The following is a 505799-nucleotide window of genomic DNA, read 5'->3' as shown; positions in this document are numbered from 1 at the left end:
AGCTTTATTGGTTAATAAGCTGCAAACAATATAAACATCAGCCAAGCAGCTACGTTAGTTGCAGGACTATACTTGCAGTGCTCTAAAATTAATGACACAACTGTTCTGTTGAATTAACTGAATAAAATAATTGAGGATGTACAAGCATCAGGTGGTAAAAAACAAATTTACACAATATCCTAATAGTGCATATATGGACATTTACATTTTATTTTTAAGTAGATTGCTTGTTTGCCGTTTAGAGGTGATTCCTGTGCAACATACATCGTATAACCAACATAGTTTAACCACATGTCAGCTTTGACCTATCATGCAGCTGTGGTAGCTGCATGCCACTGAGACTGCAGTTAAATATACAGTACATCATTAACACAACAGGTAGAGAAAATGGCCTGTGTGTATGTGAGAACTTCAAATAATGCATAAAAAATTATTGTTATGCTGTTTGTCATGCACAAATTCAATGCTCTACTGCTAAATTGTGGTTCCCCTACAGGAAATGAAAACAAATATGTTTATTTTAAAAGTACTAATACATCACACCAACAAAACAATAGTCATTGCAGAAAATTTCCCCTGCACACATAGTATGTTTTGGGAATTAGATTTAACTTTTTCACCAATGTAAAAGCAGCATGTTATTATTGCAACTGCTTTATTTTTACTGCACATCCTAATAATTTTTATTATTATATTTAATTAATCTGTATAAGTACAGATTCATTATGCATTAACAAAAGGATTGTTTGGTTTGTAGAAATTCTAAATACAAAAAATAAATGTTGAGTTTAAATTGCTGGATTTTTAAACATCCCCACCTTTTGTCATTAGGGGTATAAAGTTGTAAACAGGACACATACTTTGATCTTCACAGAGTAATGATTTTCTTGAAGATGGTCAACACACTTTCAATATATTTCCACCTTTGGCAGCCGCTTTGCCTTAACTTTAACTGAACTAGATATCCATCCTTCGGGACAACCCGATTTGGCGTATCCAAAGTAATCTCACGCTGCTGATTTTAATTTATCTTTTGGGGGATAAAGCTTAGTGCACACGGCTCCAGTTGTCTGACAGGCGTCACAGGTTAATTTAATTGAACTGAAGTAAAATAAGCATTGTTCATGAGTCCCAGATCTCAAGTCTGAGTTAAGACTCCAGTCTTTTCGGGATGAGTCTTACAGTAAGACAAATCTGTGTGCAACTTAAGTGTGACCAAGTGTGAGCCCACGTTGCAAACTCAAGCCCCCAACTTTACTATTAACACATGGTGACCACATGCTCTATGGCACAAACAAATAAGCTAAATCAGGTTCTAGCTTGACAGATGTTACTAGACACAATTCATGTTAATCTATGCCTCTATATGGACTTAAATAATGTCCAGAAGTGGGATAGTACCTGTGTGTACTACTGACAGAGTACAGAAAAACTGCCAGTGACTGACAAAATGAAGTGTATTCACATAAGATCCTGAAACAATAGGCAAGCTTTCATCAGGTTTACACCACCTAGCTTTGTTGACCCATATGTAAATTGTGTATACTATTGCTCCGAACCAACCCACTCTCTGTTTCCAACTAGCTCATATTATGTAGACATTATATTACATGAAATCACATGTGATAAGAAAAATGTTTATCAGTGACATCCACAGGGAACTGATTTGGCAGCCTGCTGCGAGCTCAGGTTAAAAACAACAGTATGCTGATACAGATGGTGTTGGTTTCTTGTGTATTTCTTGTTCCATGAGAGAAAATTACTGTATAATACTCTACACATGTACTACCATTGGTACAATGAACCTTTGTTCATTGGGTAAGTGTTTACATCTTGCTGTGGGGTGCTGCACTAGATCAGCTCTGAGATCATTATCATGCAGTGATCACAGAGTGAAGTTGGTTTGCTGCGCTGGGTGGTTCTAGCACATCATGCATTGCAACATGTAGTCTTAGGCCTTCTTTTGATCTACAGCTGACAACATTCAGATGGTCTGTGGCACAATAATGCTGTATTTTTTTAAACATTTGCATACATTTACATTTAGTAATTTGGTAAATGCTTTTATCTAAAGCGACTTACAAGTAAGGAACATACAGTGATGGGGCAACTTACAACTCAATGTCTTGTCCAAAAAGGGTTTGTCACATTGCCAGGAGAAACCGGGGATCGAACCACAAACCCTGCGGTTTATGGATGACTGCCCCTATGTGGTTTCAAGCTACCAAAGAACATGGAAAAAGTAAACCACAATGGTTACACATGACCACAGATGAAGGCATACATTCAGCTTATGGCTGCTGTCGTCATCTTTGCACAGTCACACTGCAGTGGACATCATCACAGATTGATAGATAAAAAGTGTCCTGGCACAGTAGGAACATCATTCTTTTAATGGCCTGTGGTATCACCAACACACACAGGCACGCTGGCCTAACTCCAAAGTGTGATACACACATCCAGACCCCTCTCCAGATGTGGTTTCTCTGCAGTTAACATTGCTCTGTATGTGAAGCAGGTTCAAGGGAATATCAGATCCAAACCCAGACACCCAGGGGAAACTGATGAGTTCTGGTAAGGACCGCAGCAGGCAGAAGGCTGACTCACATTTGGCATTAAACTCTTGAAGACGAGAACTTTAAGAGAGCTTTGCATGCACTCAAGTAAAGCATCCAATTCACTATCCGATCTGGTTCAAACTTTGCTGTGATAAACAGTTTCACTGTGTGGGTTTCAGTTGCAAATATAAAGCCTGGATAAGGGTTTGGTTACATGCAGTACATGCAGAGTGTTAAAGAAAGCACAGATTAGGAATGCAGGCTTTGCTATCAGCTGCTTTATTACTCCGTTAATCTTATATGGGTAACATCTCTGTTTCACAATATGCTTTATGAAAGAATATAAATATTGAGATAAAAAATAAACTATAATTTATCATACAGTCCTTTTAGCATGACCAAAGCAGTAAGACAGTCGTTTCCATTATTAGTTGTTTGGGTGGAGCACCACTATAAAAGCATATGTTTTCATTACTGGTTTATGTGCAAAGCTTTTGGCTGTGCACAGTGCTTAGGATGTTATGGACAGTTTAGACTGCAATGAGGCATTAGATGTCAAATATTATGTCAACAATCCCAATAGTTTCAAAAGTAGCAATGACAAATTAAAGCAACTTTATGTCACTGTAGCACTTACTATTGATAATATGATAAAAACAAGGAAAAATAAGCTGAAAACAAACAACAGCCTTACATATTTTAGTAAGTTATTGTTATTTTTGTGTTGAATTATTTCATTATAATAAGTCTTACCTGTGACATAAACTTCTAGTAACTTATCATTTTGGGCAGGGTGGTGGCACATCCGCAGCGGTGGGTCACACAAAAGAGAATAGAGAACTGGGGAAATTGTTGAGTTTGGCACAAAACAGGTTTTGACTGTATAGTATAATAAGAAAAGACAGATGGAAAAGTTCACATTTCATGTCTGATGCTAATAAAGCTGCTCTGATCGACTCATCTTTGAAGCCGTAAGTCTGTGGAACGTTCTTTAAGTAGTGAAATACGAGTCAAAACGTTTTGTTTCGGATTTGGTTTTGATAAGAATAAACGCCTAAATAAGCAGTTACAATTACAATTAGTGATTTAGCAGAGGCCTTTATCCAAAGCAACTTACAACTAAGCTGCAGAGACTATGGACAGCTTGGAGGTTCAGTGTCTTGCCCAGGGACATTTTGACTTGTAGCCAGGAGAAAGTCAAACCACTGACCCTGTGGTTCCTGGACGACTGCTTCTCCACCTGTCCTTTGTCGTCTTAAGACATCCCTTGAACTGAACCTATCTTAACAGTTAGTGGAAAAAAATCTGTAGCTTGAGCAGAGTTTTGAGTGGCAGCTTAATTAATAACTACAGCCTGCAGCTATAATCTGACAATTGCATCATTTGCAGTTCAGAAAAAGTGTAAGTCAGCTCACAGAATGAAAAATAAGTTAGTATATATAGTAAACATTAACATGTACAGTATATACAGCTGCAAGTTTCTCTTATGTAATGTTTGCTTACGGATTAGGTGAGGTTATGGTGCCACTGGAAATGTGTTAATAACACGCACTCGACATGAACTCTTCATACCTCCAAAAAACGTAGTTTTGCAGATTAACATGGTGGGAAGTGCTGCAAGACATGCATTTATAATGCTTAGAATTTAGACTGTTGTACGAGCAATAATTCTAAAAGAAAAAAATTACAATGAGTACAATTATTTCAACATGTCAAAATTTCATACTCTTTTCTATCACAGTAAAGTTGCATAGAGGTGATTTGGAATCAACCTGGTCTGTTATTCTGTATTAACAGTGTTAACATGTTTGCTTTCCTGTTGAGATTATTATTGTTAGGTAAACATTAGAACCCCCTCTTAATATAGTGCACTGTAGTACGACTCCACTCCCCACTATGAGTTTAGTAACAAACAAATTTTAGAATCATCACTTATCTGACAGTATCATCTTACAAACTCAACAATGATAATCTTCTAAAAGTAGAATTTAGGCAGAGCTTGTTGGATTACATGAGATTCTGCAGGTGTGTCTAATGTTGTGGCTGATTAGTGCATTGTCTGCTAAAAGCAATGATGTTCAGGTTTGGAAAGTCTGTAAGAGCTGTACGATTGTCCATCCCTCCATTATCTGTCACCACTTATCCTATGTGGGTTGTGCGGGGGCTGGAGCCTATCCCAGCTGTCATTGGGTGAGAGGTGGGGTACACCCTGGACAGATCTCCAGTCTTTTGCAAGCAGAGAAACATACACTATTCATCCAGGGAACTGCTACTGAAGTAGGCAGACATGCTTTTAGGTCCCAAAACATGGAAAAAAGTAAAAAAATAAATAAATGCCTAAATATTAGCAGAGTACTTTATTTCCAACTAACAGAATCTCAGGCATCTTTGGGACTCAGGGGGAAGAAAGTTTGGGCAAAAATCATTTCTGATGAAAGTACTTTTCATCATATTCACTGGTATCCAGCAACAAACAGACTTAGTATGTCATAAATATTATAGGAGAAGTAAACAACATATTACTGCGGCTGTAACTAAGACATGGGAACACCAATTAATAAAGGCAAAATTATCAGCATTCCCATACATTTCATCAACTTCTCTCCACCTAAAAAGCCAGCCCTGACATCATCAAGGAAAAAAAACTGTGAAATTTCCTGTTTCTACTGATCAAAGTTGCAAATATGCAAAATACCTTTATGTGAAATTCAGTTGCAGTTAGTTCAACCCCATTTCTCAAAACCTAATTAAGTGCAGTGACATTTATTTCCGATAGACACTAACACACTTCCTTGACATTGTTTTAACTTCCTTATGCCCCCATAACAGGACCAAGGCAGGGAGTTCATAATGTATGATTAGTACTAAGTACCATGCTTTACTTTATGTGTGCTATTACTGTGTGAACATGAATTAATAGATTTCTATACGTATCCCAGGGGGAAAGCTCAATCCACAGATAAGCCACCAAGTTCTCACACAAAGTTAAAATGGCCCACAGTCTCAAAACAGACACTTTCCAAAAACAGAGTTTATCAAACAATGGAATGACAACATCCACTTTGGGAACATACTGAGACATAAATCATTCAAGAAATTTACTTTTGCAACCAAATGCAGCTCTCTCTCCACTTCTGTCTCTCACTTTCTGCCCACTTCCCAGCTTAAATTACTTGGAGTGCTTAGAGAAACATAGAGTAGAAATATTGTTCAGTTTTTACAGGATCTCACTGTACAATGTACTGCCAAAATTCACCAAAAAAAGCTTTAAAAACATTACGTTTCTGCGTTTGACTCTTAATGAAGATGTTTTAGTGAACCTTTTTACTGGCATATCCAGCAGAAACAACAATACAGTACGTAGACATCCCACTAAACATTTTTACCTTCTGTCCAGTGTAAATCCAGTATTTATTAGAGCTATGTATTCATTTTACTAGTCCAGCTATAGATGCTATTCCTGACAAAGAATTTAGATGTGTTTGTATTACTTATACACTTAAGTAAGTTTAGCTCACAAACATTTAATGCTGGATAGTAATCTATGACCATCTTGTCATGTTTGAACTCATAGCGTGAGAGCTGCATTGTTTGAGCCTATTGAGACAGTTCTGACTAAAAGATCAGTCGACATTCTCAATCATCTAGGCAAAGACATATAATAACTTACAGTACACTTTAACTTAGGAAGAACACATTTTCAACTCATGACCAATACCTTTAACCCTGAACTCCACGGTAAAAAGCCACAGAGTGGAAAAGATATTAAAGAAAGCCCAGTACCAGATTCTCGCCAAATAACTGAGCTTCACTGCACAATTGATCGACTGATGGATTGAAAGAAACAGTGCACCACGTGTTTAAGAAACTATAAGTGCATTCCTGGAAAAGGTTTTAAAACATTAAAAGGGGTCATCTATCCCCACACTCCAATGAGGAGGAACAATAGACACACTGGTTTCTAACATTACAGTCATGCTTCAGCAACTCACACCAAACACAAGAATTAACCTGAAAAGAAAAAAGGATAAGACAACACAGCTGCATGAAAAGTGCACAAACGACCTGTCAGACAGACATCTTACACAACTGGAAAGGAACGTCTTGGCCAAGGACGAACCTGTATCATAACACCAGTGGACCTACCAGTGGTAGACATCATCGTGGCCACGGAGTCAGCAATCAGGAAAAAGAAATTAGCAGGAGCAAAACCCAGAGTTAAGGTATCCGTCATACCTGCTAGTGCCAAAACAACTGTTCATCTCTTCAGGTTGGAAGGGGGTTCCAACCTCACTATCCAAAAAAGGCAGTAAAAACACCAGAATATCACCATCTTACTGGGTGATACATGAAGATGAACAGTTGTCCTTAACACAGAGGGAAGGTTACCTACAGCGTATGAGACCCTGAAGCAAGATCCAACTCCAGCAACAGAAAAATATTAAAAACAGCCAAAAACAATTAGAGAAGAACAAAGTAATCAACCAACCACTATGGTGCTTCTTTGGACTTCCCAGAAAAAACAAGGACCCCACTCACAGATCAACATTTGATCAGACGGTGACACCTCTCATAAGAAGTCATCTTTAAAAACTTCAAGAGGTCCTCTGAAGGCCTCTGGGATCAGACTAAACAATGAGCTGAAGCAGCTGTGCAATGCAGAAAGCAATTTCATGTACTGATAAGCTTAAAAATATTGAATAATTAAGCTTAATTTACTGTAAGAATTATAGAATATGGTGGATATTATAGGAAAGTTATAGGATGAAGATGCAATGCAGTGCACTGTCAGTGAACCACTATATTTTGCAAATGATGATTAATAATTATCATGAAAACAAAAGAAACATTCTTCAGTACAAAATCCCAAGACACTTACAGTAATGAGAGATAACCGCACACTGCACCAGCTGGATTCCCGTCCACACAAGAAACAATCAATGTTAAATAAGTTTTAAAGACATGAAAACCAACATAATTACACAAAAGAGTACTTCCACTTATGGTGTATAAAAAAACGAAAGAGGTCTACCCTTGATTTCAAATAAATGAGCACTGTTTTTTGTATTTCACCATAATCCCATTTGTTTGTATACCGTAGTGAATTCTGCCAGTGTTGAGGTTTAGTGGTTTTTATATAATGCTGATAAAAACTTTGACAAATGACATTAATGTGGATGGCATTTACAGTATACAGTATAATAAAACAAATGTTTGTAGTGAAGAGAATGGAAATACACAAAACATTGTGCTGGTGGTGCTTCTGTAAGACGTCATTGCATGAACCCTTGAATGTTTTCAGCTGAACAAAAAGCCACTGTTTGCAACACTGAGTGGGTAAGTTGTTATTCACTTATGAGATGAAAAAAAAAACCAAGAGATTTAAAAATCAGGATGATGGAGTCATGTGAAAGAGAACACAAGGTTTAGAGCAAAACTCTTCTGTGATGGACACAAATAAAAGTATTTTAGACATTCTAAGATAGAACAAGAATACAGTGTGTATTAACTATTGAAACGGTCCTTTATTTGTATTATTTCCTGCATACTGTATGCCATGATGCTGTTGTAATGATAAAGATAATATGCTAAAGATTATCACAAAATCACACTACTGTGTTTTTTTGTAAAAATCTGACTAATAGTTGTACAGTTAACCCTTGAAACTGGTTATATTAGCACAAAGCCTGGTCTATACACAGAGTCTGCTTTGTTGAAAAGTGACTCAATTCACTGTACAGCTATTACATGCCAGGTTGGATCTTTACCTATATTGAGATTATATCAGATAAACCATAGCCATAGGGTTTGGTACCAGCGCCATGGAGGCCCTGGTGGCTGGACAGCGCCACACCTGGTGGGATGGGATTTGCCTTCTGTATCCCAACTCTTTTACCTACCTATAGTTTTACCTATTGAACCACCAGGTCCCCTCGCAGAGTATCACTCCAATAACAAAGTTATTTAATGTACAGGTGAGCTGAAATGCAAACTTAGACGTAGACATAATTTTAACGACAATTCTTTAGCCTCAGACTGATTATCCTCTACATTTGAGGCATTCCTGTCTTCTAAAGATTCAAACTAGAGCTCACTTGGGTCCCTCTCATTCACAAACATGTATTCTGTCTTGCTGCCACTAACCTTTATTGCTCTAGTTTCCAGAGCAGACCTCCACTTTTCTAGATTTTCCTCCACCTGCTCCCTGCTCTCACTACAAATCACAGTGTTATCTGCAAAAATCCTAGTCCACGGAGATTCCTGTCTAACCTCATCTCTCAGCCTGTCCATCACCAGAGCAAACAAGAAGGGGCTCAGAGCCGATCCGTGATTTAGACCCTCTCTTGCCACCCTGTCCTACTCTCAATAAAAGTCCAACCTTATCTTCAATCTCCCTAACCTGCTGCACATCCTTTATATCTAGCATACAAGTCCTCTTTGTTTGGCCTTTGCCCCCTTTACCTTCACCTTTTGCTGCATCTCCCTGTACTCCTGTCTACTCTCTTCAGTCCTCTCAGTGTCCCACTTCTTCTTAGCTGACCTCTTTCTCTGTATACACTCATGAACTTCCTCCTTCCACCACTAAGTCTTCTTGTCCACTTTCCTCTTTCACCATGAAATACCGAGTACCCTCCTACCTGTCTCCCTGATCACATTAGCTGTAGTGGTCCAGTCATCTGGAAGCACTTCCTGACCACACAAAGCCTGTCTCATCTTCTCCCTCAAAACGACAAAACATTCTTCATTTTTCAACTCCCACCAATTCATCCTCTGCTCTGCCTTTGTCCTCTTCATCTTCCTCACCACCAGAGCCATTTGGCCCTAATATAGACTGGCAGTGCAGATCTACAACTGAGACAGGCCCCAGCCTCCTGCCACCCTGAACAGGATAAGCATTTAAGATAATGGATGGATGGATAATACTGTCTCTACCTGTAGACACTTTACTAAGAGCAGCCTTAGATCATCGTCATTGTGCTAATTTTAGCACAAAATAACTTTAGCAGCTGCAACTGGAAGTTCTTTATGTCAACATGAAGAACTAATCTTTACAAAATGTAAAAAGAAAGAAAAAATATTTTTTTTAATGATTATGTGATAGACCATGTACCTAAATAGCTGAGAAAAAGTAATAACTTGCGTTAAGTGAATTTGTTTCTCAAGTTGAGTTAACTTGACTGAGTTAGTTTTACTCATACACAAAATTCAAACTGACATTGAACTAACCCTTAACCTTAAAGGTCAAGACCTTAAAGAACTTTAAAGAAACCCAACAAATCCCCCTTGAGCAAGTACTAGGTGATGGTGGAGAGGAAACACTTCTACAATACCATAATAACTCCTCTCGTTGGAAATTGATTGAGAATGGTCAAGTCAGGAAAGAGTTTGTAAATTATCATCTGCCATAATCTTCAAAGGCACCACAAATTTAATTCCAGCCTTGTAATAATTCCAATACAGCTAAGCATTGAAAAATATGTGGCCTAAAAGTGATTCTGCAGCCCTGTTGTTAATTACGACCCCTCTCCCCAAATTTCCCCAGGAGATGCTATACATAATTTCTACCATATTCAAGAACAACAGTGTGCTGTACATCATCTAATGTGCTCGGTGTCTGACTTAGTATGGACTCCAAACACAATCAGCTGAGTTGTACAGGAAAGTCTCCAGGAAAACATTTAAGTGATGGATTATTCACTTTATAAGAAGACAGCAAGGCTTAAATCTATCTGTGCTATTCAGTTTCATTCATGAAGGAATTATTTCAATTTAGTTCCCAGAGAGATTCGATTCACTAAATAATTAGTGAACAGAATACCATGTTGCTACCAGATTCACATTAACAATGGTGTGACTCCCACTCTTCAGTTTAAATGTACGTTTAATTATGAATTATGAATTATGAATTATTATGAATGAATCTGTTTCTTTTGTTTGAACGAGACTTAAATTATGCTTTTATAGTTATATAAAAGCAAAATGTTTTTATAAAGCATAGTTATTTAAAAACAATATTGCATCAGTCACTGAATCCTTTATATTTAAGTGAAATAAGGACAAGCAAATGTGCAATATTCCTCCCTACTGGAATCTAGAAAAGATTCGGTGGAGGAGTCAATCATTTCTTAGGTTGCCCAAAATGGTAAACAGACAAGTAAGTAAATACGGTAAAAAAGAAAAACAAATATAAAACAAAAGAAAACAAAGATGGTCGAGGAAAGGGATGGTCATATCCCATGCACAGAGGGGTGCAACAGGTCAGCAACTATACAGATCCGCTCTATGTTGCTTTTCATTTTATTAAAATGAATCATTCAGATTAAATGCTAAATTGTGTGCTTCAATCTTTTTTTGATGCACCTTATTTTACATCTACTTTGATTAATTTAAAGCTAGTCAATACTTATAAGACTATTATACTATAAAATGTTCAATAACAGGGTCATAATATAAATGTAAGTAACACTAAGTCTATTTAGTTTATCATAGCAACTACTGTTTTTCTTACCTTTTGTGAATAAGTCATTGATTTGTGAAGCCCCCAAGAGACTAGACTTTTATGTTTGACACAGAAGAATCTTCATTAGATAAAACCTGATGTGTAGCACTTTACATTTAATATAGTAATTTGACTGGAGCACTACGCTATTGGGCCACATTAGCAAATCTTAGCAAAAGTAATTTGCTAAAAGCACAGTTCAGCCGACATTTAAATTGTTGTCTTTATATACATTGGTTCGGTTCACTAGCGGTGGTAGCGAAAGAAAGGCATATGAGTGATCATTTCCTCATGAAACAGATGCACCATTCAACAGTGGAGGCCTTTTCCTGACAATCCCTTCAGCGCATTGTTACTGTCCCACTTTCATAGCTACGATATGTGCCGGGTCGTTCGTTTCTGAATGTGGTTCTTGGCATGAAAATATGGATGCATAATGCAGTAAAACCACTGCTTAAAGTCTGTGATATGTCTATGTAACATGGTCAGGAAGGGTTTGGCATTTTATTCTCCATCAGAGTTAATTAGGCACTGCCAGCTTGGTCAGACTAGGGAAACAAAAACACCCCCTCGTGCTCTGTTAGACCAGTTCTCCTGAAGTGCCTCTTGTTCTCTTGTTTTGCTGCAGCTGTGCTCGCCTGGAAGGGAATGACGAAAGGAAAATGTGAACTAAGATGTACCCAGGATGTGCCAGTTTTTTTTTTTTTTTTTTTTTTTTTTTGGGGGGGGGGGGGTTGTGGTTTTGTTTTGTTTTCTGTAGTAAGGAACTGATGACTTCAGATGTTCGAAGACCTTGTCATGTTTTCTGATCACATCCATAGACTGATGTAACGAGTGGCCACATTATAATACCAGCATCTATTTTATCAGGGTGACTGTGTAGCTGACAACAGGCTACAACCAGCTTCAGTTGCAAACAAACAATACATTTCAGATTTTTACGGAATGCGTACATATTACTACTACATTTCTCCTCTGAAGAAAGAATTTAGTTTCCCCAACACTCTTCATTTTGCAAGAAGAAAAAGTGTATTTTTTCTAATATTTCTTTCATAAACTGTGATTCCCAGTAACTAGGTCAAATCCCATCAGACGCCTCAGTATGTCCAGAAATATTAACAGCTTCCCAGCTGCTTGTACCTTGTGGCCTCTTGAGTGTATTTTATTGGTAGGCCTGGAGAAATGTCATATCATCATGCAGCATGGCCAAACAGCAAGTATTTTTGCTGCTCATGCAGCGCAGCAGTCTGTATCTGCTGTAAGCTCTCTAATAACAGAGCTGGTGAATCCGAAGATAAAAATATACGTATTAATGTAATCACCAATAAGTTGGTGATTAGTTAAAAATCTTGATATTATTGATGTTTAGTGTGGATATTTATGTATTGAGAATTTTCAGAATGTGGTGTTCTATAATTTGGCTCCAAACTTTGATAGGACTTATTCGAATACAGTTATTCAACAAGTTACAAATTTTAAGATGTGACTCACCTACCAGACCTATATCAACCTTCACTAATATTTTTCAAATAAAGATTAGATATCATGTTCAGCTGTATGATTGTCTGTAGCTAAGCAGCTGCATTTATTTAAATTCTGGGGCAACAACTTGCTACTGTGTAGGCACAGCACCCCATGTGTGCAGCACCCAGTGGAAAGAAGGAAAACTGTTTTTTTGCCTTGTAAATCTGTTACACTTGACATCAGATCTTTAGGCAGATTTGAAAAGTAACTACCCTTGTTGAATAAATGTAATGGTGTAAAAAGTACAATATGTCGAGTAAAAGTTTAAAACGGTACATAATCTAAATACTCAATACACAAATTGTAACTATACTCATCGATAATATCAATAATTTTAACTGATCATCCACCAGACATATGGACTGATGCACTGCAAGCGTGGCAAAAAGTTATTGCTGCTTGGTTATGTGACATGAGGTCATGAGGTCAGTACTCCCAATTGTTAGGAACTACCGTCTGCCTTATTTTATTGGGAATGCGTTTGCATTTATAAGTGAACGAGTGAATGATTTAGAGAACAGCCGACGACTTCATAGAACTCAAATGGAGTTTTTAGTTCTAAAATTGGAATAAATCTACAACATGTTTTGGCTAATTCTGCATCAGGAACTAATTTCTTGCCTCAAGAAAAAAACTTTATGCTACCCTAGACGGGTGTGAATCAAGATGTGGCAGACTCAATAGATCCGGACTGCCACATCAGATGAGAAGAATTCTCCTATTTCAAAAGTAAAAACATATTTAGATACTCTCTTACTTTGCAATTCCTGCCCAGCTTACGTCGAAATAAACACCGACAGTTAAATTACCGGAATGCAAATCACTGCTAGACAGTACAACAATGACTCCAAAACTAAACTTCCATGGCAGTAAGGCAGATGATGCACAAGACATGCCATTAAACAAGGCCTTGTTCAAAATGCTGCAGTAGCATCACGCTAACTTAAGTCATTTCCAAAATCATATCCAGGAAGGCAGATGGAAGGTTTTCAGTGTAGATATGATTGTTCTTGTCATCAGTGTCTTTTCCAGCTGGATACTATTTCTGTCTGTGATTTTTGACAACTGGCAGTGGTCCTGTTTGACATCACCGTAAACCAATCAGGAGCAAGCCGAGAAGACAGTAAGAATGCAACGTTAATGGACACCAGCTTTTGAATCATCAATTATCAGTAGGTACATGACTTGACCACAACTATCAGTACTTGTACTGCAGGAGCCCGACCAGTACAGCACTTCTGCAGTGGTTGTTTCTACAGATTTTTTTCAATCTTATCTCATGTTTGCTGGGTGGCCTGGACCAGTGCTGAGCCTGAACTTGTGTCTGGCTATTCTCATAGATTCTGAACATGCAAAGAGTCAATGCTAACAAAGAAGTGGCACCCACTACAGTACACAAAAATGATGCCTTGCTATGATTTCATTGTTTAAAACAAGCAACAGCTGGGTCTATGTAAGTTAATACATGCGTTGTTTAGTCACTTTATCAATAACTTATGCTCAAATGCACGTTTGAAAATTATGTCAGTTAAAAAAGGGAGGTTTAGCCTAAAAGGACAACACTGGTATTCGGAAACAGCAAGCCACTTCTTTTGATTGTCTGATACAAAATTCTAGCAGCTTCTATAGATTGTAGAACCATGCGAATTTAATGTTTTGTCATGTTTTTTGTTTTTTGTTTTTACATACATTTGCACTGGATATTTTACTTTTGTCACCAAGAGGGTTGGGCCTTAAACAGCCTGGCACTGATATTTGTTCAGAGGTAAAAGGAGTACTACTCAGTCCGTCCAGGCTTTTGCAAACTTTAGTGTGATGTTTACGGCCTAAAAGGCTGATTTCATGACAGCTTCTTTAAAAACTTCTGAGTCATGTGTAGATGCTATTCTGATGTTTTATGCAACTTTGTGGAGACTTTTGATTGGTTGAATTCATTGTTCGATTCATGGTGGGACTGAATAATAGAATTAAGATCTAACTCCTATTTCATAAACCTTTAAAGCTCTGACATTATTTGACAAGCGGCACACACCCTCCTAACTGTGCAAAGCCGACAGCAACTATTTTTTAAAAGCACTAACCTTTCAGATTAAGGCAAATATGACCATGACAAAGACTTTTTTTATTTTGTTAGGAAGACCTATTTTGCTCAAACCATGAATAGTATCTCTTAGTTATAATAATCCACTCAGCTTTGTTGATAATTTGCATCTAAGGGTGACAATTCCATGGGAATCTTGTATGATATTCTTCCTGCCTGTACAGTGCCATATTTTGAAATAAGAACATAGGGATTTTGTGTTGGCTTAACATCTAACAGAGGGTCATAAAACCACTTAATAACTTATTTAGTGGAACTCAACTGTCCCATATCCTGGCAATGCCTCCTTCAATAAAAACTGTCAACATGCATATTATTGATGAAATAAAATCTTCTTTGACATGCTGTGAAATAAACCATCAAGAAAATTCAAAAGACTCTCATTACATGAAATAAAAGGATGTAAGTGAATAAGTATTCAGGAAAACAATTAACTATCAAGGAATCAGCAATCCCAGACAAAATGTGAAGGTATGTTTGTACAATGTAAGTTGAATCACATGAAAAGAAAAGTCCCTAATTTAAATATGAACTTGGTACATAAGGAAAATCTATACTTAAAAATTAAATTGAACGTGTATTTAGTGGACAGTTAGTTTTTTGTGGACAGAAGATTTGACAATTCCTTGAACTGATCATAAAATACACCATAGTTATAGCTGAGGATGATGGAAAAACACACAACAATACCTTTGGGTGATTATGAATTACCTGTCTACCTTATATTTATATCTCTGCACTGCAGCAGAAAACCAGAGCACCTGGAACTTCAATTGAAAATAAATTCCACTTTACAGTTGTTGAGACATTATACTTCATTTTAAGAAAAGCCCGTGGAAAAAATAGAAAATGGCTAATTACAGATGAAACTTATCATTTGGCCAAAACATGAAGCAATTAAAGAAAAGTCCTCATGTATATTCCACATAATTTTGGCTGACAATCACAAACACTTTCGCAGGTGTTTGTGATTCTCAGCCAAAATCTAAACCAGTATCTGAGGCAGTTCACAAGCATCTAATGGCTTTCAGTGAACAGGTTCACATTATAGTCTAAACACGGGTCATTGTTATTTTGTTTTTTTGCTTGCTTTGCTGCTTCTGCCATGCTTTATCCCACACTCACTGGTGTAGTTCAACTGCTTTTCATCTGTTTTAATCACTGCCCTCAGCTTCTGCAACTTGAGCTGTCAGGACTGCTCAGCTCTGAGAGGCAGTGGAAGCTTGAAACAGAGTGAAGGACTGTTGGCTGACAGACGAGTGACATGGTGCATGATCAGTACGAACCCTTTTAACGGCCTGTTTGCTCAAGTGCCAGTGTTTAGAGCGAAATTTTAAAAAAAGAACATTCTGGCTAACATAAACTGTTTAGTTTTGTTTGTCATACACTCATAAGAAATCAATTCAAATCTCATAAATGTTAAAAAATGAACAGCTGACTGGGTTTCATGATATACTGTGTGCATATGTCATAAAAGGCAATAATTGATAATTACTTTTGGTAAGGTACTGAATTAGCCAGAAAATATAAAACATAAGTGGAAATTCCAAGTCACTCTACATCATGTCTGCCACAGGGTGACTCCATTTTAAACTCATTAATCACCAAGTAAGGCACGCTACGGCTGGCCATTATAACCTGGGGGTTAGGGGTGTGATATTAAATATCAATGTGATATCAAACTCAGTAACACCTTCTGTCCAAATGGAGACCAAATACAAGCAAAATACGAACTAATTTGTCAAGAATTCGGGTCCCTGGCTCATAAATCGTACGAGTAGAATGAGTGTCTTGTCAAGAATTTTGACAGGCATGACAAACTGTGTTACTGAAAGAGAGCAGTAAAATCCTTGACATTTTCCACAGACCTTTCCAGGAAAATAACACAGAAATGCTTTTGGTGAAACTGTGGCATGGCATGCACCTAATGGATCAAACTACTGGCATGCAGGAGAAAGGTCTGATGAAACCTGGCAAACCTGAAAACTTCTGATTCACTATCAAGTGTCTGCTTACATCTGTAAGAATGCAGATACTTCACCAGCAGACACTGGATCTGAGAGTGAATGGATGTATTACTTAAATTTTAGATTCCTGTATGCATCTGTAATTACATAGAACCACAGTGAACACATGTAAAAACTCCACTGCCAAAAACACTGTGATGTATATATATATATATATATATATATATATATATATATATATATATATATATATATATATATATATATATATATATATATATATATATATATATATATAATTATTATTATTATTATAAAATAATAAAAGCAAAATGCAATGATTTACAAATGAAACCAATGATTGGGAACCTAGTTTTGATTGTAAAATCATTAAGACAACATAAAAAAGTTAAAACTGAGAAATTTGTTCAAAAACATGATAATTTTGGATTTGATTCCTGCAACACATTTTAAAACCTTAGGACAGGGGGAAAAAGGCTGAAAAAGTTGTTTAATACTAAAAACAAATACCTGAACATCTTTCAACTGATGAGGTCGATTGGCAACAAGCCAAACACTTACTATTACATGTTTCAAATACAACCACTCTGTCTCAGAACAGAATTTTAGGAAAGAGAGTACAAGGTTGCAGGCTGCAAATAATTTCACATGACCTCTGCATTAAGAGTTAGTTAATCATTCTCAATAGAATTAAGAATCATGGGAAAGTTAAACAAAGTAAAATCAGTAAGTGATAAGAATTTAGCTTTGCTGCAGTGTATCCTATCTGTCACCACGCTGGCAGAGGGGCTCATGCCTGGAATTTGTAAAATCGCACTAATGCAAAAACATTAGACTGTAAGCCTAGACAGATGTCTTCAATATGAAAACATAAATTGACAAACATTTGAAACAACTTTCAAAGAGGATAAGATATTGCACTATTTGGAAAGTATGTTGAGAACCATATTTTGAGGAAGTGCATGGAATATTTTCACATGCTTTACTGTGCTTTCCTTCCTTTGGAGGTTTTCTGGGCACATCCAACTGGCAGGAGATCCTGGGCAGACCTAAAACATGCTGGAGAGATTACATATCTCATCTGGCCTGGGAACGCCTCAGGATCCCCCAAGCAGGGCACAAGTGTGGCTGGGGTACCTTATGGAACCTGCTGTCACCGTGACCCAACATTAAAAACAGAACAGAGGGACTTCTCACATGTAACCAAGGTGAAGCCAAGACTAGAGCAGCAAACGTTGTGGGGCTGGATTAAAAAAAATCAAAGTGTCAGAGCAGATACCAACATGAAATTTGCATTTGTAGTTACAACCAATGACACAGAGGAGATGTAAAGAGTCTAAAACTATTCTACCTGATTATAATACAACAACTGACAAGTATCATTCTGATGCCCACTGAGATTATAATGAAGACCTAATTTCTGTCCTTACCCCATCAGATGGATATCTTTTTGTTCATGCCTCGGCTCTTTAGTCCCACTTAAACCATGAGACACCCAGCACGAGTGGCACACAGCCAATAGCCTTAAGTTAGTTACACTATGTTTAAAAGGTTGTCTCCAAATACTACTTAAAAAGTATCATTTAAATCAGGACCAGGACCAAGTTCTGTTTCACTGACACTGTATTGTAAAGATCAAAAAGTTGCTTATTTAATATGCAGGGTGACTGCTTTCAGATGCAGAACAGAACAGATGCAATTATCTAATCCTAAAGCCACGTATCTGATGTTTCAAAAGTATTACGTTGAATCGAAACAAATAAAGTAATCTTAACGGACACCATCAAGCCTATGTCAAGTTCAGTTCATTTTGTCTACATGGCTTTTGTACTGTTAGTTTTATCCCTCAATTGTCAAGGTAAAGCTTCACTTTTATATCACTGCAGACAATTATTTGAATATACTCAGTGTGTGTATATACTATGATATTTGCTATGCATTTTAATTACTAAAACTAGCTTCATGGCAACCAGGCACCTTCATGAATTAATAGAAAGAACATGGAGGAAGGAACTACACAGCCAAACATATTATTTAAATAAACTTCCTATTCTATATGTCACTGTCACTAATGTACAGTTTAATTCCACCAGCTACTGCTTTGATATTTATAAAGTGAGGTGAAAAATCTTTTCTGCTAAATAAACCGAGGATCCTCCCTACAGTCTGTGGAGGCCTCCAGTTGTGGGTTTAGTTGTAACAGTTATGCGGGAAGACTTGTGGGAGATTTTGCTCTATGGTAAATGTTAAGTGTTAAATGTTAAGTGTTAACAGCTGTTGCCCTAAATTTTCTATAGACCATATACAGTAGATTTAAATAGCCTATTAAAAGCAATATTTGAAAATGAGACTAAACTATCGCAGAGAGAAATAGACACGTGTCAACTAAAACCAACAGAAACATGGAACACAACATGGCATTTGCTATATTTGGACTTTGCTTTGACTACAACTCAATAATGAAAGGAGTGTTTAATGCCATTTAAATACATGTAAAGCCATAAATAAATCTAATCATAAAAAACATAAATGTTTACAGAACAATGGATTCATCAGTTGAGTGAAAATCAGCTTTTGTCTACTGGAAAAAACTGGATGTGCTGAGAATAAATACTGATACCAATAACTGGATCTAACCGTAATGACACCTCATAAACACACAAAAAACACTAATCATGTTTATGACAAAGCAGACAAACACGCTCATGTCAAACTGGGTTTTCTAGTTAATACTAAGACACTGTTAACATCAAAATGATTCCCATCTGGGTAGAATCAAAATTCAAAAGACCAAATCAAGCCTCCTTAATTTCAAGGTTATGTTGGCACAACCTGCACAAAATGATTACATCTGTTTGAGTGTTTGGCCTTTCATATGCTGAACTTGTATTGGAGACATCAAAAAAGGGGTTGGCAGTGTTGAATGCCCAATACATGGTCAAATAACATCCAGCAACAGTATTGCTAAAGAATGTTGTTGACAAACTGGACTGCAACATTGTGAAATACTTGGTAGGATTAGCAGAAGATACTGTTACATCCCATCATGAGCGCATTGCCACACTACACATACCCTGTGAGATGTTTTTGGCTTTTTTACACCAGCTTGGGAATGTATGTTAGCACAATAGTTCAACATTTTTGGCTGTTTTGAGTTTCCAAAGAAGCCCCAGGTGGGTCATTTATAATCAAATCTGGTTTCAGAAAATATACGAATTATATCATTTTTATCTACAGTATAAGAGAAGTTCTTCATGCTATCTTATTCATAAAGTTTTCATAACATGGAGCCGCAGGTCAAATGAAACTTCAGTAGGAAACTCCGCCATGGTTAAAGTCACAATTCATGTCTTAGAAATATGTACAATCCATAAAAGCAAAACAGGGCCGCGAACCTTTGTTCTCTAGTAAATTTTAATTTTGGAAACAAACATCATAAACTGGATAGGTGCAGCTTTAAGACTAAGATCTGGAGTTATCATTTCCCTTATGTCGGTCATAAAAAACTTGCATCCAACATCATTCACATTTTCCAAGTATTGTCTTTGTTGACTTATCGTGCAGGCCAAATGGTCGAACAGTTTCACACATGCTGCACATCATCATCAATGTTTTAGTTTTCCCAGGATACAGTACGATGGAAGTACTGTGTGAAAAATGCTGCCATAAGAATACCTCTTGAACCATAAGTTGATTTAAGGTGTTACAGAAATTCAACATGGCGACTGTGGCTCAGGAGATAGGGCGAGTTGTCTGGCAATCGCAGGGTCGACCATTTGATAACAAGCTCTGGTCGACATATTGAAAGCCTCCTTGGGCAAGAAACTAAACCGCAAGCTGCTTCTAGTGTGTGTAAGTTGCTTTGGACAAAAGCATCTGCCAAATGACTAGTGTAAATGTAAAATAAGCTGAAACAAAGATTCAATTGTTGCCAACTGTAAACTCTAGCTTTACAATTACAAACATGTGTTTAGGACGTAGGCCCTTGGACATGTCATTCACATCACATTTTATCGATTATTCTGTGGTAACAATGAGAAAAAATGTAAGCACAGACTACAGCAGTTCCAAACAATGTAGTCATTCTAGACACTATTTGTCACAAGTATGACTCCAACAAAATTAGTACATTCATTAAAGAAAAAGTCATGTTTCTTCTGGAGGTTTGTGTCACTTGCTTGAAATCACAGGCTGGTACAGGGTAGGTTGACATGTATCCATCATTCAAGTACCACCAAAACAAAACCAAGCAATGCTTTCAGGATTTTTTTTTTTCTTTCTGATGCTGTCAACTTTGAACATAAGCAGGAAATTACTCTCATATGGAGACAATGTTTCCTACACTCTGTCAGAATTTCTTTTCATTATATTGACAGCATCATCTCTTTTAAAGTAACTACCTCAAACTCTTACTGGAATAGCCTGCCAGTTTGCGGATGCGTGTATCTGCATGATAAACACTAAACACCCTGAGAATTGAACAAGCAAAAGCCATAGAATAATAAACCCTTCAGGATTTCCCCTTTAAGTAAAACCATCTGTTATTACCTTTCACAATGAATGGGACCTCTGACCGCATGCTTACATCTCGTACATTAGTGACATGTTTTGCACACTGCGTCATTGCCAAATGCATTTACTAGTATGAAAGCTAACCTTTGACATCTTTTGAAAACAGCATTTCATCTGTTGGACCAAAGAAATGAAATAGCAACACATAATTGTGGTATTCCTGTAATTTGTATTGTGCGAATCAAATTTGCTCTACCAGCGAAACAGCCAGGTTACAAATGTCACTTAACATAGCCAGGTTACTTAACATACCACTCTGTTCCTATACATCCAATTTCATTCATGGAAACAATGTTTTGTAATAATAAAATTCAGATGTTCAGTCTGGCCCCATGATTTTGAACAGCCTACTGCATGTGACCTAATACTGCAAACATTTGGCAGAATGGAAGGGAATATGGTGTCTTATAAAATACTAAGAAATGATGGTACCCACATCAATTAGCCTCAAACTTAGTGATGTCAACACCTTTCAAGAACCTCAACTATAAATGATCTCTACTGGACATACATATTGCATAAATCACCACTTAAACATTATGAATGACATGTAGATAAACTGACACATATATTCCCAGTTTATTACAGCTGTAAATCCCAAGGACAGATCCTAAAGACTAGTGTATTACATTTATTTATCTCATTTTTACAACACCTAATATAAAGTAGTAGTTCTCATTGAATGAAATCACATTTGATCGAAATAATATTTTCATGATTTTCAACATTAAAGTGACGCAGAGTTACATATTCTGCTATATAAACCTAGTTTTGCAGTTTTTACTGAGGGTTCGGTCACAACTGCAGGTGACTATTTTTATCGTTGTTTACAGATCACAGGGTCAGTGGTTTGAATCGCAGTCCCTCCTGGATACATGTCAAGTGGTCTTGGGTACGACACTGGACCACAAGTTGCTCCTGGTGGGTCAGGTGAGCACTTTGCGTGGCAGCCGGCGTTATTGGAGTGTGAGTGTGTGTGAATGGGTGAATGAAAAGCAACATCGATAAAAGTAGAACATTTATTATTTCTACTAGTAGTACTAGTAGTATACTACTAGTTTTATACCTATCATTTATTCATTTAGTTGTTGATGCAGTCCTAGACACTTGGAGCTCTCAGAAGGTCAGTTACAACAACCATTTTGCAGCTGAATTGTTACTTGTACATCAACCCTATTTTGACTTCTTTTTGAACAGTATTTTTATTTTTTTCATCAACGTAGTGTTTGATGCACATTGAACCAGTATAAGTTCATAGGGGATGCACAGTTTTAATAAAAATAATGTTTTGGATCATTTTGTTACCACTGATGACAGAAGATTTGTTCTAGCTAAATGTGCAATATATATTGTGTTTATGATTTTGTGTTTGTTTGTTTGATTGTTTTAGTCTTTTACTATGACATTTCAAAATAAGGAAATGCACCTTTGCACCCAAGAGTATTTGCCTTATTTTTTGCCAGCACATTATTATGACTGTTTGAAAGACAGGCCATGTTTCCTAATACTCCAACTACACTTCTACAATTTAGTCAATCTAGTGTTCACAGATTTTCCACTGCATTTGAGAAATGAAATTGCAAGTAAACAGAGATCAGAAACTTGTTTGATCAAATTAGATTGTTTAAATCAAATGAATGAAGCTTTGAGTACATCTGATTTCATTTTATAAATCTTGCCCATTGTGAAACAAGATGCAGGTGTCCAGCCATATTTCCACTTCTAACTTGAGCCATATAACTTTTGCCACTTGTGTCCCATGATCTATTATTATTGCTGTGATTTCTTTGTTACCGGTATTGAATACGATAATTGAATTGATTTACATTGCTTCTTTTAAAACAGACTTTAAAACACAGACCAATTAACCGTTGATGATTCCCAGTAAAGTTACAGATGAGCCTTTGTGCTGAAAAAAACTGGGAAACCCAAACGAAAACATCTTGTTGTAAAGTTATAACTCTTTTTCTTATAGGTAATTTTCTGCTTATCATTTTACCCACACCTCCCTCTAGAAAATTTCTTGAGGGAGCTGTATTTCTGGCAACGTGTTAATCGCTACAGGTTTTACATGATACAGAGGGAAAAAATAACAGCAGTTTAGTAACTAACAACACGATAAGCTTTTTGTATAACATTTATAATACCGTGCATTTGCAAAGATAAATAGCAGCCTTTTAGAAATTGTTAGGCACTTATGGATCAGCATGTTTGTCCTGGTTTTAGAGAAATGTTGCACAATGGTAATAAAATAAGAAATTCCTTGCTTCCATTTTCCATGAGTGTGTAGGATGTAGCATGAGATTTCATACCTCAAAAGTAGCTCCCAAAATCAAATACACAGTCAGCTCTATAGATGTGAACTCTTTGTTGGAGGACAATGTCTCTTGTAGCTCCAGTTTGTTCCTGTAACAACTGTTGCTTTTACACAGAAAGTTCATTAATTGACAAAGCATATAGGCTACAAAACAAATGTACCTCTGTTTTGAAGCCATGACCAAACTCCTTAGACTCTTATACAGGCACATATACTGTAACACACTATATTATGGTGTACATTTAGTCATATATCAATATTAATGTCCACTATTCCATATAGTGGCAAATAAATGTAATACAAAATAGGCTACAGTAACACATTTACAATTCTCTTATATTAAACTAACCCCCTTTTTTTTGAAGCAGCTTAAAAGATTCTTAACTTGCACGATGACATGAGTAAGGAATGTTGAATTTTGTCGAATAAAGAAGGAATCTGGGCATGTCTTCAAAAGTCCAGGCCTTGTGGACAGAGTTTTATCTTTCAGACCTCGGCTTTATTTATTAATTTGTTCAAAAAGAAAATAAAGCTTTCTGTAATATTATTTTTCATTTTAGACTGCAGCTAATACAGCCCATATCAAATGTATTTATCCAGGGCTATTTATATGCACACAAGATGGTTTTGGCCACAAAGGCTGTAACCCCTGTGAAGAAAGGAAATACAAATCTGCATAAATATGACTTTGTCCATCATATTAAAAGGTTGAAAGAACTGGAATTATATAACTGAAACTGCATGTGGTGAACTATCCACATGCATAACTAACCTTTTTCGAACAGATTAACAACTGTGCAACTGTGGAGCAGAAGGGAGAGCGGTCATCCACCAGTCCTACAGTTGTTGGTTCGATCCCCGGCTCCTCCAGTCCCACGTCAAAGTGTCCTTGAGCAAGACACTGAACTCCTGTTTAGTTGCTCCTGGTGAGTGTGGGCTGTATAGCAGCTCTTCCATTGGTGTGTGTCAGTGTAAAGCGCTTTGAGTACCAATAGGTAGAAAGGTAGGTAGGTGGAATTGTGGTAAATAAACAAATAACTACACAGGTGTGAAAGCAGATGAAGCTGCAGAACAGTGGTGCATTTTTCTGTGATTAAAAAAATACATGATGCTCAACTGGGATAAGTATTTAACTTGTCACTGCATTTTATTGTGATATGGTCCACTTATAATGGTTTAAGAAAGCATAAAAACCCTTTGCATGTCTTTGTGTTGGCAAGAAACGTTAAAATATGCTTAAACAGATACTGGTTTAGTTGTTCCAATAGCAATGGGCTGGAAGATATAATGATTGATTTAATTATAGCAAGCTGTCAACCTCTCCCAAGAAAATCACCACAAAATATGCGATCTGAAATACTGCATCAAGACAAAGAAAAAAATATTTAGGCCTACCATTCATCCATCAAATCTCAAAAGCATGTTTTCATACAAATGCCCATTGTTCAGCAGTGGAAGACAGCCCATTCTGTTCATCATTTCATTTAAAAAATGTAAATCATTGAATTGACCTTGTTGCCTAATGTAAAAAAAAGTGCTGTAATCTGTGCATACCTTTCTGTGTATTTCAGGACATGATGTTAAGGCTAAATTGCTTCCAGGCAATCATCACTGGTGAAAGAAGACCTGGCTGAAGAAGGCTGTTCTCGCCCTCTCAGAAGTCTTGTTTTTGGCTTTGAGTACTGGCCACTTAATTTTCATTAACACTTCTGACCCTATGTCTGAGTATTACTACACAGAGAAAGACTGCAATGCTGCAGCAGGTGAGACAAAGTCTGATGTCATAAAACAGCACAGTAAGGGGACAGGCTTTCTTAATTTCTCAGGACCCCCTTCTGTCCATTCTTAAAGGCTGGTCAAGGGTTCATTTCGGAAAAACACACAGACCAGAGACTGTGTTCAAACGTACACATTTGCTAATAGAGGACACACAACTGCATTCAGTATGTTAAACCTCTGATATTTCCTTCTATAAGGGTTATAATTAATTTAGAGGAAATAAATCTTATGACAATTGACATTTTAAACTGCAGAAGTGACTTTAAACAGCTCTGACTATTTATATTGCTTTTGGATGATTTAAACAGTTTCAATTCTGCTTTGGTGTTGTGTCTGTTTGCTTAAACTAAGTTCCATTTTCAGCTACTCTACTTTCATAAATGATGTCTTATTTCCCCAGTTGTTAGATTATATGTCATTGATCTATTAACAAGGCTATGAAAACATGACTATTGTAAAAATGGGAATATGTAAAGTGGCCTGTGCATGGCAGCTGTCATTTGTTTTATATTTGAATCAAGGCACAAACGGGTGAGACACAGAAGAAGAAGGCAATATATTATTTTGTCACAGGTCAAGTTTTAGTGCAAGGTGAATACAATTTTTAAACATCTTTCACTGTCCAGAGTTATTTTGAATTACAGCAATAATCAGACACTTACAAGACATAATATTGAATCAACAAAAACTAAATTAAGTTGGTTTAAACATTTTATTTGGAATAAAATGGCAGCATGGTGGTGGAGTGGTACTTGCTGGGACCTCACAGCTAGAGGGTCCCCAGTTCAAATCAGGACCTGCTGCGGCCTTCCTAAGTGTAGTTTACATGTTCTCCCTGTGCTTGTGTGGGTTTCCTCTTAGTTTTGTGGTTTTCTCCCACAGTCCAGAGACATATGTGTTAGGTGAACTGACGACTATAAATTGTCCGTAGGTGTGAATGTCTCTCTGTTTTGGCCCTGAGATAGACTGGCGACCTATCCAGGATGTGCCCCACCTCTCGTCAAATGACAGGTGGGATAGGCTCCAGCCCCCTGCAAACCCTTAATGGGATAAGTGGTTAAAGATAATGGATTTTTTTTTACCTCTAAGGCAAAATAGTCTGTCGATGATCAATGTATTTAAGACTGAGTGTAATTCTTGGCCGTAGTCATTTTTGTTATCTATATTATTTTATCTAAAAATAAACACAGACTAATTCCTGGATATTGCTGTAGTTACATTGGACATGAACCGTTTTAGTGCCACTGTGTGCAGTAGTGCTGCATTTACTCACTGCAGTACTCAGATAAGGAGTGAAAACTATAAACAATATCTCCAAAGCATTTTCTCACAAGTCTGACAGCATTTCTTGGCAAGCTTTTAACAGCAAGCATGGCCCTAATAAAGCCAAATTTAATAAGAGGAGGGAGATGGAAACTACAAACTCATAAACACAGCAAGTTGGATCATTTGTCTTAATGATGTTCAATTTGCTGAAGATCCGCCCCAGAGATATTGTACTAGAAGCTAGGGTGGAGGATTTAGCCATGTGGGTTCAAGAGATTTAAGCGAAGACCATTTTTTAAATATTTCTTAAGTCCCTGATAAATGGAATCCATGGTTTTCTGGGCATTAGCAAAGGATTCATATCAGCTGTTTTTACAGCTGTTCTTCTTGAAGCCTTGGTTTAGAGAATTCATTGTATCCAAAAGAGAAATTGGAGTATAGTGTAAGTGATTTTAAAGCTTCAGTGACCTTTCATTATAGAAGTGAGAAAAAAAGAAAGTGAAAATATATACCGTATAGACAGCAGCTGTTCAATGGTAGACTTTACACTGTGCTACCACATAAATTCTTTTTTTAAAAACTCAGGTCTTTGAAACCCAAACTTAGTTGATTTAGAATATTATGAGACATATCTTGATTTGGTATGATGCTATATGATGTTTTTCCAACTTTCATATTCCAAGGGCTTGGTGGCCAAATCCGGTCAGTGGGATTCAAAAGAGAGCTGAGAAATACTTTACAAAATGTGAATGAAACATTAAAGTTAGCAAAGGCCTTGGAATATGCTGGGTGTTTGCTCAATTATTAGGGAGATGGAAACATTTTTGTTAATACATTTGGACGCCTCCTAAAAGGTGAGTAGTCCAGCTATAGTTGGGTTTGCTTTGGCAAACAACTCTTTCCACATTCAGGAATGAACTTTCAAGCTTCACTTTTAGGCCAACTTGGACAAGACATCCTAAAGGTGCTGTAGATTAGGAAATAATAGCTCAATTTGTTGATGAAGAAAAGCTCTGCAATAAGCCAGTAGATGGACACTGTTTCAGATTTGCTTTCAAAGGAAACACATCATGATTGTCACAAGAGTGGAAGCCTTTAAGGAGTGTTTAAGATATATAGCTATATTGCCAAGGTGGAAAACATAAAGAAAAAAAAGGTTTGGCTCTAGAGATGAGCCCTGTGGGATGCCTACACAGTGTCCACTGATGAAGGTAATGAACAAAACCAACAAACTGGTCCTGCTGGTCCTACTAACACTACTCTCTCTGGGAGTGAACAAGAGTTTCCCTGCTACAAAAAGCCCCCCAAAAGAATTTTGCTCCACCAGTAATGAGGTATGATATGCATACGAGTAGAGTGGTGAAAAAAGAGTAAAAAGCTGATGTTACTTCTTTCATCAATATAATGTCCTCTTTGTGAAAGTATTGCACATCCAACTAAATCTATTAAAAATATAGATCAAGCTATTCAGATGAATGTTGCCATTATAGAAACTGTACTGTGCTGATATCCAAAGGGGACACACACTCATGGTAATAGCTGTTGGTGAGGTATGATTTTAAGAAATACACAATCAAAAAAAAACACACACAAAAAAGGAGCAACATCTGAAACCAACTGGTGTGAATGTCTCTCACCTCAAATCAAAGATTTTCATAAGTTCCTTTATATAAGAGCAACATTTTAGTTGATACTATCATTATTTGAATTCCCAGACATATTCACATTTTGCCTTTCGCTATTCAAAAATGCTTCACTCTCTTATGATTCATGTCTTTGAACTTAAAACAAATCCCTCCATAGTTTCTGAATTCCAAAATCGACAGCCTGTGCTTGCATGGGTTTCCTCCAGGTACTCCGGTTTCCTCCCACAGTCCAAAGGTTAATTGGTGACTGTAAGTTAATTGTAGGTGTGAATGGTTGTCTGTCTGTGTATGTCTTTCTGTGTTGACCCTGAGATGGACTGGAGACCTGTCCAGGGTATACCCTGCCTCAATGACAGCTGGGATAGGCACCAGCCCCCAGCCAACCAGAACAGGATAAATAGTTACAGATGATGGATGGATGTGTTTCTTGTGGCGGTGGTGAGAGAAGTATTCCTATCTTTTAGAAGAAGAAAATATACAAGGCAAAGCACATAAGTAGCCCTAAAACTACACACGTACTAGCAGTTAAATCAATTCCTCTGTATCATAAGCAAAATTAGAAGACAGAAAATGGCCCATGCTACAAATCATGTACTGATTCATTTACTATTTGAGGTTGAGCTAGTTTAAGCAACTGTATATAAAAATAATGTCAATAACAATAGACACTTTATTGACAGGAATACGGTTAAACAGCTGTGGCAAGGATGACCCAGAAACTAAACCACCAACCCTCAGATACTGGGTGGTTTCTCAACCCACTGCCTCACAGTCACAACTGTGCGACAGGTCACATGTCAAAGTTTCCTTGAGCAAGACACTGAAGCCCAACTTAGTTGCTTTGGCCAGCTGCATAGCAGCTCCCACATTGGTGTTTGATTGTCAATGAGAAGCAGTTTAAAGTGATTTGAGTTCCAATAGTTAGAAAACTGCTATATAACAGCAGACCATTAAGGGAGATAATTTAGTCCAGTAGTTCCTAGTCTAAGTCAAAATATAAATTGGAGGAGATGAATTTTGGGAAAAGAAGAAAAAACACAATTTTGATGCACAAATCTGTTTACAGGTTTTGGACCTTTCTCAATATTCTGCAGATGTATGACATTTTAATTTTAATCCCTGATATGTTAGTATGCACTATAAAAGATCTATCGTGCCAAGCTGAATGTGGACTAATGCGTCTAATATAACATTAAAGACAGGATTAAAGTAAGCATTGGTTAGTTGAGGGATAAAGTACCTGAAGAAGTAAACTGAAGGGTCATTATTTTCTGTTGATTGCAACAGAAAGTAGAGTTTCTTTCAGGTTTGTGTCTTGTCATGTTTATTAGTGGATTTGACCATGTTGTTAATTTAACTGGACAGTAGTTTTAGCAGTGCACTGAACTTGCTGTTGATAATCTGTGGATTGAAGCTCCCCCACCTGTTCAACAACCATATTTCCATTTTAGTATTTGAACATCATGCACAAGTAAAAGGCTAAGTTATTTAATAAGATCCTATTGTATTTCATTCGTCCATATTTGACTCATTACTGATACAGTTACTACTTTTGAATAACTGTTGAAATTTCTTGGTGTGTATAGTTTTTTTACCTGTTGTCACACACATTGTAGTTTAAGTTTCTGTTGATTATTTACCTTTTCTTAATGTTGCAGTATTGTATAGTGCTGTGGTATTATGGTATGTTTCTGTATTTTCTTTATCTCTAGGGTGTCCAGAGACCCCAATTTTTGTCTTTGCATGGTATCTGAGGATAACTCCATTGCTGGATAGGATGGACTGTAGGTATAGTTAGAAAAAAGCAGGACATTAGTCCTTGAGCACCAGGATTGAGAACCACTGAATTAAAGTATTTCTTCAACCACTGCTGTACTATAACCACATAACATACTTTGGCCTAGACCCTGGATTTATTAAACATTTAAAAGTGGCACTTAAGAGCTCATATATTTGTGTGTCAAACATCAAAACCACTGTTGTTCCCTTGAGCAAGGCCGTTAAAGCAAACTGTTCGAGTGGTTAAAGATCATACTGTGGTCTTACTGGGCAGCTTATAGATTTGAATAAATGTATATATTTATATTTTTATATATGTGAAATGATGACATTTACAGGGGAGCTTCAGATTTTATATAATATTGGCAAGGTGGGCCGTTTGACTTTAAAATAAATCGGACGTGGTCCTCTGATATGTGCGCTGTGGCCTTGCAGCGCCACGCGGTGGACGGGCGTGGTAACAGCAGGTGCTCTGTGCGGAAGATGGCGACAGGGCTCCTTACGAGAGTCGGGGGTTTGGCTCGGGCCAAAAGCAGGGCCCGCTCGGTCGGACAGCTCGTCGTGTGGAGCAGGTGGGGCGGCGATTAGTGTTAAGGTGTCTCGTTTATCTGTGCGGACTTTGATTTGCGTTGTCAGTAGGTTTGTGTTGTGGCCCTGGACAAGTTAGCCGTCAGCTGCTAGCCAATCCTCAGTGGCCTTCAGCTTTAACTTAGACAGGTGCTGAAGGTGGCTAATGAAAGTCAAAGATTTTACTGCGTTTACCTACGGATACTGTGTTTATAAGCCAGTACTTTTAACTCCTGCACACATCAGTTTGACACTGTGGAGGAGCCACAGAGATGCACAGAGATTTTAAGCTCTAAGCATATATTGGGCTTTCACGTCTGTAAATTGAGGCGAAGGGTCGTTATGTGTCTGAAAAACACACATACACTGATAAAGATGATGGACTCGGGTAACAAGATAAGATGTTGGCCACAGCTTGAATAGATCACGGTACCTTCACTCATTAGTGCAGTTGTCCACGATGACATGATGTCTGTGTTTTTCAGGTGTTTGGCAACATCCTACAACAGAAACCGAGAGGACAGCTGGTTTAAATCACTGTTTGTGAGGAAAGTTGATCCCAGGAAAGATGCACACTCCAACCTACTGACCAAAAATGAGGAAAGTAACCTCTACAAAATTCAGTGTAAGTACCTTTTGCAGTATAATTCCTTTAAAAGAAAATTCACCATTCTAAAATTATAATAAGTTTTTTTTTTCCAGTTCACAATGTCAAGCCAGAGTGCCTGGATGCATACAACAAACTATGGCAAGTGTCATTCCATACTTTTGTTTGGGCAAAAGTATAAATACTATTTTAAATTGTACTTAGCCAAAAGTAGAAACAGCATTTGTAGTATGAGACCATAAGCACCTGTTGTAGAGTTGTTGTGAGTAAAAATCATCCTGAACAGTCTATATTCCTGTGAGGTGATTGACAAGCTAACCTGACTTCAGGCCTTCATAGATCATCCTTGCTTATACCTAAGATGACTAGAGGCCTGTCAGATTATCTTTGTGTCAGAGACCTGGTAGTAGACATAAAGATTTGCATACATTTAACAAGTATCCACTGCATACTGGATGTCACTGTTTTTACATAAATCACAGTGAGGATGTTTTGCCCTCCATCCATGCTGATAAGTACTACCCCTGTGAGCTGGTTGGGACCTGGAATACCTGGTATGGAGAACAAGACCAGGCTGGTAGGATTGCTAATATCAACACACAAATATCTGCAGTATAGCAGGCCTTACAGGCTCAAAACTAATTGTAAAACAATTATTTGGAGAAAATAAAGTAGTGATAATTCCACATACAGTTCTTGAAAACGTAAACTACAGTCCTACTTCCTGTTTTCCAGGCTCACTGTTTCTCATTCTTCTCATTTAACAAAGACATTATGCTACATACATTGTGCCATTCTTTCTTGTCCAGGATTACAATACATTATTGTTCAGGACAATAGTGTCTGAACAAACAGACGTATCCCTGAAGACAAACGTTATATCTAACTTAATCTGTACAGATTAAGAAACACTACTTGCAAATATCTTGTTCTCTTACCAGCTTAGGCTTTTCAGTTATGAAGAACTCACCATTATGTAGATTATTAATTTTGTAACATTTAGATTAAATATCAAATCCTCTCACAAAGTTAGAACAGTTATTTCAGAGATCATACATTTTCATATTAATATGATCCTGCTTGGAATCAGGGGGTCTTGCTGTAGTCTGTCTGATTTTTACATGCACTATATGTTTTTCCACAGTTCACCTGTGGCGTTACCGAGGTGGTTATCCAGCTCTAACAGAGGTGATGAACAAGCTGAAGCAGAACAAGGTAAAGACACCTCCACAAGCATCTTGTTAGTATTACACACCTGTATAATGCTGTGTTTTTCAGGTGTTTATCCTACAACAGAAACTGAGAGTGATTCTATGCTTAAGCTCTCAGTTGAAATAAAGCTTATAGATTGGTGTCTTTCCGTTGGCAGGAGTTCACGGCCTACAGGAAGGAGCGAGGTAAGATGCTGTTATCTCGCAGGAATCAGCTTCTTTTGGAGTTCAGCTTCTGGAATGAGCCCATTCCTCGAGAGGGCCCCAACATCTATGAGCTCAGGTCTTATCAGCTCAGGGTGAGAAGCAGAACGAGGGCCTGTCTTGTCATATGTGGTGCTGTAGATATACTAATCCAGTGCAATAGACTGGTACATCCCTAGTTTGATATAGAGGTGTAACAGCTTGCATTGACTTGATGTTGAGAATATGCAACCAAGGAATTTATGAAACAGTATAAGCAGTTGTAATCCAAATCTTCAGGGTAATGTTAAATGTATAACATGCAGTAAAGGGCAAAGATCTGTATGCTTTATACATTTTTATTTGGGCAAATTGGACTTTGCTTATCACAACTTAATAAAGTTAAAAGCTACCCAGTATTTAAAATGTTAACTTTTGAGCACCTTCACTGCAGCAGCTGAGGATTCATAGCTACTAAAGGTCACCTTCACAGTAGTTGTTGCCAAATGGATAAATGCAAGTGTTTCATTTTACACAGGTAACAATGTCCTATGTTAAACAGATGCTTTGCTTCTGTGAGCTCCAAATAGTGGTGTGATGATGCTGTTTTAGGAAGTTGCAGTAAGAGTTGCTCTTAAACAGGAACTATTTGTGCTATTTTTCCACTCTGTAAATAATTTCGGGACTCATAAATGAAAATGGCAATCGAGTGCCACCTGATTTTTGCCCACACCCACTGTTAAATTGAGAGCCGTCGTTGTCCAATATAATGCTCAGTATTCACTCCGCCAGCTGCAGATTTAAGTCATTCCCTCTGATCTGAAGGTCAAAACTGTCTCTAGGCCAGTGCTCCCAGTGACACATGATGAATGCAAGCTGTTATCTCTCATCACAGGGTGAGATTACATCTTAGAAACATCACAGTGTTTGTTATCTTAAGCACCAGAGGATGATTAAAGAAGCCTTTAGGTGTAATTATTAGTGCAACTTTATCTTCACTATGACAAAATCCCTGTGCTACATCTTTACCATTTATCTGTGTTAATATGTTAACTCTGGATTGAGGAATAAAGTGTGATATCCATCTCAGGTTTGAAAAGCTTAGAATTGTGTTCTATGGTAATAAAGAATATTATGTTTTCTTTCCCGCAGCCAGGAACCATGATCGAGTGGGGTAATTACTGGTAAGGCAGCCTGAATTAATTTGATTCACAGAGCTGTAGTTACAGAACAGTTGCATTTCATGTAACCTTCCTCATCATGCTGTCGTTAATCAGAGCTATTCCACAGAAATGACCTATTTTAAAGCTGTACTGTCATCCTCTTAAGCCAAGATTCAAATTCAAGTGGTATATTATGTTTATTACAAAGGGGTGTGCATGGAAATATGCACTGCATGGGTTCACTGAGTCGACAGGTCACTATCAGTTTCTTCAACACAATTGATTGTTTGATTACAACAGAAATGTGCATTTTTTTCTGATTCCTGTGTTGGTTTTTGACTCTTTGTTTGTTTTTCTTTTTTTCATTTCTTACAAATCCACTTGATGACATATTAGATCATCTTTCAGCTATAAAGGTCCCTAAAATGTGCATTTTTTCTTCCAGCTAAGAAATTGGTGGTTACTTCTAGTAATCATGTGCATGTACATTTATATGTAAAAATAAAAAATGCTCTGAGGTTTCATGTTTCCCACCTAAACATGTGATTTTAAATAATTAGAAGAAAACACTTAATATGTTATGTTTAGTCAGTTATTCCCTTTTCTCATGTTTCTCTTTGTTTACTTTAACTGCTTTTATTTGTATAAACGTTTAAAGTCTTGCAGATTATGCGGATAAAGCAATTTAAAGCAATTCAATAGAACAGGGAATCGGTAAACCTTTACTTCAAGTAAAGTCAAGAACTGAGGCTTTTAAGTTTTTATCCAGACAGTGATTGTGATTTGAATAAGTGTACTATGTTTACTTTGGGTGGAAAATGTAATGGACCCCTCAGCCCAGTCCACTCATTTCAGATATACTTGGCCAGTGTTAAGATTCATAAACATACATACAGTTACGCCCCCACTTCTTCTTGTTGGACATGACGTTGCAATGGATAATCATAGCTATGGAAGAAAGCTGTTGCACTTACATTAGGTTATGTTAAAAAAACAAACTAAGTCCTTTTGTGTAAATTCAAAACAGTCCAAAGTAAATTCAGAGATAATGTTGATGATATGCTCGTTTGAAGACTGGTCAAATATGTGAACGGGCTGGGTCTTGTTATGTCAGATGAAGCCATGGTGTTTTTGGCCGGTGTTGTGAGTAAAACTGTTCTTGTCTGCAGGGCCAGGGCCATTAGATACCGGCAGCAGAACAGAGAAGCTGTGGGAGGGTTTTTCTCACAGATCGGCAGCCTCTATATGGTTCACCACCTCTGGGGTACGAACAAATACCAACTTTTTGTTAATTTACATACTGATAGTGTCAGCATGTACTTTAGATTACTATTCTAGTGCTGATGTTGCCAGGTGCTCGACAGAAAATCAACTAAATGTAGCAGCCAAGGAGATTAATAAATAAAACCAAAATAGAACCAAACCAATTTGTTAGATGGCCACTAACATGACTCCAGATAATGTTTGATGTTGCTCTATGTCTGTTTGAATTGCTTTAACATGTCTTTAACATGTTTGTTCACATAAAATGTCACAATTTGTTTGCAGCTGAACTTTCCAGAAAATGTAGTAGTAATACTAAAGGCAAATGTTTAATGTTTCTGTCATGAAACAGGTTTTAAATACAGCAAGTGTGCTTACTGTAAACCGTATTAAATTAGTTTTATTTGTCGATTTCAGCGTACAGAGACCTTCAGTCCCGAGAAGACACGAGGAACGCTGTCTGGCAGCAAGAAGGCTGGCACGAGGTGGTGTATTACACAGGTGAGCAAGGAAAATCCTGTGGAACTTGTTCTGGGCTTACATATGCACTCTAGTCAACATAGCAAAATTTTAATGCTGAAAATGATGAACGGGTCAGAACACGTTGTATCGTAGCTTCATGTGTACAGGGCCATGTAGCTGCACACCGGTCACAATGCATATTCTGATTCCCGTCCACTGCTGATTGATAACTGGTGATTGCATGATGATTGAAGCTTTAGTTGCTTTTTAGACCCTGTTGAACTTATAATATCAAACAATATCAAACTATGATGACACGTTTATTATACTCTAAGTCTTTGATGTTCTACATTTCTCCAGTTCCTCTCATTCAGCATATGGATTCCAGGATTATGATCCCGACAAAGGCTTCACCGCTGCAGTGAAATTAGAAGTGAGCTGAAGCTGAAATCAAGTGGCACCATTTTCCAAGTTACATTGATCCGGGGCTTCATTTTTAGTGTTGACCTTCTGTCAGTGCTGCCAAACAACATCACTTCTCATGTTTTGTTTTTGCATCATTTCAAAGATGTTGGTAAAATAGAGAAGCCCATAATGCCTGTCATGTACAGTATCTGCAATTAAAATAGTCTAAGCCAATAACAGCCCTTGATGACACACAACTTTTTTTTTTTTTCGGGGTTCAGGACCAGAAAGAGTAAATTTGGCCAATTTAAACCTCCTGAATTTTGTTAAGTCCAAAGTTTGGTGCCACATTAAAACTGGTCCATGAGGAGAGCTCAAGTATAGAACCAACCAAAGTTACTTGAAAATACGGGCAGCTGTATTGTATGTGTAAGAACAGATAGTACAGATAAATTGTGTTGAAGCTCACTGCACAAAGCAGTAGCAATATATTTATTAAATGTACAATTAAAATACTTTGTCCATTTTACAGTGAGTGTGCTTACAAAGTGACACTTTGATGAGCCACATTGAGAAAAGTGAAAGAATATCTGTATTCTTTAAAAACTGCATTTTTGGGGGTTGTTTTTTTTTTCTTTTGTTTGGTATGTGACCAGGTGTAAAATTTAAATCTCAATTTTACATTCGAGGTCTGTTATAAGTCTAAAGTTTGTGTTTTGCAAACTTCTCATTTCATTAGCATTTTCTGGATATTCCGAGGTTCCTTTGTCACAGTGATGTTTCATGGTACTGTGTAAGTATGGCTTCTACTTTTACCTTGTGAAGACAGCATGCTCGATTTAAACAGTTTTTATCTTGCGTGTTTTAATGGACCATATCCTGTATAATAACTTCTTTAAAAAGAAAAAGCACCATCTGTCATTTGGCTGAGTTACTCTGGGACAGTTGTGCTACTGCTTACTGAAACATCAGATTTTATCGTTAAAGGATGTTAATCTTGTCTTTTTGTTTATCAGTTCATAACAAACAATGTACAGGGAAGAACAGCAACACACATTAAAGAAGTTCATACCTCTGACAGAATACTCTCATGTTTAATTTACAGGACTGAATTTCCGATGCCATTTGAAATGTTTGGGTTACAGATCTTATCACACGTACAGAATTAAAACATTTCTAATGGTAATTGCACATACAGTAATTTGAGGAGCTTGTATTAGCTTACCTAAAAGGTTATAAGCAAGAAAGTGCAAAAACACTAAATTTTCTTAGCCTTCACATAGGCTGTGTTTGGTTATTTCAAGTTCTAGTATAAAAATCAACAGGGTAACGTCCCCACAAAAGGTAAAATTGGTTTTGTTAGTGTAAACTCATTAATTATAAAAATCTATTGATAGTCTAAGGAAAAAGTTAAACTGGATAAAACCAGCGATAGCATCCTTAGGTGCAAATATACTGTAAAACATTAAAATTAGTAACAGTACTCTTAGCTTATTTAGATCTTCTCCAGTTCTTTTAACAGCTCCTCAAAGCTTGTCACATACCACGATGACCTCTCCTTAACCTGCGGCCTGATGACGTTGCCACCAAATCCAATGAAAGCGCTCTGAGGACAAAAGACAAGGCTGTAATTAAATTTGTGATCCAGTATTTTTATATGCTTAACTGTGTATTTAGGGTAACAATCAACTGACTATAAGATTTAAAACTGTGCACAAGTGAAACTAAGCTGTGGAGATTTGGTGTAAGACAAGCTTACGGCAGGAGGGCAGGCCTCTAGGTCAGTGGCTCCATCTCCAATCATTACCACAGTCTTGAAGCCATATTGTTCTTTCAGCATGCTGATCACCTTTCCTTTTCCACCACTCTCAGCTGTGGGCTGACTCTCGTCAAAACCAGCATACTCTCCTGGAAAACATGCCAGTCGTAAAATTTAAAATGCCCAAGACTAATTCACGTGAAGTAAGTTTTTTTTTTTTTTCTTTTTTTTTTTTTAAATCATCTTAAAGCTTGAAATAAATGATTTATTTTACATTATTAAGCAGAGGATTCAAATGATTTACAGGGCTAATACCAAATAATTTTGCTCATTTATTTTAGACAAACACACAATTATCCTTAAACACTCTCTCTTACCATTGAAGTAGAACTTGAGCCGGTTGGCATAGACATGATGCAGAGGTATGTTAAGCTGAGTGGCCACATGTTCGACAATGCAGCGGAAGCCGCCTGAAATGAGGAACACCTTTATGTTGCGCTGGTGTAGACGGTCCACAAGCTCCCTAAACAGATGCAAATGGACAACAACACATTAGGAGGATGCACTTAACACACACACACTCACACACACAAACTACTTAAAAAAGTTAGGGATATTCAACTTTCAGGTGAAATTTCAGAATGCACCTAAAATGCACCATAACCTTTATAGGTGAACTTAATTTGACCTTCACTAAACTTCTGAATGCAGGGTTCTCTAATAAGGCGGTTAACTGCAGAAATCACAGTGTGATTAATAGATCATGTCATGGATTATGTCTGATCCATGAACCGACCACTAAATGTCCTGGTTCAATGACAGTTTGTATTTAAACAGTGTTCTTCATCGTGCTGTTCACATTTTGACATCATGAGACCAAGACAACAACTAACAATTGACATGATATTGAGACGGTGACATTATTTGTTGTGGCGTACCCACAACTGTTGTTAGCTTTTGTTTCAATGAATAGTTTGAGATGAAGAGATTACCATTGCATGATATAATGTCACTGTTGTATGAACTTTTTACATTTTCCATAAATTTCACCCGAAAGTCAAATATCCCTGAATTTTTGTGAGTAGTAGATAGAAAGACATATACAAACTGGTGAAACTGTATATTGTAAAATTACAGATATTACATTAGCTTTTCTTGTGCAAGGTTAAAAGTCATTATGCTTTGTATTTGACATTTTCCCTCTCGTGTTTTTCTGTTTTCATAAATGGCCAAAACAGTTAAAATTGCTATGGCCAGATGCTTATTTACCACAAAGTCAGTGGTCAGTTCAGTTTGGACATTGAATCTCTGTGCACACCAGTATATCAGTATTGCATGTTGTAAAAGGGCCAGTGAATGATGAAACATACTGAAATGTCTACTCATTTACCTGATACCTGGAGTCAGCTGAGGTGGGTGGTCGGTTATTAGTTTGTTTACTTGTTCTCTTGAACATCGGATAATGGAGAGACGCTCAGTCAGGGCTGTTTTAAAGGTCATTGATCCGCCCATAGCTCTGCGAGTCCTAAAATGTGAAAGAAACACTTAGATTATTGTTAAGAACAAATCCAATAATATCAAAATGACGATGCACAATATAAGACCAGCACACATACATCTCGGTGACTGCATCTCCCACACCACAAAATTTGGCAAGTTCATCTATGCCTTCCTCTTTAATGACTGTGCTGTCCACATCAAAACAGACGGCTTCTGCTCTCCAGAAGAGTTCCTTTGTCTCTGAAAGAGATATCATCATGCTGGGGAAAGAAAGGCACAGTATGAGAAAAAAATGTACAACTAATGGCCTGGTAAATATTAGCAGCTTTTTCTTTGAAATCTATGGCTGCCCTTGGAGACGGTTTTAAAATCAGAATAAGGAAGAAAAAAAAACTCCTTTATCAGTGTATCTTTACTGACTCTTTACTGTATCTTATTAATCAGGAAACGTATCAATTGTCATTAAGGAATAAAAAGAAAAAGACACTGTGTTTTAGTTAAAGCAGTTTTGAAGAAGCCATTGAATACGGGCCATGTGGGTTTGTTTTTTTATCTGAAGCCTAAAATACAGCTATATAATCGAAAAAATATCAAAACAATTCAAGTGATGTTCAGGCAATGTACATTAAAAACGGATGATTTTTAAACTCAGATAGTTTAGTGCAACACTTTCGTTAGTACAGATGACAGGTTTCTGTTTTCATAACAACTGTGCAGCACACGATGAGCTTGTCGGTGGGTCAAGAAAAACTGCAGCCAAAGATGGCAAAAGAATCCCTGTATGCTTGGATCCCTTCGATCCAGCGGAGCACAGAAAAACATCCATCGGTTTAAATATCTATGTAAAAGCGTTTCTGCATCGGCGGGAATCAAATAAACACGTGTCCCGACTGTAGTGAGACAAAATGTGTTACATAAAGCAGCTTTCCTACCCAAACCATAGGAGACATCCTCGGCTCGTATTGCGTCACCCTCGGTAACTTGCACTACGGAGAAACGGGGCTGGCAGGGGGAGACCCCAAACAAATGGAAAGACAACGAAACTCGGTCAAACGAGCTCATTGTGTGTAATTGTAGCTCACTGCTGCAGGCGACCTGCACTAACGATTTCACGTTAGAACCGTTCGCCGGGTGTGAGCGGTTCTACCTGTCTGCTTCATTTGAGCGCTATGTAAAGGCTCTGAGCAAGAATGAGGAAGCAAAACCAGACTAATGTCTATGGGAAAAAAACACTAAATATGCATTTTAGTGTAAGGGGTTACTTACCGGTAGAAGCAGCGTTTATAAGGCACAAACAAGAGCTGCAGCATAGAATAAGCCCACTCCTTCAATGGGCTCACCGATGAGGAAGAGAAGTGCTGAGCGCAGACCAATCAGAGGGAAGCCGGTGAGAGACCACCCTCCACCCGGTGTTGACAGAGGCAGCGGTCACCTTCGGACTGCAGGAGCTGTCTTCGTATGGCAGGAAACCCTGCGCCATATCCTCGTCCCAGGAAGCTCAAGTTTATGACAGCTTACATACACGATGGCAGCTCGAGGTGGCTCAAACCAGCAACAATCACCGATGTTTAACATAGAACGGCCCAACACACAGATGAACATAAAAAAGAACTGTGTTAGAATTAATAATTGTTCATCTATCTGATCGGTCGGTTGGCTGGTCTGTCTGTCTGTTTAGTTAACTGATTGATTTGGGGGCACATTGATTTGGATGTTGTTTTAGACAAGATTATAGCATATGAAACAAATCCTAAAATTGATTGATGAGCCTCTAAAAATGAGCCTGTATGCTGTAACGTCTACAGCGCAATCAGACCAGAAGGTGGCAGCAATGAGTGCGAAGCTGTTTGAAAATGTCATAATAAACTAAAAGAAGAAGAAAGGGAACCCGACGAAGAAGACATTTTGTAGCCCGGGGTTGCAGCCTTGCTTGGTGGGAGTTGTAGACGTATGGAGCCAATAAATGTCGCTTTATATTTTTCAGCTTTACCTCATGTCGGTTGGAATGGGACGAGCAGTGGAAATGTGAGTTTATTTGACAGTTCACATGGTGTTTGATTAGCTTGTAGATATGAACGAAGATAACGTCGTTATATTTCCCCTGGGCCCGGAAGCATGTGGTTTAACACATGCAGTGATAACTCTGATTATTAAAAGTGCTCCTATAGAACTATTATTTACGGCACATCATTTGGTTGCTTGATGGCAAAGTGTTTTTATGTTGCTAATTAAACTGCATGACCCAGACCAGGTTGATTTCAAGAATGGCTCAAGTCCCCAATGTGCCAAGACTTTTTTGATCAGTTTTTAAGAATTCTGTTATTAGGTTATAATACTTCAAATGTAATGAAAACTGCGATTTGCTGGAAATGTGAGGGAATCATTCCTAATGTGTCGAAATTAATTATGTAAAATAATTGTACACCTCTGTTCTGTTACTAAAGCACATCATGACTTTGGACCACATGGCAGGATCACCAGCCTCATCAACATGAGGGATCTTCCATCTTGAATTACACGGATCATGTGGCAAAGGTGAGGAGGAGCAGATATTCATTCTGTCATTAGCCAAGCCACAAACGCATTTTCATCGAAATGTCAGGCAAATATTGCTATGAGAACACTGCAGGAACACATAATGGTTCTTATACTACATATTTACCCCTCTCTGGTCCGTATCTTAATAATTAATTGCTTAATTTTTTATGTGTTTTTATGGGCATTAGCTCGTATTTGGAGTTGCAGGTATTTATCAGCCACTTTGTCCAGCTCAACTACAACTTATTCAATGTCTCTCTCTCTGAGCTGCTTTGTTTTTTTTTTTGCAGACCACTGAATGATGTTTCAGACTGAAGATGATCTAATCAGAGCCAAGATGGGGATCGTTTATAGGTACCTCATACTTTAAAAGCAATCACAACATGTGTATTTTAATGCATGGCTGAATTCTGTTTTACTCTTGAAATAGTAAATGCAGTCAGACACCATGCTAAATGATTGTTTTCACATTCTGACCTAAAACCAGGAGAAGGGTGCTCCTTACATGCGTCATTCTTATGTCAGAGTGAATACAGAATTGTAATATCCTACAGGGGTGCAAATTGCAGCCTGTTAATAAGACCATTGTTTAAAGATTTGGATTACTTTATTTACTTAGCAATTAACCACAGTTGTATTCCTTTAGAAAGTAACTCTTAATTTCTTGTTTTTGTGGAACTGTACTAGATCACTAACATATTATTTGAGCAGACAAATTAATCTCATAGCTTCTTGTGGAATTCTTTTCTTCTAGCATGTGCTGAAATAAATATTTATGAAGAAGTGCAGTAATGCATACTTGCTGATCATCACAAACGGATCCAATGATACATGGCTTTTACAAATGATCCCCAGATGGTGGAGAATGGCCTGAGGGGGGTATGTTTGTACACTCAAATGACACACTACATAATTATTATTCCTATCACTGGGAAAACATCTGACTAAGGCATGGCTGAATTCTGTTCCAGCTGGTCTGTGGTGGAGACAGTCAGACACCATGCTAAAGCCTTCTTTCATTTCTAATGATGACTGGATGTGAGCCCTGATCCTCATCCAACTTTATAGAAATGAGTACAGTGATAACATTTGAATAATCAAAGATGCCTAAAGAAGATGATAACAATATGCAGTCAATTTAACTTGCAATGATTTTCTCTTTGCTTTTTTACCCATAGCTCCAAGAAGTAAAGGGACATTTGTTACAGAAACAAGCACTCCCATGTCCCTGGAGGACTTAATGTTAAAGATGTTGTGAATGTGAGTTTTACACACACTGTGGAAATAAATGCTTATAGACAATGGATTGTTACATTTCTACATTGCAGTTTAAGCAGAAAGACAAAAAGGCAAAGCAACACAAAATTGACCTGCTTTCCAATAAAAAAGACATCACTTTTAAATTAAGCACACTTTTTAATAAATAAATAAATAGCATACATTTTACAATGCTGTTATTGTTAAAACTGGAAGCTGTTACCAGCACAGTGACTTAGTTCAGTTACCGCCACCTTTTCACAGTTCTGATTTAAAAAAATAATAATGTTTGTTTCTCCAGGTCCTAATTTATACAACCAAAAGTTTTCAAGTTTGTTTGAGCACAGTCATTAAACTAATGATTGTTTCATTCAATATTACAATAATAACGTAATTAAAAGATCAAATGTCCACTTTGTTATATTGCATAGACTTAAAATGTCCCTTTGATAACGGATTGGCTGCTGGCTACATTTTCCATCACCTGAAGAGAAGCTCATTGCCACAAATTTAGTGTATATTTTAAACTTTTAACCTTTGACAGCATTAACAAAAAGTGACATCTCATTTGTAGGATGTTGCAGATTTCTTGTTGGCCACAGTTCTCGAGGTAAAACAATAGCACTGTAGTAATGAAAACGTCTTTTACTTAATGAGCAACATATGTTACCCACATGAAAGACATACTGTACATGCATCTTGTCTGATAGTTTACATCTTTTATAAGACATGGAAACTTATAAAACGCCACACAGCATACAACACTCATCTCTTTGAGCTCCAACAGACCTGCCCTAAGGTAAAAGTGCTTGTTACCAGATGTGGCGGATCGGCTCATCTGCTTCAGCAACTAAAGACAGCAGTATGGCCTTGGGAGTGTTCTCAAAAAGTGCTGCTCTGTTCTGGGTTTGGCCCTTCTTAACCCAGTGGCCGTAAATTTTAAATGCACATGCATCAATGAGTTTACGGATGGGCTTGACGGCGTACGGGTCACTCTTGATCACCTCCTTGGTGACAGGCTTAGCACGGCGGTAGCTGCAGTAGATCCTCATTGTGGCAAGCACAGTCATGCAAATGACCTGATTGAGAAAGTTTAGTGGAGGACACTGGTTAGTTTATACTGTGAAGTTCAAAAGAAATGAAACAGGCTAATCCATTTGTTTTTACTATACAATGAAAGCATTCAGGTTTAAAAAAAAAAGAGTTGAAACTTCAGCCTATTTGACGGTATTTATACCTCCATAGTCCACCTATTGCATTAAATTACCCATATTTAAATTCTTCCAAAAGTCGTGGTACATGTGCCTAACAAGTGTTGAGTCCTGTGAGATTGATTTTAAATAATAAATAGCTCTGACTTTAGGATTTTGCCTCGAGTTTGTCCTCTGAAGACTATTTGGTATTTCAAAAGAAAAGTCAACATACGGAAGAAAAGACTCATTTTCTTAAGTGAGAAAATTGAAAATCAATAAAAGGTATTTTGCAACCATTGGGTCAAAACAACAATTAGGAATGTCCTAATATATATATATAAACACCACTGGTGTACTGAGCAATAAACAAAGAACGGGTCGGTGAAGGAAAGCAACATAAACTGAAGGAGTCTGCTGTAAGAAGCCTGGAAAATGCGTCAAGAAACCCAACACTTTGGAGATGTCAGTGTCAGCTGAGTGATCTGAATCAAAGGTGGTGCGTTCTATCTATGTTTAAAGCATCAACATGTAGATACCATCAACAGACAGGTAATTCCAGTGAAACCAGAAAAACCTAATGTGTTTCCAAAGACTTAGTGGGAATTTTTGCAGACCATTTGACACATGACTTGCATTTAGTTAGTTGTTGACTGAAACTAAGGAAACAAGATAAACAGGTTTCCTTAAGTGTTCCTTAAGCTTAATCTCACCTTGAACCGCCTGTAAGGACTGAACTGCCGTACTTCATCCACCACATATTGGGAAAAGAACGAGTGGCTGAGAGCTTCTGTAGCTGTGTAGCGATGCTTTGGATCCACCACCAGCATCCGAGAGATCTGAGGAAACACGTTTTAGATGTGTTGCGGCCATCAAATTCTAAGTGATCTAATATTTTCCATAAAATGGTAGAATTTCTCAGTTTCACCATCTGCATCATTTTATTGTGAATAAAATATGGGTTGATGAGATTTGCAAATCGTTGCATTCTGTTTTTATATAGGTTTTACACATCGTCCCAACTTCTTTGGAATTGGGGTCGTAGAATTATTGTTTAAAGCTTCAGATTTGAGAGGTTTTGAGGTCCCAACAACCAGTAAAAGCTGACGTAACAAACAAAAGCCTACCAAATCCTTCACGGTGTCTGACTGGTCATCCCATTCTGGAGAGGAGAAGTCGTAGGTCCCAGCCAAAATCATACGAAGCATTAGCATCTGCTTTCTGTGCCAGAAAGGTGGAGATCCTGCAAGCAACGTGTACATGATCACCCCTGCACTCCATCTGCAAACATGAGCCAGAAGACAATTGGGCTTAAAGGGTTTGTTTACAGTGTGTTGTAACCTAAAGATCAAATCAGACTGATCACATGAAAGAAGACATTAGTCAAGATAACAAACAACGGGCAGTGGAAGTGTGAGTTTGTGCACTGTAAATACAATATAACTCACACTGTAGGAATGAGCCATTATTGTTCAAAAATATTTGCAAAACATTTTATTATTGCCTGTTGGAAATTCTATTTATATATGATGTGTGATTTTAGGCTCTGGACACTCACATGTCCACAGCCGTATCATATCCTGCATGTCCAGCGTCCATGGAGCACTCAATGATCTCAGGAGCAAGGTAACCAGGGGTCCCACACACCTCTGCATTACAGACAGACATGTCAAAATAATATCTGCCATTTACAATAAAAACACTTTTTTGGGGAGGAGTTGGCTTTGTTCCACATTTTAAGTGTTTTAAATATGTTTTACACTTTATGATTTGTTGCTCTGGTACTGTGGATATGGAAGTAATCCACCATGTTCATGCACAGCTCCATTAGACATTGGAGTCTCCAGTTCCTACTGCTAATGATCTGATGCTTTTTGAAAGGTCGGTGTACTCCGAGTGTCTGGGAGTACAGTAAATAAATCTCAGTGTCCTGTTGCATCTTAACCTTTGTAAATAGAAGGGAGCATGTTGTGCAACGAGACCCAGATTCTCTGTCGACCACCAGCAGCTGGTGTCCTGAAAGTTGGGCTGAGAGTTTTAAGCCACTTTTGGACCATGTAGAAACAAACTTGTCTTTGTTGCATTTACTTTAAATGTAGTAAGCATTCAAATGTAAAATTGAAATAATATTTGCTTGTGGTTTTCTGCGCAACCTTTGAGCTTCTGGCCTGAGTTGATTTGCACAGCGAAGCCAAAGTCTGTGAGTTTGATGTTCATCTGGTCGTCTAAAAGGATGTTCTCGGGTTTCAGGTCCCGGTGGACAATGTTCTGGGAGTGGAGAAACTGGACCACCTCCAACAGAGCACGCATGATCTTCCTAAAGCCAACATGCAAAAACTCTTATATGAGTGATTTCTTTTTTTCTTTTTGCCCATGTTAGATCGTTAAATTTTGCAACAATACACTCACTGACCTGGTTTCCTTCTCACTCAGAGTCACTTTTTCTGTGAGGTAGTCAAAAAGTTCTCCTCTCTTCATCCTGGGAAAAGGCAAAAAAGTTTTTGAACAGTTCCTGCTTTCTTAAACAAGTAGGAGGTTCAAGCAAGTGAAAATTTCTTTTTTACTGAGGAACACCTACAGGTCAAACACCAGGAAGAAGAAGGCATTGGATTCAAAGCTGTCTTTAAGCTGTACTGGACGAGAGAGATAAATAGATCATTTGTAGATCATTTGCAAAGGCTTCACAACTGGCCTCTTCAGCAGCGCAAAGGCCAACTCTCATTTTTTGTGAGAAGCTGTTAGTTTTGTAAGACTAGTGTTGTTTCAAAAAAAATAAGTGAATTGTTTTATTAAAGTTCCACAGTCGTAATCTGTCAGCGCAATATACTTACTGATGTTTTCCTGTCCGCAGACTTTTTTGAGGATGTCGATCTCCTTCACCGTGGCCTCTCTGATCTCCTTAATCTCCTGCGGGCTCATCTTGTCTGAGGGCGTGATGTCTATGATCTTCACAGCATACTCCTGAGATGTCCGCTTGTCAATGCAGCGGCGCACCACACTGCTCACACCCCTGAGGAGTAGAGGGACACATCGGCCTTTATCTCTACAGCTTCATTAGTTTGGTTATTTTTTTAAACGTTGTGTTTGACCAGTTGGACTCGAAGAAAACACATTTGTGGGTTTGAGTCAGCAGCGTTTCTTTCTTCACGAATCCCATTTTATCTCTTTTTATTCTGTTTCATCTACACTCAAACATGTCCTATTTAAAATGGAAGAATGTGTCCTTTAGAGTTACAATCATTTATTCATACACCACTGGCTCAGCCAAACGGCCTTTCACCTCCCTGGTTAGTGAAGCTGACTGTGACATGCAAACAATATTAGCAGCTGAACACAATGTCCACATCCTGTGACCTTATTACCTACATGTGAGAAAGGGAGTGAAATTGCGTAACTTTGCCAGCCAGTCCTGGGCAACTCGCAACACTAAACCCTTTGTCCAAAAAGATGCTGCAGTTAATGAACACTGCTGCTTATGTAAAAGCACCACCGTCTGACAGATGGTGAGGAATGACAATGAGCAGGCTCTGGCACTGCTGACAGTCTCGGGGACTTCTGGGAAACCATTTTGCACTGTCCACACTGACAGTGATAGGTGTTCAAACTGAAATCTGCATCAAATAGCATCACACGTGTTGAGCTGTATCATTAAGCACTTTGCATCTTGGAAACCAAAATAGAAGTGGTTTTTAAACCAACAAATATAACATAGGCCAGTAGTACACAACTTTTTTGCCCTATGGATCCTTAAAGAAACATTGCAATTCACATTCTTAGGAAAATGTGCTTCGGACTTACTAGAAGGTGGTATTTTTCTTGTTGTATTAGAGCGGTTTTAGTAAAGCTGTCCAGTAAATTACAAAAACAAAAAAGCAAAGAATGAAGGAATCTCATAACTCCTCATATTGATAGCCCCGGGTGGCAGACTCCTGTTGCAGGCTGTGTTATAATGTCTGTTGAGCAACGTACCTTCCCAGAATCTCCTTGGGCTCATACTTGTCATAGAACTCCTGGGCTCCCACCCAGTCAGGGATCTCCTCTTCTTTGGTCATGATGGAGTGATGCTGGATCACCACCAACAGTACAGAGCTGATCTCCTCTTCAAGCTCACAACAGGCTGCTGACAGAAAACATTACTTACACAAGATGGGTTTTGCTATGACAAGTTGGTCAGAGTTGCCAAGGTACTGCTACAAAATCCATCCAATGCCATTTTAATGACATACCTTCAATAAATGAGTATAACATCCTTTATGCAGAGAAGCCAAGAAGTTGCAGCTCCTCCAATGAAAAAAATTGCTGCTTCTCTTGTAAATAAAATATTTTGGGTGACTTCAAGATTTCACCTTTAGCTCCAACAAATTTTATTACTTTTTAAACTATTTTTGACCTTTTAAACACTCAGTAATTCAATAAACAAATTTCAGGCTAACTGATAATAAAATTAAACTGCAGCCCCAACTACCCATTTATTTAAGTAAGCTTTACAACAACAAATATGGTTTGTGTGTATTTTTGTTTTACATTTTTAAACTCTAACATTTTAAAGTTTGTATTAGCTCTAACATATGACCCTATTTATTGGAGTTTAAAAAAGTCTCTGCAATGCAGCGTAATACACACGTGAAGGAGAATACATGAAAATACTCATATTTCAGAATTGGAACCATTGCTAAAAACAGAGCAGTCTCCTCTTAGCTCACACTGTCACACTACAGTATATTAACTTATTTTCAAATATCAGAAGGCAGATTTCTCCCAGCTAAAGTCTGACTGACACAAAAACAAACTTCATTGCTTCTAGATGTAGTGTACAGATTAAAACCACTCTGAGATGGTTTCTACTAAAATAGAGATGCATTAAGGGCAGGTTTACTACAGACTGAACCTATTACAACACATTAACTTTTAGTTTTTTGTTAATGTCATACTCTACATTTCCCATGGTGTGTACTAATAACGCAATAGTCCAGTGTGTGAACTGGATCTCCCCCATCCTCTGTCACCATTTGACCTTTTGTCGTCTCCAAATAACTGATCTAAAAAAGAAAAATACTCGGTACTCACCGTATCTGGTACCAGTCAGTGGCTGTTGTGAAGGCTATTCGTCATTATTGTTCGTTTAGAAACTGTGAAAGGAAGAACAAAGCGATCCAGTGAAACGCCGGTGCTGTCGCAGCTTTGTGGGGCCACTCCTGCCTTGCAAAGGGTGCGATCTAATGTCAGACGCCAAAAATAAATGTTTGCTTCTGCAGCAGCAGCCCAGTCTGAGCCCGTTTCCGCACGAGACACCAGATCCAAGGAACATCCCTGCAGCTCCGGCTCCCAGTAAGACTCAGAGATTGTCCCATATTGTTTCACATAAAGCGTTTAGTTTGTGGATATGCTATGAGGTTAGAATGACATGACAGGTGCTGGTCCCATTTGTTGTCTCTGCTTCTTGGCTCCTTAAGTCTAACTGAAGAAACCCCTTGTAAAAATAGAAATGTTTCTTTGGGACAACTGGGAATGCAGTCAAATAAAACAACTGTGTGTTCACGATCAGGGTACTTTATTGTTTTCAAACCTAAACATGTTACAAGCAAAATGTGGAAATCTATCATCCAGAATATGGAAACGTGTCAAAGTTTACAAATTATTATAATCTATGAATGCAGTTCACTTTGAAATATATGGGAGAAATTTTAAATAAACTACAGGAAAACAACTAAAATCAACTCAAACACCAAAATATATAAACATTATTTATAAGACTAGTTTTACAAGCTCTGGACGACTCTCCTGAGAAATTAATATAGTTACACTATCTCATGATGATTTACTGTCAGATTAAAGCAAGGTTTTTGATCTTTTGAGAGTCACACCCTTAAATTATTCAGCATGACTGATTCCCAGGTGTTTGTCTCTGTCTCATTACAGACCTGTGGGGAAAAGAAAAGTTTAATTAGACATGATACATACTGTACACAAAATAAAGCTTTTTATGTTAAGCATTCAGGGAACCTTTAAAGCTACTGCCCCTTATGCTCACACTGGACATTGCAGCACCTTTTGGCAATAATTTCTCAACAACGAACCCCCTACGCAAATTCTCGTTTGTCCATTTTAACCAGATTGAAAAATCAAAAACTAAAACTGCACAAGTGATATTATTGCATGTGGTCAAAGATTATACAGTTGGACTGCCAGACATATTAATATTTTATAAATCCTTTTATACAAATAGCCAGTTTTCACTCACCATTAGCAAACTTGCACTGTTTGAGCACCTCACTGAAGCCCTCACAGAGTTTCAGGTCGCTCTGGTTTTGGGCACACTCGATGAACTGTTTGAGCTCATAAGAGCAGGCCTGCTGCTGCTGAGGGGCCCCCTGCTGGTACATGGGCTGAGTCTGGTATGGTTCCTGACAGACAAGGCAGATGACATGATTATTCACACAACAACATATGTTCACAGCTTATTTCACGTGTGCGGACATTACCACCAGTAACAGTCTGAAAGAAAGCAAGCTGACCTACTTAAACAGTGAACACAATAGTTGCAATTATTTTGACTTTGACTAGTTATTATTATTTGATTTGATTATTATTATTATTGACTGTTATTTATTCAGTTATTACAGTGTATTTAATTCCATGCCCCGATCTATGGGTGACAGCACAAGTCTTATTTCATCATTGCTTTGCCAAACACACAAACTTTTTGGTACTCACAGCCTACCTACTGTTCCATGTACCAGACACTAATCTGCCCTGGTGCTATTCCAGTTTGTATGAGTGGCTAAATCTTCATTTACCTGGTACGTGACGTCAGCCCTGGCAGGCTCTGAGCGATCGCCGCTGAAGCCTCCAGTCATGGCGTGTCCGATGGTGTGTCCCACTGCAGACCCCACTGCCACTCCAGCAGCTGTAGTCGCCATTTGAGCAAACATACCTGGCTGCCTAGGTGCTGGGGCTGGAGCACCCACAGCAGATGGAGGGGCCTGCATTGGAACTGGAGCATGGGAGGGAGGGGGTGCAGCCCTGGCCATAGGTGGTGGGGATGGTGGTGCCCGCCTGTCAAAACAATATAAGCACTATGTAAACAATAAAACCACTTCGACATATAGCCAGGACTGGGGATCGAACCACTGACCCTGTGGTCCGTTGATGACTGCCTTACCAACAATTTTCTGTTGTTCGTAAATAAACATTTGAGACAAGTGAGGCATTTAAGCTACATAACGTTAGCTGTTTTAAACTGAGTAAACTGCCTATTGCTGTTGGCCTGAGGGCTTAGCAAAACAAAAAATAAGCTTCCTTGTAGCTGTATGTTAAAGTAAAACAGTCCCAAGTTAGTTGCTTGTAGTTTTCTGGAACCTCACACTCTATAACATTGCATTTTGGCATAACCACAACACTGCAGATTAAACACTGCCACGTTTATCGCTATTATTGCATTATTACACCACTTCGCTAGTAAAAGCGAAACATTTATAAAAAAATAAACGTTATAAGTTTTTTTTTAAGGTGATAATCGTTGGTAATTTATTTTAAACCTCTGGCTAACACGCAGTGCTCTAACGTTACCTGAAGCTGCTAGCATGTAGGCTAACACACCACCATCACTGCGTTTTAACTTTAAAAATGTAATTAAACGTTACATATTAAATGTCACCTGGCTGGAGGAGCCATCCTGGATGTTCGGCTTCTGCTTCCTCGCGGCATGTTTAACAATATATTAATGCGTTTATTATAAAAACAAAAGACAAACACTTAAGTTGGTGTCACGCTTGCAGTTACTCGCCGACCTTTGCTTCGTCCGGAACGTTCTGTGTTACATCATTTGTCTCCCGGGTGACTTCCGGTGTGACAAAAACAACGGGCGGTCTTACATCATCTTCAGGCGTTTCACATATATAACTACGTGTCTGGACTTTTATTTCATACTAAACGTCATTGTCCACTTCTCTCAAGCGTTTTCCTAAAATTACACTGAAACTATTTTTAAAAAGTCACATTTGTTTCTGCTGCTTCAAAAGAAAAAAATTTTGCTTAATTATGCAAGAGCTCTTTTTATATTTGTTTGATTTCTTAATAATTGTATTTGGTCTGTATGTATGATTACTCTAGATATTTGCATAAAAACTCTTGTCTCAAAGAAGGGTTCATAATTCTGTATGTGCTGTCAAACCCCATGTGAGAATAAGAACAAAAATGAATTGTCTTAACTCACTGTAATCTATGTGAATCCAGTTTTTTCACCTTTATTGCTAAAAAACTACTAAAACATACGAGTCAGTCACACTGCTAACATTCTGTTAACAACAGACAGTTGCTAAAATCTTTCTTCAAGAAAATTATGTTGGAAAAGGATGAAAACTACTTTTTGGATTCTGAAATTGAGGTCTGCAAGAAAAAAAAGGGATGCTTGTTTTTAAAGGATTTATTAACAATATACAGAACTTCAATGGCCTCGTAATTTATTTAGACAATTTTATTTTTAGTTATTTGTTTAGTTTTCTCCAGTTGTATTCTATAGAAACTGGGCTGTACCATGGGCACCTGGGGGTTTTGGGTTGGACCATTATAAACCAGGGAGGGCCTGTGTATTACTCTTCTTATTTTTTTTAAACAACTAGGGGAAGAGAACAGCAGTTCACTTCTGGATAAAACATTTTATAAAATCGAAACAAATATATAATTTTGGCTGTGTACATTCTCAAGGTGAATTATGATGTTATTTTAAGTGTAATTCAAGTTTGATTTCGAGTCATTTTTCAGTGGGCAAAGAGCAAAACTGTGCACATAATGTGGTTCGCTAAAAATTCATTGTAATTAAATGACCATTGATACATATTTAATCATAACAGAATTGCCAACATTAAGCATGAAATTATAATCAATTTATATGTTTAGAAGATAATCTTTACTTAACAAGCCTCCCAAAAGTTTGCCATATGTAAAACATAAGTATTCTTTTTCTATTCAGTTGTTATTGTATGCACAAAAATCTGGCTACGTACCAGTACATCGTAGCAAGGACAAGCCGTTTTAGAAATGTACACACCAGGTACAATAACTAAGAATTATACAAACACAATTAACTTTAAAATTATATGATGTGTAGAATTTAGCAACTACAAAATAAGGATTTAAATAAAAGAAAATTATAACTCATTTCTTACATCAAACAGTAAAGACAATGAGAAAGAATGTTTACTGCATTTTCCCTTTTTTCTTATGTGAAAATTTACGTCTTTCATGGGCTCTGTTTCCTTTCGATCTTTGATTATCCCACATTGGCATAGGAGGCTCAATTTCACCAGGTCGTCCTCCTCTGTCTGGTACGCTGCCCATCAGCATCTGGTTTGACCAAAAAGGCCAAAATAATTATCAAATTACAAACAACTTCCATTTTGACCTACAGATGACTTCCCTCAGAAATAATTCCCAGGCTTGGTGTATTTTACACTGTACCTTGTAGACGGGGGTGCTTTTTCCAGCTTTAATTGCCTTAACGAATGACAGGTCTTCTCTGGCAGCGAGCAGAAGAGACAAGGACACACTGGAGGCCTTCGCCAGGGAAGCTAGAGGAGGCACTGAGGCGAGCACGTCGCTGCATTCCTGTAAATACAGGACTAATTGAAATGGGACGTTTTATTGTATCATGATGTACAGTGATACCACTTCCTGTAGGTCTACTGATAACCTGCGATAGATAGATAGATTCTTTTTTATATGCATGTGTCATATTTTCTTCTTATTATTATAATTTTTTGCTGTTGGTGACCACATCGATGAGCTTGCTTTCCATGCACTGAGTTACACCTGCAATAACAATATAAATTAATGTGGGTGTAACTACATTAACATAAAATACCTTTTTTGTTTCTTTAAGGATGGAGACATTTGGTTTGAATGCCTCTCCTGATGCTACATCTAAATAAATGCCAAGCTATGATGGCAAGCATGGTCAAATTGTGTTTGTTCAACCATCGTGTGTTAACATAGTCATTGCGAGCATGGAAGTATTTCAATGTTGTATTTATGTACAGCAGATCCAGAGAGCTGCCAGCTTGGTTATGGATCTCAAAAAAATCCACAAACCTCAAAGGGGAATCCAGTTTTTGTGTTACTATATGCAGAGCCACATTTATTTTTACAGTCCCTTATATTTATTATGACATTTTCCATGAACAACCGCTATCGCCTGCTTTTTACTCATGAACTGCTTTGCACCTACTACAATCCACTGAGTGAAACTCAAGTAACAACTGGAATTTCCAAATTTAAACTATTTTTAAAGCTTTAAGAGATGCAATGATTTGACATGCCTACCTTTTGTTTTTCTCCCCATGCAAATGACTCAAGTGTAACCTGAAAGCGTTTTATCATCATTTGCCGCCGACACAGATAGTCCTTTGACAGAAGTTGGTTAATGTTTGTGACCTGCATCTGAGAAACAGACAAGAAAAGAACGGTTGAAATGTGGATTTTGGAGTTACATACAATGTACAGTGACGTGGTAACAACTTGCCCACTGCTCTGAGCTAAGGTTGGTGTGGAGAAGAGAATCCATCGTGTCAGTGCTTTGTACACGATCAAGCCTTGACTTCACCTGCAATGCAATTATATTAAAATAAGTCTCAGTGTTTATCTGTTTGTAGTGGTGACTTATACATAGTTCAGTTTGTTTTTTTAATCAGCCTTACTTCACTTAACACATCTTTAAATTCAGCTGTGGCATCCATGTCAAGAGCACGCAGCACTAATATCCATTCAGCCTGTATCTCTGCCTTCCTTCTGTCATTTTCTTCACAATCCTCACAGAGCTTAGTGAACACTCGCTGCTGTTTTTCAGACTCCTCTTCTGTCTTCGCTTCCTCCTCAGGATGTGTTTCTTTATATCTGATCATGTGAGCTGCTTCTAGCTCTGATACAAGGAACTCTGAAAAGATTCAAAGTAAATGTACAGACACAGAGGCACTACGATAATGCGATATTATCTTAAACATGCAGCTTTATAACAGCACCCACGAAAATCCTATTATTTCTCACCAGTGACTTTGTTAAGGACATCTGGCCCCAACACTTCTGAGGTCAGCACAGCAAGGGGAGAGTTCAGATTTGACAGTAGATTTCTCAAGTCTCCCACCAGAAAGGCATCACTCTTTCCTTGCCTGCCTAAGTCTAAACAATGAAAAAAGATTATGTGATTAATAGAGTGGTCAATTTGGAGGAAACTCCAATTGCAAGCAAGAAATACTTTTTCAATCCAGCTCCAAATATGTTGAGTGGCTTCTTTTCTGTCCATTGAATATATTTCAGTTTTGGACATTTCTTTTTTATGTAATGGAATTAATAATGTAATGGGCATTTTTAAATTAAAACAAGTAATAGTTTAGGAAAACCAGCAGATTTTCTAAAAACTACTGGTTGCTCCCCTGTCAAATTCATTGCAAGTGAACCAAAGATGCTTTATCATAAAGTCCTTACAGTTGTCATGAATACTTAGAGAGGCAAACAAAGTAAAATCTAAAAAAAACAGCTGAACCTTATGGTCATTTTTATTACTAATTTAACTGTCCAATAATTTCTCCATAACTTGCTAGTTTTGTCTAAGCAAACAAAGCGGAGATGCACAGTTATTTTAAAAGAAGAGTAAGAAAACCATAAATCCTCACATATGAGAAGCTAAAACAAGGGAATGTGTGATTTTGGCCTCATAACAAATAATTAGATGGTTCATTATTTGTCACAATTGTTGCAGGTGTTTTGTGATTTAAACTTTCACACTAGAAAAACACAATATGTGTGTGGGAACCAGCAACCTGGTTCCCACACACAAAAATAATCATAAAGCTATAAAATAAACAATACAGTTCATTTTGCTTCAATATGTGGACACAGCTGTAACAAACTTCAGGTCAACCTGTGATACTGTATATTTCAGTGAGAAGGCTCAAAGTAACCCTATCAAAACTAAAGGTCATTTGTTTCCAGGTCAAAACAAAAAAACACCTCCAGCTCCTGTCTGACTGCATTATAGTTTAGATTCGGATTTTCAGAAGAGTGTAATAAAACCTGGGCCTCAGTCTCACCCTGCAGCTCTGGACACAGAGTCGTCAGCTGTGTAGACAGCCAGGTGAGCAGGGGGCAGGGGAGTTCATCGCATGTACACAGAGTGAGGCAGGAATCTCCAGGATACCTGATCAAAAAAGGCACAACAAGTGGGATTACCTGGCAGGTTGGTGTCCTGACAAGGCGTCAATGAATAATTGAATAATAAAGTGAAGGTACAATGCTGGGATGCACACAAACAAACAAAAAGCAATTTAGGTAACTTAACGTTTCTCACCCCAAAGCTTTAATGGCTGAAATTGCCCCTCGGCTCCTCTCCATTGTTACTATAAGGGAGATAATAATTTCACATCTGGTACTGTAGCTCAACTCTGGTCAAACGTGTTTACAGCTGGTGCTTCCTCATTCTGAAGCGGTGCTTAGTCTCGACGGGTCGCAAAGCTCCACCTGCTGGCCGGAGGTGTGCGCTGACAGGCCGACTGTCCATGGCTTTTATATAGGAAATAATTCAATCAGCAGCGAGAGAGAAATTGAATTAAAACATTTTTTGATAATCATATAATAGTGCAAAGTATGGCAGGGTGTAATTGTATTGTGGGAATGAAAAAAAATTAAAATCAGCTTTATTCGATAGAGCCTACTGCCAACCCTTAAAAAAACTTAAATTTAAAGGCCAGTTTTTGCTACCAGATGCCACTAGAAGTCTGTGATGGAGTGACAGACCTTTCAAGACAGTGACAGACCATTCAAGACATAAACACAGAGAAAACTCCTATTGGCTCACACATCACTGATTACTTAACACATACTTAAATATCAGTTTTAATTGTGTAAAAATAGGGACCCAGGACAAAAAAACAACTTCATCCTCTCCCCTTTCACTCTGTCTTATCTAATCAGAGCTCTAATAAGCTTTTAAGTCCAATGACTAAGCATGAACTGTGGAGTTGATCGTTCCTAAACAAGAAGAGGATGATGTATTGTGTCATCACCATGTTTTGGCTCAACTTCAGTATTCTCGGCGTAAGTCCTAATATTTATGTGCCTTGTCGAGCCCACTCAGCACCGTCAGCAACATCAGCGGTTTTGCTGATGCATGCTGTGACCTTAGTAGAGCTGACTGAGCATACATAAAGTGTTAAAAGCTATGTTAATGTCATCAAGAAGCACTGGTTGCTAGATCTGCCTGGGTGTCTTCAAGGCACCATCACTCTGACAGCAAAAAGGAACAGACGTAAAGCTGTTGACATTTGTCTTTTGTGAATCTCTTGGTCAGTCCTCTGCTTTTGTCTAACGCCTGATAAGAGCCACATCTTCATCCTTGTATGCACAGTTGGACACAAACGCACAAGCTTCAGGAGCTCTATTTGTATGTGCTGTTGTGGCTGACTGTAAAAGGTCTCCCCTTATCTGTGTGTAAAGCTTGACCACATCTGGACTACAGGTGGTGAGTCAGACACCTCATTACACTTGCGGCACAAGCTCCTCCAGCAGCATCCTGTAAACTGAGCTCAAACAATGGACACAATAGCAATAAGGGTACTGAACCTTGATGTACAGTGTTTCTATGTTTGCTTGGTCCCTGCTGCCATATGCACAGAAGACGGGGCCTCTTTGACAACAAAGCCTTGCTATGCGTCAGGATGCGTTCTCTTTTATTCCCCTGACACTTCCCCTTGCTTTATAAAACCTTGTGGGGGCTGACCTTTGACCCCTGGCGAGTGCCCAAACAAAGCAGGCAGACATCCCCCTTTTGTTTGATGTATGAATGAGTTGTTGAGTTCTTGAAGGATGAAGGTGAAAGAGTAAAACACTGACACCCTGCAATGAAAACTGAAATGGATGCCAAACACAGACATGATTGAACATCAACATCCGATTCAGCTTTATGTGTTAACTCTTACATTTTAAAGTAACTTTTTCTGTCGATGACTCTCAAAAAATTTGATTTTAGATTTATTGTGATTTAATGCTTTAAGACAACCTAGGTATTTGTAAAAAGGCTGAAGCCTCTTCAGCCTCTTTACCTTGATTCTACATGATACAAACTCCTCAGTGTTCAAAATATACTGCAAATGTCAAGATGGGAGCTCTAAGGAAACAATATACAAGCATTCAGGACAAATACACATAATAATGAAATTTAAGTAAGAACAAAAATATGTAACCTTAAAATGACTGAGGTCTATTGCATATAATAATGAGGAAATGACGCAACAGATAATGAGAAAATAATCATGGGGACCTGTGCATACCTGTGTACAAAGTGGTAAAAAAGAACAAAATAGACACGTGGATATTAATATATGAACAATAACAAGAGGGATCAGTAAAAAAAAACAAAAAAACAGTAATGTGTAGCTAAGATTTAGTGAGAGAGCTGTAGGACAGGTGTCTGTGGCTGCTCAGGCGACCGCCCTCCACCTTTCTCCCCGGAGGCAAACACTCCTCTGCTGGTAGTAGAGGGAGCACTTTGACTGCAGAGCTCAAACACAGAGACACTCAGCGGGAGACACAGCAGCAATATTCACGTGTTACTGATGGACAACTTATGGACGCGTCCGTGCGTCCTCAGCATGTTTTTGTGTCTATTCTTTGAAATCACCATGTCTCCATGAGCTGACTTTGAATGAACTCCCCCATTAAACTATGGATCGACTAGATGACTGGATCCTCAAGTCCAAGAAAATGGACCTGGACGAGGATTTCTACTTCGACTACGGAGCGGAGGAAATAGCATATCATCAAGACCCCAGTGAACTCCTGGCTGCTTTGAAACAAAAGGAGGAAGAGGTTATTTTGGCGGCTCAGCTGGGAAACGCATTACTCCTGGAAAACCGTCAGCTAAAAGAGCAGAGCGAAAAACTTCACCAACAATACGCAGACAACCTGGAGGTAAGATCAGTCTCTTTATCTGGGTGGTAAAGTGTAGTTAGACCGCAGAGAAATAAGGTTTAATAGAAGCCCCTCAGTGCAAATGTGCTTTGAGTAGTTTGGAAGAGGGCGAGATGAAAATGTTGAGATAAGTTTGTTGGTGAAAAGAAACCTATTTGAGCGACGAAACACAAAATTAATGGAAGAAAATATCAGCTCACATCTATGGATCTGGTATCAAACTGTACAGCAGCTTGGGCACTTTGCTTTGAAAGAAAGTATCATAAATCGTACTGAACATAGATCCGACGAGTATTTGTAATGTGATACAGTATATCAAAGTGTATGGAAGAGTCAAATATTATTACTATTCACATGTTGGATTTTAAACAGGTAGAAATCTTTCTGATACCTTTTTGTGTTTTTCTAGCTTATGAGACATTAGGAAATATTTCCCAGGCAGGCTATCTCCACACGTTTTGAGATAAATTGGCCACCTGCTGCTGCAGAATCCAACCTCCTCCAATGGAACATCCTCTGTTAGTGTTTGTGGCTAGTACGAGAGGAAGGCCCACAGACTTGCTGGGATCGCAACAACATTTGTTAACCACCTCAACATACTTTAGTGATTAATCTCTAGGTTTATTAAATGTATAGGAAACGACAGATAAACACAGCTTCAGTGAATCCAGCAAAGAAGTAAAAAACAGCAGGTGAAACAAAGCTGTCTGCAAACATTAACTGTGCTTGACCTTGTTGTGAGGCTGATGCACAGCATCACACACCTGAGTGGATTTGACAGACTAAATTATGGCCTTGTTGGTTTTCTCAGGGTGAACACTGATGTCTCCACCAGGTGTGTAATCGTAAATCTTATGAGGTGCGACTACAACTTAAATTACAGCAATGATAAAACCGACAGGTGGTAATAGGACAAAGTACATCACAAAGTCACACAAAGATGGAGCAAAAGCTTCGATAAAATCTGCAAGAAAGGTGCACATTTGAAGCATCACTGAGTATAACCATGAAACTAATGATTGTTTTCATTATCACGTCATATAGCAATTATTTACTCAAGGAATAATTGAATCACTATCTGTTTCAGCTGTAATAGAAAATATGAAAGCTGATATTTTTCTCTAGTAATACAGATCACATTTTGTGAATTTTCTTTGTAATAATTATAGTTAAAGCTGTTACACACTTTTAATGATTCTTTGCAGAATTATTGAGATTCACTAATGGCTTTTGTCACATGCAACATTTAAAACATTCGACACAGTAACACCCAGTAGCCAACAAGGATTATTATTAACATTATAGTTTCAGACTAACACATAATATAAACAGGTTGAATTAATTGTATTTTGGCTTGACTAGACTTTTATTGTATCTCACCTATGTGTCCACTACCACCCACTATAATGTTTCTCCCCACCTTCTCAGGAGCTGGAACAGGGCAGGCATGAACTGCGGCTGAAACTGGATTCCTGCCAGTCCCAGTGGGAGAGCCAGGTGGGGGACCTGGAGAAGGATGTGAGGGACCTGAATGCTCAGGTGGAGCGGCTCAGACTGGCGCTCAGCGAGGCAGAGAGGGACAAGAGTAGAACCCAGCTGGAGCACGGCGAGGAGACGCAACGGCTAAGGGAGAAGCTTAACACAGTGAGTCCAGTGGCAGTGCTTTTAGCTTTTTAAATTTAATGTGATTCTGGCTGGGTCACAAGAACTAAGGATGAGCCCCCACGTCAGCTGTGACAAATAACTGAGCTGCAGTGAAACAAACACCTGCTGTGGATCCCTCTGAGTCAACCTAGATAAGACCGGCTGTCACCCAATCAACACACCGAAACTCTGTGTTCCCTGTAAAGCACTCGGGTATCAGTCTAATCTGTTCTAGAGTGACGACAGACTCTTAGGCTATTTACAGAAACAGAGCAAGGCCAAGAAAAAAATGCCTGCTGTATTAATACAGGTTTAATAAAGAAGAAAGTTAATGTGGTTATTCAGGAGCTCTGAAATTAATTGTCTGAACTGTTAGTTTGAGACAAATGATCTGTGCCAGTGAGGAACAGGAGGAAAACGATATGTAAACAAGAGAAGTAGTGAAAGTTAATGCCGTCATGAGTTCATTTTAGATTAGGAACAGAGGCAGGAAGACTTAGAAAAGTACTGGAAGATGTTAGTTTTACTTTATTTGGTCCCAATTATGTGTGTTTGGTAATGTGGTGTAAAAGAATTACACATATGAAAACATTGCTAATAATAGAAAAACAAAATCGTACTGCTTCCAATATTGTCTTCTTATCCCAAATGGGAATCCTTAGTCTTTAATATTAGTAAAATGAAATATCCTTGGATTTTGGTCCTTGAGTACTGGTGGTTTAACAAGACATGGTATTCGAAGACTTCACCCTTGACTTTAATAACTTTTTGAAAATATGTAGACCTTCAATTTCTAGACTTTAATTGGGGAAAAATAAACATAAATCATTAGCAGAAAACAATCAATTATTTGCAGCCCTACATGAAAGCATTCTAATCCATCAAACCAGAATCAGTTCATTAAGTAGTTGCTCTTTAACATGGCACATAGCTAACCTGAATCATCATCATAATATGTTTGTGAGGGGGGCTTCAGAGTTTGATTATACAGGGAAAAGTGAACACCGAGAGGAAAATTTAACATATTTCCAGAAATACATATTTTACAGCTTTACTGATAAGTTAACACGGAGCTGCTGATTGTGTCACACAGTTGGAAGACTTGCGTATGTTTACAACCTGAGAAAATAGAGACTGTTTTGCTGAGCATTAAAGTTACGGCATGTAGAGCAACGCCTTGGTGTTGTTTCAAAGTAAACAGCAGGCCTGTGTTCATAAAGCTAAAGATGATCTAAGCAACAAGTGTACACCCTCCCACATACCAAGGTCCGCAGAATAGTTCATAGTTCCTATGAATGTCTCTGCCAGCCTGAAGGACATTTGCCCAGACCCCCTTGAAGTTCAGGAAAAACTTAATTTAGATAAAAGGTGTTATCTTGGGTTGGACAGTTCAAGGGGGAGGAAGTGGAGAAAATGTTTGGCTGCCAGGCACCAGACACGGGTAACTCTGGACTCTGTGTGGCAGCAACAGCCAGAGAAGAAAGTATTGGAGAAAGAGACAGTGGAAAACAGCTCCATGTCTGATACTGCCGCTTTTGCAGGGCGTATAACATTGCCTGTTGCGGTGAGTTGAGTTTGTATTTCTGCAGGTGTGTGAGTGTGTGTTTGTACAGACACTCCCATAGCTATACCTGGAAGTGTGTATTTTGTTCTATGTGTCCTGATCCAGCTTCAGTACAGTTGATTATTTTTATTATCAGTGAGTCTGTTGATTATTTACTCGATTTATCATTTGTTCGGCAAAATGTAGCAATAGTCTTGATAGTCCAACATGAAAAAAAATGTAGTAAGTGTCTCAATAGCCCAATGATCTTTTAGCTACAAGATCATGTTAAACACTACACACTTGTACTGTGTACACTTGTGTTTCTTATGGATTGTCAGTGTGCATTTAGTGAAGCTGTAGCAGCTGGCAGAGAGATTGAGCCCTGGATCCTAATTGTGAGACCATAATCAGAGTATGACAGGAATCTGGAGGAGGATGTTGCAGAACAGAAACCTGAGAGAAAGAATTTCCACGTGTTTACCAGCAAAGCAGCTACTTCGACATGAGAGGAAAGATTAGTTGGGACTCTCCGTGCTGGTGCATTCACGAAAGCTGCTTCATAAAAACAGTATTGATGTGTGCCAGGTCTGTCACATGGTAACTGTTTGAACAATAGCTAGAGTTCAGGAAAGCATGTGACCAAAGAAATCAGGGAGTGTCGAGTGATGTCAGCCTGTTTTCTTCTGATTACATTACCAAGTTGGCATTCCTTTTATTTATTAAGTACTTAACCCAGTACTTAACTTTAATTAGTTTATTTCCAGGTACTCGTTCAACAATTAACAAGGAAACCCAAAAAATAAGATTCTGAGGAACCAAATGGTTAGAATGTAAAAGATTAAGACATTTTTTTGATAAAGTTGGAGTTTTGTGTGTGTTTCACGTTCTAAGACTATCAGTGTTTTATAAATACACACAGATCTGCTGAGAAGAAAGGGAGGATCTGGATACAGGACGATAAGCTGGAAATTCTGATGAAATTACATTTGTTTCCTGGATAGACCTTTTTACTCACTTCTGAAAAAGTCCATGAGCCATCACTACAGATCAGTTCAGGATGTGGGTTTGGAGCTGTGTTGAATGTAACCATTAGTCACTAATGGCTTTTCTTAACATGCTTCATGGTTTAGGATGATTTAGCTACAATAGGCTCAGCCACAGGCACAAAGAAATCTAAATGATCAAAGTGTGATATAAGAGCCACCTCACCCAATAGGTAATCAAAAACGCTTTTGATAATCTATTTATAATCTATTTTATCTAATCTAATTATGTCAATTGCCATTTTTCAAACAAAACTTTTTTATTTTAAATTGAGCATCTGATGCTTGCTTGGTGGTGAATGATACCAAAAAACTAATGATAAAAATGTCAGATATCCCTGGGTAAGGTTTTCAGACCCATCTGAATATTCTGCATATAGTTTTCTATATTATTTATTTTGACTATGCAGAAAAAAGGTTGTTTTAATTCCACAGCTCCACAGTAATGTACACAGTAAATAGGTGTCTTACCTAAAAATATGAATCCTCATAGCTTAAAAAAGGAAATATTATTCAACTTTGCTTTGTTACTAATGTATCAACTGACAAACTTATGAAGATCAACTTCATTTTTATCAAATCTAAATATTTAGTCATTTAGCAGTTAATGTTTTTGCATCATGTTAATACATAAAAAAACCTTTTTTACCTTTTTACCTCCTGCTTCCCACCTGTGTTACATGATCACTTTTCCTGGCCGTGGATCAAAATGTGTTATTGGACAACTGGATTTCCGTTACTGTAAAAGAAGACGCTCAAATTGAGGCAAGGCCCCATGACCTCTGCTCTTTCTGCCAGCTCATAGATAAAAGGAAAAGGCAACGTACAATGCAGAGAGATATAAATCTTTCATTTACTGCTTTGATGTTGACTCTTATACCCCAATAGCCCATCATCCCAGGGGAGAACAGTCTTTTCTGTGTGCTCCCTCAGGGGCTCGGCTGTGGCTGGGGTAGTCAGCTATTAGGTACTTTATTGTTTGGTCTGGTGAAGGCCTGAGGCTTGGGGGCCATGTCAGGGATCTCATCTTTGTGTCTCTACTAAATGGAGCGTCCTTCCACTCCTGGTTTGGTGATTCTCAGTGGGTTGCTGCCACTGTTATAGATGAGGCCCGTGTTCCCCCTTGTCCTCCTCTGTGCGTCTACATGCAATGTTTTGTTTTTGTCCACCAGTGCATGCTTCTCTCTCAGACAAACACACTTCCCACTAGTTTTAGCCCACATGCTTCCAGTGCACACTACAAACACACACACAAGCTGTCCCCTCCTGATTCCTTGTTCTAACACATTGCTGTCCGTTGTCGCCTGATAACGTCACCAATAAGACCAAGATACCCGCTGCTCCATCTGCTGCCGGCACCGGCCTTTCATCTTGTATTATGAGGCGGTGATGGGACCTGACAGGGGCCCGCCAAACTGCTGAGTAAGAGGAACTGAGTTTCCAAGACCAGGACAGGAGGGTGGGGGGTCTAGTTACACAGCAGCACTGCAAAGACCTCTTGTTTTTTTTTTGTTGTTGTTGTTCTTACCCCTTTAATCTACTGGTGATTGCCCAGATTTAGTCCTTGCACCCAAAAAGCTACGTCTTTTTTCTATTACTCTACTTGTGAATCTTGTTTGTGTTTTCTGACGTTTACATTTGTGTTAAGGCAATGGAGGTGGAGAGGGCCATGTCCAGTGAGCTGCAGGCTCTAAAACAGTCGCTCCAACAAAAAGGAAGCAACAACAGGCCACAGGATGAGGAGCTGATCAGTGCCATGAAGGAGCAGGTAATGGCCAAGCACTAACATGCTATTCTTGTTACATAACAAAGCAAACCAAAGCCACTCTTTAAAGGATGAGCTGATAAAATGTTTTATGTCTTAAATTTACACAGGTACAAATCCTGTTTTCATATTCAATTCTTTGGTTTTCCTGCCATATGTTGGTGATTGTATTGCTGTCTACTGCTTCATCTTGCCTTACCTTGCTTGATTTTACATTGTTTTAATGTCATTTACCTAGAAAAAGTCTGGCTCAGGTTTTGTGATTCACGTTTCTTGAATAAATGTTTCTTGAGGATGAAAAACATAATGTAACCCATGAAAGAAGCAGATTTTATTTTACTATTTTACTTTATTTCCAAGCTGCAATAAAACCTGACAGGTTGTGGGGGTGGTAGAGACCTGTCTCCACAAACCTACAAAGATTCTAGCAGTGGATCTTACAATCATTCCTCAAAATCTCTGCTTATTCATTTCCATAAAATATAAACGGAAGAATATTCCCATATTAAATGACATCATTCAACTGTTTTCAAGTTTTTGGCTAGAGTCAGAAAATAAACTGAAAATAATTATTAATTTTGGCATCATAATCACAAAAGGTGGATTGATGGGGTGTGATGAGAGGGAACAGTGGAACAGTGGGAGTGATAGTTTTCCTTTCAGGGAAGAAATAATTGCATTTGTGACATATTTTTAATGTCTGTGGTTTCCTAGGTGTTGAGACTCACCCAGAAAGAGCAGGTGCTAGAGGAGCGTTTGGCAAGTGTGTGTGAAGAAAATGCAGGGCTGAAGGCAAGTTTGGCCTCCTTAAATCGAAGTCTGGCTCTGCAAGAGGAACTCAACCAGCAGCACAGCCAGCAGGTACACAAATTAATACATCATATGTGATTAAAACACAGATGCACCAACAGCGTCACTCTGTCTTTAAAGTAAACAGACACTGATAAGTGTTCATTGTAGCAGCAGGCAGCACAAAACTGCGTGTGTGAGTTGGTGAATGAAACACCCTCGACAAAATTTTTCTGCTCCGTGTTTGGGTTTCAGGAGGATTATATAAACCATCGCTGAACAATTACCTCATCCCTGTCACTGTGGGTTTCATCGGCAATTCTGGATTCCACTCATGTTTGAATTTCATGTTGGGCTAGAATCTGGCATGTCAAGTGTTCTCTCACGCTGTGCATTGACACACTGAGCACATGTATCTCATGACAGCTGTTTAAAAAGCGCACATGTTAGACCTCAGAAGGAGCTAAAACTGCTGGAATTACCTAATAAATATAGGTTTTGAAAAAGAAACAGATGAAACATTAAAGGAATGAGATCAGACAATTATTGTAAATTTAAATAATTATTTACAATAAAAAACGCTATGACACAGGTAGTAAGTGTGCAAGTGTAATTTTCTTGTTTTAAACTACTTATGTTATCTTAATTTGTTTCATTTATTGTTGAGAAACTCAGCAGGTTTTGTATCTACATACATTCATGTGTGTGTCGGTGTTTGTTTTTAAAAAAAATTTAAGCTATCCGAGGCGTGGCAGGAGGTGGAGGCAGCACGGGGTCGCTCGCAGCAGCTGCAGGCCCAAGTGGAGGAACTTGAGGAGGAGGTGTCTCTGCAGGAAGGCAGGAGCCACGGGGACACCTCCCTACTGTCAGAACTGGAGAGCAGCCTGGAGACAGTAGGACTTGGCATCAGCAAAGAAGAGGTACTGAAACAGCAGGGATTGAGTAGAATACTCTTTAACACAGTGAGGCCACAGTTTGGTGAAAGATTAGGATAAAAGAGCAAAAGGATTTGACTAAAATCACTTGTCTGTCAAAATGACAAATGACTATTTCACAAAAAGGCTGGTTATACTAAATGAATCCTACAATTTCTGTCTTTAAAAACTACTTCCTCTAGCTGTAGATTATCTTAATGTGCTGCCTTAAGGTTTTTATTAATATTTGATTATTTTTGGTAGGTGTAGGCTATTATTTTGTTTGCAATGAGCAGAATTTTCCTTCAGTGTGATGAACACAGACAGCCTGGTAAAGCATAGAAGCTACAAATTCAACAGTAACTGTGACAGAAACAACACAATAGTTTAGTATGAGACTGGCTGCGCTGACTTTTGGCCACACTGTGGTTGCTAAGAGTATGGTTCTATTAAAGACTGGCCCCACAATGTTTTTTTTTTGTTTGTTTTGTTTTTTTGTAGGGAAATTGTTGTCTCACGATGAGTGAAAAAGATAATATAGAAGTGTACAGGAAGATCACCCAGTGATCGTCTATGTCTGTGCCAACAAGAACAAACTGACTGAACATTTTGTGGCAAGCTCTCTGCGACAGTGTGACCTCACACTAAACGCACTGTGCATGGAGGGTGTGAAGGTCCTGATTTTCATAGTGAGGACACCACTAAAGAAATATTAGATAAGGCCTGTTGCAAAAGATACAAGTTTAAATGATGTCCAGGAGAGAAAAGGAGAATAGACTGACAATGAAGGAAGCCTTTATTTCTCACTAACCGGACGTCTAATGCTGTTATTTTGTTTCTGGCAGGAAAATGTGACGTATAACTGTACCCATGAGTCATTCACACAGTTCCTGTTTGTCGTGGCCACACTGTAGAAGAGTTTTCTTGTTTTACAGTTAACAGCATGTCTGTCTGAAACCTTATCACTATTATATAATGATCTGTTCTACCAAAATGAACCCGTGCAGGTGTCGTTGTTATGTGTTCCTGAGATCACTATCACCTTGTGATATTTTTGACTCAAGGAAGCTTTATAAACCTCTTAGGTAATGCTTACACCTCCCATCATGTAAATACTTGATGTCACTCAGTGACTGTGGCAGATAATATGTGGTGTAATTAAAGTCATTATTAATATAAATCAATGTGCTTCCTCTTCTGTCTGCTGATTAGATAAGACGAGAAATGGGCTCGATCCTTCAGTTACTGCTCCCACTTACGCAAGAACCAAACAGCTCAGGGACATCAGAGGTCGTTGATCAACCGGAGGACCTGCAGGCCATACTGCAGCGGCTAAAGGGAGTGGCCCAAACCCTGGTACAGACATCTAGGCCTCAGGTGAGCTGCAGTCACACAAAGCGAGTGCAGGTGCACTATTTTTTTCCTATTCAGTACTACGGCAATAAAGAGATACAAAGTGTACAGACAAAAAGTTCAGCTCTGAAGATTTTAACAAAGTCCTTTGTGCAGTGTGTTTCAATGTTGAAAAAGTCAGTTAAATATACACAAGACACAAAAAGATAACTGAATGATTGTATGAGTATGAAAACGTGAATTGGATGCTATGGTCTGTAAAGGCACCAGATTAACACATATGGGAGATTTTGGACCATTAGACAACGTTCTCCACCACCATCAACAAAACACCAAATAACTTTTTCCTTAATGTGTTACCCAGTTTAGATACTTCTGTTATTGTACTGTATTGTATTGCAAAAAAGGTACGTTATGATCCAGAAATGGATATCAGTACTCAAACAGGACAAACTACAGCACATATGTTTGCATTATTAATGCCAATACCCATGCAGAAAAAGACATATATCATAGATACAGTAAACCTACTCACATACATAATCCTTGACTTTATTGCATTAGTCTACCTGCCCCCTTGTGGGTGTTAGTAGATCCTCGGTGTCATCACACTGCACCACACTGAGGAACTGTGTGACCTTGTTCAGGCCAATGACGGGTGCCAATGAATTGTTGCTGTTGTTAGCTTATATGCTCTGCTGAGCCTGTATTTGCCATGAGTGACCACATACAATTGTCCACTTGTGTGTTATGGTGTTTGTTTTCCATTCAGACCAGTAACAAGCATTTACCACTGCAACTGAATATTTCAGCCTGAACTCTTTCTCCCTCAGAACACAACCCAAATAGGCCAACACCACAGAAGCTCTTTTTAGTGCACAATTCAGTGAAATGCACCTGACACCTGATCTCCTTGTTAATGTTTCAGTCCCAGGAGCTGAATAGCGCTTGTGTCAACAGAATGAGTGATCTGTGTGGGAAGCCAAGTGTAGTACAGGAGCTGAGAGATCAGATAACCAAGTGATGAACACAAATGTCTGTCAGGCAGGGATAGCTTCTGTGGCAGGCCATTATTTGGGGATTTCGCTGTGCCAGCACTAACCTTGTTGTTGTCACTGTGATCTATATTAGCATCATATACAGAATGATCTTTAAGTGCATTTTGCTGGACTTTACTCTCAATAGCCATAAACTTAAATTATCCACTACAAGCTTTAATTGGCATAAATAAATAATATAGTGAAATACTTACCTAGGTAAAAATAAGATCGAATTATTCTAGTTTTAGTTTGCCTCTTTGTAAGTCAAGGAAGAATTAAGAGTAGCAATGTTGCAATTTCAAAGTAAACTTTGTTGTCCTTGGACACCAGAAACGCTTTTAATGTGTTTCAAAGAAGCGAACATATCTAAATGTACGTTTTTAGTAGCATAAACAAAGCTCTTGCTTTCCTCCGTCAGAATATCCAGCTACGACAAGAAAACGCTCAAGTGAAGAAGAACCTGCAGAGTGTACAGGAACGAGCCGAAACTGTCCAACAAGCCATAAGAGACAGAGATAATGCCATAGCCAAGTGAGTGAGATTATATTTCAATATTGTCAATGCAAACATCATGTATATTGAAGTTTTCTTTTTTCCTGACTAACTGTAAAAAATAAATAAATATTGTGGAAGTGTTGCTTTACTACATTCCTAAACAAAACAGGAGTAATTCATAGTTCCCATTGAAAGCAATTGTTTCAGCTATAAAAATTAGCTTGTGGTTTTTACAGACATTTTTGTAAATAATTGTGATGTGACTGTAGAGGTTTTATCATGTTTCTGCAGAAAAAACCAAATGGAGGCCGAGTTAGTAAGAAGTAAAAATGACATGATGTCTCTGAACAACCAGTTATTAGAAGCCATTCAACGTAAACTGGAGCTGTCACAGGAACTGGAGGCCTGGCAGGTGGGTTACATGAGAGCTGTTTTCATTACGTTCAGTCATGACACTTCATTTACATCTTCAGGTTCTAAAACATTTCAGATTAATATCACCTTTTGAGCTATGCTGTCGGCGGGTTTAGTGATCATTCCACAAGAAAAGAGATTGATGTTTCTCAGTGCAGTGTCCTCAGTGGGCTAACAGGGACAGACGCCACCATAGCTCTCTCAGCCCCCTCACTTTGCAGAGATATGAACCACAGGTGCCTGTGTCTGTGAGACCTTCTGTTTTTGAATCACTTTGCCAAGCACAAACATCTGCCAGATAATCTGACCTCTTGTGCTTTGATGAAGATAATTGAGAAAATATTTTCATCAAAATGCTGATTCATTTTTTTGGCAAAATCATATTTTCTTATCTGAAATAGAAAGTGTGCTTGTCCTGCCTCAAAGGTTAAAATTATTCACTAAAAGGTTGTGAGTATACCTTTAAATAACGAATTGCCCTCAATTATAATTAAAAAACAATCAGTTAAAATATTTAGACAAACTGGTATCACAGGTGTGATACTGTCACACCAGCAGTTAACAAACACAATTCCTTAGAAATGCATGCACAGAAATAAATGAGACCTGACCAGATACACTGAACAATAGAAAAAACAAAAGTAGATTATGAAGTCAGTTGAAACACAACCTCCATGGCAATTAAAGGTTATATAGATTCTGTATTTTCCTAATGTCAACAGATCCAATAAATGTAGGCACGTCACGCACGTCTACATGACAAAAACAGATCACTGAAACAAATTGGTAACATTGTTAGTGTTAGTGTTTAAATCTGAAAAAATCAGATGACTGGGTATACGTAGAATTATATTAGGGCCCTTCTCCTAAGACTTCGTGCTCATTTGCTCTTCCTCCCCGCCTTTCCTCAGGATGATATCCAGATCATCATCAACCAGCAGCTCAGATCCCAGCAGCAGTCGGAGTATCCTCAAAAGAAGCCCATCTCCAATGGCACATCATTCTTTGGCAGGCCCAGCAGGACAGCCTCCACCTGGACCAGCCAGTCCTCCTCCTCCTCCTCTTCCTCCTCCACTTGGAGTTCAGAAACTAATCAGGACAAAAGCCAGTCCCCCTGGAGGGACTGGTTAAGACGGGGCAAAGGGGCACAGTATGGCAAATAATGGACACTGAGCAGTGCAACTGCCTCCTGACTGCTGAGGAGGGCATGCATCAGGTGGAAACCACAGAGGGAAGTCACAGAAAAAGCTTGTACATCACATGTACATGACAGAGTCATAAAAACATGTTTAATCCAGTGATGAACAACAGAGCCACAATGAACACAGATTTGTTAAACAGGCACTTCCTGAAACAGATTTCACTAAGAGGCTGTGTCCTCTGAGAATCTAAACTGTGACAACTTGAAACATTTAAACTGTATGACAGAAGACTTGCTTGAGCCTAAAAATATTGTAGCTTATTTTGTAATATTGGTATTATTGTAAATGTCTTTATATCTGACACTTTAAACAGTATACATGACACAGTATGTGTAGATTAGCTGAGAGTATTTGTACAGATTATTTAACATTACAGATCAAATAGAAGTATGTTCTGAAATCTTGCATACCAAGGTGGGTTTGAGAAGTTACAGCTTTTACTCTATTTTGCTCGAAAGCTAATTATGTAATAATGTTGATTGTATAAGAAGGACTGTATGTCTCATGTAGACAGAAAAAGCTGTTATTTGTGTCATTTTTGTTTGGTTTTTAGTTAGAAAAAAAAAGTGACTGTTCTCTGAATGATGAATGGTGCAGTATGTGTTTGTTTATGGTAGTTTTGTATGTTCCGTGACTCAGTATTCATTGTAAATTAATATTAGTTCACATTAGTTTTGTTTTCTCACATGTCCGATTAATCACATCAGACTGCTGCAACACTTTATATTCATAAAATATCTGTTAAGGTTTGTTTTTTTTTTGGCTGTTATGTGATTAAAATCTTAACATTAAAAACTAAAAGGGGAAATTCATGCAGCTGCATGACCCGTAGCAAGAAACATCTGTCTATCCATCCATTATCTGTAACAGCTTACCCTGTTTAGGATCCCGGGGGGGGTCGCTGTCAATGGGCGAGAGGTGGGGCTACACCCTGGACAGGTCAGAAGTTTGTCTCAGGGTCAACGCAGAGAGACATACAGAGACAGACAAACATTTACACTCATACACGTCTACGGGCAATTTAGAGTTATCAATTAACTTGACATGCATGTCTTTGGACTGTGGTATGAAAACCAGAATACCCGGAGGAAACCCATGCCAACACGGGGAGAACATGCATACAAAAAGGCTGAAGCTCGCTGAGGATTTGGGGACCTTTTCACGCAGTAAATTCACCAGTGTAAAATATCCAGTGACAAAGTCTATTGACTAGAGTTATGCTAACATCAAGAAGAGTAAGATCACTTCCAGTGTGCACCATCATTCTTTCATCATCAGAACTAAAAAGAAAAATGGTCAAGGACATACTAAAAGTGTTATAAGTACTGGAAGGTTGAAGGTTTGCATACTTGATAAATTAATAAAAAAAAAATAATAATGAAATGAACATACCAATGAACATACTAGCTCCATGTACATCCAGGTGTGGTGACAGATAACGCACTGTGGATGTTACCTTGGTGAGCTGGCCAACTGGCCCAGGAAAGATCTCCTCTGCAGGTGCTGTGTGTCTCCAAATTGCCTCCTGGATGTTGCTGTCTTTCTCATTTGATGGAGCCTCTTCACAGATACACTCTGCCACAGTATCTGTTGCTCACCTGGACTTTAGGAGCTTATAATAACAATCTTTCAAGTAATGTGCATTGTTTTGAAGTGCCACACTGTCTTCAGTCGCGACCAAGTTGGAGTCTCCAGTGCGGTGGCAAAATACTTGTTAAATGGCTGACAACCTCCAGTAAGGGTGGGTGTCCTGAAGAAGGGACAAAGAAGCAGCACATTAAATAACGTGATATGTAAAAAGAACTACCACATTAAGGTTTTGAAGCCTTAATTTCATGACATAAGCACTTAAAATATGTCTGGACAGATGTCACTGTCATAAACTAGATTAATTGTCATCAAATGCTGACAATAGCACTTGATCAGAATGCAGACATATTTTACAAGCCAATTTATCAAATTACAAAATGTTTATTTTTATTTTTTTTATTGGTAAAAGCAAAGTGAAGAGTACAGGCCATCAAAACATTATACACAGCCCCTGACGTCACACAAACTGTCTGCTATTGCCCTCTGCTGACGAGAAGCAAACACTGCAGAAACCAAGAACAGCACTTTTTTTTGACTTATCAATCCCTTACACATTTTAGATAAATAAAAAAAAAAAAAAAGGGGGGGGGGGGGGGGGGGGTCTTGTCCAGTTTCCAACAGCATATTGATAAAGACACATTTTTTATTTTTAATAAAGTTAATTTTGGTACATCTAACGTTGGCTGTTTTACAATATCAAGGTCCAGGAATAACTGAAGAAGTTATTAATCTATCTCAAATCTGGTATAATGTTTATCTTCTTCATGGCCATTATTTAGAGACATAAAAGTTTTCTGTCTATTATACTATTATATTTAACTGATCATGGTTTCATGTTTTTGAAAAAACTTACTTTCGCTCCGTCTCATTTTGATGACGTCGGTAATTTCTATTTACTGAAGAACTGCTATTGGTGTCACAGAAGCTACATTTTTAAGACAAAAAACATATATTCCTTCCCGTCAAACAGGTACGACAGTATTCTTTATTGTTTGTATACATTATTTAGACTCATATCACATAAGGTCCGTTCAACATTTTGAGCAGTCTATGCTGAAATAGAGTCGTGGTGACCCCATGACAGCTCATCTTGCCACACGCAAGCCTACTAGCTAAGTAGCTAGCCCTGATACATAGAACACGGCAAGAACTACTAGCCACTTTGCTGGCTAGTTAGCTAACTAACTAGCATCAAGTAGGTAAAGCTGGTTCTGCCTATTAAATTGCGTAACATATGACATAGCACTCCCAAACGTAAAATGGCCATTTGGAAAGCTAGCCGTATAAAGTATCACAAGTTGTAGTTGCAAGGTGATGAAGTATGACAACACAGTGTTAAACTGAACAGGTGATCTAGCGCACAGTGGACGGTAACGTTGAGTTAGCTGATCCTTGGTAAACTGTAAGCAAATTTGTTTGATCAATTCCTAGTTATCTAACATGCCAAAAAGTTTTTATCTATGTCTTGTGCTGTCTATGCTCTGAAGGTGGACTGACTATTGCAGGTTTGACACATCTGTCCCACAGATCTTTAGTTACAGCATAGGTATGTAATCTTGTTGGTGTCGGCAGAAGGGTTAAGCAGAAAGGACCAAGTAAAGTCGTAATGATTGTGTGTAAGCTGGCCTAAGAAATATATCAGTAATTGAAAGGAAGAAATGGGAAAGTCCTAAATCAACAGTACAAAGACTGGTTCTTACAACATGCAATATTTTGTGTTGAATATATCAGTAATTGAAAGGAAGAAATGGGAAATTCCTAAATCAACAGTACAAAGACTGGTTATTACAACATGCAATATTTTGTGTTGATTTTATCTAAGGTAAGACAATCAAAAGTTACATGGCATTAACAATTGAAAAAAACACTAATTTTCATATCCGCAAAAGGAAAGTTATCAGGTTAAACATTCACATTCTTAAATGAAGTGGAATTGTGTAGAAGCAAATGTAGTGCCTATGTAAAATATTCACCCCCTATACGAGTTTGATATTTGAATAATGGTAAATTTAATTTGGCTTTTCAACACTGATCAACAGACAAAGAGTCTTTCATGCCAAAGATAAAACAGACACATCAAGTATCTCAGTTAATAAAAAATATAAGAGAAAAAAAAAAGATTGCATAAGTAAAGTCGTCTCCATTAGTGTGTCAAATTAATTGTCAGGGTTGCAGCTGTGTTGCTGAGATTCTTTACCACTCTAAGGTTGATGAGAGACTGGCAGCAGGAAAGCCATTGTTGAAAAGAGCTTATATTAAATCTCACCTCAAGTTCAAATGGGAGGCTGAAGACAGTTCTGTGGTCTCATGATACCATAACTGATATTTTTGCCCCTCAAACTAAATAAAATGTTTCATGTAAACCATGGTGTTTGTTTTGGCCATGGTGTTTGATGGTAACAGCATCATCTTGTATGGATGCTTAATTGCAGCAGCCCCTGGATAGATTGTAAAAATAATGCAGCAACCAAGAGAAACTTGATGCAATCTGCAAAAAATCTGTGACTTGGGAGAAGTTTTCTTTTTCAGCAATACAATTACCCCAAAGATTCAGTCAAATATGCACACAAGACAATAAGCTTAATGTTCTGGTGTGGCTGAGTCAGAGCCTATACCTCAATCCAATTGAGAATTTGTGGATAAACTTGAAATCTTAATTATGATCCCTGTGCCACCTTAAAAAGCTGTTTTGCAAAGAAAAATGGGGATGAATTGCAGTGTCTACACTGATCAGGCATATCATTATGAACATCTGTGTACAATTCAGTGCAATCCATTATAGTGGCTCTGGCATGAATTTTATTTTTACAATGTTCTAACTTCTCAGTTTTTAGGTTGAAACTGTCAACGATTTATTATTGAGATCAAAGTGGGTAGTAGGTAGTCGAGTTGTACTGGAGTGCATTATAAGAAGAAGTATTTCTAATGTTTTGGCCACCCAATTTAAAATGAATTAAATGGCCAAAACATCAACACCTCTTTTTAAATATTCTTCTATAGTTAATTCAAAGCAGGCTTGTTATGAGAAGTAACAGTAAAGAGGATGTAATAACAAGTAGAGTGAAATTGAGACAAGGTAATCTGAACACTTTGCATGAATGTAAAACATCAGTTTAATGTAAAGAGATAAAACAGTGGAGAATGTCCTTAGAACATGCAGAAAATGGAGGTAGACTATAGATCAGAAAATGCGATCTAAGCTTTTGAGGACAAGCTGGACAATGATTTATAAGTATTCATAAATCCATAGGGATGCAATAATGTGGTAGCAGGAATAACGACTACTGTTTAAACCACTAAGTAGGAGGTGCTCAAATGTCAGTGTGCTTTACAGTTTGATTGTGACTTTAAACAGGTCTCCAACAGAAAGAGAGGGAAAATATCAGATATAGCACATTGGGCTGAATGATGATTAAAAGAGGATCCTTCCAAGTCATTTTAATAAAGTAAAGATTACATCTTACCTTTTGTTATTGACCAGGTGCAGAATTTAGGCAACTCTTCATTTGAGGGTGAAGTGGTAGTGATAATACTATAATAAATAATAGACATGGAAATTAGTTTCGTTGTGTCATGGTACATGTTCAGCTTGCTTGCCTATGGTTCCACCATGTTCCATGGACACATGCTTTTCTTTATATTGCTCCTTTAGGCAAGGATCTTCAATGGAGTGAGTGTTGAGCCTCAGTGAGATGACTGACCAGGGCAACAACAACCAGAATATCTCCTGCAACCCCTTTGCTGCCCTCTTCAGCTCCCTGGCTGATGCCAAGCAGTTTGCATCAGGCCAAACAGCACAACAAACGTCTGCTGAACCACCATGTGAGTAGAGTTTTCAGACCCTCTGCAAACCTCCCCATCTAAATGCATATTTAACTTTATTACAGTGTCAAAGAAGTATCAGCATATTCCATCATAGTGTAGGTCAGACTGACATCTGTAATACGTATGTCGACATGGGTCTCACATTTGCCCTCTGTATCTGTTATCACAGTGGAGGATTCAGGAGAGAGCCAATCAGAGTCGGAAAATTCTGTGTCAGACAGCATAGATGATAATGACGACTCTGTGGCAGAGATCAGCCGCTCCTTCCGATCTCGACAGGAGTTGTGTGAACAACTCAATGTCAATCACATGATCCAGAGAATATTTCTCATCACACTGGATAACAGTAAGTCAAAAGACATTCTGCAATCTGTCAATCTGCCAAGGTATTAAATCATTCATGTTAAAGTAGAATACAAGCTGCCTTTTACTTTAAAATGACTTTTTTTTTTTTGGTGTTTTTTGGAGTGTCTTAAAAAAAAGAACAAACATTGTAACCTTTATGAAGTAGAATTTATTACAGGGCTATTATATTAGACAGTATTCGTTTTAAATGTACCACAGAGCCTACCAGCTGAGTGTGTAGTGGTTATGTTTGTGCATTAACCACCCACTTCATTAGGTACACCCTGCTATTCTAATGTTGGACCCCCTTTTGCCTTCAGAACTGCATTAACTTTCACAATATATATTCAACAAGGTGTTGCAAACATTTTCTACCTATTTTGGTCCATATTTACCAGATAGCATCACAGAGTTGCTGCAGATTTGTTGTACATCTACTGTACATCAGTGATGTGAATTTCTATCCTGCTGGAAGTAGCCATCCGGAGATACACTGTGGTCATAAAGGGATAGATATGTTCAGGAAAATGTTGGCAAGCCTTTGCAAATTGTAGTCTCAAGTTCCTGCTCTTAGCCGATAGGAGTGGCACCAGTAGTAGGCCATCCGCTTCAAGCTTTGAGGTTTTTTGTGTTCAGAGTTCAGAGCTCTTCTGCATACCTTAGTTGTTACAAGTGATTATTTAAGTTACTGTTGCCTTTATTTTACCTTGAACTACCCTGGCTATTCTTTTCTGACCTTTGGCATCAACAAGATATTTCCACCTTGAGAACCTTTACTTACTCGATATTTTCTCTTTTTTAGAGCATTCTCTGTAAACTCTACAGGTGGTTGTATGTGAATTTGTGATTGGATGTGTGTTATAAATATGTGTTAATTAGCAGTTGAACAAGTGCACCTAATAAAGTGGCTGGTAAGTGGTGTCCCTAATGACTTAGGCACACCTGTACAATCTAATGAAATTTAGTACAGCAGCTCTGTTATGAATTTTACTTTTATAAGGTTATACTATCTAAGTTTTTAAGTTGCAACTGTCAGAAAGATGATAATCCTACGCAGTGTTTATTATTGCAGTGGTGAAGTTGTACTGGAGGGCATTATATTAAGAGAACAAAGGAACAAATAGTTAAATACTGTTATTAAGTGTGGCAGCTGTGAAGCCAAGTCAGATAATCCATACTGAACTTTCTAGAAGATTGGTAAGATGTTATTTTTTTATCACAAGCTTTTTGCTCTTATCTGAAAGGACTATTAGACAAGTGGACAGATGGCTGATGATATAAATGTATTGGTCATAAATAGTAGAACCATCTGTTCTGAGTGATGTTGGTGGATGGTGTTAGACATCTTTAAAGTCCAATTTTACGTTTTCAGTAAGTAACAAATGACTCTCAACCCTTTAACAATACAAGACATCGCAAGTCTGACTGTGAGGTGTCTGAGTCTCTGCACCACTGAGACTGCTTAAAGATCAGTCATGATGTTCAGGGAATGCTGGCCAAAAGCCCCCCTGTTTTTCATAAAGCCTAATGAATTCTTCTGCCACCCCAGTTTGTAATAACCCAGAGTAAATACACCATGTGCATGAAATTCTCCTATGTCTTGTTTATATTAATGCTGGGTTGTTGAGTTATGTTTCAATGAATCAGTGCAGCATTGATGCTTGATTTGTTGTTGTGCTTAACATAATTTGAATAGACTTTATCTTATGGACCCGGGTTTAATTTTAACTTCTAGGTGATCCAAGCCTGAGGGGAGGTAATGGGATTCCTCATCGCTGTGTGTACCTGGAGGAGATGGCTGCAGATCTGGATGGACAGGACTGGCTGGACATGGACAACATAGAGCAGGTCATATGTCAGCAACACATTATTATGTCACCACTCTTTGGATACCATGTCTTTTTTCTCTTCAGCCTTGAAGCTTTGACTATTTAGGCAAAAAGTAGTACAAAATCTGACCACCTAGATTTAAGAAATGTACACATTTGGATGTTGGATGAATTATGTAAGAAATTGATACAGACATTAAATGTATCGCGTGCTGCTATGTGATGGTTTAATTTTTTTTTAAGTAAATAAGCAACAGTAAAGAATGCTTTATATAAATTGATTGGCATCTATAATGTGTCTCTCTGTCCACCAGGCTTTGTTTAACCGTCTGCTGCTGCCTGAGCCAGGAAATCACCTCATCTACATGACATCATGCAGCACTGTTAACTTGTCTGCTGACCGTGATGCTGGAGAGAAATGTGCCATCCCTTATCTTTTTGCTTGTTACCAGAGAGCCAAGGAAGAGGTGTGAATCTTGGTATATCACTGTAGTTGTAGCATTTTAATGGTATTACTTTAGAGATAACCAGCTTTATATAGATTATTCCTGGTAATTATAATATAAAAATAACCCATGCTCTTTCATAATTTAGTGACTTTCTTTATTTTCTGTGTGCACCAGGTTACTAAGGTACCAGAGAAGTTACTGTCATTTGCTCTTCGCTGTAAGAACTTGACAGTTTCCAATACACGGACAGTTCTGCTAACCCCAGAGATCTACATCAGCCAGAATGTGTATGAACAGCTTCTGGACCTGCTGCTGGAAGGTTTCAGTAGTACACGTAGGTTCAGGACTGGACCTGTTTAAGACTATGTTTCTCTTTTTTTCCTCCAACATCCTCTTCCTTTTATTTTTGTCACAGTATTTTCTCTAGTTTTCTCTGCTTATAAAGTCACTGTATTTCAGACCCAGAGGAAGTGATTGAGTTTGTCGAGGAGGTCATTATTGGCCTGCTCTCTGACCAGGAGGTGCGTACCTTTGAGGAGGTGATAGTACCAGTGTTTGATATCTTCCAGGGGCGCGTCAAAGACTTGGACCTCTGTCAACCTATTTTTTACTCCTACCTGGATGTTCTCCTTTATTTCAGCCACAATAAAGATACTGCTAAGGTTAGAAGTCACATAGATAAACCAAATGTTGCAAAAAAATAATTACTAATCCCAATGCACATTACTACACAAACAATATGCAAAAAGCAATATTTAAAATCTTTCCAGTAGTTTATTGTTTCGGTTTTTCTAGGTATTGGTGGAACACATTCAGCCCAAAGACCCAGCTAATGGTTTGCACTATCAGAAGACTCTGCTAGGTGCAGTATTGAGTATATCCTGCTTGTTAAAAACCCCAGGTGTTGTGGAAGGACATGGATACTTCCTGAACCCCTCTCGTTCCAGTGCCCAGGAAACAAAAATGCAGGAGGCCAGTATCCACCAGGTAAAGAGATTTTATTTTGGCTGGCCTTTTTGCATAAAGCCATACAGTGGTTTGGTCTAATTTCATCAGAGCTAATGAGCTTTACAAACTTTGTGTTATAGTTTATGGGCCAGTTTCATGACAAGCTGCACCAAATCTTGAAAAACTTGCTGCAGCGATCGGGTGAGACGCGCCACCTGCTGCTCTCTTGGTTGGGCAACTGTTTGCAGGCTAATGCTGGCCGAGCCAAGATATGGGCAAATCAGATGCCAGAGATCTTCTTCCAGATGTATGCCTCAGATGCGTTCTTCTTAAATCTGGGTGCAGCTCTGCTGAAGCTGTGTCAGCCCTTTTGCAAGCCACGTTCGCCCAAGCTGCTTTCCTTCAACCCCACTTACTGCACCCTTAAAGAGCTGAGTGAAGAAGAGAGACGTAATCGAAATGTGCATGCACGAGGTAAAAAGACCTTTTGTTAAAAAATATAGCATTTTGAATTCTTAATTTTTTTCATTTTGATATCAGCATTCATGCAAAAGGAGTATTTTTTTTGTTTTGCTTTTACTAATTGTTTTTTTTGTTGTTGTTGTTCTATGGCAGTAGTATTTTTCATAGAATTTTATGACTAAATGATCCCATCTCCTATTCCAGGTCTCGACAAAGAAACCTGTCTTATCCCAGTTCCCCCTCAGCAGCCGGTGGAGTCTGCTCAGTCCTACAGCCTCTTGACTGAAAACCTAATCCTCACACAACTTAGCCTGCATCTTGGATTTCACAGGTACATATCTGTAAATATAATCTCTAAAAAAAGCTAAAGCATGTACCACAACTTATCTCATATTTTTTTCACAGTGAAACCCACTATACAGTATTTCCCCTCCAGAATTCATCGTTAACTCATATTTTTTGCCCTGCTTATATCTGTGCACTTATGCATTTGCAGACTCCATGAGCAGATGGTAAAGATGAACCAGTCTCTCCATCGGCTTCAGGTGACTTGGCAGGAGGCCCAGCGGACAGGCAACCCAATGTCGGAGCAGCTCCTGGAGCAGTTTGAGCGTCTGATGATTGTTTATCTGTCAATCAAAGCTGCCACTACGCAGCCTGCTGTGCTGCAATGCTGCCTTAACCTACAAGCTTCCACTGCTGCTCTGCTGGTTCAGCTTGGTATGGGAAACCAGGGGCCTGAACATGTAGCACTCAGTTTCCCCCTGCCCTCCCTACAGAATACAATGCTCTGCTATATACCAGGTAGGTTAGACCAACTTCCGCAACTGTGAATCGAAAGCCCCAATTTGACTTTGATTATCAGACTGACCCAACAGGCCCAGGTATATGATAACTTATATCTATTCATATTCTCAAGTTTGTTTACGCTTTATGTAAAACAGCCCAAACTTTCTTTTGACATGACTGTAGCTGTACATACAAGTTTGCAGAAGTTAGTCACTCATTCATTCATTATTGCTGGGCATTCTTTTGTATTATAGATGAGTAAAGTCTGGTTCTTCTGTGCTTGTCAGAGTTTTTGGCAGAGAACTTGGGAGATTTTTTCATCTTTCTGCGGCGATTTGCAGACAGTGTTTTAGAGTCTTCTGCAGAAAGTTTGGAGCAGATCCTTAACTTTATCACTGTCTTCATGGGCAATGTAGAGAGGTATGTTATTATGTAATGTGAAAAGTTGTCTTCTCAATTGTAGATATGTGGTGTAGTTGCTAACAAAAATCGATCCCTTGTAACCTGTATCTCCAACAGAATGAGGAACCCACACTTAAGAGCAAAGCTTGCAGAAGTCTTAGAGGCAGTGATGCCCCATATGGAGCCAGTGGCTCCTGGTGTACCTCAGCCAATCGTGTTCCAGCGAGAGTTAGCCTTCTGCTCTTACAGACATGCAGCTCAGCTGGCTGAAGCCCTCATTACTGTGTTTGTAGACATCGAATTCACAGGTGAAGCAGTTTTGACATGCTTGTACTACAACCACAATTCCAAAAATGTTGGGAAGATGTGTAAAATGTAAACAAAACAGAATGCAATGATTTGCAAATCTCATTAACCCACATTTTATTCATAATAAAACACAAACAATATATCAGTTGTTGAAACTGAGACATTTTATGATTTCATGGAAAATATTAGCTCTTTTTGAATTTGATGGCTGTAACACATCTCAAAGAAGTTATAAGTGGGTGATGTTTACTATTCTGTAGCATCCTCTCTTCTTTTAACAACTGTCTGTCAATGTCTGGGAAGTGAGGAGAGCAGTTGCTGGAGTTTAGGATAGGATTGTTGTCACATTCTTGTCTGATGCAGGATTCTACCTGCTCAACAGTCCTGGGTTTTAGTTGTTGGGTTTTTTGTTTTATAATGCGCCAAATTTTTTTTATTAGTGAAAGGTCTGGACTGCAGGCAGGCTATTTCAGCGCCCAGAGTATTCTCCTGTGAAGACATGCTGTTGTGATGGATGCAGCCTGTGATTAAGCATTATCGTGGTGAAATATGCAAGGCCTTCCCTAAAAGATGACATTGTCAGTATGGGAGTATATATGCTGCTCTAAAACATCTATGTACATTTTAGAAGTGATGCTACTTTCCAGATGTGTAAGCTGCCCACGCCATAGACACTAATGCACCCCCATACCATCAGAGATGCAGACTTTTGAACTGTCTGCTTATAACAAGCTGGATGGTAATTGATACAAATTTAACTTACATTTGGGGATAGCAAAGCGAACCGTGTTCACAGACAGTAATTTCTGGAAGTGTTCCTGATAGAGAATCCTGCCTGTTTTTAATGCAGTGCTGCCTGAGGGCCCAAAGATCATGTCCATCTGGAATTGACCTTTCCCCTTGTACATTGTGCACAGAGATTCCTCCTGATTCTCTGAATCTTTTGATGATAATATATTCTGTAGATAGTGGGATCTTCAAAGTATTTGCAATTTTATGTTGAGGACGTTTTTTGATGTAGTTTGTCACAAATTGGTGAACCTCTGCCCATCTTTACATTCGAGAGGCTCTGCCTCTCTAAAATACTCCTTTTTATACCCAGTCATTTTGCTGACCTGTTGCCAATTAACCTAATTAGTTGTCAAATTCTCCTCTAATGCGAATCATGACCACACCGAATCTGACTTCCATACCATATCGGTCCACTGGTAACGACCAGCAATATGGTTTCATGCCTAGAAAGAGTACAACAGATGCAGTATTTTCTTTGAGGATGCTGATGGAGAAGTACAGAGATCATAGGGAGTTGCCTTGTGTCTTTGTAGATTTAAAGAAAGTGCATGACAGGGTGGTGAGAGAGGACCTATGGTGCTGTATGAGGAAGTAAGTTAGAGAGGTGCAGGACCTTTATGAGAGCATAGTGAAGTGTACTGTAGGTGTAACGGGAATTCAAGGTGGAGGTGGGTCTGCATTAAGGATCGGCTCTGAGCCCCTTCTTGTTTTCTCTGGTGATGGACAGGCTGACAGATGAGATTAGACAGGAATCTTTGTGGACTATGATCTTTGCAGATGACATTGTGATTTGTAGTGAGAGCAGGGAGCAGGTGGAGGAAAATCTAGAGAGGTGGAGGTCTGCTCTGGAAAGCAAAGGACTGAAGGTTAGCTGCAACAAGACAGAATACATGTGTGTCAATGAGAGGGACCCAGGTGGACTGGTGAGGTTACAGGGAGCAGAGGTGGAGAAGGTGCAGGACTTTAAGTACTTAGAGTCAACGGTTCAGAGCAACGGAGAGTGTGAAAAAGAGGTGAAGAGGCGAGTGCAAGCAGGTTGGAACGGGTGGAGAAAAGTGTCAGGTGTGTTGCGGGATAAAGGAGTATCAGCAAGAATGAAAGGAAAGGTGTTCAAGACGGTGGTGAGACAAGCGATGTTTGTACAGCTTAGAGACTGTTGCAGTGTCTTTGTTTTGATTTGTGCCAGTTACCTTTTCAGCCTTTAGTTGCCCCTCTTCAAACTTTAAACTTGTGTTGCTGCAATCAAATTCAAAATTAGCTAATATTTTCCATGAAACGTTAAAATATCTCAGTTACAACATCTGATATGTTGCTTATGATGATTGTGAATAAAATATGGGTTGATGAGATTTGCAAATCATTGCATTCTGTTTTTATTTACGTTTTCACATCTTCCCAACTTTTTGAAATTGGGGTTGTAGATGTAAACAGACAAAAACATAAAAAATAATCTGAATAAGAAGGTAGCAGTCTACCATGTTTGATTTTATGTATTTTATGTTTTAGGTGATCCTCATCAGTTTGAACAGAAATTCAACTACAGAAGGCCCATGTATCCTATCCTCAAGTATATGTGGAGCAAAGATAACTATAGAGAAAGTGTCAAGGTAATGGGACTCTTTATTCAAGTAAACTTTGTTTTCATAATTTAAGCTTGTGTTATGAGTTTTTTTTTCTTTCTAAAAGTTTAGTTTGTTTTCTTTGTTTTCATGTGGTTACTCTGAGCCTCTATAGATGCATTTTATAATTCTCACAAGTCCTGTCCCTAACATGTAGCTTGCTATATACAGAATATTAAAATTACATACAAATTTCTTTTCTAGAATTTTCTCACCTAAAAATTAATTCTAAATTGAAGGCCTAATTAAGTCCAGATCAAATATTCTATGTAAAAGTATACAGTGCATTCAGAGAGTATTCAGACCTCTCCTGAATTAATTTTTTCTCTCATTAATATGCACCCAGTACCCCAGTACAAGAATTATACAAATGTTTTTAAGTGAATGAAAAGTGAAAAACTGAAGTATCACATTGGCACAAGTATTCACACCCTTTACAGCAACACAGCTCAGGTGCCTCTTGATAGTAGCTTAGATGTTTCTACAATCTGATTGGAATCCACCTGTGATACAGTAACTGAAATTGATTGGACATGATTTGAAAAGGCATACACCTCTCTAGAGAAGACCTCACACAGACAACGCATACTGTCTCATAGAAAAAGCCATGAATTAAAAAATTTCTGCTGCACTGCAAGTTCTCAAGAGCACAGTGGCCTCCATCATTCTCAAATGGAGAAGTTTGACACAACCAGCCATTTCAAGAGCTGGTCGCCCAGCCAAACTGAGCATTTGGCATAAGGACACTCTGGTCTGGTCTGATGAAAGTTCTAAATATGTGGAGGAAACTAGGCACAACTCATCACCTGCCAAATACCATCCCAACAGTAAAGCATGATAGGGGTTGAGGGAAAGCTGAATGAAGTTATGTGCAGAGATATCCTCAATAAAAACCTATTCCACAGTGCTCAGAACCTCAGAATGGGCCAAAGGTTCACCTTCCAACATAACAACAATCCTGAGCATATACCAACCACAGGAGTGGCTTAGAGACAACTCTGCATGTAAATGTCCTAGAATGACCCAGTCAGAGCCTTGACTTGAACTCTATTAAACATCCCTGGAGGGACCTGAAAATTGCTGTGCACTGACGTTCCCCATTCTACCTAACTGAATCCAGGTGTGCAAAGCTTGTAATGTCATACCCAAAAAGACCGGAGACTATAATTGCTGCAAAAGGTGCTTCAACAAAGTAATGGGTACTGAATACTTAGGCCAATGTAATATTTCTTTACTCTTTTTAATAAATGTATAGACATTTCTAAAATTATGTTTTCGATTTGTCATTATGGTGTACTGAGTGCAGATTAATGAGGATTGTAGTATTAGGCCGCAACAAAACAAAACTGAAAAAGTGAAGGCGGTCCGATTATTTTTTGAACACACTGTGGATGTTAGATGGTAATAAATTAAACTTGCAGGATGGAAATATAGAATAAGTAGCATTTCGTAGTGGGCATTTATCTACTCTAACTTGTGTTATGAAGTTTTGATGAGACACCTTTTTCAGTAGATAGACATTAATTTTTGGTGACAAAGCAGCAAATAAACTCCCACACTCTAACCACCGATCGATTTTGTAGTAGAATTAAAAAGACAAAAAGTGAAAAAGCGTACCGCCGTAGCTCTGTCAAAAACAGCTGACTGTCCAGACTTTCTTTTAGTTTATTTTACCAACACATATGCTGGTATAAGCTTTTACCCCCTGAACCAATATGAAGTATGAGGGGAAAGGAAAATATGGTTTATATACTGAGATAGTATATTAACCTAGATTAATCCTGGTGTGCTTTTTATTTTATGTGACATTTTTTGTTTCAGCATTTGGCAAACTATGCATCTGAGAACCTGGAGGCCATGAATCCCCCTCTGTTCCTCAGGTTTCTCAACTTACTGATGAATGATGCCATATTTTTACTGGATGAAGCTATTCAGGTAAGACTGTGCTGTATAAAGTCACTCAACTATCAGGTTTTCATATTTCTCTATTTGTGTATCATGTTTGTATTAAGTGCTAGTTTTCTATTAGCATAAAACCTATACTACGCATAAAACAAATTGTTGCACAATGTTTGACATATATAATACTAAGGTATTCAAACAATAAAAAATACTCCGTTATTTAAATCCTAATTAATTCTCTTAGAAGACTTTGACTCAGATGTTTTCAGTCTCTGTCAGTTTTTCATGACCAAAATAAAGTAAAGTTTATATATAAACATTTTGTAGTACTTGAGCAAAATTAAGATTCTGCAACTGGAGCGGGATAGAGGAGAGTGGGAGGCCCTGGCACCCGATGCTCGAAGAGAGAAGGAGTCAAGCCTTCAGATGTTTGGACAGCTGGGTCGCTTCCACAACATCATGTCCAATGAGACCATTGGAACACTGGCCTTCCTCACCTCAGGTCAGGCAGAAAAGAGTTTTACACATGTAGCCCTGTTTATTAAGGAATCACTGTATCCATCCCATTATTTCTCCTCCTTTTACCATTTCTCTTGCCAGAAATCAAGGGAATCTTTGTGCACCCTTTCTTGGCTGAAAGGATCATCTCCATGCTGAACTACTTCCTGCAGCACCTGGTGGGTCCTAAAATGGGTGCCCTTAAAGTCAAGGACTTCAGTGAGTTCGACTTTAAGCCCCAGCAGCTCGTTTCTGATATCTGCACCATCTACCTGAACCTGGGGTATGTTGTAACACTCTTTTTTTACAAAGTGAATATGTGAGAGACTGTAAGACTATAAACTGTAAGAAAATTAGCAGTCTGTGTTGATGGTGTTTCCTTGTAATCTTTGTTTATTTTGCTTTTTTATTGGTGTCATTGTCTCTAGAAGGAGAAAACACACATACACACAAACCCACACACACACTCAGTGGCACATTGCTGACTGCATGCTGAGTACAGTCAATTTTGGGGTTTTCAAATGTAATTTTTATATTTTTTTCTGGCAAATTGTCTTTTGGCAGTGATGCGGAGAATTTCTGTGCCACAGTACCAAAAGATGGGAGATCGTACTCCCCCACCCTCTTCTCCCAGACAGTTAGGGTACTAAAGAAGATTAACAAACCTGGGGAGATGATTGTGGCTTTTGGACTCCTTGCCGATAAAATAAAGGTAATTTTACTTGTAAAATGTGCAACCCTAATTTCAAAGAAGTTGGGATGATGTGTAAAATGTAAATTAAAACAGAATGTAATGATTTGCAAATCTCATCAACCCCATTTTATTCTCAATAGAACATAAACAACAAATCACATGTTGAAACTGAGGCCTTTTACCATTTCATGGAAAATACGGTGCATCCAAAAAGTACTCATTCAGTATTCATTATTTTCCTCAAAATTCTCCAAACAATACCCCATAATGACAAGTTGAAAGAGGTTTGTATGAAATCCTTCCAATTTTATTAAAAATAAAAAACGGAACAAAATTACTTGTACATAAGTGTCCCCCACCTTTGCTTAATACTATACTTATAGCACCTTTAGCACCATTTACAGCCACAAGTCTTTTTGAGTATGAATCTACAAGCTTGGCACACCAATTTTTGGGAAGTTCCTTCCATTCTTCTTTGCCGTAACTCTCAAGCTCCATCAGGTTGGATGGGGAGCGTCAGTGCACAGCCACTTCCAGACCTCTTCAGAGATGTTCATTCGGGTTCAAGTCTGTGCTCTGGCTGGGCCACTCAACGCTGTCACAGGGTTGGTCCTGTAGCCACTCCTGTTCTGTAGGTATCTTGTGTGCTTAGTGTTGTTGTCCTGTTGAAAGATTTCTGAGGTCCAGAGCGCTCTGTAATAGGATTTTCATCAAAGATGTCTCTGTACATTGCTGCATTCATCTTTCCCTCGATCTTGACGAGTCTCCCAGTTCCTGCCGCTGAAAAACATCCCCGCACCATGCTTTACTGTAGGGATGGTATTGGCCAGGTGGTGATCGGTGCCTGGTTTCCTCCAGACATGACACTTGGCATTCAGGCCAAAGAGTTAAATCTTTTGTTTCTCATGGTTTGAGAGTCCTTCAGGCGGGCTGTTATGTGCCTTTCACTGAGGAGTGGTTTCCGTCTGGCCACTGTACCATACAGGCCTAATGCTCATTGGGACCTTTAATAATGCAAAAAATCTTCTGTACACTTCCCAAGATCTGTGCCTCGATACAATCCTGTCTTAGACGTCTACTGACAATTCCTTGGGCTTCATGGCTTCATGGTTTGTGCTCTCTCATGCACTGTTAACTGTGGGACCTTATATAGACAGGTGTATGCTTTTCAAAATAATTTCCAATCATCCACAGGTAGATCAAGTTGTAGAAACATCTCAAGGATGATCAGTGGAAACAGTATGCAGCAGAGATTAATTTTGAGTGTCATAGCAAACACCATGAATACTTATGTACATGTGATATTTTTATTTTTTTATTTTTATTAAATTTGCAAAGATTTCAAACAAACTTCTATCATTATGGGATATTGTTTGTAGAAATTTGAGGAAAATAATGAATTGGATCCATTTTGGAATAAGGCTGTAACATAACAAGATGTGGAAAAAGTTAAGTGCTGTGAATACTTTCCGGGTGCACAGTATTAGTTTACTGTATTTTGAATTTGATGGTAGCAACACATGTTGAAAACGTTGGAACAAGGCAATGTTTACCATTGTGTAGCATCCCCTCTTTGTTTATCTTCTATTGTGAATAAAATATGGGTTGATGAAATTTGCAAATTATTGCATTCTGTTTTATGTATTTCCAGCTTTTTTGGAATTGGGGTTGTAGAAACGTTTTTACATTTGTAGCGGTAAAAACATGTCACTGTTGTGTTTCTGTTTTAGTCTCATGCAGACAGACAGCAACAGGAAGAGGAGACCTATTCAGATGCTCCTGATGAATTTTTGGACCCCATCATGTCCACTCTGATGCTGGATCCCGTTCTTCTCCCTTCTTCTAATGTAACAGTAGACCGCTCAACTATAGCAAGACATCTCCTTAGGTAATTTTTTTTTTCCTGTAATGCCCTACAGTTCACTCTAGGTAGAATAATATCCAGTGGTAAACACTGATTTCTTTTTAGTGATTATAAGTTCAGCAAACAAATTACATTACCTGTGTCTTTGTTATAACATCTGAATAACTGCTATGACTAAGATTCAAAAATTAAACTTTGGAGTTGTAGTCATCAATTAAGTAATCATTTATTAATTACATCCTCCTTGCAGTGACCAGACAGACCCTTTCAACCGCAGCCCTCTAACCATGGATCAGATCAGGCCCAACGAGGAACTCAAACAGCAGATTTTACAGTGGCTGGATAGACACAAACAGGAGGGGCTGCAGCTGGGACCGAGTGGGTAGCCTTGATCTCTCACTGTGACAAACAAAACTGCATCTTATCTTTTTTTTTTTTCCTGCCAAACATCTTGTGTGATCTGCATCTTGGCTAACCCATGGTATGCTTGCATCTGTGGATTTTGTCAGACTCCTCTGGTCTCATTAACACTGCCTTAGATTTTTCATGCAGCGTTCATATCCAGTGGATTCTCTCTACAAGAACAGCCTAGACATACTGTAGCTCATTTAGTAGTGATTGCTTCCAAATCTATATTCAGAAACTGTTTGACTCCCACAATGCTCCATGGTAAACATTGATTGGGTGCTACAACCTCGGGTTCCCCTTACCTGAATACTTTGTATGCATTAGTCATTATTACAGTCAGAGCTGTGGCCAGACGTATCAGTTTTAACAGTACTTGAGGATTGTCCAAACACCTGACTGCACAGCTGACAAAAACAAACTTTTATACTGTAAATTAAGCTTTTGGGGGAACTCATTAGGTAGGACACAGATAGAGTTGTTATGATTTAACCTTGATTTCACCTTCATGAATAATATGTCATGCATTTGCTTTCAAGTCTTTTAACACCTTACGTTTTAACACTTTGGGTTAAGTCTCAAGCAGCATTGTAAATAAAATAATCAATTAAAGGTTAGTCATAACTAAAACTAAATTCAAATGTGTGTGTGACTTTTATTTAATACAAATAATTTGCATTTACTTAGGAGACATTAATTATCTTGTTTACTATAAAAGCATAATCTTAATTTCTTTTTTCTGTGTTTTAATGTAGGTAACAGTTTACAAATCAAGGACTTCTTACTCCAAGCAAACACTAGTGAAAAACATTGTTAGAATTACAACTTGCAGATTAATTCGTTGTAGGATACTTACAATAATGGTACTAAAATCAGCCGCAGACACTCTTAAGCACAGTTTGCCAGAACAGAACATCACGAGTGTTTCTTTAAATACATAACTGCTTTTTAAATATGAAATAAAGAAGTTGTGAAGTTTCTGTTGCCTTATTTTGCTTTAATGCAAAAAAGTAAAATGCAAAACATTAATTTTACTGATTTTAACTTGTCAAATTGGCTCCCAGTAAACATTTGGGCATTTATAAATAAATGTATAAATAAAATAACATTTATAAATTTTATTGAGGCAAAGTGTTTTGGTGAAACACATATTGACATACTATATCAAAGTAAATGAGACAATATAAAAAAGTAAAGGCTAGTTAGTAGCTTTTGTTGAACCAATCAGGCAGAACATTATGATCAACTGTGCTATCAAATGCAATCCAATACAGCAGCTCAGCCATGAAGGGTACTTATACAAGGTTATAATTTCTCAGTTTATAGGTTGAAACTGTCAGAAAGGTGATATTTCAACTATGTGTTTTATTATTTAGGTCAAAGTGGCTAGTGGAGTCGTACTGGCGTGCATTATAAGAAAAGGTGGTTCTAATGTTTTGGTCACCCTATTTAAATGTATCAAATAATAATTGTCACCCTTTAAAATAACATTTACCACAATATAACTGATGTATACTTATCAAAATTTAAAACAGATTTTGTTGTGTGCAAACGTAGTGTAAACAGGCAGGGACAGTTGATCATTAGAATCTGTGCCTAAAACCAACAGCCTTGCAGTTAATGTTATTGAATGAGGATCTGTGGTGTTTCATATTCTTAAGAGACATAATTGGGTTTGTTTCTTTGTGGCAAATGGTAAGTTGTATGGTGGAAAAAAATGTTTCAGGAAAGAGTTTTATTTGAAAATAAAACATGGTTGTGTAAAATGGCAAAGTGTGGAAAAATGTGTTGGCATGCCCTCATACTGTACTCTGTTAAATATTTACCACCTGAATGAATACATTAAATTATAATTATTATAATTAAAAATGTTCTTTTGTTATTATAATATGTTTTATTTTGGATGCACAGTATGATTAAAAAATAAAACCAATATGCATTACATAAGACTTGCATTTCATAAGTTTTGTTTTCATTTAGAGTATAAAGAAGGACCAGAAATCTAGATTATTTACCAGTACTCACATAATGATATAGATCAAGGTTAAGATAAATCCCAAGGACAATATATTATCATTATATTTTATGGTCAAATGTGTGTTGGTCCACAGAATAGCATTCACAAAAATATGCAATTCATTTTGTTTTAGTCACTGTTAACACTGTTTTGTAATGAACCTTAAAAATTTTAAAGCAATAAGTTTGGCATATTAGTGAACGTCCAGTCCATACTGCTTGTTAGAGCTGTCAACCTAAATATAATGTATAACTGAAAGAGGTATATTACTAACTCACTTAGGTGTTATAGCTGATGATGATCACTAATGGTGTCCAATAAGGTTTAAAAGTGAAATATCTTTGAATAAAACATTTGATTTTACAGAATGCTATATGGCTCCAACACTCCTGCATTCCTTAATTCTAAGAGGTTAAGATAATGAATGGATGAATCTTACATTGCAGTTTAGATCCATCTCACCATTTTGAACAAAGTCTTATTTAACAGACTTATTTAGGTGTACATTTTATTTTAAAATGTAATGTCATTGTAGTACATAAATACAGTTACACAACATCCAAAAGATTTCAGAAGTATTTATTTTTTATAAATGTCTGATGATTATTTTATAATGTAAAATAATCCCAAATTAGAATCATCCTCTAATACAGGAAATTAAAAATAATTGTCCTGCCCCGCTACTTGTAATAATTACTAATCAAATAGTCAGAAAGACCAACTTTCTCCCCTTGATGAGTGTTAAACTGACTCCAAAATCTTCTGACTGAGAGATATTGCTATTCTGAAGGATGAGTTTTACTGTGTTTTTTGAAAAACTGTCTATAGTAGTGGTACAGATTGTGTCCATACCGTGTATAAACATGTCGCTGTGAACTGAACAGGTTTTTACTAGGCTGTTGGTCAGAAGAGCTCACACTGTCTGAAGCTAATAACTTTGTGTCCTGGCAATCAACCAACCAATCAATCAATCAATTTGTATTGTCCCCAAGAAGGGGATATTTGATTTGCAGACAGGTAAATATGTAGAAAACTAATTACAATACAGTCACTGAATATCCAACATGCACCTGCTATTTAGTTACTACTGAACACAAAGAAAAAGTAAAGTGTTTCATTGTTTTCACAAAATAATTATATATACAGACTACGTCAAGTGTGTGCATTTTTTCTTGAAAGTTACAACTACCCTTTGCACAGAATGTAGATAAATCCACTCCCCCAAAAAAGTTTGAGAGAATATTTCAAAGTAGTAAGGATACAGATCTCTGTCAGCTGTCATGAGAACTGTAAAAAGGAATGAGGTTGTATGTACTTTTCCATTTTTTTAATTGTTTAAAAAAGTGGTTGGTATAAGTGCTACCCCTGCCTAAGGTAACTCTAAATCAGGTAACTCTAAATCAGGTAACCCCTCCAGTATGTGGCTTGCTTTCTCAGATGAGTTTGGCCTTTGTTACATTAGAGTTTGACTAGTTTACAAAACGTCTCTCACTTTTCTTGTTTAAGAAGAAACACTGCGAGCTAACGGGCCTTCTCCTTCTTAGTGATTCAAGTGCGAAGCTCCTTTCCCGGGCAAAGCCCCTGAACCTGATTTGGGTTCAGCCATGCAGAGTCTGAATAGGGCCGCTGAGAAAATGCACTGTCGGGGTTTCTTCGGTGCCGCCCCGCAACATGCATAACGACGTGTCGGCCAGTGAGAGCGGAGCGCTGTGGTAGAGGTTGTTTATGTGGAGTGCTGGGTTAGGGTTCCGCCCACCGAGGTATCGCTGATCGCAGGGCAGACAGGCAGAGTGTAAAATGGCGCACAGCTGTCGGTGGCGATTCCCCGCTCGGCCCGGAGGGAGCAGTAACTCCGGTACCGGGAGGAGAGCGGGCCGAATCAGGGTAACTGCCTCTCTGCGGAGTGTCTCGGGAGCCCAACCCAACGCAGCTGGGCTCGGACCCGGGTTTGACGCTGCACTACAGGTCTCTTCGGTTATCGGGAGCAACCTGCAGAAATTTCGGGATGTTTTGGGGGAATCGAGCGATTCGAGCAGCGGGGAGGTAAGCACAAGACCGTACAGAAGCAGCCTGACGGTAAACTGAGGAGCGCTGGTTACACGGGGGGCTGCGGGGCTCTGTTAACGTGGAAAGCCGTTAACTAACATCTCAGATGAAGAGCTAACGGTTATTCTGCCCAGACGTTACCCGTCTTTCCCCCCTAGTGTGGCTGTCAGCAAACTTGTCATTGCCAGGATGCTCAGTTAACTTTGAGTTAGCCGAGTAACGAGTTATAACGTGAACTTTAGTTAAGAAACAACACAAGCGCCAAATGGTGATCGGATTTACGGTCGAATCATTGTCTCTGTTGGAAAGAAAGTTTTCTGCGCCTCAGTGAAGTGTGGAGACAAGCTACATCCTCACAGTTTGGATGAACGGGTGCTAACATTAGTGTGCTAGCCGGACCAAAACACTGTAACGATAGATGAATCTGTGTGTTACCTATTAACTAACTACAACATAAAGTACAGTTAACACACATCGCAATTTCTGTTTCATTTAGTGACTAACATACACTGTGCAACTAAGCTGTTACTACTGGCTTACTAATTAGCCACTTGATATTAGCTTGATGTGAAGCCTCAAGGCTGGACGTGTTGCCTTCAAATTCATGTTATTTCATCGTACAGTAAAAGTTGTCGTCCCGTATTAGGGTTAGTATTCATTTCCAGTAGTATCATAATGTTAGTATTTAAACATGTGCTAATAGGGATGTCACCTTGTTGTGTTGTAACAATGGACCTTTGAGATAGCGTGGAATGTGTTTAAAAACAAGACATGTCAACTTGAAGGGAGCGAGAGTACACTGTTGGGGTTTGTAACTAGCTAGCTTGAACTTAGCGTCCGTCTGCAACATCTCTGATAAATGGGCTGTTTATTAGTCACTGTATTTCCTTTTAGATTTCTTTTGGGCAAGCGTTGTCAGCTGATTAGCTTAGTATTTACAATATAAGCTCAATTGTTAGCTGGTTGCAGTGAAGTGTCAACCTTTCAGCGGAGCCATGGCTAACATAGCTGAGAGGTTAGCTCGCATGCTAACCGTCTGCATCTCACAGCTAAAACTACACCATCAACCCTCTGTCGTAAGCGATCTTAAAGTTGCAGGTTTGCTCCGGAGGCTGCCGTGTTTACCTCCGGTCAGCTTAATGTTAGGTGATTGGTTAAAACGTTATAGCTTAAGTTGGCGGAGTTCATAGAGAAAACTGTATAATTCCCACTGATGTTCGGCGTTAAGCTAGTAAAGCTACCATGCTACGCACTACGCCACGCTAGCCATCGCGGCTATTGCTGATGCATAGGAAAATGGGAGGTGGACATGTTTTCCCCTTCTCTACACAGCCACTGCGTAGCTAGTACCAGAATAATACCGTGTTTATAATGCTAGGTAAAGGTATCTGATATGCGCCTACATACATGAAACCACTCTCTTTACTGTTGCAAATAAGAGTATACCGACAGAGATTTCTGTCTGTATTAGCTTCGATTTTTTTTCCCTGAGAAACGAGACTCGCTAGTGACAGTGCGCATGCAGGGCTGACTACAATAACAACGAGCCTCTAGTAGACGGACCGTGTGATGTGGGGGTGTGTTCGCCTTAGCGAACTACCATCTTCCTTCTTCATGATGAGCAGCATGCGTTCAATGCAGTGGGAGTACACTGTGTGGGGATGTTTACCACCAGCCCCAGCGCTTCTAGTCTTAGCACACACGGATACTTATTAGGTTTAAGCACAGCAGTATTTGCATAAATATGAGTTAGACATTAACCTTTTTTTTTGTTTTAATTCTAAACTTCAAGTACGCTTAGATGTTCTAAAATATTATATAGTGAGGTGAGACTGTAATAGCACTTACCGTGTAGTAGTCAGGTTTTGTAGAACATTGGAATTATATTTTGATGGATTTAAAATCTTGACTTTATGAAGTAGAGAAACTTTAATTTAATTTGAAATAACATCTCAATGAGCGGATAACTTTTTAGGGAATTAGGTGTACCTCTAATCCTGTTCTCTTATAGGCTGACAATAATTGCCAGCAAAACAGCATGTTGGATTTGTGGAGACAAAGAGTACATTTAAATTCATGTGAAACTATGAAAATTGCAGACTTTTATTTGAAACATCAGTTTTTTTGTTGAAATTGCAAAACAGTAATTTTATGTCCAACATCATCCTCATAAGGTATAATGGTATAATAATGGTATTTGAAATTACCAAAAACCCCTCCTTCCACTAGTTTAGTGAATAGTAGTATTTGTAATGTGTGGAGAAAGACTGGACCATTAAATCCCCATGGAACCTGAACCCTATCGAACTTGCGAACACAGCATGGTGATTTTATTGAGAAGCAGTTTAGTGCCTGTCTGACCAGACTGGGGCAGGATTGTTCAGGCTCAATGCAGCCTGCTGAGCTCACAGGGCGACCCTGAACAGAGCGCCAGCCGGACACTTGGCCACCCCTCCTTCCTCCTTCTAGGCAAAAAAACCCAAATCCTCTTCAGACACACACAGCCCTGTCTGAGAGGCAGAGGAACTTTTCTTCTGACAGCTGCCACTTTGGAATGGATTACTAAGCCTATTGGGGTGGCTCAAAAGGGTGCTTGTCGGCTGTTGCTGTCCAAATGAAGGCATTTGTTAGCTTTCTTGATCCAACCAAATTGCCTTTGCTTGTTTTGGTGCTGAGTGCAGCCCAAATTGACTTTTTTTTTTGTAAATGTATGACCTTATCACTTCCTTTCCTAAAATGTCAACCTTAACCTCAGTGTCCACCTAATAAGTCTTAGCATCATTTTCTCTTTTTGTTAGTTGTCCAATAGATCAAGCCTTTTGCTGCATTAATTCCACTCACATATTATAACCAGTGTTTAATCTTTCATACAAAAATGGAGCTGAATAGATGCATCAACCAGAATGTCTCTTTGCCTCACTGGTTTGAGAGAAATGCTGTGTTTGAGCGGAAGGGGCTTCAGTCCAGCAGGTGTTTGCCCTATTTAAATGGCAGACCCCCTTCCCCCCTCACTTACCCATCCCTGAGACAGCGTGTGAATTGGAGCAGGAAGCTTTGTGTCTGCTTTTATTCTAGCTCTCACAAAGTACGGGCGGCTGAAAGAGCGCAGGCAGGGATATCAAAGGGTGTGGGGCAACCCCCCTCCTCCAAACGGGACAACGCTCGGAGGAAAATTAGTCACAGACCCTCCCATCCATGGCTTTATTCTGGTACAGCAGGCGGGCAAGAAGCTTTCACCTCTGCTTTAGGAGTTGCCTGACTAAGGGAGAAAGGCGGCAATTGTGTCATCTTTCTTACTCTTTGTATGTGTGTGATGGTAGCAGTAGGGGTGCCCCTCAGACTTTATGTCCCTTATTGCACTCAGGAGTAGGCGTGTCTTCTTTGTCTTTATTTTGATTAGAACCTCAGTTCACACTGGCTGCAGGGGTGGGTGGGACAAGTGTGTATTTGTGGCTTCTTGGCAGCCTGTATGAGTGTTTATGAACGTGTGTGTCTGTGTGTGAGGGAGTGAGACACCACGCACACGTGCCAATCTATCTGTTTGTCTTTGTCCATTTAATTTTTTTTATCTCCTTATGTGCAGTATGTAGGAAGAGGAGAGTTGGGTTTGGTCTGTGTGCTTCAGAGCAAAAGTGAAATAGTCACACTTAGTGTGTGTACACACTTAAAAAAAACATTTGTCCACCTTTTGCTTTGGGCTGTCAGGGGTCACAAGTCATCACCACCATGTAATCCACTCTGGTGGAGGAAACACAATATTTGTATCAGTTACCCAGAATAGATCTTTAACTTATGTCGTTTGACATTACTTGTAGCTGCTTCTTTGCACAGTTCATAATACTTGTTGTAGTGATCTTTGGAAATCCTTTGTAGATCTTGTGAATAAATTTGTCATCGGAGGGGCATAGGAGTAAGACCTCAGTACTACTTTTTTCTCAGTGGCAGGAAAAATGACTTCTTATGAGCATCATAGCAACTGACAAGGTCCTAACCCAGTCAAACTCAAAACATTTGTCTCATTATTAATCTTTTTGTAGCTAACTTTTTTCTAATTATTACATTAGTAACAAAAGATCTATAAAACTGTTACTGTTGTGTTTGTGTGCATTTTACTTGCTTAAGCAGTGTTTTTCTTGATCGTGGCGGTAATTGGTAATTTCTACTAGCTGCACTTTATGTTAACTGATTTATCATCTCTTTGCAATGTCAAAGAGTTGTTTTAAATGACAATAAATGTGTGTGTTTAAATTTGTGTTTGTTGTAAGACATTCACTACAGTCCAGGTATATTTAACAACACAGCCAATTGTGGTATTAAAAGTGAAGACATAGGAAGACTTTCACTTTGAACCTTCTGAGGAAGTGTTGACAGTGCCATCAACATAAGCTTATGTTACCATAACATATATAGTTAGAATAATAATGGGGACAGTTTTTGCAAATTTCTGTGTTAGTTGGTCAGAAAGATGGTGGGAACTATCACAGTTATGACAGTTATTGTTAGATTTCTTGCACAACAAAATAACAGGAAGGTAGATAAACAAATATAGATGACTGAGATCACATCGTTGTAACTATTGAGTAACTTGCTCTGGGTAACTAATGAAGACTAATAATGGGTTAAAAGTAAACTTGTTTCAAGTAGTCTAGGATTTAAAAAACATAATGATGTAAATCAGTATATATACTGACTAAGAAACTAGTCCCTAATCTGCTGCCTTGTAGCATTGTAATCTGTTTGAATTCTCCTAAATGCTGTCTTGAAAGACAGTAAAAGTCCTACAATATTAGCTTTCTCATATTGCAAAAGTGCTGTCAGAACAATACATCTAAAAACACCTCAAACCAAACTCACATCCGTCTCATACCTGTTAGGGACAGTCCCTTGCACCTCCTTAACATTAATAACGTTATTTCCACGGTGAATCACTTTGGGTTTCTTTTTCAATTTTTGCTTTACATTATATATGACAGACCAGGAGGAATTAGCACTCTTCAGGATTTTACGGTGAAAGAAACGACAGAAGTCAAAGAAGATAAAGAACTTGAACAATTGTGCTCAAAAACAGTCTTGTACATTCTTCAGTTGAAGAGATAAAATGGGTGTTTCTGGTTAGCCTTTTATCACTTAAGGTAGTGTGAAATGTACCTCACCATTCTACTACAGTGTTTGTTTACTTCTTGAAGTTACCTCCCTGTGTCTGCCCTAGTATTGAGTTCATGGGGAGCGTTGTGTTTCACTTGCCACTTTTCAGTGCTCATCAGCCAGTGGGTGGGAAGCCAAAAAGCGAGAGATGAGATAGTGACTGAATACGTGTTTGGGAGCATGACAGAGAGCAGGAATAAGGCAGAGGAGAGGGGAGCCTTGTCATGTGTGGGAGGCCTGTTTAGATTGGGATTTGGCAAGCTTCTGCATGAGCATGTTGAAACCCCAAACCCCTTTCATCCTCAGTGCTCCCAGGAGACAAACTGTTGTTGATGGTACATGTGGTCAAGATGCTGCTTCCTTGTTGCTTTTTTCTCTACGCCTCTCCTTCTTTCCTCGCTTTCGTTTGCTTGGTTGCCTCGCCTGTGTTCCCCTCCCCCGCATCCTCACTCCTATGTTCTGCTTGTTTACATCTTACCCTGCTGTTCATACGATTTTTTTTTCCTTCGAGATATTTGTGTGAGCGAGAAGAACATGTGCATGTGTGTGTGTGTGTATATGTACATGATGCTTTGCAGTACCCTTATAAGCACTTGCTGCGTGATGTCATTGACTACTTCTCACACTATCACAGCAAGTCAGAGCCGTCCATTGGTACTCCGCCCCCCTCTGCTCTGTAACACCAACCAACAGCAGCAGCTTAATCAGAGAGGAGGATGCTGGTTTGACTGTGAGGAGAGAGACAAAAAGTGGAGAGAGAAGATGCACTATGAGGAGCAGAGGATGCTCAGATTAGCATTGCCTGCCAGTATTACAGTATTGACTGTTAGAATTTGTTTATGTTGAGCAGATGAAAGAAAACACAACTTGTTTTTGTATATTTGTATATTTTAATATAATCCATTTAGGAGCCAGTGATTAACATTGTGATTTGTGTAACCCTTAAATGGGCAAATGAGTTTGCTTGTAGTTTGGTAAACACACATGTGTGGACTAAGCCTGTATAGCAGCTGCTCTACAAACTGGGCCAATGAGACCTTAACTGCATCCCTACATGCTGCTATAAATAAACATGATGAAATGACATACTCACCTCCACTCTTTAACACACATGCTGATTGCAAGAAGTAGTAACACACATAAGATCATGAAGATATAGATTTCACCCTGTTAAGGCATGAAAGGAAAGATTGATGTACGATTTGTACATGGAACATCTTACATTTATCTTGCATTTCTTTAAAAAACTCAAATAAACTTACAGAGAACATTAAAACATGTTCATTACAGCCTGTTTAAACTTTCAGGTTTGGTTCTCAGATGCTTTCTAACACATCATAACAAACAGCCGATGGTTTATTTTTGCACTTTTAACATAAATTATTGTAATGTAATAACACTTTAAATGCCCCTTCCCAAAGCATTCATGATCAGAGCCAGGAAAACTAAGAAGTTTCACTGGTAACTTTAAGTTCAAAAAAGCTTTAAATGATTATCTTTTGTTAAAATTGGAGTAAACTACCTTATCAGATATTTAATAATTTGACTGGAATAAATATTTTTGCTCACTTCCTTTCATTCAGCATGACTAGGGCTGCAAAATCTAATAGCTCAGCTGTCTTTACACCTGATACTGACTGTAAGAAATTAACACTAATATAAGTTTTAAAAAGGCTGATTATGTAGAGCTGACTTTAATATGCTTCAGTCTGAGATGTTCTGAAATTGCCAAAAAGGATAAACCACTTCCTTTTAAACACAACCTTATCTTTGAGCCAGACGTGATACACTTCCAATGTAAGGGACATATGATACACATATGATGTGTAATTAGCATTGTAACCTCATAGGGCTGCTTACATGATTGCTTAACATAGGCCTCACTGTCTTTTGTGTGTCTCACCCTGGCTGTCTTTGGTTGGTTGTCTATGTATGAGCAACCACCTTAACATTTTACAGTTCCTTTTGGGAGCAGGAATGTTAGTCAGCCAGAAAGATTTGGGTGTTTGCAATTCAAACTGTCTGTTGTGGTTTGAGTCCCCTCCAAATGTCATTCCAAAAGCCAGAGAAACACGAGAACACCAGTGTAAGCCAGCAGTTAAAATTGAGATTGAGCACATCATTATAGCCTTGAATCCTTGGTCTTCATTTAAATCTCACTTGGAGAACAACTAAAGTGTTGCACACATCTAGGGCAGCTGATAATTATGTAACATAATGGATGCTGTAAATTTTATCTATTAACCAAACTTTCTTCTTACCTGTATTTTAGCCATATAACAAAAATTGTATGGTCATAAAAGACTGATTCTTTCTTTTTCTTTTTTTTTTTGTAGGAAGAAGCATTTAGAGGGTTTGGCACAGTTGCCGAACAGAAAAGAGTACAGAGCCCTTCAACAACATCTCCAGGTAAAGTTACTGACTGGGTACTTGGAGAAATCAGCTTTCTCAGGTAATCGGGGAAAGGTCTTTAAATGCGCTTAAGAAACCTGTTTATTGGAAATATGCATAAACGTGCAGCAGAAGAGTAACCTGATTTCTCCTCCACCTTGGACTTATTTTGGAAGCATGGCACATATATTGTAACTGTATAGTGACAGAAAACACAGCGGAGTGACAGCACAGGGGGAGATCACATGTAGCTGATTCACAACAGGAACTGTATGAATTTTTTAAAAATCAACAGGGATAAGTGATTTATTTAGACTTATTTAGAAGAGGCACTTTGTGTTAGTTGGATGTCTTGTTGGCCCTTAAGCAGACTTTGTTTAAAAATAAGGCGGCATCGTCCTGTAAATGATCTCTACTTTCATTCATTCTTTCACTCAGCTGTGTGTTCCTGTCTCAAGCCTTTTGTTACACACATGCATGCCCTAATCCCCCAACCTGATCTTAGAAACCAGCTTTAACCTTTATATGACACCTGGTTACAAAGTACTGTTTATTACTTTTGATCTTCTGGTGATTGTGTGCTCTATATTTGACGTTCCCATCTATTTACATGTCTGTTTTGTTCTCTGTTTTTATCAGTGGGCCCACCCATACAGGAGAAGAAGCCCAGAGGTCGACCCCCAAGGGCCATGACTGCCCAAAAAGCTGCTGCAAGTCTACCTTCCCCCACCTCCCTTCCCTGTCCTACGCAAGCTCAACTTGAGGGCTGTGACAGGCCAGCAGAGAAGGTAAAAAGACTGCCTGGGAGGCCACCTGGCACTGGGGAGAAGAGAAGAGGTCGACCCCCATCTTCAGGTAGCAAGAAAGCATGGAGTACAGGCAGCCATGCAGCAGGGCAGGACAGTAGCCAAGCTGGGACTGAGTTGGGTGTTGACACAGAGGAGGACAAAGACAGAAAGGCCATCAAAAGGATGCCACTGCCCTCTGCCCAGCCACGTGACACTGACGCAAAGCTTCCCAAAGGTGGGCGGACTGAATCCAAAGTTACAAATCTGAAGAGGCTAAAAGTGACTAAACTTGCTCCTCTGAAGTCACGGCTCAAAACTTTGCCTGGTGTACCCCGCCGCAGACGTGGCAGACCACCCTCAGCTGAGCGTCTTAAAGCTGAGGCAGCAGCTGCTGCTGCTGCACAGCTGTCTACCTCCATTGATTGTGAAGAAGGGAAACACAAAGCTTTTAGGGTCAGAGGTGGTGATAGGGGCACAGAACTACAAACTCCCCAGCAGCCAATGATGAGGAATGTGGATGGAGATGAGGACAAGGACTCTTCCAATCCACCCACCTCCCCATCTCCTTCCAAGCCGGGTAGGACAGTGGGCCTCAGAAAAAGCCCTCGCCATAGAAAGCCTGTCAGAATTGTCCCATCCTCTAAGCGCACTGATGCCACCATTGCTAAACAGCTGCTGCAGCGTGCTAAGAAAGGAGCACAGAAGCGATTAGAGAAAGAAGCCAGCGGAGGTAGTGGGACAGGAGCTACTGAAGCTGGCACAAGGAAGACCCAGCTCAAGAACATCAGACAGTTTATTATGCCTGTGGTCAGCACAGTCTCCCTTCGCATCATCAAAACCCCCAAACGCTTTATTGAAGATGAGGGCAGCTTTGGAACTCCAACACCACATATGAAGATTCCACGGTTAGAAACGACCCCTTCATCTGTCTCTACATCTGCCCAAGCCACCTCCACTACTTCCTCTTCACCCTCTCCTGTGTTGGCATCCTCTACGCCTGCTGTTACGAGCACTTGTACCACTGCTCCCACTGACTCCCTTCCGCCTCCTCCGCCTCCTGCCTCCATCCCTACCGTTCCATCAGCAGCTGCCAGTCTGCTCGCTAGTAGCACCAACAATGCAGCTAATGGGCGTTTTAGCAGTAGTGCAGCATCTTGTGGCTCAAGTGCTGTGTCACAGCATTCCTCCCAACTCTCCTCAGCAGAGTCTTCCAGGTCCAGCAGTCCAAGCTTGGATGACTCATCGTGTGACTCACAGGCTTCTGAGGCCACACAGGCTTTGTCAGAGGCAGAGGATCATTCACCGTCCTCGCAGGGAGAGGGCGGTGCCACCTTGATGCACAGCTCACGACCTCCCTCCCCACCCTCTGAGCCGGAACCAGAGCATGTCTTGGCAGAGAGGAGTCGAAGAGGCCGGAGAGGACAAGGAGTTGGTCGGGGAAGTCAGAGGGGAAGAGAGAGACTCACCACTGGGGGCAAAAAGCCTATCATCAGCCCACCAACAGGTGTTCTGATGCCCTCCTCAACACTAAATTCTCAGCAAGCTTCATCAACAGCTTCTTCTCCTTCTTCACCTCCACCTCCTCCTCTTCTTGCCCCTCCACAGCCTCCCCAGTCTGTTTCCTCCAATACAGCTGCTGTCAGTGAACACCACTCACAGTCATCTTGGATGTCTCACTCCATGCCTCAATTTCTTTCCAGAACTACAGTGCTGGCCAGCTTGCAAGAAAAACGAATTGGCTCTATTTTGAAAGAGCCCACCTTTCGCTGGACATCCCCTTCCCACCCTGAACAGCAGTACTTTTCGTCTGCCAAATATGCCAAGGAGGGCCTCATACGTAAGCCCATATTTGACAACTTCCGCCCTCCCCCTCTCACAGCTGAAGATGTGGGTCTGTTGCCCCAAAGCGGAGCTGGAGGAGCTTCTCCAGTTGTATTCCCTGCACCAGGCAGTGGAACTGGTACAGGGACTCGTTTATTTGCCCCTCTACATCCCCACAGCCACCACCAACATCCCTCTTCATCTCGCTTTGATACTCCAGTCCAAAAGCGAAGCCCGTTGCTCCGTGCTCCCCGCTTCACACCCAGTGAGGCCCATTCTCGGATATTTGAGTCTGTTACCCTGCAGTCCTCTTCTGGCAGAAGTCCTGGCTCCCTCTCCCCACACCAGACATCCTCTAGCTCTTGCAGAACTTCGCGGCGCAGAAAACGACTGGACTCTGGTACACTACGTGGCCATCCACGTTCTCCTTCCCACTCAATGACCAGGCGCAGCAGCCAGATTGGAGGCCAGATGTCTGTAGGGAAAGGCTCCTGTGAGATGTCTATGCTGATTGGCCCAGTCTCCTGTAGTAACACAAGCTCTTTGCCAGGGGGCTCTGCAAGTCCACTAGCCACTTGTGCCTTAACTCCTGCTTCATTCAGCACCTTCTCCACTGCATCTCTGGGTCTGGCCTCACAAGGGACACCTGATAGCAGGAGAGGGGCTGTTGGAAACCCCCCACCTTTGTCAGCTACATCATCTGCTTCATCATCTCTTTTCCCACTCTTTCCTACCTGCGCTCAGGAAAAGTGCCGAAGTAGTGGGAAAGGAGGTAAAGACAAAAGCTTTACAGCTTCCCAGGAACCTGCTTCAAAAGAAAAAGAAAAAAGTTCTGAGAAAAACCGTGAGAAAGAGAAGGAAAATAAAAAAGAAGGGAGGAAGGATCAGGAGAAAAGAAGTAAGTTTTCTACACCGGATGGCTCCCCCAATGCACCTTCTAACATGTTTACTGGAGATGGTAGGGACTCAGAAGATGCTGTTTTATTAGCTCAAAAAAAGGCTCCAGGGAGAAAAAAATCAACGTTAGTTGACATGAGTTCTGACATTGCTTCCTCAGAGGTGCGTGTGCTCCATTCCACTGTTTCCATGTCTACTGTTAAAGAACGTGTACCTAAAAAAGGCAGACCCTCTGAGAAAGGAGTGGAGATAGAAGATGGTGAAAAGGAAAAGGAGAAACAAAGTGCTCCAAGCCAGCAGACAGCAAACCTTCCAGGGCAGCCAGGAAGACATCCACTCCCTGTATCCTCACTTAGATCAATGTTGGCACAAGCGGAGAAACAGCCTGTGACTGATAAGCGGGTAGTTGGACTACTGAAGAAGGCCAAAGCCCAGCTCTTTGAGATAAAAAAGAGTAAGCTGAAGCCTGCAGATCAGACCAAGGTCCAGGTGAGTTTCTGTTCAAGTCTCATCTTTATACAATGGCAACATATATCTTGTCTTTTGCTTTCATTCTCATCCCCCCCCCAAAAAAATTATATATATATATATATATATATATATATATATATATATATATATATATATATATATATATATATATATATATATATATATATATATATAAATGATTTTTACATGATGCTATGAATATTTGCTATAAATAGAAACCTGCTTTTATTCAAACTGAAACTTTATAATAGGAAAGTCCCACAGAGGGTGTTACTTAAGGGAAATTCTGGTAACTTCATATATTATTCATAAAGCAGCACTGACTGTGCTTCTCAAGTATTGTCCTCTAAATATACTTCTCTGTTCTTCTACTATTAAAATAAAGATTAGATGGTTACATGTATTTGTTGCACAGTTTAAAGATAAAGTTTTATTGTCCTACCTGATCTTGTCAGTGGCTTGACCCAAATTTCCTCCTCTTCATGATCATCATATTCATCACTATAACACATTGTTTATAATGTTCTATTACAAATTAAACTATTGTCTGAGGGACATAAGCAACATATATCCTTTTTGGATTGTTAATTTGTTTACATTTACATTCACATTAAGTCATTTAGCAGACGCTTTTATCCAAAGCGACTTACAAGTGTACTTACAAGCGACTTTTCCTTTTCACCATATTGTATTGGTGTATTACTGTCTGGGTATATGTTATTATTAAGAAGCTCTTTAATTATCTTTTTTTGTATGTGTGTGTTTGATGTGTGCTCATGAGCAGGGTCAAGAAAGTGACTCGTCAGAGACCTCAGTACGTGGACCACGCATCAAGCATGTTTGTCGTCGTGCAGCTGTGGCTCTTGGACGCAATCGGGCAGTGTTTCCTGATGACATGCCCACACTTAGTGCCTTGCCTTGGGAGGAGAGAGAGAAGATCCTATCTTCCATGGGGAATGATGGTAAGGCACACATATTCAACCCCTCATTTAATTTTGTGGACTTGCCAGTGTGGTGATAATAATATAACGATTAATAAACCACAGCCCGAGCATGATAATAGGCTTCAGTACACATTTACCAAAACTATTTTGGTTATAGTTCAATGACTTATCAGGTCACACCTATTTGTGCAAATTCAATGATAAGAGTAGAGAAAAACACTAAGTTAAAGAGAAAAGTGATACACGTGATCAGAATTATCACGCTACTCTGCACAAAACTTGCCATATCTGAATAGAAGCCTGAGTTAAAAGTTATTTATGACACAACATCTGTGTAAAGGTCTGAAATAGCTGTGCCCCATGCAGTAATGATATACTAATGAGAAGAGCCAAGGATTTCAGTCATCAATGAGAGCACAAGTATACAGTGAATTGGTGATAAAGTGAGAGGAGTTTGGTCACTCATGTTCCTGTTATTTGGACTGGTTTTATGTCATGTGGCAACATGAGATTTTTTGTGAGCCAGGAGGATCTGATGTTAGTGCCATATCAACAGTTAGCAGTATAATTCCCTGTAATACTGTATTCGAGAAAAAGTTAGAAATACAGTGCCTTGCAAAAGTATTCATACCCCTTGAAATTTTCCACATTCGGTCATGTTATAACCACAAATTTAAATATATAAAGAAACTAACACGGGGGGTGGCTGTAGCTCGGTTGGTAAAGGCAGTCGTCCACAGGGTCAGTGATTCAATCCCCGGTCCCAGACATATGTCGAGGTGTCTCTGGGCAAGACACTGAACCCCTAACAGCCCATTCCTAGCTGTGCAGTGCTTGTCCAAGCCTGGTAGAAATTGGGGAGGGTTGCATCCGGTGTAAAAACTGTGCCAAATCAACATGTTGACAATGATTCGCTTTGGCGACCCTGAACTCATGGGATAAGACAAAAGGAAAAAAAGTGATAGACCAACACAAAGTGGGACATAATTGTAGTGGAAGTGGAAGGAACATGAAAAATGCTTTTCAAAATGTTTTTACAAATAAATATCTGAGAAATGTGGTGTGGATTTGTATTCACCCCCGAGTCAAAACTTTGTAAAACCACCTTTCGCTGCAATTACACCTGCAAGTCTTTTGGGGTATGTATCTACCAGCTTTGCAGATTGAATTTTAAACCATTCCATTGGCTGTATGTTAAGGGGGGTTGTCCGGCAGGAATGTGAACCTTAGAACCTGCCCTGTATTCTAGCTCCATCCATACTCCCGTCAACTCTGACCAGCTTCCCTGTCCTTGTTGTAACAAAAAAGCATCTCCACAACATGATGCTGTCACCACCATGGTTTGTTCAGGGTGATATCAGGGCAGTGTTAGGTTTCTACCGAACATTACATTTATGCCAAAAAATTCATTTTGGTTTTGGTATCATCTAACCAGAGCACCTTCTTACACATGTTTATTGTGTCCCCATCCTGGCTTTTTGCAAATTGCAAATGGGACTTCTTTACACAATGGTTCTTGCCACTCTTCCATAAAGACTTACGTATATAGGGCTTTTCTACCTATTGATACCTATTGGTAGTGCTTTACACTGCTTCTTATTCACCCATTCACACTCATACTCATACTCATACACCGATAAGTGTGTGTGTGTGTGTTGCTCCTGGTAGGCAATTGGTTCCACTGGATTTTAATTAGGGGTATCAGAGTAAAGGGGGCTGAATACAAATGCATGCCACACTTTTAAGATATTTATTTGCAAAATATTTTAAAAACCATTTATCATTTTCCTTTCACTTCATAAATATGTGCCACTTTGTGTTGGTCTATCTTATAAATCCTCAATACATTTATGTTTTTAGTTGTAATGTGACAAAAGTAAAACAGGTATGAATGCTTTTGCAAGGCTCTGTATATATGTATAGACACTGAAGTGCTGCCTTTTTTGTTTTATTTTTGTTTTTGCATTTTGTGATGCTTTGTGTACTTAAGTTTGCGTGTTCTATGCAAAAGACTTTTCCTGTGCTATTTTCTTGCCAGGCCCAACATTTTTGTCTTAAATGGTGGGTACTACTCAAGTACCAAAGTAAACGAGTACTACTGTTTGTCTGTAATGATAGCATCTAATGATGTGTCTCCTCTTACAGACAAGTCATCAGTTGCAGGCTCCGAGGAGGCAGAACCTCAGTCCCCTCCCATAAAGCCACGAGAGACAAGGCAAAAAGCTGTTCAAGAAGCTCCTCTCAAGAAAGGGCGTCGATCTCGACGCTGTGGCCAATGCTCCGGCTGCCAGGTTCCAGAAGATTGTGGTGTCTGTACGAACTGTCTCGACAAGCCAAAGTTTGGAGGACGAAACATTAAAAAGCAATGCTGCAAGTAAGTCCCAGCTGACATATTATGTTTGCCTATTGCTGCCTATTACTTGCTATTGTTGTGAATAACATTACAAAACATTTGTTTTAAATAGAATTTTAAGGAATTTGTGTAATTATCCGCAGGATGAGGAAGTGTCAGAACTTGCAGTGGATGCCCTCAAAAGTGTTTCTTCAGAAGCAAGGCAAAGGCAAGAAGGATAAGAAAAAGAACAAGCTGTCTGAGAAAAAGGAGGGTCCAAGTCTAGTTAAAGGACCAAACTCAGAGACTGGCCCTAAAACTACTCCTGCACTACCAAAGGAGGAGCTCCACCGCAAAAAGAGTGAAACTCCTCCTTTAAAGCTGGCAGAGGAGAAGTCCAGACAACAGCCTTCATCAAAGCAGTCATCGCCAGCCCTTGCACCCTCCCCTGCCCCAGTTGAACCTCCCCAGACCCAGAGCACTGTCCAAGCCCAGGCTCAATTTCCAGATGCCAAACAGCTCTCAGTCATGAGCGCTGTTGGTGGCAAGAAGGGACACAAACCACAGCAGCATGTACCAACCTCATCCTCCTCATCCTCTTCCTCCACCTCATCATCTTCTTCATCCTCATCTTCTTCTTCCTCAACATCTTCAGCTCAGAATTCACCTTCCCAGTCTACACAGTCTCACCAAGCCTCACAGCAGCTGCAGCAGCAACGGCCGCTTAGTAGTCAAGCACCTTCAAAAAAGGATGCTTCACTCAAGATTCCTCTGAGCGAACCCAAGAAGAAGTCTCAGGAGCAGTCGTCACAACAGCAGAGCTTAGCAACAACAATTTTAGATACAGGTAAAAAACTGAATGCACTTTAAAAAAAAAAACTTTTTAAAACATGTAATACACATTTTTAAATACGCATTTTACTCAGCTGCATTGTTACTTGTCCTGTCCCTTTTTCATAGTTGAATCAAAACCATCGAAGAAGCTAACTTCTCGCAGTATTCCTCCATCTGCTAAACAGAGACCAAAGGACAAGGTAAGAAGTAGTTACAGTGTTTCTCTACATTCATTCTGACAACAAGTTTGAATAATGGCTGTATAGACTACATATCATTTCTACTATTCATCCTCTTCTCTTTGTTCTCTTATGTAATAACATGAGAAGCCACTGACCACTAAACCCCCCAGCAGCAGTACTTTAAACTGGCTGAGCACTCCCTCGACTAGGGGCCAGGTGAAGTCCAGAGCGCCCTGCGACGGAGTGCATCGTATCAGAGTGGATTTCAAGAGGGACCATGATGTGGAGAAGGTGTGGGAGGCTGGCGGCCTTAGCCTGCTCACCTCTGTGCCTGTTGCACCCAGGGTGCTCTGCTTCTTATGTGCAAGTAGTGGAAATGTTGAGGTAAAAGCTTCTATCTGAAAAATTTACATTTATATTTCTCTTTATTATGAGATTATTTAAACTTAACAATTACTGTGTTTTCACCTGACCTTCTCTGTCTTCTGTTTTCATATCTTTCTCAGTTTGTCTACTGTCAGGTATGCTGTGAACCCTTTCATCTCTTTTGCCTGGGGGAATCAGAGCGCCCTCTTCAGGAACAGTTTGAGAACTGGTGTTGTCGACGTTGTCGATATTGCCAGGTCTGTGGACGCCAGCATCAGAAAACTAAAGTAAGCTATTCAGCAATTCTGTTCATTTTAAAGCTTACACAAAAAAGCTTAGTTTAGCATGCCAGTGTTCAAAGGCGAATCTTACTTACTTACTTACTTACTTACTTACTTACTTACTTACTTACTTGTATGGTTGTCATTTTAAGATTATGTATATTTGGCCCATGCAACCAAGTGCCTGTTGGGTTGTTTGTCATGAATACTGGTTATTGGTTATTGGTCAATCAGTAACCTGTGAAAGCAAATTTGAATGTTAAGGAAACAGAATCATTGCAGCTAGTTTTTTTTTTTAAACAGACTGCCAAAAGAGCACTAGATAATTTGTTCATTTAACTGGCTTTTATCTCTTAGTGAAGATTTGCAATAAGAGCAGCAGGTCTCTGCCACCCAACACAGCATGTAGCTCAAAAGTTGAGAAATCTCAGCTCTTGGCAAGACTGCTGTGATGTCAAATGGTGGAGATATGTCATATCAAAGACACGGTGCTGCATAATCATAAACCTTCATGATGCACCTCTAACATTGAAATGTTTTTCATCACTGTTTAAATATAAAATTTAACAGACACAAAAAATGTGCTGCACTATATACATTGTATGTTGTAAACACTTTGCCTGGGCAATTTGCTGCAGAAATGAAAAAAAGTTGCAAGTAGTGGGTGTTTAAGTGACCGCCAAGCTCAGTTGTATACAGCTCACACTATAGCTGTTGTTATAATACCTTTGATATGGATGTATATCCATCCATTAATACCATTATTAATGGCCCCCTCAGTAAACTAAGGTGAATACTGCCATTATCCGGTGGATATATTTGTTACGAATTTGCTGTGGGCACTGTTTGTCTCTTTCTTGTTTGATATTAATAATCTTATCTCAATTTTGACCTCTCTCACTGTAGCAGCAGCTGCTAGAGTGTGATAAGTGCCGTAACAGCTATCACCCGGAGTGCCTGGGTCCTAACCACCCCACCAGACCCACCAAAAAGAAGAGAGTCTGGGTAGGATCACTCTTTCTTTAGACATCCTTTCCACACTTTCACTATTATGTACAGTAACTGTCACAGTTGCACCACTTGTCTAATCAAACCTTAGCATTATGCTGACACATTATCCTCTTACCTCTTGTTTTGTTCATACATTTTCCAACTTCTTGTTATTGTTCTAATTACATTCATGTGGCCCTCTAACAAACAGTGGCTATGAAAATATTTTGTTTCTCTTGCTTTTGGACAGTTTAAACTCTAACCAACTCCCCACAAGTTTCTTCTATGTTTTCACTGTTAATGTGTTTCTTCTCATCAGGTTTGCACCAAGTGTGTGCGCTGTAAGAGTTGTGGAGCCACTAAACCTGGGAAGTCGTGGGATGCCCAGTGGTCACATGACTTCTCCATGTGTCATGACTGTGCCAAACTCTTTGCTAAAGGTGAGTGACAAGCATTCTGAGTCTAGCACTGGTGCTTCTTCTGAACAACGAACACAGATTTCATAATGTGACTGGTTTGGACTTAGACAGAAATAACATCTGGTACTTTTCACTGTCTTCTCTCTCAGGGAACTTCTGCCCACTGTGTGATAAGTGCTATGATGATGATGACTATGACAGCAAGATGATGGAGTGTGTCCGTTGCAACCACTGGGTTCATGCCAAGTGTGAGAATCTGACAGGTTAGTAGAACCAAATCAGCCTTAACTAAAATCATGTTAAAACACAAGTTTATTTTACACTACTCACAAGTACAAAACAACAGATACTGTGACGTCATTTCCGTAGTTTCGAAATGGCGGTCTGTTCAAACTGTGTACACGTTTTCACGCAGTTGCAAGAAACCATCACACTTTTGGAAAACGAACTAAGAAAAAAAAATGAACTTATCTTGGGGTTTTCCAACGTTGCCGCCACACAAGCGAAGCACCTCGCAGCTCTTAATACCTCGAGCTACATGGAACAAACAGTTTCTATCCACCCAGCTGTTTGTTCAGTGACCCAGGACACCGATGACACGCTGCCGTGGTCTGGCCCTGTTGCTACTGCTGGAATAGCGATGCCAACCCGCGGCCTTCTGGCCCTGTCGGATGACCAACGGCCTGTCCCGACACGGGCCTGCTCCTCGCCGCTGACACAGGAGGCCTGGATTACGGCTAAAAGGAGACATCGGACGACACCTGCTGCAGCTAATCTTGTCAACCAATCCATTGGACCACCTTCCCCGGTCCAGATGGAGAACCGTTACACTGTTCTTGAAGAGCTGGAAAGTCCGACTTCCCCGGCGGCGGTTCCCTGTGACTCCCTGCCTCGTGAGATACCACACTGCTCCACCTCCCGCGGGCAGCGCGGTCGGGGCCTGCTGCCGGGGCCTCGCCAGACCAGACGTGCCACCGCCACCAACACCATGCCTCCAGAGAGGAATCCACATGCTCCTCCTCGGCGCACCTCTCCACCGCACCGTCCTCCCGGTCCGACCATGCTAATTATTGGCGACTCCATCGTTAGAGACGTCCGCTTAAAATCAGCTAAAACGTTTTGCTTTCCTGGAGCCACAGTCACTGACATAGCGGAGAAAATTCCAAACCTGATTGAAAGACATCCTACAGCAACAAAAGTAGTGATACACGTTGGCACAAATGACACCAAACGCTAATGCAAGACTAATGCTCATACTGAACCAAAACCCAAAACTATTAAATGTGGATTATTAAATATTAGATCTCTCTCTTCTAAATCTCTGTTAGTAAATGACTTAATAAATGATCATCAAATTGATTTACTTTGTCTCACTGAAACCTGGTTGCAGCAGGAAGAATATGTCAGTTTAAATGAGTCAACCCCCCCAAGTCATATTAATTATCATGTTCCTAGATGCACAGGCCGAGGTGGAGGAGTAGCAGCAATATTTCACTCTAGCTTATCAATAATTCCTAGACCTAAACATAGTTATAACTCATTTGAGAGTCTTACTCTTAGCCTTTCACACGCAAACTGGAAAACTCAAAAACCACTATTATTTGTTATCGTGTACCGTCCTCCAGTCCCTTATTCAGAGTTTTTGATTGAATTTTCTGATTTTCTATCTGATTTAGTGCTTAGTACAGATAAAGTCATTATAGTGGGTGACTTTAACATTCATGTAGATGCTGACAGTAACTGCCTGAGCACTGCGTTTAATTCATTACTAGATTCAATTGGTTTTTCCCAAAATGTAAATAAACCCACTCACTGTTTTAGTCACACATTAGACCTTGTACTTACATATGGCATTGAAACTGATAATTTAATAGTATTTCCTCATAACTCTCTTTTGTCTGACCATTTTCTAATAACATTTGAATTTACAATAACGGACTATACAGCAGTTAGGAAAAAATTCCACTACAGCAGATGTTTATCTGAAAATGCTGTGAATACATTTAAAGAAATTATTTCTTCATCTTTTTCACCACCATGTGTCAATGCTATGGTGAGTAGCCATCTTACTCCTGTACAAATTGATTACTTAGTTGACGATTCTGCAGCCTCATTGCGTATGATACTAGATACAGTTGCCCCTCTGAAAAAGAAGGCAGTGAATCAGAGGAGGCGACCTCCATGGTACAATTCACAAATGCACAGCTTAAAGCAGGCGTCACGAAAATTAGAGAGGAAGTGGCGTTCCACTAATTTAGAAGAATCCCGGTTAGCCTGGAAAAACAGTTTAAAAGTGTACAAAAAAGCTCTCCGTGATGCCAGAACAGCATATTATTCCGCACTAATAGAGGAAAACAAGAACAACCCCCGGTTTCTGTTCAGCACTGTAGCCAGGCTGACTAAGAGCCATAGTTCTGTTGAGCCTAGTATACCCTTAACTTTGAGCAGCAATGACTTTATGACTTTCTTTACTGATAAAATTGCAGCCATTAGGGAAAAGGTTCACCAGATCCTCCCTACAAATATTACAGATAGATCTTCATGTACAACAGCTCTAGAATCCTCAATAAGGCCCCAATCCATCTTAGACTGTTTTTCACCCATAGATCTCACTGAGCTAAGTTCAACTATCGCCTCCTCAAAACTAACAACATGTCTTTTAGACCCTGTTCCAACCAAATTGCTTAAAGATGTTCTACCTTTAATAGACACATTCATATTAGATTTGATTAACTTATCTTTAGAAACTGGCTATGTACCAAAGGCTTATAAAGTTGCTGTAATCAAACCATTACTTAAAAAACCCTGTCTTGATCCAGGTGATTTAGCCAACTATAGACCAATATCAAATCTCCCGTTTATTTCTAAAATCCTGGAAAAAGTAGTTGCAAAAAAATTATGTGATCACCTTTACAGGAATAATTTGTATGAAGACTTTCAGTCAGGATTTAGAGTTCATCACAGTACAGAAACAGCACTAGTAAAAGTCTCCAATGATCTTCTCCTCGCTTCAGATAATGGACTTGTGTCCGTACTCGTCTTACTAGACCTTAGTGCCGCATTTGACACCATTGACCACAACATTTTATTACAGAGACTAGAACATAGATTTGGGATTAAAGGAACCACATTACATTGGTTTAAATCTTATCTGTCAGACAGATTCCAACTTGTTCATGTTAATGATGACTCTTCTTTATGCACCAAAGTTAGCTATGGAGTTCCACAGGGCTCTGTGTTAGGACCAATACTTTTTAATCTGTACATGTCACCTTTAGGCAAAATTATTAGGAAACATTCCATAAACTTCCACTGCTATGCAGATGATACCCAGCTCTATTTATCTGTGAAACCAGAAGATACTAACCAATTAGTCAAACTTGAAGCATGTCTAAAAGACATAAAGACCTGGATGTCCTACAATTTCCTACTTCTAAATTCAGACAAAACTGAAATCATCCTCTTTGGGCCTAAAAACATGAGAAATATGCTGTCTAACAATATAGTTACTTTAGATGACATAACTTTGGCCTCCAGTACTGCGGTGAGGAACCTTGGAGTTATTTTTGACCAGGATTTGGCATTTACGTCACATATAAGACAAATCTCTAGAACAGCCTTCTTCCACCTACGGAACATTGCTAAAATTAGAAGCATCCTGTCTCAAAGTGATGCCGAAAAACTGGTCCATGCATTTGTTACTTCTAGGTTGGACTACTGTAATTCCCTACTTCTGGGGTGTCCTAATAACTCTCTAAAAAGCCTTCAATTAATCCAAAATGCTGCAGCAAGAGTGCTGACTGGATTAGGAAAGAGAGATCATATTTCACCTTCACTAGCTTCTCTTCATTGGCTTCCCATAAAATCTAGAATAGAGTTCAAAACCCTCCTCCTTACATACAAAGCTCTTAATGGTCAAGCTCCATCATATTTAAAAGATCTCATAGTTCTGTATCGCCCGATTAGACCACTTCGATCCCAAAATACAGGCCTACTTGTGGTTCCCAGAGTTTGCAAAAGTAGAATGGGAGGCAGAGCCTTTAGCTATCAAGCTCCTCTCCTGTGGAACCAGCTTCCAATCCAAATTCGGGGAGCAGACACCCTCTCTACTTTTAAGACTAGGCTTAAAACCTTCCTTTTTGATAAAGCTTATAGTTAAACTGCTCACTCAACCTGAACTAGCTTTTCTCTATACATTTACTTGTCACTACTGTATACCATTAATTCTATATCCTACAACCTGCACGATGCTTTGTTGTTGCTTTTTTGTTGTTTTGTTGTTGCTTTTCTTGTTGTTTTGTTGTTGCTTTTTGTTGTTGCTTTTTGTTGTTTTGTTGTTGCTTTTTTGTTGTTTTGTTGTTGCTTTTCGTTGTTGCTTTTCGTTGCTCTTTTCTTTTCTTTCTCCACTTTCCACTCACCCCAACCGGTCAAGGCAGATGGCCGCCCACCCTGAGCCTGGTTCTGCTGGAGGTTTCTCCCATTAAAGGGAGTTTTTCCTCTCCACTGTTGCCTAGGGCTTGCTCAAGGGGGATTTGTTGGGTTGCTTCTACATACTTGTGTAGTCTGGACTTTATTCTGTAAAGTGCCTTGAGATGACTTTGTTGTAAATTGGCGCTATATAAATAAAGTTGAATTGAATTGAATACATTACTGTTTTTAGTATTTAGCACACAATTGTCAGTGTCTGTGCAGCTGTCCTCTGAGTACGGTCATGTTGATGAGATACAGGAAGGAGATAAACTTAATGACCTGCTGTTTTTCTCTGTTTCTCAGATGAGATGTATGAGCTGTTGTCAAAGCTTCCAGAGAGTGTTGCCTACACTTGTACCAAATGTACTGAACGTCATCCGGCCGAGTGGAGGACAGCTTTGGAGAAGGACCTTCAGGGCTGTATTCGCCATGTCCTTACTGCGCTGCTCAACTCACGCACATCCACACACCTGTTACGTTATAGACAGGTTAGACACAAATACTCTGGCATCTCCTTTGGTGGTTTTGCTACAAACTTCTGTGATTTGGTTTGCCACTGTTACCATGTTGTATTTTTTTTTTGTATTTTGAAATTATGGCATTTTTAAAAAATGTAGAGTAATGTATTGTATTATGATGCTGCACTCAAGAATACTGAGCAATTATTGATGGAAAATATAAAACAGCTGAAGCTTCAACCACAGCTAAATGAGCAAATCAAGTAAGCTTTTCTTGGTGTGTAACTTTCTGACTTTATGGCAGGCGGTAAAGCCTCCAGAGCTGAACCCAGAGACAGAGGAGAGTCTTCCATCCCGTCGTTCCCCAGAGGGCCCAGATCCTCCTGTGCTGACTGAAGTCACTCCCACACCTCCTAGTGACTCTCCTGCAGACCTAGAGTCTGTTGAGAAAAAGATGGATCAAGGCCACTATAATTCAGTGGTAAATATGTTAATTTTCAGCAGGATCACTGCTGTTCTGAAATACAAGAGGCAATATAGGAAGTATGATGTCTACTAGGTTTTAGTTTAAATGTGCGCCAATCAGGTTCATGATTAACATTATATAACATTAAGACCTGTGCAATTTAATGCAATCCAATCCAGGTACATAATCCTATGCCTATGTGTATATTAATCTACTGGGGCATCGGGGGTTTTGTGTAAGCTACCCCCTGGAAGCAGTCAGTTCAGTTAAGCTTTAAACTGAACTGAAAGACAACTGTAGCATGCACAAACATTTTTTTTCTGTGTGTGTGTGCGTGCTTCACTTCTCTCCTAGTTGGAGTTTAGTGACGACATTGTGCGAATCATTCAGACGGCCATCAACAATGACGGTGGTCAGCCAGAGAGCAGAAAAGCCAACAGCATGGTCAAGTCTTTCTTTATTCGGGTAAGAATCTGAATTTATGCCAGTCGTCTCAGCACCACTGAAACACAATGTTAAATTGCAGTCCAGTTCACAAGTATTCAGACTTTGCAATTTATTGGTCATATCAAACAGGTTTTCTGTTTTCTTTGTGAAGTTATCTTAGGTTATGGTGGCTAAAGCTAAAGTATGACAATCTTGCATAAAATGCAAGTTATGCAACTGCTTTAGCAAGTTTATATGCAAAATTAATGAAATGTTTAAATGAAATCTTTGTTGCAGCAAATGGACCGAATCTTCCCATGGTTCAAAGTGAAGGAGTCCATCCTCTGGGAAAGGCAAAAAGTCTCTGCCAAGTGAGTGTCAGTCCAACCATAGTCAGTACAAAAGTATCAATTGCACAATGTTAACTGTGCAAGATCCAGCTGTTCTGAGAAATTCATTACAGATATTTACCATTGTGTGATAGGTTGTATAACCTTTTTTTTTTGGTATTAAATTTAGTTAATAATATATAAGATGTTAGGATAAAAATATTCAAACTATTGTTAATGAAGCAGTCCACTTCTGCCACCAGGCTCACCTTCACTTCACGTAACCCTTCAATTATCAGTAATTGTGAATTTACAATTTAAAAAAAACTATTTAACAAACAAGATCTGTCAGCCATCAATAATTGGACTTCTCTGAGGCTCACTTTAAACCTTAAGAAGCAAATATTACTGTCCATCGACTGGCCATTCAAGTCTGGGTTACAGAAGCTGTTGGAAGATACTCACTATGTTAGGATACATTTTGGAACATGTTTCTGGCAAAGAAATCACATATCCTACCTTTAATCAATATCCCCCCTGCAGGCCGCACTCTCAGTTTTATTATTGTGAGGTGCCATACTTAAAATATACTTAAACTTAAAGTATAAGCTGTGTTTGGCATACTCCTGTAATTTGAAATCATCCAAAAAGAGCATACATTTTCAAGAACCGGGGTCTGTAATTATTGAAATGAAGAATAAATTGTTGTTTCTGTAAATAAGAAGGAATCAGAAAACAGTTAACTAATATTTCTACAGTGTGTGGGCTTGACCACCATCGTACAAACAACCTCTGAAATAGCAGCCTAGCGGCAAAATCACAATGTCACGATGATGTATAGTAGTTCGGTATCTTTTTAAATCTACAATGTTCTGTGAGGGTTTTCAGTTGTAGGAAATGCAGCTAAAATGCTTTATTAGCCATAACAGTAAAAATGTGTTTTAACAGAAAAGACTGTTTTAACAGAAATTAGTGGCAATTTAAACTCAATGGAGTAGATCTACAAAGTGCTTTTCTTCCAGCATACCCCACCTCAAGACAGTGACTGTGATTAAAGGTCAGTAGAGATTTAAAGCTGCAGTAATAAAATTGATTCCACAGTTTGCCTGATTTAATAAGGCCACTGGGCAACTTAGTGTTTTGTAGTTCAGTTCTTCTAAGCACATCTTACCTCAGACTTATGTATGGAACAGCAGATTGTTGATCAGTGTTTTATAATAATGATTACTAATGAAATGATGTATATGTAAATATAAATGCTTTTTAAAGAGATGAGTTATAATATTGGTTTATTACATGGACTTTCACAGTAGGGGGCCTGGTGGCCCTTGAGGGCTCAGGTAGGGCATGGGATGCAGAAGGCCGTGGGTTCAAATCCCACCCCACCAGGTGTGGCCCAACTCAGCCAATAAGCGCCACCGTGGTGCCGGTACCCAGCCTGGATAAAAGGGGAGGGTTGCGGGAAGAAGGAAATCCAAGATAAAAACTTATGCCAAATCAACGTGTGGAACACATTCCACTGTTGCGACCCCTGAAGGGACAAGCCAAAAGCCATTGGTCTTTGACATGGACTATCACAATGTTTATAGCTACTTTCAACTTTGTTAATAAGTGACATGGTATTACTGCTCTGCATGTGAAGAATTTCTTTCTATACACACAGTAATTCACTTGCTCACTGATATTTAGCTTTTACAGACTGTTGATTCTATAGTGTCTCAAGGTAAACTCTACCAGTGTAAAATTTCGCTTCAAGGCTCTCAGATACATATTTGTGGCCTAATTGTGGTTTACTTGTCAGTTTGGTCTACTGCATTGTATTAGTGCTCTGTTCTAGGAAACAAATTCCACCCTGTGGATTTAATTTGATCGATGCCTGTTTAGATGCTTGCAATGTCTTATTAAATATCACACTAGATACCAAGTGCTTGCTAAACTTGGTAAAACCTAAGCTTGACTTACTACTCAGGACATTTTCTGACATTTTATAATTCACAAAGTAGGACAAACTTCTAAATGGAAAACCACCAGTGAAGCTGCCTTGAAAGTGCATATTATTACCTACAGTATTAATCTGAGGTTTGACATATGCTGATATACAGTATGCTGTGGAAACAATCCCCACCAGAGAGATGTAACTCTGAACTTGGTTCTGAGCCTGTCTTCACTAAAGTTATAAATCCAGATAATGACTCACAAGGTTTTTGTATTAAGTAATTCAGGATTGTCCTGTTTAACTTTTTATAATACAACAACCACAATTTCACATTTAACAAGTGTCGTTTCACTTGAGTGTCGTTTCAAGAATTTTATTAAATAGTGTGTATATCTGTATGCTGTTGTTCACCAGCAGTGGGCTCCTTCCGAATGCTGTGCTGCCCCCATCCCTGGACCACAATTACGCCCAGTGGCAGGAGAGACAGGAACTTTCCCATGCTGAGCACCCCCATTTTATGAAAAAGATCATCCCAGCTCCTCGGCCAAAGACACCTGGTGAACCAGATTCTCCAACCTCCCCTCCTCCACTCCCTCCCTCTCTACCCCCACCACCCCCATTCCTACCTGGTAAACAATAGATATGTATACAAATACACACTCTTCAACACATTGTTTCATTTGCTGTTTTTCTTTTAAACTCATATAAACTTTGCTTTTGGACTTTCGTTCAGATTGTGAAGACAGTCCAGAACTGCCGCCTCCTCCTCCTCCTCCGGGCGTTAGCGACAACAGGCAATGTGTTCTGTGTCTGAAGTTTGGAGATGAGAATACTAATGTAAGAAATCTACTTGAAATCAATGTCAAGACCAAGAAATACTTTTCATTTGCACTTGCACAACAAACACGGACCTACTTCTGTTCATACAACAACTGAGGATGTGTACATGGATATGTTCTACACTACAAAATATAATGTCAACTCTAAACAGGGTTAGCGCTGATGCCTCACAACTTGAAGGTTGCAGGTACAGTACACTGGCACTGTGGACAATCTCCGTTGACATACAATTTTGTCTGGAATATCCCGGACTTGGGTGCTGATAAAATTTACAGAGTCAAACTAGAAAAGGCAATTTCCAAGGAAATTACGTGGGAGAGCTGTTAAGTCGCCCGGTAGAGGCCGACCGCTCAGAAGCTGCTGAGAGCAGAGGCGTTTGCACGTTCAAAGCCGCAAACGCTGAAGAGAGATAAATACGAACAAAAAGAGAAAGAAAGAAGATGACAATAAAAGGAAAAAATCCAAAATCCCAAGAAAAGTTGAATTCAGAAAAGAAAAAAAAAGTAGAAAGTAACAATGGAGGAAGTAAATAAGTAAAAAGTTGATATTTAAAGTGTAACGAAACAGAAAAAGAAGCAAAGTAAAAAGTTGCTATTGAAAGTGTAAAGAAAAAAGTAAGAAGTGAAAAAGCAACAACTTGATTAACAAAAGTTGAAAGAAGTAGTAAGAAACAAAGGAAAAGGTAAATATTCCCAAAGTTAAAAGAAACAAAGAAAGAAGCAAAGTAAAAAAGTTGCTATTAAAAGTGTAAAGGAAGAAGTGAAAAAGCAACAACTTGATTAACAAAAGTGGAAAGAAGTAGTAAGAAACAAAGGAAAAGGTAAATATTCCCAAAGTTAAAAGAAACAAAAAAAGAAGCAAAGTAAAAAAGTTGCTATTAAAGTGTAAAGAAAAAAGCTAGAAGTAACTACTTAGAAATGAAGGAACCATTTTAATGCTGAAAAACTGTTGAGAAAAAAAAGTTGAAAAGAGCTTTTAATTTGAAAGTGTGTTTCCTGTCTGTGTCTGTGTGGTAGTTTGTGTGTCCACTGTAGGGAGACTTCAAAACAAACTCATTTTAGCATTTAAATGCTAAATAATTAAAATAAGAATGATAAAAGGCTTTTATTTTGAAAGTGTGTTTCCTGTCTGTGAGGGTGTGTGTGTGTAGGGAAACTTCACCACAAAGTCATTTTAGCATTTAAATGCTAAAAAGTGGATAAAATATTATGAAAGGCTTTTATTTTGAAAGTGTGTTTCCTATCTGTGAGGGTGTGTGTGTAGGGAAACTTCACCACAAAGTCATTTTAGCATTGAAATGCTAAAAAGTGGATAAAATATTATGAAAGGCTTTTATTTTGAAAGGGTATTTCCTGTCTGTGAGGGTGTGTGTCTGTGTGTGTCTCCACTGTGTATGTTGAGGGAGAAAAACTCAGGTAAAGTGTGTGGACACAGCTCTGAGGCTGATTACATGACGTCATGCAGCTGTGTCCGTTACCATGACAATGACTGCTGCCTGCCTGCTGAGTCATGTGAGCCAAATGCAAAGGCAGGCTGGAAAAGTACTGAGACTATGCCTCGCAAAATGCTCAAAATATGAAAAAGTATTAGTCCTATCGAAACAATTCAAAAACTGTGAGTGACAAAAGGCTTCAATGAACACACTGATGTACTTTATTTGAATATACTCCATAAAATGAAGGCGTGGTGGCAATTTGAAAACAGCCCCCCGTTTGTGATTTGAGGAGAATTTAAGAACCTCTGTTATAATGGGCTCCAATGGGAGTTTCAGACGGCACTCTCTCCGCTTCTGGACTCTTGGAGAAAGAACCGTCAGTCCTGTCACTATGAGAGTTATATTTACTGAAAGAAGACAAAAATACCTACATTCTGATGTATAGTTTGTTTATGTAAGATTAAAGTTGATTGAAGGAAAGAAGGAAAAGAAGGAAAAAAGTTGCTAAAAGTGGAAGCTGAAAAGTTAGAGTGCGTGTGATGTCACCCACTCTAGCTGCTCCAACATTCCGCAATACACACTAATGGAAAAGTTGAAAAAGCTCCAAAAGTTGCCTAAAACTAAAACTGCGATTATTCAAAAAGTATAAAAGATACAAAGAAGCTGATCCACCCAGAAAAAGTTGAAAGGATCTAGACCCGTATAAAGTTTAAATGAAGTTTCTACTCCAAAGTATGATGACACAAGAGGCAGATGAAAAGTGGCAAGTTGAAGGGAAGTTTTAAGTGGCTTCCATTCATTTTCAATGGGAAAAAAAGTTGATAAAAAGTGAAATATAATAAAAAGTATAAAAGTTATTAATAAGAAAAGTAATAGCATAGATCTCCTAAAAGAGACCTACGTTTAGGAAGTGGAACGAAGTTTCTACGACAAACCGTCTAGGAGGAGATAGTGACCGAAAAACGGCGAAATAATAATAATAACTAGAAAAGGCAATTTCCAAGGAAATTACGTGGGAGAGCTGTTAAGTCGCCCGGTAGAGGCCGACCGCTCAGAAGCTGCTGAGAGCAGAGGCGTTTGCACGTTCAAAGCCGCAAACGCTGAAGAGAGATAAATACGAACAAAAAGAGAAAGAAAGAAGATGACAATAAAAGGAAAAAATCCAAAATCCCAAGAAAAGTTGAATTCAGAAAAGAAAAAAAAAGTAGAAAGTAACAATGGAGGAAGTAAATAAGTAAAAAGTTGATATTTAAAGTGTAACGAAACAGAAAAAGAAGCAAAGTAAAAAGTTGCTATTGAAAGTGTAAAGAAAAAAGTAAGAAGTGAAAAAGCAACAACTTGATTAACAAAAGTTGAAAGAAGTAGTAAGAAACAAAGGAAAAGGTAAATATTCCCAAAGTTAAAAGAAACAAAGAAAGAAGCAAAGTAAAAAAGTTGCTATTAAAAGTGTAAAGGAAGAAGTGAAAAAGCAACAACTTGATTAACAAAAGTGGAAAGAAGTAGTAAGAAACAAAGGAAAAGGTAAATATTCCCAAAGTTAAAAGAAACAAAAAAAGAAGCAAAGTAAAAAAGTTGCTATTAAAGTGTAAAGAAAAAAGCTAGAAGTAACTACTTAGAAATGAAGGAACCATTTTAATGCTGAAAAACTGTTGAGAAAAAAAAGTTGAAAAGAGCTTTTAATTTGAAAGTGTGTTTCCTGTCTGTGTCTGTGTGGTAGTTTGTGTGTCCACTGTAGGGAGACTTCAAAACAAACTCATTTTAGCATTTAAATGCTAAATAATTAAAATAAGAATGATAAAAGGCTTTTATTTTGAAAGTGTGTTTCCTGTCTGTGAGGGTGTGTGTGTGTAGGGAAACTTCACCACAAAGTCATTTTAGCATTTAAATGCTAAAAAGTGGATAAAATATTATGAAAGGCTTTTATTTTGAAAGTGTGTTTCCTATCTGTGAGGGTGTGTGTGTAGGGAAACTTCACCACAAAGTCTTTTTAGCATTGAAATGCTAAAAAGTGGATAAAATATTATGAAAGGCTTTTATTTTGAAAGGGTATTTCCTGTCTGTGAGGGTGTGTGTCTGTGTGTGTCTCCACTGTGTATGTTGAGGGAGAAAAACTCAGGTAAAGTGTGTGGACACAGCTCTGAGGCTGATTACATGACGTCATGCAGCTGTGTCCGTTACCATGACAATGACTGCTGCCTGCCTGCTGAGTCATGTGAGCCAAATGCAAAGGCAGGCTGGAAAAGTACTGAGACTATGCCTCGCAAAATGCTCAAAATATGAAAAAGTATTAGTCCTATCGAAACAATTCAAAAACTGTGAGTGACAAAAGGCTTCAATGAACACACTGATGTACTTTATTTGAATATACTCCATAAAATGAAGGCGTGGTGGCAATTTGAAAACAGCCCCCCGTTTGTGATTTGAGGAGAATTTAAGAACCTCTGTTATAATGGGCTCCAATGGGAGTTTCAGACGGCACTCTCTCCGCTTCTGGACTCTTGGAGAAAGAACCGTCAGTCCTGTCACTATGAGAGTTATATTTACTGAGAGAAGACAAAAATACCTACATTCTGATGTATAGTTTGTTTATGTAAGATTAAAGTTGATTGAAGGAAAGAAGGAAAAGAAGGAAAAAAGTTGCTAAAAGTGGAAGCTGAAAAGTTAGAGTGCGTGTGATGTCACCCACTCTAGCTGCTCCAACATTCCGCAATACACACTAATGGAAAAGTTGAAAAAGCTCCAAAAGTTGCCTAAAACTAAAACTGCGATTATTCAAAAAGTATAAAAGATACAAAGAAGCTGATCCACCCAGAAAAAGTTGAAAGGATCTAGACCCGTATAAAGTTTAAATGAAGTTTCTACTCCAAAGTATGATGACACAAGAGGCAGATGAAAAGTGGCAAGTTGAAGGGAAGTTTTAAGTGGCTTCCATTCATTTTCAATGGGAAAAAAAGTTGATAAAAAGTGAAATATAATAAAAAGTATAAAAGTTATTAATAAGAAAAGTAATAGCATAGATCTCCTAAAAGAGACCTACGTTTAGGAAGTGGAACGAAGTTTCTACGACAAACCGTCTAGGAGGAGATAGTGACCGAAAAACGGCGAAATAATAATAATAATAAAGAAAAGGATCTCATAAGTGTGAGAGCTGTGCTTACAGCTCTCCCACTAATAAAGAAAAGGATCTCATAAGTGTGAGAGCTGTGCTTACAGCTCTCCCACTAATAAAGAAAAGGATCTCATAAGTGTGAGAGCTGTGCTTACAGCTCTCCCACTAATTAACACAAAAAAAAATATGAATTGGGCTTAACACACATCTGACTGAGTCTGTGTTATTTAAACATTGCTGTCTGTTTTAGGAGGGTGGCAGGCTGTTGTACATTGGCCAGAATGAGTGGACCCATGTAAACTGTGCCTTGTGGTCTGCCGAGGTGTTTGAGGATGATGACGGCTCACTGAAAAATGTTCATATGGCTGTTCTGAGGGGAAAACAGCTAGTAAGTATGGATAGCTTGTCTGTGACAAGTCCCTATTTTATTTTAACATGTATTTATGGGACAGACATTTATAACCTGTTCTATTTTCTAATCAGTGCTGCGAAAAGTGTCAAAAGCCAGGGGCCACAGTTGGCTGCTGCCTCACTTCTTGCACCAGTAATTACCACTTCATGTGCGCCCGCCAGTGTCACTGTGTCTTCCTAGAGGACAAGAAAGTGTATTGTCCAAAGCATCGAGACCTCATCAAGGGAGAGGTTAGGAGATCCTATTTACTAAACGGCATTAATACATTTAGATTGCTTTAGATCCACCTTTTAAAACTTAGAAAATAAATCTTGTGTCAGGCTTAAACTTTAGCTTAATGTTTGTAATTTTCTGTTGGTGTATTTATTTCTTTAGGTCGTGTCTGGTTTTGAGGTGACCCGCAGGATCCTGGTGGACCTGGATGGGATTAGTCTCAGGAGGAAGTGGCTGGCAGGGCTGGAGCCTGAAAATGTCCACATGATGATTGGTAGGCGCATTGTTGGTGGATAAACATCCGTCTATTTATTTTACTTACTCATAAAATCTACATATACTTAAACATCATCGTTGCAGGTTCCATGACGATTGATTGTTTGGGGATACTGACTGAACTCTCAGACTGCAAACGGAAACTCTTCCCTGTAGGATACCAGTGAGTTTGTTTTACCTCATTATTTAGGCTGATATTCTTGTCTTGCTATTGAGTGCTATTAAGTACCACAATTACTATTCTTTAAATACTATTCTAAACAAATCAATTCTCTGGTTTTAGGTGTTCAAGGGTGTACTGGAGCACTTTAGATGCTCGAAAGCGCTGCGTGTATACCTGTAGAATTTTAGTTTGTCACCCTCCAGTTGAGGAGTCCGACCTGAAGAGCATGATGGCTAAAGAGGAGAATCGCACAATAGCACACAGCCCACCTCCCATAGCAGGTAATATTATTTATGTAGTCCATCTTTATTGTTATGAGTTACTGTATGCATCATACATGTACTATATGTTTTGTTCAACTTCTTTTGTGTTTTCTGTTTAGATTTTCCAGATCCATTTGAATCCCCAAGGCGCTCTGACACGCTTTCTCCTACTAACACCCCCAAGCTCAGGGTTTACACCAGGAACCGACACCCCAGTTACCCTCCTTGTCAGCGCCCACTGGGCCCAAGGCCCATGCCCTCCCCAGGTAAAAATATGCATTAAATTTCCTATTTTGAAGATTTTTTAAAACAATGTGTTTATAGTTTTTAAAAATGATTTCAATTTCCATTTATTTGATTTTGTAGGAGATACCTCTCAGCCCCAAAGCCATGAGATTGTGACGGTAGGAGACTCCCTAGTAAACCCGGGCATGCGGAATATTGACTCACGTCGCCACAGCTCCCCTTCTCTTTCTCCTCCTCCTCCTCACCAGATAAACAGACAGAGAGGTGTTACTGCATTTCCTCAAATTATGTCTCGACCGCTTTCCTCACCCCCACCCCTTATTCCTTCCCCTGCCAGAGACCCAGAAAAGTCCAAACACCTCAGCAAAGACTTGGCAAAGAGCCCACATCACAGAGATGATGAAAGAGGTAGGCTGTTCTCCACAGACAGGAACCGACAGGAACCATCTAAAGACCAGTGTTTGAGAGATGCTGTTAAGGAAAGAATATCAAGTCGAGATCAAGCTTTTAAGGACTGTGAAAAGAATAGGTCATGCAGAGATCTTGGGCAGAAAGACTCTGACAAGGGTGAACAAGCTGCCAGAGAGCCAGAAAAGAGGAGATCACTTAGTAGAGACCCAGGTCTGAAAGAATCTGATAGGGGAAGACCTTTAAGTAGAGATCCCTTGAGAGGCTCAGAAAAGGGGAGACAAGTAAACAGAGACTCTGAGAAGGGGAGACAAGCAAGCAGAGAAACGAGCAATAGAGAAACAGACAAGAGCAAATCATCCTCTAGAGAAGCCAGTTATAGGGACGTAGAAAAAGCTAGGTCACACAGTAGAGATATGGGGCTCATGGACTCCGAGAAGCATAGACAGTATAGCAGGGAGACAGGAAAGGACAGACCATCTAGCAGGGACTCTGACAAGGGTAGACCTCCCCCCAGAGATTCCAGTTATAGAAGCACAGAGAGAAACAAAGATTCTGGCTCAGGGAAAGATATTAACCCTGGCAGTCAATCCAAACATGCTGGAGCTGAGTGTAAGAGCCCCAGACTGGCACCTGCAGGCTCAGGCCAGTCCTCCCCTCCTGTGGGCACTGCTATTCTCACAAGTCAGCAGCTAGGTGGTAGCGCCAAGCAGACAGGCAAGCAAGGTAAACACGGAGGCAAAGACCAGGATGTTTCTGCAAGCCTTAGTATGTTGCCTCGACCCCGGTCCACCCCCACTTCAAACATCATTCAGCCTAAAGACAAGCCCAACTCAGGGAAGGAGAGTAGTAGTGGCACTGGAAATTTAATGCCAGCTTCACACCACAAGGAATCTATTGTTGGGAAATCCAGCTCCCCACAACCTTCATTTCAGAAATCCAATGCACGGAAATCAAATGATTACTCATCAGCTACAGCAGCAGCTGTAAAGCCTCTGTGGCCCTCAAGGACATCATTAGAAGACGATGCTGTCAAGCGAGGCTCAATGCACCTGGCCTCCTCAGCTGCAGCCTCGGCTGCCAAAGACAAACACCCAAAAGTTAAGACGGCAGGAAGCAGAGAGATGTCTAAAGACCGTGAAAGAGAGAAGACTCTCCAAAACAGCAACAGCAGCAACAAAATCCTCCTTCACAACAATACCACTAAAGCTTCTGGCAGTTCCAACATGCATGCTATAAACCCCAGCTCTCACAACACTAGCAACAGCAAAGCTCCAGTGCTTGGAAACAGCACCAAAGCACACGGGAAGGGTCCAGGGGACAAACATGAGAACCAGGGAGGAGACAAGTCCTCATCAAAGAGCAGAGAAAGCTACTCCTGTCCTGAGAGAAAGAACAGCTCCAGTCTGGACAACTTAACACAAAAGCAGCAGACTGGTTTAGCTCCAGAGAAAGGAGGAAAGTCTTCTTCCCAGTCTCACACCAAGCAAACAACTAACCAGCTGTCATTGTCGTCCAGAGAGAAAAAGCGGTCTGTTAAACCCCTCATTGTAACACCACTAAAGACTGATATAAAAACTGACCCTAATCGAACCAGCACCATTAGTGGCATTTCTTCTTCCTCCTGTCCAACAACCACTACCTCCACTGTTGCTCCTGCCGGCCAGGGGACCCATCACTCTGCCTGCTCCGCTCTTCTCTCCTCACCATCTGCTAGCAGTAGTGACAGCTCTGAATCTGACACCCAGACTCAGACAGAGGATGATGATCTCCACAAGGAGCGCTCAAACAGCGAGCTTAGAGACCACCTTGGCCTCCTATCTCAAGGCACTGAGGATGAGGGCGATGGCCCAGAAGATGGCCATGAAAGAAGTATGGATGATAAACATCACGAGGATGACAGTGACGGGTCAGGGTCAGCCAAGCGTCGTTACCCTAGACGCAGTGCCCGTGCTCGCTCGAACATGTTTTTTGGCCTTACTCCTTTCTATGGGGTTCGCTCATATGGTGAGGAGGACCTCGCTTTCTACAGCAGCGGAGATGGTGCCGGGGCCTTGGTTAAAAGGAGGCATGGTGGCCGAAAGAAGTCAGCGGAGGGGCAGGTAGATGGAGCGGATGATATAAGCACCTCCTCTTCTTCGGGAGACAGTGGAGAGGATGAAGACAGCAGATTGAAACATAGGGGTAAAGATCCTTACTATTACAACTTCACTCGAACAATAATTAACCCAGGTGAAGGCCTTCCGTCTATAGAAGGAATAGACCAGTGTCTTGGACGGGGCTCCCAGCTCCAGCGCTTTCTAAAAGATGAGGAGCAGCAGCAACAGAGGGCTCAAGGAAAGGCTGAAGAAGACATGCTATGTGCTTTGTAAGTACACAGAATTATATTGACGATATCATTTCATTTTGTGGTTATTTCTGTGGTCTCTGATAACAATTTTACATTTTGTCTTTGCTGTTCAACAGGACCTTAGGGAGGCAGAGTATTGGCCAGCTCGATGGCGTTGATGATGGCTCAGAGAGCGACACCAGCATCTGTACCACCAGCACCACAACCACTACAGCCACTTCCTCTTCCACCCCACATAAGAGCACCCCTAAGAGAAGGGGCAGAGAAAGGCACATTGAGAAACCTGACTCACTTGACACAAGCAAAGAGGCTGACAGCAGCGGCGGATCAGTGAGCAGCAACACACGAGAAAGCAGAAAAAACCAGAAAGAAAACTGTCTTCCTCTGGGAGGCGGCGGGGTCAAGACGCAGCCGCAGAATCAGGGTCAAGATCCTCTCGAGGCCCAGCTGTCCCTTAGCACAGACCTGCTTAAATCAGACTCTGACAACAACAACAGTGATGACTGTGGAAACATTTTACCGTCAGACATCATGGAGTTTGTTTTGAACACACCTTCCATGTCAATGCAGGCACTAGGTCAGCAGTCTGAGCCTTCTTCCTCACAGCTGCTTCTGGATGAGAGTTATGTTGGAGTGGATGTCAACCGGCGCAAAGACATTCTCTTTAATGACTTTCCTCAACCACTGCCCAGTGCGGAGAGTGGAAGTGTAGTGGAGAGTAGTGTGAATAGCTCCATATCTGTAGAGGAGCCATATCTTCCACTGGAGTTGCCCTCTGACCTCTCTGTTCTGACCACACGTAGCCCTGCTGTCAGCACTAGTCAGAACCACGCTGCTGGAAGTCTCATCTCTGATAACTCAGACCGCACCATGCTGGGCTTGACCTCTGACCCTGACACCATAGGTGGGGAAAAGAGTAGGGACAAGAAGAGAAGGGGATCAGGTGTCTCACCATCAGAGAATCAGCATGATGCTACAACACTGGGAAACAGGGACGGACACGTCACAGAAGGTCACATGACTCCTGAGCAGTTTATTCCCAGCCCTGCTATCAGTCAAGTAGCTGAACCCCTAGGTAACCAGGATGTTCCCAGGAGTTCCAGCACCCCTGGGTTGCCAGGTTCTCCCTCTCTGCCCCTTCAGGGCCAGAAATACCTCCCAGCAACAGCTGCAACTACAGGGAGTCCTAGTCCAGTTCCTGGACCAGGCCCATCCCAGGCACAGGTGTCCAGCCCAGCAGTCATCAAACCAGGCCCTGATAAGCTTATTGTGGTCAATCAGCAGTTCCAGCCCCTCTATGTCCTTCAAACTGTCCCTAATGGTGTCACCCAAAAAATGGGTGCCACAGGAGTGATGGACACTAGCTCTCCTGCAGTGCTAAGCTCTATGACGCTTACGACTGGGCTGAATACAGGGTTGTCCCCAGCCCAGCCGATATTTCCTGCTGGTGGCAAAGTCCTAGGCATGCCTCACCCCTCTCAGATCCATACCTTTACAGGAGCAGCACAGACAGGCTTCCAGACAGGAATCCCCAGCACCACCTCGGGGCTTCTCATTGGGTTGCCTTCTCAGCCCCATGACCAGTCCCAGATTCTGGTCTCTGAGGCTGGTCGACCGCACGAGTTGGGGCACAGTGTTGCCATAGTGTCCAGCCCCTCCTCTCTCACTTCTTCCCCAGCTGTACTAGCCTCTGCCCCTGTTAGAAAGAGGCCTATCTCTCGTCTTCAGCCAAGAAGAAACAAAAAGTTGTCTCGTTCTCGTAGTCAGCCTACTCTAGCGCCATCTGAAGTGGGCCCTCCTAATATGACCCTCATCAACCTGTCTTCCCCTCAGATCACTGCTAATATCCCTGGCCAACCAGGTAACTTGGTAGAGTTAAGCAGCATCCCGACTTCTCAGCGCAAGGTCCCGAATATTATTAAGAGGCAAAAATCCGGTGGGGTTATGTACTTCCCTGGTCCTGCTCAGCCCAGTATTCTGGGTCATGATTCCACTACTCATCTTTTGCCGTGCACAGTTTCTGGTCTCAATCCCAGTCAGTCTTTATTGAATGTTGTGTCTATGCCCCCTAGTGGTGCTACTGGTATTCTTGCACCAGGATCAGTCTCCCTCTCTACCCCTGTCCTCAGCTCTACCGAGATCACAGGGCCAATTAGCAACCTTTTGTTCAAGGCAGGTCCACCTGGCTTGGGCCTGTCAGATCAGCCAATGGTCCTTCAGTCAGCAGGAGGAGCCCCTCTGATGTCACAGCTTAGCTCCCCTGTGCAGACATCTATAGCCAGCAGCATCTGTGTCCTACCATCCCAACAGACTATAGGCATGGCTGTCACCCAGCAAGTAGAGACAGATGGCAGTAATGTCCACTTACAGCATCAATCTCACCCTCTTAACAGAGCCCAGACTGTGGACTCCAGTTCAAACACCACTGTTACTTTAGCCCCTGGGCCACCTACACCTCTAAGCCCAGGTAAGGGACGTGTTGTTGGCGTGTTCACACAAACACAAAGCTCTGCACAATGCCAAAGCAGCAGAACAACTCCTATTTCCAGATCATCAGAACAACGGCTGCTAAACTCCACCACAGCAATGACAGCAGCAGTCACAATTTCAGGAGCAGAAAAAGGCAAACAGAAAATCAAGAGGAGCAGACAGAGTCTGGACATAACCAGTGTGAAGAAGCTCAAGGCTTCTCAGACAGATGAGCTTCGCAGCAACCCTGCAGGACAACTCCCATTAAACCCAAGGTGAGGTAGCGCTGTTTTACAGGATCCTTGAGATGTCTCAATATTGTTTGCTCTTTTTATTCCTGTGTTTAAGAATACTAAGAGGAAATTTGCAATAACTTCATCAAGCATGCTCTCTGACGTCATTCACACACATTTAGATCATTAAAAAAATTAACAAGTTTTATTTTTTTAATGACTTTCTTACTATCAACTTTCATTAAGATTTTTCCTAGTCCTTGGTCACAGACTAAATGTTGTTTTCTGTGTAGTGTTCTACAACATGGTAAAGTTAACCTCTCCTACTAAATCTCTTAATAACCAAAATGTTTTGATTGCATTATGTTAAAAATTGTTCATAAGATAAGCAACAACAGTCTAGTGTCTTGTATTGTAACTACTAACAACGAGTTGTAGTAAGGTAAAAAAGTGCATAAAATATATTCCCAGTTTGAATCTTTCCCTTCTTTTTTTGCATGCAGGTCCAAAGAGCTGAGCTGCCCTGAACCCATGGACACCGGCAAGCCACCAGATAAGGCAACCAACAAGAGGTAGAGTATCAAAATGAGTCCTTAGTTTTTAAATCAACTGTATAACAGAGTTCTAATTCACATTCTATGTTTTTCTAGTGTGCTTGGTAAGAAGAAGATACAGGAAGGTTCTAATTTACTGGGGAAAGTGATGGGAAAAGACAAACCCTCTGTAGCTGTAGGAGCAGAGTCTCTGCCTGTCACCTCTCCACGCAACCAGGACGGCATTGATAGTGGCTTGGATAGCAAACCCAAGAAAGGCATCATTTTTGAAATCTGCAGTGAGGACGGCTTCCACATTCGCTGTGAAAGTATTGAAGGTAAGAGAACATAACTTAAAATGGCAACTGTTCATTTAACTGTATGTATTGCTTTACATAATGTATTCAGTACACGAGTGTCTGACAAAGTAATAGTTTTTTTGAAAAACGTGAACTTGACTTGACTATATTGTTTGACCAAACGGTGTATAAAATATTGTGCATGAATACTGGGCTGTCCTCTCCTAATAGCCTATCCTTTTACAGAAGCTTGGAAGTCCCTGACTGACAAAGTCAGGGAAGCTCGCTCCAATGCACGACTCAAAGAGGTCTCTTTTGAAGGTGAGGCATTATTCTAAATCAAACAAACACAGAAAAATCAATATGTTGTTCTCATTTTCATTATTGGTCTTAACTTCTGAATAAAGATAATAATTTCTTATTGAGGTTTGTCTCCTTTCTTCCCAGGTGTGAATGGACTGAAGATGCTGGGAGTTGTTCACGAGGCAGTGGTCTTCCTTCTAGAACAGCTGTATGGCTCTAGACATTGTCGAAGCTATCGTTTTCGTTTCCACAAACCAGAAGAAACAGATGAACCTCCTATCAATCCCCACGGTTCAGCTCGTGCAGAAGTCCACCTAAGGTTAGGAAGGGACTGAGCTGGCCATCATACCTGTCTGTTATCATGATTTCTGTAGGTCTGTGAAGTAATAATCTTCTGTCTTTGGGTTTCTGACTTTTGTCTATTCCACCTGTCTACCTTCCAGGAGGTCTGTGTTTGATATGTTTAATTTCTTGGCCTCAAAACACCGACAACCTCCTGAGTATAGGCCGCATGAAGACGATGATGAGGATGGGCAGCTGAGGACTGCCAGGTCTGTTACAGCACACCTTAGTCCTTTTTTCATTTTTGCTGTAGATAGATCCTTTTTTGTTGCATTGATCCCTCACAAGAAGTGCCACAAAGACAGACAGAGTATAAACAATTCTAAAATGACTTCATAAACAATAAAGTTGCATAATAAAATTGGTCTTCAATACTGTTGCTGCAGGCGTGCCTCCATGGAGCTGCCACTGGCTGTAAGGTTCAGGCACCTCAAGGCCACCTCCAAGGAAACTGTGGGAGTCTACAGGTTATATCAATTGTTCAATAATCATATACTTTGATGCAATTAGCTGTTTGAACAAAAGCAAATATGTTCGTCAATTTTGTGTGTCTTTTTTTCCTATTTATTTTTAATTTACAAGTAGTCATTTTAATTAAGTGCTGATAAATGTGAAGATTCAAAAATAGAGAGTGGCAAAACAAAGGATTTAAAAATTATATGTACGTCTGTATAAACTCTTGACATTGCTGCAACTCACTATATCTCTGTGCAGATCTCCTATTCATGGCAGAGGTCTGTTCTGCAAGAAAACCATTGAAGCAGGGGAGATGGTCATTGAATACTCTGGAAATGTTATTCGGTCTGTGCTCACTGACAAACGGGAGAAATATTATGATGGAAAGGTGAGCTCTTGTGAATGAACAGGGAGTTTACTGTTTATTTGTTCTTTTCATTAACTGGACCTAAAAACTATTGAAAGCATCAAACTTATAACCCCTGTGTCTTGTCTCCTCAAAGGGGATTGGCTGTTACATGTTTCGCATTGATGACTATGAGGTGGTAGATGCCACGTTGCATGGCAATGCTGCCCGCTTCATCAACCACTCTTGCGAGCCTAACTGCTACTCTCGGGTCATCACTGTGGACGGCCAGAAGCACATCGTCATTCTTGCCTCTCGGCGCATCTGCTGTGGAGAGGAGCTCACCTATGACTACAAGTTCCCTATTGAGGATGCCAGCAACAAGCTGCCCTGCAACTGTGGTGCAAAGAAGTGTCGCAAGTTCCTCAACTGATTCTTGTATCTGAACAATCTAAAAAGAACTGCCGATCTGTTGAGCAGCAGTGCCACAACGTTCTGAGGACACCCCAGCTAGCAGTTTGTCATGGCGTTATGCCAATTTCTTTTCCACGTAAGAGCTGCCAAACAGGAAACAAGCTCTCTGTGTTTCTGTTGCTGCTGTTATCAGAACACAGTAAAAGACAGTGGCTGTGAGTTGTACTGATTATGCAGGAAAGGCCATTTTTGAGGAGAGGCCATTTGTAGAAATTCCAACATTTTGTGCCTCTTTTTGTCTTCTTTACATTTGGCATGGGAATTTTCACCTTAACAGGTGAGTTACGAAACGGTTTAAGCCTTCAGAGCATTGCAATATTAACTTTTACTTACATTTGGATGATAAAGTAATCCCTTCATATTTTTTTACATTGGCCCATCCTCCTTAATCTTTTAGAAACATGTTATGGTCCACTAAGTCTGAGATATGAAAAATAGAGGGAAAAAATGTAAAGATCTTGGTTCCATTTTACACCAAAGTGCAATTTGTTGAAGGGACTAGGAACGTTAATTTTACCTGATGAAAAAAATATATTTCTTTTTTAATCTCTGTGTCAGTTGTTGATGCACCCTGTCTGAATGTGCCCTGATGCCTTCAGAGCCATTGTGATTTATTGAAACCTTCCCCTAACCTGGCTTTTTGAAAAGCCTGTAGGTGTGTACATTCAACACTGTAAATAGGAGCTGTTTGTGTGTAGCAGCCTGATGAGAGCTGTACAGATGGAAACACTGGGGGAGCAGTGGCCACAGAAAGGAAGAGACATTTAAAAAAAGAGACAAGGGGATAGAAATGTAGAATTGTTAATAAAAAAAAGGGTTATTTTTGATTGTTCATGTAAAGGATGATATCTAGGTTGATACCATCCATTGTACACAAATTGATTTTGTCTTATAGCTTGGTAGCTATGTTCAATTGTTGATGGGATTTAGCCTCTGGCCTAAGACAATGAGGCAGCTAGAGATTCTGGTGGACTGAAAGCCAAGGGACTGGAGAACCCTACTGATGTGCTTTAGTAGACATATTTATAATTAATTTTTTGGAGCTGTAATCCAGAAACAGCTGTGGATCTTACATAAAGTTGCATACATGTTGCAAGATTGTGCATGCTGTTGTTCTCAGACTTGTATTTGGTGATTATATAAGCTCTGACTTTTTGAGTCACGTTCCAAATTAGAGCAGCAAAGAGAACCAAACATCTCGCCCTTGTATTAAGTTTTCACACAGCTTGTTTTCTTTATAGCCTGTTGTGATAACCATTACTATGGATAACGTTTTTTATTTGTATTAAGTCTTCTCTGTTAACTGTCATTTATTAGGGACAGGGATATCATGCTTGCTTTTTAAAAAAACAAATGTAAATAATGTATATTTTTCTACAAAATGACTTAAAAAGCACTCACTAGTGGATAGCACTTAATAATGTATTTATATTTTTTTAAAAAAGCTTATTTATTTTATTGCATTTTTTAGGAAATAGAGGTTTACAAACACTAATGCTTGGTCTCAAAGTTTTGTAATCCGCTTTTTAAAGTTGTTTTTGTCATAATATTATTTTTTATTTGTAGCCTGAATGTTTTCTTTAAATCCAAAGACTGATGCTGGTCTGTGGCTTGGTCCCCTTTTAGTTCAGTCCACCAGTAGCTCTTTATCTATCCTGGACCGTTTGGTCAGAGCTGACGTTTTTCATTGTTCCAGTTTCTAGCTGGCAGCATGGCAGTCATGTGATCTATTATTATGCACTTGAGAGAGTTTAGCCTTATTGTCTACACACCACATCACACTGAGAATCAAGTCCACTTACAGGCATCTATCAAGGCAGTTTTACCAAAATATTTCTTTCTTTCATCACTGATCAGCCGTGGGTCGACAGGCTTACAGCCTTTTTGCAAAATTTAAACCATTCACTTGAGTAGAATCCAGTGGAATGAAAGGGTGTTTCCCTCTGCAGTCTAAAACAAAGAGGTGCCTTTATTTCAATGCCACCAACATTTTTCTCATATCTCCGTTGAGCCATTCATCCCTGCTCACCGCCATTTGAACATAGTCTTTTGTTCTTCGATTCAGTCTCCTTGTGGTTTGCCTTCGCTGTTGATGAGCATGCCTCTTATGAGCCTTCACACCTTCAGCCATTTTTTTTATCAGACTGTTGAGACTGACGATGCACTTGAGGTTACTTGGCTATTGTCCATTTTGGATAATTTGTTGTGCGCCATTTATGTTGACTTTATTAGCACCTAAAAGCTGTCATCAGTTACTCCCGCACTGCCCCTTGTTGTCCCACACGTGTTTTGCACTTTAGCTGTGACAAAGGCACTGAATAGAAATAAGAAAACTCCGCTCTTTCTCCAGACAGACAATATAACTCCATTGCTAAAACCACAAGCCCATAGACTGTGAGTTTGTGCATTAGGCTCTGAGTTTAGTCAACCTACAATTGGTCTTGATGACTCCTGAAAGTGGTGTTTGAGGCTCTAGCAAAGTGCACTTGACTCTTTTTCTGCAACATAGTGAAGGCAGGGACCACACCAGCAGCCCTTTCCTTCCTGAAGGTGCAGTGTGAGCAAACCTTGGCTGCGCTTTTCCATTGAGGGCCCAAGATCCAGCTCTTGTCGGGTCATGAGGCCCCTCCATCTTGACTGACAGGCCAGCCTCGTGGTCGTACAGCTGCACCTGCACTGGGCTCGCTTGGTTCTGCTGCTAAGGTCAGCAATGAATGTATATTCCTCCTCTCCATCACCAGAATTGATGTGATGATGTTGATATTTTGTCAGCTACATTTGTTTTCAGTTATGTTTCAATATCCCGGTAGATAAAGAACATTTGTAGACACAACCTCAAACTGGGCAACGGCAGTTTAATTTCAACACCGAATAATACTGATGTGTGAACAGCAGTGGCATTTCTGTATGTAGGACAACAGGTTTTTACTGGATTAGCTCCAACAGTTCACGCTAGCATCAGTGATAACACAATTACTGATGCCAAGGGCTCTGTCTATGACTCAATTCTCCAGATCCACTTCTGCATTTTCAGGATCAGAAGGTTCAGTCAACAATAAGTCATTTACTTCACTCTTTGAAACAGCATATATACAATAAGAAAATGGTCTCTGTTGTTTCTTTGGACTTTGTTCTACCATGCCACACCAGTGGCCCTTCTCTGTCATTATCTGTAATTATAGTATAAATACATAACAATATTACGGAAACATGCATAGTAATTTCTTGTACTTTAGTATCTATACAATATATGGAATGGACAGACAAACTTAGTTACAGTAGCAAAACAGCAGATTTATAATGGTTAATAGCAATGTTTCGATGTACTCTATAATGGTTTTGTGTTACAGTACTATCAGATGAAACTAACGTGCATCTTTCTTTTGTATATTGATATCCAGTACCAATTTTGCTGTGCCTGTGAGTGTTCCTTCAACCAGTAAGGAGCATTGCAGTTCTTATTTCTCTTTTCTTTCTGGGAAGGAGTGATTTTTATGTGATGAGAAATGTAACTGTATTAATGTGGTTGTGAACTTCTTGAGGTCAGCCCTTTGTTTTGTTTTGTTTTTTAAATTTTGTTTTTTTTAATTTGTTGTTTGTTTTTTCCTGGTTGTTGTAGTGATTGTTTTTAATTTGTAAGTTTTAACAGGGACTTTTTTAGATGGCCTACTTGATGTGGTATAAATTAAGAGTTTGGTTTGTGGAGACTGATTGAGACTTTTTAAGATCACACCAAAATGTTTTTTTTGTGTGTGTGCGTGTTTGTGTCTTGGTTTTTGTTTGTTTGTTTGTTTTGTTTTGTTTTTGGAAACCTCTTATGTCTCCCTTATTACCAATCTCTCCTCCGAAGCTTTGGTTGTACTTATCATGTACTGTTTTTATAGAAAGTCATAATGCTGATGTTGAAAACGTTTAATTTATTTATTTTGTGCAACATCCACCCTGAATTCTTATTGTACAAGGCAAAGTTTGGGAGCAGTTGGATGAGTACTTAACATGTATTTGTAAGTTTCTAATTGTTTCTTGTGTATAGAAGTTGTCAACCTATAATTGGATGCGATGTCACAGAGGGAGCGGACATAGGTCACGCTAATAGAGATTGTGGATCAATAACAGGCTTGTTTTCTTATGCCTTGATTATACCTTTGTCTTATCAATATTCCTCCTGCTCTCTGTAATAATGGTATTAATGAGAACAGTCATATTTTCTCCTGTTTTGACAGTGTTCTTTCAACACACATCAACAAAATGAAGGAAAACTACCACAGTAAAAAAAAAAACACAAACTACTTGGTTGAATGTATAATTAGGAAACAAAGTTGTACATAAATGTAAAAACAAAAGTTTCTAATCATGTTTATTTTCTATGCACTTTTTTTATTTAAGTAATAGTTTAAATAATAAACGTGTCTCCTTTAATCTGTTTTTTCTCTCGACTGGTTTACTGTGAGAGTTATGAGGCTTTTTTTATTTCACATGATGTTTATCAGTAAATGGCAGTTTGCTCTAAAGCCAACTTGTAAGAAATGGAAACTTAAATATCTACAATCCCAGAAAACTGGACCTGTGATTCTGTATTGTGTGATCAGAATCTCAAGAACAGCAACTGCATGATTCTTGATATGAGATTGATTTCTTAGTTGCTATTAAGTCGGATCCTGTATGTAAGTAATAATCATAGTAAATTTGGCCTGCGGCTCCTCCAATATTTGTTTTCTTCAAGAAGCACAATTGTAGTCCCAGCTTTGAGAGTTAAAGACACTCCTTTCAGATCTTCTGTTTGTTAGTTCAAACCTAACCTGAAACTGCCTCCTCCAACCAACCAAATTATACCAAATAACCAAATGAGCAGCCTGCTCCAACCATACCACCATCCATTAAACTGTACATTTTCCAAGTGATTCAAATTAACTCCAAGCAACAGCATGGGTTTCTACAGGAACTCAGTGTAGAATTAGCTGATTCTGGTGCTGCTAATTAAAAACATGTCTTAACTCTGCTGCATCTCTCTTCAGTTACAGCTCACTGCCTCCACAGGAGCCTGCTGGAAACACTCCTCAGTACAGCCTGATGACTCAGATTCAAAAGAAGTCTGCTCTTGTTTCAAAGAGCTGCTGACTTCCATCCTCCCTAGTCATTACATTCCCATAAAACCAGTGTTTTAGTGTGTTTCAACACTAAGCAGACACATGTGTATAGTCAAAGCAGTTTCACTCTTTATCAGCCACTGCACATGTCACAATAAAAGCCTTCGCTTAAAAAGGAAAGGCTGTGTGCTTGCTTTCACAATCTATTGTTTAATATTAATTGCCTTAGTATGTGACTATAACAACATTGAATTAATTTTCAATTACTGATTATTGATTTAGCATGTAGTAGTTAAACTATGATAATGGTGGCTTGATAATTGTCGGTGGGTGATAGCAGACGTTTTCACTTTTATAGCTTTGCTTACGCTTTTTCACAAATTTATCAGACAGCAATGTGCTCATTAAAACCCTAAAAGAGTACACCCTGTCCAACATGTAATGAACACGTTCTACATGATTAGACACATTCAAAGTTCAGCTAATGTTGGTTGTTCTACATCATGACATGGTGCTGAATTTATTTTTTCTTGACTTATAACCCAGTTTGAATTCCAAGGCTGCCAGAACGGATGTGCATACCCCAAACATAAACATATGGCAGGCTAATCAGTCTAGTGAAATGACATTTTAATCTAAAAACATCAACAATATCAACACTTTTCATTCAACCAGACAACATACCCTGAAGTACCAGGGTTTACAAACAGGTTTCCTACATCTCTAGTCTCAAAGTGTTACATCAGACATACATATGTATATATATGAGTCATATAAGAACAATAATAAGCTGGTTGAACACTGTTTATTCTGAACAGAATGTATTCTATTAGCAGATCTGTGAGGTAGTATTTAGGCATGGTGGTGCTTTGAGCTAAGTGCTAACAGCATGCCAATATGGTACTGTTTTCTTGCATGTATAAGATTTATTATGTGAATCTTCCTAGTTTAGCATGTAAGCCAACCCTAACCCAAATGTTCTAATGTGCGTGACCACAAATTGCAAAGCACTGAACTAATTTGAAATGTGACCCACTGAAGGCTCTAGAAGAAAAAATTGTAACACAAGTCATTGCAGATAACATAGATAACAATACAGAGTAAAATATGGAGGTCTGTAAAATAATTTTCTGGTTTCTATTAATAGTTTTTGAGACATTTCAGTTTGAAAGCCGCTAGCATAAAATACAATATGACCTTTTGTTTTGTTTTTTTTTAGGTTCAGCACAGCTGATTATTGTCCACATGTTGGTTTGGCACAGTATTTTTGCCGGATGCCCTTCCTGACACAACCCTCGCCAATTTTTACCAGTCTTGGACCAGCACTGTGCAGCTAGGGATGGGAAAGGGCTATTGGGGGTTCAGTGTCTTGCCCAGAGACACTTCAACATGTAGATGGGACTGGGGATTGAACCTCTGACTCTGTGGTCTGTGGATGACTGCCTTACCAATTGAGCTACAGTCGCCTCCAATGGTATGACCTAAAAAGAGTAAAATACTTTTATTCATCAATTTATTTTAAAATAAAAGGAACAAACATCCCTGTGTTTTAGCTGCACTGGTAAAACAAGGCAATTCTCAAAAACTAGTCTAAAGCTGAACCTAATTTGCTATTATACTAAACACTGCCGATTTTCTGTTTTCTCTAACTCAGTAGACCGTGGTCTCACTCCAATCCCCTCTCTAGTTTGGCCCCAGGTCACTGCTGCATGATAACAGTAAAAATTTGTTTTACTTGGCCCAAACTCTAAAGAGCTGCAAAATGTACCCAGATTAAGTTTAGCTTCCTTGCCAAAAACCATATTGAGAACTCTTTCTTTATCAACTTAATGCTGAAGGATTACAGAGAAATGGGGATTACTGTAAGAGAGAGTCTCGCCTGAGTGGAGGACTCAGATATTAATAGGAAGATACTATCAGTACGGAGCAAATTGCTTCATTATGGAGGCAGATAATGAAACTCACTGATTAAAAAGAAGAAAATGTGAATGTGATTACCTTCATGTCAGCTGACGTCTGCATTAGCCTCACTTCACCTTTCATTTTCAGCAGAGGTGTTTCTTTTGCACCACAAAAGGATAGTTCGTGTTCAGCTGCAGCTGACCACAACCTTCTGAACTCTCCGTGGTTGTGTCTTGGAGAGTTTCCCCAAACACTATTATGCAATTTGCCAAACATTCCTCCATTTATTATCCTCCCCCTAACTTTTATTATCTCCTAAATCCCTTCTTTCATACCGATTTAGTCACACTTTTTGTTTTTGTCATATTTCTTTTTTATTTGTGCTGGACTAACATCAAATATTTCCCTCTGTATCCTCCCTGCTCTCTCTACTCCACCCGCTGTTCCTTCTCTCCCACCCTCCCGAAGCTCTAATTGGATTTCATTACCAGCTCCTTTCAGTTTTTTCCCAGCCACATTCTCTGGTTGGAAGGAAGAGCTTTTAGTGGATTCTCCACAACACTCAGAGACATAAGCAGCGGCCGAACTCCAAGACTTCACTACATCTTCTGGTAAGCTGCTCGTCAGTATTTTATTATCAGACAGCACATGTCAGGGTTCAGGGCTGAGGTGTGTTTGCTTTAGTTTTGAAAACAGACAGTGAAATCTTTTCTTCAGGCTACAACATGAAACTTTTTTGAAGCTAAATAGTTGTACCAGTTCAGTCCACTCTGTGCTGCCCCCCACCCTGCTCTGCTACCTTCTGCTATGTCTGCACCCCTACAGGTATTATTCACTATGCAACTACATTAAATAAGAGTGTTTCAAAAGTTACCAGTCAAGCAGAAATAACTGAGCTCTCATTGGTTAGAAGAATGAACCTTTCTCAAAACCTTTAGGAGGGAATATCTCTGACCTGCTGCCACCATAAACACTACAGTAAGTAACGTTTATTCTTTCTAAATCACCTTGATGTGGTGCTGTCTTCTGTCACCCTCAATGAACAGTCTGGCATATTTGCTTGTGAAGATTTTTGAGAGTCTTACTAACTAATACGAGAGAAGGCCAATTATTTCTGTTTCAATTTTTGCAGCTTCTTCTTTATTGTAAGTTTATATGACTAATACCTAAAGGGCTGTGCAGAGTGTAATTCTACTACTCCACTAATTCAACAACATGAATCATCTCTTTACATAATAAAGTCAAGACTTACAGAGTCTTATAGGTTAGGTCTTATAGCTTATAGGTTACTTATAGGTTTATAGAGAAAACCCAACAAATCCCCTATTTAAGCAAATACTAAGGCAATGGTGATGAGAAAAAAACTCTTTTAAACGGGTGAAACCTCCAGTAGAACAAGGCATAGGGGGGCAGCCATCAGCCTTAACCGGTTAGGGTGAGTGGAGAGGGAAAAGAGAAGAGGAGCAACAAGGACCAACAACAAAACACTGGGCAGGTTATTATGGCAAGTAACCACAAATTGGAAACACACAACTCTGACTCGACCTGCACTCTTAAAGTGAAATGGTCTATCGTAATAATAAGTTACTTTGACCGTTAACAGCTTTGTATGTAAAGAAGAAGGGTTTAAATTCTATTCTAGATTCAGTGGGTCAGTAGAGAGAAGTTAATGAAGGAGAAAGATGATAGTTGTTAATTCCAGTCAGTAAACTCCTGGCAGCATTTTGATTTAATTAATGAATTAATTAGGACATTTAAATAGTGAGGAGTAATACCAAAATTACTGTATATTAATATTGTGTAACAAGTCCTGTTTTCAAAATGTCAAGTATCAAGTACAAAACTATTATGAGCAAAATGTTTAGCAAAAGTAAAAATACTTTGTTTTCAGCAGAATAGCCCCTGGCAAGGTTATGCAGCATTTTAATGTTGCTGCTTTTTGATGTGGAGCTAATTTTCATTTCAATATTATGTTTGGTAGTTGCTTTTATTGCAGTACATTAAATATGAGCTCTCTGGAGTAGAAAGCACAACACCCCCCTCTAAAACATAGTGGAGCTGTACAGAGTTGAATAGGCTGCCTCTAACAGTCTGTAACAGGCTACAATAACAGGCTGTGTGGGTGTGTGGGTGTGTGTGTGTGTAAAATGCCATGCAATTGGTCTTAAAGCAATCTGACAAACCTTTCCAAATGGCCAGTGGGCCTCACGGATTATTGTCTTACAGAGAAATCTGAGTTTTAAAATCTAACTCAGGTGATAAAGTTAATTCTAAATCACTGAGCTGCAGTTTGATTTAAACTGAAAACTCAAATTTCAATGAAAACTCCTGTCTATTGATCTCTGCTGAATAGTTAACTTCAGAAAGAAATGGTTCTGAAAGCATTTTTCAAAATGAGCCGACAGCATTTCCTTGAAATGTTTTTTGCATAGCATGTCCCTAAATGAGAAAGTCAAGAAGTTGTTCTAACAGTATGATCTGTAGTTATACAATAAAACTGTAGTTAGTACTTTAGCAACAGTGACTACTTTTTTGCTGATGTTTCTAATTGTCTGATGCCTAGTAAGTAGTGGTAGCAGACATCTGTTCAGACTCTTCAAGATTTGTCTGCTCCACTTTTCTGCCGGGAATGCTGACAAGCAGTTTTCTCCCTCTCCCCCTCTTTTTCTCTCAGTATTTTGTTTCTGTTTGCAGCCCCCCACCCCCCATCCCTCTGTGCGTCTCTTTCCCATTGCAGCTGTTGCACATGTAAGCTCTCAATTAGACAACAGATGACAAAGCCCTCACCTTTTACCCCAAATGCAAAGTTTTTATTACGTGATGTTGGAGTCCCTAAGCTCTCAGTACCATGACCCGGCAGTATGTCTTCCTGTTCACTTCATCATTTCAGTTAATGATCTTGTGAGTCTTGTCCTGCTCTCAGACAGTCTTCCCAACAGGGAGATGCTGGAGACAAGCTGGTGTCTCTTTACCAAAAACCCTGGAGGAAAGGACCAAAAAAAAAAAAAAAGAGCCAGACTGTAAGCAACATACAAAGTAATACAAACATAACCACGTTCCATTAAGCATTTTGGTAATGCTCCAACTGTCCAACTGGCCGTGCAGAGTTGTCTGAGATGTAAGGTTCACACACACACAGAGACAGGAGACAGAAGAGAGAAAGAGAATTTGAGGGTAAACTTTTAACTTTTAGGTGTGACTGTGATTAGTTTCTGAGTAGGCTGTCTGGTATTTAGCAATCATCAACCCTTTAAGCAAATGTTTTTACAGGAAACATCTGCTTGGGAAAGAGATGGATATTTTAAGTGTGTGCTTCATCAGTAGCCAGGGGAATTTTCTTATTTCCTCCTGATGACCTTCAAATTCAAGAGAATTTAAATACAGTAGCTGGATATTTAAACATTGTTTTAGAAATACGCATTTACTTACTTACTTACTTACGTTAACTTGACTTTTTTTTACTTTTGTTGAGCATTTACATCAAGTAAACATTGACATGATCAACGTGGATGATGGTTATAAAGGTTGTATAACCTTCTTTCATTTCTGGTCCTTTTTCCTATTATCTACTTCCACGTACCTTTCCTGAAACAGAGCATACTGTTCTTAGTATCAAGTCTCTCAGAAGGTTATTTGAGGAGGATGATTCACTCATTGGCACCAAAAACTGCACCTGTGTTCATAAAAGCAAGTCCTCCATGTGTATGTTGTTTAGGTAAAAATTAGGACTGTTATTTGAATCTACTGGATTTTACTCTTCACAGTTCAGCCATTTCATTAAGTCTGATATGGTTATTTCAGTTTTTAAACATTAGCTGAAAGGCTAGTCAGTGTTCGGGTGTTCTTGAAAGACAAAAGTCCTTAATTTGAATTGATTGATTTGCTGTAAGTGTAACATTTTATCCTGTTTCACAGTATGTTAGACAAGTTCTGTTGTACTGTTGTTTTAAATTAAAGTTGGACGGTTGTTCAACAGTCTCTCTTGTGTGTTTACATACTGTGCTGCAATTGTAAATGTATATGTGGTCTCCCTGCTTCTGTAATCTGATGATGTTTGATCTAAACTGGTGTTTAGAGTTGCATTTGTGGGGAACCTTGGTTTGATCTGATCACGGGTATTCCATTGTCTGTTGCTTCTCCTTCACAGACTTAATTTTTTCCACTCATATGTTCCTTTGTCTGAGATCTTTATGTTTTTCTTACTTCTCTTTCAGCCGTGACACTGCAATGACCTCACTCAGGCTGCTGCCGCTATTGCACTCCCTCCTCATCCTACAAGTCCATATTTCCAACCAGTTAGAAGACAACAAGATCCCTCCAAGTCTGTGTACTGGTCACCCTGGTACCCCGGGCACTCCTGGAGCTCATGGCAGCCCTGGTCAGCCAGGAAGAGATGGGAGGGATGGTAGGGATGCCGCTCCGGGAGAGAAGGGACAGAAGGGGGACAGGGGAGACACAGGTACTTTATTTTATTTACTTATGTGTTTGTGACAAGTGTCAGTGCTGGATGTTAATGTCTGGCCTTCTCCTTTCTTCTAGGTGAGACAGGGATGCGAGGTCTGATTGGAGACACGGGTCACCCAGGAGAAAAAGGGGAGAGGGGCCAGCCTGGAGAGTGCGCTGTGGCACCAAAATCAGCCTTCAGCGTTAAACTATCTGAGAGCCGCACTTTGCCCCTCACTGTGGGCAATGCAGTCGGCTTCGACAAGATATTGCTGAATGAGCAAGGCGACTACAACACAGAGACTGGACGCTTCACCTGCAAAGTCCCTGGCGTCTACTACTTTGCCGTCCACGCCACAGTTTACCGTGCCAGTCTGCAGTTTGACCTGATGAAGAACGGGCACGTGGTGGCATCATATTTTCAGTTTTATGGAAACTGGCCCAAACCAGCATCTCTGTCAGGTGGGTCCCTGCTCCACCTCATCCCTGGTGACCAGGTGTGGGTCCAGATGGCTCTGTCAGAGTACAATGGTTTTTACTCCAGCACCAAGACAGACAGCACCTTCACTGGCTTCCTGGTGTACTCAGACTGGAAAAACTCTGCTGTGTTTGCATGACCTGTGCTTATGAACAAAACAAAGTCACAACCTTTTTTGTTGCCTATTATAGTTGAGAAGTTCTGGACAAAGCCAAGTGAATCGGCTGTGACATGGTACAGCTTATTTGAATAATGAGAAAAAACATACCGCATACTCTACTGGCAAAGTGTGAGGTACATAGAGCAGTAGTTTTGATTCAATGTCTGTTCTTCAGTCACAGACATTAAACTAGTGTGACAGTTTATTCTTGCTTTCAGCCAACCCCAGGCCACAAATTCAAAAAGCTTTTATACTATAACGGCACTTTTCCACAGTTATTTCTGTGCAGCAACCACAAAACACGAATAAATATTTGTAGTTTAACACAAAATACAAATGGCTGATATTCTTTGGGTCCAATAAACCCTAATCATGTTACTAGGAAGGGACAAATTTAAAGAGATAAGCTTCTCCTGGTGTTGCACTAAGACATCAGCAAAATATAAATGTACTAAAGGTACTCATTCTGCAGAAAACGTATCTGTACACGTTGTATTTTTCATAAACAGATCACAGTGTTAATAGTGAGGCATTAATGTGGTTAAGAAGCATTTTATTGTTTTAAATACTTAATGCACACATAGGTGTTTTTAAAGTGGTGCCCAGTTTAGGAGTCAGGCTCCTCCAAAGGGTCACAAGTGACATCTAAGAGGTTTGTAGGTAATTTTTGAAGTAAAAAAAAAAACAAAAAACAAAGCAAAATTTAATTCAATTGTTTTTGTTGTTGGTTTTTGCGTATATAATTTTACCTGATTGGCCCTCTAATCATTGTTTAAATGAAACCATCTGAGATGTTTATAGGGAAAGTCAAACATGTCAAGAAGTTGCAACCACACATTGCTTTGTTGTGAAGGATCACAAGCCAAAAATATTGGGAATTACTGGTTTAACCTCCGACAATGCTTTGTACCTTTTAAGATTATTATAAGCTTATGTAAAAGTTTTCTAACTAGCTACTACAGTCGTCAGAATAATAGTATTGCAGTAAAAAGTTTACCATTTGCCTCTGAAATGCAGTAGAGCAGAAGTAGAATGTATCATGATTGACTAACTTTCCGTGACACTTTTATTGATAAAACCCAACACCCATTACTCTGGTTTTTATTCCCAAAGGCAATAGCAGAGCACTACCAAATTAAATACCATGGTGACAAGGGGCTGGAAAATATTCCTTTTCCACTGGATACACTGTTTACCTCTGCCTAACGAGTTCACCAAATGCTGCTAGTATCTCGACAGACTCACAAGCTGCATTTCAACACTGTGAGCTGCTTGATGTACTGCAAGTTGTCTCTTTCTTCCTGTCTCTGATGATAGATTAAGACATAAAAAGCAAGTTTACTGCGCTGAGTCTCTACCAATTGTTTATTTTGGAGGGTAAACACTGACCAGAACTGAAGACAGGCTTCATGTGACTGTCAGATACACTAGCTCACACATGAGGAAACATTATTTTCCCTTCACCCTCTTATACTCCTACACATAATAAAGCTCTAAATATATCCTCATAAATTTCCCCTGTAGGGTAGCAGGGAGTTATTCATCCTCCCCTGGCATCAATGAGTTATTTCCATTAGTCCACAGCTTGTAAAATAATTCTCTGACTCCTCGAAGCCGATGGCCAAACACACAATGACATCATTGGTTGAAATCCAGAGGTGGGTGGAGGTCTGTTTGGGTGAAGCAAAGCGGACAACAGTGTGATACAAATATAATATAATAAAAAATAATTAACATAAAAAAACAAAACAGAGAGAGATATTTGACTGCCACCAAAAATGCCAGGTTGTATTAAATTGTTTAGTTAGATTATAGCTTTTGTACATTTTATTGTCATTCATGATAGTCAGATGTTTGTGTTAGCTAATTAGGCATTTCTACAATTTTGTTGCTGCTCTTGAGGTTGCCAGGCCACCAGCAGAGAACCAGTGGGAGGCAAAGTTTGATTCCTAAGGACAGAGGCAGCTGTGCCCAGTGTTTCCAGTCTTTATGCTAAACTAACTGGCTACTAGTGGTCGTTAACGATTGTCATACTGAGAGGGATTTCAATCAAAAACTTCATCCCAGTTATGATATGTCAAGGCTTTATCTGAATCATGGATCCATGTAAACAAATTATTTTTTGTCCTTTGGGCTTATCCTTTGAGTTCAGGGTCGTCACAGCGGATCATTTGTTGATTTGGCACAGTTTTTCTGCTGGATGCCCTTCCTCAGTCAACCCTACCCAGTTTCCACCAGGTTTGGGACCTGCACGGCTAGGTATGGGGGTTGACTGCTGGGGGTTCAGTGTCTTGCCCAAGGACACATGACATGTGGTCTAGAGAAGTCACTGTCTCCCCCTATATGTAAACAAATACATGATGCAAACACAAAACCATAATGTCTCGGATTATTAAAGGCATTCATACATCTACTCGACTATCCTGAGGTGTGTCAAATAAGTAATAGTAATTAAGTACATTTAGTCAAGTGTTGCGCTTAATGCTTCAAGAATTATTTTTTTACATTTAAAAAAAATATAATTACACTCCATAAGTTACGTGATGTACCATGCACTAAGTACTTCAACTTGGGTAAAAAATTTAAAGAGGTACTTCGACTTCTAGTGGAGTTTTATTTTAAGTACTCGGACTTTACTTGACCATTAATTGTATGTATGTGTACCACCTCAATGGCTCTGTTTTACAGATGGTTGAGTATTGCTTGATGAAACAGTGGGGGGCAGTGTTGTATCAGTGTTCTGCAGCTGAAACATTTGCAGAAGTGAGAGTCAAGTATCATCAGTTCAAATTATCTTTGCAGGATTTCAACCATCTCTATCAACAGTATCCAGCAATAGTAGCTTGATGTTAGAATTCAGACATGAATGTAAAGTACATTGGGATTTTATTAGTTCAAAAGCTGCTCACATAGCTCCAGTATTAATCAATCAGTCATAACCCAGACAACTATGGCTTAATAATGACTTTTCCTTGCAAAGAGGGAAATATATGTATTCTTATGCATTTGTTCCTTTTATTGAGACATAAATGGAATAAAAATGGAATAAAATTTTTTATATATAACTAATCACACAATGTACTAGTCTTCTAATCTACCAAAACTAAGGTTTTTGCTTATGTTTGGACTAAGACTTAAGATCATTAACTGTGTTTCAAAGAGATTCTTAATTGCACTTAACAAAAAAGAAGAAAGACAGAAATTCAACTTGGAAATGGTGACAGGCAGAAGGCTACAATATCTTTTTTTATTGACCAGAGTCCCTGAACTCAACCAAACACTGCATTTATTTAGAGTTATCATGATTATGGTTTTCATGAAATAAGTACCAGCATCTTAAATACAGTAGAGTCAGGGTTACTTGGAAGCTGAGGCCAATACAGAAACATAAATATCAAACATTTATTTTTCATTTTAATTCAGTGACAGTTTACAACTTGCCCTTTGTCTTCTCTTGCAGTTTGTTGATTTCCCGATTTTTGCTTGTTCATATAAATTTTTGGACCCTGTTGAACTGCTGGACGTGTTTTGCATCACGATTGATGGCTATTGCATATCATGTCAGGCTTTGCACTAAAACCCTCCCACAGTTTGCCTTAATGGGGACATGCTCTTACTATTTCTGAGTCCCCCACGAGGAGGTCAGAGGCCTGAGTCAACTGCAGAGTAGTGCTTATTAGTAGCTGGTAGAGATTCATACTTGAGGAAACTCACTGTTGTGATGGTTTAAAGAATTCAGGTTTTTCCCACTCATTAAGACTCAAAGATAAAAGCACATAAAGTGGAGAAGACAGAGAAAATAAAGAGTCAGTTGTTGATGGAGACAGTGATCATAAACAGATAAAACAGAGCGTGAGCAAAGCAGGAAAAAGTGCAGTAGAGTTTGACATTTTCCCACACTGCTCACGACCAGGACTGCTGGGGCCAAAAACAAGAGGTCGAACCCCCTGAGTATAAAGCTTTCCTCAGTTTACTCCCTCCTGCTCGTCCCCTGACATTAAACTTCCTCTCCTCTGTTAGCACCGTCCTCAATTACAACTAACACATAAACATGACAGCAGCCGAGCTTGCAGGTCAAGACCCAATCCGATCATAACAATAGGGAAGATTGCATGTCTCCCATTTAAGCTGGGATGACCTCAGGCTCAGTATATGTATGGATCATATGTAAAATACAAACACACCCAGGTGGACAGGGGTCAGCATGGGCACTCTCAGCCTTCAGTTTGTCGCATTGTGAGCCCTGTCCACCAAAACATGTCAAAGCACCAGGTGGTATTAATGTTGTGGCTGATTGGTGTGTATTGCAGACTGATGTCACTGAGTGCATTCTTGGATCTCAGCACATGTCTAGTGTGGAACTAGCAATATTTTTAGAGAGAACATTGGGAACAGGAACAAAGCCTCTGAATATGTAAACCACAAAGCTCTGATGAATTGTGGAAAACTCTTCCGCATCTTCCTGTGCACTTAAATATATAAATTCTCACACTTGCATCTCGTGAAATGTTAACACTTTTCTGATAGGACTTTGCTTTGATGTTTTCTCCTTGACTTTGGTTCTTGCTGCACCTCACGTGTAAGTCGGAGAAAAGCATCTGCTAATTGACTAAATGTAAATGTAAATACCAGTCATGAAAGCTCAAGTACAGTATGTTTGGACCAGTTTTAATATGAGCACATGATTGCAGTTCAGTCCTTTTCATTTACGGGGTCCTGGGGGTTCAGTGGTAGAGCATTAGTTTGGGATGCAGAAGGCCGTGAGTTTGAATCCCACTCCACCAGGTGTGGCCCTGCCCAGCCACCAAAGGCCAACTTGGTGCTGGTCCTGAGACCAGATTTAGAAAATAAATGGGAGGGTTGTGGCAGGAAGGGCATCCGGCATAAAAACTCATGCTAACCCAACATGCATTCTGGTGTGTCGACCCCTAAAGGGACAAGTAAAAAGCATATGATGTTTTTGATTTCAGTGGAGTCTTTTGATTGAAATTGAACAGAATAAGTTTTGGATGAGTTTCAATTCTTGTTAAATTTCATATCATTTAATTTCATAAAATAAATTAAAAAAGGTATTTTACTCAAGTTTCCATCAGCATTTTGACAGCTTTGTTGTGTGCAGTTGCCAGGTGTTCTCTGGACCTGGTCCATTTATGGTGCATAAAATGCTTTTTGTATCCTTGTACACGTGAACTCCATAAACCAATTACTCCCAACCCCTTTAATCTCCTTTACCCCCACAGTTGCATCACCAACACCACCTTTCATGCTCCAAATGTGTTACACTGAATGTTTTTTAACACAATGAACCTGACACACTTTGTGTTTAGTCTTTTATGTTTGTTCAAATTTGAAGTCATATTAATATATCTCGAAGCAACAGTAAATTTAGTGCTACAATATGTTTTAGAAATATACATTTTTGACTAACCATTTTCCCCACACTCCTGATTGTATCCAAAGGTTTTGATGTGTTACTTATATTATTGGAACTGTGTCCTTTCCATTTGGCTTATTGTAGCTGTTTAACTATTGGTTATTTTGGCAATAGACTACTCAAATCTGACCCACATAAAATTTTTTTTAGTGAATTCCGCTAACTCATTGATTAGTTGGCAAGTCAGTAAGATAAACAGATAAACCTGTAGCCTCAATAAACTGACTTCAGTCTTTGATATACCAGTGTCCCAATCTAAGATCCTGCTTGCAACATTTGAAAGGATTATATGTTGACCTGATACAAATAGTCACAAGAGCGAGTTTCATTGACTTTTGTTTTATTATGAACACAAGATTTGCCAGTGATATGGCAACCATGGAAATAAAAAACAGTTATATTCACATCTTCAAATCACATTGTCCCCCACTGTTCACACACACACACACACACTGCAGGCAGCAACAGTCAAGTCATGACCACTGCAACCTTTAGATAGGAATGCTGTACATTAGTGTTTTGGGAATTCCTGAGAGAAGTAGTCTATAATGGCAACACTCTGACCTCTACAAATAATTTACAACCTCACCAAACACCGACATTTAAACCACTTTCATTAAAATCTGCATAAAGTAGCAGTGAAGGTGGCAATGCCAGTAACTGGTATTACATGAATCAGTCAAAAAATAAAAAAGCAAAAATCTAATTTCTTTAAACAATAAAACAACAGCAAAAAAAAGCAAATGATGGAATATGACAAATGGCACTTCTCCCTCATGTCTGACTCCAAAACACTGCAATGGATAATAATGTGCTGTTGCAATTGTGACCTTTAAACATTGATCAATATCAGCACTTCAGCTTTAACAGAAAAGCTGAAAAAGAAAAGCAAATGAAATTGTGAAGCCTTATTAGTTTATGGTCCTTTTATACAACCTTTTATAGATCAAGTATTGGTGGTGACTGTAATATGGCTCTAATGGAAGACTGGAAGAAGCCCTATTAATAGAAAAAAAATAAATGGATATAAACCTGTATTTTATCATCACTGACAGGAAAAATATTAATTGCTTTCCTCAAATACAGAAAACCCTTTTTTCTTTAAACAGTACTGTGAACGCAGCACAAATGGTCCAAAGCTTCCACTGAAACAAAAGGTTGTTTTACACTGTAATACATCCAGCAAGTGTGGATATGTGTGTTTTATCATTTACACAGCCTTAGTTTTCTTTCTTCATACTGGCCTGCTCAAAGCACAAAAAAGAGGGGCAACAAGACCCGAGACCCGATGTGACAACAGTGGAGCATCTTAGTAACATAACTGAGATGGCAGCTTTGTCCTATTGCCACTCAATATCATACTTTAAACTCTGAACAGCACTTAAGCCATGTTTAAATTTTTGCCAAAATCATTTTTGCTGTCTCTTATAGAGTCGAGAATTGATTGCTGAGTAAATTGAACTAAAGTTACTCACCTATTTTCACACAGAAATAGTGGTTTCTGGTCCCAGATTGGCAAATATGAGGAGATAAGATGATGGTAAACTACATTTTTAAGATTTGGATTGTTGATGGCTTACAACAAAGTTTAGGAAATTTAAAGGAAATAACTTTAGGTCCTGGGATGTTACTATGGGTGTTTTCATTACTTTAATGGCAGGTCATTTATTTGCCTAATTAAACTGTTAAATACTAGACTCTTTTAATGGGATTTTTATATTGCAGTTTGACTTACATCCAACATCAAAAGTTTTTTACATTTCCCCATAGGTTCCAACTGTACAAACAGTGAGTCTGGACTATAGTTTGGAATCTAGACAAAACAAGCGTTTACTTTGCTATCTTTCTTTTATACTGCTTAAAGAGCACAAAGATTTGATACCAAGTTTTATAAGCTAAGTCTGGTGATACTATCTCTTTTAATTGTCAGTAAATTCCATAAATTCAGAACCAACAATAAATTGGTCGTGTTAGGTAAACTTTCTTCATAATTAATAGCACATTTACAGCTGTTTTACAGAGATTACTACTGGTTATTTTTTAATAACTTCAGACCCCAGTCGTTTTAGAAAAGTAGCCATTAAAAAAAAAAAAAAACAAGAAGGAATGAATATGCTTGAGTAACTCAGTCATGGAGAAAAGGAGGAGAATACCAAGAAACAGATCTTCAATGCTTTGTTGTTTTCGGTCTTATAGTGGAATTTGTTGAAAAGCAAAAAATATATATATATAAATATCTCAAAACCTATCCTTCAGCATAACTAAGTAAACCAGTTAAACAATGTTTCTGTGGTGGTAAAACTTTGAGTCTACATTCTAGCTGTTAGGCTCTTCGATGTCAGAGAGCCTACAGAGCTCACAGAGTAACATTGGTCTCTCATATATACACATCCATAGTGTTGAGGATCATGTGCCGACAGAGCGGGCAGTTCTGTTGGTAGATAGGCTGCCTCAATAGGATGTTTGTACAGTCTCTACACAAACAGAGGTGTCTGCATGGCAACAGCACCACCGTCTTGGTACAGTCTTGGCAGATCACACACTTCTTCCTCTCCTCCTGCTCCTTCAGTAGTGTGAGCAGATTCTCGGCAGGCAGAAGACTACTGTCACTGTCTTTGCCTGACAACTTTTTTAGAGGTCTCTTTGTACTGGTGGAGGGGAAAACTAAATCCATGAGCTCCTGGTGCTCTCCATCTCCTGCTCTTCCATCTGGTGGGTCCCGTAGCCCCTCTCCAGGGTCACCATCGTCTCTCATTCCGTTGTTGTCGTCCCTATGGAGGTGTGTCCGCAGTGCCAGGCCTAGCTGACTGCTGTGTTGAGACAGCTGCTGCCAAAGTCCTCTCTCCAGAAGATAGAGGTGATAGAGTAACCTTTGCAGGTGTCGCATGTTACTATGAGCAAAATTTGGAGCGCTTCGCAAAACTGAGGCGAGCTGATGTAGAGCCCGATAGATTCTACACAGAACAGGAGAAGAGTTCATGTAATCCACAATTCGCACAGCAGCCTGTTGGGTCATTTCTGGGTTTAAGTAGGCAGTAGTGGTTAGAGTGATAGCAACAGTGAGCAGAAGGCCATAGATGTTCAATATGAAGATGCTGAAAAACATTTGCACAAGGGAAACCAGGAAGTCCAAAATCAGCTTACAGGGTGCCCACAGTAACGCTGATGTCCCAGCCAGGCTGCTGTACAGAAAGGTGAAGAAGGTCAACGTGAGCTCCAGCACCTTCTGCAGTGGACCGGACACTGTCTGCATCACGCTGACCACTGCCAAGTACACGTTCTGAATCGCAATTAGGGCAAAGTTGACCACTGTGTTGGTAAAATAGACCACAAGGCTTACAGCGATACTGCAGCCCTCCAGAAGTGAGAGCATACCTCGACACAGCTGCTCCTTCCCACGAAGCAGGACGTGTATGGATAGGTAACCCACCATCTTCAGGCTCTCCAGCAGCCCCTCCAAAGCCAACAACAAGCTCCCCGCCATGGCCATGGTACTGTGGGCTACATTTGTACTGGCCTCACCCAGGGACATCAGGCAAACCATGGTGAAGTTTCCCAGCTCCAGCACTGAATTAAGGAGGAGGGTGGGCAGGTTTGTTATGAAGGAAGTAACCACCAAGAGGGTCCGCACCACGCTGTGGACGATGAGAAAGTTTAGGTCCAGCAATAAGCCCACAGCATCCAGGCATTTTCCAACAGTGGACAATACGAAGTTCACCAAACCCATTGTAATCTGTCTTCAATATGTCGATATTTACTGTCGGGCTGTTTCCAAGGCAAAGTCCATGTCGTCTTTCTTCCTTCAGGCTGATTTACTCAGACTTTACATCTTGTTCAAAACGTCATTTGTCTCAGGTGAGAATGTGCATCATTCCTCATTTATATGGGGAAAAAACTGTTTATTTTACCAGTTTTATCCACATTCGTGGAGCTGAAACAACGAACTACCATGTTAAACACACGCGTTAATAAAGCGGATGTTTGGGTTCAAACGATGAGCGACACTTCCGTTTACTTTCCAGCTTTCGTTTTTCCGTCTAGAAACATAAACCTAATTTAGTGAAAAAGCCCGGTTAAAAAGCAGGAACCGGTAAAAGAGACAGGTGAAATGCAGAGAAACAACAAAATTACACAATTATTATTTTCTACTTCGACTATAATTAGTACGTTTACATGTACTTACTCTCGATGCCATATTTTTCAGCCCATTAGGTGCACTCCAAAATCCGACCGGCACAGTGCCTGTATTTTTTTTTTCCGGTTTTTCAAAATTCTGGTTTAAAACTCGGGAATTCTAACTCATGCATGGAATATTGGGCGTGCAAAATAGACACGATGATCAGAAAGTAAACATTGTTATTTTTGTGGCAGTAGTTTATGAATCCAAAGAGAATTTTCTCAAATTTAAATGAAATCACTCATGGACATGATGGACATTTGTGAGAAACATCTTTAAACGTCCAAGAGAACCTGGCTGTAGTAAAGATTATGAATTTACATCCTCGGCATCCTATTTCTTTCATTTAAGAATGTGAAAAACAAACCTGTTTTTCTTTCCTTTTTTTCTAAACTTTATTTAAATAGAGGACTTACAATAAATGGCATTTCCACCATCAACCCTCTTTTTTAAACCTTTATTATGAGTTATTTGAGACATATTTAAAAGTCCAACTTACAAGTTTTCATTAGCATAATTACCCTTTTTCCAATTTGAAACATTTGCTACAATTATTATTATCAAACAGTGCTAATAAAATTGTGCTTCCTAATTAATAATAATTATAATAATAAATAAATAATAATAATTTGTTAGGCATATATATATATATATATATATATATATATATATATATATATATATTTTTTTTAAATTCCCCTTCTTTTCTGGGGCGGTCTTAATTCTTCCTTCAAGCTCAAATCCTGAGACCTGGAAATCTGAGGGTCCTACACAGTATCTTAGCTGTTCCTAGGACTGCAATCTTTGGACAGACATCTCAGATGCTGTTTCTGGAATCTACTTGAGCCACTCTCCCAGTTTGGGGGTCACAGCCCCCAGTGTTCCTCTTACCATTACCACTTGTACCTTCACCTCCACATCTTTTCTAACTCCTCTTTCAGCCCTTGGTATTTCTCAAATTTCTCATGTTCCTTCTTCCTGATATTGATATCGCTTGGGATTACTACATCTACATCATTGCTACATCACATCCTTGTTTTTTTTTTTCTCCACAACTACTTTGTCGGGTCGGTTGGCCATTACCAGTTCGTCAGTCTGTATCTGGAAATCCCACAGAATCTTAGTTCTCTCATTCTCAACCACCTTTGCAGGTGTGTCCCAGGTGTGCCCTATACTCGCAGATGTTTCGGTACACTATGCCTGCCACTTGGTTGGTGTTCCATGTATGCCCTGGCTGCCAGCATCTTGCACACAGCTGTTATTTGCTGGATTGTCTCAGGGGCATCTTTGCGCAGCCTGCACCTGCACTCTATTGATCTTGTGCATAGAGCCTGCTCCTGTGCCTCTGTGCTGTCTTTCAGTCCAGCTTTGTCCAGCCATAAGCACATGCTTATTGTTCTAATCTATACTTCATTATCAACATTTTGTTCTGGCAATTTAACAGATTACTAAAAAAATGAACAACTTCTGGCTAAAGTTGACAGATGCCATATTGTCTTCAGCCAGGTCCTACAAGTACTAGGGCAGCGTAATACCGAGCTCTATTCATTCCTAGCACATGCCGATGTGCCGTGGTTTCTTTTGATTTAAAAAAGAACATGATATGGCATATGCTTCTGGTGACCTGAATCAAAGGCAAATTCGCAAGTAAAAAAAACAACAGTTGGAGTCTGGCCGAACGGCAGACAGGCAATGATACACATAACATTTGGGGGAAGTATCTTTAGTCATTTAAAAATTAAGACTAAAGTTCTCCCAACAGAACTCTAGACGCCCACACTATACCACTATTAAAATGCCTAAAGTTAGATGTTAGATTGTAAAACAATTTTTAAAACCAGTTAAATTAACAAAACTTGCCTGACATCCTATTTTTATGGCCATAGGATATTGATTTTAGCATTAAAACGCTGTGCAAACTTAAAAATAGACGTTAATTTGAGACATCAGTGCAAAAATATTGAGATATCTGCTGAATCAACATTGTTTTTATTAACTAACTCATAATCTTCAGGAGTCAAGTAGTTCTATACTGGCTGACCCTGTGAATTAGAAGTAAACTTACACAGTAATTAAATTGATTAAAGCCAGAGTGGTGTTGAACAATCAGAGAAGACAAGGCTCTGCTTATATTGTAGCTATCCTTGAATTCTGGATTTGCATTGTTTTCATCTTTTACACATCCTGTAATCATCTGTCATCTATGGATAGCCTATAATGTTTTCCTTCTTAACTCTGTTCAGCTATCTTTAGGTTTATAATGTCTCTCTAGTGATGAATCATAAACGTTTGTCTCTGTTATATGTAATATTTAATATGTAATTGTCTCTTTCTGTCTATTCTCTTTCTGACACTTAATCATGGCTGAAATGAAAAGTCTGTGAGCTGTGAGCTAACACTGTTTGCTCAATAAATTAAACTTATTTAGTTATCAAAGTCATTAGTAATCAACTTTAATCATCATTTTAGTTTAAAACCTGGTATGTCCTGGCCTAAGGGAAACTTTGACACAGCATAAATTGAGATTCTTCTCTTGCAGGAACTACCAGCAAACAGATTTTGGCCCTGATGGTGTTTATTTCTAACAGTTCTTTTCAAACAGGAAATAAAGCCTTCAGAATGGTCGTGCAAAAAACAAACAAACAAACAAACAAACAAACAAACAAACAAACAAACAAACAAAACAAAGCTAAACAGAAAATCCAAATTTTACATGTCCAAACAACACAAACAGAAATGCAGAAGACTCCTAAATAAATAAAAAAAGGAAAATCATTAAAAAAGAAAAAAATGATGTAGAAAAAAGGCCGTACACTGTACAAATAATTTGGCAAACCTTCTTTCTGCCTCTTTGCAGGAGTAACATTCATTAGCTAGGTGTTTATTACTGTATGTATAGTTTTAGTTTATGATGTGGTCACTAACATCCTATTTTGTTAAGCCCTGGAAGTCAGTGCTTAACATGCAAGCTGCAGTGACGTAAAAACATGGTATTAGGATATTTATCATCCAAGAATAATCCAAGCATTATAGATGACACTGGACATAATCTGAGTAGGATCATTATTAACCGCATGACAATGTTACACTTTACAAAGTTACAAGATTTTTTTTATCAATGGTAATATTTTGTTCTGTTTAGTGAAAACCTTACAGATACTTGGCAGTACAACATTAGTTTTCCTTGATTAATTTTAGTTTCAGTATAACTATTATGCCTGAAGCCAAATTCTCAAACAAGTTATTATCTTCTGGAAATGTGTGTATCCAAATTTATATCTGCTAATAATCTAAATTAATCAGAATCAGACAACACAATGATATTATCAAGTCATGTAACAGAGGTTTTAAAACTCTTTAGGCTCTTTTTCAGACATTCCCTGACCTCTGTTAATATTAACAACAGCAACATAACAACAACAACAACAGCAATAATAATAATAATAATGATATATTCAAATATCGTAAAAAAAAAGTCACAGATTTTCTAAAGAAATAATATGATTTGTGTTCTTAGAAAATCTATCTGTTTGTGTCTATATGTGAATTGGAAAAATGGAAATAATTGTTGTAGAAATCTCAGTATTGTGACCTTTATTGCCATTACCAGTGTTTCCCAGTCTATCCCATTCTATTTGGATTAACACAATCTCAATTGTTGAGCTATACCCTCCCATTACCTCAGCCACTTCAGTGACAATGAAAATACAAAAACTATACAGCCTTGAACAACAATGTCAGCAGTATTTCCTTCCTTGCCTTCTGCTCCATCCACCCATGAACCGTTCCGCATTGAGATTCTTTTTTCTTTTTTTTTTTTTTTGAGTGTAAAGGGAAACACTGTCTGATACTATCATGGGAAATCCTGTAACAAACCCTTGGACACTTGTCAAACTGCATTTGTTTGTTTAAGTATATAATGATACAACAGGGAAATGCAGCCCTTACTTTGTTCCTGATAGTGAGCTTCTAAACCTGCTCCTTTTAAGGTAGGCCTTACCTTCCCTCTGGACATTTAGCAAGCCAGTATGCAGCTTCCTTCGTTTGTTTTCTGGTCAACCAAATCTTCCCGCTAAATGTTGAGTCGCTACAAAAGATAACAAATTGAAGGCATCTTTCAGACTTATTGCCCTTAAAATTTATGAAATAAACAGGATCACAACATAATCACACACGTGTATGAATGTGGCTTCTGGCAACAATGAGGAATAAAGATAAGGATTTCTGTTTAACTTTTTGTTGTCACACAACATCAACAACTGCAACTTTTTATCTGCAATCTTAATGTTGCTCATTCAGCATTCTGTGTTCATTGACCTCAGTGCCCTTGCAGCCAAGACAAAAGTTTGCTTCAATTCGTCTATGATGACTACTCCTGAAGTCTTTCTAAAACCAAATCTGGAAGCTGTCCTTTGGAAATGGGAAACGGGAGAAACAATGGAAAACAGGAGAAGCGTGCGAAGGATCACTTGGAGACAATGGCAAACCAACCATTTGACGCGTTTCCTATGAAGAGGTGAAAGCCCACAGATGACTACTTTGCAGCAATTGATCTTCTTACTCACTGGATCATTTCTACACTTCAATAGTGACTCACCCATTGGCTGCTTCCCTGGTCCTCAGTAACAACTCTTTACTTCTCTGTGCCACACTATGACCAGATGTTGCCCATCTGAAATCCTTTATTAACATAGAATGGGGGAAGAAAAGTTTAGTTTTCAAAATAAATCTTAATCAAAACTAGTTTGTTTGTAGTTGTAGTTAGAAATATTTATTTATTATGGTTTATTAAAAAAGATTGAAACACACTGACAGTCTGGGAAACCCTGCAAATGCCAACAATTATTTGTCCTGTGCCAATGTTTTTAAATTTCTTCTTAAATAAGCTGCCCAGTAAAAGGATATTTAACATTTTGTTGCTGTTGACAAGTACCCAGACTCCAATTACTGGTCCCTGCTAAGAAATAATGGGACACATACTCTCCCACAAAACAGTAAATAGACATAGAGGGTACACAGTGCTTCTTACTGTTCCGTGTGCTACCTGCAATCTTTAACTGTGAGTTTCAAAGTTGTCCAACAAAGATGTAATTTCTTGGGATCCTGCACTAGAAATATTTTTTCTGTGTTGTATTAAGACTATAGGATTAATAAAATATTTTTTTAATAGAACAAGGTGATTTCAAATGGTCTAAGCTTAAATCCAAGTTAGAACTAACCATGTTTGCACAAACCAGTCTCACCACAATCTTGGAATCCTGTCATCAAGGCAAAGCGGGGGGACTTTAGGTTTTGCACTGTGTTCCCATATTTTGAGGTTTATTTTTGGGATTTAGAGTTGAGATGATGACTTTGGCTGGCAGCCAGTTTACTAGACTCACATACATTTACAGAATACATCTGTGTGTACTCGCAATTGTGTGCTAGTGTGTTTTAGAAAGAGGACAGAGGGTAGGCGGCAGACCAGGAGCTTCTCTGGGAAAACACATTTCCAAACAGTGGAAATCACTGGAGTGCAGACTGGTCAGGACCCTGCATTCCACAGAAACCATCTGCCTCAGACCCGTTGCCTTTCCTGCACGCTGAGAGTGCACGAGAGGGCCTGAAGGCAAACTGAGGGAAAAGGTGAGATAATAAGAACCAAGATAAAAGACCAGATGCAGAAAAAGAGGCAGTGATGATGATTTTATTGATGTGACTACAATATGAATAAGACAGTAGATGCATGACATTCCCGTTGTTTGACTCATCTTCTCAGGACCTTGTCTGTGCATCTGCAGGATGTCCACAAGTGTGCAGGCAGTAGCAGCTTCCTGCTTCCCTCATGACTCATTACTCTGCATCTTCCCCCCACCCCCCAAAATTAAAACTTCAGGATGCATTGTTTAATTCTTACTAGGGGTGCAATTGTTGTAAGCCTTTACGTGACAGTAAAAAAATGACCGAAACAAAGGAAACTAATAGTCTCTTACGGGTTTCAGTCCTTTAATTTCTTTTTCCCTGAATAATCTCAATCCCACATATCAAAGAAAAGTTACAAAATGTATCATGTTAGCAGCTGGAACCATCACACATTTGCCATTTCAGCTACAACAATGAGCAAAACGTCAAAAAAGATGAGTTTTATGCCTTCTCTAATTCAATGAAGCATTCCCTTCAGTTTTACATGTGCCATAATATAAAATTGAGAAAAAACTCGTCATGCTGTCAGAATGAAATGCTGAAGAAACATGTCAGTGGGTGGATTTATTTTAATTAATGCCCCTTTAAATACAATCACCATGGAGAGGCAATGGTTACTTCTTGGCCAGTGTAGTTATCAAAGTGTCTCTTTGTCACAACTCCTGCTGTTGTGATGAAGTTTAGCAGAAATTCAAATTTCTCTCCCACTCTTTCCCAGAGCCCCCTCACTATACCATTGAACGAAGCCCCTCGTCCTCTTGAACACATTGGACAATAGCTTTCTCTCATGCCGAGAAGATTACCCCCCAAAACAACTCTGTCTCGGTTCTGGCTTCTGCAGCTTGGAAAGAATGACTTGTCTTCCTCTCTATCCTTCCTTTAGGCTTTCCTTAGCCCAATAGCACAGCGCTGTGAGAATTTGTGAGATAAACATAAGTTTCATGTGATCCATCAAAGAGGAATGGCACACCGAAGGGCACAGTGAGGACACTTGTGGCAGTGCATCAGGATTGGATATCTTAACTGAGCCAAGTTTAAGAATAAAACTACAATAAATTATGTTTTGACGGGACAGATACTTGTACTGGAATTAATTCCTCGTTTATAAGTTACACGCGTGTGTGCAACTACTAATTCTGTTTAAAGAATTAGTGCAACATTTACAGAAATATGCTTATTCACCATTTCTGTAAATATTTAGATGAAAAAAGCAAGACAATACCACTCTTATATAGGATGAATAGGTCAGAACCTCTTGCTGGTTAGCTAAGATTAGTGTAATGCAGGAAATGGGGAAACAGCTACCTTCACTACCAAAAATAACTAAATCCACCTGACACACATTTTTAACATATCATTTGTTATGTTTTTGTGCATGAGCTTTTGTATGATAGTTAAGTAGTAAGCCATGCCCCTCATGTCCCACAGTGGAACAAGAAAGCATTGTGTCTCACATTTTAACCTTTTAACAATGAGCTTTGTGTTTTGAATTCACTTTATTAAATTAAATGTACGGTTTAGTGAGTAAAAAAAAGGACGATGTTAGGAGGTCAGTGCCTTTAGCCAAGAAATTGTCTTTTGATTTCTGTTTTTGTAAAAGACAGATAATTTATAAATTAGTGATTATCTCATACTGTTGAATGATACCTGATCTAAATTTAGGGGTTAAAGACATGTATGTTATATTGGCCCAGAAGCTTCAGTTGAATACACGCCCATCAATTTTCACTTCATGTATTTTATGGGATTTGAAAGCTGCGGTTTTCCCCTGTTAATAGGATGTGAAAATGCACTTAGAACATATTTCAGAGGTTTGCAGTCCCTGGGAACTTTGTGGGGGTGGGGTACAATGCTTTTTCCTGCCTCTACTGTCCTCATTTAGTCTCAGTTCCAAATTTCTCCCTGATATTCCCAAGTGTCCTGTCCAGGATGTATCATATATAATACAGGGTTAAAAGGGGACATTCTTGCAATTTGTCCTTAAGGAAATTAAAGGCTGTTGAAAAAGCCCAAATCATTTTTTTTCCCGAATCACATGGCACCAGCGCAGTCAGTCAGAATTTTCTGACCCTGAGTGCAGGAACAATGCAGTTGTTTTGAGATCTGCTAGTTTTCTGCTATCAGTGTGAGCCATATGGACGGTGCTTCACTCTAGAGGAAATGAATGCATCAACACTGTGGTTTACACCCACCTTTACACTGATATACAGTGTTGGGTTTCTCGTTCCTTTCTTTAAGTTGCTTTGTTTTAGATAAGTACTTTAAACTACACAAACTTTGAATAACATACAACAACAATACAGGAACTTTACTGAACACAGTGAAATGTGAAGCATATTGTGAAATTATTTCAATTGTTTTCCTGTCTCTGGCAGTGATACATCAATCTGGCAACACAAGAGCCATTTAACGCACAGCAGACTTAGAGGGGTAGAGAGACAATGAGATGTTAGGATGTGTTATCAATATTGGCCTCATATTTCCAACAAAACACAACCATGGGACTTGTATCTTCAACAATGTCTGCTCTGATTGCTTTAGGAAGGAAACAAAAACAGAACATAAGTGATATTAGGTGAACATTAGCGGAACTTTGAGCTAAAAGCACAGATTTCAGATTCAGATTTCTCATGTTAGTTGCCAGAGGCTGTTAAGGTCAGTTTAGCATAAAAACTGAAAATAAGAGGAAACAACTAATGTGGCTGTGTTGAAGGATAATGCGGCAGTATGTTCGTTTTCATTATTTTAGCAATACCATAACAAACCACATTGGCATGGCTCCATAGTTAAAGAGTCAAGTGGTTGCTAAACTGAGCTGTCTGCAGTCCAGACTAGTCAGCCAGGGTGAAAGTATTTGGTGCATTATGAAGTTAGAAATATGAAAAAGGAGGACGTGAAGTGTTGGACTGCCTTTAGCTTTGATTACAGCACCCATTCCCTGTGGCATCATTTTGATTAAGTTATGCGGTGAAACAACATTTATTCCTGTCCAGAATCGCATAAAGTTTTCACCAAGATATTTTATTGATGGGGGGTGAGTCGGACCACTGAGTCTTCTCCTGCACATCCCAGAGATTCTCAATGGGGTTCAGGTCTGGACTCATTGGGTTTCGTTTTTCAATGGACTTGGTTGTTTTCTTTGCTTGATGCGGGCCAATAATTTCTGATACAGATTTACACCTTTTCTACAGCCAAGTTATATCACTTGACACACAATTGATTAAGACATGAGAAGCCACTTATTGCATGATTTAGGGTTTAATTAGCAGAAACACAATATTGTTACACAATATTCCAACCAGGTGTTGCTGGCATCAAATTTAAAATGAGTGCACATAGTAGATTCAAGATATGTTGTCTTTGTACCATTTACAATCAAAATAGCTTTCAGATAATCTTATGGAATTGAATAAATTTACTGTTGTGAAATCAAGCAAACAAATGTATCTGAAATTGTTTTTAATTGTGTTTTTTTTTTCGGTAGTAGGAACAATCTCAATGGTCTCTATGTTTTAACCATATAATAATGTTTTCTACAGTCTTGAATCTTGTTTGCAAACTTCCAGCTTTTTCCATGTCGCAATGCTTTTTTATTCACTATATAAGTCTGACAGACAAGTAAAAAGAATGATGTTTTTCTGAAGCTCTCTCACGGCCTCTTTATTTGGTTGGCAAAAATGGCAACAAATAAAAACAAACAAAAAACATATCTAACGATCATAACTTTAAATACAGAGTGAAGCTACTGAAACCACAGCAAAACAAATCCCATTTTTTAATAACCCTTAAACAAATATTCTTGAAACATAATGACCTTGACCATATGTCCTGATCTAAGCAGAATTAAACACACATGAAGTAAATTAGTCACTCTGTGTTGCCAGTGTCCTCAATTTCTATTTTCCAGTCCACAGTTGACTCAGTATCATTGGCGGCTCCTTCCTATGTGGCCCTGACCTGCATTCAGAGGCAATTTAGAGAGGTGGTAGATCTGAGTGTTTTCCAGCAGTGAAGGTTAAAAAAAACATGAGTGTGCGTAAAACATTGGACCATTCTTTTCATCTGTGCCGAACTCCACAGACTGATTGTTCTCATGGGACCAAATTAAATTAAATCAACTCTTATAAGTTCACTATGAGCTTTATCATTTTCTGTGCAGTCTTTGAGGAAACACTGTATTGTTTGTAACAAGCTCCAAAGTGTCTAACAATGGCAGCCAGAGAAAGTGGTAAAAACAATAGGCTTAAACATTGCAGTTACCTTCTATCACAAACAATTTACAGTAGTTATCTGATGAGAGTGCCCAGTTTTTTTCCTCTCTTCTACTGCAGAGTGGAGTCTTGCTCCCACTCAGAGTAAATGGCATGATGTCCTCTGGTAGGTGTCATGTTTTTACATAGCTTGTTTAGGGAGTTAGTCTGATTCATCTCCCTCATTATGTCCATATAAAGCTTGGCCTCTAGTGCAGAGAAGGAGTCATAGTAAGGTCATTTTATCAGGGCCCGAATGTTGATGATTATTATCTTTCTAACATTTATTGGATGGTTCATTTGATGTGGTGTCTTCAGCTTAAACTTTATTAAACAAAAACTCCCACAGGAAGTATCTGGACACTTGACAGCACACAAATAATTATTCCGTCTGCACTATGCAGGTGCATTTGTGCAGGTTCATAACATGTCAGTGTCATGCAACGGTGCATGTATGCACATTTTGTTGATTATATGCTTATTTATGATTATATGTCCCTTTTCTTTCATAAGGTTTTCCAGACCTCGTTCTCCCCAGCAACAATTTCCACCTTCTTCAGTGGGATTCCATTGTCTTCCTAAGTTAGTTGAGATATATAATCTTTCCAGCTTGCTCTTGGTCTACCCTGGGGCCCAGTAGAGTGTTAACTCAACAGGGCTCATTTGTCATTGTCATGCAGAATTAGAAACATTTGCATTGCTATTTATTCTGTCTCACATCATTGAGTTTAAGTGATTTTAAACTGATTTATTCTCTAACCCAAACAAAAGAACATAACCATTGCAACACGGTGATGTTATATAGTACTTGTATGTGTGTTTTGTAAATGGAGTATTTGGAGAAGTATTATAAGTTGTAAGTCATAGTCATGTGTCATTTTGCCAATGTTACAGTTTTGGCAACAACGCTAATCTATAAATTATATCTTCACAATGTAAGTCGCCCCAGACCTCCGCCCTCCTGTTGCCCTAAAGTTCCTCCCTCTGCACGCTGCAAAAATTATCCACCTCCAAAGTCAATTTGAATTTGGGGCTTTGAACCCTGTGCATCTAAATAAACACGTCATTATAGAGCTGAGACCAAACTGTTGAGAGCACATCGTGTGAGACAACATATTTAGCATTTTAAATAGACTAACCTGAGCGACTTGGAGAGGCTGACATTTTTTACAGTGGAGGACCTCCGGTCTCTGCCCTCTACTGCATCATTTGCCTCCCCGCGCAGCACCGCCGCTCCTCTTTCTGTCTCTGTGTCTCGCACAGGTTTCCAAGAGGACCAGTCCCTGTCAGCCATGGGTGGACGGAACACTAGCTACCTGCTCGTCGGACTCGTGGTCCTCTTTCACACCTGGAAAGGTGAGTGGCCGAGTTCTAGAAATTCTAGAAATGTTTACGCGCATTGATTTGTGAACAAACATTATATGTGTGAGTAATAATGCACAACACGGTGTGGGTGGGATATCATGTTTGTTTTGCAAACTTTAACCTCAAGAAATATCACATATAAATGTGCGTAAACATCACTAGAAAGTAAACCATGTTTATGTTGACAGTAGTCTATCGGGAACAGAATCAGTCTGTGTTTCCTTGCAGTCTGAACAGTTTTCAGACTTTTGCTGGGACTTAGAGATAATTTTAGAGATTTTTGGGTCCTTAACATACTTTTACCTTCATGCTTCATCTTCCACCCTGCGGCTTGTGTGGAAACTTCAACGATTTGATACTGAACAGTCCCCTCTTGCTTACTCTGTCACCAAAAACCATCCTGTCACTGCTGCCAGACTGTATTTAAAATGGCTTCAATGACTTTCTTTTGAAAGGAAGACATTTTCATAAATAACATGAAGACTGAAAGGCTAACCTACAATGTTTGCTAGGATAAACAATATTTGTTTGGCTGTAAAATGAATGTGCACTGTTCATCCCCTCTTTCTTGTGCCTTGCCAATGCATTGTAGCTATGGTGTCTGTAGGTTGTTTGACCCTGAACTTGAAGGAAAGTAAACTCCTAACAATGCAATGTTTTACATGTTGTGAACGGACATGCCATGGTTGTTATCACCATAATAAGAATGACGTATATCTTGAATAGTTTGCTGGATGTATTTTTAACTCCTGGCATCCACAGCAGTACAGTTGTAGTGAGGGAGCTCTCCTGCTTTCTGTCAGCCCCTGTCTGTTCCCAGTAGTGGTCAAGTGGTTAGGTGCTACCTGGGCAGCGGGGAAGAGCGTGCCTTGTCAGACACATTCCCAAAGTGAGATATTGCATATGTGTGATATTTGCATATGTGTTTTTTGGGGGAAGCCAAAGAAGTGAAAAATAAAATGTTCCCCTGTGCAGTTTAAAATCTCGGTTATTGTTAGTTTGTAGGGCAAATTAGTCAATCAACTAAGAGCCTATAATAAAGAAGTTAGATGGCAGCCTGTGAGGTGCAGATGTTCATTTTTAGAAGAAAGTGGGTGAGTTGCGTTGTTGTGTTAGGTGTGTGTAGGGACACACACCTAACATCCTACTTCAGCTTTCCATGTTGCAACTTAATTGTTAAGAGCTTTTCATTTGTTTGTTAAAGAATGCACAGGTCAAGGTGTGTGGATGTTTTCACCCCCAGGGTTTCCTCTCTGGGAGCTAAACTTCCCTCCTATCTTGCCCTCCACCTTTGCCCACAACTTTACCTGTCTTTATGGCTGGGGGTCATCACATTCTTTTTATACCTCTGCCCCATATTGTGCTGATCTCCTGTTTATGTTCAGAGTGTCCATTGTCTATGATCTCCTCTAAGTCTGTTCTCCACTTCCTTTCCTTCAGTGGCTTTCTTAAGCTCTAAAATCCTGCCTGTGCTAGTTCCTTATACAGTGCAATAAAGTTATTGATAAATCAAAAATATGACATTAAAGAAAGATTCCGCAGCCTGAAAGTTGTCACATTCTGTCTTGTAAAAATGTATTTTAAAGTTTTCACGGCTTTTTCCGCATGAACATACCACATTTTCACTCCTGGTATTTGACCCGTTGACTGATTTGACCAGTGCAGGCGTCACTCATTACAGTCATTAGTAGTGAGTTATACCAGCTAGAGACACCACAGAGCAAGAGAAAATTAAATCAATGAAACAAACTATACATTAAAGCAACACTTGGCAAAAAAAATCAAACACTAATCCTAAATAATCCTGTTCACATAAATTAATTTCAACATTTTAACTGCAAACATCAAGCTGTAAGTCTTCATACACAATCCAACACATTGAAGATTTCTATAACAAAGGCATGAAAATCAGTTCTTCTTTTATACTGTTTGGTAATAAACAGCTTAACATATAAATCTGCTTTGCCTCAAGTGGATTTATAGATTAACAATGCATTATCTGTATTCCACTAAACCTTTTCCATGCGTTTTCTCAATTAAATGCCATGTTAGTGCTGTATTCGATGTCAAACCTCTGTAAATGATGTTTTCGGAGTGACAGGAGTCCTGTTCGTGTGCACGCAAATCAGTTCTGTAGTTTGGATTATTATTTAACCACAAGCTATATAATTTCTACGTGGCTAACAACCTGGAATAAAAATGAATAATCATGCAAGGACAAATGGAGCCATAGCCCTGTCTCTAGCCCCTAATGACATCAGAGGAAAGGCGGACATGCTTTAGTGTCGTGGTGATGATCCTCGATAAGGATGCTGTTCACTTCCGGTGAAATCACCTAATCAAGCAGGGCCAAAGAGCAGCCACAGAAGACCCCGCTCATTTAAAGGTCATCACTCTGGGCTGCGGCTGAGGCACTGAGCCCTGGTTTCATGTGCTCAAAACAACTGCTACTCTTCAGAACATGGGAGCTGGTCACAGACAATAAATGTCCTTGTTGTGTCTCGACCGCAGCATAAAAAATTGAGGCTGAGCAGTCTGGCAGGGATCAGCAGGGCAGTGCGGCTCTGAAATGGAAGTCCTTAAATTCACATTATACTTCTGCTCAAATTTCCACAGTGTGAAGAGAGTGTTGGAATTTTAGCCATTAGTTGTGCAGTTTGGACACTGGTCGATCAACTTTAATGTACAAACCTTTTTTCTTCGGTCATTAAAAGTCATTTTTCTTTTGTCTATTGAAAGAGACATTCATTTTTGGCTTAAAAATTATATATTCTTTAATATGGAAATAAAAAGATTCACATTGCCCCCAACCAGCTCTTTGTCTGGAGAATGTTTGTAATAATCTCCTCTAATAATGTTTTGAGCTGTTAAAACACTCTTTTTATATGTTCCCACGTAAGAGACTCTTCAGGACACCAAACAGAAAAGGAGCAGTCCACCGCTGTTTTTGTTCAGGATCGTGACAGTGCAGCATCAATCTGGAGATGTCTAAAATTGTTTTGGTGAATTTAAGCTTGTTAGGATTAATGAAACATAATCCAGATCCCCAGTGAAGCCTGGAGAGGAAACTGTACTGAGGCTTGTGAATATTCCAACTGTGCTACTGACAGTCAAAGTGGAACATCGCGGAAAAGACAATGCCCAAAAGAGATTTAAAAGCCTGATTATGCTAAATAACCGCAATTGTTCTGAACATGGCACAGTAATTGTGCGAGTATCTATGTTTGGAAGGAGTCTAAGATTAGATACAGTTAATTGATAGATATCCCTGTTGCCTTCTCCTTCACTACTGTTACACTTGGGTTCACAATAAATGTTTGAGTTGTTTTAAACTGTACTTAAAGACTTTCTTTTTTTTTTTCAGTTCATGTTTGGTTTTGACCTTCTCCAGGTTATGATATCAATTTAGTGAGGCTTATCGTCTAACATGCACAGTGATCACCACTTGTGGCCACAGCTGTTGCTTTTCATTGGCTGGCTTTAAAAGAGATAACACTGTGAAATTCTGTACTAATGCAATATCCATAGTACCAGTGATGTCTAACCCTCACAAAGTCACAGAAAGTTTGTTGTTTATCACATATCAAAGGAAATCCTTATGCTATTTGTGATTAGTGACCAGATAAAAAGAAGCCGATATTCTCTACAATTCAAAATTGAACATCGATTGCAAATCGGCATATTGTAAACTACATAAAGAGGCCTCCTCACCAGAGCAAGTGAGATGATGCTCTTATAATACATGAGGTGCCCTCAATATTATTTCTTTCTATTTCCCCATACTCCTCAGACAGCCTGAATCCACCACTGGTCGTACTGGAAAGCGTCTATGTCATCAATAGGCTGGTGTATGGGTGTAATAGATATGTTAGTGTTGTTTTCAAACTCTCATAAAAACAACGTATCTACTCAGTCAGACTGAAGACAGTTGGAGATGGTTTCATACAGGTTACTAATTCGTCAGTAGAAGAAGAAACATTGCTGTTTATATGTTTTGTGGAAACCATGTTTTGCTGTAGCATGACATGGTGGAAGCTTTGCACTTGGGAGTATGCACTGTAGAAACAACAAGGTTTCCTTTTACTGTTTGATTTTCCTATTGAGTGAATAACATCCATTATCACACTTACCTGGGTCAATATAGCAAACCAGTGATGGAGAGGGTGGGGGCTGTTACTGGTGGAGAAAGCTCCTAGGACTTTGTGTTGTTGTCAACAGGACAATTTTGTGTGTGTGTTCACTGATTCCCAGCAAATGAGTGTTTGTAGAGTGTGGCTCAAGCATGCAAAACCGTTGGCAGCCAAGACTTGTTGAATGATATCAACATGAATTGTCACTTTTCTTTTCTGTGTAAAAGGGAAGAAAGAATTTTCTGTATTGTTTTCTCCCAAATATTTTTTAGGACATGTTGGCTTAAAATGGGCAAACATCTGCTATGAAAGTGATTTCTCAATTCATGACTATTCATCACCATTTTCCTTCCAAAAAAATCCAAATTTGTTCAGTTGCAAAGCTTCTTGCACCATTTTACAACACAGAATCACAGAATCATGCCACCCAGCAGAAAGGTTGAGCCTGGTCTGCAGATGTGCAATGAAGCATTTCATCTCTAAATCCTATTGGAGGTTCTTAACACATGCTGGATAGCAGAGATATATTGCTCTGTATTTGGCTGCAGGGCAAATCCATTTGGGCAGGACAGTTTGGAGATCACCTTTAGCTAGTGCAGCATCCAGCCAGCTCTTCTCTGACTGTTACAACTTACAGCTGTTCTGTCTTTGAAGTTCTTGATCAGACGGACAGCTGCCTACACCTGGCACCCCCACAGCCCTGACAGCACACACCCAGGAAGCCCTCAAAGACTCACACATGCAGTTCAGCTACTATGTAATAACTTTTTTGTCTTTGTTTGTTAATTAAAGTGGGGTTACTGTTTCAAACTGTCTGAATTCAGTTTTCCTTCACTTTAGTTCAGTGTATCTGTTAGAAGTATGTTAAGGTGTAATTCTCTGTAGGGTACATAGGGGCTGCAGGACACAAAGTGGTTGTATATATACTGTATCTGGCTCTATATGTACACACACACACATATTGACACGGGGCTTATTACTACACAATATAAAATAATTGGGATAAAGGAAGACAAGCTCACTATTTAAATTCTGCAGGAAAATACCTGGTGACAGATGTTCGGAAGTCAGCGTGGTGCTTCCCACCTCACTTGAGTCAAAAACAATGAAAACAAACAGGATGGAGTTTTTTTTTTGTCTGGGCTCACTTGGATGTTTTTGCAGTTTATAAAACATATTAAACTGTAAACTCAGGAAGAAATCAGGATATAGTCCAGACCTCAGCTGGACATGTTTTATTTAAAGCACATTCACTGAAGAAGAGGTTAGTTTTAGGCCATGCTTTCATGTGCATTTACAGTATAAATAACAGAGAACCTGTCCTGGGAAGCTGGTAAGTGGAAGGAAGCTGATGATCAGTTTGAGTCTTTCTAGTCCTGTCTATACTCTCAATGTGGCCATATTGTGCAACACTCTCAAGCTGTTTTACTGAATATATTTAATTAATCAGCATTTCTTTGTCGAGATGCAGTAGTTGTTTTTTCTTTAACCTTTGTGTTAGACTTGTGTTAGATTGCACAGTGGGAACAGTGAGGTTACGGTAATAAATACGACTCTGCTCTGTGGAATCACTTGTTAAGTTAAACTTGGGTCGCGGTTGAAACAACAAACTGTGCTGGGTTGTATTAGTCCTGAAATAAACTCCAAATATCTTGTGTTATTTTGTGTTTAAACAAACAATAAAACTCTCAGCAGCCAAAAATATACTGTAAATATGACTTTGGAGATCATTGCGTATAAGTCTGTTGCGGTAAAGAGGTGCAGAAAATTAATGTTATAGTATTATCGACCGACCAACAGACCAAATTAAAGACCAAGACCATCAATTACAGACCATCAGAGACTAATATGCTTTCAACCTTGTGTTTGTCCTCCTCACACGGATGTCATTTGGACTGCGGGTATGCGTTTCTGGCTGGCTGGGTGTTACTGTGTGCATGTAATAATTGGCTTGTCTTGTTCACAGAGGTTTGAGTCACTTCTTAATGCCTCTATAAGGGGACAGATCAGCCGTTCAAGAATAAATGAGCAGCTTATATCAGAAAGGAAGGGCTACTCCCTTCTGTTCTATTAGATCTAAAGTTAGTTACTGTCTCCATCATCCATAAGCAACAGTAAGAACAGATTGCTCCCTGCAATCTGCTTGTTGTCTAATATGATCATACAGTCAATGCTAGGGACACTGAGCTTCCTAAATCATATAATATACAGATCATTTTTTGTGACTGTGTATATAGGTACGTGGATAAACAGGCAACTGAAAGATTTGGGTCTTCTAAAAGCTGCAGTTATGTTTTTTGCCTGTTTACCACAACAACCCAGAGTACACAGCAAATAAATAAATGAATTAACTTTGTCCTGTCTGAATATCCAATGCCACATGTGGATTTCTGCAGTGCGTGAATCTATGTACAGTTACAGTGTTCAGTTTCAATATTCTGAGACAGCACAGGAGGTAGATCTGCTGTGTACGACTTCTAGGGTTGTTGGTTGAATTTCTGCTCTCCTGTTGTCACATTAGAAAAGTGCAGACCATTTACAGTATTTCATGATAAATGTTTTGGTTAGTATAACCAAATGGCAAACATGTTCCAGTTTCAATCCATAGAGGACAAACATTTGAGACCTTTTTTTTCCTGGGAAAGTATCTTTTTTTTTTTCTCACCCTGGTCTAAAGGTTGTTCGCTGGTCCCCAGATGAGCCAGTTGTTCCATGTTGTCAGTCACACCGACTCCAGTGTCAAAAAGATGGCTGTCTGGCTGTAAGAAATTGTCAACATTCTTCGGCGTTGCAGGGGTGTGGAGTTTTACCAAAATGTTGAAATCGACACCATTCATTCTGTCAGATGGGATATGGGTGTGTAATATATGGACCATATGTGTTTTATAAAATGTTTCCCGGCCAAAATTCATTAACTTCAGTGACATTGCAAGACTCTCAATTGGCAGAATTTGTAAGAAAATCAAGTAATTTATGTCCCACAATACCACAAGACATTTCCATTGAAATGACAGCAAAGATGGCTCTGTTGTTGTAAGTCTATAGGATCTATTGTTCTCTTCTTCAGATCTGTTTTCATAGATGAGGATAATAAGAGGTGACACTATTTTCCACAGACTGTTTAGGAATAAAATGTGGTGAGATTATATGAACCTAATTAAATTCTGCTATAATAATACCATCCTGACCATCACACTCTGATTCAGACTACCTGTACAGACAGAAGTCTATACACACACACACACACACACACACACACACACACACACACACACACACACACACACACACACATTTAAATTAATTCCATAATTCCATGATGATAGTGTCACTTAGTCAGAGTAGCAGCTCTTAAGGTGAGTATTGGCAGAGGTACAGGACACAGGCAGCAAATCTGTGATGCTGGAAAACATCAACAAGACATTAATGCAGTAGAATATAAAATAAAGCCAAGCTACAGGACACCCAGGCAGGAAAATCTGAGGAAGCCTGAGGAAATGGCATATGATATTAAAAGAATGACAGAAAGGTGGGACAAAGCTAACTTGGTGTCAAGACTACACATTGAGGAACATCTGCAAAGCTGTTGCAACATACGTGGCGTTAAGTATTGAACATCGGGAGATAGTCCATGTGTACGGCCCCTCCAGATAAAGTGTGGAAAATGTCTGAATTCCAGTGCATGTCTGAAAGGGGCTTAAGTTCATTTCAAACCAGATTAAGGCAACTTCAGACTCTTCATCTCTGAGGGTTGTTTCTATGCCAACACATTGTATAGAGAATCAAAGGATCATAGAATAGCTGTAAACGAATTGTTAAATGAATTTCTTTGTGTCAGTTAAGACAAGTGCAGAATCATCTCATCCATTGACATCTACTCCATCACAGGCTGCTGCACTTTAATTTCTGGTGGAAAAGTTGTCTTTTTTTTAATTTTAACACTGTGGTTTATATGTGCTCCTACCTCTTGTCTCTGGTATGAGGTCAACTACACACAGAGGCGTCTCTGTCCATCTGTATTGCCATTTTTAAGGGAAAATACTCATCAATCGACAGAGGGGCCTCTCATTTTGCACTCTGGTCTCTTTAGTTCTTTACTGTGATAAAGATGGGACTCTATTGCTGCTTACAGGGGTTGTGGCTAATGTTAGCTGATGGGCTACTATGAAGAGAAATGTGTATATTACTAATAAATCCACCCCAACTCCAACTGTGCCTTTCAATGTAAGGTGACCGTATATAAATCTGTTTTGAACATGTGAAGTTGACTTAGTGGACATCTGCAGTGGACAATGGCAGCAGGTGTTGAAGTGGTGAGATAGACCTGTCCCCAGTGACAGCTGGGATAGACTCCAGGCCCCCCGCTACTCAGAACAGGATAAGTGTTTACAGATAATGGTTGAATGTATGCAAGGGTCAACTTTTCATACTAGGATCTCAAGCTTCAGGCCTTACAGTTCCCTTTGTAACACATACATTTATCTACATCAGCCCCGAGAGCTCAACCCACTGCATCTTAAAAAAATTCAACCCATTTCAACACAGGCAGCAGACAAATCCACAGCCTCTATGCCGCATGTGTGTGGATTTTATTTTTATGCAGTATGTTTTCTAAATGCTGTTCATTCATCACTAAAATGGTGGGTCTCCAGTTCCTGGTTGATCCATGGATCTGAAGTCATCCTCTGGGAGCTGTGCTAGCAGTGGAGACTAGAGGTGTGTCAGGATCTCTCTCTATTCTCCAATAGTTCAACACCCTGCTTAATAATGGATGTTGTTTTCCTGAAATAATGCTCTGTGCTGATCTAATGCCCATTAAGATCCTTTTAACCTAATGCAACCCAAGCCATAACACTGTCCCGCTGACTCCACAAAGCTGTTGTATGATTGTGTTTAGTCACAGAACATCATTGTTGTTAGTAGTTAACTTTCATTCTTTGCTCTTCCCTCTGGAGATTAATAAGCAATGTTCTCTAATATTGCTGTACATATTTAGTAGTTATACACCAGTTAAAGTTTTCCAGATAATTTTTTTGCTTCAAGTTCTTTCTTTCCTGACGGTACTATAATAACTGAAATTCTTTCTTAATCTAGGTCAGCAGGCATTCAGTAGAAAGTGGTCTGATATATGATTGGATTCACTTTCATTCCTTTTATTATGATCAGCCTTCTCCAAGCAGAAACAGCTGATGCAGTAAAAAGAGATCATTGTTTCCACTGCTCTGTTGCTTCATCATGCCACACAAACAACCAGGACCTTAGATCACAGATCACAAAATAAAAAGATCAATCTTTTTATTTTTCCCCCCTGATAAAGTAAAGCCTATGGGACAGAGATCACCAACACTGCTCCTATTTTGTTTATGTTTTCCCTAAGCACATTGAATAAGAACACATTTCTTTGGGAAGTTAGCACAAATGAAATGCCCATGAATCCTGTCATACAGTCCTAGGGAAGACTCTAAAGAGGTCCTAAATAAAACCTTTGTCTCCATTATGTGATGCAGTAAACATTGAAAATGGACAAAATAAACAAGTAGTAATTCAGTCACTCAAATTTAAACTAACTGGATCTCTGCTAGACAGAATAGTATGTAATGGAGATACACATCCAAAAATATGATGGTTTTAGGGGTGGGCAATCTGGTTTGAAGATCATGTCAAAATCTTTCTTTAAGCAGAATCACGATCCATGATCCTTCAGTCTTACAGAAGCTTACTGTAGAGAAGAGCCAGACAACAAAAAGCCAGTGGAGTAAGTGATTTGTCCATTCAGCACGTCGTATATAAGGGTATATATTTCTGTTACAGCCGTATAAACTGGTGATGGTCCCAAAAGCGAGGACAGCAGTGTTTTTCAACCTATTCGTGACTACAATTTGATCAGGATTTATAGATATGACGTAAAAAAAATAAAAAATTCAACAGGGAGATTCTGATTCTTAAATGTGATCAATTGATGGTTTTAGTAAAAAAGACGACTTGCTCTATAAGAGTTTGTGGAACTACAGAGACGCCTCAGTGCGCTGTGATTAGTCAGCAGTGTTACAGTGTGATGCCTCTTGTGTCGGTCTTTGCTTGTACATTCATACAAAGTAAATAGATCTCAAATGACGAGTCTTGTTAGAAAGGAGCAAAAAACAATTTAGCCATTCATTATTCCTTCTTTGGTAAATGCTTCCAGGTTCCATTGCTTTCAGCATCCACCAAAGAAGGAGAAAGCTGCTCCTGCTGAGAACCTTTTCCTATGAGTCAGTGACTAGAAAGGCTTCTGTGTGTGTGTCTGCAATCTATATTTAGCCATAATATGCCAGCAGCAAGCAATGCACATCTCATACTTGTGTAGCCATGTCATGGGACCTCTCTCACACATTCTCTATTTGCCTCTCTCTACCGTTCAGCATCATATAAAAAACGGTGCCGTTGGCCTTTCCCATATTTCCAAGCAGCTTGTGTTGTTTTATTTTGCAGAGTGGCTGATTTGGAGACCATTTTTTAGTCTGGGACGTGGGAAAGAGGATGGAGGGGGCGTTTGTACCATCATGTGAGCATGCAAGAGTAAACGGCCCTCTGAGATTCATTTAAACACACACACACACACACACACACACACACACACACACACACACACACACACACACACACACACACACACACACACACGTAGACACAGATTAGTAGAATAATTGAAACATTATGGTAGTCTTAAAGGTGGACCTGGGAAGATGACCTTATCACTCATGAAGTACGAACTCATATAGTTATCATGTATTGTGTGTGTGTGTGTGTGTGTGTGTGGGTGGGGGGGCTATATCAAAATAGCTGAGTGTGGAAACTTTGAGCAGAGGGCAGCGCGTCTCGTTGCCAAGTAGTTATCAAAGGCTGTAGGACAGAGGGAACTCTTTTAGGAGTGTAACTGCTGAGGGGAGACCAAAGAGCTAGTTATCAAAGAGGGATTAGACTCAGGTCAGTGGATCTGTCAGTGATCTTCACAGCCATGATCTTAGGCTGCTTGGACTTTATTTTCATTCTACTCCAACACTCCCGCAGTTCAAATATCTTCATTTTCTTATGTCTTTACTGAAAGATTGATGTTTGCTTTTGCACAAACCACTGCTGCTGAAAATGTTGTGTGAAAAGACTTTTTAGATAGGTTGTTATTATTTACACAGGTATAATTAATATTTAATAATAATAATTACTGCTGCAACAGCGCAACATTAGTGGCCTCAGCAATCTGAAATTTGGTTGAGCTCGTACATCAACAGTTTACAACCACTTTGGGCTGCAGTTTTTGGGCATTATTTCCTTGCTTAATATTGCCTTTGATGCTCGTTGTTGAGGGTAAATTAAACCTGCTTGTTTTACCTTAAATGTACCACCACCAGCATGCTGTAAGTAGAGATCAGTGATTACGTTTTATTATCATACTGTTGTAACAGTTGTGAATCAGCAAAGCCCACCTGAGGGATGGAGTTTAGTGTGCGGAGAACCGAGCCACCCCCACCCTGAGCTGATCTTTGCAACAGGTGGTCTGCAATGGAATAATGCATCACATCACCAGGAGAAATCAGAGAGCGACGTGACTCCCTCCCTGCCTCCCCTGTTGTGTGGTCCACTCTGATCCTCTCCACTGTTTACATTCTTTGTATCCTTTGCCTCCGTTGCCTTTTGGAAATCATTACTACTGACGGCATGTAGAGAGAGTACTGCAGGCATTCGGCTCCAGCCCCCTGGAGATTAGGAAATGTGCGTGTGTTAGGATAAGTGTCTGCCATGTCAGTGTGACAGTGTTTCTCAGACACTGTGGGAATATTTGGTTGCTGCAGCTGCCACTGTCCATCACGTTGTCTCTGCTCACAGGATTTAAAACATCACCTGAACCCCACACAGCCTCCCTGCGAAGACCTTTCTGTTTTTTGTTACCTTATTTATCTAATAAATATTTGTAATGTCAATTAAATGCTAATTTTTCTCTTTTATTGACTCTTCGTCACTTTAGACATCTGCATTACTGTTTATGATAAAGATAAAGTAGTTGCGGCCATTTTCATTTCTGTACAATCCTGTGCTGCACAATAATTTGAAGCCATATTCAAGCATTTAATTAACTTGTTAATTGACTTCCTGGAACTTTAACACCACATTTGCTGCCCAGTCCTCTTGATTTCAGGAGAGTTACTGTGTGCAGCCAACTTTGTGGGTACAGAGCCATGCACCCAGTCCAAGGTTCCAGCAACAAAACAAGTTAAAGAAAAGTCTCTTTTTGATGTAGTATCTAAATGACGTCACTGGAGGCCTCATTAACAAATCAAAGACATGATAAATGGCAACAGCTAATGAAAACTACCGGGAGAAAAAGAAGGAATGCATGTATAAAACCTCTGCAGGACTGGAGGATTGTTAGCCGAATAATAAAAATGACGTAACTAAATCTTTAGTGTTGTAAAATACTACACGCACCATGTATATTTATTAGTCTTAGCTGTATAGCAAAATATGCCATTCTTTTATTTTAGTGGCTTATTCATAGTATTATAAGCGGAATGTTGAGTTTATTGAGAAATGCGGTTTGGGGAGAGGGGATTTATGAATCAGTAAGAATCCTTTTTGTTTGTGGACTTGTGTATTGTGTGTCTTTGTGTGTTTAAATGCATTTGGGTGCGTCACAGGAATAATGAGATAGAAGGACATGTGACAAAGAATTTAGTGTCTATGTTTTCAAGAGTGTCTCATTCTTTTGGATGATTTAGTTGAGTACACCCAAGCTAAGTGGGGCTACTGTTCTGGCAGTGGAGCAAAGACATGAAGTTGGTAGCATCTGTCCAATACTCAAATATATTCCTTCCTGCAGAAGATTTTAGAAAGTATAGAGTTTCTACAGAGTTTGTAGCAGGATTTGCTGTATTTACATTTTATGAGCAAATCGGTTTGTTCTTTTTAACTAAACCCAAATATTCCCCTTCAAATTTCCACAGAGTAGCTTTACATTTTGGAATAAAATAAAATAAATAAATACATTTAAAGAAGAAAAATAATAAATAAATTCCCTGAATGAATGCAAACTTTAAAGTAGAGGGTGTTACTTTGCAATTTAAGTGACTAAATAAACTCTATCCAACACATCCTGCATCATGTCAGGGGAAGGTTGATAGTGGAATGTTGGGGAATTGTGCGATTTTCCTCTTGTCACTCTAATTGACATTTGTTATCTTCAGCTGGATGTCTTTTCCTTCTCGCTGCACGATGCCCTAAGTGTCCCATTTAAGGATAAGTTTGATTAATGTCAGAGGCAATGAGTCTTTCAGAGAACCAAATATCTCTGTCTGCCACTTTGAATTCCCCTCCTGTCTTACCTATATGGTTTTGTCCTTCTACCTTCTCTTTCTTTTATCAGTTTTCTCACATTAATGGTAAACTTTGTTCGCTCTGCTTAGACCTATTCACATCCATTCAAAGAGCAGCCCTGACCGAGGCACCATTTTTTTCATGCTCTCTCTCCATATCTCAGCCTGCCATGAAGTAGGGCTGCTATTTCTGGTGCCAGTCAGCTCAGTGCATTGGGATTCCACTGTACTGTGTAAGCAAACAAGCTTGATAGGCCATTGTTATTCTTAGAAGTGACACGGCTGGAAACATGTACCCGAGCTGTCACTGGCATGTTTTTATATACACTGTACCAAACTGCCTGGAAGGGGTTTTGTAATGAAATGAAATTTAACTGCAATTCAGTGCAGTTCTCTGTATTTGTAAGATTATTCCAATTACGTTTCCATGTGTTGTCTGCTGCCCTTACGTCTTTACCTGACTGGATAAACTAGTGGCTCGTGGCAAACACTTTAACCTGATTCATGACTGCACACACACATAGAGAAGCTCTGTGATGTTGATATCTGTCCTTAATATTCATACTCATTCTTTCTTGTCTCTGTGGAGTCTCAGCCTTTTCTTTGGAGTATATGCCAGAAGTAAATTAAACATGAATTGGAATCTGAGCCGTGGTATGTAAATATTAATATAATAACTCACAATCTAACCTTGCGACAGAAGAAACTGATTATATAGTGACTCTGTAATGCAAACATACTGTGCATGCTCTCTTTTTGATTAATGGATTCTGGACTACAGGGCTACCTTTAGGTAAAGCACAAAGTCTCCTAAACAATCACTAGAAAAAGTGGTTGGAAACTAATGAATGAAACACAGCAGAGTACAGCTGTGTGTCATCATGTGGATATCAGTCTCACCTCCAGGTAGTTAGACACATCTTTGTGTGTGTCCAACACCTTTCCTGTGGGAATCAACCTCTGATTTCAAGAAACAATCAGCGAGATTTTCATGGCATGGAAACCTACCATTAAACTCAAATACTCACTCCTGCTAATTGATTAAATTCAACAGAATCACACGTCTTCACTCATGACTGATGATGAACATCCATATCATCTTCCTCATCTTGTGCTCTGCTTCAGCCTCTGACAGATTTCCTCGCACCAACTCCTACTGATAAGGATGAGTCACGTCACAGTAATTTTTATTATCCTGCTAGATTAGTATTGACGTAACTCTTTCAAAGTAAGTAGGTGAAAACTACTGTATGTAACAGTCTCCACCAATCAAGCAATTTAACAATTTATCACCGATTTGTTTGTGTGTTGCCGACCAGATCCTGTTGCATAACTTGTACTTGTCCCACCACACATCTTCCAGACAGGATGAACAATGTCAGGTTTTCTGTGTGTTACCCTTAATCCTAGTGTTTTCTCCCAGGTTTGAGATATTGCTTTCTCTGTGATTTTGACCCACTGGCACCATGATCTAAGAAATAATAAACAAATGCTGGTTACCAAACTACCTCAAATTTGGTGTTGATATTTCTGACCTCCTGGCATTTCCTCTGGTACCACTGTTAGGACACTTTTACATACGGAACATGTAATAACTCATAAAAATTTCTAGTTAAGTTGATGATATTAAGTAAACTCACAGTCCATGAAGATGAAATCAATTTGCACAGACCAGACCAATTTACACAAAAGAGCTTTCTTTTCTATTCAGAATTTTATTTATGCTTACACTGTGACACAGAGAATAGTAGACATTATTAACGCATCTGTGTGTTATAATTTTAAAAATCTAAATGTTTTTGTCTTTCAGTTAGTTGTAGTTAGTGTAGAACACCTGTATGTGAAGGGGGAAAAAAGAAACAAAACTATGGTGGTTGTATGCTTTGAATGCCAGCTCACATGCCCTCTCCTCTTCCTCACTGGTGACCATCTGTGCTCCCGGGCTGGTTGCCAGAGCAGACAGAGGGAGATCAGGTCGACTGCAGCCTGTCAATGAAAATGTCACGGTCAGAAAGTTAAAACAGATTCCAGCCTTTGAACAAACATATGCCACAGTTCATGTTGTACCTGTCAGAGTGATGCACTGAGGCATCTGTATACAGTCACAAACGTTTAAAAATACATTGTGCCTATTTAAGATGATAAAGACATCCACAACTCTCTCTGCTCATCACATGAGAGTTTTCTCTTCTAATTCTGTAGCAGGTTCCTTGGCATTTGCTCTTATAGAAAGAGGTATGAATGAAGACATTATACTGGTGTGAATGAGCAGCCACGAAGGCTCCGATCTTGGCAGGAAGATTTGTTATCATCTCTCTCCGCAGACAGAAACTGATTGTTATGTCGACAGTGTAATCAAATCCTTTTGTCAGCATACACACTGTTTTTGATATGACTTCCCCTTTGCGATGATCTTATCCTCTGCTTTCCTGCATAAAGGGTTTTTCTTTTGTCTTATCTGCCTTTGAATACAACCCACCCTCTCTGTGGGATCAACTGTGTTTTAGTCTGTACTCAGGTGTTTAATTCACCTGCAGCCTTGACTGGAGCTGCCTCTTTGATTCTAGAGCAAGATGAGTCTGCACATCTGTGTTTGAGCTGTACTCAAGTAGCCTCATAAGTCAGTGAATACCATCACTTCAATGTGTTTCTCTGTTGTGTTTCATGTCTTTCTGTAGCAAAATAATCAGTGCTGTTGTTGAAATAAGAGGTTCTTTTTTCTATGTGCTGTGAGAAACATTTTATTATTATTTATACATTGTATTACATATGTTCTAAAAAAAGCCTAAAAAAGTACTTCACCACAATGAGAATTATCACTTCATGTACTTTATTAATGTTAACGTTGAAGTAAAAAAAACCTACTACTTTAAATATACGTTAAGTTGTTTTGGTTTGATCTCACCTCTCCTCTCCTCTTCAGTAGATATTTATCTAAGTATTTAAAGCATTTACTTGTGGAAACTGCACTCAGCATGTGAAGGTTTCTCAGGGTCAAACACACTTCATTTGAAAGAATATTGTTTACTGAGACCAAGCCTCCCCAGGATGCTGCTGTCAGAGAGGATGCTCAGCTTTTTTTCTTTCACACTGAGTTACAGCTATTATCCAATGTGCATGGGCTTCAATATGTGCGCTCTCATCATCAGATCGATCTAAGGCCTTGGAAGGCCAGCGTCTCTGACTGACGCACTGTGCAGATGAATACTGGTCATATTACTAATGAAATTTGATGGAGATTCCCATGAGCAAACAGACTCAAGCTGTCAGACAGTATAAGGTAAAGCGTTTTTGGTTCAGTCTGAACTGCAATGTAGAGTCTGGCTTCCCATACCTCTTTCTTCTGAATTCTTCTTCATCTTACTCTACTGTAGGTAAATCCTCAGGTAGGGATGGGATGCTGTGAGTCAGCGATGTCCCTTATTTGCTAATGGTCAGGAAATGTCTGTTTTCGACAGGCTAATTGGATTTCTTAGCAGGAACGCACGCGTCTAACTCCATTAGCCAGCGGTAAACAGCAACACACAGCAGAGGGGGAGAATAATGTGGGGAGAGATGCAGGCACTGAGTTAAGATGCGGGGAGAGTCAGAAGATGACTGCGCCTTTTTTTGTTGTTGATGCAGGTCAGTGAGCAGTAAGATGGTGTTTTGGGGTAAATGTTTGCAGCAAATATTTTCATACTATAGGTTTACAGTGGGCTGATTCTGTCAAGATTTTAAAATATAATTCATATAATGTAATTGTTGGATATGTAAGAGAAAGAATCTGCTATTATTTTTAAAATCCAGCTTCAATTCACTGTATTCTGAGCTTTCTACTAAATATTAAAGTCTTCTTCATTAGATAGAGTGGCGCTAGTATGAACGTTTGGTTTCGATGAGCTTTTCTGTGAACAATGTGCCATATGTGGCTCACATCAAGACAAGTGAGCTGTCACCATGACCACTAAGGAAGACCATGAGATTGGATGGACAATAGATTTGTGGTGCTTTCCGGTGTCCTGTATCACTCCAACCTGAATCGGTCTGGGTTTTTGAGGAGAAGGGAAGACATGACCTTTGACTGTGCAAAGTTGACGTGCAATATTTTTAATGAGTAAAGCAGTTTAATGAATATGGATAAAAATAATAATATGAATGGGTAAAAGAGGTTTATGCAAGATGCAAATGAACCATATTTATCGACAAACTCTGATGTTTCCCACTATCTCTATTGTGTGAAGAGCTACATTCACCAACACAATGAACAGACACTCAGAAAGGTCTAAATCAAACCTGGCAGCCTCATTAGCTCCAGGCTACAACTCTCAGAATCTAGTACATTTAATGAAACACTGCGATGTAAAGAGTAACTGGGGGTCCCTCCTATAGAGTAGTAGGATGAGTCACTGTGAGAGACCCTGGAAGGGGAAAATAGCTCGTTCCTCAGAAACAGATCATGAAGGAACAGTGGGGCTACTATGCTGCCTGTAAATTGAGCCTTTCTTCCTGTGAGAGGGTGACATGGTGGAATGCAGCACATTAATGTGGACATGGGTGGGCTTCTCATTCCTGTCATAGCATCTCTCTCTTCCAATTCACTATAACATTCTTCTTTTTATTTTTTTATTTTTTGCCTCCATGCCTCTGAGTTTGTGCCAACGGGATGTAGATGCAAAAGGGGCGTGTTGCTTTAACAGAATTCATGCTTATCCAAAGTAATAATCATCATTAACAGGTATGATCTCACTGTTTATGCTGTGTCACCACCTCAGTCATTTCAGGTTCAGTATAAAGAAGAAGCTTTATTGGCATTTGAGCTTATCACAGATACTGGGTATTGCTATAGGTGATTGTATTATACACCTAAATAGTCATGAGAGGTTTATTTTTGTAACTGTAAAAAGTCCTGCTCGGTGCATATTGTGTCAGAAAAAGGAAAACAAAAATCATCTTTAGACATATTCAGTTTAATAATGTCATTGTTAAAGTTATATTGGCAAGTATGTTATTTTTTTTAGCGGTGTGTGTATAGAATACACACTCTATATAGCGATTACATAGTCTCCTTAGCTACAAACAGTCTTGTGGTCCATCTTCACTTGCTGAACAAGTTGCTAAAAATCTGTTCTCATTGGAGGAAAAGCACCTGTCAGTTTGGACCTTCTATTTGTCATTTACTTGTGGCTCTGTAAACAGCCTAAAAACTTGCCTGCACAGCTTTTAATCTGTGCATAAAAATTTCAACCAAGTGTGGGGGGAAAAACATGACATATCACAAAAATGTTTTTATAGCTGGTGCACAGATAAAAGATCACAAACACTTGAAATAGCTTAAGCTCCTTCCTCAAATTATAACAGTACATGTGATATTTACACTATGATTGCTGCATTGTTTCCATTTGCTTGGGGTTTGGTGGGTAATATTTCGTCAATTTGTTTGGTTGTGGGAATTCGGAAAAAAACTATTGACAGTTGAGCCATAAACCATTTCCACTCTCTCTTCCAGTATGGGCCTACATGCAAGTAAACACGAAGGACAGAGTGGAAGTGTTACGAGATACAGTGGCTCTGATCTCCTGCATGTTCGCATCGGACAAGGGCACAGACGGCTTGGAGATAAAGTGGTTTTTTGTGAGTTTCTCCAAGCCTGATGAGCATGACATACATAGATCAGCCAGATAGTTCTTTCTATGCCCATGATGTTTAATTTTCCTAAACTCTGAACTGTAGGTGCAACGCTCGAATGAAGTCCTGGAAATCTACCACCAGAACGCCACCACAAAGGAAGTAAAGCAAAATACGCAGTTTTCAGACCGGATTACTTTTAAAGATTTGGGAGTCAATGAGGGGATTGTGTTAATTATCGACAAAGTGAAACTGGAAGACCAAGTGGAGTTTATCTGTGTGGTCAAAGGCCTGACAGCTGGTTCCGGAGAGGGACGCACAAAGCTGAAGGTGTTCGGTGAGATTAAGCTGTGTTTGGGTTTCATACAGTGGCCTGCATTCAGCTTGTGTTTGGCACATGTAGTTCCTTTCTTTCTAACTTCATTTAAATGTTAAAAGTGTGAGCCTCTTTAGCTCCTTACATTTATACATTTACCTTGGCTTCTGTTACTGACCTTTCTGGTCATAGTTTGAACTTTTCAACTCTACGCTTAATAATCATTCAAAACTTTGAGCTTAATTCAGCAAACATCAGCCAATTTACTACCCCTTGTTCTTCATCATATTCGTTTTATTTTATACCTTTTGTTATTTTTTTAAGCAATTGTAGTTTAATTACACAAATGTAAACTCTTTTCAGACTTAAATTATTGTGTTATACATGGGCTTTTCTAATCTTTAAGTTTCTTAAAATACATGCTTCAAACATAAGTAACATAACTCAAAATTTCAAATTGTGAGCTGCCAGAAGAAAGAACACACAAATCTGTTATTTTTCTAGCTTTGATTCTGTCCTTAATTTCTTTGCAGAAACACCAGATGCACCCACTATTGAGGGTGTTGACTCTGGTTTTTTACCCAGTGAAGATAGTCCTTCCAAGGTAATCAAGCTTAAGAAAACTATACAACAAAACTGTCAGGCTGGATTCAGTTCTTGGAATTGGTTTTTCTCTCATTCTCTCTCCTCTGCTTCCTCACAGATTGGGGTTTGTGAGGTCAAAAATGGCTTCCCAAAGCCAAACATCACTTGGTACAAGAATCATGTGCCACTACAAGCTGCTCAGGATGGTGAGACAAACTGACATCAACATCTCATATGTGTCCACTGTTTCACTCTTTGCTTAATGTGGATTGGTGTGTTTTCTTCTACTCTTTCCTAACCCAATCTTTTGTGTTTACAAATGCTTTTTGTCTATTCCAGGGGTGGAAATATCGCCTAGCTCCACTGTCGAGTCCAGTGGTCTGTTCTCAGTTAAGAGTGAGCTAAGAATGAAGGTAATGAAGGAGGACAACAACGCTTTGTTCTACTGTGAAGTCAACTTCTTTGTTCCTTGGGGAACCAGGATGACAGAGACAAAGCGTATCAACATCACAGTATTATGTGAGTTTAGGGTATTTCATATATGAATTTTCTGTTCATTGGTACATTTAATTATTTAAACAATTTGTAGTGTGACACTGTTATTATACAGCACTATGAGACCAAATATGTTTCCTTTTGAAAGGAGATAATACCATTCAGAAAAGGTTCAGCAAGTGTCAAGCATTGGTCTTAGCGGTCAGCTAAGTCCAGCTAGTCTTTTTAGCACTAAATCTTTTTTGGCCTGGCTTAGTGAATGTGGGGTCGTGAAGAAAGGGGCCTATAAACACAGCAAAAATGCTGGCAGATTCTTCACAAACTCGCAAGTTGTACCACACAAATGTTTCTTACTTTGAGCTAATGGTCTGGTGTGGTGCCAAGTGATAGCTGTTTCCCCAAGTTGAAGAAACAATCAGTCAGTCAGAGCTTTGTAAACAGGACATCACGGCCTTTTCAAAAAACTTTCACACAAATAGATCCGTACATGGCATGAACAAGTGATTTAGGAGACTTTCTGTCAGTTGCCAGTTCTCTTTCCCATTGTATTTTCTCTTGTAGAAACAAAGTCTTAAGTTACCAAGACCTGTCATATGGGTCATAAGCAGAATAAATGATAAAGATAAAGATAAAAGTATATGTTAGGGTTTGTTAATTGTTTCCAACATTAAATGTGAAAAAATAAAATATAAGACAAACATAATGTTCTGTTCCACAGATTGCTGTGTTGTTTTTCTTTTTTAGATTTCTATTTGCACATTTTGGCACAACAGGTTTTTCAGTAGTTGTTCTATTATCCTCTTTTGTCACATCTCCATTATAGTCCTAATTTGTTGACAGGCTCTCATATTATTCGTGGACCACCTCTAGGGGGAAGAAAGGTATCTTATTTCATACCAAACTCTTAGATGTTTATGTCAGTCTCGCTTTCTGGAATAATAATATTTTCTAATCATTGTGGGTCTTCTACACAATGAAATTTGTATTAATCTCTCAAATGCACACCAACAGCAGGTGGTATATACAAGGTTCAATCAACATGACGTGTTTGTGTAGTTAAGACTTCTATTGGGACAGGGTGATGTTCCCTGAGGTCCAGGCTGTCCAATCCAGATTCTACGTAGTTGCCAACAGCCCATCACTAATCCAGTCCAGAAAGAGTCACTGAGCTTTAGTCTAATTAATTGTAGAGACCGTTGTGGCCCTCATTGCCAAACCATTTTTAGCTTTCTTACAAAGGTGAGATTTGTGTTGAGACTTTGGATTCCTCTCTTTGCTTCAGACCCTACCACAGCTGTAAATATGTGGGTGGAGTCACCAAAAGGCATCATTAAGGAAGGGGACACCATTGAGCTTCGCTGCCAGGGCAATGGGAATAAACCTTCAGTCTTAACAATCTCCCACAAGGTAGTGAGAATTTTTGTTGAAAGTCCATTTTTAACTCTTCTGGAATTTCTTTTGTGTGCAAAAAGCAATGATTGGATTATTTGGGTTTTTGTCTAAGAACCAGAGTGTGGATGGTGATGGTACTTCAGTAATGGTGCTGAATAATGTGACCCGTCTATCCAGTGGTGAATACAATTGTACCTCTTGGGACTTAGAGAACTACGATGAGATCTTTGTAAACACCAAAGTGTTCGTCAACTGTGAGGAACCTTCACATTTATGATAACAAATATATTATACCAGCAGTGAGAGTGTATGTAGACGCTAAGGATTCTCTACCCCTGCTGTGTTAGATCTTGATCCTGCTGTGATCTTACCCAAAGACCCTATTGTGGTGGACCTAGGGAAGGTGCTGAAAGCCACCTGTAATGCCCTCTCTTCTCTCAATACATCCACAACCTGGTTTAAGGTAACTTACACTTAATTGTTATTTTATTTTTGCAAGAGAAGTCAAAGTATTTGTGAATATTGCTTTAAGTTTGGGTTCATTGTTTCAGGAAATTTGTTTATGAAATTTACCACTCCAACTGTAGTATACTGCAAGTTCCCTCTGCAGGCAGAGCAGTAACCTTACTCAGGCAAGAGATGCCAAAACCAAATATGATTTTTCTTGGGATTTTGTTAGAGGTCACTGTGTCAACTGGCTTCAAACTTAAAAAGTAACTTAAATACATGTATTTGTGTATTTAGATAATAATTTGTAACTTTACTTACACCACATTTTCAACTGAGTATTTTAACTTATAGCAGACTATTTCTACATTGTGGTATTGCTACTTTTGCTAAGTTAAAGGTCTGAGTACATCTTCCACTATGACACACAAGACCCAGGATTAAATAATTGATTGTCACTGATGTTTCACATCTGTTCAGGACCAAGACACAGTGTTTTCCTATGGCCACACTTTGATGGTGGAGGAGGCTTCGTTTGACACAGCCGGGACATACACGTGTGTAGTGACTGTTCCTGAGATGGAGAAAATGGAAACCAGTGGGACTCTTCATGTTAGTGTCAGGGGTGAGTCTAATCACAGATGCTCTAAACCAAATACGACATTGTTGACATGTGGCTTAACAACAGGTGCTGCAAGTATTTATAGAATTTATGTCCATGGGAAACTTGTTAAAGTTTATATTCTTCTATTCCCTCTGTGCAGGCGCACCAGAGATCTTGAGGGAATACTCATCGGTAAATCAGAGTTTTGAAGAGTCTGATGAACTGACCTGCTTTGTCAGAGGCTTCCCTGCTCCCAGCATAACCTGGACAACCTCGGATGGAAAGGTACATCAAAGGGAAGCTTCACGTGGATGGAAAAGCTAAAGCCGCACGAGAAATACAGTTTTTCCGAATGCATGCACGGTAGATTAAATCACAAGCTCTTTATTCCTGAGTATCCCTTTGTGACATCTGTGCCAGGTCTTCAAGACAGCATCCCAAACAGAGACTGACAAGGGTATTAGGAGCATTGTCAATATCAAGGCAACCTCTGACAGCACGGTCTTCTGCAACGCCTCCAATGAGCATGGTACAGTCTCGATGGCGTTCAACGTCAAAGCCAGTGAGTCCCGACTGCTAGCCTTTCCTGACCCTGCTCTTTGTTACTATATGTGTGAATATCGTTATCTGTTCATCCAAACCAACCCTGCTCGCTCTCGACTGTGCAGTGTTTCAAGTAATTCAGAAAATGTTCAATTAGTGTTGTTGTTGTTGTTGTTGTTGTTTTTGTTGTTTTGGACAAGATGCTGTCGAGCTGTGAGGCTGTTAAATGTTCACCCTTCCTCCCCTAGTGTGTTAACAGGGAATGTCCTCCCTTTTGTGCCTCTACCTGTTTTCAGCTAAAAACACCACCATCACCACTACTTCTACTATTACTACTACTACTACTACTACTACTACTACCACTACTAGTAGTAGTAGTGGTAGTAGAAGCACTACCAGTCCAGCCACCACTACAATTTCCGCTCCCACAGGTAAGACTATAGTCACTCTTTGCAAGTTAAGTAATGGGTCATATCAGCTACCATCACTTTAGAAAACGTCTGTGTCAAAGAAAATCTGTTCAAGGATCCTCATGTTGTCAGAAAAGCTCATTATCTGCATGTTCAATGTAAGACTTCACAGATCTTCTTTCATTCACACGCTGGCTTTTTTTTCTGTGAGTCATAGAGAAAGAATGAGAGCAACAAAGGAAAACTAGAAAGCGCCTGAAGGTTGCAGTGATCGTTGTTCTGGAATTAGTGGCTGTTTAAGTAATGATTGCTCTAATTTGAACTAATGTAGTTTTAAGGTATTATTCTTTGAAAACTGTAAATATTACTGAGGCCTATCATTGCTGTAGGTTATTAATGAGTCACAGCACAGTGACAGCCCCTTTACTTATTTTTTGCCTTTTCTTCTTACATGTGGTCTTTTAATGAGTTTTACAAATTACGTGAAAAGGAAAACAGAATAAAGTGATCATTTAAATCCGATGAGAATAAAAATTACTGGCATAGTTTACTCTGTAGTATTGTGTAATGAGAAACATAAACATTACACCGTCACAAACACACCCGTCAATGTGACTCTAGAAAGCAGCTGATGCTTTGAAAGCACTCAGAGTCAGTCTCCTGACTCCCATTATGTTTGCTGCTTTGTGTTTTCTCACTCCCTCTGCCTGCCATCTCTGTTGTACCCAATGCCAGGAAATTTCCAGCCCCTCAGAGGAAAACTGTTCTTGGTTGATGTTTTTCGAAAAGTGTGGGTTAAGTGAGATTCAACAGGGCTGATTTGTCCTGCTGCCCTGGGAAATGTTATACCGACCGCAGTCAGAATAGATGTTTAGCTTTAAATCACAGATAAGATCCTTTCAAATTAAACATTTATTGTTGTCAGTTCAGGCCTCTGGTGAAGATCTGAACTCTGTGTGTGTGTGTGTGTGTGTCAGGCCTGCTAATGACTTCTTTAATACACCCAGTCACTCACTGATAATTGTGCTCATGTGGTTTTTCTTAGTTAAACCAGAAACAGCTATCCCACCAAAGAACCTCACGAAAGGTTTGTATCGTTACGCTGCTGCAAATTCTCCCTCATCTCTCCATCTCCAAGGCAAAAACCTTCTTTCCATTTCTCCTCTACAGCACCTCTTACCGTCTCTTACCTCCCAGCATTCACCAGACCCTCCTCTCTCAGAACATCAAACTGTCATTGAATTGTTCATTGTCACCTCTTCCTGTGCATGTTGTCATGCTGTTCTACAAGCACATTTCTCCTCCTACTCGCCTGGATGACTTTGCACCTTCCTTTCTTAAGGTTGGCAGATTTAGATCACTTGAATGATGCTAGCGCTGCACTCCTGTTAGACACAATGCAAACTGCCTGGAGAACCTTCACCTGGTGGAATGATGCACTCACTGCCTGCCCAGTGCTAAATTGTATTCGACACTCCTACCTCACGCTGTCATTTCGTTCATAATCCAGTTAGTTATGAATCCCGTGGTTGTTCTTGTGCTTCTTTTCCACCAGAGAGCAGTGGTGTCGTAATTGCAATCATCATTATCTGCATCCTGCTGCTGGCCATCTTGGGGAGTGTGCTCTACTTCCTCTACAAAACAGGCAAGATCTGTGGCCGATCCGGCAAGCAAGACCTGTAAGTGCAAGAGCAACTTTTAACAGATGATGTGTGTTAAATAAGAGGAGCTATCATTTTATGATAACTCGGGTATGATGTTTAGGCTAACTTGCTGAGTTTGAATATAAAAGTCTGTCCTAGTTGCAAAATTGCAGATGCCGCCTCAGATCATCTTATTGCTAAATTCCCAGCACATTGGTTTGTTGTATCATGTGTTTGCAAGCTTTTGTCTTTATTTATATAACAAATAAAATTTCGGCCTCTCATATGTATGTTTCTTATTTGAGGAGTAGATATTGTTTGACAGCATTTTAGTTTAAAATATAACAGTACATGTACACAATGTGGTAATGCTTCGTCTGTATTTGTCATGTTTTAAAATTAGCCCTGTAGGTAGTGCTTTGTGTTGTACAACAATATCCAATACTATATGAAGAAGAAGTTTTAATTAGTGCTGATAATTTTGTTAAAGGTATAACCTAAAACGATTCCAATAAAAAGTTAATGATGTTGCAGCACCAAAGAGAAGTCAAGCAAAGATAACATCGTGGTGGAGATGAAGAGCGACAACACAGAGGAAGCCATTCTCCTCGGGGTTAACGGAGAGAAACAACTGTCCAGTGACCAGGTAGATGTCTAGTATCAAATGGAGCTGGCTCAGGCCAAAGATTTTGCTGTTTTTCTGCTAAGTAGGTTACACTGACATATTTCCACACGCTTCATCCCTCCTCTGACGCTCGCCCTCTCTTTTGTTTTCTGTGTTTTTCCCTCTGGAGTAAAGGGCGGTGAGTACATGGACGTGCAGAACTGAAGAGGTGATTGCAGACACAACAACAGCCGCTCCTGTTCTTCGCTCTCAGGCTCCTACCCGCTCAATGCCTTTAACCGTCCACCAGAGCTTCTTATCCTAGAATCAAGTCAATTATGAAAAGCTCAGTTTTTTGTCTGTAATGTGATGATGGATGACTGAGACTCACATTATCTCACGCTGCAGCTTACGCTTGCTGTCCTTTACAAACCAGCGCATTTCTTCTGGAATGTAACCCAAGCTTTACAAAGAAGAGATGGCTTCATGACAGTTCTCTCATAATTATAACTCACTCATTCAAACCTAGGACAAGACTGTAACTCTCCTTACAGTCAGCCTTGTATACTGCTGATCTTGACCAGAACAATAATTGGAGCACTAAATTGACCAGGGACTGTTTTTACACCCAGCTGACACATCACTGCACAGCAGCATGAACAGCTCTTTTCAAGTGTACATATTATATTCTGTGTATATATTTCTTTATTTAAGATAACACAATAGAAAAAAAAAAAACAAAAATAAATGATAGTTTTTTATTTTCTTTTGCTCTTTATGAAGAGCAAGATAAGCTTAGGTAGTTTTAGCTGTCATCTTTTTTCTGTTTTTCTAAGTCTGTACACTGAATATTTTGGGTTGCAAAACATCCCCTTTGCAGCCAGTTCCAGCCCAAAGTCTTTCCTTTTAGCTCTGGAAAGAAACTTGTTTAACATTTAATCACATTATAATTCACGCTAGTTGTTTCCTTCTCTTCTGCTAATGCTTCTGCCTTAACACACTCTAGTTTGTGTCTATCAAATGACATTTTTTGCAGGATCAGTGAATAAATCCAGTCAGGCTTTCACCTAGAAGGGTTATTTGTAGTTCTCTTTTGGCTTTTTCGACATTTTATATGTTTGAGTCTAAGCATTGTCAGCAATCAGGCTAAATTAGTTGCCTTAAAAGTCATGTAGAAACTCCACATTTTGTACTTGGGGTTATGGTAATATTTAATGTTCAGTGCACTGATTCCTTTATGGTTTTTCTTTATTGTGCTGTCTAATGTGATAATATTTGAATGAAATATTTCTTAGTAGCAGTTTTTATTTTCTTTCAGAGGGTAGAAAAGACGGCTCGTTCATGGTCAATGTGGTTCACGGCATGAAGTCACCCTCCTTATAAGGAAAAGACATTTCTGTCGAATGAATGAATGAATGAATGAATGAATGAATGAGTTAACAAGAACTTGAAGTAATCTGTTGTATCATAGAGAGAGAATTCCCAATCAGACACAATGCCTTAAATTGACACTCCACATATTAAATGTTTATGCCAACACACTAGTGACAATGTAAAATGTGACAACATGAGGAGGGGGAAATGACTGTGACTTCACATATATGCAAATTAAGTTTAAAGTCAGTCAACGATCATTGCAGCTGTCATACTCACTCTACCTATCCTCCACTGGTCTGTTTATTTGCTGCTGTTTTTGGGAACTACGCCAGTTAAATCATTTTGGATGAAATTTTTCTGCCTTGGAGTTGTAAAATGTCACTAATGTCAATCAATTTACCAACAAACTCGTTGTAGTTTTTGAAAACTATTCCAAATAAAGACTGTTCAAACTTAAATGTGTCTAAATTAGGCAATGAGATTCAGCAATTCCCAGTTTGTTTTCTTAATTCAACTTAAATTAAAGTTTCCTTACAAAGAGCTACTGTGTGCAATTTTTAATTATAGAATAAATGGAAAATGTGGTCAATTATTTTAACAAATTGTTAGTATCCATACTAATATTTTGTCAGTGCACATCAGGTCCCTTCAACATTAAAATTGTGACATTTAGAACCAAACTTGGGCTTAAAGAATATGTGATAAGTATTTGTGCTGAAATTTTTGTTTTTGTTTTTTAAAGAAAACACCAGTTCGTCCAGGTTTATTATGTAAGGGTCTGAAAATGGCTCAGATGATTTAATAGACAGGCAGTCAAATCAGATTTTTGTCTTTTTAATGCAATTACCTAATGCATTACCAGACCTTTGAGAATTTCACCTAGAAGATGCAAGCACAAATAGGAGTAAAGCACTGAACTTGTCTGCAGGTTTGTCCACATTCTTAACATGCTAACTTAGAATATATAGCACTGTATCGTTAATCGTTTTTTGCTTCATCTTCAAGACGGTCATCAAACTGTGCCTTTGTACATTTCTTCTGCTTTACATCATTCTCTTACAACCTGGTTCCTTCTCACATTTTAGCTTGTCAAAGTAGTAAACACGGGTGTAAATAGTAATATTAATATGGTTGTACTAGTCCTACAGCTGCTGCCCCCTAAACTGAATGCGTTGCTGCTTGACAAGTTAAACAGATCAAATGAAAAACGAAAATGTGCACACGTAGGAAATTTAGTTTTTACAGTCATGTCTTGCCCTTTCCAATAAGTTTACATTTTTTTCCCTTAAAACCTTCTTGCAAATGAAAATAAGGGACACATGTTGGGGCTTCTGCTTACTTTATTAACAGCACTGTGCATACTTCCAAAATGATATGAGCTTTTAAAAACCATCAAAAAGTTAATGAATGCCTTATACTGATGTGAAGCAAAACGGCTACATGGAACAACGGCTCCCTCTCCTGGCAGGAAGTTGAGGTACCCCAACACAGTGACTGAGGGTAATAGAGCCTGGTACACATTGAGCATCATGGAGGCTGAGCACTGATCTGGGACCTGAATTCAGGTAGAAAACAAGCCGAGACCTTTTCATGGATCAGCACCTATATTCATAGAAGAGGCATGATGCAGCAGAGAGGACAAATTAACACGAGCAATACTGCACAATCTTAGCTTTGCTGATACACTGGTACAGATCAATACCTACTGTACAAACTTTCCTCCACAACAAGGCCTTATTCTAAGCATGGTGAAAATCTCTAAACATATGGCACTGCTCACAGAATGATTCACATAAGTAAACAAAAGCTTTGGAACAAAATACATGTACAGGAATGCAAAAAGAAATAAAACAGCCATTTGTCATATTACTAACTTTGTACAATTTGCTTTTCTTTAGAGTGACAGTATCAGAGCACAAACTGGTATACTGTGATAAAATAAAAAGGTACTGTAAATCATACACAACAATGACATGCTGTCGTGGAAAACATTGGTACAGTATTGAGGATTGGGGACCTCCCCGTTCATTAACCATCATTCAAGAAGTTTCTCAAGGCAACTAGGAACAGAAAAAACAACAAAAAAACAAAACAAACAAAAAAAAACTAGATAATGGCCAGACAGCACAGAAACAGCTTCCAGTCAACACAGAGCATTACTCAGAATAACCTTGGGCTGAGTAGTTATTGACACGATCAACACCATCCCCCTCCCAAAAAACAAACAAAAACAAAACATTCTTCATATCCTGGGAGAGGTTCAAGTGAATGTACCTCCTTGCATTAATATTCTTACTCATTCGTAGTACCTGGAAATGAAGCTGCTGCCTCTAGTCCTGCAAACATTGGAAATAATACAAAAACATGTGCAAGTTAAGATGTATTAGGCTACTTGTGTAACTTCATTAAGCGGATGCTTTTGGCTACATATCACCTGGATGACAGGTGAGCCGCTGTCTATGCCAATGAGTCTCCTCCGATGTTTGACAGCCAGGGTGAACGCCATTTGTTTAGATAAACAATATTCCTGAGTTAGTTCTTACAGTTGGCCCAAATACTGATTTCTCTGTAGACTTGGGGGTGGGCCAGCAAACCCATGAGCCTACCTTTTAAAAAAGCTTCAGACATTACTCCCTCTTGGTGGGGAGAGTACTCACAAAGAAAGAAAACTGATGTAAAAAGAACCTTAAATGTATTTTGTAAAACGGCTGGATTTTTTTTATATGTAAACCAGATCGTTTGCTTCATGACTGAATCTAACTGAAACAGAATCATAGAGAATATACAAAAACAAAAAAGAAACACTGAAGAGTCAACAGCTTAAGTGGCCTGCAGGCTCACAAGCCGTTGGTACTTTCAAGTATGCTACATTATGGACTGGAGAAATACAGATGATACTGTCACTTCAAAGAAACAAGATGACGGTTAAACACAGTATTCACAAATGTACATTTAAGGCTTAATTGTTTAGCACTAACAATAGTAGCAGCAGTGAAGCACTTCTGAATTAATTATAATAACAATATTTATGATCATATTACAATAATATATTACCAAAGTAAATCAATGACAAATTTTTGTTTGTTTCATATCACTGGACTGAGCTAGAAGCAGAGACCTGAAACAGTCAGCCAGTGAAGTTCAAACAAAGACAAAGAAAACCTTTCAGTCGCCACGGATCACACAGCACTTGCCCGTCTGGTACTGCAGGTTCGTCAAAAATAGCACATCCTCTAATAATCTCACTGCCAGGCTCTACAGCTACACTAAGCCCTGCCATGAGTTAGAGCAGTAGTATGTTTACAGAGGATGAGTCTGAGCATACTCACTGTAAGTCCACATTCATGTTGTACAGGAACAGGGGGTTCAATTAAGAGCAGGTCATGAGGAGTAGGTCTGGCAGACACACAAACACACACACACTCACATATACACAAACATATACAATCACACGGACACACACGCATTGCCAAACAACAGTCTAGACCTAAAACCATCGTCATGCTTCTAAAAAAAACAAAACAAGCATGTTTTGAAGAAAACCAAAAAGTACCAAAGCAACATTGTTAATCAAAGGCCATGACTGACTGAATTTGTAATGTCAAAGCTCTGCTGCACATCTTAAATGCTGCCGCTCTCCAACAAACCCTGGTGATGAAGCCATCGTTCTTCTGCCTTCATTTACTCCTTCACACATGCACGCATGGCTCAGTCCGACAAAAAGGGCTAAACCTCTCTGGTCCCTGTCTACCCTCACCGTGTTGTACCAACAGTGACCCTCAAAGCTGAAATCATTTTCACATACTGTATATGCACGTACTGTATATATTACACACATTTAACATATATATTTACTCATATATTAAATTCTCAAATAGACATACATTTTTAGTTTTATTTGTGAGGTGTTGGTTACATTTTCAGCAAGAGGCTTCAACATGAAAGATAAGAATGTCTTTCCAGGGTTCCTATGAAAGTCTTACGACATGTGGCGTCCCCTGATTTTCCACACGTGCTCACTCAATCCAATGGAGATGTTCTTGAAAAATGAGGAGCCCTGCTGTAGCAGTTTAAAGAAGGCCAGAAACTGCTAAAATGCACATAGAGTGCAGGGCTCAGAGTCCCAGAGGTACTGTGAGCTTGGCGGAGCAACAGCCAGGTAAAAATCTACAGGGGCAAAGGGCATCAGCCAGCACTGGAGGTAGTGCTGCAGGCAATGGGCTTTAGGGCTTCGGGCTGACCTGTGCCAACCTAAAGCCAACCAGGCTTGATCAAGCTAGGGGAACAGAGCAAACATGACAGAGAGGCACAAGGAGTGTGCTATGTAAGAATATGTGCAGTGGAGGGAATGGAGACAAACTCGCGGAGGATATTCTTGGCCATTTCAATATTGTTCTGTGCAATCATCAGTGCTTTCTGGATGTCCTGGTAAGAGTATCCCTGACTAATGAGGTGCTCGATCTCGCTACTGATTTGTGGGTTGGCTTCTCCTCCTGTTGCCCCACCACTAGGTAGAGCAGGGATAGGTGGGACAGGGCTGGGCCGGCGCTCTGAGTTGATTCTTCTGGGCAAAGGCTTTGGAGGTCTCTCTGGAGCTTCCACCGGCTCTGAGAGCGCTGAACAAACAGGAAGAGAGAATGCATGTGTCCTCAAACACAAAAGGTCCTAAACGCTTTTGTTTCCCATCAGATACCACAAATGTCAATAAAGTGAGTTATTATTTACTGCTTCATTTTTGTTTTCAAATTATATATAGAGCTAATTTTAAAAAGCTCATCATCTTTGTAATTAGGCAACTGTAGCAACAGGTTTCTAATCTTACTATGTAATATTACTATATATGCAGAACTGGTGGACCTTTCTATGGAAGTGACCTTTAATAAAGTGCTTATAAAGAGTCCAATTATGATCTGAGAGTTTGTCAGTGTGTCTATGAGCCAACTAACTTTTGATGCACCAGATACAAAGATTCAGATCTTTGGAACAATGAGACACCTGGCAGTCAGTCATCAGTAAATGTCAGCTCACAGCAGAGACAAGGAGATTATTTAGAGAATTAAAAAGGTTGTATCACGAAAGAAAAAAGAAAAAATTTAAAACTCTGAGCACTGTTTTCACAGCTAAAAGGCACAGCTGCACCATCAACCAGGTAATTTCTTCATTAAGCTCATCAGTATCTTCACCAAAATCCAGCCATTAACTGAGAGGTTCTGTTAAGTCTGGCCCTATACCAGGTAGCACACAAAACCCTTGAGTCTTCTATTTATCCCGCTTTATCATTCATGAAGCTATCATTTTATTTTATATCCAAGTGGTTTTATGAAACAGAAAGTATGTACGTACTACGTAAAGAAAAATTCCATCTTTTATATATGTCGAGACTTTCAATAAAAGCCCATGTTTTTAAGGATCAGTTCACCCTAATTGTGTCTAACCAAACTGTAATATTATTTAATGCAGATATGGTGCTTTTCTAACAATGATGCAGTAATATGGAAATAGGAATGTATTACTTGTTTGTCTGTTTTTGACATGACAATTTGAGGCTTTTTTAACAGTTCATGTACAGTTACTTTTAAAAGCTTCACACATAAATGTTACACCCCCTACTGGCTGTCAATTGTTTGATGACGTTTCCTTAAAATCACCTCTGACTCAACAAAGCCCAAGAGTACTTACATGCTGCAGCTCCAGCATCTGACTCTAAAGAAAGGCGGCTAAATGCAGCTGTGGAAGAGGAGCATGATGAGGAGGATGAAGATGAAGAAGATGACCCCCCCAGCTCTGAAAGAGTCCGCCTGGCGGGGGGCTGAGGAAGCCGGGGTTTGGGGAAATCATAGCCGTTTTCTTCTTCTTCCCTGTTCTCAGCAGTGTAGTCTCTGGGACCATTGGTAATTGCCAGAGGGGGCAACTCTGAATAGTCTGGAGAGTAGAAAACAAAGCACTTAAATACAACAGAACGTTACTAAGCATATGCCTAGTTTCAGTTATTTACAGATCATTATATCATCTTTGGTTGACTCAACTGAACCAGAAATATAATTCACATGCCTCAGAGGAGGAGCAGTACTTTGTCCAGAAGGTTGAGATATGTCCATGAAACTAACATCATTGCTGGCTCTACCAGCAGGTAAAATTAAAGTACATTTATTAAAGAAGAACAATGGTTTAAAATGGTATACACCAAGCTGATTTGTAAATCTATGCTGTCCCCATTCGCCTGATTTGAGTACATACAAAATGCGGTGAATCAAACAAAATACCTGAATCTCTGCTTTGTTGTGACCTGGCCTGGACATTGTACATTGCTTCATACATCTGGGGTCCATCTTCTAGTTCTGCAAGTGTCAGCCTACAACAACAAAACCAAAAGCCACCATATTGCAATCACCAAAGTAATGTTACCTTTATAATCCATTTACAGTGCACACAAAGTGTTTTTAATACCGTGAGCTCAGTGTGGAAACTTGGGGCTGTGTCTGGAGCGCTGAAATAGACTGAGGCTGTGGAGGTCTCGGCACTGGTGGCATCTCTATAGTTGATGCTGTAATGGGGGGCAGGACGGGGCGAGAGGAGGGGATCATGTACTCGGAGTCCTCCTCACTGTCACGTGCTTCTTCTCCTGTCACTGGCCTCAGACCTGGAGAGGGTCTGGGAACAAATAACAGTATTTATGGTGGAATTGTAAATATAGATTTATAAAACCTAAACACTGAAAACAAGCATTTGGTAAGTTTGTGTTTTTATTTTATTTTTTAAACAATTATTAATGTGCTAAAACAGCATACCTGATTGCCAGTGAATAGATGGCATTGGCTGAGACTGAAGGTTTGACTTTGGGGTTGTCATGTTCTTGACTGACTGCTGTGGCAAAGTTCTGAAAGAAAAGCAGAAAGTCAGAAAACTAAAAGAAAAAACATTACTGAAAGAAATACCAACCAAGTTAAAAGATTAAGTCAAGATCATTTTGGAAGTTATGATTAATCAGGTTCTTGTCAACTGTCAAAAAGGTTATTGCCACTCACATAGACTAATGTTAATGACTAATGTTAGTACCATCGATGATCTATCAAACTCTATAATATCTATAACAATTATTTTAACACCTTACCAAAAATGATAACATATGAATTTGGATAGAAACTACTAAAAGGCAATATGCTTGTAATTGTAGCTTTAGTGTTATTGTGTGGGGTGTTTTGGGTCTCCTCTGACCAGTTGGTGGTCCAGACTGAGGGAGCTGGTGTTCTTCTGTGAGTCCGAGCGGGCGTCCAGAGCAGAGGGCAGTGCCAAGGGGAGGGAGTGTCGGTTGGAGAGTTCTCTGACACCTGCTCGAATGTCCCCTCCCAGACTAGAGACTTGGGTGGACGAGGAAGATGAGGAGGAGGAAGATGAAGAGGAGGTGGGGGCCTTGGGAACAGGCCTGGAGTTCCATTCAGTCAGGGGCCGATTTGGAGGTGTAGGAGGGAGCTTATCTCGAGGAGGGGGCTCCCCGGGAGTGCAGGGTAAAGGCCGTCTCTGCAGCCGTCCATCTGAGGATGGACCAGACGTGATCGGGCGGTCTGGTGGAGGAGGAGGGGGTAGATCCCTCAGTGCAGGGGGAAGTGGAAGAGGTTTGTCTTTGTGGTGTGATGCTGCCTGTAGTGGAGAAGAAGAATAAGAGGGAGCTTATTTAAAATACATACAATAATGATGTGAAATCAAAGAAAACTGTGGTAGAAATAATCAATTTCGAGTATGCATTTGTCATCACAATAAACAATACGCATAATGCACTTATACATACATATTACATAAACAACACCAAAGAAGAATATTGTTTCTCATCTGCAGACAATTCCAGCATCCCGTCTACAGTTTTGATTTATGTACGTTTAAGAAGAAATGTGTAGAAACAATAACGTGTGAACAAGTGGAAATCCAAATTACAAGCACAATATAAAATAGGCTGATCATTGTGACTTGTGTCAAGGAAGTAATGGGGTAAACATCATTGAATTAACCATGTTTAAGTCTGGCTTTGCTCTCTGCTTCATATCTGTGGATGCACCATAATGTCAAAAAGATATTGGATGAACATGGAAATTACTTTTATATTGCTACAATAAACTTCCATCTACCCCAAAAACGGGTGTGTATGTACCTTAGTGGTGACCCCTGGGCTGGAGGCGCCAGGGGGGTTGGGAGGTCTGTGTGGTATCAGGTCTAATCTAGGTGGCACTGGGGGAAGAGAGGACTGAGGAGCCATAGACATGGGTGACGGCGGACGTTCCACCTAGATCAGATTCACAATAGCAGAGCACAACGCAGGTGATCAAATTCTGCTCTATAGGAAATATTTTTGCACAATAAGCATTTACCATGGACATAACTTCTGCTGCCAATCTAAGCTGACGCTAATGTTACCTAAGGCCAGTGATATGTGTTTGTGTGTGGATAAAGAGGAAAGCACAAGACTTCAGTTCAGTTTATTGCTCTTTCAATGGTCAAGATTCTCACTATCTAGAGCTGGATAACAGCACTGCAAAAGTTTTCATAAACAACATTTCTTATGTTATGTGGTATTCTGTTAAATTACATTTTAAATAAAGAAAAGAAACCATAGTCCAAGGGCTTTTGTATTTCCTAAATGGTACAATTAATTTGCCACAATTTCGAGTTTGACACTTCCAGAGAAGCTAATTCAAATGTACGTTTATTTCCAAAGCCGTGGAGATGTAGGGTTGGGGAATGTGGTCAAACAATTACAAACATCTCATACAACATCTCAATCCAACAAAGTGTAGTTTTACACAACAGCAAAAATCTTTATTTTTTAGTTTTTACAACCACCCAAAAAACCCGCAACCAAATTTAGTTTTAACAAGAAGCAGTTCAACCTAATATTATATCAGCACTTAGCATTTATAAAGTACAGCCAAGTACTTCATAGTGTACATTTAGAGAAATGGTTAAGGATGAGATAGTTGCTGGACTCGTAATACAAGGCAAAGAAATTCCAGGGACCACATCAAAGTGTGTGTGATCTTTCTCAGAGGTATTTTTTAAGGGGAAAAAAAGAATCTAGGATAGGAGAGTGCCCAACATAGCAAAACACCAAGAGGCACGAAAAAAGCTCCTGTCTTGGCACCATGAAAGATGGAGATGAAAGACTTTAGCTACAAGCTGTGAGCTTGAAACCCACAAAAACTGAAAGGGGCAAGGCAGGGAACGTTTCATCTGTACAGAGATAAGTCTCAGAAAAAAGAATCAGACAGTGAGAACCCATGAGGTGTCACCAGGGTGTCAAAGCCAAGTGCCTTGATGTTTTATCAATGTCCAAAATTTGTCCAGAAACTTTGAGAAAATGGTTTTATTGGTTGTCAATTAAGTCAAGATCTTTCCTCAAACCTACCTTTGAACAGGCAAGTTTACTCATCATGAGGTGGGGATCTTCAAGTCTGTCATCATCGTCATCATCATAACTGGGTGATGGTGCACCCTCCGCACCAGAAGCGCTCCTGCAGGAGCCCCCACTGTTGTCCTTGGGGTCAAAAGGGTCCACGACGATTGGCTCTGTACCCTTAATCTCACATCGACAGAAGGGACATCCCGTACCCTGACCCTCTGACTCCTGCAGACGTAACAATACAGAGATGAAAGGTTAGGTGCTTTTAAAGGTCTGTTACATTTGTAGAAAAAGAGCACTTTAAACAGAATGAGTTAAGTATGACTTATGAAGCTTATTTCTGAGCTACCAACCCACAAAAACCCCTTCTATCTATCCACACTCATACCTGCCAGGCAGTGAGGCAGGAGGTGCACATGAGATGACCACAGGGCTCAATCTTCACATCCTTGTCATTCTCAGCACAGATCTTGCACAGCTGGAAAGTGGATCCCATCTCACAGTACAGCTCATATTGCTCCTGAGGGGGGGAAAAATGCCTTAATAGAGTAAGATCATACTACAAACAGAAACTGTGCTTCTTTCTAAACAGCCTTGAAAAATTTGGAGCAAGGTTAATATGTAGGGGCGTATTTTTAGTTTAAGCAAAATTACTGTTCATATAAACCTCTACCAAACAAACAAAAGACTTAAGAGCCCAGCAATTTCACAGTTTACACGCTGTTCATTTCGTTTTTCAATGTGACTACAGTATGAAGTATAGCAGGACAGATGGATTTTCTGGAGTGCTTGATAGTTGTGAAAGCTCACACTGACAAATGAACAATTTGCTTTAAAATATCCTTTTAAAATTTTACTTCACAATACGGTTGCAGGATATTGGGAAAAAACAACAACAAAAACTTAAAATTGCTGTAATTTTCTGTATGTGATATATTTTGTGATTTGAAAAGCACAGAAAATGTCACTAGGTGACTTGAATAGCTTACTTCTGAAAGATCTAATTATACTAGAATGACTGGGGAGATGTTTGTAGTGGAAACACAGATGACCTACGCTCTTTATGGTATTTGAATGCCTCACAAATGAAGTAGGATGAGGGCGAGCATAGGGACACACATGCAACTGACTTGAGCACACCAAACACATGAGCAGGTGTCCTGTGACTACTCTTATTAGGAGATTTTGAAGGGAGAAATAATACAATAGTTTAACACATTCGAATATGAATATAGTTTGAATGTGAATATAGCGTATGCACACATCATAGCGGCGATGCCAGAACTATATATTGCGCAGCCCTACTCAACTGAACAAAGAAAATGTGTTTTCAACTACTAGAGTCATGTATGAAAGATTCTTACTGCAGAAAATTTGTAATGTATTTATGTATTTTATAACTGTTTAAAATTAATAACAAATAATATAAATTAATACTGTGCTATGCATTTACATTTTCTGCTTAGTCAGGTAGTTAACCTTGACTAAAGTTGTGGCTACTATATATATATATATATATATATATATATATATATATATATATATATATATATATATATATATATATATATATATATATATATATATATATATATATATATATATATATATATATATATATATATATATATATATATATATATATATATATATATATATGTGTGTGTGTGTGTGTGTGTGTGTGTGTGTGTGTGTGTGTGTGTGTGTGTGTGTGTGTGTGTGTGTGTGTGTGTGTGCTTTCTTTTAGTCATGCCACAAAGTTGCTTCCTTTGACCTTTACAACAATCAACAGCAATATATAGAATAATAAAGACAGAGGACAAAGTCTGAGAAACACACTGCTCTGACCTGTGTGACTTTGATGTGGTCTTGAGGTGAAGGTTCACACAGTCCTGTTAGGTCAGGGTTTTGGGTCCGGCCATCAGGGAATAAATAGCTTAAGAAGCAGAGGCACATAAAATTAGAAGGGAAGCACAGAAGTTCCCTTAAAAGGTATTTTCATTTCAAAGTTATTTATTAGTAGTTACTAGCGTAATACTGCACAAACAGCTAACAGGCTGTGGAACCAAAAAACATCTGTGCTATCCATTAATTCAATCTGCAATGTAGTTTAATATCATCACGAAATAAATGCATATTCCGAACATGACTATTTTACAAATAGGTCAGATGTTGCAATTACCATTTGATAACTGTTTTGGAGATGCAGGCGATACACTTTCCCAGTTTGAATCAGGATTTGATTACAGGTTGAGACTGGCCAACCATAGCTTTCATCAAACAAAAGGAATCAACGTTGGCAAAAAGAGATGAGTTTTAAGCCAGCCAGCTACACCACAGAGTGAACAGCGCATTAGAAACTAGCAATTCCCTTCTTGTTATGATAACACTAGAGTGATGAGAACAAGCAATATGATATGGCTGGATTGGTTTAAAGCTGAAAAGGCAGATTCAATTGTGGTATACAAAACAGATTTCAAACGAGGGGGGGTGGGTAGAAAAAGCGAAGCCCTGTGTTTGGCAGGAAGTCTGACTTACACATCTTTATTAAAATTGCAACAAATGTGGAGCAAAAATTAACCACAGAGGCAAAAAGGTCAAGATGAAAATGAAAATGCCAGTGGACTTACAATCCTTCTCTGAAGCCATCTATGAGTGCCTGGAAGAGGGGTTTATTGTGGGGAATGGTCTGGAGTATGTTTCCATCTGCCGTCACGTAGCCAATGGCCCACTGGCCCAGCCGTGTACAGCTCAGTCGAAAAATGTAACTGGGGAGGAAGACATGAGAAAACATTTTGTGTGTGTTGGACCAACTGATACAAGGATTAAATATTGTAGCAGAGACTGTAACAGCTCCTGCAAACTGCGCTTGAGGAAATGTATTCTTTTAGCATAGACCTCTTTAATACAAATTATGCCAAATGTGAATATGTTGACTAAATGATGCATAGCAATAGCCTCCAAACAAAAACATAAAAGCAAATATTATCTACTACTATACAGTGAGTTGCAAAAGTATTCAATGCCCTTGAACTTTGTTTTGTCACATTACAACCACAAATGTGAATGTATTTTATGTGATAGACCAACACAAAGTGGCACATAATTGTGAAGTGAAAGGATAATGATAATGGTTTAATGGTTTTTTACAAATAAATATCTTAAAAATGTGGCGTGCATTTGTATTCAGCCCCCTTTACTGCGATATACTTAACTAAAATCCAGGAGTCTACCTGTTTGTAATTTAATCTCAGTATACATACATCTTTTCTGTGAAGCCCTCAGAGGGCTTTGTTAGATAACAATGGTGACCAAACAGTTTCATGAAGTCCAAGGAAGATACCAGACAGGTCAGGGATAAAGTTGTGGAGAAATTTAAAGCAGGGTATGGTTATAAAAAAAAATCTCAGACTTTTATGATCTAATGGAGAACTGTATAATTCATAATCTGAAAATGGAAAGAGTGTGGCACAACTGCAAACCTAGACATGGCCTTCTACCTAAACTGACAGGCCAGGCGAGGAGAGCATTATTCAGGGAAGCAACCAAGAGGCCCATGTTAACGCTGGAGGAGCTGCAGAGATTCACAGCTCAGGTGGGAGAATCTGTCCACAGGACAACTATTAGTCGTGCACTCCACAAATCTGGCCTTGAAGTGGTAAGAACAAAGTGATTGTTGGAACAAAGCCATAAGAAGTCCCCAGAAGCTATGTGGAGGACACAGCAAACATGTCGAAGAAGGTGCTCTGATCAAATGAGACCAAAATTGAACTTTTTGGCCTGAATGGAAAACCTAACACTGCCCATCACCCTGAACACACCTTTCCTATTGTGAAACATGATGGTGGGTTCAACATATTGTTTCTTCAGCAGGGACAGGGAAGCTGGTCAGAGTTGACGGGAAGATGGAGGGAGCCAAATAAAAGGCAAACTTAGAAGAAAACCTGTTGGAGTCTGCAAAAGACTTTAGACTAGGGATGAGGGCACCTTCCAGCAGGACAATGAACCTTAACATACAGCCAGAGATACAATGGAACGGTTTAGATTAAAGGATTTTTATGTGTTAGAATGACCAAGTCAAAGTCCAGACCTAAATCCAATTGAGAATCTGTGCAAGACTTGAAAATTGCTGTTCAGAGATGCTCTCCATCCAAACTGACTGAGATTGAGTTATTTTGCAAAGAAGAAGGAGCAAAAATTTCCCCCACTAGATGTGCAAAGCTGGTAGAGACATACCCCAAAAGACTTAATTGCAGCAAAAGGTCTGAATACAAATGCACACCACACTGTTCAGAACATTTTGAAAACCATTTATCATTTTGTTATACTTCACAATCCTTTACCAATTTGTGTAAACAAAATCCCAATAATAATAATAATAAAACATTGACATTTGTGGTTGTAACATGACAAAATGGGGAACATTTCAAGGGTTATGAATACTTTTGCAGGCACTGTATACATAATATACATTACCTAAATTAAGCATTCCTCATACATTAAATTGAGGTAGTGCTGACAGTTGTAACATCGCAAGTCTATCACTGATCCTGCCCAAAGACTTAACAATTGTTTTAAATTTATAAGGTCAACAAATTGGAACTTACCATGGATAGTCTGAAAGATCAGATTCATACTTAAACATCCCATCATTATAATCTATTTTTGCATATGCCTGGTTTAACAGCCCCCAAATTATATTGCTAGATCAAATATCACTGCTCTGCACTGTAAACATTACATGCATCTAGTTTCATGTCTGTCTGATTGCAGGCCCCTCCACACACACCCTCCCCTGTAGAGCAAAGACGTCACAGAGGAGAAGACTGGAGAAAGAGAAACACATTTCAGTTGCATTCACACAAAATCCTTCCTGCAGGGTTGTGTGGTGGTGTGACTGCCTTTTTGTCTCTTAGATCATATCCGCTATGAAACAATTAGAAAATAATATTTTCTCTCATTTCTTGATTTTTTTTTCTCACCAACATCGCCCCCTATTTTCTTTCAATTACAATCTCACTCCCTCTTGTTCTTCTCTTATCAATATTAATATAAAAAATTCAATTCATGGTGTGGTGTATATTTAAATATCGATTCTGTTGAAGTATGACAGTGCTACTGCGTGGTTGGGATGCTTTCGTCAGTAGCTAAAATGAAGAGGGGGCGCTGTTGCTCCCTGCAATACCTAGCTGCTGAATCTGTTACATAAACTGTTTTGGAATATGTTAAAGCACAGTTTCTTGTGCCCAAACTGTAAGACAAACACAGTGGAAACGCAGAGTGTATGCGAGAGGTCCTATAAATCTGAAAGAAGATGGGCTAGTGTCCATTACATCTAATATTTTCTGTCTGGTTGTTTCTGTTTAAAAGATGACAAATCTGCATCAGGAAACTACTGATTTAATAATCAATTGAAGGTCTAGAGAACTATATAACATAACATTCAATAAATTTTAAATAAAACAAATTAATTTTTTTGGATATCGTCATCAGTCAGTGACAGAATATGAATAAGTCTGGCAATATTGCATGGAATCAAAAGAGTTAATTTTGCCTTAATGTTAAGCTTAGAGGTATAATTACTGCTGTATCCTTAATGCAAACAGACTCCTAATTATAGTAAGCTGTATTCTAAAGGCTACACTCATTTTTTTTAAACCAACAACTGCTTGAACATCAACGTGGCTCTAAACGGCCCAAGCCTAAACAGTGACATCAGCGTCCTGCTTACAATCGGGCTATTGATGCTAGGTACCAGTGCCACGCTGCCCTGAATCCTTTGCTTCCCCCCCCCCACCACACACACACAAATGCTATGTGAAACTGCCAACAAGACCATACATGTGCCCTGTCTGTCATTGCATTAATGCAAAGTCAAACTCTAAAAATTTGCATTCACAGTATGTGCAAGTTTGCATGCAAAATGAAAGCACTAACCACTTCTGTCATAAAGATAATTTGACTATGAGTATTACATGCCCTCTGACACACATAAAAACAGATGCAGACATGTTCTTAACGTTTTCTTTGCCTTTTTTGGAACCAAGCTGTACTGGAAACACACGAACATGTCTTAAGTTCCAAAAATGATCTAAATATCACAGAGAGATCTAAAGCAATCACAGACACAAAAAATAAACGTTATTTGTAATGGAATTTTAGAGGATTATAATGGTAGAGCCAATTCAGGCAGTGTTCAAAAATGTGCAGTTGTTCCTGCGTCACTGTGGTCAGATGAAGGAGGACATGTAACAAATGATATAGCATCTTGTGTTTAGACAGCGGGTTGGTTTAGGTTGTATTACATGGTTACCTGCCAGGCTTGTGAATGAACTTCTGCAGCCGTGCTTTGACCTCATCGTAGGTGAGGAAGGCCATGTACCCTGGGTGAGTAACTGCCAAGCTGTTCCAGTTTCGAAGCAGAGATGACCAAGGCTACAATCACACAGGGGGGAGAAAGAAGAGACTCGTGTGATGTGTGAGTGAACTGATACATAGCAATAACCATATGAGCAGAGTAATAATGAAATCATTGGTTGATGCTGAAACAACTTTAGTTTCATGAACATTAGTGTGATTTGCCATTTCCACCGCGTCCACAATGTGAAAAACGTCCTTAAAGCAGCACTTTGCAATGCACTGTAACAGCATGCAACTCCTTTAATACCACAGAGCCACAGACTGAGAAGGTTGAACAGACACTAGCAGGATGCTTTCCATGTTGTGTATAAAAAACAGATAAGAGTTCAACTTTACAAGTGTTTCTTTACCGATTGGTTGACCCAAATCAGGTCAAGGCAATCCAATAACAAAGAGTGAAGACTTAATAAAATAATCCATAATACTCCATAACATGTCGACTGCGGTAGTGAGTAGGTGGTTCCGCAATTGCTCTAACTAGTCTGTCTGGTGTGTGAAAAGGAAGAAGAGCTAACACACTTCTGCAACACTGAAAATGTGTTGCAGAAGTTGTGGCACGGTTAAAACTGCATAACAATTTGTATGTACAAATACCTTTTTTTTTTTTTTTTTTGCATTAAGCTAAAAACAAGGAGGGACTGCCCTGACTGTAACTTCCCTATATTTACATTAAAATCTGTTCTTACTTTTTATACTTTGTCATAACTGTGTGATCTTACCTGTACTGTTTAGTGTAATGTGATCATGGACTAGCTGGGTTAGTAAACAAAAGTGTGCTGAGTAATGTAGTGTCCACTACCTACATGCATTACTTGAGTTACCACAAATACCACCATGTAAAGGGCTCTTGCAATAAAAAAAAAAACAACAACAAAAAAATGTCACCCTTAGTCTATTGCATATCAAGGACAGTGCTTAAAATGGCCACAGGCTCACTTCCTTTTCTCAGTTTGAGGACATTTAGAGGAGGACTTTTCTGTATGAGGGAGTGTCATAGGAAATGTCTATAATCTGTTTAGACTTTAATAAGCCTGTCAGTGCCCTGTACACCAGTAGACAGGCTAAAAGTCAATGAAGGAAATTAACAACACACACTACGGCATATAAAAAGAAAAAAAGATACAAGAAGTTTCAGTTAATGTGAAATAAAATGCACTGAGGTAATTTTACATATAAGATGGCATAAAATGTAGAATGGTTATCATCTACTGCTGTTATTTAAAATGTTGATACATTATGCTTGCATTATAGATAAGATCTAAAGATAATGCACGATACACATGCTCTCCCATTCTCTAGTATATCTTTTTTATTTAAATTTGCCCTCCTTTCTCCCGCTGCTTCATTATAAAGCCAAGGAGCACCTGCACCACATTAAATATAGACTAAAATACTCCAAAACAAACGGGCTGTTTCCAGCTGCCTTGTGTATAGATTTGCAAAATATAAATTGTTGGCTGCTTTTAGCCATTTACCTCACTACAGCGCATGAACAGTGTGCTGCTAATGTAGTCTATCAATTACCAATTTGAGCCAGAGTTTGGCAAAGTAAACTAACTCAAACTGACATGGTACCATTGCTCAAAAATGCAGGCTTGCTTAAATTCATGGCTTATTCTTTATTTCCCAAACTTTTGTCCTCATTGTGTGTTATCCATCTAAGAGTAAGAAAGTGCAACTTTAGGGAATCTTATAGCATGATACCAGATCTTCTAATGGATCTTGTAAGAAAGGCCCGTCTTGGCCTTATGAGGCAACCCCGTGAAAAAGACAAAATCATTGCCAGGGATGTCAAAATGCCAATACAAGTATTTGGCATAAGAGCTGACACTGCCCTTGTGTACTCTTATTACAGAAAACTAACGATGACAAAAGGTAAAGCTAAATGAAAGCTCTGCTCAAATTTTACAACAAGGCTAAGGGACTGCCATAAATTATTCATTCCTATATGTCCCTCTCATTGACTCAAAAACAAAGGACAATACTAGTAGAAAGGTGCAGGGAGTGGTTGAGTGTGTGTGTTTCTACCTGGAATAGCCTGGTGAAGATGTCAAACTCAAAGACAGATATGTAGTCATTGCAGGTGAGGTCTATAGTTGACTTGAGAGCCATGGCCTCTAGTCCAGAGCTGATGGGATGAAATTCGTGGAGAGACTGACGGAACACCTTCCACGGCACGATAGTCCTGTCACACACAAAACAAAACAGCAACAACATTTCCTTGTAAATACTGATAACAAATATCAAAACATCAGAAATACATACTCCTGAATGTACATCTTGCCTTGTGGCATTCTGCACGTGAATGAAGGGGCAGTCTTAACTTTACTTGAATTAACTGGCGTGTTATATGATTCTTTAATAGATTATTAGCAGTAAAGTCAGTAGTACCTTCTTTTAAATGCAGATATTAACTGCATTTCTTTTCAAGGTAAATTCTAATGATGCATATGTGATGAAAAGGAAATGCTATTCTTAAACTTACTTACAAATAGAGTTTTGATGAGCATGGGTGAGGAAGCCTAATCTGATGTCATCACTTAAAGAATTCAAAAAGATACGATAAAAGCTCAATTTCAAAGCAACCAGGCCAACATTTGGAAGATGCTGAACTTTAGTTAAATATACTGTGTAAACCTCACATTTACTTGAAAAATACTAGGCATTAATTTATTATTAAAAGGTACTAGGAACTCAAGGTGGTAAATTGTGGGATTAGCTGTTGAATAGCTCTGTTCAATCATTGCTGTGTAAACTTGGGGACAGATTAACTAACAGGTAATAATACATGAGGGTAATCAGTTCCTGGGTACCAGTTTGCTACCACAAAATAAACAAAGTGCATAAAGAAACTGATTGGACTCACTTGTCTCCAAAGGCACGCCTCCAGAACTCTGCAGCATCTGCCTTGGTGATGCGGAAGTTGTCCCCCTGAAACAGGCCATTGGGGAAAATGGCCTTTAGTTCAGCAAGCATGTGGCTAAAGATCAACGACAGCTTGGTGAGGTTCCGCCTGTACAAGTCAAGAATAGAGAGGAGGGTGTGAGATTTCACACATTTGCCATTTCTCAGTAGTCATGGTGTATAGTTCATTGCTTGCAAGAGATTTCTTCTTTTTACACATCGAGTCAAGTCAACTAAATAACACTGGTTAGTTGCATAAAAAGCTGACAGAAAAATGTTAATATTTTAACACTGAAATGTGCATCAGGTACACCGATGTCTGAGTAAACTATAAATAGAAAAGTAATTTTTGAGCATCTTGACAGCTTAGCCATCTGTGGCAATGTAAGAAACACAGTGATGTGAATGATATAATAATGAACTACCTGAAAGTTCAGGCGTGTAAATGTGTATTATGTTACTACATGTCTTTACATTTCTTTTACATTTCCACTTGCTGTTTCAAAACATAAAGCACGGGTGAGCCAGAAACTGTCAAATAACTACATTGGTGATGAAGACAGAAGAATGAGCCGAAAATCAAGTAAAATAAGCCTTACTATGCATCGCTCTACATTTGTATATCATTTCTTTTTCAGCTTGTTTTTTCTTACCATCAGTAGGGAATAAGTTTTGACACTACCAACATTTAACTGTCACGGTTGATGATCACTGAGATATCACTTTTCTTATTTTCCGCTAGCAGTTTTAGAAAGACCTTCAAGCTGTGCCCGTATGTAAAAATGGGTTCAAATTTTCATCTACTCCATCAACTACTTGTCATAAGTTATCTGTATGAACCTATTCAACATGATGAAAGAATCAATATGTAAGGTATCGTGCCATCAGAACAAATGACCAAACTTATCTCTTGGCAGTCAATGATCATAAACATGCCACATCACATACTCTGAGCTATAAAAATACCTAGAAACAGTCCTGTATGAAATGCAGAATATGCTGGGAACTTGCCTCAACTTGACTCACTTTCTCTTCTCATTTGTCTCCCTAATATGCACATTACTAATGTACAACACAGAAATTTGCTTAATGACATGACATGACATATGTAAAGAAAGTAAATTATCTGGATATGTTGCTAGACAGACAAAACCTCTGGTTGGTATATGATAACAATATATTCTATTATATTATTCTAGGATTAGCACATAAGATGTTTTCACCACAAAAGTGGTGGCTGTGCAATGTTTGGCAGACGTACAGATGTCATAAAAACATGAGATCTGAATGTAGACTATGCAGTTACTGCATATTTATAACAATCAATGTGTAAGTTGGATAACACAAGAAGTGCAAGGATGAAAATAAGGACATTTTACTTAAGGCCAGGGTTCAGCTTAGCGTTTTCTCCCACTGAGAATTGTCCTTAGCTGCTTCCACAGTACGGAAATAGTCACAGGTCCAGGGAGACAACACAGCAGTGTTAGGAGAGACACACAAACATTCACAGAGTGACTGAGATGTACAGAATAGTAGCATAATGCCTATTAGCAAAATGCTCGTCAACAAGCACAGAGGACAGAAAGGACTAGAGTACGAGAGGAAAAAAAATAACTTCTTAATAAACCCCTTTTAACAAGAATTTTGTTGACATGACACTCTGAATAGAAAGGTAGAAACCTGGCATTGTGGGGCCACTGATGACCTTGTGGTATACTGACAGTGAAAGTAGTAAGATTGCCTGTGCCACCCCAACATCTGTGTAAAATGAGAGAGATGTCTTGGGGTGAAGGCGAGTGACGATTTACTCTCCCATGTATGTTGAAGGAAAACAGGGAGATCCGCAATGCATCACATGTATCTAAGGTGGGAGGTATAGGTGGTCAACAATTTTTTCCTAGCGCAGCTCAGTAATGCCTGTATTATATTCCTTAAACCGATCCCCAAAGCAGATCATGGACAAACTCATCATTTTGGCATTATACCAGAAATGTTGTGTAAAACGGGTTTAAAGGAGAAGGAAAGTATAATTGAGTAAGACAAATGTGGTTACTCAAAAAAAAAAAAAAAAAACAACTACAGACAAACAATTACAGAATTAAGCTGCAGAATGTCACCATACCACCATCACAGTATTAGAGTATCATGCTGAGAAAGACATGATTTACAAGGCAACACAGAGGGAGATTGTGCTTGGCCATTGGTCAGGGTGAATTGACATGCACGGGAGAGACAGCAATGAAAGCATGCCTACACTGCAGCTGGCCCACACTACACTACTCTATATGAGTGGATAAAGAGGAGGACGGGTGGACCAAGTGAATGAGGAGGGAGGACAGTGAGTGAAGTTGGATGAATAAGATTAGTGATCAAGACCCAACCAAAAAAATAAATGAAAAACTAAAATAAACTTGTGCTTTTAAAGATTACTTACTCCAGAGGCAGCAGACAAGAACCCAAAGGAGAAATAGCAACATTTGAAATCTGAAATAACATGCTATGTTTGTACTCTCAGCAGGAAATGATCGTCAGACAATGAACACTCTTGTAGATGAATGTCTAATCTTATGAGCTGCTCTGCCCACTTAAAATCTACAGCACAGACTTGAAACCAGATGCAGTCAGTGTATGCCTTTGAAGTAAGGGCTACCTTCATCAGTGAGTCAGAGAGCAAAATCAGATTTTCATCTACTGTGCATTTCCCTGAGGAGCTCATGCATTAGTAGCTGTGAACCCCTTTTCAGTGTCATCCCAGGAAAAGGTGTTTGTGACACTGCTTTTCAGTGTGTCTTCTCCAGCAGCTATCAACTCAGTAGGGGGTCCTCCTCTGTTTCTTCTGCTTTCTGGCCCTACTGACCTACTGAGCTTTAAAGCTACAGCCTCATCCATTCTCCTGTCAACCTCCTCTACAGTGTGCTTTTATCTAAGTCACAACAGCCTCCTCCTGCTCTTTCATCTTCAGCATAATCGTATGAAGACAGTTATCCTCTCCTTCAAGTTTATGTGTGCAATAACACTCTCCTCACTCAAAGCTTTTATTTCCACATCTAGCATAAGTTACTTATGAATCTTCATCTTATGAATGCACTTTCCCATGCTGCTGATTTCTAAGGTAGAAATATTTATAGAGGTTACTTTTGACTTAAGCTTTTAAACGCCTCTCTTTAAATGCACCATTTGATTTCAATGCTAATTCCCCAGCAAATGTTACCGATATGTTTAAAGATTTGCAATTAGAGCCAAAATTTCTATTAGTGTGATATGTTCTGATATTTGGTGATATGAAGAGGTTCATACTTGGATAGATTTTACATGTATTTAAAGGACAATGGATTTAAATTTTGCTTTTTGATCCAAAATTTCTATGGGCAATCATGCGGTGCCTTCATCATCAAGCTCTGTGAGTTCGAGCTTCATATAACCAATTTCAACCAGTTCCGCCAAACTGCTTGTGATCTAAAGATCAGTACATTTTGCCAAAAATAGCAAATGTACAACTTGTCTATAACAAATATAAATGTGTAAAATACCAACTTTAAATGTTAATGTTAAAGACAAACAGATTTCAAGCTTTCAAAAACTAAATTACTCTACTAGAGGATGGGGGTCACCTTTACAGTCACATTTTAATTCAAGTATAGCCTAACATCACTGCAGGGGAATGTATGACATTACCTTTTTAAAATGGAACCCTGCCTGCTCAAAAAGTATGAAAATAAAGGACAACTGTTTCCAGCTTCATGTGTTTCATATAATGTAGGCCCCCCTGTCTCATTCTCTAAATGATGAAGAAAAATAAGGTTTTAAGCATTTAGCAAGAATAAAAAAAAAGATAACCACAGTGCAAACCCTGTGGATTGACACAAACAGAAAAAAGCTGTTAAGGCAAGAAAAGACTCAAGCTACCATACCTGCAAAAGCAAAGGAAGTCTCATTTGAAATGACATACGCATTTAGTTCTGTCGAAAAATCCCCCAACACGTGGCTGTGTTGTAGGTGTTTGCTGTTAAAATGACCATGTCTGGGGATAACAAAGCGGTTTTGTTTTTTTTAAATGTATGTGTTTAATGTAATGCAATGTATGTGTATGTGTGTTCATACAGAACAGTAGCTAGTGCTCAACAATCTACCACTAGAATGGTTACCACTTTTTTAGCTGCTAAGTCAATAGGAACAAAGCAGTCAATGGGCCACATACATTGTTTGCATACCTACTCTGGATTGTCACATAGCTATACCCCCCTTTTTTTTACTGTTATTCTTAGCAACAACCGTGCAAAAAGCCAGACCTTTATTCTTAACACTAGGTTTTTGTCCACCATCCCCCTCATGCTATAGATTGACCTATGACCCTGCAGCTGGCTGCTCCCTTCCTGTTTCCTGATGGCTGTGATAAAGTAGCACAGCTAGCCAGCCAGCCAGCACCGCACTGCGCTAATACACTGCAGCACAGCCAGCAAGGGTCAGCCTTACTGAATGAGAGTCTGTCTGAATTGGCAGAGTTACAAGTAGCTGTAATATCATCATGCAGCTGTATTATCTTTTCTGTTCAATGCTAAACGGGAAATACAGATCACACACAAACATACGCCTAAAACTAAGCTACTACTTTTTTTTTTTTACCATACTTTATAAGATAAATTGAGACTGGGGGCCACAATGAGAGAACACGGACGCTAACAATCTCTTATTTTCGTATCGCATCACACACACCCAATGACTCACAGTGATGTCTTTAAATGGACATCACCATATTTATCCCTAGAATGGTTTTAAATATTGCACAGAGAAATTACAAGAGACAAAACAGCACCCATTGGATCAAGTGGTGCAAGTGAATCAGTACTTAAATACATAATTTTGGTAAGATAATATATGCTGTACATAGTAAGCACAGTGTTGGAATGGTTAGCACTGCTCCCTCATAGCTAGAAGGTCCCTGATTCAAAAATACACCTGCCAACTGTGGCCTTTCTGTGTTGAGTTTGCATGAAAGGCCTTGTGCTCTGGTTTTCTACAGTTACCTCCTACAGTCCAATCCAGTTAGGTTAATTGATCATTCAGGTGTAAATGGTTGTCTGCCCCTCTATACTGTATATATGGCCCTGAGACAGACTGGTGACCTGTCCAGGGTGTAGCCTGTTCTTCACCTCAGCTCCAGTACCCAGATAATCTCAAAATAGCTTGCAGCAGCTTGTAAAATGGACGGATGGATAGAAGCAGCATATTAGCAAAAGTTATTGTTTTGTGTTTAATGCAAACACAAAAAGTCAATGTACACACACACAAAAAAAAATCTTGCTCTAGTCACCACTATATAAATCTAACTGTCCGGAACTGACTTAATTCTGGCTCTCTGCCAGGAAACAGCCATGACAGACACTCTCACACACTTCTAAACTATGACTTACCTACAATATCAGAATTTAAAAACACCTCAAGAAACAGATGTGCAGCTGGAAAAAACCAAGAACAACACAACATTTTCAATTTTCATTTGTGCAGTTTGTTTTATCAAACCTAAACTCAGACCATCTTAGGGAAATAAAAGGTTGCAGCAAAAAAAAAAATAAAAAAATGAACAAGAAATGGTTCTATTTTCACTAAATCCTCTCTCAAGAAAGTTGAGCAGTCAGATCTTGGTGCCTATCTAGGCTCATTCATTATTGTGTGCATAAATAACAAATGCGTGCTGTATTCTTTAGGGCAGAGAAAATAGGGTGCATCTTGCTATTCATCATAATTTAATAGTGTGAGGACTACCTGACTCGGCTGCTCACTGATATTTCAACAACATAAGTAACTCTGATGATGTGCTATTTAGGTTTGTTGAATTGTTTGTGTGCGCATGCTTGTGCATGTGAACATGTATCTGCACACAGAGCCCCAGGCTACAAGTGTAGGCAAATGTCACTGAAGCTGAAACACCCACAGCCTTTGGAGTGTGAACTGAGTTCTCCATTCTCAGCAATGATAACCACTAAAAGCTTCCCGTGCTTTACTCCCAACTTGATAACAATCAACTAGCTAACCTCTAAGACTCCCTGATGTTGCAGTACAGAGAGACCAAAGCAGTGTTTTTTTCCTTAACTCATCTTTGTTTGAGAGATGAGCCAAAAGGAAGCACATTCAGTTTGATTTATATCTAATACAGCTGAGAACAGCAGTATGAAACAGCAAGGTGGCTCTCATAACTCTCTCATAACACAGTGGATGGGAGATGAGAGCTGCACCACAATAATTCATCATGAGAATCCAATACTTAAAAGTAATTTTTAGAGATTTTAATGTTGATTTGGCTTCAGAAACCCAAATCGTAGACCAGCTGGCAAACTGATGCACCAGGGGCGGCACCAAGATGCAATTTTATCTTAGGGCTTTCTGGCTTCGCTGAGCCTATTGGGTGTTCTAGGCAACAGGCACCATGAACCAAGGTATCAACTGGCTCTGTGGGGCACGGGCTCTCCTGTCAGGCTATCAGCATGTTCATATCAAAGAACCAGAGTTGTTAATTAGATGCAACAGAGGCAGTCCCATGACTGGTACATTGTGAAGTAGAAGAGTAACCTGTGATACCAGCATGGAATTTTGGTTAATGTAAAGAATAAAGTGATTTTCAGCTGGTTAAGCTATAAACAATATTATCACAGAAAACAAACAGTAAAACAATGCAAATATTATTCAAATATGTATGAAACACAAATTATACTGTATAATACTCCCTGATTATGAGATTGCTTTAATGAAAATGATTCCCTTGTATTTTATTTAGTATTTGATGCACATAAAATTAAAAAACTGCTAATGTCTCCTGCCAGAGTGGGAAGGAAACTCTTAAAACCAGTCTGACTACTATATTCATTTGAATAATCATGGGAAGTATTTAACAGTGTGTGGATTATTTTTCTAATAATTTTACTAAGAATCATCATAGTGTCTTTTGATGTAGCCTGGATAAAAGTGAGCCAGCTTTGCAATAATGGAAAACCTGAACTAAACACAAAGATAGCCAGATAACCTGCTAATCCCACATTGGGGTACAGCCCTCAGACCTCTGGGCAGAATCTTAAAACTTCTATCCTTCGAGCTCAAGTTGGCATAACTCCCATTGAGCACATGACCCACAACTGTCCATATTTTGCAACACGTTTCATCTTAATATTAAAGAGCCAATGACTATATCTGAAAACAATTACCTTTACGTGACTTAGTTATTAGCGATGATATAACGTGACAACAATTAGTAAGTGTCCACAATTTCAAATGACTGCTCACTATAGACTGAACTATTTAGTGTAAATTATATAAGGAATAGGAAATCAATGAGTAGGGTGTGATTTCAGACACGACTTATATTTTTCTATGTTGGATGGGTAGTTACTAAATTATTAAACATGGCAGAGCAACTACAGATAAAACAGAAGTGAATAGCATTGATGCAAACTTTCTCATATAATCAATTTGATCTGACATTTTAATGCAACACTGCATTTCCCTATGGCTCTATCCAATATTAAAAACATCATCTTTCATACAGTATTACAGCTGCAGTGATAAGATGGGTTTTCAGATAGTCAAAGTTAAGACAAGTGCTCTGAGGGAGACCTTTGTTTCACATGGATATCACGTACATTTACAATAAAATAGGAAATCATTTTAGGATGGGGCTGCCTTGGTAAGGCAAAATAGGAATGTGTACAAATGACATTTGCAAATACCAAAGATACTGTCCTAAACAATGACCTGTTTTTCTCTGTCATTAAAGGCTTGACATAATCAATCACTGCCATCCCTGACAACCTATTTTATTGTAAGAAGCTGCAGAATTACTTTTCTAGGGTGATGTTTTTCCATTTAGCATTAGTGACCCAGCTAAACAACTAAAATTATCTTTAAAACTGTCAATTATGTTAAAAACACAAATGTATAGATAGACAGTTGCGGAAGCAAGTAACAACAGCAGCCAGGAAGAATGCAGGGAAATTAGACAACAATGCCAAGCACCAGCTCCAACTCACTGAAAATACAGGCTTGTGCAAAGTGTGTTTCACCACCACTATGCTTCAGATAAAGATGCTAAAACAGTTCTTGGTCTGGCCGTTTCAAAAGTAGCAAAAAAGTCAAGTGTAATTTAAAAAAAAGAAAAAAGAAAAAAAAAAGAATAGTAGAGCTAAATGTTTGCAGGTGGTAAACATTTCGATGAGAATTAAGACTACACTTCGTGTTCTTAGCAGTTTTTGTTGTGGACTCACACCTCAACATCTTCGCAAGATGCAGAATAAAGAGAAACTCAGTGTTGAATGAAAGCCTCATCATTGCACCTGCAACCAAAGCCTAAACAGTAGTTTAACTGCAGGAAAGGCTGCATGAGTAGAAGCTTAAGGAAGCGGTTTATAGCAACCATTGTAATAATATCACTTAAGTATGTCTGGAATGTATTTCTCTATTGTGCAAAGGACTGCAGCAATTTGCCATCAGTAAAGGAATGTACTGTATGGATGTGGCAAGCAAGTAAAGCATAAGGGGGATCAGTGCAGGACTAAAAGATGTGTGGATTAAACATGATTCAGTTTGTCTAGTGCTGCGACTGATTCCTCACCAATCACTGGCTTTATTTACTGAATAATCACTTCATTGTCTGATCAACACTCAAAATCCAAAGCAAAAAAGATATGTAAAACAAGAAAAAAGTAGATATTTTCATGTTTCTTTATTTGGCTATTCCAAAATCCAGAGAAAAACCTTACTCATGAAAAAAAAAAAAAAAAAAAAAAAAAAAAAAAAAAAGATGTCTGTAAGTGCAATATTAAATGTTAAGGAACTATAAAAGCAGATGTATCAAAAACAAAAAAATATTAGGGTGTGAAAATGGAGGGCCTGGTTGGTCAGTGGTAGAGCATTGGGTTTGGATACAGAAGGTTCAAATCCCACCCCATCAGGTGTGGCCCCGTACAGCCACCAGAGGCCACCTTGGTGCTGGTCCCAAGGCCAGGTTAAAAAAATAAAAAATGAATAAAAAGGGAGGGTTGCGACAGAAAGGCCATCCGGCGTAAAAACTTATGCCAAAACACGTTCCGCTGTGGCGACCCCTGAAGGGACAAGCTGAAAGCCATTGATCTATTAGGGTGTGAAAAACTTTACAGCAGGCAGTGAAGTGCATTTACAGGGCTTTAAAAAAAAGACAACATCCAAAATGCCTTTTAGCATCAACAGTTAGCTGTGTAAAGATGAGATATGAAAAGAAATTAGACCGTAAATGATAAAAATAATATTTACGGCATTCGCCTCTGGGTCCATCTCTTTTTGCAGTTACATCACCCTGCAGTCTTTACGCCCACTACTTCCTGAGAACAAACTAAGCATGCTGATGGTGGTCAGGATGCAGTAGAAACTTAGCCCAGGAAGACCATCACAGTCACAGAGGCCAAAGCAGTATCCGGCAAGACCATGGAGAGAGGTTAAGGGGCTTTTCTTAAGGCACAGAGATCAACCCATCTACTGTTGTGTTCTGCTGAATGTGTCAATAAAACACACAAGTTACCTCTAAAAGTACTTTAAAATACTGGCAACAGACATAGCAGCTGTGCTAAAAATTTAAAAAGTAATTTCTTATTGAAATTGTTTAATTGATCAATCATCAATAGTTGACTCAATTTGTGTTGATGATTCAAATGGCTAGTTTTTTCAGATCCACTACTGGCCCAACAGAGTTTAAACATCCTGCAGGGTAATCTGGTTTGGATTCCGTGTAACATTCTTCTAGTCACCCATAACAGGCACAAAAAAGACAGTTGTAAGATTTGAGTAAAATGTTTCTGTCAGAAAATGTCTTCAGTTCACTGTGTAAAGACAGAAGAGGAAGTAAGCGACGCAAGCAAGGAGGAAGTGCTGACTGTGTTGCGTTGATGCTGACTGAATATGGGCTGCCATTGTTAATAATTAAGTCTCACTCACAGTAGACTCAATTTCATCCTTACTTTTTTTTTAAGAACAACACTAAACCCTCTTTCACTCCTTCTGCCAGTATTTAAAAGCAGAAAATATCACTCATCTTGCCCACACAGCTCAACTGACACTAATGTGAAGAACAGGCTTATTACACTTACCCAACAAAAACTAACCTAGGCTTATTTTGTGCCACTTCAAATTTTCTTCATTTCTAAAGCCAAACAGTCCGTGTGGTTCATAAAAATAAAAAAAAGAAAGAGAGAGACAGCGAGAGAGAGAGAGAGAGAGAGAGAGAGACAGTGAGAGAAAGAGAGACAGAGCGAGCGAGAGAGAGAGCGAGTGAGCGAGCGAGCGAGCGTGTGTGTAAGGGGGGTAAATAGAGGATCTAAATCTCTGGGGAACAAGGTGCGAATAAGTCAACATCATAGCGTAGCATATCCACCCACACTGCACCGTTTTTAAAATTAGGGAAATCAGTGTTATCAGTATATTCTTTCTGCATTCAGGCAGTGGCACAACATAATCACCTTTGTCAACTGCTATAACCTTATTAGCGTTCTTTTTCTAGCTTTACCCAAGTGCTGAACACAACTGTAGCCTAACCACATACTACTCTTTGTAAAGGCTCTATGTCACTGGTTGATTCTATAGGATTCTTAAGTGGGCTTTCCCATTGGTGAATGTTACTGCCACTGCCTTCTGACCACAGACAAAAACAGTCTTTGTGTGTAATTCCTGGCTTGTGTGTGTTCCCCCAGCTTTACTAGGAATTTCTTTTTGCACGGCCTCTTGGTACAGTGACGATGAAAGTTAATTTCACAGAGAAATGGCTAAAAATGTCTTCATTATATCTTAGTAAATACAGGGGCAACTGAGATAGAAGTTCCCTCTTCCTTCTGGTTAACCTGGTGGAGTTTCTCTATCCGCAAGATTAACATTACGGTATCTGAAAAAGAACAATCCCACCGAGGAACTGATCAACAACATGAGGATGTATCACATACTTTATTAGCTAACCAGTAACACCTTTTTCTAATACCTTAAAAAAATAAAAAATAAAACATGAAACAGCAGGCACACAAAGAAAAAAGAAAGTTCTAGAGTCCGATTAATGTCATTTTAACAATTATAATATATAATAATAACAACAGGTAAGGTACAATAATAATTAAAGGGATGACTTCCACTTTTATTAGCATTCAATTGCCAATGAGCTCCTCTCTTCAGTTTTCAGACAACATCTCTTCTACCCACTTCAGGGTTACACTTTCCTCACTTGAATTTCATTAAAAATCAAAATTTGAAAAAAATGAAACAAAAAATAAAACTCTCATACCAGGTTTGCAGCTACCTGAATTACCTCCTGATACTTTTACCCTCCCTTTATTGTTCCATGTTTTCTTAAGAGCAATTTTAATGTCATGACACAGCAGTGATCCCAAGAACAATTTTGGTAGCCAATCGCTAGCGCCACTCTAGAGTTTAGTTTGTTCTAAATATTTAATATAAACTAAAGTGACAAGGCAGGCAAAAAATGGCTCCAACCTGCTGTCAGTCTGTAGCTTTACAGTTAGCTCATGACCACTTAACTGCTCTGTTGCTCTAAAGTGAATCAAACTGTGTTTTCTTCACTGTAATGTATATTAAGAGTTGAACAAAATAAAGAATTGCACTATGACATGATTTTGCTGTCATATTATGATAAATGGAAATAAAAGACTGCCGGCATCAATGCAGTATGTTAAGATCTGCATCAGCAAATGTAGGCTACACAGAAAATACATACAGTAGAGAGCAAGTAGAGTTGCAGAGGAAAAAAAAAAGAAAAGTAGAGTAAATTGTTTCTGATCTTTTGTTAAGAGTGACAACTATTTAAAATAGACAATTAATTACACATAACGACCCCAGTTTTAGGCACAGTTCCTACTTCAGGACCCATTTCCACACAAGCTCAGTGACATTGTCAGACAGACTACTCAAAAGGCTCCTGCAGACAACAGCAACTTGTCACACAAAAGCTGCCTGGACAACACAAAAGTTGTTTTTGTTTTTTTAAATCTTCTGCAAGTTGTAATCTTTACTGCCAGAAAGACAGGCAACCAACCCAGAGACAGTTTTGGAGAAAGCCTGAAATGGGATAAAATCTGATAATTGTATAAAACACTCGCTAGAGAAACCTAATGAAGCTCCTCACACACTTATTACCTACTGTACATGATGCCTCCCGTATGTCTGACAGTATCTGCCCCAAGCGTACAGTGAACCAGGAGGCATCTCTAACAAGATGTTTTTTTTTTTTTTTTTGTCCTTTCGGCTTATCCCGTGAGTTCGGGGTCGCCACAGCGGAACATGGTCCGCATGTTGATTTGGCACAGTTTTTACGCCGGGGACCCTTCCTGACGCAACCCTCCCCAATTTCTACCGGGCTTGGACCGGCACTGCACAGCTGGGGAGGGGAATGGGCTGTTAGGGGTTCAGTGTGTTGCCCAGGGACACTTCGACATATAGCCAGGGCTGGGGATTGAACCACTCACCCGTGGACGACTGCCTTTACCAACTGAGCTACAGCCGTCCCCATCTGTAACAAGATGTATTGAAGACAATTTTTTGTAACTTCCCATGCAGTTGATCTAATATTTTCTACCAAATCCTTGAATATAAAAGCCAACAGCTTACCCTTCTATAGTGGTCACAGTCAAAATGATAACATTTTTATAGAAATATACCTGACTGTATAAAGAGGTAGAACAGCACCATCCAGCAGCTACAATGTACATAGACTAAAAACACTCAAATTTCTTGTGGCCTTGTGTGGCATCATTATTTGGAATTTTTGAATCTGCCTTAATTTGGTACTTTTTAAACAAGGGAAATGGTGAATATCTTATGAATTTCACTTCCACAAGCCTTGCCACATATGAAAACAAGTTCTTATTTTTTTTTAAACAGACTGTACAATTGTGTGATTGGGGGAAGAGGAAAAAAATTACAGAATTTTAAAAAGGAAGAAATAAATAAAAAGGCACTGTGCAAAAAGAAAACAGTACAGTAAGATAGCTACATGAAAGGAAAATGTTTATGTAGATGATAGAGATAGAGAGGCACAAATACAAAGTGACAGGCAGGCAGCTGTAGATGAGGCGCCATTCTGACCGCAGATGCTCACATGCATACACAACAAACCACGAACACCTCTCTCCTTTTGTTTTCTTACATCTTGAGCTACAACCACCCGGGGGGTTGGGAATGGGTGCAACCGTTCACTCTCTGCTTCTGTCATCGTAATCATTTAGAATGAACTGCCATGTGATCAAGATTTCACAACTCACATTCACCCATTTTGAAGGAGTCATTAAAAAAAATAAACAACACCACCACCACCACATAACTCAGCCATAATATTTGAAGAAAGCACAGAATAAATGCAGCGAATATCAGTATCCTATCAATATTACACTAGGTGCTAGATTTCTATCGCCTTTACTCACCTGGGTTGTGAGTTCTCCTCATACATGCGTTCCTTGCCCTCCTTGAATAAGCTGATGGTCTGTTTAGTCTTCTTGGTTAAGTTCTCCATGAAGACCCGGAAGTACTCGTTGTCCCCCAAAGTTTCCATTTTGCCCTCATAGCGAGACAAGATAGTGCGCAGGTGCTGGTAGGTGTCAGGGAGTAGATCCAGGATGTAAGGGGGGCTGTTCTTCAGAGCCAATTTGGGGTTTTGGCACAGACGCACCACCTGCAGTAAGTGGGTAAGTGAGGGGAATGACAAGATTGTTAGAGACAAGAGGTGGATGTGGTAGTGAAGGCAGATGAGAAACACAAGACAGAAGAGGTAAAAGAGAGGTTAAAGAAAAGTAACAGAAAGAATATCTAAAAATGTCTCAAATGTTACTCTGCATTTCAGTATACCAGAGTTAGATAGTGCATAATATATCTCTTTCCATTTTTAAAGCAATTTCCTTTAGCGCAAAATTTTGTCAGCAAGCCCATACAGGTGAATGCAGTCATAAAAAAGCCTACAAAACTGAAAGAAAGGCCCTTGAAAGCCTTTGTCAGATGGGAAGTATGGTCTACACAACATGAAATGGAACAAATTAATTACACATTTAATCCCTTATGGTATCATAAGGTATTTCATGACCGTTACACTAACTATCTAAGCAAAAAACTGATGCAGGTGGAACAGGACAAGGTATGCCCATTGTGTGGATTTAGTTTGCTTAGTTCTCATCGTGAAAGAAATAATCTCAATTTGTTGCTCATTTCCCATACAGATGTCTTTTCATAAACATACACAGGAACATTTGTATCTTATTATATGACTACCATGTCAATAATCATGGGTCACCACAGTCTGATTCTCGCCTTCTTCTCTATGTTTAGAGAAGCGGTTGATATGTATACTTCCCCTTTTCAATTTGCACACCCTACACCACTTCTGCCTTAAAAAAACAAATTCTGCTCAACATTTGAGTAGGATTGTCTGGCAAATGTGAACCAAAGTGCTGACTACAATATTGTCAAACAGTCAAACAAATAAAAGGTTTCCAGTACAAAAGGCAAAAAAAAAAATTATTATTATTATTTATTTATTTATTTTTTTTTTTTTAACTTAAGCCACCCTCACTAATGTTCAGATCACAGCAAATCATCTACAGGCCTGGCCAAAAAAAAAAAAAAAAAAAAAAGGGACTCAGACTGTACAAATGCATGTTTCATCCTCAATAATGTTCAACTTTTCATCACCCATGTCACTGTACTACTGTACAAGTTTCCAAATCACGTTGTTGACTATTACAAAAGATACTGGCGGGCAGCCTAGAACACTCTGTAATTATGTTCCATATGGTCATGGTTGCTGTCATATTACCACTGGACTCAAGTCTAATTTGAGTGAGACTAGCAAATCTTCACTTCTATTGAAAAATTCAGCATCTTGTGTACTGTTTTAAAACTAGTGCCAATATAAAGCTAGGGTGTCAGCTTCAACAGCAACCCAACAGTTCCATGTCAACAACAGGACATTGTTCAATCTTTTGTAAACTAAGCCAAAGTATTGTTTACTAATCATGTGTGAGTGTTAGAAAGAAATATGGCAGGAACAGCATAACAATGTCGCCTTGAAATTCCTTGCTTCGTCATTTTGAAAGCTATTGGTTTGTCACGATGGGAAAAAAGGTCTTAATTGGCCAAAATAATAAACTCAAATCAGCTTAAACTAGATAGATGGATAGATTTGCAAGTTGAGGGTTAAAATGTTGACCATATGAACATGTAAAGCTATGCAGTAAGCCCATAAGATAACAAAAGCCAATAATTACAATTATTTATAGTTGTAGTTATACATGTAAATACTGCTCATTGTCGTTATTATTTAGTATTCACTTCCTATCCACATATAAGCAGTCCCTCCAGGAATTTGCAATGTTGCAAAGAAATGCTGGAGGGACTGTCTAAGGTATCTGATTTAAAGTGCAATATCTTGAATCCAAAAGCAATACAAGCTAGGCTTCTTCTACTGTGTAACATATTAGGAATATTTGATCCCAGTTTATAAATGGGACAGTGTGCTGAGACCAGTCACTTTATCATCACTGTATCAAATGCCTCTCAAAAAGAATGAGGTCACATTTGACCAGTAGGATATTTTAAGCAGTACTGATTTCACAACATGCAAAATGTTTTTAGTGTGGGGGCTTTGCACCGTCTCTGAGCATTAAAAGGCCAACTTCATGCTGACGAGTATAAATAGATTAGTAGAAATGGATTAGAATTCCATAGTTTTCTATCACCATCAAGGATGATCCGGGTACATAACACTTTACTGGGCTGGCTACCATAAGATCTAACAGATGTTTTAAGAAGCAGGAAATGCAACTGATGCAACTAGTCATGAGAGCTAATCTACAACACATTCAGCATCACACTGACCAGATGACACCAGCAATGCTGTGATGATTTAATCAGTTTCCCACTTAACTAGATCATACTGAAGGAGAAAGAAGAGCTTGTAGAAGTGCTAGAACAACAACTGCATTGTGAATTATACCATGAGAAACAGCCTCCTGTATATTTTGTATCTTTAGTGTAGTTTAGATAAATTTCTGCTGGTTAATATATGGATGAAAGCCTTGCATTCGTTCATGACTCCAAGCACAGAAGGTCTACCATGGTTATGTCTGAGACTAGATAAGACCACTGCAATCTACCACGCTTAACACCTGTACCCATAACTGAGCAACACATGTGCATGAATGCACATATAGAAGGCGAAAACAAGTCAATACTCTTACACCAGTGTATATCAAGGCTAGTCTTGAAACAAAATGTTGACCGCTCCAAGCTAAACTGCATTCCATAGAGCTACTCAATGGTTATTAGTCTCTTTTCTCTTCATCTCAGTGTCTCCTAGCTGATTCTACACCTTGCATAAACTTGGAAGTAGTTATGCATCAAATTCAAGTTGTTCAAATGGTGACTAACTTAAAGAAAAGTTGGCCCTTGTTGAATTTGTTTTACACTTTAGCTGTAAACTGGCAATGTTGTGCTTCCTTGTTTCTGCAGAGGTCAGAGACCTTTCCTGGAAAACAAATTTCTCTTGTTCTAGAAAATAAAAAAAAATAAAAAAACTGGGAATCAACACAGTATGGATAATATTGTTTTACAAAGAAATCTGGTTTAAAACTGTTGTGCAACTTAATTTTCTATTTACCTTTCAAAAAAGTTATAATCACATAAAGCAAGTTGGGAAGCACCATTAAAGTTGAGACCAATGTCTTATTAGATGCGTTTAGCAAAAAAGGAATAAAACATAAAATTAAATTGAAATGTTGAGTGTTTTATTTGCTACAAGAGTAACAGGATAAAACAGGATACTTTCAACAATACACCCCCATAGTGACATGAATATAAAGTGATATTGGGGAATTTCATCAATTCGAACTTTAACATTTCCTAAGGAATTTAGATAATAAAAAATTATATTATATAATTATATTATGTGAAAAATGAAATGATTTTACGCAAATATTAAACTTTAACACGAATGTGTGTCATTTAGCTGTACGACACAAAATTGCTATTATGATATCCAGATCATCTGAAGTAGTAAAGAAACAGAAATCCAGGGGTAGTTGTCTGTCAATGTGACTATTTGAGTGTGTAAACTAATCTTCGCAATCATTGGTCTTGTACAATTTAACAGCAGAGACAGTAATGCAAAACCTAATGGTTACTATTCATTGCAATTTCTAAACTGTAATTTTAAGTTTCCACAAGATGCTGAAAGGTAAAATAAGAATACAACTATGGTCAGGGCATCAGAGATTATCTTAGAAGCTTATGCACATGGACTCAATATTAGCATTTGTTAAACTGTAATTAGCCTCATGTTTTTGACTAAATGTAACCAGGTCCTATACAAGGGGGTGTTTTCAAAGAGACACTGCATTATTTTTCTGCAGCTGTCGGTCCACGGCATATGCTGTGGGTTTCCTTTAGGCAGCACTGAACAATATTTCCGCTGCTATTTTAAACAAACTAGCGGATTAAAAATACTTTGGGCCGTAAAGCAGCCTCAAAAGGTAAGATACTCTTTTTTTCACTTTGGTGGTGGTGATGTGCCTCCGGTGGTCAGATTATTGGCATACTGTAAACTACAAAAGCTAACCACTATGGGAGGTTTGTGTTTGCAGTCCAGTTGTCTTTCAAAGCCCTTCAGGGTTTACAGACTGACAAACTAATAGTAGCATGCTGAACAATGACAAAGAAGAAAAAAATAACTAAAAAAGAAAAAAACTGCTGTTGTGTGTGTCATGGAGGATAAACAGAGGTGAACATGAGACCAGCTTGACAATCCATCATTGATATTAAAAGAGGAAAATAAAGTTTGGATGGTTTCTCAATACAGGCTTTGTAAAAGGATTTGGTCTCTTAACATCAGAGCTCTAAACTAAGGCATTAAAGAGGAAGAGGAGACACTCTTCCTATTCACTCTAATATTACTTTGTGAATCTCACAGGAAACTGGGGGTCACAGTCTTTTTTCCGAGAAGTGAAGCTGTGAAATAAGTCTTCACTTTGAAAGAGCAGAATTGGCGTAGTGAAATGGACGTATCTCTTTTATTTTTTCACAATGCTTTGTTGCAGTACTAAACGTGTGTGGACACTTGAGCAACAACAAACAGGAGAAACTATTATTGTGCTATCCGCCCCTATAAATTCAGGACATTAAATTCAGTTCATATATGTCATGTCTTTAGGCAAACTATCATATTTGTTAATACTAATATTTAAGACACACCTTAGTATTTAAACGTGGTCAAACAAGTTAGATGTACTACGTACTTAGCAGTATGGAAACAGCACTAGCAAACAGATCTGTTAAAGAAATTCCTGCTCTATCCGTGAGCTGACGTTAATGTAAAAGTTTTTGTTTTAAAGTGTTGTAAGGCAACCTGGCACATGAAGAATAACAAAAGACTCATGTTTAACAAATCGGCTAAGGTTGTCTAACCATAACTTCTACCAGCTAACTAGCTGAATGAATGTTAGCAACGCTAGACGTACAGCAGGCAGAGATTAGCTAGCTTATAGCTAGTTAGCTGCGGTTAGCTAGCAGTTCCTTTTGGCATCCAAATGACTAGCTAACGTCAGCTGCTTAATAATGTTGGACATCACAAACCTTGTCCATCAGTTTCCAACATTTCTCCACAGTCTTTTTGTCCACGGCCCCGGGCTGGTGATGGGAGTGGAGGTGGTGATGGTGTGGCTGGAAGGCATCCTTCATCATTCCGATGAGCCCCCCGCCTTTCTTCAGGTTCCCTGCCATGTTTGGGCTCGGCTAGGGTCGGCCAGAGCGGCAGACAGGCGAGTCAAGGGCAGGGGTCAGGGGGACAGAACCGCCGCCTGGAGTTAGCTAGTCCGGGCGATGGTGACCCGGCACCCCCCGGCGAGGACAGCGCCCGAGCGGCGAATCCCAGCCAGGGTCCGACGGGGGGCAGCGGGTGGGAGGGAGGGAGGTAGGGAGGGATGACTATCGGATAAAGGCTCCCATCAGTAAACCTAACATCAGCTTGCCGGATAAATACCCCTATTGTTGCTAAAACAAGTCCCTCAGTCTCTCCCGCTCCGTGCTGCAGCTAGCTGCGCTGCTCGGTCTCGCTCTGCCAGGACCCACGCAGGCTAATTAGCAGGGCTCCAGACCTGTCTGTACTCGCCCTCAGCTGGGGGACAATGGCACCGTCACAACCTCCAGAAGCCTTGTGGACTGGAGTGTGTCCTCTTCTCTTGACAACCCCCAATGTCGTTCCCCTTTCTGTCAGCAGCAGCAGCTCTTTTCGCCTGTGCTGTGTCTTGACGGGAAGTTCAGTGGCTGCGTGACAGTGTCAGCCTTCCTCTGGTGTCTGCCAAGGCACAGCCGACAGCTGCACCCACCGACCACTTAAGAGAGGAAGTTACGCTTAAAACTGCGAAAGCTTCGCGGATATCCACGGGAACAGCGGTGAATAAATAATTGTGTGAATTAAACATTGCCTATTTCTTTTTTCCGTTTCCCCCGTGACGTGTATGTGTGGCCCTTTCCTTTCCTGTACGTCCCCTTCCGCTGGCGCCCCCCCCATTACCAACCCAAGATCCACGCCTTCACCGTGCGCGTTCACGGTTCCTGAATGTAGTCGGGTGTGCGCCTCTGCCTGTGCAGCATTCACAAACGTTCAGGAGATGTTGAATGCAGCTCTGCATACTTACATAGAAGGCCTTGATCACCCCTGACAACACAAGACGCTAGACATGTCTCACTAAAAGTGAGCATCCAATTACATGTCCCGTGTACATAAATTAAAGGGTAGCAGTTCCCTAGACAAGCTGTGATTGGCTGTTATTAAAGTAAGTCAATGAAGCTGGACAGTCAGTGCCATGGCAACCCACGCAGCGACCAGTGCCCAGCAACAAAGACTCATCCCTATATGTAGCTGGAGTGGAGCCAGTGTGTGTATAGTTTGTGTATTCAAAGGATTGAACAGGCAGCCTCGCAGCAAGCAAACATGCCTCCAAAGAAAAAGACAAAAAAGACCACAAAGAAGACTCCTGAAAAAAGTAACTTTGCTCATGAGATCATTTGCTTTTTAGCTTTTTATGATGAAACATTTCATTTTACACATACTACTGTCTTGTTAACAAATGGTTGTTGCTTGGTGGGTTGCAGGTGAAAATGACTTGGAAGCTAAATATAGGCGCAACATTCTGGACATAGCCATCCTACAGGATCACATAGGTGAGCACCAATTTTAAACTGAGGTCTTTCATAGGTAGTAATGTAAGTAGTTTATTTTGTAAATAAGGCAGATGACTGTACTAGGGTTGAGGATGTGTTTAGATCTTTCACTTAAAAAAGTAAAACTGAAACAAACTACAGCACTTAATTTCGAGTAAATATTCCTGCAATTTGAATAAAAGTGTTGAAAGCAAAACGTAAAATTACCAGTTTTGCAGAAACAGAGTCCTTGTGATTGCTGTTGATAAATTACTTACACATTATTACAAAAGCCTTAATGAAGTACTTTGCAGTTGTAGCTTGTTTTTCATTTTTCATGTAAAATCTGAAACTCATAATTGTAACTGTAAGTAAGTACAGCATTTTCTGTAGACTGTAGAGTAGTATGAGTTGTTGTGTGCCATGTAATGTAAATAAATACCATGTAATTGTTATTGAAATACTGTGTACAATAGTTTTTTTGAAAATGTATTCAAATTTATTCAAGCTTAAGAACTAAAATGATTCACACAAAAAAAAACCTGACCTTGTGGTGTAGCACTCCAAATTGTGGCCAAGTGCATCCTGTTTGCTTGAATCTTTCTTCAGATGGGTCTAGATGGGAGTTCACCTGTGGCAAATTTAACTGAATGGACATTGTTTAGAAACCACACACCTGTGCATACACACATGCTCCCACAATTCATACTGCGCGTCACAACATAAACCAAGCCAAGTCCCAGGAACTCTCTGTAGACCTCTACAATAACATTATGTTGTAAGGTGTAGCTTAGGACAAGGGGATAAAATAATTCAAAATCTCTGAGTGTTCCCAGGAGCAAAATGACCTCCTTAAGTTGACTGTGCATTCAAAATGCAGTGGGCCTTGGTCAATCTAACAAAGCGGGGAAGAAATAAACAGTCAATCTAACAGAGCTTTAGAAGTCCTCTGCAAATCTAAAACACGATCAAACATGACCAAAAATCTACAGGATGTGAAATGCTTTGAATGGAATATAAAGTGACTGAACATGCAGTTAATTCACCTGCTGTCTTGAAAATGCTGCTCTCAGTGTCTTTCTGGTAGTGTTTGTGTGTCTTCTGGTAGGGACTGAATTCACCACTAACCTTTATCATCGTTATTATCTTTTTTTATGACTATGGAAATAAACTAAATAAACATAGAACGTTACCATCATGCATGTTTTCTTTAAACAATGAAAATTAAGAGCCTCTGAGGAGTTTCTACACTCAAACAATGCATGCTGGGAAGTCAGGTTTTGTTGCTGTAAAACCTAATTTACTAAGGTGACTGAACTCTGTTCAGCTCATTCATTTAATTTATCATTTCAAGTTAAAAGACTTTAAAACAGAACAATTCATATTTAAAAGTTGTTTCAAAATTAAAAGTAAATATTCATTAAGTTATCTAGAAAAGGTTATTTAATACACTAAATTCCTGTATGGTGTATTACAGTGTACTGCTTAAGTACTTTTATAAAGAATTATTGCCATTTCTTTTTAGGAAGAAATAATTGTACCACTGGTCTTCACATTTGCATTTATGTGTTTGTGTTTTTGTCCCACAGCCATACAGCGTGAGTCTTTAATAAAGGTCCATTCTGAGAGAAGTGACCTGAGGAGACGCATGAGAGACATGGAGCAGAAGCTGCAACACGAGAAACAAGGCCACAGGGACGTCAACTCTGGTACAGTAGAGACAGGGCATGTATCAACAATTAGTCTGTCTTTTAATAACTTGAGATAAATCGTTGAACCCTTTGGGAGTAAGGACAAGGGGCGTGTTTGCCAAGGTTAGAGTAATTTTTGAGGAACAAAAACTCTAATTAGCTGGGTGCCTAAGCTGATTGCTGCATTAGTCTTACAAAGTGAATCAGCAAAAGAGGCTAAGTTTGACACAAATGTCATTCTAGACTTAAGCCGCCAGTATAAAACCATGCAGACAGCGTTGAGCAACAAGGTGAAGAGACTGGAGGTGGAAGTCAGCCAGCTGAAGGAAGAACTTGGTATGAATACATCTAATTTAAAAGTCTGTACTCAAATGAATACAGCCATAGCAGTGGCAGTTAGTCTGCAAATTAAAAGTGATGGCATGCCTGTATGCATGTGTCTGCCCAGCCCTGTGTCAGGAGGAACTCAGGAAGGAGAAAAGAGAGCGTGAGCAGATGGAACAGGAAAAGGATGCTACCATATCTGACCTCCAACACAAGCTGGACAACATGGAAACAGATTATGAGAAGGTCCTGCATGTGAGTCACAATGCTAATGCAAACAGAGTTAAAAGGTTGGAAGAAGAAGAAGCCCCTCACAGAAAGCTGTAGGTTTGACTTGACATTGGTGAGGCTCCATGCACTGTAAACCTGCATGTACCGGCATGCACCAAGGATGAACCTCATTCTCTCAGTCCCCATTCCTCATCTAATTTCCTGTGATGAATCTTGGTCTTGGTATGTCCCAGTTTATGTGCAGTTTCTGTGAGCTTTGTTAATAATGAGACAACCAGGATGAAACCTGTCTATTTTGATACTATCTAAAGTCTCCAAAGAAATTCTATAATCCTACGTATGCTTGCTTTGCCGGAACAGCAGGGAGTAATCGGAGTTTGGCTCTTAAGTAAAGTGTGTGTCAAACAGACAGGGAACTACACATGAATGAACACAGATGCAGAGCTGTAATCAGCTTTCCTGCTGATCCTCTGCATACATGAAACCTATGTTTACTGTTATAGGTTTGTCCAATAAACTATCACTCACCACCATCACTTTAGAGATGATACACTGCACTTTGCTGGAAACAGCTTTACAAAAGCCTCAGACAGTATTCAAACACACCAGCTTTCATGTCTAAGCAAAGGTGAACATTAAATACTTCAACGTTGTGTTTAGACTTTCTAACATTGAACTGAATGCACACTTTTGTAGTGAGATGATAGAAGTTACCTTGCCAGCACAACTGAGAAATCAACAAAATAAGAATCATGTTTCTTTGGTCTTAAGGACTCTGTTGTAGAGTTGATTCAAGTTTACAGTATATGCACTGTAGCAATGTACTAAATGTCATGCTAACCTGTGGGTTCAGCGTGTTACTTTAATCAGGACCATAAGTCTCAGTCTAAAGCAGCAGATTTTTCATTGGGACATAATGGGTGACAGGGTGAGTACTGACCTTTTATAGGTACATCACAAACAGTTCAGCACAAACACAGCATGAAACATTTCAGTGCAAAGATCTTCAAAGATAAGTGATCACACCTAGAGCTCTGTTAGATGGCCCAGTCTGTGATTATACAACTAGGATTTTAATGTGTAATTATCATAATCTCCCTGTCCTAGTATGACACAAAATCTAATTATGCCTCTTATCCATCAGCTCAGTTCTGAAAACTCATCGGAATTAAAGGTTCCTAAGGAGGGAGTAATACCAGGTTAGACGCATGGGTGATTTAAAAAGAACACTTTTGCTTATATCTCATTTTTTCTAATCGTTTGTGCAGGAGACTCTAGACTGCCTCACTTCACAGCTGTCTGTGGCTCAACAACGATGGGAAGACAAGAGCACAACCCTGCATGAAAATTATAAGGAACTGCTTTCTGAGTTTGGCCTGAATCCACTGGACATGTAAAAGACAGAGTTCTTATAAATGAAAACAGCTGCTCATCCCAGTGGGACACACTTGTTTAAAGTTGTTATCTACAGCTTGGTTTGCCTGTTTGATTCCACCATTGCTTGTTTGTTTTATTCAACTAAAACTGACAGCATCACTTCGCAACTCACAATGTTGTGTTCCTAACACATGGATGGATGTTGTATACAATATTTTATGACCAGAGTGCCAAACAGAGTAGGTTTTCAGTAGGCCATGACGTGTCTGTAATGTTGCGTAATGCCCACTAGATGTAGCAAATGACTGTTTATGCCTTGGGAAATAGAGGCCATAATATACCCAGGTACCCAGATGTTTTTATAGTGTGTAGTGTGCAATAGATTGTGTAATTACATGGTTTGCTTTGTTGATATGAGATGTTATTTTAAATTGAATACATGTATACGGATTACAATTATATGGTGCAAAACTGATGAAGCTGTACACAAACAGCAGTAAAGGATATCATGATTTTACAATAGGTGGGTAAACTGTAGTATAGCACAAAATAGCAATATAGACACAATTTGTCATGCTGTGTGTGATACTGAGTCAGTGGATCAAAGGCCCAATATTGTAATTGGGAAAAAAAAAGCTAAAACTATTCACATGAACCACAAAAATATACTGTGTAAGACCATCATGGTTAGGATGCAGTGTCAACAGACCGCTTTTCACCCCCATCTACAAGTAAACAAAAATCAAGACAAAGCAAAATATAAAAAGTAATGTTCAATGTGAGGTAGACTAACAATGGACAATAACAACAGAAAGGCAAAAATAATGGTTAATGATGCAGGAAATATGATTTTGCTGCCCAGCATCGATAAAACCCAACTTCCCCTGCAGGGAGCCAGATAAACAGATTTCACTTTCAAGACTGTCATTTGTGTGTCTTTTTCATGGCCCAGTGCAATTTATTTGAGCCTCTCATCTGTGAGGTAATGAATCATTTACCCGGGGATTAAGATAATTCTGTGCTGTAACGACCAATTAACATAGAAACTCAAGAGGCCTTTATCTGAAATCCAATATTTTCTTCTCAAACCACAAGATGTTGCTGCCTTCAGAGCACATGTGTTTCTATTTATTTAGGCCATAATAGGGTTGACTGCAGTCATCCCTGCACTCAAAATTAGATAGGCATCATGTAACCTTAAGGGGGGAACACAGAAAAGAATACTTATTAACAGTGTGCCTTTTTGCAACTGCCCTCAGAAAGTTGTTATAAAAATACTCTATTCTAAGTATCAATACAGCAATGTAAAAATTCTCTGCAATGAACATCTAATTCTTATCAACTCATAGTACAGGTAAAGATATAGGCATTCATTCACAAATATGTCCCTCTTTATAAATTATCATGTACTTTATTACATAATTTACTGTTTCCTAATGTTGATTGAAATGTTTGTCGTGTTCCTCGAGTCTTGAAGCCATAGCTGTCATAAAAGTAAAGATGTAGTAAGAGTCAGTTTTAATTAGTAACAAAGCAACATAAAATATAACTTGGGTAAATGTATATAGAGTAAATCGTTCTACATGTTTACCTTTTTCAGACATAAAAAGGATTTAGACACTGCTCTGTCCATAGTGCACATGATTCATGAACACATTCTAATTTGAATGTTTTTCTGCTGTCATTGAGGCATTTGCTCAGAGAGAGATGACGCTCATAAAAAGTAAAGGTATTATAGAAAGTGACTTATGTGTACTTTAATCTGTGGAATTTGAATCCAAGGTCAGCAAAGATGTTTTGTGCCAACATTCAACACAATCGACTTTTGTGACTGTTCTATATGTAAAAATATAATGAACCCTTGTGGCTTTGTTATGCAACACCTGATTTCCTCAATAAATGCTGCTTTCTATTATATATTATATATGTCTAGCGAATATGTCAATGAGCTGTTGCTGTTGTACCTCCACTGGAATTTGACTTGGCTGTCTACTGCCTCTTTGCAGCTTAGGGGTAATGATGCAACAAGATGGCCTCCAGCTGATGAATCAAGATGCCCACACTGTGATTTCCCATGGAGGCAAGTGGATGAGAGCGATTGCATACAAATACACCCATGCACACCAACAAACACACACACACACCTAAACACGCACGCCCACACACGCACACACACAGACAAAAACAACTAGGTAATCAATGCTTCCCCATCTGTTGGCCATCGATCAACGGAGCACTGAATAGTCAGGGAACAAAACTCAAAGTAAATGAAGCTCCATTTTATTTCTCTGAAAGACAAACAATGCCAAGATGCTTTGGTCAATATGTTCAACAACTGTCAGTGCACAAAAGGCTGTATAACAGCGTTGACAGTATCTCACCTTGGAGAGAATTCTTGCACTCTGAACATCTTTGCTTTGACCACACAACAACAACAACAACGATCAAACCTTTTGCAATTAATTACCAACAAATCAATATGAAAGCTCTCACACCAGTCACTGTAAATTAAGTAGTTTCTACTAATAGTTTCTCAATTGGTGTTCTTGGATCCAGCATTTGTTAGTTTCCATAATGAGGCAGATGTGTACAGGCATGCTGTTAACCTTGCTAAATCTGCTGTCAGAGAAGGGAGAGCAGTTGTTTGACAAAGGAATGTAAGCTTGTCAGTAGAAATGGGATAAATAGATTTAATAATTTGTTTTTAAAAAGCAATAAAACCATACTGTATGCAGCGTTATATAACCATTATGTTCTAAAAAAGTCTGAAGTACACACGTGACAGGGCTTGTGATGTTAGAATAATGAATTTGATGTGTTTATTTACATATAATGAGCTGATAAAAAGTGGCATGACATGGCAAAACTATAATTCCTAACTCTTTGCAGAATGACAATCAACTACCGGGAAATAGGCATTTCTATGTGCTACAACTTAGTAAACTTGAGGAGTGATGCTGAATTTCACACACCTCTGCAGGCACTCAATGTTCATCATGGAGCTCCATAAATCCAACAGCAGCTAGGCAGTGGTGGGTTAAAATGCATCTAATTTATGGACCTGGAGCACCAGAGGCAGAAAGACAAGCATGAGTACGGTGAAATAAACTTGACACAGCAGTGACATACAGGTGGCGGTGAGTGTATGTGTCTGTGTGTCACTCGATTATGTGGGCGTGCGTGCCCAGTATATCCACTATGACATCCAGGTTGTAGTGAGAGAAAAAAAAAATAAAAAAACGGTGTCATCTATAATGCTCCAGTGGAAAGATTGTGAGACAGGCACTCAGAGAGCGACAGTCTGATTTAAACCTTAAATGAGATGCAGGGTGTTGTGTGGTGTTCGCTCACTATCCTGAAGAGAGAGAAATATCCACTGAAAATCACAGTGATAGATGGACTCTGGGTGAGCTGATGCATACATAGCACGAGTGAGTTGTTAAACTCATTAGCCTCCATTACACTTCCCACCCACACAAGTTCTCAGCTGTTCAACTGATTCACAAGTGTGCAGACGTTAGTTTGGTTATGGGAAAGTAACGAGAGGTAGCTGTATCAGTTCCATCTGGTTCATTCAACAGTTGTGTGTTATAAACTCATACGTCCTGATAGTGCTTCTCTGGGTGCATGTATGACAACGAAACAGGTGCAGTGTCTGAATATTTCTGCAAGTAGAATAATGAAACCTCGAAGCTATTTAGCATAGCAGATATAAACAGCTCAGAAGATGAAATACATCGTAGCAAAACAAAGACAAAACCAGAACCCCATAGAATGCAAGTTGATTTAAGACATGTATTTATAATGGAATAAAAATGTCAACATAAGAAAACGAAGCATAAAAACATATAGCAGACAAAACTCTGGCATCTCTCTCAGTGGTCTCCCAGTGAAGGTCGGCCCATGTTTCAGTGGGATTTATTTTAATTCTTACTCTACTGCTCTTCATGCCTTCAAGGTAATTGGCAATCTCATTCCAACTACGCTTGATTTAGCACCCCTGCAAATATTTTTAGTGTTTAAGAAGTTAGCATCGGGTGCAGCAGGAGCCTTCTTACTCTCATGAGTTTCTTAGTGACATTCAGCAAATGAATAGAAACTTCTTTTATAAACAGGATAATGAAATGTGGAACTTTTTTATCTTTGGCAATTTGACTATAACAAGCTGTTATACAAAAACATATAGAAATTTTACATTAACTGTCTGTGAAGAGATTTTTTAATCATTATTCTCACAATCTGTGGGTGTGTAAATTGTTGTGTGTATAAATGGCATGATGCCTCCATATGAACATTATCAACGTGAAGACCTGTGTCTCTCTGGTCTTCAAATGACTCCAGTAATAAAAAAAACAAGAACACTGTGGACCAGAACTGGGACCGTTGATCACCATATTTTCACTCCCCTTCTGTGACTTCTGTGAGACAATAATAGTGTAGTTCCTGAATTGTGGATGCACTAGCCCAATTGATTCTTCACTTGATTAAAACCTAATGTCTCTGCAATTTCAATTAATTGCAATGCAAGCCAAATCAAGCAGATTCGGGGCTGTTTCGTTCATGTGTCCTTGTGGTGAGTTCAGACACACTACAGACTTGAGTTGAAAGTCATCTTAAGTCGTGACAAACACTTGTTAGTAACTTATTGACCTAACACTGAAAGGTGAGGGAAAAGGAGAAATTCTACTCAGCCAAGATGTTCAGAACCACCAGTTTAGTGAAAACTCTGTATTACTACAATTGTGCTAAACTACACTTTACTCAAGATCTCTGTGGTTGATCCACCACATAATCAATTTTCACCAGCTTATGAAAAAGCATTCCAGCATTAACAGGTGCTTGAAAAATGTAGAGGCATTCTACATAAAATCTGGTATTTTCATATGATTTCATATGATTCATTACTATGCACCTGAAACAAGTGACAAAGTTTTAACAAGATCAGGTCTGACCAGTGACAAGACAACACATCTCAGAATCTCACGTCATAATTTTTTCCCCCACTGGAATCTTGCATAAGAATTCCCCAGCTTGCCACTTTAAAAGAGGATATGCAGAGTTTTAAGGGAAAAAAAAAACGGAAAAAAAAAGATTAGAAAGTGAATGTGGCTGATAAAAATCCAAGATACCACAGTGGCCTGATAAGCTTGAGTTGGTGGTCTGGTTCTGTGAAGTGGTGATTAACAGAATCTGATGGGCAAAAACGACAAAAAAATGAACACATCAGGGATAAACAAGAAGCCGCGAAGACAGGTGGATGACCATTGATTCTCACTCTGCAACAGTCAGGCTGTCATACAGAAACACCTTCAAACTAGTTGCTGCAGTGAGAAACATGAAGCCATGTGTCACAGTATATGCAGAAAGTAACTGGATCCTAAGAATCCTGTCGCTGGTGGTTTGTTCTCAAAGTTTCACTCGTGAATGTATGATTGACTTTCCTGTTATTTAACAAACTGAACTTTTTAATCAGTGACTGAAAGTTACAATCACCAAATTGTTCAGTCTGTTCTTGAATTTGATTTTACTCATTTGAAACGCTCTAATGATTCAAAGTGAACTGATAAACAACCAACTGAATCATCATTCAGGTTTTCTCTGCACTTGCTTTCACATTAGTCTGTTTCTTAAGGACACGATTAATATATTCCAAGTTTGGTTTGGGCTTTTGCAAAAATAAAATGTCATAGAGCATCTAGGCTGATCTGAACTGAAATACTCCTCGAAGCAGTGTGTAAACATCACATTCAATAAGAGTTTAACTGCCTTGACATTTAAAAGAACTCAAGTCAACGGCTGATATAAAAAAGCTTTTTACCAGGAACGTCATGTTTTTGGTTGGTTCTGATAGATATGCTGTGTTTCATTCACACTCATGAGAGCTGAATCATACTTCAGTAAGATGGATAAAAATGGCCTCTAATCTCTTACAGAGGGTGTATAATGAGCATTTGTGAAAGAGTGGAAAGAGGACTGGTGTCAAAGATGTAGGACAGATGGAGGAGAAATTATATGAATTGGAAGGACATAGTGGAGGAAGAAATAAATTCATGTTTTAGTGAATTAGTCACATTTTTAAGCACGTATTTAAAAAGCAGGAACGCATTCTTTCAGCGCCTCACCCACCACTTTAGCAATAATCATTCAATGCACCTGCCAACACCTCTTGACATGCAATTGCTGTCTTTCAGAGATACCAACAGTTAAAACATTTTTTTTTATAGAATATCACTACTATTAAAAAAAAGTCTGTGTGTCTGTATGTCTCTGTTTGTTTTCTAGGTTCAGTTGAGTTGGTTGTCTTCTCAGAGCTGTGGTGCTTTCTTCAGCCACAAGATAATACTTATGGTTTTGGGCACTTTCAAAATAAAAGGATTTGAAAGATGACCTTGCATTACTCTGTTCATCTTCTCCGCTCTTCAGAGGCAATATGCGTTCATACAGTAAATTGTCAGATAAAAAAGGGAACTTGTTTAAAGTTTTTTTTTTTAAGAACAATAGAATAACAATATTCTGTGATAATCATAACAGAGGACAGAAATAATTTAAAAAGGAAAAAAAGGAAACAGCACAATGATAAATGACTGAAAATACTGCATAGCACAAATGCCCCCTAGCTTTTTTTGTCCGTCCTGTTTTACACAGAGGGCCAACGGGGACAGACCACAACGAGACAGACTCATCAGTTTTTCCTATGACCAAGGAAAAAAAAAAGATCACCCAAGGAGATTTCAAAAACTGACTGCTGGCTGTTGCCTCCAGGGCAAAACAGAGTTCACAGCATTGTCCTGCCCTTTAAGGCAAATATCCAAATGGCTGTATAAAAACACCACATGATCTCTGATCCCTGGAAAGTAGAGAGGGTGGCAGCAAGGAAAGCCAGTCCTGTTGGAATCGCTAGGCGTTATTCAGGTTCACTGCTATTTGTGGTCTTGTCCCATTCTATGCTCTCCTCGCTGTGTGTCGGAGACGGCAGGGCGCCGGTGGCCCCAGCAGGACGCATCCTCAGTCCTTGGAAACGTCGGCACTCAGGGCAAATGCGAATGTGGCTGCATCCCCTTGCAACTAAGGCAGCCTCCTGTGCCAGTCTGTGAGAGAGAGGTTCAGGTAGTCCAGTTCCCCCGCACAGCTTGCCGTTGCTGAGGCTGACGGCAGCCGCCCGTGCCTGACGCTCCTCCAGAGGCAAGGGTCGTGGTCGCAGCATCGAAGCCGTCCGCCGACGCCTCACCTGCAGGCTGTCGCGACACAGGACGATTCCCTGGAGCTCCCGCAGCATCTCCTCACACACCGATTGCTGCAAACACACACACAGAGAGAAAGAGAGAGGGGAGAGGGGTATAAGAGAGGGAGAGAGAGGGAGAGAGGCCAGACAACTGACTGATTCACTGACGGACTTGATCAGGACAGCCTGATGGAAAATGGGAACAACAGAGAGATGGTTGGAGACCAAACAACCAACAATAAAAACAACAACACATATAGTACACATGGAATTTTAAACTTTTCAGACACATACGGACCTACAACACACACGTTTTATCTCCTGGACTGATGATGGAGTACTCCACTGGCTATGTACCATACGTAACCTAAAATAATTACAATGTTAGCCATTATACTGCAAATGAAGTGTGAGACAGAAGAGACTGTCTCATCAATCCACAGACACTGCAGTCAGGTATGAACATGTCTACACACACGCGCACACACATACACACACAAAAAAACACACACAGTTTTTTGTTTACAAGTTAAAGTGAAGCAAGAATCTATTCTGCTTAAAAAAAGAAATCACATGAGCTGGTTTTCAACTTTCACATTCTGATTGTTTATTGAATTGAAATCACAGTGCCGAGTTCATTTGAAAGGACAAATATCAAATATCAAGTATTTAAAATGAATCACATTAGAAATAATTATAACACTGCATGCACATCTTTCTCCGGTGTCTTTCTTGTCTACTTATTTGTTAATAGTGTCCCCGCCTCAAGAATAGCAGCTGAGCTACTCAACTGACAGACTTTAAACTGGCCTTTGTCTCATGAAAATAGCTCTCTAAACAGCAGGAGTGTGGTGACAATCTGGACACACTCCTTATATTGCTTTTCAGTCCTCGGTCCAGATGGAGCCACATTGAAACTGATATTATATACAATTTGGGTTTACTTGTTGTACTGTACAGTTTTTAGGGTTATAATAATCACATATTTTGAGTAAACCCCTTCAAACTAGTCACAGTAAAAAAAAAAAAAAGCTTGTAGTTGCAGTATTTCCTAATTAAAGTAGTCATCTTTCATTAGACTTCCCATATCTTTTGTGTGTTCCAGTGCAGAGTTGTGGTTGGTGGCTATAACTAGTCCATTACTATTCATCATTAACTATAAAATGAATGACTTCTGGTCTCTGACAACTGGTTTCTGAGTGAAGATGTGCACACAATGTTAGACATCTGCAAAAATAAAATACTTGATTAAGGCTTAACTAAGACATTCACATTTAGTTTTATGAAACTTAAGGGATTAGAAATATACACTCATAGGAGCACCCTGTTAGTATGTATTCACCAGCATCATTAGTATTCTATATTCTATGTAATATACATCATATGTATGACATCTTCTATTACAGTACTATAAGGAGAAAATCATTCATATGCGCATCACTCTGTGGGTGAGGTATAAATGAGGTATATCTTTGGTTTTGTGCTGATTTTGTCACATAGGATGGACAGAGGAAGGCTGGGTGTCTTGTCAGTGGAGAAGAAGATACATGCAACCCCTCCTGTCAAAGTGCTTTGTGGGGGAGCCTAGCGGCTCTGCGAGGGGGTGGGTGCCAGGGAGAGGAGAGGGAGACAAAGCAGATGCAGGTTAGATAGCCCTCTCTCACCTCATTTCCTGGTGACTGCCTTAACATCCAGACAAACTCCAGCACTGCCATAAGGATAGCCACCAGCAGGCCACACACCAGCACCACAAAGATGCCACCGATGTTCTCCATACCCAAACCTGGAGAGAAGACAGGACGGGGCAGAAGAAGAGAGAATGGTATGGTGAGAGGGATATGTGAAAGACGAAGAAAAAATAAAAAGTATTGTTCCAAGCATAGTATCACAAGATGAATCAGATCTGAATAAGAAGTCAGATGAGGATCAAGCACAGACAAACCTTTGGCACGGTGGTCCTCCTCCTTAGGACACTTGCCACCATCCCACCACTTTCTCTTGAGGATCTCCAAACGATTGTCCTCCTGCAGTTTGAGGATGGCCAGGTCAAACTCATCACGGTACACTGTCCCTGGAGGGAAGAGAGGGGCAAAGCTCACAGATGTACACTGGGGAAAAAAGCTACTTTTTTCAACATTTTGTTGAATATTTTTCATGGCTTTTGCTTCCGATTTGATACAGCAAATGAGGAACTAAGATCCTCTAGTAGAAGACTTTGTTTGAACAAAAATCTGATTTCAATCACAAGATTAAAGGGCTTACAGATGTTCTATAGGTCATATCACAGTATGTGGTGAAGGAGATCATCCACTAAAGAGTGGGTTTACCTATCGTTTAAACATCAAAAGAATTGAAATTAATCTTGACTTAATCTTAACTTTAGGGTGTGTTTTTCTCATTTGAAGTTTGACTCAACTTGAGAACAAATTGTAACCCACCTTTGTGTTTCTACTTTTAGAGCAGTAAACCAGTCGTAACACAACAGTTCCACATTAAACGGGAACAATATTTCAAATTCCCTTTCACTTGCCCCAACGTCTCACATCAGAGCACAGACACAGTCGCTCTGTTAAAGACTAGCACATCTCTTCGTTTCTCCCTTTTTGCATAATTTTCCCTCATGAAAGCAGGTAATGGTTTGGCTTTGCTGAGGCTTTACTTTTCAATTCAACTCGCCGATGTGACATTTATGGGCTATCGTCCTGCTAACTAATGCCCGTGCTTTTCACTTCACCATCTTAACTTCAACATGAATTATGCAACGCATTTACAGTAGGCAAAACCATCAGCTTTTGTCCTCTGCTGCCTTCATATAACACAAAACTTCCGTCCCCCCACCTACTTTAGTAAACTGCCTTCTGTCCCAGATACTGATATCCATCAAGCCTCGAAGCTGTGTAAGTAAATTTAGATGATCTCCTTTTGTCTCCTCCTTTGCTTTAAACTCCTCCAATTTTATTTGTTATTTGTTTTATCTAAAATCCTAAAATGCAAATCAGCTTTTTGATAATAATAAGCTAAACTAAACTTTGCACTATTATTTTCCACGTACCCAGTGGCATGCCAATACCATAGCCCTTGGTGTCCAGCAGTCCTCCAATCTGAGTCAGGTTGCAGTTCCTCTGGCGGTAGTACTCATTCATGGTGCTCTCTAGCAAGTAGGCATAGTTGGAGTTGAGGACACGAGCGATCCCCTCCTCTGTGCTCTTCACAAACACACCGGGCTGCTTTGAGTGCATGAAGTTCCACATACGCTGGTAGGTCTGGTAACGAGAGTTCTGAGGAGCAGCGGGAGACAGATACAATCAGAAGAAACAGACAGTCAGATGTGCGAGACAGTAAACAAAAACCTATCAGCAGAGGTGAAGATTGGTTTTCATTTGTTTTTCTTTTTCATTTTCTTGACTGATAGATTTATTCAAAGTCTATGATTCTCTGAAAGCACTGTTGCTTTTAAATGGGAATGTTTTTTAGCACACCTTTTCCTATATGAGCAGCTTCTGAGTCCAGAAAGGAAACTTTACTTAACACCCCCACGTGTCCTCCGCTTTCCTTTGGCCTGTCTTCCCTGAGATATTCAAGGTCCAGTGGTTGTAAAAGCGCCAAAAAAGAACAAGCCAATGTCTCTTATCCCTCCCACCAATATCATCCTTCACTGTCTCTTCCCTTGTAACATACTATTTCTCTGTTTCTCACAGTTTTCTCTCTTTTTGTCCCTGAGGTCAAATCCTGGGAGGATGAAAGAGGATACTGTGTCTCTCTTAGGGACCTAGACTGTGCCCTGCCCCCCAGAGGAGAGGGATATTGAATAGTTGTGGCAAGGAACAGACAGGAAGCAGATAAAACCTAAGTCTAGAGGAGAAAGACAGGAAGGACAGAGAGGTGATGAGGAGGATAACATCACTGATGGCCCATTGATCACTGCAGGCTCTTAGGTCAGTTTGTGTGTGGCTGTGAGTATAAACAATCATATGTACTGATGCGTGCAACCTCTGACCTGGAAGAAGGTCATAGTGGATCCTCCGTGCATAGTGCCGTATTCTATCGCAGTCTGATCTGCCAGGTCGTCTACTGACTCTATCGGCACCTCCATCCTTTGGACTGTCAGGAAGGCAGCCAGGTTGGCTGTGTAGGATGAGATGATGATTAATGTGAAGGCCCACCTGTTGAGGAACAGCAGAAGACAGGAACATATGTATTCACCTCTAAAAGTATGTAAATGGGAAGGCTGGTGTATGAAGACAGATTGTTTGGGAGTATTAAAATAACTGCGCACCTGGGAGAACACATTGCAGGATTTTCAGTAGGTGACGAGGTGAATGGATAAATGGGTGGGTGTGAATGGATAAAGGAGACAATGTTCAATGTTTCCCACATGCAGAAATTCCATCACAATCTCTAATTGAAACCTGCCCCAGAAATGTGGACTGAAGCTTCAAGGTCACGTTAGAAGTTGAGAGGTATTCTATGATGGACCAATATGTAAATATACAAGTGTGGATTTGAAAGCTGAAAACATGCAAATAAATTCGTATTTACGTGTCTCTGCAGCCAATACTAACCACACTCCACTGACACAACGCGTGGATAGAGCTCTGGGTGCAATGGTGGATCCTTGTTGCATGAAGCCTCCAACAGGGAACCAAAAACTGTTGCCAAGTGAATACTGGTTGATAAGCAGGTTACAGCGACCCTTTAGGCAAGGGTGAGGGTTGTACCACTCATAAGGTGTCAATCTGGGGGGAAACAAGACAATGTGGTTAGACAACAGAGTGAAACAGAGGAAAAATACAGCCAACAATAGTGGGAATGACAGTGGAATTAAGTATTCTGATGAAAGCACAAATCAAGAGACAGGGAAGGAATGAAACCAACAAGAAAACGGGAGTAAAAGACAAAGAGCAAAACAACTCTAACAGTCAATGGTGCACAAAGTCACCTTGGTTCTCTAGAGAGAGAATCAACTCGCTTTTCATTCCCTATGTGCAGCCTTCTTAAACAGTGGGGCTGAATGCAGTGTAATTGGTATGTTCAACTGGTGCTGCATGAAGGGATGCTGTATGTGACAATTCTTTTATGTGCAAGATTGAGACAGTGTCGATGTCTTAAAACTGGGGCATCATTTTCTTCTGATTTGTCAAAAAAAAAAACAAGGAAAAAGTATCTTAAAAATATTTAAAAAGTATATAGTGTTGTATAGAAAAGGAAATTTAAAGGGCAACTTCTTAAATGCAATACCCACATGGCCATTCACAAAGACAAAGGCTGTCACTGTAATTATTCCTCTTGTTCTTACTAGATATGAGAAACATCTAGTAACACAACAACAGAATATCATACTGAAAAGACTACCCACTTGATCTGTCTTGTTCAGACTGCTGATGTCTCCGAAGCTGAATTTTAAAGGAGTAACAGCTACAGTAACTGATAACTTTGTCAATGTACATTTTTGGAATATTGTTTAATGGCAGATCTGAATAAATATGAAAAACTGATTGTACACATTCAATCCCAAGTATATTTGGTGAGAAAATTCCATTCTTAGCAAAGTTCAGCAAATGTTGAGTGCTTACACTCCACATAATTTTAATTGACTCAGTCTGTGAAATGACTGTTTTATTCCTGGAAGTGTCACATGAGATACAATTAGAATTTTTGTTCTCATTTAGGAAATGGTGTAATTTACTATGTTTCACATGAATAAACTTTTGAAATTTGGATTTGAACAGCAGTTGTGTCAGTTCCTAGTCAGTCCAGCAGGTGTCAGTGTGACGCTGGAGACCCACCACTGAGAGGACAACATCTTTTTCATTGTAATATGAAAGTTCAACTGAGCAGACTGAAGGAAAGCGAGAGACAGACACCTGTTTCCTGTTTCATAAAACCTCAAAACAAAGCGCTTTTATGTTTTTTTCTCTGTACTTTATACCTTTGTTTATCTGGCTCCCATCACACCCCACCCCCAAAACCACAGAGCGTGTTTTTTACTGGTGTGCTCTTTACCTGGCCACGAGAAACAGGACACAGCTGACAGCCAAGTAGGCCAGAAGCATGAAGAGCCAGACTCCAGGGGAGAAGGGGTCCAGGAAGGAGAAGTAACCTGGCCTTCGTCCCTTAAACACACAAACACACACAGTACAAAAGTAGAATCATCTTAGACTACACAGGTAACCACCACATCCCATGTTCAAATGACAGAAGCAAACCCAAGAGGCTTTTGTTAAATAAGAAAGCTAGAAGCTAAATACTTACTTGTAAAGTGGGAGAGCAACTAATAAGCATGTGAAAAAAACATCACCTCCATACAGTAAGTGCTAAGATTAATTAGAAAGAAATGTTGCTGAATTTCAATCCTGATTCCTTTGCCTCAGGCCCAACTGGGCCCATGTTAACTAACATATACTGCTGCCTGTGTAATTTGGAAATAATGGAAAAGGTGACTGGGACAGTAAATACAGGGATTTTCATGTGATAAGCATAGATTTTCCTGTTCTAAACTGATAGCACCATAATTATATGAATCTCATTTGCATGTAAACATTCAAATCAACATTGTATGAAAGCTCAAATTCAGTCTCCCATGAATTGTCAACAGAGTGGCACAGAACTGTATATTGATGCAACATTGCAGATAAGAGCTTTTGTTCCCCAGGTTCTGGCAGTGAAAAACTATAATAACTGACAAGTATTTTCTGGTAATTGGCATAAATTAATCTTTTACATAAAATTAAAGATACAGGATTATTACTCTGTATCTCTGTTTATCCAATCATAAGTCTACCATGCTTCATAAAGTAGCATGCAGTAGGTGGAGTAAGGTCAACCCAGTTAAGCGTTACTGCTATGATAAAATAAAAATATTCTGTGATCCATAGTTGGAAAAAAAAGGGAAAGAAATGAATAGCTTTGATTTAAACTGTAAGGCTAGCTGTGTAGCCTATCGATCAGTTTGGATTGCTAACCAGTGGCAGAAGAGCTAGTTTGATTAATGTAAGGTTTGCAGCTACTACACCAATGGGAATATAGGGGCTAAATCCTAATGTTTCATTATTCAGCACCGACAGCTATTGTCCTCAACACGAAGCCAATTACTGGTGGACCACCACCAAGTATCAGGGTGATGTGTGTGTTTGTGCATGATCATATTTCTTATGTTCCGCATATAGCCTGCCTGACCGAACATCAGTGGGGGAACATTAGACATTTACACGCAAATGCACGTCCACCATCTGTTAATGACTGTGAAATTGACGTCGTTGTCAGGGCCAGCGAAGCATTTAAATAGTGGAGGTAATCAAACACCCAACTGTTCAAGTGTTGCTGTGTGACAGATACTCTCAATCATGTAGAAATTTCTTATCTTCCATTTCTGTGTTAACCGGCATCACTGTGGAGCCCACCTGAACAAGCTCAAATCACTTTTATGCAAAAATACTCAATCAGGTGCTCCTAGGGGACATCACGCATGCCAAAACACTGCACTAATACATTTTTGAAGTCCTCCGAAATTAAATTTCCAGCAAGAGGGTGAAATTATTTTGGTGGGCATTTGTTATGATAAATGAACTCCTATTTAGACCTGCGCATAGATGAAAATTCATTAATGCTTCCGTAATCATTTACATATAAGCATGACTGACTAAAACGGGAGTGGTGCAGAAAGCACCAATTTTTCAAACACAAAAGAAATCGGCCTGCCAGTCTTGATGTCTGTCAGTCTATATATAGAGTGTTATGTTTATGAAGATGACAGCTGTCTGATAATTGAGCAGTGGAGTGGTGAAACACACAATGAGCATCTCAAAGGTGGAGTCCTGTTGTAGTGAGCACCACTGTCAACCTGCCTGTGGTTGGCATTATTGGGGTAAGAGCAGCATGTGCTGACTTGAGTCGTCCTGTTTGCTGGTCCAGTTTGGTGCATGCTGAACCAGCAGTTTGTTAACTGCTTGCCCTGCTTGTCCACATCTTAAGCTCCCACCAAGGTACTATTATTAAGATGAAGGGCGCTGCAGAGACGTGAGACTCCCATGCCAACAGATGGTGGAGACATGAAGGTTTAGGAGAAGAGATCAGAAATAGAGGCAGAGAGAAAGGTGGGAAGACACAGAGATCACAAATACAACAGAAAAACAGTGGGAGTCATGCTGCAGAGAAATCAAGACTCTGGTCCTATAATATGTGTACTTTAAGACTCTGAGACAAAGTTTTTTTTAAGACTTGGAGGGGAAATTATCCATGCTGAGGCTGCTGCAGAAACACTAATGAGCTCACAGACATTTCAGTTAGGCTAAATGTGAACAGTATAAAATGTGTGAAAAATCTGTGTGCTGGTTTCAAAAATGTGTCATGATATTTTCTCATTTTACACAAATTTTCTGTGTTGTAAACAGAGTACTAGAGCTTAATGAATCGGTCTTCAAATTTTATTTGGAAGAACAAAGAACGTGCCATGTGTTTTTAAAGCTGTACTAAATAATATTTTTCTATAAAAAATAAAAACATGACTGTAAAGTTCAGCTTCTCTACATTTTTAGTGTATTTCAGTTTTGACTGTACTGTGCTAAGTACAAATTTTTACCACCAATCAGCAGGCAAACTATAAAACTAACATGGTGGCAAACATCGCAGAACAGTTTGCAGCTACGCAACACGTTTTAGATGGTGGAAATAATATTGTGCAAAAAAGACAGACAATATTTGATTTACATGAGAATTAGAAAAACATGACTTCAAAATAATACAAATGTCGCTCTGTTACTGGGGGACATGTAATCTGGTACCTATTTGCTAACAATTTAGCTTATAAATAGGATAATGTGCCAAAGTTTTATTGCCAAAATAAGATATTGCATGTTTTATCAAGGATAAAATTTGCTTTTCCAGATCATCCCGAGTTCAAATTATATTAAGTGCACAGTCCTTGTTTGAGTGGAAGTGGACCATAGGACAGGATGACTTCTGCTGCCTTTGATGTAAGGATGAAATAATTATGAAACAGTGCATCTGTCCTTCACAGGGTTTACCTCTGATTCATCTCTGCAATCAAGGGATCAGTGCCATTGATGTTAGCACAGGTATAAATAACTTATCTACACAAACTTTGCATATATTTAGCAAATTCTAAGTTATCTAGTGATAACGTGAGTTTAAATACTAGTGAAACAAGCCACAAATAACTCTGAGTCCATTCGAATGGCCTAGGACTGCTGTTTACACTAATCTCATTTAGGTGGTCTGCCCTCTCTTCACTTTGGAAGGTGAGTCACTGTGCTTGTGGGACAGTCGGTAGCTGTGTCCATGTGGGTGCTTGTTTCAGAGCTTGTCAGCAGCTGTCTATGCCGTCAGTCAGCCGCAGCAGTGTAGACACAGTACGTGCTTCGGCAACCGAATGTACAGGAAGCAGCAGAGCCGAACATAGAACAGCGGGTAGCGGACGTCATGGCTAATCTGTTAGTTACTGTTCAGTGGGAGAGAGACTGCACGCCTGGATGAAAAACAGGACTTAAAACCTGTCACATTACAACTCAACAGACTAACAGTATTGATATTTGTTGCCTCAGTGCACACGTTAGATATTAAAAGTTAACCTGCTCCTATAAACAGATTTCAGAACAAAACAAACACCAAATGTGAGTATATGAGAATACATTATAGCTGTAAGTTGCCCCAGCTCTTCACCTACAAACATTTGCTGTCGTGTTTAAATTATTTTTATTAGCAGCAGTGGAATCACTTTATGGAGTTTTATCGTCACGTTATGATGACAACTGGGCATAAGGCAAATCAAAAGACGGAGGAAAATGCAGACGTGTTAGAGAGGGTGAGACATCCTTTATGTCCTGTTTTATGAGTACATCTGAACAAATAGTAGTGAGGAATTGCTGCTTGTAGTGGTATGTGTATCCTTCCTCTTCCTCTTACCACACAGTCAAAGAGCTCATACATTTTACCTTGTACTGCCCTTGTTCTCTTCCCCTTTTCACTCCCTCTCCTCCTTCTGTCTGTCCCTCTCAGGGGATTGCCTATATGCCAGGAGGGTGGTTGAAGGAGCTGGTAAGGTTATCCAGTCAAGGATTTCACCTAGTCATGCTGCCTTTTGGTATTCATACCACGCTGTTGCCCCCTGAGGCTGCCTGCCTGAATACCAACCCACTGAAGGAGACTTCCCATTGTCATTACAGCTTTTGCTCTCTCCTGCTTGCTTCTCTGCTCTCATTTCTCCATCTTCTCTCCACCCTTTCCTTTTTGCCTTTCTACCTATTTCTTGCTCATTCTCTTTTATGTTGTCTTTCTTCCTTTCCCTCCCCCCTGGGATAACGGAGAGGAAGGTCTTTTGTCTTTTTTTTTTTTTCAGGCTCTTTGATAGTGTGTGCATTTCTAATTGTGTCAGAGGAGACGCTGTCAGCTGTTATGGTTGTTGAGATGGTTGTGGGGGCAATCTGCAGAGAGCACTTTGATTTGACGGAGGTCAGAGTGTCGTATTTACAACAGCATGCTGCTGCCCTTTGGACTCACCAGGTTGTCTGGCTGTGTGTGTTGTACATGCGGTCAATTGTGTGTTCCAGTGCCTGATGTACTGTGTGTGTGTGTGTGAGGCTGCATGTTTTTGCCCTGTGTAATTTTGAGTGGCCAGAGAGTCAATAAAGCTCCATATGCCACTCTCTGCCCTTAGGGTAGGTACTGAATCTGACACAGCTTCCACACACCCCTAATTAACTCTTAAATATAATTAAGCACTACTCTCTCTTTCTCTTATACACACATGTTTACTTTGAAGGAAATGTTTAAATTATTTGGAGTGCTTGGATTACAGCATATGGTGTTTTGTTTTGCAGATGATGAATCCAATGAGAGCAAATGCTTTCGGTTATGTTTCAAATCACCCAATTCAAGCCACAACAAAAAGTTTACTGTTTCCTTTTCTATAAATGCAAACGTCCAGCATAGATACACACCAAACCACAGTAAATACACTATACAACAAAAACTACCACATGACTTCTACATGAATCCTAAACCACCCACAAACATGCAAGACAGGTGGTGAACCCACACAGGTAGACCTTGTGTTCTGCAGACAACCTGCAAGCTGTCTAAAATCTGTCCCTGTGTATAATGAGTAGACGGGGCAACAGTAATCCCTCCAGAGATTCACCTCCAATATCTTTTTGTGTAACGCAAAATAGTGACACAAAATCATGTGACAGGTAATTAAATGTTGTGATTTGCCACTGTTGTGCAAACTCAGTGAAAAACTTGAATATGACAGTGGTGACAGAGTGGAGGAACCAGTAGAGGTTCAGTCAAGGCTTGATGCTCTTTCTGCTGATTCATACAGGAAATCAATTTATTCAGTTTCACAGCTTTTGGCCTGAACAGAGCTTAAAGGCAGTTTATTTTGGAAATGGCTTTGGACAGCTTTGTAATACACATTAGTCATTTTGCCAAAACAGGCTTTTATTGTTGTTACTGTGAAAAATATTGTCCATTTTGTTCAGTTCAGATAGGAATGACTGTGAACAGCCTTTATAAAATAAATGATATGAGATTACAATACAAAAGTAAAACTGTGTGTGTGTGTGTTTGTGAGAGAGACAGAGACACACAATACATACATCGTGACAAATGGTAATTAAATAGTTGATAATCTCAGGGTAATAGTACACAAAGCTGCCTTTATTTTGTTGGACTCACCATTCTTATTGATCAGACTGAAATTTTAATTTAAAGTTTGAAATAAGCAGCAACCCCCCTCTGCTGAAATCATGGTGCCTCAGAATCAATATTCAGTGGATTAGAACTAAACAAGTGCAGTCACAGAAATTCAAATATCGAATTTTAGAGCCACGCTGAGGGACTGTTCTAAGCTAGATCTGGGAAAATGCCAAGGGGCGAAGGGAGAGTGAAGAGAGCATGATGAAACGAGGGATGGTGAGAAAAAGTAAGAGAGAAGAAGAGAGGGAATACCTGTCCTCACTTTCCCTCTTATCTTGTGCCTTTCTCTTTTATGTCTCTCTCTTCCAAGGCTCAATACACCTTATCTTAATATAAACGCTTTCTTCATTGCTTTCTTATTGACCTCTTTACCCAGGAATTTGGCATCAACTGGGTCAAGCCTGTACTAATTCAACTCTGTGTGCCAGCCCCGAGGCACGTCAGCTCCATATCACCTCCTCATGCTGCCTCCTGCCTGCCTTCCACTTCAGAGGTGATACGCTACACAGCAGCCCATTTAACACTGCACCTGCTGCTAGCATCGATTGATTCTGCCTAACTGTTGGTGCTCAATTGAGTCCCTCACTGCTACACCTATTAGCACTGTGCGCAGACTATAGGAAGGTGAGAAGGAAGGAGGTTTACAAGAAAGGAAGTTAGGGAATGTGAGTAAACACCCCTCTGGGATACTACACTAACGTTAGTGCATGCATGTGCCAGAACACCTCAGTGTGCGCCGTGGCCAGAGACATAGTGGGCCCGCTGTGTCACCTTGGGTTTTGGGGGAGGTCTGATGATTAATGGGCCACTGATTTTGCAAACACTGGCTCATTTTCACTTGCACTGCTGATATTTCACTGTTTCTTGCTTGGGCTTGCTCTCTACAGAGCACGGAGGGCGCCGCTTGTGTGAATGAGATGGCCAAAGCCAATCACAGGGCAAGCAGAAAACAAGTGTGAAACTGCTACATTCATCAGGAATTTTACACTGTAGAAACAACCATCTGGCGCTGGCAGGACAGGTGGCCCCAGCAACAGAAGGAGGAAATGGGCGAACATAGGAGAAGTGAAAAATAACTGGACACTGTTAAGGAGTTAAGACCACCGGGAGGACAAAGAAGTGAGAAAGTGAGACTAAATGTTGGAGGAGAGGAAAGCAGTGATGGTATAGCCATGAAAATCCACTGGTGATGAGGAGGTGATACAGTACAAAAGAAGGATTTGGACAGAGTAAGAGAGACCAAAAGGGCGAGTGGCTCTTTTTTGACAGCCTGCTGTGTTGTGTCAACAAGCTGTGTGTGTGTGTGTGTGTGTGTATGTGCTTGCATGTGTGTGTGTGTGTGTGTGGGTGTGTGTGGGGTGGGTTGGTGGGAGGTAACTCACCAGGTGGACACGGTACATGATGCTGATGCCGAGGGTCATGTAAGGCTTAGAGAAGTCAATGACTTTTTCACGCTCTGCAGTTATGGTGAGGCCTGCGACCGCCAGGTCAGCTTTCTGAAACATAGAGGACAGGAAGTACTGCATCATGTAAACACACAGGTAAAGACAAACAGCTGAAGGGATGTGACATACGTTTATGATATAACAAATAGTATGAACACGTGAAACAAAAGAAAGGTTGAATGACATAGGAAATCTACTAGTTACCTAAAAATGCCCTTTTGTATTTCATAGTGTGTTTGTCCACCGGTAGCACTATCTGTTGTGTGGATAATCCGGCATTGGCACTACATGTGTGTGTGCATATGTGTGTGTGTAGGGCAAAAGAGAGCTCTGGGTAACCATTGTGGCCGGCCAAGGGAACACTGTCAAGACAAATCACTTGACAAAGCAGTGGCTGGTAAAACACACGGGTAGAAACACACAGTCACACAAACAGACACACACACAAATGTAGAAATGGTCAATGTACGCTGAATGCTGGATGGCTCCCTACTAATAATACAGGCCAGCAAAGTGCAACTGCAAGGGATTTTTCATCTCCCTGAGGAGAGAAGAGTGAAAGCAGCTACGCATTGCTCTTTGTCCACTGCAGGAGAGCTAAGAGGATTGGGGAGATGAAGAGAAAGGAGAGTATGAGAGCTGGTAGAGGGAAGCTCTGCTGCAGTGCTACAGATGTCACTCAATATCCACAGAACACTGTCTGTACATGTATGTTTTTGCCATAATTATCCTAACCTTTTTAAAGAAAATGCCAAAGCATTTTTTAGTGCTTCACTTAAAAGCTCCAGTCCCTGCCTGTGTGTGCTTCAATTAGCATGATACACTTCAAATTTCCCCCTTTTTAACCCTGCTCCATCCTACACTGAGGGTAAGGGGGGAACTGTCCTGTCCTCAACCTACATGCTTTGGCCCTCTGTCATCAGCTGTCCCCAGCTTCTGCCTCATCTTTTTTCACTCTGTCATTTCTATCCAATCGCCTGCTGCCAGTGCCGGAAGGAAGCCATGCACAGGGAGCAACCATCCAGGCAATTTCAACAAAGACAGTCACTGATCCTTTAGAAAATGAACACACAGCTCTAACAGTCACTGAAATATTTATGTGACAATAGAACATTAATATTGATCACTGGATTTCTCTGCCTGCCTTTGCTCTTTTGCCTTCTGGTAGAACTGAAAACACACAGTTTAATACACACTGTTCAATATTGCATCATACCTGTTTCCACTTGTATTTATTTGTCTGCCAAGATGAATTAAACACTACCCTTTCAGGATGTATCATTTGACTTTACTAGAGTTTACTAGAGTTATCTGGTTTCTGGCTGTTTGTCTCCATTTTCTAAGTGCAGGACATGCTGTACTTAAACTTTGGCCTGAAATCATCATGTCCTAGCTCGCTGTTAGCTCAAGCTGTCTGACACCCTTCAAACTAAGCACCCTGATACAATGAAATATTGTTCAGTCTGAATGGTACTGACAGGGACACAGGTATGTGTTGTCTGGAATAACCTCGGGGTTTTCCTTTGCTGCTGTATATTTCATACCCTTTCAACTTATCCTTGCAACCTTGTCTGTTCCTCTACCTTCTTTCACTTCGCCTCATCTTTTACTTGACATTCTATCCCATGCATTTCTAAGCCTTTAACCAAACAAGTTCAAGTCTTTCTATCCACGGCATATAATCACATCAGATGTCCCCCCCCCATTCTGTGGCAAATCCCTCTCAAGCACGTCTCCCCCCACTTTCCCACTTCACCAAGCTCAAGCTGCTTTGGCTGTGCAGTGTCAGAGACAAATGTCGACTTCCACCGTGACCTTTCTGAGGGTCAGCCTTCCAGAGGCAACTTGCAGGGGGATGATGGCAGGCTGTGACAATAACAAGAGCAGACACTTCTTGTATCACATACTTAATGGCTTTGCCCTTCATTAGCTTACAGAATTAAGACAGATCACCTCTTAAGATCGGCTCAATTCATCCCTGTATCTTTCCGTTCTTTCCCTTCCTCACCCCAGCCTTCCTCCTCACTTTTTTCTATGTCTCTTTCACTTCTTTAGCTCCGGCTCCTCTCCCCTCAGCTCCCTTATATAACTGTGTCTGCCTGTTAATAGCTACAACAGTATAAGACCTCACTCAGAGATTTAACAGCAGCAACATACACTGATTCGGGAGTAAAGTATGTTAAGGTCAGTTCAGAAGGCTTAAGGAAAGAAGCTGACAGCGAACAAGCCACCAACAAGCCATGACTGTTGTGGAAATACAATGCTTAAGCCGAAAACTGACGGATAAAAAAGAGAGTATGACATTAAGGAAAGCTGCTAACTGTGAAATATATGAGAGGTTAGCAACACACTTGTGTATGTGAGTGCCTCTAGGAGGTACTTTAGATATTGGTGTACTTACACATGTATACAATGTTGAATGGTTTTAGGGCTTGTTAGGCTACACTACAGTCAATACTTAATTCACATACCCTTGAGATGAGCTCTCCAACCATGCCGCTCCATGTTCCGTTGGCTCCAGGAACGCCGTACAGCCCGTCCCCCACCAGCCGGATGCGATATTTAAACTTCAGAATATCGGCCAGCTCCTTCAGCATGTCCACACAGAAGCCTTCATAGCGGTCATTTCCCTCCAGTTCTTGGTGGTTCTGTCGCAGCATCACATATGGATTCTCCTGAAAAATGCACATAGTGAGCATTTTAGACCGTACAGGCCCAATGGACAATTTGAAATGGTAGTGAGACAAATCAAGATGGAGCATAAACAACATACTACCTTACTGCAATATTGGCGGGATTGTGGAATATGAAAAGTATGGACATTTATCAGACTGTTTGTTGGATTTAGTCCATTCTTTTAAAAAGATTACCTCTTTATGTACATTAAGTGCAGTACTAAAAAGCTGCAGCCTCCCCTAAAACTTTAACATGATTCTTTAACAGAGCGTAACTGCCATTTTACAGGTAAAACAGCGGAAGGATCCCATCTGCAGCTTGGAAGTCATAGTTTACATTAGGTTTACTGCCCAAAACTGAGTTTTGTAGATGAGAGGCAGCACCTGGCATTTAACTCGGGAACACACAGGAACTGGTTTTCCAGCAATAAGTGGATAAGAAACAAAAAGGACACACACTCACACACCAAAACACAGACCTATTTACAACCTGTCTTTTAGAGAACCAACTCTCTGTTCGGCTGTCTGTTTATTTATGTCGTGTTTTGTCATTTAGTTGTTGTTGTAGGAGGATTTAAAGAGCCTTGCAATAATGTATTTTGGAGCCACCCTTTTCGTGCCATTTTTCAAATAATGCAACTGTCAAACTGGTGTGCTCAGGCAGCACTACATCATAAAATGACAGCCTTATGTACCATTTTGATGCACTATCCCTGCACTCAGCTCGTGAATTCAGCTACAACTAAGACTTACTCTGGCAACATGAAGTTGGATAACAATGATTAACAAGTCAAAGCATTTCCTTGTGCTGACGATTTAAGAAGTAAACACATGGAAAAATGCTCTATTTTCCTTGTCACTGCGTAGACATATTTCTTTGGATGTTTCCTTACAACAGGTTTATTTGCTTTATATGCAAAAAATGTACATGCTCACAAATGCTTGTTTAAATATCTGTTTGTTAAAAAGATTGTTTACAGCTTCAGTGCTTTCAGCGGAGTGTGCGTAATTCACTACAGGGTCGTGCACATAAGCCACCAAAAGATGCAGCTGTCAGGAGGCTAAAGCATGAGCAGTAATGTTGTGCTGCCGTATTTGAAAACTGGAATAGAAGTGAAATTGTTTTGTCACAGCCAGAGCTGGAAATGCTTATTTTGTGTGGTCGCTGGTTGACTCGCGATTGATTGTCCTCACAGTGGAAAGCCACAAAAATACTAGTTACACAGAAATTGGAAACATTTGAAAAGTTGGCGCACATCAGGTGGCACAACTGTTACTGTGACTTGCCCTGTTGTCATAGCAACCTTTTCGGTTCCACCTGTAGCTGTGTACAGAGGGGGGCTCAGATGACTTTGACACTGGACTGAACGGCTTTTCCTCTTTCTTGCTGCATCACTGGACAGCCTCCTGCTCTGCTATGATAAGAATGAGAATAAAATGACCACTGATCGACTCTCTGTCTGCATAACTCTGCACCTAGAATCTGCATATGGATTCAATGTATTTATCCAGGCTCACAGGTCGATTAAACAGACATGCTGTACAGTGACAATGGCCTCCAGTGTATCATAGGAACAAAATGAGAGTTGTGAGCTGCATGAGTTTGCTGAAGGATACGCTTAGATTTTATATTTTTTAAACTTACTGTTTTTCATAATGTCAACAAATCCCATTTGACCAAAACTAACAATGAACTAATCCTACTCACTATAGGTCTATAGCCAAAGCCCACTATAGCTAGGTTATTACAATTCAGGAGGATTCTGCTTTGCAACAACTCCTCCAGAATGCCACATAAGTATTTTCTGATTCACACCACTATGCACAGGATTACACTGGTGTTTATAAAATGTAAAAGTTTTCAGATCTCACACAATTTTGGTTAAATTATGATTAGGTTTAAAGAAAGATTAATACCTTAAAATAAATATAGAGAAAATTCAACGAATCCCTCTTGAGAAAGCAGTACACTACAGTGGATAGGAAATACTCTTTAATGGAAGAAATGTGACAGAACCAGTTTGGACAGCCATCTGCCTTGACTATGTGGACCTTGTGGTCCGTTTTGTGTTTTATTGACTCATTGATCCACCTTGATCTCCCATTTATTTGCTCGATAATAAAGTCAGACTAGCGCCTCTATTGCTAAAGCTGTTAAAGAACTTTGTCAGTAGTACATTTTTTTTTCCAGGGCATCTCCTCTACGAGACCCTCTGTCTGAGTAATGTTACAGTGCCTATCTCTATGAGAAAAAAAGATTTAGACTTTCAAAAAAAATGATATACTTTTTTTTTGAATAGAAGCCTCTGAGCCATACAGAGAGGAAAAAATACATTAAACAGTACATTAAAAATGACATACTGAAGCATTTTTGGTTTAGGTAGATATTATTGTGATATATTGACTATATATAGAATATTGTCAGCCTTTAGTAGAAAATAAAGTGTATCGTAACTCTGAGGCAGTCATGCTATTAGCAAGTTAGTGAATTTATGTACCACTCCAGTACAACTGTCCATCTCTTCATTAACTCTTTAAAACAGCAGTGTGTCACTTCACTGGTCTAACGTAACATCTATGCATGTTCATGTTTCAGCTTGCATGAGCCACAATATAAATGCTAATTTCAAAGCTTACAGCCAGCTGAAGCTTTTCAAGCTCAGAGTCAGACGTTTTCACTCCCCTTCCAATTTCCGCAACATTATTACACAGGATTCAAAGACATTTTGTATATAACACAAGCTGGACTGGGTGACAGTGAAGAAATGAAGTAACACACAAACCTGCTACAGTCTCTTGATACCTCTTCACACCTACATAGTAGCGGAGCACTAATGTGCCTTAGTGAATGTACGTTTGTGCCCTACTATAACACTTAATTATGCAAAAAATTGCACTTCACTCTCCAGCTCACCGTCTTGTTGATTTATGTGTATGAAGAACAGCAAAAGCATTATGTATTTATAACTAATGGCCTCCATCACTAGAAAACTCAATCTCTTCAAGTGAGGCTAGAAAATATTGCCATTGTATCTTGTTTTCCCTCCATCCCTGTGTGTTGACCTGGTTAAGTACAGACTAATCAAATCTGACTTGACATCAATCACATCAGTAAAAAAACAACAGCAATCAATAACACAGAGACTGCCTGGCTGTTATCAAGCCAAAATGTCTTTTCTCCTTTTTTCTTTATCATTTTTCCTGACTTTCAATTTGTCTCTCTCCCTCCCTAAGCTCCAGTTGCTCTTTAAAATGTCCGGTCAAAACCACCTATTAACTGGACCTGTGCTGGGTTGCAGATATGGAAACACTCTTAAAAGTTGTTATATCTGATGCATTTCATACTGATCCTAAAACTTCTAAACACGGACAAAAAAATCAGTGAAAGAACCTCTTCTATTAGGCGCCTCCATGAAGCTGAGAGCAAAATCATATAAAAATAACAATATAAAAGTATGAAAAGTCTATACAGCAGTATGAAAGTGCTGTCTTCCATGAAGGCAACATCACAAGGAAATCCATCTACCTCCTTTTGCACACCACAGCAAAACAGCAATAAAGTTATGAGTTTGAAGCTATAAAGAAGTGCAGACTTTTAAAGCAGCTTCTTATTCCCAGGCCACGAGGAGTCTGGCTGTGGACTGATAACTTTAGAAGAAGCAGCACAGTCTTACATATGCACAAGCAAGTTTACACATGCATACACACACACACACACACACACACAGAGCACCAGGTGCACTGGTGGGTGTTGTTCACATTCAACTTCATACACCACAGTAGAGTTTCCCCTTTTAAAACCTCAGGGTGTTCATGATGTCTTCACACAACCCTCCACGTTTTCCTCAACCATTTCCTTATCCTTAAAAGTGGCTCTCCAGAGCCTAGCAAGCTGGTAGCAGGGATACAATTCCCTCATAGAGCTTTAAAGTCCTATTTGAAAAAAGCCTCAGAAGCTCTGACAACATTCATAAAACCACTAGGTCATTAGAAAAAGGACCAGGTCATATCATTTTATTACACAAAGCAATTTCACCCAACTGTTTTGTGCTTGGCTTTAAATAAATAGCAGAGAATAAAAATGGACTTAAAACAAAACAAGTACACACACTTTTTAAAAATAAGGACAGATCTTGTGTCTGTGTGTTCAAACTCATGTCTCAGTGCCTCTTAGCCAATGTGCCATCGTAGCTGCCTCAGTGTCTGCTTTTATCAGTCAACACGCTGTGCACTGTTGAATTCTTCCCATTATTTATGTGAGTGGCTATGAGAGTATTCAGTGATACGAGGGTAGTCCAAAGGAACTTTTTAGAGTAGGTATAATAAAAATGAGTCTTGAGTTGCATTTTAAATACTCAGGTGACATGATTATCTAACAATGACAGCAGGCTGGCGCTAAAGACGTATAGCTTTGATCCGTTTAATTTCTCTCCGAAAGCATCTTAAAATCTATGACCACTAAGTATGAACAGAAATCAAGCACCTAATTACAAAAATTCTGACTGTTTAAAAGATGTAGTTTTAAGCCAAAGCCCCAGATACATCAACGGCTTTCGGCTTGTCCCTTCACGGGTTGCCACAGAGGAACATGTCCTGAACATTCATTTGACATGATGTTTTACGACACATGGCCTATATTCGGGCTCGGGACAGTGACCAAGCTGGCCCTTGGTGGCTGGGTGGGGCCACACCAGGTGGGGTGGGATTCGAACATGCAGCCTTCGGCATCCCACCCCCTACTGAGCCATCATTGGCCCTAGATAAATGATGCCAATTTTAAAACCATAAATTTCATTACGTAAACTGTGAAAGGTTCATGTTTAAGAACCAGCTCCAATGAAAGTCAGTTCACCCTTCATTAGTAAGCCATTCTTTGATGTCCACTTCTATTTTTTACAGACTCAGTCCTCATGGTCACGGATGATTCCAGTCTGCTGCAAATCTGTGGAGAGATGTTCTGCTGTTTTTCACATACGATTCTTTTCAGCTGCTCTTTGCTGAAGGGGATTTGGTTCTGCTTTACCTTTCAGTTTAAAGGCAGGAGTTTGGTCTTGCAGTTTTGTGAGTAATGGTTTTCTTCTTGGACTGTGTTTTTAGAGGATGAATTTGTGTAGTGTTTTTCCCACTGTCTTATCTGCCAGTGAAACACAATTTTATTTACCTCTCCACTTACCTCTCCATAGACGTGAGGACGTAGAGGTGCTGCAGTGATCACAAACAAGGCTGTTTAATGGGTTTGTGGCATAATAATCAACACATAATTACATAAAGTCAATGAAAATGTATTTCCTTTTTTCAGTAAAATAAGCAATGTGTGTTTGTTTTAGTAATTTGGGATGGAGTGCTAACAAGATAGGGATTTCTTGCCTTTTTAATGACACCATCAGTTGGGTTGTGTTAATGTAGAGTTGGTTATCCATATTATTTATAATATATAAGAGTAAAAGAGGCTTCAGAAGCTTTGGTCTGATGTTCTATCAAGTTCTTGTGCATTGATATAGCTGCTTGGAAGTCTAGTTAATATTATTGCTGCTCCTTGCTCTCATTTTAACGTTAGGATCGTACCTTGGCTGAGAGGTCCCCTCGGAAAGCAACACAATACCTGCTCCTTTATCTATGATTGAGACAAATATAGTGGTTACGTAGTAAAAGAAGATAACTGTAGACAGTCAGCAGTAAGAGACACAATGCAAATAACCTGGCATCAATTGAAAATGCTGAATGCTGCTTAAATAGCTACTATATTTCACAACACCACAATACCACACATACAAAAGAATTTTATCTCGAGGAAGCCAAGAACGGGTTTTTCTATTACATCAGTGTGTTGTTATTGCAGTGTATAAACATTATTTCACTAAGACTGCAACAAACCCAATAAAGGATTACAAACACATGGTTTGTGGCCCTGCAGTAAAGTGATTATCAATTCTTTTGTTTCTTTTACTGTTTTTTTATTCCCCTGGAGCTGTTTGTCAAATTGATGTGTGAAGGTGACAGCCAGGCTTAGGTGTAATGAAACTGCTCTGTAAAGGCCAGGTGAACGAGTCAGGAGTGCACACGAAGGCACACGTACACACAGTTACCATTCACCCAAAAATGCCAGGAAGAGAACAACCAATGCTAATGCAAATGCAAACAAACATACACAGACTCTCTGACCGGGGCTACAGGTAAGGAATTCTTATGGAGCATTTCAGCTGTGGCTCTTCTGCCGCCCACAAGTGAGATAACAGCGACACAGCAATCACACCGTGATGAATGAGCTTTGATAGGCACTGAAAATTGCTCCTAGGTGGCTTCCGAAGTTTGGTCCAGGGACTCTATATCTCCAAAGTGAAATCAAAGCTCTGTGCTCAGCCAATTCTTTCTTTCACACCCTATTTCTGTTGTGAAAATGTTGTCTCATTTGTACTCCCCCTCAACCTAAAACACACATACACACACACATTCTCCACATCTCCGATCCATCCCCTACCCCCGTGCCCTTCCCCTTCTGTGTGAAATGAACCGTTCCATCTGAAACCCAATCAGTCTCAATGAGACCAGTGAGTTGTTCAGTAGCAAAATATGGCAATATGTCCTCCTCTCATTCCCACGGCTCATAGCTGATAAGCCAGCCACTCAGAATAACACATTGGGCCAATTGCCTCTGCTTACAAGCTACTTTGTGTCTTATCGTCTGATTCATCACTGAGGAGGAGGAGCTGGGCGAGGGCCATGCTTGTGTGCAACTGTGCTTGTGTAGGTATGTAGTGATGAACAAAGGCATGTAGCTAAGTGAAAATGCAAACAATTTCCTCAGTTTCACCATACATCTATTCCCCTCTCTGATGTGTAATAGCAGCACATCAATATACAGAACAAGCATCGAAGTCACAAAGCAGTGAGCTTATTGGCAGAATTCATCTCACGAGGTCTGGAATACATTTGTACAGGTAGGTGTTTAATTGGTGAGCAATTAATTACTGTTTTGGATTTTAATTGTGCAAGAATATATTAACTGACAGTTGCAACATTGCTGTGACATTTCTATTACTGCACATGTTCAGAGTTTCCTTTCTCTGTAGATTTTCATCTGGTAAGTTCACCATTCCTTTTATGCAATGTTTTCTGATATATCTGCAGGGATATTGAGACTACAGAGGTCATTGCTTTAAACAAAGAGCTTGTCATATAGCTGAATGGTGTCTGATGCACTGACCCTGCACACCTTCCAATGTGTGCCAGTCTACATATCAAAATTGTTACCACTTTTAGGAAGCACGAATCCCACAAGAATGCCAACTTCCTGCAGCATCAACTAGGTGTCCACAGGGATGGAAACAGCAGTATTTGAGTGTCTCTAGCAACCCTTTATCACTCAAACAACCCCTTCTATCACTTTGGTATGGACAACTGACTGTGACACCATAAATGTATTTGGCGGAGAGACTGTCCCAAAGAATTTAAATCAATGTGTCGCAACTACAAAAACATGCAAAAGACTGTGAAGGTACAGGTAAGCTCTGATAGAATCAGGTATAGTCATTTTCCTTTAAGGGATTATTGGACAAAATGTTGTGCACTAGTGTGTTTGAACCTGTAGCTCTGGCAGAATTCTTAGGCTGAGTCATTTTGATTTTATAAAACATTACCAGAAATTTTGAGTGAAATAACTTTTTGATTGGTTATTTGAATCATAAATCAGACATAATTCATCATTATTATATTAATGCATTTATTTAAGTAATCTATCAGACACCTAACTTGCTTGAGTTGTGCTGCAAAATCGCTCCATATCAACTGCTCAAATAAAACCTTCACTGAGGAAAGATTGCTGGCTATTAAGGAAATTGCTTTAAAACTGTAGCTCTTGTAACAGGTAGCATAGTGAGGGTAGTAAGAAGTGGTGCTCATAGGATCTATATTTACAGCAAAGGCTTAGAATGGCTGACATGGTGAATTATTAGCTCCTGCTGATACGCTGTGATGTAGCCTCATCTGAAGTACTCAGGGCAAAACAATTGCGCAGCATCAGTTCCTCTGATCCCAAGAGGACTGAGCTTGGATCTGAAACTACAAAATGGGTTTTTTGATATGGTAATTGTCTGTCAGCCACAGAATGTCAGCCACGTGTGGATCAGCCTAGGAGTTGAGCTAATACAATGTCTTTGACTAATGTTGATGTGTGCATACAGTACAACTTACCAATATTGTCGTGACAGTAAGAGTAGTATTGAAGAGGGTGTCTGTCACATTGATTGATGGAAGTTTTTTCTCCATGGACAGTCCACCCTCAGAGTGCCACAGGCCAATCTGCAAAGAGACCAAACACACAAATATATATACAAACAGATCAGTCACTGCGGCCAGCAAAAAGGCCACTAGAAACAATTTGTGCTTGATTGCCTCCTTGTTCTCTAAAAAAGGGAATCAGTGTGACCTTCACAAAAGTTTGTGTAAGACAGAAACAGAGCAGTGGACCGATCACCACCGTGTGAGACAAGGTTATAACAAAAGTTAGTGAGAGTGCAGAAGGAAACAAAGACAACATGTGTGTCTCCTTGAGGAGAAAACACAGGGCATGTGTTCAATCAGAGGCAACAGAATGCATTCATTAAACCAATTACCGGCAAATCCTGTGGCGCAGAGCCACATTCTCATTCTCATTACAGCTCGAGTGGGGATTCACACCTCTACCTCACACGGTGTCTTTCCTCCCATCCCCTTTCAATCTGTCTCTGCCATCTCCTGTTTAGTTCATTTATTTGCTCGACCCAAGTTTGTGAATCCATAGCTCCATGATGACACTCTTTGTGAGCAAAAGTATTTATAAAAATACTTGCCTCTTGCTACTTTCAGATACTCTTTCCACTTAGTCACCTGCCTTTTACAGTAATGGCACTGACAGGAAAAAAACCCATGGCGATTTCCTTGCTATGTCCTTGAAGGATGTACATGGCTCCTCTAATGGCCGGGAAAATTCTGCAACCATACAGTCTAATAAAATATGTCCAAGTGCATGATAAAGTTAAAAAATGCAAAGTGGGCTATGGAGTCAAGGAGTGATTTCTTAATTATGACATGACAGCAGAGCTTTGATGCCTTCGGTGATTTCCACTTTCACCTGTGCTGTGGTGTGCTCTTCTTTATCATTCATACTTAAAATTGCAATACATTTTCACTGGTGATTAAACGCTAATGTGTTATGGGATGCTGGTGACACACAATGGGCAAAACTATCAGCAAAACAATTTTCGTGGTAGTTTCTCAAGCTATCATTTTATTTACGCAGCTGTCATAATATTCCTGATCATAATAATCAACCTCCTTCCATTATGAATATTATGTAGAGAAAAAAAGAGCCAATATAACATCTATACTAGCCTTGATACATTGTTGCTGTGATTCAGTTCATGTCACCCAAATGAGTCTTGATTACATGCTACAAAAGCTTTGGGTATGTTCTTCTTGGTTGGAGTCACACTGGAGAGGATGAACTGCTGGATAATCAGTGATTAAGGTCTGATAAAAACATCTACAGTAAACAAAGCCCCCCAAGCTGGGTCGCAGACTGTTTCAAGGCTAAACTGCTGAAAATTGTCAAAGGATTTCAGCACATTCATGTTGATCAGTGCCTACATTTAGAACCCGTTTAACCACTCCCCTAAAAGCGATGATGAATTTTGAGCTGAGATATAAAAAGAAAGAAAGCTCCCAGAATCAAAGATTTCCTTTGAGAGTCTATGATCAAAAAGATTTTGTCTTCCATTTCCTCTGGTGTTTTGAGAAACAGCACCTTGCTCACACAAATAGACTACAGCTACCCAACCCCCATCTACAACACACTCCACACTCTGCTGCTGATGGCCTCAAGAAACAGAGAGGGAGAAAATGTGAACATACTGCAGTACAACCAAAAAAGGACCCGTGAAATATGGTGCTCAGCAATCAGTGTACACAATCAGTGGTCAAAGCCTGCGAGGTGGGAGTCTGAGGCTTGGCTGAACTGAGCAGATGTCACCAAAGGTCCGAGCATGAGGGTGACTGTGAGTGTAATGGGAAGGGGTGGCACCCTGACTCCTGCTCAGGAACAGAATGTGGAGATCAGAAAAAGAAGCATATGCTGGCCCTTTTGGTGGCCCCACTGTCATCTCTCTTTGAGTTGGGAGGGGGATAAAATAGAACTGCACTGTTTGTGAGTCACTTCAACTAAGAGCAAAGAAGATGTATACAACAGCTAATGTATGCAGGAAACTACATTTGAGAGCAAAAGCACTGTGACATTTTTCAAACTGACTGAAAACCTTTAATCCTGTAATTATTCTTTTTAAGACTTGCAAATGTGCAATAAATTACACTTCGTATTATTGATTTGTGCAATAAAAGAGGATACTCATTATATAGCACAAATAAAATGGAAAAAAAAATAACAACAGAGTGTTCGAAAAGTTTGTGAAACACTAATACACAACAAATTAAATTGATGAAATATTAATCAGAGCGCAACACAATTAGCCATTAATCTGAAAGCCAGGAAAGAACACCAGTAATCTGACATGTCATTTCCCTTGCAGCACATTTTGCAATAATTCTGTACAGTAGGTTGTGCACATTCTAAAATGAAGGGGCCCCTAACCATCACATTAATCCTGGAGAAAAAAACAGCATTGAGCTATTACATAAAACCTCATTATATACACAGCACAACCTGAGAATCTATTAGAGTTATCCACTTTTATCATAGCAGGCATACTAGACTGTGTGCGTGCGCGTGTGTGTGCATGTGTGTGTGTGTGTGTGTGTGTGTGCGCACAACATAAACAGCTATAACAGGATGTTTCTCATTTCCAGTTTCATTTATTTGGTATTTACAATGCAATTACAATAAATAACTACCATGCAGCGCAAGCAATGAATCTAAGAAACAAATTCATACAAGGTTTAGACTGTTGACTAATACTGTGCACTATTTATTTTTCTGAGAAAAAGGGAGGCAGGAAGAAGAATAGACTATAATAAGAGAGGGGGGAATAGGAGAGGAGCATAAGGAAAGGAGAGAAAGAGAAATAGAAAGATGCAGGGGGATGTCAATCACTTACTGAGTAGATGCAATGAGGCTGGAGAATGGAAAGAAAATCAATGACAAAGTATGAGGAGCAGCCAGCAAGGGAGCCTGAACATAAGGCAGAGAGAACAAGACAAAGAGACAGAAGCTGAGAGACAGAAAAGACGGAGAGAGAGAGAGAGAGAGAGAGAGAGAGATGGTTTATGCAAGTGCAAAGTAAAGGGAAAGAGTGAAAGAGTAAGGGAAAAAAGAGAGAGAGGGAGACAGACAGAGTGACAACAAGTGGAACGATGTGCCCTGTGAGAGATTACCCAGGGTTCTTTTCTGCAACCTGGAATTACAGAACGAGGAAAAGATTACGGTGGCTGTTCACTGAAGCATCAGGATTGGCTGATTTTCCTGTCAGAAAAATGCCGTTTCCAGTAGTGTGTGTTGAGACTGTGACTGTGACAGACACATCCATCATATTTGGGAGAAGCAATAGCTACCATTATCAAGCATAATGTCATACAGCCCACTTACACTCAGGATAAAGAATTCAGGTGTCACGGTGCTGCAAATGAGTTGAATGTGTGTCTGCGTGTCTCGCTCTATGCTTGCATGTGTGCCTTGCTGCAGTGCAGAGGCAAAATATCATCTTGGACATTTGAGGGTGGACTTTTATTGCTCTTTTAGCATATGCTATAAGCTCGGCTTGACAAAAAAATATGCTGTGCCTGGTTAAAATTAAAATTGAGGACAGTTATTTTATATCCAGAGCACACCCATTCTCATAATGATCATCTGCCTCACATTGTTCAAATGACAAGCAAAGGCACTGTGTTTGTGTGTAACCGTTATGCATGTTGTCTCCACAGAATAGTGAGTGGGATCTTTTTTTCTGGTATGAGTCATCACCAACAGGAATGAGACTAATCAGGGTGGTGCCGTAGGCAAACTTCAGGGGCTAGACAGACACAGGTGGTGGTGTAGGTGATTGGCACTGCCATACAGTAAAGAGAGGACTGGGGAGTGCACTCAGTCGTGACTCTAGCGTCGAGTGAAGAAAGGGAGCTACAGACCCATTTTAGTCCTGCACTTTCCTTGCTGGTCAAAAAGTCTCTAATTAACCAAGTAACACTTCTACAATCTGCTGTGTCATAACAGTCTAAACCGTGATTTAAGCTGTTACTTCCAAACACACAAAAGCATCACGTTACTCTGCTAGGCCAGTGTGTACACTCAATCATTGGCCATTAAAGTGAATAATGGCATTGCTTGTTCTATTGCTGTAAAAAGACACAAGCTCTGAGTTGAAGAGGTCTTTCAGGTCTTTCAGCTGTAAGAGCAGATTTCCAAAGCAGAGCTGCATGTTCTCCGAGTGCTGCATCCCCTGAAGAGCACACGGCAAACAATGGATGCCCTTACAGCTACGGTCCCTGCTGAGCCTCTGCACCCTGACATTACTGACTGTCCAAATGTCTTCATCTCCAGCAGCCATGTTACTGGCAATATTGCTATTCCTACTTAATGCCAGCTCTCTACTTTCCTGAAAGTGTAGCATGAACAGGAGAGAATCTTTAAAACATTAAATGTCAAGATTTAGGAGTTGATGTGCCATCATTTATAGCAGAAAAAGGACCGTGTTTTTAGATATTATCACACAGTCATTAATGTTTGGTTTAACTCTAGTGCTGAACTGAAAATGCTTATTTACACTGACTGGGCTTTTTAATCCACTGTGTATTTCTAAATGTCCATAAATAAGTGTTTTTGTTACTTTTACTCCCTGCATATGAGTAGCAAGCTAATGTACAGTATATACAAAGCAGGGTGTGTGCAAGTTTTTTGTTGACTGTTAGCAAAAATAATTTAAGGAAATGATGATGATAAGACAAAATATGAAGTAGGAATTTTCTAAATTATCTACTGGCAGCTAGGAGAACAGAGTTTGCCAGAACGAATGGAAGAATACCTTTAAGGTTTTAATGCATCTATGGTTATTCTGCAGATACGTTTTATTAGGAGTCTTGGTAGGAATTCAAGAGTGCACTGTGCAGATTGATAAAAACAGAGACACAGAGGCAAACTTGCAGGCACACAGGCACAAGGCACTCAGGCACATAGACATAAATTTGCATGTACATGCATATTACACACACACACACACACACCTACACACACACACACACACACACACACACACACACACACACACACACACACACACTCGCGCACACCAAGCCAAGCAACACATACACAGTCTCACCCAGCCTTGAAATCCGTTAAGACTGGGGGATCTTGCAAAACAGCTCTTCCATTCTGCTTTTGATCTATTCCCCATCTCCAGCTTGCAAAGTGCAAACTGAGAAAAACAAAAGAGGAAAGGGGACTGCTGTATGTCTCCGAGAGACCAAACAAAGGAGAGAACTAGAGACACACAGAGGATGCCGGTGTGTGCAGTCTAGTGATGTGAGTCTCTGTTTCAACAAATCCAGTATGAATTTCAATATGCAGTCGCATTTTCAGCCAAAAGACAACTTTGAGCAGGTTGACGTTCCACCATGTTTAAATTAATTTTTTTTCATCTCATACTGCTTGTTTGGTTGCAAATCAACATGCTTTGCTTTGCTCAGAAGATGTGGCATCAGGAGTGATATGCAGCTAAAGGCAGTTGCATCAAACCTCGTCTTTGACCAGTTTAAGATTTTCTCCAAGCTGATTGAATCTCAGTGAAGATGCAAGGAAAAAAGTGAAACACAAAAAGGACTTCAGGGGGATTATGTCAAAATATGACTAATATGATTTGTAAACAATGCTGCCCAGCTTTCCTCCAGTCTCACACACTTAAATCAACAGCCATATCGTGCAGCTGGCAGTCTCCACTGTTCCATCCTTGCTGAAAATGACTGTATCTGTGTGCATGTATGTCCTCAAATACAAGAAATGTCTTTGTCAGTTACCATTAGATTTGTATACGCATGAATATGTTGTACTAAACCTTTGAACCAAAATAAAAGCCATCCATATTGGACCAGACATTCTAATTATATGACTTCTGATTAGTATTCATTCACATTTGAGAAAATGAAATGAAAACAAAATGAGGAGAAATCTAATGAAATAACTTGAGTCTTTTGCTAGCAGACAAGTTGATTCCTCATGAAATTCATAGTTTCTCTGACCTCCAGGACAGTCTGCGACACTCAGGACATTTAACTCATAACAGCAACGGTTTTATGTGCAATAAACTGGAAGAGACAAAGCCACTCATAAACCAATTCATGGCTTTGCAAGCGAATATCACTGACATTATCGAGAGGGCATGTGGCTTTTATGCTGTAACTAAACTTTTTATATTGGTTTCCTACGTACACCCGAACACTGATTCTACAGACAGTTTACACGATGATAGGATAAAAATAAAATGAGAGACCGGTAACACCAGAGAGATTAAAGCAACATAAAAGAAAAGAGTTGCTCTAGGGAGGACCAGACATGAAAAAATGAAGTGAGCATGCAAGTTTTGTTTGAGGAAGTGATAGAAAAGATGATACTGAATTCACACTCTGAGCCTCCATGCAGATGATTCCAAAGTCTTAATTCCCTGCTGGAAAAGAACTGGGCACTTCAGTTCTCACAATAAAATAAGATGGCACATAAACAAATTGAAAGAGAAACTCTGTTTAATGCATGCTCTTCAGAAATGAATGGTATTTGACATCCTCCAGCAACATGCCGCATTACCAGTGACTGGAAATGTGAACTAGAGTATAATGCAAATGAATATAAACACACACCATCAACATCACAATAACAACCAAAAGCGAATCTCACACTGGCCCTGATGTGCTTTTGAATACTGGTATTGGGATACAGCTTTCCGTGGATAACATACTGTATAAAACAAAGTACAAATATAAAAACCCAGGAAAGAGAAGAATTCATTTTCTAGCAGGGTTTGCAGTCCCTTGATCTGATCCTCAGAGATGCTGTGCAACGTTTCAGGGACAATTTTATTTAACAGTGAAATAGTACAGCTGCATCGCATACTGGAAAATAAACACTGACTTTATAACACCGCTATTTCTTTTCCCCTGCTGGCAAGTAGCAGTTTTTCATTTTATTCTTTGTCCCCATACAGTCACTATTGTATACCTCCTTTGTTGACTACAAGACTGGGTACCACCAGGAACATTTTCTTCGCATATTATTTTCACAGCCATTTTGCAGGACTATTTCACCCTGAGCCTCTACTAAGTTCTGACCCTAATAAAGGTCCATATAAAATGATTCATGGCCAGACTCAATTTGTAGGCCAGGAATTGATATAGAACCCCAGAACACCTTGTTTTAGGAGGACACCTGGAGCACCTTTACTTCATGATTAAAACTTTTTGCCACACAAAACTAGCTGCAATTATTAATTGTAATTACACAGCTGTGCAGCATAGCTACTCTGTCTCCAATACAGATGACTCCCTCACTAGCACAAACACGCAATCAAAGACTGAAACATGCTTAAACTGCACAGATGGAAGACATCAGATACTGACCTTGGTCACTAAACCTTTACTCTAACCTTAGTGGGAATAGTTCAAGCAGCAGCTGATGAATATCAGACCCCGATTGCCTATCAGACCTGGTTAAGATGTACTCATCTCTGCCAAAGCCGGAGGCAGAAAAAACATCTAAGCTAAGTCATGGTGTGCAGAGCTACACCAGACTGCTATGATGTCCCTCAGAGGAAAGAAAAAAGATGGAGGCATTCTTGAATCTGTCAACCTGCTGTGCACCACCCCACACCTCTCATCCCTTTACACTTTTCCTTTTTTCCACCTCTACCTCACTGTACCTGTCACTTCTCTCCCTCTTTTCTTTGCGTTGCAGCAGTGGAGACAAATTGAATTGAGTGCAACTGCAGTAGTGGGGGTAGCTGAAGTAATAATGTTCTCAGATATGGGGTGAGAGCAGAGAAAAGAGGAGGGGAAGAAAAAAGCAGATTGCCCTAATAAACGGGGGGGGGGGGGGGGGGGGCACTGACAGGTAATCATAAATCTAATCGAAAAGCATAAGAAAATGAACACGCTCAATCACCCTTAAACTAGAGAAAGCCCTGTGTAAATAACACAGCACAAATCATTGAAGCGTTGCACATGCAGTATGTGTGTCAGAAACCATGCAAGTGTGTGTCTTTGTGTGTGTTTAGGATATTCCCATTACTCTTCATTCACTCAGATATACCTCCATTCCTTGGCTCCACCTATGAAGACCTTGACACAAGGACACCTGGAGACTAAGTTTATTTAAAAAAGCAATTTTACTGTAAACGTTAAAATGATAATTCAGAAAATTGGAAACCTCTTCAGAAAGATTCACTATGGGGACATATGCCCTAAAAGGTGAACAGTAAAACGTGGGAGGAATCTCTAATAAAAAAGACCAATATAAAAGGATACATAACGTATAATGCAACCAAGGACCTGTTTTATTTACATGAGAGGAACAACTAGGTTGAGCTGCTGCTGCTGAATGGATAAAATTTGAGACATAAAGTAAAATCAAAATGAACATGGAGTATTCTGTACCTGAGGTAGAAAAAGAATTAATGTTGCAGAAAATGTAATTTACTTTGATAAAAAGGACTGAGTCGGGACACTTGCTTTTGATTCTACTAAATGTGTCCGTGATTATGTGGGCAGCATGTGCAGTTGCCTTGAATATGATGACATCTCACTAAAAACAAATGTGGTTGGGATCAGGGAAGCTGAATTTGACAGTGTAAAAAATGAGAAAAACCACAGCTTCAGGGACTATAGTAAAACTATAGTAAGTCCCAGTTACATAAAGAATGGCTCAAATTGTTTCACGATTCTACTGACATGATTTTCCAGCTACAGCACTTCTGCTCAGTTCAACCTTGCAATATTCATAAAAACATATTTTGAGTGTGTTAGAAAGTCAGAGCCAAATCAGTAGCCATCAAATTTGCAAATCACCTCTGCACCTGTGTAATGAGAACAATTTGTGTTGAGTCATGGTGGAGTCCAAGTTTGCCCAGTGTGTCCTTCTCATAACCTGCTCTCTGCTCTGGAGCCTCTTCCAACTTCTGTAACTCCAGTTTCTCTCTTTCAGTTGTTTCTTTTTCTTCTCTCTATGGTGGGTTCTACACCAAAGCCATAAGTGCCTCCATTATAAAACTTAGAGTAAATGATGATTCTCTAGGCTCAAACAAGCGTGCCTTTAGCGCGCACACACACAAAAACACACAGACACAGATAAATTCAGACACAGCTTTCATAGCACCCCTTTCTTCTGAGCCTAGTGCTGTAACAGCCAACAGCTTGCCCAGCTCAAACTGCAATAATTACTCATTTTACAGCTTTCTCCAATTAACAGGCATGCTGCTGTCAATGAGCTCCATGCAGAAAATGAGGTCCAGTCTTCAAGGCCAGGGGGCTGCAGAGAGACTGGATCGCTCTGTCAGTATGGCACATGCTGTGGTGTGGTTGGCTGGCGGGCTGCAGTGTGTTTGTTTTGGAAAAAGACTTGAGCTTCTGCTAAATGCGCATAGATGGCGGTGGGCTTGTTGTGTGTGAGTGTGTGCAAAGCCAAGAAGCAGGCAGTGGGGGCTGCCATCAACCCCATCAGACCTCATATTCAGGCGCTCACACACAAAAAAAGCACACAGAATAAACATTAAAAGTAGGGACATACAGTACACACTGTGAACCCATGTCACATTGATCAGTCAGTGGTCCTACAGCTGTCAAAGCCACATTATACCAATGAAATGACAACAACTCTCATACTTCTTTTTCCCAAAACAGAATTTGTTCTAATCTGTTCCAGCAACAAAGCTGTGGGTTAGGAAACAGGTCCATATTTTTTTACTTCTCGGGGAGAACAAAGCAGTCTGTGCCTTCAGACGAACAGACTGAGTTATATTGGCCATTTGTATATATACAGGATGCTACTAATTTATAGAGAACCACTAGTGTCATACCATCTGGAGAAAATACCCACAGAAGCACGTTCACATTCACACACTTGGTATTAGGCTTCTTTATCTTGCTCATTACACTGTCTCAGGAAAGGATGTAGCAAAAGGATATTGAAGATTACAGTCAATTCTCTTAAAATAATATGATTAGATATTTTAACAAAAAACAGGTGAAGGTCAGTGTTTTTGCTTTTACTGAAAGTGGTGTGGTGACAGCTTAAACTGTGCAGGTATGGAAATAAAGCACACTCGATTTTCTATGATATGAATAAACATAGCTTAACTGTTTCTAGTTTAACAGTTTTGCCTTTGCTCGCTTTTCTTTCTTTCCTATTTTTCTCTTCCACGCTCTTTCTGACTCATTTACTTTACACCTGTCATCTTGTCGCTTTTTTCTTCTCTCTCTCTCACTCTCTCTCTCACCCCCCACCCGCACCTTCCTATCTCTCCTCCTTTATGGTCTATTGCAGTTACAGGTGCCAGTTACTCTTCGGCCAGAGCATCATTGGCCTACCTGGCTGCCAGTACGGAAGCAGTTGGATAATTTACTTTGCCTGCCAAAACTGAAGAAATAAAGAGTATTGTCTGTTGTAGCCACATCATATTCTGGAAATTAGGTAGGTTAACCAAACTGTCATCCGAAATGGGGGTTTCCAAGCTTGAAGTGATTATGGGTATTTTAATTTTATGATATACTTCTTGTGCCAGATGAGTCACTTTCAGATGATACAGTATGGGTCTCACTGTGACAAATTTTGCATTTGAATGCAAATTTACTTTTCAATTATTTAATTTCGAATAATTCAAACTAGGGCAGCACAGTGGTGGAGGGGTTAGTGCTTCTGCATCACAGCTTGAGGGTCCCAGGTTTGAATCCTCAGCCAACTGCGGCATTTTTGTGTGCAGTTTCTCCCCATGGTTGTGTGGGTTTCTTCCCACAATCCAATGACATGCATGCAAGGTTAAATGCTGACTCTAAATTGCCCATAGGTGTATAGAATGGTTCTCTGTCAGTGTCTGTCTTTCTGTGTTGGTCCTATGACAGACCGGGTGACAGACACTTCCCATCGAACAGCTTGGGTAGGCTCCAGCCCCCCTGTGACTCTGAACAGGATTAGCAGTTACAGATAATGGATGGATGGATAATTCAAACAAATAAAATGATCTACTTTTATGAATGCAAAGCATTAATAATAAACATTTGCCTTTACAATCACCTTCAAAGCCAATAGCAAAAAAAAAAAAGATAATGGGACTCCCAAAATCCTGTCTGCAATATCCTCAAATAGCCAGCACAGAATCAATTAATACTCACTGTTAATACTCACTCTTGCTTGACCATGCCTGAGGATGCCATTTCCAACTTCTTTACAGACATATTATATTCTAGTGTAGAACTGTTTGTGGTGAGCGAGTGCGGTGTAAAAATGGTGACCAAATGCTGCTTTGTTAACACTTTAAATCCGCAGTTTTAACGCTCTTTGGCTTTCCCTTCCTCTCACTTAGGCACAGTCTCACAGAGTCTAAGTTAATGTTAAACTCTCTTTTTAAGTTGCATTAAAAATCAAATCCATTTTACATGGTTTGTACTGGCAAGACATATTGTATGCATTACTGACTATAATGCTACTGCTGGATTTTAACCAAACAAAAGACTTAAGAATCAACTGGTCATGCGCTAATTTGCAAATTGTGTGTAGAGGTGTGAGCCTGTTTGGGCAGTGAGCCACCTTCCTTATTTTTGCCAAGGCCCTGGCACCTCCAGTGTCTGCCTGGTTGAAGCGGCCCCAACCCAACAGCATGTGGGAGGTGTTAGTCAACAAAACAAACAACACCCCCATCCTGTCCCCTGTCTAACACCTTGCCTCTCCTTATTACCATAACTGGCAGGGCTTCTTTATAATAGTTCTGGTGGAAATCATCACATTAGGCCTGATAACATTATCCTTCTGCTTGACTGGCCCAGTGCCAGTATAAAGAGGGGACACTGAGAGACACAGACAAGGTTAATAAAGGCAGATGGGCCACAGTCTGACTCTTTTACAGGTTGCTTAGGTAATATTTTTCTCACACTCAGGCAGGAGTTTAATCCCCTCTTTCATGGAAATTATCCCAACTGAAAGGGTCAAATGGTTGTAACAGAGGCATAAAACTCATGTTATTCTTCTCTGTGTGGTGTCACCCTATCGGTCTTGTCTACGTTGTAATATAATAATACAAATAAATAAAATGGTGTGGATAAGAAAGCCCACCCCCTCCTCAAAAAATAACCAAAAACACATCACTTAGGGCAGCAGAGAAGGGAAGGTCCACTGTAGTTGTCAGGATGAGAGACAGGTGACAGGTATGCTTTTTTATGGTGCTGTACTAAGCTAACCCTAGTATTTATGGTCAGCTTAGTACAGCTACATAAAAAAACATAAATGCAGAAAATTGAAAACATCCCTTTACGTCAAGAATCCCACCTTAAGCTATAATTCAAAATATTGAGTCTGGGCATTTACAGCAAACATAATTTTTAGAAGAAAGTGGGTAAAACTAGCAAACATTATCAGCTATTACGTTGTTCAAAATTGTCTGTGCTATACAGTCACAATAGGGAACACATAACAAGTAAAGATACCCACAGATAGTCAGGTGTAATCCTTTCATTGTATGGGCTGAATAGGAGTGAGGAAAAGGCAGAGACAATGATAGGAGCTGAGAAAAAAGAGAAATAACTACTCTATTCAGTTTGGTTGGACAAAAGCATGGAAATGCTTTTTTGTGAATCTATGTGTGTTTATAAATGAGCATCTACTGGTTACAAAGTTCTGATTTTAGAGAGGTCACTTAATGGTGGGTCCCCTGGCATCCACTGGACTGGAGTGAACAAACCAGATTAAAAATGTTCTCTGCCAAGTATAGCTACACTGGATGCAGATATCCTCAGTTCATGAGAAAAACACAAGAAAATGTGTTTTTCTCAAATAACCACAGGGATATGATATTCCATCCTAACCGACAATCTGAAACCCTTTACTGTTCCTTAGATGATATAAATTTGCCTTTTTCAACATGATGCATTTGTCATTAAACTGAGCACTTTAAATGTTGGCCTTGAGAAAGTGAAGTATTTATTAATAATGTCACTTTCTTTACATTTACAGTCTGTGCTGTAAATGAAATGAATGCTTATTTCTGCGTTGGCACATAAAGCACTCATGTCTGCAGCACGTCATGCCCCTGGTGCTCTATGTTTCTCATCTCAGGGGTCAAGGCCACAGTAAAGCTTAATTTAGCTTGGTCGCTCAAGACTCAAAACTGTTTTCCTTTGGCAAAAATGACCCATAATGGTTTGAAAAACATGTCGTGAGGCACAGCTGTCACATACACAACAATATCAAAGACTGCTGCACAGTGTGACTGGACACTTTGTTGGCATGAAAAACTACTTCTTTAAATAGGGCTGTCAGAAAAAAATGAACATTTCTACTTCTATAACTCATATACATCACTTCCTTTTAGTTTATCTTGTGCATTTTCCTGTCACTTGGTTCACAAAGATTGTCTTATTTATCCAATTGTTAAATAAAAGATATCACACAGACTGCACTATCTGTCACAACACATCAATGTACATAACTTTACCTGTTTGGTGACTCAAATCAAAGATGATATCTTCATAAATATTCGAAAACCCTAGGTTACCCAGCTATTGCCATAAAAGTGCAAACACGACGACAGCCAGATAATTTATCTTGATCCATATGTCTATCACTCAGCTGTTCAAAGCTTCTGCTATGTTTGTGGTGATGTTTACCTGCTTCTTGCCTTTCCTCCATTACCCAGGTATAACCATTTTTTTACCTGTGAGATCAACCTCAGATTTTCACTGCTGGGGCCGGTTCTGCTCCATTGGAGCATTTGAAGATGCTGTTGATGGATGAGAGAGCATTGGGTAATCACTTTGCCCTAAGATTTTCCACTGCCCGTCCGTTTTGAAGGAATGTTAATTTCTAAAGTCCCGATCACTGGTTCTTCATTAGGGGATTACAAGAAGAATAACTTAACAGTTATTTTAACATTTACAATACAATGACAAAATGTGCTGTTTATTTTTTATTGCAATTTCAATTATTATTTCAATAAAGGGAATCCAATAACAAGTATTTAGACAGATTTTCTGGAAATAAGAAATTAGATATGTGATATCTATTGGTTTTGATTTGTGAATCCCTGACATGAAACACAAGAAGCTATAGTTTCACCAAACCCTTAAAGCTACAGTACACAACAAAAGAGCACCAGTTGTTTCAATTCTTTAACAGACAGTACTCTCAAAGCACGTTTAAAGCCCAGCTGCTTTTCACTGTTGCAATCCTTTTAATAAAAATGTGTTTAATCTATAAACAAACTGAGGTCATTTGAATACTGGTTTCCTGTTGTGAAACTGAGGAAAAGAGACCAAATGCGAGTTTGTGCCGGTTTATTCAGGGCATGGACTGAAATGGCTGGTGGTGCATGTGGTGAACTTTCACTAATTGAAAGAGCAAAACGTCACCACTAATGCAGGAAGCTTGAAATCTCAGCATGCACTGAGGCAAAACTGAAGTGACTGGTATCGATCTTCACCACCCACATATGCCTACTGACATTACATTGACATTACAGTCATTTTCGGAAACAAAATCGCACGCTGAAATGGTATAGTGTCATTGTTTCCCCTTTTGATGATGTGTGGCATATTAAACTGCACAGAAGGAGGCTTGTCCTTGCTTTGGGTGTGCAAACCCTCTTTTTGGGGCTTTAATTGAGCATGACATTGTTCACCTGTACTTTACATTGTGAAACAAGACAGTAAAATACTAATTGGGCCTTTTATTCCATAAAGTATAACAACCTCAGGTGTGGACCAAATATTTATCTAAAATCACAAACATATCTGTACAACCGACAGGCTGCAGAAGCTTTTATTTGCCATAAAATATACTTCTTCGCACCCTCAAAGAGGCATCTTGAATATTAAATTTTGTCCTCTGGCTCCTTGACACTTCTGCTAGTAGGATATTGGAGATTTTTGGCACCAAAAGATGTCAGTGAGAAAGTTATCAGTTATCATGGCTCCCTGCTGTACGATCCAGCTCGAGTTACATCAATGCCATAAAGGCAAGTGTAACAATTGCCAGAAGTAGTGCCCCACTGGGATCAGCACTGTGCTGGAGTGTTTTGTGTTCAGCAATAACAATTATATTATGGGCAGACTCTATCTAAGGAGAAAATGGGGGAATCAGTGTGGGTCACATCAGAAATGCTACGCTATTTATATGTAAATTCTGTTGAACCAATCACACGGACTTAATACTATATGTAAGTTGTTCTGGTAGTGCTTGAATACATCTGTTGCATGTAATTCAGATAATAGCAACGTCTGTTTTATAAGAGTGGAAGTTACTTTACCTGCCTTAGTCCATCCTTGCTGTTCTGCATGATCCTCAGCGCATAGTTAGACCGTTGGCCTTTGCTGTTGAATTCAATGTGCCCTGTTAGACCTTCCAATTCTACCTATTCAAAAAAGAGACAACAACATGTTACAAGATGCCCTAAAAATTCATGTCTACCTCCGTCTAAGACTCAAGGGGCACTGGCTCAGTTACAGACTTTTTTTTAAGGATGTCAAATTTTGAATTAAATATGAAAACAATGCTTTAATTGCAATGTCTTAATATAACAATATAATAGAAGAATGTTCTCCTCCTCTGAGAGAGAACGACAAACAGTTTGATGTCAAACACATGTCACATTTAAGCATTAGATAGCACAGTCACGGCCATTTCTCCCTAACAGGAAAAACACGTGGTATTTACTGACAGCTCATCTTTATCTCTCTTCCCCCATTGTCCCTCAGTATAATGTACAAACGAGATAAACTGACCTACTGGCTAGGATATATAGCTATAAAGGGAGCACAGACTACACATTATTATCTGCTGTCAGTGCAAATATCTAGGCTATAGAATTACTAATTAACGTGTAGAAAGGGTGGTAATAAAATTCTCAACAAGCATATACAACAAGGCTATTTGACATTATTTAGTGCTACTGCTATTTATTATTGCTACTCCTCTAGGTGTTGGTAGTGGGAGATTCAGAAAACAGAAGAAAAGAAATTTGCTAAGGTAATTGGCTGAGGTCAGCGCCTGCATATTTAGTGCAGCATATGTTTCATGTGTCACGGCCCCACTGATATAGCTTTAAATCCAAATTAAGTGTAAAAGAGCTGTAAAAGGTATGAGTGAGTATATGGGTCACTGAGTCTCGGGAGAAGTGTTGATTTAACAGAAGAGATGCGGAAGAGTGAGAGCCTTGGACTTCTGAAGAGGGTTTCTCAGCAGTCAGGCCAGTGGATCTGAGATTGATAAAAGAGTGTGTTTGTGGAAAGATGACAGAGGAACTAGCCCACAGGAAGAACAATCTCACACATTAGATTGGGGTTGTTGACTGTTAACCCTCTGCATTTGAAAGTAGACTTTGTATTTTGAGCTGAAAGTTTCTGTTCCAATAAAAACCTGAATTAAGATATGAAGCTTTTTTGGCACAACACCAAGAGAACGTGTGAGCTGGCCGGACTGAGCTGGCAAACAGCCGACACTGGAACAGAGCCGACACAATCACAGAGGATGGCAGAGTGGAACTCATGGCTTGGTGATAGCGTGGGACCACTTCTCAGGAGACACCGAGTCGGAAAGCCATTGCTGGATGATGGAAGCAAACAGCAGTACAGTAGCTCTGAACTCAGTTGAGCGGCACCACTCGGCTTGTGACAGTTCAAATAATTGGTCATTCTGATAGTCATGTACGGGTGCTTTGGCTGATAATGTCCCATAAACAACAGAGTAAACTTTTGAGCAAAGTAATCAGTGTTATCAGAGCCAAGGTGCTGTGATAACATTCCATAAACACGTTTGTGTTTTTATTTATTTTGTTTTCTGACAAGGGAAGAGGAGAAAGAAACTGTATAAGTAAGATGATGTTATATAGTGAATCCCGGTGAGATATTAATTACTGCCTTATGTGTTAGTGAATTAGCAGTATTAGAGTAGCTGGCAGACAAACGACTGTTAGCTTCTGATAAAACCAGATTGCTGTTTCCCCGTTTCCAGTTAACGCTAAGCTAACCAGGTGTTTCATATTTACTGTAGGCTACAGACAGGTAAGGCATCAGTTTTCTCATTTAACTCCCAAAAACAAATAACCCTACTTCTCAAAACTATTCCTTTATGGTATAGAGGGGCCAATCCCCTCACCTAATTTTATTACAACCAGCAGGGGCAATCTTACCATCCTCAGGTAATTCATGAGACTAGTGCCATGCTCCCAGATCTTTGAGGACTTGCAGGAGAGCTGAGTGGCACCAACATTCTGGCTGCGGTTCAGCTCCTGGACTGCCGCCACCACCGCGTATACCGCATCAAAAAGCAGAGCTGAAGAGAGCTGCAGAGGGAGAGAAAGGGAAGCAGGTGAATACATTATGCATTTACACACTCACACACACAAACACACACACACAGAAACACATGCACACACAGCTGCAAAAACTCAAACTGCACAAACTGCGTGTACCATGTCAGTGGTTAGCTGTCAGTGAGGGGTTAACCCATCCCTTGAGTGACAGTGAGATTATTCCATTATATCATTAGAAAGACTCTGATCTGCTGACAGCATTGAAACAAACCTCTCTCTCTCCATCTCTCGAAGAGACTCTGTCCTGCCTACTCTTATCCCCAGTGAAACTGGCACACCCTGACCATTCCAATTACCGCCTGCCTCTCTCAGTGAGAGCCAGAAAACAGTGGGAGAGGCAGCTTTTCCTCTCATCTCTCCTGTACAAACAGCCTCATCATCACTACCACTGCATCCTGCTATGTACATTTGATTAAAATGCATGAGCCCCTGCATTAGATGGTAGGGGTGAGTCTAAGAATCACTGCTGTACATCTGTGTAATTGAAGTAGAGATGAAATGGCCCTGATGTTTTGTGGTTTACTGAGAGACTGGGCTGAGAGAGACTGTGATGCATAGTAAAATTTAGAGATCAAAGAGAACTACAATAGGCCATTAAACGGGATAACTCTGATGTATTACAAGCTGAATTGGCTAACACAATTAGTGGATTGCACATTAAGAGCAATATGGTGTACAAACACAGCCCATGGAGGCATTACAACCACATGTCGATTCGATTTAGGTTTGACATAATAAAATAATGTCTTGGTTTTGGAAAAAGACAAAGTCAAATACATAAATCAGAATTAAAAGGTGTTACAACCAAATTTCTTATTACATTATACTTCCTGCTAAAATCTGCAGTGTGAGGCTAATAATGTCATGGCATTTCCTCAACCTTAATTAAACTCCGGAAGTCTCTCTTTCTTGCCATTTCTATCTTTGGTCATTATTTTCCTCCGTTAGCACTTGAAGTACAGTAGATAGGGTCAGCAGGTTAATATTATATGATTTGCACAACAGGCCTGGACCTTTTGTCTTGGAATAATTTCTAAATAGAGGTTGCTTGTGTGAACCAAGATGTTGAAATCAGTGGTTTGTGCTTGAGACCCACTGTCTCAGCTGATCATATGCCGATATGCACTGAAAAATCCTTAATAATACAAAAAACACAAGTGCAATTGTAAATAAGAAAACAACACAAACAACTTACTATGTTAGGTCTCACACTTTAAACATGGAACTATGCAAGAGATGTTTGTAGTCTAGTTCACAGATGTTTTTTGACAGGTTTTCATAAACATATGTGATCTATACATCACCTCTGTCCCCTTATAACCCCTGGTAGTGTTTGATGTTCTGTTCCACAAAAATAGCCACATCTGTTTCTAGTCTCAGATAAAGATTACCTGTGTATCAGTGTGGGTAATTTGCCTGATTCTAAGTTGAGAATATAAACATCATCAGAGAATTCCAAGGTATTTAAAGGCAGCAAGATCTCTCTTTCAATAATTTGTGAAACCTTCTTTTTCTATGAACATGTAGAGATCACTTGTAAGCATTTGCTCTATACAGTATATGAGCCCCACAGTAACATTTCCTCCAGACCTAATTACTGTTAATGAAAAGACAGCATATTATCTATGTGCATGTTGAAATGAGTTACTTTCATGCTTTGCTGTCATCAGCCTTTATTCTCTGTAGTTATTAGCGAATTAGTCACAAGTTGTAATTGCCACATGCTCAGAAATATCTGTGTGCCCTATTATGCAAAGGATACCGATTTTTTCATGCACTGTTTGAACTGCTCTGAACCCTATATACCCCTGTACACACACACACACACACACACACACACACCATTTAAGAAATTGAAGAGTAAGTTTCTCCATCTCTGAAAGCAAGAATTAAATCTAATAATAAGTGGCGTTCTTCTTGTTACTTGCACACATTTTTATGAGTGACACTTCAGGACAAATGGGTGAGAGTGCTTAGCCTTGAGAGTGATTATTGGAGTGTCAGATAATCCCCGTAAATTTTGGTCTCATAAACACGAGTCATTTGCAAATAGATAGCAACCATTGCATTTATGCAGGTCATTTACAACATTTTGTTTGCAGAATCTGATGTAGAAAAGTCAGATAAGCGTATCTCAGAATATGAGAAGTAGTGTTGTGATGAAAATACATAATGACCTTGCATGAGGCCCATTATTTCTGTCTTGTTTGGTTGGCTCAACTGTAAAAAAGTGTTGAGCCAGGATGATGCTTAAATTATCTCTTTATTCAAGACTTAAAATACAAACTTTGAAAACTCTTTAGAGATTCATCATTAGTCATTAAGAACAACTTGTCATTTTGTTTTCACTCATTTAAATGTGCACAGCACACTATTTGAAATGTTAGGATGCAGGCAGTGGGTGATTTAAAGGTGCTGTGGATGAAGACACGCATTTGCTTTGCATTTCTCCTAAAACAAATTTAACAAGGAAGATACCATTATAAATGTAATAAGGAATTTGCCAAATGCTGCTAATGAGCAGTCTGGGAAACAACAATAACCTACAGCTACACCTACAATTACAGCAGTTAACTGGATAAATGTCATCGTTGTGTCATGGCATTTAAGGGAGTTTAGTGTTCGGGTAGGTGATACTAAGATTCAGCATTGTCGGAAGGTCATGTTTAGACCAAAAATTAAAGTAAGTATGTTCATCATTTATTCTTACATGGGTAACTTTGCTCCACTGTGTGTGTGAAATTATGTGTTTGGTTGTTGTGTTGCACTAACTGGGGTGCCAGCGAAGGGTGCGTGATCACAGTTCTCTTGCCAAGAGCGGTTGAGGCTTAGCACAAAATCCTGGAAGAAGGGATGAGTTTTGTTGAAAACTGAAAAACCGACTATGTTAACTCGTTGGTCCACCACATCATCCAGTCGTAGTAAAGAGAATTCCTGTGTGACAAAATCAAAGAGAGACAGGAAAAAATAGAGAACGAGATTATTTGGTGACAGTGACAACATCAAATGCTGCTTGATTGACACCAAAAAGCTGCAGCAATTTGTTCATTCTCACCATTTAGATACACGTCAATGCACAAAATCATGCTTTTCTCACTGACCGCAGACATTTTTTGAAATGCAGGTCATTGTATAAAAACTGGGTTGCAATGCCAAGGGGCCAGAATTACACAGACACAGAAAGAAAGAGTCACAGACAGACTGTGGTCAGGAAATGGTGGAAAAATGAGAACACTGAGACTGATAGATAATTGAGAAAGTGAGATAGAAATCCATAGCATATTAAAATGATCTGAGATGGGAGGAGAGTGAAACACAGGTATTTATTATTGGTTTCTTTGCTCCAGGGACAAACTGTTTTTTCTCCATCTTTGGAACAGCAGACGGGGGACAGGCAGAGATAGAGATGAGAAAAAGCAAGACAGAGAGGATGCAGGGGTGTGACGGGGGATGGACGTCTCCTGAAGGTTAATAGAGGTGTCAGCATCCAGTCCCCCCTCAGGTGGCAGCCTTTGCTTGGCAGACCATTTGTGCCATCTAGGTTATGACAGCCAGACCAAGCCCAGTCTAACCATCTGTCTGTCTGTCACCGAGGCCTCTGAAGATAAGAGGGGTTGGAGGGCATCGAGAGTTGTAGCGGTGAGACTGGACAGAAAATATAATGGGACAATATACAATAATATGGGAAAACTAAGTAAAAGAGTTAGCTGTATAGTATTAAATCAAAAAACTATCAATGTAAAGCCTTGTGTGCGGTACAAGCCCCAAGGATTAGGAAAAATCTAAAAAAATAGAACAAACTAAATAAAAAAAATAAAAAACAAAAATTTTGATTGGCTCCTGATATCAAAGCTTACAAAGTCTGAGGCATAGCTATGTCACAACAGAAAAATGAAAAACAAAAAATGTCCTTTTTCATCTGTAAGAGGAAAATGGATGAGAAGGGATTAAGCAAATCAGATAATGGACCTTCAGACAAAAACAGTGAATAGGTCAGTGAATTAAATAACTGAGAAGAAGGAAAGTGGAAAAAGCTCTTAGGCCAAAAAGAGATCTAGCATGAGTCACTCCACTGCGCAGACACCAGTGGGTGATTTTACTGATACAGACTCAGTGCAAAGCAGAAGGAAGCAGGGTTTTTGAGTAGGAACCCTATTATCTCCAGTGCCAACCTCCTAGAAACCTGGATTTCCCAGATGTTTAGTTATACTGGTGTGCAGCCGGGCACATCTGTTGCATGTTTAAAGAAGCTATTCTGATAGATTCTCTCATATATTCCAGCTTAGTGTGGAAAAGGCTTATAAGTGCTCAAGATGAGCTATAGGACATAAGAACGAGAGGTAGAGGAGGGAGGGGGAGTAAGGAAGCTGCAAAGATATGTATGAGATACATGTTACAGTATATATAATCCCTAGTTTTGACTTACACAAACGTGCATTCTGTACTAGATAAACAGAACAATACAGACCAAAGATTTGTTTCAAAGTTAAAAAGAAATTGTGAGGTTGCAAGTCTGAAAAACTTGCAGGCTGAAAAACACTGGTAAGACTTTAGTGTCAGTTTTAAGTATCCCGATTAGAGGCAGAAAAGAACAGTGAAACACATTTCATGAGAATAGATACTGCTTGATTGGAAAATTAAGCACTGGAATCTGAGGGCTGCTAGCTGCTCTTGAACCTCAATACTCTTAATGACTAGGATAATTGTCAACTGGTCTTGTTAAAGAAGAGGCCGTCTGGTCTTTGTGACTATTCTATTGAATTTGAAAAACATAATTTAGGGAAATTAATACATTGGCTCTCTTGATTCAGCACTTAATTTTGGATATAGACAATTTAAAAACATCTAATTGCAGTTATATAACTAAATATACAGTATAGTTAAGTCTGGATGAAGAAGTGAGCTGAGAAGGAATATATGTTTCTCAGCAAAGGTACCAGGTAAAAAGTCAAATTCCACAATATCCTTTATTTATTTTTTAAATCATAGCATAAAGTAATGGCCATAATGTTACTGACTTGTGTGCATTACATTAACCACAGTGGCTTTTTTTATAGTCTTCTTGTATCTTTAGTTGTCCCTTGTGGGGCCTCATAACCCTTTTGGGACTGGCCATATAATTACTGGCTAAGTGTACTCTAATAGATCATTAAAGGCAGAGCTGTGCAAACGAGCCTATCATTAAGCATGCCCCTCAAGGGTACCCGTATGTATGCATGTGCGTTTATGCACACACACAAACACAAACCGGAGAGTGCGTGTGCATGCCCGCACGCCCTGGAAAATGAATACTCTATAAATGAGCAACACATGCAAAGACTCATTGAAGACCAAGGTCACAAAAATATCCCCGGGCTATATCTGAAGAAAAGTAATGCCCTGCATTCGTGGGCTTTGAGGGCACAGGCACAGGCACAGACGTATATTCAAATTCAAATACACAAGTGCACATTCACACAAACACAGCCTCAACCTCTCCACATGAGCAATTATGCTCCCTTGCATACTAAATGGGTAGTGTGAAATGGACAGTGCTTGGTGGAGGACAGTTGGTTCCTAGCAGTGGGGGAATAAAAAAGACAGAGTTGGAGGGTAGAAGAGAGCAGTTGAGAAACCAACTGTCACCACTGAAAGGGCGAAAAGGGCGGAGGAGCAGAATGATGATGAGGAGGACGGAGAGAGACAAAGAGGGAGAGAGCTAGAGGTTGAACCAGTGGACGGAGAAGAAGGTGAGAGATTAGTTGGCACAACGGCGAGCTTACAAAGCAGTGGGGGAGAAAGGGAAAGCGACAGAGCGAAGATGAGAGGGGACGGGAGTGTGGGAGAGTGCAAGGGAATGACAGCCTGGCTGAGGGCCCCCGACACCGGCTGTCACCTGGAGATCAATCAGCAGCCGGGACCTGAGCCAGCCAACCAAAAACTGTTGCTTCCCCTCTTCAATTCTTGTCCTTTTCCACCTAAAAACATCACAATCTGAAAGTCTATGTCTGATCTATGGCTCCTATTGCCTATTTAATCCCGTCAATGTCTCTGTTGAAATGGATTGTAATGTTATATCTTTTAACTTTCAATCATTTTTCTACTTTTTTCTTCATTTCTACACAAAATTGGACCATTAATACTGTACATAACCACATGTACACAACAGGACGAATGTGTGAGCACATGGTGTTTGTTATGATGCTGTCAGCTTGAGCAGTGAATAATGAGATCCCAGAAGGACTGATGCTGCTGATAGTGGGATACCCTGTCATGAACCCTACTCCTCCACTCCCTACGCAGCCTTTACTTATCTACACAAATACTGTACACCAACAAATTCCTTTGCAGTGGTATAAGCCTCTATACATCCAGGACCCTTAAACAGGACATTTAAAATGAGGCTAAACCTCTTTAGACCAGCCTCTTTTAGCTCTTCTCTTTGTCCACTTATCTCATCTGTCTAAATAGACAGAAATACAGAGACACTAGTGATTCTGTAGGCTTAAAGGACGTCCACAATGCAACATCCTGTGAGCTAAACTCAGATATCTCCACCAGAAACTTCTTTCGATGGATAAGCCCTTCAAATGCAAGTCAGGGTGTATTGAGAGTTTTGTAAGGTGTATGCATGCTGTGTGAGGAATATTAGAGTGCTCACCTCAGACTCTCACGGATTGCATATTGTGAATAAGAATAGTCTCAGTGTTTCATTGAGGCAGAGCCATCTGAACTTTGGTCCATTTCAAGTTATGTTCTATTACAACCAGTGGAGTTTCTGGAAGTTGACAAGTGGATGGGTAATAAGTTTTATACAAGAATATGAGTCACATGAATCAGAATGATTAATTTAAGGTGAACATTCAGTGACTGATAAGGGTAATTTTTACTGTTGCACAAGGAAGTGCAATGTAATAAACAGAAGTAAGGTATAGGCAGTAATAAATCATTTTTGGGACTTGCGAGTGCACCAAGCTGTAAATAACACACTGAAATGATCATTAACATTATACATTTATTTCCTTAAATTTTTGTGCCAAATGTGTTAGTAAAAGGAGCAAAATGAGTCAAAAAATGTTCTTGTCCAACTGAGGAAGTACTATTTTCACTTTGCCTCTAACCCTGTTTTGTTCTCCAATAATTCTTGAGGGAAATGTCCATTAGCTAAATACAGCTGAATAGTTTGTTCTGCTGTGTTTAACAGGTAGTTGCAAAGTTTTGCCAGGCAGGTAACATACCGTGGGTCTATTAGTTTAACTGCCACTGGAAATTAGGCTGATGAGAGCACTTAGATAGAGCAGAATTGCAAAGTTGAGGGCCACAAAGCCGGGAAGATTCTAAAAAGATGATGATTAACATGATGATAAAAAGCCCAGTGCATCTGGTGGCAGCTGCAAAGTTAGGTTTTTAAAAAGGCTTGTCAGTACAATGCACCTCTTTCACATTATACACTCAAGCTGTAGTTACCTGATTCACTGTAATATAGGAATGTTAACTGGTGCAGCCTAAATGAGACAGAGTCATGGCATTTAGGTTGCTTCATCCTCAGATAGTAAAGATATTATTTTTGCTCTGTAAATGTGCCCTAGATAGAGACATAGCCATCAGTGGTGATAATCATCACAGGCAATTTGAAAAAGAAAGAAAACACATCTCTATTTCCTATTTGTCAAGGCATACAGTGTGTGAAAAACAGACACCCCCCCAGTAGTCTATGATTAAATAACAGTTTTTGTAAATTGCATATTGATTTTCCTAATGATAAAACACAAATTAATGACATGCCCCCTTTTATACTGGGGGAAGGGAAGCAGCCTGAAACCTTTAGGCCTGAGTCTGGTCTTCACTCTGTAATGAAATCTATTTCTTGAGGCACACTGATTATTCTCTAATAGGTGAAATGTTCACGCAGTGTTTTTGGCAATAAGTCATTTCATGCTTGTATCAATTGCCATGTAAATTCAGGTTGAGCTCTAAAGCCTCCTGCAGCTTCTTAATTACAGTGTTCTCAGTGAGCGTGGGATGGGAGAAGAGGAGGAGGCGAGAGGGAGCATTACCAAATGTCATGCCTAGAGACTTGTTATGAACCTGGGATGTAACAGCAAAATTGGATAAATGATTTACTAGATTCTATGTTCATAAAATTCCACACAATTGTCTATTGCAGCTGGACACGGAAACTGTAACTGCCGATCCTCCAATTTCCCTTTAGTTTGCTGTACTCTATGTGCTTGGATTGAACATAATTCTTTCTCTTGCATTGGTCACTAACCTGTTATTTATATCATCAATAGTGGTCAGCAACATATACAGTACATCCCAACATGGCATTCTTAGTTTGAAACGTTAGCTTTGTTACAAAGCCTTTAACAGTTCCATACATCAGGACAATCTGGCAGTATCCCCTCTGAGTGCTGAAAACAAATGACAAGTTTTATTGCATTATTCATTGAATTATGTCTGACCTGCAACAGTCACAGCCTATTTGTGAGGGAGAGACCTTATGCCCAGAGTAATTTATGGGCTGGTGGAGGCCAAAAACACCATGAATATTGCAGACCCTAGCATATGTTTGGAATCCGAAACAGTGTTTCTTTTTCAGTGAGCTATTCATTCAACTCCCAGCAGTATTTTATGAACACAACATAACAGCTGAAAGCACAGAAAGCAAATGAAATTTCAAACAAGGAAAAACTTTCATGTCTTGAAATAACTTATGAAAGTGTCTTTCAATTGAAAAGCTTTGCATACAGACACTAGACACAGAAAATCGGTCGTAGCATTAGGATCGAGTAGGTGTCTGAAAAGCTCACCAAAAGATGCAGAGGGAGTAGCAGCAGACACTCCATCTAAACTCTGCTCTCAATGAAGCCCTGAGTTTTTCACATGAGCCACCTGAGTATTTCTCATCAAAACCAGGTAACCCATCAGCTTTGAGACCAAATGTTCTTATGTCCGTTGGACGACTGCAGAAAAGAAAACAATATGTGCAGGAAAAAATCTGTATGGCTTAAGCAGTTATGCTCACTGCATTGGATGATGCGCACGCAACCCGTTACATCACGGCTGAGCCAGAAACATTTACACTCACGCTTGAGGTGCTCTTCACTGGCTGCAATATTCTCCTAAAGAATAGGTGTCGCTACTGAAAAAAAACAAAAGCACATGGTTTGATAATAGCAACAGAATAAGTGATCTACAGAACCTATGTTCTGTAAAACATTGAGATCATGTTGCTATGTCGGTAAAAACGAATACTGCATGCTCTTTCATGTGGGTCCTTGTGTTCCACATTTGTAGGTAGTCATACAAATGCAGTGATAAACCCACTCACACATTCTTGCCTCCAGCTCATTCATTTCTTACTGTTTCAGTCCTGTGCTGCACTTGCCGGGTTCCAAGAATCGGGAGGTGGACAACAAGCTGAAAAGGCACCAATGCGCACCTTGTGTCAGCAGTTGTGACATCAATTAATGTGTGTTCATGTCGCCCCACTGGGGCAAGAATGTCGAGTATAAACCAAGCTTTAAAAATCACGTGTTGCTTCTCTTGTTCACGTTTTTTTCGCATTATTTACCTGTGCTTTTATTTGTGGAGTTGTACAATTTCAGTCTGACAGAGATGCAAAAAGAAAGCAGTCGACAGGATTTCAGGCTCCCTGATCAAAACAAACTCAAACCACTGTTAATCTATGCTGACTAGCTACTAGAATTTCAGCCTTGCTGGCTCAGATCTGTAGTTGGTGAATTGACAGTGACATGGGCTCACTGTGCTCTTTTGTACCAAAAAGAAGGAAATGTTGCTGCCTCTTTCACATTTCATTTTGAAGGACCATTTTGTTTTTGTTTTTCCACTTAATTTTCTGCCTCGTCATATTACATAGTAATCCTTGGCTTTAATGCAGGATATGTTAGTAATCCCATGTACCTGCCTTCAGTCCTCAGTGGCCTATCATTGTGAACGCTTTTTAGTGGTTCTTTAAAATGTTTTTGTTTCACTTTGCTTATAGTTTCTTATAGAGAGCTTTTCTTCGCGGGTTCTCTTCTTCATTTCTTCATCTTCATTTGCCTGATTTTCTTTCAGAGAGAATGTGAGTGTATTCCTCCAAATTCTTTTTGCTGCTCTCAGCCCAGTCAAAAATGCAGCCAATTCTGCAACCAATTTAATTGGATCAGCAGGGTGTTCTGCATTGTGATGGGAATGAAAGCCGTTAAGCATACAGTATACGCAGCCATCATAAACAGCCTAAAATCCTGAAATTAAAGCCATCTGTTAGGGAAACACTATCATATTGTGACAGCAATCCAGATAGGCTAAATTCCCATATCATCTGGAGCACAGAAACTTAAGATAATGAACTTCACAGTAGAAGTGCTACTTCATTAACCTAATAAGCATTAATTTGAAGTCTCATTGTCAGAAGTCTTTTTAAAGATCTAATGAAAGTGTTACAATTTAATAATAAACCTCACCTGTATGTACCAGAGAACATCAAAGAGAAACTATAGAGGCAAATGGCTTGTTTTAAAGTTCCCCACTAATCCTGATAGGACACGAACAGCATAGCAATCAGCTTGATCAAACTTGCTGTCTGGGTTTCTTTGTCTAGGCAGAGTGTTAATCAGAATGCAATAACAGTTTTTTGTTTCATCAAAACAAAAGCTCAATCAGGCTGATTAAAACAGCAAAGAGTTGCACATCATGTTTCCTCCAAATGTCACCATTAACTTACTGGTAGAGTAGGTGCTAGATACATAGTGTCAAAGAAGGTTACATGTGGACTTAAAAAGGCATGAAAATGCAGATTTGAAGTGAAAACGTTTTGGCGGCTAGTTAAGGGGCCCAAAACATCAGGTTCAAGGGGAGGGTGGAGGTTATAGTTTAAAAGAATGCTAGTTCTTTTATGCAGGGGCTGAAGTGGCCAAACTGGGGCATAGGCTCAAAACTAGGTGGCACATGTGGAACAGAATATTAATAGACTAATTGTGTGTTTCTAAAGTCTTTGTTCAGAGTAAAATTAGATAACATATGAAACCTCTGTAAATGCAAAATAATAACATTTTATCTTTTTATAATGATAGTGATTTATTTCAGCTTCAGATTTGTTCAGTTCCCACTCTGTGTGTAAATGCAAAGTGTCTGCTTCCACAGTGATAGTGGCATTTTAGAAGCATAATGTGAGAAATTCCCACTTAACAGAAGCACTTGCTACAAAGTAAGGTCTTCAAAACATTTCACATGGAGTGGTGTAACAAACTGTAGTAAAATTAATTCCAACTCATTGGGACTTTGTGTTGGCAGGTTTCCAGCTTAATATACAGTACATGACAGGTTTAAAATTGGTAAATGAGAAGAAGCAGGAAAAATGTCAGGAAAGCATGTGTGCAAGTGATGAATAAAAGAGAAAAGGAAAAGGAAGGAAACAAGGTAGGAAGTAAAGAGGCAGTTGCAGGCAGGTGGATGGATGGTCGGAAGATGGCAGGAAAAAAGACAGAAACACAGAAAGGAAGTCATATATGAAGTCAGCATGAAATTTCCACTTTCTAAAGATGGCCCTACAGTAAGCTGTGACTCAAGACCTGGGATTTGGAAGATAATAGGCTGTAATACAAGTGTCAACAGTGAGTCATCCAGACATAGGACTTAAAGGGAGAACTGGTGGTAAGAGGGCTGACACAGAGTAATCAATATGCCAGAACTCCTCAAACAGGACAAAGGTCTGCAACGCTAAGTTGTTTACTTTCATTTATACACACCCAACAGCCATCAGGCTAATCTGAGAAACTTCAAGTTTTATAATTTTTAAGGCAAACAAGCCTTCTCATTGTGTGTAATATTTTTATGCAGTTAGGTGAGAGGTGATAAGGCAAAAGAAAGGCTGACTCCCATAATAAACATGCCAGGTACAGTGAGATACACAGACTCCACTATCTACTCTACCGTGAGACAGTCAAAAACTACAAAAACTACATTTTTAACTGCAGACCATTTTCTAATGCATTGTCCTTCATTCTAGGCAGGCTCGGCTTTTCATGAATGTCCCTTAAACATGGTGCTTTCACTCACACAGGTTCTCTTAGCAAATTCCAATCAGTTTATACGTTTTTCAAACATGAACAGACCTCACGTCCCAACCTGTTAACCCTCAAAACAGGCTATAAATGAGTAATGAATGCCCTTCATGAATACTGATATGAACGACAATCCATTAGTTATTTTTGTTTCTTTGTGTAAGAAAATCGCAAAGTTGGACAGTAAGATTTAAAAAAGACATTTTGTAAGTTTGGACACTAGCGTGTTCTGAATGTCCCTTACAGGTTAAAGGTAACCAATTCAACATATTAAATTGATTTGCTTTGAGTGTCTGTGGGCCTAAAGATTTGTAGGGGACTATAATTGTTTTTTCAGACCAGAATATAAGACAATAAGTTCATACAGTGATAAAGAGGTAGATAAAGCGGATGTGTAACAAACCTAGCAATAGCGCATCAGAATTGGAAACCCTTACATTTAGTTGCTTATTTGCAACAATAACCTGGCACTTGCAAGCTCACAAAAGACAAGTGATGAAAAGATAGTGTTCGAAATAAGGCAATAAATGAGTGATTAAAAATGAATGACACTCAGATTAAAAATCGTCTGTGCAATCTGATATGGAAGCACAATGAGCTGATTAAAAGTGCCAATGGAGCATTTTACTCAGCGTTTATGTCAAAGCAGTGTGTATGTCCAGCCTTCAAAATTGATTTTAAGGAACCGTTTATGGTTGCACATATGCTAAATGGTAAATTGCAAAAATGTTCAATTTAAGCTACAGTATAAGTCATGATGTTGTATGCAGAGTTATCAGTTTAGAAAATCTCACTATGCATGAAAGGTAAGGTCCTTCATGGTATCTGATAAAGGCAACTGCTATTTTGACAATTCTTGTCTTATCGGTGGGTTATGTCTTGAAAAAAATGGACTTAGTACAATATGTATTTTTTATTTTACATTCCATTCCAGAGATATACTCTTCATTATTTATTATTGCTTAAACACAGTTGCCAGGTGAAACAGACAGAGCTGTGGTGGCCCTGGAACACATACAGCCATCTACTAAATGTTACCCTTGGTAAGCTTTTTATGACATTTTCTATGGAACAATTCACAGCATAGAATAGGTCCAGCCTTGATCCCTTTATGAGTTTGATGATGACTTTATTTTATAATTAATGGTGCAGAGAGATAAATTGGATTGGAAGATGGGTGGTGGCCTTAATCAAATATTATCTAAATCAAAACAATAATGTAAGGGAAAAGGCTACATGCCTTCCCTAAGTAAGCCCCCAGGAAAGAGTCTAACCTTTTCTCACAGTAAAGCTGGAATTATAGCACTGTATGAAGAAGTAACAGTGTAGATTCAAAGCCTATACTGTGTGCATATGCTGATCCTTTGCTGGCTGTGACCTATTTTACACCTTTTCAGTAATGTAAGGAACAGTGACACAGATGCCACTTCTTTTCATCTAATACACACAAATAAGTAGCTTAATGTTACTCTATGGACCAAAGTGAATTAAGGAAAACACAATCAATTCATGGAATGTAACAGAAGCAGAAAATTACAGTGGATATGACCGGTGTAAACAGGGAAGCCAATTTTGGGATAGATAAACCAACATTTTCTTCAACTCACAGTGCTTCAGCTCACCTTGATTTAAGAAATGGCAACTATGAAACAGCCCAATCTTAAACCAACATTGGAACAAACACATAAAATGACAGCCTTAAAAGTCCTTACCCCTCTGTCTGGACACTACAGTAGCTGTGCTTGTATTTACGGTATACTGCTCTTTACAACACCAACAAAATAAATGGTATTCTTAGTGAAGTAAGCTGGTATCATTACCAATGAGAGGCCAGCAGAAGTTATATGGTGAAACACACTTGTTGTAACATAATAATGACAGAGTTTATATTCTGACTGGATGCAGTTCTCTGTTGTCACCGCTCACGTAGCATATTACCTTTTCTATTACTCAGTTGATTGATTCTCAAACTCTGTGTCTAAACAGGAAAATATGAACTTTACATAAGCCGTGGAGGAGAATTAATTAAATCCCAATCATTTTCACAGTCACAGTGGCTAACCTCTAAAGCAGCTTGACTGACAAGAGTCTTTCTGGATTTATACATTTTCTGTAAAACAGTGTACACCAGAGATGTAGGGTGAGGTTGATGTGAAGTGTTTTTATTTCCAATTCTTTTCTTTTCTTTTCTTTTTTTTTGAGCGGGTGGTAGGGAGGGGAAGGGGTGGTGGTTCTTTCCATTCATTCACATTTACAGATATGGCACAAGAAATTTTACCAGAACAATAAACTTGTGAAATTGAATTCTGTATCACCTAGGTGATATTGTTATCAAGACCAGTCACACCCAGAGAGAAATAGGGAGAGGGAGAAAAGATAGACAGAGGGCGAGTGAACGAGCGAGGGGGGTGGGGGGGTGCAGGATGAAGCTTTTGGAGTAAGGAAAGGGATGGCTGTAAGGAAAAATGAACCTACAAGGACGAGCGAAGACAGTGATTATTATCTACTCTTTACTAGTACAGAGTTGCAGAGGGTGGAGCTCTACAAAATTAAAGAAATAAAAGTAGACAAGGACACTGAAAGCAAATGTGTGCAGGTCAGAGGATGCAGACATACATTATAACTTGTGGTATATTCCATCATAAAGCATTTATTCATTTGACAGTGCGGGGGAGAATAATTAGAAGCATGGAGCATGTTGAGCCCACAACCCCAAAGGGCTGGGAGCACAGTAGGGTCCGGAAAGAATAGAGATTAACTAGTGAATAGCAACTGGGCTCAGAAGAAAAACCACGCTCTCCTCATAACCCTTTCATACAAACCTGCCATTCAACTCTAACTAGTATGAACAGGACAGGAAGGTAGGTTTAAATAAATGTGTGTGTTTGTATTTATACCAAACCTGTGCACCAATATTTTTCTTCATCCTTTATGAAAAGACCAAAAATACACACCGCTTATTTGGGGAAGTAGACAGGCAGGCAGATAAGCAGACCAAGATGTTACAACCGTATGTATGGGAAGAAAGGGGTGATGTGAGGTTCAGCATGTACATGAGTTTATTTGTTTGAGTTTTATCATTCTTGCGCATGTGTGTGCGTTTGTGTCTATATGGGTGTGTGACAGGAAGTGTTGGCAGCTCTTCAGGCACGAATGCATGACAACAACTGCAGTGACAAGAGGGATCATGGGTGTGTAGAGGGGAAATGAAACATGAAGAACAAAACAAACGTGTGGGGGGCTGAACTGATGGCCCCCGCTTTGCAGAGAGGGATAATATGTCAGCCGGCACTGTGTGCCAAAGCATATTTCTGATTGTTTTGTATGTATGTGAGTGTGTGTGTGAGAAGGAGAAACTGAGCCTGCACACTTTCACCAACAGCCAAAATGACATCACAAAGTAAAAGTGTGTCACACAAGTCACTGCTTGGTCCATCCCATGCTCACCTATCCTTCAAATGACATTAGGCGCCACATCAACATAAGACGAGTCACAGCAATACTCATTTATTCAATCCTGCCGAGTAGCTTGGATTGTGGGATACAAATCACTTAAATGGAAGTCACGGAGCGGGGCTTGACTGCATGTGTATCCACAAATGTGTTTGCCTATGTGTGTGTGTGTGTATGTTCCCTGGTCTGACTGTTTGCGTATCCATCCGTTAGATAAGCATATGTGTGTGCTTGGCTCTTGTGTTCATTGTATTAAGTTAAAGTTTAGGAAGATGATTGGCTACTTGTACTCCTCAAAACAAGCCCCATGAAGAATTTCAATTTCTTTACTCTTGCATGAAGTATGTTTTAGTTTTAATCTCTCCGCTCACTGTGACCCACAGGCTATGATTTCAATTAGACCTCACAATTAAAGCCCAGGATATTAACAGCTGGTAATAAGTGAGCCTAATGGGGAAAGGGGAAAATTAACCAGCGCTTGATCACATGGAGTTTGATCACATGGAATAAAAGAAACATTGAATAATGCCCATGTCCCCTTATGTGCCCCTTTTCCCTCCCTTCACCAGTTCCTAATACTACTCAACAGCGTCAATTACAGGCAGCTCTTGTTTTCAGATTATGCATTACATTCCCCTGGACAAGGGCTTTGGAAATCATAAAGCAAACTTAATGTAGCGAAAGGTGCACCACAGGTTTGAGAGACTATTATGGTGTACTAATGATTGTCAATAAACACTCTTTCACATCCATCTTCTCCACAGAGGCCTTTGGTATAAATGGACTGTTACCATGTAAAAGTAATAAACAGAGACAAAGCAACATCAGTAACAAAACGGAAGCAATTCAGACAGCAATACATATAAGTCGTATCTTACACATATCAATAAGAGTCTGAATTCACAAAGTGTTGCAATAATTCTACTAGATGAAGATGGGAGAAAAGGAGCACACCTACTTTTTCTTCTTTCCCTGGTTTCTGAAACCAGAATATTAACATCAACGCAAAACTGCATAAACAAAACAAAATCCAAATGAAGACCGAAAACAGTCAAATCCATAAGTGGGCATGACAAAAAGCCTGACTAGAGATGGGTAGCTGCGTGAGGACGTTGATGAGCGTCTTGAGATGATTCAGGGGAAACAGATTAGGCAGGGGAGCAGTCTGGCAGATCATTAGTCAGGGATGTCAGGACTAGAGATAAATGAAGTGTCAGCAAAGGAGGAAGACACAAGGAGAGAATGGTTGGAGAAAGTAAAAGGGAAACAAAGGAGAGAATGGTGAGTTAGAGACAGAGGAGGGAGCAGATGCAGAAAGCATGGAAAATTAAAAAATAAGTTACATTTATAAGCCTTAACAATTTGTAATGTAAAATTGTGAAATATCAGAGCAATAAATTGTACACATTAAGATTGTCAATGGAGTTGTTCCTCACTATCATTTAGGTTTGCTGAAAAATTCTTTTTGATTTATAACTGAATCAAGTGCATTATCTAATGTTAATGCATGAAAAATTAATCTTACATGCCCCACTTAGAAAAACCCATGTATTTATCATCATTTTTAATAATGCTACATGATTGATTATTACCAGATGCAACTAAAATTCTACATACATTATTTGTAGAGGTACACTGAACTGTACTGTATGTGATTTCTCCTATGCCTACTATCTTTTCCAGCAGTCTTTGAGTGAACACAGACTGTGTGCTCTGTACAAATATTTATGTGTAATCATCTTAAAGCAAGGTGTCTGATATGATCCCCTTGTCCAAAGTGTTTCAATCCATTTTCTACAGCTTATTTAGAACAGGGTTGTGGTAGCAGCACGTTCATATGTCCCTCTTTCCTGCACTTTCCAGCCTATCCAGAGGTGCTTCCCAGGATGGATGACATACATAGCCTCTCAATAATATTCCAAACCTGTCTCCTAAAATGTTATATAATTATACAATTATACAATTAATCTCCAAATGCAATTATGTTTTTCGGAGGAACATAATTCCAACCACATTACTTTTTCTAAAACCAACAATATGATGTGTGTAATGTAAATGGCAAGTTGCAAATATAAGATATGTTTCACTAAACATATCAGACAATGCATTTTTGTCCACTAAAATATTCCATCTAGCAGTAATATGTCTTGTTTTGTTTTCTGCTAAGGTATGTACTCATGCAGTACAAGATTCAGTTTGAAAGATTGAGGGCTGGCCTAATAGGGGTAAATGTAACACCCACCCCAACCACATCCTTGCAACTGCTTTTCTGTTAATAAATGTACTGGTCATTTACTGAAAAAATAATCAGAATTTGTATATCACGCAATAAATGTAATCAAAACGATGTAATCACGATAGCAGTTGGACCCATCAGTTGGACATGCCAGACAAACCTCCAACGCCTAGAACCCAGGATGCATCTTGATGGCACAGATGGGCAGCAGGTACACTGAGTGTCTTCCAGATTTTTGAGCTTCTTATCTGATGTTTAAGGCTGTCTCCAGCCTCCGCTCACTTTGGTCTCTTGTATTCACAAACTCATTCTTTTTGCCTACTATCCAAAGTTGCTAGCAACAGGTGAGGACGGTAATTTTGACAGACTGTTAAATTGAGAGACTTGCTTTCTTGTTAAGCTCCCTATTTACCACATCTGCCTGCTACAGCCCACATGACTTTTGACGTAAAATCTGCCTGATAATCTTACGGCCAATTTCACCCTTCTTGTGAAGAAGACCCAGAACTATTTCCCTTGCTTCACTTGGGGCAGCAAAAGAGCACTCCACCTTTTTCTGGTACAAAACCGAGGCCTCAGATTTGGAGATGATCGGTCTCATTCCAGGCGCGTCACATTTTGCTGAAAATCTGTCCCCATTGCAATAGTCAATAATTCTGTCACCTGTCTGATGGCCTCCTTCAACATCAGTGACCACCTGTGAGTACTCAGAGCCTCACCACAGGCTTTTACTACCTGGAAATCCTAATGGAACACCTAGCAGCTGCCTTAACAATGGAGGCTCTGAACATGGTAAACTCAAGTTCCATGTCCTTGAAATCCTGACCCAACTTTGACAAGAGCCAAATTGTGATGGCTCGATGACCGTTTTAGAGCATTTCCAAAAGAGTAGCTCCTAAGCAGTTAAGATAATGGATGGATGGATGGAAGGAGACTGTCTACTCTTTACTTAAAATACAAAAGTAAAACAGTACTCCACTAAAGACAAAATATATTTTAAACAATACTGATTATAGGAAATATGGTAAAACTTGCCCAGTATTTAGAAAAATAAGGGTTAAAGGTCACTGTTGGTGAAGATGGAGCGGATTTTTACTACTTTACGTACTGAGAGTTTGTTAAACTATAATGACACATCATCATTTATTACTTTCTGACATCTTTTTTAAAAACATGATATAATAAACCCACCAGCTGTGTAAAACCACCAACTTTTTTTTATGTTGTGGCTAATCGGTGTATGTTTCACAACACACAGTGCGTCTCAGCTTGCTGTTTGTCAGACTATACAGTCTCTACAGACTATACAGCTGCAGACTGGTCCCAGTGCTCTTCCACCACTGATAGCAGCTACAATGGGCCTGGGAATTACTGTACCAATGTGTTTTGCAAGCTAAGAAGCTAAGCAAGGCTCACACTATTAATCAATCAAAACATTTCAATGATGCCTGCTTGATTTGTATGTTTTATAGCATTCATATATTGATTGATATATTGCATAAAGACAACTACTCGATGGGCTACAAAGAGTGAAGCAAAGTGCAAAGAGCAAAGTAGATCTGTTTTGGACCAGGGAGAGGGACAGCTGGTGGACAAAGTTTAAGTTTCATGCCACTGCTAAAGATGCATATTGTAGATTTAAACAAGAAAATATAAATCCAATAGAAAACAAGAACAATGTCATGAGGTCATAATATTGTGCATTTGAGAAAAAGCTGATCCCAAATCAGCATTACTTATTTTTGAATCCTTTTAAACCTCAACAAATATTGTATGTTCCATCATATAATTATAACTTTAAACTTGTGACAGCAATTTAGACAAATTAGGTGCTCTTTTGATCAGAATACACAGTAAGGGTTAACACCCAGTTTCTGATGGTGACTCTGATCTGACCCTTGAAATGTAGCTTTTGAGAGCTGTGTACATTTAATACCGAGAATATCAAATCTCAAAGATCACATGTCTAGAGAGACATTGGTAAATTAGTACAAATAGCAGTTTAATTTAAACAGATCCTTTATTACATGATCTGAAAATGACCTTTATTCAATAAATGAGAGGCTGTGGGAGGCAAACTTTACTACAAAATTAACAAGACAGGACCAAAAGCCATGAACTTCCTACCACCGGCAAATCCAAATGTCTGAAAGAGCCCACAAATATCATAGTGAAGTGTAATGACAGAAGCTTAACAAACTCAAAGGGATGTTACGCATGAACAATCATCAAGCAAACCCTCAGAAATTGCTTTTAAAGATATTATACTTTAGGCAATTAGATCAAATTATGTCTGTCTTTCTTTAATTGAGACTGTCATATTTTAAGAGCAAGATAAACTGCAGAGTATCTGCATTCAACTGCACTTTACAGAAATATGAAATACATATTTTCAAAAATGAGTACAGAACTTCTTTTGTCTTACAGAATTTTCCTATGAATTTCTTTTTCAATATATAAATATTGCTCATTTAAGGGGTTGCCAGGTAAAGGTAAATGTATGAGGTCACAGGTTACCTGATGGCAAAGTTTTTTCAGAGGGAAAGCACAAAAATCACCTTTTTGTAAAAAGGCCTCACAACACAAGGGCAAAGAAAAGGTGTCTACTATTTAAAAAAATAATTAACTCCATCAGATTATATTCTAAAATTGAGCACGTTCCAGCAAGTCCTAAATAAAAAACTGCTCATTTATCAGCTCATAAAAAAAGGCTTAATATAAGCTATCCCAAAATGGGCCATGACCTTTTTTTTTGACCTGCTGCCAATAAGGCTACATTTCAACAGCAAAGTAAAGAATTAAACAATCATTACATTGGGAGGAAAGAGAAGTGCAGTGCAGTAGTGGAAAATGTCTTCCATGCATTAATAAGTCTTTAACACTGACTAAAGTCTAAGAAAATGTTGTTGTAGTTTAACTACTCCCCACTGTTTAGCTCAGAAACATCTAGGACTTATGGGAAATGGTGTTTCATTAAGGGCTACCAAATAAATTACATTACATTTTGTCGAGAACCCTTCTGCACAATTTGCAAAAAATGCATGGTTTATACACAATACAAGAATACTTAAGAATTTTTGAAATACTGTATGCAAACGTTAGGGTATTTCTAACATATTAACATAATACAATGTGTTAACTAGCTGATCAGCTACATCTGATCAAATGTGAGAATAAATGTTGGTATTCTAATCGCTGAAATGTAAAGCCAGCTTTTGCCTTTGTTTGAAGTCCAAAACTAATTGTTTAAAACAAAACCTTCAAGTGGAAAATCAGGTCCTGCTATTGCTGCAAACCGTACATGTGCTGTTCAAAACCATAATAACAGCGTGAAAGCTGTACAGTACACCAGCGGGCGGCAAATAATTATCACTTGTGATATGAAAAATATGGTAGAGGTTAGGCAACCTAGTGAAGGTTATGGAAAGATGGATGTTGCACCCCCTATGACCCCCCTTTGACTAGGATGTGAACTCCAGGTCCAAGTAAACTCTGGGCTATGACCACAGTGAACTATAGTACACACTGTATCTGTACTTTTGACACCCTGCTTTGGCAGCACAGGTTAAGTGAGAGAAAGAAAAAGTGATCAGCATGTTTGATGTGTCATTGCCATTTTAATGAACATGAAAAAATAGACAAACAATAAGGTGAGAATATATTAAAACTTTTTCCTAGCTTCTCTTTTATTTGTGTGTGTGTTTTGACCATGATGCACAAGCAGCAGAGCCATTTAAACACACAATAAATAGGATGAATCACTTATTACAGCAACTACGAAGACACCAGTTCTTCTATTATTCCACTCACAGCTTCTGCATTATTTTCCAGTCAGCTGCCAGGGGCACACTGCTGACAGTTTTAATAATGTTAGCTGGATTTTAAGAAAAATGGGGAGGATTGTTGCAGGAGGGGGGATTCGGGTCATCATCTTGTACCAACCATAAATCTGTACTATGCTATGTCCACCAGCAGACCTTTACACCTGAGGAGGGTGATGAGGGGGTTATTTAGGGATAGACACAAAGCAAAGCCAGTTGCTGAAAAGGACATAAAAAAAAGGGGAACTACAATCAAAGAAGTGACTATGTCAAGGGCTGTGGAGGGAAGCATGAAGATGACAGCAACCCACTCCTAATGAGTCACAAATCAGCTTGATATGAATCATCTCTATAGCACCATTAGAGCAAAGTGTTTCGAACCTCATTAATTTCCATTAAGGATTAGCTATCTGGTAAGTTTACCACAGCTTCACATCTTCGCCTATCTTTATGATCTTACAATAATTCTCACACATCCCTTAGCCCCCGTGTGCCTAAACACCATAACTCTTGTATTCAGGGTCAATCCCTTTTTCTCCAGCAGGAACAATAGAATAATATGAAGCAATTTTTAAAAAATGACAAACCGTTCTATGTTTGGAACATTTATAAAGTACGGCTGCCGAAGCCGCATTTGTGTGTACCAACTGAGGATGAAACATTTCAGATAATATTTTCATTATGATTCAGCTGTTGAACTGCTACTGCTTTCAAAGTAAATTGGTAACAAAGCACATCCTTTAGCTGCCTCTCTCAGCTCTTTCTTCATCGGCCTCTGTGGCCTATTTTGAGGACAGTGTCATTGTAAACAACAAGCAGCATCCTGGATGACACACCATTAACAAGGCTGCGTTAAGTTTAACTCAGCACATTTAACCGTAGTACCGTAGCTTTGTGAAACTCTGTACCCCACCATTTGAGATTAAATTAAAAACAGCTTAACAGAAATGCTGAAAAGACAGTTATGTAAGGGATAAAGCATTTCCCAAAATGTTAATTCATGTCACTTTAAGGTTCAAGGCTAGGCCAACGATTACAAACACAACATTATTCAGTGTGCTCTATGCTAATTAACTACACAATTAAAAACAATTAAAAACAAAATGTTATACAGTTTAAGCATAGTTCATCTGCAAACATCCAGGTCAACTGTAACTACGATAAATCACCTACAAAATAATTCAAAACTTACAATGAGTTCATTCAAACAGAAAAAAAGAAAGCAAGCATGATGGAAAGAAAGAAAGAAAGAAAGATAGAAAATCCCCCTCCACTCAGTCACCGACATGATTGAAATGAAAAGAAAGCTGAGTGTGAAGACGATGACTTCATCACTCATTCAATGGTAGCTTAGCAGGCTTTTTTTACAGTCATAATTATAAGAAAAACAACAGTGGAAGTAGTGACGACAATGACAATAGCAGCAATTGTAATAGTCATTACTATTTATTTGTTTGGTGCAGAAGTGCACTTCAACCAACAAGGGTAAATGAGTAGGAACAGGAACCACTATGGCCACTATACTCAGCATGTCTTTAATTTGCAGTCACATGCAGTGAGGGAGAAAATTGACTACGCAATAATGAAGCTATGCTATAATTCCTCTGCCGTAGCTCCTGTCTGCTTAACTCTATCCATTCAATCAGTCATTTAAGATACCAATTAAAGTGTACTATTTTTATACACTACAGGAGCTCGGCATTAGACTACTGATATGCTCCTGTAGGTGTAAAATCTGCACTGCCTCTTAATGCCCACACCATATCCCATTTCCTTACCAGCGAGGTGAAGATGTAAGTGTAGTAGACAGACAGCATTCCCAGCTCTGATGCCTGCAGAGCAAAAGATAACAGGGGCAGGGGAACAGATGAAGAAAAGTGTAAGAAAATGAAGGTACAAAAGGCACCTGACAGAAATTCAAGGAGTGGCATTTGAGAAAAAAAAAAAAAAGATGGAGGTCAGCAAAACAGAGAAGGGAAGGAGAGAACAATACAGAAAGCAGAGAGAGTCGAGAACAAAGAGGAGGGAAAAGAAGTTGAGAGGTCAGTGATCCAGCGTAATTCAAGCTCCATTCTGCAGAAGTCAGATCAAATCCACATCTTGATAAGACAAACACTTTCTTATCTGACGATGGCTCTCAATGGAGCAATTAATTTCTGAGCTGCATTAGTATGCTGCTCGACACTGTGTCTTACAATTTGATTAAATCCAAGTCACAGCGAGGAGCATTTGTGAAGGACAGGGTGAACTTTTCATAGTTTCGTGACATTCATTAGCAAAAAAGAAAATCATCAAACTATAGAGTTCAGTTTAATCATTCAGCAAGGCACATTATGATTAAAATCAATAAATGTTAAGGATATATATATACATCAAACCAACCAGTTTCAAAGAACATTCTTCTTCTAAAAACCTCTTTTCACAAATTATCATTTAACCGTGAGTGAAAGTCTTCATGAGCAATAATTAATTCTGAGTGTAGATTTTCCACACCTGGCTGTACAGAAATCTACATATTTCTCTAATAAAGAGCTTCCACACTGACATTATTCTAAGGATGTGCCTCATCGGAAAGAGCTTAATAACAGATGTTTAGTTGTCATAAGTGCAATTTGTGTGAGAGTGTTTGTGTTCCATTAGGAGTGTATGTCACTCCGAATGCTGAATATTCATCTTAAATGTTCTGCAGGACCATAAATAATAAAACACTAAGAAATACCAATTATCAGAGCAAAAACCTCTAAACACATATTTTATGGTTAACTCTGATTGACCTCTTGTAACGTCTTTAAAAGCCATTGTCCTGTGAGTATATACAGCACAGCTATGTTAAGGTAATTACTGCACATCAGAGAGACTGTTTGTTAGCATCTGCCCTGAGGTTTCACATAGTGAGTAAAGTTAGATGATCGCACAATGGAATTTTTTTTTCTTTATTACACAGAATTTAGAAATTAATATTTCAAATACTGCATGTTTTTCTTGTGTGAAAGAGAAACTGACATTATAACCTAAATCGCCTTCGGTTGCTGCCCACATCCCACTCAGAAGACATAATACAGCTAAAAGAAGCAGTTGATGAAAATACCCTTTGGTCTCTATTCACTGCAATCAAAATTAGCTTCCCTGCCTTCTTTCCCACTTTGCGATCTTCTCATTATTCTACTGCAGCTTTTGGTCAGAGTGCACGTGGTTCGTACTGCCCCCATATGCTAGGCTCACTATCCATCCCACTTTGGCTTTGTACAGCTGTGCACAACAGTGGAGGCTTGACTGAACGAGATTACATTCAGACTTAAAAGGCTGCTGACCTAAACCCCCTTGAGTGGCAAAAACCTCAGAGAGAGAAACCTTTGTCTGACAATGGTTTGATGTAAGATGTAAAGAGACAAATATGGCTGAATGTCTTGCATGACAAATGACAATTCTGTCCCTTCAGACAAGCTGGGCACTCTTATCAACACCCGAGACTAGACTAGTGCTGCCACTTAGCTTCGATATGTTTGGCAAAAAGACACACGACATGAGTGGTAGGACTGACAACTTTTTACCACCAGTGCAAGACAAGAATGTTTCTTGACAGAGTGATGGACAGACATGTGCAACATGTAAAGGAGAAATAGAGAGTGGTTATACAAGACCACACAGGATGGGAGGTGTGAAGTAGCAAAATGGAATGCTCTTTATGTTTGGGCAAAGAACAGAAAGTAAGAACGAGAGCAAGCCCATATTGAAACTAAAGAGACAGATGGATGGAGTAGGGGAACAGAGAAAGAGAGACATCCCACTGCGGGCTCCCGCTGTTCAGTGTCCCAGGGTTGCCACGGTTGCCATGGTGACTGGATGACCACTGACGACAATCTGAACACTTTACTGAGGCGAGAGATTGAAGACTACTGTGAGAAAGAAAGAGTATAATGGAGAGAACGAGGAAGAAAAAGGTGGAATGCGAGAGCTTTCTTTCTTCATCCTTCTCTTCCCAGACACGTTCTAACCCCAGTTATAGTCATCTCCACGTTAAACATCCATCCATTGTCTCCTAGAAATAGCGAGGAGTCTATTAATTACTAAAAGGCCATTTGCTGCTGCCAAGCATCTTCGCTTGGCTTCCACAAACACCTTTGCTGATGCCACTAAGGCTCTTTGCAAACATAAGTCTCTGGAGAGGAGAAGCTTTAACATTATGTTCGAGTCCAAGTGTTGTAATAATCTTCTGAGAGGTTAATTATTTATATGTGGAGAAAGTAGTTATGGTGAAGTCCATACTGTTCTACTAAAAAGCCAACATACTGCTCTCTAATCACTATATCTGTTTGTATAGCTATATGTTTATGCAAAGAGTCTTTTTCAAAAAAAGAGGCAACAGATGGATATTAGATAAGACGGACATGAAAGAATTGAGTGTACTTGCTCCACTGATTTACAGAACAGCTTGTTTTAATCCATAACATGTCTGTATTAGAAAGTGGACAAAAGGGCTTCTTCATTTTATGAGTCTGTTCTTACTCACGTTAATCCACTTAACTGTGCAGGAATCTCACTTATGGATGATGAATCATTGGTGTACAACTTGATTTAAAGCTTTCATCTGTGTAATTTAATGTAACAGACAACAAGATGGCATTTATGCACTTGCTTTAAATTTTGTCTTCTTTGACTATACATAAATATTACAACCCTTTCTCTTTTAAAGTGGTGTTCTCTGCCAAAAGTGCATAAATCCATGTCCTCTATCTTGTGATTCAAGAAAGGAAATAGAGTGTGGAATACAACCTCTAACTCTACAGGTCAAAAACGAAGATTTACAAACTTCTCCAGATAAAAAAATCCACATATACAATTATAGGGATCTTGAACACTTTTTGCCTCTGGCATTTTTTGGTACATTTACTTCATGAAATTTATTGGAATTATATAAATGTGGATCTTGGGATTTTTATTTTTTTTGTCATTACAAAGCTAGGACTGCAGTCAAAGAAAATGTATCAGTGCATAAATAACATGGCTATCATTTGAACCATACTAACCCGTTCTAAAACGATATGTGACATGGTGGCATTGGCATCGACTATAATAGTGGCAGTCTTGTCATCTCGTATCTCCTTCAGCAGCGGGGTCGGGTCCTGGCTGTCATCAAGCATGCGCACTGACAGAGTCTCCTTGGAGATGAGGAACTGCCTGAGGAGCTGCTCCAGGTTCAATAAGCCTGCCGGTAAGACAAAGAGAAACAAAACATTAGAGGGTTACATGTAATAAAAAGAACACTTTCCCTAAAGAGCTTGTGCTTTATAGTAATAGGTTGTTTTTAAAAACTGAAATATATCACCAAAAAGTTAAGGAAAGGAAAGTCAAGCACGAAAGTAATGGTTGATATTCTATGCAGTACGAACGTAATAGAGTACGTTTGTTATTCTGCCACTTTTGGGAACAGCGTATCAATGCATTGTATTGTAAATCCATCAACACAGACAAACTTTACAGGTATTTGTCTTCTGCCTTTTTGTTTGTGTCGAGGAAGATCCAGGGCCACAGGGGCACTGGCCCCTGCTGAAATCTGTTTGGCCACCGATGTGCCATCATGCCGTCATTAGTTACTGCATTGGTTTGAAAGTTCTTTTGGATTTGGCTTCGCAATCACTAATGTTGTTATCCAGAATTTCAACATTGCAGAAGGACACCTGCCAGTCAAAGCTCAGGCCATAACTGCACAGACAGATCAATAAACCTGGGTCAGGACATGGGTTGGTTTGTTTTGTTTTTTTTGGTAATCCTTTAGGTTATAAACACAGAAAGCTAATCCAATGGAGTGAATGGACAAAATGTAACAAAATGTGCATTAAACAGTGCAAACTGCAGTCAGCCGACCGCAATAGTAGAGCTTAACTAAAAGCTTCAGTGGCTATTAAAAGACTGTGTGCTTTATTGAGAAAGGGACATGTTGCTTAATGGTGTTTAGGTTCTTCATTTAGATAAGAACTTATTTCAAAATGCCATTAAACATGTTTTGAAAATATAGTAATGTAAATTATTAAATTGAAATGTGGAATTGAGAAATTCACTATTCCTCTAACTTCCTCCAATTTCCTTTAAATTATGGCCTTGTTAATGAGTGTAGGTAAGATTTTTGAAGGCATTTCAGCTCAAGATCTACATTTAAATCTATTTGCTGGATGTGGAGTTTGCATGTTCTCCTTGTTCTTGTGTAGATTTCCTCCCACAGTACAAATACCTCGGTCACATTTGGACTATTGCCCACAGGTGTGAGCGTGAGCACGAATGGTTGTCTTTCTATGTATGTCTCTCTGTGTTGACCCTGAGACTGGTGACCTGTCCAGGATGTACCCTGCCTGACAGCACTGACAGCTGGGATAGGCTCCAGCGCCCCATGACCCTTAATAGGATTTAAGATAATGGGTGAATGAATGGATCGATAATAAAGTCAATCAAGCAACTACCTGTCCTTCTCTAGGTGCCGTGTACGCAGATAGACAGATAATAAGATAATATAAAGCAGTGCCAAGTAAGTTCTTGGTGTTAATCAGCTGGGAATACTGGCTGAGCAGTCCCTGTTGATTTATAAATGATTATAACCGATTGACTAATACAATTTTTTGTTCTCCTGTACTTCTGAAGATACAGGGCACATTCACTAGTGTGCAGTGGGATTACATGCAACCATTCATTCTGTTTACCTGGAATAAATTGGGTCGAATAAAATAATGCTACAGTACATTACAACATTGATTTATTTTGGTATGGGATTTCTGTGGCTCCTTCATTCTGTGCATCCTGGCCTTAGCAGAGCCTCCACTGAAAATGTCCATTATAAGGTAATAATAAATTGAAACTCTAGAATATTGCATCAATTAAGTAATTTTAGCCAGGGTCCATCTATCACATGGAGACCAATTTTGGTGTAGCAATTGTATCAAGCTACTTCTTTCAGCTTCTTCACAGAACATTAACACAAGCTACAGTACTTCCTGAGTCACCAGCATCATGTCTAATAGCTTCTGTAATTATGTCTCAGAGTCTGACTGTCTTTCTACCTGTCTGCATGGCACTATATCACTGTGTGTTTGTCTTCCTGTACCTGGCAACTTGTGTCTGTGCAATCATGAGACAACAGTCCTGGCTGTGCTTGCTCGCCTGCCTGTCTCAAACCTGTCAGATCAGCTTCCTCTGAAGTATAACGCAGAATCACTCTGATGAGCTTGAAATAGCTTCTACTGAACCGCCTCCCTCGTCTGCCTCCTGCACCCACTCTCTATAGCTTCTTGCAGGGAATCTAACGCAATTTCATGTTGAGTTCATGACATTAGATGGTGCACTGTACTAGATGTAGCTGCTTAAACTTCATGCGCTTTCAAACACAAACACACATAAGAAAAGCTCATATTTTCTTTAGTGTTCAAGCTGCACAGGAATCAAAGGGGAGTCAGATTATTTTTTCACCAGGGTGCTTTACAGCAGCCATGTGTTTCCCTCATTGTTTGCTCAGGTGAAACAGTGTCAATCAAACAAAAAAACAAAAATACATGCAGCTGAATAAAAAATGTGCTTCTTTTAGTTAGAATTGTATAGATCCCTCTACAAAGTATGCGTGTAAGTGTTTGTATTTTTGTTCAAATGAAACGTACATTTTTGTCAGTAATTGACATAAGCCAAACGGTTAACTGATTCCCAGCAGCGGTGACAGACTTGTTTTAATTTTCCACTGATGGAGAGCAGAAGCCCCAGGACAGAAACTGAAACCCCTGTTTTTGCTGTTCTCTAGGACCATGTGACAACAGTGCCTGGAAATAGTGTGGTTAGGTGCAACAAAACACACCTCTAACTAGTCTTTAGAATTATTAAAGAATCTGTGGAATGCATTACAGAGGACTCTAACAAGTATAGAAATATACACTTGTGTACAAGACCAAACCCTTTCAAATCACTCCCACTCTCTCTCAGGCACACATAAAGGTGAGGGCTGACATTCAAGTAAAGCAACCACTCATCGACTGCACCTTCCACATACTGTCACCCCAGGGTGCCTGTTTTTTTTATACACTCACGCCCATCCACACACGCTTACACACTACTTTTGCAGACGTACAAAGCAAAGACTGCCACCACACAAAGCCACCAACAGTACAAAAACATGTAAATACAACACAGCAGCTAAATATGCATTCCTTCACAGGGGGAGGTGGATAATATATAAGGAAACCTTCAGTCATAAATACAACTTTTAAAACCCAAAGGTACCCAATGACAACCATGCACAATGATGACTTACTACATACCTTTGAGCAGAGAGTGAGACCTAGAATATGACTACATTAAACCACAGTATATTCTAAAATGCCCATGACAACAAAGATCCAGCCTAGATAGTTTTTGCATTTACTCGTGTCCATATTAAAATGCCAGTAGACAGGGGAATAGAGTAAGTGACTGAGTAAGTGTGGTGGACTGACAACAAGACAGCTTCAAAAAACAAGCAAAGACAAAAGATCACAGTACATGCAAGGAAAAGTATCCAGAAACAAGCAAACCAAACAAACCTACTGCATGTATGGTTTTCCCATCGCCAGCTTTCAGTCAGCTATAAAGCCACTGATGGGGTTTCTAATTAGGCCAAAAGACACTTTCCGGAGACCCACCACTGACTGATGACTGACGAATGCTTAGTGTGTTAACGCCCTAAAATGTTGGAGAACGTGTCAAAACATGTAATGGATGTCTGAACACATCGCCCTCACCATTAACCCAAACAACTATAAACGTGGGACCATCAATACTGACTGTAAACCACCTGTCACTGTGTGGTGGCACTGATCCGATGTGCTCATGCTGATCATGTTTACTCTGCAAACAGCATTCATATTCATTCTTCATTCAGCACACAGGAAACTGCTCACGCCACAGAAAGCTTGATTTGTGGGTTTCTCAGCTTCAGTGTGAAATTACTATCTGAGGAATGGAAGTGCTAAATGGCGAAAAAGGTCCAAGGTGCATAGGAAAACGGTAAAAAGGCAAAGATAACAGTGTTCAGGTGAACCTGCTCAATTGGAAAAGTGCTCTTGGGTGTCACTAGGGATACTTCTGTTTGAAAGGTCTGTGGCTTCATTTTGTCTTTAAAGGATAGCTAAAAAAATTGTAGGTGGGACAAAAGAGGGGAAAAAATGCAACAAAAACAGACAGCAAAAAGCAAATGAATCGTGATATGTTCGGGCAATGAGGAGATCGTAACTTGCTCTAATTAATACCTAAAACAAACATAAATGTCTTATAACTGGTGCACTTTTAATTGTGTTATCTTGTTTCAACCTCTTCTTCTGCAATGGTCTAATGGCACCCAACTGGAAAATTTGCGCCACCAACTGTTTATCTTAATGAACGGAGCAGCTGGCCTCAATTTGCATTGTCTTTGTTAACTGTCTGGGCATTCTGTTAAAATTTGCTTAATGCTTCGATGGAAACCTGGCTTTTGTCATGTGACCATGCCCTCTAGATTATCAAATAAATCTTCATATTTAATTGAAACAGGTGATAAATCACAGACACAGTAGAGCAATGGGAATTTAGGCAAAGACCAAAACTGCAAGTGCTATAAACTACTACTTCCAGAGCTTCTACCATCATTTGACTACTGGCATTGCCACCTTCTACATCACAGTCCAGACCATTTCCTGCTATTACTATGCTCCTACCATCCATATATCTTTGTAAACATTCCCTTTCAAAAGTCGTTGAGGCATCTCTTCCACCTGACTAATTCTGATTACAGGTTACTGATGGCAACGCACAGTGTGAAACAGCGGAGAAACATGGAGAAACTGTTGGTGAGACCCTGAAACTGAGAATAGTGTAGAACTGTAATTTATTATTTGACATGTGCCTTCAATCATTAGCAGAAAATAAGTAATTACCATAAGCCTAATGTATGTTCCATAAATTTGCCGATTATAGTGAAACCCTGAACATCAAGCGTTATTGTCTACTGGAGTAGAGCAATGCAGTGAGCTAAAATGGCAAACTTTGCTTTCCAACAGTGCCGATCCAGTGTAGAAAAATGAGCTGCAAGCATTTGTGGCCTGCTGTTTAGCTGAACTTCTGTACCTGCACTGTAGTGGCAGTTAATTTAAGGCACTTATTGGATGTTCTCTTTGAGCTTACTGACAGCTGCACCAATCACCTCACTAATGAAGGTGCACTGCTGTAGCACTGTGGCTGTGAGTGCAGGAGCAGCATGCATGTGAATGTTTATGGGGTCCACAGCGTGAGCATGTGAGTGTAAGCAAATTCTGCATTTTCTTTTGTGTGTGTCTGCTTTTATTTACCAAAGGCCACACAACATGGGGCCACCAAGAAGGTCTGAAACTTCTGGACAATTGTCTGGGCAAGAATTACAGTACTACAGCTGCTATAGTAGAACTTATATAGATTAATATCCATCCTGGTGTACAGGACGCCTTTGGGCACAGCTCCACTTCCACTCCTGCCTCCTCGGCTTTGGCTGGAAAATATTCATGAATTGGCCACGCTCTATTAGGCTGTCACTGGCTCTGCTGATTAATGAGGCCGGCACATGTGGACGAGCAACCGACAACAGGCTGCCAACCGACCGACTCACTGCCTGAGCTCACAGCGACGGGTGAAACTGGTGCAGCTGGATCCACAGTCAAATAGATTTCAGCTGATGTTATTACTAAACAGACTTTTGCTGTGCCTACATGAATACACACACATGCGTGAATCCAGGCAGGCTGCCATTTGCACTATTTTCAATTGAAAGAATCAGGGTCACACTCCTCTCCTCTCAGACTCCCCTTGGTCTCTCCTATCTACCTCTCATCTCCCCTCATTTCATTTCTTTTCATTTCATTTAATTTCCTTTGCAGTCTTCTTTTAGCCCACTGACACAGAATAAGAACCCAACCATCTAACACACACACCCACACACAACCAGGGGGAAGAAGAAAAGTAATGTTAAAATGAGTTTCTTTTCTTCACATTCACCAATATTAAAGTCAGAGGGTGCCTAACACTTTTACGTGTTACAACTGTTTTCACCACACCTGAATTAATCAACTCTCTGTAGACTAAATGTCACAGACACAGGATCCAAAAATAGAATTTGAATTAGAATAATGACTGACAGGTACAGGAACAGCTAGAAGGAAAAACAACCAATTATATATTTTTTCTTCACCCCTGAACTCATAAAGGGTCATGTAGCGGAGTTAGATTAAATACTACAACTAGTTATTTTGTAATAGACAAAAGAAAAGGTATCCTCACACTTGCATTAATCTACTGTGACTAAATTTGTGTTTAAAACTCTAAAAAACAACATTTGTTTATATGCACTGCATGTGGTGTTTGAAAGGACAAATCTCATCTTGAAGGTTAAAATAAAAAGTAGACTTTAAAGTAAGACAAAAAGACAGTCAAAGAGGAAGTTAAAAGGCAAAAGACTTATGAATTAGATAGATGGGGTGAGTGGTTCACAGTGGCTTGTTGTCATCTTCAGGCTGTCTGACACATGGTTGATGTCTCAAGCCTAATTCTTTTCTTCAAAGCCTTGTGCTGATTAGGATAAAGGTTAGTGGGTGCCACTTAGGGTCGTGATGCCTTTGTCTAGGCAGTTGTAATTACTGCTAGACAGACTACAAGAGGGGGGGAATGGACCATAATTTAATCTTCCTCTCGATATACAAAAATAACTTTCCTTGAGCAGATTCTCAAGCTTTGTTAAGGTCATTAAGTTCATTATCTTTAGAATGTACACAGACAACTTTAACAAAGGGACAGTCAGATTATTAATGGACACAGCAGCAAACTTCATCATCATTCTCCTTTGTCTGTCTTATAAACGTGTTTTGATAATCAGTAGGTGGTGTTTTAACTGTGTACCCAACATCTTGGAGACTGATTACACCTAAATTATTATTTCAATTTAAGTATGGTGGTGACATTAAATAAGGAAAGTGCTGCTCAGTAAATAAAATGTATTTTGGAATGCAGATGTCTAGCATGTTGCTGTGAGGGCAGCTGCAGCTTTGAGTGCACCAGCTGCATCAGAAGGGAGTGAGTCACAGGGTGAGATGTTGATAAGCGGTGCATCTGTTGTCAGAACACAGTCAGCGTGCCTGCAAGAAGCTTATATGTGCTAACACATATTAAAGGATCGGAGACATTAAACAAAGATGTTTGCTGATGTTTGTTGGCAGATGTAAGGAAGGTGGGGGAAGGGCGAGAATTTTCTCCAGGTGCAAGTGATTGTGTATTTTGTTTTTTAAGGGGTGTGAATTCGGTACTCACAGTCAGCCTGGGCACAGATGAGGCAGGAGGTGGTGCTGTTAAAGAAGGTGAGAAGACCGGCCACAGCCAGGCTGATGTCGGTGTTAGTTGGCCTCAGGTCTAGAGTGGTGAAGCGGGGGAACTGAACCTTCAGAATGTCCTCTGGAGCCACCTTCACATACGGCACCTGCACAGAGATGTTAGTGTCAGACTAGCATTTAAATCATTTGCATTTCACATTAATGTTTGTGTTTAAACATGGAACTAATGTCTGCAGACATAACAACAGAAAAGGAGATAAAAATGAGAAAGTGTGTGTGTGTGTCTGTGTGTAAACTGCCAGCCAGAAGAATGATGTAAAGAAAATCGCTTTAATCTTAAGCAAGGACATCCCAGGGGTCTGTGTTAATGTGCATATTCAGAGTAAAATTTTCGTGTGACTAGAAGCTAATATAAAGTACCATTAGAGAACTAAACTCCTATTTTTGTTCCACCCACATAAACAAGCTCTTGTTAAAGAAATCTTCAGTTTTACACCCCCTCACCTACTGTTACAAAACATTCGTTTACCTGGCTCACTGTGGAGCAGCAACTGATACTGTTTGATATCCCTTTTATAACACACACACACACACACACACACACACACACACAAATGATACAGTTGATATTTTTGGAATACAGTTAATAGATTATTACACAAAAAACATTTTTCCTTATGTCCTCACGCACAGTTACACTTCAGACCATCAACATTTAAACAATTACATTTTTGTTATGGCATTGTAACATAGCACATGAAACAAAAATGAAAATAATCTGTGCTGGCCTCTAGTACAGCCATTTTAACTTCTGACATATTTTTCTCCCCTTCCGTCTGGTCTTAACTAAAAAATATGTCAGTTGCTTTAACATTGTGTAACTAACATGACCAATCAAAATTACCTCTGAAAAGAATACATATACTGGTATATAGCGTTTCCAAAAATTTGGAAACTGTGTATGAAATATGTTTATTTATCCCGAATGTGAGCAGCTGTGAGTCAACATCTTGTTAGAGGTTCAAACCTAATGCACTGCCAGCATTACAAATGCCCAAAATGTACCACAATATATGTAATACGTTGTGTGTTCTGCCAGTATTCAGAGCATAGGAGTAAGTGACACAAAGTCAGCAAAGCATTCAGTAAGAATCAATAAATACACAATTCTTCCAACCCAGCCCCATTGTGTGGCATAAAATCTTCAGTGAGATTGATTGCCGTGTTTTCACAGTGTTGATTTGCTGTAGCTATATAATAATCTGTAGTCCTCAGCCACCCCTAATGAATTTATCATACCACCCCCCACCGTGCTAACAGGTACGTCTCACACAGGTTCATCTCTGCTGTCAGATGGGAGGTTAAGTACACTGCAGCTAACCTTGCAGTCTTCAGCACAGCAATGGATTGAGACTTGAGCCACCTGCAAATCTGCTGAACTTTAGAAAAATCATAAATCACCTTCCAGCCCTGATAAAAACATGTCTCCCATCTACAGTATTTCCCTCCAATGAAATCCATCTATGCTTCAGTTTGCCATGTGATGTAGTGAAGAGATACAAGAAAAGATGTGAGAGGGAGAGTGCAAATAAGTGTGGCAGGTGTTGGGTTGGTCAGCTGGCAAGGCATTGAAGTAGAGCGCAGTCAGGCTTGAAGGAGATGCAGGAGGATGTGTTGGGTCAGAGAGGAGGAAGAGTGAGGCTCTTCATCATGGCAGATTGCCTGTCTGTGTGGTTCCAAGTGTCCATACATTGTTTTCTTCTTTGTCCCTATATCCCCCTGATTGGTTTTCCTTCTCTGCCTATCAGGGTGTAATGGAGTCCCTGGGTGTCTGGATAGATGGAGTTGCGAGTACTACCGACAGCCCCTGTCGTTCATTCCTCTCATGGAGCTCTAAAACCTAGGTAATAGTCGTACACCACACTGGGGAAATGGGCCCCTCCAGGTTCCTCATCTCCCTGTTGCATGTGTACAATTTCTCAGTAGCCTTTTCTTTCTTCTGTTTCACTATATACCCCAGATTGTTTATTTTTTACACTTTTTTCCTCTTTCCCAACTTTCTTTTCATCATTTGCAGCATCCAAATGCTGCTACCCAACGCCTTTCTCTTAAAAGTACTGTATGACACGCTCGAATAGGCGATGTCTAAAGCAGCGGGGCAGTTAGAAAGCTGCTTACACAAACACACACATATTTATATGCACACAAACAGATGCGAAGACTTAAACCTTTTTAATCGAACTGCCCCACTGCTAGAAATGCTGTCATTGCTGAGGAATTACTTGGCTCTTACTTTTAATTCATCATCAAATTGCCCAGCATGTAACTTGATTCACACAAACTATACAGTGTGTAATCCTGATCCTACAAGCATTTCATTAAGATGTATTATTGTCTGGTGAAAAGTAATTTATTCTGCAACATTTTTCATCTCATTTAGAACATTGTGCTTTTTATTTGATTTAACTTACAGCAGGGCAGAGGACCTTACCTATGTATCCATTACACCTAAACTTATTTCCCCATGGTCAGAGCAATGTGACTAATTGCCTGTTAAACAGTAGCAGTCACTGACCTCCACGTGTGGTGAAGTAACAAAGTGTTTTGAATCAGGACTAGACCTAAAACAGTGGTACTCCAAGTGAAGAAAATCAATCTTCACATTACTAACAGTGAGTTATCAGCCACTTCTAAGTTGCTCGCCCGACGTCTTACCAGCAGATAGCATTGGTTACTCTGCTGGCAGAGTAAAGCCAAAACATAAAAGCAGAAAAACATCTGTCTTACATGTGTCTTTGCAGGGCGCTACTTTAAACACTCTGAACTGAACAGCTGCAGATCAGTTTAGATCTGCAGGAACCTCACCAGTCTGTCATGGCAATGATGCTGACTATTAATCTACAGTGAGTGAATTTAGTGCCAAACTAAAATACTTCTTATCATATTATACAGGCCACTCTATGTGCAGTTTTATGTTACTAATTAAATCCGCACTAATGTATATTATAACATTTTTGTCACTACATATGAGCAGAACAGATATTTTCCTTAGGTTTATGGTTTGGGTTTTGTAAAACTGTCAAACCATTACTTTAACTGAATTGCAGAAAATAACTCTTCCACTTTATGGTTTAAACATGTTCTTGTTTTGTTCAAGCCGTAGGCATCTGCTCAGAATCCTGGCACTATTATTGTAAGAGTGTAACTAATTACATCTCAAACATGTGAAGAGAAAATAAAACTTTTAAGCCCAAAGTAACAGCTTCACTTGTAATAATCCAGGATCTTTTCCTATACATGGAATTAAAAACCACCTGCTGTGGAGAAAGACAGGTGTGTGTCAGGGGAATGACGGGTGGCTGTGGAGAGGCTGATGGTAAGTAAGTAAAAGACAGAAATATGGAGAGAATAGAGAGAACGGTAGTAGGAAACCGAAGATGATGGCAATGAAGTTAGTAACAGACAGGGTGAGGCAGGGGAAACAGTGTACAGGACAGGAAGAGAAGAAAACATTATACATACAAACACAGAGTGAAGAAAGCGGGTTGCAATCAGAAAACATTTAATGCCGTCACTAAATTTAACAGTGTGAAATCTGATTGTGCCGTCAAAAGTAATTTGTTTCATTTTGTCTCATTTATTGGTTCATTTCTCAAGACATACACTTTTTAGAGATTCCAATAACAACATCAGCATCTAGTTTTGTTATTGTTTGGTCTCTATGGGCTGCCAATACATTCCAAGTTAAAGCAGAGTATTGTGACTCTCATTTATTATTTAGAAGAGGCATTGCTTATTTGCCACAGGAACTCATCAAAGTTGTTTATGTTTTATTCATTATGCAACGATAAGAGCTGCGAAAAGGACTTAAATACCTTTTAGATGCAGAGTATATAGTATACAGCAACCCCTAACAGAAAAGTTTCCAGTGAACATCTGGTCAGATTCCTCATGGGTTTTCAGACTAAAAACAGCTCTGAAATAAAAAAAAAATGCTGCACTGTGTTTTTGGGATAGCAGTTAAACAATAAAACACAACCCAGCAAGTCCAGTTGAAGCAAGTCCGTAGATCTCAGAGCTTTGAAAACTTATCACATAGTTATCAAGGCAACAATCATTTTGCCTTTTGTCACTAAAATCATGCGGTAAATAGCAATTTATGGGATGTTTGCTTGCAGGTTTCTGTATAACCCAGAAACCCAGAGTCTCATTGTGGCTTAAATGTGTGCTCTTGTGTGTGTGTTTTTTATTTTTATATATATATATATATATATATATATATATATATATATATATATATATATATACACACACACACAAACACACACACTCATATATATATATATGTGTGTGTGTGTGTGTGTGTGTGTGTGTGTGTGTGTGTGTGTGTGTGTGTGTGTGTGTGTGTGTGTTCCCTGCAGTGTGACAGAAAAGCTGGCAGATCTGCAGACAGAGGTTTGACAGGCGTTTAATGAGAAGCTCTCACAGGACACAGGCTTTGCACAACTAACACACATACACCCTTGTCCAATAGTGGGAAAACGGAGGATCCTTCATTTGGCAGCAAAAACACCTCAACCCATTTTGCTTACAATATACTTGCCTTAATTACACAGACAGTGCACTCTGATCTGCACAGATAAGCTTTTAAAACAAGGAATAAAATGAACAGGCACATTTGCAAACTGCTAAGCATAGTTGAAAGTTTGTGGAAAAGAGCCAGCGTTTTTTTTTTTTTTTTTTTTTATTGCTCTGTGTAAAGCTTATCATCTTCCTCTGGTAAACTTTCTTCAATTAAATTTTGAGGATTCAACAAGAGTATCTAACCAAACATTAGCGAGTAGTCCATAGCTTTGAGCTGGATTGAAGGTGAAAGCTAATTTCCCATCCGTCCAGTCCTACAAGCTCTGAATTTCCTCGGTTGCTGAGCTGACAAGCATCAAAGTCATTCTGCTACCTGTCCGCAGTGAACCTAACAGGAGGTTGCTGGGACTGGGTCCGAGTGAGGGTGGGTGCAAAGAGGTGCTGGGTGTGCAGCAGTGCCATATGGAGAGCAGAGGCATAATGAGCACCTACATCTGTTGGCTGCAGCAGAACAAAACAAAAGTATCACTACACTTTTATGGGTCTTGGAACATGGCTGTTGGACCACATTAGTGCTGTTCATCAGTGATGTTTCAAGTGACTCATTTACACATGCTGACCTAGCTATCAATTAACACACAACACATGCTTGGCACAGGGAATGAACTGTCCTTGAAACACTTAGCGCTGAAGCCAAGTGGGCAGCACCCACTCAGTGTCAGTGAGCTGACTACAAGGTTCGCTGAAGCCAGACGGAGAGAAGTTCATTTACAGTCAAAAAGTAGAAAGAACTAATCGGCTTGGGAATCATCAGCTGTGGAAACCCAACTAAAAGCACAACACAGAGTAAGAAGACTTGCTGCATATATCCTATTGGAAGCCAGAGAATTGTGTTGGCCACTGAGCATTAGAGAACAGATGCTGTTAGAGACATTGTCCATCAGTCAGCAAGTGTGATGCCAAGGCTGGAATGCCAGGGTGGAGTTGGCAAGGATGGTGTTGTAGGGTGGCAGGAGATGGAGGTAGGCAGGTGGTAGTCTACTATTGCAACCTGATCCCCTTTTGAACCAAAAGGTTTATGGGAGATTTGGGAGACCAGCTGTTGCCATTCTGAGAAGAGAAATAAAAATGATGTGGGAGAGAAAAGGGAGATGAGCTGCAGGAGATCGTTAATGCCACCCAGCAATCTCCATTGCCAACCTCCAGCTCAACCCAGTCTTAGGCCATGCAGCCGGGTCTCTATTTGTGGTAGTAATGAGCCTGCACCGGGTCCCAGTGGTCAGGGCAGTAGCAGAGCAGTGATAAAGACGAAGTGGGCTGCAGATCCCATGGTACCTTTTAGGAGAGCGGAACATTGACCACGAGATCTCTATCTCATTGATCAGTCAGTTCAGAGAGAAAAAAAGCTCCTTTCCTCAAGAGAGGCCACTCACTCCGCTGCCCTATTTCAGAGCAAATATCTTTGGGAAAAAGAAAGAAATGCTTTTAAAGCCCACTGTTAGGCCACGTGCTGTGTTGGTATTATTGTAAGCAGCGAGGATAAGAAAAGAAACCACTTATTTGATTTGGGGAGCTGTCTCAGCCACTTACCTGATTCAATTACCTGACATTTACCAGTAAATATGGTCCTAAACGTCCACTGCGAATGTTTATCAACCATAGCAAAACATGTTTGTATTGTGAACTAAAAATTTTCCATAGGGAACTTAGATTGAAAAACTTTTTTTTTTGTTTGTTTTTTTTTAAAATCGAACAGTGGGTTTATTCCATTTCTGGGAATGGAGCCAACTGTTTGACTTACACCACCACAACAAAGCACAACTCAACTTTACACAACAACACTGGCAAACAGATCTTTGAGAACTCGGCCTCGAGTAAAACACAAATATGCTGATAGAGAGACAAAAGACTCAAATGGCAGCGCATTATTTCACTGAGTAGCTGGCAGAAAGCTGAGCAACATCAGCTGAGTTGAGTATTGTTTCTGTCCACACAAGGCAAAAACTCTGCTACGGGCAGAACAGAAGCAACATTGTAATATAGAAGAGAGTGCCTTTTAATAGCCCTGACCAAAACAGATAAAGTGAAATCCACTTTGCTTGCTTCTCACCTGCAATTAACTCTGTTTTGTGCCCTTTTATCTCAGTGAACAAATAAACAGACTGCTTCCAGTGGTGCTGGTACAGCCTTGACAAGACAAATCCATAGTGTTAAGGGAAGAGGGTCAGCAGAGGTACTGATGACAGCTCTGCTCTCCTAATTATGATCAGGCAGAGAAGGAGGAAGCACCTGCATTGTGTTTGCAAAAAGACTAAACAGGAATCCTATAAACCCTTCTTTATATTCACATTCTTTAATCAAATCTGTTTGCAGGTTTGTGCACTTGTATGCACAGGCACCCAAACATTAGATTAATTATGGTGTTTTAATGCATTATTCATCATCACATTTTTAATTACTAATTCATGGACATACTGTAGTTTGAGACAATATCAAAAATCAAAAATGAGAATGGAGACAATTCTTTAAAAATGTAATTTAAGGGATCCAAATTAAAAAATCACTGCTCTTTTCAATGATATTGGAATCTCAGCTGGTTGTTTGGGACCTTTCTCTGTTTGCATCTTTTCCAGTTTCCTCCCACATTAAAAAGAAAATGCATGTTCTAAAAAACTGCTAGTAAATGTGAATGTAAATGTGAATAGTTATCTCTCTGTGTCAGCCCTCATACAGACTGGCAACCAGTCCACAGCTTACCCTGTTGTATTCTGAAAGACAGTTAGGATTCGCTCCACCACCTCTTTGCTTAAGATACTAGATGGATGAAAACAGGATTTAAACAATGCTAACAAGACACAAAATATTTAGTCCATCCCATGTATGTCAATGAGAGCATGCCTAATAGCAAAATCATCATCAATCTCAAAATCATCGACTGCTAAATGGTCATACAGCTGAATCAACACTTCTGCTGTGTGTTGTGTAAAACTCTGGACAAAGCATGTGCTTAAGCCCATATATGAATCTATATACAGTATAAAGGAGGAGACTTTAGTTGCCTTCTTGGTTAGTTACATAATAAAAGAAAATATAATCCACTGACACTATATTAATGTTCACAATGCTGAAATTACACTGAAGGGAAGAGACATAAAATATCTTCCGATTTTTCTAGTAGCAGTCGAAGTTTATAAACTCCATAAGCTCGTCAGTCCAAAAAGGCAGATAAATGTGTGAAGGATGATGCAGTTCCACTTCTGAGACTTTCTCAGCTGAGCACCTGCCATTAATCCATCTTTACTTTCACTCTTGAGTCTAAGGTTTAATTTGTGAGGCTTACCGACACATTGATGCTGACAGACGAACAGAAATACAAAACTAAAATGGAAGTGAGAAAATAATAATTTATGATTTCTTATATTCCAGTTCCAACTTTGACCATTTCTTTCTTTAGAGCCTAATGAATCCTAATGATGATAACGAACATCTAAGCCTAAACAAATTGACAAAACCCTGAAAGGTGCATTGTATTCAGCTGCAGGTAAATGGAATATTGTGTTGCATATACTGTAGTAATGAAGTGCTAATTTGCAAAAGACTGCATTTTGTCTTTTTTGAGTGAGGGATATTAAAGAATACCAAGCAGTGAGTTTCTAAATGAAAATGCAGAACTTCTGAGAGATTCAACAGCCATTTGACTGCTCTTACACTGCTGAATAATGAATAAGCCAGCAGCTGGTTCAATTATACATTTTTTGTTGAATGTGGCTTCTACACCAGGTAGTAATACCTTGCTGAGAAAAATTTGAATTGGCTTAATCAGATCTGATTACTGGCTATGACCAATAATGTGTCTCGTGTTGCCAAAACAATGCTGCTGTTGGTTGTACTGAGTCTAACTTTACATATAGCTGTTCTAAAGCCCAATTACAGTGGAGAGCTGAACCATAAGCTGACCCCCGGAGCAGAACAAGATCGACACAGCAGAACTAATAACACTCTGCACTCACACATAGATTCAGCGTGTGACTGATTGAGGGTGATTAGAGAGAGGCAGAGAGAGAGAGAGAATGCTTGTTTTTGAATACTATTCCCCCTCCTTCTATTAGCTTTTAGAAGTATAGCAAATCTTGACCTGGTGATCATCCCTTGCTGATGTCTGAGAATGAGTTAGGTTGATGGCAAATGGCAGGAAGAGGACGGTAGGAGGTAAAATGAGAAAACAAAGAACAAGAAAGGAATGGAAAGAAAAGAAAGAAAAAGGTGAAAATGAGGACAGGGGGTGACAAGAGCTAAGGCTTGTGTATGGGTAGTAATAGCAGTTATTGGAAGTGGGATAATAGCAGAGAGGTGAAAATTGGTTAAAACTAAGGTAAGGTGGGAAATGGTGAAATGAGCAAAAGGATTTTGTAAATGAAAGCAGAAACTGACTGAGGTGTAATATGAGCAGGTCGTTCATCTATTTTAAGACTGTCCTCTATTGGTTTGTGAAATAAAAATGGTGAGCAGCATTTTCAGGACAGAATATGACAATCAGGAAACAGATCCTTCTTGCTGGTCCCTGGCAAATCTTGTTGAATTACAGGAAGGATTCTCAACTTCCTCAATCAAGACCCAACTAAACAAATCTAATCACCATAACAGTGAGACCATGTTATCAGATGATTTTTTTTTTTTCAAATAAAGAAACCTGAGGAAACTAAATCCATTTGTGAACATTGTGAAACAAAGTTAAAGCTCTGGAGAAAGCTAATGAGTAGACCTGAAGCTCAGGAATTAACTCTGCTTAAAGGACTAAACAGAAACAGTGGCTTCCTTCTCATGCATGCAACTAGCATTTTAATTCACAGAGGTAGACACAGCGTAGAGAGTACTGAAGGCTAATTTTGGTTATTTTAAAAGCAGTTATTTTATCTCTAAAAGGTGGAGATTAGATCAGAAAAGTTGCTTTAAAGATGATTACTTAAGTACTGATTACAGTCCAATCAGTACAATGATGAAAAGAAAAAATATATTATGCAATCTTGTGTAACAGTCCATGTCATTTGTAGCTAATGACGTTTTCAACTAATTTCATATCAAAGGACGTACACATTTTATAGTATCTCATGGTAATTTATTATTTAATTATTTTCATCACAATTTGTAGCTGCAGTATTTTAGTGTGGCACTTTATTTTACCAAGGGAATTAGATGTTAATTCATTACTAATCCATTACTAATTATCAATTATCGAAGTGTAATTCTCAAAAACTTTTATTTTTGCTTAAAAAATACATTTCCTTAATCATTCACAATACCAAAATATGTTCATAAAGACACAATATTTGGATGACAGTCAATGTGTGAAAGCAAAGCTGAGCAGAAGCTGGCTGTAAATAAGCAGGAGATGTGGTGTGCTGGCTTTAGTTGGACCAACTGTGGTGTAGCATCTGGCAGGGAGACAGCCTAAAGTGAGCATAGCTTCTGTGTAAATGGTCTCTGGACAAAAAGGATTTGGTGAACTGGCTAGCTGACTTAACAAGTCACAAAAAGCAATTCCACACTGTGTAGCACTGAGCTGCCGGACAACTCACCCATTTAAATCAGTTTGGACAGCTTTGCACATGTTGAACACAAACACAGCAGGATGAATGTGTGAACATGTGACTGGACACACAGATCTGTGTCAACTATTCATTGACTGTGTTTCTTATGGAAGTGGAAATAATGATACGAATGAAGCACTGGACCTGCAAAAGCCATTCATAAGCAATCATCTGTGCTTTAGCTTTGTCTGCTAGTTCTGTTCTCCGGTTGCTTCTGTCTGGCCATGTGCAGGAATCTTATAGAGTTCATTTGAATACTAATAAAGCCATCTTGAGAAATAATTTTGGCTCCATACCATCTTTGAATAATACCAAGTTTAAGAAAGGAACAGAAAGGGTTCATTTTAGTGGGACTGAATGGGCTTCTCGGCATTACCTTAACACCATTGACGATTGCTGCATCGCACTGTATCGCAGGAGACAGCAGAAAATGAGACTGGGAGAGTGATGGTGGCAGCATGAGGGGGAGAGACAGACACCAAATACCGTGCACTCTAACATCTGTGCATAGATGACAGTCACGTTGCAAGTCATTTTCTGATTATTTAAAGCAATTTCTTGGTAGTTGTATTAAAGTGAGTCAGAATTGAGTTTCGGGGCGAAACTGTCTGTGTGCATTTGAAAACAGAAATCTTTTGTTATTGCCTATCGTCAGGGTTACATAGACCCCAGCCTCAATCTAGTGCAGTCTTTGTTTTCTTCAGCAGACCTCAAGTTCACCTTTAAATCCAACCTGAGCACCAACCTACAGAAACAGTAGCAAAATCTCTCTGCACTCCTGCAACCAGGTGGTTCTGCAAGCACTAAACATCCCCTGGACATCAGACTGGACATTAATATTCATGACTACTTCTGACACATGTTTGAATCATAGAGGAATATGTTTCCCTTCTTTAGCAGACACAGGGATATTGCATATTTCATCCTTTATGGTAGCAGAGAGGTGGTTAGGGGTAGAACAGAGTGAGAGAATTTAAACTGAGCTAAAGGCAGTAAGATAAAAACTCAAATAGAAAATTTGGCACATGAAAATTTAATCACTGACATTTACTCAATTTAGATACAAAGCTTTCTACTGCTAATAGTAAAGTGACCTCAGTCTAAGGTTGAAATGAAAAATGGGGGTTTTAAATGGGGCATTGTTGTAATCTGAAATAATGGAAAACAATTCTCATCTAAGTCACCAAATATATATAGGAATTACATTCCTAATCTTTCAGTGCACTGCGTACTTCAGCTATTCTAATTGTCTGCAGCAGACAGCAGATAAATACCTGAAAAGCAGCAGAAGAATCTGCTCCAAAGACTCACTTAATGTTTCTCATTAGTCGATAATTATCTGCCCTTCCTCTAAAGCCTGACCCCAAGGTTTGGGTGTCCACCTTAGATCGAAATAAACTATCAACAGTTATCCCCTTCTCCACGCTAGCTGTTTTTAAAACCCCAATGGTCTCAGTCCCACTGCTCCGTCACCTCACTAGCAGTGGAACCCCGGAGAGTGACTGATACGGACTGGTAGATGATGCACTGGTCAACAAGTGGGGTTTGTCAGCTGCAATATTGTTGCCAGTTTCCCAGGCAACCAGTCCCAGCAGTGCCAGCATCTGGCCGTATGTTTCCAGTGAAGGATTAGGTGGTCAGAGTCATGTGTGCACTGTGGCAGGCAGAAACACATGCAAATTCCTCTCCTTAGCTCTGACACTTTAGTAGGGTCTTATTTCATTTTATTGTATAAGTAGTTATGGAATCACAGACTGTCACCTTTTTAGTAGTCATGGATGCGACAAATTCTGTATAAACAGAAGTGATAAATATATTTTAATATTGATACATAGACACTAAGTATTAGTGATGTGGACATTGTTGTGCTTAGTTGTTATTTGCACACTTAAGTTCTGTAATAAAGCCCTACTTTCATTACATCCAGTAAATTTGCATTTGTTTGTTAATAAAACTTCTATTCATGTCCGGTGACATCAGAACTCCATCTGGGTTTGTGTTTGGAAGCTTTCTAGGGGCGGGGGGGGACTGATGCTTGAGCTGAAAGGTATCATTAGGCACAAGCACCTGCATGCATCCACCAGCCGATCTACTCATTTCCTGCTGAGCAGTCCCCAGTGGTGTGAGACAGACTATTCGGCTGCCAAGCACAGAGCAAAGGTTTACATTATTTCCCAAAGGATTGCTAGTTACTCTATTGACTACTGGATAAGTCTGACTGCAAGATGCTGCACGTTACATTCTGATTATCACATCAAGGGTAACTTTAGAATAATATGACTTTGGCTTCTCACACAGCAGGAAAATATTTTCTTGTGTAAGATTTCCCAATGTGTTAGACCTTAAATGTGTTCAAAAATTAAGATTTGAGGGACTTTAGCTCTATTTAAGGTCCTCCCTAATGTAGACCCTAATGTAGGTCCTTTAATATTTGTAACGCAATGATTTTAAAAAATTTAAATAATATTCATTAACATCAATCACTCACATGGGCCAATTTCCTGTACTTTCCACACTAAAGGGTACTTTGATACTTTTTGCATATGTTGTAAATTATTTTTCTTAAAATTACATTTTCAGTGCAGGACTGTGTAATGAAATATTTACATACTGCAGTCGACCTAGTGCAATTTAATATTGGTAAATGATCTGAATACTTTTCCCACCACTGGCAAAAGGAATAACACAGATTTTCTGTCACGATTCACAAGAACACTTAATATTTATGAGCATTACTCTGATTAACTAGTTGGAATCAATCAAAGCTAAATTTTGGTGTGTGGTTTAGTTAAATTGGAATTATAAGAAAATATGAGCGGAAGAGGGAAACCAATGTGGTAAAAACACGTTACAATAGAACAGTTTTTAGATCAGAGTACCACTGAAGATGGAAATACAAGAACATTTATATAAACAAAAATAAATACCAAAAGCTTTAAACACAGTGCATATTTTTACCCTTGTAGTAGCACTGACAAGACAGGACCTGGAGGAAAGAACTGCTTGTAATAATTGGTAAACAATGAAAAGAAAAAGACTTGAATATTTTGCTGAGCTTTGAGGAATTTTCCTTATTCAAATTATTGCCCCAGCTATGCAGATACACCCATCCATACACATGTACACAAAACTCCTTGGAGCATTTCATGACTAGACTGTGTGCATCAATTAAAAAAAAATCAAAAATGTCATTTTTAACTTTATGAAGTCTTTAATATTGATACAGTGGTATTATCACAGCCAATTTTTCAAAGCACTCAGCCCTACCAGACAATGCCACCAGAGGCTTTTAACAGCAGGGAGTCCTGCTGTCTAGCGCTGCAACAGACTGATGTCTCATTAGAAAGATGGCCTGCACTCTACTAGAGGGCATAATGGACTGGTATGATAATGGGGTGTCTTTTAATAGTCACGCTGATCACATTTACTCAGTTAAAAGACTTCTTACAGTCCAGTTATACCAAACACTAGTGAAAACAGGATGATTGATGAAATGTGTTTGTTAAAATCTGTATTCATGAAGGCTGTGTATTCACTGTCATAATCTAGTTGGGACATGTTCAGAGGGGAGATTGTGAATATATTGGAAGAAGGAGGTCTAGAGGAGGAGCAAAGAGGAGATTTATGGATGTAGTGAGAGAGGACATGAAGTTAGTTGGTGTGAGAGAAGAGGATGCAGAGGACAGGGTTAGATGAAGGCACATGATTCACTGTGGCGACTTCTCAAAGGGAACAGCCGAAAGGAAAATAAGAAGATCCACTGCCATAATCTAAACCATGTTCTAGAAATACTCTAAAATAAAGTGTGTCAAATGTAATAAATTTAACAACGCATGGCATTAAAGACAACATGGAAAAATGTGTGAAGATAGATGTACATAGATTTTCTTATTGATTTTGATCTTGTGGGGTTTTGTATAATTCACTCTGTAGCTTGACATCAGGAAGCAAAACACACAGCATTCAGAGTTCAGACAAGCCAATTAGCATCCAACTGAGATCTGTTTGCATAAAGTCAAGCTGTTCATACAGTCTTCATTCAATGCAATGTGTTATAGACTTATTTTATAATTTTTATTCAATACTATCATCTGTAATATAATTTACTAAATTTAGATTATAAATTCAATCACTAAATGAACTCTAGGGGTAGCAGGAGTTAATCCCTCTCAATCCACTTAATTTTGGGCAACACAATTTTTTGTTTGCTAGTATTTGTTTCTGCATAAATGTAAAAACAGTGGCCAGCAAGCCTTAGTGGGCCAAACTGCTCCAAGCTAATGAGAGGAATGGAGGAAATAAAATGTCCAGCAGTACTTTGATTTGAGTGAGGTTGGAATGAAGATCTGTGAAACTCATCATTTTCACTAACAAGTTGGATTTTTTTTCCCCTTCAATCTCCAACAAAAACCACACAGCTGCTAATGAGCATCATTGTTCCAAACCCTGGTTTTCTGGGGGTTCTGTGAGCAGGCTGCCTAACATGACTCGATGGCTAAGGTCCAGTTGGTTAAATAAACTCACCTCTTTCTCTCCACAGATATTGCTGATGATAGAGTTGGATGCCGGACTGGCAGAGGGGCCGAGGACTGCCACCACTCCTTTAGACATGATCTGGCACACTGACACAAAATAGAGAGAGGATGTAGGGGACAACAAAGATTGAAAAGAGAACAGACAGCAAGAGACAAAGGAAATTAATCTTTCCAGGAAAGAAAGTACAGGTTTTCTTGATGAAAGATTTGAAAAGCATTTTAAGTCTTTTAATACACGTGTTAATAAATGGAATCTGCCCTATCTCAAACTCAAAACAAATGCTTAAGCTGTCCCAAAGGAACCTAAGCCTACGTGCATTTGTGAAACATGTATCTGCATGTTATATTCTGAATTTTGGCCAAAGAGAAAAAACCTATTGAGTCTCCCCATGAAAGTTTTATACATAGTCCATATGCTTGAATCTCCCATGCTAGAAAACAGTATACTTTTTCCTTTGAGTGTATAATCCCTGACTTCTAATTAAACCTCTAAAGTCAACAATGTTAGGGAGACATGGGTACAGAAACTTTGTGTGTGTGTGTGTGTGTGTGTGTGAGAGAGAGAGAGAAAGAGAGAAAGCGATTTAGTGTTGGTTATTGGCAAATGCAGAGCCTTTAACAGTTATGTGTGTGAAAGAGGCAAAGGGGAACTGTTTCGGCCTGTGCAGTGAATCCAGAGGCAGTGACATGAATTATTAATAAGTAATCCCTTAGTCACCCATGTGGGCTATAACGCATGAACACACTGACATCTCACACAAACACCCACATACACATGTTGAGTAACCACACATTTACGGTACATGGCAGGCACACACATACACATGCACTGGTCTGCATGGGTTCACCAAATTATAAAGCTGAAGGATTTGACTGCCAGCCAACATGCTCCTGGCCCCTGTGACACTTTAATTTGCTCCCTTTTTGCACAGCTAGCAGAGCGAGCTAGCACATCCATGTGTGTATGTACCGTATGTATGTATGTGCTTGTGTTTCTGACAATATACATGTTGTTTAAATTCCGGATTAAAGCATGACCCTGTTGCAGTAGTATGTTTACCCCATGGTCATTGGTATCAGTGTTAAAGCATTCGTAAGTGACATGCATTGTCAGAAACAGCACTGTGGTCCGTATTCGTGCCAAAGTCTATTTTCCCTGCTTTACATTGATGCTCGCTGATCAATACGAGCCATTTAAACCCTGGAATGATTACAGCTGTAATGAGTTGGACCTGAGAAATGCTTGATCGCTTTGCTTGTTATGTTAGATAAAATGGCAAACAGAAAAAACAAATATGAGATACAGTAGAAGCAGACACATAAACTGCTATCAAAGTCATGCAGCTACAGGCCATGGTAATTTTAAGTGAAAAAATACATTTAGTTTCCTTTCAGATTCTAATGGATTAAAAGTTATTAAAGGACTTAAAACATCCTCACTAGCCTCAGGTGCACACACAGCACAAAACCAAACCATCTTTAAGTGTTATGAGGCTTTTTATGCAATAATACTGTGTAAGAAAGTTTTTGCACTTGAGTCATGGCATGTGGTGTTTCCTGCTTTTAAAAGCAACAACCAGTCCAAGAGACATCCATTAAAAAGCTGTATAGAGGTAGTGGGTGTACGAAAGGCAGGGGTGGAACTTTCTAGGCAGGTAGCACTCCCTTTGAGATATTTCCATCTAACTGTGTCCACTGATCCGTGTCTAATCCAATTCCTGCCTCTAATTACACACACACACACACACACTCACATTTTTACACACAACACATTTGTACAATACACACACGACCCAGCATGCACACATCAACACAGAAGGACAGAAAGATAGGCATAAACACACAGAGATACACATTGGAGGAACTGCGTTTAGGAACGGTCTGTAGTAAACCAGGCAGAAAAAGTAATACAGTTTCTTGTTGTTGTGGGAAGTGAAGCAGTGTTTCCATAGATTAAGTGGTGCCACTGAAGCTCTTGGGTTTAAGAAAGTGAAATGGTGTTACATCGAAAATCAATCTTGTGCTTCTTGTCATAGCTGTTTATATTGGTCGTTTTCTGCCGACACATACTGTGCTGTATTGATTTGGGATAGTTTTCATTAAAAATGAAATAAAATCTAACCAATAAACACTGAGATGTGAGGCAACAAGTCAGCAGACAGTACACTGGTGCTCTGGGTAAAGGCGTTAGGTAAAAGCATTGACACAACTGATAACAAATAGGTACTCAAGCTTGTGTTAATGGAGTCACCCTCAGTGATATATTCGTCACATCGCTGTGACAAATTACTGGAAATCTTGTAATGGGCCATTAAAAGGCCCATAAGCGTTGCTGTTGAAGGTCATCGCTATTTTCACACAGATTAAGGCTGCGTCCAGACAGACTTTCACACCGTGTGAAAGGATGCAGCTTTTCTTATGCGTGTAAATGGAGAAACTGCAATATGCGGGCAGGGAGCAGAACCACTGGGGGCTCTGCTTTACTTTCAAAGAGTAAAAGTTGCCAATATATGCTGTAAGAGAAAAAGAAAAAACACAATGCAGAAAACAAAGATAAAAACACTGCACCTGTTGACTCCCGCAGCTACAAAATATGACAGCTCATTTTGCATGTCTGCAACACATTACATCAAATTTCAATAATTTGTCTGCTTGTGTTTGACTAAAATATTGTTAAACCAAACATACTTATCTTTTTACTTGGTGGAAGTGTGAGCGACAGAGTGGAAAAAAGACAGCAGGGCTGAAATGAAATGACAGGCTTGCTGATTTCAAAATGAGGGCTGCTTTTTTCAGCAGTGCTTCAACATTTATTACTGCCTTCGTCCCTTTATCAGACTTTGTCATAATTCTGGTCCCAACCATGTTTATTTTAATGTTTTCTGTCTGTCTCCTGCTGGTCTCGATTCCGGGTACAGTTGTTCCCACACTTTCCCTCCACTTCTGGTCACCTGATCTTCCCCACCTATTTACACACCTGTCCCCAGTTTCTCTTTCAGTGCTTTCAGTACATATGGCAGCTATGCCTGTTGCATTTTGTTTGATCCTGTACCTGGACTTCTTTCTGTACCTATCTGCCTGCCTGTTCAGCTAAAAGCTTTGTTATCACTATTACTTTTAAACTCACATCACTGCACCTTCCCCTCCCGTATGCTGACTGTAATGGACTCAATGTGTACAAACATTTTACTGGTTCACACATACCTGACGGCACAGACACAAAATAATCTTTTCCTTACAAACTAGTTTCTACCCTATGTTACTTACTTGTTTCTCCCATTTCATATTCACTGTCTCTCAGCAATTCAAAGATGTCCACCTCCAGCTTGCCAGTGGTGGAGCGGTTACTGTTCCTGTTTATGCTGTCTTTGGCCAGGGTGATGGCCAAACGCTCTCCTCTGCTGCACTCCATAGGGTCATCAAGGATGGCAGCTGAATAGAAGAAAATGATCAAGAGCAATGAGAGAAATAAGAAAGGAGGTAAATAAATATTTACAGTGCTAAATGTTTTTTCAAATGGATGAAAGCCAGAGCGGCCCAGACAGTCAATGATCATTCAATCCGACAACCAATAAAGCCAGATCATGTATTTAATGGCTGTCTTTTTTTTATGTGCAACAAAAGTTCACTCCACTTAAAGCTGCTCCCAAGGTACATGGATTTATTAGCACCAGCACTTGTGACATTTTGTGCACATTGCTCTCACATAATCTGGAGTGCCTACAGTGGCGCAAAGAATTGTTCGAGCAGCTTTTAGTGGGTGGAGTCTACTTTTGTTCTTAAAGGGTGAGTGCTAGTAAATGTAAACAGTATCTGTAATAATAAAACCTTCAAGTTTAAAAGCTTCAAAATCTTGCATCTGTTCTAAGGCATTTTTAAGTGTCAGTGCTGGAAAAATTATTAATTCATAATTTGTTCTTTAAGGTAGCAAAAACACTAAGCTGGTTGGTTGTTTATTATCCATGTAGCAGCTTTTCAAAGATGCTCTACAGACCACTACAAAATAAAACTAGATTGCCACATGAGCATTAAAAATGATAGACCCAACATGAAATCATTTTTACACATTCTCCATGTACTGTAATCATATATTTCTTCTATTGTACCATTAAAATAAAAAGTGATGCCTGTCTTGTCTATGTCTTAGCTCAGCCAAATATAAGAATGCACATAATCCACTTCCCTCATTTGCATGCATAAAAAAATAACGTAATCCACTATACCAAAACCGTATAGACTGGTTATTATAAAGGATTTTAATAATGTAATCACTCCAAACTTCAGGGTAAGTATTGCAGCAGTAACACAGTAGAAAGACAATACTGACAGCAGGGTCAACAGCCTAACATTGACCTTAAGGCAAACTTGTTTTCTGAAGCGTATGGCTTATCTTGCACTGGGGTATCTTCTTTACCCCAGCAAAAGCACATGTAGACTCATCTTAGACATAACAAGTCAATATTTCCTTCATTATTTAAATGCTTGGCAATTATTGAAATGTAAAACATTTCAAATCAACCACTCCAGCATGTTTCAGTCTAACTGCATCAGCAGGCTGTATGAGCAACCATTTATGCCAACTGGAATACACTTCAATAGGTCTACGTGTGGGGGTAAAGGGAGAAAAAAGAAAAGACAATTAAATGAGCAGCAGATGTCTGAAACCAGGTTTTGTAATTAAAATAATTATACCAGGTTAGCACAAAGGTCTTATGTTAAACAGATACATTCAGGGCCATGACACACCAAGCCAACATCAAAAAACTAGTGCAGACGAAGACCAACTGCTACATCAGGTCACATCTGCTTCGTCTCGGCTTACAAGTGGTGCTAGAACACACCGCAAAGATAAGAGCCATTGAGCATCAGGGTTTGACAGGGCATGTAGCTGAGATGTTTACTTGGCCGATAACCAAACGTACCTATCCAAAATACAAAATGCAGGCCAATCAAAAAGTAAATATAATAAACGTGAATTTGGACAATTATTATTATTTATTAATGCATAAAACATAAAATTGAGAGGTAACAATAATATATGATCTCTACATTTTAAAAATATTATTTCAAAATAAATGTTAAGTGTGGCTCAGCTGGAATAAAGACTACTTACTGAATTTGCTATCAGATGTGAGCCAAAAAAAATAACAATAAATAGAAATACTATACAGTGACACATAAATACTGATCAAAGGTCACGATAAAACCAGAAAGTGCAGCAGAAAGAATTGTGACTTTGAGGAGACAACTTTAAGAAGAAAAGAAGAAAAGTACATCTTGCCTAAACAATAAAAAAAATAATGATAATTGTACAGTCTCTTACTTATTACTGAGTTTTACACGGTTATTCTTCTATTCTATAGATGGCCATATTCTATATATACTTCATAATGAAGTGTTATCTGTCACAAGATTTTCAGCCATCTAGTAAAAAGGTTATTATCCCACTCATAATTTATGAATCTCATTTGTGAACTGGATTTTTCTAAGTTTTGTGGAGTTGACAGAGATCACATTTCGAAGGGCTGCTATGTTTTGGTCATCAATTCTCCTCATGCTGTGGCAAAACTGTGCGTCTGTTTCAATTTACTATTTAGTTTATTAGATATTCAAAATCATTTTAATGTAAAGTAGTAGAGTGTGTGTTACTGATGGGGAGAAAAAAATGTTTACTACTTATTCATTTTAACTGCTCCACAGCTATACTGCTGTGACAGTTAATATAAAATGACCTAGGGAAAAGGTTCAGGCAGCTTCTTTTAATTGTGGCAGAGTTTTTAAAGACTGTGTCTATGTGTTTGTCAATGCACCTTTAGGTTGTGTTTTAACCAGTATTAGCATTGATCAGTGCTAAGCTATCTGTATAATGTGAAGCTACTCTATGAATCGTTTCTGCATTTTGGTAACAACACACATAATTTGTGACAATCACACAATTAAAAATTTACTGGCAGGCAGCAGTTCATGACTGTAACTGTTGCTAAAAAATAGTTTAAGTTGCATTGTTTGCCAACTAAATCAGGGTGAGCAGATGGACATAATTAATAGGTCATGAAGTTATGGTGACGTTTGTAAACTGGTAGGACAGCATAAACTTAAAAAAAGACCTGGTTTCTGGTTCACCTGACATGTAAGAGTGACACTTAAAGACTCTGAGCTGCTCTACAATGAAATAAGATTTGAACTTATTTAAATAGTTACAAAAATAGTAAATCTGGTCGATGCTGATAGTGTGGCAGGGCGATATAAATAATTCAATGTTTGGGAAACACTAGAGATCATCCCATTTATTTTTTACTTGCCCGATTGGCCAACTGCATGGTGCATTTCACTTGCCTGAAAATAGAGTTTGTTTGCCATGGGTAATAGGGCAAGTGTTAATCTCAAGCCCTGAGCACTCGGGTGAGAGAAAAAGAAGACCTGAAACTGCAAATAAGTTGATAGTGTAATACGAACTTACAACAGCAATACAAGTTATACTGGTGTTGTTAATACCATGACTTATTCTTGTGTACTGATTTGCTAAGGTTAACATCCAATCAGAAGGCGCTAATGGCTATTTAACATGTCTAATCAGCCAAAAAAACACAGACAAGGGTTCAACTAGTGCCAAAGGTGCAGGGCACACTGCAAAGAGCAGGTGATCGGCAGATCCCGACAGTCAGCTCCCAAGGTTGCATTAAAAGGAAATATCAATAAAATTCTGTGAATAATTATGATGCACTATTAGCGATGCAAATCTATCCACGCAAGTAGGTGTACATTTACACTGGTGAATGAAACTTATAATTCTGACATATGTCCCTTAGGAGTTGACATTTGGGAGTAGTCAATACACGACAGCTGGCAAACAAGCAAGACTGTTTTCACACAGGGAAAACATGAGCTGGGCCTTGATCCATTGAAACCAATCAATGAGTAGCTCGGAGGTACGTTGAGGCACAGCAGGTTGTGGGCCGTGGAAGAGCAGCTCAGTGAAAAGCAGGTATGAAATGGGAATTCCTGCAAGGTAAAAGCACGTAGCCCAGGAGAGGGATCTCACGAGGTCTTTTAGCAACTCTCACAGAGCCTGGTCCTTTTGTAAACATGTCAACCTCGGGCTGATTTCAATCACAACACCCCAAAACATTAAAGACCAATGGCGCCAAACCACGTTGCACAAACTCTATAAACTCTGCTTAGCTTGTCATTCACAATAATAGACCTGTCTAAAAGATTGAAAGCCCTTGTTGCATGGAGTGCAATTCTGTTTTATTTTCAGTTAAGAAATTTTGCACCGGTTTTTGCAGATGCATAAACACTGTACAAAAACACAAAGCAGACACCACCAATAAAGTCTCTGGCCTTTTGAGTCGGGCATTTACATTTAGCAATTATCTATCTTGAACATGTGATTTAAACCAAAAAGCAAAATTTTACCTATTGTATTTTCTTACTCTTCTCTCTGCTTATCCTTCTACAAAAACAAAAACCACCAGACATTTGGGCCTGTGTAAGAGGTCCTATACAGCAGAAAATAGCAACAGTGCTAATTTTAAGTACACAAGAGAAAGATTAGAACCGGGAGGGAAGCCTACAAAAGCTTTAAGTGTCACTCGAGTAAACTAATGATCTGCTGGCTTTTCTATTAACTCTGTTCCTGCATCTGCAAGTTCTAAATGCCGATCAAATGAACTTGCTTTTCACCTGCTGCATGAGCTAATTAATGGTAATATGCCCTCCAACGCTTGGGCTTGGAATGGAAGGGAAACCCATTACCTGATGGGGAGTGGGGGGGAGTTCTGAGGGACTTGGCCTTTGATCAAATTAGTGCTTTTAATGAACATGACACTGTAAAGTGATTTACCTTGGCCAATGTCTCTCTTTTTATCCATAATTTGCATACATAAATTGTTTGAATGTTAGAAACTGGAGATAATTCGGCTCAGTATAATCTAACTATGATCTCAACAACAAATATATATATATATATATATATATATATATATATATATATATATATATATATATAAGTTAATTAATACATTTTTAAAGATTTAACAAAAAACTAAAGCATTGTAAGTTTCACAAGCAGACATCTTATGGCAGGGCTGTTGTATTGAGCTGCAGTCAATTGGTCTATTTAAGAAAGGGCTTGGTGAGTGTATGTGTACTCTCAGTTATTATTACCTTGAGTGACTGCTCATCTCACTTTAGGTAAATGAGAAGCTGGAATCAATTCAAAGTGAAAAATGGATGCACTGGTGCAAAACAGACCTTGTTCCTTAGTACTAAATGTGATAATTTGTTTAAGTACTGGAAAAAGTAATGCTTATATTCTCAGCAGGTCATGAAACTGGTGGAGTTGAAATTCTTGTATTTTATTGCCCAATTTACTGTAACTGATGAAAATTGTGAAGGTATAGACAGGCAAACATTTTTCGACCAGATACTACCCCGACTCGTAAAATGAATTATACATCTGTTTTATCTTATCCATTGGAAACTTGGGCCATGCCTCTAACTGAGAATGTATCCTATAGCATGATTTCTTCAAATTAATTTAGTACCTAACCCTTGTGTTATTCAGGAAAATGTGTCACGTTCAACCATTGTTTAGAAATCACAAAACTTGCACTGCCCAATTTAGACCAAAGCCGATGATACAGTAAATGGCTTTTTTAGACATTTCTAAAATCTCTGATATTCTCACACCCTGTTAACATCTTGATTGTTGATATTTCCTGACAAATATCTCCAACAAAATACAAAGGTGCAACAAGGACACTTTTTTGTTTAAAAGTTGTTTCTGCCTCCAATGAACTACTTTGATGGTTCTAGTGTTTAATAAACAAATCTATCTTTTAGACACAAAGTATTCAATGTTGTGTTTTAGGTCTGCAAGGCAAATGACACAAAATGCAGACGTGAATTTGCATCTGGATTTACTGACATGAAGACTGACACTGTTCTCTTTTCAAATTTATCTCCTTAGTTGCTTCATTTTAGAAAGCTACATAACAAGCATATAGATTTATTGGAAATGTTCCTTTTCCCTATATTTTGGGATTTAACTCTACCTTAGCAGCTTCATTAGGGGGCCGCTTGACTGTTCAGGACGATGAGGGGGGTTTTTCTAAAAACATGCTAACACAGAAATAGAGCTACGTATTAATACATATTTGAATAGGGCTTAACGACAGAATCGGCTAAGAAGCAACTGTGGGCCAGGCTGTGCACTTGGATGCCTTGTAAAACAAAGCAGCTCATTAGCTAATCAATTTTTCTCAATTCTTATAAACACCTTGATTTATATGAGATGTAGGAAACAGTAAAGCGAGGGTCGAGGACATGACAATTGGAACATGCAAAGGGCTTCCCCCTCTCAGCACCGTCACTCAGGTGCCATTTTGTTAAATGCTTTGTACACTTGCCCTCTTTTTACAGCAGGAGGCCAAAGAATCTCAGAAGAGTTATTAAATTGAACATTTATTTTTTTTAAAAATTTTTCTGCAGGGATCTGCACGGAATGTCAAGGTTAAATCTGTAGGCTGTGCTTTATACTGTCTATTTTATATTAACTAAAGGGTCACTTTTTACTTTTGTAAAAGAGGATTCTCTCCCTCTCTCTCTCTCTCTCTCCCTTTCTCTCACACACACACACACACACAGAGATCTTATGCTAGTTATATTTAGTTAAGGTTTAATTATATAATAATTTAGGTAAACGGTGCTCCCCTGACCCTCCTCACTGAAAGAGAAGCAGCTGTCAGGTCAGGTTTTAAGCTCATTTTTCATCTGTCTTATTTCTAACTCCTAGAACATGTCCATCCAATAGACAGCTTGTTTAGCATCTAATGCTTTGTTTGGTTTGTTTATGTAAAAGGGCCTGTGGTTGGTGCCAGTGTTGCTGTGCAAGAGAGCACCAAAATTACACTCTGCCACTTTTCTTCCTCCAATACAGGTGAGTATATGACCATTTGTGTGCAGCTGTATTCCAGCCTCTCCCTCGTTAGCAGCCCCAGAACATTTTCCCCCATAGAGGTAAATGAATTCAAAATTGTCAACTTAGAGGCAGCAGATACCCTAAAGCTGCCACAACTGTGGGAGCTGAGAAAATAACTCTCTGCATCAACAAATAACTGGTGATGTTGTTTATTATTATTAGCCTACATCAATTCAATGCCTTACCAGACTTCTACTCTCTCATGTTCCATCAAATCTACTGTAGGGGAACTGTCAGAGGGGCACTGATTATCTAAGTAGCCTAACAATTTAACCAGGTTAACTACAGTAAAACATACAGAGTCATACAAACATCAAACAGCCTAAATTCACTGTTGAACCATAGCAAAATCACAATTTATTATGAAAAACTTTGAAGAATAAGGCATTAGATGTGATCTATGGAAGTCAAAACAGTCATTTGGATTTTGCTAAATTATTTCGTTATCTTCAGAAATCGATTTTTGTTACCTTGAGATATCGATAAAATTGTCAGGTTCTCACGAGAAATTATGTTGTTATCACGAGAAGTCAATACTGTTATCGCAAGATTACGAGGTTACAGCACATAAAAATATAACAGCACCCATGGCCATTTTTGGCATCCAGAATTTGGAATGTACTTGTTCAAATAAACAGACCAGAGATGAACAGAGATCATTAGAAGGACGCCTTTTTTAAATCAATAACTCCAGTACAGTGTAAGGTATTTCTATAAACATTCTATTCTATTCTATAACATTCTATAAACCACATTTTTAATTTTTTAATGGTTGATTTGAAATGAATCAGAAAAAACACTATACAGCTGAAGCAGGCTTTTCAATGTTAGGCAATCCAGGTTTATTTGTGTGGGTGGAAATGTATGCGTATGTACAGTAGCTATGCGTATCTAAAATGTCCGTGCAACTGGTTATGTCAGCATGTGAAAATGCTGTGTGTCATGCTTGTCTAACAGCCGTTTTATTCACTTGGAGCAGTATGAGTCTGAACCACAGTCAGTCTCTCTGCATGGCACATGTAATTGCTACTTCCACACTGTAATCCATCTCATCTACAAGCCCTGTGGTGCGGAGGTGCTATCTTACATAATTAGAAATCCTTGCTCACAGAAGACCCGGTGACAAGAAACTGATTTCACCATGTCACATAATGTCGTTTTAGCCTCCATACACCTATCATAATATGTGCAAATGGATGGATGTGCTAACTCTCATTAATTTAAGGCTGACTTTGCTGATCTGTAAAAAGTTGTAATTTTAGCATATGTATTTTTGTCTGCAGATTATACATCGCTGGTGGTCAGTGGGGAAACAGAACAAACAGACATCAGTGGAAAGCATCAAATAATTATTTAATGTTGAAATCTCTATTTGATTAAAAGGAAGTCTTTAACAGGGCCCCACTGGGCCAGTGAGTAAGAGTCATTGACTGAGGAGCCCATGAGGGAGCACTGCCTTTGTTTTCCAAATACTTTGTACAAAGAACCTGTGAGGCTATTGACAAAAAGTGAATGGCAAAATTGAGATAAAGAGATCATAATTAGACGGCTGTAATGTTACAGTTCTCATTGATGGTTTCTGACAGCATTTCTCTCCAGACTGCCTTTCGCCATATTGGCAGAGACAAGAGAGAGATCCGAGAATAAAGCTTCTGATGTTTCTCTCACAGCAGCCAGGTCAAGTAATTAACGCATAATAAGACTTTTACATCAACTTGAGCAACATTGTATCGATGTTCATATTGGTGGTTGATGTAGTATCAGTAACAATAATGGATTTTTAATTATCATTGCACCCTATTACATGGAGCAATGTGGATTTACATTGTAGTGCAAAAAAAAATATATCCTTCATTTCAATATATACCAAAACCTCAAAGGATCAGTGGTATATTTTCTCAATAACAAGAGCGTACTACAATGATTAAAAGAGGGGTGGGGAAGAGGTCTGTGTCCCAGAATGCACTGCACCGTGTTTGCAGATGAGAGAGACAGAATGATGACAGCTGTCTCAGATAATAACTGCTGGCTGTATTTGTAATTCAATAATACAATAGGATGTACGTGCAAGTGTTATCATATCATGTATTCTCCTGTGTGCTCTCTCTATGTCGTCTTGCATGTGTTCACTCTGTGTGTTTGTCCTGTATATTTATGATCTGAGTTATTCCTGGAGGCTCATGTCACTCAGGGGAATAATCTATGAGGCGGAACTCACGGGAAAAGGAGTGTGAGTGTGTAACTGTGTTGAGTGTGTGTGAGTGTGTTTATGCATCAAATGCATATGTGTTTAGGGAATAATTGTTTATATAATGCCACTCTATTTAATTTCTGCTCTACTTCAACTTAATACCTGGCAGCAGTAAGGAGCCACATAGCTTTGAAACAAGAGCTAGCCAAGTGCAAATACATAAGTAGCTGATGCAGTACCACAGAGACTTTAGGAGCTGCAGAATCTGCTGAGGTTTATGCAGAAACACTTACAAGCAGCAGCTGTAACACTTAACAGCCTCTTTCACTGACACAGTGTTCAACGCAAATCAAATTAAACCCACAATCACACAACAAAATAAGTCAAAAGACTATAAAATAAATAAAGCGTCTTTCACTCCACCTCTTATCTTTCTTTACTGCAATGAAAACAGCTGCAACAGCTCAAGTGGTTTGAAGAGTGGATGTGCTTTACTTAACAAGCAAAAAGATGTGAAAATGCCATGTGTCACAGGCTTGAGCTCTATCTGACGCTTAAAAAAAAAAAAAACTTTGGCACAAACTCATAGGAACTACAGATGGTTAAAATACTGCAGATGTTGACATAAAGCGCTAAAGATCCAATGGATGCACACCACAAGATTTTCTGCCTGCTACTGCTAATTTATTAGCACCGACAGAGTACTGCCAGAGGATGCACAATGACATCAGATAAACTGAAAGCACAGAAGTTGTTTACATAATGGTTCCACCTACGGGACCCTGCCAATGTCAGCATGATTACAGGACATCCACAAAGCATAAAATGGAGTCAGTAAAGAATCTGTCACAGGAGCACTCAGATTGATGAAAACGGACATGGCTAGGTGGTTTAGGGTGTGGCGGATGCCAAACATGAAAAATGATAGTGGATAACCAGAAAAACAAGCAACTTGAATGGCTAGCTGAGCATTAACATGTTGGGCCATGAGTTCATTCTCCTGTGTGTACACAGTATAGTCTCATCTTGTATTTTACCCACTGTCAGACTGATGCTGCTATTTGCTCAATTCCACTCCCACTAGGTTGGAAAAGTGTGAAAGCAATTCATCAGTGCAAAGCAGCCCGCCTACTAGTCTTTCTCTTGAATCAGCTGAGCCAAGAGCAACCCTCCAGATCCTGATGTCTGCATGCCAACTAATGGTCATCCATTCTCAGTAGCTGTTGGCAAACATATCAACTTTAGAAAGAATGGGCTATTTCTGACAGTGTAGTGATAGAGAAATGAGCAATCGTTATCATGGGAAGACAGCGGGGAGCATGATTCATTGTACACAGGCCACACTGACATGGGCTTCTCTCCAATAGTATAGGGAGATCGGAGGTCTATTCCTCGTACAGAGAATCTGAAGTTCATGAGATGGAGCTGCCTTTGCTGTGAGGGGTAGCTACTCCCTCACAGAAGTCTTGTATGAAAACAATTTGTAACATTCTGTTTCATTAATTGACATAGAAACACATCTTTCAAGTCATTCAGCACAAATTACATCTGAACTTTATTTAATTTAGATAGACTGTCTGCTGAGCCCTCACAGCACTTTACATGTTTACTGAATGCCACGGGACACTGCACTTAAAATGCTGATTTGAGTAATAAATGTATGATTAGGATGTCTTAATTTCTGATACAATAGATAAAAATGTCCCCCTCTGACAAGGGCTCATGGTGGCAATTGTTTTATCCTCTGTTGCTGTTATAAAGTAATATCACAGGAATTTGCTAGAAAACCCTGCCTCTTTATTTGTCTGCACTTTCGTTTCACACAGCGCATCTGTTAATCTGAACATGGTGTTACAGTTAATTACACAATATTTCCTTAAAAGTGCACTAAAATCATTTAAAACATATGTTTTCTCATATAATTATAGCCGGTTCTGCTAATTGTAGGTTTGGCATTCACAGTAATTGACGAGACAATTATTCACTGGGGATGATGTGAGTGGACCACTGTATGATGGGGCTGGCAGAAAGACACATTATGACAGTAAACTTAAAAGCCCATGCTCTTGATTGGGTCAATACAGACAAAAAGCAAGGACAGAGTTAACCTTTGCTGCCTCCAGTCTGCCCATAACACCTGACTCCCCTCAGCAGTGAGCTCTGAAAGCCAAGCGGTCATAAGCTGGCTGACAGTTCTGTCACTGTCACTGCCATGAGCATGACGCTCCAATTTTATTCAGGAATCTGGATTTAAGGAAAATGGAAGTGGTGGCAGTGAAAGAAACCTATGAGAAAAAAAGAAAAAGAACATTCATTCCTTCATGGAAGAATGAATTCCCCTGGGTCAAACATGATGACAGAAATAGAAATACGCATTGCGTGGAGTTTTGCCATCTCCTCTCAAAGCTGGACGTTATGCAGGAGTTTGTTCTTAAAAGCTGTAGAAGCTTTGGAGTGCAATGACAAGTCGGTAACATGTTATGAATTCTTGTACCGTCTTAATATGTAAATTTAAGCACGTTATTTTCTTTACAGGTGGTTACAATTTTGATGGCCCAATATAAATTGTCAGTAGGGCAGTAGTGCAATAAGTCACAGACCAATCAATGCCCCAGGAAATAAAATGTCAACACTTCAACCTGACAGTGCAGTTACATTTGATAAATGGTAAAGAATGCGGCAACTGTCTGTTAATAATCAAGTACAAGTTGTATAAAGAGATGTGTTTAAGGGTATTAATGAGACTTTACGTTTATTTATTTTCCTTCAGTACATCAGTGTCCCTTCACTACTCCAGCTGGTCTTATAAATCAGAACTGAAGGGTGCAAAGAAAAACTTAAACTTCACCATTTGAGAGAAAATGGTAGCACCTGGTGCACAGCCGGTGGTTCCCATCAGTTCTCAGGACAACTTCAATGAATAATGACACTGCCTCCCTCCCCATTTCTTACAAACACTCACACAGCCACAGACTTATACTTTCTATTCCATTAAAACAACATCACCTCAGCCATCCAGGTGCCACAGGAGAAATTTAAGCAATAAGCATTTCTAACTGAAATAAAAGTGATAAGAGGAGGGGAATAAGCTATAAAAAAAGTTAAAAGTTAATTTTCGTTTTGTCTTTCTAAATGAGTCACAATTAATGATAGTTTGGACTAAACCTGAAAGAATGTGAGTGGCAGACAGCAAGAGGAGGAAAGAGATTTAAAGGAAGAGAAAAAAAGAGAGAAAATGACAGGAAGAGATAGTGACTGAGGGAAAACTCTGGGCTGACCTGTTGCAATGAGCAGACTGACAGATTGTGACAGAGAAAGACTGAGACGGCTGACACACTATTGGAGTGTGATGTCTGTGGCATGATGATAATCTCAACGATGACGATGATGCTGCGAAAGAAGAGGATGATGCTTATTATGTTGAAAATTGCGATCATGTGGAGCTTGTAGTTTGACTTCTGGACCCAAGGGATAGAGACAGGCAGGCTGGCAGGCAAGCAGACAGAGGATCCTGAGGGAAGTCCAGCTCTCAGTGGGTGTCATTACCTGTCAGTCAAGCATACTTCCTTCAACAGGACTAACCCTCAGATAGAACCACTGGCATGTCACTGCATGGAAGGTCAAGTCAAACCAGCAGACGGTTTGATGAGAGGAAAGAGAGAAAGGTTAAGTGGGGAAAATGAATAGAGCAATGCTGATAGAAGAATTATAGTGAAGGATAAAGTAAAGTAAATGAGCAAGATAAAAAAAGTTATAACTATAGATATAGTGACTGTTTTTAATATACAGCCTTAAGTCATAGAGTACAGTACAGTATACCATTTCTTACTGTATTTACTGCAATAACATTTAATACCTGGTGTAATCTCTGCAAAAAGGATTACTTACCATAAACAACCACCTGCAAGGTGAAGAGAACCTTTGACACTTTGACATGCTACTTTAACCTGCAGTAAATTGACCTTTATAACGAAGAATATGCCTGACAGTGGAAGACAGAGTCGCAGTCTGAGGGACAATCTATACACAAACCTCCCTCATGCAACTATTTCCTGATTGCAGTCAAGTAATTGCTGCAGTCACTTTTCTTCACTCATCATAGGAAAAACAACATAGTTAGATGTAGAGCTGAGTTAGAGTCCAACTGAAAACTTGTTAATAAAATGGCGCTGCGGTGTTTGAGAGACAGGCCTAAAATGTGTCCATATAGCTATAGATGCACTATCCATACCTTCATGCTCAGCTGGTTTGACAGAGATCAGAGTACGTTTTGACCTACAAGTGCTCCCAGAGGCAGACAAATAGCTCCACAGACAAACCATGCCAATGTTGATACTTCAGTAACACGGTAGCATGGCTAACAAAGATACTATGGAGAAAAGAAAAGTTTGCAAAGCTGTACAGCAGGTGGAATACCTTTATAACAAGCCAACAGTGGTTTGAAAGTTGAGACATGTCTATAGAATGGGGAGATTTGTCACACACAGCCACACACAACTTCAGGTGAATCAAATGTTTCAAAGGGAAAGAAGATGGCAACACTGGACCGTTCTCCTGTTATCCAGTATTACCACATAGCTGTTTCCTGTATCTGTGACAGCCTTTGATGTGACAGTCTGGGGAAATGGACACTCATTCAGCCACTCCAATGGGTTGAGTGCACTCGCGGGAGCCAAAGCTCATCCTGCTGCTTTAGGGCAATGCTACAGTATCCAGCACATGAAAAAGACATTAGTTACCTTGCTCTCAATCACTCATATTTCTCTCCCTCTTGCTCTGCCTCATTCTTGTCATCTTTATTTCTTTTTCACTCACACATACTGGTATGTAGTCATATGCTCACACTCTGAGTGATGGCACAGCACATGAAGTATTGACTTTTTATCGCCATTTTAACAGGGCAGGCAGGGACGCACCTAAAGTCGTGGACTTTGTGAGTATCCATCACTTTAAGAGATGAAACCAAAGCTCCTTAGGTCCTTTAGCACCATCAGTACTGATATGTCCTGGATATCAACCTTATACCAGTCATATTTCTCTTCCCCTCTCCCTATCTTTGGCTCTTTAGTGCTTTTTCAAACATTCAAGGACACCAAAAAGGAAACGCACTATGCTGGATGACCATTTTCACTCCCACCAATATGCAGTAAGTGTAAATTGAATGTTCTTGAATGAAAAAAAGGACAGATACATCATCTTGGATTAAACATGGTCTGAGGAGCAGATATTGGTTAGGCTGTGTTTAGCCCTACCATGAACGCTATGGTGTGGGACATTCAAACTGGGTTTCAGGGTAACTCAACTCTTCTCAGGAGACTCAAAGCACTTTTCAAAACACTGCAACACTGTGAAGAAGGAAGGAAACATGGAGATAGCAAAAAGGTGTGGAGAAATGTCTGGAGGGAAGAAAAGCGAGACAAGTCATTTGTGAGTGTTGAGCAGGGCCAGGGTGTATTTAAGGGCATCCAAAGTTCCCACAGCCTTGCTTAATAAAGCTCCAGGGAGAACAACCATAGAGTCAGTGACAAGAACAGTGTGTTGATCTGTGCCTGCATCTGTTTCGTCACCATCCTCTCACAGCTGTACCTCCAGGGACCTCATGCCCTCTGATTTTACAGCTAGAGTACCCCATAGGCAATGTTTCTTCTCTGCCTTTCTGTTTCTACTATGTGCTGCTTCATCTGAGGGCCACTTCTGTCTCATTATACCTGCACCTAAACAGGGTTTGGTACCCAGATGGATGGCTGGGCCCTCGAGGGCAACAGATACTGTAAACAGCACCTCTCTATTTTTCACACATGTACAGGCATGCAGTGCTTAAATGAGGACTGAATGTAGAATATGTATTGGATGTTGAACTATAGAGGCTTCCCTCGAGAACAGAATAGAAGGGTTAACAATGTAACTGGTAGAGCCAGAGGGATGTGCCAGGGTAAACACTGTGTGTTTAGGCGCGACAATGCTGAAAACATCCTCTGTTTGTTTGTGCGTGTGTGTGTGTGTGTGTGTGTGTGTGTGTGTGTCTACATGTTCCTCTGCCTCAGCATATGAAACCAAGAAACAAAAATGGACAATACACTTTTGTCATTGGGGTTGTAATAGGACCAGCGGATGGAGTATTCACCTGGGAGTTTCTCTGAAGTGTGTATATGGCTGATAAGGTGAGGGACACTGGGACAGGGCAAGACACAGGTGAGCTGGAGTGGATAGTAATGCACAGTGCTTCCCTACAGGACTACACTCTACACAGGAGAAATACAAAGTGGCACAATCATCCACTGATCCTGAACAGTCAGGGAGCAGGTGGTGGAGGCAGGCAAAGGAGGAAAAGAGAAAAAATCCTGGTGACCGATTTGGTGTAAAGTGAGTTAATGATACAGCTGACTGCACTGTGAAAATAGCCTAACTGTCTGTACACCTTTAATAGATTGCGACACTGGCCTTAAGTTCCATTAATATTTGTGAGTGTTTAATTGTGCCAATTGTCCATCATGTTCGGCCATGCAATTTGTCACTTCTCCACTGCCTGTTCCTTGCTAATCCCTCTGGTCCCACTTCCACTTGTCCTGCACTTTCTTCTGACTGCATTTAGGATGACTGAATTATTCTTTGTGCCTTAAAGCATTATGTAGTTGCCCATTTAAACTGGAGTATCTGCATGAAACCCACACAAGCACAGTTAAAACATGCAAACTCAACCAGGGACCTTGTATATGTGACGTGGCAGAGGTCACACCTTTGCCAATGTGCTGCCACAATAGCAGATCTATAAATAAACAAAGTGGATGCTGTTACAGCATATTTTAACACTGCTTCTGTCTTCTGGGGTTTACAGTATTCGGTTTAATAATGAAATGCACAGCCTAAAAGAATAGATATATATGTAAATAAAATGTATAGAGTAAAAATAATAGAAGTCATGTTATTGTACTACTACAAGTTTTAATTTTTGATTGCATATTCATGTAAATGTATTGTCATGTTAATGTGATTTACTGTTGCAAAGTGTGCTGGGGGGGGGTTGCATAAAGCCTAAACACTGTCACTGCTTTGAACCTAAATGAACACTTCTAAATGTGATTGTTTTAAAATAAATCACAAAATATTTTTTTCAGTTTTTTGAAGAAATTATGGAGCCCATGAAATCACATCCGTGAATCAAATGAACATAAAAGGAGATAAAATAGCAAGTGCAAACACAATCACAAAGGCGACGTCTGACAGTTTTTAATTGTAACCTATGTTCTTTTTATTTTTTATTTTAATGAGTTTTCTTTTGCTCTGGCTGCTACCAGGCCACGTATTGATGTCATTTATGTTTACTTTGGATTTTGCTATATATTTTGCTAAATAATCTCCTTAATCATTCAGTGCATATTTCAGCTTCTATATGTTTTAAAGATAGACAGTTTTTTTTTTCTTTTGTTAGCCTATTATTAGTTTCACCTTTTTTTGTAAATGTACAATATAAATACTAAACAGACTCAGAAAGATCTGAATGTTGTAACTAGGCAACATTCCCAGAAATCTGACTGAGGACTGTTCACGCTACCGCATGGTAGAAAGGGAGCAAGGGAGACTTTATGCTAAATAAAACACTTGTTACCATCACAGCATCCACAGTTTGCTTCTCAGATCTCACTACCACTGTCCTTCGTGACTGAATTCTGTCTGTGTGTGGTCAGTCTCATTGATCACACAGGAGAGATCAGTGAAAATGGATACGATGCTAATGATACACACAGTATAGAAGTATATAGCTAATGATACGATGCAGACAATTCAGGACTGTACTGATTCAGCTACCCTGGACCCTGAACAGGACAAGAAGATAAAGGATGGATGGATGGATGGATGGATGGATAAATGTTTAAATGTGCCTTTTGCAATGATGGAACATAGTACATTCACTAAACCCAGCACTTAACGATAGTTTTTGAAGCAGTGTCCAGGAAAACATTGCAATAATTACTCCCCTACATTTATGTGACAGCTTTAGTTACTCAACAAACTTTAGTTAGTTTAAACAAAATATACATTTGTTATTGAATTATGCTAAATCATTTAAGGAATTTCTCTCTGCATATTAAGTAGCTTAAATCAGCTCCACCTTTACAGCGACTACAGTGATGCTTCCAAAAAATATTTAAAAAATACAATAATACATCTAGAATTATAACCCAGTACTATCATTTATATTAATCTGATTTATTCAACAAAAAGCCACAGAGTATTTTACTTTAGTAGCTATTAGATGGTACTGTTAATAACATTTACATTTACATTTAGTCATTTAGCAGAAGCTTTTATCCAAAGCCATTTACAAGTGAGGTACATGGCAAGCAAAAAGCAAAAAGGCAACCAAAGCCGTTGATAAAAAGATCAACAGCTTTTGGCTTGTTCCTTCAGGGGTTGCCACAGTGGAATGTGTTCTGCACGTTGATTTGGCATGAGTATTTATGCTGGATGCCCTTCCTGCCGCAACCCTTCCATTTTATTGGGCTCGGGACCGCCACCAAAGTTGTCCTAGGTGGCTGGGCGGGGTCACACCTGGTGGCGTGGGATCCGAACCTAGGCCTTTCTGCATCGCAACCCAATACTCTACCACTGAGCAACCAGGCTACCCTAGATGGTATGGTATTGCTATTTTTTTACTGCCGTAAAATGTTGCTTTTCTATGTAAATAATGACGTTTATGCCTAACTTTAACAAAAACCTAGCTCTTTTTTGAAACCAACTTAGTAACAAATACAAGCACAAACACACATACACACACACAAAGAAAGACAGACTGGATCATCAAAAGAAGTCACAACAAATTTATATTGAATTTGAATTGAATTTAAGACAGATTTTCTGAATAATTTGCTTCAAATCTTGTTTCCAACCCATGCACACCCATGTTGGTTTATCTTTACATGTCTGCAATGGTATGAAAAACACCACCAGTTCATCGTGACCAAATTACAATTGGTGAGATCTGCTGTTGCCTGGATTCAGGCACACATTTAATACGAAGTCTACCTGGAGCTGGAAATGAGCCAACAGCAAGTCCCTCCTAGCGTTAGTTAGCGATTAGGCAAGCAGCCGTCCCTTGTCCCCTGGAAAAGGGCCTGGTAAATTAACCATTAACACATGGGAATGAATTTCAAATACAACAGCAGGCAAACGTACACACAAATAAAAAGATGGATGAGCAAATGTGATTGCACACATACCTGTTTACCTCACAGGTGGATACATAAGCATGCACAAACACACACACACACACACAAACAAACACGCACGCACACACCAAGCATCTGTGTAGCCAGAGGTGGTGCTCAAGGCAAATGTGGCAGCTGCCAATGGGTGTGCCAACTAACTAAAATGGCAGAGGGCCTGGCAACAGCTGGGGAGGGGGACTCTGAGGACTCGCCAAACTCTTCACTGTAAGCCATGATCAAAGACATGGCATAATGGAGTGGGACTGGCAGAATTGGGAATTAAAGGAGGAGTGTACATATCTGCTGTGGGAGAGGAGGCTCCATATGTGCATTTGGTGGTAGATAATTTCTTAGGGCAGGTATAAAATGGATAGATGAGATGAGAAATGCATTTGACACTGGGTCACACAAGCCAAAACAGTCTCCATGGTTCTATGGGAGGTTGCTAAATTAACAGATAATAGGAGGGACACATTGTCTGTATGTTGACTAAATCATTTTTTGCTAAAAATTTATTGAGGTGTTGTTGGGCCAACACCTCAATCACACATGCACTGAAATCCTAAAATTCTCCAGTCTTTATCTGGAGGCAGTTTCATTTGCTAATGCAAATGCCTGAATGAGACATTCCTGAGATGTCCAGAGCTGATTTCTTTAGTTCATATGTGAAAGAGGCTTATGAGTGCTGATTGCTGAATTGTCTATACTGTCATACAGTATCTGTTAGATGTGAAAAAGAAAATGGTGTCAAGAACTAACAGCAATTAAACATGGCAGGGATGCCATCCATTATTGGACACTGGCCCATTGTTTTACACTAAAGGACACTCAGGTGGCCCTGGGATTACAGTATTTTTCCACCTTCACAAGAATCAGAGATGGATTATTTTTCTATTGTTGCACTATTAATTTCTACCATTTGGTTACGATGGCAGTATGGAAAGGGCTCAGATCCAAGTGGGTTCAGCAAACCTCTGTTAAGCTTCAGATGTGCTAGAGAGGACACTTGCCTGTCTACCTTCTGACAAGTACTGCAGTAGGGGAACAAGGGGAACTATCTAATCTTGATTGGGAGCAAAAGGAAAAAGCTTGGGAAAAAAAACGAGGTATAAAATGGGGAAGAAAATTTATACTTCACAGAGAATGAATACAACTGCTGCACTCATCTTAAAGCCTTCTGAGACTAAAGTCAGACAAAGAAAACAGGACAGGAAAAAACACACTGCCATGGTGCAGTGGGTCAATGAAACTGCTTGCCCACAGCACCAGGCTGTATCTATAGCAGTGTCATAATCTCAGCCATTACTAATGTTTTTCTAACGTAATCACGCAAATCACATACAAAGCATCTGTGATGATCAAAGCTCACGCCCATTAGCTTCAGCACTGCTGCCATAAATGTGAGTTATAGACCAATGCATGCTTCTCTCTCTTACACTGAAAGGACAATGTGGACATGGTGCTGCAAGTATGTGGGTGTGTGGTTGTGTGTGTATGAACAAAACCTTTGTTCTGGAAAGGCATCGGGTATCTGTAAGGTATCTGTTCTGGTATCAGCAGCCATTTGTGATCTTCTTTACCCCCTACCAACAGGGTTGGAAGAAAGACAAAGAAAAATATGTTTTTGTGTGTGTGAGAGAGGGAGAGAGGGAGTGCTTGTGTACATGCCTTCTTTCATGTGTAACCTACCATCTGTTGAACCTTCAAAACATGCCTACTGCAAAGCATTATGGGCAGCTGCAATAGATTTAAAAACATCCATGACCCTTTGTTATGAATTATGACCATGTTGCCCAAACATGACACTTCCATTGCTCGAAAATTCTAATCAGAATCACACACAACAACCCGCCCATCCTGTCTCAATCATGCCTGAATATTGCTCGACCCAAATTAGCCCCAGCTGGTTTACACTACATATAGCTTCATCCTTCTTGCAAATGCAGAAACTCTTTATCCCTGAAGATGACACAGACCAATTGGTGTGTCTCCCACCTGCACACCTCTGCTCTAACTACTGGGCAACCTATGTGCATATTGTGGCTGATTGGTAGTTTTCATAGAGCTTCAACAAATGCATCTACACATTATTATTCTCTAAAATTACCAAATAGTTTTATCACAGACAAAGCAGATTCTAAATAAAAATGTAATCTACTGTATGTACAATATGCTCTGGTTTAATTAATTATGGAATTATGTAGAAAATACGCGCAGGCAGAAAATTAATGCAAAACTCCAGGTGTGTCATTTAAAGATTTGTCCGGTCCGTAAATGTCCACCATTCGGAATGGTGCAAAAAAGTTGCCTCCTACTTGTCTAACATCATGATCCAAAATCATATATATTCATATCCCTAGTTATCATTTATCCCATGCTTAATACCCCTTCCCCTTTTATTTGTTAAAAACATGCTGCACCTTATTGCCTATGATATAAATCAATTCATGCTTCTCAACCCTCATAAATTAGTTAAAAGGTGTCCAGTTTCCACTTTAATGGAAACTATTTCGGAATTTAAGTTTTATTAAGTCTGTCTGACATTTTGCTCACATGCTCAGAGAATTTCAGAGGTTTTGAGCTCTTTTAAATAGTAGTAAATAGTTCTCTGTGTTGTTACAGTTGGGTCTTCCTTAGTAAGTGCTCTGACCTTTGTTATTTCCCAAGACTCTATCCTTGGGTCCTCATTGTTTTTTATATACTGTACCATTAGGTCACATACTTAGTTAAACTATTTGTTACAGCAACATTGCTATGTGATGACATGCAAATGTACTATATGTTAAATTAAAAAACAGTGCTTGGGCCACCTTGTCCCAGAACTTCTTTCTGTTCAAATAAACTGTTTAGTCCATCACCATATGCAGCCATTAGAAACCTTGGCATGAACTCCTATTTGGCACACAAGTCACAAAAATTGTTCCAGCATGTTTCCTTGAGTTTAGGAGCATCAAAAAATTCACTTGATCACTTGAGAAGGTTATACAGATATATGGATTACTTCAATTCGCTGGGGGTTTGCCGAATGAATTAAATCACTTCTTTAAACCTACCAAACGTAAAAAACATAAATGTTTGCTCAAAGGTTTACATTTCGTCTTGACAGTGGTATAGGTTTTCTTTGCTATTGTTTTATTACAATGTGATGCTGAATTCTTTTTATGGTTTTCTTTTTAAAAATATATGTGTTGAAAAGTACATAGATATACAGCTACATGAAAGGTTAGTCATTATGATATTATCTTTAGTTCCTAAATTACAGATGGAATAACAGAGTAAAACAAAAAAGAACAGCTTTAAATTTTTGTATGTATTTACTGTGGTTTGTCAGGAATAAACATTGAATTTAATCTCAGAAAAAAACTATAAAAAATTGGTCATGGTAATGCAATTGCATGACACCAGCAACACATGAGACAACTTTTCTCTAGATGTCACTGGTGGAACAACATCTTGAAACCTAGGAATGAGACTCCATGAGAATGGGTTCTTCTTTATCATAAGCGTGGTTTTGGTCAAGAGTTGTAAACACAGAAGATGTTGTCATGTAGTGACATACAGTCACTACTGCTGAAGCCATTTATGCGTAAAGAACTCATCACTGCTGCAAGCAGCAAAAGTAATCGAGGTTAGACATTATGAAAGTTAAAGTTTACTGGCATCACAGCTATAAATATTCAAATAAAGAGCCAGGGAACAGAAAATGCCTGTGCTGGTTGATGTCTAATGTACTGTATATGCATTAGCCAGTATTTGTGTTTGTGTGCGTGTGTGTACCTGGGTATATTGTGTTGTTCTGTCCTAATCAAAACCCAGACAACAAAAGCAGTTTTCCCTCTAGCTGCCAGCAGATAATAGCTCTCTAAAGGAGGAAATGCTGAGCACTTTGAGCATTTACACTTCATTTTCATGGATCAAGGCATAGGTGCAAACAACTTTGGAGATCTAACAGTTGGTTTGTGGCAACATGTATTTAGAAGTTTTAAGACCAGTAGCATTGGCACAGCGCTGGTGCAGACGTGCTGCATGTGTAAAATGGATTGTAACAGGAGGAATAAATTACAGTAAGTGTTTGGTTGGCATCAATCATTCAATCATGACTAATCAAATCATCTCCTCTAATTCCCTTTAAAAGCAAGGCTTTCTCCACAATGCTTTGACTGTAATGGATGAGGAGAGTCAAGATCTGCTGCACAAAAGCAGCTACTGCTAAGAGAAAACGGATGTCCTTGTCTAGGAGATGCAGCATCGTGCAAATGTGGGCTGAATAAAAATTCACAGTGGAATAATGTGCTTGCTTCTTCCTGTAGAAAATGCAGGGAAAGTCCTAGTTATTTTAGATTACATATGCAGCATGCAGCAGAATGGATTGAAAACGTTCTGACCTGTGCCACCTAAGATTCTGGGTTAAGATATGATGGATAATGGAATAAAATCAATAGTTTCCATAAACTAAAAAAAAAAAAAAATCTGAAAGTGAAACTTTATGACTGCTAGATGCAAATTTATATAAATTTTATGCAGTTATGTAAAGTTGATGTGCATGTGTGTGTGTGTGTGTGTGTGTGTGTCTGTGTATGTGTGTGTTCCAAAAGCTGAAAAAGGAAGATGGCTTAGCTGAAAAGCATTTTTCCCTCATGTGCTTTTACGTGCTATTTGAAAATAAATAAAAGAAAATCTCTAGTGGACTCACTTGGATGTTGACTCTGAATAAACACAGCACAGACCCTGCTTTTGTGAGCTTTGGTTGAGCACAGTATTAGTGTATTTACCTCTAGCTTTTAACTGACCGCACAAATCTGCATAATATACATATGGACATACAGTGTGAGTACTGTTTCACAAAAATCTAAGATGGAAGAGGCCTTGCAAAGTATTGCCATAATCTGTTCTGATTCACTGTTAGTTTTATAATTTAGCATTAAGATTTTCTTTCCACTTACATAATAGTTCCAACGGAGATGAGTATCTTGTGAATTCTGGTTCAGACTGAACAAGGTAAAATAACTGTTTAGACATATGCATTTGTTTCCACACTCTGCATTAACAACAATGTTTGTGGGTAATATCAATGTTGGTTACAAGCACCAAAACCAGACTATTCCTGTTTTACTCACAGTATGTTACAGTACCTCACAACTATAGTAAGAATAGGGCTATTGAAATGAAAACACAATTATAATATTTTATGGATAATCCAGGCTATAGAAGAGTGAAAATAAGGTGATATTGCTCTTTCAACTATAGCCATGATTCTGCTATACAATGCCCTGGTTATTATCTTACTTACTACAACATTGTGGGACTACAAAGCACACAGTAATAGCCCACTGCTCATGCTCTATAAGGTTTTTATATAAACTAAGCTTATGCCTTCCAACTCAGTATGTGGAAAACTACATTACACATCCAAAAAACACTACCCTGCAGCTTGTAATTAGTTTGTTAATAATTTAGGAACCATGTTTTCATGTTTTTGTGTGACCCAGGGTGGCATTGTGTAAAAGTTTTTTATGAGTGTACACAGAGTGTGAGCCCATGTGCCAAAGGAAATGAATGTCCGTAATGGTGTGTGGTTGAAACAAAGTGTAAACCCAATCTGTGCCTCAATTCAGAGGCTGCATCCATCTAAGGCTGCTTTTGAAGACCAATTGCGTCACACAGTGGCGACAAGGCTCTCCCACTTCAAAAGGGTCCTTCAATTGGAGCGAACCAATTTGCCTGGCAACAACCTGGCAACCAAGTCTCCAACAGGTGGATCATTCACAGCCTGCTGCATGAATTAATGTGACATTAGTGGCTGGCTAGCTACCCAGTGGCTAGTGACTATGGTAAAAACCAAACGGGCAAGTTTCAATACAATGTGTTAAGTGACATTAGCTAGCGACTCAACTTAAATTACGAATCTTTATTCTCAACTGTATCCAATCAGGAACAGCTGGTGACGTAAATAGGAAATCATCCATAGACATGACTGTCTCCTATTGCTTCAGCTATTACTGTTTATTTGGTCTACAGAGGCAACATGGCTTCAGATACTCTGAGGGCTGCATCCTTCAAAGGGCGCAGACACTGCAACAATCTCCATACCTGTGCACTGTGATTTTATGTGGTAAGCTTAGGAACAAAGTAGAGTGTATAATAGCATCACATGACTCCTATCTGCCATTCTTGCCATTAACTAAATGACTGGTCCCAGCACCTGCCCTGGTAATTGAAACCTTAGAGATTAATCATACTCCCCTCCCTTGTAAGTCTATGCCTAATATTTAGATTTGTTTCAGTGTTTACATGGGCTCCATTCTAGTTAAATACATCTTTTCCCCAGACAAGCTGAACACACATTTTTAAATTAAATGACTGACTTTTGAGGAAAGATATCCACCTACAAAGCACATTGTTGCCTGCAGGGACACATGCTGGTTTGTAATTAAGCATACTTTTCTTTTGGATTTGTGCTCATTACCTTTGCTGCCATCTGAAACGAAGAGAAATGGGCAGTGGGCACTTAAAGCAGGTGGTCACCTAAAAATGGATGTGCTGGTCAGGTTTGTGAGTACATATGTATGAGTGTCATTAACTTAATGGCCCACAAAGCACATGGCTAAGTAATTAAAACCAAGGATATTAATTATTAAGTCTCCTCACATGGCTCCTCAATAGAATATTAGTATTCTTTTGCCTTTGTTCATTATAATGTGCAACTGTTTCACTACAGAAGAGAAAGATTACAATTCAAAGGACATTTCAAAGCAACGTAGGAGACTTCCCTCAAAGTTATTTATTCTCTCTCCCTCCCAACATGTTATCTTCTCTGATCTTCCAGTAACAGTGAGTTAAATGAGTTCACAGATGCCAACTAAAGTCAGTGTGCATGAGGGCAGAATGAACCTGACTAGGGGCAAGGGCACAATGACTCAGGCATGGTGGTTGTAGCAGCCAACCTTAATAAGTCACTGTGAGTGTAGATGGGACTGAGCCGAGGTATGGTGCTGCTGACTTGAGGGTATTAGCTCAGCAGGGCTAATTATACAATTAGACACAACCCGTGGGGTTCAATATTACTGATCCACCTCACTTAGTGCCTGGACACACAAATATGGATAGAAAAGCGCACACACGGCTAACCAGTTTTTCTAGAAATTGTGTTCATCTTTGATGACGTTGCAGCACATGATTCACATTCAGTGTTTCAGTGTTGTAGGTAGCACCTTCTTTTTGTATCAAAGTCTCTGTTAATTGTGTTGTGTCGAATTACTGTACATTTGTCAACTATATTTTTTTTCTGTAATGAAGGTCAAAGACAACATGAAACATCCATCCCTCATCTGTAATGGCTTATCCTGTTCAGGGTCTTGGGGACTAGATCCTATCCAAGATGTCATCGGGCGAGAGGTGGGGTACACGCTGGACAGACCACCAGTCCATTTCAGGGACAACTAAGAGAGCCATACACAGACCGAAATCAATTCACACCTATGGGCAACTTAAGAGTCCCCAGCTAATCAAACATTCATGGCTTTGGATGTGGAGAAAACCGGAGTTTCCAGAGGAAACCCACACAAGCACGCCAAAAGTCTAAGAATAAGTTTCACTAAAGAATGTGAGAATCACTAACTCATAATTAGTATATTTTGCCTCCCTTACACCTATCTCACTACAAACGACATGCCACCCTGACTAACAGCTTCGGTGATGGCAGTCTTGGGAGGCTGGTGCGGGCTTCGCCTCTCATGCTGAAAAAGTGGAGCCAATTGAATTTAACCCAACAAGAATCCTGTGTCGTGTTCTCATACTGAGTGTGAGAAAAGGAGCAAAGAGGCAAAGAAAGAGCTGTCTGACTTCTTCCCGCAAAGCCAGTCTGGTTGCTGCTTCCTCAGGAGGGATGCTCTGTTTTTTCTTATTTTCTAAGAGTAATGTAAAGGAATTTGAAAATGATGTTTTAACAAGGCTGGATCTCCTGTGTCTTAATGAGAACAGCGCCAGAATTCAAATTTAAATACATTCCACTGCTGTCTTTAAAATGCGGTATATAAATGTTTGAGACTAGCTTTTATGATAAAATGTCAACATTAGTTAAGTTGTCTTAAAAAGGTATGTACCTTTATTATTACATAAATCTGTTGATTCTCAGATAATAACATGAATTATGTGTCCTGCTTGAAGTAAAACAAATGTTATTATGTACACATTTAAATAACATCTGTATCAGATGTGGAATTACCTAAAATAACACTGACTGTAAAATCCAGTTGTGTTATTAGAATTACAAATTAAAATAAAATAACAACTCAGAAATAATTAAATGTTGAGTTGCATGCTAAAATAAAATAATTGCAAATATTAGTTTAAAAATAATAGTAATATTTTAGGTGAATATATGATATAGATGACTGTAAGTGCTGTAATGTTTAAGTTAAAGTTTACTTGAGTCGTCTGAAAACATCATAAAATCTATATTTTTTAAATATCTAACCAAGACTATTTACAGTATTTGCATTTCCAGTTGGTACATAAGCCATTTCATCTGCTTGCCTAATTTTAACAGCTGCTGGGCCTTTTTTTTTTCTTTAATACATTCTACTGCCGAACAATAAAAAAATAAAAATGAAACTTATTAAGTCTTTTGACATTTTCTAAAGATATTTACCCAGAGTTTCATGACATATGATCTAATTTTATTATATGGAGACAAACTCACAGAAATATGTTATTAATGCACACATATCACACAAAGCAAAAACACACATGGCTGTTGCAGGTTTGGTGTTGGGTTTAACAATACAAGGTGTAACTTTATTGTGTTTTTGTGTCAGAAGTGAGTTAATGAGTCAAGTAGTCAACAAGAAACTGAATGGTCAGTGTTTCTGCACTGATATGTGCTTAAAGTTGACTATGCATATAGAGGGTATGAGAGGAACAGATGCAGCAAAGATGGATTTGCTCCTCTGTATCTTTGATCACACATTTGAAAAGTGACTCTAAGAAAGAGACTGCAGCCAAAATAACTACAGTATAATTCAGTCTAACTTTAGCACTTTAGCACTGCAGTATGAACTATTTCTTCTTCATATTAAGAGAACCAAGCTGATGACTTTCAGGCATCTGTTAACAGTGCCCCTGGGCTGCTCTCTCTGGAAGTACAACTGGGAGGAGACCATGGAGCAGACCCAGAAAATTATAGCGGGATTACATCTCCCAGCTGGTCCGTGGGTATTTGGGGATCTCTTAAAGAGCTGGAAGAAGTTCATGGAGAAAATAATGCATCTACCATTCCCTAGCCATTGTGACCTGACTGGAGTGATAGGTTAAAACAATTAGTGAGTAAATGAAAACAAACATAGTCTCGTTTCCAAGTTATCTCTGAGGACCTAATAAAAAAGTGAATACTGAAATAAATGTCAGCGGCTGTTATATTGGTGCTCTTTTAATGCAGTCCCCTGCTGCCCTCAGCATAACAGGTTCCAAGTAGTTACAGTAGCTGTATGCATACAGTACATGTCTCAAAATTATATTAAATGGCAATCAAACTACATGTTGCTAGATTTCATAGTGCAGACAGAATTAATGCATAGTTAAATTATTAGCTATAGCTCTCTTTAATGTTTATGTGGAATGTCAGCCTGTCCTAACTCATTTATTAGAGCTTCTCGAAAAGCTAATTTGAATTTGTTTGTTTTATTCCACTAGTTTCCAACGATTATAGATTTCGAAACAACATGAAAAGCATTGTATTGTATTTGGGTATTTACGGGCATTAAAATGATACAAAACAAGACCACGGATGATTTTAGTTTTGAAAATCCTTTACTTTAAGACTAAAATAAATGCTGGTGTGGTTATTGCACAGATTTCCTTAATCTTAATCTCTCTAGTTACAGGACAGCACATGCTCTACGAAATTAAATCCAAATATTTCTCTCTTGAACTGTCACAGGCAGCAAAACTTAGGTGAAGATATCTACTGATAGAATTTCACAGCACTTGAGTGACCAGACAGCACCAACAGCTTCCCAGCGATGAAGCCCAATGCTAGTAAACATTCTGTGGGCTTCAAAGAAATAAGAGATCCTGATCCACGGTTCGAATTATGGCTGCAGCCTTTCTGTGTGGAGTTTGCATTCTCTCTGTTCTTGCATGGGTTTTCTCCATGTACTCTGGTTTCCTCCCACAGTCCATAGACATATATTTTATGCTTAACTACTAACTGAATTGAGCACAGGTGTGAATGTGAGTATGAATGCTTGTTTGTCTGTGGGTAAATAAATTATATTTGTAAAAATATCAAATATACTATATACTATTTGTAATATTGTATTAATGTAATGTAATGTAATAATATGCTATTGTTGCAAGCCATGCATAAATTATGTCAAACTTAAAATATCAAAGGTAAACATTATACACATTAAAGATGTGTTAGAATATAATCAATAATAACCTAGAGAGCAAATAATTTAAAATGATGTACAAATTAAATATCACTAAAGATCTATTCTTTTTTAAAGTTATTATTGTTCAGTTTGTTTAATGGTATTGTCATGATCCTAACCCTGGATTTCAGGTTGTCTCCATCACCGGCTTTACTTCCTGTCCTGAACTTTTATTTTGTAGCCACTCTCCGCCACTTCCTGTCCTACAGTGATTTTGGCCGCTTCACACCTTTTATTAGTTATTAGTTAGTTAGTAATTGTTTTTACCTGTGTACCTGGTCTATTTAAACCCCCAGCAAGATTCACTACCTGCAAGATCCTTGTTGTTCCTCTCTGCTTCTGCATGATTCTAGTTGAAGGACTTTGCCACCTGATCTATTTGGTCTGAGGTTTGGTTTCTTGTTGTTCCCTGAGTTTGCTTTGTAGTATGCACAGTTTAACTATTGACTGTTTACTCCTGCTTCGGATTTTTGGTCTGTATGTATGCACTCTGTTTTTGCTCCTTCATATTTGTTTCTCATTTACCCCATTGTGCCTTGACCTTCTACTTTGTCTTCCTAGTTTACAGTTAGTGCTTGCAGTTTCTTCTGAGTTACTACCCTGTTTGTGTAATGTTCTCTAGTTCTAGTGTTGATGGGTTTTTATTGTTCAGATCATTTTGTTGTGCTTGTCATTTAGTTTAAATTTGAGCTAAAATATGATATTCCTTGAAAATTGATATTCAGATTATTTAGTCTTCCCATACTCTTGGTTCTTGTTCCTTTTTGCCGGTGAGTTTCCTTCTCCATGTTATCTAAATCACTATTCTGGTTACACGTTCGTGTGCGTGTTACTCCACTAGTCATTGTATTTGTGTCTTTATTTAGATTCGTGGTCAGCTCTGTCTTTAACATCCCTTATTTCAATATGTGCAGTAATGCTCAGTTTGTCTTAAGTTTCTAGTCTAGTGATATGTTGTCCGTACCGTTTGTTTCTAGGAGTGACTTTTAGTTTTCTTCTCCTCCTTCTTGTTAAATCTTTGTCTGTTATACATTGCATATGGGTCCACCTTTTAATACTAATCGTGACAGGTATGCTTTGTTTTAGTAAAAGGTTTACTTGCATGTGGCTAAACAAGTTCATGTATACATAAATATAAAAGTAGCGTTATCGCCACTTTTCAGGAAAATGTAATTAGCATAATAGAAATATTAGGGTAGGAACAAGCTTGGCTTCTGCCTATAACTTTTTAAAATCTAATACTGTATGTGCATCAGTTAAAGTTTTTTTCCTAAATATTTTTAGCATGTATTAAAATGTCTATTATTGCATTTATTTAAGTAAATACACTTTTCTTTTATTGCAACATACTCTGTACAATACAGTGATGAGGTTTACCTGTGTGAGACTTGCTTGACTTGCTGCTTCTTAAAATTAAGCAGTTGACAAAGTGGAGGGGGGAGAGAAAGCTCTGCAGGTGTAAGAAAGTCTGTTGTAGTGATTCTGTTTGATTATAAATAAATTATATAATTGTCCTGGCAAGTTGTCCCCTCCCTGTATTAGGTAAAAACAGGTCAGTTTAAAGCAGTGTGTGTGAGGAAGATAAATTCTCCAAGTTAGGATAAGGTGTATGATACTAGACAACAGACAGTCATTCACTTAAGTAATGAGGTAATACTGTAGCAAGCACAACAAACTGCACCATATGGCATTGAACAGGGGAATTTATGTAGTATTATGCAGTAGCTTTTCTTGTCGTTCTACAAATGTGGTCAAGTCCCATGTTTGAAGAGATCCTAACAATATGTTCTTGATGGTAGATTGTAAATTGATTTAACAAAATATACTGTTTCAACATTTGTTTTGTCCTCTCATTTGCAATACACTGCTGCAAAACAGCAGTTAACCACTAAAGCCACCTTTTTATTTGCACTTCTCGTTCCAGTCCGGTTGATCAGATGGTATCCAGAACTAATGGACACACCATCATCCGAGCAGATAAATTTTACAACAAAAGTAAATTTTAGATGGTAAGAAGTTCTGCAGTTTACATACAATGAGTTTGCTGCTGGCTGGTCCTGGAGGGAAATATGGCAGGGGTGGGAGGTTGTTTTTGGCCCCGATACATTCAGAGAAGGCCAGACAGTGACATTCTGCCAGCCAGCCTGGACTCGAGGGACAACCATGTTAAATACCATCTCCTGGAGTGCAAATGGCAGGGAGTTTGTGGTGTTGTTTGGGGGTGTGTGTTTGTTTGCCTCAGTGTGCTTTGGAATTTGTGTGTGCGTACATCTGTGTCTGTGCTTGTGCATATCTATGGCTTGTACTAGGTCTTGCTTAAACACACACACATAGGCAGAGCACACACAAGTACATAGTAGTGGTACAAATGCAAAGTGCCTGGTGCTATGCAAAAATGACATTACAAGAAAAGGAGAAATAAGCCAAGCACCTAATAATCCATCAACTGTGCAACATGACTGAGAAGGAGTTTTTCTACAGTCAGTTGGTGTATGACACCCAGTGCAATAAAGGCAGACATAAAGGGTTCCGAGTCATTTGTTGAACAATATTCAAAGAGGTAATTTCTTCTTGGCTGTGTTACATTTAACCAAAGTTGTGTTATTTTTAAAAATAAGCTCATGATTCGGGGCATGGGGGAAATACACAGGGATTTGCGGTATTAACCGACACTATTTTTCTGTGGCAACAAATCTCTCAGCTGTTCCTGAAAACTGACAGCTGTGCTATAAATTCAAGGCCTGCCACTCAAAGACCACAATGTCTATGAGTTGTAGAATCCAATTCTCACCATCTGTTTTTATCGCAGCTTCCATCTTTTTCAATAGACAGTATACACACGCACACGCGCGCACACACAGTTTTCGACCTAAGACAAGAGGTCTATACATAAAGTAAATAGAAAGACAGTCAAACTTTTGGTAGACGGGGAGCTAGTGACAGGGTGTCAGAGACCTGCTGACTGTAGGAGAATAATAAGTAAGTACAACTCCCATTGGCTACTAACAGAGTCTGGAAGGTGATGAGACATTTCAACCATGCCTTCTTAGATATAAAGTCCAGTCAGGCTGAGCCTTGGTCCACCGATCTTTCACTTTTTAAAGAAGCAGAATGTCATAGTAGTTTCTGCTGGACTTTGTGCTATATACTTTGTTCAAGCATCTGGGTTAACAAATCCACTGTATTAGCCTTAAATGATGCTAATGATACTACTCATGTGCTGACAATCACCTTATAATGAACATGGTACTGTTAAAGTGTAAATGAAATGTCCTTTGAGTTTCAGGTGATATAAGTGTGAAAGCCATCTCGGTAAGAGTTGATACCAGTGTTACAGGTTAAAAAGGATCTAATGTGGTATATTAAACAGTACTTAAAGGAATTTCAGCTAATTGCTAAACATCCAAAGACAAAGTTGTACCTGAAACACTAATGTCAAGAAATGCTTAAAGACAATAAAAAAACACCTGCACAACAGAGACAGAAACAGCCATCTAATTAGCAGGCAAGCTGGTAACAGTATATTGCAAATGTTCTTAATGAACGGACTTCATAGTATCCTATGCAAACAGATAGGATACCATAATCAAGCAAAGTATAAAATTTTTTAAGGGTCTTAGTAGTAAAAGTCAATGAGAGCCACAGCTAAAACTTTAAAATTCAAACTTTGTGCATGGCCAGGAACTGAAGAAAGTGGAAAGTGAGCAGAACGCCAATCCCGCCTGTCAATCAACACCCACATGGTTGACATTAAAGCGTTCTAGAGGCCTAAAATCTGTAATCAAGCAATAACATGCAAAATTACCACCAGAACATTTAGTGGGTCCAAATTAAGTGAAAGACTAGAAACTAGAAATATTTAAAGTAAGTTAAATATAAAAAAAAATTACATCTAATTAAAGAAAAATGTGTGTTGCACATAACTCCACTCATCAGCTTAATGAACACATCAAAGTTACACTGCCTTCCAATTATACTGTGTAATTGTTTTACTTTTTCTAAAAGGCAACAAAATGTATTCAGGTGTTATGGCTTAATTCATACTATTGTCTGAATGAAAACACAGCAAAAAGATACTCTATTATGAAATAAGACCGTAGACCTTAAGGGTCAACATGTGTGGGCCACAGTTTTTGCTGCTTTTACTACGCTGAGCATCAAGTCGTGCTGTATGTTTTACCTATTCTGAAGGAGAGCGGGCCACCAGAGGTGCTTCTCACCCACATGGCTAAGAAGAGCAGAAGCGCCCAGGCTGCGAGCATCTTCTATGACTCCTCATGGGTCCTGCCCCGGGGGTGCCCCTGTCACAGCCACCTGAAGAAAAAATACAGACGACACCAGTTATACATCAACCGACATCAAATAGGGCACAAATAAACCTAGACTGTGCAACAAACACATCTATAAAATCTGCTTTTATAGTGTACTGCATCCCTCCCTCTCTCTATCTTTCGCCTACTTTACATGCTGAAAATCGGTTAGTGCGAGCCTGAAACTGCTGCTGAGTGAATATGAGGCCCACAGGAGTTTTGACAACTTTCCTATCTGCCTGTTTGGGTTTTTTATTGTTGAATTTGATTCTTGAGTTTTATGGTTCGTGTCAAAGATGGAAAGACACTGCTCTCCAAGGCGCCTTCTTTATCTCTAACGTATGGAGCCAAAACACAAATAAAGTGACTTGCATGACACATCACAGAGGTCTATATCTAACCAAACATTGTCCCGATGAAGATCTACACACTAAAACTTGACTATTCTTAAACCAATGCTTCAAACTTAAGTGTACAGAGCTTGCCCTTATCTTAAGGGAACCTCAGTGATGGTAATTTGGGAGTGGCAAGCATTGCTTTATCACTTCCTGTAGCCAAATTTATGCTGGCAGTACAGGGATCAAACTGGCAACTTTCCAGGCGTATTTTTCTTCTCCAACCATTAGGCCGCCAGTGTATACAGTACAAGGGTGCACTTTGAAACTTGGAAGCTTTAATGTCTTTTTTTAACATCTAGGGCAGAGTCTGGCTGACATCCTGTCATATGTGTCTTTCATGTATTCATAAGGCTGTTGTGGGCCCTTTTTGCTGCAATCACAGTCTAAAGCACAATGTCTCATGCCTAACACTCCATGCACCTTTCTTCTTTTTGGAAGCAGACATTTTTAATCTAAGATTGTGGGTTATTCAGTAATGTCAATGGGCTATTGTTTTTTATTCCACACTGTGAAGTAGCATAGCAGTTTCCTGCTTCCATCTCCAGAAATCAATAACAGAGTATTTTTTTAAATTCTTATACTGTAGGTAAAAGTGGTTGACCAACAGACTGTAAAAATGTTTGTAATTGTCCAACTCTGTTTGCCCAAGGCAGCAGGGCAAATGGTTGAGCTTGATTTCCAAATGTAACAAATGTATTAGATCATGTGCAGCGGGGCATTTTACTTTATGCTCCTCTAAACAAAACAAAGTAGTGAAAAACACTGAGAACCTACAAATAGGGATTCAAGTCTTTAAGTGTGGGAAATGCCAAGAAGCACAATATGTGCACTACAAGGTATAAATATGATAATTTGTCATCAATTTCTATTCTCACTGATTCTGTGTATTTATATTAGTCACAACATGCTGAGATTAAGTGCAGGGTCTTTAAAATTTAATAGTGGGAGGGGAGAAAAAGAATGGGCTGTATTTGCAGTGGTGATAAATCAAGAAGTTGGTTGTAATTTAACTTCAAAAGACCCACAGCAGTGAGGATAATGAGGTACACTGTGGGCCTTTGCAGAAGTTATATTATATTCTTAGCCATTTGCATAGTTTAAGTGCAGGAGAAGCTGGGTTTGTATTTTATAATACTTGTGAGTGGGAAATCAGTCCTAATTGACCCACAATTCAACACATGATGGATACATGAATTTTTCCTATTTTTAGGCTGAAATCTCCTCCAAGATGTATGAGAGGTGCAGACCTAATCTTTTTACTTAGCTATTATTATTAGTTCCCAGCAGATGTAAAATGATAAACATGTATAATACTCTAGGTATGAAATGCTTGATTTATATACGCAGTGATCGAATTGAAATGTCCTTAAAATGAATTCGTCCATGTCCAAGCTAATTGTTCATTCTACAGCAAATCTGGCGATGCACAGCAGAATTCTTTCATTCCATGATTAATTGAAAACAAGGAAAAGAGCTACAACAGCACCGGCTTGTCAGTAACTGTGATTTACTGCATCTCAAAGTACTATTATATATGATTAGGAATTACACAAAACAGAAACAAATTAGTCAACATATATTTGTTTTGAATATATTCAACTATATAGATAAATAAATAAATAAAACTATATTTGATAACTGTGGCCAGATTCCAGGATAGCGTAATAGAAATGTGCTCAACCATTAGAGCAGATCAAGAGCAGTTTATCTAAGTTGTTCATCTACCACATATTTACATTTAGACCCCAATCAATCAATTAATCAATTAAATAAGTAATTTATTTTAAAAGCTTTATAATGAAAACTGCACAGTTTATCACTAGTTTGAAGATCGGAGTGATTAAGGCTCGAACCTCAAGTGCTCAGCAAGTGGCACGTGGCTGCAAAACCAGCAGTTACTGGACCTGCCTTTTCAATCTGCAGGAGAACAGCTGTAACACGGGAGCAAGACACTCAACTCCGAGTTACTTGTGGTCGGTGGTGAGAAATGTGATGATTTGGATGTAGCTTTAGTCTTAGTTGTATGATGAAAATATAAAATAGTTTAGTCAAATTTAGTTCACTTGGTGATTGTTAATTTTAGTCTATTAGTCACAAAAATCAAAAACTCTTTAATCTAATTTGTAATTTTGTTTCATTTTCATCTTGTACTTTTAATATTTAAATGTGTCTGTGTAATATTCATATATTAAGAAGATTTTAGGCACCACCTGTCACCATCTTCTTATGTTCAGTTACAATGGCTACAGAGACTTTTCGTGTGTATTGTAAGACAGAGGTCTGCATTTGTTAGCCCAGTCCTGGTCTTTTTGCTTTGAGTGTTTCTGCATATTTTGCCTAATTCTCATCAGTTTAATTGATGAGAATTAGACAGTTGTGAGAATTTAAGAAGCTTCCTGTTAATGGTGGTACAACACGTAAAGTTGCTAAAACAACTTTCAAACCAGAGATATTCTGGGTTTTCCACAAGTCCACACATTCTGCACGTTGGGTAGTCAAGACAATTTCTTCACATTCACTCACCTCTTGTTCACATTATCAATTAGTTTATATTTGTAGACGAAAAATCCAAAAACATTTCATCATAGGTTTTGTTTTCAGAAGTACCTTTTTTTGTCTTAGTCTCATTTGTCATCAGAGTTTAGTTTTTTTAGTTTAGTTTTAGTTTTTTGTTAGTTTTAAATTAACATTGCTTGTAATTTGCTCCAGATAAAATCATCTACCATATCACTAAATGTAAATGTAAATATGTGAACACCCTAGTGAGTGAGCAGAGAACTAAGCAGCATTTTAGAATTTTAGGTACATTCATTTTTTCAGTTTTTACCTTTGTGCAATTACAGGACAGTGTCAATGATGTAACACTTCTGTGTATTGTTTTACATTTTTTAGTGCATCAAATTATATGCGGTTTAGTCTGGCACTGTTTTGTATGCATCTTCTGCGCTCCAGGATCAATAACGAACACTGCAGGATGCCATTAATAATTTCTCAACGTGATTTGGGGTAAAACAATGAGCTCTGATTTATTTAATTGTAGTTTCTTGAAGTCATTCTACATATTTGATAAACACAAGTGAGGGAGTGAATGCTTTTGGTAAAAAAACAGATCGGGCGCAGCACTTTTATTTTGTTGGTGTTTTGTATTCCTAATCCAGTTACAGAGAAACAACACTTTTAAAGAAGACGAGAGGGGTCAGTTACAAGGTAACCAGAGAGACTGAATTCTAATGGAAAGTAGCCAAACAAAAACTCTTTTTAGACGTATCCTTCCAAATATGGCGAGCCAGTTTGAATTGCTAAGTGCATGTGGGACAAAGCATCCAAATGCCAGACAGTACACCTGTGAAAATGGCAGACAGCAAGATTAGTGCAGCCGGATTGAATAGACCCAGGCTTATATCTTTGCCAGCAAAGGTGGAAATGTAGCCACAATGTAATTTTCATCAGGAGAAGGTCCACTATTTTGTGTTTGCACCTGCTTGGTTTCAGAAATGCTAACAAATTTGTCTCTTGAGGTATTGTTGTATGTTGTCTTTGTATTTGAGGCAGTGTTTACCTGGACAGTCTCAGATGGCTATCTGGACTTCATAAAAGGACAAAAATCCAAAAGTGGTGTTTGAAGATCCAGTGGAGCTCAAGGCAGCACTGAACACAGCAGTGAAGTTCAGCTTTCTGTAGGCCGCACAAGAGTTTCTGTCGGGAACCGTTGCTTCATTTAATTTTTTTATGTCCTGACACAGTTTAGTGTGTACTTCTGCTGACTTGTGTTCTTTGTTGTACAGCATAACACCGAGATGAATCTCAGCAGGCAGGTTGGTAAAACAGAAGATGCTTAGCAGAAAAACTATTTAGTTTTGAGCAACATCTCTCTGTGTCTCCTCAGTCACTTGCCTGTCAAGGTAAAATATGTTGAAATATTTTTCCGCTGTGTAATAAACTGACTGAATTATTAGTTTCAGAACTGATCTACTGACCTATCCAGGTCTATTCAAATCTGGATAGGTATGTATAATGTCTACTGTCAATTCTGTCTGTTTATCCTGTACAGTTAAGTATTGACAACTGAAATGCGATTTCTATTATTAATGAGGATATCTTGGCATTTAATGTAAATGAGAAGTCATGAGTAGGTAAAGCAAAACCATCAAATCTTTTTTCAGGTTTGTCCTTTTGTGCTGACCACTGTCTTAATTCACCAACTTGTCATACACTTTCTGCAATGAACATAGTTCTCAAATGCTGCATTAGAATATAATCCCTGCAAAAACCATAATCCTCCTTGTAGTTGAGTTGCATAAGAACATAATCTTTAGTAGACAGGGTTGCCACTGCAGATATGTATGACAAATGGTTCTGTGAAGGTATACGGTACTTCAACAAGACTCTGCCTTTTTGTTCACATCTTCTAATTTAAATCTGTAGATCTAAATGTAGAAGTGGAAAATGCACTCTGCCCTTTCTCAACAACACCCAAGAAAGTGTGAAACCATATGAGCCATTGGCAACAGTTCATGTCGATGATTATGATGCTATGCAACTCTGCGGGTGTGTGTTTTTGTCCGTAACCCTCTTTCCACCACGGACACATGTACTCAGGCTGCTACTGCATGTGTTATTTCTGCAAGTCTTTCACTAACAGGGAATAAAAGATAGCAGCAATGCCCTGACAAATAGTTGCAGGGTTTTCTGGCAATGGAATTATTTTAACATTAATGGCACAGATTGGCATAAGGAAATCAAATCCTCAGCCTATCCAATGTGAATACCAGAGAACCAGCCATGTAAATAAATGATTATATTAGGTTTTTTCAATCTAATCTGCCTACTGTTTATTTTTTGGGGGGTTTTAAATAACATTCGGTGGTTCACTGCTTGTGATGGGCAATACAAGGGATCCTGTTCTTAGACTACCTTACTAAGTTATTGCTCAGGAGAGCCCTGGGGACCTGTTGGATGGGACTGCCAACCCATCAAGATAATTTCATAGATCTTTCCTAGGATGGCTATGCAAATAACAGCTGTCAAAATCTTCCCCTGAGGTTCTAAGAATTGGAGAAAAACAGAAAAACAGCATCAAATGAGAGACCTGAAATTAATTAAGTACTGAAAATTCCTTGTAGCATATATCATTATGCACACAGGGGGATTACTGCAATTTATTGTTTAATCAGCCTGACTCCAGAGTAGCATATTTTAAACAACGTAAAATACTTTTAAGGAACAACTTGTATGGAACAACAACAACTCATAGCCCTGAGTATGTTGCACGTTTAGTATAGTAGAACAGGAAGTAGGTAACATCAATATACAGAACTCCACCATGTTTGATGTACTACTTTTCCAGCCGAGGCAAAGTGAAAAAAATATACACAAAACCTATTCAATATTTTTTAAAGTAACTATAGCAAATTAGTGTCAATCGTGGCTCAGATATGTAGCAGCAGTCTAGAGACAAAGCATAGTCAGACTTTAAGGTGGTAGTCAGTGCAATCTGTAGTGCTGAATGGGCCTCAGTCGAATTATTACTCTCGTTTTGCAACACTGCTAAATCTGTGATATCAATTTGATTTCATCTTCTGATCTGAGAAACACAAACACAGACTGATCTGTAATTTCAATCCTGCACTGCTGCTGTACTGTAGCAGGACTGTGCATAACACATACTCTAAATTTGTATTCTTTGCTGGCATTGAATTTATATGTAGCAACTATGTCTAATGCCAACCAACACAATAAAAACTGAGGCAGTTTGTTTATTTATATTTTCTTTAATTTCCTCACCTTTTAATTTTTTACAGCTTAACCGATATTTCTCTTAACTTTTTTCCTATTTCCAGATCTCTTCTTACTTGTTATCCTTCAGTTTATATTCTAAGTGGTCTTTTTATTTGAACTTTATCCCTTCAAGCTTGAAGTCACTAAATCCCTATTGTTTTGTATTTCCCTGTAAGGGAAGGGGACCGCGAACACTTAAAAAACCCAAGTTAAATACTAGATTTGGATTGGCCACTGTGTAACTCTGTGATGACTCTTCTACAGTGTCAAAATCTACCACAACTTTTGCGTCCAACTGCAGAGACTGGATTGTGGAGGAATGAAGAGAACAATAGCACAGATTACTTTTTTTTTACTGAGCCTTGGCATGAATAGGTAGACAGACAGGCAATCATACTGTATGGAGCTGTGCACATTGCATTTTCAGTATAAGCCTCCTCTGAATACTGAATAGGATGAGGATCGTGAAATAAAATGCCAGCTATTGTAACTCTCCTTTTGTTTCTTTGCTCACAGAAAAGCAGACACAGACTGAGACAGAGAGATGAAATCAGAGAACAGCCGAGTGCAGTGTAATCACAGCTATTCTGAACAAGGTTTTAAAACAGCAAGATAGTTACAGATTTAGTGTTCCGTATAATAAAGTCTGCTACTACTGCATACTGTGATGTGTTTGTTAAAAAAATGAACTGAAGTCACCCACTTCAAACATTATATTGGACAATTATATTGCAAATATGGTGAAAATAAATCCAATGAAACTGAAGTGTTTCTGTGTTTTTGCAATACACTGAGCGTTGCTCTGTACAGTATGTGTTGGATGTGTAAGTCACACATTAGTCAAAGCTTATAGAGTTTTTTTTTTGTTCTTCTTCCAACCAGCCAAACCTGAATTCATATTATAAAGCTTTAAAGAATTTACAATACTTAAAACATGTAATTAGTTGCAGTGACAGACAGAATGTACCTTCAGCATTTATGTTTTAGAGCAGCTGAAGACATTTATAAAGAACTGTCACAATATGCAAAAGATTATGATAAATAGGTTAGAGATAGTACTAATTATGTAGCCCTAATGCAGGGATTGAATACATTTAAATTAGTATTTTTTTACCAGAAAGACTGAAATACTGGAAGGACTGATAGAGGTTTTTGGTTTGGAAGAAAACAACAAACCCCTTTACATTTAGGAACAGTATGCCTACTTTTACTTTCAGCTAATTTGGATTGTGCCTCTCAACACTAGCTAGTCCAAACTAGTCCTATAAAAATCACACAGCCAGAATCTGTTTTGCTTTAATCCAAAAACCAGGCTGACACATACAGTCTTGCAGCACAGACTGCTGTTAAGTATTAGTGTCATACTTGACAAATACAGGTAGGCCTTTGTATTCATACAGCCTGTGAGGGAACGCAGACACTCTGAAATAATACAGCTATTTTTCCTTAATCTTATTCTCAAATCTGTCTCTGCTCTCTGTGTTTGTGCCTAGTCATGAGTATGTGTAAAATCTGCCAGGCTACTTTATTACGTGCACCTTGTTAGTACCCAGTTGGACCTGTTTTTCAGAACTGCTTTAATTTTTGGTGGCATAGATTCAAAAAGGTGCTGGAAAAATTCCTTTAAGATTTTGGTTTATATTACCATCATGCAGTTGCTTCAGATTTGTCAGCTGCACATAACTGATGTAAATCCCCTGTTCCACCACATCCCAAAGGTGCTCTATTGGACTGGGATCCAGTGACTATAAAGGCATTTGAGTAGAGTGAACTCATGATTGTATGATATTGATTTTACCGTAGCTTTGGAGCAACGTGCATTATCTTGCTGGAAGGAGCCATGAGAACAGGGCTACACTGTGGTTATAAAAAAGATGGACATGATCAGCAACAATACTCAGGTAGGCTGTGGCATTTATATGATGACCAGTTAAACCACCACCACCAGCCTAAACCGTTGATACAAGGCATTATGGATCCATGCTTTCATGTTATTTACTCCACATTCTGATTCCACCCTCCATGGGGTCTGTGCACCCAGTGGCCTTCTGCTGCTGTAGCCCATATGCTTTAACATTTGATGTGTTTTGTGTTTAGAGATGCTCTTCTGCATACCTCGGTTGTAAGGAGAGGTTAACTGAGTTATTGCTCTCTTAACATCAGCTCGAACCAGGCCATTCTCCTCTGACCTCTGGCATCAAGAATGCATTTTTCCCAAAGAACTGCTGCTTTCTCTTTTCAGACCATTCATTGTAAACCCTAGAGAGGGTTGTTTGCAAAAATCCCAGCAGATCAGCATTTTCTAAAATTCTTAGACCAGCCTGCCTTCTACCAACAACTCAATCACTTCCCCATTCTGTTGCTCGGTTTGAACTTCAGCAGATTGTCTTGACCATGTCTACATGCCTAAATGCACTAAGTTGCTGCTATTTGGAAGATTTGATATTTGTGGTAACGTGTAGTTGACAAACTGTACTTAATAAAGTAGCTAGTCATTTTTATATCTCCAGGAGGCAAAAATGAGAAAAAGAAAAAAAGTGTTTATATTGCAGGTGTACAATTACTACGGTAAGTGGCAAATCTGCACACACAAACACATAGTCCTAGAGATCAAATCCTCAAAAGCACATAATGATGATTACAGAGCACATGGTTTTAGTACTTCTTTCTGATGTTGGAACTGTAAGACAAAAATACAAATATAGTCACAGTGTTTTATTTCAAGTTGGCATCCAGATCAACGAAGGAATAATCCAGCATAAAAGAAGAGCATGCTTTGGGTTCAGAGAGGTGTAGAAGACTATAAATACAGCAGTTTCAACTTTGATCCTCACCTCACACATACTAATAGGGGGTAATGGCTTACTGACTGACTAGCTGGCAGCAAGACTGACCTTAGATATTAATCATATCGACTGCCTGGCAATAGCACCCACTCGCTCTGCATTACATAGCAACCAGTTTGGTATTAACACTTATTCTGTTGTCCAAAATTGAATTTTAGAAAAATACTTGGAGAATTCAGTAAGAAGTAAACAGCCAGCATGAACAGTCAATTTCTTAACTTTTTCTAACTCATCTCAAACTCTTATTTAGTCAACACTGTCAACAAAGCTAAAAATAAAGCAGACCACATCCAGTAATAACTACTGCCAGACAGAACAATAAGAGTTCTCAGCTAGGTTTGACAATTGAGATCGTGAAGTTGTCTGTGCTGTGTCAACAGGGCAAGATGAGAAAGATCAACGATTGACAGGTCAGTCTGACAGCTGTTTGACTTGCCTGCTAGAGCTGCAGTTTACACAATTCAAATATCAAAACTGTCAATCATACATCAAACGCGTGTAATTCAATTGCAAATGGCCCATTAAAACTGACAGTTTGAACCAAAATCATGTCAAATGCATAAAGAGAGACTCACATATTTGCATATATTCATGTGCTGTTGCAATAGGAGTCTCAGCACTTGCACAAAGCAACTTGTAGATAGAAATAAGTGATGTGTGACCGATGTTCAAGGAGGCTTGAGAGACTGTCACAAGCTGCAGAAAATGAATATGCATGTGTGGTACGCATACTCTCTGGGTGAATATTTGCAATGAGATCAAAGAGATTTTCTGTCGGTGGGCTTGAAATGTCACATTAGCAAAAACAATTAACTCAACAACGGAGATGGGAGAGATAGGTGTTTGTATGTGTTTCAGTTCAACTGTTCACTAAAATGACCTGAGAGTTTCTGCTTCATTATTAACTGGACTGTCACAGCCAGCACGGTGCACCATCTCCCAGCAGTAAATACACATTTTATTAACACCAAATCTCTGCGGTCTCCCTGTCAGGGGCAATACAAGGTTGATAGAAACTGGTTAGTTGCTGTGGCTGCTCATGAAACACAATCAGTATATGTAGGAGTAGTAAGTCTTAGAAAACCAGACTGTACACTAATGCAAAAGGCTTTATCACCTCTGCTTACTGGTGGGGAGTCCCCATTATTTGTAGACTTCACAGATCGAGTTGATTTAACATCATGCTTGTGACAATTTGAAAAAGCCTTGGGAGATTTTCTATAGTGTTATGGAGTTTCCATGAAAATTGTAACTATTACGAATATTGTACACTTTTAAAAGCACTATTCTCCTGTAAACAAAAACTAAGGCCTTAATCACACACACAACACATTTTAGCCGTCTGGGGCCGCTCTTTTCAATTAGAGTGTGTTTTGCACATGCTTCAGTGTTGGAAGGCGCCTCGTGTTTCCCACCTTGTGTTTTTGCAGGAGTGCCCTGAATGTCCAGTTGAAAAATGTTTATCTCTGAGCCGATAAGCACCTGGCATCATTAAGATATTCTTTTTCATTGTTTATTCAGGTGAATTGAGAGACAGTTATTCACTGGTTGGCAGGTAACAATTTAAAAAAGATGCGACAAGCTGCTCTTTTAATTGTGTCAGTTTCAAAAAGCAAAAAAAAAGGCTGTGCAGTGCCCCTCGCATTTTGCTGGACTCCTGTTGACAGACTTGTATTGAGCTACACCTCATTTACACAGTATGACTGTTGCACTAACAAGATGTGGAACAAAAGCTGAAATCCAATATACAAACATAATTTGTATTCAGGTGGGGAACAAAGCATGTGGGTCATTTCAGAAAGTAAAACAGCAAAATAATTGTCCATCAGTGTTACCACCCTGAAAATGGTAAGTGATCAGCATGAAGATGGTGATTTTGTAAAGCAGGGAGCAAAGGTGCAGTCAAAGATGAATACACTAAAAATATGAACCAAACTGATGCAAGCACCTTCAAAGATAGAAGGGAAGAAAAAGGATGATCCCAGGTGAGCCCAGTCTATCAATATTTAATAACAACAACATTTTTGATAGCAGGTATAGTGTAAACATTTATTCACTAGGCTGATTTAAAAGTTAAGAAAGGCTTTAGCAATACTTTGCTGCATATCATTATGACCGGGGAGTGAAGCTGAATCCTCTCAAAAGGATGGTAATTTAGAGTTCTAATTAAATGATTTTAGTGTTAATTACTGCTTAAAAAGTCCCAGCTTCAATAGTGTCCTCTCACTAAGTGTCAAAATGAGAAATGCCCTCTGGCTGCTTTAATATTGCCAATGTTTCTCTTAGTAGACAAATTACTGCAACCTTTGAACTCATCATTAGCACAGTGCAGGACCAGTTCTTCAGTAATTCAGAGTTTCTATGTGTCCTGCTGCCATATGATCACCCTTTCCAACGGTGAGTGTACACGAGACTGTCCTCTTGTAAAACACCACTATGTAGGTCATTTGTACGAGCAACTAAAAACCATCAACAGATACATATAACAGTTTAGTGGCATTTAGCGGATGTAGTGAAGTGAACACACTGTATTTTGACCTTCAAACATCTGTCAGAAGGAGGTTTGGGCTGTTGGATGGGTAACAAAACACAGGACCTCCCACAAGAGACTGTACTCAAGTGTGAAACTACTGCTATCGCTATTGTTGCAACCGATCACATGATGCAAATCATGTTCCACGTGGCGATGTTTAGCTGTCTCTCTAAAGCGTATACAACACATGCACTGGAGTCCTCCAATTCTCCTGACTTTGTCTGTAGGGGGTATATGTAAGAACATCAATGTCAGAGTGAGACACTCCAGAGATAATCCACACTTTATCCTATCGAGCCCCTTAGTTCAAATACCGTATTACAGATGGAGCAGCTCAGAATTGCTGCTCTTAGCTAGCTGTCAGGGAGCTGTCAGCTGAACCTCATGCAGTTTTCAGCTATCTCTCAGCATCCCCCTTTCTCTTCTTGGCTGATAGGGGCTGCATACTTTCCAAAGCAACCATCCCCATTAAAGCTCCAATTATGAACATAATTTACACATAAACTAGTGCTTGAACTATAGGTGTAACTGTACTGTAGACACGGATATTTTTAAGTCATTTTTATTTGTTTAGGCAAGATTATCATAGTTTTTAGAACTGTAATCATGTCACCACCCCATACTGTTGTCATTCACATAATTTAACATCATAAACCTATGAATTACATTTTATCTTAAATTTTCATCTTAAGTAATTTGTTTCTTAGTTACAAAAAAAAATGTTGATGACTTAACACACTTTTAGTAATTTGTAATTTCAGTGCTTCATTTGTGCATCCATCAGAAGAAGCCCAACAGATAACAACGCATTCAGGACTACAGCTCTTACCGTCCGACCTCAGTCAAGATTTACAGCAGGAAGAAAGTCTGAGTATATTTAGCAGCCTAATGTTACAATTTATTTTTTTGCTCATAGTTGCTGAAACGTTTATGTCACCATCATTCACATATTTTAACATCTAAACCCCGATTTAACCCTTGATTTTCATTTCAAGTTTTTTTACTTAAAACAGGTTACCGGTCATACCCAGTTACAAATGCTAAAAGTTAGTACAGTGACTGTCTGCCTACACACGAATAGACTGTTTGTTGGTAGGTTGTGGGGGGGAGGGGATGTCTGTCTTCATTTTTATATTTTAATCATTTATCCATAAAATTTTAATTTAAAACACCACCATCAGCCCTCCCCCATTTCTAAGTACCAGGCAGTTAGCAGTTTCAGACAGGACTATCAGGGGTATACTTAATCATGGTTACCCCCGCCCTGAACTACAGGAGCAGTTCTCGCCCATGCAAATAATCTTAAATAAGTGTAAATTATACTTGAAGCGGTTTATTTAATTTAAAAACTTGTTAAAAAAGCACTAAGAGCAACACGAACACAGAAAAACAGTAAAAAAAAAAGCAGAGTTTCCTGTCTCGATACAGGTAAAATTAGTGAGCCGTGTTTTCAAAGATGGAATAGGTTATGAAATAGGCCACTGTTTCAAACCTAGCCCAAGTAGTGAGCCCCTAGATTAAGGCACTTTACATTAACCACTAGGCCATTATAATCTTCAAGAGAGATGATAAAAACAATAGGTCAGGTGGCTGCATACTGCTGCTGCTGTCTGTGAGATTGTTTAGTCTAATGATGTTCTGGTCTAGCTGAGAATTGTAAGGATAATAGGCTTATCACTGATAACGCTATAAACGCTCTGTAGTAAAACAATTGTTTAAGAGATTATCAGTTAAATATAAAGCCAACAAAGTAGGCCTTAGGTTCCATGATATAAAACCAGTGGAAAAGTTAAGATTACTCAGCACCTGGTACATGGATAAAATGAGGATCATTACCACTAAGCATTAACAAATGTTTTAACAAATTATAATATTATTGATTTTCCATTGATCCAAGTCCAGTTCAAATCCAAAGAATATGAAATCATTTCTGAAAACGTATTATTCAGGTTTTATAAAACTTGTGACGTTAGTTTTAACAGATATTAGACGTACCAAAATTTAGGACACCAGCAGTTGAGGCAACAGTTTTTGGTTATGACCATGTCTTTTGAATCAAGACAGTGTTGTAGAAGACAACCTATCATCCAAGTCACAATGTTGAGAACAACCTAAGCTAAATCATGATAACGAATCGCAGAGTGCACTTTGTTTATTAAAGTGTTGAAGGGTCAGTTTGTTACCTTGGGCAGGAATCTATCTCTGCAGCCTGAGTGTGCTCCATTCAGCCTGAGAGGCAAAGCAAAATTATTAAAAAAAATATATATTTTATAATTCTCTAACTCCTACTAGGGGAGTTATGGTTCCAAAGATGAGGTACACTGGTGAATGAGACTTTGTATTAAAATGGTTTCTCTATGTCTGTCCATCCCTCTTCCACAAAGTTTTCATTTTCAAAGGACCCTTAGCTTATCATCCGAGACTTGGTCTTTTTCATAAAAATATGGTTTTCAAGTAATAGTTTTATTCACGTTTTTTTTTTTTTAAATGAAATTGCCACTGTTTGGTTGATACAATTATTTTCACTGATCAGTAAGAGACGTTCTAGTTGCATTTTTTTGTAAAGTATGCACCAAATTCTGCATCTAACTCTTCATCAATTGTCCCATTAGCTTAATATAAATCATACATGATGCATGAATGTAAATATAAAAATTCCACAATTCCAAAAACGTTGCTAGAAATAGTCCTGCTAAATAAACAAACCTAAATAAATTTACTTGATTAAATGTACTTCATTACTTACCACCTCTACACAAGAATTGACACAAAAGGCTTAAATGCTCTTTGCGAATACTCAAGCTATGAAGAGGCTGTTTTGAGACAGCTTTATTGCCTCAGCTAAAGCTCCTGAGAATGAACTTGAGTTTCTTAGCTTTATGCAAAACACAAATCACTTAAGAGACTAACATGAAATACAGCACAAATATATGTCCTAAATATTAAAACCAGTCTTTGAATCAAATAGCTTATATTACTTGGATACTCAATGCAAATTTCCGTGTGTAATTTGTATGCGTTTAAGCATCTTAATGAACATAGAGAGCACAATCAGTTCTAGTGAATTCATGTGATCCCACCCACAATTGTGTCTGATTGACGCAGTGTTTAAGATTTCCTGAAGATGCCCTGTGGAATTACACAGGCTGGGTAACCTCACAAGTGGCCTGTAAAGAGGCTGAAATCAGAGATATTTCATGAAGTGTAAGAGGAGAAATGAAAGGAAGACAGAATGAGAGGATAAGGGCAGGGCTGAATCAAAGATGAATAGATGTGGAACAAATGCTCATCTTATCTAACTCTTTTCAAGTGTCTCCCAGTGTGCTCCACTGCAACACTGGTATACCACAAAGTCTCTGACTGTTACATATAGGAGTACATATAAGCACAGGTCAAACGGCTGTGCGTTTCACTGTAACTTGTGTGTATGACTTCTGGGTTGATGTGTATGATGTCCTTCACGCTCAGTGCTAAGTGACTTAGACCAACAGTATGCTCCAGGGTAATATACATTCTCAATCCTACAATATGACCCTGCAATATCAAGGGCAAAAGCCAGAGAGGCAGTAGGAGAAGCAGAAACACAAGACATAAGTAGAAAGGCAATGTAGCCTGAAAATCAGTTCCTTGGCAGACCCATGTTGCACCTCCCAGTTGGCAAAACGCAATGGAGGGAAACAAACCTGATTTCAAAATCAATGTCCCTCCCAAATCGTAACAGCTTGTCACTCTGGTAACCGCTGTAAGGGTCAAACTGAAAGGTACTGTACACCTAATGAGGTGTACAGAATCTTACAGAAAACAAGTTTATCACTTTCTGGGGACTATTATGTACGAATTACTTGTTGCATTAGAGAAAATATGTAGAGGCCGTGTAAATAAAGAAGAAAGGTTTATTATTTCGTGTAATTCCACAAACATTTCAAGCAATAAGCATGTGGGACTTATAAAATGGCAAACAGGCAGGTGGTTCAGTGTTGTCCAAGGAGATATCAACAACACATTACGCTGTTGATGATAACATTGTGTTTTAAAAGAAAGTAAACCTGCAGCCTTCCAGAGGTGGCAAAGGCTCACCTACCTGTTTGGCAATTGTTCCTGTGGAAACACTAGTGATCTTAGCCCTTTCCTTCTCAACAAAATTAGGTTTCATTCCTACAGGCATTGTACAAAAAAAAATACTTGGTTGAACATGGAAGTTCATCTGTAAGTGATAAAACTGCTGTTTGTTTCACATTTACTTTATTAATTGCAATTAAAAGCATGGTTCTTTTGTGTTAAATAAAACCTGAAACTAACAATGGTTCATTTTCTGCCCCCTGAGTCAAGGAAGTTCAGTGTCTTGGCTCAAGGATAAATCCTTTGGTGGAGATGGGGAAGGGACATGTAGGTGCTAATTATTCTAGAGAAACAACGGTAAAGACAGGTTCTATGAATAGTACTCTCCTTTCTCAGTAGAAAGTGAAGTGATGGGTCCCTGCAAAAGCAACAAGGATGCATAATGAAAGATAATGGTACAAAAACTTCTGAAATGCTCTTTTGTTTTGCAAACAAAAGAAAATAAGCAGTCATTCAATAAATATTAAGACAATAGCATAGTTTATGACAAATCAGGTCATTGAGAGACGTTATTAATATGAGGGCAGGGCTCCTAACTGACATTTTGTGGAACCACTGTCTTTAAATGAAAATCTCCTGAATATTCTTATTATTACACTTTTTTTTCATTCAAATTATGAAAGATAATAAAAATAGAATAGGTTGATGAAAGTGTCACAGTGTTGGCTTCATTTAATTTAGATGTAATACCACATGGAATAACACTCCTGCATCTATATATCTTTATGCATTATTCAAAGGCCACATACTCTTATTGTTGTCATGTCAATCTTTTAAGCTGCTAAATATAATTGTGAATTGTACACTTTAGTTTTTTGATTGACAACTTGTTAAGTATAAGGTGTAAAGTGAGACCATGATGTTATAATAATGTCAGATTCACAATTATTCAAGACATTCATTTTTCTGCTGTTCGTCCCATTTTCTGGTTTTATTATTACAACCCCAATTCAAAAAAAGTCAGGAAGATGTGTAAAACATAAATAGAAACTAAATGCAATATTTGCAAATGTCATCAACCCATATTTTATTTACAGTAGAACATAAACAGCATATCAGATGTTGAAAATATTAGCTCATTTTGAATTTGATGGCACCATTAACAAACAAATGCTGATACAACATTGAATGCTTTACTTATTTTTTAACATTTAATACGAAAGCTCAAATCTAAAAATAAATTCTGTAATTGATTCAAAGCTATAATCCCTCAGTCACAGGAACAACAATTCATACTTTTTTATGGCCCTGATATTATTGGAAAACCCCTAAGCTGATCCACAGTTGCCCCAACTTAAACACGATTAGGAAAAATAGAGATTATGATTTATCTTTTAATAGGCCTATTTTTTTAAATTTTGAACCAATAAGTTTGGCTAACTGGCATCTCAACTGCTTGACCAAAGGACAAGTGGTCTCAAAAGCTTAATTTCAAGCCCTGTACTCCCCTCAGTGACAACTTAGCATCTCTGGTTTAAAGACAGCTGCCTATCTAATGGCAAAGGATTGTAAGAGAAAGAAGAAATTAGTAAAAGTAAGCAAGTTTTGACATTATAATTAGTGTCAAATACATAAGCTGATCATTCTCACTGTTACTTTAAATCTATGAAATGTAAACAAGCCATTGTGAATGGAACCTAAAATGTGCCATTAGAGCTAATGACAGCAGCTACTTTCTTGATGTTCCATGATTTTACTGCATGTCTTTGCGTGTTATATCTCTGCAGTGAGCTTTCATGCCCACTGCATCTAAGCATTTAGTCTCTCCCATCTTCCCTCTCAATCTGTCTGTCTGTCTGTTTCTCCTTTACCTGTCCTGAAAGGCCCTAAGGTGCTCTGTGCTCTTCTACTAATGAGGTACAAGGCAGGCCTCCTTCTAATGCCACAATTACAGGCATATCTAAGGGCTCTCGGGTTGTTTCCTTTGCTGAGTAAAGCCACAGCCATGAAGAATACACTGCTCTTACCCTGGAACTTTCCCATGACATCCACATCAAAATAACACCCATTAATATCAGAAAGCTGACAGGTCACCCTGCTCACATTTAGTCAGTGTCTGGCTAAACCACTGCTGATTCTCAGTACATTTTTGTGAACAAAACAATGCAGCTCTCAAATATAGACATTGCTGATTATTTATGTAATGCTGATCACTATAAAATAGAATAGTATCATTAGAGGCACATAATCTTCAGCAATACTTTCTGTAGTTCTATATTGGTATTTAATGTTTGTAACAGGGGGCAGAGACAACCAATCATTGAGTGATAAGAGCATAGATGCATGAAATCAATTTGCTAACTCTTGCATGAATACAATGAAGAATGGTGGTCATTGCTGGAGTCAGCATGCTTTGGTGATATAGAAAGGTTCTGAGTGTAGATTTGTTGTCCATTAATTAATTCAGCACGTTTAAACCATGATGCCAATGTGGGTCAAGCATCTTTTGTAATTAACTAAAGACTGTTTGTCTTGGCACTGGGAACCCAAACTAATTAGTCTGTAGCTGCAGCTGTAGCTTAAAGTGTAATGACATGAGTCAGTGACAGAATGTCAGATTCTCCTTCGATGACACCATAGAGTTACACTAATTCCTAAAAGTTCTTTAAAAAGAGGACATACTAAGGCTTCAGATACCCTAAATACAACAATTAATTAAGGAGTGAATGAATGAGTGAATGTGAGCAGCCAATGAAGTGCACCCTAACTGGCATGTACTGTACATCTGCAGAGCAGAACATCAGCTGCTGCAGCCAGTTGTGCAGCATGTGCCTTAACAGCCAATAGCTGGCACCTTCCAGATGTAGACATGTTTTGTGGCTATATAACAGAGGTTACATGTGTCCTGCATGATCACTCAGTTTAATGGCCAACATTAAATTGAAACCACTCAGTACACTACCAATCATTGAGCTCAATGGAAGATTGAAACCAGCCCATGCAGTAAGTACAGTATCCACGCACGGTTCTATGTTGTGTAGGCATCATATTAAGCAAACATGTTAGTCATCCATCATGAAAGCCTGGCTGGAAAACAATCACAGATTTACCCTGCCTCTGTGGCACTGCACAGCCAGCAAGAGAAATGGCTTATACCTGCAGGGTGGTGGATAATGGAGGCGAGCATCAGAGATAGCAAACAGTGCTACAGCGCCTTAGTATCTGTCTCAAACCCAACCAACTCTGAAATTATTCAAGAACCCTGTACACATCAATAAAAGCTATATAAAAGCCATATTTTTGATTCAGATGCTCATGCAGCTCCAGTGATTCTGAGGGCAGCTTTAGATTCAGATTCTGTAAAAAAAATCATTGTGCTTGGCTTTTGCAAAATTTAGCACAAACCACTAGGTCATGTGCTCAAGGACAATGAGGTCCTACAAGCATACTATTTTTCTTTTATTTGCACAAGACCCTACCTCAAAAGGGTCGAGTGAAGTGGAAAATAACTAGATGGTACGCTGATCAACTATTTTCTCAGCCAGTCACAATATCTGTCATCTGCCTCTGAAATGACTGGTGCCGATCACTTTGAAACATGATATAAATGCTCCACCTGCAGTTCAAATGGCTTATCATGGATAGAAAAATATTGTTGTCTGAAAAGTCATGAATATTGCCAAGAACAGGAGGTAGGCATTAATCTCAGTAAGTCTATCATGAAATGTGATATAATGCCATTAACTGCTTAACAAAAAACTGTCCACCAAAAAATAAAAACCTCTGAAAAAGAGCATTTTGGGAAAAAATTTATAGTAATGAAATAATCATTTTGCAATACTTCCACACAGCAACACACAAGGCCTTAAGGAGGTTCTAGGAACTCATTTGAGCAATAGCCTGCATCAACAAGGTAATGCAGATGTGACTGTTTCTACTTTAACTGAATCAGAAAATCCTCTTATCCTACCTGCCTTCTAAAGTCGGTTGAGACCTTGGTCAGGCATGGCTTGAATATTAAAAACAGCCTGTGTTAGATGGAAAGAGCTGCTCAGCAAAAATACTGTTCTATACAATAACAGTTATAAACAAATATGGCCTGAAGGTACAAAACTCATTAACCAAAAGGACATAGTAAGGTGCACAAGGCTATAATATCCAAACACAAGAAAAGAATCATGTTAGCACCTTCAGGAATGAATGCAGTTAAAATGGTCAAATGTCCCATTCCAACAGTCAGTTATTAAACATATTTCTCTTCAAAATGTCACAAAGAGCCATTTATGTGGACAAAAGCCACAACTGATTTATGTCAGTCTTCTTGTTTAGCTTAGCTGCTTTATGCATCCAGATCAGTCCAGACTGCAGGTAGAGCATTTCTGAACACTACTTTTTGTTGTTTGAGCCAATTCGTCGACAAACAAAACAAACACAGACCCCAAGGATGGGATAACCATTTAGATAGGTAAACATAGGTTTTCAAAATAGAGTGCTTACCTTTCATAGTATGACCATCTAAAAAAGAATCATAACAAGCATATTAGAGCATTTTTTGTTGCAATGCCTCAGAAGGTTTTTTTCAAGGTTTTTTTTATATTAAAGCATCTAAAAATATATGAGCTAGGTTAGGGAGTCATGGTTAAAATCAGTATGTGGTTTAATATATGATTAGATGTACATTTTCCTGGAGTTTTATATCCTGGAATTCTCTACAACCTCCACCCCATGACTTTTTCATTCAAGAGGTCACTTCTTAGCTACGCTAAACTCACAGTGGGTAGTTAAAAGAAAAATGAGACAAAAGTGAAAAAGCAGGAAACTGTTTACATATTCATAGATGTTTTTAATTAGGGTGGAGGAAAGATACTTTTACGATTTTCTACCTACCTAACTAGCTTGTATTTATTACTGTTTCTATTTTGAAAGGTAAATAGTAGCATAGGTCCTACCCAAATAGTAGATTTAAAGGAGCTGTACATGCACGTAGGCAATGGCATATAGAGTAGCAAAGCTATAAACAGTATTTTACAGTAAAAGTAGAGTAAATTGCTTTGCCCTGACAGGTGCAAAGGGATGTCAACCAAACACAGTTTTTACATATTTACAGAAACTTGACTAGGTTTAATCAGGTGACATAAATGAGGACTCCTGTGCCAGTGTGCAGTGGTTGGGCTTTCCTGTAAATGCTAAATCTGCAGTGAAGAACACCTTCACTAATTTAAAGTTTCCATTGCCATTCGTTTAACATTGCCCTCTCTGTCTAGCTCTCCAGAAGAGGAAATATATCTAATGAGTTTTCTGACAAACAGAGAGATGCCACAGCCTCTGGTTAAGACTGCATAATTATTATTATCTGTGGATTCAAACACTTACAAACATGCTGAAAAATATGCAAAAGTAGACAGCTTCACAGACATACATATATATATATATATATATATATATATATATATATATATATATATATATATATATATATATATATATATATATATATATATATATATATATATATATATATATATATAAAACTATAGTGATAGAATATAACTTCAATTTCAGACCTTTTATCACCCAATTTAACCACCAGGAAGATTAATTTTCTGATTAATGAAGTATGCTTCTGCAAGACTCAATGTGGTTTACAGCGACAATAGATTCTGGAGGCTATGTACATAATCTTTGTGTAGATACAGTGCACTGCAAAGCCTCTGGTAATGTTACAATAATTTTCACTGTGATTCATTTCATGAGGATATGTGATCTATGGTTGCTATAGTTTTTTGTCTCTAAAACAGGATTAGTCTGCCTAATTACAGCGCTGTGTATGTCTCTAGTCAATGATGCTGTGTAATGGTAGTGTTGGTACATCTCCAAATAAAAAGAAGCAGAAGAGAAGAAGGAGAAGGTTAAGGGAAGAGAGGAGAAGATGGAGATTTGATTTTAAATGTCCTTTTATTGGACAAAAACAAAGTAAAAAAAGATCTTTAGCACATCGTAACTCCAGAAAAGAACCCCAAAATATAGAGAGTTACAATAAGAATAACAAAAACCAAAGCAAAAACAATAATTCAACAACAATAATTTATTTTGTCAGAAATTTACAATCAATTCTTCGCTTTCCTCATCATCCCCTACTGTCCATCTGTGACTGAGGGCCTCTATATTGTCTGTCATCCAATAGTAGCAGTATTCCACCCTAAGTGTGCCCTTAAGCAGCCCCTCTAGAACCGGCACCGGCTCCACACTACCTGTACCCCGAGTTTGGGTTCTGCATGTCAGCCAGACGGCCAGTTTAGCAGAACCAGACAAAAAGTTCAGAAGAGTATGTACCTTCTTTTGTTTTTTACACAGTATTTTGAGCCAAAAATTAACAATCCTCCCAAAGACCCTGAAACCACATCCTTAAAGGGTCAAACATTGCCAAAAGCCTGCTGCATTCAATAAATACTGTATATGCTCTAACATCCCTGCCTGAGAACAGAAGACACTTACACTGAGTAAGGGTCTAGTCTTTGGCTATTGCAACATGTACTGGAGGTCTGCTGTCCACTTTTCAATGGGCAGTTTGTACCGGCACTGCCAGCTGCCTTTCGTGGAAACATCTTGACCAAAGAACTCAGTCCACCTCCACTCTTTCAATCCTGCCAAAGAGTGCAGGCTCAAAACCTTTATGCAGATTTGATAGATCGCTTTTTTCCCTACATTCTCAAATGTACTTAGTTGAGGAATTTTGAATGGCAGTAGCTGACTTCCTCCTTCCTGGCACATCTCACAGCTGGAGTGAACAACAGAGAAGGAAAGCTGTACACACTAATTATTCCACTGGTCAGTCAGAATACAGTTTTCTGTGAACACTCTCAAGGAGTGTGGCCAAGCAGCCCAAACTTCCTCCACGACTTTATTTATTAGCCTAATTGATTTGACTCTGGTGCTCTCTCTCAGTGTCCATAGATGTTCTTGACATCTTAATAAGATGTCCCAGTTTAGTACAGCTGGCCACTCTGAAACTGGTTCGAAGAATATTAAACTGCAGTGTTTGGCTCATATTAAGTTGTTGAAAAATAAATTTTCCTCAAACAACCACATTATTACTGGCATGCACAGTTTTAAAAACCTGCCACGCCTACAGTACAGAGGTGTAGAAAGGTGTTAGAGCCATAAAGTCTACTTCCTTAGCTTGTAGATAGAAAAGTTGCTTATCATACCCCAATTGCCCCACTCTCCTCTGCAAAAGGGCGAGAAGAGTCAAGCCAGGGTGACCCACAGCCATACAGCAGTTTCTGCACAGTATAAACTCTGAAGGAGGTAATCTTTGAGTGAATATCAACCAGGCCTTGACCTCCTTCAGCAACAGGCAGGTAGAGAACTGCTGTTCGAACCCAGTGTTTACCAGAGCAGAAAAAGTCCACGATGATTCGCTGGATGTCCCCAAACAGGCCAAGTTATTAGAAGCAAGAACTCTTCCCCTATCTGACAACTGAGGTAGGAACTTTTTCCATTTAGACAACCAAGCGCAAACCTTCTCCCTAACTCTGTCACAGTTTTTTTCTCTGAAAATCCTCAGAGCCAAGACAAACTCCCAGCACTTTCAGGTCCCTCTTTCCCCACTGAAGTCCTGCAGGCAGACTAGGCTTTAGATGACCTCTCCACTGACCCACTCTTTGCTTAGTTAACCTTTGTAAATGAAGCTTCCCCAGGGACAGGGTCTCCTCTAAAAACTGAACATGCATGTGGTTTGTTATAAAAAAAATTTAATAGGGCTAATGTGTCTAACAGATCTATTTGGTTATGGTGCAGTAGAGACACTGAAAAAATTGAAGGTGATGTGCCTCACTCGTCCTGTCCATAGTAAAATGTGCAGCGCAGTTAAAATCCCCATCAATGATAAGTGCATCCTGCAGGAAGGTACTTAGGTCTTTTTCTGTAAAGTAAAGAATCCTGCTCTTTATGTGCCTGGATTTGGAGCATATAAGTTGACAAGACATAGCACAGAGCTCTTTATTTCTACTCTAATAATAAGGAGATGGCCTTTCACCACCTCTGTGGTGGATAGAACATCTACATTTGTGTTTTTTTTCTACATAAAGCAGCTACCCCCTGAACTAAAGTTACTGCCATGACTAAAAAAACATGAACCATCCAACCAAAAGCCCCATTCTACTTCATGTGCTGAAATAGGATGTGTATTTTGCAAATATTCTGTGAAAAGAAGTCAGCAATTAAAGCTTTTTTATGTCTGTCCCTCCCTCCATTAATGTTTAAGGATCCTCTCTTCAGGTCCTGAGAAAGGGAAACACCATGTGATGCATGACCATGTTACTTTGACAGGCTCATCTCATTTTGGCAGTTTCTTAAGAGTTGCTTTATTTTTCCTATGGTGCAAAAGCTCAAAGCCAACCAGTTTCATAAGTATTCCAACAGATATAAAAAACTTGTCAGTATCACTGAAGTACTCTTTCACTTTAACAGACTTTTTGTATCTTTAATAGAGAAAATCATTAATTTCCGCTAGGGAGTAGAGGTCTGTGGGTGGGTGTCATATTCCGTGTCTTCTCCATCACATATCACTTGACTATAGGTTACTGTAACTGCTTCAAGCACCTGCTGTTTATGTGGACACATAACATTTTTGTGTCCAACATCTCCACATTCAAAATATTTCATGTGTCCCAGACTACCGCACACCATGTATGACCCGTCACCGTGTTTTACTCTGAAGGAAACCTCTGGTATTTTAGTCCAGGAACGTAAACATCTGTCGCCTCAGAGACTGCACATGCTTCAGTTAGGGATCCTAACATACTAACATACCAGTGGTTTAAATTCCACTGGCAGATTCATCGAACGGAGTTTATTCTCCAACAGCTCATGTGGAATAAAATAGCGACACACGACACAGTAATCTACTTAGGAGAAAGTCTCGTATGTCTCTATGGATTGTTCACATCATGCTCCGCTTTCAAGAACACAACCACCGCGTTGTTCATTCTAGATGCGAAAAGTCAATCGTTATTCTGTGTGGAGGGATGGAGGTGGCGACACCATCCCTCCCAATACATGGGGCAAAAACTCAACAACAATCAGACTTACCTGATCATAGAAAAGAAAAATGGTGGATAGTAAACAGAGAAAACCGCAAAATAGGATTGAGAAAAATCCCAAACTTTTCATGCCTCTCACTGATTCCATATTTATAACAGCTTAGGGTCGCGGGGGGCTGGATCTCAGCTGTCATAGGGTGAGAGGCAGGGTACACCCTATATAGGTCACCAGTCTAGCTCAACACAGCACAGACAGCCCAACACAAAGAAACATACACAGACCAAAAAATCACTGACATTCACACCTAGGGGCAATTTAGAGTCGCCAATTAATCTAACATGCATGTCTTTGGACTGGGAGACCACCGGAGTACCTGGAGAAAACACATGCACCAGAAGAACATGCAAACACCACACAGAAAGGCCGTACATGGCTGGAGATGGGAACCCACTTCCGTGAGACCGCAGTGCTACATAACCCATATATTCACATTAAAGAAAAAACACAAAAGCCAGCCCAATTCATTTGGGCTTTTGTGGCTTTTACTCTCTCCTAAATTGGTTTATTTGGCAAGAATTCTGAATTCACAGTATTCCTTTGAGAAGTGATTCTAATAGTTACATTTTATTCAGAGAAGCCTGGTTGTCTGCACGTGGCCTGAAAATAGATATTATATCTCTCATAACTCTATCCCAATATTTGTACTTCACTGCCTCTTATAATAACTTGGTAAGGGTAAATGTCCACTAGATAAGGTCCTAATGGAAAACAAATATGACTATGCATCAAACAGGAAACACTACTGAAAGGTTGTGTTTGTTTTTAGGTGTAGTTTCTGACTGGTAGGTAAATGCGGGGTATAGGCATCTCGATGAATCAGCAGTGAGAGCGTGAAAGCTTGGGGAAATACTGTGCATCTGAGCAGGGTACAGGAAAAGTTAATAAGTTTAGAAAGAGGGAAAAGGGTTGCTGAGAGGTGAAAAAAGTGTGCGTGAGTAAAGAGTTGATCAGATGGATCAGTCCAAGGCTGTGCAGGTGGTCGGCAAGACAAAACAGGAAGGAGGAAGCAAAGACAGGATGAGAAGAGGTGAAGATAAAAGCTGAAGCAGTGTTGAGGGACATAGAATAGGAGAAGAGGAGAAATAAGGGGATAGGAGGTAAGATTTCTCATGAGTTTTACACAGTTTGGAAAGACAAGGTGAAGGTTGCTTGGCATTAGTGATCATTGAAAGATTTTTGCCATGTTACACACACCAGCAGATACACACTCAGAGAAACGGCCCATGCAGATCCCGTCAAGAGACAACAGCTGTGATAGGCACGTCCTCGGCTCTTTGCTAGCTCTTGCTCTGCTGTACCGTCATCATCATCCATATCTAAGTGAGCCTGACTACACAGACCAGCTTGGGTGATGGGTGACCCATTATAACGGAGTCTATAATGGGTCACCCATCACCCATAAAGGTGCTTTTGAGAAGTCAGCAGGAGTGCAAACGTAAGCAGTTATAGTGGCTCCTATCTGAAGTATCTACCAAAGTATTTACTGCTGCTGCATAAAGGGATGGTCTGATTTAAAGCAAGGGTGCTCTAGCAGTGATCATTTAAACAGTTAGAACTAACTTTTGGTTAAGTTGATCCCACTGCCCTAATGAATACCGGATTCCAGGCATTTTAAAGGCCTGACACAATAAGCAGAGAGTGGGCTATCCGGCGCCGTTGGATTTTCCTAGCATGTTTTTTCCACAGCGTCTCTGGCACTGTCGGCAGTAGTCAGCCCTTACTAGCAGGAATCCGGCTGATTGAACGTTCTGAATTTGTGATGGATGTCATCAGTGAAAGAGCTGCTTGACAGGGGTTTCAGTGAGCCTGAAAGAACATGGATGCACAACAATCTTGATATGGCTTTCATCTACGTATTTAAATATGAGGGGGAGAGAAATGTGACTCTTCCCTGATATCTAAGTGGATTTTTGAACATTTCATGAATATACAAAAATTCTAACCCTAGACCGACTTTTATCCTTGTGCAACGAATCTAAAATCATGTCTGTGTGTTGAGATCTCACAGAGTTATAAGTCTCAGTAGGACTGCTATCGAGGCAGTTGCGTGCAAAGGGTTTTAAGGTACCATAATTGCCTGTAAGAGCTGTCACACTGACTCCTGCTGCTGTTGCTGACCATGTTGATACATTACCTGGGGGAAATTAGCAGACTAAACCACAATAACTGACTTTCATGTACTGTACCTGTTCTTTTCACCTCACACAGTATTTCTTTGCCTCACTGTACCTCTGTACCTCTGCAACCCTTCAAGACTTTGTGTGAAAACCTCTGAACTAGAAAAACAGTTTAAACCTACAGTATCACCATATCTCAATTTATCTGCCTCCCGGTGTTCCAGTTAATTTATCATACAGAGATGCCAGTACAAAACAGCATTAACACCCAATTTTTCTCATGTTGTCATTTACTTTAGGTTGGCCAATAATAAATGGACAAATGGTCATTTATCCCATTAACATCTAAAACTAGCCTGAAAATCCAACGTTAATCAATGTATGACTAGTATGGCCATCACAACAAAGACCAAATGTTTTACAATAGGGGAGTTTTTAACTTCTATTTATTCAGGGTAATTTTTGCTGAAAGAACACTACCTACAGGTATGATCTGAAGATATTCACACTGTCCTGTATATGTATATGAATATGTCCTGTACACCCACAGTCAGGCCCCAGCAGCAGTTGGGGTTAAGGTTCTTGGTAAGGGCACCACAGTGGCACACCCAGAATTGTATCCTGCTACCCCAGAGGATTTATCCAGTGACGTTCTAGTCAAAAGTTTACTTCTCTAACTTTTAGGGTATGAATGTCTAATTTTAACTGTCCTAACAAATCTTCTTTGATATCTAGTTGATGGATATCTAGTTATCAGGGTATTCACTCAGGACAGGAATACATCTAGGCAGACACAATGTTTGGCCATTCCTACATTCACTTGAAGTTAAATTGGCATGATGGAGACAATTCAGTTGCTGTGATTTTTATATGTGTGTGAGTAGCGTTCAAAGAGTGTCCTTGTAAAATATCATGTTTTCTAAACCTGTAGTAATATTTTAATGTGAATCAGCACATCCATCCTTCATTCCAGACTGGAGAGGACAACGATGCCTGAAGCTGTTGTTTAGAAATGCAAGAGATGCATGTGCATGCACCGTAGTCTTACTTATGCACTCGGGGCAAACAAGACCATTAACATGGATAGTAAAATTACTTTCTACCACCTAATCCCTGCCCTTTTGTCAAAAAATGATGACGAGGCATTTAGCTCTACAGTAGTTCTCCTCTTCTACAATACTACACTTTTCATAATGCTTACTGTATCCTCTTTACCTCGAGAGAGGAGCAGTAAAACTAGCGATGTCTAACTCAAAAAACCTAGAAAGGAAACTATCTGAGATTCTTCCTGCCATTGACAATGCCAAGTTAATCTGTGTGTCCTTGTGGAAAATTCAATTACCACCCTGGTGGAAGCAATTTATTGCTGAAATTAACAAACACCACATTTTAAAGAAGGTTCTAAATAAATGCAACTATGCCAGTATTACAATACAACATTAACATACTTTTTTTTTCATGTTGTCATTTACTTTATGGGGGGGCAATAATAAATAAGGATAAACTGCAACTGCATAAATGTTACCAGATAAATCCCCTCAGCAAAAACTTCTAGTCAACATGTGCGTAGCTGGCCTGCAGAGCACAATTCTTTCTGCTGGCATCTGAAGCCCGGGTTCATACATTAGGTATAGGGTTGAAATGAAGATTGACTGATAGATGACTTGACAGTACAATGCCCACATTAATGCCTGCAGTGGGTGTTGCACTCTGCTGTGCCCTTGCCACCAATTCTTGTAAAATATTTCAAGTATTTCTAAAGCCACATCTTAACTATTTTATTATTTTAATTACGAATACATGTCTTCAATAAGGTGCATTCATCATTCAGGATTAGGGAGTTTATTCCTGAAAGGCAAAACGAGTTCAGGAGTTTAATCTTTGTTTGAACATTTGGCCCTGCTCTTGTGTTTTGGAACCTTGTAAAATAACATAAATGATGAAAATACAACATTGCTGAGTCTATTTACAACTAACTATGAAGACAAAGACAACTCATAATCTCAGACTGTGAACATAAGAAATATGCTGCATCACTGAATAGAGTAGATACAGTATTTTTGAACCCTAAAATCAACCCACGCTCTGTACATAACAAATCCCAATTTACTATTTCACAGACCATTTTATCAACAGGTAAGGCCGATGTGTCAAGTGTTCAGAATTGCTCATGCAAAGAACTCTTTCCTGCTTGTGACAATTTCATATGTGTGAAATTAAAGCCTGTCAAAAGGTACAGATATAAACTGAGTTTCAAACCAGTTAATAAGGTAATGAAAAATAGATAAAAACAGAACAAATGTGGAATTCTAAGTAGTTTCAATAGTGATGTTTTACCTCTGTAGCTGAAAAGCCACAGTTACTTTCCATACGTTTATTGGCTTGCGTGCAATATTCTATTTACTTTTCTATATGCACATTCAGGGACATGCACACACATATGCATACACATGTGCACGTACATTTTGAAATTTCACAGGTTGCCTGTGTGAGAAATGTTTTCTCTTTGAATCACTTTTACTGCAACTGGGTTTTCATCACCCAGTAGCAGTAAGTGAAGCTGAATCACTGGTACATGCACCCATATTTCTCCGCCCATCTTTTACTGCTGGCCCCTATTCGTCTGTCCTCATCATGCATCTATATCCTCAAACCTGACCTCACCTTACTGTACTTTCCCTTCATTCAATCTTTCTATTGCCCTAAGTCTTTTTTTCTCCTCCTTGGTCCTTGGTCACATTACTCACCCAGCATAGAGGTGTCATGTGAGACACAATGTCTTGCGGAAAAGTCCACAGAGGAGACTACCACATTTTTGACACTGTACAATGGTAGAACATCACTGTCCAAAAGCTTCGTATGGAACAGCTTTAAAACACATAATGCCCTAATAGGTTTCGTCAAATGACTGTATGAAAACACTATATTTGAATATTTCTACAGATCATTTTACCATATACATTGTTTTATATGTATGGATTAATTTGTCCTAAAAACTGAAAATATTAGAAATCAGGGCTGCAATTAATAATTATTTTGATCTAATAATCTGACAGCAACTTTTTGCAACCTGCCTTGTTAACAACCAAAGGATTTAATACCGGTGTTAAGCTTGTGGGAATAAAATCCCCTGGTTACAAATCCTTTTGCCAGTAGTGCCTGTGATGTGACACAAAGATGAAAAAAACCCTTTCAGCTCTATCACAAAAGGTGCTCACAGTATTACTGGGATGCCTGTGTACTTTTTTTAAAGGCATATATCTACTTTGTGATGAAAACTGTATTATAATTAGCATGGCTAATCATTGGTTAGATTAAAATCTGGGCAGTTAGATACCTGGGAATGTTCCCAGGTTTAGGATTAAGTTTTTACTGTACTTCAACAGCAGTTTATTATAGAGGGAAGAAAAAGATTTGAACAGACAACAAAAAGTTTACATAAACTTAACAACTATTAAAGTATAAGTGAACAAGTGAACCAAGTAGACTTGGTTGTGGTGCATGGATGACTTACATCTACAATCTTGATGTTACCTGTATTACTTTCTTAGGAATTAATATCTTATTCAGTATATTCCAGAGTATTTTAGAATATTTCTTTAAGAGGCATAAAATAGTTTGCAGTGCTACGAAAGTATTGATACACTGCAGTGACACAGTACGTATACGTCTGAGTATGTTCATAAAATATGGTGTGAGAGAGTATGTGTAATCTTCCTATTTCTAGAAGAGTATTCAATGGATTTTAAAACTGAAAAGCACATTTGCCTATAATGCTTCCTTCAAATATCAAGAGTTTGGACTATATTGCCTTGTCAAAATCCAGAGACAAAAAAGAAAGCCTCAGCATTAGGAATATTGTTCGTGGCATTGCAGCACAAGAAATTGATTTCTCTTGTGCTTCTCCATTTGTTGAGGTTCCTATAATGTCGTAAAAGCCATTCTAAAGCCTCCTGATTTGCATTTTCCTTTTACAGAATAATGAAAGGGCACATGTATCTTTGCTAGATCCTCCACCACACAAAAATCTCTTATATGCAGTATAGAGCTACTGTAACATGTGGTAAAAGTGTGAGCATTTAAAAAATTGGAGGTCACACCATTTTCTCAGGGACAACACTAGAAACCAAAAGTGGTTGCTAGGCAACTGCTCATGCCAACTTATTATGTGTGACTACAATGTAAATGTTTTTTACATAAGGAATGACTTATGTTTACATTGAAAAAAGTGTTAACTTCTTTTCATTAATTTGCTTTTAAACATGTATGCTATAATTCACTGACTTGACAATGAAATTAACATATTGATTGAACACCTTATATTTACAAAGATTACACTTTCTGTAAGAACACTGTAAGAAACTCATCCTAGCTATAGCAACTTGTAAAACTAATGTTGCTCTTCTGTTCTGTTCAGAGCCAAAAGAGCAACAGTATCATTCCACCCACAGAAAGATGATAAAAAATTGACGAGTGGAGTTCTATTTAATAAATTTAAATGTCAATTTACTGGGTCCTGTGCTGAATGTGACCTTGAATAAGGTTGAAATTTGAATAATGGATCCATGTTTCTTAAGGCAAACAGACATTCCCTCTGTGGGTCAATTTGCTTTTTCATCTTGTGACCGACAAATCATATTTGACTGATGGGCATTTTAAAGACACTATAAAAGGAGTTAAGTGACAGGCTTCAAACCCACACACACACACACTCATGAAGAACATGAAGACATGTACACACATGCCAGCCTGACAGGAGGTGGAGATTGATTAGAGGCAAGATGGGCAGAGTGAAAAAGATGAGGTGGAAAAATATTAATCACTGGATTTGACATGTTTTGCCACAATCTGTCAGCCTAATGTTTGTCAGGGTTTGGAGGAGATGACAAGGCAGGAAGGGTCATGAAGGAGACATTCTGCCTCATTACATGTGACACACATAAGTGGGCAGGCACGTACACACATTCACACAATAAAAAAATAAATAAAACCATATTTACTCAAGCCACAGAACAATTGTAGCATTCCATATGCATTACAAATAATGCCTGTTAAGATAAAAGCCTTCACATAATGGACAATGAGCCTCTTGGAGCAATTGTTCTCAATTAACACCCTCAGTTCTCGACCCTAAAACTCAGCCATCAAAGTATGACATACAGGAATTACAAAAAACACTGACAAAGAGCCACAGAAAACAAATAACTGTGGATATGTTTTTAATCCTGTCAACAGGATGATCCGACTGTTCATGCAGATGATGCAGTAAGAACCCCCCCCTTCGAGATCAAAAACACAAACAATAAACCCATGCCATCATAAAAGGTGCAACATGGGCCATCATGTGACATAATAAGATATATATCCGAGGGCTTTCCCTGGGACCTTAATCAGTTCTTTGATTAAAAGTTTACAGCTATGCTAGCACTGCTGTGGAACTGCAATGCTCGTTATAAAAAAACAAACTTTGGTCAATAAAGGAAAAGTATTAGAAATATTTGACTTGAATGAAGTCAACATCGATGAAAATTCAGGGATTCGTCAAAGTCACGTCACCGTTGTCTGGGGACCATGAATGTCTGAACAAAATGTCAAGGCAATAATCCATTCAGTAATATTTTCAGTCTGAACCAAAATCAGCCAAAGGACAGACCAGTCGACTTTGTCATCCTTTGAGCCACAGTACTGCAAACATAGAAATTATGGAATGCTCAAGTTGGAATGTGAATTTAAAGAGAACAAAATGATATGCTAGTCATTTGAAACCTGTCTTTGATTGTAAATACTACATAGATATAGATTCAAGTTGAATGTTGAAACTGAGTAACTGATTTTTTTATTTTGGAAATTATAGGCTCATTTTAAATTTGATGGCAGCAAAATTCTAAAAAGAGTTGGCACAGAAGCAACAAAAGACTGGAAGAATTATGTAATGGTAGGAAAAAAAACCTTGTGGAACCTTTCACAACTAATAGGGTTAACTGACAACAGGTCAGTATGGATTTTAAATAGAGGATCCCAGAGAGGCAGACTCTGTCAAACGTATGGACAGAGTGAGCTTATGAATCTGTTAAAAAAGTAGTACTCAATGTCTCGAGAATAAAGTTTCTCATTGTAAGATGGCAAAGAATTGAAAGATTCCATCATCTCTACTGTACGTCATAATAATATTGAAAATGTTCTACTCAAGGGATCAGGCCAAAAACGGATACTTAATGTCTGTGATCTTCAGCCTTTCAGCCAGCACTGTATCAAAAACGTATATAAACAAGATACAGCATGTTTTCTTTTTGAAAAGATTTCACTAGAAACATGCCCCAAAACGTATAATGTGAAGAAGCGTTATCGAAGGCTTCTCTGCAGAAGTGCGGAGATAATCACTTTGAAAAAGGCGTACCCTTTAAAACCATAGGAGAATTTCCTGTAAATATTGTTCATAACATAACATACTAGCCTTAGCTTAAATTGCTATTTAGGTAATAGGACTGATTGTAAATCCGCCTAGCTGCTGTGTTTTTGTCCCCTCAAAGAACTGCAATTTACTTCTCTAGAACCCTATATTCTGGATAAAAACACACCTTTGTAATAAAATCATGTACATTGGTTTGTTGCTTATTGTCCACAGTGTTTGGCTTCAGGCTGGAGTTGACTTTTCCAACTGCTAAATGCTTTGCCAGTGTAACCTTTTGTGGGGACTCTGAAAAATGGAGGAAAAAAAGAGAGATATAGAAAGCAATCAATAGGAGCCATGGGAGCAAGTGTATCCTGCATTTCTTTGTGTTCGGGCGCATGAATGTACATGTGTGCTGCAGCCTCAGAGTGTGTCTAAGCTGTCTTGTGGCCTCTTGCCCTGGCTTTGATCTGTCCCCTCCTATGAGATTTCAGACAAACAGGGCCTAGCCTTCTAGCTAATGCAGGGCCGGCAAAGCCAAGATGAGCTGTGTGGGTGCCACCTACACGTTGCAGCTTTCGGTCTCTACTTCTTTCAGCCTCGGTTCAGCACTTCCTCATAGAGTCCAACACTAAGTGCTTACCCTTATCTTAGGATTTTTCACTACCCCTGCCTTTATTTAAAGCCTATTATTGGAAAAGACAACAATTATGTGGATTATTATTATTTGGCCAACTACTTCAAAGATTCTCGGACACTGTAAATCCATCGTTATGTGGCCATTTTAATAAGTCTTCATCTTATTCAGGATCAGTTTAAACTTGTGCCTCCATGTGCTAAAATGACTGCTAGTTATATTTTTTTCTGTTGTGACCTTGTTTGAGATTACACTTCAAGTACAACTCTCCCCTAGGCATGTCAGCATGAAGGTCCCATGAGAACAGAAGCTGTTGGTGCAGTTGCTGGCATGAGTTCCTTCTTTCAGGCTGTGGGCAGGCACGCGCCTGGTCATTTTGTAATGAATGATCACAGTATGGTTTTAATAACCTTCATATTTAATTCTGTAGCTTACCCATGTGATAAATATCTAAAAACTTCATCACACTGAAAAAGTGTTAATGGAAACCTTTCATGAAGCTTGCCAGTCAAGTCTCAGAAATCGTTTGATAAAATGAGATTTAATTGGCACAGACTGAGGGTTGGTTAACGAGCTTGGTGCAAACAGATTATAGATTGTAGGACCAGGGGAGTTGTTATCCCATTGTTCAACAATATGATTCGTTGTAACTTAAAACTGTAACAATGTTACAGGTTTGTAAATAGGAATATATGATTTTGAATTGTAAATGATAAATGGTCTTCTCTTATATATTGCTTTCCTACCTGTTCGTAGTCAAAGCACGTTACACCGCTTCTCATTCACCAATTTGCACAATCTCAGATGGGGGAGCTCCCACGCAGCTGGCAAACGCTCACCAGGAGCAACTAAGTACGGGTTTAGTGTCTTGCTCAAGGACACTGACATGTGCCCGCAGGAGCCAGGGATCAAACCAGCAACTGGCTGGACTGGTCATTAGACCAAACAGGGACGTAGGTAGGGTGGAAAGCAGAGAAGATACTGAAGCATGGCTGTGCTGGAAAAGAAGACAGAAGGTTGAAGCTTTCCGGGCTCCACATTTTAATTGAGAACATGTTAAGCTCCAGATATATTCTTTCTGTTCCCTGTCTGCAATGAGAGGGAGCTTTTTGTAAAAAAAGCCTGAATCTTTACCGTTACCATACCTCTGTTTCTTTGTAGATAGTGTTAACTATGGTAGGATTTGCACCTCTGCATGTGTCTTCCTGTACAGTATATATATTTTTATATATGTCTCTTTTCTCTCCTATTTCCCACTCTCCGGGGGTAAGCTTTGTCTACCAGCATCTTTTCCCCAAGAGCTACTGTACAGTTGCAATGTAGCGTGGGAGGCGACGGGGGAACTCACAGCAGATGTAGCCCCTTTTATTAGATATCACTCTGCAGACGAAAATGAGGAGTAACTTGACATAACAGTTCCCCACAAGACACTTGTCTTTTGTCTCAAGAACAAAGCCATTTTTTGCTTTACAGTATTGGTGGATAGATTGTATTATACTCTCTCTGGGACTTTGGATATTATGTCAGAGAAATAACAATGTACAGGAGAAGAATATAAGTTTACATAGAAGACAGTTCTGTTGTTGTAGCATCTGCTAAAAAAATAAATTGATATCAAAGTGTGTGGGCTGGGCCCCTGTGTGACATATGGTATTATAATTAACGATACCAACATTTAGGAATTAAAATATAATTCATCACTTAAAGCAGGCGAGCCCATTTATAACAAAACCCCTGGCAATGCTTTCTATTGTGTGTATTGCATTTACCAGTAGGATTGAGGAAATCAAAAGCTGTGCCAAGAAAGGGCCAGAAAGCTTGGCTAATGAGTCCTCACTGTTTAGGCCAAGTGGCCTGTCCAACAACTCGGTCACTCCAAAAACAAACACTAAAATGTTACATGAAAGAGTGTGTTTGTCTGCGTTGAATGTGTGTGTCTGTGTGTTAGAAAGAGACAGAGGTGGCAGCTGTGTATGTTTTTAGAATACAGCTGTTAGAATGGGAGAATATCAATTTGAGCAAAGATTTCAACAATGGAGGGAAACCAGACCCAATCTTGGCCGAGGGACAAATTGAGACTAGGAAAATCAGTGAGTTGTTTTTAATTCAACTAAAAGAAAAATAGCTGTGGCATTTTCTGATACATTAGTCATTAGTCAGTTATTCTTTTCTTCAGGATTCAATGCTCCTTAAACAAGGATAGGACTGATGATACCAATACCAGCCACAATACAGTTGTAAATAGGCCAGAGCACGAGGCATGAACTCATCTCAAAGACCACAACAAAGGCAATGTATTACCATTTAAATACAGGGGCTAAGGTTGAGGACAAGATTGGCTGAAATCGAACTTTATACAATTCGTTCCCAAAAACGTTGCTGTGGAAACTGCAGCATTTTAAGGGAATTCCTGTGTATAAAAAGATGAAGGCTCAATGGTATTGTAAACCTCAGTGATGTTTGATTCCGCACTTGGATTTCACTTTTCTTTCATGGCCAAACGTCTTGAACGCTGAAGTATTTCCACAAAATGTTTGCATACCAAATAAAGCATCTGCAATAATCTTGTATGAACTACAGGCTATAGACATGCAACTAGAATATCCCATGGGGTGGTGCAGCACAAAGAGGTGAAAGAATCATGCTCCTAGTGATCTTGCCATCTGTTACACTGGGATTGATTTCTGCAGCATACGTCTGAATGCTGGTCTACATTTCAATGTCCTGCATCATTTGCTACCTCGCTGTCTCAGATGGTCTCACCGACTCAAACACACACACACACACACACACACACACACACACACACACACACTCGTAATTCAAACCCTATAACTATCACAAACGCCCATAACATGCTATTGGTACAACCAGCATCCAGTGGGCTAAGTTAATAAATCATACACCAAGCAAGCATCACAGAGTGCGATATGAATTCAACAACAATAACAAAATGGGAAGGGGTTTGATCCATCTGCTAATGAGAAATGCAAAGCAAAACAGTGGAACCTTATCCAAATCTTATATGTATGTACACAACCAGAGTTTGAAACTGACTATATGCATGCAACTGAATCTGAGTAATCTGATTCCAAATATTAGCTACATTAATAATATTAATTCCAATTTATTTACACATTGCATAATGCTTCCAATTCATTGATGAATTGGCAGACATAGCTAAGAAGAATTTAAATACACACGATGTGTTTTGGATTGGTAAAATATAACAAGTATGAGCTCATAGAGAGTTTCCTTCATGTGAACTCTGTTTGGTTTGGTGTGTTTTTAGAGGCCTCACTTTTTTTTAATGCTCAACAAATGCTACAGTTGTGACAAACTGATCTGAATCACTCTAGTCAATGTAAGACTTGGCTAGGTTTGATGTGCACAGACAGTACCTGTTCCACACATTGAGCCTTATTTCACATAGAACAAAAGAAGATGCAGTGCAACATTCAGTAATTGTTGCAAAGTACCTGCTAAGCATTTGTGGACATACAACAGTATATGAACAATAGACTGCTCTACCTCATCACCTATACACAGATCTGCCCAATCATTCCTGTAAAACATTCTTCTATATAAAGGAGTACTAGGTCACAGATGTGAGAAATCAAAAGCACCAAAAAGGTTTTATTGTAAAAAAAAAAAAAAAGAAAAAGAAAAAAAAAACTAAGAATGTGGGAATAAAACACAATCACATCAATCATGGATTTAAAAATTCTTTGATTATAGCCACACTACTTGTAACATACAGGCAGCGGATGAAGTACCTTTATATAATAGCAGGGTACTAAGCGCATTTCTCACCCTTTGAAATCATTCTGTTGTGACAACCAAAAGGTTAGCTTTGCCCCTTTCCGCATAGATTCATCATGTTCTGCATTCCTTCCAAGCTTTGGCCACATGGGAGAAAGTTTGAAAGCTGATCTGAGGGAGCAGGGAAGTGCTGTGTGTGGGATACCAAGTTGCACACTGTTCAGTGGTGTTCAATTGAAGTCCTACTTCAAACGCTATGTTATCACATTATGTGGGAGTGTTTGCACATGTACTCCTCTGCATGTAGAGCTATTTATTTGTTTGCTACATTTTCAAGCCTGTCTCATCTGAAGATATACAGGAGTGCAAGCAAAACAATGAATGCATTCGATGTTGGGATTTGTTTGAGGCAAAGAAAAGTAGCTTAAAGTGGTAAACAATCCTTGACCTAACATTATCTACAAGAGGAGCCTGCAATCATCCCCAAGCCTCTGAAAAGAAAATGAGGAATGGTGTCACCTAGAGAAAGTGTAACAGGATGTTTCACAATAGACTGAACTGGAATAAAAGAAAAACATGCGAAAATGCTCATGTTAATCCGAAAATGCATATTAACGGGGAAAAAAATCCCGGAGGTTTTACAAAAAACTAGCAAAAGGTGAAACTCAGTCTAGTTATTTGACACTTAATATTGTCCTTTAATATTCTCCTCCCTCTGTGGCCTTTGTGGTGTTGCAAAAGAAAAACAGGATTGTGAAAAAAAATTGACAAAGACTCCATTCATATAGTCAACAGAGAGCCATGGCATTTAGCCTGAGTCAACAATGTCCAAGCGTGGCATTTAGGCATCCGAAGAGCATTCACACCCATTCTGGTCTTCTTCTCATCTGCACCATTATTTTTCTAGCATAGGCTATAACTGCACAGACTACACACAAGTATTTCTTTTTATACCTTTTTAGAAACAAATCTATATTTAATGACTAATGTTCAGTTCCAGCTTAAAACTAGAGACATCAGTCTGAGGTTCACCCATGGGCATGCTCGAGTCGGCAAGGATTAAGATACATTCAATATTGATGTATGAATTGGAGCTGAGATGGGCAGTCACTGCTGAGGCAAAGGTCGTTGCTCTTGCACAATTCGACTGAAAATTATCAAAATAAACTAAAGGGTTCGGGGCATTATAGCAATATAATCCTACTTATATATCAAGAGCAGGCTCTTAACCTGTGCATAGGCACATGATGCTGTCATGCTTCTCAAAGTGAAGCTTATTCAGACACCATGTAATGTGCATTGAATGTACTGGAAGTGAAAGAAAGTTTTCCCAATTCCGAATTATTGAAACATATGTAAGTGTGAATCAGTGATCTCTTTTCATAAATGGTAATAATGACCATCATCTCAATGCAGCTGGTAAAAGCCAATGACCTGCATCTATTCTGACATCTCTAATTACATTATAAAAACCTCTAACATCTAGGTTTGCGTGAAGGTATAAACTCAGGTTGGTAAAAAGGCAAAGCTGCTATCAGTTTGCGGAAAGACAACAAGTCAAAAATGTACTGCTGTAACCTTGGGGGATTGTTTATGAACATTTGGTATTGTATTCACTTTCCATTAAAAAGAAACCTGCACACATTTATTTATTGAGTTTGATGAAGTGTTGATATGTATCTACAGTTATACAGATTGCAAGCAACTTCTACTGTAGAATGTAATACTGCAAGTCAAGTACAGAGTGATTGAGTTACAATGTTCTCCATTCCTATTGCAAAACAATAGTTTAATCAAGTAAAGATAGGTGATCGGGTCTCAGTGGACTGGTTGCTACTTAGTCTCATCCTAGTGCATGGGGTACACTAGGCCCAGATGTGTTCCACAGGACTGACTGTCCTCCCCTCAGTTCCAGACCCAGGAAACCAGAACCCAAAGCCACAAAGCATAGAGGCTATCACAACGAAAGCAGTCCCACTTCAACTGCACTGTGTGTGTTTAGCCTCTATCCTCTGGCCAGTTAGAAAACAGTAAAGTCTCAAATGCAGTTCTTGCTGTGCTTGTTTGTTATACAGTCAGAGAAGAAAACAAGCATTAATACTTCACAAATTAATCTGAGAAGCCACGAATAAAAAAAAAAAAAAAAAAATACTGGTTTTGAGAAAATTGGCTATTGAAATGAAATAAAAGGGTAAAATCACTATACACACAAGCAGTCAATGCTACTAAATCTGAGTTCAGTTTTCAGACCAATACTGGTAAAAGGTGCTTAGTTGGTAAAATGTTACATGTTCAGCAACAAACCAATTCATCAAAAGCAGTGTTCTCATCTCATGTGCACAATCCGTCCTTTAGTTTCACTGAGCGTGAGAAACAGGCTCTTCTCTACCTTGCGAAAAGGAAACTTCATTCTTTGACGTATCCATTAAAATGCAATGGTGCACCACAGCTAATAAAAGGAGACAGAGGACAACAGCATGACCACCTTATGGCATCATAAAGTTAGTGAAGGGAGCATAAATAATGGAATACTCATTTTCTCGAACCGCCTTGGTCTTGCTGCTGGTGCTTTCTCAGTAACACAGGATTCTGCCAGGCAGCATGGAAATCAGTTTGGGATATTGGTAGAGACTCAGATGGAAAATGTATAAATGCCATGCCACTGACTATATAAATTAGGTGCATTGAAGCTGTAAAGTAGTTCTGTCAGAAAGAAAGATAAAGTAGAGAACCAGCAGGTAAAGAAATGGACTAGATTAAATGGTGAAAATGTAGACTGGTTTCACACCAAGATTTTCAGACTAGCGACATACACTCATATCAACACACCATATCACTACACTTCAACAGTTGATAGAAGGCAGGATGAATCTATGTTTTACGTTCTTTATCCCAAAGTCAGACCCTACCACGTAAATCTTGCAGCATAAATCAAGAATCCTCAGATCAGACATTTTACAACTAAAAAAAAACCCCAAAAAGTGGTTATTTGAGTTGCCTTTCAGCTCAAACCATGTGACCCTCCTCCCATCTTTGTCATCAACAAGACCTTTTCTACACAGAACTCCAGCGCTTTTTGACATCATGTTCTTTAAAGCTTGGAGATGGTTGTGCATTAAAATCCCAGATGATCAGCAATTTCTGAAAAACTTAGACCAAACAGTGTGGCGAGAACAACCAGTTCCTCTTGGCCATGTCCACATGCCTAAATGCGTCGAGTTGCTGCACTGTGATTGAATGATTAGATATTTTGGTTACTGAGCAGTTTCCGAGATTGACCCATTTAAAATATGCACAGAATATTTTATTCTTATTCTTGTCCTGCATGCTTATAAATGATGTTAGTAACTTCATATTGTTATGCCTATATTCTTATTGTCTGTTAAACTGGTAACATCCTTCCAGGTACTACAAACTATTTTTATTACTATAGACTGGCCCAGTTTAAACAATTTTAGTTTAATTTTTAGTTTAATAGAAGTTTTACATCAATCTATGCCACTGTTATTCATACATTTCATTTACCCATGAAATAATCCACAACCCACTGAATTAATCGGTTAAGTTGTTAAGGCGGTGCAAGGAGACAATCTCAACTGGTCGAGAGGCAGAGTACACCCCTGGACCAGTTACCAGTCTATTTACCAGGACCACACATGGACTATTCACACTTTCATTAACACCTATGGGCTATTTAGTCACTAATTACCTAAATTTCCAAAGACATGCATCTAACGTGTATGTGGGAAGAAATGGAGTACCTGAAGTAAAACCTCACAAGTATGGAAAATGCAAAATATAGCAGGACTTAAAACTAAAGATCAGTTTAACCTAAATCTGACACTGATGTTTAAATTGTGCGCCACTTATCTAAAGGCCTACTGCACAGCAGTGGCTGCTAGGTTCCAAAAGTCCTAACTGCGGCATGACAGTGCTCTGTCAAACAGGACTTCCCCATCATTTCCCTAAACAGCTGAGTAAACAGACACACTGCAGAGACTAGCACATCCTCTCCCTACCGCCTCAGCCATAGTCCTCATACCCAAGGATACCCAGCTGCAGCTCCAGCCATTGATCCAACCTTAGGGAAGTACCAGGGAACTTTTGCAACTGAGCAAAGCACTTACTCATTCAGCATCAGTTCAAACTACCTTCAGCACAGAAAACATTCAAGTCATAATACTAATATCCGGTCCTTAACACCCCACAGTATAAGGTCAGTCCCTCAATTTCCTGCCACCCAGAAAACATAAGCAGTTAAGGTACTGTAGTAAGGACTGCCACTGTGGACTGCCACTGTCATACTGATGGGAGAACCAGCCACATCAGGGGAGCGGGTCAGACTCTTGGTACGTTGGTGAGATGTGCAGCCAGGATAAATCAAGCCTGTGAAAAAGAGCCAGGGGTGCAATTCCACAGAAAGAGGGACAAAGACATAGCAGTTTGTTTGCCACAGCATGGACATTAATGCTCAGTGAGAGTGGGAATGGAATCTCTTTGCCACAGTGAAAGGAGGCTGCTCTCCATTTTGTCCCTTTGTCTCTCGACACGTCCCCTCACTGTGCCAGCTAAAATGATGCCAAACCATTGCCATGTTCTTTTTTGGCGACACTCTCGTCCTCAACGGCAAACCTACGGTTTTATCATTGACGCAGTTCATTTGGGAAGGTCAGTGGCATGGAGTCAAAGGAAAGATAACCTGCCTGAAACAGATGACAAATGCCAAGTCATATATAGAAAACAAATAAATTTTTAAACTGGATGTAAATTGGATATGCCAAATCAATTTTATTGAAGGTAAAGCTAACGGGCATGGACAATGTTCATGAAACATGTTATCTTCCTGAATGCAGTCAATGACATGCTCCAATTTACCCCTACAGTACAACATCCATCAAAAGGTTGGTTAAAAATTTCATCTGTTTGTATTCAGAAAACAAGTACTTTGTTTTGTTTAGAGAATATGAATGAAAATACACAGAAAGGTTTATAGAACTGCATGTACAACCTACATCCATATAGATATAGTGAGGGACATGGGGCACACTATCCAAATGGTGCCAGAGACATTACAATAATAGGTCTGTTCACCATTTTAGTTTTCGTATTTAAAGTGCATATTGGAGGTTGATGACCCCTGTGGAACAAAACTAGACTTTGTCAGTGTAAATATGTCGATGGATACACTATAGGGACTTTTAGAGTCATTGTGAGAAGCTGTAGAAAGTCTACAGCGATCGCTAGATTCAGAAAGGAGAGAATACTACAGCGTAATGGGGCTGTATATAAGGACTCAGGAGGCAGCGACGATGAGGAGCGATAAATAATAAAAGGGTTTAACAAAAAGCAAAGAGACAGAAAAATCACTGCAAAGGGAACACGAGAACACAGACTAACCAGAAGGGAAAACAAACATACTAGGCAAATGGTAATATACGACTAACTAGTTAAACACAAACATGTGAAAGACTAATCAATAATTACTGATAATAAACTAAGAAGGGGAAAGTGCAGGGATAAAATAGGGAAAAATCAAAATCTGAAACAAAGTGCCAAAGACAACCTAACAAAGGCAACAGAAAACCAAATTTGTGCCTGAACAGAGATAGGTAACACAAACTCACAACGGAAATAAATAAAAGACAACTGACAACAAGACAAACTGACAGAGACTGTGGGGAGAACTAGGTTGAAATAAACAGGGGAACAGGTGAAAACTATCAAGAGTGAAAAAAGCAACCAAAATGACAAACAGGAAATGGAACTAAGGTGCTACAAAATAAAAGTACAAGACAGGAAACAAGGAACAAAACAAACAAAAGTCCAGGCTAATGCTATACAGTGCATATATTCTGATCAAAAATAATCTTCTGACTTTAGTGTTAGGTAGGTAATATTGTACATATTGATGTTGAATGTTCAGCGGGTGTCCACACGCAGGCTTACATTTACCTCGAGGGGGATCTTTAAATGAGGGGACAGTGTGAAGGTACCTGTGTGAAATGTTAGCCCTGTGCGGTCCTGGCTTTGGATTTCATCTTAAGCTTGTTTAAAAAGTTAAATGGGCTTGAACAATGAGCAGTCCACTGCTCCTCTGAATTTCTGCCCTTATGTCTTATAAAACACAAACAATTGTGCATTATCATTTCAAATGGTAATTTCGAGGTAATGCTATATTATTTTATATATATCTTTGCAACATAGGCCCTTAGTGGCATAGAGTGGCTATACTGTAAGTACTATTTTTTATGCTTGTTACTTTTACAAGCAGGGGTAAAAGAGCTGAACTCCACCTCCGAGCATCCAAACACTCTCGAAGTCATCTCTATTTTCTTAAGTAATGTACCACAGCATTGGCAAAACTCACACTGTTCTTAAACATCCCAGCTTTCAAACACATTTCACTCTGGCCAAACAAATATATAATGTAGCTGCTTGAATTTGAATCTATTAAATTACTGTGGCTGTGTGCACACACACACAAACACACACACACAAACACACACGTCTTGCATTACAATTTATTGGGGTCTCAAGTGCTTCTGAACTTTTCACTTCAAATTCAATCAATAAGTGTCCAGATTACCAAAAATTATAATGTAACATAAAAAAATCATGGTTCTCCCTATTAGAATTTAGACAGATTCTTTTTGAGGTATCAGCCTCTGACATTTTACACATGTCAGTGGGATGAATAGAATTTTGTAACTATATTCATTTCACACATCTACCTCCTGTCTCAAACATTATAGCTAAGTTTTAGAATGTTATTGCTGAACTTGTTTTTCCCTTTTTTTCAATTAAAAAAAATAATGGGACTGGACAGGGAAATTGTTTAAAGCCTGTCTGGCTGTCCGGTTAAATACAAAATTAAATCATGTCTAGCAGTGTCACCACATCCTGTTATCCCTGCAATAACTTTGATAGGTTATATTTTATCATAACTGATAGAAATGATGTCCAAAACAACACAATCAGGATAACACTATAGAAGCACACTTCTGCTCTTCTGTAAAGATGCATGACAAATAGTCCTCATTTCTTTTGATAGAGTATATGAAGATAGACTGTTTTAAGGCTATTATGCGTCTCTCTAAAACTATAAAAAGTTATTTTGCAGTGTTTTTACTTAAACCACCAACGTAGCCACAATATGTTCGCATGAAAGATCATTTAGAGATGAGAAAAAACATCAACCATAAACTTAATATGAACAGAGTAGTGCTGGTTGTTTTACAAAAGTGTTTTCATTACCTCTTTATTTTACGATGAAAACAAAATGAGCTTTCGGCGAATCTTACAAAAGTCTGATGCTAAGATAAATAAACTGGAAAACTAAGCAAATGGAGGCTTAGAAACCTTCTCAATGGTCTGAATTAAGGTCAGGTCTTTGTGCAAATGAACTCAGTGGTGGTCAGAGTGTCAAATCCCTAATGCATTAATGATCTACACTACAAGAGGCGTGTGAAAATGTGATGTTTTCAGTCAATTCAGTCAGCCTAATACTGAACACACAGTACAATGCAAAAAAGTGCTAAGAGCACTTTATAACATGCTGTGCCTCCAGGTAGATTAAAATTATACAATTATTTTATTATCAACAGCCGTATGCGAATGATATTAGGAGCTAGTGTTTAGAAAAAAATGTACAGAGGTATAATCTGTTGGGACCTCAAGGTGTTGTTGGTTATGAGCTGGAGCTGTACTTTGCTCAGAGTGACAGTGGGATTTTCAAACCCTGCTTGACATACTGGCTAAACTTTCAAAGACATATTCTCTATAAATAGCACTAGAATTTAAAAACAGAACACTGTGTGCATGTGTTTGTGCAGGAGACACAAGCAAAAAAGAGACCTAAAGTATCAGAGAGTCAGAGAGTGAAGAGGGGATATAAAGGCTAATGTATCAGAGAGATCTCACTTGTCTTTGTTCACCTGAGAAACTTTGGAGCTCAAGGACATTGTGTCTGTGTTGTTTGGCAGGAAATGCACTGAAGGAAATGAAAAACTACTTTTAAGAAATGAATTGTCTCGCTTTGGAAAACACTCAAATCTGAACAGAAAATACAAAATGGGCTCCAGCGCTAATCTGACTGTCAACATACAGCATCTCGGTTTGGCTCGTTTAACTTGAAAGCTGGAGTGAAAAAGCTTCTGTCGTCTATTATGTACATAATATATAGCTTACAGAAGCCAGAGAAATTTGGGAAATGCTATAGTATTTATTACCTTTCTCTCGCTAAAAACTTTTTTTTAATTCCTTCAAATGGTAAAGTGGTAAATGTTTAAATTTTATAAATATAGTTTCCTATTTCCACCTATTATACTCTCTGTTTAAAATTTAATATGCAGGTATTTCCTGCTTTATACAACAATTTGTTTAGCTTAAAGAAAGTGTCAAATACTTAATGGTGCCACAGACCATGTTCATCCATTGTGCAAGACCTTTACCCACCATCGTTACTGTAAAACATACTGAACACACAACGAAAACACTAGTACACTAGCTACAAGTAAAAGAAAAACATACAGTAGCTCCCTCAAGCAATATTTAGGCTCTGCACTCATGTTTGAGACATCTAACGCCAGAAACATGATCAACACAACAAGGCTAACATCCGGATCTTAACATGCCAATGTCTGCTAATAGCAACTTCAGCTAAAGCTAAAGGGAATATTGAGTCATGTAGGTCTACCAAAGAATTTGGTACATTGAAATTTGGTGGTAGATGAAAAGTGAAGACTAAGATGATCATATTATCATATTAAAGATAAAATAAATGTGTGTTTTCATCGTAGTTTTGAATTTTACCTTTCTGCATAAATGTGGCCTAAAATGTGAATTTGTGATTCATGCGATTTGATTTTTACACATCTTACAGCTAAATAAAACGAAATGAAATCACCAATCAGACTAAAAGGAGACAAAAAAATGGTTATTTATTTACTGAGAAAAATGATCCAATTTATAATTTAATTTATATGCAAACCTCAACAATTTGATAAATTATTATTATTTTTATCAATATGAGTTATCATGTAATAGTCATTATCAATTGTATAATTTATCAACATAACAATTTCAGTATATTAAGCATATACCACACAGGTCAGTGACGTCCAATCAATCTAATCAACTTTTCTTTTTTTTTCTTCTTTTTTTTGTCCTTCTATGTCCTTTCTGCTTAACCTGTGAGTTGGCTAAATTAACGCAATATATTTATCTCTTTAAATCAGGATCTTAATTTATGAGATGATGCAAAAGAAGGAAAATACAGGAACAATGGAGGAAGGCTGTACCTCATTCTCTGTATGATGTATTCTAGTGTTTCCTGTGGATTGTGATTCTTGGTGTGCACGCTTGGGGCAATTTGGGGGTAGAAGGGAGGGCTGTTGATTGGCCTGGGGGGTGGGGGCTGCATCAGTTCATGTAAATGTTATGAAGACAGGCTTTAGCTGTTGCTTCACAATTTTGTGTGGAGGCACTAGATGTAATGGAGTTACCTTGGAAGCATATTTATACTTTGCAGATTCAACAACTGGAGGACTTTTGCAATTTGAGGTTTTGGGAAACAATTTGATACAACTCACTCCCAGTCTGTGTTTGGATGATATTTGTGTAAGTGTGGCTAACAAAATGTAGTTTTGATAAATAAAGTCCCATACATCTATTAACTTGTTCTTGTTTCCGAGAACAGAAAAGGTGAAAAGAAACGAAAGAAATTTGACTAAAAACACAGTTTCGATAAATTCAGAATTGGTGTAGCCCATTGTAACAGATGGGAAATCTTGATAGACATGGATGTATACTGATGACCCCTTTTCAAACAGTGTAGTACACAGCGATACTGTATCCCAGTAGAGAACATTAAGGCATACTGTGGTGAGCAGGAAAAGTGTTAAGGGGCACAGTCAGAGGCAGAAATTATACTCAACTTTCTGTTAAGTTTGAACCAGTTTGAACGATCTTAAACTATTCCTTTAAAGGGCCACTTCACCAATTTTCAACTTGCATTCTATGGCTTTAGTTTAGTGTGTAAATGTACAATAATGTTTAAACTTCCCTCTGACTCCCCTATATTATAACATTTCTCTGATTCTAGCTGAAAAACTCCTCAGATGAGCATTTACATGTACTACTCAAACGACACCCAAAACAAGCAGGTTTAATATCAGTGAAAGCTTGCTTTAAGGAATTCTCTATTCTACTGGTAGTGGAAAATGAAGTACGTTGACCAAGAACGAGTAGGGTCAGGCAAGGTGAGCTAGCACCATGTAGAGAAAAGAAAAATCTTTCAGGTGTTTCAATCAATAGCAGGACAATCAGGTGTCTAGGAGGTGCTGCCAAACAAAGGAGGTTACTAAAGATCTTATGAAAAGGGCTTTTGATGCTCAACAGGATGGCAAGGTGACTAATATCTAAAGTTCCATGATAGACTTTCATAGTGAAAACCCAGATTTAGTGAAAATTTGATGATGTTCTAGGTCATACTTGTGCAGAAATAGAGACGTGTCCTCAAGCTTAAAGCGCCAGTACTTTTTATCTAAACAACATATAACACATTCTGATAATGCTAGCTGAAAAGTCAAAGAATCAGTTAAGTCATTAGGATTGATCCTCTGAGGACCATAATTGTCTACAAAACTTCATGGAAGTCCATTGAGATCATGATTGTCCATTGACTTGTCCAATGTCTGCCAGACCACTATTGTAATCTGTTATATCTTATTGCTAGTGTAGGCATCAGCCTACTACTTAAGGGTAAGTTGAGATGAACTGATGATATCAATTGTAGATGAAAACCTGTTTAATTATTGGCACACATACAGTAAACTTGGCTAGTAGCAGGATGCTTTAACCAAATAACAGACACAATGATGCTGCCGGATTCATGGCATTAATCTAATCAGCTGAAGCGAGAACATTAACTCACGTGCACCAGTGTGCCATCTTTGAAATTTAATCTTGATGTTTTCACTATTATGCGGTTGATGTTTAATGAGTCCTAGGACAAAGAATAACAGCAGAAAAAACTGTTATCAGTATGAGATATGGACCTGGAACCCGGAGAGCTAAGGCACAATTAAAGTGGTACTTCACCACTTATCAAATATGGATATGAAGAAAGAAGATTGTGGCTGATAAATTGGCACATTTTTTTTGCCTCAAGACTGTTTCAAAACACATACTGTGTTAGAGTGAGAGTAAGGATACCTGAGAGAAGGTAAAGCATCAAATCAGTGAGTCAGCCTTAGCCTTGGAGCTTGGAGCTTGGAGCTTGATCCTCTTGCTAAGTAAGATTCTATACAGTCGTGTGTACTTAGACACTAATGTGTAAGACAGCAAGTAATCCAGTACAAAATACTGTATGTGTGGGGAAAATAATGTCCAAAAAGTCTGGTTAATCCAAAATTTTTAAAAATAAATTTAAAAATGAATGAGGTGCCAAAAACATTAGAACCACCTCTTGTTATAATGCACTCCAGTGCTACTCCACTTGACCTCAAAATAAACACACTGCAGAATTGTTGCCTTTCTGGGAGTTTGGACTTAAACACCAAGAAATTCTAACTTTGTAAATGTAGAATTCATGGCAGAGCTGCTGTATTGGATTGCATTAAATTGTAAAGGTGTATCGAATAAAGTGGGCAGTGAGTGTATGTGTTAATGCATACAATGACTGTTTGTGAAGTCATGCAGCACCATGGCATTTTATCAAAACTCATCCCATTTAATAAGGTTTACAGAGGCTGGGTCATTTTGGTAGTAGCAGATGTGTATGGCTTTGTTTATGCTCTTCTAGTAGTAAGTACAGCAGTTGGTAAATGGAGCTTAGCAAAAGTTCAATCAAGAAGACGACCTTATTCACTATCCTCTGCCCCTTTATTCATTATCTCCTCTCAGCCACACCTCCATTCAAATACTTCCCTGATTCCCTCTATTATCCCATCACTTTAAAATCTAAAAGGCAGCTCCTCACAGCTTCACTTCACACAATTGATTAAGCCTGAAAGTACAGCCAGAGTAGAACCCTGCAAGGCTGACAGGTAACGTAAAAACCAACTACAATCTGTCCCACCTGTGGGCAGATCAGTTTACTGCTGCTTGACTAAGTCACAAATAATGGCTGACTGTATAGGCGCTGGACAGCAGTAAGTTTTCTGTACCAGATGAATTCAAAGTGTACAGTTTAAAGATACAGTACTATATGCATTAAATACACACTGTCACTGGTCAGTCAAAAGGACAGTAGACCCTTCACACTAGCTGTCCCTCAGCACCTGTGGTCTTGTAAAATGCCACATCAGTCATTTGAAATAAAAAGTGACAGGGAGGCAGCAGCTTTGCCTTCTTGCCATGTTTGGGTTGTACCCTAAAGCTACTGTACCACCCCTCTCAATCCCCATTATCAAACAAATTAGCAATTTGTGTTATGCTCGGCTCCAAACTCCTCAAGGTGATGCCATCATGGTTTATTATCTAATATAACTATAATATAATAATTGCAAAACAAACACAGTGCTGGATAGGTAAGTATGCAGGATAATCCGTTTCAATCTGGGTATGTAAAGACCGCAATATAAATATAAAATCAGAAATTTCACAATGTGAACACACTGATTCTGCATTTAGGTAATTAGGAGCAGCACACAACCACTGCTGTTACATTTGTTGTAATCTGGCTTTATGGTTTGTCCACTCTGAGCTATTATGCTGGTGTTGCATTGACCTCCAGGAGCTTCCCCTCGCTGCTAAAGTGAGAGGCGATCAACCAAGTAATGATTAATGTGTCTCTAATGCTCCTTTGAGGCAATCACACTCAAATGATTTGGCCAAACCATAACAAAATGGGGCAATCAGCAATCATCCTTTTTGCATCAATAACCTCACTTATCGATTAATCAGCATTAAAATTTCATAGGAGAAACACACCTTAATTGTTGGTGTGTGACACGTCTTTATTGCACATCTAAAGTTTTCAGAAGCAGGGCATTTTAATCCATTTTAGACAACTGGGATCAGAGAGTAAAGATCAGATATCACCCCAGTGGCCTGGAGTAACATCCGGTTACCATGGTGATCGGTATCTGCAGAGACAAGCTGTGACTGATGACATTAAGAAATTGAAAGTCTACGAAAGCAGCACAATACTTAAATTGATTTTGTCACATAAAGCTGAGGTGGGGAAGAGAACCCCTATTTAAATCTCCTAGGAAATCTTCTGTGTCATGTGGACGGACTTGCCTCTGTTTAAAACACTGTGGTGATTGTGGTGGTGTTGAAGGGACTGGTGCATCTCAGGGACAGAGGCAAAGATTGCCCTCATCAATCTAATGCCTCTCTTCCTGAGGCAATCATCTCCACAAAGCAACATGGCATCTCATTAGGCTGATTCACTCGCGAATGTCAGACACGTTCACAAGAAAAAGTCTGGTGTAAAAGAACACACACACTTAGTTTATTAGGTAACCTCAATTTAATTTGTCAAGTTGTATTTTCCTTTCATGGCAGTTTACTGAACACACTTGATCAGTATAGTGGATATCAAAGTTGAAGATTTATATTTACAAAGCTAGGGACTTTGCAAGATGGAAACCATGTCTTTTAAATATGACTGCTACTCACTATATTCATTTGGAATAAAACAGTAATACATTGGTAGACTTCGAATCTTTCCAAGAAAAGAGTATACCACAGAGCATATTGTTCATATCTTGTTTTTACAGTCAGCAGTAGTCTTTAGCTTAGATGTTTTTCAGATTTACTGCGTGTGTCAGTGCATCATCATCATCCTTTTGTTCTAAAAAAGCACTGATCTGAATGCTTCTAAAGGCGAAATTGAAATCATCCAAAAACATCCTTAATTCCTCACACACACACACACATGCACAAACTCTCCTTCAACAGGCTGTGAAAAAGAGAGATTTGAAAAAGGCAATGCCATAGAGACAAGTGAGACCAGGCTGAAAACAGAAAAAGACCTTTAATGGATGCCCTATTACATGCTTTGCTTCTTTGCCTTGGGCCTTGACCTATCCATCTAGCAATCTGTTTTAAGGTGAACATACTCTCATAAACCTCCCACCAAAACCACTTAGTTATATACAAGCAGGTCTTTTAAGGTGAGATATCGCTTATTCTTCTCAAACATGCAGAGAGGAAGAGAGAGTGTTTAATCATTTATTCTCCAGTATTTGATGAAGTTCAACTCGTGGGAAAAAGCAGCTTTATTCTTTTCCCTCCCTTTTCCCACATCTCACCTATCACTTCGTCCCTCCAACTGTGCTTGAGGAGATAAATACAATGAGGGCTGGCATGTTCCCAGGACATTTTAATTAGCCAGTCTTTAATTCAGCCTGACCCCCTTTCAACTTTGATCAGCCAGCTGGCGCTCTGATAAGGACCCGTCACTCACATACAAACTCCGGGGTTATTCAACAGGAAATTGTCTCTTCGCGATTTGCAGAAGCGCTCTACCTGTGCTGTCATGGGAGAGCTGTTCATGGCTCAGTGAAAACTAAAAGCCCGACGAGAATGGAAATATGGTGCATGAGCTGCGCTTCATCCCAACTCGTGGGCTGCTACACGGTTCAATACAAAAAACTGTGATTAAGGATGTAATAGTACATGTATTTGTTAAAAATGTGTTGGTACAAAGTATATGGTTTTGTAACTAACTTTTTAATATGCATTTCAAATGTTTTAACCTGCAGTTCTGCTTAGTGTTTTTTTTTTTATTCATATCCTGCACTAGTCTTCATGGACCTTTTTTCCCCTTAAATTGTAATTTCAACACATAGTCAATTTCTTACAGTAAAAAAATGTTCAATGAGCTGTTATATGTTGTACTAAAAACGCACCTTTCCATAACCCCAACGTCCACAGTGTCCAACCATGTGCCTTCCACACTATATAATACAGTGCTAAAATGGGGTAACTAGAAGGAGACGTTTAAATGAGATATTGTCAATCATGTCAGACTCAGCATCACTGAATAGCAGATACTTCCTGTGTCATATTACACCAGATTAAGGGCCTTGATATACCCAAAAATAACAGAGAAATCAGCTGTTTAAGATCAGGCTTTTAAAGTATGCGTCTGAGGTATTCACAGTGTGCCAAAGCAACACTGAGAGACAAATCCTCTCACTGCTCTGTGCACTAAGCTGTGCCTGGCTACTCTGCGTGTGCTTTATTCTTCTTACAGCAAGGAGCAGAGCCTACTGAAAGTCCCTGTTCACTGTTGTCTCCTTGAAAAAAATAGTACTTTTCCAAAATAAGTTATTTAGGCAAACAATTAAATATCATGCAGTGATATTCTAATTTCGCACCCCTACTCTAATGTTTTTACTACAGACAAGTACAGATGGTATTCTTTACCAAGGCAGCAGTTCAAATAGAAATTGAAAAAGTTTAACCCAGGGTTAAATAGACATTATTGCGTCACACTTATTGCACCCTTTGGACATTTCACAATATGTCTGATCTTAGGATGTGCATCCATTATTTGGACCTATTAATACCTCTAACTAGCTTTAACCTTATCGGCATAATCAATTGAAAAAGTGAAAATGAGTGTTTTCATCAACTAGACACAGCACTGTCAGCCCCATTGTCTCCATTGCCACCAGACAGTAATAATCCTGCCCTGACCTCTTCTTCACCATTATCATTAGATCTGCCAAGTAAAGTGGCCTCATCCATCAGCCAGCTTACCCAGTGGCTGTGACTGGTGGTCCTTGCAATTTGTAAATGGGATTGGAGAGCGTCTACAGAGACTGAAACAGTAGCGCCCCTCATCATGCACCGCTGAAGCCAGCTGTCACATTTAGTCTTATTACCCGCCACCGCCCTTCATTCACGTGCTGATCAAATCTGGAGACGCTGCAGTGACTTTGCCTGCTGCATTCTCTTTTAGTTTTTCCAATATGTCAGGTATCATGTCTCTCTCCCTACCTCAGTCCATCATGTAAATCCTCGAACAGGTTCCTATTTCTCTGAACCACCTCTCTAGTCTGTGTTGATTTCACCTCTTCTAATCAAATTTTTCAACCTTTTCCGTCCTTTGCTCAGTTGCTGATACCAGAGTACCTGTTAAAGATATGCAATGGCATTTCGCAGTCCAGTATAGCTGTCCACAGTAAATCTAAATATGGCTATTGGCTTAACTTACTAAAATACCTGAAAAGAAATAGCGACCTTAGTAAAATATGCAAGCAGATTTACACTGCAAATGCTGTATATATACTTCCAAATAGCAGAAATTACAGCCCAAACTCATAAATAACACTGATGAAACTGACAAAGAAGACCTTATACATATTATGTTTCATGGGTTGCATTTTCCCATTATGCACTGCTGTGGCCCCGATAAAACCTAACAGCAGTTAATAAACCTGACAAAAATCACTGCTTCATGTTTGCAGGCTGCACAGGATACACAGTGCAACTGTCAAAGGTGAAATCTTGAAAAAGTGCTGTTTGGTCTTTTTTAACAAGAAGTAATTTATGCGTGGAAGTATATCTTTTATAGCTTATACACACTATAGTTTACCAAGAGCAACCTGCCATGCTTGATGTTTTTGCACAATCCCTTCTGCAGTAAAATAGAAAAAATCTATTATAATTAATTTATCTGTTAAATACACTGACACATTTTATCTCATCCCTATAACAAGCTGTCCATCAACATACTTCTAGCTCTGTACATTTAATTGCAATTGTCACTTTACACTGCTATTCACCTGCCAGATGCTCCCGCTGATTGCGAGCTAAGAACCGCCACAAGCCACCCCAGCATTCGCCCATATGTTATTCAATTCAATTTAAGGTGGCTCCCTGTTAATTACTGTAACAATCACAGACAAAAATCTACATTTGGGCAAAATGTGGTCATGAACACGAGGTAAAAAATGTTTCCGGTGAAAGTTTTGTTCATTGTTCAATGTACACGGTGTTGTACGTTTAAATGCAAATACACAGAAGGGCACAGTTATTCACAAGTCTTTAATAAATCATTTGTCGTTCTGCTAATCTGCCAGTCAGTGAGTCTCAGTAGCTGTTACACTGTCTAATTCAGTTTGAGCTGCCTTCATAAGCTGTAATTCACTTGTTAAAGTCTGCCTCCTAACTCTTTCTAAACCCTTACATTTCCTCTATGCATTCTCACCCATGTATGTTCAAAGTGCTACACAGCCGAGGCTTAGTGCATGTGAATCATGTATTATCCCTTGTCCTTTGCTTCTGCTTGTACATCTCTTCATTCCTCTAATTTCATTTTCCAGTAGAGCTGTCAGGCATGTGGAAGGACCTGTCTACCACATGGTGTGGGGAGCAGTGAACAATTGACAATCTGCCAGTTAGGCCGCAATCACTCAGCATCTTCACAATTGGCCACATAAATATTGAGAGAACTATTTAAACAGCTCTGATCAAACACGAGTCAGAGGCAAATAGAGGCAACGGGAACAAAGAGGAAAAATATGTCTGCATCAGAGAGATGCAGAGAGCTAAAGACAAGACAGTGATCATAAAAAATAAAGTTTTAAATAACACAGACAGGGAGCTGAAGTTAGATGGTTTGTTGTGACCCAAGCTCATATTGTCTGATAAAAGGGACTAAGCTCAGTAAAAGCTTTGTCTGTAATGTAAAACTTATGGAGGAAACACAAGTGATCCATTTATATTCTCTCTTTTTAAACTCTGACTCACTCCTCCTTAATTCTTCTTCGGCATTGCCTTCCCTCTTCATGACCCTTTTGCTGCTGTACATCAACCTTTCTCCTCTTTTTTTCTCCACTTCTCTTTACCGCTGTTATTTGAATTGGACATTTTAACAAGGAAATCTCCATACTTGTGTAGTACAGAAGCAGAAAGCAAGGTATAAAAGCAAGCAAATGATACCCCTGATTTCACCCAGGAAAAAAACTCCCAGTACCCATTTAACGTTTTTCTTTCTTTCCTTTTTCTGCCCTGACCTCAGCGGAATCAGTAAGAAGAACAATAATTTTCAGTCCAAGATTCCTTTGACACTATTATTCACAGAAACAGAAAAGGCCTAATTAGTCAGTTCCACACTGACCACGTGCCAAAATAATGCTAATGTTAACAGCACAAATAGCAAAATATGTGCACAGACTGGCAATTTACACGTATACAGACATGCACTTACACACACAAAATGTGATATTTATATATTTTTTCAAGCCCTCACTTACTGTTCGAATAGTTCTGCTAATTGAACGCCCACCTAGACATGAATAAAATAACCCATTTTACTTTTTAAATGTCTACTCATAAACATAACCATCAATTACCAAAATCGAAGTGAGAAACCACTTCAAAATTACATTAGCCACATTTCAGCACAGACAAGCTTCCAATGTTTTTAATGACAAAATGATGCCCGTTTCAGCATCTTTCACAACACACAACACAGGACAACTGCACACACTGTTAGTAATGATTTGATAGTGCAACAAGTCACAGTGATTTACTTGGCACTTTCGTTACAAAATATTTTATCCTAATAAGATATTTTGGCAAACATTTATTCTTTTAAAGATGCTTTATTATAAAATTGATATTTTAATTGGTTCTTCTAAAATTACTATAACTACTAATTTGAAAAAAATAAGACATAAATACAATCAAGTTTTTATGTAATCAGCAAGTTGTTTTGTTTTGTTTTTTTATTTTAAAAATGTTTACAGAATGTCTCTTTTGCTGGTGATAACTGACATTGTTTGATTATTCGTAATTGTTTACAGTTTCTAATTCGTAGACATTTCAGATTCCAACAGTGACTAACATGCATCCTTTTTAACAGTAATTAGCCGAGCACCAACAACAGCACATATAAACGAGCCAGAAGGCTTTCAAGGTGGACTGGTGCTGTGGTCAGCTTAGGTATCCCAAGTAACTTCTCTTTTGGGCTCCACTGTACTGTAGATGTCTGCCAGACCACTTGTACTGTACCTGTTTGCTTCAGTAATCTGCTGGGGAGCAGACAAACATCAGTGGGCCTTATCTCTACTTCTCAGGAGCAGTCAGGGAAGGAGGCAGGTGGCCCGTCGGCAACACAGACAGGAGCAGACAGAGGCAGACTTGTGGATTCGGCCGGCACACAAATGCAAACATTTAATCGTTTAACACATGCATACACTCAAACACCTGAAACTACTGATGTACACAAACGCACATGGCAAAGCATGCAAAACTTTTTTAGAATTAAGTTCATCAACAGGGAAATCAAGAATTTTCAGAGATAAAGACATTTCTTTTTACAGGCAGTGATGAGAGCATCAATGATGCAGTAAACAAAGTGCAGCAAAAATTATTTTAATGGGCATTATGCTCATAGCAGTATGGCTGAGCAGAAGGATTTGCCCAGTGGCAATATTGAATGCTGTGGATGACACACGCTGAGGGGCAATAATACGCCATCTGCACCAAAGCGATATCCAATACTTGCATCTCATGCAGGATTGCACATGTGGGCAATGAAATTGAAACTATCACCTTATAGCCCTTTCTTTGAGCTAAAGTCAGTAAATTGGGTAAATTCTGTTAGTAGTACATTTCACAGGTCACTGGTGCCTCAGAGACGTTCAGTTTCTTTACAGCATACTGTGTGTTCTGGCGTTTTTTTTTACAACATACTGGAGCTGCCTGTGGAATAATGCGGTCACTTCGTAAATCTTACAAATATAAAAATCTTATCCTGCATATGAATCTGAATTGGGGTTTTCTGTCACTGGCACATTTAAGAGTTTTTAATATGACATAGGTTAAATACTTATTTTTACTTTCTTGGTTGGGCGTGTGTGTGTGTGTGACAGAGAGATAGAGAGAGAAAATAGATAGATGTAGATAGCCAGGTTCCCTTCACTGTTACAATGCAGTTTATCTTCCCTCTTCTTCATATTTAAGTTGATGTTATGTTTTGCCATGTTTACTTAATTGTTACCTTTACTGAGCATGTTGTCCTGTCCTCATTGTGGAGTGATTTTCAGTTGTGTTCAACCCTACAGTTCCCTATAATAAACCCTCTTAATATTAAAACCTCCTATCGCCGTCTCCTTTCTCCTTACTCCACCTAGGTCACAAATGTTAACAAACACAATATTTCTAAGCTGTTAAGACATAAACTGTCATATTATTTCATGTCTTTACTGAACACATCCATTGATGTCATTGGGTTGAGATCTGGGCTCTGCTTAGGCCATTGTCCTGCTGCATCACCCAGCTACCTCTGGGCCTGAGCTTGCTGACAGTCACACTGACATTATATGCTACCCTGCCCCAATGAATCCTTTAAGTCTTTAGCTGTAACTCTAGGGTCCTTTTTTACCTCATTGAGTATTCTGCATTGTCCCTTTGGAGTGATCTTGGCCGGGTGCCCACTGCCATAGTGTACCCAAAGTACCAAATTGTCTGTATGTAGAAACAATATGTTAAATTGTGGACTGATGTAACCCTTTCTAGCAACATGCAAATCAGCAACTCTTGATCATAGGTCTTCTAAGAGCTGTTCCTTGTGAGGCATGACTCACATCAGCTGATGTTGCTCATGAATAGCACACCGACGCTGTTTGAGTGTTTATACAAGTCAAGGTATATCTAAAGCAAACCTTCGTTATCATTTGATTGATTGATAGTTGATATTTTTTTCTCCATCTTTTTCCACCATAACTTTGTATGTTTAATGGGTGTGTTCAGTAAAGACATACGTAAAAGATTACAAGTGTTTGTGTTTTACCAGCAAAGAAATATTGTGTTTATTTGTGACTTTAGTGAAGATCGATTGATATTTCATAACTAGTTTATACAGAAAACTGCAAATAGAGCAATTACTTTTTCTTGCACCTCTATATATAAACACACAACTATTTTTGTCTAATAAACAGTTATGCTGATGCTGCTGCTGCTAAATATGCTGAGTTGGTTGTTGAGGGTTTGGACAATTCAATATTCTTAGTATTTACCTAAAGCTTACTGTGACACTTTCTGTTTGTTGTCTCAACAGAGCACAGCAGGTGACAGTTGGAGAAAAGCCTCCAGATGATAATATATCCTGTCCTCTAAATAAAAAAACATTAGATGAAAACAACTCTTGACAACTCAGTTTTTAGTCTTTGGTTCCAGTCTGGCACCTTTATCTAAAAATACACAATTTCTGCAGCTTTCATGAACTGATCAAATACATGTGTGGAGGTCATTGGGAAAGCAAAGAGGTGGCCCTGAGTAGAAAAACAGATAGAATGCCACAGCATGTTGCAAATTTCTATATTTCTACGTTGTCAAAATGTAAATGGTAAAAGGTCTAAACTTAAAAAACACTTTTCTGCCATTTGGTACTCAAATGTAAACAGAAAGCCAGGACACTTTGTTTTCTTGGTGGCTATCTCTGGACCGGACTGAGCTACACCCAACCACATGCCTACCGCACACACACATGCACACACACACATATACACTTTCCCCTCAAGAAATACAAATACAAACAAAATGACAGCCTGTTCTCATTTATAAAGATTCAGATTCAGATGTTCTTTAAAAATTGAAAGTAGGTAGTTGAGGGTAAAAGTTCATTCCCCAGGCTTGTTGAGACCACACAAAAAAGGGAGCAGGTAAGAAAATATAATTCATTTTTCTCATGGCTGCATTTTACATAGGACAAACATCTACCAAATCTTGTTAAAATAACCCTCTTTCGTGCAAATAATGCTGAATTATAGTCCAATAAGCAGCTTTTGTTGTCGCAAGTAAGTGCTGTAAAAACAATTAGCGATCAAGAAAAAGTCCTTTTCCACAAAGCAAAAGTGAGAATATGACTGTCAGGCTAACTTGAGCTTTTTGTCTGTTTTGCCATTTTTTCTTCGTTCAAGGTAGGGACGTAGACCTAATTTGGCATTTTCATCTGCAAGGGTTTTTTTATGGTACCAGCAAGTACTTTTTGAGAAGCTTACAGGAAAATGTTTCTATAGAAGCAATTGTTAAGGGTATAATCAGTGTGCTGTCAAAGGGAATACATTTTTTTACATGCTTATTTTTCTTGTACCAGCTTGAAGAGAACTTGTCTGGATTTATTACCTTCAACACTGCTATTATTTATAAATGGAGAGAGCGATACATCACACTAATCGGAAGGGGAAGTATGTGTTTTCCCTCATTCTGTTGTTTTGCCAACTCACTGTTTACAATCCCTGCCAAATTTGGGACCGGAGGTGATGATGCAGAAGTCTGTCATGATATTTACCACAGATGTTGTAGAGTGCTATTTTCCATTCTAACCCTTAAGTGGTGTTAGAAGAAAAGTTTTTTCACACTTTAAAGTACAACATTGTCAAAAACATTTTCTCTTCCTGCTCATACAGTATGATGACTCTGCTTTGTCTCAGTCATGCCACTCCTTTGTGTCTGATTCTTATTTGGGTGAGACATTTTGTCCTAAGGTGCTTTAGTTTGAACAACACTTAATTACAGTCTGTGTGTTTGAAACAAGGGGTCTATTGCATTGCTATTTTTCGGCACGCTATAATGTTTCTCTTAAAGTTTGGTACCAATAGGTTACAACTCAAAATTCAAGCGACATCTTATATACATACATGTTTATTTAAGAGTGGCTTTTAATGTGAATTAACTTTAGAATCTAGCAACTTTTCAATAGAATCTATTGGTCATTTGTACACAAGCTCAATAGACAAGCCTTATAGCATGCAAAGAGCATAAGGATCCTAAACTCATTGTCATTCGTTATTTTCCTCTCTATCTCCTTCATTCTATCCACGCCGTCATTGAACAGGGCAGGTGAGTGGCGTCTGATTACCAAACATCTCCTCCTACCTTTGATCTCCTGAGGTGTGGGGCTCTAATCCATCTTGCAGCACAGGGGGCTGTCTGATCTGGGTGGTTGTGGTAGCCACTTAGCTTCTCCTCATTTCATATACACATAAAGTAGTGCCCCTGGCTCCCATACAAATGTGTATGTAACACACAGTTTGGGTTCTGCACACTGCACTGCTGTGAACAGACACTCTGTGGGATAAAAAGAAAGAACGATGCAGTAAGAAAATACACAACTGGATGAACAGAATTTTATGAGGTATAGACAAAGACAGTATTATCTAGGAGCACAGTTAATTTTACACTATGCATGGTTTATTAATTTAAAAACATAAAATCTGTGGGAAATCAAAACATGCATAAAGGCATTTTTTTGTGTGCTTTTAATCCTGGTATTGAGCTATGATTTTCAAAACCAAATCACAACAAGTACTGTATTACAAATCATATTTCTAGCCAGGTATCAGCTTCCTCAGTCCTAATACTAATGCTGAGGACAGCCATTTATCCAACATTCAGTAACTTTGAAATCTGCACTGTAAACCGTAGTTTCAAAGTTCATGGTCCCCTTTTGCTGATAGTCCAATTTTGCTGTTTGTCCCTTACTCAGCTAGATACCCTTCGTCTTTAAAGAGCACATGCAACATTTTTCATACTGTCTTTGTGCATGCTTTGAAAAGCTTCTGAATCTCATCAGCATTCAAAACGAGGCCTAGCTAACAATACTGCAAGACAATTTCCACGGTAAATGAGAACGTAAATGTCACATACAAGATGAACATTAATCTCATGTCACTGTAGTTTAAAGGCGCCCTTACTCAGAGAACAATTAAACTACTCCCAGGAGATCAACCTAATTCACTCAGTACTATAGTGAAATCACCCTTCTGTGTCACTGCAGACCCAGAACCTGACATTTCACTGTAAGAACATATACACTATAAACACTGTATGTGTGTTTAAACACACAACAAGGCAGACACACATACACATACACAAATACTCAAATAGTTCTGAAAACTGTACAATTCCAAAAAGTGCCTGTATTGGATACTTTCTGTTTTTTACTTCTACAGGTCTGTGAGAAATAGTTAATTTTAGCTCGACCTCTTTAAGATTCCAAAGTCTTGATGGACTTACACACCCCTTCCTTCATACATTAATTTAGAGTGACAGTGAAACATGAGTCAAACATGTGTCAATGCATTTCAGCTGACTGTCCTTTGTGGCTACAACAAAAGAATAGAATGAGAAAAGGATGAAAGGATGAGGGATTAATAGAAGGAATGTATAAAATAGATATAAAAAGATGGTATGAAAATGAAGCACAACCAATAGATTGTGCCATTTGTCAGCGGGATTTAGTTTCTTTTTTTCGCAAACAAAAACTTCCCCTATCAGAATAATGTGAAGGATGTTATCAGATAAATCAAATAGTAGAGTTAGGTCCTCTACAATATGGATTAAGTAAAGTGTGCACTTCAGGGAATGCAAAACGAATAATTCTTAAGCAAAACATCACTGCAGCAGACAAAACACAGTTTCATCACTATTCAAGTCTCAAACTTGGAGCCATGGAGCCAAACCACATGCTATTATATTTTCAGTAAACAATGGTTTAGTTCTACTAGTTTGTCTTTTGCAGTTTTGATCTCATCATATTTGGTTCTGTTGACAGACTGTAAAACAGACTTAACTGCTACATTGTAATGGGGGCAACTGGGGCTCAGGAGGTAGAGCAGTTGTCCACAAATCTCCGGGTTGTTGGTTTGAGTCTTGGCTCCTCATTTTGCACATCAAAGTGTCTGTAAGAAAAAGACACTGTACCCAATCTTAGCTTGCTCTGTGTGAGTCCAGGCTAGCTGTTTAGCAGCTCCCCCGTCTTTGTGTGTGTGTGTGTGTGTGTGTGTGTGTGTGTGTGTGTGTGTGTGTGTGTGTGTGTGTGTGTGGTTGTAAGTGTGAACGGGTTAATGAGGAGCAGGGTAAAGTGCTTTGAGTGCCAATAAGGTAGAGAAACGCTATATAAGTCCATCAGAGGTATTACTAGCACCACATACCAAACTTTGTGTTGTCCTAAAGTCCTTTAAAGGTTCAAGTATATTTGGGGTATCGAATCATTCATCCCTCATCTATAACTACTTATCCCATGTAGGCTGGACCCTATCCTATGCCCAGTTATAGGGCATGAGATGGGGTACACCCCGGACAAGTTGCCAATCTATCTTAGGGCAAATACTAGTGAGACATACACAAACAACCATTCAGACTCACAATTCACAATCCCGCAATTTACTTGGACTATGAGAGGAAACCTTGAGTACCTGGGGGAAACACATCGAAGCATGGTGAGAACACCACCATGCTGCCCTACAGTAATGAATCAATTCAACATATTTGTTTTACTCTGTCAGGATATAAATTTGTTTGTTGTTACTTAGTTTGAATAAATGTATTCAGATGTATAGCCTCAACACATCAAATATATTGTTCTGCAATGTATCAGTTACATCTATTTCAGATAAAAACAAATAACTAGTGAGGCTGGTTTTTATAATGTATATTGTTTTGGGTTTGCAAGTATGGATATTATTCCAGCTTAAGAATCAACAACAAATAATATTTGTGGGAATGATTATCATTTAATTTAATATCCACAACAGTTATTTATTGTATAGTTGTCCAATCCACATGCAGGGGAAAACAATATGGTTATTTAATTATGGTTAGTTATTTAATTGCATTCATTATTTAATAGGACAGAATAGGACAGAAACTACAGTATTCAGTCCACATTGAAGGGGGGAATTAGGACCCAAAAAAGGCTGTAGTCTTCATAAATACATGCAACACTTGCAGAGACATATAGCTCATTTACACCAAACTGTAGAAAAACTTGCACCTCGATTTCTGATTCCTGATGGTACTGCTTGTTAACAGGACCAGACAGGCTTCTTTTTCTGAATACTGTGTGTATGAAAGTAGAAAGGCCATATTTAACCTCCTCACCTTTTTTGCAATCAATTTGTTTTGAAAATAGAAGGTTTCCAAATTCATGCTGGATCAACCAACTGATCATAGCCCAGGCGTGTAACACATCTGCAACATTTCAACTTACATAGAGTTGTTAATGGAAACAGAAAAAAGAAAAGTATTAAGGATCTAGGAAATGTTTAAAGAATCATATGGATTTAATTATCAATATGCTTTATCTGGTTAATTAAAATCATTTCCTGATAAATAGTTAAACACATTAAGCTGTTATTCCTCCTGTTTGTTTATAGCTGACAATTATGTAGTAGGTTAATGAGCTTCCGTGTGTGTTTTGTGCTTATACTGTATGTGTAGCCATATGTTTATGCAAACAAAAGTGTACTTATACATTTTGCTTTTACCTCATGAATTAAAGCCAACAGTGATTGGATTGGATTTTTCCTTTGGGTTTTCTCCTGAGTTTTGCCTATGCAAAATAGAAAATGAAGTATAAAGGTCTGAACTTCAACTTTAGCAACTTGATAAAACGCTCTCCTATGCTGTAGATTTACTTCTAATACATGTGTTTGAGTATTGTGAGTGCTGCAACAGTACATGGCGTATGCAGATTGATATTTTACCATGAAATCAATGTAGTATGGAAAGGGCAGGCAAGCGTTATGGATTTTACCGTTTCAGCTTTGGCATGGTCATCAATCCCTATAGGTAATCTGGAAAAGCAACAAACAGGAGAACAAGCAACACAGCTGCTGCACCTAAGGTGATGGGTTCAGAAGTTTTTGATTTATCTGCTCTTTATAGTGCAGTATAACAACCCACCATTTTCAGAAGGAAATAAGCAGGAAATATATTTGCCCTTACTGCAACTACAAGTGAAAATCTGGAAGATTTTATGACTTGCTCATGCAGTAGAAGCTTTAAATGTCTTCTCGGGTTCTAAATATATTGCATGTGACAGCTTCACATAAAGTTGAGATGGTCAACGTTTGGGCATTGTGTCTTATTAACCACAGAACTGCCAAAAGTTGTATTAACAGCAAATGCTGATTTATTGTGATAATGTGCAAAGATAATAAGCAGCATCACAGATATGTTGCTATTTAACGTTCTATAATTGGGCACTCTTTACCACGTCACATTTGACTTCTTATTGTTGATATAAAGTGGATCAGACATTTAATAGAAACTAAATGCACCATGAGTTCACACCACTTATTAATCTAGTGGTTATTAAAATAAATGAATATTTAAGAAGAAAAGCCTTTGTGATGTATTTTTGTTTGTATTTGCTTTCCTTCTTACCCCCAGAGACACAACAGTATATTGTTTTCATGCTGAAACAATTAGACAATCTGTCAGTCAACAAAAAATTATTTTGCAATTATATTGATAATCATTCACAGTGTCGTCTCACTGAAAATTTGCTGCTTTTTCTGTCTTTTTTATATTCTAAGGTGAGATTTCTTCATCGGTTAGAGATAAACATTTTCTCACATTAAGAATAAAAACACGACTTCAGCTGAAACTTAAGCCAAAACAAAGTGGATTGTTAATCTTCTATTTATTTTGTTAATCTTCTATTTATTTCCTTTTCAATGAAGTTCAAGCTTATATGGGAGAGAGCATTATCCACTAGACAGCACTAGTCCAAAATCAACATTGCAGACTGTCTTAAAAGGAAAGAAAAACTGTAAACTATGCATCTCCCTAGTACATTTCTTGTTTTCTAATGTTTATATCTACGAGTGTCTTGGTCTGTCAGTCAGCTTGTGTTCAGACCTGCCTTCCCTCTGCTCCAGTTCTTAATGCTGAACTCTGTAGCTTTGACTTTAGTTATGAAGGAATATAGCTTCCTATCAGTCTGTGCCATGACCCCAATTGGAGAGCCATATTCAATGCAGCAAATAGGAGAGATGAGAGGCAGCAGTGAGCTGCCCAGGCAGGCTGCAGTGGACTGATAAAGCGTTTAGAATTCACGAGCTGTCATCACACCGTCCCTGATACTAAGCCACCCCGCTCCTCCTTTATCAACCCCCAGGTAGCAAAGGGACATTAGGTGAAAAGTTGTGTACACTGACACCACAAATATACAGGCACAAAGAAACCAATTCTCAACATTGTTTTTCCGCCAAACAATAGAGGGATTTGTACATATAAAATGCTTTATTAAACAAAGTATACAGGTTTAAATAATGACTTCATTAATTTAGCTGTAACATCCTTTATTGAAACTTGCACTGACAATTTTGACAGTTTTTTTGTTCGAATCCAGCACAAACAATTGTCACACCCACACTGCAAGACACAGAAAAGATGCAGAGAGTAAAAAAAAGTAAGATCACGGAAAGGTAATAAAAGGAAAAGCTATAAAAGGGCAACAGAATACAAATGGATAGTGGGTGACAGGAAAACTAAAAATGGAAGCATCTTTAAATGGTCTAAAATAAATTGGGTTACACTGCAAAATAATTTGTGTGATTTTCATGATCAGTTATGGTACCACACATGCTCTGTGTGCTACATTTTGATTTAATACACTTCAATTAATTAATTTTATGGTTTATGTCCTTCTGTAACTTAACCACAAACCATGACAGGCAAGATCGCACTACACTGTCAAGTCACAGTGATGTGATGAGAGTCACGATTTCATTGAGCTCACAGCAGAACTAACAAGACATTTCCTCATGAATATATTAGAACCCTTTTCAGAAAAAAAGACCTGGTCTTGATTAGAAGAGAACCTGGTACATGGATAGCTACACACTCTTGGTTTTTTAACCATGTTGAAAAACACCAATAAACCTTGAACAGCTTCTAAGCTATGCTTCTTTGGTTCATGCTTGTAGTTACAGTAAAATGGAACTGTGGCTAGCTGCATATCTGCAGGCCTTGTCATGGTTTCTGACAATAAGAGGTCAGGTCTTGGACCTTGCAATAGATTGTATCTATGAGAGTAGCGGCTGTACAGTATATGATGGATTATGAAGGTAAAGAAAAGATGACAGAAAGATAAAATGCACAGACAGACAAGGAATGCATGAGTGTGGGATAGAGGAAGACAGCAAGATTAAAGGTGTAGAGCATGATTGAATGAACGAGGTGGCGAAAGAAAGGGATGAAGTGGAAGAGAGAATGGAAGAGTAGCAGCAGGAGGGGGTTAGGGTATATTAGCTAGAGAAGCTGAGTAAGTGGCGGACTGCCACGTTAGGCATTGCAGGACAGAACAGACTCATTTAGGTGTCTGCAGTCGACGCTGCTGAATGGCAATAGTGCTTCCTCTGCTGCTGGTTTCAGGAACGTGCCTGGAGTGTAGAGCAGCCTTCTTCCTGTGGCCTGGGGCCTTAAATCAGTTCTGCACTAGACACACCAACGAGCAGCTGCACGCACACACACTCACACACACTTTTTCACTAACTCTCTTTCTCATGGTCAACAGAGCTGTCCCATTGCCTCCCTGTGACCCTAAGGTGAGACTTGAGGAGATAATATTGACCTTGAACTTGACAACATTCAAGAGATAAAAATAAATAGTAAAGCAGGATGAATCATGTAACAGCATGGACAAGTAGCAGCTAATGGGGTGCCCTGAAAGTACATCCAGATGTGACAAAGCTAAAGGTGAGTTAGCAGGTTCCTTACAAAGCTCTGATGCAATGCTGGGGACATTCAAGAAACTGATGAGTTAGGCCTAAGGTGTTTTGTCCTGCCAGCAGGGAAGGATTTCAGAGAGACTTATTAGATCCAGGCAGCTTGCAAGTGGTACTGAGGAATAGCGAGGGCATGCCTCCACACTGCTGGCATGTCCTTGCCTCTATCCCCTGGGTGGCCAGAATTACGAAAGCAACATGACTTTCAATCCTGTTGGGTTACCTAAGGTTGCCAGGTGTTCATGTATCCTACAGCTGTTTATGCTCATATAATATGTATTACCTGGAGTACAATATTCTTCCCTGAGGGTACGCAGGTATATGCATAATTTACCACAGACAGCATGAAACCAGACAGCATTCAGCATTACCTGCGGAGGAAAGCATTTTGGCAGGAAATCCTGCTGATGACAATACTTGACAAGACTTTTACTCATGTGTAAAGTAATAAACAATGAAAATCAAGAGCGTATTCTTTAATATTTCATGTCGGTACAGTATGGTTTGGTTGCAACTGTCGTAGCTGTCCTTTATATGCAAAACACACATACACCGATCAACTACAACAGTAACGCTGCCTGATGGTTTTATTACAAAAAGAATAAATGGTTTATATTATTAATATACATTTGGATGTATCATTATGGGTTAGCCTCCTCTCAGCACATAAAATGGTTAAAATCAGCTTATCCTTTACCAACTATATTTTTTATTAATTTAATTTAATAATTTTAATGTATTAATAAAATGTTATTATTTTTAATTTAATTAAGTACATTTTTGGCATTATTAATGCTAAGTGGAGCGCTTTTGTACTTTTATCACTTAGGGGGCTGTGGGGGTGTTTAGCAGCAGACTACTCGAATGCCCATGCTGACCCTTATTATTCATGCGTTATTAACACCATAAGTATTAATATTGTGGTTTATCAGTATATACTGTATTTCTGGAGTCTTCCAAGCTAAGAGTTTTGCAGCATTACAGGACTTTAATCATCAGCATGTCACACCAGGTCAACACGTATGAACCAAAGAGTTGTCATGGTTTTATTACCAAATTTCAACACGTTATGTACCTCGACATCCACGACACACAAGGTATCTTTTTTTTCCATTTAGTGGTCTATTTGAAGTATTGGTTTGTTTTTTCAGTGTTTGCAACAAGTGACACAAGTCAAAAGTGTTGAGTTCCTTACTATGGACATTCTGGAAATGAGGTAAAATGATGGCTATCACCTTTACAATATTAAAAAACGATTTATTTATAGTCAAATATGCATTGATGATAGAGAGATTTTACTTACTGAAGTTAATTTCAACTGTTATGCTGAAGATATTGCATTATCTTCTTCCTCCTTTCATCCGAGCCTTATCTCTTCTTTCATAAGCAGTCATTAGTGTCTTTGCATGCCATAAGCTAATTTACACACTGATTATTATGAGCTGCATGCCCTCAGCACTTCATAAAGTATCCATCCCCGCTATTGATCCGAGTCTCTTATTAAAGTCTCCAGGTGCTTTTAGTTTTGTTTTGCAGTCTGTTTCCTTCTCAACCTGTTTGCCTATTGCAGCCTGACACACACAGACAACACCACCCTAATGTCTGGAAAACGAGATGCTTGACCATGAAGTTGAGCTGACATTGAGGAGGAGCCTTGAGAGACGCATGCAAGTGAGGGCCCGTGGCTGGAGTGAATAGTTTAAGAGTTTAATTTATGTACACATAAAATGTTATAATGTCAAAAAGGCCCTTGCATGGGATTGGGTGTAACATAAATCAAATCAACACAATCATCAATGCACCATACGCATTGTATATGGCAGCTCAAGGACAAAAGCAGTGTCTGAATGCCCTCAGCCCAGAAACAGTAAAAATGGTATAAACATTTTATTTCATACCTAAATGTGTAATTTACGGATTAATGGGTGTTTATAAGCAATTGCGATAGTAAATGTATTGTGTTTTAAAGTTTAACTAGGTTTCAACTATAATTGTGTATACACCAATTCATCAGTTTGTTAGTTATTTAAGATTTTAGTTGCATGGTGCCAAAAGTAGACACAGCCTATTTCATCTATAATTACTGCAGTCACACCAATAAAATGGAAAAACACCATAGTGGAAAAAAATATTTGCATTTCGAACAAAAACAACTTTGGCATTTAAAGTGTTGAATCCAACGTTTCCTCTATTTTCTTTGCATTGCAGAGAAATCAATGATCGCCAAGATGAAAGACAATATAATAGCTGCTTTAGGGCACAATACTTGATCTACTCACATTATTAAAATTTCATGAACCTTATCTTTTTGGTAAAATTGTCTTCTTACCACCACAAACCATCATCTTAATTATGATTTAAACCTGCAGGCTTAGACTTTATAGTCTAATCCTAACTTAAAATCAATAGCATTGATGAGATGTGTTAATGAAAATGTGTTTTTAAGTGCAATTATGCATCTGTTGTTTTGTTTCATTGATCTCATCTCATATCCACGCCTTTGATCCATTGGTCATTTGTTCATTAGTGACAGAGAATCTGTTTGATATATACTTCAGGCTCTTTTGATCCACATGTGACCTTGAGATCTTTTTATTTGATGTAAAGTAGAAAAAAGGGGCTTGTTTCTCTATGCATGTCGCTCTTAAGTACATTTTACATTATTATTATTTAGTCATTTAGCAGACGCTTTTATCCAAAGCGACTTAAAAGTGAGGTACAAGCCAAGGAAAAAGGCAAGTTAAGGAGAAAACATCAAAGCAAAGTCCTATCAGAAAAGTGTTCACAGTTCACGAGATGCAAGTGCATTTGTTTTTATAGATTTAGGTGCATAGGAAGATGAGGAAGAGTTCTGTTTTCAGCAGTTTTTTAAATATTGGGAGTGAGTTCGCTGAGCGTGCTCGTTCCACCATCGTGGGATCATTGCGGTGAAGAGTTTTGCTCGGTGTCTTCTGTGCGGTGCTGGGACCACCACACGTGGTTCGTTGGCAGACTGCAGCGGGCAGGAAGGACTGTAGACTTGAATGAGTGAGTTGAGGTAAGTGGGAGCTGTTGAGTTAACCACCCTGTAAGCAAGAGCCAGAGCTTTGAACCTGATGCGAGCAGCTACAGGAAGCCAGTGCAGAGATCTAAAGTGGTGTGACATTGGTCCTATTTGGCTGATTAAAAATGAGGCGAGCTACTGCGTTTTGGATCATCTGCAAGGGTGTAACCCCATTAACAAAGGGTTGCAGTATCAAGACGAGATATGACCAGCGCCTGTACAATGAGTTGGGTTGTATATTCCGTGAGGTAGGGTCTGATCTTTCTGATGTTAACAGTACATAGAAAGAAACATCCCAACTTCCTGATCCCTGACTTTCAAGTTGTGTACTTGCATTGCATTATTAAACGTGGTTCTCTTTTGCCTAAAAAAGTACTCATATTTAGCAGGCCAATGTATACTGGATGTCTAATGATACACATAGGAAACTATCACAAACAAGCCTCACTAACACACTGTTACAGTAAAATGACCCCTACAAAAAACATTAATTCTATCAATAAAACTGTGGTCATAGAGATAGGATTTACAATGTATGTGGCTACAATTCTGGCACTAGAAGATCTTTCCACTTGCTTTCACGGGAGTTTCTCTCATTGTTTTTGATTATTTTTGGACTAGTCTATGACTCCATCTCAATTACCTATAAGCATACTATAATTAGGTGCATGTAAGTAGGTAACATATGAATTATCTGTTCAATAAAACAAAAAAAATTATAAAAAACAATGTTATAATCTTTAGTCAATGTTTGCTTCCAAAACCAAACTGATGACCTAAATAATTCAGCAAATTGATTTTATTTCAATTTTTTTTCTATGTCGGATCTTGACCACAAATTTTGAGTTCTAAAGGCATCCATATTTATGAGGAGATTATATTACCTGACACCATGATATCTATCAAAAGCATATTAAAAAAGATGATCTTGGGAGCAAAGTTATGTTCAACCATAACTAGCTTGCTAGTACTGAGTGTTCCAGAACTTCTCATTGGGACATTTTGCATTGTCAGATATACCGTCTTCAAGTAAAGTCCAGAGAAGATCAGGATTCCAGTGTATGTGTGAAACATAGTTTACAGCAGAAAACTATGAGTCTGTTACCAAGATAGGTATTCTGCAACTATTCTGCTCGCTGGTGGCTTTTCTTTACCAAACCCCAAGATTTAATCACTTCCACTCCTGCTGGACCGACATTTTCAAATGAAATTAAATATAGCCAGCCAGCTCTCTGTGGGTAAAGTAATGTTTACAGTGCTTCCAGGTCATCCTACTGATGTCTGATGAAAACAATGAAAACCAATTGCGAGAGGTTGTTATCAAGTTAATTTTTGGAGATTTGCTTAATAATGGCTGTTTTGACCAATGAAGGTTTAGCAGGCATAGATACTTAACTAGTGACCAAAAACAATGGCATCAAAATGCCTGCATTAAAAAACAACAATGGTTACCGTCAGGTAAGGTTAGGTTAGAAGAAAAATCACATAAAAATGAAAAGCTACAAACAGTTACAACAGCACACACATACTTTCTTACTATAATAACAACATACGCCACATTGTGTAACAATTATCAATAAAGTGCAAAACATCTCATTGCTTTAGGCATCAAATATTGAAGCATCAGGCTTCCCTTGAACTACCCCGGGAATGGACTAAGTGGAGCTTTTTGATGCCTCTGGCTGACAGATACATGACCTGTTAGTTATGGCAGAACAAAATAACACCCTGAAACACAGTATCAGGCTGAATGAACAAGGTGACATGAAATGCTACGTATGGCTAATCATCATGTGGACAAATGCTGGAACAAAAAGGAACCATCTGCTCTTCTGATTTTGTCTTTTCTGGTGCCTACCTTAATCCCTTTTCACTTTTCAATGTCCCTGACCAGGCTTCCTATTTCATCTTCTTGTGTTTCTCCTTCTATCCCACCCACCGCTTCATGACTCCCATCTTCCCTTTGCCTCCCCGCTAATTTGATCATCTCAATTGCGTATTGTCTAGCAGTAATTGATTTACCTCCTGCAAAATTAAGTCTGAAATCACAAGAGAAGCCTCTGATCTGCAGCTCTACATTGGAACAACGCATGTTGGTGCCAATGATACAAACCAAACCAAAATCACATTGTAGGTTTTCTGAGCTCATTTCCCATTTTGTCTACTTGTAACTAACACCCTATTATTGATGCGCCCCAAATACAAATGAGGGCTAAGGGCCAGGAAATTTCTCTGGACAAACCATGGACCAGGAAATTAGTGTTGGAGAAATGGATAAAACACAACACAGAGTTAATCAATGTTTCATTTTAGACTACAAACATCTTTACAAATCTCTTAAACAAGCACACGACTGATTTAATCAAGAATGTAGTAGCTGTGTTTAATATCCACTGTCAGACAGACTATTGACAAAGGCTTACAGAACAAGTTCAATAACATGGTACCAGGCATGAATGATGAATCTGATAAACAACTGATAAGTTATGCATATTGAATGTTCACTGAATTTAAAAACTAGTGGATCTGTACAAGAACATAGCCGATAAAGTAAGAACAAAATACCAAACTAAGACAATGGCTTTTTTGGAGGGGGGGGTAGATATTGTGATTTAAGCTTTGTACATTTGCTATTAGTACTGAAGCTCCAGTGCTCACAAAAAATATTTGGAAAAGCACTAACTAAGGAACATTTAAAGTTGCAGTAACGGGTGTTAAAGTGTATTGAAAGGTAGTTATCCAAAATATTAACAACTCTGTTGACATTTTCTGAAGTCATTCTGCTAATATTAGAGGAACATTTGTATGTGAAATCTTCTCCATCTATCAGCTTCTCTTTTACGTAGCCATTTGTCACTTGCACTTCGCTTTGGCCTCAATCAGATCAGCTCATTTTACGCCAAGTCGCACAGTGGGGTTACAGTCATTTTCTACTCCTCATGCTCACTGGGGCCGGCTATGTTCTTAGCTCCATCATCTTCTTTTGAAGGTTAGTTTTTATGTAGCCTACTCACAAGGTAATGCCTCTCCTTTTAAAAAGAGTCACAGTGACACAGAAACGATCGTCTTCGTATCAGCTGTTTCATTTTTTTTATTTGGCTGCACAAAATACTTTAATGACCCTTGTTGACATCTTCCTTAACCATGAGTGTCCTTTAAAGTTTATTCAATGTTATTTCTTAAAGAACATGTACGGTAAACCTTCAAGTCTAACATTCATAATTTGGGGTGACCAACTTAAAGCTTTGTGAGCACTATGGGTTCCAAACATCAGGTTTAACCAGATTAGCCCTCCTGTACCTTTGGTTGACCACCATCCTTCTAAATGCTGAGATTCATAAATCATGATGTTTACCAACAGAACATGTAAACCTGCCAAAAAATGTTTTTTTTAAAACTGCCTTTCCTCTTTGCCACAATGGCAGCTGTTACAGGCTGTGGCTTCTACTGCACACCCGTGTTACAGCAGGACATCTGAAAACACCTGCTATTACTCTAACACATGGCATGGGACACATGCCCAGCACAGAGCCTGAGGGCATCACTTGTCACATCTTCAAACAGAGATGATTTCCCTGTACGCTTTGTAAACAGCATAAAATTAAATCCACAAAACAGGAATCAAGTCGTTCCTCTGCTGCCTGAAACAGCAGTGTTTGCTTCTTCAGAGCCCTACTTTAGTGATTAAAGTGGATGACACCCATAGAGAGAGACAGCCATCACACTTCAAGCCCGTTCTCCCACAAACATCACCCCCCCCTCCTACTCTCTTTCCTATCCTCTGTTCTAGCCATTGCGACTAGTCAGTGACATGAATTTAATCAGCCTTCATCCAAACAGAGAGGTGGCCCCAAGCAACAGTGGCTGAGTGAGGAATTTGTGAAGGTGGAGAATGGGCCAATTTCTAATTATGAAAGCAGGGTGAGACAAACAGCACTAACACTGTTGAAATGGCTAACCTATCCAGGGTACATGTGTGTGTGTAAGTGAAAAGACAGAGGGAGAAAAGAAGAAAGTCCCAAGTGGGTTGAAGGTAAGGCCCCTCCAACTAAAAATCAAAGTGCTGATGGAGGAAGAAATCAAACCAAGTGACTGAAACGTTTATTATCTCTCCCATGTAACAGACTATTATCACACACTGCACTGGAACATTCTGCCTACCATACACAAGCAGGGTGGTCAACTCAACAGCTCCTGCTTACCTCAACTCCCTCATTCATGTCTACAATCCCTCCAGTCCGCTGCCCTCTACCAACAAACAATGTCTGGTGGTCCCAGCTCCGCACAGAAGACACCAAGGAAAACTCCTCAGCTTAGTGATTCCAGGATGTTGGATCAAGCTACCAAACTATGCACCGTCAGTAACCTCACTGAAAACAGAACTCTTCCATACCTTCCTATGCACTAAGCTCTATTATTAAAAAAATAAAAAATAAACATCATCTCCGCTTTTTCTTTGACTTGCATCTCATGAAATGTAAACACTTCTTCTGATAGGACTTTGCTTTGATGTTTTCTCCTTGACTTAGATTTTCGCTTGCCTTGTACCTCACTTGTAAGTCGCTTTGGATAAAAGAGTCTGCCAAATGGCTAAACGTAAATCAATGTAACAAGCACCATCACAATCATTATTTTAGAATACACTTTGATGTTTGCTACATCAGTGAGTCTTCGAGTCTTATTTCAACTTTTCCACCTTTCATGAAATGATCATAATGGCCACGCTGCTTTTATACCACTTTATAAATTTTACATGTTACAACATATTTTGATGTGCAATAAATTTCACTCAATTTATGTCAGTATTAAGCATTATGTGTACGTGCAGGGATTTGTTAGTTTAAAGGAATGTAAAATTAGGTAAAAGCTTTGAAATCAATCACAACCTACAACTTCCAGAGGATTATTCATTAGATAGCATTTTTCTTTTCAACTTGTATGCAGACTTCAACCATCCTCCCATACAGGAAAATGTCAACACACACACACACACACACACCCACACACACACACACAAAGAGAGAACAACCTGCACGCTTAACCAGAAAATTAACATAAACAGTTGAATAAACATGATAAAAGGAAATCTTCGCTGAGCAAATCCACCACAATAATTGCATTGAAAGAGATAATGGCTCTCCACCTTTTCCATCCTCCATTTAAAAACAGTAGAATCTCTGAAATTTTTCAACCTTACATGTGGAGGCGTTCTGCTGACTGCCCCACAAATGAAATTCATTGGAATCTCCACCTCTCCAAGTTTTTCACAGCCACTCTATCACGTTATATGTGATAAATAGTCCTGCTCTCTTGAACAATAATTCTTTTGCCTGAAATGTCCTATGTTTCTTGCATTTGCATAAACTCAAGTAGATGGATGCCATTATTGAAAAAGGTCCATCACAGCTGTTTGCTAGAAAAGCAGAGGATGAGATTGCATGGCAACTTTTTATCTTTCTTCAGTAGCACAGTTGGCCGTGATCAGCCACAACCATATCCTAGAAGATCTATGCACCCAAATTTGGATGCATATGCACACAGATCACCAAAGGGGCTGGATATGTTTGACTAATAGCTATTTCTGCATTGAAACACAATTTATTTTCAATGACCTAATGTACTGTGTGCAAAATCAATCTTAAGCAGCTGCTGTATTTACAATCTTTGGCAGTTTTATTCCTCTGAGCATTAACATTATAGAACATGTTTTATCTTTTTTGGATGAGTGCACTGATACAGTGTCATTAATTCAATAAAAGATCATGAGAAATCAAGAAAACAAATCTGACATGTGAAAAGAGTGTGTGCACAGTGGGTGAGTAAGGGTGTTTAAATAATTTTTAAATGTGAAGAAAACGAGAGGTCACAGAACTTACCAGTAGTAGTTCCAGTAACTTAATACACCCGTTTGTGAAGTTTAAATATAGAATGTAAAGTAGGTAAAGAAGCAATGCTTCGGTAATCACATATAAAAGAGGGCTATTAGACATGTTCCTCACCTTTACTTATCTAGTGTAACACTAAACAACATTAAAGCTCTATAATAATCAGAGGCAGGTCAGATATTGAAGTCAAAATGGTCATCACAATATTCTCTCTCTCTCTCTCTCACACACACACACACACACACACACACACACACACACACACACACACACACTTGGCTCTCTTCAATACTCTCCTCACTTTCATCATGTCATTGATACTCTCTCTCTGTACCTAAAGTGCCCATTAATATCCATAATATTGGACGTTGTCCAATCTGCTGCCACTGGAACAGGATTGAACTGTAGACTGCAGCAGCACTGCACCCATATTCAAAGAGCTTGTGGTAATATTTTCCATTACTAGAGGGGGGCTCAATTCCATCTACAGATTAAAAGTTATGGCTTCATAAACAAGGCCCGCACAATATTTTGTCTATGATCTTAGTGTTATTCAATCTAACTAATAGATTCTTGATGATAATATAGGCTTTATCCTTGACAGACTGTTTAGATGACATACAGCTGTGTTGGAATATAAACCATGCTATAGTTCAAGCATCAAAATGTGAGGAATTGTGTCGCTTCTTTAACAATTAAAAATGCATTAAATTTTGTTGATAGAGAACTTGTTTTACAAGAGCAACTGTCGAAACTTTATCTGGCTGTAATGCAGTGGTAGTTTCTCTGTGTCTACTCAAGTCCACACATTAAACAGTGTTAATGAAAAGATGACCTGTTTCTTGACAAATGAAGGTCAACAACAAAGCAGAGTGACAAGCTCTTAAAAGGAAAACCAGAAAATGTAGTATTACAAGCACATGCATGGTAGTACCCACATGTAATACCCTACTAGTCCATTTTGATCGCAGCAACAGCCTTATCACAAAGTGCACTTAAATAAATACAACAACAAAACAGCATCCAATAGCAGAATGCAGCAAAAGGAAAAAAACACATATAGTACTTCTCCGATTTCAATTTAATTTATGTCATATCCTGTTTTAGTTACTCAGAGAGCCACTTGTACTTTGCAGAGCCATTACATGACGTCACTGTGGAGTAAACAAGAGAGGAACAAGAGCTGCAAGGCCTGTCTGAGAAATAAAGTGAAATGGCTTATAATGCAGTTGAAACCTCAGCTGGTATTCTCTACTAAACGTGTGTGGATTTACATCAAGGAAAAGAAAATGTGACTTGACACAAAATACTAAGAAAGACAATAAAAGATGAACATACACCTGAAGATTAAATACTCTGCTTAATCCTTGCAATAATTAGGACTTGGTGGAAATTACTGAATGGGTACTGTGACCTAACTGCTCTCCTCTAAAGAGTCCAGCATTTTAAATTCACCGGTCCTTGCCAGAGCTGTACTGTAGCTTTTTCTGACTTTCTGAGAGGAGAATTGTGAATGCACACTTAGACAGAAGACCGTAAATTTACAGAAGAAACAGTCACCGTCACAAAATATAAAGGATGACCTTGGACCATCCTGAATCAGATGTCTTAAACTGAGCACAACAGAAATATACTTGTAAGCTACTATCATAGCTTCAGTGATTCATTCTTTTAGACTGATTTACAGCACTGCCTCACTAGTTTCAAGGAATATAATTGTAGGTCTTCAACCATACGTATACCTGCATTAAAATATGTTTTTTCCTTTTTGATAGTAAATTTAAAAAGGGAAAAAATATAATAAAATGTAAACTAGACTTTTTAATGTGTGCCTCTACAAATTATTGCTAGGTTACCAGAGCCTCTGCATTCAGAAATAAATTGCTACAAATATATCTCATAAGACATTCTTACACATATACACAATGTGTATCTAAAAATAGTGTGATGTGTGAATTTAAACAACTACTGTCCATAACAAATATATATTTAGAAGCAACTCTTTTGATGGTGATCCAAATTATAATATTTTATCTATTTGTAGCTTATTGTTTGTGTTCGTGTTATCAAAAACACTCAACAAGTAAAGTGTTTTACTTGTTGAGTGTCGAGTTCCGATAACAGCAAAATCAGTAAGAATGTGAAAATACAAAGAGATGTAAAGTTGAAATTACATTTTTGGGTGTCATCGTTGAAAACATGCTTTGAAAACCACATCATAATCAAAATCAACTGCACTTGTATATAAAGTAAAGATCTCTTACATACAAACACTTCAGATATACTGTGCTGTACGATTATCTTTCCATTCCATTGAATGATACCATTCACCTATTGTTAAATAGGTTGAAGAAATGCCTGTAAAATTCATATTAATAATTTCTTAATTTTACAGAACAAAGCTGTAAGAATGATTTTAGATGTTCTTATCAAGAAATATGAGGATATAGTAGAATTGTAAATTACTCAGGCATTAAATAAAGCTAATACGTGTTTAACAAACTTGATTGAACAACCTTAAGGATGAATTAAAAACATAAAAAACTCTTACTGGGTTTAAGATGATGCTTACCAATAATCTTCTGAATAAATACAACATTTTTATTATGAAAGAGCTTTGCATCCAGGGGCAACGAATTGTTTAGTTAAATGCTGGCTTTGTGTTTGATAACCAAATAAAGTATTTCCAAGTGAAACAGTTCACTGTTATGTGCCACTTGTGTGATAGGACAACTCCGGGCATAATCTTGACCTGATTCTTTGGACACTGTCTGGAGTTCATTTGCAGGTTTAACTCTAATCAAACATACTGTACTTTAAATGACCTCTTGCTACCGGAAATGGTGACAGCATAAAGAAAGTTTCATAGTTTAGCTTTGAGTAAAAGGTATTTGGGACAACTGCTGTGGGCTGGAACATTTAGAATTATGACTATTATCTTGCCTAAATGATTGTGGGGCAGTTGAGGACTTGTTGTCTCCAGAAGTATCAAACTATAATTTGTATGAGACCAGGACCTACAGTATATAAAGACTCCTAATCTCTATGGCGACTGCTATACGGTGGCTTTCTTAAGAAGGTTAAGCAAGTTTTTAAATGCTCATATGCTCCTTCTGCTGGAACTGGATAAAGTCAATAATTACTTTCATCTTTTCAAATCAGCATTTCACCATAAAGCAGCAGGTAACAGACAAAGACATGGGGAGACAGAAAAAGCAAGCTGGGTAGGTGCAGAGATGAAAACATAACAGAAAGCGTAAAAATCACCCCAGTGTAAGTACCATCTTTTTAATTCAATCAAATAAAGAACAAGCATCAATGGGGTGTGAAGGACTGAATTGTGACAGGCTCCAAATGGCGAAAAACATCATCTCTTATCTATGTTTTTGTATTTTAAATCTGCAAAAAAAATATGGAGCTTATACAGAGTAAATGCTACCATAAAACATTATCAAAGAAGTCATACTCCTTGGAACATAATCCTTATTAAAAGAGATTTTACACTTTGCTTTTATATTTGTTTTTGTTTTTATTCTCAGGCAAAACAGTACAATAACTGTTCATAACAAAATAAGCATTATGATGATTTTAAAGCTCTTAAGCACTCAGAACAGTGGCTGCCCAGGGAACAGATAATGGTTGGTAATGAGTAAAGCAGTGTGGTGAACCTATGTGTAGGACTGGAAGAAACAGTGAGTGTAATTTTAACTAATGGGTAATATACATAGTGTCTACATATTTCTTTTGTAACATAGCTTTGGTTAAAATAAGTGACATTACGCCACTGTAGCTCTGTGGTTTATCTAGTGAAAGAAAAGTTTTGATGAGCTAATGTTACATTTAAGTACTTTTACAGTGTTCTTCTATTTATTTGGATGACACTGGTGTCACAACCAAATAATATTACAGACTAAAGGTATCATCAAGTACCTAAAGTACTAATTGCTTGCAGTAAGAGTTTACCATCAATAGGAAAAGATATCTAAGAATGAAAGCCAGAATCAATACTGATAATGCCCATCATTGTCAAAAGTTGGCAGAACACTCATATGTCCACAGCTGTTGCTGCATTTGTAATCTCATCAATATTCATTTATTTTCTGAGAAGTGCACCAGTGCTCATCCAAAAAAGTGAAAGAAATAAATCAAAACGACCATAGCATTTATTCAATTGTTCTTTACTGGGAAGGAAAGCGAATGTTTGTGAAAAATCTATAGATGACTGGCTGAGTATCTTGAATGTTACAGCAACACGGTAAAGAAACAAACTCCACACAGAGGTTATAAGTACAGTTTAGATACCTCAAAACTTTTGCACTGTGTACCTCTGTAGAGCTAATAACTCTGTAGTTGTTTCCTCTGATGACTTTGCAGGCCTGTACCAGTCATTTTAACATGGAAAGTGGTAAGTGGTTGCCATCTGAAAAATCTAGACCATCCATTGGTCTACACAAACTTGCCGCAGAGCTGGAGCTGGTGAAAATTTTTTAAAAAGGCAACATTCTTTTGAGGCTGGCCAACAATATGTTAAGCCCCCATTAGACAAATATTTCTCACTGAGCTCTTTACAATGTGTATATAGGCGCTCTGTTCACAAATCCTGTGAACTACTCTGATGAAGGCCATGTGTCAGATGTGTGGATTCTCCTATTAGTCAAACCAGTGTTGGAAACTACCTGAGCAAATTCTTGACTGGTGAAGTGGTCACAGCACAACTCTTTTACTAACTGCTCATTAACACAAATCTCTAATCAGGCAATAACTTGGCAGCAACTTTATGTGCTTGGGCATATACAGTAGACATAGTCAAGACGAATTCAGAAAGTTTAAACCAAGCATCAAAGTGGGAAAGGAAGGTGATTTACTGTAAGTGACTTTAACGTGGCATGGTTGTTGGTTTGATGCACTGGAATTTTCCAACACAACCATCTCTAGGGTTTACAGAGAATCTTAAAACAAGAACATTTCAAATAAGCAGCAGTTCTCTGGGTGAAGCCTTGTTGATGCCAGAGGTCAGAGGACAATGGCCTCTAGCTTAAGTTAATTGAAAGGCAACAGTAACTCAAATAGCCATTTGTTACAATGGAGGTACATCTCTGAAACACTTCAAACCTTTTGATAATTGTTGCTATTCCTTACAATTAGCAATGGTGAATGGGGAAAAAAAATAACAACAAATATTCTGCTCAAAGCTTCTGTCGGGTTATCACTCATGGTGCCAATACTGCCTTTAAGCACCTCTGTGCCATCACCCCGTGTGACCTGTTAACTATACCTCTGTGGTTGCACACATCACAGATTCCTGAACCTGTTCACCCCTGCAAAACAAAGCTTCCTGTACTAATAATGTGCATACTACTTTAGCAATGACTCAATTTTAATCCTAAATCAGCTGGTTTTGAATCAAATGGAAGGCACTATTTCTTATTTTGAATTACATTTGTTTAATGCATCTGGAACGTCAATCTCAACAGGCATCCTTGTGTACTAGAAATTTTATTTATATAACTGCTCGGTCGTTAGAGTGGCTGCCCCGCTATTTCCAACCACATGTCGAAGTGTGGGCAAAACACTGAACCCCTACTGGTGGCATTCCTTCAGGAATGCAGAGGCTTTTCCTCTTAAGCAAGAGTGTTTAACCTCGTCCTCATCTTGATGACCAGTAGTTTTAAATCTAATCTACCACACAGCTGCTGTCACTACCCTGTCTTTATGTTGACTTTGTCAGATGATGTGGTGGCCATAAGATTTCTTATAGATTAGGACATATTCAATCACCCTAGCCCCTAAAAGGTTTCTAAGAAACTAAACTGCAAAGGTAAAATCACTTTGTAGGATTGTTTGGATTATAGCCCACTGCAACATGTCTCTGGAATGAATGAAGCGCTACATTTCACCTCAGACATGCAAAGAAGTAACGGAGTGGCAACCTGGCAAAGCAAAGCACTTTAATAGCAGAGATACGGGTTCCAATCCAACATTGCTCAATGAGGCTGTTACTCATGTACATGTACACGTATAACCAGGATTCTAATCAGCTTTCCCCAACTGTGCATGTGCATTACAGACAGTAAGCTCCACGCAGCTGAGTGAAAGAATGATTGGAGAAATTGTTAACGGTGTGATGCCGCGTCATTTTAAAAATGAAGGTTTGACAGAAAATTTAACTAACACTAACTGCCTCATATAAGTTAAGTAAGTCATTTTAGGTCACTTTCCCCTGTGAAAGTTCTGACTCTCGTGAATCAGCTGATTGTGTCTTTCCTTTCTCTCCTTCTGCACTCTGTGTCATGATCTGGCCCTCAGTTTCACTTCCTGCCTGCGCTTTTATTTTGTAGCCTCTTCCCCACTGCCTGTTGCCAGTTTATTCCACCAGCTTTACCATTCATTGTCAGTCATTATTGTTTACACCTGTTCCCCTCACCATTTAGACCCAGTTCTCCCTACAGTTCCCTGCCAGATCCTCGTCTTACTCCAGGACAGTACACCTTGCTCATTGGTTTACCTGGACCGTCTTATTTGGAAACCTGACAATTTTTTTTTTGAATACTGTTGCTTTTGGGCTAAGGTTTGGTCTGTTTTTCATTCTGCTTACCTAGTCATTTTCCTGAGTGTTCATTGTGCTGTATGGTTTGTAGTCTATGTTTAGTTTTCTTTTTCAGTGTTTTCTGCTACCTGCAGTGTGTTTTTCGCACACTTCTGCAAAAAGTGATTTTCTGTTGGCTCTGTAAGTTTTTCCGTAATAAAACCTGTTTATTAGTTTACTCCCTTTCACCGTCTCTAAACTCGGGTCCACCTTAATACAAAACGTGATACTCTGCTGCGACACAAACACAGAGAGAGAGACAAAAAGCCGTGTTTTTCCGTCACAATACAGTCAAAATCTGTGCGACAGGATTCTAAAATAAGTCAGAGGTGGAGGAGAAATCAGGATACTCTGCTGCTTTGTGTATATGCAGTCTGTTAGAGCAGCTCCTGGTTGCAGCTGGGAGGCTGAGGAGACAGTTCATCTGTACTCCTGTATATACGGCCAAAATCGCCACTCAGAATTAATACAGGTGATATTGCACTGTCTACCTGTGTAGTTATTCCACCCATGAGTATCCAGTATACTATGTGGCTGGCCTACACTCACCAGGAACAACAAAGTTTGGGTTCAGTGTATTGCTCAAGGACACTTGGACATGTGATAGGAGGAGCAGGGAATCAAACCAACAACCCTTGGGTCAGTGGATGACTGTTCAACCTCCTCACCCCATAGGAAACCGAAAAGGACGACAGAAAAAGTTAATCACTGGAATCTGATAATCTAACAAAACACAAAAATTCAAGCTGCTGAAAACAAACACCAGAGGGGGATATTGAACCTCCGAATCAGAAATAAGTCCCAACACTGATAACGTAATAATACAGAGAATACAAGCTAACCAAATGCGCATACACAAAGAACTACAGGGGCAGGTGTTCACAAAGAGCTAAATAGAGAGCACATACAGTAAATGACCTGGGTCAGGGATAAACATACAATCAAAGAGTGTGCGCAAAAAAAAACTACTTAACAAACAGCGCACACATATAGAAACCAGACAAAAGATGTGGATAAACAATACATAAAGAGTGCGCACTTACCGAGACTGAATGAGTGCGGGGATGAATAATATATCAGATGTACACACATATAAAGACATAGAAATGCTAGGGATTAACAATAAATCAAAGGGAATAAATATTACCAAACCTCAGGCTAACACATAAAGAAACAGGGTTTAAAACAGGAATCGGGCAAAAACCAGGAAAGAGGAAATTGAGCAGATATAAGAATAATGTAGGAAAAGGGTGTGATCAGGGGGCAGAGGAGCCCAGAGAACAAAACCCAATAAATTAAAAAACTAGGACCATGGACATGGCACTTGGAAATAAAAAACAATGCATATTTAAAATTAAACTGAACAGTGTTAATTCGATGTGATCATAAAAGTTATTTTACTATGAATAATCCTACGCTGCCTGGACGTGTCAAGTAAGCGAACACAAACTCTTTTAAATAAATGTATAGTCAGACTACAGATGTTATAATATTGTGTCAGATACGCATCTAATCAACATGTCATTTTTTTTTCAGCTATTCATTTTCCTGTAGTATTTCTGCCTTCTCAATCTACCAAAAAAAGATTCAATATTGATGGAATATAAGTTATATTTAACTTTTAATGCAAAAGCTGATATCTAAAAACAAATTCAGTAATTGAGTCAAAGGTAAAATCTCTTAATCAACAAACTAACAACATATTTTTAGACACGTTTTAGTTAGTAACACTTTTTACTAGCTGAGCCACAGTTGTCACAACTTATTTACAACTACAAATAATTTAAAAAACTAGAGATTCCATATATTATTGTTAATTCATGTGAAGAGTACAGAATCAGAGTTTAGGGCCTTTGAGGACTTCTGGTGAACAATGAATTTAAACAACGATTAAAATTCTGCATTAATTTTTACTTTTGACAAACTGGGAGTTAGCAATCTGGTAGCTAATATTCAGATGTAGCAATCTGACTGTAAATATTCAAAGTTTGTTGTATTTTACTATACTATGAAGGACTTTCCAGCTTTTACTGATGATCCCCCAGTACTATATTGAAAAATGTACACGTGTTAACATTTATGAAAAAAATTGGAACTGTAATTGCATAAAAAACATTTAAAAACCATCACTAAAATTGGTACACCTCTTTTTAAATCTATATAAGTGTAGGTGAAAGATTATGTATCTCATGATGCAGAGTAAAAAAGTGTCCATCAGATGTTCTGTATCTGCATGTTTGTGTCCCTCTCGTGGGCCCCATATCAATGATCCAGTAACAAGCCATCTGTTATTGTCATTGTAATTAATCAGGTGCTATTTAGTGGATAATGAGATGCTGTCGTGGGTTTTGTGCAGCTTCACTTCTTAGAGACTTGTTTCCTGTCTCTGTCTGACCAAGGAAAAGAAGGAGGAGAGGAGGTGGGAAAGAAGGGACAAAACAGAGGTGTACTGCAGCATAGTGGCTGCTGCCAGTGTTGATGTACAGATGGTTAGGATATTTACTGGAATACACTCGCCCGGTCCAGAACACCGCTCATCACTCAAGCATTCATGATATGAGTTTAAAGCAACAAGCAGGAAAGAGGATGTCTTACGTCCTTACTGACATATGCATACTTGTCTTCTATCCACATAGGATATTTAAGACGTTATTTAAGAAGTATGGAGATGGATTCAACGTATGAGGGCAGAAAATCCGACATAAGTATTGACTGTGGTGATTGTTTCATATTTACCGCATTATTTATGGGAAATGTGCCTATTATACTGAAGCTAATCCGACAAGAGTCTGAGCACCAGCAGGCTCAGAAAAATCTTTTGCGGCCACATGTGAAAATTAAATGCTGGACTAGAAGGGCTGCTTCTGCTTGGGATGGAAATTGCCCTGCCACATGTAATATCTCATGCTAAGGCATTTCTCTCAACATTCACATCATTAGCCTCCTCCACTCTAAAAATAATCCTCAGTGGAATTGTATTGCTAGGGAGATTAATACATTTTCAATCGCTGACAGGCAAAGACTCTGTCAAAGCCCGTGAAGTTTTGTACATAAACACCATGAGTAGGTGATCTTCTTCAATCTTTTAGTCAGTTTTACGTATTACCTGTCACTGGTTCCATTATTATATCCCACTGTTTCTGTAACACTTCACGAAATATTTCTGATTTGATCACACCTGCGGAATATTTATAAAACAGAGCAGTAAAGGCAGAGGCGAGTCATCTGATGGACGTAAAAATGGGTCTATTACCTAACACAGGAATCTCTTCTTTTTTAAATATAACATAAAATCAATCAGTGCTGTCAAAGAAATAGAGCAATGTAATAGTACCAACAGATCCGTGAAAATGGAGTGATGAAGGGAACATATGTTTGACAGGCATAGGAATGGAGTTATTAAACACACTTTATTCAGTATTAATGATAGCATCACTTTACTTTTCAGTAATGGTAGCTTTTGACAACTACATGATCCAATCAACTTCAAGGAAATGAGCTGAAGACATGACTAAGCAGAATCTGTGCAGAATTTTGAAGCGATGAATAAATGATCTTTTTAAGCCTTTCTGATCTCTTCATTTCCACTTATTTATTGCCAAGAGCCTCCATTATCAGCATTTGATCATTGATCTCACCCACTCTATCTCTCTCTCTCTCTCACTCTCTGTTTACCAACAGCAAGGTGAGCAAACCAACCCTCTGTCGGTTCAACAACCATTTCACACACAAAGGGAGCCTAACACACACACACACTGAAAAAGCATCAACAAGGTATAATTTAACAAAAGTGCTAGATGATCTAGGGTGATGAGTAGAAGATTCAACAGTGAGTCTACAAGGGCTATAGCTGCACGCTCGTTGGTTAGATTGATGGTTGACACTGGAAGGTAGTCTGTGGGTGCTGGAGTCAAGCATCATTACTGTGGCCAAGCACCCCAGGTATGTGGTTAATAGCAGTAAAGAGGGCAGTGTGCATGTGTGCCAGTTGCTCAATGGGGCTCTGCAATGTGTTGGAAAAAAAAAAAAGGATGGGAAAACAAGCAATGATCACTCCTCTGAGCTACATTATAAAATGATCATCTAAAGACATTCAAAGCATGGAAATATGCCCTTCCAACCACTGAGCTGAATTCAATTATATCATCAGGGACTCAAGATTGTCATTAGCCCTACATTATGGTGTTCAGAGATTTTAGAAAGGGAGCAAATGTTATTGGCCTGCACATACTCACTTTTAAATGTGGCTTTCTGAGTTGTGGGTTCATGATTATTGGTCAGAAAAGGCTAAAATTACAGTATATACAGTATTATTAAAAGCCTGGATAAGGCTTACTAGTTTAAGAAGGTACCCTTGATATCAATAAAAACATGAGTACAAACTAGGCTGGGGATAAAAATAGTGCGCCACAGGTAAGTCTGTGGTATACATGAAAGCTGATGCCAGTTGACATGGGCAGTGACATGACACTTCATGCTATTTGTTAAATAGACTCTGTTGTATTGCTTCTGTCTTGCATAGGCAGCTTGCTGATGTCTGGGTACATTAATCAGGGTGTCACCACAGCAGAAGAGTTATGAATGAGCTTCAGTACTGTTGGTGATGGGGCCCACTGGGACATGTACAAACCTGCTGCTACTATCTTGTAAGCGTCAGGGAGGGATTCTGCTGCAAATATTGTGGGCTTGATATTTTTTTCTTTTTGCATCTCCTGCGATGCATTGAACAGGAACACTGGGTAATCTTGATCAAATAAATCATTCATCTAGATGCCTGCCCAGTGAAAGAGAGACAATAATCTCACAAAATACAAATATTCTGTGTGTCTGCAAGCACTTAATAAAACTCCACTGTGAAGAGTCAGAACAAATCTCAAAGTTTTTGACAGTCTGAGCTGGTAAATCCAACCATTACTCACCCCTTCATCTACAAAGACCCTCCATCTGTTACTCCAATAACTCAAAAGGATCATGCTTACACGGAAACATCACCACAAGAGATTACTGGGATACTACAAAGATAATCTGTTTGATATACAGCTTTTTTTGACACACGATTGTGGGTATCGCACACATCATTGCACACAACGTAATTGTGATTCTGCAATACGTCAAAGTGATGAATAGATATTAAACACAGTATGGTAAACAAATGGATCAATAGAACTGAACTAATGTTGCACTGAAGGAATAGAAAGTGATAACAAAGTGAACATCCACAGAATTTAGTAAAGCTAGCCCACTAACCTGTAACCTCACCCATCTGTACTGTAATAGCTAACACACAAAGCAGGCAAAAGTTAATATTCAAGACAGATGAGGTCCAATAATTTTAAATTACTGGCTTGAAAGCAATGAATATCCCAAAGGTTGCACAAGAGACTGCAAAAGCTGAAACAACACAAGATTTACTTGTCCAGCTTTCATAATGAGATGTACTTTCAAATGGAACGGAATGTTTTTCCAGATTATAAGTAGAAAACGTTTGATTACAAACTATTCAGCAATTCGGACTGGACTGTTCACAAGTGGGTGTGGTTAAAGCAGAATCAAAGTAATAAAGTTAAAAAAAGTCTTCCAGGTAATATACATCTCCCTTTTCAGCATCCTTAGATAAAAAGAGGGAATAAACTATACTTTTTAAAATGCACATTTTGTAAATTTTTTTCCTAACTGAACACACACTTTTAGTCCCATAATATTGCTATACTAGCTACTACATCCCAGCGAGGTAAATTTGTATTTATACAAATTTCATGTAAAATATTTTAACATTTTAGAGTAAAAATTCAGTATTTGTCAGGATTATTTCACACCATTTTGAAATAATAACAACTCAAAAGTTCATTTTCAACAAGCATTCTGGTGCAGTCTGTGTTTCCAGTACAGACAGTAATCACAGACAGCACTTATTAGCATGTGATTGTCGAGCTTTAAAAGGTCAAACATCTTAATCACCATGTCATAAAAAATCTTAACAATCGAAGTTCCTGTTTATCCAAGGAATATTTGCTTGACCTTTAAACTTGAAGACCAGAATATAAGACATATTGTGACCATACTGTACAACTCATTGAACAGACACTACCTCTGAGACCCCACATACAGAGGAGAGGGCTGCAAGGTGAGAGAAAAATCTACAGCCTCTAATTGATTCTTTTCCTCTCCATCATAGTTATCCTTGTATTCATGGGACACATTGCATGAAGTAATACATTGCTGCTGCCACTGATAAGGTAGTGGACATGAATTATCAATCAATATTATATATTCTCTGCTGTTCAGATTTATTTAACACTGCAATTATATGTTAATAGTAATTAGCTTTTTATTGCAGTGTAAAGCAAGGGGAGACATAACATACTGATGGTTCAACTCACACTGTCTCCTGACACACACACACACACACACACACACACACACACACACACACACACACACACACTTTTAAGGATTTTTTACTGTCAACTGTATTAACATGACTATGTGAATGTCAAGGAGCTCCCCAGCAACAATACATACAAGTGTGTGACTGACCTTTTAAGAAAGGTCAAACATCTCAATTAACAAATCTGTAACAACCTCAGGTGTTGTTTCACCAGGGCAAATCTGCTAGACCTTTAATCATGAATATGAGAGCATTCAAAGTGATTACACTCTATTTTGTTTGGGTCAATTTTACTACACCTCAGAAAAAGCAACATTTATTGTTCACAGAAGCCTAGATTTCACTTATCTACACATAGTGTGTTGATTCCCACCAGAACTGAAAACTGTTACATTGTTATCCACAGCTTGCACAGTGCCATTGTTGTAGATGACAACAAAATCTGTGCATCTGTGGGTGGGTAGGAACTTTGTACTACCCCCAGTTAAAAGTGAAAATCCACCTCTCCCCCTCACCTCCAGAGAGAAGCTACTGTAAATTACATTGATTACAAATTAAATTGATGGTGCATTGAACTGGTATGAGAAATGTATACTTAACTTTGAATCAGTCTACATCATTGTAATTGAAAAAAATCCCTGGATGTGTAAGGAATTCAGGAAATTAGACAAATCATCTCAACTGTTTTCTTTTTATTAAACAAATAAAGTTCTTCAACATATGCTACATCTAATTAGTAAAGCAATTTCTCAGCCATATTTTTCATCTTGCTTAAATGATCAAGAAGCACATCTAACTATTTAACTCAAAAACCTATAAAGCATAAATATATATCACTCAAAATCCCAGCTCTTGTGCTCTTGAGAACAGTGAATGGTAGGGATGGAAAACCTGAATGAGGGAGTTGACGTGGGCAGGAGCTATTGAGTTTACTGTTCTGTAGGCAAGAGACAGAGCTCTGAAGCTGATCGGCCAGATGACAGATGACAATCACTGCACACCCATTGGTGTTGCCAATGCTGTGTTGTATTGAAGATGACAAATGACCAGAGCTTGACTCTTCGAGAAGTTGAGTTGAAGATGTCTTTCTGTCATCCAAGCAGTGATGTACGATGAGACAGTAGAGTCACTGGAGTTGTCAGCATAGCAATGATAGAAAAAGCCATTTGAGTGGATAATACCACCTCAGACTCAAAAGAAATGACAGAAACTCAGCTACATCTGAGATTAACACATTTTAAACAGCACTTACTCTTACACTTACAGTGTATCTCCTGTCGTAGTTTGGTGCTTCTCACCAGATGCTCTTCCTGAGAGGACCCTACCCAATTTTACTCGGCTTAGAATTGGCATTCTTGCGCAACCTCAGCAGCAGTTTGGGGATTGATGTTTTGCCCAGGGACACAAAAACACACAACCTGTGGTTGATGGGTAAAGCCTCTACTACTGAGCCACCATTGCCCTCCTTTAAATGTCTACCTGTAGCAATACAGAACATAAGATGAATTGTCCTGACTGGCCGACAACAGACTGGAGATATGACCATGCCTGCATGGTTAGGAGTCATTTATACACACACACATATATATATAAGTCAGCAGAAGGTAAGAGTAACATGTCAAGAATAACTATGCTATTTAATTAGCTTTTTTATAAGTATACTGTGTTTACATATCAATCATGAAAACCACTGATGCCAGAAGCCAAAAGGATTTATTCATTAAAATGTAAAAGAATTCTTATGTTGTTCAGCCCTCAACAAGCAGATCTTAAAGTAATCAGCTTGTCCTGGGCTAAGATCCAGAGAGCACACACCATAAAGCTAAAGTAATGCAATTGTAACAAGAGCTCTGAAAAATAAGCCTATACTGAAACTGCAAACTGTACTATCCTATAACTTACTACTTATATTTTTAGAGTGTAGTATGCTCAAAACCAGCAGATTGCTCAAACAGACATTAATTGGAAAAAGGAAATGCTGGATAAAAAGGTTAAAAACTAGTAATATGAAGCGATTCTACAAAGGAATTCTTATAAACACATTTGATGCCAGTGGCATTAGATGTACAAACATTCGCAGAGTGAATGGAGCCACCAAAAGCTACAATTATTGTTTGTACAAGAATGGTAAATTTTATTTCATTTCTTAAATCACGTCTTTCATTCAGTTCAGCTTGCTTTTGACATATCTGTATATGGAGCACTTGCAACATGGAAACAAGAATTACGGGCTTCGAATCTCCATATAGAGATAAGTGAGCCTCTGTGTTAAATGGGATTTAGGAGGAAATGTCAGCTGGACTCATTTGGGTGATAGAGGCACAGTGGAGTGGCCATTAAACAGCAAAACTGCTCTCTTTATTTGGAGACTGATAGATGAGGCAGTCATCTTTATTCACAGCCTTCCTTGTCAAATTGAACAAATCTTTCTGGCTTTTCCCCTTTCTCACTATTTTTCTCTGTTGCGTGCAAACACTCATACGGCATCATTATGGACCAGAAGAAGCCTCTCCAGGCTTTTGTAATTAAAAGCGACGCTGTAATTAAATGAAGGGCCGTCTTGTCCTATTCCGTTTTATGTGGCCGAACAACCATTCAGCTCTAATGAGCGTGCTCTTTTGCCCACACCCTGAGCTGATATCTATGCCTGCTGTGACAACCGGGGAACTTTTGATAATGGGTGGATGGGGTGAGGCATCAAATAGGGTGACAGTGAAAGTACCGTTAGAAAGACCCATCTCTATGCAGGCCAGTGACATGGCTGCAGTAGAATTCTCTATATAGATAGGATAAGACAGGCCAGGGCAGGCAGTGAGGTTCAAATGACATAGACATGAGTGAGAAATAAGGGACTTAAGTAATAAGGTGAGATCACAGCAGTGGGGTGAATTACAGGGCCATGTGAAAGACAGCAGAGAAAATCACACAGGATGTGTCAGATGGGTAAGAATACATGGAGTATAGAGAAACAAAGACAAAAAGGACACAACACAAGCAGATTACAGGCTCTCAAAAAAGCTACAGAAGCATGAAGCTATATTAGGTTTTCATTTTATGTCAGTCTGAGGAGTACAGACAGAGAACCAGCAACCAGTGACATGCAGAAAACAGGCTAATCAAGTTACCTGCTTATTGGTGCACACTGTTTAAAAGCAAGATAAGGTTCACTACTCACACCTGTACATGATTAAAAAAGGATCCCATGTCTGGGGCCCAGTGACCCTTTCAGTGCCAACATATTCTTCCATGCTGGAATAAAAAGCAAGCCAACAGAGGGAGAAGGCATATGTGACTTGGAGTTGTGTTCTTGGACATGGAAACTAAACCAATGATTGGTTCAAGCATCTGGCCGATTTTAAAACTCACATTCATATTGATTGAAGTCTTTTGTCTAAAATTCAAATGCTTTCACTTTAGCTCTCTCATTAGCAAACACAATAGTCATTGTCATAACTCTGCAGATAATAGGCTACTTTACAGTTCACTATCTCCTGATAACATGAGCACATTAGATTCACTGTTAAACCGCTTGAATTATATCAATCTCTGGCTCACAGTTGCACTGTGACACCGTGGAATCTAGTTTCATAAATTGAAATCCACCATTTTTTGTATTCTGTTTCTTCAGCGATGAATCCTGAACCTGAATCACATTTATATATATATATATATATATATATATATATATATATATATATATATATATATATATATATATATATATATATATATATATATATATATATATATGATGTTTTTCTTACAGGCATTATTGTTGTATAGTGAGAATCAATTGTTGTTTAAGTACTGTTAGATTATGCAGGTCATGGCAAACAGAGTATTTTCCATTTGATTGAAAGTGCACTTCTCTAAGTGTTTCTGTATGTTTGTTTGTCTGAGGGAGAGAGAAAGCGTGAGAGAGAGCGACAAATGGAGTCCACTAATCGAGAGTTTATTTTCTCAGTCATTCATTCTCTTCAATATTCAATCAATTTGCTCAGTGCTTTTTTCAATACCACAGTAATTATCATGGCCAAGACTCTAAGAAAATATAATGAAAACATCAGAAATGTAACTAATGATCTTGCTTCACCTCTACAACTGACTCTTATTTTGATGCTGTATCATTTAACATCTACAACAGGAAAACTCCCTTTGCGCACTACTGCTCTGTACTGAATAGTTTTACCCTTCAGGCCTAAAATGTTCTGCATAAAATGTTTCAATGTTTAAAACATTGTGAGAAAATAATTCAATAACAATTCAAATCTAATTTAATACATTGGCCGAATAAGCACAAAAGCTTCAGTACTAGATAATTTTCTGTGTGAGAAAGAAGAGATTTCGAGTCAGTTTAGGGAGGGCATGGCAAATTATTGTTCTGTTGCCAATGTAAATTGCTATCGAGAAATGAACATGTTATGATAGCACCTGTTCAGATAGGAATTTGCTCAGAATGGCATGGGGCTTATCAATGCCAATGCAACCAGCCAAACTGACCTAATTGAGGTTGCATTTGGAATGGCCTGCAGTAACAACTTGCAAAATGAGAGACAATTCAGGTACATTAATCAAATTAGCAGACGGGAACCAAGACACTGACTAGGCCTCAGATGGAGGGCCCTTACCAAACACCTACTATATGCACTCCTACACCTCAGAAAACTACTTCTATTTGAAGAAGCTGTCACGTCCCATTGAGCAGACCACAAACAACCCCAAGTACCAATAAAGAGTAAATATGAGTACAATTACCTTAATACTCAGACACATTTACTTATCTCTTGTACAGAGTGATTCGAAAGGAAAGGAAAGAAGAAGGCAAGCTCAGTAGAAAAAGTTAAGGAAGAAGAGAAACAGATGAGAGGGAAGAGCCTGCCATAAGAAGGCATGACAAGGAAAAAATACAGATTTTCTGACACAGGACAAGAAAATGTTGACTAAGAGAGTAGAAACAGAAGGGGGGGGGGTTGATGGCAGAGGAAGAAGAGTCATTCAACTCTATATATTTTAATAAGAGCAAAGCCTCTGGATTAATCAGTCTGAGTCACTGTGCCACAAGGGGCATCTGTTCTGGTTGGCCCTGTCCAGGCTATGGCACTCACCAGCAGGCTAGAAGATCCATTTACTTTCACGCCAAAGCCCAATCGCCAAAACGCCCTCACCAGAATGACTTTCTTGTAAGAGAACATGCAAGTTATGCAACATGCAAGATTTCATTGTTAAAGCACACAGACATAAAATCCTTACTCTTCTTAAAACTGAAAACCAAAAAAGGAAAACAATAATAACTGAAGACACTAACATGTTATACTACATTATTTTGCTATTTGGAACTACCTAACTAAAAGGACTTCAGTGTGAGATTCTTCATTTAAGCCTCATTTGTCATCTCAGATTAATTAATAGCGTCATTGTGCAGTATCTTTAAACTCTGACTTATTAAGTGGTATACAAGGTATTAATATAACTCATCAAGAAGCACATAAACAAGTTAGTGTTAGTGATGTATGTGTTTTTTCATAGATCTTATCATAGTCCCCATCAGCTGATTTTGAGTTTATAGACTTATTTAATTTGTTTCACAATAAATGTAAAAATCCATCTTCAATATGCAGTTTAAAGTATTTTTATGAAGCATGCCACCTAATTAAGTGTCATTAGCACACTTTTGCAGTTTCCTCCAGAAGCACACAGTAAATGATATCCCTAAGGCTAAAAAATCCAAATTGACAATAAAGGGGCCATATGCAACTGCTCACTCAATCTCAAGTTTTACACCATACTGTTTAATTCCAAAATAAATTAAAAACAAAACCAACAATAAGTAGAAAACAAAAATATCATTGCAAAGAATGGGTGAGATGCTAAATTGCCTCTAGATGTGAATTCCTTGAACACTAAAACAGTAATTTCAAGGAAAATCAAGAAAAATCTGGATCATCAGATTTACCAGCAGGATAATAAAGCACAAAACAATTAAAATGTCAACTACTGTAGTTGCATTTGGAAAACAATCTGGGTCTTTATACTTCGTATTAAAGTTGTTATTCTTTCTGCATGTAGGTTATAGCACAAAAGACAGTAAATAGAAAATTCAAACAGCCAGGAGCACAGCCAGTAATGCCAACAATCGCTTAGAATCTCAGCACTATGACAGTGTACACTATCAGACTGCCTACACTTCCCAGCAAGACACATCTTTCTAACCAGTTGGAAAAGTCAAACCAGACAATTTTGAAATCTTCATGTGCTGCCCACAGTCCCCGTGATCCCAACAGTGGTTATATAAGATTGGGTAAGAAGAAAAGAAGAGAGCTAGTTCAATTAACGTTAATGAAGCAAAATAAATCATGTTAGCAAGGCTCACTGCCGGTGATGCAGTGAGTAGAGACAGAGACAATAAGAAAGACTGAGCGAGAAACTTCATGATCAACCAAGCCCCTTCTTATTGACACCTACCAAGCTGTAATAGTTAGTTAGCCAAAGAACAAATCATCTCACACTATTCTGATCATAACTGATTTCATCAACTTAAATTTGAACTGTATGTTTTCCGCACTTTCATAGATCTAAAGAATAATAAGATGTAAAGTCATCAAATAGTGAGTCAACAGATTCTGTCACCCCAGGCTCCACAGCCACATCCTGCTTCAGACAAAGACAGCTGGCAGATGTTTAAATACACTGCTGCCTAACTTCAGCATAAAGACTTCAATTTCCCCCTGAGTCACACACACACAAAAATAATTAATTGTTTTTGTTGCTGAAAAAAATCTATCCCCATGTTTAGAGCAAGACACCCTGTGATCAAACATCGATATCCACAGCAGGAGTCCTGTGGTGCAGCTAAACTCTTGCCTGTAGCAGAAAAGGCATGTATCATTTTACATCAGAAAAATAGTTAACTGGACAGTTTTTACTGGTGTCAACATGAGAATTAGAATCTGCTGCAACTCCTGGGTAAAGATTCTCTAGCCTACATGTGTGCAAGTGTACACATTCTTAGACAAGCAAAATGATGGGAAGTGTTAAATCTCTGAGCCTACCTCCCTTTTCTCCTCACCCTCACTCTTGGGTTTTGTTATCAATCGTGCCCAGCTCTCCCAGGGCTCTGTAATTTCAAAATAAATAAATCATTAATGGCTCCAGCACGAGGATTTATCAGTGGCTGCTGCGGCTGCCTTTGTCTCTATGTGGGAGTGTACCATCACTCCCACAACATTCACATCAAGCCCCATCAGCAGCAACTAGCTGGGCTATGTCGATTGGCAGTGCTGACTGTGGGGGATTAGAAGTGGCAGCCTGGAACCTCCACATAATGCTCAGTTCAGCTCTTGCCTCTTCTCTCTATCAGACAACCTTTCTTAGACATTTTAATGATTCTTGCTTACTTAAATTCATTCTGGGTTTATTAAGGAGCAAGTGTAGAAGGGCCCTATAGTTTTTTTTATATGTGGAGTTAATCTACAGCATAATGAATATCTGGGATTTTAGGATAATGTAACTTTGAGAGATAAATGTTTTTTAAAGTGATGGACAAGGGGGAGGGTTCAAGTGCTTAAGGCTGATGGAGTGACACACAAAGAAAAGAGACAGAGAGGGAAGATGGGTTAGAGAAAAATGGGATAAAATAAGTGCTCTGCTGGATTGAAATGAAGAAAAACAAGTCCATTTTAGCACTCAACAAGCAATCTGGCCCCTGGAACATGTAATGGATTACCCCACCCCATCACCTTCAAAATTAATGGATGTATTGTGTTGCATTGTAAGTGATAATTAATGTTAATAAAGTTTATGCATGTAGCACTTACAAAATGCACTTTCCAGGAATTCACAAAAAGCAGCACAATAAAATGGTGATAATAAAATATTAATGAGAGATAAGAAAATTCTAAATTCTAGTCTACAAAGATAGACACAAAGCAAAACCAAACTGTTGAAAAAAAATGTAATATTGTTAACATCAATCAAAACCCAGATACACACACAGATTATATGTGTTTAAGTTTTTCTATCAAGTATACTTTTCAAGCAAATGATGAGTTGATGAAGACTTTGAATAACTGAAACTCCAGCATTGCCAAGCTGTCATTTATGAACTCCCAACATGCCACTGAAAACACATGAACTGGGAGAATATGCTGCACTTTTTTGTTTCATAAGTACGTATGCTGTTTGAACCTTGTCATAATTATTCTTTTTTATTATTATTTAACACATACAATTGTGTAGGTTAAGAATGTTTTCTACTACAAATTCTATGATCTGTTTTGTGTTTTTGTAATACTTGAAATTAGCATTCAGAACTATCTGGAATGGGTTTAACTCAATCTCAATTTACGACAAAACTTATGTTACTCGTTAGCAACAAGGCAAACATGGCAAAAACAATGAAATCCATAAATCAGACAAAATGTGTCAGACATACTTAAAAACTGTGAATATGAAGCAAAGGTAGTATTGTATTGTCACTTTTTGTGTCCACATCTGCTAAGGTCCTATATTACATACGGTACATCTCAGATCCATATTAGGGAGGGGTGGGCGTGAGCCAGTGTGTTTCTAAGCAGAGTAAGAGAAATGCAGGACAGGAACATCTATTCAGGCAGAGAATTTTCAACATCTATCATTTTTCATTCCCAAGAACACAGCATCTCTCTAAAAAAAATTGTTATGTCAACCTCACCATTATTAATCGTTTTCATATGAGTAATTCTTGGTGAAGGAACAACTTGTCGACCCACGTAGAACACATACAGCAGTGTGTTATTTGAATAAATACTTCACAATGCTTTAATGCTGCAATCATTGAAATGTCATAGTCCCTTTAAAAAGCACAACTGAGTCACACAGCATATGACGGTATGCAATTACACAAAACAGTTTAAGCTAAACTTCCCTCAAATGCTATTAAGGCCACTTAACCAGATGCTATTAACCCAACAAAAAGAATGTACTGTATATGGTTTGTGAAACGTTTAGAATTTGGACTGGAAGTCCATGTCTTATTTAAAAAGAAACATTTGGGCCCACTAATCTGCACATCTAAAGTTTGCTGAAGGCTATGTGGCTTAAAAGGTTTATAAAGAACGATGAGTGGGATCTAAGAAGACCTTTTTATCTTGAATGAGAAGCGTTATGTTTGGAAATGACCTAACGTTGAGTTCCAGATTAAATACGGCATCCCCTATAGTATGTGAAGCAAGGTGGTGGTAGTATTTTTCCACTTATTGTTTGTTCGAGTTTCTGACGAAACTACCTAATCACAAATGTTCACATCTGATATGTTGCCTAACCACGACAGATGAAGCTTGTGTGAGATGTTCATGCTAACATCAAGTTTGCAATTGTGATTACAGGATGAAATTACTCTATCATAACATTTCTTACAGAGCTGCATTACCATCGTAATATGAGCAACCACGATAGTAACACCATAGGACATGCAATGTTATGTAAGGCAAATTAACTCATGCATGTAACTTTTTTTCTGCTGGACACCAAAGGAACACTCACATGTTTCTCATTTTCCAAAACTAATCTAGAAGAGAAGTGTGCCTAATATAACATGATTTACTCACATTCAAAAGTTTTTGGATGTTAAGTATAAGATAAGCAGCAGAAAAAATATGTGAATTTGATGCGACTCTAACACATCTTAGTGTAGTAGTGTGCTTTATTGATGGTGAGAAAAAAACGTGTTTACTAATCATTAAGGCCAACTGTGGCACAGCTATACTGCTTTGGCAGTTTAATATAAAACAACATATTTAAGGAAAAGGTCAGTCAGCATCTTTAGACTGAAAGTTTGTCAACGTGCCTTTCAGTTAAGTTTTACCCAGAAATAGTATCAATCAGCTTCAAACAATCAGGAAATTGTGAAGTTACTCAATGAATATTTTCTACACTTGAATGACACAGAAACTTTGCAAAATTCCCGCAGTATAACTTGGACTGGCAGGCTGCAGCCTCTTTCTGTAAAAGTAGCTGATCTAAGTCAGGTTAAATCCCTATTTTTAGCAAAAATCCACAATGTTATGAATTTTATACATAGGATAGATCAGCATCATATAAAAGACAAAATAAACTTGTCTCTGGTTCACTGAAATTGAGAAATTACCGAGTAACTATGCTGTGTGCAGCTCTACAATAAAACAAAATATGAACCAATTTAAATAGTTACAAAAACAGAAAATCAATATGTGGTAGTCAATGTTGATATGCTAATCTGTTTCACTTGCATGATCGGGCAACTGCATGACACATTCCACTTTCCTAAACATAGATTTTACTGCCCTGGGCAAATGTTAGTGTCAAGTCCTGCAAGGCATACATGAACTGCCATAACCAAGTGATTAGCATAGTGTAAGTAAACATCTGAAAGTCCCAAGGTAAAAATTGGATAGAATTGTAGCTGAGTGGCCAAGCAAATGACCACTGGGTGATGAAACAGACAGATTGCACAAACAGCAGAAGAAGGTTGTGGTGATAGATGTAGCAATCCGAACATTGTTCACTACTGGCAAACAGCTTTATGCAATTCGTGCAGAGGAGATGGCTGATGGTCGCCCCGATTTTGTAGTCGGTATCCATAACCGCTCTTGGTTATGATGTCCAGTCTTGAGTTAAGCATCCAGATTGGGTTCCATTAGTAGCTGGTTCATTTGTCCCACCAGGCACTCATTTAGCCTATTACTTTATTTGATGCATGGTCCTGTACTATAGGGATGTCAAGAAATGCAAGCTATCGAGAGGTGCCGATGAGATTTCAGAATGTGAAGCACGATAATTCAGCCAGTCAATAGCGGCAGAAATGTTTGTTTCGTCATTTTTAATTTTTTCCATCCAAAGTCCAGTTCAAGGCATAGGTATTTCTGATATTGCTGTGAGCATGTCTGTTCAGTCACTACATTGAGGGCAGTGACTTCCAGGTTATGCAAACCTGTATACTATTTTATACATCAAAATTATCAAGGCCAAGGCTGTAATACTCAAGAATATCCATGAATCCCACCTGGCAATTTCTGCAAATATGGACTACCCCTACAGCGGAGACTCACTTCAACAAACAGTTGCCCAAGATTTAATGTAAACTTTTGTCTGATCATGATACAGAGCCAGCTAGTGAGCTGGACATAAAATATATATCTTTTCTGACAGTTACAGGCCAGTACACTTCAAATCAGGAACAAATGACTGACAGGTGTGCAGCTGAGTCCCTTTAGAGGCCATGCAGTCAACAACAAAAAACTATTTCTTGTACCTTTTAAACTGAGTTTAACTTCACCAAAGTCACTAAAAAAGAACTCACAGCAAATTAGCACTGTCTTCTTTGAAGTCAGAGATGGTAAGAACTGAGATTTGATTTTAATTAATGCCAATGAGTACATTTCACCAATTCTCTTGCTTCAGGGTTTATATTAATGCAATGTTATGTTAACTGAAAAAAGACTTGAAGATCGTACAAATTACAGTGACAAAAAGCTATTGAAGAATGCCACTGAGAAGAAGAAAGGCAAAATGTTGGTAATGTTAATAAGCCATTAATGTAAATTCGACAGTTTTTGCTAATTCATCAAGTAAATAATTTCTCACAAGATTGAATTAATTATAGTTGTTCATTTAATGATGATTGATAGCTCACTGGGCCAGCTAAGAGGTTTGTTTGGACAGTATCTACAATAGGTAAAGTACAAGTACAGCAAAAGTCTGAGGTCATATAAACAATCTGTAAAAACTTTGTTTATACATTGAATTATACCTAACATAAATTTCAAGTTCCACACAAAACTATTCAACTCCCATTACAAAATAGGAACTAGGTGCATTGGCAAAATCTACAAACTTTCAGCTGTTTGCAATGAACAAATGAAACAAGAACAATTTAAAAAAGCTAATTTTACAAGGGGTTCCTCCAAAGTCAACACAAAATTCAATTTTAATAACTGCGGCAGTGTCAAAATTATTCAACCCCTTCATGGCAAGCCTCTTCATTACTTAAAAGAACACCCTTTTGCAGTTACGACCTGCTGAAAATTTGATGCATAGCCAGACACCAGCTTCTGGCAGCATTCCAGACGAATCTTGGACCATTCCACATGGGCAATTGCCTGCAGTTTACTTATATCCTGGGGTCTGAATGTCGTAACCACCTTTAAATCCGATTGGTGATTTTCTATCAGGTTCAAGTCAGGTGACTCTGACAACCACTCTTTCAGGACTCGGATGTACACTTGGGACAAGTGTCCTATGATGGCCAAGGTTCGCCATCCTGACAGACTGCATGAACTCTTCTCTTAGGCCGTTCTCTTGCCATGGAAACATTCAGCATTAGTATGTGGCTTACTGTGCAAACCAAAACCTTAGTGCCCATTGCCACATAGCCTTTTCCAATTCTTTTGCAGTCACTTGAGGGTTTTTCTCCATCTGCCTGCTCAGAATTCTGGTTGCAGCCCTTGACAGCTTTCTTTTTCTGCCAGGTAGTGTAGTCACTGTTAACATGGAACGTGTGAACTATGCTTCCAATCTCTAGGAACATTCAGGGCCTTCACTATCTTTTTGCATCCATTTCCTTGTTTGTGAAAGTCAATAATCTCTTCCTTTTTTGACAATTATTTTAGATGACATGATACACACCAAACCTACACTCAGTTTTGATTGTTCTATCTCAAGCAACTGGTCCAACTAATGAAGCCCTTGATTAGTTGCATCAGGTGTGCTTGAGCCAAAACCCGATTTGCAAATGTGTGCTATGCACACGTGTTCCGCACTTTGATTTGGCATGAGATTTGACGCCGGATGCCCTTCATGCCACAACTCTCCCATTTTTGTATTTTCCGGGCTCGGGGCCGGCACCAGCGTGGCCCTTGGTGGCTGGGTTGTGCCACACCTGGTGGGGTGGGAGTCAAAAACACAGCCTCTTGGATCCCAACCCAATGCTCTACCACGTATAATGTGTGCTCTTATGAGGGATTCATATTGCAAATTTCTGGCTCAGGAATCAAATTCAAGCAAATGTTTTTCTTACCAAGCATAGACTTTTCCAGCACCAAATCACAACAAGACCTGTGGCCCCTGTTTAACACTTTGTGGAAACAGATTCAGTTGCATCCAGATCAGGATGACCACACCATCATAGAGAAATATCAGGTTTAAATTAGAAAGAGACAGGATAGCCATTTAGTTATAAACAGAATTTGTTTTATAAACAAGGAAATTGTCAAATGAGCATATGTACTGTCAGAGAAAGGCAATTTAATAGTGGTCTAAGAGGATAAACAGATATCTTTAAACCATTTCTCAGGAACAGATACAAGGCCAAACATTTTCCTTAAGCATACCAACTTTTCACATTAGGTTACAGTAAAAAAAAAGATTCCTTTGAGAGATATGACAGCAACAGAATGCCACAGCGCATCAAACAACAATTGGCAAAACAACAATTGTTACATTTCAACAATAAATATTAAAAATTAATTATGAACTCTTAATCATTCATTCTTGATGCAGTGAAAATGTGCTATTTTGTTCTATTGAAGATTATGCTATCAAAGCAGAAAGAGAGAGAAAGACTTCAAATTTACTCTGAGGCCCTAGGGCCGTAAGCTGTGCTTTGCTTGTCTGTTTGCCAAACGTGATCCAGCAACACTTAAGGATTCGAATTCTTCTAGTGTAAAAAACCTTGAAGTTTGCGTTAAAGTCTTGTTGACAAGAAAAGACACTAACAATGTCATGACATACAAATCAGGTCACATTTGATCAACGAATAAAGGATTTTCTATGAACATGCATATGTATGTTGTCCGTGTTGACTTGTAAGAGAAAGGCTCAGAGAGAGGTTGAAAAGAGAACAGTCTTTGTTTGTGTATGCACACAGACACACATAACACAACATGCTTTGATTCTACGTATCTTCCTTGTATAGACTGGTGGCCCAGTTTGTTCTAAATCGGTGACTACATCATTATGTGGACTCTATATCAGAAACTATCAGGCTTCCATTTCCTCTAGACTTTCCTCTAGCCTACTTCTGGGCAACATGGACAGCGTGGTGGCAGAGTGCTTAGCACTCTTAACCTCAGCTAATGAAGGTACCAGGATCAATTGCCGGACCGGAAGGGTCCTTTCTCTGTGGAGTTTACGTGTTGTACCTGTGTTTGCGTAGGTTTTCTCTAGGTGCTTCGGTTTCTCCTACCAATAAAAACATGTGTGCTAGGACCCAGTCGGGTTGGCCCATAGTTGCGGCGTGCTCACTAACCCACCATCTGATGCAATTTCATTGTACACTATGTTTGTATAATAACAAATAAAGCACTTTACCTTCTCGGTTTCTTTCGCTCTCCCTCTCTCTCCTCTTGTTTTGCTTTCTGCCCATGGAGATGTCAGAACAGGGAAGGAGAGGGAAAAAAACCTTCATTTTATAAACACTGAGCGAACATCTAATAACTCTTATGAGCTTATGCCAGGCACATAGTGTGAATCCTTAAGCACACTTTCCAAGCACCATTAACATTCTGTTCTAAGACAGAAGCCAAAAAACTGGAAAAAGATAGGGGAAAAGTATGAAGCTGTAAATGAAGAGGAACTCAGTCAGGGGGAAAGGGCAGGGGTGGAGAGAAGGGTGGGGAATGGGCAGAAGAGGAAAGAAGCTAACTGTAGGGAGCAAAGAAGGGGTAATAAATTAAAAAAAAAAAAAAACAGAACAGGCACTAGGTTGGAGTGAAGATAGGAGCAATTTCAATTATCATCAGCTAACACATCACATCAAGTGTGTACCAAAGTCACTCTGTTTGACTTAAATGGCAGAGCAACTCCAGCTCACTTTGATCTTTTGATAGACCACATACTGCAATCACTCAGAGATGTCACTCAAGTGGAAGACAGTCACACTGTGGGATTTTCAAGCCACTTATGCTGTCTCTGTTGTCATCTTTGTCCTTTATGCCAGAGATACTGAACAAATGAGTGTGTACACAAACATGTAATCAACCCACCATCATGCACACACACACACACTAACCACACAGGCCATTTCACCTTTATATTTTGTCAGGAGAGCATGCATGCTGTGTGTCAGTTGAACTCTACATATGCATTGGATGGCTAAAGGCCAACAAGAGGGCTGTGTGTCCAATATACATAGGCACACCTATGACAAAACAATCAGAATATGTGCTGGTATGGCTTTTATAATTTAATATCAATTACTATTAAGGAAGCCAACATTCACACAGCAGCTACTTCCTTGATTAAAATTTCTGCCTGAAATAATGGTTGGTTGTAGGCTCTCACAACAATTGATTAAGATTTGTGAAATATAGAGGTCTGATGCATTATTTTATATAAAAAGTTATGCAGCATTTAAATATCTTTCTTTAACCTTAACTAAATTGCTATTGTTTTAACCACACACGGGATTCTAGAGTTCTGTTATCGGGTCTGCAGTGTGACAGTTCAGCATATTGTGCTCAGGACCACGTTAGACAGCTAGGCCACATAGGTCACGGCCTAGGGCCTGACCAGCAGGGGGCTCTGTGAGCCACATGGATGGATAAACCACCAGCTTTCAGCTTGTCCTTTCAGGAGTCGCCACAGCGGAACATGTTCCATAAGTTGATCAGATGCCCTCCCTGCCGCAACCCTCCCATATTACCCGGGCTCGGGACCGGATAAAATGGGAGGGCCTTTATATTAGCCCTTGATGGATGAGTGGGGCTACATCCTGCTGCCTTTTGTATCCCAACCCAATGCTCTACCCACTGAGCCACCAGGCATAATTTTGTTTAAAAATTTTATGTTTTTATTTTTTATTTATCATGCCCTTATTTTCATTTTTGTTATCGATGTGTGACAGAAAAAATTTTGTTTTCATTTGTTTCTTTTTTAAATCAGGCAGTTCTGTCTGGGGTGCCGTCACAAACCCAGCACCACATTAGCATAAGAGGGACACAAAAACATAACAATCAACTGCTAAAAACCTGCTAAAAGTAACAAACAACTATTAACGTATTTCAAGTAAACAAGTGATTTAATAAAACAACAATTGCATTTGCATCCACTTAAGTAACCTGGTTACGGGAAATCTGAACATACATGCAGCAGAAGAGTATCTCTGATTTCTCCTCCACCCTTTACTTATTGTATACTAGAAAATAAGTACAGTATATTACTAGAAGAATTCACTAAACCAGGGACAGGCAGGTATAGTGTCAGTTCCTCCTTTCATTTAAATGACTTATTTGACATATTAGCAGTGCTGTAAGTGAGCCGGTGTTACAAAAATCTTGCACTGGCATGTTGTGCTGGGTTTGGTGCTAGAGCACAGTGGTGTTACTAGTGACCACCCACTTTGTTTACTTGGATTAAATCAAATGCAAATAAGAAAATAATATTACAAGACAACCAAATAACCTTACACCTATACCTTCTTCTTATTAAGGCTTTTCTGTGGCTCTTAATTCTGTGTGTCCTGACCTTATTTCCAGCTCTCTTGATATTTTATCTGTGGTTGTATCATAGTTTTATAAATGAAATTATGGTGCTCTCAATGGCTACTTTTATTAGAGAGCATTTTTGTTTGCATATATCTATTTATCTAAATACAGTTTTAGTACTTAATCTACCACTGGTATTAAGGTGCTGAGTGAACAAATACAGATGTAGCCACTGAAAGTGTCATGGTTTTTGTGTGCGGTATGTCCACGATACCATATTGGTGGTGTTCCGTCATGAATGAAGTGTGTTTAATTCAGAAAAAGGTTCATGAAATCCAACCTGCAGTTCATCTTTTTAGCCACAAAACTACACAGATGCTGTGGTGGAAATTCTGTGCACTGTAACAGATTGTGTTACATGAATTACTTGGATTAAGTTGCTGTGCACTGATGCTGTGTTAAGTTTTTCATGCAGATCTCTCTCCCAGTTTTGAAAGCTAAAATCTGGTGTCAGCTGTTAGCTAAAGTACAACAACCCTCTCCCACTGCTGTCAATGAGCTTATCGTTGAGACTACTAGACTTTACATTCGTTGAACGGTGAATATGTTGAATTATTTTATGACTGTGTGTAGAAGCCAACCGGCTTTTTGTAAGAGCGCACAAAGATAGAAAACAGACATCACCACCATGGAGTGATGTCTCATTTTTCTGACCACATTTGAATAAAACTGAAACTAACAAAGTGGCCTGTGCGAGTTTAAGTTTTAAAAATTCACAATTTGTCAGATTTTTTGTGTGAGAATGGGCCCCAAGAGTAAACAGTGGGATGTACAATGTAGGTGAATTTTATTCTGAAATGGCACAGAAAGGGAGGAATAACAAATCCACTCATCTAAACTGGGACTTGGCTGACAGGCAGTGGATTCAGAACCTAAAAACAATAGATGAACCAAGGAACTAAACATGAAACTAGGACCGATGGACTAAAGTAAAGTAATATAAAAACAGGAGCTGGGATCAATGATAATGAACTCGAACACTGAATATGGAGGTGGACCAGGGCTACTGGAAAGAGAGTTGGGTTAAAAGTGTGGGCACAAATACATAAAAAAAAACTAAGAAAAGGTGTAGACAAGACTGGAAAGCCACATAAATGGAATATGAGCTATAAGCAGATTATTGAGGAACACAGAATATCAACAAAGATAACTAAAAATCACAAACGCTGGCTTGGCCCTAGGGAGTAATACAAATTGCATGCGAGACACAAATCAGAGAAAAACTAAGCACAAGACAGGGCCAGAATGCCTGAGGAGGCTAAACTAGAAGCAGGGCTTACTAACGTAAGTAAAGGAGAGCAGAGCACAAACAAAAGATCAGGTGTAGTTACCAGTTAAAACAAAAGCTAAAGGTGGGCACCATTGAACAGATAATATACAAAGGAATGCTACAGTTTATTTAAATTAATCTAATCTGAAGCTGTTTATCCAGAATGACCCCTGGTTAATAAACTACCAGTGCGATTTGCTGCCCGATTTAATGATCATGTTTGATGATCATAACTGACCAGATACAGGTTAGGTGGGGGAGTCAATGTCCTCAGCCTTTTCCAGATGAGATGGAAGTGAACATGGTCTGCACTTATATATCACTTTCCTACCTATTGGCACTCAAAGTGCTTTACACTGCTTCTTATTCACCCATTAGCACTCACAATCACACACAACACTCACTGGCAACTAAGTTGGGGTTCATTGTCTTGCTCAAGGACACTTCGACTTGTGATGGGAGGAGCCAGGGATTGAACCAACAACTGCGAGATTGGTGGACCACTGCTCTACCTTCCTGCGCCACAGAAAACCCCCATGGATTTAATGACTTTAAAAAACCTGTCCGGTCTCAGTGTCAGACATATTTTATAATAATGGGCTCATTAATGAAGTTGCATAATGTGAAAGTGGAGTTGTCCGGTATAAAGGACAGGAAGAGCTGTGTGTCATCAGGATAGCAGTGATAGGAAAAGGAGTATATATAGCTCAAAAGACTAGTTTTATTAACAAAACAATGTTAATAAAAATCGTTTGTTTTATTTTCATTCAACATAGTCCATTAAAATGAGCATAACAAGCATTATATGGCTTTAATGGGTGAAGATTGCTTGTACCCTCTACAAATTTTGTTTTGTGTAACGAGCTTTGTTGTCAAATGAAATACAACTTTGTCTGTTCAACTTTGCATGTGTGTGCTTGACAGTGAGGACTCCTTCCTCCCCTCCCCTCCTCTTGGACACAGAGCTACTATAAAAAAAAACTCGGAACTTATAAATCTATCCAAAGAAAATATTTTTCATGAATTTTTAATATGTTTAAAACTATATTATGCAACTTTATATAGCCTTAGCGTGAGGCTCAAAATGAATGCAATTAGCTCCCTGCTCTGCTATCTTCTGCTACTGTCTGTTACACTCCACCCAGGCTCTGAAACATATTTATACTAATATAAAGCTTAGAAAATTCAGAAATACTTTTCATTCATGCAATAAATGCAGAGCTTTTATGACTTAATGAATCTAATCACAGTAACATTTAGCATTTAAGAGGGGAAATAAAATACAAGTGATATAAAACTCAGTACATAGTAAGATGTCATTAAGGTATTCATGTTGAGGACCTTGCTTTTATCTTTTCAATCAGAAATTCCTTAGACAATTGCAAAAAAGCTCTTTTCTTGCATGTTATACAGCCCACAGCTCTTTAGGCCTAATGGTGCTCACCTACACACTAACTGGTATGATTCATTCCTCTAGTCATTAACTCAGTGTGTGTGAGAGAGAGAGAGAAGGGGGGGTGGACATGGGGAAAAACTCAGCTTGATTTTGATGAACGGAGGTGCCTGAGCAGAGCATGCAAAAGCCACAACATGTTAGAAAAAGTGTGATGAGGGAAACACAGCGTTTAAGCACACACCAAACCTGTAAAAGTTGCCTGATACACAAGCTATCAACGTGCCCATTCAGTTCCTTTAAATCCTCCTGATAATTTGGGACAGAGCAGCATGCTCTATCTTTATACAGACTCACTCACATTACCCAGTTTGTACAAGGGGGCTAAAGGAAAAATTCCAGGTGATGTCTGGGCCATCTGACTCAGACATTAGCATTTTTTAAATACAGGTCCTCCAGGTGAATTTTAGAGAACATCAGGGTGGGAATGCATGTGTGAGAGCATCTAGAGTGTGTACTGTAAGTGTGTGTGAGTCAGCACTTATTACAATTAGGGTGCTAGTATAAGGTAAAGACATTATTTTAAGTGTAAGGCTGGAATTATGTGTAGCTTAAGGCTAGGTGTTAGAGATAGGTACAATATTTAGTAGTGATCAATATAGTCTACAAGCATTTTCTCAATGAACGTCCTTATGTGGTATGGTGTGTGTGTATGTGTGTATATATGTTTGTACATATCCAAGGGTGTATGTATGTATGCATGCGTACATCGCAACCAACTGCACAGCTGGGGATGGGGATGGGCTGTTGGGGGTTTAGTATCTTGTTCAGGGACACTGTAACATGTGGTCAAGAATAGCAGGGCCCAAACCTTCGACCCTATGGTCGGTAGGTGGCCACTCTACCAGTCTACTGAGTCACCGCCACCCCACTCAACTACAAGTGCAACTATTGGCCTAAAAACATTGGACACAACATTGTGGGCTGCTCCAGAAAAAAATCACATTCAGCCATTTCACTACAACTGAAACCATAAAGGTCTAATCATACTGTAAAAAATAACAATGTTGCATATTTTGTGTGGGAACATAAACTGGATTTATTTACAATATAGTTTTAGCTGGATTCTGATAAAGTATCAAATCCATCAACACTTCACTGAAAAGGTTATATAAAGCAAACTTACTTTTTCAAGTTGACCTTTACAGAAACATACAGTTCTCTTTTTCTATAAAATGGATAGAGCAGCAAGGAATTTTTGAGCAAGCCAATGTTTTAGTGCAATCAAATACTGTAGTGGTCGATAACCATGGTGTGTTGACATTTTGTGGAAAGTATATAATGCATTCCACTTAATTTGAATACAGCAATTAGTGCGAGTGTCCACAAATCATAAAAAGTGGAGAAGAGCATTGTGGATTTGAAAACCAAGCTCTGTTCACATGTAGTATCATTTTAAACAAAGCTTTGTAACTTCAGAATCAGGTGACTATAAACACATAGAACACTGTTCACGAGTGAACTAACAACTTTTCTGCAGTATACACAGGAGTGTATTATTTTGTGTTGTCTGTATGTGTACTGTATCTGTGTAGACTGATTTTCAATGGAAAGGAAATGTCACTGTATCTCAGAGAGAGATATACCAACTGACTGTCTCTGTAAAATGGCAGCACTACAGCCAAGTGCCAGCTATTTATATCTTCCTACATTATCCATTTTACAGCTGAAGTAGTGCAATCAATACTAAACATATATCCACGATCTAATAAATAAGGGTTAGCACACTGATCTTTTAACTGGAACCTTTTAATCATTAAGGCAATTTTCTGAAATCAAAACACCTCCTAACAAGCAGCAATTCACACAAACAGAGGCAGAACAAAAGGCACAGAAATGAGGGTTAACATCATTTCAAGACAGCAGAGGAGTGGTGTAAATCTATTGGCCCTGTTGTTAATGACAAGCAACATGAGCAAAAACATGGCTCCATCCCAGCAGATCCGTGAGCATTCATGTGGACGACCACCCTATTACAGGTGCGAGATGGGGCTAAATGGAGAAAAATGATGTCCAGTCAGGCGGGCAGGACCCTGTCCCCAAGCAGTTGTTCACCAGTTTGATCTACAGCACGGTCACCTTGTCCACCCACTTACAACAAAGCTACAGAACATCCAAACCCAATTCACAAAACATCAGGGGAAAGGAAGATGAATCATCAGGTCAATATGTCCGGGCACCCTTCTCTCACCTCTGTGCAGCGTCCCTACAACACTTAACCTTCAATGTCCTGAAATGCCTGAAATGGATGGAGAATCCAAAGGATGAGACAAAATTCTGTGCTCATCCACCACTAGGTACTGCAACTCTATTATTCGCATATTGGATATGTATGCAAAGACTCTAGCTAATTAAAGGCCTTCTGTTGTGTGTTGCTGGGAGCTTCCAAAGTGTAAAAGTTTAAGAAACAAGAACAGAACAAAAGCTACGAAACAAACACTGTCTAAGCCTCAACTTTTAGTATTAACACATTCATGAGCACATAACTGTGGCCATCTACACACACATTGAGTGCTGTCTTGTACAGCAAAGAGGTAGCATCTTTTCAAAACCCAACCACATACAGTGTACTGGAAGTATATAGTACATAGGAAAGCCTCATGAACAAATCTGCCTGGTCCAGATTTTGGACATTTTTATCTTATTGGAGATATATTGCTTTGAATATAAAGCCAAGTGGTGATCAGGAGGTGACTCCACTAATGTAATTACACTAGTAAACTTAAGAGACAGTAGAAGATTTGGTGTTGTTACAAATTCCAAGTAATGTTTGTGTGGTTAGCCTTTAATTCTTATAGATATCATTAGACTGTGAGGTCTATACATATATAAACACTTGAGTAATTATTTATAATCACAATTTAATTTATTAAAAGGTAGGTTTTCTGAATAAAATTCTAATATGCAAGTTTTTATTGGCCCAAATCCAAGTCCTTTAATGTGGCTTTATGCCCATGCTGAGTCAGGTCAAAATTTAAACAAATATATTTATTGTACTATAACCAGCTGATGATATTGTTTAAATAGGGATATATGACACACCAGCCACCAGCACTAGTCAGACCCATATTGCAGCTCGAATCAGCAACCACTCTGATTAGCTCTTCAGCTTAGCAAATTAGTGCACAAGAATCCCTTCCTCTCACATAAGTGCGGAAAATGCAGGGATACAAGCTCATCCGCATCAGCTCTCATCTTTGTTGTGTATTGAAGCGCCACTTGGATCAGCAGCTGGTCTTCATTGACTTGGTGTGCCAGAGCCTTTACAGGCACTGTGTCTGATTCAAGTCAAATATAACGTGTCAGTGTCTGTGAGCAGCTCACACTTCAGAAGGGACAGAAGAGAATACCCAAAGTTAACACCTGAAGCAGTAGAGAAAAAGTAAAAAAATGGACGGGCATTTGAGCGCTTTTAATTTAGCCAACCTTTTAACACAAAATGTGCGAGAATTGGCCCCAATATGAATCTTTGACAGTCTACAGTTTGACTGGGTGAGTGACATAAAATACAAAACATGTGGACAGCTGGAAAACTAAGCCAGAACTAGGACTGGGCGAGATGGAGTTTTCAGTGTAGGATGATTTATGATTTTTTTAAAAACGTTTTTATTAAAAAGTAAACGAGGAAAACACATGAGCAAGCCAAATTGCACTGCCTTGCTAAATCGCATGTGACAATAAATCTTTTGATTCTTAGTTGAAGCATATAAATACATTTACTAAAATACATTGTTCCCCAGTAACTAAGGCCAAAGGTGCAATAATAATTGATTAAAAAAAGAAATTAATTAAAGAAAAACATCACTAGAAAGTCTGTTCTCTTTTCACATATTGTAAACACTGTGAAGAAGAGAATGAAAAATAATGCCATTCATAGCAATTACATACATGGCTATGAACCCTTAGGTACCCTGACAGAGAGTGACCCACTCTCTGTCAGGTCCCTGAATGCACCAGTGCAGCAGCACACTCACACAGTAATAGTTGCTTACAGGAGGCTAATGCTTTGGCTCTATGGAGACACAATGACTCTCTTGTATTGTAAAGTCTACACAAAAAGACAAGCAACAGAGACAGGAACTGAGATGTCTGACATTTCTGTATTTCTGAGGTAAATTGACTTTTCATTGGTTTTTATTTCAGAATCCTCACCTGCTGCAGCTACCATTACTGGAGCTTGTTGACTGAAACCAACACACATGCATGTGTCGCCACGGAAACGGCGACAGTGTAAATTACTGTTGTAACTCAAGAGAACTGCTGGTGATGCCATTAAGGGGCAGCAGCACGACTAACAATTTTTTTGATTGTGGCATTTTTCATAGTTAAAAAAACAATTGGAAGTAATTTAATAATCACCCATCCAATAGGCACTTTTCTCACATTGTCCCAAAATTTGGCTCTTTGTTAAAGCTGATAAGGTTTTACCAATAGAGAATAGACTAAAACAAAAGCTGTTTTACAAGCTTTACAAACCTTTCAGTCCTTTTTTCACTGGCGCTACAATTAACCCTACGGTCATATCACTGCCCATGATGAGAACAGAAGGCAGCTTGGAGCTTTCTAATCCTTTTCCTTCTATCACAGTAAACCCCATACCATCTGTGCAGTATAATCTTAACATTGTGGAAAGGATCTTGACATGCCTCTAATGAGGTGTCAGAGGGAGGAGGCAGAGCAAGGTGCAGGGCATACACTTGCCTACATACCTGTACCAAATGAAGTGTTACCCTGATCAAGAGTCACACTTCACACAGTCAACCCCATCATCACTTCTTTTAATTACTTTAATTACTTACTGTAAAGATGCTCAATGCATTAGCATATGTCCTAACCTTTAATGACTGCATTTACATGCACTTTGGAGTCTTCAGACAACTTATGAGAATATTTCTAATATCTACTGATACAAAAATATTTGATAAATTAAATCAAAATATAAATTCACTTCATCTCCTCAGGGACAGTTGTTAAACTCATTTCAGATTATGCTTCAAATGTGAAAGAGGCTTTTCCACAAAAACTAAGTACGAGACAGATAAAAATGAGTATAGACAGTCATGAACTACTTGCTGATGAATTCAATAAATTAAAAAAAGCAATCACACTTGTTACTATGGATACCATTCAATACTATAATTTTGTTGGAAAGCCTGTCACGTGGTGACATGTAAACACTGAGACATACTTGGTCAACTATTAACAGAAGTACCAAAAAAGAAACGTATGCTCAAAATGCAGTTAGTAATGTTTCTATTATGCTTAACATGCAGCGGGTCAAGAGTAGCAGACTCAATTCTGACAAGTTTTAGAATATGTAGAGCAATGGATTATTTTTTGCACATAAAAGTACAATAAGCAATATATATACAGGGGTATGTATGTATGGCCAATAAAAGTATATTTACTAATTTAGCATTGTTGACATCAATAATAAGTTATACTACTCGGCCTATGTTTTACACTAGGTCCTGCAATGGACAAATTGAAAGCAACCATTAAATGATCCATTGAAAATGTATGATAAAAGTTCAAATAACAGAAACTTTTTAACAGCCTCCACATTGTTGTGTACGGCTGCACTTTTTTTTTTGTCCGTCCGGCTTATCCCGTGAGTTCAGGGTCGCCACAGCAGATCACTGTCCACATATTGATATGCCCTTCCTGACGCAATCCTCCCCAATTTCGACCGGGCTTGGACCGGCACTGCACAGCTGTGGATAGGAATGGGTTGGACAAAGTTCAGCGTCTTGCCCAGAGGCTTCAACGTATAGCCGCGACCGGGGATCTACCGGGGGACGAGGGTTAGGTACACATGATTTTCAGACATCTAGTGAAAATGTTAATTATCCCAAACTTTTTGGATGTCTTTTGTAAGCGTTAAACATTTTTAAGTTTTAGTGGAGTTGACAGACCACCTTTTTGAGAGCACCTCACATAGAGGCAAAATCGTCTGATAAGTTTACTAGTTAGCATATTGGTGACATTTAAAAACATTTATTTGTAAAACAGTGAGAAAACTGTTTTACTACTTTTAATATTAAACAAGGCAAGGCCATATGGCTGTGGCTGTTTAATATATGTTTACTAAAAATGTTGAGGCACCTTCGATCAGCTGTGGCAGAGTTTGGTCTTTCAAAGGTTTAAAGACTGTCTGTGTGTTTGTAGCTGCACCTCCCAATTCTTTTTTACTGGTAATAGCATCGATCAAAGTTAAAAGATCAGCAAATTGTGAAGACACTCCACAATACACACAATAGTTTCTAAACTTTGATAGGACCACAGATGTTTTGCCTAATTTAAACTGCTTAAACGCTTCATCTGTAGCATGAATCCACATTATTAATGCTTCGTGAAGTTATGATAAAATTAGTAAGAGATAGGACAGCATCAAATAAAAACTAAAATGACCTGGTCTCTAGGTCACGTAAAGTCTGAGATTGTGGACACTGTAAGATCAAAGTTCTACAATTAAATACGGTTTTAACCAATTTGTGGCGGAGCAACATACGAAAATCAATATTTAGCCACAGACCATAGATCTGCAAAGAAATACACCTCATGTTCCTGTTGCATTTTGTCTTTTTCCAACTTATTTCTTCTTCTATTATCAATTCTGAAATACTTAGTCAAGTCAATTTTGAGTCAAATCGCGATGACACAGCTAAATCAATATATCATGCAGCCCTATTATTGTCTGTCTTTCTATTGTCTTTCATCAACCTACAATTAGACAGGCCACCCATCCTATAAAATACAGGCCTGTTCCAATAAAATGCCCCATACTGAATCAATAGGAGACAGGATCTGGCATTTTAGAGACAGCCCCATGTTGCTACTGCATGTGGCCATTATCTCACATACTATGTCTCCCTTCACAACAAGATAACTGCAGGTCTGTTCAATGCTGCAGTTCAGCGGACTGTTACTGGCTTGTTTTACATTACAATAACAAAGTTAAAAAGCCTAAAAGAGCCTAAAGTTTCTCCGCTCTATGCACCATTTGTTTCAAACAGAACAACTTCAATGTTCCTGTTTCAAGAAGTTTTAAGTCTGAGCAGATAAGCGCTCAACATCATTAGTGTTGTCAATTGTTTAATACAGATGTTTAGAAAAATGATGGTTGTATAAATGTTTTGAGATGTTTAGCTAACTACCTCTTTACTTTAGCAGTTACTCTAGGGACATTAAGTCAGTGGTTGCCTAGTAAAAAAAAGTAACAACAAGCTCCTTTTTTAAAATTGTGTTAATTTAACGACAATTTTACATTTTGTAACCTGACAATGTCTTCTGTTTAAGCCTTTAGATAGTATTTGCCTGTCTACGCTGGGTAGGGACCTACATGGCTAATTTGCATCAAACAAATATATCATGAAGGCCATTACTAGTTATTTATCCTTCATTTCTGATAGCGAAGCAGAGCTATTCCTGTCAGTGTTATTGTCTATTTTTAAATTGTAGGCCTATTTCTATTAGAACAGTTGCCAACATAAGGTGGGTGTGGGGTTGGTTTAGAGCCTGGTGACAGGCAGTGGGTATGAGAAAGAAACAGAGAAAATGTAAGTGCAATGCATGTGCTAAAGAATGGCATTAAATGAACTGCCACACATCAATTAAGGAAAATAACAAAAAAGTCCAAAGCTAAAGCTTTGATGATTTACATGCATTAATGTGGTACAGCTTTTACATTTGATGTAATCTTGGCAATATTCAACAATAAAAAGACTATGGCCATACTGTATCTACAGCAAATGCATACAGTACAAAGAAAAGGAGAAAGACGGGATTGTTACACTACGAGACAGGCCAACAGTGATGTGACCTTTAATGTATTGTACTGCCCGTATAGAAGCAACTACCTGGTATAGAAGCAGCTACAGCAGTGGCTGCAAGCACTACAGAAGTGCAGAACATCAGGGTTTGGTAATCTCTGTCTGCAGTCTCCTTTTCTTCTTCCTCTGCTCTTCTAATCGATACCACAGCACACACCACGTTCGAAGAGGATGCTAGTCCACTGATCCCAATCTCCACCATTCTACAGATAAGCCCAGTACAGGAAGGACAGTACAATAATTACCTCAACAAATTTGTCAGCTTTCAACTCTTTTTTTTTAACATAACTCATTAGGCTAATTAAGATAGTAATAGGGAGAAGAGAAGATCAGAGAAAACCGGCTATGTCTAGTAAAATTAGAGCAGCTATTCTTAACACAGATAGCACGAGACAAAATGCCACTTTACACCAACTGTTGACAAGTATCTTTCTCTGTCAACAGAGGCCATTCAAACTCCAATCTTCCACTCTCTCTGCTTTGGAAAAAGGCATGCAAATGGTAAAATGTATCATTCAAGTTTTTTCATCCAAACATTTTCTGTTTTGTTTGTTGTGTCTTGTTCAAACTCGATCACTAGTCCTACAGGTCCTGCCCACTGTATATATAGATAAAAATGATGTGTCTTGGTAAGGCAATTTGTCTGTATTTTCCTCAAAACTTCTAGAAGTCGTGAAAATTAGGTATCAGGCAGCAGCTTTGTACTTCCATAGGCATTTGGCACAGGAAATACTGTGCCACTTTTTTCCTGCCGGAAGGATGGCCGTCTCACCAGTAGATATGGCAAAAAGAATCACAGTATTCACATGCTCAGTACATAGACCGATCAGCCACAACATCATGTATAACTATACAAACTAGATCAGTCCAATACAACAACTCTACCATGGGTTCTACGTTTACACATAAAATGTCTAATTGTTTAAGTAATATGGTCAGAAAGGGGAAAATTCCACTATGTGTTTTTATTGTGGTCATAATGGGCACGATATTAAGAGGTGTTCTAATGTTTTGGACCCCTCGGTCATTACAATAACATGTACCACAAAATTGTCGTTGTAATGAAATGCCCTTCTGTACAACCTCACCACCTTCTGTGACCTCTTTAATAAACAAAGTATACTTATCACAGTTTTAACTTCAAAACTGGAAAATTATTAATCTTGTAAAAGCAGCATTTATGACAGAGTTGCTGTAATAATAGCATTAGATTGAAAAATAGATTTTTTTTTATGAATAGGAGCCCAGTTAGTTATTAGCACAGTGATATAGTGATGGCTTCATGCAGACCATGAAGAGAAATAATCTGTGCATTGTCAAATTTCATGCTTGAAAAGGTCAGGAAAGATGTTTCTGTAATGATAAAAAATCTCATCCAGCAGAAGAGGTAAGTAAATGTGCATGAGTGAAGGGGTGTAGATTTGAAATGGGGCACATTCTGTGGACTAACTGACAAGCTTAAGCAGCGAGACTACAATTTCCTAGTCTCGTCCCCTGGCAGGTTACATTCTGTGATCATGAACACACAATACAGGTGTGAATACTGTATGTGTTCTGTGCACGTGTTCTACAATTTCTTTCTTTGCATTCTGACCAGACAGGTGAAGCAGGTGTTTACAACATGTTGGAGCTGTGCATCTTATAAAAAAAAGGTTCTATCACCTGACTACAGTGGTGGTTGAATAATAGAAATATCATCGACACCCCAACTTGCTTGCTTTTAATCCTCCGGATGATTTAGGACAGATCAGCGTGCTGCACGCGCAAGCTCACGCACATGATTCGGACATTGTACTATGGGGCTTGAAGGATAAAGTCGGTATAATGTCAGGGGTATCTCACTCTGACATTTGCATTCACACATGTACCCCCCCGACCAAGTCAGAATACCAGTGCATGTCTGAAAGCAGCTCAGGTTTTCCAAAATGTTAGTTTGCACTATTTTTATGAGTGCATGGTCTTAAATCTAGTCTACATAGTACAGCCTACCTTTGGTTACGACTCTCCCGTCAGTACATTCTTGACTGTACTATTTTTGCTCCTTTCTGATCTCGATCGCTTTAATACACTTTTTCTTGAAATCTAAAAGAAAGGGCCACAGATTGACACTTCGCACCTTTTACACAGGACTATTCCCTCTGCTCATATCTGTGCAATTCATATATTGAAAATAAAGTGAGAACAGAGTTTTGAGGTCAACTGAGCTCATCAAATCTAAAATGGTATTAACAGCCAAACTGTCATCTGCTGTGCTCATCAGAATAGAATGAGTTCACAGATTACACACAGTCCTAGGGCATTTGATTCAAGTTCCCTGATGGAGTTAGTCTCTCTTCTCCCTTCCAAATCTATCCTGTACCTATGTAACCCCTGAAGAGGCTAATATCTGAATACTGATTTATTCATTTCCCAAGTCAAAAAACAATAATGAGCAATAATCCCAAGGACATCCTCCTTGATCCACAATCCCCCTTACATCTCTTATCAGCCCCAGCCTGAAGAACAGGCCAGGACATACTGCCTCTGCACCTGGGATATGACACTTCCCCACTGCCGCATGTCAATCAAGCTGAAAGGTGCATATGTGCAATGACTCAAGACTTCCACTAGCCAATTAAAAAACTGTTAAGCCATATAGTGTGCACAGCACATTGGAGGGTCTGAGCAGAAATAGTGGGGTGTCACAGACATACAAGTTAATCTTGACAGCTACTATGGGGAGAGGGAGAGACAGCTCTGCTGCTCTAAAAGACTGAAGGAGAAAGCAGCAGCAGCTCATTTCTAGCAATCTGGGTAAAAACATTTAGTCAAATTCCTAAAAAGAAGGACATTATGTAGAAGAGAATATGCAAAAAGAAAGCAGATAAAGAAAAGCAGTAAGTAGAGAAACAGCCTGTACAAGTTTCAGTGGACTAGGAGACCGTTTAAAGACACTAAAATTGCTGAATAGTCGTTGAGAGCTGTCTCCCCCAAATAATCCGAATGAAAAAGCAAAAAAAGAAAGAGAGGTGCATGGCAGGGAAGGACCATTCCGAAGAGCAAAAAGGATAATAGAAAAAGGTCATATGTACATTTCTTTAAATTATTAACATAGAATAATTTAAAAAGAATTATTAACATGGAAAGTAACAGAAAAATTATTAACATAGAAAGTATTTTTTTGAATTTTCTTCCTTTTTTGTTGTCTATAAACAACAAAAAGGGAAGATCATTTTATTGTGGCAAACAAATCTCCTTCAGTCAACATGAACTACTCTTTTGTGAACTGCTTTCAAGACAAGGATAAGTCATGATTTTTTGTTGTATGCATTAAGTTTGCAGTTGAGAAACACAATTCATAGCATCCACTGTACTACTCAGATTGTTTTACTGTGGCCAAGTAGAGGAAAGCAAAGTTCCAATCTCTATTTTAAAGAACTGAAGGGGGAATAAGAGTTGGTCTGGGGTGTTAGAAAGGGCACAATATAGAACAGAGAGGTTGGATCTTTCCTTCATCACTATGAAATTTTCATTTTGATAAGAAGAATACTGATGTTTGACAAACTCCACATTGAGAAATCAAAGTGAAGTGCAAAGAAACCAGCCGCACTTGCTGGCATACAGGCCAGATAAGGGGAATTGGGAAAACACAGAGGGTTGGTTCACAAGATGGAGAGCTTTAGGAGTCATTTACCATGATCAATTCTAACAATGATCATATTCTGCATGCACCAGTGAGAGAAACAGTTAAACAGAGTTAAATAATATAATGGTCTTCAGGGCTGAGACCTGATGCCTAAGTTTTTGCTGAATCAATAATCATAGACCATTTGAAGGAAAAGAAACAGAAAGTGTCTCAGTGAGGTGCTGGGACACCACAAACTATTATAACAGCCCTACTGCTGCTTGGTCTAGATTCTTTGAGTCTAAGAATCTATAAACCATTGAATCACAACTTGGAAGAAGCTTCTAAATTTGGTGTTTTAAAGGACACTTTCACTCATATTGAACTTCCCTCTAATTTCCCTATATTAAAATATCTCTTAGGGGCAGATGTAGCTCAGTTGGTAAGGCAGCTGTCCACGGACCACAGGGTCAGTGGTTCAAGCCCCAGTCCCAGCTATATGTTGAAGTGTTTCTGGGCAAGACACTGAACCTCTAACAGCCTATTCCCATCCTGTGCAATGCTGTTCCAAGCCCGGTAGAAATTGGGGAGGGTTGCGTCAGGAAAGGCATCCAGGTTAAGAACTGTGCCAAATCAACATGCAGACAATGATCTGCTTTGTTGAACCTGAATTTGCAGGATAAGCCAAAAGGACAAAAATAAATAAAATATTTCTCTATTTCTAGCTGAAGAGAGGAACCTTAAGTTCAAAATATGTCATATTGTTGCTCATGCTATAGAGTTTGTAATCATAGTCAACCTGCTTTTCCTCCTAATGATGAAAATGTCAGAGGAACGTTTAAAATCATTAATATTCCCCTTTATGTATGGTGATCAGTGGCATAAAGCTGGGTGATAAATAATTTGATTGATCAAATTTGTGTTATTCAACCATTTATAATCGAAAAATCAAGTTAAGTAATTCTTCTGCCGCCATTGGTGTGTGTGTGTGTGACTGTGAGTGCGAATGGGTGAATGAGAAGCAGTGTGAAGTGGTCAGTGATGTTTTTTTTATCAATATGGCACATATTGCCCTACCGCGAATAAAGTTTAAATAAATCTATTTCTTTTATTGTAATCAACCTTTGTTATACTATGTAATCTTATGAGACTAAAAATATATTTTTGGGAGAGTCCTGGAGTGTCGTGAACTCACATAGACAGAATAAAAAAATCTATTTAAATCATGAATTGATCAGAAAACCAAAAAAAGGCTACATCATCCAGCTCTACAGTGACATATTGCATATATTCTTCTGCACTTTTCTTAAGATTTTCCTTTAGTTTAACACAATTACAAGGTTTTTAAGACTTTTTTTCTAAAACTGCCCCTGTGAGATGAACAAGATTTAATAGCTCCCTAACATAAAAACATTTGCATAATAAATCTGTTTATCTAATGCTTACATTTCCTGTTGTTTGGTGCTGTTAAATCAGAAATGAAAATGTATGTATGCTGAGACTTCCTCCAGGTTCTTAAACAATTGTCTAGTTACACAATGCCTGACCATACTTGGCATTTACTACTGCTACTACTCCTGAGTTGTTTTTTTGTTTTTGTTTTTTTATCTTGAAGCCACTGGAATCTCATAATAAAAACATCTACCATCTATCTCCAGCTACATTCATGGCTTCACGTTAGAGAAAAGAAAATTTTTTTGAGGCATCATGTTAGCATATGTCTACCCTTTGGACTTTATCCTGGTCTAACTAAACAATAGCCAAGGTCTGGAAATATGACATGGTGTAATTTCACGGTGTTTCATTATTAATGAATTTAAAGATACATTTACATTTTATGGTTCATCACCAGAAAGACACAAAGGGGTAGGTAGAGACTGGCTGCTATGGCAACAAGTTTTGTACAGCCAGGATAGTGCTGGATAAAAGCTATGGAAAGTTATTCCCCAGGCACAGTAAATTATACTCCCTTTACACATTACAGTGTGGTTGAAAAGCAGCTTCTTGAGAGACAATGTAACATCAAACAGCAGTGTGCTATTATACTAATTAAACCAAACTGTGTTCATCTAAAAAGTAATCTCAGGTTATTTAGGCCTGCTATGAAAATTTGAGAATAATCATAAATGATCACTTTTAAAAAAGTGAGCAATATCTGTCCAGGCCACTTGCATATACTTTATTAGTTTACAACTTTAATGTGTTATTGATTTGCAGTAGTGAAAGTCTAACCTGCCTTGTAGCATAATAATGAGGGCATCCAAGAGACCATTTATCTATGTCACCATAGTGCAAAAGAAAATTAGACAACTCTCTGACCCTTATACATTAGCCAGAGACTAAGGCCATATCTTTGAAATCTACCCTTATGTACATGAACTAAAGAGCTTTGTGTAAATGGTTGCCAGCTGCCCGACACAATGCACTGCTTTAGTTTGCCTTTTAAAGAAAACAATCGATATGCCCCCTCAATTGTAGACTGTGGTACATGAGAAGGAAAATTAATTTTAAAATGTTTTAACCGTGAGGTAATGTGACTCATCACAATTTTAAATAATACCATATGTAAGTGTTTCACTCTTATAAACAAGTTGAATAATGTTCTTTATTTCACTGCTTAGTACAGCTATACTTACATTAGGTCAAGGTAGTGCAACTCCAGAGAATCCTAAGGTGGTCTTAATCTGTAGAAACCGTTGTTTCAATTGAACGTAAATCACTTTAACACACACTCACTGGCCACTTCATTAGGTACAATCTAATACAATTAATACGGCAACTTAGTTTGAAATTGTCAGAAAGGTGTATGTTTATTATTGAGGTCATTCTGTAGTGCATTGAATTAAGAGTGGCTCAAATGTTTTGGCATCTTTGTTAGTTTTACATGGTCTGGTAAAAGTAGAATTCATGGCAGACCTACTGTATCTGATTGCATTACATTGTACAGGTGTAATTAGTGTATACTGTCATAAAAGTAAATGTAAATGTTAAACAGCAGCTCAGATCAGCTGTCGGTAATGTTAATTCTACATTTTAAACTGATTACATATAAACTGATTATATATTATCTAAATGTATAGATATATACACAGAGAGAGAGAGAGCGAGAGGTATCAACTGTAACAAGCAGAGTAACAGTTCAGCCCCAGACAGAGTGACACCTCCTCTCTAGTAAATGTGAATCTCCTAGGTTAAATCTTTGCATCGTGTCAGTAAATCAGTAACCTATTTGATGCAAGTAGATGTTGGACTATAATGTGTGCCAAAGTCAGTAGGCTGGTATTATAAAAATGCTAACAAATAGCACACAATAAATATTTTTACAATTATACTGCAAGTTTGGCAGAAATACTTGATAAACTTAAGACTACAGCAAATTTAATGTGGTACCCTCCAACCCCCGCTACCCCAACCCCAGTCAGCCACCACTGCAGGTATTATCAAATTTCTGTGTGAAACAACGTAATATCATCTCTACAATGATATTAAGTTACATTGCTATGTGTCTGTGGTGTGTCCTTCTTTCTATTTTTTCTTGACCAGAGACCGGTCACTTGCAGGTACTTTATTTATGGCAGCTTGCATTCCACATGTTCTTTCTCTCGTTTATCACTGTCTAAACAGTTGACAAATAGTAGAGTAGATATGGATCATCTTAGTGAGATGAACTATTGCCAAAGACGCACGGCGCACACATGCACTGGCAAAAATGTCCTCAGAAAAAATTGGAAAAATAATAAGCTCAAGTGCAATCACATACACTCTACTGAAGGTCAGTGGTTCTCAATGATCATGCTATGATCATTTTGGTTTGCAACTGTGCCAAAAAGATAAACGGCAAGCAACTTCGGCACCAAGGACAACTCTGTGGAGGCCATTCGACTCCTATCTCAAATGATTTGCTTTTACAATGGGACAACTGCAATCACTGTCTATCCTTCTCATACATTTTCAAAACTGCTGAAGTGTATCTTTTGTGTGCTGTTCGGATGTCACATGTCCTGTACAAATTCCCCCAAACCTAAATGACTTGTCTTTACATTATATTGTCATTAGTTGCTGAGTTCATATTTCAAAAGCCATAGGGTGGATTTGCAGTAGCTGGTTAACCTTCACAACTTTGGGAAGTGGGGCTCCCATGTCCAATCCATCACAATATTTTTTTTGTCCTTTCGGCTTATCCCGTACATTCAGGGTCGCCACGCCGGATCATTTGTCTGCATGTTGATTTGGCTCAACAACGGATGCCCTTCCTGACGCAACCCTCCCCAATTTCTACCGGGCTTAGACTGGCACCGCGTGGCTGGGCATGGGGAAAGTGCTGTTTGGGGTACCAAACAGCCCCCAACAGCCCATTTCCCCGGTCAGTAGGTGGCCACCTACTGGCCACTCTACCAACTGAGCCACTGCCGCCCCAATCCATCACCCAATCAAGAGCGCAATAAGACCATGAATCTCACTTCACTTTTCTTGTCAGCACACAGCAAATGGCCTTTGCAGACATAATATAATGTTTGCTTAGCCTGGCAGTTATTCAAAATAGAGGGAGAAAACTCTCTTTGTCTTTCTATAATTTTTTCTGTTAGGTCTGACATTCTAGTAACTGTTCCATAGCATGGAAGCAAACAAACAGAACAACAGAAAATAGCTCACTATTGACTATTCACATTTGCATAAATGTCAGTTTTGTTTATAAGTAAAACTTAATGGCTACTTTAACAAATTCCCCTGTACAATCTACTCCAATCCAGTAAAACAGCTTATTACACTGGTATGAAGCTTATAAGGGACCTGCTGCTTTTGCTAAACTTCCCAAGAGCTCATAATTACAGCAGAAGACTCCTCTAACCATTTCCACAGACTGTTCAACCTCCTGTCCTCCAGGAGGTCCTTCAGGAGCCTCAGGACTAAAACCACCAGACTCAGAAACAGCTTCTTTCCCACAGCTGTTACTACTGAACTCTGCCCCCCGCTGACCTCACTCCCCTACACACTCATGACCCCTCCATCTCACACACTGGTCCAAGTTCTCATTCATTTCACTCATTCATGCACTGAATATTATGCATTAGCTTATACACTGTACTTTCAACTGTTGTTTATTCTGTTATGCATTATTCTTAATGTCCATTGTAATAATCGTACAATCTGTACATGCAAATATTTATAGCTTCTTCTGAGACCTGACATCTAATAACACACGATTATCTGTACATCATGTACGCAGTACTCCCATCTGTATATTATTGGTCCACAGCACTTCCACCTCTATATTATTTCAATAGTATTTCTATCTATATATTAATCCATAGTACTTCCTCATATACATTATGCCCATAATATTGCCTATCTTGTACATATTGTAGACACTGTATATTTTGCACTGCTTATTGCACTTCTGGTTAAATATTATACTGCATTTCATTGGCTTGTACTTGTGCATGTGTACTGACAATTAAGTTAATCTAATTTAGAGAACACCTGATGAAAGTTAAATAATTGGGCACCCCGTACAGAGTAACAGTAAGGAATAATAGGTATTCAAGGCAATGGATGAAAATGTCGAGTTCTAGGATGTTCCAAGAACTAACCTTACTTTTAGGATACTCTCAAACTCTTTCTTCCTAAGTTTTTATTCAATCTATCATGGAAATGAATGTCTTACTATAAAATCTCCCTAGCAGTTCATGTTGAGACGCACAATTAAAAGTTCATTGCTCTTTCCAGCTTCTTCAATTTGAAAGTCCAGAAGCCATATCAAAATACAACAGTTCATGTTTGCAGAATAACTCAGTAGGTATTGACTTTGATCGATGCAAAGGTACCTACAAATTAGGCTTCCCTGCAGTGTCCTAGCAGCAAGGTTCTTCTGTAACTGGCCTATGTCTTATTTGTACACACAGCTAGATTTTTACTGCAATGCTGAACTTAATTTATTTTTGACTGATCATATATTAGTTTGACTAAACCTGAATCAATTTAGACTTACTGGATTTTAGACCTCTTTACTACACAAATAGCTCATAAATTTGTCTGTGAGACTGTGGTATGACCACATGGTATTCATTATCAAGGATCAAATTTCCATTAATAATAGTAAAAACCAGAAGATTAGAAGACTACCTATGGGTAAAAGATAGTGTACAGGTGGATGCAAACGATTACATCCCCTTATTTTGAAATGCAAAACGAGTAGTTTCCTTTTTTTTAGGGTTAACTTTGCATCCCCCTATATTGAAATTTCATATGAGGGGATCCAAACATAACATAGTAACAATTCATTCTTGTCTGTCAATTCACACAAATGTTCCTTTATCATCCAAAATAAGAAAAATGTTCAAGGACTGTATAAAAAAAGTTATACTAAAGTAATGAAAATTTAATTTAATTTTTGATAAAGGAAACTTTAAACTAGCTAATTATGCATTCAAGATTATGTTGATTAAAAACATTGTTTTAAAGTTAGTTTTACTCTTTTTGCTATTTCAAAAAAAGGGAGATGTAAACCTTTGCACCTGACTGTACATACACAACTATAAATACAAGTGATTTTTATTTTTCATCCATGGATCTATGCCAGCCAAAACTTCACTGCAGCCTCCAAGGATATGCCCCAAACACTCAACCTTGAAGACTGTCCAGTAATGTTCAGTACAAGAAGATATGAGGAAGGTGGAGAGGCATACCTGAGTGCCATTAGGACGCTGTGTTTATCATATGAAGGACATTGTTATTGTAACCTTGAGCAGATGACTCTACTGGCTATATTAGTATGATAAATATGCTAAACACAACCTATTGACGCAAGGAAGAAAACAATACGCCTGCTCAGCACACAGACAAAACTACTTCAATTTTTTAAATATCCATTTTTAATGTATGCAAGAATGTGTGTAAGAATGCTGCAGTGATGGCTGGCTGAATGAAGAAGGACAGATGCAGAGCACGACAACTGGGTATCTACACGCTTTCAGGAAAAAAAAAAGAGTTTAAAACTGGCGTCTGTCATTATGTTCTTCTCCTCGCTGTAAGGCGAGCAGCTGAGAGCAGCTGATCATAATTAACCTTCCACACAATCAGTCAAGACCTCAGAAAATGATGTCATTCAAATTCTGACAGGTGCACTGTGTACTCAATCATGTACTACACCAGTAAATAAAAGAAATGCATTATGAACGCTTTGGCTTTATATATGCTAACATAAAAATGCCCTTGGATATATTATTTTTTCTAATCCCTGTGTGTGTGTGTGTGTGTGTGTGTGTGTGTGTGTGTGTGTGTGTGTGTGTGTGTGTGTGTGTGTGTGTGTGTGTGTGTGGAGCTCCTAGTGGAGAGGGTAGCTGATGTGCATGTTCTGTGCATTTTCTGTTCCAAAAATGGAGCATGAGAATCATCCAGGTCATTTTTAAGAATGGAATATGGATTTTTTTCAGACTTTGTGTCACTAAGCAACTGTCATTGGAGTGAATTGGCGCTATGTTTCAATCCCGTTTCATCCATTGTTTATTCTAGTCCAGAGGTCAACAAGTAGCTGCCTGTGAGAACAATCTAGCCAATGGCCTAGTCGTAAATGTATGCATATCAGAGGGATTATACACCTAAGTACATTAATAAGTGGGCTATTTTCACATTAAATATAAATTGTAATATTTAAAAAACTAAGTATGAAGTGCAAACGTACTAAAAAACTGGCGCTTGGTTGAACCAACCCGCTGTCAGCAATATCCTATTGTGCTCTTTTGAACCTGTGGATCTGTTTCATAACAAGCAGCATTGGAAATGAGTATACTTTGGAGAGCACAAACAAATAAATAGCACCCAGCAAGTGAGGGGAGCAGGAACAGTCCACCCATCTCAGCAATGGAGTCATGAAACAGAGCATGAAATTCAGGCACAAGAGGCATTTGCACGATATAAAATGGGTAATCTACCAGCATTTGTACCTTCACCAGATGCAGCATTAAAATAGAATCATAAAACTTCACTAATGCCACAAAAATAGAAATCTATCTGACTGAGAATCCAAAATTGCAAACTTCATGCCTTGAACATATGTGATAGCGACATTTACCTGTAGGTTACTCCTCTAATATCTGAACCTCCATCTGACTTGGGAACAGGTTTGCTGCTGGTCTGGGACTTGGACTGGCCCTGACTGTAATGCTTTGATGATGAGATGGATTGGGTAAAGCTGGCTGGACTGCTGCTCTTTTACTCTACGGTATTAAAGCCAAGTAAACATTTGTTATAGGTAGATGATAATCAAAAGAACATTTGTAAAATATGTAAAACATCATCTGCCTATAGCAAGCCAACTATATTTCTTTTTAGAAGAAAGCAGTATGTTTACAAGGTGTGGTTTAAGGTCTAAATGGTAAGTATTGCAATACGATTTTTTTAAAGGTTTGTTACCTTTTGTTGCAACAAAATCATCACATAATACAACAATGTCTTGCCGTTATTTTGTAAATTCCAAATTTCAATGCAAACTTCAGTAGTATAACTGCAGACTTTTGTCAAAATCGATATCCTTCTGCTAAAAGTTGCAGATGGGATAATTTTTCTATTCATTGGGTAGTGTCCTATTAAGGTATATAGGTAAGTTATATTAAATAATATTAAACATGTATTTATTTGTGCATTACAAGCAAGTATAGTCATTCATGTATCTATGCTAATGTAGTGACTAATGCAAACACTTCCATATTTTTTAAAAGGTTTTACTGTAGATTACTCACCTTTGGAAAACTAAATGTGGCTAGTCTAATGCTTATGCGAACACTGAAAAAAAACCAATTAAGTACAAAAGACATTTTAATACCACATAGAATGAAATATAATGTTAATACATGTTTAACAGGCAAAGTACAAAAATTATCACTGAAAATATTAGGAAACAGCAGTCTACAGCATATAATAAATAAGATCCTATTAAGCATTTTAAATACCTATCAAACATTATTCATGAAGTGTTAAGCATTTGAAGATCTGCAAACATACTTTTTTAGCAAGGTTAAATTAATCCAACTAACTGTTTGCATTATCGTCAGTAAAATATTTTTCTTTGCTTTGTTCCAATTGGACAAAAGGTCTGAAATTATATCAAAACCTGTGAGTTTAAATATTGGAGAGTTTAAAATTTAGAGTTTAAGAGTTAGCTAACCCTAAAGCTAGCCGTTAGCTGGGTCTCAAATGAAGCTAATGGGCTAAGTTTTGAGCTAAATCTACGGCTAAACGTTAGCTTTACAGAAACCTAAATGAAGTGGCAATAGCTCAAGTTATCTGCTGTGTTCATCTTCAGAACAACCGTGAATTAAATTAAACTTGGCTTAATAACTTACCTAACTCAAATAACCTGTTTCAAGCAACTTTGAAACTGCCTTTTTGTTTCCCTAAGTGAGAACGCAAGTTTATGATGTGTTTAAAGGCTCTCGGAAAAACTAGCAACCTCCTTGTCGGAAGTGGTCAGTTTTCTCTCGGGTTTTTTGTTTGTTTGTTTGTTTGTTTGTTTTGTTTTGTTTTGTTGTTGTTTTTTTTTTAGCTTTTTCTGGAGATCAGAGAGTGGAGTTCGTGTAGTTGTCATGAAGTTGTAGCCTAACCTCAGCTGTCATTCCAAAAAAGTGGTTTAAAAGCTTTTGTATATTTAACTAACTGTGAGACTAAGCCTATAATTTGTGGAAATAATTGTCCAATAACACAAAATTGTCGTTAATTTAAACACCATAATGACTAATCCCCACATGCTGGTATTTAATCTGGCTTTCTGTGTTTTCTGTGCTAGAGAGGGCTTTGCATTACAGCAGACCCTGTGCACCCTGTTCATTCATGCATGTAGGCGAACCAACATTATCACCATCCCCAACTACTAAGCTGTCTAACTCTTAAGTATTCCTACGAGGCATCCGCTAGCACTTGGCATCAAAAACTGTGTAAAGTGGAATTGCCAAGATGCGGATAAACTCATGAACAGAGCAAATATCTGACTTTTAACAAGACAGACTCAGCAAAACAGTTTGTGTTTATGGATGCAGCATTTATTCATTTTGGGATCAACACAAGGTACTTGAGCTTGCGGAAATGCCAACATCAGCTGGCACCAGTGTGGCACTGACAGCTGCTTAGCCTGCCTCGCAGGTGCCAAAGGTTTTCAATAACAACATTGCTGAAAATGTGAACAAGCAAAGTAGAAACGGTTTTTTTTTGTTTGTTTTTTTTTTATCCAGAAAATTACAAATTATAATGAAATAGTCATTGGTGGGAGCAACTTTAAATCAGTGGGGCATTAAACCCATGAGTAACACATTTAATGTATAAAACAGAAAATACCTCTTATGACTCTTACTTGGTGATAATAATATATTAGATCGGTTGTTTTATTTGTGTTCGTAAAATGTGGCGCACATTTTAAGTCACTACTGCCCCGCTGCACATCCCATTGATCATTTGAGACGATAAATAATCGTCAATGGTTTTCGACCACGCTATAAATATTAACAGTAAAGCCTTTGAATGTGATCACTGGTGCCAAAAAGACACTGAATTGAACCACGGGGTGGTGCCAAAAACGAGCTTTCCAAACACCCTCTATATCTCATTACAACATCACATTCACTACTTCCTTCTTTGTTTCCTTTCAATAAAAACAAATCTGGATAAAGGTCCAGACTCTGAGTCTGAAAAGCAGAGCGTTAAATCAACAGTCAACCACAGGCGACCGGTTATTGCCTTAATGAATTTACACTTGATCTCTCTTACTCCACTTAAAGTAAATACTTAATCACCGGCTCTCCTGTCATCTGTCACGACTAAAACGTCCTCGGCCTCTTCCTCCTACCAGCGAATGATTTGAGCCTTTACTTAGACTGAGAGATGCTCTCCGGTCACTGCCGCCCAGACCGTTTCCATTCAACTCAACGTGCAACAATTAGGCAGCAGCAAGAGTTTTCAAAAGCAACTGGCACATAGCGCAGGGAATTACATCCGACCGAAAGAAATCTGATTAGGTGCCCGGAATCAAAATCACATTGTTCAAAGTATCATCTGTGACAATCACTGTATCAACTTCAGCCGCACAGAGAATCAACAGCCTGTTACAGTCATTGGCGCAGCTCAAACGATACCTTCTACGAATCAACCTTAAACCATTTTACCAAGTTCCCAAATGATGCCATGCAAATTTCGACTTTAGAAACTCAAGTGCCTTACCTTGTTGTATACGTGCTGCGCCTCTCTTAGGTTGAAAAGCAATTCTCTGTTAGTTTGGGACAGGTTTTTTGTGTGTCCACCGCCTGCAAACAGTACGCCGTTTTGCAAGAAAAGCGTAATTGCAATGTAACTGAATTTTCCCCATGTATAGTTGTGTGGATCTTACTCCGCGCCTCCTTCTTAAGGCAGATAGATGGGCAGATAAAATGCGTTACCGATAAGATCAACAGCAGTCCACAGAAATCGGAGCTTTAGAGGATTAAATCATTTCCTTTTTCATGGGGGAATTAGCCAGCCAGTAAATACAAATCATCCACATCGCAAATAGTTGGAAAGAAGAACATCCCTCATCACTCCGTCACCGTAAGGAAAGCAGTCTTTTTCAGGAGAGTTTTATTTTTCCTCTTTAGTCTTCACCCCAATAGCCTTTAAACCCGACAGGCCTGAACTGAAAGGTCGATCTATTAGGCTTATTCTAACGACACCGGTGATGTTGCGCATCCTGCATCCCACTTTCAACTGAGGGAAGAGCGCAAAGAAGAAGCCAGGCAGTGGATTCGCTTTGTGCTGTGCTCCTCCAAACGAGCGGAGCAGTGACACACGCTCTGTACAAAACCTCCTTTACATCTTACCGGAGCAATTGTTGTAGATGAGGTCCTGTACAGTCCTCCGTATCCACTGCGGTCCGGTGGAAAGATGCAGAGCAGACTGAGGTGCGGACGCGAGCTCGATCCTTTCTCTAGCGCGCGCGCACACACACACACGCGCGCAGAGTCACACAGGATTTTGTGGTGGCTTCCTCACATCGTCGCGGACCAGACGTGAAGGGGAAGACGCTCCGGACTCCTGATGCATTTATAGGAGCGGTGAAAACTCTCGATCTTGTTGAACGCGTGAGGCAAAGCTCAACTGACATTAAGGAAGAAACACATATTAAAAACTAATAAGCTGCAGAGCGGAGGGTTAAGGGGCAAAACGTAGATAAACCTATGAGCTCTCTCAGGCAATACAACCACTGATAGAAAAATGTGCAAGTAGGAGCACACCAGTTTACTGCACAATTAAACACGTTTAAAGGATGTGTTTAGGAATGCAGCAACAACCTTTGGAGGCAACAGAAAAAAACACCCCTGAGCACGTGAAAAGTGCTGTAAGGTGGAGAGAAGAGTTCCTACTGACCTTATCCTCAATCAGCCAACAGCCTGCAGACCTGGCTTGCACTTTTACATCTGTCAAGCTCTTTGGGGATTTAATGGGTGAACAATAAGGTCAAACGTCTGCCAGTTGTGGCCTTTGACTTGTTCCTGGTTATCATTTTCAAGCTTTCTTCACACATTCCGCGCACTAATAAAAACTCTAGCTCCTCACCAGTTTCTGATTCAGTGGGACGAAATGATGAGCTGCAGTTAGAGAGGAGGAATGTCCATTCTGAGATGACTCACATACTCAGTAGCAATGGACTTAAATGTCCGTTTAAATACCACACACAAGTAAAAGGTGAAGGCTGACGTAAGTGCTCCTGAAAGCTGTGAAGGGACATCAGACAATAATGTCTTGACATATTCACCTCAGCCCACCGTGGTATCCTCAGTACACCCACCAATCATCCAATTCATGTCATTGCAGTTGAGAGGCTGAGCAGCACATTCAAATGACACTGTAGGGCTGGAAAGAGCATTGCTTGGAGAATTAAAGAGTGATGTCATATACTCGTAGATGGGAGGAAATTAGATGATGGTTTTATTACTTATAAATCCTTTTCAATAGCAAGGTATCCACAGGCATGTGTAGACATAGCTCAGTAAATGTGTGAACTCTGACCATACAAAACATCAAATCCACTCGGCGGTTTTAATGTTGTGGTGGTACACGGGGGGTCAGCATATACAGCATGGCTGACCAGTCTGCAACTACACAGACCGGTAAGATGTGATGTACTATCTTTTCTAACACCACAATCATCCTGACCTCTGTCACCCACAATCACTGAAACCAAACATGAAACCTCCAGGTGGTTTTACTTCTGTGGCCAATGTGCGTGCACTGTAATACACAAATGGGGCGTCAGCGATGCTGAAATGAATTCATGTTAATGTTGTCTTTCAGTGTGTTCTCCATGCTCATCACAACCTGGTACCCACGTTGCCCACAGTGCAACACAACATCTAACTTGTTTGGAGGTTCAGGTACTGAATGTTTGTCGTGGATTATGCAGCCTCATGCCACTAGCTTTAAGCAGAAATAAGGAGCAGGCTGCAGATGTCTGGCAGGATCATTTCTTTCTAACGCTTTCTAATGCTGACTCAGGTGATATCACTTGAGTCAGACTTTACACAGGTCCCTCTGAAGCCAGGAAAGTCTTTACAAGCTTTTTTTTTCATACGGTAGTACTGCTTAAGACTTTAAAACAAACTTTGATGTGTAGAATCAATAGATACATTTAAGAAATTTTGCATAAGATTGACTTCAATTGTTTTTGTAAAATAAAAAAGTGAGGCCCTCCCCAGCATTCAAATGCTTATCTCTGTCCTGTTCCTCACTTATTCACTGAATCATTTTTGTACAGGACCGAAATAAGTAATTGTTTTAAAAAAAAATGCCAACATAATATTTCTCATGCGATGACAAAATAACAAATGGCTTAACTCAACCTGAACAAAAATGTGCATAGAAACACAAAGCAAAAAAATCAATACAACAGTTTATATAATATAAGATAATGAAAATAAAAGGGGCAATATTTCAAAGTTTTTTCGAATTTTTATACTGAAGCTATACTGAGATTTTATGTCCTGTCTTGTATATTAATGCAATACTGTCCACAGGCTGGCTTTTTGCACATGGCACCCCCTTCTGAGACCCCCCCCCCCCCATGATCCTATGATCTTTAATAACTTCCAGCCCATTTCAAAGTTTCACATCTAATCAGAAGCTTCAGAAAAACGTAGCAGACACTAACCATAACATTTTTTCAAGTAAACTTCAATCAGAACATTCTCGTGTCTTTAGAACTTTTTTTTTCTTTTATTAATCCCTTAAAATTTGTGGCTAGGTCTGGTTTCACCACATTTCAGACCTTTAAACCTCATCTGTAGCATCAGTTTCCTTAGGCGAGTCTAAAAACAAAAAGAAGGTGGGTTTTCTTTTTAGCTACTACAGGTCCATGTATTTGCAATGAAACAATACTCGTGAATAAAATCTTTTAAAACTATAGTTTAAGGTCATTGGTAGATCAAGTTTAAAGTTTTGGTTTATAGGCATCAACACAGGAATATTTTAATTGTGGCCTTAATCAGCAGGTGTCAGGACACACAGTGCATCACAGTTTGCTGAGCATGGTGCTACATACTGTAGCCCCAAACTGGTCAGAG

General features: G+C 38.9%; 14 protein-coding genes, 1 long non-coding RNA gene and 2 other non-coding genes across 38 annotated transcripts; 10 read left to right on the top strand and 7 right to left on the bottom strand.

The window, feature by feature from the left end:
- The first annotated feature begins 30464 nt into the window (after positions 1–30464).
- nipsnap2 (nipsnap homolog 2) lies at positions 30465–36799 on the top strand. 2 transcript variants are annotated; one of them, XM_067506477.1, is made up of 10 exons: positions 30465–30602; positions 31083–31222; positions 31300–31345; positions 31687–31781; positions 32349–32419; positions 32574–32714; positions 33751–33782; positions 34931–35025; positions 35442–35525; positions 35847–36799. In XM_067506477.1, exons 1-10 carry the CDS (start codon positions 30514–30516, stop codon positions 35909–35911), a joined length of 858 nt encoding a protein of 285 aa, XP_067362578.1. In that variant the 5' UTR covers positions 30465–30513; the 3' UTR covers positions 35912–36799. The 2 variants fall into 2 exon arrangements, with proteins under 2 accessions (XP_067362578.1, XP_067362579.1); XM_067506478.1 differs by lacking the exon at positions 34931–35025.
- A 167-nt stretch (positions 36800–36966) lies between these two features.
- psph (phosphoserine phosphatase) lies at positions 36967–40576 on the bottom strand. Of its 2 annotated transcripts, none has more exons than XM_067506479.1 (6): positions 40417–40576; positions 39267–39410; positions 39041–39175; positions 38028–38173; positions 37651–37799; positions 36967–37497 (listed from the first exon to the last, which is right to left on the bottom strand). In XM_067506479.1, exons 1-6 carry the CDS (start codon positions 40458–40460, stop codon positions 37387–37389), a joined length of 729 nt encoding a protein of 242 aa, XP_067362580.1. In that variant the 5' UTR covers positions 40461–40576; the 3' UTR covers positions 36967–37386. The 2 variants fall into 2 exon arrangements, with proteins under 2 accessions (XP_067362580.1, XP_067362581.1); XM_067506480.1 differs by lacking the exon at positions 40417–40576 and adding an exon at positions 40083–40291.
- Positions 40577–40703: 127 nt separating this feature from the next.
- Positions 40704–47122, top strand: LOC137128456 (uncharacterized). 6 transcript variants are annotated; one of them, XR_010914574.1, is made up of 7 exons: positions 40704–41175; positions 41595–41685; positions 41979–42042; positions 42443–42567; positions 42660–42762; positions 42867–42948; positions 46987–47122. It is a non-coding gene; the product is annotated as an uncharacterized lncRNA (long non-coding RNA). The 6 variants fall into 6 exon arrangements; XR_010914570.1 differs by having other exon boundaries at positions 41006–41175; positions 42660–42948; XR_010914572.1 differs by lacking the exon at positions 46987–47122 and having other exon boundaries at positions 41013–41175; positions 42867–42992.
- Positions 42086–42226, top strand: LOC137129593 (small nucleolar RNA SNORA15). The gene has a single exon (XR_010914751.1). It is a non-coding gene; the product is annotated as a small nucleolar RNA SNORA15 (small nucleolar RNA).
- LOC137129594 (small nucleolar RNA SNORA15) lies at positions 42638–42770 on the top strand. Its single transcript, XR_010914752.1, has one exon. It is a non-coding gene; the product is annotated as a small nucleolar RNA SNORA15 (small nucleolar RNA).
- On the bottom strand, positions 43092–49520 carry phkg1a (phosphorylase kinase, gamma 1a (muscle)). Its single transcript, XM_067506475.1, has 10 exons — positions 49203–49520; positions 48105–48252; positions 46967–47145; positions 46714–46768; positions 46549–46614; positions 46289–46452; positions 45694–45784; positions 45263–45416; positions 44849–44974; positions 43092–44024 (listed from the first exon to the last, which is right to left on the bottom strand). The coding sequence occupies exons 2-10, from the start codon at positions 48185–48187 to the stop codon at positions 43758–43760; spliced, it is 1185 nt and encodes a 394-aa protein (XP_067362576.1). The 5' UTR covers positions 48188–48252; positions 49203–49520; the 3' UTR covers positions 43092–43757.
- Positions 49521–49669: 149 nt separating this feature from the next.
- Positions 49670–51964, bottom strand: chchd2 (coiled-coil-helix-coiled-coil-helix domain containing 2). Its single transcript, XM_067506481.1, has 4 exons — positions 51793–51964; positions 50933–51191; positions 50377–50539; positions 49670–50056 (listed from the first exon to the last, which is right to left on the bottom strand). Exons 1-4 carry the CDS (start codon positions 51840–51842, stop codon positions 50049–50051), a joined length of 480 nt encoding a protein of 159 aa, XP_067362582.1. The 5' UTR covers positions 51843–51964; the 3' UTR covers positions 49670–50048.
- Positions 51965–52525: 561 nt separating this feature from the next.
- On the bottom strand, positions 52526–56651 carry im:7138535 (uncharacterized protein LOC797998 homolog). Its single transcript, XM_067506476.1, has 8 exons — positions 56476–56651; positions 56219–56325; positions 55176–55307; positions 54830–55065; positions 54655–54735; positions 54456–54572; positions 53595–53741; positions 52526–53480 (listed from the first exon to the last, which is right to left on the bottom strand). The coding sequence occupies exons 1-8, from the start codon at positions 56517–56519 to the stop codon at positions 53334–53336; spliced, it is 1011 nt and encodes a 336-aa protein (XP_067362577.1). The 5' UTR covers positions 56520–56651; the 3' UTR covers positions 52526–53333.
- Positions 56652–58644: 1993 nt separating this feature from the next.
- si:ch211-235m3.5 (BICD family-like cargo adapter 1) lies at positions 58645–72047 on the top strand. Of its 2 annotated transcripts, XM_067506473.1 has the most exons (9): positions 58645–59093; positions 60522–60737; positions 64975–65094; positions 65806–65952; positions 66618–66800; positions 68007–68171; positions 69606–69718; positions 69974–70094; positions 71008–72047. In XM_067506473.1, exons 1-9 carry the CDS (start codon positions 58848–58850, stop codon positions 71257–71259), a joined length of 1563 nt encoding a protein of 520 aa, XP_067362574.1. In that variant the 5' UTR covers positions 58645–58847; the 3' UTR covers positions 71260–72047. The 2 variants fall into 2 exon arrangements, with proteins under 2 accessions (XP_067362574.1, XP_067362575.1); XM_067506474.1 differs by lacking the exons at positions 58645–59093; positions 60522–60737 and adding an exon at positions 61844–62301.
- Positions 72048–73750: 1703 nt separating this feature from the next.
- ube4a (ubiquitination factor E4A (UFD2 homolog, yeast)) lies at positions 73751–91000 on the top strand. 2 transcript variants are annotated; one of them, XM_067507804.1, is made up of 21 exons: positions 73751–73858; positions 76541–76710; positions 76883–77059; positions 78794–78906; positions 79202–79354; positions 79511–79670; positions 79796–79998; positions 80132–80323; positions 80425–80758; positions 80951–81077; positions 81243–81550; positions 81823–81955; positions 82055–82245; positions 84545–84645; positions 86479–86592; positions 86887–87061; positions 87160–87340; positions 87622–87769; positions 89482–89639; positions 89866–89993; positions 90776–91000. In XM_067507804.1, the coding sequence occupies exons 2-21, from the start codon at positions 76581–76583 to the stop codon at positions 90835–90837; spliced, it is 3288 nt and encodes a 1095-aa protein (XP_067363905.1). In that variant the 5' UTR covers positions 73751–73858; positions 76541–76580; the 3' UTR covers positions 90838–91000. The 2 variants fall into 2 exon arrangements, with proteins under 2 accessions (XP_067363905.1, XP_067363906.1); XM_067507805.1 differs by lacking the exon at positions 73751–73858 and adding an exon at positions 74162–74290.
- Positions 91001–93788: 2788 nt separating this feature from the next.
- Positions 93789–139639, top strand: kmt2a (lysine (K)-specific methyltransferase 2A). 3 transcript variants are annotated; one of them, XM_067507963.1, is made up of 34 exons: positions 93789–94080; positions 101565–101637; positions 102259–105614; positions 106402–106579; positions 108707–108935; positions 109058–109740; positions 109854–109927; positions 110057–110293; positions 110416–110562; positions 111466–111561; positions 111866–111986; positions 112115–112228; positions 116739–116923; positions 117198–117374; positions 117714–117824; positions 118083–118156; positions 120465–120679; positions 120784–120887; positions 125685–125822; positions 125918–126076; positions 126222–126333; positions 126420–126498; positions 126619–126779; positions 126881–127027; positions 127128–129783; positions 129882–132509; positions 132971–133039; positions 133118–133338; positions 133546–133620; positions 133747–133921; positions 134046–134153; positions 134331–134411; positions 134659–134788; positions 134904–139639. In XM_067507963.1, exons 1-34 carry the CDS (start codon positions 93835–93837, stop codon positions 135177–135179), a joined length of 13635 nt encoding a protein of 4544 aa, XP_067364064.1. In that variant the 5' UTR covers positions 93789–93834; the 3' UTR covers positions 135180–139639. The 3 variants fall into 3 exon arrangements, with proteins under 3 accessions (XP_067364064.1, XP_067364065.1, XP_067364063.1); XM_067507964.1 differs by having other exon boundaries at positions 111463–111561; positions 120468–120679; XM_067507962.1 differs by having other exon boundaries at positions 111463–111561.
- A 1897-nt stretch (positions 139640–141536) lies between these two features.
- c1qtnf5 (C1q and TNF related 5) lies at positions 141537–148636 on the top strand. Of its 3 annotated transcripts, XM_067507967.1 has the most exons (5): positions 141537–141781; positions 142678–142820; positions 143148–143187; positions 146424–146668; positions 146749–148636. In XM_067507967.1, exons 4-5 carry the CDS (start codon positions 146437–146439, stop codon positions 147267–147269), a joined length of 753 nt encoding a protein of 250 aa, XP_067364068.1. In that variant the 5' UTR covers positions 141537–141781; positions 142678–142820; positions 143148–143187; positions 146424–146436; the 3' UTR covers positions 147270–148636. The 3 variants fall into 3 exon arrangements, with proteins under 3 accessions (XP_067364068.1, XP_067364067.1, XP_067364069.1); XM_067507966.1 differs by lacking the exon at positions 143148–143187 and having other exon boundaries at positions 141548–141781; XM_067507968.1 differs by lacking the exons at positions 141537–141781; positions 142678–142820 and adding an exon at positions 142856–143034.
- A 4282-nt stretch (positions 148637–152918) lies between these two features.
- Positions 152919–157245, bottom strand: rnf26 (ring finger protein 26). Its single transcript, XM_067507965.1, has one exon. It carries the CDS (start codon positions 156449–156451, stop codon positions 155102–155104), a length of 1350 nt encoding a protein of 449 aa, XP_067364066.1. The 5' UTR covers positions 156452–157245; the 3' UTR covers positions 152919–155101.
- A 10668-nt stretch (positions 157246–167913) lies between these two features.
- On the top strand, positions 167914–196238 carry mcamb (melanoma cell adhesion molecule b). 6 transcript variants are annotated; one of them, XM_067508675.1, is made up of 18 exons: positions 167918–168189; positions 187164–187288; positions 187388–187619; positions 188132–188202; positions 188302–188389; positions 188523–188702; positions 189961–190085; positions 190183–190324; positions 190418–190533; positions 190998–191142; positions 191282–191406; positions 191542–191683; positions 191961–192095; positions 193120–193161; positions 193630–193753; positions 194252–194363; positions 194517–194550; positions 195640–196238. In XM_067508675.1, the coding sequence occupies exons 1-17, from the start codon at positions 168126–168128 to the stop codon at positions 194544–194546; spliced, it is 1998 nt and encodes a 665-aa protein (XP_067364776.1). In that variant the 5' UTR covers positions 167918–168125; the 3' UTR covers positions 194547–194550; positions 195640–196238. The 6 variants fall into 6 exon arrangements, with proteins under 6 accessions (XP_067364780.1, XP_067364776.1, XP_067364779.1 ...); XM_067508678.1 differs by having other exon boundaries at positions 194512–194550; XM_067508674.1 differs by having other exon boundaries at positions 167919–168189; positions 194517–196238.
- A 782-nt stretch (positions 196239–197020) lies between these two features.
- On the bottom strand, positions 197021–233872 carry cbl (Cbl proto-oncogene, E3 ubiquitin protein ligase). Its single transcript, XM_067508673.1, has 16 exons — positions 233041–233872; positions 227847–228094; positions 214373–214519; positions 213535–213691; positions 211400–211521; positions 207717–207854; positions 206935–207022; positions 205475–205606; positions 205093–205311; positions 203842–203973; positions 202914–203336; positions 202487–202575; positions 202146–202349; positions 201962–202050; positions 201378–201620; positions 197021–200314 (listed from the first exon to the last, which is right to left on the bottom strand). The coding sequence occupies exons 1-16, from the start codon at positions 233185–233187 to the stop codon at positions 200019–200021; spliced, it is 2874 nt and encodes a 957-aa protein (XP_067364774.1). The 5' UTR covers positions 233188–233872; the 3' UTR covers positions 197021–200018.
- Positions 233873–234051: 179 nt separating this feature from the next.
- Positions 234052–240157, top strand: drc12 (dynein regulatory complex subunit 12 homolog). The gene is made up of 6 exons (XM_067508681.1): positions 234052–234452; positions 234562–234630; positions 236199–236318; positions 236544–236636; positions 236749–236879; positions 238124–240157. The coding sequence occupies exons 1-6, from the start codon at positions 234401–234403 to the stop codon at positions 238250–238252; spliced, it is 594 nt and encodes a 197-aa protein (XP_067364782.1). The 5' UTR covers positions 234052–234400; the 3' UTR covers positions 238253–240157.
- A 314-nt stretch (positions 240158–240471) lies between these two features.
- On the bottom strand, positions 240472–503188 carry grik4 (glutamate receptor, ionotropic, kainate 4). 4 transcript variants are annotated; one of them, XM_067508669.1, is made up of 21 exons: positions 502429–503188; positions 432026–432217; positions 371422–371555; positions 338694–338858; positions 335416–335513; positions 320700–320865; positions 313412–313590; positions 310163–310216; positions 289597–289758; positions 286642–286794; positions 284761–284865; positions 269480–269587; positions 261086–261289; positions 258552–258665; positions 251458–251567; positions 250017–250190; positions 249452–249617; positions 248507–248732; positions 247397–247525; positions 247119–247237; positions 240486–245526 (listed from the first exon to the last, which is right to left on the bottom strand). In XM_067508669.1, exons 3-21 carry the CDS (start codon positions 371501–371503, stop codon positions 245137–245139), a joined length of 2904 nt encoding a protein of 967 aa, XP_067364770.1. In that variant the 5' UTR covers positions 371504–371555; positions 432026–432217; positions 502429–503188; the 3' UTR covers positions 240486–245136. The 4 variants fall into 4 exon arrangements, with proteins under 4 accessions (XP_067364773.1, XP_067364772.1, XP_067364771.1 ...); XM_067508672.1 differs by lacking the exon at positions 269480–269587 and having other exon boundaries at positions 240472–245526; XM_067508671.1 differs by lacking the exon at positions 310163–310216 and having other exon boundaries at positions 240478–245526.
- Positions 503189–505799: the final 2611 nt, after the last annotated feature.

The sequence above is a fragment of the Channa argus genome, chromosome 6 (genome assembly GCF_033026475.1).
Source record: "Channa argus isolate prfri chromosome 6, Channa argus male v1.0, whole genome shotgun sequence".
Classification (NCBI taxonomy): Eukaryota; Metazoa; Chordata; class Actinopteri; order Anabantiformes; family Channidae; genus Channa; species Channa argus.
The sequence above is the reverse complement of the archived record's forward strand: the minus strand, read 5'-3'. Positions and strand labels throughout refer to the sequence as shown.

Coding starts and splice junctions, on each gene's coding strand:
- mcamb (XM_067508675.1), top strand. CDS start 168,126: ATGGGTGGACGGAACACTAGCTACCTGCTCGTCGGACTCGTGGTCCTC. Junction 190,534..190,997: donor CATCCACAACCTGGTTTAAG/GTAACTTACACT, acceptor ACATCTGTTCAG/GACCAAGACACAGTGTTTTC. Junction 191,684..191,960: donor GGCGTTCAACGTCAAAGCCA/GTGAGTCCCGAC, acceptor ACCTGTTTTCAG/CTAAAAACACCACCATCACC.
- rnf26 (XM_067507965.1), bottom strand. CDS start 156,451: ATGGGTTTGGTGAACTTCGTATTGTCCACTGTTGGAAAATGCCTGGAT.
- nipsnap2 (XM_067506477.1), top strand. CDS start 30,514: ATGGCGACAGGGCTCCTTACGAGAGTCGGGGGTTTGGCTCGGGCCAAA. Junction 31,782..32,348: donor TGGAGAACAAGACCAGGCTG/GTAGGATTGCTA, acceptor GTTTTTCCACAG/TTCACCTGTGGCGTTACCGA. Junction 35,526..35,846: donor CGAGGTGGTGTATTACACAG/GTGAGCAAGGAA, acceptor ACATTTCTCCAG/TTCCTCTCATTCAGCATATG.
- ube4a (XM_067507804.1), top strand. CDS start 76,581: ATGACTGACCAGGGCAACAACAACCAGAATATCTCCTGCAACCCCTTT. Junction 76,711..76,882: donor AACGTCTGCTGAACCACCAT/GTGAGTAGAGTT, acceptor CTGTTATCACAG/TGGAGGATTCAGGAGAGAGC. Junction 84,646..86,478: donor ACTATAGAGAAAGTGTCAAG/GTAATGGGACTC, acceptor TTTTTGTTTCAG/CATTTGGCAAACTATGCATC.
- grik4 (XM_067508670.1), bottom strand. CDS start 371,503: ATGCTCGCAGCCTGGGCGCTTCTGCTCTTCTTAGCCATGTGGGTGAGA. Junction 338,859..371,421: donor CCCGCTCTCCTTCAGAATAG/GTAAAACATACA, acceptor TCTTCTATTCAG/CTGCCATCCTTGATGACCCT. Junction 247,238..247,396: donor GGAGGACCACCGTGCCAAAG/GTTTGTCTGTGC, acceptor TCTTCTCTCCAG/GTTTGGGTATGGAGAACATC.
- kmt2a (XM_067507962.1), top strand. CDS start 93,835: ATGGCGCACAGCTGTCGGTGGCGATTCCCCGCTCGGCCCGGAGGGAGC. Junction 120,888..125,684: donor TTGGAGATGAGAATACTAAT/GTAAGAAATCTA, acceptor TGTCTGTTTTAG/GAGGGTGGCAGGCTGTTGTA. Junction 132,510..132,970: donor CAACTCCCATTAAACCCAAG/GTGAGGTAGCGC, acceptor TTTTGCATGCAG/GTCCAAAGAGCTGAGCTGCC.
- chchd2 (XM_067506481.1), bottom strand. CDS start 51,842: ATGCCGCGAGGAAGCAGAAGCCGAACATCCAGGATGGCTCCTCCAGCC. Junction 51,192..51,792: donor AGGATGGCTCCTCCAGCCAG/GTGACATTTAAT, acceptor TTGTTTTGACAG/GCGGGCACCACCATCCCCAC. Junction 50,540..50,932: donor GGGCTGACGTCACGTACCAG/GTAAATGAAGAT, acceptor CTTGTCTGTCAG/GAACCATACCAGACTCAGCC.
- c1qtnf5 (XM_067507967.1), top strand. CDS start 146,437: ATGACCTCACTCAGGCTGCTGCCGCTATTGCACTCCCTCCTCATCCTA. Junction 146,669..146,748: donor GGGGGACAGGGGAGACACAG/GTACTTTATTTT, acceptor CCTTTCTTCTAG/GTGAGACAGGGATGCGAGGT.
- drc12 (XM_067508681.1), top strand. CDS start 234,401: ATGCCTCCAAAGAAAAAGACAAAAAAGACCACAAAGAAGACTCCTGAA. Junction 234,453..234,561: donor AAAGAAGACTCCTGAAAAAA/GTAACTTTGCTC, acceptor GGTGGGTTGCAG/GTGAAAATGACTTGGAAGCT. Junction 236,880..238,123: donor ATTATGAGAAGGTCCTGCAT/GTGAGTCACAAT, acceptor TCGTTTGTGCAG/GAGACTCTAGACTGCCTCAC.
- phkg1a (XM_067506475.1), bottom strand. CDS start 48,187: ATGACCAAAGAAGAGGAGATCCCTGACTGGGTGGGAGCCCAGGAGTTC. Junction 46,615..46,713: donor TTCTTCCTGGTGTTTGACCT/GTAGGTGTTCCT, acceptor GCCTTTTCCCAG/GATGAAGAGAGGAGAACTTT. Junction 46,453..46,548: donor CTGAGTGAGAAGGAAACCAG/GTCAGTGAGTGT, acceptor TGTTGGCTTTAG/GAAGATCATGCGTGCTCTGT.
- psph (XM_067506479.1), bottom strand. CDS start 40,460: ATGCTGCAGCTCTTGTTTGTGCCTTATAAACGCTGCTTCTACCG. Junction 38,174..39,040: donor CAGCTGACTCCAGGTATCAG/GTAAATGAGTAG, acceptor GCATCTGTTTAG/GGAGCTTGTGGACCGTCTAC. Junction 37,800..38,027: donor GCTCAAGTTCTACTTCAATG/GTAAGAGAGAGT, acceptor CATGTTTTCCAG/GAGAGTATGCTGGTTTTGAC.
- cbl (XM_067508673.1), bottom strand. CDS start 233,187: ATGGCAGGGAACCTGAAGAAAGGCGGGGGGCTCATCGGAATGATGAAG. Junction 228,095..233,040: donor GTTGGAAACTGATGGACAAG/GTTTGTGATGTC, acceptor CACTTACTGCAG/GTGGTGCGTCTGTGCCAAAA. Junction 207,855..211,399: donor TTCATTCACAAGCCTGGCAG/GTAACCATGTAA, acceptor CTTCCTCCCCAG/TTACATTTTTCGACTGAGCT.
- im:7138535 (XM_067506476.1), bottom strand. CDS start 56,519: ATGGAGAGGAGCCGAGGGGCAATTTCAGCCATTAAAGCTTTGGG. Junction 55,308..56,218: donor TCTGTGTCCAGAGCTGCAGG/GTGAGACTGAGG, acceptor TTCATTGTTTAG/ACTTAGGCAGGCAAGGAAAG. Junction 55,066..55,175: donor TGTCCTTAACAAAGTCACTG/GTGAGAAATAAT, acceptor GAATCTTTTCAG/AGTTCCTTGTATCAGAGCTA.
- si:ch211-235m3.5 (XM_067506473.1), top strand. CDS start 58,848: ATGGATCGACTAGATGACTGGATCCTCAAGTCCAAGAAAATGGACCTG. Junction 66,801..68,006: donor TTGGCATCAGCAAAGAAGAG/GTACTGAAACAG, acceptor TCTGCTGATTAG/ATAAGACGAGAAATGGGCTC. Junction 70,095..71,007: donor AGGAACTGGAGGCCTGGCAG/GTGGGTTACATG, acceptor GCCTTTCCTCAG/GATGATATCCAGATCATCAT.